The 576716-nt window shown below is 37.3% G+C and overlaps 2 protein-coding genes, 2 long non-coding RNA genes, 1 other non-coding gene and 1 pseudogene across 9 annotated transcripts; 3 read left to right on the top strand and 3 right to left on the bottom strand.

The window, feature by feature from the left end:
* The first annotated feature begins 62766 nt into the window (after positions 1-62766).
* On the top strand, positions 62767-104012 carry PCSK1 (proprotein convertase subtilisin/kexin type 1). Of its 2 annotated transcripts, none has more exons than XM_053225132.1 (14): positions 62767-63297; positions 66149-66253; positions 69598-69708; positions 71663-71809; positions 73097-73173; positions 78609-78697; positions 81636-81808; positions 82858-83070; positions 85566-85666; positions 95066-95350; positions 98057-98214; positions 99545-99678; positions 101218-101379; positions 103616-104012. In XM_053225132.1, the coding sequence occupies exons 1-14, from the start codon at positions 63118-63120 to the stop codon at positions 103991-103993; spliced, it is 2313 nt and encodes a 770-aa protein (XP_053081107.1). In that variant the 5' UTR covers positions 62767-63117; the 3' UTR covers positions 103994-104012. The 2 variants fall into 2 exon arrangements, with proteins under 2 accessions (XP_053081107.1, XP_014920978.2); XM_015065492.3 differs by having other exon boundaries at positions 62782-63297; positions 95117-95350.
* A 48149-nt stretch (positions 104013-152161) lies between these two features.
* On the bottom strand, positions 152162-324444 carry LOC106969292 (uncharacterized). Of its 4 annotated transcripts, XR_008299797.1 has the most exons (13): positions 324306-324444; positions 309122-309235; positions 307282-307365; positions 280127-280212; positions 274828-274907; positions 257075-257231; positions 246209-246341; positions 199717-199776; positions 197462-197537; positions 191063-191289; positions 158963-159283; positions 155192-155333; positions 152162-154115 (listed from the first exon to the last, which is right to left on the bottom strand). It is a non-coding gene; the product is annotated as an uncharacterized LOC106969292 (long non-coding RNA). The 4 variants fall into 4 exon arrangements; XR_008299795.1 differs by having other exon boundaries at positions 152162-155333; XR_008299796.1 differs by lacking the exons at positions 152162-154115; positions 155192-155333; positions 158963-159283 and adding an exon at positions 174568-182719.
* LOC113595011 (U6 spliceosomal RNA) lies at positions 181637-181745 on the bottom strand. Its single transcript, XR_003415487.1, has one exon. It is a non-coding gene; the product is annotated as a U6 spliceosomal RNA (small nuclear RNA).
* LOC106969283 (protein BEX4-like) lies at positions 301646-302058 on the top strand (annotated as a pseudogene).
* Positions 324445-326282: 1838 nt separating the features above from the next.
* LOC128316210 (uncharacterized) lies at positions 326283-398676 on the bottom strand. The gene is made up of 5 exons (XR_008299799.1): positions 398299-398676; positions 379432-380489; positions 339492-339664; positions 331230-331365; positions 326283-326556 (listed from the first exon to the last, which is right to left on the bottom strand). It is a non-coding gene; the product is annotated as an uncharacterized LOC128316210 (long non-coding RNA).
* Positions 398677-495100: 96424 nt separating this feature from the next.
* On the top strand, positions 495101-566041 carry ELL2 (elongation factor for RNA polymerase II 2). Its single transcript, XM_027037620.2, has 12 exons — positions 495101-495420; positions 512743-512790; positions 537685-537806; positions 542590-542753; positions 549155-549414; positions 553046-553170; positions 553327-553414; positions 555009-555582; positions 558176-558242; positions 561664-561835; positions 563895-563939; positions 564030-566041. The coding sequence occupies exons 1-12, from the start codon at positions 495274-495276 to the stop codon at positions 564144-564146; spliced, it is 1929 nt and encodes a 642-aa protein (XP_026893421.1). The 5' UTR covers positions 495101-495273; the 3' UTR covers positions 564147-566041.
* The last annotated feature ends 10675 nt before the right edge of the window (positions 566042-576716 follow it).

The following is a 576716-nucleotide window of genomic DNA, read 5'->3' as shown; positions in this document are numbered from 1 at the left end:
ACACCTCCTCCAGCTTTATTGTTCTTTTTCAAGACTGACTCCGACTTGCTATTTCTGGTCTTTTACAATTTACATGAAATTTGGATCATCATGTCAATTTGTCAGTTTATACATGTACAAGTGCACACGTGCACACACACATACAAACATGAGCCCTTTTGCTAAAATTTTGGTTGAGAATTATTTGGGTAGTGGCCTGTTACAATCTCTATGTATAGCAGGTGGGAGGATGGGAAGATAGCAGGCCAGAGAAATAAATGGGCCTAGGTAAGAGCCCAGAGCATAATAGATCATGTTAGATATTTTGAGCTTTGTTCCAAGAGCAATGGAAAGTCATTGCAGGGAAGCTAATAATCCTTTGGTGACACTTACCAAGCCCTCATCAGTGGTAGGTTCTGTGAGGACTCAGCTCTGTTTTGTGGATGTCTAAAACACCAGAGAGCACATGTGTTCAGATGTCATATCTTATGAAGCCTGATCTACAGCTGCATTTTCTTCTTCATTAGTGTCTGAAGTGACATAGAAGGACCTCTGGAAGTCATCAAGTCCATCTCAAAGAAGTAGATTCTTTCTTATTGAGAGCATCAAAACCATTGTTCCTGAACTAAGTGGCACTAATAAGTCACAGTCAGTTTAATTGCCTCTGTCTCTATGTGATAGAAATGTCACCTCAAATCCCAGCTGTGTGAAAAGAGGGGGGCATCCCCTGTGGGCTGTTGGGGCCTGTCAGTAAGAGGGGCCACATTCCCTAGACACTGTTGTTATTGATAGTCTTGGGGAAGGGGATCAGGCTGGAAGGGCAGGAAAGGAGAAGGGAAGTATGCAAATAAAATCTTATGTCTGATTTCCCACTATCAGCCATAACTCATATGTGACTATGTTGACCTAACACATGGGGCATCTAGGACAGCCAGAAGTAATTATTACTCCTTTTCTTACTGTAGATTTCTGTGATATGTGTGCATATGTGCATGTAAAATATTATATAATAATGGAAATGTAGTGAATTATATGTAATCTGCACCATCAACAGAACAGTTTCCTTTGTAATCAACGAAGACATTATTCTTTGTGATTCTGTACTACCCAATCTGCACATATGTAAATGGCAACCCTGGTGCCATTATGAGTTTCTTTATTCATGGAAGAAGAGGGGCTTGACCTTAGTAAAACTGGACCCAAGTTATTCCTTATTCACCCTTAGATCTACTTCAATCTGGCTTAAAAACAGAAGAGAAATTGTTGCACCTATGAGTCTCTGTTGAAACCTAGATCAGTGTTTGCAAATGCAAGACAACTGTTTGTAATTATCCTCTCAAAATTTGTCGTTCCCTTACTTGATCGAAACAAAGGGCTTTGGATAGCTGAGCATTTGCCATATAAACTAAATGGGTTCTCCAGGAGTTTTGTGAATCCAATCATTGGGCCCAATTAAGTTCTTCTGAGGTCAAGTTTGTACAAAGGTGGTCATGTCTGATATTGATTCCAGGTCACCTATCATGCCCCCTTCTTTCAAGCCACGCTGCTCTTTCGGGTCCTTGGTGTCTTTTCCTACCTGAAAAATCTGTTTTGCCATTTCCATTCACTGTAGAAGTTCAAAGAAAGTTAAACTTCAAAAGGAGAATTTAGGGTCTTGTTCTTATTTCTCCCCAAAGGCACATTATTCTCTAAGTAAATATACTAAAGTTTTTCTAGTGCCAAGGATAGAGATAAAGCCTTTGTCAGGTCACAGAAGGTTCTGCTGCATCCTTCTTCCAAGAAAATGGTTACCATTCACTGCTGTAAATTTGCATAACTTCAAAAATCTAGGAAACAGAGCCTATTCCAACAAAAATCTGCTCTAAGGGGCCTGCTACCTCTATCTTGAAACACCTGTATGCAGGCTTCTCTGGATTAAAATAACTATTACATCTCACCAGGCACTCTGTAATATGTAAAGCATTTGGCCAAAGTGCCATGTTCATATACACCACTCAAAAAATGGCAGTTATTATTAAGCTGTTATTTTTGGGTCTTGCATTTTTTCACATTGGAAAAATATTGTAAGATGTGTAACAAAAATAAGAAAATGGGAGAAGTATGGTTCTTCAGTGTGTATTTTGCAAATACTCAGTTTTTTGACTGTTGCTTTTTAATTCTGGATATCATTAAACACTGGTAATGACTTCTTACCATTCAGGAAGAAATACCTAAGTTTATTTATCAGAGAACACTGAATTCCCAGGAAAAGGGACTAAAATTCCCCAAATCTTTTACATTCACTTCAACCCTGGGTAAGACTATTGAGTTAAGGACACTCCTTCCCATAACACACTGAATTAGCAAACAAATAACTTTTCTCAAAGAGATTGCTTTTTCTAATCCCACTTGGTTCAGTTCTGAAGCATAAAGTTGCCTTTATAATTACAGTAACAGGTGATATTTTTAGCCATGTGTCCAATTTTATTAAAATTTTATGAGTTAGTCATATTGTATAAAATTCTCATTAGTTACATAAAAGCAAAAAGGAGATTATTAATGGTTAGTAGAATGCTAGAGAAAAATCTTACATAAAAGTGTTTGCATTTTTGTTCCTAATGTATAATGTCATACACCTCAATCTTCTGTTTAACATTTTGTGGTCAGTGCCATATTCTGATGCCATCCTGATTCATAGCAATGACAGAATATACATTGAGTTTCATTCATATGCTTTTAAAATTCATACTCCAGAATTAAATTTTGAATTTGCTCCTTGGCTAAGTATTTCCTTCAAGAGAATTATGTATACTATTGTTTAAAAGGAGTTTCATATTAAGGCAGAGATGTTATCAGGCTACCCAGAGTACCCTAAAATGGCTTAAACTTTGTGACTTACCCATGATATAGAGTCCTTTGTTCTACAGTCTCTAAGGCCTGATAATATTAGTGTCTGAGAAGAGATCTGTCTCAAGGACCAATTCACATTAACTCAAGTTCATGATATACCAAAATCTAAGAACCAGATAGCTAATACATTAATTTGTGGTAAGACAATAACTGATGTTGGAAATGAAACAATCCACATGGGCTTCCAAATGATACTGAGAAAATATGAAATTAGGAAATGGTGATTTAATTTTAACTTTAATGTTCCTATGCTTTGACAGCATGATGTATCCATTTATATGAAAGACAAATATCCATCTTCTCTAATCTCTAGGAAGAATACTAGGAGCATTCCTGTGATTTTGCTATGTTGGAGAGTAGGCCATGGTTCTGCAATGTTTTTGAATAACTATTTTACTGGCATTCTGGTGAGGAGGTACAACCTCATTATATAGAACTGTCCCACATTTTACAAAAGTTTAACATTTCTGGCCCCTAGTAAGGATTACAATGATACTCTAAAATTATTATTACAGCCCCCAAACAGCCTCATATACTTTCCAATGCCCCAGTGGAGGAAGGGGTCCTCTCCTGGTTGCGATCTACAGGTTGGCCTTCAATGGAAAGGGTCAAGAAGTAAAAAACTACCTTCTGTACAGTATGCCTACTTTTTGATTGGCTAATTTCTGATATTTTATGGTCTTATGATTTTCTTTCCCAAGGTAATCTTTTAGAGGTCCATGTCATAGCTAGAAGATACCAAGAGATATTCACTGGACGCCACCTGGGGACCAGGGTAGAGTCCATAGGGAAGAATCCAAGGAGCAGACTCTAAGGGTCAACTTTATCAATGCCAATGAGGCATTTACACTTTTTAGTGACCAAATCTGTCCCCAAGAGATACTACATAGAACCCAGTGTAATATACAAATGGAAGTGAATACTCTAGTGGGAATTTGATGAGGTACAAGGGGAAAATCCACCTGTTCAACTTTCTAATGCTCCCTGAGGCAGCCCATGAGATAACTGTATGAAACTCGAGGTATGTAAGGAATGTAACTTCAAGAATTCTGTTTGTCTAGGCCTTTGCATGGTTTGGTTATACTCATTGAGGTAGATAATCACACACGGATTTGAACCAAAATCCCATCTTATAATGTAGTATGTTTCTCCCCAGAATGTGCTCTCAGGAGTCTACAATAGCAGATGACAGCTGTTCCTTCAACTCGGAATTCAGAGTGCTGGCTGCCTTTTTCTCAGGAGCATGGATTACTAGTGATCCTGCCTTCCTGAGATGGTAATTCTGGGCCATACATCACCACTACAAGACCCTGAATTCCCACTGGCACTCAGCTCCCATCTTTCCTTGACTTTGGCAGAAGATATGATGGCATCTTTACTTATCTCTCTCCTATCTTTGGAGACGTTGTCTATCTTTATGATGGCCTTTTAGGCTCTGCCTTGATCTAGTATATATTTTTCTTGTTAATTTTATAAATACTATTTATGTTAGACTTCTCTAGGAGTCTAGAGGTGCTCTGCAGTGGTCCTAGAAACCACCTATATAACTTCTGCAACTGTCTCCAAGTAAAATTAAAGGAAAAAAATGCAAGAGAATTCAAGAGATCAAAAGGAAATCCTAAGTTTTAGTCGTAGTGTGCTCTTTGTTTATCCCCAGTGATTAGTAAGATGGGTAGTTCATAAATAAGGATGCTTCTGTCAGTCCTCTGTCTTCTATTTCAAATACAGAAAGGAAAACCTTTGAGTTGGAACTGAGAGAAGATGGAGTCTCTCTGGGCTCATTCCCTGCCTCCATGAAACAAGTTCACTGTTACACAGCTAGTAAGATGATTATTAAGAAGATTTTGTTACACCTTATCTGACTTCTAAGGCCAGCCCAAAGCAAAACATTTTCCTCTTCAATGATTCTAGTGTTGAACTATTTACATTTGAGTATTTCTTCTCCCCTACTCTCCCTGTACTCCCACTTTTGGTGCCCATTTTTTCCCCATATTCTCTTCTTCAGGCCACCAAATGAGCTTTGATAATTTTAAAATTATATTTCATTAGCTATAAAAATATCTAAAATAAAATGTTGAACAGATTATATTAGTAGAATTCTAGGCATTATGGAATTAAGTAAGAATTATGGATGTGGCACTAACTTTCTAGAACTCTGGATATCACTCCATGTGATAACATCCATGTAGTGGGTTACCATCTTGTCTTTCTACACAAATTCTACCCCTTCCTAGATTCTTTCCCATTTCCAAGGGAAGAGGGTTGATGATTTGATTGGTCAATTTGGGCAGCATTAACATGAGAGTGTTTGTTCTGTCCATGTATATCACCAGTTTAGCTCTCACCCTTCCACCATGAGACTAGGTAAGAGGACCCATGGGCTATCTTCAGTGACCCTGTGACCATTTCTCTCAAGATGAGGAAGAAAATCCACAGAACTAGAAAACTCTCCTTTCTTCCCTTGTTTTCCTTATGCCATGCATGTAGCTGAAGATTTCAATTTCAGAAGTGGTAGAAGTCCCATTTACGACTTATCTCTAACTTGTTTACTTCACCCCTGCCTTTGTAGAGAGATATATTTGGATATTGGACATTTATTAAGCTTTTAACAAAAGTGTACTTATTACCATTTGGCTGCTTTCCTTTGCGATGAGTTCCCCCAAGGAATTTAGTTGACAGTACAGAATAGGAGGAGGCACAAGGGGGAGGGAAGAGGGTAGCATTAATTAACAGAGCAGGGATAGAAAAATCCTAGATCTGTGGCCATAAAAACAATGATGAATCTCTTAGTTCTACCATAATATCATGAGCTCATTGGAGTTCATTATTCAACACCAGGGTATCTTGAGGGCTTGAGATATTCTCTGATCAAAGGGAAAAATTCTCCTCTTATCCTCTTAAAACCATATGGATTAGAAAGAGGAATTTAGAAAACTGAGTTAAACCAAAATTGTAAACTTATCAATAGAAAACGAGAATTAGGAATGGTGGAAAAGTTCAGGCTTATCATTATTTCATATCAATTTACCATCTGTTCCAGATTGAATAACCCATCTGGTGTCTGCTGCCAACAACTATCAACACATCTTCCAGATGCCTCTGCTGAACGTAATTATTAAAGTTTTTACTTGATTTAAAAACATGTAGAAGAGCAAAGTATGTATGTTTCATCCCAAATGAAATTGCAATGGCTTTCACTTTTCTGATGACTGCAATCTATTCACACTAAATCATTAGCTGGGCTGAAGGTCTGCTTAAGAGTAACAACCGGTATGTGTCGAGCAAACTTAACAATTATGATGGCGAACACAGCTATGGGTAATGGTAACCAAAGGCCTACGAGAGGAAAAGATTCAGAGAAATTCCAGCCTCTTATAAGAACCAGAGAGTGCTAGAAATGTAAAAAGACTGACAAGAGTTCTCACAATCACATGTACTGACTTATTAAACATATATGTATGCAGGTGTAACTCCAGCTGCTGCAGTTTGGAGCTTAAGAAGATGGATGCCACACTAAGAGAATTAATTGTCAGTAAAAGTTGAGTCTGCCTAAAATAAAGCCGGGCATTGACTTTAAGTAGGCAGCCGAGAGGCTGCATGGTGCAGACAGAACTTAGTACTGAACTTGAAATTGTATGATTTGGGTATGAGCCTTGAGTCTGCTAGTTGTCTGACTTGTGCAAATCACTTAATCTCTCTGGACTTGTCTGCTCATTTTTCAAGTGTCACCAGAAGAATCCTGATAAAGCTCCTTGTAAACTATAAATCAAAATAGAGCTATTTTACACCCTTTTGTAATAAATCAAAATACAAATGGATTTTAATAATCAGTCAGTAAAAATAAGTTTATTACGTAAAGTATCCAAAGTATGTTTTTTATCCAGAGTAAAATAACGAAATATAAAATTTAAGTCAGACACATACACCCAAACTGATTCACAAAGACTGAAAAAACTTCATGAGGGACAAAGTTGGAATAATTCTTTTACAAATCATCAAATTAATCTTTGTAATTCAAATTTTTCCCTACTTACCCTCACTTTTATGAAGTGACCAGGTTAATACAGTGTGAATTTAATTCAATAAATATTAATTGAGTGTTTACTATGTGCAAAGGTTAATGTCAGACTCTAGAGACAAGTACAGAATTGCTAATCACCTAGCAACTGACACAGCTATCTTTCTTGTCTATACTCAACACCCTTTCTTATTGGTTGATACTTATTCTGCACTGACTATTAAAGATTTGAAGATCACCTCTGGATACATATATCAATAAAACACAGTTTCTCCTAGCCTTTGCCCATGCCTGAGCTTCATCTCAGTTTTCCAAATGCACAGTTGGTATAGGACACTAATTAAAGCATGGAGAGTTAAAGCACCAGTTAGTTTTATTGACTAAAGTGTACTAATTGATTCATTTGGTTGACATTAGGAGTTTGGCCATTAGAATCTAACTTAAGTTTACATTTTGCTGGGGAATCTGTGGCTTCCTATCTTGACCCACAATTTCTTTAGTGATATTTTTATTTTCCTGTCTGTTGATAATAGCTTCTCCTGATAAAGTTATCTCTATTATCCTGACAAGTCTGTAAAATCAATACTGTTGTCACTTGATAGGTTGAGCTTGGATCTTAGATGTATCTAGTGTATTTCCTAGGCAGTGGTGACTAGGTAGTAAAGAAGTTGACTCCAGATCTGTCTGATCTCACATGCAGTGTTGTTTTTTTGTTTTTTGGGTTTTTTTTTTTTTTTTTGGCTATTCTCTACTGAATGATTAGCAGGACTTCATCCTCATCATGGGCCCCATTTTATCTTGAGTCATACCCTACTTCTCTCCAGTATTTCTATTCCTTATCCATCAGATTATATTTCAAATAGGAAACCACATTCCCATGGTGAAAAGGGGAAAATTTCCTCTCTCACCATAGCAATGAAGATAAATAACATTTATCCTATGACCAGGCAGGAATATCTCAATCATCACAACTGAGTGGGTAGTGTACTCCTGGTACCATTAATAAAAAGGGACAATTTCTTCATTGCAAAATCTTCTGCTACAGAATGCACAGAATTCTAGGGGTTATGGGACAAGAAGGCTTACCATGAATTTCTATAAATGAAGACTCTCAAGACTCTAAGTGTCATCCAAAACAAAGTAGACACAAGGGTAATTCCCAGAAGAGGGGTGGGGGAATGGTAGGCAATTCTCCCTTATCATGCTTTTATTATATGTGGGCACCAGATCAGTGGCTTGCATCCACTGCTTCATGTAGTTAGGTGGATTATCCTCCTTAGAGAAACCTTGTGACTCTGGTTTCATCACAACTAACTATGCGCTAAGCTTTGTAGGTTCTGGTTTTTCTCATTTCCTTTCTCTTCTTCTCCAGTACTCTCAGGATTGTACTTGAAAGATCACATTGACAGATTGCTTCCATGGGATATTTTTAGTGTTGTGGATAAGAAAATCTCCAGCAAAGGTCAGATCTTTCACTGTTTTAATTAAATTGCAGTGGAAGGAGATTATATCATAAGGGTGGCCAGCCAGCTAACTCTGCCGCAATATACACAAAGCCATCATAAGTCTCTTTTGTTACCATGTGTGCGTAAGAGTGACGTGGGGCACCAGGGCCAGGTTTTAATTTAAAATGAGTCTTGATAATTACTTCGATTTTTTTTTCAAATTGTTGTCAAGGGATATTAAATAAGGTTTTGTAGATTCACAGTGACTCTGATTATTACTTTTTATTAGTATGATATTTCATTACTTCCCCTTCAGACATAAGCGGGCAATTTTTAGCCATCAGTTATTTGATACCACCAGCTTAAATCCTTTCCATCACTTGTAGAAGATATATGCCTCCCCTGGAAGTTTTCAAAAAGTTTTTCCCCCATTTATTTACCTTCTTGTGTATTCTCCCAATGAGAAAATTGAGTTCATTTCAAAAACAAGTATCTTACACATATCTCCTCAAAGGATTCTTTGTTCTAAGGGAAACAGAATGTTAAGGGCTGTTTCTGAAGTGCTCTATGATGAGGTTGAAATAGTGCTGCTTTGAAAATGAATGCAGACAGTTTCACTTATAATATATGTGCTTCTTACTGGACTCCAAGCAAACAATAACCAGCTCCACAGACGATTCAGCTCAACATCCCTTTTAGTCTAAGTGAGTGGGCAATGAAGAATTTTAAATTGACTTTCTTGGGTTACAAATCAGGTATCAGCATATTTATTTAAAATTCTAGAAAATATCCTGAAAACTACTTTTAAAGGATATAAAAGAAAGTTCTTATCTCAATTAGAACTACCTATCACTTGGCTCTGTGGGTTTTATAGATTCACAATAAGTTTGACTTATTAAGCAAAGAGAAAAGCCATTGTGCAGAATGTAACAAATGAGAACTGGTTATCAAGACTATGAAAACACGATAGTGCTATGGTACATGACTATTACTGATTATCTCTTATGATGAGTTCCTTTTTTGGAAGACTAGAGAAGCTTCTTACACGCAATATATAGGGATAGAAAGGCTCAAGGGAGAGGGAGAGGACAGAAAGAGACAGGGAAAGAGATGGGGCACTAATCAAAATGTATCTCTATTTGACTTTTTCTGCTTATAAAAAAATGATGTGAAGGATCCCAACATCCTTCCTCTGCTTCTTCCATACACATTCCTTTTTTAATATTGATAGCTTTCTCTCCACCTGCCAATTTAGCTGTAGTATCTCTCCTGAGAAGACTATGAAAATTATCCATTAGATCCAATGAATTCAACTTCAGTGGCATTCTTGTTCTTTGGGTAGCTATTTGTGATCTAAAATCTGGTCCCACCCTAACTACTGCCCTAATTAATTTTTCCCCTTCATGGCCAAAGCTCTTAAGAGAGGTATTCCCACAACTTCCATTTGCTCCACACCCTCTCTAATCTGCTCTCTTTTAATTTGACTTATGCCTGTTCCATTTCACCCAAAGTGCTTTCAAAAGGTCAATGATAACTTCTCTGTGAAACTTGAAAGTTTAGACCACCCTGTCCTTTCTAAAATACCCTCTTCTCTTGGTTTCCATGGCACCACAATATTTGTTTTTCTTCCTACCTCTTTAATTACTTCTTTGTCTTCTTTGTGAAGTTCTTCACCTTTGCTCATTTCATACATGTAATTATTGCTCAAAGTTCATTCCCAGGATATTCTCTCACTGTCTCTGGGTGATCTCATCCATCCACATAACTTTCATTCCCATTAAATGTCAATAATTTCATATTTTTATCTCCAGTTAAGCCTACTTGCTGGAGTGCCAGATCTATTGGTACAATGGTCTAGAGCACATATTAACCTAGATGTATTGCAGGCACTAAAAAGACAACTTTGTCCAGAATTGAATTCATCTTCTTTCTTCTAACCTCAACCACTCCAAACAGATTCTTCCCATGCTCTGTATGCATAATGTTTTAAAACAGTTTACTAGGATTCAACCTGGATTTCTCCTTACCTGGTTTCTAGATTCAATTCCCTTCTTCCCATTTCCATTGTACTACCTCAGTCCAGGCCAGCAAATTTCTCTGGACAGACTCCCCATGAGTTTCCTAGTTGTTCTAACTCCTGTCTTAATTCCCTACAACCCACACTCTGCCCTGCAGACAGAGTCAACTTTCTTTCCTACAAGTCTGATCATGTTATCTTGCACACTTAAAACCATTATTGTCTTTCAAAAGCCCTTAGGACAAAACGCAAACTCTATAATATAACTTACAATTGGCTGCTTGTTTTAGTGACTTCTTAATTTTCCAGCCTCTTCTAATAACTCCAACACCCACTGACCACCCTTGCCAGAGTTTTCCCCCAGCTCTCCCTCACCTTGGAGGAACTGTACATGCTTCTCCTGCTGCCTGGAGTACACTTGCCTTCTTCTTTCCCTGGTAAGCTATTATTCTTCCTTTAGGCCTCTGCTGTATTTTTCCTCCTATATTTTATTATAATTTTCCTCTACCTCCACAGGATATAAGGGTGTCTGGCAAATGGTAGTTACTCACCAAATCTTTCTTTTTTTCTTTTTTAATATTTATTTATATTTGAAAGTGAGAGAGAGAGAATGAGCGCCAGTGGAGGAGGGGCAGAGAGAGCTGGTGACAGAATCTGAAGCAGGCTCCAGGCTTTGAGCTATAAGCACAGAGCCCAACATGGGGCTGGAACTCATGAGCCATGAGAGCATGATCTGAGCTCAAGTTGGACACTTAGTAGACTAAGCCACCCGGACACCCCTCTTTTTTTTTTTTCTTTCTTTATTTAATTTGAGAGAGACAGGGACAGCATGTGTGGGGGAGAGGCAGAGAGAGAGGGAGAGAGAGAGAATGCCAAGCAGGCTCCATACTTCTAGCACAGAGCCCAATGCAGGGCTTGAACCCATGAAATTGTGAAATCATGACCTAAGCCAAAACCAAGAGTTGGACACTTAACTGACTGAGCCACCCAGGCATCCCAAATCTTTCAATAATTAAATTTCAAAGGCTAACTTCACAGCTACTTTCTCCAAAAATATCTTCACTCATATGGGGAATTTAAGAAACAAAACTAATAGGGGCACCTGGGTGGCTCAGTTGGTTAAGCATCCGACTTCGGCTCAGGTCATGAGAACAGTGAGAACTGTTCGTGGGCTCGAGCCCCGTATCGGGTTCTGTGCTGACATCTCAGAGCCTGAAGCCTGCTTCAGATTCTGTGTCTCCCTCTCTCTCTGCCCTTCCCTTTTTTACATTAAAAAAAAGAAACAAAACAAATAAACAAAGGGGGGAAAAAGAGAGAGAGAGAGACAAACCAAGAAATAGACTCTTAACTGTAGAGGACAAACTGATGGTTACCGGAGGGGAGGTAGGTGGGGGGGATGGGTGAAATAGGTGATGGGAATTAAAGAGTACACTTATCATGATAAGCATTGAACAATGTATAGAATTGTTGCATTACCATACTGTACACCTGAAACTAATAGAATGTTAACAATACTGGAATTAAAATAAAAAACTTAACAAAATAAAAAAGAATAATGCTAGGTGAAATAAATCAGAAAAAAAGATATCCTCACTATGCATACTTACTTTCAAGGACTTCTGTTGAACTAGTTTAGATAAGTTGACTGGCTGGTGATTTAATAAAATAGACAATCAAATCCAGAAGCAGCCACCAACAATATGAGTTCTTTTGTCAACAATGACCCCTGAGCTTTCAGTCCACTAAAGAGATGAGGTCTCCAAGACACCAGGAGGAGATTACAATAGGCAGATGTCTGTATGTAGGCTTCTAAATGCAGTCTTCCCCCAGGTGGCTTGAGAACTTGGCTTGGGTTCCATAGACGGACATCCTACACCATGTGGATCCTTCCCAGTGCTCACTTCTTACTATGATTTCTACTATTCTCCTGTTATCACAGTTACACCCAATTAGCATTTTATTTCCCTTATTACCTCTTTTATTATTATCACCAATCATGCTTTATGTATTACTTCATGTGTTCAGTTGGTTCTATCAACAATCCCATGAGGTAATCTTTACTCCCCCTGTTTAATAGGGAAGAAACTGAAGTCTATCTATGGTCATCTAGCTATTCAGTAGCCAACTTGGGCTTTAACTCCAATGTCAGTATTTATTTTATGATTTCTGGAGTGTGAAACCCTTCTTAATACATCATTGTCACCTGTCATGCTCAATGGCATGTGTTAATTATTCAGTGAGTACATTCTTATTGGATAAATGTTTTAAATAAATTAAGATGTTGGAAATAAGACAGAATATTCTTTCCACTTGATGTTAGTCTGTTTTACTGTAGTTTCTTAATGACTTTGTGTAGGTATATTAAGCACAATATGCAACACACTCAAATAATTAACCAACTAAAACAGCAAAGAGTAAAAAGATGTGAAGGTTTGCCTTGGCCAATAGTAGGAACCACTCACTTTCCAGAAAAGAGATAACACAGAAAACCAAGTGAGCGTGACAAGAAGACTAGAAACAAATAACTGGGTAATTTTCATTTTGTACCTCAATCCTACAATTTGGCCAATGTGTATTTTATATCAAATATGCTTCATTTCAATTGATGTGTAATTTTAAGATACATAAGTTTAGTAAAGTAAAATGAAGCACAAAATATACTTATTTTTTATTAGTTTTTCACATTAGTTTTTTATTTTATGTTACTGGAGATAATATATATTGAAGTCTAGCTGGGATCTCTGGATCTCTCTCTCTCTCTCTCTCTATATATATATACATATATAGAGATATATATGATATTTATATTATTAGTTCCTATCCTTATGTTTCTAGGATAGATAACATACTCATTTATTTAGAGATAAGGAGGTGAGGGGGGAATTAAGGACTTTATTTTGATAAGGCAAATTACAGTAAAAGTCATAAAAATGTGAGATTTTAGACAATATTAATGATTTAACTCTATTAAGAAAAAAGTGAAATATTTGACTGCCTAAAGTAATCAATGATCTGGGAAATACACTTGTATCATTGCTTAAAAAGAAATGCTTAAATTAGCACTGTAGATCAGGGTCATGGAAATAGGTATTTAAACATTTGGTTTGTGACTCTGGGGAGTACAAATTCTTTGGATCCCACTGTCTTCTAGCCTAGTTATTAACTCCAACTTCTTGTCTGAAAGTGCCATCTTACAAGCCTTGCTTGATGAGAAAAATCAACAAGCCTTTCTACCCTCCCACTATCACATCCTCTCTGATGCCCTTTATAGAACCCTTTTTAGAACCCTTGATTATATGTTCCAATCTGGTACTTGCAACCTGGATAACTGAATCAAATTGGTGAGAGAAAATGAATATTCTCACCTGCAAAAGAAATGATCAGATAATGATGACTAGGGTAAAAGGACATGCAGATTTTTGTGCTAACATCTCTAAAAATAGCCCAGAAGTTGCACTGAGAGCATATACATCCTGTACCACCAGCCTAGGAACACTAAACACCATCATTGGATGTTGAAACACTATTGATCAAAATATAATGGTGGCTATTGTGGGAGTAATTGATGATAATAATGTCTGTGAAAGCAAATTGTGAAGATGGTTCTGACTTATCCCGAGAAGTAACTATTTTATAAAAAGACACTACTTAACCTGGGTTGATGAATCAATTAAGAAAGTAAAAAGAAGAAATGAATGGGCTACGCACACAGAGTGGAGTCTAGAGATCCTCACATTGTGTCTCTGTGTGCATATCTCTATCTTTATCTCTATCTCTATCTCTTTCTACCTCTACATCTCTATCAACTGATAGATGATAAAAAAATCTCATTAAACTGATAAAATAAGTAACCCATTTAGATTAAATGAGTCCTACAAATTATCAGCAGACTTTGTACAAGCTCGCCTTATGAAACACAAAAAGTAGTCTTTTGCATTTGCTAAGGCTGAAAACTTTTGGGTTTTGGACACATTGATCTTTCAGTTACTAGATTAACAACTGTGAAGGAAATAGAGAATTAAAGTCTAGCTGGGATCTCGACATAATTAAATGGCCCTGAGAAGAGACTTCTTTTCAGCTGTCCACATCACGACTGACATTAAAAAATGTTTCTTTCTACACTAAGACAAGTGCTGTCCAATTATTTTGAGGCAACTATGAAATGTATATGCAGGAAGATGTGTTATCAGAGTGTGTGCATGCATTTGCATGCTTGAGAGAATAAGAAAGGAAAGAAAGGTATAAAACTGCATAATTATCTTCTTGTCTATTGGAAGTTGGACTAATTTGCGATGGATATAAGATTGTCTCAAGGGATACCCACATGGGCAGTCTTTCAGAGTAAGTATAGAAAAGGGGCTAGCCAAAGAAATGATATTTTTGAAATGTGTTTATAATTTTCCTTGGAGCTTTCATTTAAACATGTTTCAAGTGTTTGGGAACAATGTAAAGAATAAGAAATGGGGAAGTAAAGAGTGATACTGTTCTGTCTCTGGCTTTAGGATCTCTGGACCATGGCTCTGACTAAAATATCTTTCTGGATAATTGCTAACATTACTTCAGAAGTGTTGCTAGGAGTGATGATAACAGGTCAACTTGGCATCATGTAACTATGATACTTTCTCAAGTTAACATTGTTAAGAGATAATCAAGTCACACAAACAAGCATAAACATGGGGGAAAATAAATTTGGTACCATCTATAAATAAAAGCAAAAAGCCCTAGGCATGAAATCAATCAACAAAAATAATTTTTAATGCAAAATGTGTTTATATCTAAAATTTACTCACTTTAACCTTAAATGTGCACCAAAAACGCAGTTTCTTTATTTCCTATGGCTGACCTGATTTTCCTTATGAGGTTCTCACCACCTGGGAAAGGACTTGCTAGTCATTAGTATTTTAGCTCCCTGTAGTTTAAAAGGCCTCTTTTCTTAATGTTCAACTGCAGGAAGAAGGGTTTAAAAAATGGCCACTTCTGGATGACTCATTTTTCTTGCCCAAGATGAAGCAATGGAATTCTGTATATGAAGGGAAACTACCTATGTCCCTAATGCATGAGTAGCCAGAGTCTTAGATCCACTGACTGTCCACTGGATCCTCACTTCCCTCTGCTATAGCTCCTGTTCTGCTCTTTACCTACACCGGTGACCCCTGTGCTGCATGCAACTGGTTCAGTTTGGCCAGTCAAGAAGGTAAGCTCCCAATTACTCATGGAGTTATAGTCCTAGGCACATGCCTCTTGTTTTACACTCTTTTTTGCAGCATCATCTTATTTTATTCCCAAATCTTTACCAATCCATATCACCTCCCTGGAAGGTGCAGGAACTTCCAGGACCCCTGCTTGTCATACAGGACCCAAGTGAATATGTCAAGGTATTCTGTATGGTCAATAGGGTGACCTCCTGACCTCTTCTGCAGGTGCTCCTCCACCTAGCAACCCTGGAGCACTTGGCCCTTTTAACCTTCTTTACAGGTTAACAGGTTTACTGTTTAACAAGAAAAAGTGCCGGACCTGAAAGCTGCTAAAAAAGGTTACTTTCTTAAGATTTGGTGTGAGATGGAAAGGAGAATATCGAGAGATTTTCATTATTTATGTCTTCCTGCAACTAGAGCTGGGACTTAATCTTAGTGGGATTTAGAGACTTCAGTTCCTTAGGGGCAGAGAGAGCAAAGTGCCATGGTAATAAATCCCCATGAACTCATGTGAGATGCAGATGCTGCTATGAGAGATAAAGCCTGGGAGGTGTGATCCAGGTTATGTCCCCAGCTACTCAGTCCTGGTGCTTCGTTTCCCCACAGACCAGTTGTATTTAAGACAACTTTGGGGACAAGGACAGAGATGGAGAACTGAGCATTTGTCCTGCCATGGGGAGTAAATGTCTGCTGCTTTTGGCCCAGTAGCACCAGCCAAAGGGCAGAGAGCAGGTGAAGGCTTACCTCCTGGTCTCTTCTCACCCAACAACACAGATTTTCTTCTGTTTTTTTTTTTTTTTAATCAGGCACAGAAAGAATAAATATCATAGCTATTTGTCTCATTCCACAAGGCAGTCTGGCATGATCCAGACCATCCAGTTTCTGGTCTCCTTTTTAACACCATCTCCTATTCACAGTCATTCCCTGAGAACAAGACCCTAGCTATACCTCAAAACTAGTTCCTCGTCTTAAATTCAAATGTCCCCCTTTTTGACCACAGTCTTCTTCCTTTCTCTCACATACTCCCTGCACTTTCTTTCTGTTATTTCATAGAATCCCTTGGCCATTTTGGTTGCCCAGCACATGAAGCTTCTTCCTACATTTGGGGGAGTATCTTGGGGAGAGAAAGAGGCACTTCTTGTGTCAGAAATAAAACATGCCAAATATTTAGCCTCCTTGCAAGCTAGAATTTAGACACATGACAGCCTGAACCTCAAGACCTCCTTCAAAGAATTTGAGCTGGGAGATGACACAGCTGTGGATAGTAAAGAAGTTCCAGTGGGGGGAATTTTCAGGGCCCAGAAGCAGGGGTTTTGGTGACAGTATCCTGTGTCCACTGGGGTTGATGCTTAGCAGTGGTGGCAGTGGCAGCATCAATGATCACTTTTGCATCACAATTTGGACTTTCTTCCTGACAGTGCAGCACTACATGGTCCTTCAGGTCTGGAAAGTTCTGTGAGCTACCCAAGAACATTTTAATGCTTTCATTTTCTGCTTAAAGCTTCTGCCAAAGCTGGTTTTGAATTGTATCCAAGAGCCCTACATGTTACATATGGCTTACAAGAACTTTTAGGATTTGACCATGACCTTTCTCCCTAGATTCATCTCTTAGTGTGACTTCCCACCTTGTTTCCTGCAGTTCAGACATAATTAAAGTCTTTCATCTTTTCTTTCTTGTCTCTATCTCACTTCCAGACCTGTATAAATATTCTACCCTCTGTCTGGAGAACCCCTCCCGGCTTTCAGGCCTGGGAGACCCTTATTTATACTTTGAGTCTCCATTTTGGCATTTCTCTATCATAGGGACAGGTTTTGTTTTTGTTTTTGTTTTTTTCAAAATCTACTCACTTGTACATCACTAACAAAACTCCAATTTTGCAAAGACCAGTGTGTTCCCAGTTAGTACTAGTCACCTCCTTAGACTCTCTGAAACTATGAATGGCTATGTGATTCAGTCCTGGCCAAAGAATTATAAGTAGAAGTCTCCCAGGTGGGGCCTCCAGAATATAAATGGTCAGTCTCAGTTCACAAATGCTTCTTTCCCTTCTCCTTCCCTTTTTACCTGTAATGAAGACCTGACATCTGGCATTGAAGCAGACATTATGTAGCCATGAGAACAAGAGCCACACTGGAAGAGAAAGAAACCAGAGTGAATCTGGGTTCTCAATGACTTCATGAGCAGTTGCACCCGATGTGAATTGCCTACTTCCAATGTCTTATATAATATGAATAAATCTCTATTTAGTTAAGCCACTGCTGTCATATTTCTGTTATGTGCTATTGAGTGCAATTTGGAGTGCCTTAGGCAATTTGGCCTTTTGCTTCCTTTATGAAAACACATCATCTAGTTGTAATTTTCTATCTACTTATCTGTATCTTTACTCTTAGTTGTAAGCTCCAAGAAGACAGTGACTAGAGTGGGTTGAATTGTGTTCCTAAAAAGTCATGTTCTAATCATGACCCCTAGCACCTGTGAATGTGACCTTATTTGGAAATAGGATTTTTGTAGATATAATCAAGTTAAGATTTGGGCAGGCCCTAAATCCAATGACTAGTGACTGTATAAGAGAATGGAGAGGGAGACTTGGACACAAAGACACAGGCAGGGAAGGAGGCCTGTGATGATGGAAGCAGAGATTGGAGTTACGCTGTTATGAGCCAAGGGATACCTGGTGCCTCCAAAAGCTGAAAGAAGCAAGGAAGCATTCTCTATTAGAGCCTTCAGAGATAGTATGGTACTGCATACATCTTGATTTCAGATATATAGTCTTCAGATATGAGATAGTATACACTTCTATTGTTTTAGGCCAGATGCAGTTGGTGGTAATTTATTATGGCAGTCTCAGGAATGCAACATAGTGACCAGATCTGAGTTGTTTGTATTTGCAACATGTCCTCTTATATTAGAATCACCAACCTTAGTATTTCTCTAGAGTCATCATGTGGGGTAGATTAGAACCAGAAGAGATACTAGAGATATCTGCTTTGTGAGCTAGCAATTTGCTGATTCCATATTCTGGGTCCTGGCATACAGACACAGTATGCAAGAATCCAGAATCCAAGGATAGTAAATAGATTTCATCTTGACGGTCTAGAGTGTTGTGTTGCATAAAATTCTGAAGCTCCATCTGAGTCATTCATTCCATTTATTCAACACTTATTTATAGAATTTATACTATGTGAATACATCAGGTAATATTCTGGGTCCTAGAAATCCACCACACACAAAAGAGCAAAATCAATCAATCAATCAATCAATCAATCAATCCCTGTCTCCATAGAGCTGGCAATGCAAAGAAAGCTGTGATGGATTAAAGATGTCTCCTGTACACAGGGGAGGGAAGAATTGAGGCAGGTTCCCTTATATCTGCTATCCTTCTAGAATGGATCTAGTCATAATATTGAATTTTCTGGCAGTTATGCAGTTATGTGTATCTCTTCTTTAGAACTCATATAAACAACTCATTCCACTTATTGGCAGCTCTTTCTTCTTTCCATGTTGAAAGAACATATTAGTGGCAGACCCTTTTGATAAAGGGTGCTGTGTAAGCTTCATTGGTAGACCTAACAGACTGCTAAAACCAGGGGAAGAGTTAAAGACATTCTCCTGCCTTAATCAGAGTCTCTAAAAATTCTGAGTGCACATCAATGAAGCAAAGAATTTTATTCTCCATTAGAGGTTGGAAGATATTGCAGGCAAGTAAAATAATAGCTGAGGATAGTTTATCGAGAATAAAGCTGGTATAGGGTTGAACGTGTCCTTAGCTAAACTTCTGAGAAACAGTAGAAAAAAAGTAAGCTAAATTTAAAGACTTAACCACTCTAATATGCAAATACAAATTACACACGCACACTCAATTTGAAAGGTTAACTTAAAGTGCTCCCTTGATCTCAATCAAGCCAGCTCTAAAATTTGGTGAGAGTCAGGAATTTACTGGAAACAGATGCTGTGTAGCCAATCTGTTTTCCAGATTAATAAAATTTCATTGCCTGTGACAATCCTAAATTCTCCAGTCTATGTAGAGCAGGCATTTTTATATCAACATGTCAGACACCTCAGTTCCTGTTATACCAGCTCCTCTGGCCATATTTGAGGTCTCTTTTCAGCCACTTAAAGCAAGACTATTTTCTGTATGGTAACTCATTTGCAAAAACAGGAAATAGATCACAATTTTGGCTGGAGACTGAGGAAATCTGGGATATTATGGCAATCTCACCTTAGGTTTATTTTTTTTTTAATTTTTTTTTCAACGTTTATTTATTTTTTGGGACAGAGAGAGACAGAGCATGAATGGGGGAGGGGCAGAGAGAGAGGGAGACACAGAATCGGAAACAGGCTCCAGGCTCTGAGCCATCAGCCCAGAGCCCGACGCGGGGCTCGAACTCACGGACCGCGAGATCGTGACCTAGCTGAAGTCGGACACTTAACCGACTGCGCCACCCAGGCGCCCCTCACCTTAGGTTTAAAGTGAGGTGTGGTTTCAGTGTGAATTTCCTGCTAAATATTTTGGCAAATATTCTATTCTCCGTCAGCTGATATCTAAGGAATATGATTCTGGGAATTACTGATTTGGTATTTGGAAGTGACAGAATGGTGCCAATTTGACCTGTCTTCAATTCGGCTGTGACATCAGTCAAGTCACTTAGAGTTACTGTAACTGTAGGGTCCTAATACAATTACAAAGACCTCCGAGTGTGTTTAATCCAGCTGCAGGGTTATTGGAAGGAAAATTCTCTCTAGATGACCCAAAAGCCCTTCTCAACTTCATAATGTTTTTTTGTATGAAAAGGCCCTGAGGTCAGCCTACCCAGTGATACTGGGCACTGAATCTAAGATCTTACAGTGTAAAACTGTCTAGACAAACATCTTGTGACATGTGCATGCATTAATTTATGGCTATTTTAAAAAGTTTTCCTTTGGGCATGTAACCAATGGCTCTTAAAGTAAGCTCCAAGGACATAGGCTACCAATATACTTCACAACTCTCTCAAAATGCAAGACCCTTCTCGGTTCTTATATGAAGGGAAATGCAAATCCAAAGACTCTTATTTTCACTTAGGACTTAAAGCTATTTATGATTAAATTAATGGTGAGCTATTAGAGTTATTTAAGTTTGATACTTGCAAAATGAATTAGTGTTAAGAGAGCATACTGGGCACTTAAATTTGGTATCCTACTCTGAAGACCAGATGACACATTATGCTACAAAATGTGGTAGATTTTGACTATTTCATTTATATACATAATTTGAATGCCAGAACTCAGATATTGATATAATATTGTGTTAAAATAGACTTCATTTTTATATGTTGCTCATTTGGTCTTTCCATTCTATCTTATTATTATTTTAGCTACCTTATTATCTATTTATTGTGGTAGTGTGGTAAAAGCCATATATAGTGCATGGTAATGTGTATGGGCATGAACACTATTTTTGACCTATGACCCATAATTTCTGTAAGGACTAGACTGTACATGTCTATTTATGTGGTTTCAGTATGATTTTACCATTTCTAAAATCAGAGAGCCCCTCTCTCTATCTGTGTGTCTGTGATGTGCATGTGTGTGTGCGTGTATATGTGTATTTACTTACATGATAATACTTTCTTCTCTTCACTTACATGATAATACTTCCTTCTCTTCTCTCCTTTGGGAAGTGGGATATGGGTGGAATGCTGGACATGGTATGGAATTTGGGGTCCTGCCAAAGAAGGCCATGCTAAAGAAGCCTGAGATATAATGATACAGACTTGGATATAATGAAATAGAACAAGAAGATAGATTCATAAAAGACTGATACTTGTGTTTTTCATTTTAATTCATACCTTCTTTTTAATAATGTTAAAGTTACTTAAACATTATCTTCCTTGAAAAATTTCTACAAACATAAAATACATATATTTGTTTACCCTCGTCTCCCTTTCTATCATGTGAGATATGATCCTTCACAGAAATATTTTTCAAGAGACTACAATATGATTGCCAAAGTAGAAAATAGGACCTGATGTAAATCATATGTATATACATACGTGTGTATTATTTGTATGTTTTTTTTTCTTTTTTGGTTTTGCTTTGTTTTATTTTGTGTAGAAAGAACCCTAAGAGGATTTCTACTTTATTTTTTTTAATATGAAATTTGTCAAATTGGTTTGCTGTATGGTATTTTCAAACCATTATATTTGCTCCATTAGAATGAGATAGGGAGGTTCTCATCTCAATTTACATTTGAATCCTCAAAGTCACCAATATCAGAAATCATCCAACTGGAATAAAATGACCAAGTTTTCTAAATATGCAAAGTTGGTACCTAACCTTTAAAAATTATTTGATAATAGAAAAAAATCACTTTGGCAGTTGAATTCTTATTGGAAGAAGGAGGCCACTTCATATTTTACTTTTCAGTCAAGAGACTCAGCTTGTCACACATCATCCCACCACACAAAACATAATCATGTACAATGTACTGTGACAGGTGTTTTTGAACATCTAGACTCTCAAATTAGAGTTGTACAGGCTACATGATGATATTGAGAACAAACACTTGTTCTTGTGGGAGTGCATTTAATCACGCTGATGTACTTTACCATCTATTTAGAAATCTGAAATCACTCAGTGGTTGAGCTGCCACAAAAATTACTTTTAGACACGATACTCATAAATGAATCACAGCTATGGTCTCTCTGTCATCCGCTGCATATATCAGTATTGGAGTAAGAGACATAGAGACAGCATTTTTCTGTAATGGGTTCTAAACAGTAAATGTGCTTTCAGCATCAATCTCTTTATTGAATTAAGTAGCTGGGGAGAGATTTTCTGGAATAAAATTTAAGTTCATGTGTAAGTCAAGAACATTATTATTGTTATTATTATTAGTATTATTGTTACTATCATGTGTAAGTCAAACATATTATTTTTAGCATAGCTGGAACTAAAAAAAGGCATCTGCTCTAGAAGAGATCCTCTTTATCTTTTATTTTCTCTAATTAGCTTTGAAATGCCAATACAAAAATACATCTTTCTCCTCCATGTTGTCAGATTCTAAAGGAGGATGTTTCGATATGGACAGCATACTAACATACCAAGAGTCACTAAACACACAACACAATTGCCTGCTTTATATCTGCATTCCTAATTTTCTTCATGATCTGTCTCAAAAATTAAGTGAACTAAAATCAATTCTAATCACACTTTTACTTTTGAAATCTTCAGTATTCTTATCACAGAAAAATTGCTCTGTAACTGATTTAAAATAGTTTTATGAATATAGGGATTTATTAACCTAGCTGGTGGATAATTTTGCATATTTGTAATCACCACCATGGGAATGGATGGGATAGACCCACCCCTCAGGCTAAGGCTTCTCAGAATTTGGTCTCAAAATCTGGGTATAATGCAGACTGGATATAATGCAGGTTCCTAAGCCACACCAGACCCACTGAATTGGAATATCTAAAGGACAGGGCCAACTAATGTGCATTTTGGCCAGCATTCCAGGTGATTTTTATGAATATTACTATTTGAAAACTGCTGCTCTAGACAGATGCAGGTTTCATCTAGATACTCTAAGTCAACAGATAGTAATTGTTTAATAGGAAGGGAAATAGCATTTATTAAGTGCCCACCTGAGTGTATAGGTTACATCATTTAAATTGTATACCAGGATTTGAAAGAGAGATTATCTACATTTTACCAAAGAGGACACAGAGCCTCAGACACTAATGCATTTAGAAAGATGGACTTATAAATAAATGGTGCTGAGAAAATCAGCAATGATTTGGAAAAATGTAAAATTTGATCCGCACACAGGAGTGTACTCTAGGAAAATGAAAGACCTAATGTAAAAAAATGAATCTATACAAATACTAGAAGAAAAATATGAATGAATCTCCCTTTAATCTCATTGTAAGAGAAGTATTTCTAACTATATCTTAATATCTAGAGGGAATAAAAGAAGTGATTAATAAATTTGAAAACAACAACAAATACTTGTGTGAGGCAAAAAAAAAAATCTACACACCATAATCAAAGTTAAAAGAGAAACGATACATGAAATGTAAATATTTTCTTTTTTTAATGTTTATTTATTTTGAGAGAGAGTATGCAAGTTCATGTGCCTGCGAGAGGCAAAGAGAGAGAGAGAGAGAGAGAGAGAGAGAGAGAGAGAGAGAGAATCTTAAGTGGGATGTACACAGTCAGAGCAGAGCCCAACATGGGGCTTGATCTCACTAAATGTGACATCATGACCTGATCTGAAATCAAGAGTCAGACACTTAACCAACTAATCAGCTGAGCCACCCAGACATCCCTAAGAGAAAATATTTTCAACATATATCACAAACCAAAGACTAAAGTCCCTAATACACCAAGAATTCTTAAAATGTGAAGGATAAAAAATTTAAAAAAACAATAGGAAAATGGGAAAACAATATAAAAGACAATTTACAGAAAATAAAAGAATGTAAAATAGTCCTGAAGCATATCAAAAGATGTTAAAAATTATTAACATAGATAAATATAAATTAAAACACTGAGGTAATATCTCTTACCTATCAGATCAGCAACTATTAGATCTGACAACTATTAGATCTATTAGTGTGTATGACAATACACTGGTTCAGCGAGGCTATAGGGAAACTGTCTTATACATTGCTGATGCAAACGTAAACTGGTACAACCATTCTAGAAGAAGCTAGCGATTTCTAACAAAATTATATATGCATTTGCCTTTGACCAAGTGATCCTACATTAGGAATTTTCAGCTCTAACCACACAAAAGCACACATGCACGAGGCTAGTCATTGTCACAATGTTTGCATCGAAAAATATTAGAGACATTATAAATCTCTATAAAAAGTAGAGTGGTTAAATAAATCATGGAGTACTGTGCAGCAGTAATAAAAAGAGTGAGAAAGTTATTTATGAACTGATAAGGAATGATTTCTAGGATATGACACTGAAGGTAAAAAAGCAAAATGCAAGAGCATCTATACTATGCTATCTTGTAAGAGAAATGAGATAGAAGATAAAATATCCTTATCTGTTCATCTATCCAAAAAAAATATAGGAAGGGCAAAACAAAAAATAATGAGATAGGTTACCTAAAAACGGGTGCATGGGAATGGTATGGAAAGATGGGAGAATTGCAACAGCAGAGAGGGATGATCAGAGTGACACTGCTCTGAGCATACCCTTTCATGAAGTTCTGACTTTTGAACCGTGGTAATATTTCACAACTATTAATTTATTTTAATTTAATTTAAAAATAAAATAAAATTCATCTACACTGTGAAAGCAACTCCAGGTGGAATATACAAACAGTAAAAAAATATATCCAACTGCAAAACAAATCAACAACATGGTCACAATGAAATGGGGTGGGAGAAAAGGGACCTAAGAAACTGTAAAACAATATTTTCATAATAATTCTAAGGCTAAAGACTACACAAATATAGCACTCTAGTCAAAAACTTTGTTTTTCTCAGGATTATGGTTTAGAACTGAAAGTATATGTATTTTAGGACTGAAAAATACATTCTGTATAATGAGATCTGGGTTTCTCTTATTGGAGAAAGGAATTGTAAAGTAGGGAAATGGGAAGGCTAGGATAAACCTTGTGGTGTTGGATTGGAATTGGAGGAGGTATCAGTTATAAACTCACGGGCGTGCGCGCGCACGCGCGCGCGCACACACACACACACACACACACACACAGGTGGATATCGAGATACAGATACATGTATATGTATGTTTGTATCCATATTTTCTAGCACTGTTAACTAACAAGTTCTAGAAGTAATGAGATTCCAGTAACATTGAGTACCTAGACCTTGACAAAATTCAATATCCATCATGATTAAAAGACAAAATCCCTTAGCAAACTGAGGAAAAAAGAAAATGTCCTTAATTGGACAAAGATTATCTATAGATGCTTATAACATATGTTATGCTTAATGGTAAAGATATTGGAAGTTTCTCTTTCAAGACAGGATGTCCGGCATCAAGACTTCTATTTCACATTGCACTGCAAGTCCTAGATGGTGTTGTATGTTAAGAAAAGTATTATAAGGATTAAAAAGGAAGAACAAAGATTATTATTTATAAATATATGGTTTTGTAAATTAAAGAAGTCTAAAGCAATTAACAGACATAAAGGGAGAAACTGACAGTTAATACAGTAACAGGAGATTTTAACACCCCACTTACATCAATGAATAAATCATCCAGACAGAAAACCAACAAGGAAACAGTGGCTTTGAATGACACATTAGACCAGATGGACCTAACAGATATATACAGAACATTCCATTCAAAACCAACAGAATACACATTGTTTTCAAGTGCACATGAAACACTCTCCAAGATAAATCACGTTAGGCCACAAAACACGTCTGGATAAATTTAAGAAGATTAAAATTATACCAAGCATCTTTTCTCACCACAATGGTATGAAACTAGAAATCAACGAAAACAAACAAACAAACAAAAACCAACTAAAGGAATCTATAGTTACATTCTTAGAACTAAAAAGACAGATGAACAAGTTTGCAGGATAGAAAATCAATACATACAAATCAATTTTCTTTCTAAATGACAAGATATAAAAAGAGTAAAATTTAAATAGAGAAAGCATTTATAATATTATAAAATATCAAATACCTAGGCAAAAACATCCTTTAAAGTATGCCCGAAACTTCAGCACATATATTTATAAAATTTTATGAGATAATCTTTATAAGATCGAGTACCTAGAAATAAATCTGCCAAAGCATATGCCAGACTTCTGCAGAGACCATCATAAAACTTTATGAAAAAAATTAAGACCGAAAGAAATAGTTGATAGATATATTTTGTTCTCCATATTAATCTATAAGTACAATGCAATCCTCATGAAAATCCCAGCAAGAGTTTTCTAGGATGTGTAAATCTCTTTCTAAATGTAAATGCAGCAAAAATAGGTGAATAACTAAGCCCTTTCTGAAGAACAAGCTGGGAAGACTCACTCTAATGGATGTCGTCTTAGTTCATTTGGGGTGCTGTAATGGAATACCACAGACCGGAGAGCTTATAAACAACAAATCTATTTCCTACAATTCTGGGGACTCAAGTCAGAGATGAATGTGCCAACATGGTTGGGTGAGGGCCCTCTTCTGGGTTGTAGACTACTTGTATCCTCATAGAAGGGTAGGGGGGGCTGGGGACTTCTGTGGTATCTTTCATAAGAACACTAATCTATTCATGAGAGCTCCACTCTCACGACCTAATCACCTCCCAAAGGGTCCACCTAGTAGTACCATCACCTTTGGGGATTAGGACATGAACGGGAGTTGGAAGACACAAACGTTCAGACATACCAAATGTCAAAATTCCTATAAATCTATATTTGGCAATGTTTCATTTCTTAACCTATGTAATGACTATACGAGGGCTTACAATATACATTAACCTATTCATTTAGGTTTATTCACTTTATTTTGGAATAATTTCTACTGAGTTACATTTCACATTAAAAGGGATATTTGAACAGGGGATTATAAAAGGTTCCCACATTCTGTCATTCTGTAATTCCAACCAAGGTTTATTCATGGGTATTAAGTATTTGGATTGCAAATGGCTCAAAGCCATGTAATATGTGATTTGCTCAGTGGCATTTTGGCTAAATGCTCCTTGACCTTTGTGGAATTAGCTACAGAAATCTTCAGTGTAGTGAAATTATCTTGTAAGAATAAACTATGTAAAAATTAGGACTTTTACTAAAACCTCTCTTTTATGTACAGATGATAAAATTTTTTAAAAAGAGGCAAGTGGTTTGGAAAAAGAAAAGGTGATGGAGATGAAATAAAAGTCAAAAGATTGTACAAGGTCAAACCAAGAAAGATAAAAGAGAAGAGACATGGAGAGTTTAGTCTTAGGTAGAGAAGATAGGATAAGAAGTAGAAACACAAAGATAGCTTGAGGGGAGTTAAATTTACCCATGGGATTTGATTGGGGTATGAATCATATATACTTCATTAATCCAAATATGACTGACAAAGCCAATTAGATAGTCCTTTAACATAAATCAATAGTGGTATAAATGGATTGAATCTGAGTAATAGCCATTTTCCCTAAATAGAGGTTTATTATTTTCAAGAAAATATTTTCGGAAGAGTAGGAATTAATATTGCATTTTCCTCCTGGATAATATTAGGAACTCAGGTTTGGAGTTGCAGAGCATAGTTAGAAAACCAGTTAGGGCTAGTGTATTTTCTATAAGGTAGTTCCCCAGAGAAGCAGAATACTCGTAAAGTTACTTTGAAAATTTGAAATGGTCCATGATTATGACCTTTTCTAAATCAAAAAGCAACAACCCACAGGATTTTATTTCACCACAAAGGACACTTGACATTTTCTGAAACTTTCCTAAACCCACCTTAATATTTCACTGTACATCATCAATGTACAAAAGAAAAATAAAGCTGAGTTTCAAACCACAAATGCTGTGGAGAAAAACAACAGTTGTCATATGTAATTTTGTCTCCATAAATGAAATCAGGAATTTTTATTGTTATCAAGCTCCTACATACACATGTCAACACCATATCACCTGCTCCAGAAATGGAATATTCATAAGCACCATGCATATGGATTATCATACTAGCAAATGTCATATAAGAATATTAGAAATGGGAGGCATTTTAATGAGACTCTTATTCAGGCCTTTTTTTTTTTTAAGTTTATTTATTTATTTTTGAGAGAGGCAGAGAAGGTGCATACAGGGGTGGGACAGAGAGAGAGGGAGAATCTCAAGTAGGCTACACACTATCAGCGCAGAGCTTGACGTGGGGCTTGAACACACCAACCATGAGATCATGACCTGAGCTGAAATCAAGAGTCGGACACTTAACCACCTGAGCGGTTTCTAATTTTCTAATTTTCATTGAGAAAATGGTATTGGAGACTGAAAATCAAAATAATGATAGTAAAGCATATTTAATAATTGATTATTGTGTGCCAACTGAAGTTTAGACACCAACTGAAGTGTCTAAACTTATATTTAATTTAATCCTCATAAAAACACAACGAGGTACATACTACTAATACCCCCAATTTCTGTTTTACAAATAAGAACATTTAATCTCTAAAGGGAGGTACCGTTTAGGTAAATAACACTTGATATTAATGTTAAGTTGAAGTTGTAGTTCGTCGATGTGTATGAGATCTTCATAATATTTAATAACCAGTTACTTCATGTCAGACAATGGGATAAAGCAGTGACAATGAAATGGAAGACAAACCAGAAGGGATTCCTCGACCTCACAGGGCTTACAGATGAGAGACCAAAAGCAGTCAGTTAAGGAAGCAATAATGTAAAAACTTTTAAGTGCACTCTGTATAAGTACAGGGAGACTATAGTAAGCAAAGAGACGTCATATCCAACCTGGTAGGAAAGAGTCAGTGCTGGGGAACAAGAGTGGGTACAGTTCATTACAGAACTGAAATCCAAATCCCTTGATTGCTAGGCCAGACCTCTTTTCAATACCTCATACTGTACTGCCTCAATGTACCTCCATTAGGAAAAAGCCTTGGCAGCCATTACTAGGGTTGTGCACCTGTGCTATTCTGTTTGGTTAACAAGCAGTTACAGCCAATCAGGTCCCTGCAAACAGAGTGCTCATCTACTTCAATGTGGGTATCAGCTTAATCACTTGGTTTACATCAGTACTTAACCCAAAACTTGACTTTGTGAATAAACCCTAAGAGACTCTTGACTACAGAGAACAAACTGAGGGTTGCTGCAGGGGTGTTGGGTGGAGAGATGTGCTAAGTGGACAATAGGCATTAAGAAGGGCATTTGTTGGGATGAGCACTGGGTGTTATATATGTGATGAATCACTAATTCTACTCCTGAAATCATTATTACACTATATGTTAATTCAATTGGATTTAAATAAAATTTAAAAAAAAATTAAAAAGCACACATATATTATGCCCATGATAATTATTAAAACATGACCCACATTAAGTGATACCCACTGACAGGGTAAAATCAGCCCTAAATTAGAATCAAATGTACATTCTTAATTTAATTAATTTGGTCTACAATTCTAAAATAATATGAATCAGATGTTAAAACCAGATGAAATACCCAGCCCCATTTCACCTGTGGTAGTTTGGAGGCCTACTCAGAATCATTACAACTGACCACTTAGTAAGAAGGCTATAACCAAAAAGGTGGATAATAACAAGCATTGGAGAGGATACAAAGAAATTGAAACCCTCATTCCCTGGAGGGAATGGAAAATCAGGCAGTTGTTTTGGAAAACAATTCCTGGTAGTTTATCAAAAAGTTAAACATACAGTGACCACATGATCCAACAATTCCACTCCTACATACCCAAGATAATTGAAAATGTACATCCATACAAAAACTTGCACACAAGTGTTCATGGTAGAATTATTCATAGTTTCCAAAAATGGAAACAATCCAAATGTCTATCAACTGATGAATAAACAAAATGTGAGATACCCATACAGTGGGATATTATTTAGGCATAAGGAGTGAAGTAATGTTATATGCAACTACACAGACAAATTTTGAAAACATCCTACTAAGTAAAAGAAGCTACACACAAAAAGCCACATATTCTATGATTCCATGTGTATGCAATGTCCACCACAGGCAAATCCAGAGAGACAGAGAGCTGATTAGGACTTGAAAAGTCTGGAGGAGGGGAAACTGCTAATGGGCATAGACTTTTTGAGGGGAGCAGTGATGGAATCTTCTAAAACTAGGTAGTAGTGATAGGTGCACAACTCTGGTAATATACAAAAAGAGCCCCACTACATTGTACGCTTAAAAAGGGTAAATTTTACAGTATGTAAATTATACCTCAGTAAAACTAGTATCTAACACATTATGTCTAAGCACTTAATTTATGCACAAGTCATGAATATTGTTAATATTTTCCTATATTTCTGTCCACCCAAAACAAAGTATAAAATGGAAGAAAATGAGAGATAATTCAAGCCTAAAATACTCTTATCATAAATATCAACCTACTTCTTGCGAGCATGACTTTTTCCATTCCATTGCCCCTGTTCTCTACGTCATTTCCATTCATATGTATAAACAAAACTAATGAATGTCACTTTTTATTCTGACCTGGTTTTTTGGACTTTGGAATCTCCTCAATCCATATTCTCCTTGCAATTCTTTTCTCTGTCTCTATGTTCTCCATGTCCTTAACTCTTTCTGTTCTTTTGTGACTATCAGAACATCCTTCTTCTGGGCTGGTTCATGAACACACCTATCAGGGTGCAGCTAATATGCATAATACTGAAACTCCACACACTTGAGGCATATCCTGCCACTGGATCAGAGCCTCTTCTACTTCGAAGACAATGGGACTACTTGTCAGCATTTATCACTGTCTGGCTGTTGACCTGCATATTTTCCACTGTTTTTGGTTGGATGGGTCGGGAGTTGTAAACCAAATAAAAACCTGGTTGCTAAGCCTGGAAAGACCCAAGCTGTTCACCAACTGCTTCCTGTTTGCCCTGCATGGTGTGGGCAGAGAGTAGGGCAAGGCCTCATTCTGCTTACGTCTGCTTGTACAGAAGAGCAGGAGGGCTTTTTGGGTCTTGCTTACCCAGACACACTCACTCAGAACTGCTTTCAGGATCCATCTGTGGTGAAATCTGAAAATGCTCTATGCACAATTACACAAGCAAACACAATGTCCCAAGGCAAATATTCCCTATTAGAAAGCAAGCCAGAATTGAAGTAAAAACAGGTGTTTCCTATATTGGATCTGATTGCCTACATGTGTGGCTACTATGAAATTACTTCTTAATTACTTTGAAGGGTTAGCTCCAGCTGAGAGGCAGTGAGAAAACTCCACAGGAGTCCTAGGGGCTTGTTGGTCCTATGCTGAATCAAAGCTCAAGCAGCTGAATCCTGTAATTACTTAATTTTTTTTAAGAGCCATTATGGTCCATTTTTTCTCTAAGCCAGCAAATTATATATTTCAGCTACTATATTAAGTTTTCTCTTAATATTATTTCTAGATGATCACAGGTTTTTAAAGTCAGGTACCCATTCTAATAGGGACCTTACTTGACTTTGTGCCACATGGATAAAAGGCAAAATGCTCTTGAACTTGTGATCTATATCATATTATATATGACTATAAGAGAAATGAATTATACAAAAAGAGATTATAAAGAGACATTCTGTCATGTTTGTATTGCCAACACTGGACCATCCTAATTAGCTCTGGAAAGCAACCATTTATTTCTGAAAGGTAGAAAAGACTAATGATTTTGTTTCTCAGACTCAGTATTTTCTGTGGATAAGGCAGAAGATACAATGTGGGAGCCAGGAGAACTCTCTATCCAGGGGACTAATTCTATATAGTACAGGAACCCTAACTATACTAGTATCACATTAGATGCTAAAATGGTAAAAAAAAAAAAAAGTACAAATTGTAGTCTCTATCTTCAAGGGTATTAAAACTAATTTGGTACTTGGGATGCATAAATAAAGGTGAGGAATAATAAAAGACAAAAAACAGATGCATTCCCATATAACAGTCATTCTTAGTAGGGTGAGGTCCAGGAGTGTGAGCTGGGTAAAGAAAAAAATGGGAAAATGGGATAACCTAGGACTTGTTGGTTTATTTAAAATAATACAAAAAAAAAAAGGATCAATCTGAAAATTTTCATGACATGTAAAGTGGACCCTATATTCAAACTAGTTAGGTTTAACTCTAAAGCCCCATGCTTTTTTTTTTTTTTCAACATATGAAGTTTATTGTCAAATTGGTTTCCATACAACACCCAGTGCTCATCCCAAAAGGTGCCCTCCTCAATACCCATCACCCTCCCTCCCCTCCCTCCCACCCCCATCAACCTTCAGTTTGTTCTCAGTTTTTAAGAGTCTCTTATGCTTTGGCTCTCTCCCACTCTAACTTCTTTTTTTTTTCCTTCCCCTCTCCCATGGGTTTCTGTTACGTTTCTCAGGATCCACATAAGAGTGAAACCATATGGTATCTGTCGAGACCCATGCTTTTAAGCATACAATATTCCCTTTATTCTGAGAATATGTCCATTATTATTTCTTTCTGGTATAATATACCTTCTTTTATTAAATTCTGGTGATGACAACATTTGTTTAAGGGTCTTTATTGGCAATACACTAAAAGTTGGCAGCTCTGTGTTTGTTTACTCTCCTCTCTACCTCTTTAATTTTACTGGTCCATGAAATCCCGAAGTCTAGTAATTACTTCTCTAGATCTAAATTTCTGTAAAGGGCCAACAGTAAATATCTTAGGCTTTGTATACCATACGGTATATTTTGCAACTGTTCAACTCTGTTATTATTGTACAAAAGCAGCCATAGACAGCACAATGAAAAACAAGTGTGGCTGCATTCCAATAAAATTTTATTTATGGTCACTAAAATTTGAATTTCATAAAATTTTTGTGTCACAAAATATTATTATTCTTTGAATGCTTCAACTATTTAAAAATGTAATGACCATTCTTAGCTCTCAGGCTGTATAAAAATAGCTGACTGAGCAGATTTGGCCCTTGGACCATAGTATACTGACAACAGACTGCACAAGCCATAAACCCCATGAAAATAAGGAACAAGACTTATCCTGACAATTTCCTTTCATGTAAATCAATTTTAAATCAATTTTCCAGAGCAAAATCAATAATATAAAAAGGATAAAATGTAATAAGTTTTAAAATGCAACTGTAAGGGACGCCTGGGTGGCTCAGTTGGTTAAGCAGCCAACTTTGGCTCAGCTCATGATCTCATGGTTCGTGGTTCGAGTCCCACATCAGGCTCTCAGCCAACAGCTCAGAGCCTGGAGCCTGCTTCGGATTCTGTGTCTCCCTCTCTCTCTGCCCCCACCCCTGTGCATGCTCTCTCTGTCTCTGTCTCTCTGAAAAATAAACATTTAAAAAAATAAAAATAAATAAAATACAACTGTAAGCTGCACAAGTTATAACCTAGCAGAGAGAAAAATTATAGCTGCCTATCCAGGCACTCAAGTTTCTAATGACTGAGTTAGGTATATTAAAGAAATATTTTGTAACTGACATGGATTTGGAAGACAGAACTCAGAACAATGGTCTTGATTGTCTTGGAAAAGTTGAATTTTAAACCACTTAGATTTCCAAGTGATGGCAGTGAGTTTTAGGGAGTTATTAGGGATCACTGCATACTTTTAAGAGATTTTGCCTGTAGGAAACCTACAAAGGGAATGACAATTTTTGTGAGAATAGCAGTTCAAACAGGTATGTTTAGCTCACTAGAAACTGGCCCCTATAAAGTTTTAAAGTTTCTGATTCAGTTGCCAGCATTGATTTCGGTAGAATCCAGGGGAGCCTGGGTGGCTCAGTTGGCTAAGCTTCCATCCAACTCTTGATTTTGGCTCAGGTCATGATCTCATGGTCATGGGACCAAGTCCAGCACTGAGCTCCAAGCTGGCAGCACAGAGCCTGCTTGGGGTTCTCTCTCTCCTTCTGTCTCTGCCCCGCTCTCTTTCAAAATAAACTTAAAAAAAATAATATAATTCACTTGAAATGTTATATTTCTAGCTTCTCTTGAAAAAAATCGAGTTCTGGCTTTATTAGCCTCTTATCCTCTCATGGCAAATATTGGGTTAGCTAAGTCCCATCCATCATCTTTAGTGAGATGAAGGCATCTTTTTCCAAGTCATCAGCTTTCTCACTACTTCATGGTATCCTCCAAACACTTAGAATGAGGGGAAATTCCTTTCTGTAATCATATTTCTGCTGTCTTCACTCATTTGCGCTCTCTATTTTGGACCCAGAGGGAATTTTTATTGTCAACTGGATCTTCAGAGTGAGCTCTTTCTCTATATTCAGTGTTTTCCCCACAAAACCTCCCTTTCCTCAGCCTTCAGGAGCCCAGTGGCCCATCCTTTCATCCATTAACATTTGTTTACAGCCTACTTTGCCAAATAATGGAGTTATGATGGTCTCTAAATAGATGATTTGCTATCACAGAACTTCAAGTATAAGGGAAAAGAGAGAAAAAAAATAACTCAACAAATAAATAATTACAACTATGGTAAGAGCTATGAAGAAAATGAATTTTCAACAAGAGAGGATATATGGAAGGAAGATATGTATTTATGTATTTAATTTATTTATTTACAAGAGAGTGAGTGTGCATGTATGCACCCACACATACACGCAAGTGGGGGCAGGGCAGAGAGAGAATCCCAAGCAGGCTCCACGCTAAACACAGAGCCTGATGCAGGGCTCAGTCTCATGACAGTGAGATCATGACCTGAGCCCAAATCAAGAATTGGACACTTAACTGACTGAGTCACCCACGTGCCCCCAAGAAGATCCAATTTAAATAAGATATTCAAAAGAGGCTCCTCTGAAGAGGTGACAACCTAGTAATGTGAAAAGCCAGGGAGCAGATGTCTGTGAGCTAAGGGAACATCAAGACTGAGGTGCAAAGGAATTTGGCTCTTTTGAGGCACTAATAAAAGGAGGCCAAGAGGCCTGGGAGATTCTGAACCAGAGGAGAGAGCATGAGAAGATTAGAAGAGAAGCAGCCAGTTGAATCTTGCAGGATGTCATGGGTTATGGGAAGAGTTTTTGTTTTATTTTCAGTGCCATGTGAAGGGCCACTTGACATGTAATAGGTCCATAAAAATGATCAAACCTTACTTTCAGGAAAGGATTTGGAATGTTTTGGATTAGGCTAAACTCACTGATAGGATTTAACATGTTACCTTTTTTGGTGAACATGGATTTTTATTTTAATAAGAATCAAAACTTTTAATTGAAAGAATTAACTATGACAAAATGAAATGAATTAGCAGAACTCATGGAGATTAGAACGTGAAGACCCCATTATCCCTGAAATGATGTATTTGGGTAAAAGAGATTCTACCTTAGAAAATAACTTGACTGAGGATTAAATTCAAATTGTGAAAAATGAATGAATTTTAAATATTATTAGGCTGTATTTATTTATTATTTACACCAGCACCCCCACTTATTTAGAGGTTATTTATCTGGAAACTTCTACTAGACTGCTCACTTGGAATACAAATGTAAAGAAAATGCCTCTCAGCAGCTAAAATGGATATCACAAAGCCTCTGTATTAAGCTCATAATCATATAGGAAAGGTTCCAGGACACCCAGGTGGCTCAGTCGGTTGAGCATCCTGGTCTTGAATTTTGGCCCACATCATGATCTCATGGTTCATGAGTTCGAGTTCAAGCCCTGCATAGGGCTTCTCACTGAGAGCATAGCCTGCTTGGGATTCTGTCACTTTCTCCCTCTGCCCCTCCTCTGCTCTCTCTTGCTCTCTCTCAGCATAAATAAATAAACTTTAAAAAAAAGAAAAGAAATCTTCCTTCTGCCTCTCCAGAGCACTCAATTCCAACCAGGGGAAATATATATATACATTTACATATACTTGTATGTATATATACATATCTCTGAATTCTAATAAGCCTGATGATATAGAAGCAGCCATCCCAGAATTTTTTAAGGAAGCTGCTAAAATCAGGTACTTTGACAATGAACAATAATGATAATTGACAGTCTTGCAACAATGGTAGAGAAAGGAAAATGGAAAAAGTAGTGGCAAGAGTTTGGAAGGTTTATCAACCGGGGGCCATTCGGTACAGGGAAACAGCTTTGTGAGGCTCACTATTATCCAAGGAGGTCAGCGTGCTTTATAACTATTCTTTTTGTATTTATTTTCCATAGTGACACCTCTGACACATGGAGGTTAATGTTGAGCCATGCTATAGAGAAAGCGGGGAACAGTGAAAAACATTACAGAAGGATTTCTTTCTGGAATGATTACATAAAATGCAGAGCTTAAATGGCAGTCTTCATTAATTCAATCAGCAAATGTGCAGGACTACTTACCACATGTTTCAGCACAGAAACAAAAACCCCATCCTCACAAAGCAGACATAGGAGTGTTAGCACATAGAGGATGTTTAAAGCCAGATAATGGGATGAAATCACTAAGCTTTGGATGTGGGATGTTTGCTTTATGTGGAGTATGTATTCTTGGCTGATGTTGGGCAGGAAGGCAATCATTAAGTTGCCTGTATTTGCATCCTAAGGAGAAGGTTTGTATAGAAGGCAAGATGCTCTTTAGTTGCCGTAACTAAGTAGCAGATAATATTACGTGCTTATTCTGGTTATATTTCTGCAAATGAAACTCTTTTAATTGCTAGAACCCATGATATCAAGGTTTGTTATCTGTATCTTTTTACAAACAACTTGATCTTATTTCCAGAGATTATTTATAGTTTGCCTACAATGAAAGTGACTTACTGGTCACTCTATTTGTGATAGCACCTAATTACTGAGAATGAGGCTCAAATGAGTACTTTTATTTTTATAACATATATTTATTTTTGAGAGACAGAGACAGAGAAACAGAGCATGAGCAGGGGAGAGGCAGAGAGAGAGGGAGACACAGAATCTGAAGCAGGCTCCAGGCTCTGAGCTGGCAGCACAGATCTTGACGTGAGGCTCGAACTCACGAACTGTGAGATCATGACCTGAGCTGAAGTCAGAGGTTTAACTGACTGAGCCACCTAGGCGCCCCATGAGTGCTTGTTAAATGTACAACTTCTCTTCTATAAGAAGGAATTTTCCACTTCTGTTTTTTACAGACATTTTTTACAGAATTTTCTGTAATTCTTTACAGAAGGAGTTGGAGACAGTTTTTCCCTGCAATTGAGCTGAGGCAGAGCCTAGTCCATGGCATGCTACAAAATGACCTGCCCAAGACCCTGCCTCTTCTCTTTAGATTTTTCAGGGTTAGCTTTCTTGCCATATCCTGGTATTATTGCTTAACATGTATTTTTGCCATACGTCTGTATTATTAGATTTTTTTATTAACTTTATTTCAGTGACTCACTTTTTAGCCTAAATTCATTTAGAAAGGGCAGTTTATATCACTTTATAAACAGAAAGTTAGCATCAGTTTTCATAAACAGAGGATACCAATAAAATAAATGGTCTCTTGCTTGCCAAAGCCTCTGAGCCAAATACCTACTTTGACTTCATTGACAAAAGAGATTAGCAGGAATTTTAAAAGCATACTAGCACCAAACTGAGCCATTCTTCTTGATGGTTATTGAAGGATAGAAAAAGGAGTACATCTCTCTTCGAAATTCAGTATTACCTAATTCAGGGTAACTACCTAAAATCATTTCAATGGCCACTGGTGAAATGCTTGAGAAGTAGGAAAAATTTTTTTTATTTTAATAAAAAAAAAATTTATGTTTACTTCTTTTTGAGAGACAGGGAGAGACAGAGTGTGAGCAGGGGAGGGGCAGAGAGAGAGGGAGACACAGAATCCAAAACAGGCTCTATCCAGGCTCTGAGCTGTCAGCACAGAGCCCGACGCGGGGCTCGAACTCACAAACCGCGAGATCATGACCTGAGCTGAAGTTGGATGCTCAGCCGACTGAACCACCCAGGAGCCCCAGGAAAAATTTTCATAGAAACAATGGCTGTTTAGTTTATCAAAGAAGGAGACTGGATCTTCCAGTGTTTTGTGGGTCCATTAAGCTCAGCACAGAGCTGAGTTCAACACAGACACTTCATAATTGGCAACTTGATGTCTACAACCACAACTGTATCCCTGCCTTTGGCAGACATCTGCAAAATTGTTTCTTTTGATTACAAAGATTCAGGCACAGTGGGATGGCAGAACTCCTAGACAATAAACTCATGGCATTGGGTCTACTAACAGTGAATGACCAACATCTCTTTCGTGCTATACATAAGGACATAAAAGTAGCAATACAGCATTTTTAAAGAGGAAATAACTTTAATAAATCTAGGTTCAAATCTAAGCTTAGGAACTCACTAGATTCAGACCTTGGCAAGCTTATTTCATTTCTCTGACTCTCGTTTTCTTGTCTGTAATGTGGGTCTAATAAATACCTTTCTCCTGGGAATGTTCTCAGGATTAATGAGGTTATGTATACAATAAAGCCATCACATAGCAGGGTCTCAGTAATTTGGAGCTATTTTTGAAGGCAACACATAAATAGGCTACCTGAGGCCTTATGCCATATTACAGTTGAGAAATTAAAAAAAAATTGCATATGGAGAATTAGACAAAGTCAAAGAATTATTTGTATGGATACAGATTAGAGAAAAATGTTGAGGAAATTATGCAGGCATTCCAGATTTAAAAACCTACTCATTAGAACTAACCAGGGCCAGTTTGTATTGGCTTGTTTTTGTCTTGATTCATCTGAATAATTTCTGAAATTCTCTCTTCTTTTGTAGCATAGATACAGCTCTATTGTGGAGCAATAGAAACACCACTTGCTCATCCTTATTTCAAGGATATTTCTGCATATTGAAGAATTATTTTTAGATTCAAGGTTTTTACTTGATGCCAAAACATTTCTTCTGATTATGTCAATATGCCAAAACTTTTTATTGAGTCAGGCTACCTGAAAGATCAATGAATCATACCCCATGTACCCTTTGGAAACAATTACACTTGCAGACCTCAGCTAGACATTGCTCAGACTGTCATGGTCAATAGAAAACACACACTTGGATCTCACCCAACAGTGTTTTGTGGTGATGTTCAAAATATCTCCTGTAGCTACACTGATACATTATTATGATATACCCAGGATCATTTTCCTTTTTACATTGTTCTATTCTTCATTTTATAAAGAAATTTTATTCCCTGACATAGAAATGAAATTCACAGTTTCCTTTACTGACAATCCTCTTTAGAAGTACTCTGGTAAGTTTCACCACATACAAATAGTGGCAAAATAAAGTTAACCTGGAAAATAAGCTTGTCGACTAATTATTAATCTTATTGCCTATAAATTTTCCTTAAGTACAATTAATAACTGAGTTAATGCCAATCGGATTCAATATTGGATTAATATATATACATTGCAGCAAAAATTAACAGAAAAAAAAGTATTCAGCTGGCTTTTTAAAAGAGCTGTTTCTGCTGTGTTTTGAGATTCAGAAACAGTCTTTGAGGATCTATTTTTCATCATACCTTATGGTTCTATTTTTCTGTATTCACCCTTCCTTAGCTGAAATAAACAGCTTATACCTGTTTGTTTGTTTTTTTCCATTATACCATTGAGGGTCATGTTGTTCATTGGAACATGAACTTAGCTACTTGGAGTTTCTGTGACACGACTTTTAAGAAGACGTCAATTTCCTTACTTTCTTTTATTTATTCACTCATTCAAGTAGACATTTATTAAGAATCGGGTAGTGGTAGGCACTGGTTTAGATTATTGGAGGTAATATGTGGGTGGTAGGTAGTACACAAAGATGCTTAAGACCAATTTCCTACCTTCCAGGGGTTTACAATCTAAAATTACATAGAATTCATATAAGCAGTTAAATATATGCCAAAGAGGCAGGTGATAGATGCATTAGAGCACTGCAGGGATAGAGTGGAAGAATCAGAGGAAAGGAGACAGGTCAGATTTTAGAGAATGGACAGAATGTCAGTACGTAGAGATGGTATAGAAGGAGGGAATCCCAGGAGGACAGAATTTTCTTAATATAAACTCACTCAATTTAGTCTGACTCAACATTATTGACCGAGCAACTGCTAAAGATAAAATATCTGGGACTCAGAGAGATAAAAATATAAATATGAGGTGGGTGGAGGGATGGAAAAAATAGATAAAGGGGATTAAGAATACACTTGTGATGAGCCTGAGTAATGTATAGAATTGTCAAATCATATTGTGCCCCTGAAACTAACATAACCCTGTACGTTAACAATACTTTAATAAAAAATAAAGATTAAATCATTTTAAAAAGAACTTAATTTAAAGCAGTTCTAAGTTGCTATTTCTATTTGATCTCTTGCAGAAAAAAAAATATGAATATGAAATAACCCCTGCCCATAAAAATGACCAATCCAGGAGGTCCAGATATCTAAATAAAAGAAGTTCCAGAAAAGAGAACGAATAATATCAATGGCAAGGAAATGAGTTTCTGGTCTGTCCTTCAGATTTCCTGAAGGACAAGAGTTTCCAGATTGAAAGACATACTAAATGTCCGGCACAATGAGTGAAAATAGACCTGCACTGAGGTACATCACAGTGAAATTTTAGAACACTGGGGATAATTAAAATAATAATAATAATAATAATAATAATAATAATAATAATAATAAGGGTTCCAGAAAGAAAATAAAGAAAATAGGAATCATGATAACTTTGAACTTCTCAGAAAGACTTGTGGCAGCTGAAAGACATTGAAACAGTTTATAATATTCCAAGAAAAATTATTTTTCCTAAAGTTAATTTTATATGGAACTAAATTCCCAAATGTGAGGGTATATTTAAGGTATATTCAGATATGTGCCCTTTTTAAAGACTCTACTTTAAAAAGTGCTCTATAAAAACAAGAGAAAATACCAAGAGGGCAGAAGATACAGGATCCAGAAAAGTGGTTCCAGCTCAAGAGGGTGGTGAAGAGAATCTGTGATGATGGTGAAGGTACCCAAAAGTGCTCCAAGTATGAAGGACAAAATCCTGTCCAGACAGGTGAGGCTAGAAGGCTCTGGGAGAATGTCCCCAGGGAGATAAGATTGATGGATTCAATGCAGTATTTGGACATAGCAATAGGAGAACTTAGAGATGAAATGCTGATAAATATACAGAAAACTAGGCAAAAAAGACACATGACAAAGTGTATAAGGAGGAAAAGATCATAGTGGATAATATGCCTAAGGGGTAAATAAACTTTACGTAGTCTAACCATGCAAACTAATCATGAGTATATGTTAGATAGGGTTGTTACATAATTATATGAAAAGATGGAAGTTACTGTGTATGGCTAGAGTGTAATGGTGGTTAGAGAGCTAGATGTTTTTAGGCCACATAATGCTTAAAACTGAAAAAACATTAATAAAAAAGAAAATATTATTTAGAGATACGGAAACAAAATGAAGGTAAAATACTAAAAGCTAAGAAAGTAGAAAGGGTTGTCCTGTAGGACATGGAAATGGTATATAGACTGAGGAGGGAAAAGGACTGTTGCTTTTCATGAAAAGCAAAGCAGAAGTAGTTGATCTAACTATGTATATAACTTGATACAAATAAGACATGAGATATTTTTAAAGGTACTGTTTTTCTTCACAATTTATCTAAAGAGTCTAGGTCTGGGGAATAGTTGCATTTTTTTAAGTGGCATATGATCCAAATAAGCAACAAATAGAAAGCTTTTGAAGGTCTCTCCTGGACTACCGTTTCTGATCAATGATATGATCTTTGTGTTCCTGTGTCTTAGACCAGAGTCCTCCTTCATGTGAATGTAATAACTGGAGCAAGCTCTAGATATTGAGACTTTCTGGGTTGATCCTGCTGGATGGGACCAAATCCATCAAGAACTTCAAGAGTTTGAGCACTGACAGAAACATATCCAAACATTCATAGCTTATTCTGATCTGAAAAGGCATCAAGAGGCAGAAGTATCTATGGTTCCAAGAATTCATGTAAAGATGTAACAGTCAATACAGGACATGGCAACAGTTTCCATACCAGCTAGAGTAGTTCTTGGCACTTGATTAAAGCATAATAAACATTCGTTGAAGAATGAATGAATGAATGAGTAAAATATAGCCAGTTGCTTTTTGGACAGGTGGCAGGATGGTCTGCATAGGCCAGAGTAAAATATCTAGTTACTTGCTTTCACTTCTCCTTTAAATCCAGTAAAGCTAGGACTTAGATAAAGTCAAAAGCCCAAGGGAAATAATTAGAAACATTTTGTGCACAAATTTCCTGTTCCATTTGAAGTTAAACTGACGACTTTAAGATTTATAGCCCATACACCAGTTAATATATTTTCTGTAACACATCCAGTGTGGCAATAAGTAGAGCAGTAGTTTTCAAAATGGCTTTCTCTATAAAGGCACTCTGATTCCACGAAAATATTCGAGATAGATGCCCTGAGCTGATTCCTTGTCCCTCATCTCTACATAGTCAGAAAGGTCCCAGTTCCTTTTTAATCTTTTTTTTTTTTTGATATAAGAGTGCCATCTAAAATAACATCTCTACCACTTAAAATGTTTGAAAACCACTGATGTAGGAATGTGTTGCTCTAGTAGAGCAGGGCTCCACTTCCTGCTGAATATTTTTTGGAGAGCTTGGAAAGGGTATGGGATCTCACCACACAATGGACAACATTTAATTAGAATCTCAAAGGACAGGGGCCCTCAGCTTCTTAGAGTCCACTGGTGTTTTCAGCCACTTCCAAGCCCCCTTGGGCTGCACACTTTAAGCTGTCACCATATTAATGGAAATCTGAGAGAAACTCAAACAGGTATCTCATGTTTTCTAATGCCTTGGTTCATTTTATTTTATTCCTCCCTTGCCACTGTCCTGTGAAACACATATGCAAGGTTGCTACCACCCTGAATTCTCAAATGGGAATCAGGCATTATTCCAGGTAATATCCAGGTCTGTCCAGGTCTCTGTCTAGGTCTGTTACTCAGTCAACATGCACCAGAATGACCATAAACTTTGCTTATTAATTCTGTACAATAGGCTATGGCCAGACCTGCTTATGGAGAGCCACTAAATGCATATAAATAGAAGATTCCCATAATTTAGGTGTAAAGTAAATCACATAAGTGTTTCACAAAAAACATCTTTGGATCCAGAACCTAGACAAAACCAGACATTAGGACTGCTAAATTGTAGAATTTTCACACTACATGATAGAATAATATGTTTCTGGGCAATGAAACAGCCTGAAAAGTAGAAAAGAAAACAAGCCTGACTACTCTTTGCCTTGAGCCTCTTGGAATTGTCAGATTTCTCACCTTCTCAAGCCACTGACCACTGCCTTGTCAATGGGGGAAGGAGAAGAACACCAGAGGCTATGTTTGATCAGAAGCATCCTTGTCAATATTGTTCTCCTATTGTTTTGATGCTTGATATAAGCTTGTGAATAGAACTCATTGGTGCCTGTAAGCTCTGTTTCTGTCATTTTTGAACTCAGTTATAGTCTCTTCAAATATGTGCCAAAGACATTGTGACCATGAGGAAATTTCTTAATCTCTCTGAGCCTCAGTTTCCTCATCTATAAATGGATAAAAATAGTAGCTTCCTTATAGAATTTTGTGTGTGAAAGAGAGAGATTACATGGAGAGTTCCATTAGAATATTTTAGCAGAATGGTGAGGACAGAGAAAGTGCTTTGTTAGCTACTATTATTAATGTTATTAACCTGTCACTTTCCATATGGAAACCAATATGTTTTCATGTCAGTAAGTACTCAATTGCATAGTTTTTAATGATTGAAAAGTTTTCTATTATATGAGTGCCCTATGGTTTATTTAGTCAAATATTGGGGGTCATTTAGACTGTGCCTACTTGTTTGACTATTATAACTCCAAGTAAAATTTAGCTGACTAAATATATGTGCTTACACTTACTTCCTCCCAAAACTTCTCAAAAACTACAGTGAAAGGATTTCTTTACAGCATAAACTCACGAAATGGTGAGAACAGCATTAGAAGCAGTAACAAGAAAATTGCGGAAGCAGAAAAGCAAATAGTTTAGCAGACCTAAGAAAATGGAACTTTTTTTTTTAAAGAACAACTTTAAAAGAAAGACAGTTCCTGCTAACAAGGGAAAAGCTATGTAAATGAAGAGCCCAACAGACACATCAGGTTGCAGGGAGAAGACGCAGCCAGCATGGGTGCTGAAATTACCTCAGACTCAAGGAACCACACATTGACTGAACCTTTATTGCTCCACTTGCTTCACCTCCATATTCACCTCAGATCTCTGATCCAATCGTTGTGAATGTAACTATTCCATGTTTATTTGACGACACTTGTTTTATATAGTCGCAATAGTGGATAAGCCAGGCTCTTTTTCTCACTTTTTATTCAAGATGGATATATATGTGTTCTTACACAACTCAGAATCAATTGCTTTCACACATGACAAACATTCAGTGTAAGATGCTCTTTGTTTTGTTTTGTTTTATTGCTCAGCAATGCAGCAAATTTATTTATTTTTCCTTTTTACCTTTTGACCCCTTTCACCCATTTCTCTCACCCTCCACCCCTACCTCTGCCAACCACCAATTTGTTTTCTGTATCTATGAACTTGCTTTTTGTTACTGTTTGCTTTGTTTTTAGATTCCACATATAAGAGAGGTCATACTGTATTTGTCTTTCTCTGATTTATTTTTCTCTTAGTACAATGCCCTCAAGATCCATCCATGTGGTCACAAATGGCAAGATTTAATTCCTTTTTATGGCTAAATAATATTCTACTTTATATATACCACAATTTCTTTATCCATTCATCCACTGTTGGGCACTTAGACTATTTCCATATCTCGGCTACTGCAAATAATGCTACAACAAGCATGTGTGTATATATATATATTTTCAAGTTAGCATTTTAATTTCCCTTGCATAAATATCCAGAAGTGGAAATGCTAGATCATATGATTCCATATTTAATTTTTTAATGAAATTTCCATAGTGGCTGCACCTATTTACATTCCAATGAACAGTGCATGAGGGTTCCCTCTTTTCCACATTCTTGCCAACACTTGTTATTTCTTGTCTGTTTGATAATAGCCGATCTCTCATTGAAGTTTTAATTTATATTTCCCTAATGATTAATGATGCTGAGCAACCTTCATATACCTGTTGGCCATCTGTATATCTTCTTTGGAAAAATCTTTTTTAATTTTTTTTAAATTTAAATTTTAGTTAATATATAGTGCAATATTGGTTTCAGGAGTAGAATTCAGTGATTCATCACTTACATTCAACACCCAGTGCTCATGACAAGTGCCCTCCTTAACACCCATCACCCATCTAGCCCATCTGCCACTGACCTCCCTCTGTATGTTCAAGTCATCTTTGACAAAGAAGGATAGATTATCCAATGGAAAAAAAGTCTCTTCAACAAATGGTGTTGGGAAAACTGGACAGTGACATGCAGAAGAATGAAACAGGACCACTTTCTTACACTATACACAAAAATAAATTCAAAAGGGATGAAAGGTCTAAATGTGAGACAGGGAACCATCAGAATCCTAGAAGAAAACAGAGGCAACAACCTCTTTGACCTTGGCTAGAGCAACTTCTTTCTAGACATGTTGCTGAAGGCAAGGGAAACAAAAGCAAACATGAACTATTGGGATTTCATCAAGATAAAAAAACTTCTGCACAGTGAAGGAAACAATCAACAAAATTGAAAGGTAGCTTACAGAATAGGAAAAGATATTTGTAAACAACATATTGGATAAAGGGTTAGCATCCAAAATGTATAAAGAACTCACAAACTCAACACCCAAAAAATAACACAATTAAGAAATGGGAGGAAGACATGAATAGACTTTTCCAAAGAAGACATCTAGATGGATAACAGATACATGAAAAGATGCTCAACATCACTCATCATCACCAAAATACAAATCAAAACCATGATGAGATACCTCCTCACACAGGTTGGAAAAGTGTCTTTTTAGATCTTTTGCACATTTTTTAAATCAGATTGTTTTTCGTTGTTGTGCTGTTTGTTTTTGCTATTGAATTAGTTCTTTATATATTTTGGATATTAGCTCATGATATATGATTTGCAAATATCTTCTCCCATTCTGTAGGTTACCTTTTCATTCTGTTAATGGTTTCCTTTGTTATACATAAGCTTTTTAGTAAGACACAGTCTCGCTTATTTATTTTTGTTTATGTTGCTTTTGTTTTTGGTGTCAGATTCAAAAAATCTTCACCAAGACCTATGTCAATGAGCTTATTGCCTATGTTTTTGTCTAGAAATTTTAAGGTTTCAGGTTTCAAGTCTTTAATCCTTTTTTTTTTAAGATCGTATTGGCTTTATCCAATGATTCATGAATTGAGTAGCATTCCATCTAACAGTGAGAAAAGAGTTCTTAGGAACTGTACAGAATGAAAAAACTTTATAGGCAGAAGGGAGAATTCTATAATCCATTCTGAACTAATTTTTGTGTATGGTATAAGACAGTGGCCAAGTGTCATTCTTTTGCTTGTGGCTGTTCAGTTTTTCCAACACCATTTATTAAAGAGACTATCCTTCCATTGTATATTCTTGAGTTGTAAATTATATCCAGAGTTGTAAATTAATTGACCCTGTATGTATGGGTTTATTCCTGTACTCTCTATTCTGTTTCATTAATCTATGAATAGCCCTCTGGATAAAGGGTTAGTATCCAGTGTAAAGAATCTGCTTTATTTCAATACCATACTGTTTTAACCACTATAGCTGTGTACTATAGTGTGAAATCAGGATGTGTGATGTTTTCAACTTTTTCTTTCTTAAGATCCCTATGACCATTTGGATTTTTTTATTGTTGCATAAAAATTTTAGGATTATTCAATTTCTTTGAAAAATTGCATTGGAAATTTGATAGGGATTGCACTGAATCTGTTGATTGCTTTGGATAGTATGAACATTTCAACAATATTGATTCTTTCAATACATGAGCATGGAATATCTTTCCATGTATTAGGTCTTCTTCAGTTTCTTTCATTGATGTCTTGTAGTTTTCAATAGACAGTTCTTTCACCTTCTTGCTTAAATTTATTCTCAAGTATTTTATTCTTTTTGATGCAGATTAAGTGGAATTGTTTTCTTTATTTCTCCTTCCAATAGTTTATTATTGGTCTACAGAAATGCAACAGATTTTTGTGTATTGATTTGGTATCAACTTTACTGAATTCATTTATTAGTCCTAAGAGTTTTTATATGGAGTCCTTAGGATTTTCTATTGCAATTATTATTATTATTATTATTATTATTATTATTTTCTGCATCTAGAATTTTTTTTTCCTCACATAATTGCTCTGGCTAGGACTTTAAATACCATGTTGAATAAAAGTGATGAGAGTGGCTATTCTTGTGTTCCTGATCTTAGAGGAAATGCTTTCAGCTTTTCATCATTAAGAAGGATGTTAGCTGTGGGTTTGTCATATATGGCTTTTTAAAAATTTTATGTTGAGGTGACTTCTCTATATACACACTTTGTTGAGAGATTGTATCATAAATGGATGCTGAATTTTGTCAAATGCCTTTTCTGCATGTTGAGATGATCATATGATGTTTATCCTTGATGTTATTAATATGGTATAACACATTGACTGATTTTCAAAAGTTGCATCACTGGAATAAATCTCGCTTGATCATTATGTATAACCATTTTATTATTAAATTTTGTTTGCTAATATTTTGTGGAGGATTTTTATATCTATTCAGCATGGATATTCACCAGTAATTTTCTTTTTTTATGATGTCCTTGTCTGGTTTTGGTACCAAGATAATACTGTCCTCATAAAATGAGTTTGAAAGAGTTCCCTCCTATTTTAATTCTATTTTTTTGGAAGAATACAAGTAATATTGATATTAATTATTCTTTGAATGTGTTATAGAATTCACCAGTGAAGTCATCTGGTCCTAGACTTTTTTTCTTACGAGGTCTTTGATTACTGATTCAATCTCCTTATCAGTAATCAGTCTGTTCAGATTTTCTATTTCATTGATTTAGTCTTAGAAGTGTATATGTTTTCAGGAATTTATCTATTGGACTCATTTTTTTTTGATGAATCTGATTAAAGATTTATCAATTTTATCTTTTCAACAAATCAGCTCTTAGTTTCATTGATTTCTTCTATATTTTTTAGTCTCCATTTGTTTCTACTCTGATTTATTTATTTCTTTCCCCCTACTAATTTTGAACTTTGTTTTTTTTTTCCTTTTTCTTGTTCCTTTAGGTATAAATTTAAGTTGTTTTTTTTGAGATGTTTACTGGTTCTTAAGGTGGGCTTTTATTGCTACAAACTTGCGCCTTAGAATTACCTTTTGCTGCATCGCACAAATTTTCGTATGTTCTATTTCTATTTTTATACTTCCATAAAGGTATTTTTTACTTCTCTTATGGTTTCTTCTTTGACCCACTGTTTTTTTTTAGTAACATGCTGTTTAATCTCCACATATTTGTGAGTTTTCCAGTTTTGTTCATATAATTAATTTCTAATTTCATACAGTTATGGTCAGAAAAGATGCTTGATAGGATTTCAATCCTCTTAAAATTATTAAGATTTGTTTTGTGCCCTTTCCTGTTTTGTGATCTATCCTTAAAAATGCTCCATGTGCACTTGAGAAGAATATTCTGTTGCTTCTGGGTGTAATGTTCTGCATATATCTATTAAGTCCACCTTGTCTAGAGTGTCATTTAAGGCTGATGTTTCCTTGTTGATTATCTGTCTGGATAATCTATCTATTGATGTCAGTGGGATATTAAAATCCTCTATTATTGTATTTCTGTTTTTATTTCTCCCTCTAAATCTGTTAATATTTCTTTATATATTTAGGTGTTCCTATGTTGGATGCATGAATATTTACACATGTTATAGCCTCCTGTTGGACTGACCCCTTTATCATTATGTAACACCCATCTTTGTCTCTTATTACTGTCTTTGTTTTAAAGTCTATTTTATCTGATGTAAGTATAGCTACTTCAGCTTTCTTTTGGTTTCCACTTGCGTGGAATATCTTTTTTCTTCCCTTTACGTTCAGTCTGTATGTGTCCTTACATCTGAAGTTAGTCTTTTGTAGGCAGCATAGAGATAGATCTTTTTAAAAAATCCATTCAGCCACTGTATACCTTTAAATTGGCTAATTTAGTCCCATTTACACTTAAAGCAATTTATGATAGATATGTACTTATTGCCATTTTGTTAATTGTTTACTGGCTGTTTTTGAAGTTCCTCTCTGTTTCTTTCTTTTTCTCTTGTTCTCTTCCTTTATGCTTTGATGACTTTCTTTAATGGTATATTTATGTTCCTTTTTCCTTATATTTTGTGTGTTTACTATAGGTTTTTGCTTTGTGGTGACATAGGTTATACATAAAAACTTACATCTATAACAGTTTAACTTAAGTTGGAAGCTGGAACAAAAAGAGATGCTAAAATGAAAAGGATTACTTGAAAGTGTTTTATAAGCAACCAGACCCCTGGTTCACTGCCAGGAAACCACTTATTTGCAACCCTAGCCAAAGACAGAAGGTTTCTTCCCCATGAAGAGTAAAACAGATTCACCAGGGACACAGGCACAGTTAAAAATGGAGGTTTCATATGGAACTAAGTTAGGCATAATGAATGCTGAGTTTTCCAGGGTTCTTTTTCCTCTGACAGGCAAACCTTCTCCCTCCACACTGAAGGTTAGCAAGGGTTCTCTGTAGGATCTGACTGACCCAAGAGGAAAAACTTAAAGATTCTGACATTCAAATTTTCTCTACTTAAGTATTAGGCTAGACCATCCTACATCAAATCTTGCCAACGTCAGTCCTTATTGAAATAATCACTTCTAATTAGCCTTTCCTTGCCTTATTCTTAAACAAGGTTGAGCAACCAAGAATCACCAGAGATCAGAGGAATGATAGACGGAGCTGAAATCAAAAAGAAAAAAAAATAACTTGGTGGGCTGCAGAAAGGGAGGAAAACTTAAAAACAAACAAATAACACCCAAAAACATGGTGTGAATATTCCCAAAGACATGAAGAAAACTGGAACCATAAGAGAATGACAGGGACAAATAAAAACAAATATTCCTAAAACAAAAAAGATCTCTTGGAAATAAATAATATGATGGCAAAAATGAAAATAAAAGTCAGTGGGAGGAAGGGAATATAAATTAAGAAAAGTTTCCGAAGTGACAGCAAAAAGAAAAAGGAATATAAATAAGAGATAATGATTTGGTGAAAATATAGAAAGAAAAAAATGTTAATTATATAAACCAGCAGATTTTGCATCATGAGGTAAAATCAAGAAAGAATGTAGTTTATAAAAGGTCTTTAAAAATATGGAAAAGCAAGTACCGGAACTCTATTAGAGATCTTTCTCTATTTTTTTCATGTTTATTACTGAGAGAGAGAGCAAGAGAGAGACAGAGCATGAGCAGGGGAGGGGCAGAGAGAGAGGGAGACACAGAATCTGAAGCAGGCTTCAGACTCTGAGCTGTCAGTACAGAGCCCGATGTGGGGCTCAAACCCATGAACCATGAGATCATGACCTGAGCCAAAGTCGGACACTCAATCCACTGAGCCATCCAGGCACCCCAAGAGATCTTTCTAAATTAAATAAACTTTATGCCTGGCAACAACAATGAAAAATATGTTATATAAGGCTTACAGATAAATCATGATCTCAATGCACCTATTTTTGATGAGAACTTAAAAGGACAAAACCAGAAATACAGACAAGGGCAAAACATACCTTCTTTGTATAAATCTCCCTCGCTAATCTTTACAAGCTCCAAAAAGGGTGAGGTGGGGTGAATAAACTCTCAACTCCTGTGACTTCTCCTATGACTACTGTGATTCAGCCAAGAGAAATTATTAACCAACAGACTTCATATTTTTTTTTTACCTTCATTCCTTATATTGCTTAGATTAATTTGGAATATTTGTGAGGTTCTATGTGTTATTAGGTGCTAAGAGTATTTTGACAAGATTGAGTATATTCTAGCAAAATAAAATGGAGAACTGAGACAACCAGGAAGAAATTCTAGACCTAATATTTCACTTTCCCTTAAATATGCAGGAACTGAGACTAAAATGTTCTCAAAATTCTCTGCTTTATTTTACTTCTAGTTTTTATCAATGTCTAAACCTTGCAGAGGAGTGCAGAGAGCAGGCAATTTTCAAGTAAATCTGATTATATATATTCACAGTCATGCCTTGGTGCTCAGTAGAATCACCTAGCATGCTCTGTGCCACACCAATTGAATATTAATCTTAGGGTGTGGCATCAGTGCTGTTTAAAAGCTACTCAAATGATACTAATGTGCATTAAGAATTGACAACCATCATTGATAATCAAATCTATAATTCAGGCTAAAAAAACACTTTGAAGCCTGTGCTTTGGATTGTCTATTTATATTTCTTCAAAAGCCAGTTATTGCCAGGTATCTACATTTTTTTTTGAAACTATAGATATAACGCCCAAATAGGTGATCATACTTTGTTAGTTTAAGTGGTTTCACATTTGGCAGTTGTCTCTCTTCACTAGTTTCCCAGCGCTTAGCTACAATAAGGTGGGGGTTTGGGTGGGAAGTGGGAACTAATGTCTTTCTTGGAGTCACTGGTTGTCTTGAAGCAAAAGATTAATATATGTAAGTTTTCTGTTGGGTTGTATGAATAATGATCTTCATCTAGTTATGCATCTTTACAGGGAAGACTTTGAAAGTCATTGTCAGGGCAGACCAAATTTGGGTCAAACATTAATAAGCCCTGGAAACAAACATGGGCTATTTTCCTCATTGTAGGGTTAGAGCCCTATAGTGATGTGTGAGCAAATGATCACTTCAACCTAATGATTGTCTTTCTAATTGGTTCCGGGGAATTTATACATATATTTTTTTCTTTGAGTAATTACTCTGTATTTTTCCCCCAGGTTCAGTGGCATTTTCTCTAAAGAGATAATAATAGAGCTATCCTAATAGTGGAAAATAACCTCAGGCAGTCTATTTGAAATGCTAAGAATGGAAGAAAGGAAGGAAGGAAGGAAGGAAGGAAGGAAGGAAGGAAGGAAGGAGAAGCAAAGAGAAGAAAAGAAAAGAAAAAAAAAAGAAAAGAGGTTATGATGACATGCCAATTACAAAGAAAAAAGGAGTCGGTTGCGAGGGTATATATGGGCCAACTCCAGGTAAGGGTCTTTCACATGTGTCTCATGACCTTTCAGGATACCTTTGTTAAAAGTCTGCAGATTCCTAGGCTCCACAGTATCTCAAAATCATAATGGAAGGAGGGATGCTTAGGAATTTGCATTTTAAACACACTGCCCAGGTGAATTTAATGCATTATAAACTGTTTGAAAATTATTAGCCAACAATAGACTGGGTACTAAAGCCAAGGAAGCTATTAAGCTTCATCTTCCAAAGCAACAAAAGGCAATAATATTTTAAGATAATATAAATCCAGGGACATAGTGCTTCTGGGATTAATCTCAGAAAATGGGCAGTTCTCTTTGATGCAAAGCCAATAAAGTGACAGAAGAAGACAGACCAGTAATCATGACAGTTAGCCTCTACTGAGCACTTACTGTGTGCCAAACCCTGTTCTTAGTGATTTACATGATCTAGCCGCTTTCAGTTCTCATAAACGGTAGTTAGTAGTATTTCCCCAATTGCAGAGAGGAGCATGCTGAAGCTTCAGGGTAACTGAATTATGCTAATTAACATTGCTAGTAAGGGACAGAGAGGACTCACACCCTCAGCTGCTCAAACTATTAAACCTCAAACTATTCCATGCAAATAGACATAGAAGCACTATAGACCTGACTTCTCTAGCTTTAGCTGTCAGGTTAATTATGTAAACTCTGGTGGCCTCCCTGCCTGAGACTTCTGGTATTTGTCTGTGAAATAAGAGTGGGAAAATTATGGAGTGAGAATCCAGTAGATGTGAACTCTTTGTGAAAAGTATAATGTACCATGTAAATGCCTGTTACTGTTATACTTCTGTAATCATGGCTCATGTGAGCCGGATCTAGACCTTCCCACATGATGTTAGGAAATAAAAATGAGGTAATTGTGTTACTATTCAATCACACAGAATCACAGGCTGGCTCTAATATCAGGAGGATGAGGGGAAGGGGTAAGTACAGTTTTTAAAAAGGTTCCCCCTTTTGTGCCTCAAAATCTGATGACCGCTCTTGATGCTGGCTGTTGGACACACTGACTCATGCTGTCACACAATACATTTCCAGGTACTTGACAATATTGAGTCAACATAGTATCTTATTTTTTGTAATGTGCCATTTTTAGAGAATGTGTTTAGAAGGAGCAACTCTCTAGGTCCTTCCATTACCTTTAACTCAGTCACTGTTTATCTTCCACCATGAAATCAAATGCCAAATGTTCCAAGAGGAAGGATCTGTTACCCGAAGTTGGCGCTGTGAGCTGTGGGTAAATTACTTCACTCTTGCATTTCAGTGAACTGGAGCTAATCAAATCTGTCCTGCTTCTCTCGGCAGGCTTATGAGAAAAATCAACTGAGAATATGCAAGACTATGATAGAAAAAACTAAAAGAGGAAGGGGAGCATATTGGAAACTAGTGAGCAGGTAAAGAGGAGAGAGAAGTGAGAAGTGACTGCCAGAGCTAGGCAGTTTTAAGCTGAAATCACCTCCCTATTCAATGCGCTTCCACAACCCCACATCCTCCTCCCCATTTGAAAAACACTTATATTACAAATAGGTGTTTTCAGAGTGCTCTTTTTCTCAGTAAAAATAACTGTTATTTATTTGCACGAGAAAATATTATAGGAATGTTATATATAATAACTGCATCAAGAAAGTTACTATTACAGCCCTATTTTATAAATGAGGAAACTAAAGCAACGAAAGGTCAAAAACATGTACAAACATCCACAGCTATTAAGTGGCAGAACTGGGATTCCAACCCAGTAAATCTGGCTCCAGAATCTGTTCTTAATTCTGTGCTTTTTTTTTTTTTTTGAAATAGTGTTCATCTAGAGTTGGGGCCCGGTTTGTCAAATGATGCCAATTTTCCAGTCAACTTTCAACTAATCTTGCAAATAAAATTAAAGCCACTGCTTCTGCTATGCCCCACAACAGAGCACAGGAAAAAGATAAAGTGGATCACCATTACTGTACCCTACAAAGCATTTCTCATGCCTATCCACCGCCCCCACGCCCCCTTCACCAGCTTTCCCAGTGCCTACCTAACCACCACATTTCCTCATGCACAGGTATGGAGCCCACCCTAAATCTCTCAGAAGTCTGAAATGGAGAGTCAGAAGAACATAAATAGCTTTAAATTGACCTCTTTGCCTTCCTAACATCCCTCACACCATACCCCCCCAACCCCAACACACACACACAAGATACACCTTTCCTAAGTTCATGGGCTAGGAACAAACTCTTGCCACCTGTTAGTTTCTCCCTGAGAACTAACAACCCAGACCTGGCTAATTCATGTTTGCTTAAGATATTGAACCCACGGTCTTTGCCTCTTTCTTGCTATGTCTAAAGAGCTATGTATACAGCAGGGCCAAGACCGAACAGTATAGGAAAGAGTCTGCAGGTGGTTCTAGGAAAAGGGATGCAAACACAAATGTTCAGAGTAATAAGAAAGATACAACTGAATGGAGTAAGTCAGGTTTAAGAGAATATTCTCTTCAAACACTTGGTTCCCTCCACTGTGTTTTGTTTTCCCACTTTCGATAGAATTAAGGATACCTGAACTCAACCATAAGAAGAAAAAGTGGAAGGTAAACATATCTGCAGAAATTGACACTTTAAGAATGGTGGGGATTCCTCCTCCAAAGGAATTCAAACGCATATTTTCCATATTTTTATGAGACATCTCCTGAGTTTATCAGAAACTAACTTAGAATTCTTTAACCAATTCTGCATTCAGGGATTAGTTTTCTCTTTCTGGTAGGTGGTACACAAAGAGGCCCAGAAGGGGAGAGCAGATATGATCAGCTGGGAACTTAGTTGTCTGTGCTGGGGTGGGAAGCAACTGAACTCCCCCCACCAGCTGTGGGATTGCTCATCTTTAGGCTTTCTTTCTAGCAAGGCCACTGAGGAATAAAAACAATGGACTGAACCCGACTTTACTTCTCCTCTCCCTCCAGTGAATGTTGGAATTAATCTGCTTATTGTTTAAACAAATTTCAGTCCTTGAAGGATTGCACTGATGCTGTTGTAAATAGGCAGAAAAAGCAGCCCTCAAACAATTGTCTCTAATTGTGGTTAAAGGAGTGGGCCAATCTTGATCCCAAATATGACAGGCAAGAAATACAATCAGCAAGACTGAAAAGCAATCTCCTGACATGTAGAATAATAAGTAGTTAGGGTCATAAACCCAAATATCTATGGAAGTTAAATTACATTCATTTTATCTAAAAAATATAAATTTGGAAATTCATATACTGTGGTTCTTCTCATCATGACTTCACCAACTATTTTTGCACTGAAATATTCTTTCTCAAATAGTAATTTGATAGTGGAAAATAACCTGGCCAATGCCATCTTGATCAAATAATCAGAGACAGCATCACTATGGGGCAATAGTGTACTATTTTTGCAACTTTCTATAAACCTAAAATTGTGTCAAATTAAAAGTGAGAAAAATTTTTTTTCATAACCCTGTCTACTTTAAATAAATTTAAAGAATTTAAGTCTATTATGTTATATTTATATTATTTTATCTAAATTAATTCAAATTGAGATTTACTTTAAAATTTTTGAATGATGCTTAAATGCATGAACTACAGAAGGGATAATATTCAGGATGGAAAAATAAGGATTTACATTGTCTGTTCTCTACTTGCATAGTGATTGTCGTTCATGTTTCTAAACACTTTTATTCCATTATTATAGGGACCTCCACCCTGCCCCTTCTTTGGGGAATTATTCCGTGAAATAATGATGTGTCTTCAAGTTCAGTGCAAATAATGCCATCCTCCCAACTTTCAAAAGTGAGCTTGGCCACATGACCTACATATGGCCAATCACAATATTAAAACTTCTTGGCTAAAGTGATTGGTCCAAAGTGAACATATTGACCACGCCTAGAACCTAGAGTTCTTCTCTGGGATTTACATATTGAGCATGGAAAAGAGATCCTCTTCTTCTCTTTGAATTATGAACTGGATAGTTCCTGATCCCAGAAGTGACAATAGTTACATATTCACCCAGTAGAAGAGCCTTAGAAATGAAAGCTGCAAAGATACAGCAACTGAGAAGTGAGGAGGGAGAGAGAGGGAGAGGGAAAGCATGAGAGAGAGAGAGAGAGAGAGAGAGAGAGAGAGAGAGAGAATGGAAAAGTGAAAGATAAGGAGACACTCACTAATGCTATTTAAGTCTCTGGGTTCAATGTCCTTGGCCAGCTGTTTTTTCATGCTTCAATTACATAAGCCAATACATTTCTTTTTTCTTGCTTAAGCTAGATTCAAGTATGATATACCTCTTGGTCTTTTGAAACCAAAGTAATTTTGATTTATACAAGATGACTTTTGTTTTGATAGATGAAAATATTATATGCATCAGATGATACTGTTTATACCATTACCACTCGGGGCTGATTCAAGAGGAGGAAACAGGTAATATGGGTAAATTTCAATTCAAGAATGAATTCATTCTAAAAAGGAGGCACCTGAACCCAGTGCCAGAGATCACTGAGGATTATTAGAAAGCAGAACAAGGATCAGTACTCAAAGACTGGATATGATAAAAAAATTCTCTTTCAAGAATAAAAAGAAGCAAATTACATGAACTAGATCAGTGGATTACCATTAATTTCATAATAAATTATTAAAATTTTGGTTTCTATTACTCGCAATATAAATATTGATCACTGGCACCCAGAATTACATAGAGTAAGTCATACTAATGCCAATGAGAGTTAATCCTACAGTCACTAAATATCTGGATTTCAGCATGTCATGTGGCAAGGTCTTTCTGCTATCCTTTTGAACAGTCATCAGTAAGATAAATTATTAACTTTTTCTTTTAAAAAAATTTAATGTTTATTTATTTTTGAGAGACAGAATGTGAGCAGGGGAGGGTAAGAGAGAGAGAGGGAGACCCATAATCTGAAACAAGCTCCAGGCTCCAAGCTGTCAGCACAGAGCCCGATGAGGGGCTCAAACCCACAAACCGTGAGATCATGACCTGAGCCAAAGTTGGACACTTAACCAATTGAGCCACCTAGCTGCCCCAATTAGTAACTGTTTCTAATGTATAATAATTATTAAGTCAATTAACTTGTAGGGAAGTTTCTGGTGGCTCTATCTTGTGTCCTGTCTTTGCAAATCTTTTTATTAATAGCCTGAATGAAGATACCAGTAGAAAACTGACTACATTTACGTATAGCATAAAGCTAGGAGAGAATAACTGGATGGTAAAGTCAAGATTCACAATATCTTGAGAGGCTGAAATTAGTCTTATACTTAGACCCCTGCCTCCAAACACACAGATAACAAAAACATAAAAACTGTACCAGTCTGGGGAAAAATGTGACTTAGTAGCACATGTGACAACAAATAAAGATTCTAGTGGACTATAAGTTCAATAAGAAAAAAATAAAGCTAACTCAATTTTAGGCTATTGTGGCAGAAGAATAGCTTCCAAAAAGAGGTGAAATTCTTGCCCTAATCAGCAGAGGTTTAGCCAAAAATACTACATTTCATTTTACATGCCATATTTTTAAAAAGTATATGTAAAAAGATTCAGATAAGACCAACCAGGGTGCAAAATCATTAAAGAAAAAAAAGACTGAGGATGTTTAACTGAGAGTAGAAAAATATTAGGCAAGACATAATAATCTGTCTTCAAAGTCTGAAGAGCTGTCACATATGAAAGAGATTGAGACTTATCAGTGTGGTGCTATAGGGCAAAATTAGCATGCTTGACTGGAAGTAGGTAATGCGAGAAGATTTATGTCATTATAAGGAAGGACTCTGTAACCATTTGAGCCAATCCAAACTAAAGAAAGGACTGTTTTGGGAGACCATGAGTTACCTAACTGTTGACAGGAATATTCCCAAGGAATATCATGTATTTGGGGTGGGAAGGTGGTTAACTAGATCAATGCGTTTCAAACTTGAATTGCATGTGAGTCACCAGGGACTTATTAAAAATTCAGATTCTCATTCAATAGTTCTGGGATGGAGGCTGAGAAACTCAATTTCTCACAAGCTCCAAAGCAATGCCTATCATGCTAATATATGGACCACACTCTGAGAACCAAGGAACTAGATAACTTTTAAGATCACTTTTCACTACTACCATTCTCATAGAAAATACACTTCTGGAACCTAGAAAGCAGTTCTATCTTGGGCTTTCCATATGAAAGTTTCAGTGGTTGAGAGTGTAAAGGAAGCAAAAGCATGTTTGGAAATGGAACCAGAGATATTCCAAAACTCACTCAGTAAATGCATATTTTAAAAGAACCACTCTAAAGAAAGAAAAATTGTTAATAAACACTTATATATGACTGTATTTAATTACCTACTTTTACTATAAATGACCCATCATTTTTAAGAATTGGAATCAATAGCACTTATTTCTTCAATGTTAATAATTCAATTCTGTATTAAAGTCAAGACTTTAAGTGTTTGTCTAGTTTCAACAAAAGTCCTTCATAATTATTCATCCATCTCATAGCCTTCCAGTGTACAGTCTTTGCTCCATTATTTTCTTGCCTCCATTTCTATAGATCAGAACTTTCCAAATGGTGGCATTACAGATGTCCCTCAGGATATTTGGTCTTCTCAACTTTTGGGAAGGCCAGGGAAAAGAGCTCTATCCTGGGCTTCTGAGAACAAGACCCAACTGGATTGCCATTTAGGCAATCATAATTAGCACTCATTGGTCTGGTCTCAAGGCTGTGAGCTCAACCTAGCTATGAGTCTATCACCTTAATATCTGTGTTAGCAACTTGCTGCAAGCATGTCCCTTTTCATCATGAAAAAGGGATCTGTGGATTTGCTGAAGGAGTGATTAATTAGCATAGCATACCTACCACAATTTGGCCACAGGAGGACAGATAATGAGAAAGAAAGTTAAGAGTTCTTGTTAGGTGTATCTTTAGGCGTTTTCCCATACGTTAAATACTTTTATCAATTTGTCGTAATGTAGGTGCATAGTAACATCTCTAAAGGACATATATTTTCTAATTTAAAACTTCAATATTAATTTTTCAATACTTGACATATAAATTAAGGTAAAATTTCAATCTATAGCACCCTCATGAAATTCCAAGGGTAAATTTGGAAAAGAAATAAATGGAGGAGTTGCTATATTTAAAATAAAGTGTTGAAAAAAATAAATAAAATGTTGAAAAATTTTTAATAGCTATAAAAGTTGCTTCAAAATTTTTATTCTCTACTTGTGCAAGTAAATTTTTTTATAGACAGCAGCTATATATAAACTTGAAAAGATCACTGTTAAAATGTTTTGATTAGAAATGATATATAAGTTTTCAAGCACAAAAACTGAAACAAAAAGTAATATCAATGGAAGTATATTTATATTTCTAAATTTAAACTTATCTACATTCAATTTTAATGTCCTTCCTCAAATATTCTCATTTATTTTCTCATCAAAATTGCATCATATAAAGACAATGTAATGAATCTCTTTACTGTGTCCCATACATATGCCCCCAAATTTCTTTAGTGTACCCCAGTACTCCATATAAATGTTGCTATTTTCTATGTCGGGAAACACTGCAATAGGTAGATTTACTTCCACAATATGTTCTGTTACCAAATATTTTCTACTTTAATTGCAAACAAATTAATTGCACACTTACCTTAATATACAGTTACTGTTACTCAAAGGAAACAAGTAAGTTTGCATAACAACGGAAAAATGCTAAACCTAAGTTATTTCCTTACTCCTTCTATGCCCCTTGAAAATACTGGGATATTGTTTTGAAGAGCTAGCAATGTTCTTTTTCTTGACCTGAATGGTTACACAGTGTTCACTTTTGATAAATCATAGAGCACATTGTTTTGTGCACTTTAGTGTACATATTTTATTTCACAGTAAAAAAAAACACATTAAAAATCTGTTCTCTAAGACGGAAGAGATATGGTGACTATGGTTCTGAGTATATTTTTACTTCCTGCTTATACTAGCCTTGCTTTTATTACTGTCCAAGAAAAGTTAATAAATGATTAACCATATCAGCAGGCAGTTGGGAGCAGTCATGAAAGGTGTAACACTCACTTGATAATTCATAATAGACACATAGTTTTCTTTAGTTTCTGAATTATCCTGTTTCTTACATAAATTAATAAGATGAATCAAATGCTATTAAAACCAACTTAAGGGAGATAATTTGGTCTTTTAATTCATGGTATAAAATACAACATTGATAGGCCTGGAGGTTATTACCATGATGCACATAGCCGAATTGGGTTAGCACTTGATATGACAAAGATGAATTCTGCATCTATTTGCATGTTTAGCTTTGGCAAACATTCATTTCTTCTGCATCCCAGAAATTGTGGCAAATAAGGCCCATAAAGTGACACAATTTCAAAATAAATTACTGATTATATATATATATGTATATATATATATATATATATAGAGAGAGAGAGAGAGAGAGAGAGAGAGAGAGAGTTTGGATGGGGATATTCTGTTTTTGCTGTGAGAATTTAATTTACCGTATTAAGTATATCATCAAATGTTTACTTCAGATCTGTACAGTGCTCCATTTAAGACAAATGCCTCATTAATTAGACACTCACTGCCAACACTCTGATTTACTAGATCAATAATAAGAAAGGGGCAAATATGTTCCTGTTCTAACCATACCTACCTTTATTGAATATGTGCCAGGGGTTTCTTTTGCCTTACTAGCACACAGTTAGCATCTGTCTGCTGTGAAAATGAAACACCCTAGAGAGCTTGAGGCCACTCAGGCTGAGATATGAAGGGGGAAAAAAAAGAAAGCTTACCCAGCCATCAACACTCACACATGTGAATTTACAGAACAGGTAGAAGAGCTATTAATCTGAGCCCATTCCACAACATCTTGTGTGAGGGTTACACATTGTTATTGTACACTTAACTGGATCACATGGCTTATTAACCTTGGCATTTGGCATTTTTGTTGAGAAGCTTTATGTTTAAGGAAATTATCAACCTAGTCTACATTTTTGCAAACATGAGCAAATGAAGAATTAGCACTACTCAGTCTCATCCTCCACCAAGTCTCATTTGCTTTCTGTATAGAGTATCTCTCACTTCCTTTTTCCTCAATCTCCTATGCCTTCTTTCCAATCGTATCCCTTTTCTTCTTTCTCCATAATAAGCTGCGCCCCCCGGTGGTTGGGAGCTTAAAAAAAAAAAAAAAAAAAAAAAACACGAAAGAAAGAACGGAAAAGAAAAAAATAGAAGAAAAGAGAAGAAAAACCTTTCTCAGACAAGACTTTTAATCCTCCACAATTTTACTTTTGGGTTGAGTTCAACAAGCTTCCCGGAGCTCGACACAAGTAGTCACGATCATGAACCTAACCACGCTTCCCCCCTGCAGTCAATTTCCTATTGTTCTATTTAAAAGAGGGGAAAGATACAGATGAAATGAGAAATAGCTTGATCCTGGCTAGTTGCAAAACGACAGCAGTTTTTGAAGCTCTGAAGGAAGGGTAGCACTGACCACAGACGCGTGTGGCGCTGTCCATTCCTTGGTGCTGAATACTACACACGGGGTCATTTCCAGCCAGCTCAAGCCCTCAGTATCAAAATAGGCTCAGCTACGGTAGACTGAATTCATTTCCGGGGGATAGGAGGTGGGGTGGGGTGCGAGGGGGTCATTTAGACTTTTGCTTTTTCTCTTTCCAGGAAAAAAACATTCTTCCACAAAGTGACACTGTGCATTTTATGGAAAAATAATGGCACAGCTTCAGTTCAACACCAAAGTGAAGACCTCTACTGAAGAAAAAAGGAAAGTTCAGAGTTAATAAACCTGCTTTTTCTCTTCCTGAGTTAACACAACAGGTTTTGGGTTCCTAGACCCCCTTGTTGATGGATAAATGAAATAATTTTCTGTTAAAAAATCACGTCACTAATCATTTTCAAGATAAGCACAGTAAAAAAGGGGTGATGCTAGGCTTTGCAATATCTGGAATAGAATTCTAGAATTCTAGATATTGTTTTACTGAGTTGAGAAACAGAGGAGAGGAGGAAGTAAACTTGCTTTTTAAGATGGTTTCAATGGTTTAAAAAATATTTTTAAAAGTATTGCTTTAACAATGTCTTCCAGACATGCTCATTTTCTTAGGCAATTTAAATCAGAATCTAGGCAATAGGAGCTTTTCTCCTTTCTGCTCTACCAGCCTCTGTCCAATTTCGGATTTAAGACTGCTGTTCTTCCTACCAAGTGCTGATGTCCAGAGGGCTATTATAAGAATCCACCCCTTGCCCTCCTCCCAACCCATGAGATAATTAAGTAAATATAAAGAAAACGGACAGAAGGGAGGGAAAGTGTGCTTAACTCCCAGCCTTTGGTTCTTAGTAGTTACATTTAAATGGGGGCACTTCTCTTTGAGAAGTGAAGGTGTTTCTCATAGCTACAGAATTTACAGTCAGTCAGGGAGCCGACTTAACTGATCCCAGCAAACGGTTCCTTCCTTTTCTTAATCCTTCGCTGCTTATTTTAGCCGCTTCTCCACCCCGCCGGGAATACCATCCAGATCTTAGTCCAGGTAGATCTGACGTCAAGAGATGGCTTTCGTCGATTTGACGTGTAAACACTCATTTCCATTCCGGCTAGGAAGGGCTGGGGCTCCACTCAGCCGGGAGACCAAAGAGCGCTCGCCACCGCCCAGCCTCTACTCGCGCGCCTCCTATCTCCTAGCAGAGCAACCCCGAGCGAGAAGTGGTCTAGAGTCCGAGGGTGAAAAGGGCGAGTCTTTCTGGCTTTTTTTCTTTCTTGCTTCTTGTCTTGCTTCTTTTCCTCGTCTCCTTCGACTTGTGTGAGAGCGAGTGTGTGAGCCATGGAGCGAAGAGCCTGGACTCTGCAGTGTACTGCTTTCGCTCTCTTTTGCGCTTGGTATGCATTGAACAGTGTAAAAGCTAAGAGGCAGTTTGTGAATGAATGGGCAGCGGAGATCCCCGGGGGACCGGAGGCAGCTTCAGCCATAGCCGAGGAGCTGGGCTATGACCTTTTGGGTCAGGTAAGAGTTTGCACTTTCCAGAAACTTTCTGGGGCCCAAGGGGACTGGCGGGACTGAAGCGCGATCTCCCGAGTGGGAGCCCCAAGTCGCACTCTCCTGAACCCATTGGCAAAGAGCCGGGGGTTCTGCAGCTCTCGCCCCTGGCGCGCTTGGAGAAAGAAGGCTTGCATTATTTATTGTTTGGGCTGGAAGCAGCCAGGCAGAACGAAGCCGCTGCAGCTGGGTAGAGCCTATTCTTGCTGCCGTCCGCTTTGGCATTTAAATCCATTCCCGCGTGGTTTGGGAGACAAATCCCTCCACACTTGTTCACCGAACTTGAGATGCACGCGGGCTCTTACCAACCAAGCGCCCCCGGGAGAGGCTTACTGCTCTTGCCCCCTGGGACTCAGCTGGTCTCTGCGTCAGGATCCGGCTGTTTCCTTTTTTTCAATATGGCAGCATCAGATCCAAGTCCTGATGCATGGGGTCAAGCAAGCTTGGTGATATCCGCCGGCAGCCTTTCAGGCACGCTCAGGGAGTTGGGAGAACGCCTGCGGCAGAGACTGGAGACCTAGAGGCTGGGGGCCTGCGGAATAGCCTGGGGAGCCGGTGGGAGAAGAGGTAGGTGAAAGACAGGGGACCAACTCTCCGCGCCTCTACTGGGAGGTCCGAGTCTTCACGGGGAACTTGTAAAGTCCGAGCTTCACAACTTTGCTGGGTCAGTCTCCCTGAAGGGTCAAGCTGCCAAAATGACTGTGGGGAAAGGTTATCTTTTTTTCTTGTTCCTCAGCCAAATGCCTAATAGCTTCCCTGAGGATTTCAGCCTGTGATAAAAACTTGCCTGTCCAAGTGACAGCTGGTTTAATAGCTGGGGGGAAGGGTAGGGCGTAAAGCATTATGAGAGTGACAGTCTAGGTGTGGGATTTCCGGGGAATCCCAGGGAGCGTGATTTCTAATCTAAGCTTTCATTTTCTTTGGCTTAGAATCAAGCCCTCTCCCCTTGCCTTGGAAGTGTGCTTTCAAAGCGGGGGAGGAGGGAGTTGTAAAACATTTTGGCGCGGTTTTTCTTTTTCTGGAGGTGGTTTTAGAGAGGCCGCTGAAGTCACGGATGAGTAATCGTAATCGGTGTAGGCGTTGGCGAATCCATAGATCAAATCTGCTGGGGAATACGACTGTCCTTGCCAAAGGCTTCATTCTCCAATTTTATGAGCTAAATTGTCTTTAAAGTGCCCAGCAGAAAAGTCAATACACAGATTGACTTCTCCATGTCCTAGTAGCAGACCAAGACTTTTTGCTTTTGCCCAGACTCTGTTCTGTGCCAGGCTCCATGTTAGGGGCTGAGGAATAATAGGAAAAGAAACTTTCAAAGAATCAAGAATCTAGAGGAGACCGTTTAGGAACAAATAATTGGAACTGCATGTAACTGATGGAGAAGTTGCACCTGGATTCTTAACATTTGTTGATGGAGGGATTGAAGATGGAAGGGAATTGGGGAGGAGTGAAAAAATGACTGCCCAGTGGAGGAAACATTTTTGAACAGAGTTTAGGAAGACTCAAAAGTTGCCAGGAGAACATGTTGAGATTGGAGAGGCACTCAAGGCATAGAAACCAGATTGTGGCAAACCAAGAAGATACAAATAAAGCAGCTTAGAAGAAACAGCAGGGAATTGTTGGCATCTTAAAACAGAGTGCAAGCAGTAGGTGGAATTGTACTGGTAGTTACTGTGGACATTATGGAAATCTTGTGCATCCTATGGGGGGTAGCTGGGGACTTAATCCTATATCCTCTGGGCAGTTAAAGAGCACTGGTAACTATGTGGAAAGAGATTGGGTAACAGTAAAAAAAAAAAAAAAAATCCCTTTTTTCTTTACTCACTGTTAGCTCCACACATACATCCTAACCTGGACCATTCATTATGGGAATTGCTTTCAAAATTATAAATCCCAAAACCAAACAACAACAAATCAGCATTCTTGGTAGGATCTCCAAAGAAAGGATGGAATAGTCACAAGAAGCTTTAAGAAATAGAGGGGGGAAAAATCTACATTGACATATGATTTGCATATGCTATATTTTCTCTAGCCACTTCCAGATAAAATGGTATTACTAAAAACATTTAAAAAAATAATTCTTTGTGAAAGACAGTGCTTTCTTGATTCTGTTTATTTCTCCCTTTGTTTACAGTAATTTAGCATCACTATCCTAAGCTCCTGAAGGTCTCAGGATACAGCTAGAATTAAAGAGGTGACCAGAAGCAAAACCAGTTGATAGCAGAAAAAGAGCTAAGCATTGGTGATCTTTTTGTATGGCTACTCTTCCCTCTTCCCAACTCCATACATGGAAAGCCTTGAACTAGTGTAAAGTCAAATAGTCTCCACTAGTAGCTTATAACAATTATGGCTATAGATTCAATAGCTATATTTTACAACAACAACAAATCATTTTAGCTGGATGTAACACTGACCATATATAGTATTCAAAGGGTTTACCAGATTTCCACAAATTATTCTTCTCTGACAGGATAAATTTGATAAAATGGGTATTTTTTTAAAAGAAATGTCTATCTACACAATATTGTCTCACACCAAAACAAGTGTAGTTCCTCTGAAATCTGTGAAAAAGAAGTATCACCAGTGCCCAAATATACTATGAGCTCAAGCGATAATATTGTGAGCTCCTCTCACTCAACACAATGACAAGAGAGGGAAGGCTTCTATCAGTGTTTTCCTCATAAAGAAAAAAAAAAAGTTAACTTCAAGCACACTGAATGAGTTTAATAAAAATTGCCTGTCTCTGAGTTACTTGGGTTACAAGCTAACCCATATGTACTTATTTTGGAAAGTGAATTTTTATTTTATTTTTCTTTCATAGATTGGATCACTTGAAAATCACTACTTATTCAAACATAAAAACCATCCCCGAAGGTCTCGAAGGAGTGCTTTTCATATTACTAAGAGATTATCTGATGATGATCGTGTAAGTGTTGTGCATTTGTCTTCAAACTGGTAACCTACTTACCTGTTTAATGATTTCCGACAAGAGCAAAAAGCACTTTGCAAATATGAATATTTTTTATTGTGATCACAAATATATATCTGTAGTGCTTCTTGTTGTTTCCATAGGGTTATGATTGCACATTATTAAAACTGGATTGGATAGATTGAGTTAAATAAAATTTATGTACTATACATATTTGATATATTAATATATTAAATCGTATTTAATTTTAATTTATTTTAATTTATTCAATTTAATTACATTTAATATATATAATATGTTTAAAACACTAACTCACAAATCTAGTCTAAGAGTATGAAAATGAATGGTGAAAATTAGATGGCAGCTCTAATAAAAATGTTTGCCAATACAATCAATTAACAACCTGTTATTATATGCCTATTATGTACCAAGCACTTTGATATCCAATGTGGGGATGCCGAAGAAATGTAATACATGATCGTTGATTTTAATAACATTTCAGAATAACTGAAAACACATTCTGCCATGTCTTTGATTTCATTATATGGAGAACTAGTGTTTATGAGGGCACTTTAAATCCATGCCTTCATGAGCCAAATGTTTCCACAAGTATTATATTGTTTCACTGAAAGCATTTGATTTCTTTTTATCCTGGTTTGTATATATATTCAATGATTAGGCAAGAGCAGGAAATGTCTAGAATGAGTCTAGGTAAATAGTGTGAGGATGATTTGAATGTATACCTAATGTACCTAATGATTTTTGAAGTCTGTTTTCGAGGTCAGCAAACATATCAATAGAAATGTTGACTATATCAGGAGCATTGAAATTTGCATACAGTGTTGCATTTTCTCAAGAATGTGCCATACTGGTAGAAATGTAACCTGGCTGGCCTGTTTTCTGTTATTATGATATCCGTTGTCTAGGACACTCTAGAGAATTACAGAAGCTTTGTGAGAGATAGAATACATCCTTTCAACTTGCTAGAAAGAAAATATAAGTACAGAAAGGTGATAGAACTGTTGAAAGTACATGGAATTTATAAACCCTGTGAGATAATTTGCTATTTTATTTGTTCTGAAACTGATAGAATTTTAAAAGGAAGAATAAAAAGACAAATTATGAGGGTAAGGAATGACTGGGCCTGGGTTACCAGCAACCACACCTGGGCAAAGAATGCTGTATGAGTACATTGTATAGCGACCCACAGCTCCTATGCACCTAAGGCTAGCCTTTACTAAGGTTAATGGCTAGATGTGTGAGACCAATTCAAAGGCTCAACATTACTTGAAAGGGTTCTTGTCCAGTGAAGTCTTCCTTTTGCCATCCCAGAGCAGATGACTCATTGTATGGGCTCTGTAAAGTAGGACAACTTCCAAGACTCTGGCTAAGCTTAGTCCTTGGGCATAGCAAGAAAGAGATTTCCTTGTCTGCCTAAATGCATGCCTGACATTAATGCACAAGAAGTCAAACTAACTCCCTTCTCATATTCACAGAAGAAAATTGGACAGAGTGGAGCATACCTGTTATTATTACTTCAAGTGTCTCACTAAAGTGAACAGATAGCCCAGTTCTATTGGGCTATTTAGATATTGTTTAATAGTTGATTTGGAGGGGAATATCTCAGGAATAATGAAGGAAAGCTAAGAATTTAGTCTGCAGTATAACTTCATAAAAAAGGGAGTGTATATAATATTATGAAAAATTATCCACAGAATAACTTTATTTTAGGAAAAATCCTAGAACCCATAGAAGCCAGTAGTGGAAAGTTGGACTAGATGATCTTTAATGCTCTTCCCATATCAAAAGGATTATTTATAATTAAGTACATGCTACCTATTATGTACATAATAGAAAGACACCACCAATTTCTTCTATTCCATTTGTGCTGTTCTTATAGAGATTAATATGGGATTTGGAGTTAATGACATTAATCATAACACTGTTTCCAACAATTGGATGTTTATCTGATCAGATGGCAGAGTACCTCTTCTTATATTCCATTTTTTTTAAAAAAATTGCTTTTGATTTTCATTTTATTGCCTTCTTTTTGATGGAGGATAATATTCTTTCAAATTAGCCCTCTGTAATGCAGCAATAGGCTATCGTTACAAGTCTTTTAATGAAATTTCCAACTGTAAGTGACTCTCTTCATCAAAGACTAGTACTTGTTTCCTAGCAGCCAGCTTCCAAAGACCAACTCAGATGACAGGCAGTATATTCCAAGCATTGAAGTATTTTAAACCAAAACAATTAAGCTTGAACATACAGACTCTTTAAAAATAAATCACAGTGACTAATTTCTAGCTTTCAAGTACCTCCCAATATTTATTATAGGTTTGCAGTAGATTTTTCTAATTACAAATTCAGGACAGTCTTAGTGGATAGTTTTATTCTTTAGCTGCAAATTATGGTTTAGTTTTTATTTTTGATTCTGACTCGTGTCAAATTGTTCTCACATTAAAAACATCCCACCAGACACTGGACTATCATCACGTGTATGACAGAGAGAATGTTTTGGGTAGGAAACAGTCATGTTGCCCAGCGAAATAAGAGCATGGTATTACTTCATAATGAATATAACCATAAGGCAGTCCCTCTCCCTCAGGGTCTCAAGTATAACAGGATTATGTCATAAATGTGGGAAAGGTAATTTTTGTATTGTCAAATCTGTATGCATAATACATGAGACTAAATTAATGGTAAGTGTGCGTGGTCAGTAGTACTCATTCATCACCCTGGATCTGTTTCTCATATTAAATACTCTTAAGCAGGAGGCAGAAGCACAGGGGAGCCAGAGGTTCAGATTTGCAAAGACAAAGCACCTTTCTTGTCATGCATAACATTTGCAACTTCTACCTTTTGCATGTAAAGAAAGAGAAATTAAGCTGTAAGAGCACCTTAACAGCAGTCGCTGGAATCTCTTAGCCTGTTGACTCATTCCATGAAAATGGACAAATTTTCAGCTACAAAACTCTGAGATCTCAATAAAAAATGGGTATTATGGTCCATTTGCTGATGAAAGCAGTCTGAACTTTTACTTCCACTGGAATCACAGCGTAAATAATTTGAGGGAATCATCACTTCACTGACTCCTTCTCCTCCCCCTAAAGGTACAGTTTACTGTAATAGACGAAATGTTCATCTCTTACTGCCCAGTGGGCAATCCCGTCTTCTCACTGAGCTGCCAGTGTTATCTGTAGTCAAATGAAAACATTTTAGAGCTGCCTCACCTCTGATGGGGAGGGTACTGTAACTAGTTAAAGGGAAGATGGTTACACAAAGGTGGGTATCTGAGTGCTGATTTTCTTGCTATGAATATTTATTTTAACTCCTTGTAGGTGATATGGGCTGAACAACAATATGAAAAAGAGAGAAGTAAGCGTTCAGTTCTAAGAGACTCAGCACTAAATCTCTTCAATGATCCGATGTGGAATCAGCAGTGGTACTTGGTAAGTACTTCCAAAAAGACTGTATAGGACCTGGGATACTTATTTTATTAAATCAGCACAATAGATTTTTTTAATGATGGGGAATTCATCAGAAGCCTATGTTACCTGGAAATTAGGGCTGATGGGAACTTCCATCATCTGGATCTCCCGTTTTACTAGGTGAAAGTGTCTGAAACACAGATATTTAGCTGCTATGAAAGCTATGATCTTTGAAAGCTGCTATGAAAGAGAAGAAAGTTTGCTACTTTCTTCTCTTAAGCTTATCTGGAGTAAATGCAGAATTGTGTTTTGCAAGTTAAGGGTTCAAAATCAGTAATCGTGGCAAAAATCACATTTGGTCAAAGTTACTCTTGAGAACCTTTAAATCATCCAAAAGGTAGAGTGAACATGATTCATTATATATGGTCCTGAGTGGCAATTCTTACATGCTAACAAGTGAGAATTTCTGAGCTAAGCTAAAGGAAAGAATACAAGGAGACAAAAGACATCTACATGCAGATGTATAGACTTATAAACTGTTTTGCTTTTAAGATACCAAATCCTCATTGGTATGTGAGTGTTGAGTAGAGAAATTTTAAGTGTTCTTTCTTACCTGCAGAATATTCTCCCTTCTGTTTTAATATTAAGACTCTACGGCAGTCATACATATTGATAGAAGTGTTCTTTTGTTGAGAGTATTATAAAATATAAGTTTTCATGACAACCATAAGCTAAGGTTACACATCCTTTTTGCATAAAAGATGGGAGAAGGGATCAATTCTTCTTGACATTCTCTTAACCTAGGTAGTACTTGCTCACTGCAGTGAAAGAAACTCATTAACATTTGTGCATTGACTATGCCAAATACTATCCTAAGTGTTTGACATGAATTAACTCCTTTAATTCTCACATTATATTGTAGATACGATGCTTATACCCATTTAGCAGATGAAGAAACAGAGACAAGGGCAAGTTGAGTAACTTGCCAAAATCATATGGTTACCAGTGGTGGGGCCATAATTCATGGCTCCACAGGCCATACTCTTAATGACCACACCGTATGATTGTTCTTGCAATTGACACAGAGGTCTTCTTCTCTGGCTTTGTCCAAAAATCTATCTGTAGTTCCAACCTCCTGTGATTCAGCTTTGTATTGGCCTAGTAAGAGTTTTCCCCTCCTTCTTTCTGAGGAGCATCAGCCAGGGCACAATTCATTCAGACATTTTTTGACTGTTATTATTTATAAATTTTTTACTGTCCCCTTCACCAGAAACCTGGCACTTTTCTAAAACATCTCCCTTATATGCTTTCCCAAGCTCATATCTCTATTCCCTTCCTGTCCAGCTGTTCTCCCTTATAGTCCCATACACTGTAACTATCAGAAAATTTATCTGAAAAAAGAAAACTCCACATCTCCTCTCATAGATACTTACCCTCTAAATCACTCATACTTGGAAAGAGGCAATTAAATTGCAAGTCCTGGTGAGACAGCAGCCTCCTGGGCATTCCAGGTTCTGCTTTTTCTTTCCAAAAAGTTATGAAAACATCCGTGAATAACTGTCAAACAAACAATGTCAAGTAGGTTCAGTGTGGCAAGGGAAGCTCAGGATTTGGGGAGAGATGGAAATATGGGACATCACATAAAACTTTGGTAGATAAAAAACCTGAGCATATCATTATAAATGCATGAAACTTAGGGATCAACTTCTTAGAAGCCATGTATCTCAGTGAGAAGGGGCACAGGGTGATTCATCCTTTCGAATGATTTTTCCATTAGAACAATTGGGAAAAGAACAGCACTCATGATTCACTTGCCCTACCATCAACTTTATTTTTTTATTTCACCTAATTGCATTCTTTCTAAAAGTAGAGTGACCCTAGGAAAAAGAAAGATGGGTCTTCGGACTAGAGCTTCAGTTTTCATTTTGCAGTAAGCAAATCATGATTTTACCAATTCTTTGTTTTTCTTTACCAGCAAGATACTAGGATGACTGCATCCCTGCCCAAGCTGGATCTCCATGTGATACCTGTTTGGCAAAAAGGCATCACAGGCAAAGGAGTTGTTATCACAGTACTGGATGATGGTTTGGAGTGGAATCACACAGACATCTATGCCAATTATGTGAGTCTGGGCCCTCCCATGACTGCAACTTAGAGAGCTGTCTACACAGACACATAGTTAAGGCTTTCCTTTCCTCAAGTGGAAGACTTCTCAGATACTGGCCCTAGGAACTATGGGCCAAGGTTTTGCTATTTCCCTCACCCTCCTGCCAGTACATATGAACTTTTTTTTCTATGAGTAGGCACTTAAAGAATTCAGTGGAGCCAAGGATTGTACAAAAGCTTGTGTGCTGGGGAGGGAGAAGGCACCTATACAAATTAAATTATTAAAAGCCATTCAGACTCTATATCACTCAGTATCTAGGGCATTAAAGCAATCAAATAAAGAATAATGCCTTAGATCATTTTTCACAGTCTTCTTCCTCACTCACATCATTTATAGGTGAATATCTCTAACATTATACAATTATGTGAATGTGATTCCTTCCATGCAAATTCAAATAATGCAAAAATGGCTCTCAGAGAAGAGAAAAGTTTATCTTAAATGGAAAATAAGTAAATGAAAACTATTTACTTAATTGTTAAGTTCTAAGTGATATCTTAGGTCTTTAGATCAGTGTTTCATCTTTAAAATTGTCCCATGTGTTTCTCTCACCCTTTCCATTCATTCAAAATTCTCCAGCTAAAGAGCAAAGGAAAATTAAAGGAAAAGAAAGGAAGAAAAAGATTAGTAGAAAGTAGGAATTATTAAAAGATATGGAAAGTGTAGAGAAGAGGCTATAGTGGTAGTAGAATTCCTATATGGGAGATGTTTAAGTGTAGCAATCTGATTGGAAAAGGAGGTGGGACCTAGAAGCATGCCTTAAATTTCAAGCACACTTTATTCAAGTTAGATGCTTAGAGTAATTGGGAAGGCTGAAGAGATCACTGTGGACCTGAGCTCCACCCCACGGTCACCTATTTGTACCTGTAATCATAAGAAAGATGAGTATCCAAGTGTTGCTAACTAGCTCTGTAGCTTAGTTGTCATTCAACTTCTCTGGGTCTCAGTGTTCTCACTTAAAAAATGAGGCAGTTGAAATAAGTTAACTCTGATTCCTTCGGTTGTACTATACTATGAGCTTAATGAGCTACAGGTTTGGTGACATTCAGTGCTAATTGTATGCTTGCTCACTCTTCTGTGTATATCATCTCTGCCTAGTTTATGGGTATAATGAATGATCAGAAACTGGGTCAGAAATTCTGAAATGCAGAATTTGAGCTATCAGCCAGGATGGAAGGGGTAGAGGGCTTGGGAGGTGTTAACTTTTTTTAATGATGCTACAGGATTATTTTTTATTCTCTTTAGGATCCAGAGGCTAGCTATGATTTTAACGATAATGACCATGATCCATTTCCCCGTTATGATCCCACAAATGAGAATAAGTGAGTAAATGTGGATCGGGGGGGGGGGGGGTAGAGGGGGGAAAAAGTACTTTAAAATGCTTTTATCTCATTTGAGAAAATTATACAATAAATATGAACCATATTTCAGCTCTCAGAAAAGTTTTCATGCATACCAATCCATATCATAATATTTTGTTCCTTTTAAAACAGAAACCAATGCTTCTATTTTTATATTTCTTTTGGCTTACAGGACCATAGTTCAATTAAACTTTCTTCTTATGTTGCAAAATGCTCACCTCAAATGGCACTGAATAGTTATGGCTTTAGAAAGAATGTTTGGGTCATAAAGAGTAAAATCCTCCAGCCTACCCTCCCTAACCCCATCAATGAATGCTTTACTATTTGCAACATGTTTGATGTTAGTTGTGAAAATAAAAATAGAAGACAAAGATAACAATTCCCCATGACTTCTTTTAGTGGCCACAGCCATGCTCGTCAGTTCCCTCAGAAAAGCATATCAGACAACAAAAGCCAGATATCAGACAACAGAAATACACTCTGAGGCCTGGCTCTCAAATCCAACACGTTTTCTGGGGCATTGGACTAGTCAGTAACCTTTCCCAGAGTTTCTGCTGCAGATTCTAAAGCTAAAGGGAAGGGAAAGACAATTACCTTCTGACTCCTAAAATAATTCTCTGTAGCAGTCACAATGTGATGAGGGAGTCCAAGAGCCAGACCTGCCAAAGCAAAAGGCCAGATAAAACCCAGAGCCAGGAGACTTTCTAACCTTCTTTCCTAGCTGCAAAGAAACTACACCCTCTAGCCACGTGGCCTCAAATGTCCATGGCCATGTGAGAACTCATCTTTGCACATGTTATCTTCATAACTTCAGGAAAACTTTCACACTTTCTTCTTCATTTGCTCCACGGAGAAGAGACTTGCACAAAAATAGATCAAAGCCAAGGCAAAATCAGGGCTTGTTGCTACAAATTGGATGGAAAGATGCTACATAAAGTGGTTCTTTTTTCTCTCTGTATGGCTTTCTTTCTTTCGGACTATTACCCAACTTGGGTCAATTGAGCTCTCTCTCACTTGCTCTCTTTCTCCCTCTTTCCCTCTTTCTTTAGCTCTTATTCTCACTCAAAATTCCTATGTGGCTGGTGCAGTAATGTTGATCTAAAGTTTTTCTTTGGATGATCCCCTTTCCAGAAGTGCAACAAACACCAGGAAGAGAGCTGAGGCTCATGGACTTGGCCTCAACTTCTGGGTGTATATTTCCTCCTTGGAGAAAAGGGGAAACTTGGGGAAGGTTCCAAGATTTTGCTTCTTTCAGTACCATTTACTTCCAGGGTTTATTTCTTAAAGGTGCTAACTGCAAATAATGCTGAAAAGTTAAAATATTCCCATCTCAATACAACAGGAACCACAATGGGTGCCCTCGGAAGAAAGTGAGATATCTCAGGAACTTATGGCAGGGACCCCAGACAAACTTGGAGCTATATTTCTGAGCCAGGACAGTACAGGACCAGGAGAAATATGTGCTCTTTTGGAGCATGATCTTGTAATATTAGCCTGGCTGGTGGTCATTGCTTTGCCAATTATCAGTATAGAAAGTGACCTTTAGGAAATCACTTACCTCTCTCTGCCTCTATTTTGCACTTTTATCTCCCCAAATGGGTGATAATGCACTTGCTCTCCACTCTCCTGAAAGGAACTTCCTGAGGAAATGAACAATAGCTTCTTGGAAGAAAGGGGCACCCTTCTTAGAATGAAGTAAAAATGACAACTCTCCTTCCACCCCCTTGGTCAAGACCAAAAGAGAAATCTTCTCTCAGCCATATGGGTGCAGCTGAGGAGACTGTTAGCTGGAAGTGTCAGCCTTCTTCCTAGGCAGCATACTCTAGGTCTGGCCCCATGATCCAATATGGATGATAAATTGTGTAGTGGCTGCATGATAGCTGAATACTTGGTGAAATGATATTCTCTAGAGTTTCTCTACTCATGAGAAGAGGGACTCAGATTGCCCTTTCCCCTCCCCTACAAAGGAGGAGTCTCATATCCAGCATTTATAATAGCCACATTTCCCCTAATTCATGGAGGTCCAAAGCCTTCAAAGAAGTTGCCCATATGATGGTAATTATTTTATGCCTAAAAACCCGTGAGTTTCTAGAGCATAGCCTGCCATGGACCTCCCACACAGCATAGAGTTAGTGTGACATAGCCAAACAGTTAAGAGCATAGGCTTTGCAGCTGGATTTAGATTAAATATTAGATCTTCCACTTAGTAGTTGGATGGCCTTGAACAAATTACTTAACTTCTTTTGTGCCTCAGTTTTATCATCTATTAAAAAGGGATAATAATAGTATCTACTTTGTTGGGTTATTATGGTGTTTAAATGGGTTTATATAGGTAATTGGCTTGTATAATATCTGGTACATAGAAGAAGTTGTGTTTGTTTTGATGATGATGATGACAATGAAGTTTTCTCATTTAGCAACTAAGACCTCCTTCCAGTAAGAAATCAGCATGACAAGAATAATATCCAAGAGGAGCAGAAGCAGAGACAAGTCAATTTTCTGAGCCAATTCAGGATCTGCTCTTTGAAAATGACACAATAAGTAACTATCTCTCAGGGTCCTCTTGACTATCAACCAAAAAGGTAGCATCCCTATCATTTATCAAGAGGTATAATAAAAAATAGAGTTACCCTTCTAGCATGTTGTCAGAAATAAATCCCTTAGGTTTAGAAAATGAATGGCTCCATTTTGCCTTGGACTTTATAGCATTTAGAGACCTATTATCTCCCAATTCCAAGGGCATTATCTCTCTAAACTATCTGTGTTGCTGCTCTTCTTTATTACTATGTAAATGAGATTAATAGAAGCTGCATTTGAATTCTCCTCTGCAAATCAAAAGAGGAATCACTAAATAATAAAATCCCAAAAGTACAGGTAACTCTTACTATTAAGCTGCCATGAATCTATATTCAAAATTTCAATACCAATTACAGATTATTTTTCAAGTTAAATAACATGTGTGACAAGGATGTTTTAACCAGTATAATATTAGTCTTTAAACTATCTTGTGGAATAATTTTTTAAAAATCAATTTGTTTAAATGCCAGTTACTACCATTGTTCTAAGATAATAAAGGGTTCTTTTATCTCAGAGCCTAATTTAAGGAAAGAAAAAAAGCTGCAGGTCTACAAAGAATGACATAGTACCACTTTGATAAAGCCTTCCCTTTTTCTAAAAGTGTGGAGGTGGGAAGTGAGGGCAAGAGGAGGGAAAAACATCTACCCTTTTTTGTACCATGATCCTACTGGACCTTTCAAGAAAATAATGTTCAGTACACAAGGAGAGAGAAATAATAGGTGGTGTCACAGTGTATCATTTTTAGGACAGAGGTGCTGTGCTGGGAATGTTTGCCAACAATTGGATTCTATTGGCTCAGGCGAGAGACTTTGCTATCCTGGCCTTAGTTCCCGTTCTGTGTAAATGGAAACATAGGTGGTGGACTTCTAGGAACACACTTGTCAGAAGGTGACAACTCAGTTTCTCCTCCTACAAAAGCAAAGAGGGTTAATCCATCAAAGCATAAGCTTCCTTTTATGTGTTCAGTGTGCACACATTTCTCAGAGCATGGGTGGTTGGTCAGGACACTTTCAGTTGCAAGTGAGGGAATCTTAACTCAAAGATTAAGTAAAATGGGCATTTAAAAAAAAAATCACTCAAGGGATGGTCTAGCTTCAGGCATTCCAAGATCTGGGAGCTCAAATAATATGCTGTCAGGACTTCAATCACTGTCTCCATCTCTTAGTCTCTTGCCTCCAATTAGCTTCATTCTCAAAAAGTAAAAGAAATCTTGCCTGGCGGCAAGCTCCACATGGCTCACATGGAACTTAAAGCTGAAGAATTTAGAGAAAGACTAGAATTCTCTTCCCTGGAATGTACAACAATCCTTGAAAGCTGTCTGGGAAGAGGAGCCTCATGAGAGAATCAAAAGGAGTGAGGGAGAGCTCCTTCCCAAAAAGGAAAAAAAAAAAAGTGGCAGATATCTGCTACATTAGGAAAGACATCGAATTAAAGATAACTACAGGGGCACCGGGGTGGCTGAGTCGGTTAAGTGTGGGACTTTGGCTCAGGTCATGATCTCACAGTTTGTGAGTTTGAGCCCCAAGTTGGGCTCTGTGCTGACAGCTCAGAGCCTAGAGCTTGCTTTATATTCAGTGTCTCCCTCTCGTCTCCCTCTCTCTGCGCCTTCCCACCTCACATTCTGTCTCTCTTTGTCTCAAAAATAAATAAAAGTTAAAAAAAAGATAATTATATTGTTCTGACTTAGGATTCCTATCCAGTATTAATATGAAGAAGCAGAAATATCATTTAGTAAAAGGAGACCAAGAAATGATCTTTGGTACTTTAGAATAAAAGATACATGAAAGAGAATTATTTTGGATAGTCAATTTCAAATTTTTATATTCCATGCTGAGCAAAATAGATGTCTACTATAATAGTGTCTAAAAGTAGCTGGTTGACAGAGTTGCTCAGAGCTAACTTTTCCCCTCTTTTCTGTTAGCTCCTCCAAAGTATCAACAGCCTTTACACTGCTTCCAAAATGCAGTAACGTCGTGAAATAAATTCACATTAAAGTTCTCTTGACTTATTGACCCTCCTGAGGTCAAGGTCATGGTGGGAAAGGATGATTATTATCCCCACATTTTCAGAATTGATGTTTTAATGCTAGAATCTGCTCTGTTTTAGAGATTGACATTTCCCTCCAAGTACTCTGAAATCATAAATTACCCTCTTTGCCTGATTACAAAACCAGTCTTCTTCAGGCTTCCAGCCCCAATCAGAGTTACAGGAGAACCCTGATTTCCCAATTAGCCTGGAGTGTCCTATTAAAATCTCAAACTCCTCTTGGTACCAGAAAACCCTCAGTTGCTTTAGTTTGGTAGTATATGGTTAGAGGAAGGGAAGAGGGCTTAAGAGGAGAATTCTGTTCTACTTACCCTACTAGGACTGGTCAGAATAACCTAATCCAAGGAGGTCACTAGGGATGGAGTGAGGAGCTACTTCACCAAAAAGTATGGAATAGAAACCATGATTTCTAAAAGTGTCAGAATTGCTCACGATAGTATCCATAGCTAACACTTCCCGAATTCTTATATTATACCAGCCACTATTCTAAGTGTTATACATGCAATATCTCACATGTTTGCAACAATACTCTTGAGGACAAATGACTTACCTAAGGTCACACCACTAGTCAGTGGCAGAAGCTGGAATTTGAATCACATACTTCAACTCCAGTACCCTTTCATCTGATACCTGCACTTCAACAAATACTGATGGGAAGGAGACCAGCAACAAAGGTTGACCAAAAAGTTAATATGACCATGTACCATGGATTCGTGTGCAAATAACAGTTTGCCCTCACTTATGTTTTTTAATATCTATTTTTTAATCTTCAGACATGGGACCAGATGTGCAGGAGAAATTGCCATGCAAGCAAATAATCACAAATGTGGGGTCGGAGTTGCATACAATTCCAAAGTCGGAGGTAAAGCAGAGGGTTGCTCCTGCAGTTCTGCACTTCAATTTGACTCTTGCATCACTTGGTGTAAATGAGGTGGGAAGGGGGGCTTTCAACAACCAGAAGAAGAAATGAATTCCATGTAGAATGTGCTGCAGGATTTGCAAACAAATCAATGGATCTGGATTCCTAAAAGATGATAGCCGAATACAGCCTGTACATCTTTGTGGGGAGAAAAATGGAAATGTTGAAAAGCTTTTGAACCAAATCTAATTTTCTCTGTGTGCTAATTTACAAGGGTTTGTTATTGAGTACTTGCTAAAGGAACAGAAGGAGGAGGTAAATTTAGGAAAAGACTTTCCCTGCCTCTCAATTCTGTAGTTCTTCATTTCATAGCAAATAACAGTCTTAAAAAAATAAATGAATACGTTCTTGTTATATGAAGAAGCCAAAGGTTATCTTTGACAGCATGGATTTAGAGTCCCTAGCTGTTTCAGTCAGTGCCTCTATTGGGAAATATACAGTAAGTTCCATCGGGGCAGTTTAATAAAGGAATTATTTGTAAGACTTAAAGGAAGCCATTATTATATTATATACTTAATATACAATAACATATTGTATATTACAATATACATTATATTATATTGTGTATATTATAATATACAATATAACTAATAGGAATTAAAATAAAAACTTGAAAAAAAAGAGATAAGGGAAGCCAACAAGGGCTAATAAATGAGAGCAGATGTGATGACCTTTGGGCCTAAAGGAGCATGGGAAAGGAGAGGTCAGTGGCAACTGTAGAGAGAAAGCTGTGGCCATAGGAGAGAACCACTGTACAGGAGCTGTAGCCCTGAGTTACAACAGAGCTTCTTCTAGGCAAGGAGTGTCCCAGGGAATGAGTCGCCCATTCTCTTCCCACCCCCCATTCTCCTGCCTGTTGGTTGAACCCAGTGAGAAGGCAAAAGAACTCATTGGTGAGGTCCATATCCCTGTGAAGAAGGGTGGACAGTAGACCTACACTGGCTCACATTCTCTCTCCTCTTTTCACTGTCCTTACCTTGGTCTTTCGCAGGTTACAAACTTTGAGTTTAGTTTGTTTTCTAAAACTGCTATAAAAAAAAGATCAACTGTAGAACATGCCAATGATAGTAAAACTGCTTTAAACTTGACCTGAGGATGCCTTGAATTTGATTATGATTTCCTGTTTAGAAATCAAATAAATACACATCCTGGCATGGATAATGAATCACTAATACAGCATACTATTAAACTTTGCGTCATTCCTGATTTCTTTGATACTAGCATAGTCAAATGCCATGGGATTTTTTTTTTCCTTTTTAAGTGCCATGTTAATTTAAAGAAAATGAAGACAGGGGCACAAATTAGGTAATCACTTAGAGAAAGAATTCATTTTTTAAGATGATGTACTATCTAGCTATAGTTTGTGAGAGAATTTTCTGATCCCTTCATTTTATTGAGGAGTAATCAGAAACAAGTTTCTCAAGGTAACAGCTATTTGTGGCAGTGTAGAACCAAAACACAAGACTTCCGATTGCAAGTCTACTGAGATTTGTTTTCATTATTCCACCCTTTGGTGATCTAGTCCCAAATGCATTTTTTAATAATACTTTTCATTTATTAGGGACTTACTGTATGTCCATCACTGATCCTATAATACATTGTAGGTTGTGTATTCTGTTAGTTAACAGGTTGATTTTAGGTGCCGAATTTCTGGGATTCAGGTCTCAGCTCCCCAATATCAAGTTGTATGATCCTGAGCAAGCCATTGTGCCTCTTACAGTCCACCTATAAAATTGGGAAAATTATAGCATCTATCTTAAATGGTTGTCAAAAGGATAGAAGAGAGTCCATATGTTCAAGGCCTGTAGAATGTTAGCTGCGTATAGTACATCCTCAATGCATGTAAGCTGCTATCTGTTATCATCCCCATTTTAAAACTGAAAAAAAAAAAAAACAACTGAGGCACAAGAGGTTGAGTGGCTTGCACAAGATCACAAAGCTAGTAAGTACAGCTGGGATTTTTCTTTTTCCAAAATAAATTTTCAAATAACTTTGTTTTAATCAATGTGACTTTAGCTAATTATGTTAATTACATATTCTTTTACCTATGCTCCATAGTGAATAATGGGGTACAAATCTAAGGCTGTGCAGTTAACTACATTATCAGCCTGAAGCCAGGAATAACCAGGTAGCTGCTCGTATTTGTCTCAATTGCTTTTGCCTTCCTGGCTCTTGAATACATGAGTCTGATAATGCGTGACAGCCTGTTAGAAAGCACAAAAAACTACCATGTCTGCCTTCTCCTGATGAAAAATGATTCCCCCTTAGGAGCAAAATCCATGGCAATGATTTCATCCTTGAGATTATTTAGAAGAAAAGGAAGCATGTTCCTTGAAAATATTTCTTAGCAAACATATAAAAGAATGGCCTCTGGGTTATTTTTAATCAGTGCTTAGAAACAAGAGTTCTTTCCCTGTTTGTTAGTTTCCTATTGTGGGTAGATCTTTTCAAGCTGCACAGTGTTCCATACAAAATCCTTCATACAGCACAGGATGGGCAACAGTTATTTGTGGTATAGTCATGAACAGACATGTCAAGGTAGGGCTGTTTGTTGGCTCCTTCTGAAAACTATCCTGTCATTTTCAGGTTATTGAGGTAGTGAATGGAGGGGAGGTATTTTGTAATCAATAACAATCATGGCCACTGCTTAGTGCATATAGTTATTTCCAAAGGGAAGATAACAAAGTTTATGGACACTGTGACTTGTATCTTCCTTCTGTGCTCATAGTAGCCTGGTCATGGGCACCTGAGACATGCAGTGGTTACCTTCTTTTAAACTCTTTTGCGAGTCTTTTATAAAATGAATATTAAGACCACTATGCCATTCTACATGTTCATGCTGACATCCACTTATGTGTTTTTTGTTTGACTTTCTGTTTAGGCATAAGAATGCTGGATGGCATTGTGACTGACGCTATTGAAGCCAGTTCAATTGGATTCAATCCCGGACATGTGGATATTTACAGTGCCAGTTGGGGCCCTAATGATGATGGGAAAACTGTGGAAGGGCCTGGCCGACTAGCCCAGAAGGCTTTTGAATTTGGTGTTAAGCAGGTGAGATACTTAATATAGATCTACCTGAAATGAAACCTGGCCATTTGTATATGAAGGAAAGGGAAGAACACTTAGTTTATATCAAAAGAAATGGCTTTGAATTTCTTATTGTTGCTTACAATTTGAAATGCATTTAGAGAGCCAAATCATTCTTCAGAGGGATGGAACTTAAGGGTTAAGGGAGTTTTCCCTAATTGGGTTTGACATTCAATAGAGATTCATTACTCTTAGAGTATTTACTTAAAAAATACTATGAGTATGTCCTTTCTCATTTTTCTGCTGCTTTAAGATTTTTACACTAGGTAAACTACTACCCAGACTTCTTTCAAATCTCTAGAGACACATCCTTAAATATAGCTACATGCTACTTCCTCTTTTGTATGTGCCTGGTACATACTTGTGCCTTGATTGTGTTGCTCCATTTACCGCATTCTTACCAGGATTCTAAGGCCTTGTTCTGCACAGGATAAAACAAAAGTAGAAACTTTGGAGAGCACAAATTGAGAAGTCATAGAAAGAGTAGCCTTGACGAATTTCTTCCAACTGAAGAGTCCCTTTTAATGCAGCTGCAAAACAGATCTGAATAATGTCTGATTTTGTCATTCTATCAGTCAGCCAGAAGATTTAAGCAGAAAGAGAGGAAGTTCAAAGATTCAAATGCAGCAACATAAGCCAAGGAAAGAGTGAGAGAATACAAGCGAGTGCTAAAGGCCAGATTGTGAATCCTTACAATAAGGAAAATAAAGAAAGAAAGAAAGAAAGAAAGAAAGAAAGGAAGGAAGGAAGAAAGAAAGAAAGAAAAAAAAGCACTCACTGACTCATCCCAGAGAGGGCCCAGATGAAGGAGGACTAGCAGAGCCATGGCCCAGTGGCTTGTAATATGAAGTCTTGTGAGATTTCCAGCATGGATGCTGGAGCACCTGGCATTGAAACAGACTCCAAATAAATGTCTCTGGGAACTTCATGCATGTATTTGTTGGGGATTTTATGGGGATGTGACAGTGATCCCAACAGATGATAGATGTGATATAGTCTGGCTTTTCTTTTAGGGAAGACAAGGAAAGGGCTCCATCTTCGTCTGGGCTTCTGGGAATGGGGGACGTCAGGGAGATAACTGTGATTGTGACGGCTACACAGACAGCATCTACACCATCTCCATCAGCAGCGCCTCCCAGCAAGGCCTGTCTCCCTGGTATGCTGAGAAGTGCTCCTCCACCCTGGCCACCTCATACAGCAGTGGCGATTACACCGACCAGCGAATCGTATGTTGCTTTTGTCTAACTCCTCTGCTTAGGTAGGGGAGCAGGGCTTGCATTCAACAAGATCCTTTGGTCAGTACCTTTGGTAAAATAGCTTGGCTTAAGCTTTATGACTCAGCTGGGGAGATTCATACTTTGCTCACCTGAAAGGCTGGCATCTATTGGGGAGTTTTCTCTCTCAAGGATAATGATGCGTCTGCCAAGATGATGTTGCCTCTCTGTCATCTTTAAACCCAGCCCTGGGAAGCCACTAAGTTGTCATTACATACAGCCAAGAATCAAAATATCTATTCTGCTTGTGTGATACCTCCCTGAGAACAGCCTTAAAGGAGATTACAGGGTTGTAGGGGCTTCACCACCCTTGTACTTATTGATCCTTTAATAGCGGGAATATGGTCTAACATGCCCTTTAGCAGATGATAAAAATACAGAACATGCAATAGCTATGTTTCCTATGAATGGATAACCTGCAGGAAAATAACGGTCTAAATTTCCCCCGAGATGAACTTCTCAGCAACTGAATAAACAGCTCAGGAAGGTTATATGCTCAGAGAGCATCTCCAGCCCACACTTGGCTGTGCCTTCACTTCCATGAGTCAGACTGCCAAGGGCAATTATTGGATTTCCCTTCAAGGGCACAGTGATGAAGGGCCATTCGGGGGCTTTGCAAACAAAGGGAAGTACTTTTAATTTTAAACTGTATGGTCCCAAATTTTAACTCCTGATACAGAAAGAACCATCTAGCTAAAGTATCTAAATTCTAATCTCTATAAAATAATAGGTCATGATTCAATTAGATTGTAGGTGAACCCCATGATAATTAGACACTGGAATGTGTGTAAGATTCATATTAATGGCGTCTCAAAAAAAATTGCTAGTTCTCTTTTCCATACAGGATCACTATTCTGGAACTCTGCCTGCTTCTGCAACTTACTCTAGTTTAGACAGTAAACCTCTAGCCTCAACTTGAAACATTGGCCTCCCTCTCGTGCCCTTATATTCAATTACTCAAATAATATATGGTGATATTCTACCCAGAAAATCTTTATGACAGGTATATTTTATAGCCTTTGAAAGAGGCATAGCAGACATGTATCCCACTTATATTCAGAGTCCCTGACTATTGTTGTCCCTAGGGGTATCTAAAGTTGCTTTTCAGAAAGTGGCCTGTTACACATTTCAGTCACCATTTCATAGACTGTCCCTCATCTGAGCTATTATGCTGTGAAGTAGGAGGAAGAGTTTCCATCTTTGTAAAGTTCTCTCCTTAGGTAAATCTGCCATAGGAGAGACAGCTGGTGGATTCTATTTGAGATGGTTGCAATAACATAGCCTTTGTCTTACGCAAACCTTTTCCTCAGCACAGTCATCTCTGGGGGCTTACTTGCGTCAATAGGGAAAAAGGACAACGTTGCTTCCGCAGCCCTCTAAGGAGCAGAGCCACCATAACTTGAGAAATTCAGCGACTCAAAGTGGGAAGCCAAAGGAGGTGATAATAGAACAAATTATTTTTTTACACCTCCCTCCCACACATTGAAATCTCTAGCTAAAAACGATAGTGCAGGAGCCTGGGTGGGTGTCTTGTTAGTAATCCTTTGGCCCGACTACTTGCTAAACCAGCAATGCTAAGGTCGTTAAGGCAGACTGATTGGAAGTCTTTTTGGTTTCTTCCCTTCAGTCTGGGCAACCTCTTCATTAAGATAAAATTAGCCTGGGTAATTCCTTACGTGCAGTAATATTGTGTAAGAATGCTTTCACAGACAGGATCTCATTTCATCCTCAGAATATGAGTCAGGAAATGTCAACCTCATTCTACAGATGGGGAAACCATGTGCCCATGGGACACATCTACTGAGTAGCAGTTTTACAATTTGTAACCAGATCAGAATCTGACACACCTTTCATTTATTTGAAAAACACCATTTTCATCATAGTGCAAATATGGACACTAACTCATTGCCATCAGATGATATCAACAGTGAGGGCACACTACATACATACTAAGCAAATTTGTGCAAGTAGTTCAAGTGGCCAAAATCAGAATGGCTCTACATCCTTGTGCTGAAGAGACAGTCAGATGTCAATTTGAAGGCAAATGGGAATTTTGCATGAAGCAGAATTTCTAAATATGCCAGACTAAACACAATGGACCTGATGATTAATGGGCCAGCATGATTCACAGTGATTTTGAAACTGTCCCTTCTTCACAGACAGTATTTCGTTTGGGAATCTCAGAAAATATTCATAGTGGGAGTACTTCATCCCCAAAAAAGGCATCTTGATGCCAGAATTATACACAAGTTGTATATAGAGGAGAGTGAACTAAAATATCAGCAGATGGCAAACATCCGCCTATGGTTTAACAGAGGAAGTAGGGAATCGAATCAGCTGAGTTTCCTGATCGTAGCAGATGCAGCCTTAGGTATGGTTAACCCCCAGGGATGGAGAACACTCCTCACATGCTCTCCTGCATTTCTTCCCTTCCGGATGCCACCCAGACCAGTGCCGACCTGCACAATGACTGCACAGAGACCCACACGGGCACCTCAGCCTCAGCACCCCTGGCTGCTGGCATCTTCGCTCTGGCGCTGGAAGCCAAGTAAGGCCCAGAAAACTTCTAATCACCTTTATTGCCTCTCCTTCTTTTTAATAACATATATTGCTTTCTCAATTATGCTTACAGTAGGAAACTTAGAAAACTATTAAAATATAAGTCCTCTTCCTGTTAACATCTCCATGTAGATTTAACACACACACACACTTATCTTACAAAATTGGGAACTTAGTATGCACGTAATTTTGTAATTTTTAAAATCTACCCTATAATATATTAAGAGCACTTTCTCATGGCCAAATCAATGTTCTTTGACCTTTAAAAATTCATGCTTTCCTCCCAATTTTTCTCCCACTTAGCTGCAAGGCCTTCTCACTTCTGTTTGTTCCCACCAGGAAAGACTTTGTCCAGATAATTTCCTGTGGGCAGTATTAGGAACAATAAGCTTATAAAGCATCCCTCTTTTTTCAGATTATATAAACCAATCCTAGAGCTGATCTAACATATCAGGAAACATGAAAATTAAAAACAGAATTATCTGTTTGTAGTATCCCATTATATAAATGCGAATTATATTAAAGTCATCTAATCATGTTTAGATACACACTCTTGTCCATAAATATTGGTTGTTATCTCTGATAATTTCCTCAGGATAAACACCCCTAATTGGAATTTCTGGGTCAAAGGGCTGCATGTTTTAATGATTTGGCTACATACTGACAAGTTACTATCTAGAAAGACCATATCATTTTACATTACCTTCAATACTGTGTCCAAGTGCGAGTTTCCTTACCAAAGTTACTTTTATTATCTTTTAAAATGTTTGCTATTTTAATAGGGCAAAATGGTATCTCAACTTTATATGCTTTTATTTCACTAGTGATGAAGCTCAATATCTTATATTCTTTGGCCATTTATCACCTGTGATTGCTTGTTTATGACCTTGATTTTGTTTTATGACCTTAGTTTAGAAAAGCTATTAATGCTTGGTTAGCTTGACATTTACCTTTTAATTTTACTTATATGTAATTTTTATTGCAATGAAATGAGTATATATACACCTATATTTGTCAGTATCTTTAAGACTTTTTCCTTTGCTTTCATGCTCAGAAAAATATTTACGACCTCAAATTAGATTAACATTTATTTATATGTCTTTTATTATGATTCCTTTGCCATATCTAAATTCTAAATTCCCCTGGAATTTTAGTGTATGATGTTAAAAAAGGATTTGGCATTATTTTTTTCCTCATATTGGTTACCCAATAGTACAACTCTTAATACAGAGGAAAAAATCTAACTGTTGCACACCGTGTATCTACAGCTTTTTATCTGTCCTTGTTTCTGCTTTCTGGTGGCAAGAAAACTTTCAATATCAAGTCAGGTGCTCTGGTTGCATGATAGAGGAGGTGGTTAAATTTGCAAGTTACTGTTATCCTCCCTAATAAGAAGGTTATCATAGAAGAACATCTGTATTTTCTAGAGAAAGAACAAAGCATTCCCCTCACATCATATTCAGTAGACGAGGTTCATAATAGCAGAAAAATAGAACACCTTGGCCTGTGCCATGGCTGGAAAAACTCTGAAGTTGCTAAGTATTTGTTCTGGAAAGTCCAATGTAGATCCAGGAGCCCTGGGGCCACCTGTGAAGTTATGGTTTCGTCGTGGTATCTCAGCAATGAGATGGCCACAGTGGCTAAGCAAGACAGGCCTAGGAAGTTTTGCACAAGAATTTACCTAGTTGGAGGGACTGGGAAGATGTCTGGTAAGGGAAGAGAAAATCCAGGGGCTCAGTCAGAAACAGGGAAACTTGAAGCTCTGGGGCCCAGGAGAAGAGCTGCATTGAGAATCTGAGTTCACTTGTAACAGGAGAGGAATGGACAGAAGGCAGAGTCTATGAACACAAGGTCAGACTTGCATCAGCAGATCCAACCCAAATTGAAGGAAAAATAATCTAAGCACTCAAAAGTTCAAGGAACACATGGCTTCAAGTTCTAGGCATATCCCTACCTTAGGCAAGTTAATCTCCAGTTGAGGGTTCAATTTACTAGCTCTAAAAGGGAAGGGTTAGATCTTTTTTTTTTTTTCCAAATTTCTTCCTTTTTGAAAATTGAAGGTATCATCTAACACGAATTACTGAAGTTGGTGGTGGAACATCCAGAGTCGAAGAAAATAAGGTCAAATGAAAGCAAGCTGTTTCACACAGATGGTGAAATAGGCTGATGATAGTTGTGATTTGAGAATATAAGCTGTTAGTTCCAGGAAGCTATAAAAAAAATTATCCTTAAAATTGTAAGTCTTTTCTACCCAACACTTATCAGATGCATGTAAATAGAAGTATCCAGGCCTAACCCATCCTTGTCTAGTGACCAGTATAGTAGAAACACCTATCTCAATGAACAGATGTAATATTAATTTCATGTAAGAACTGAAAATTAAAATTATAACCTCTGATTTCTAAAATTTCAAACTTTTTTCTGTGCAAGAAGAAAATGATCTAAGAATGATCTAGCCTCATTAAATTCAGTTAATTTTTAATAGAATATTTTTAAAGCAGGAGCTTCATGGGTTGCTATGAAATAACATAAATGAGTTACCAGCAGTTCATGAACTTCATTGAAACTAGATGCAGAATTGCTTATGAGTATGTGTATGGCACTTTTCTGAAGGAATGGTTTGTGGGTTCCATGAGCTTCTCACACCGTTCATAATATAAGAGATACTAGGACTCCATGGTGCATATAATAAGAATTTAATTCCTTTCATTTTGATTCAATCGTCAATAAGATAGACATACTGTAGCTTACATTTTATATACGTCCTGACAAAGTACATGGAAATTAGTGAGACATCTGTTCTCAAATAGACAGGTTTCTGAACTCTATTCAATTGTCTACACCAAGATGATTATTTCAGAAACTCTGAATGGCAGAGTTTCTTTTTTTTTAAATATGAAATTTATTGTCAAATTGGTTTCCATACAACACTCAGTGCTCATCCCAACAGGTGCCCTCCTCAATACCCATCACCCACCCTCCCCTCTCACCCCCCATAAACCCTCAGTTTGTTCTCAGTTTTTAGGAGTCTCTTATGTTTTGGCTCCCTTCCTCTCTAACCATTTTTTTTCCTTCCCCTCCCCCATGGCCTTCTGCTAAGTTTCTCAGGATCCACATAGGAGTGAAAACATATGGAATCTGTCCTTCTCTGTATGGCTTATTTCACTTAGCATAACACTCTCCAGTTCCATCCACGTTGCTACAAAAGGCCATATTTCATTCTTTCTCATTGCCACGTAGTATTCCATTGTATATATAAACCACAATTTCTTTACCCATTCGTCAGTTGATGGACATTTAGGCTCTTTCCATAATTTAGCTATTGTTGAGAGTGCTGCTATGAACATTGGGGTACAAGTGCCCCTATGCATCAGTACTCCCATATCCCTTGGGTAAATTCCTACCAGTGCTACTGCTGGGTTATAGGGTATACCTATTTTTACTTTTTGAGGAACCTCCACACTGTTTTCCAGAGCGGCTGCACCAGTTTGCATTCCCACCAACAGTGCAAGAGGGTTCCCGTTTCTCCACATCCTCTCCAGCATCTATAGTCTCCTGATTTGTTCATTTTGGCCACTCTGACTGGCGTGATGTAGTATCTGAGTGTGGTTTTGATTTGTATTACCCTGATGAGAAGTGACATTGAGCATCTTTTCATGTGCCTGTTGGCCATCTGGATGTCTTCTTTAGAGAAGTGTCTATTCATGTTTTCTGCCCATTTCTTCACTGGATTATTTGTTTCTCGGGTGTGGAGTTTGTTGAGCTCTTTATAGATTTTGGATACTAGCCCTTTGACTGATATGTCATTTGCAAATATCTTTTCCCATTCCATTGGTTGCCTTTTAGTTTTGTTGGTTGTTTCCTTTGCTGTGCAGAAGCTTTTTATCTTCATGAGGTCCCAATAGTTCATTTTGCTTTTAATTCCCTTGTCTTTGGAGATGTGTCAAGTAAGAAATTGCTGCAGCTGAGGTCAGAGAGGTCTTTCCCTGCTTTCTCCTCTAGGGTTTTGATGGTTTCCTGTCTCACATTCAGGTCCTTTATCCATTTTGAGTTTGTTTTTGTGAACGCTGTAAGAAAGTGGCCTAGTTTCATCCCTCTGCATGTTGCTGTCCAGTTCTCCCAGCACCATTGGTTAAAGAGACTGTCTTTTTTCCATTGGATGTTCTTTCCTGCTTTGTCAAAAATGAGTTGGCCATACGTTTGTGGGTCTAGTTCTGGGGTTTCTATTCTATTCCATTGGTCTATGTGTCTGTTTTTGTTGAATGGCAGAATTTCTAAAAGTGCCTCTAGACAATCAAGATTGGGATAAATCATTTAACCAAGGGTCACTCCTCAAGGAACAACTATGGAGAACAACTGTGGGCTAAATTTATCAAGAATAATAACCTTCAGTATTTGTCAGGTTCTTACTATGAGCTGGACACTGTGCTAACCTCTTTGTATACAATACTAATTCTAGCCCTTACAACAGCCTTCTGAAAAAGAAATTATTACTTGCATTTTATAAAAGAAGAACTTGAGGCTTAGAGAGGTTGAGAAATGTAACCAAGATCCCAAAAGCAGATTCAAATTCAGATCTGTCTGACCACAAATCCTGTGCTATCTGCTACTACATACTACACTGCCTCCCACAGGCCTGCAAGGGAGAGGAAATGTTGGATTGGCAGTCCATCAGACCCTCAAAGAAAGAGGTGTTAAGAAGATTGATGCTGATAAAGGACTGTCATAACTCATGTGCTCGTGAGTTTATCATAAAAGACTCCTTGTCACAAGAGGATTACCTATTACTACATTAAACATTAAACATGACATAGCTGGAATGCCAGGGAAAGGGAAGAGGAGAACGGAGGAGAAAGAATAGGTATTGGCTCAAATATGTGTAGAGGAATATTTTTCTTTCCTAGAAGAGTGTTTCTTGAACAGCAGCATAATCCTTTGGGCTTTATTTAATAGGCAGATTCCCAAGTCCTAATGCCAGTGCTCAGATTCAAAAATATCTGGTATTTGACCTGGGAATCCCCATTTTTAACAAGGATCCCAGCTAGTGTTAGTGCTGGGAGTACCTTAACTAAATTTCAAGAAACAACTTCTGTAAAGAGTTACTTTACAATTGCATTTTCCTACAATCTCATCTAGGTATGGTTGTAAAGATGCTCAATAGGGTACTTAATTGGCATAGCCTCAGTTATTCTGAGGAGAGAGCAGAGGAATCAGAATAATTTTTAATAAAGAACAAAAATTCTGAAGTAAAACACTGACTCCCTTTATACCTGTGGAGGTATTAAACATCCAGATGAACTAATCTATTTTCATTAAAGGCTAGAGAAAGGGAAATAGGATTCGATTTCGATGCTGCAATGGAACTTTTGGTTAAAACACATCAAAGAAATCCTTGACTCAGTGGGTTGTGAAATGTTGGAAAGTGTCCAGGTTAGAAGATCTTTAATATCTAGGTTTACTTACATGTGATTAGAGGCTGAACCAGGTAGCCTGTAAGATTTTTCACTTTAGAATTTTGTCTCTAGATTACTTTACCTACACTAATTAGAAGCAATGCTTAATTTCAATGTTTAATTCCATACTCCTTATTTTCTATAAACATATCCTTGATTAGCAACCTAATGCAGTTTTTAAAAATTTAATTATTGTGGATGCTGTTGAGCACTAATTAACGAAGGAAGGCTGTCAGGAATGAGATGCACTATTGTTAGCAGTTTCTTTTCATTTATGAAATGCGATCACATAAATGAAGAATAACCCTTTAGGAAAACAAGCTTAATTTTCCTAACTGCATGACAGTGAAGTTCCCCTGAATCTTTTGCAAAGATTAGGTTAAAAATTTTTTAAAAATAAAGCCTGCACCTAAATAGAAAATAAATTATCTGCTACAGAAAGTCTATGCTTTATGTTTGATTTCATAACCCTGCCTTATATCTCCTTAGTACACTTCCTCACCCCAACCTCCATATACACACCTGCTCGCACTGATGGTCCAAATGAGAAATTGATGTGTTTCCCACTGACCACAAAGATTAGAAGCTTTTACCTAAAACTTGCTTTCAAAAACTGGAAGGAGGGTGCTTGGATGGCTCAGTCAGTTGGGCATCCAACTCTGATATCAGCTCAGGTCATGATCTCATGGTTTGTGAGATCAAGCCCGGAGTCTGGCTCTGCACTGACAATGCAGAGCCTGTTTGGGATTTTCTTCCTCTCTCTCTCTCTCTGCCCCTCCCCTGGTCTATCTGTTTCCCTGTCTCAAAATAAATATATAAGCTTAAAAAAAACTGGAAGGAAGAAAGAATTTCAATAAAATGCTTAATAGAACGGAATTGGTTCCTATACTGAGAAAATAGCCATTTCTGCTAAGATAATTAATTTTTGTTAGTTAATTAGTCAATTAATATTCTTTAGTGTGGGTTGGCCAACTTGGAAACACTACCTAAATAAGGTATTTATGATACTGGGCAGATAGGAGGTATGAATAGGAAAGAATTCTGGAGATTATCATACTCAGCCCTCTCATCTTACAGATGAATCACCTCAGGCTCAGGGAAATGAGGTGACTTGCTTGAGACAGCACAGGTCTTTTTGGTATAAAATATGGTTTGATGTGCTTTCTGTTACTCCTTATTCCAACCCCATGATTTGAAAAGACTTTCAATTGTCTTAATTGGTTATATGCTTGTATGCTTTATTCCAGTTCCTATTATTTTAGCTATGACATAGAATTAACTAGACAGTTTTTTAAATATAAATATCAAAATCATGTCCTACCCTCAGATATTTTGATTCAATAGGTTTAGGTGGAATTCAGGAATTTTCACTATTCACAAGTGTAACAGGTAACTATGATGCAAGCAGTCTGGGGCCCATAAGAATCAATGAACTGGAGTCTTTCTAAGCACTCCATCAGTCACTCACTAGAGTTAGGTGTTATGTTTGCCAGGAGCTGAGATGAGAGAGAGAACTAAGCTGCCAGGTGTCAGAATAGCAGATTAAAGCAATAAATACAAAATGAAAGAGTTAAGCCTTTAACTGCTTACTACAATGTTTTAAACAAGAGTCTAAAATCAGAAAAAAAATGCTAACTCCTCCTATTCCATTTTCCTCCATGGAAAAGTGTGCCAGTTGAATGGCAGGTAAAGTAGCACAGACATGGGGAGTCATGTCACTGTTGAGGGAGCCCAAACATAAGGCCCTGCTAGTTTTATTGACTGGGGTGGAGGTGGGGCAGGAATGAAGGCTGAGAGTATGGCACTGGGTACTGAGTCAGAATGGGCAGAAGTATCTTAAGGTGTCCTCCTTTCTCCCCATAAGGAGGCCTTGGGTAGAGTCCAGAGGTCTGAAGAAGACCTCTACCCTTGGCCTCAGATAAGGAAACCTAGGAATGAAGGCAAAAGGGGTGGTAAAGTAAATATACCTAACCAGGTAGGGGCCTGAGTCCTTGATGGCAACTCCTTTTAGAGACCACATCTAGGCTGGTGTGGGGAGGGAAGTTTCTCCATAGAGCCTGCCAGGTAGAGCCTTTGTCATGCCTCTAAAGAAACCTGAAAATCACATGTGGAATTTTAACCAAGAACCAGACTCTTCAGTGTTTAAGGATGTGTGTTGCCTCTTTCTTGTCACCAGGGGACTGTTTAACCAGTACATTTTGGGCTCTGAGGAAAAAGAGCAAATTAAGCCAGATTCCCCTGATGGTTGTTTCACAACCTAGTGCTAAGATATAAAATTTGAGGACAAAACTCTTGGGTATTTATTTATTAAATAATGCTTGATTGGCTTGATAGAAACAATGCAGGTCTCAAAGCTAAGGAAAAGCTTCAGATCCTAAAAGAATCTAATGACAAAATGCCACAAGTTTAAAAATTATTAGGGCTACTTAATACTTAGGCACATTCAGTCATCCAACCAACAAATATTTAACTCAGAATATCGCCTGTGTCTGGCATTCTTCTGAATGGTATACATCAGAGAACTAGATAGATAAAAATGTCAACCCTTCCTACATAGCTATAGCAGGGGAGACAGACATTAATAATATACAAAACAAATGAATTATGCAGTATGTTAGAAGAGTACTATTAAAGGGGAGGGGGGAAGAAGGATAAGGGAGTTCAGGAGCATGTGAGGAGAATTGAAATTTTAAATAGAAAGATCTGAGAAGGCTGCATCTTTATTATAATAGATCCAAAAATCCCAAGTATCTCTGATGTATCTTTATATTGCTGATAAATTAATCTTATCAAGACTTCTAATTATGCCGTTTCCTTGCTCAAAAATCCTTGATTCCCGGTTGCCCAAGGGATAAAGCATAGGTCCCTTTTTCCTGGCATCCAAGGTCCTCACCATCCAGCTCAGTACCCTATCACCTCTTCCCTGCTCCAGAAAACCAACACCTCACTGTATTCTGGTCACATCCTATACTTTCACCCTTGTAGGTTTTGTTCTGTTGCCTCATTCCTTTTCTATCTCTTCACTTCTTGACATTCTACCCAAACTTCAAAGTTCAGATAAAATATTTCCTCCTAGCAAAGCTTTCCTAGATCTTTCCATCCCCAGAGCTCTTCCTTCTCTAAATTCCTATAACACATGATGCCATGAATAAAGTATTCAACAGGTACATTACAGTTATAGAAAAGCTTAGTTCTTTTGCTGGATTGTGTACTTAAAGATAAGAATCACCTCCTTTGATATCTCCACAGTATTCAGCATAGTGTCTTGCAAGAGTGATGTCAAGTAGCTAAGAGTTTGACAATTTGTTTTAAATTTTAATTCCAGTGTAGTTAACATACAGTGTTAGATGAGTTCCAGGTGTAAAACATAGTGAATCAACAAACCCATATTCGACTCAGTGCTCATCAAGATAAGTGTATTCTTAACATTGATATATAAAGAAAAGAGACAAGATATTTAAGACTATGGAGCCAAGCTATGTCTTTAAAATCTGAGTCTTCCTAAGAAGGAAGTCAAAGCCTCATCTTTGAATGCATAATGTGGAAGGTGCCAAGGCTGTGAATAGACAGCAGAAAACAGAGACACAAAGGAAGTTTTGTCATTTAAAATTTTTGTTCCAGTAAAAATCGGGGACAAAATTACATATTTCTACAATATTGAAACCCAAATTTTACTTATAATAGGAGCTTAATTTGTATGGTATGGAGAGAAACTTTCAGTACTGTATTTTAAATTCCAAATGAAAAGATACACCAAAAGAAATACAACAATAAAAGTATAGTTGCAAAAAGGACTTCATTATCTATAAATAGAAGATGCTTGTTTTTACTTTTTTTACTTGTTTTACTTACAAGTAAAACAAGAAGATACAAGTAAAACAAGTAAAACTTTACTTACAAGTAAAACAAGAAGATACTTGTTTTACTTTTTCAAGGATACATCATTTTTTGTCCCTGAAAAATATTTTGGGTCATTTCCCCTCCAGTCCAAATCTTACATGGCGAGACATGCAGCACTTGGTTGTCTGGACCTCTGAGTATGACCCACTGGCCAATAACCCTGGATGGAAAAAGAATGGAGCAGGCTTGATGGTGAATAGTCGATTTGGATTTGGGTTGCTAAATGCCAAAGCTCTGGTGGATTTAGCTGATCCCAGGACCTGGACCAGTGTGCCTGAGAAGAAAGAGTGTGTTGTAAAGGACAATGAATTTGAGCCCAGGTAAGTATCTGCAGGAATTTTAAACAAATGTGTGCCCATGGCACTATTTGATTATGATGTTTGTCACTCTGCCTAATTTTTTTCTCACCTACCCTCTGAAGTAGATGGAGAGAGCATTTGACATAGTTCCCTGTGGGCCCATGGGAATCATCGAAAGATCGGAAATCTGCAAGTCAACTTAGCATTTTCCTTTCCTAGCCTATCTATATTCATTGTTTTATATATCACTAAGAAAACTCATTGCCAATTAAACTATTACTAGCTATTAGTTTTAAGATTAATCCCAAAGTCAAAGATGTTAAAGTATTTTTTAAAAATGTATCTTAGAATTGATTATATGTAATACTTACCAACCAATATTATCCAAAACCCATTTCCAGAAGAGCCTCTCTTCACGCTATAGTCCTATGTGATTCATGATTTTTTTTTTCCATGAATGATCGTTTACCATGCTGCTCTTGCATAAGAACACATCCAGCCTACCAGATCTGGCCAGAGAAGCAGAATCTGGTATAACTATTTTGTTGATTCTTTCAAGGAAACCATGATTATATTAAAGATCAGCTCATTGGGGTGGCTGGGTAGCTCAGTCAGTTAAGCATCTGACTTGAGCCCAGGTCATGATCTCACCGGCTGTGAGTTCGAGTCCCACACCAGGTGAGTTCTAGCCCCACTTCCGGGTGAGCTTGAGCCCTGCTTCAGGCTCTGTGTAGCCTGTGTGGGATTCTCTCTCTTTCCCTCTCTCTCTGCCCTTCACTCACTCGTGCTCTCTCTCTCAAAAATAAACTTTAAAAAATAAGTAAATCATACATTTCAAAACTAAAAAAAAAAAAAAAAAGACCCACTCACAGAAAAAAATCTCAGAGTGGGAGCCTTGGGGAACATTCATTATGGAGATAATATCATTTCTTAAGAGGGCCCATTTCAGTAATGGACCACTTTTTGATGGGTCCAAGGCAAACCTGCCTAAATTCTATTCCACAGCAAATAGCACTATATTCTTGTATCTCTGTTCCTCACCAAATTTTTTTCTTTTCTTTTCTATTTTGTTTTATTGTAGTAAGAACTCTTACCATGAGACCTACCCTCTTTAACTTTTAAGTATACAATACATTATTGTTGATTCTGAGTACAATTGTTGCACAACTGATCTCTAGAACTTATGCATCTTGTGTAACTTACATGCCCATTGATTAGCAACTCCATTTTCCCCTAGCCCCAGGCAACCACAATTCCACTTTTTGAATCTATGAATTTGACTATTTTAGATACTTCATTTAAGTAGAATTTTATGCAGTATTTATTTCTCTGTGACTTGTTTATTTTGCTTACCATAATATCTTCAGTGCTTATCCATATTGTTGCATATAGCAGAATATCTTTTCTTTTTAAAGATTATATGTGTTTTACCACATTTTATTTAACCTTCCATCTGTTGATAGACATCTAGGTTGTTTCCACATCTTGGTTATTAGGAATAGTGCTAAAAAGAACATGAGATCTCTTCAAGATCCTGTTTTCAGTTATTTTGGATAAATATCCAGAAGTGGGATTGCTGGATCATTTGATAGTTCTATTTTTAATGTTTTGAGAAAACTTTATGCTGTTTTCCATAGTGACTGCACCATTTGTATTCCCACCAATTATGCAAGGGTTCACATTTCTCCACACCTTCTTCAATACTTGTTGTCTTTTGCTTTTTTGTTAACAGCCATCCTGACAGGTGTCTGGATTTGTATTTTCCTGATGATTAGCAAAGGTGAAATTTTTTTCATATGCCTGCTGGTCATTTATAGGTCTTTTTCGAAAAATATCTATATAAATACTTGGCTCACTTTTTAATCAGGTTATTAATTATTATTATTTTTTTTTGGTTATTGAGCTGTAGGAGTTTCCTTATATTTTTATAGGTTAACCCTTTATCAGATATACGGTTTGCAATATCTTCTCCCATTTTTTTAGGTTGTATTTTCATTTCGTTGATGGTTCCCTTTGCTATGCGGAAGATTTTTAGCTTGATGTATTCCCACTTGCTTACTTTTGTTTTGGTTGCCTGTGCTTTAGGTGTCATAACCATTAAATCACTGCCAAGACCAATGTCATGAAGTTTCTTCCTATGTTTTCTTCCAGACTTACGTCTTATGGTGTTTACTCCATTTGGAGTTGATTTTTGTGTATAATGTTAGATATGGGTCCAATTTTATTACTTTGTCTATGGATATCCAGTTCTCCCAGCACACTTTGCTGAACAGACTGCTCTTTCCCCATTGACTATTCTTGGCATCCTTGTTGAAGATCAGTTGACCACATAATCTTGGGTTTATTTCTAAGTTCTCTATTCTGTTATACTGGTCTATATGTCTGTCTTTATGCCAGTACCATACTATTTTCATTACTATAGTTTTGAAATATATTTTGAAATGAGGAAATGGAATGCCTTCAGCTTTGTTCTTTCTCAGGGTTACTTTAGCTATTTGTGGTCTTTTATGATGCATAAAAATTGTAGAATTTTTTTACATTTCTGTAAAAACCTTACCATTTTCTACACATTATTTCTAGCTACTCCTGAATTTTGTTCTACTCATAACAGGGAGAGACAACAAGCTTAGCTGAGTATCTAGTCAAGACTGATGTGTATGTATTTGCATAAAATACAAAGAAGAAGAGATGTACTTTATCCAGTGATTTTGTTCAAAATGTATTTAGAGCCCTGAAAGGTAATGGAGAAGTTATCATTGAAATTCCAACAAGAGCTTGTGAAGAACAAGAAAATGCCATCAAGTCCCTGGAACATGTGCAATTTGAAGCAACTATTGAATATTCCCGAAGAGGAGACCTTCATGTTACACTCACTTCTGCTGCTGGTAAACTTTTTAAAAACTTCAAAAATTTATTCTAAATCATTTAGTTAAATTTTAAAGAGTATATTGAATGATTTTAAATCAATGATTTTTTATAGGGCTGAGTTTCCCAATAGATGTTTTCAGGACTTAAGAAAATATGCTTATTTTTTAATTTTTTTGGCATCAGAACTCTGCCAACTCATTCCTACTGGTTCTTAGATAAGCAGAGAATGAGGTCTATTCAAATAATACCAATTAATAAAACTTTATGGAGTTACACATTTTCAAACTGTGCTCATTTTCCCAGGTCACTGATCTATCATTCATTTCTCTTAGGCAACATATTAGTGAAAGTTACTCTGATAATTAATAAAGCTGACAAATATATCAGACACATATAAGGAATCAACCAAAAAACTAGGACTTGTGACCCATGAAAGAATATTGAGAAGACTAACAAATATTCCATGATGGCATTGCAAAGGCCATATGATAGAATGTACAGGCAATTGCCCTTTCCTGAGAAAGTACTAACTCAGATGAGATCATGGATAGGGAAGAGGTTGTAAACCATAAACTTTAATCCAACCAGGAAATGCTATCCTAATACTCTTTCATTTTTTAGTAGGATTCACTAGACTAAATTCAATTTCTATAGGTGAGTTATGAGGAAAGATGAGCTCCCTCTGTTATCTCCTTCCAGGATATAAACTTCTTAGAGGTTTGGACTACAGACACTGTTGATTTGGAGTCATGCTTTCTAGCTATCTTGGAGTTGGCCTGAATATGAGTGGAATGCTTTCTCATTGATGGCCCTACAGATCACTTGACCCTTTCATCTAGATCTACAGAGAACTTGGATTTGAAATTTTAGAGTTAAATCCCACTACTAGTTTTTAGATGACAAGACATTATGAAATTAGTATAGCTTTATTTTTTTATGCCTACACTAGATTATAGGCACAGGCACCAAATAAATTTTCAAGACTTCCTCTTAAATTTCAAAATGATAGTTCCACTAAAATGTATTTTAGGTCTCTGAATCCATAGTTTGTAAATGTAGTTCTATGAGTTCTCCTTATTCAAAAAAAAAAAAAACTTAATCAATATACTCATTATTATTTTACCAAAATATTTACTGAGAACTTATTATATGCCAGGCAATATGCTAATTTCTATGGGTAAAAACATTTTTTTTTATAATGTTTCTATCCTGATCTTATACAAAAAAGGGAAAATTAGGAGGGCAACTCTCTCCCAGTTTTCATTTTCATTTATTAGTTGCTAAAGTGTATCCTACTCTCAGTACATTTAGAACATTCATTAATTTGTATTTGTCCCTTGAAAATAGGCACCAGCACTGTACTGTTGGCTGAAAGAGAACGGGATACATCTCCTAATGGTTTCAAGAATTGGGACTTCATGTCTGTTCACACATGGGGAGAGAATCCCATAGGCACCTGGACCTTGAGAATTACGGATATGGTAAGTATGAATGAAAAGATATAGAAACACAGGCTCACTTTTAAACATTTTCAAGTACTTTTAAGATTGGTATCATCATTAATCAAGGTCCTAAGGCATTCAAGTCACTCTCTAGTAAAAGTAAGGAAAAGGTGTAATGTTTCAATCCCTGCCCACTTGGCTTTATAGACTGACTGACTAAATAAATAATTAAATAAATAAGCCATACCATAATAAAGAAAAAAAAAAGATGTATTAATAATGTTACAGACTACGTGACAAATCCAAGTGTTCCAATGTCAGAATGCCGCCAGCCATATGACCTACTCAGACACCAGAATTACCTCTATTTACAAAGACAGTTAAATGCTATACCAGCCTTGCTATGACATTCTGCTGGGGTCACATGAAGAAACTCTTACCACTTCTTACTATAGTGGCTATTGACTTGTTACACAAGAAATCTTATTTAATATGACTTTTTTGTTTTGTTTTGCTTCAGTTATGAAACAAACTGAAAAGCATTTCTCACTTCTCTTTCACTCTGTTTACTAACACTCTTTGATATCTTTCTAAAATTGTAACTCATGATAACAAAAATAGAGTAAGGAGTGTCTGAGCAAAAAGCTAAATACAGCTGAATTATCTACTTTTGCATCATTTCTCCAGCATTTTCTACAGGTTGAGCACATATACAAACAGTGTTTCAGGTCTGAGTTCTCCCAAGATAGAACTGTTCAGCAGCATCAGATTCCAAAGTCTAGATAACTCTTTTAAAAGAAATTATTTTAAATTCCTAAGGATTTCCATTAAATTAATACAAATTCTATAGTCATTGTTACATTTTTCTCTCTGAGAATAGCTTTCCCCTACAGACTGCAAAAATTATGATTTAGAACCAGAATCTGTAAAAATTCCTGCTCTCATAGGGAGAGCAAGAAAATTTTCTTAGGAAGTAGTTCTATTCTTGAACTTGTCCTCTGTTCTTTAACTCAATTTCATCTTTAAAAAACTAAGAAAAATCTGTTTACCAAGATAAGACTATTTTATATCAAGTCTGTAAAATCTGAGCCTACACTTTCATATTCTTTTTAGATATTTTTAGATTTCAGCACATTGTTTTTGGCATAACTGTTGAGCCTCTGAAAATTATTACTCTTCCCATAAATAAACAGTTTTTAAGTGCTGATTAATACTGAAGTCTATTTATAATACTCCAAAGAGGCTTTTTCTCAATTGGAATGTTTCTACAAGCTGATAATTACTAAATATAATTCTATTTATGGAAAGTATAGTCAACTTTCCAAGAACAGAATAGAAAAGAACATTCATGTAAAGAGTTTTGCTTTTTTAATTAAATGAAGCAAATAATCAGTCTTTAAATCCTCGAACCTATAAACTGTCCATTTTCATGACAACAGTGAATCCAATATTTACTTCTTTGTACATAGTGCTCTACACATGGCATGTACAGAATTTTTAACAGATTTTACAGATACTTTTAAGGAGTTTGAAATTTCTCAGAATACACCCTAAACTTATGTGTATGCTTATCCGTAGTCTGGAAGAATGCAAAATGAAGGAAGAATTGTCAACTGGAAGTTGATTTTTCATGGGACCTCTTCTCAGCCAGAACATATGAAACAGCCTCGTGTGTACACATCCTACAACACTGTTCAGAATGACAGAAGAGGGGTGGAGAAGATGGTGGATCTGGGGGAGGTCTGTGTGGCTCTGTTCTCTTGAGCATTCTTGGCACATCTTTCTTTGAACTGTAGTAGACAATGTAGTGAGTAGAGCTGTATCTAATTTTCAGACAGAGAGAAAGTCAAACATGAGTGGGGAGAAAAGGGAGTGAGAGTGCCAAACTGTTTGCCATTAAATAAAACCCTCATATTATTTAAGTTTATTCTTTTGTCCAGAATTTAGAGATTAAAGTTGATGAATTCAAAGGTATGAAATTCTCTAACATGAGAATTTATAACATATCAACTTACATGTATCAAAATGTATGACATATCAAATTATAAAGAGAGCTATCTTTTAAAAAATTAAAAAAATTAAAGCTTATTTATTTTTGATAGAGAGAGAGAGAGAGAGAGAGAGAGAGAGTCATTGAGTGAGTGAGTATGAACAGGGGAGGGGCAGAGATAGAGGGAGACACAGAATCCAAAGCAGGATCCAGGCTCTGAGCTGTCAGCACAAAGCCCAACGCAGGGCTGGAACCCACGAACTGCAAGATCATGATTTGAGCCAAAGTTGGACGCTTAACTGAATGAGCCACCTAGGCACCCCTAAAAAAAGAGCTATCTTTATGCATGATCACATATGCCTAATGTCTGTATCACACATACTTTTCAAGTATTTTTTACATTGTCTAATTTAACCAATAATCCCTGTAACCTAGAGAAGACAGACATTTAGCATGTCCATTTTCCAGAAAGAAAACCAAGGCTCAAGTGACCAAATCCTGTAGGCTTCTCTTTACTAATTCCTTAACTGTCACTTTTTGGCAGCTCTAAGGGAAGCCACTGAATCCCAGTCTCAATTTCTCTGAGAAAATTTCATACGATAGCTAGTCAGTCATTCCTGTTCCTACTGAGACTCAGCCTACTGAGGCTGCTGGCTTCTCTCTTATCAGACAGTGGGCAGACACCACATTTTGTTTATCTCTTAATCCCCCAGCATCTAGCACAGTGCCTCAGATGTAGTAGGTAGGTAATCAGAATTTCCAGAATGACCTTTCATGAAGTCTGGCTCAGTGATGGGTATTTTGGGAGATATAAAGATGTACTTATTTAAGAAACTTATAAACTAGTTGTATGAAGTCCTCAGCTCAGATTCTGGTTCCATTTACATTCTGCAAAGCAGCTTACCCCCGCCCCCTGGGGGCCCCCACCCCAGAGGCCTTTTCTTCACAGTCCCAGAGGCAAGTTGACTTTATGGGTATTTCTCCCTCCAAGATTCCTTAAGGGGTATGAATCAGACCCTACAGTTGTTAAAAAGTTGAGTTACTTCCACACTGGTTGACAAAGCTGCTTCTCTGATATCTCCAGTTCCACCCCATGTGGCTTATCACCCTGGTCTCTCCCAAGACCCCTTTATAAAACTCAGGGGCTGAGGGGCACATGGGTGGCTCAGTTTGTTAACAAACTGAGTTTGTTAACCATCCATCTTGCTTTCCACTCAGGTCATGATCCAAGGTTCGTAGGATAGAGCCCTGTGTTGGACTCTGTGCTAACACCTTGGAACCTGCTTGGGATTCTCTCACTCCCTCTCTCTCTGTAACCACCCCCCTCAAAATAAAAAAAATAAAAAATGAAATAAAATGAAATGAAATAAAACAGAACAAAACAAAACAAACTCAGTGGCTAAAAGGGTAGCTGATGACAGAACAAGGGGCATCCAGGAAACTTCATTCACACGAAGCATTGCTGGTGTCTTCTGTATGAGTTATTAAATATTTTAATACCAATTTCTTCCCAAAACATGGGCAGGGAGGAAAGGCAGTGGGAATGGTAAACTGTTTACTTTCCATAGGATGAAACTATTATTTTAAAAAATATTTTCTTTCATTAGAATTAAAATTAAAATTAAGGAATCTAAAATTATTAAATTCCCTAAAATGAATTCTACTATAGAAGGCTGACAAGTACAGCAGGCCAATAAGGTATGAATACATATACATGATCCCATTCAGTCTTCAGAACCACCAGAAATGAAAGACTCGTTCTCATTTTACAATTGAAGTTCAGGGAAATTAAACAGGTGCCAGGAGAACATGAGTAAATGCAAAAATGAGGACTGAAGCCCAAGTTAGTATGTCTCTAAGCCTCATGCTGTCTCTGCTTCTCAAAGGGTTTCTTAAAAAGTGTGCAGTGGACACGTGTTACAGCTGGCTTGCCAGGTTCTAAATAATGAATCTTCTTCCTTTTGTCGGTGGCGTTCTATGTTTTAGGAGCAGCCCACACAAGAGAACCTGAAAAAGAACCCCCTCATGTCAAAGAGCCCTAGTGGCGACAGTACAGGGGACAGGAGGAATGAGCTGGCAGAGGCAGCCCCATCCGAGGCGATGCTGAGACTCCTTCAAAGTGCTTTCAACAAAAACTCACCCCCAAAGCAATCACCAAAGAAGCCTCCAAGTGCAAAGCTCAACATCCCTTATGAAACTTTCTATGAAGCGCTGGAAAAGTTGAACAAGCCTTCCCAGCTTAAAGAGTCCGAGGACAGTCTATATAACGACTATGTTGATGTTTTCTATAACACGAAACCTTATAAGCACAGAGATGACCGGCTGTTGCAAGCTCTGGTGGACATTCTGAGGGAAGAAAATTAAAATAAGTGTGGAGTCCTGAGTTGGAAATATTCATGCTTCTTCCTTCCCCTTAGATTTTGCCTGTGTCTGAAGTGGTTGTTTTTGCCATTGGTTCTTATGCTTATGATATCCTTTGTGGTACTTTTGCTTTTGCTCGCCCGACTGGGCGTTTGAAAGGGATGAGCTCAAGTAGAAAATCCAACTTTCTGAATTGATAATGACTCTTTCAAAACACATATTCCCTGCTTGCACAAGTGAGAAGCTTTGTTCTTTCTGGAGCCACAGTTCATTTCATTTGTGGTCCTCATACCACATTAGAATGCCTCCTTGAGCCACGATTTCATTTCTCAAAAGAAATGCCATCGCCTGGGTAACATATTAATTTGAAGAATAAATCTGCAAAGAATGAGAGGGAAGAAAACTGTTCCTACAACTTGTCCCTTGTCTTTGCCACACGGTTCTTTGAACTGTGATGCCATAGATAGGTTTGGAAAGTTTCTAATGAAAGAGTTCCCGATTAGACCCATATCCTTGGCTTTTCTACCGCAAAGTACGACTCATTCAGGAAATGGCGATTTCGTCATTTGGGAGAGAAACTGAGTAATTTAGATCCAGAAACAATTCTCAGAATTTGTGTTATCTGGTTTGAGCAGTTTTAGAACATTTTTCTTTGTTTGGTGTGCTACGCAGAGGCCTCTGTGGACCTAAAGGTGACTAGGACTTAAGGTGTGTGCTCTGGCCTTTCCCTATTTCCCCTTATATTTTCATTACCTATCTCCTTCCTCGGCCACAATCTGAATACTGAGAGAAGTAATTATACGACTTAGAATAAATTTACGCTCGGGATTTGGCAAATCCCTTGTCATATTTTTTCACAATAATCACAGGAAACCACTCATAACACCAGGAACCAATGTAAATAGGAAAATATTTATAATGGGGAGAGCCAAAGGTAGGTTTTGTTTGTTTTTAAATTGTATTCATTAGAACAGGTTTTTCTGGATCCTTAAAACTGAGTGTTCATTCCTTGCCACTAAAGGCTCTTCCCCAGTCTTACAGCTGATAGTGTCCAAAATCTTACCAAATTGCTTCCAATATTCAGCTCAAGAGGCCACAAGCTGGCAGTCCATGGGCCACATTTGTCCCTCAGGTAGATTTCCTTTGGCACATCAAATGATATAAACATATGAGTGGTTATTAAAAATATGAAATTTCACATAAAGCTTGATTCTCAGACGCATTTCCCTTCCTGGCAACAGTTGGCTAGAGCTGAACAGCAGCTGCCCAGATAGATTTGAGTACCAGGTCCCTGAGGTGCCCTGCTCCATGTTGCTTAAAGTGGCTACCCTACTGGTCAACACCCAAAAAGCATTTGATTTTTCCCACTGCTACACTAAACAAACTTACATAAAGTATAAATGCATTAAGGAAAAAAAAAATCCTCTACTTCTTCCAGGTAGGATCTGTGTGATAATCAATCATAATGAGAACTTGCCATGATCTAGTTAATTTATAGGTGAGGGGAAATGATATTTTAGACCCCTGAAAGCACCTCTGAAATCCAGTTTGACATATTCATTTAATCTCACCTTCCCTGGATTCTCATTTACACTAACTCATTAATGGACAACCTCTGGATTCCCATTCTCTATGTGCTCACAAAAGCTCCAGTCACCTACGATGCAGGTATTCTCCCACTGAGTCTGCTGTTTGTAATTCTTTCTTAAAGTTTGAACTTCACAATGTCACACATGAACTGGACCAGGAGGTTAACTACATTAAACTAGACTGGGAAGAGAACACTAGAGTCTGTCACTTGCTATGGTTTGAAGTGTAGTGAATAAGACGATGTTTCACCTCCTCGTCTACAGTTTGCATTTGTGCAGAATAAAAGTATGTGCAGAGCAATCACCATGATGCTTCAAGGATGTTCTCCTAAAAGAACTCCAGTATCACGCTATCCTTGGAAGTTTCACATGTTGTTCAATATAGAGTATTGGACAGACTTTGAAAATTGAAGTAGATCAAAAAGTATTAAAGCCAAAAAGGACCAACAAGTTATTAGATAAGTTTTCAACTAAAAAACAAAGCTAAGGCCCAGAGAGGCCAATACATAGTCATAAACCAAACCTCATCCTTTCCCCTTTCCTACTCTCATGCTAATTGTATTAAGCTTTTTTTTTTTTTAAATCCTTCTAATAATGTATTTTCCTGGTCGAAACCCCCAACCCACTCATTGGATTGTAGCCAAAGGTTCACTCTAGAGAAGCTTTAATATTTAAATAAAGTCATGTTTGAATGTTTCCAACCTGGAATATATTGTTCAGACATAGAATATTTTTGTCAGTCTTTCTTAGTGCCTGTGGATTTTTGTGAAAACGTAAAAGAGGAAACTTATATAATATTTCCCTCAGAATTTTAAACTATATTTTCTTTACAGGTATTTATAATGTACCAATGCTTTTATCAGAATTTTAAAAAGCATAATAAATTATATTAAAGAACCAAAACTTTCCTGAGAATAAGAAAGTTTCATCCAATAAAATATTTTTGAAAGGCATGTTCCTCTGTCAGTGAAAATAAACGTATAATATGTATGTGTTATGATATTAAAAGTGACATTTGTCTAATAGCCTAATACAATGTGTTTAACATGCGTGGTCTTAGCATTTTTAAGGGAACTCCCAAATTATACACTTGTATTAACCAGAATATGTAAAATATGCTTATACATCTGAAGAATAAATGGTTTCTCACTAAGTTAAAAAGGAAAAAAAGCTCATGTTTCCAACAAAAACAAAATCTCCTTCTCTATGTTTCTAAAATGAACTATAAAAAAGAAAAATTGAAGATGTACATTAAGAAGATAATTCCTTTTAGAAAAAAAAAGCTAATTCCTTTTGAGACAAATGGACTTTCTCAAAGTCAATTTAAGAATTTACTTCAACAGGTATGTTTCATTTTCCTTCATAGCTCAGTTTCTTACTATTTTTTCATTAAAATTTTTTTTTAACACTTATTCATTTTTGAGATACAGAGAGAGACAGAGCATGAGCATGGGAGGGGCAGAGAGGGTCACAGAATCCGAAGCAGGCTCCAGTCTCTGAGCAGTCAGCACAGAGCCCGTCGCAGGCTCAAACCCACGAGCAGTGAGATCATGAACTGAGCCGAAGTCGGACACCCAACCGACTGAGCCACCCAGGTACCTCTCTTACTTGTTTTGACAACATCCCAAGTTATTTGACTGAGTCTTCACTGAAGTGTTGAGGAAAAAAAGCAAAGCACAAACCAAAGGGACTTACTATGTGTGAGAGAAAGGACTTCAACACTTCATCAAAAATGACTTTTTTATAGGCCAGATACAGTAGCTCCACATTAACTACCCCCGCTCCACCAGAGGCCACTTATCAGAAGTTCCCAACTTCCAAGTTTAATCTCCCATCTTCAGGCCCACATTCCTCTCTTGCTTCAAACCTCCATCCCTGGAATGGCCACCCAGCCACTTCAGAATCTGTCTTCTTTCCAGGAGGTGGTTTTCCCCCAGACTCCATTCCTTTCTTCTGAGTTACAAATATTAATTCAAAATAAAATAATTTTTCCAGAATTCCAGAAGAACTGTTCTAACTGGCTTTTGTCCTCAAAGTCCAGCAATCTTTAAAGTCTACCCACCAGGAGGGCTGAAGATAGCTCTCTGGTTACTTTTGAATGCTCATTTGGTAACTATTAGATTAGCCATATGTATAGGCTACAAATCCAAATCCAAATACACACTGAGATAAACATTAATTCTTAAATACAATTTCAATCCCTAAGAAAGAAGAGTAATGTTTTCCTAACTGCCTCATAATTTTGTAAGGCTACAGTACTAATACACATGATGATGATGACGACGACAGTTTTTGGTCCAGCATTCTCAAGGCATGTGGAGGGAAGCAGAAATCACTTTCCTGGTTTCTATGCCAAACTTCTGCCATGTGTGTTGCTCCATCCTCTTGCCCCTGTGGGCCAAGGGTAGTTTCCTGGGCCATCTATGTTAAGCTTGACCCTGTGATTTGTTTTGGCCAGTGGACATGATACAAGCAAAGACCTTCAGCGTGCTTATACAATTTGGCCTGGCTTTTGCTTTTCGGTCATCTAGTGCAATGAGAAGAGTGTGCCCCAGGGAACTACTGCCTCTTCAACCTGTTTCCAGAACAAATATATATGGAGCAGATCTACATTCTGGATCCAAAACGAGCCAACTCACAGCATAAAACAGAGCTGACCAGATGAGGACTACCTAAAGAAGCTGAACTGTTACCATGGCAGTTAGGAGAATGAGAATAAATACTTGTAAGCAATTGAGTCCTGAGTAAGTTTGTTATGCAGCCTTACGTGCAACAAAACTGACTAATACAATAAAAATTCCATTTATTCATTCCGCTATCAGTACCATCCCTTTCAAATTGTGCCTTCTTGAGCCTAGAGCACAGAAAAAAAAAAAAAAGGCAGTATTAAATCATACACCACTTAATGTTGGTTCCATAGCTGAAAAAGGCCTTGCCCAAGCTTTGAAAGTTTCATTTTTAAAGGTAAGTCTCAGCTTAGTTCCTCCTGAAATCAGAGCTGAGATCATGAATGACTTTTGTACAGGTAATTTATTTTTCAGGTAATAGTGGAGAGCAGAAGTGACTCACACATACTTGAGAGTAGCATGGGATAATACTGATCAGCTCAGGGCTTCCCAAAGACTAGAACTGATGTTTCAGCTGATAATGGCATTGACAGAAGATAATTCAGAACAGACACGTAGGCTCCCCTTACTCCCCCATCCCTACCCAATCCAGTGCCTCAATACTTAATATTATCTTCTCTCCAAAGTTAGATGCAACCCTAGGACAAGAGAAGAAAACTTGATTGGCTTACATCAAGTTCACACTATTTATTAGAAAGGGAACTCTTAATAGAACACAGTTCTGTTACAAAAAAAAAAAAAAAAGTAATTTTTGCTCACCTGAGTTTTGGCTTGCAATCTGTATTTATACAAACAGTTTATATTGCCTGTCCATTGCTACACATAGATATTATGAAAGCATTACTCTATCCTCAATGTAGGACAAGGAAGTGACTATAATTTTTGTGTCTACCATTCTTAAGGCATGTAGAGAGAAGCAGAAATCACTTTCCTGGTTTCTATGCCCAACTTCTACAATGTGTGTTATTTCCACACATTATTTCCACAATGTGTGTTATTTCTGGAACTCCACAAAGCACTTTTACTCTCCTCTATACCCACATACCCACCACTTCCACCTAAGCCCATATTGTAAGTATCTTCGTGAATATTTACCTGGGGAGGGGGACATAAGTTCAGAAGGAGTTCTTATTCATGGAAGAAGGCAGGGGAAACATTCCCAGATTTGTTCCTGCAGCGTGGTCATGATTGTTCCCTTCCACCTTTGGTTCCTTTATCCCTGTCCCTAGGAGTCCCAGTGACTAAACATCTAGAGTTCTAAACATCTAGATGATGTTTAGAAGTGAGCAAAATAACCTCTAGGCTTTGCCTTAAATCCTTTACAGTTACTTCTTGTATCATCATTTCTCCTTGTCCGGATACCACCAGGACCCAGCCCAAAACTTGTACTTAGAGAGGGTCTAGTGCTCTCCCTATTTCATGCACAATTTTCAGTTTACAGCAATGAGTGTCACTTGGATGTTCCACAGTAGTGTGCCAGTTTGTTTGGAAGTTTATTTTGGAATGCTTCTTGGATAGTACAATTTTTGAGCTGAAATTTTTAAGAGGGACTTGCAGTGAAAGAGAAATTCATGGGCTTTTTCAAGTTCTCATGTCAGAGGGAACCAGAATGAAGAAAACCCACATGTAAGACGTTATCTTTTACCACAGAGTTCTCACAGGTGGGTCAAGCTCATTTTGTTTATCTGAACATTCACTCCCTGGCTCCAGTCATTCTGTATCTACTAAACATGCATGAATGGCCCCAAATATGCTGCCACTTTGTTATGATGTGATTTGCACTTACACAAAGCAAAAAGCCATAAGCCTTAAGCTTATCAATTAGTTGCCGTAAATGATGTTGTTCTAATCATTAAAGGGCAAAAAAAAAAAAAAAAAGTCTGACAATGTAACAACACAAAGTGGCTAGGGGTGTGGGCTCTGCAGTCAGCCACAAGTCAAGCTGAATCCTGGTTCTACCATCTCCTACGTGTGTGCCTTTGAGCAGGTTATTTCACATCTTTAGGCCTTATTTCCTCATCTATAACAAGTCTACCACATACAGGCTTGGTATTAGGATTAAGTAAAATACTGCAGATAATTTAGTGCAGTTGCTGTACTAGTAAATGTTTAATAAATGTTCATTTTTATTATTAGTGAGACTACTGCTCTTATTAGTATTGTGGTGTCATGAAAAGAAAATGGACTTTAGAGCCAAATAGATTCAAATTTGTAGCTCTTATCTATAAATTCAATAAAGAAGACAATATTAGAATCCATGAAAAAGAGAGGAATACCATAAATTGTCACTGGTCAAGATGGTGTTGCCTGGGGAACTGCCATTCCAATGTGAACTTTCTGCTCCTAAGGTCACAATGAAAGCCATTTAATTGTAGTCAATGTAGACCAGACTGCAATGACAAGGGAGTTCTCAAAGTGACAGTTGAGACTAAAAGAGTAGTCATGAGGGGCCACGGAAAGCCAGAAGTGACAAGAGAAAGGAGGTATCAGGAAAAGGAAATCATTTGTTTAATTTTGTCTTATGCCCAATCTTCTTTTGTGTATCAGTTGGAGTACTAGTTTTCGAATATAAAAATTTAAAAATCATTGAGAAGTACTGATATTAACAAAAATGAAAATCAACGAGTCCTTAACTATATTCACAGTACAGTGAGTACATTTTCTAACTGCACTCTCTTGGAATTATAAAACAAATAGAAGATAAATAATTGTCCTTATTTTGTAGAGAGAAAGTTGAGGCAGTGAGAGGTGATGTAGTTTGTTCAAGATCACACAGATACTAAGGGGTGGAGTTGAAATTTTAATCTAGCAGTTATTCCAGAATCCAGGTTATATACCTAATATTAGCAAGATGAAAAGGTGACTTAACATTTTAAAAGATATTTATAGTATGAAAATCAAATGAGTACTGTGTATCTTATACTACTGACTTTACTATTTGAAATGAGAAATAGCTTTTATTATTACTACAATATATTAAATACATATATCCTATGTTTTCAGAGGGATGAGTTAATTCATGAGAATAGGATATATTATTTCTAAAGTTTGCATTATTCTGCAAGTGAAATATTTTTACTTGAATCTCTTGAAACTGAGATTCAGAGAGGTTATGTCACCTGCCCAAAGTCACACAACTAGGCCAGGATTTTAAAACTGATCGGTCTGACCCTGTATTTTCACTATGCCAAACTGTTTCACTTTTTAACTTTAAATCTAAATTGTTTAAAAAAATATTTTTTTAAGTTGATGCCTTAAAAGGCAATCTCATGCTTCCAGAAACAACTAGGTAGATTTTATATTGCTTCTTTCCTTCAAATTTTGGAAACTCTAATAAATTTAAAAGTGATAGAAGGAGTTGTCCTTGTCAGTCATCACTCTGTGACCCATCCTGAAATAAACCAAAACTCTTCTTAGGGGAGCAATAGGCCAGCTCGACAGCTCAGACATCCTTTGAATAAAAAAATCAACCTCATATGAATTTATACAGACCCAGAGCTGCCAAACCATATTGAAAATTGGGACATTACATTCTGGGCACAAAGTCTGAGTTTCTACTATGTTGAACCATTTTATTTCTCTTCCCATTCCTTGGTCTTTCTGTGCTGATTCCAATTTGCCCTTTTTTTCCCCAAAATATGTTCTTTAACATATTGATCAGTGGGGTATGCATGTGTGTATGTGTGAGTGTGTGTATTGAAAAAGGATTCCCTGGTCACATACATTTGTAAAACACTGACTTAAAAATTGATATTTTCATATTTCTTCATTGTATTTTCCAGACGTCCTTTTAGTATACTAGTATGAATTGTGACTGTCCAAGATGTGGATGAATTTCTCCAAACAGAATCTTTTTTTCTGGGGAGGCATTATTTTCCTGCTCTCTCCAGTTAATCATTTCCCAACTTGATTCTGGGTTTTATCAGAAGTTAGGCTTATGATCACCTCGTGCCTGATCTTTTCTGAAAGCTTACAGCTCATGCCTTCTCCTCCCTCAGTGCAAAGTGCTGCAGTGCCAGTCAGCTGACAGAAAACAGGTGCCAACTGTTGGCAAAGAAATGAGTCAGAGTCTATCAACCAATACAGGAGGATAGCTGGAACCCATCTTTTTGAGGGAAGACTACTGAGATGTGGGGAAAAAGAGGGAATCTACCAGTCACTCGTGTCCATACTAGATAGAGTGGCCACTGTCCCAATTAAGCTCAGTTTATCTCTGTGTCTGAGCATAAATTAGTATTTCAAAATATCTTTTTGGACAATAGTTACAACATGTTAGTAGTTCATACATATGGCTTTCCTTCTTGACTTGCAGATGATAATGAATTTACCTAAATTGTTTTCTTGCTACCACAGAGAGTCTCTGAATTAGAAAGTAGTTATCTATTTTTGTACCTAATTTCCTACATTTGAGAGTGAGTGCTGGGGAAGATTCTAGAAGAAGTATTGCTCCTTTTTAAAAAGAGATGCAAAGAAGGAAGTCTCTCTTCTTCATCCAGACCTCATTGTCCTGGACCTAACCAGATATCCAGACACCTTCCCTTATGCAGTAAATCGATTTCTGGAGGAGCTCCCTAGTTCCATAAGCTTCAGGTCTCATAACACCTGGATCTGCCTCCTCTTCATCTTCCTAATCTAAGTCACCAAGTATATAAACTCTAGTTTTAATCTACCCACTTGTCTCCATCACCAATATCACTATCCTGGTCCACACTACCATCTTCTTTCAACAAAGTTCTCACTTTCATACTGTGATGTTTCTAAACTGTGTCCTATCACATCACTCTCTTCTTTAAAAACCACTGTACTCAGGAAAAGACCAAAATTAGCCTGGCTTGAAAGCCCTAGAAGTTTTAGCTCTAACCTGCCTCTGTAGCTTCATGCCATTTTGCTGCCTAATTCACTCTTTGGCTTTTTTCTTTTACTGCAATGTCCCAAATGAGTCTTGGGGACAAACTATTCTGCAAGAAATGCTCTTTCTCCATACCTTTTCTAGTTAATTCTTTTCTATTTCCCATTCAGAGCTCAATTTACAAATCCCTTTACTGGGGAAGCCTTCCTGACCAGTGTGCCAGATTTAAGTCAGAACCTCTGCCAAATGCTCCCATATAGCATTCATCACAAGGGTGATCACATATCTAATTGTTTAGGGTCTGTCCCTGTGGATGGAATGTGATTTCCACTGACATCTCTCATGTTAACTGTTATATCCTCAAATATTAAAATAATGTCTTAAAGAAGAGGTGGATACTCAGTCAATACTTAGGCAATGTTATATTGAGCATTTGGTGTATCTACAGGGCAATGTTATGCTTTGAAAATGAGAAACTCGGGAGCCAGATTCACGCTTCCCAAGCAGCATGGATAGCTAGTGTTAGCGTTCCCTTCCTAGAGATGCAGCATAGGTACTGGCTCCAAGGTGAGCCAAGCCGAGGTGATTTCAATTCTGATTCTGTGACTTACTACCTGGGTGATACTGAATGACTCTTCCTTTCCAAGTCTCAGTTTATTCATCTATAAAATGGTGAGAGCAATTACACTTACTTCATAAGGTTAGTTGTTTGCTCATTGGCACATATTTATTAAACATCTACTGTATGTCAAGTGCTCTGACAGAGACCAGAAATAGAATAATCTGCTACATGGACATAGCCTCCCCCCTCATGGACATTGTTTTTATCCATCTCTGTATCCGAAGACCTAGCACAATGCCTGGTATATAATAGTTTAATATGAGTTTGTTGAATTCTCTAATTGAGTTTATTTTCCCATCCATTTAATGTATATTTGAAATGAAATTGCCAAGGAGTAAAAGTAGAGAACAGTCAAGCTGATATTCATGGAGGACTCAATGGGTGGCAGGCAGAATGCCAAGCATGGTTCATGTGTTGTTTCACTTAATCTTCATTCAGTGAGGTAGATCCACTTATCCTCATTTTACAGAGAGGGAAGTGGAGTACAAACAGCTGAAGTCACTTGATCAAGGTCAAGTAAATGGTGAAGATGCATCCAAGTACATACAGGTAACTTCACTATATTGATTGCATCCTTAAGTTATATGAAACTCTAGGTGAGAATCCAAAGTCCCAGGGAGAGAAGAAATGGGAATAGAAATTTAAAGCTCACAAAGGGAAACACTGACATCAGAAAAGCAGCAGGAAAATATCTTTGTTTTCTTTCTCTGGCTATTTTCATCCAGCTGCTTAGTTATCAAGATCTTGTATAACCTTTTCCCTCTTCTGTTTTTAAGTTTTACATTAAGTAATAATAGACTTAACTATGTTAGACTATATTGTTTTAACCAACTTTACATAATAGGATTCAGTGCTTCAACTGATAACATAAGAATGCTGCAATTCTAAGTATTTTAATAAGGAAATGCACTTAAAACCAAATTATAGTCAGCTGATCACTTCCCAAACTGATTTCAAAGTACCCTGATGAAAAAACATACTATAAGGTAGACAAAGAAACCAGTCAGATGTATTAAATACAAGAAAGCCAGACAGATGATGAGTATCTGAGATTTGAAAAGCAAGCATGTAACATGGCAAAGCAAACAGCCTCCCTAGGAGACCAAGGGCTGCAGTCAATGTCACATGTCAGCAGCCAAATCCAGCAGTCATCTGTGCACATGAACCAAGTATTAAACAGGCTTTTAAAGTTTTGGTTTTCTTTTCGACTTCTCTTAATTATTTATTTGACTGTCATTGGTCATTACGCCCAATTTTACATTCAAATCAGAAGGTCATCCTAATCTATTGCTGAATTTATTTCTTGCTTGGTATAGCCTCATGGTATTCACATGCAAAATTCCCCAGGAATAATTTATTAGGGTAGCAGTTTTTAAGGTTTTTTGAAATCAAGTCCCCTTTACATTCAATATTATTAAGGGTCCCACAGAATTTTTGTTGATGTGGGTTATACCTATTGGAAAAATTAAAATGGAAAAAATCTATTTATGAATTCCAAAATTATAATAACAAGCCCATTGAATATTAATGTAAATAACATTTACATAACATATTTTTATGAAAATAAATATTTTCAAAACAAAAAGTTACAACAATGGCATTGTTTTATATTTTTTCAAATCTCTTTAATGTCTGGCTTCATAAAAGAAAGTTTGATTGTGTTATCTACTTCAGCATTCAACCTACTACAAAATTATGTTTTCGTTGAAGTTTATTAAGAAAATGTAACCTCACATAGACATAACTGGAAAAGGAAGGAGTATAGTTGTAGATATTCTTGTTTGATACTACACCAAGACTCAACAAGTAGCTTCTTAAAATGTAGATATAATAAAGACTCTAAAATCCTATCAAGCTTTTTGCACCCTCTTAAACTAAAATCTGATGGTCTATCCTGAACTTTGAATAGAAGTTTTGCCCATGCATAATTTTATAACACTGTTCATTGTTATTTGGAAAACATTGATTCCATGAGTAATCCAGATATTCCATGTGTTGACACATTTCCTCACACTATGATATTTTTTAAAAAACACATTAGTTAATATCATCAACAATCTCATACAAGTCTTTAAGTATTAAGGAGCAGTCAAGCTTGCTTTATTCATTTGCCTGAAAACTTCTGTCAAATATCCAGGCCAGAGTAACCATAGTTTGTCTGTCAGTCATGTTTTTCAAGTAAAAATAGTATGCCATGAAAACAAATTAAAACAAAAACCCAATTAGTTCAAACTGCAATTGAAACAATTGCTTTTCTTCAAGACAACCATGAAAATTTGGTATACAGCAAAGTACTTTATATAGATTTCCCATTTTGTCAACTAAATTATTTAAAAGGTACATATTCAAGGGTCAGTGTTTTAGTGCTTCATCAGGGTATTCTTGAGTGCCATTGTTTTTTTGTTGTTGTTTTTTGTTTTGTTTTTAATCTATGAGTGTGTGATAGTGAGGCAGGCAATGACTACTAGCACAGTTTGGTGCCACTGCCTTGATTCTTGCTATCCTGCTGACCATCAATGCAAATGAAAACAAAGTGAAAAAGGCAACTAGTGTTATGATTACAATGAAATAGTTTCGGCTTTGCAGAAACTCTTAAAGGGTGTCAAGAGTTTGGGGACTATAAGGTGTCTATAGACTATACTTTGAGAGGACTCCAGGATTTTCAGTACTATGCTGAATACAAGTAGTGAGATTGGGCACCCTTGTCTTGTTCCTGATCCTAAAAAAAAACAAAAAAACTTTCAATCTTTCACTACTGAGTATGCTGTTAGCTGCGGACTTGTTACAGTTGGTCTTTCTTATGTTGAGGTATAGTCCTTCTATATTCAATTTGAGGGCTTTTATTTTCATGAAAGGATATTGAATTTTGTTAAAAGCTTTTCCTGCATCTATTGAGATCATTTAATTTTGATCTTTTGATCTTTCAGTCTATTGGTGAGATGTACCATATTTATTGATTTGCATATGTTTAATCATCCTTGCATCCCAAGGATGAATACCACTTGATCATGGTACATCATATCTTGACAAGACAGGACTCAAAATGTGGAAACTATTAAGACCAAGAGTGTTTTCAAAAGATGTTGAGCAGCCATGGGTGCCTACTGTATTCACTGACACAAAGATTATTTAGATTAAAGTAGATAATATGGTGAGCCACAAAGAAGGCTTGGGCCAGTATTCTCATTGTCTGGAATTCTCCTCACCTGAAAAGGGCAAATCAGAAATTATTTCAGTGCATGGTTCTTTCCATTATACCTTCTCTATGTCAAAAATTCCAGAACAGATTCAATATCCATAGGCATATAAAAGATTTTTCTAGGATATCCTTTTCAAAAGGACTGGCTTGTTTTCTGGAAATAGATCTGTGTTATGTGGTCCTAAACATTTCCTACTGTTTTCTCACTTGTAATATCAGCAAAAATCAGATAAATATAGGGGGAGAACATTCTGAATCCAAAAAACTCTGCATTTGGATTGGAAAACATATGGCTCAGACAGACATTGCTTTGGTACCATGGAAACTCATATTTTTTCCACCAAGTACATTTGAATAGCTGGCAATTATCCAATTTTTAGTGGAATATAATAGGTTCTCTACACGAGGTGCCTGGTCTTACTGTTTTCACTAAAGTTTTACTGAAGTTATATATCAACTTGAATATATTGATATATTCAATATATAAATTGAATAGCAAATCCTACTATGCACACTCTGATTAGACAAAATATCAACTCTTTCTAGCAAAACTAACCAGTTCAAGAAGATAACACACAGAGTCGAAATTTTCTAGAATCGTGAAAGATTGAAAATTCTCATTCAGGCTTCTTCCTACTACTAAAATAGGAAAATAATCTCTCAAGGTACTTCCTCCAGTGAATCAAAGAATGAGAAGACTCCAACAACTCATTCCATAAATATGAAATCACATGTTCCATGTCCAGCACAACCAGCCTCACAGATGACTAAACTGCTATTGTGCTTTGAAATATTACAACTCCTTTCTTAAATGTGAAGTTATTCACGAGTCTGTCTTCAAAAGGACTAGCTGTTCCTATTCTCTATGGAAATGTCCACAGGGCCAGAAATCTTCCAGTATATTAAACAATTTTCTGAAAGCCTTAGTAAGAGAGAAAAAACTTTCTATACCTCAGTAATAAAGAAAAACCTGATGTTCCTGAAAAAGACAAATAGCTATACTCTCTATGGAATATTTTTGGCAAAAACTGAGAAGATTAAGTTGATCTACCGACATTAGAGAGTTCTACTGCCTTTGTCTACCTATTTTGGCAGAGGAAAACACACCTTGCTACAGAATCTGAGATATTTCATGTCCTACCCTGCGCTTTACCTAAAGAGCCTGTTATCCATTATAAACTGTTCCTTAGTGTTCTCTGCCATCTCATTCCCATATCACAAGTAGAAATGATCCTGAAGCCTTAATTGGTTTTCATAGGTCATCATCACTGTCATCCAGTACTTTTGAGAAGCAAAATTTTAAAAGGCAAGTAACGTAATCAGCTGACAGTGCTCGGCTTTTCCTTGTAAGACAATCCTGCCTGCCAAATGGAAAGTATTATAGTGGAAAGATATGCATGCCTGAATTCAAGCAGATGTTAAGAATTTTTTTCATTAGAAAGAAAGCAAACAAAAATTGAGGATTAGCTCAAAAGAGAGAGGGTTCATGTCCCAATTATCAAACAATTTCCTTTTTAGCTATGCCTGGACATTGCACTAAATAAATTCAAAATGAAATGCCAAAGCCAATGAGCAAAGAACTACTGCAGTTCAACTTAGGAACTGATCATAAAGAACAAAGAGAAGGATGGGCTCAAAGTGGGGTTTCAGAGATGTGGGGAACTGAGAATAACTGTAAGCTTACAGGAAGCCTCATGTAGTGACTCCATTCTTGTTTCCCAAGAGCTGGGTAAAGACATAGATTGTCAGGAAATCAGTGAAGTTCTATTTTGTGGGATTGAGTCTAAATTTGTGAGACATCCAGGAGTTAATTTTCTAAAAGGATGATGCAGAAGGTGCTTTCTTTAGTGTGCACTGAAATTAAAATTGAAAAAGAAACTTAAACAAGGGCAATTTGTTGAAAGGAAAAATCAGAAAGTGAGTTAGAGGAATTTACAGCAGTGATAACAAAGGCAGCCAAGTATAATCCTGCTGTGTTTAAGGATTTTTTCTACTTATCTTCATTTTTATTATATTTTCAGCCCATATATCTGCTGTGTTATTAAAAGACTAATACAGATTGGCCATTTAGGCTTATGACCAAAATTACTCCCAATGCATATATATAATTTATTCATAATCTCAGCCAAAGGGTATTTATTGAGTACCTACTGTGTGCTAAATGCTATCATAGGCAATAAAGACCCAATACTCAAAATGGTTCCTTCCTTCCTGGAAAGTATAGGTCAATAGATGAAAGAGACACAGCCTCTTTAAGATAATTGAAGGGACATGCTATTTCACACCCTGAGAATATGGTCACCTTATAGAATACTCTATCAGGATGTTACTGGAAAAATTGTTTCTGAAAGAAAAAAGAAGGGATAGAGAGGAGCAGTGTACCATGAGAAAATAAAATAAAAGTGAATATGCTAAGCCTCTGACTCATACCTCATTGACATTTGACAGCAATCTGAGTGGACCTACCCTCTCCCACAGGATTATTCAAGTATCTACAGGCAGTGGGGATTTTATTGAACAACCTTGTTAATGATGACCTTCCTGGAAACTTTGCCAGAATCTCAGAGGGTTTTCTCCCCCTCTACCTTTTGAAGCAATCATGTTTTATCAGCTTTTCTACATAACGACCTATGGAAATGAGCCAACCACGGAAAAATGACTCCATTTACTTAGCTCTGAGCTACAGATGGCCTGGTGAACACTATGAGCTAATGGAAAACTAACACATGCTGGTCCAGGTCAACAGCTGTTTTCATTGTACCTGCAGCCTGGGAGACACAGGTGTATTTCATGGGCCTTATGTAGATTGCCATCTGCTCAATAAATGTTTTACATTTCCTTTAAATATAAAGATAAATACCAGGAATTGGAAGTGTAAGTGACTGTATTATGGACATCAACTTTGTTTCTTTTAGTCCTACATGGGTGGAGAGCCCTCCAATTTGATTTACATTATGAACAGGTAAATCTATAACTTAGTACCTCAAGCTTTCTCATTCTTCGATGGGAGAAGTAGGGATATGTGCTTCCTTCTATCACTTTGCTTGAAGGTTTTTATTTATGTACTCAAAGTTTCACTACAACAAACCTCTCTAGAGTAACAGTTTTGCCATATAGTAGAAGCAGTCTGGGTGGGCACTTATAATCCAAACTCTTTACCATATCCTCAACCCAAATATGGACACGGCACAGACAAAGCAGCATTACCCTCTGTTCCTAGGCCTACCCATTACTGTGAATCAGTGCCCCTCTCCCTGTGAATTTCAGTAGTCAGCATATATAGACTGGATGTAGTTGTAGGGGTGTGAGTTGAAGAACAAGGCTGGCCCTGGAGGGGAGGTTTGGCATTTCCAAGTTGTTCTTTTCAGTTTATGAGGGTTCATATTGCCTATTGACCCAAGTTTGTAGCCTTTAGCTGAAACTGCAAGATAATAAAAACAATTTCATTCAATGCCCTGTTATTTGTGTTTGCTTGTTTCTTCTCGCTCTTGCTTCAGAAACACCCAACAGAGACCATAGACTAAAATAGATACAGGTTTATCTTCAGATCATCAGGTTTACACAAGATTCTGGTCCTGGTTCTCTGACTGCCTAACACAGTCTGTTCTTGGAAGTCATTTAAGCTCTCTAGGCTTGAGTTTCCTCACTATTAGGTTACTTTTATAAAATAAACTATAAGAGATACTCAATACCTCCTAAAATCACTTCCATTTCACTAGGAAAATGATGATAATCCCTAGCTGTTTGGATTTTCTTTTATTTAGTTTGACCTATATGAAGTGGTATTTTGAAGGTCAAAAAACAGTTTAATAGCACAAGTTCCCTATGATTTAACCTAACTTATCACATACTTTTTTATTGATCACCTTCTATTTACAAGGCATTATCAGACACTGGGGATACAGGAGTGAACAAAAAGGGATAAAGCCATGTTTTCATTGACCTTACATTCTAACTGGAGAAGACAAAGAATAAACAAATTAACAGCTGAAAATATTATGGCGGTGCAGTAAACAGTGCTAAGAAGGAAAATAAAGCAGGATAAAGAGATAATCACTTGACAGAAGGAGTACCAAACTGAAAAAAGGGGAATTGAGTGAAATTTACCTACTGTGCGTTGACTAGTTGACACTCTCAGCTATCTTCCCTTACTCCCAGATTTCTGACAGTGGTGTGACTAGACATCATAAAGGAGATTAAAAGGAGATCCTTCTCTGAAGAAAATGATTGCTACAAGAAAAAAGATCTGAAGAGATGCACGTTGTGTATTCATTAACAAAATAGCTCAGCCAAGTTATATTAGAATGAAGCTCAGTCCCACAGCTTCCAAAAGAGCTTTCTGGTGCCCAGTTTAAATATGAACAGGTATCCAGGACTGACACATATTTGAGGACAGCCATTAATTTCAAGGTTCAAAGAGAAAACTGAAAAGCAGAAAGAGTAATTAGAAGAAACAAAGTCTTCATAAGGAGAAAAAAATGTCAACAAGTTTCAACGTTCTGAGAGAAGAAACAGATATTTAAATGTTTAAAAAACACATCTGGATAAGACAATTTTAAGAAATAAAATGTATGCCTTAAAAAAGGAAAAAAATGCAGTAAGAAGGTTGCATGATAATCTTCTAGGAAATAAGTCAAAGATAGAGAAAATATAGAAAACTAAGCAAAGATGAAAAATCAAAAATAGAAAAAATAGGGGCACCTGGGTGGCTCAGCCAGTGAAACATCGGACTCTTGATTTCAGCTCAAGTCATGATCTCACTGTTCGTGAGACGGAGTCCCACGTCAGCCTCTGAGCTGACAGCAAGAAGCCTGCTTGGGGTTCTCTGTCTCCCTCTCTTTCTCTGCCCCTTCCTCGCTGTTTCTCTCTTTCTCTCTCTCAAAATAAATAAATTTTAATGAAAAGAGAAATAGAAAAAATTATAAAATGCATATGTCAAAAAAGACAACAATCTACAAGATCAATATACAAAATAATAAAAATTTAAGAAGAGAGAGAAGAGAATATGGGAGGAGAATAGGGGGAGATGAAATCAATTAAATAATTCAAAGAACTACTGACAAGTCATTGTAAAGTTTCAGAGTTTCTGGCCACAAGGAAATGAGCATTTTCAAAAAAGTGAGAAAACAGGGCTCACAGAGCAGCTATACTGGATTTTAGGGGGGAAAATGGAGCAATATTTTCTAAACATTAAGAGAAATTCTCAAGCTTGAAATTTGATACCCAGGCAACTCAATGTAGGGAAGATTAAATTATTTTTAGACAAGCAAGTTTTCAAAACATTACTTTGAAACTTTCCCATAAAAATAACAATGAACACTCTATACAAAGAAATAAATCAAGAAAGAATATGTAAGATCCAAGGAACAGGGGTTGTTGAGAGAGAGAACAAGAATCCAGGAAGATGGTGAAAAGAAATGCCAAGCTCACAGTTCTGAAGCATGCTTAGAGATCAGTCACTCCTGACTAGAGTGCATCATAAGGCTTTGAAAGGAAGAACTGAATGTTTCTAAGATTTGTACATAGGGGAGTGAGTTTGAGAATAATTATATAGAAACTCAAGCAATTAAGAAAAAGATAATTAGTAACTCTAGGGGAAAAAAAAACAGAAAGAAAGGGAAGAAAAGGAAGTGACAACATATACAATTAAAGAATATCATATGGTCCAGCTCTGAAAATGTTTATACAGTCATACTATGAAAGCATAGGATATTAGTATAATAAAAAATGCATTATATGTGGATGAGGGGGACAGTGGGAGAGGGTATAAAAGCATTATAAACCTTCACCTCTCATAGTGGAAGTCAATGTTTAGTGCCTAAACCTAAGACTATACACACACACACACACACACACACACACACACACACACACACACACTATATATATATATATATATATATATATATACATATATATATGTAAATTTATATAAAAGCATATTATTCAAAGGAATGAAAGTGCCACATTTCTTCAATTCTGAGTCACCTTATTTTTCCACATTTATTTCAACACCTCCATAATTAGGATATGTCTCAATCATTGGTGGTCTTGGTGTAACTGGCAACATTTATTGCCTCATCTAAACATGGGCATTGTCATTTAATGAAATGTGATCATTACCAAGTGAATCAGATAAAAGAGATCAAAGTGGCCACCTCTGGGAGGCTGTAAATGGGAGGAAGGGTGGTGATGTTAAGGGACTGTTGTTTTAGTAACAACCTGAAATTATTTGACCTTTAAATTGTGTATATATTTTTTAAAAAATATTAGAAATATTTTAAAACACAAATATTAAAAATTCCTAATGGTTGCTTTTCAGAGACGCGTCTTTAAAAGAACAAGTTTGGAAGAAGGAGAGGAGTAGGGGCTCTTGCTTTATCTAGAAGGGGAATGGTGATGGCATCCACCAGATTGAGAACAATGGAGGCCATGATAAGTTGTCAGATTCTGAATACAGATTTAAAATAAAGCTGACCAAATGTACCAATGCATGGAATACAGAATATGGGAAAAAAGAGGAGAGTCAAACCTGACATCTAAGTTTTTGCCTGAGCAGCTGGAAGAATGAAATTTCAGTTTCCTGAGATGGGGCAGACTACAGGAAAGCAGGTTAAAGAAGGGGGCACATCAAGAATGCAGATGGGACATATAAGTTTGGATGCCTGTTAAGATATCTGAATCGAAGTGAGGCACCTGGGTGGCTCAGTCAGTTAAGCATTGACTTGACTTCTTTCAGGTCATGATCTCAGGGTTCATGAATTAAAGCCTTGCATTAGGCTCTTTGTTTCAGTGCAGAGCCTGCTTCAGATCCTTGGTCTCTCTCTGCCCCTCCCCTATTCATGCTCTCTCTCTTTCTCACTCAAAAAATCAAGAAACATTAACAAAAAGATACCTGAATGGATGTGGTTAGTAGGCAGATTACACACACAAATCCAGAGCTTTGCTCTAGTGAGGCTGAAGATACAATCTGGGTTTGTTTCTTCACTTCCCTTTCTATCCCTTTTAACAGTATAGACACTTTACCTGTTTTTGTAGATAATAATAAACTAAGTCTTAGTTTTTGTTTATGTACTTACTCACAGAAGAGTATTCAGGTTTTTAATCAATATTTGCAAGAGTTTGCTTCTTTCTGTATTTCAGTAAATGCTGGCCACAGCCACAGTAAGGCTGCACACCTGTCTAAAAACCTAAGTACTCCTTACCTAAATTTTGGTTCTTTTAGGAAGAATTAATTCTATTCTAGGTATTGCATTAAAAAGGATGTTTTAACCTTCTTGGTGAAAACACATACTTCCTACTTGGAGAAAAGGTTTAACACCAGGTCTGCTATTGCAATGAACTTTGGAGGCCACATTTCTCATGTAACACAGTTCAATAAGCCTCACCAACCCCCTGGAAACAGTACACTTGTACATTACTAGTCATTGACATTAGGTCTAATTCCTTGGAGCTCCTCCACACATACACATACACGCACCCAAAAGGAATTTAAGAAAAATGTATTTGAGTCACATGAAGCAACTCACGCTACTTTCTTCAAAATAACACTAAAATCAGGCCCTGATTTTAACCTCTCATCGGACTTTTTTTATAAATGATATAACTAAATTCTACACCTGACTAATGTATGTTAACTGAAATTTAAACAAAAAACTTGAAAGAAAAGAAAGAAGGGATCATTTAAATATATATGTGTATATTTTACGAATATATGTTTGCTTTAAGCAGAAAGAAATACAGAAGGGAAAAATTGTAAGCCAATACAATATTTTATATATGGGACAGGTAAGATGTGGGTAGAGGTGTATAGATAGGAAGGAGACTTCTCTGAGTCTACCTACTTGTATGATTTTGACTTTTGTGTTATGGGTATTTTTACATATTGAAAAGAAAAATTAAATGAACGGATAAAAAATGAGATATAATTGTCTTATAACACTGTGTAAGTTTTAGGTATACAATGTGTTGACTTGATACATTTATATATGATTATGATTATAATGACCAGTATTGCATTATAAACTTCAAAATTGTTAAGAGAACTAGATCTTAATTGTTCTTAACACACACACACACACAAAGGAAAGGATTGTTATGTGACATAAGAGGGGTTAGTTAATGCTATGGTGGTAATCATATTGCAATATATACATGTACCTCATCAAATTTTTTAATCCACATTTACACATTTCTCTTTGAAGAACACTTCGACACAGAGGATACCTTTCTAACCAAGAAAACATCTATCAACCTGATAAAGTCTTAAGCCCCTCAGAGAAAAAGAGACTTCTTTCTTCATTTCTACCTAGTCTTCAGGTATCACACTTTGTGTACCTCATGGGTGATGAGCAGGTCTGATAGACTGAGAGACTAAGAGAAAAGTTACCAGGTGTACTCACAACTGCAAAGAAAAGACCTCCCCCCCCCCCCCCCCCCCCACCGTTCTGGAACCAGCCAGGGCATGCCCAGTTGTGGTCTGACCTAAAGGCGGGAACCAATCAAGTTCTGCTGAGTGGTTTGAAAAAAGGCGGGAACCAATCAAGTTCTGCTGAGTGTTCAAATTTAAATGTCAACCAATAACAGCTCTGTAACCGCAAAAAAATCCCTAACTTGTTTGTGCCTGTCTATAAAAGAAGCGGTAAGATCCTCTCTCGGGGCCTCTTAGCGTCACCGGCAACGAGTGCGCGGAGGACCGGGTTCGAACCTGCAATAAACGACCCTTGCCGCTTGGCTTTGACTCTGGACTCTGGTGGTTTGTTTTCAGGGGGTCTCTCGAATCGGGGCATATCAAGACCCCTCCAGTATTCCAAGTGTGGAAATGATCCTCTAAGATTTGAGTGGCAATGTAGGGAACGCAGACAAAGGCTAATCTCAGATGACAGGTTAGGGAAGCACTCAGCCAACAGTTGTTTTGGTCTGTGGTTAGAGGCATTTCTGTTCACTCTGCTTTTATCCTTTTACGAAATCTGGAGAACTTTCCATTTCTTTATACATTTATTATTTTGAAGTTCCAATTCCTCCACCTCCTTCTTTACCCCTAAGCACTTAAAACATTTGATCAGTTTTATAGCAATATGTAGTTAAACATAAAAGAACAAGTGTGTTATTTTCACCTATTTCCAGTGACAATTTAAAGACTATTTTCTACCAATTTTTTCTTGTTACACCCACACTACCTCTGCCCCCCCACAGTGTTTCTTTCTTTTAAAAATGACTCCAGATACATAATACAGATGTGCAATAGAAATATACACCCTTTATCAGTCAAGATAGGTTGACTACGTTGTAGCACCAGCTCCAAACCTCATTGGCTTAAAACAAGAAGGTTTGTATCTTAGTCATAATACATTTCCCTCAAATGCCAGCTGAAGGCTCTGCTTCACATCACTTTGTCCTCACCCAGGGACTCAGCATTAGAAAGCAGCCACTGGCTACATTGCCAGTTGCCAAAGGAGAGGGTGAAAGCAGCACTGCCAAAATGCACAGGTTCTTAAACTTCTACCTGGAAAGGATACATGTGTCACTGCCTTACATTTCTTTAGCCAAAGCAAGGTGTATGACCAAACCTAACTTCAAAGGGGCAGATAAGTACAATATTTTGCAAGTGGGGCACTATTAGTAAACAGTTATACAGTCTATTATACACACTCAACTGAAGAGTTGTAACACATCTACTCTTCTCTCAAAATCCCTAGTGATGGAGGTAATTCCTGTACATTTTGGCCAGATGCTGTTTAGAAAAACATCTCAATCCTGAGATTCAGTTTCAAGTCATTGTCTCAACTTCACTCTGTATGTTTGGCTAACAGCTAATGGGGTCACATTTTGTGGATAAATAAAGGTCATCGTCTCATTAAATGAATGTGTTTCAGAACACAGGAAAATGTGTGACATGGTTACCAAGGTTCTTCACTTATAATGAAGGTCTGAAAATGTCACCAGGGGAAACCAGGAGCCAATTTCAGGCTGGAAGAATTGGCTCCAATTGTGATTGTGCAACAGTAATTATGCAGTTGTTTTCCATCCCTCCTCCCTAACGTTATGCATGTCAGGAAACATGCTGTTCCTTTTGAACACAAATTCTACAGGGTTCAGAAAGCTATTTGGGGGAAAACCAGGAAAGAAGAAGTTGGAATGGGAATAGTGAAGAAAATATAAGGTCAGGAATCCTGAGCTTCCCTGTATAAAGTGACCTCAGCTTACTCAGTTGCCAATCAAGTGTGGATTTATATATCTGCAGTTTATCCATCCCCATCAGTGAAACCATGATATAATAATATGCATTTTGTTCTTGTCCCCAGTTTCTAGCACAAAGCTTCCAAAGGCCGTGGGAGTTTCTTTCTTTCTTTTTCTTTTTTTTTTAATGTTTATTTATTTTAAGAGAAATAGAGAGAGTGGGGAGGGGAGAGATGGGGGGGCTCAAACCCATGAGATTGTGACCTGAGCCAAAACCGCAAGAGGGACATTTAAGTGACTGAGCCAGCCAGATGCCCCCTTAGGTAATTTCTCAGTAACAAGGGTGAGAGGAGCATCTTTCAGCCACACCTGACTTTATGCTAATAAGGTGACCGTGCCTGGTTTCCAGAGGAACCAAGGGTGAGATGAAAGGGTCGGAAATTTCATCCCCACCCCGTGACCTCCAGGGAGGTAAGAAGGGTTGAGAGTGGAGACAAACACTAATGACCAATAATCTAATCAAGTGTGTGGATGAAATGAAGCCTCCGTGAAAAGCCTCCCCAAAGGGGTTTAGAGAGCTTCTGGGTTGGTTAACACCTGGAGGTGCTGGGAAGGCATAGAAGTTCCACATCCCTTCTCCCATATCTTGCCTTGTGCACCTCTTCCATCTACCTGTTCCTCAGTTGTATGCTTTTATAATAAACCAATACTCTATGTAAATGCATTCTTTTCCTGAGTTCTGTGAGCTGTTCTTTCAAATTATCAAACCTGAGGCAGGAAATTACAGGAACCTCTGATTACAGCTGGTCAGTCAGAACCCCAGGTGACAACCTAGACTTGTGACTGGCATTCTAGGGTTGAGCAAAGGACAGTCTTGTGGGACTGAGCTCTTAAACTGTGAGGTCTGAGCTAACTCCAGGTCATTAGTGCCATAAGTGAATTATAGGACATTTAGCTGGTGTCCAGAGAAGTGAAAAATTGGTTGGTGTGGGAAAAACCCTATATATATATATATATATATATATATATATATATATATATATATATATATATATATATATACATACATACATACTTGGTACCAGAAGTGTTGAAGCTAGAGGAGAAAAGAGGAATTTTTTCGTTCACCATTTTTGTAGTCCTGGTCATGTGTGTAGATTAGACTCATGCTATTTTTCACCTAGACTATGACAGCAGCTTCCTACTTTTCTTTCCCCTCCAATCTCTCCCTTTCCACTCCACATTCCCTGCAGCAGTGAGAATATTCTTACCAAAGCCCAGTTCTCATGGTGTCAGTTACTAAGTTTCAACAACTTAAAGCCAACCTACTTTTCTGTCTGTATTGTTTCAATCTACCTTCTCAGGTTTAATGAAGTATACAATTAAGAATTATGAAAGGAGCACCTGGGTGGCTCAGTCAGTTAACCGTGGGTATCTTGGTTTCAGCTCAGGTCATGATTTCATGGTTCATCAGTTCAAGCCCTGTGTCAGCTCTGTGCTGTCAGTACAGAGCCTGCTTGGGATCCTCTCTCTCCCTCTCTCTCTTCCCCTTTCCTGCTTGCATGCTCTTTCTCTCTCTCTCTCTCTCTCTCTCAAAACAAATAAACATAAAAACAAAAACAAAACACACTGTGAACCTAAAAACAAGGTGGCCAGGAAAAAAAAAATGATGAAAATTTCTCATCTTCAGACATGCCCTTACTTTGCAAGATATAGGTATACCTACTCTTCTCCTCAAGTTTATAGATCTCTCTGACCCAACTGGTTTTTGAAGGACTCATAGTAACAGGCCTTCTAATAGAATTGGGAGACAAATACATCTTTAGCCAATTCTTGATTAATAGTTACATACATTGCATTTAAAAACAAATGTAGGGGTGTCTGGGTGGCTGTCAGTTAAGCAACCAGCTTCAGCTCACGTCATGATCTTGTGGTTTGTGGGTTTGAACCCTGCACTGGGCTCTTTGCTGACACCTCAGAGCCTGCTTGGGATTCTGTGTCTCCCTCTCTCTGCCCCTCCCCAATTAGCACTTTGTCTCTTTCTCTCTCAAAATTAAACAGACATTAAAAAAAATTTTAATTAAAAAATAAAAATAAATGTAGATCACTTAAAAATTACAGCAAAACATTCAACCATGTCAGGGTGAGGTCAAAGAAAAAGAAGAGAGATGATCATATTAAGTTATAATCACAGCAAAATGGTGAACAGTATTAATGACCAAACACAAATGTATCTTTAAAAACACACCTCAGTTTAGACTTGAGTAGCCAATAAATGTCAATTCTAGTTAGGCTTTATTTTAATTAAATTTTGCAATCCATCCCAATTGACTTGCCTTGGGTAAGGAACAGTTTGTAATAATAAATAGAAAAGAATGGTGTCTTTACTGGTTTGAAGAGAAAAAGAAAGAGAGAGAGTGAGACAGAGAGTGAGAGAGCAAGAGAGAGAGCAAGTGAGAGAGAAGACAAGAAAAAGAAATCAGAGCAGTTTTTGTTTGTTTGAGTAATGCTCTGGGTTTTCTCTATGAACTAATCCCTGTTTCAATCTTTGTTCCCAAACTCTTCAGTTTACTCTCCAGAAACTTCATCTCCATGATAAACAATTCTATATTCTCATTTTTATCTTTGCTATACTTTGTGCTCATTATTAAACCTAAATTCCTTTATAGTCCTTTCTAACAGAATTTGTTTATTTCTTAATGTGCCTAGTAATTTAGATGGGAAGTGAGTCCAAGTTCCAGACAACTATTTTCAACCTTCTTCAAACCCTGGAGCTGCTGAGCCTCATGTTTGTTACTCAGCCTTACCACTGTCTATCCCTCTCACAGCTGTTGTCATTCATCCACCTTTTGTGCACTGAGCTTTCCTTCAGACACTGTCCTCTACCCTCAAACTTCTTACTTTCTCTAACCCATCAACTCTTAGCAAATGGCCTTAACTCCTACTCAGGGAAAATAAGCCATCATATTGGAACATCATACCCTCAACTTCCCACCACCAAATCCCTAAACCCTCCCTTTCTCCTCCCTCCTGTTTCAGTGTGAAGATTGTCTTTTACCATAAAAAACCATCTCTCCATCTTGGCTTAGATTCTTCTCAGGGATCATGCATAATAGTATCAATTCCTCTCCCTTTTATCTCTCTCTCACACACACACACTTCTTCTTCTCCCCACATTTCCCTCTTACCTACTAGCATTAAGCTATATGCTCACTCTCCAAACTTAAATAAACAATGAAAAAAAATCGTCCCTAACTCCATAGCCTCCCCATCCATCATCTTATTTCCTTGCTTCCACTGTTATGTTTTTTTATTTGACTTTATTTTCTCCCCCCGCACCCCCCTCCCATTCTTCATTCTAAATCTGGCTGCTGGGCCCACTGTCCCACTTGACATTGCTTTTGCCAATGTCATCATTTTCCTCCATGATACTACATCCACTGAATACTTTTGAATTCTCAGATTACTTAATGATGTGGAGAAAAAGGGCAAAAAAATGTAGAAAAAGTTAAGTTTCCTTATAACTTACAGCCCATTGACAAGTACATGGGACAGGAAGAGTGACCTTCCTCCAGGAACTCAACCTCCTAATTGAGGTCTGCTAGAGGCAAAAGGCAACCTTAGATTGACATTAGCCCAACCTCCAGGATCCTGTAAGTCTTCTTTAACATACAAAAATCCCTTTGGAAACTTCATTTATTTCTATCCCCCTCAATCCCCCACTGCCCCAAGATATATGTTAGCAATCATTCTCCAAACATATGGCTCCCTGATATACATCTGAAGGGTCTCATGACTAAGGATTTACTAGACAGTAGTAAATGACCTTATCTTACATGGCAGCTAGCCCCTCAAGGTCCTGAAAACTTTGCTTCCAAATTTCTTAAAGATTTACAGCATTCCTAACCCCCTCTCAATTTATAAGTGTATCATCATTCACTCTTCACAATCCCCGTGCAGCTCTTTCAGCCCATGAGTTCTGTCCTTGTGCTTTAATAAAACACGTTTTTTGCACCAAAGACATTTCAAGAATTCTTTCTTGGCTGTTCACTCCCAGACCCCCATGTTACATCACATCATTAATGACTCAGCATCTCCAATTCATTGCAATAATCCTTTTCTCTTAAAACCCTGTCTGGGCATCATCTCTTTGCAACTCTTTTCCTGTCTCACTTGTTGGTAATTGCCTCTCATGAACCATTGAATATTGGGGTCTTAAATGGAGGACTATGTCTCAAGTCCTTGCCCTTCTCACCTTACCCTCTCTTTACATCATCCATTCCTAAGGCTTTGTAGTATATACCATTGGTGGTCTGCAGGTCCCCTCAATCCACCTTAATAGTCTGTGGGCCTCTACCCTAGTTTTTGTCTGCTTTTGCTTTCACTGGCCTCTGGGAACTGCCAGAAAAGTTTTGGTAGAGTTCTGAGGAAATGATCTAAGGGCCTAGAGATGTGGGCATGCTAGACTGGTTCTGTTATAGAATACTGGAGAACCCATCCAATGATAGAGGAGGAAGAAACCTAGGCCTGGTTGTTGGTAGATCAGTTTGGTAGTTGGTACAAACTAAAAGTAGATTGGTCTACTGCTGGTCTCCCACACACTGTGTAACCCAGACATTGCTGTCATGATGGAGAATGGACCAGTACCTTGAAGGGACTTTTAAGGTGCCAGCTTAAAGATGATACACTGTGATGCTGAGGTGTTGCTTTTACAATGTAGCATATACTTTATGCCAATGGTCATTATGTGTTGTCCTGTCTCTGATAGGTAGAATATATCAATCTGGAAGCCAAGGAGTGCAATTAGAAAGACTTCTTCAGTAATGTCATTCCCAGTGACCCACTGGTCACTCGGGAAATTTGTGCTTTTTAAAACCAGACCTAAGATACCTCATCTCTATGGTGACCCATATTGGACCCATAACTTTCTTATGAGCTCCAAATCTGAATATATAACCTATTTGATCTTTAAATTAGACACCTCATAAGCATCTGAAACCTCATAGACCCATGGTGACTACACTTATCATGGTGAGCACTGAGTAATGTATACAATTGTAATATAGTATACCTGAAATTAATATCATACAGTATGTTATTTATCAATTAACAAAACTATCACACTCATGGCAAAAAAATCTTAATATTTGTTTGGTATGTATTCCTTATAAAAATAGTTCCCTATTAAAACATATCTTGTCTCAAGCTGTTATTTAAAAGACAGACATATAAAGTAGCATTATAAAATGCCTAATAGTAAACAGAATTCTGAGTATTACCAGCCACCAATAAAACTAATCCCAAGGTTCAGAAGTAAATAAGTACTTACAAAATTAAAAAAATACAATACCAGAAAAATAGACCCACACCTGCACATTATATGGAATCTATGAGATATCACTGGAAAAGCAGCAACCAGGTTATCTCCCCTCTGTACACACCTCTATATCCTGCCAATGAAAGACTTTTTGCTGGCACCTGCAGGGTCTTTTTCCTTGAAGAGGCAATGTACCTTCTTCCAAATAAGCGTACTCTAAGAAGGGGAATGTTCTCTTCCAGTGTGACTCAGGAGCTCCCTACTCTACCCTAAGCACTCTGAAGTCAGCATCCTTCTCCCAAGGAGCACATGCCAAAGATCCACTCTGGGGAAAGTCATACACTTCCACGTGCTGTTTGCAAAAAAACCTGCAACACTCAGTTCCTCTCACTCTCCAGTCTGTGGTCAGGAGAGGGTTTTGTTTTATGGGAACCCAATACCGCACTCTCTCAACCCCTCTCTCTATCTTTCCCTTTTGTCTCTCCACAGAAAGGGTTCCCTCCCCTCTGAGACACCACCAGAAGGAGCCCCTTCTGCTAGTACTCAGATCAATTTCCTGGGTGTTCCAAGGTATCTGACCTCAATACAGCTTTGTTTGAGGGACAAGGAAAGCACAACATGCCCCTACTTCTCTTCTATCTTAACTCCTGCCTCTTGAAAGATTGAAATCTTGCCATTTGCAATGGTGTGGATAGATCTAAAACGTATTATGTTAAGTAAAATAAGTCAATCAGAGAAAGACAAATACCATATGATTTCACTCATATATGGAATTTAAGAAATGAAACAGATGAACATAAGGGAAGTGGGTGGAGAAGAAAGAAGAAAACAAACCACAAGAGATTCTTAACAATAGAGAACAAATTGAGGGTTGATGTAGGGATGTGGGCAAGAGATGGGCTAGATGGGTGATGAGTGTTAAGGAGGGTCATTTGTAATGATGAACACTGGGTGTTGAATGTAAGTGATGAATCACTGAACTCTACTCCTGAAACTAATATTGCACCACAGGTTAACAACAAAAATTTAAAAACAAATACAATCTTTCACATTGCATTATAAATATGTTTAATTAGTTCAAGTCATTTTAAAAATAAGGAAGCGGGCACCTGGGTGGCTCAGTCGACTAAGCTTCTAACTTCCGCTTAGGTTATGATCTCATGGTTCATGGGTTCAAGCCCTGCATCAGGGTCTGTGCTGACAACTCAGAGCCTGGAGCCTGCTTCAGATTCTGTGTTTCCCTCTCTCTCTGCCCCTCTTCCACTCACACTCTGTCTTTCTCTCTCTCAAAAATAAACAATAAACATTAAAAAATTTAAAAAAAATAAAGAAGAAGCATACCAAAAGGCATGTTATGCTTTACATGTCAAATGTTTGAGACTGACTGTTCATGTGAATGCCTTTTCAACCTATGATATGAAAGCAGTGTGAGTTATACCAGATATTAGATATTCAAACACATGTATTTGTTCAGGCATTCCTTCTCTGAATATTTATTGAATGCCTGCTCTGTGACAGGGAACTTTCTAAAGTCTGAGCATCAGAGATAATAAGGAAGTTTCTGATCTGAGCAACTGGGTGAATGGTGATGCTGTTAACTGAGATGGGAAAAACTAGGGAGGGACTGGTTATGGCAAAATAAAAATACTTTTAATTAATTAAAAACATTATAAAATCACACATTGTGGAGTATTATTCTTGTTACTTCTATTTGAAATCCATTATCATTATTTACCAAATGGCAAGAAAATTAGAGTTGACAGTCCTGGAAGGAAAGCCAGAAGACCAGAGATCTACTTGTGGCTGGATAGCTAAATGGCCTTGAGCAAAACTCTTCCTTTCTTTTGGCCTCACATTTCTCATTTATAAAGTAAGGTCTAAATGTCACATAAGATCTCTTCTGGGTTAAAAATGTTTTTACTGGGGCACCTGGGTGGCTGAGTCGGTTAAGCGTTGATTTCGGCTCAGGTCATGATCTCAGGGTCATGAGGTTGAGCCCTGCTTCAGGCCCTGTTCTGGTCTTGGAGACTGCTTAAAATTCTCTCTTTCTCTCTCTCTCTCTCCCTCTGGCCCTCCCTAACTCGCATGTGTGTACTCGCTCTCAAAAAAAAAAATGTTATTACTGTTTAGGTTTAAATTCTGTAAGGGCATGAACATTCTCTGGGTGCAGGAATCTACATTCTGTACGTGTCTTCAATTTTTATGAAAGTTTGGAGGGTTTTGAAGAGAATGATTAAGCAATTACCCTTGACCTAGCAACTCCACTCCTAGGTTCTTTCAGCTGCCTATCAAGTTATAGTTCACACTTTTTTTTTTTAAGATTATTTATTTATTTTGAAAGAGACAGAGATAGTGTGAGTGGGGGAGGGACAGAGAGAGAGGGAGACAGAGAATCCCAAGCAGGTTCCACACTGCCAGAACAGAGCCTGATGTAGGGCTTAAACCAATGAAACCCTGAGATCATGACCTGAGCTGATACCAAGAATCGGACACTTAACCGACTGAGCCACCCAGGCGCCCCTATAGGCCACACTTTTGCATATCTCTCAGTAGCAAAATGAAATTTAACTTCAGCCACTTATGGGTAGCTTCCTTGTGCTGGCCTGTAAAGCACATAATTGTTGCTATAAAAGGAAATGCAAGGAGGAAAGAGTTTATTGTGTACTAACATCATAATTTTGAAATTAAAGGATATTTTAAATAACCACTCCACCCAAAAGAAATGGAAACTTATGCTCACAGAAAAACCTGTGTGTAAATGTTTATAGTAGCTTTATTCATAATCACCAAAACCCAGAAACCACCCAAATGTCCTTTACCTGGTGAGTGGTTAAACAGACTGTGGTACATGCCCATGATAGAATACTAGCCAGCTATTAAAACAACAAGACAACATAGATGAATCTCAAATGCGTTATGCTAAGTGAAAGAATTTAGACTCAAATATTACATACTATCTAATTCAATTTATATAATGTTCTAGAAGAGGCAAAACTATGGGTACAGGGAACAGATCAGTAGTTGCCAAGGGTTATGATGAAGAGGTTGACTACAAAGGTGCAACAGAAAAAAACATTTCGGGGTGACAGAATTTTACCCTCATTATGGTAGTTTTATATACGTCTCTTCATTTGTCAAAACTCATAGAACTGTTTGCCAAAGGGAGTGGATTTTCCTGTCTGTAAATTTTTTTTTAATTCTGAGAAAAATATGACATATCCCAAGACATATTGTCTCAAGCACTTGCACTGAGTTAGGAATGGGAAATCAAAGGTCAGATCAAACATGGAGCGATATCGTGGAACTAAGTCAGAAACCCTAAACGAGCTCAGAATCAACATATAACCTCACTAGCCCCATAGCCCCTTTTCCTGGAAAACTGGCATCAATAAAATAGTACCATTCAGGAATAAATGTATCCAGTATATTTATTAAGCAACCATTGACTAAGGACTCTGTGGGTTAAGAAACTGTTTCAGGGAGAGGGAAATTAATGTAAATCAGTAGCTCACTGAAGCTTGCTGAAACCACAGGGACCAGTGAGGCTGCGCAGACTCACTGTTAGATATCATTCCCATGGAAATATCAGATTGATTACATCTCCAAGAAAGGCGTCAACATACTAAACTGGAAAAGAAAGTGATTTGCAAAATACAAATTGAAATTTATTTCCCTATCCACCCTTATACACATAAGCACGTCAAGCCAGTGCAGAGCAGCAGAACTGAACAAGAAAGCCAAGCCATCAAGAGTCATCTATGTTGAAATGCTGACCCCTTGTGTCTGTAAGACATTAAATCATGTGATTCTGTGCTTAAGCACTTGATCTGTTTTTTTTGTTTTTGTTTTTGTTTTTTTTTGGTTTCTTTTTTTTTTTTTTAGCTCTGTTTGTGTAATAATGAAGGAACCAATAAAAACAAATTTCAAATAGAATTCAGTCTGTGAAATTGTGCTTGACACAGAAAACATATGTTGGCGCTCTCCATTCACCTCAGCCTATCTGCCATGCACAGGTAGGTAATTCTAGTAACTAGTCACTTGTTCCATTTCTCCCAAGAAGGATACAATCATCAGAAGCAAATTAATCCAGTATATCCCCACAAACCCAAACAAAAATAAATGAAGAAATAAAAGAGCCGATTTCTCATTAAGTCACAGTCCAATTGTTAGAATATTTACTCTGCCAGCCACCTGATTTTTACTCATTCTAATCCTAATTCTTTTTGTGGCATAGGAGCCACTACTTTCTTTCATGGATAATACATGATTTTTTTCATGTGGTTGACACTTTATTTAACCTTGGACTAATATTTAAAAAAAATAACTTGATTCACGAGAAAAAATTCATAATGGGAAATTTTTTCAAATATCTCATTTGCTCATCCATTCATCAACATGTTGAAATACTGGCTATATGCCAGACTGTACAAGAATAACCTTTATTCCTTCCTCATCCCAACACCCCCTGTGCTCTTATAAGTGCCTCCCATCAGCAACTGTGTGTGTTTGCTTTAGGGCTTGTGTACTGTTAATATTGTTCCTTGCGCCATCTCGCAATCTGCCTCAAATGTGGGTCTGCCTTAAAGTTATCCCCTTAACCATTCAGGACTATGAGTTCTATCAAAGCCACAGAGGTAAGTGTAAAATTATAGACAAGTAGGATTTTCAGCCCAAGGCTTTTCATCAATCAACTCAGCACATATGTATTAAGCATGGGTTTATCTAGGTGCCGGGATATTGTTTGATCAAACGTCAATAAAGCAACATCTTTTGTACATCATGCTACTACGTTCTGAACCACCAAGTAAAATAATGTGATTAAAATGTACTACGCCTAAAATGATAGTCCTCTAGTTTGAAATTTATTTTGTATAGCTTCAGGGATTTCACAATTTTGTCTGCTTTCAGCTGCAAAGCTTAGCAAATTATAGGCCACACATGTGTGTGTATCACCACAATGAAAACTGAGCTTCATCTATTTATGGGCAGCTGGTTTGTATAGGGGCTATAAAACATACAGTTGTTGTTTTAAAATGAAATGTGGAAAAGAAAAAAAGCCTGTTAAGTATAAATATCATAATTTTGAAACTGCAGGATATTCTAACTTCCTCCCTTCCAAAAATGTAGAAAGGAACTTATTTCAGAAGACAGAACTTTAAACCGAAAACATTTTGCTTCATTAAAAAAAAAAATCAATAAATTTTCCTTCTTTCTCATTTTTCCATGGACCGTCAAATAATTTATTTTGGCCAGGTGCCAGTACTGCGAGGGTCATTTGGAAAACTGCAGTCTAGAGCTGAGGTCTTCACATTTTTTTGCTCACGCATCGCCTAAAGGAATTTTTAAATCTATATATGTCTTATTTTTAAGGTGAGATTAATATTTTTCACTATCACGTCATTTAAATCACTATAAACTATGTATAGGTATTTTGTAAATGTTGCTATCTAAAAGTGAAACTTTTATCATAGCTTGTTTTAAGAATACTGAATTGCAATCATTCTAGTGGCAAATTATTTGTTTCAATACCAAACATAAGCCCCACTGCCTTATTCCCATGCCTGTCTTCATACACAGTAACATTTTGTTTCAATGCTTAATCATAATATTGTAATTTTAAAGAGATTAAAAATTTGGTTAATGTTTATTTTTGAGAGAGAGAGAGGGAGAGGGAGAGAGAGAGAGAGAGGGAGAGACAGAGAGAGAGGGGGAGGGAGAGAGAGAGAGAGAGAGAGAGAGAGAGCAAGCATGAGTGGGGGGAGGGGCAGAGAGAGAAGGAGACACAGAATCCCAAGCAGACTCTAGGCACTGACTGAGCTGTCAGCACAGAGCCTGATACGGGGCTCAAACCCACGAAGGCAAGATCACGACCTGAGCCGAAGTCAGCCACTCAACCAAGCCACCCAGGCGCCCCTCAAAGACATTTTAAATGACAATTAAGTCCATTCATGCAGTACCAAAAATGTACCTAACTCAGGAAGCAATGATAACTTGAATAACTACAACCGGGTTCCTGCACACTCAGGCATTTGCAGCATGACCAACAATAACTGTGAAACATAGGTCAATATTAGTGAAGTGAAATTCCTGAGATTTGAGAAAATATTGTTGGGTGACTTCAGTGAGAGGGAGATATGTGGGCAGTATGACCAAAGAGCTGATCTCTGCTCACTTGAGAGAGAGAGAATTCAACTCCATCTTATTTATGACTCCAGCTGCCTTTCCATTTTAGAATTATAACCCGGCCCTTAAAGAGTCTCGCCACATACCTCAAATATGGGCCTTCAGAAAAGCAGGCAGGCAGTACACACCAGGCAGTAACAGGTCTCCTCTGGATAGTGGTTCTCCCAGGGTGATTCCCCGGCCAGCAGCCCGAGCCTCACCTGCTCCCTTGTTTGAAATGTAAAGTCTCAGCCCCAACACAGGCCTATTGAATCAGAATTTTGGGAGTAGGTCCAGCACACCCTCCTTTAATAAGCCTTCCAGGTGATTTCCATGCAAGCTTAAGTTTGAGAACCACTGCCTCTGGGAAACTCCAAACCAAAGAGGAAAAGGAAGACTAAGTCATTCTGTGTGTTTCCTTTTTATTAAGCCATTTGCTTGTAAAGTCTTATTTAAATTTCCAGGAGGAAGTAAGGAGGGAAGCCGCTTGAGCCAGAATGTCTGGGAGGGCTCACCTGGAGGCCATTGTGGTGGCAGCAGCAGCAGTTGGTGAAAATCCCCAAAAGGAAAAAGAATCTTGGAGAATAAGAGCCATGGGTCTAACTTGGCTTCCCTTGGAGAGTTGTACACTATCACCCCCAATTGTTGAACTTAGGAGTTGTTAGATGGCTTTCCTGGGGCACTGTTTTCTAAGGTGAAGGTAATGTGGAGTTTGGGGAAGATGTTCATTCCACTAAATCATATTGTGAGAAAGTTCTTCCCTTTTCAAGTTCCCTACACGCCTCAATATGTCTAAAGAAAGTCTCCATTTGGTGTCTTCAACACATCTTTACACTTTACCAAAAAAGAAGGAGAGAGTAAGAGAGACACAAAGTAAACAAAAGAGAGAAAGCCTTAGGCTCAGTGCCTTGGCAAGCTCCAGCTTTTAACTAGTTCAATAATATTTTCTTCTTTTCACCATTATTTCTTTTTGTGGCCCTCATCTATTGTGGCAGAGGATACTGGTTTTCTATCTGAAGTCATCATCTAAAATTCTCACTTAAAGAAAGTTTACTAAAGTAAAACGTACACGATTTAAAAACAACATGAAAAAAGTTATAGTAGAAGTGTTTTAAGGATATGGTGTGTAAAAAATAACCAAGGCTGTAGGGTACTACCCTGGCACTTAAACTAATGACACTTCAAATTCAACTCCTCTCTTCAAAGAGACAATTGCTGTTTCTAATTCAGCCTGCAGGCTGGCTTTCAGAAAACCATACACAGACTACCTTGAACCCTATTCAATCAGTAAGAACAGTTGATTTAAACGACGACAACAACAACAAACAAAACAGAGGTAAAGAGAAGAACATCAAATAATAGAAGAATGTGACCAAGATTTTTAGAGTACCATTTTTAAGATAAAAACTTGAATTACATTTATGGTAAACCATTCTTTCTAATGAAAATAAGAAGACACAACTGTCTCCATTACTAGTAGCAATTAAAATGCAAATAATTCCCACTGAGCATCATGATTATTTACATGCTGTGCACAAATTATCTTTCTGTATATAATCTTGTAAGCATTTGGGTTTAACAAGATATGGCTTTATTCATCCTACAACCAGGATTTCTCTACTTCACTATTTCTGTTTTTTTGTTTTGTTTTGTTTTTGTTTTTTTTTCTTCATTTAAATGCATCTTAAATATACTCACCGATGCTTCCCTTGGCATATGTGATGATGGTAGCTTTTGGATACAAGTTACTGACTACTCAGTTAAGTTCTATTATCATTCTGCATAAGGTTCAGCATATACAGTTACAGCTGTAATGTAGGTCATTTCTTTTTTAAATTTTTTTGACATTCATTCATTTTTGAGAGACAGAGACAGAGCATGAGTCGGGGAGGGGCAGAGAGAGAGGGAGGCACACAATCTGAAACAGGCTCCAGGCTCTGAGCTGTCAGCACAGAGCCCGACGCGGGGCTCGAACTCACGGACCGCGAGATCATGACCTGAGCTGAAGTCCAACGCTCAACTGACCGAGCCACCCAGGCACCCCTGTAGGTAATTTCTAATGAGAAAATTGTCATAGCATGTGTTTCATAGAGTTTGAAGGAATTCTTACATGCTTACTGGTTGGGAAGACATGGAAGTTCTTATAAAGCCAAATGAGTGATAATAGAAGCGGGTATACCATCCTCCTCTGAAGACTGATGCTTCAGTGAGGGCAGAGGTTCTGCAACTAGAGCTCTTTTGGCAACCAGAGAGGCTTTGACTGGATTCTTCTCATTAACCCTTTGTCCTACTGGGATCCAATAACCACCCAAGTAAATGAACACCATGAATGTTACTGGATTCAGAGCCTATTACAAGCCAGCAAGCTGATTCAATCCTTATTAACAACCCATGGTTCCAGAGATTTTGAGCCAGGATTGCTGAGTTACTAACTCATTAAAAATGAACAGAAATAAAAATGGAACCAGACTGAGTGCGACTCAGAACAAAGATGATAAACGTGTTAACCACCAGAGGGGGTTGAGGGCAGAAGGAGCCAGCTGCTTTTAACATCAAGTTCCTTCTACAAAAAGACCTGAGCTGAAATGGAACTGTTTGCCAGAGGCTCCTAGAGATAAAGATGGGCTCCTGCAGAAAATGTTCCACATTCTGGGAAGTAAACAGCACAAATTAGATAATATTGTGTCCTTGTTTAATTGTTGCCATTATGTGTTGCAAAATATAACTTGAGGCAAACAGCAAAGACATATCTTGCCTGAATTTCCTTCTTTCTCTACACGCTGACTGCTTACAAAGCCTTGCCCAGTCATCTTTTCCTGTTTCATAACCAAATGCTGTACAGTTTTTCTGTCATGCTTTTCCAGCTAAAAGGCCATGAGTTCTGGCAAGACTTTAAGTGGCTGGGGGTAGAAGATACGATCCCACTGCACAGAACTGGAGGCATTTTGTCCCTTTCTGCCTACAGCTTTCCCATCCATCTCCATCAGGAACCTAGGGAGACTTCTCAGAGGGTCACCTGCACACTGCTCCTCCAAGTCAATCACAGAACCCACCTCAGCAACACTCCAAAGACAAGGACTAGTGTGACTTCACTTGCATTGCACAATTGTAGCTGTATAATTTGCCTACATACCTGTGACTTCAGGTTCTGTATCAAGTGCTCTTGTTGCTTAAACTCTGGGACTTTGTCCAAATATGGCTATGTTTCTTAAAATCTGGATTTCTCTCTATTTTCAGATTTTCCCCAGCTCATTGTGTGATGTTAGCCTCATCACTTCAGTCTTCCACTCGTCCATGTCCTATCTATGGTATGCAATGTTACGATCAATAATTATGAGACTTAAAATACTTCATGAGGATAGTTGGTATCCTTCACAAAATTCTAATGAGGAAGGTTTTGTTATTTATACTGTTTTTACATTTTGGTTTCATTTAATAGGTAACAGACACCAAGATGTTGGAAGGATTTTGCTAGGATAATGTGTTATCGTATTCAACTTGGCACTACATGTTCAAAAGCTTCTGATTGTGCTCTTCCCATATATACTATTCAAATCAAGATGTATAGCTAAAAGTTAGCATTGGCATCTGGCAGTAGTCAAGATGTTCATAATCACCATGAAAGCCAGAGGCCTGGCCCTCATTATTTTGGCAAGATTAGGAAAGATGTTTCATTATATTTTTGCTCAAGTAATAGTTTGTATTTCCAAGTTAAGTGCACGTTTTGTTGCCACTTATGAAATTTAACAGGGTGTCCATGGGCAAGTGCAGGGCCAGGCAGTTGGAGAAGCCTTCACCACCACAACACACACAAAATGAAACCTCCTAAAGAGCCAGAATAGCACATGCATGAAGACAGAAACAAAGAATTGGCCTTGCTAGGGGTACCTGGGTGGCTCAGTTGGTTAAGCATCCGATTTCGGCTCAGGTCATGATCTCGTGGTTCATGGATTCAAGCCCCGCATCCAGCTCTGTGATGATGGCATGGAGCCCGGAGCCTGCTTCGGATTCTGTGTCTCCCTCTCTCTATCCCCCTCCCTCACTCACGGTCTGTCTGGCTCTCTCTCTCAAAAATAAATAAACATTAAAAAATGTTTTTTAAATAAATAAAAATAAAAAAAGAATTGGCCTTGCCAAAGTCCAAAGGTCTGGGCAAGAATGCCAGGAGCCAAATCTCTAGGGCACAAACAACCAGGCAGAAGGTCTCCCAGGAACAGGATGTTCTGCAGCGTTTCCAATTACCCTGGCCTCTGGGCAGGGCATCTGCTGCTCACAATGCAGCCTCATCCCAGGGCTCACCTCTGGGAAGAGCAACAGGATATACCTCAGAAAAAGCAGCAAGACCATCCACCAAATCACATTTCCACAGATTGAGAATTCAGTCTCCTTAGACTGAATCTCAGAGCAGTTTCCTCTGAGGCAGAAGTGATACAAACAACTTTGCCCCCTCCGAACTCAGTGTTCAATACTTTTCATTATCTAAATATACTGTTAAGGGGCGCCTGGGTAGCTACATCGGTTGAATGTGTGACATCAGCTCATGTCATGATCTCACGGTTCATGGGTTCAAGCCCCGCATCGGGCTCTGTGCTGACAGCTCAGAGACTCGAGCCTGCTTCAGATTCTGTCTCCCTCTCTGTCTGGCCCTTCTCCACTGTGCTCTTTCTCCCTCTCAAAAATAAATAAACATTAAAGAAAAAAATAAATTAAAATAACTAAATATACTGTTAAGCCCTGTGAGTTACTTGCATTACGACCACACCCTGTGGAATTGGAAGTTCTATTAATATATAGTAAACCAAGATTATAAAGGAAGAGGGAAGAAGGAAATTAATAATAAGTGAGGCAAACCATAGTGAGGGCAGACAAAATAGCATGAGGTAGCATCTAGCATTAAGCCATAAATCAGAATTACGTAGCAGCAAGCAGATTCTTACCTTTGCAATATTTGAAACCAAACTTTGAAATGCATTTAAAATGAGAGCGAGATAAAACCACGTCCTTATTTTATTTATTTATTTATTTATTTATTTATTTATTTATACTTTTTTGGTGTTTTCAGCCTAGTACCTGGAAGATGGTACTGAGAATTTTGCAGTCTAACAACTGTAGGGCCACAATTTCCAAGAATAAAAATATGGATACTGTTAGTAAAGTCTGTTAACTCCTTTCATTTCTCATTTCAAGAGCCTCCATAGGGATTCTGAGTAGACTAGGCTGAGACAGCCACACACACACCCCAACACACACACACATTTTTGAAGGGTTCCTTAGCTATGAAATCATAAGAAAGAATTCAGGAACTAATGTCTTGCATGTGTTCAAAATGCTTGGGATAGTCTGTTAGGTTCATCTCTCTGATAATGCCCACATGAGTTTATAAAGTTATACACAGTAACCTGATGAAGAGAGAGGTAAAGTGATTGGTGTGATGTCAAAAATCAGGTCCAAAGATATCTATATCTGTAACTGAAAAAGATTCTGTCTATTCAGGTTGCCAGTCTCATAACAGAGCAGGACAGCCGTGAATTTTGCAGTATCTTTCATCTGAAAAGATGGATGCCAAAGAGGGAATTAACATTCCACTGCATGGAAGCAGTACTATAAGCATACTACACACTGATGTGGTTCCCTGCATGACAGGAGATTCGCCTGATGTCACCAGATTCCTCCAAGCATGGATAGAGTCACAGGAATGAAGACCTCTTTTCTCCCAGCTTGTGTGTTCCAGGCTTTGTGACATCTTCCTTCCAGTGTGACAATGAACACATATGGTGTCCAAATTATTTGTCCCTTTCTCTAACGTACTAAGAAAATCTAAGGAATCGATTGCCATTGTAAGATAATAAATATGATTTTACCTGTCATCAATCATTATTACATAGAAATATAGAAGATCATAGTTGGCTGTTACGATGAAATGAAAGACTTTCTTCTTCTTCTCTTGGTTGAAAATAGGGGAGGGGAAATCAGGCTAAAGGAGTGTGGCAAATTAAAGGAATGGCATATTAAAGTGCACGTGTGTGTGTGTGTATGATTAATTTCTGCTTTCATACTGGAATAGACTCTTGGAAACCCCATAGTAAGTTTTACTTACAGCTCAGTTTCATTTTCAGGTTTTCATGGTCTCAGGGCTAACGTCCTCTATATAAATTGAAACCCCAATGTTTTCCAAATTTCTTTTCAAATACTTTTAACTTTCTAAAGATGAAGTGTAAATCTATAACTACTGCAAAACATCTCTGAGCCTAGTGTCTTGTATATATTTAGTGTATGATTAACACTTCCTGATATTTATGTTCCAACTTATTCCCCAAATATACTTTCTGATAATTCATTTTGTGGATAGGGTCTTGCACACCTTGATTAACAGATGAGAGATCTAAGTTTGCAGACGTTAATGACAGAACCAGGACTAGAACTTGAACTCCTCAACTCCAAATCAGGGCTCTGAGGTGCACCGTGTATTTTCTCCCCAAACACTATTATTGAAGTTGATCAAATATTTGTGAATCGTAATTAGTTATCTGGAAAAGCACATTTTGGACAAATGGCAGTAATAGTAAAGGTCTTACTATAAAATTTGCTTTACGTGAGAAACTGCAGAATGTTTTAATCTTTTGCATTTGGTATGTTCCTTCCTGGGAAGCCACCTCTAGAGGGCAGTGCACTCTTCATAACAGATTCTCTGGAGTTTAAAGAACTCCCAGGAGTGAAAACCTAAAATGTTTGACATACTTATTAAGAGCTTTAAATCAAACAGGACACACAAATATCTTAGGTCCTGTAGCCTTTTTGCCTGTGTAGGAGAGAAAGACATTGAAATAGGTATGTAGCTTTGGCCTTTTCTCTTCTTTCCTCCTTTCCCAAATCAAAGGCTCTAATATTTAAAATAAAATGAACTTGAAACTTCCCTTATAAGACCAACCTAACACTCTGAAGTAAAACATTTAATTTTAAAAGCAGAAGTAAAATAAAAAGGGAGAATGAGATGAGTGCACAGAACTACCGTCAGCTGAGTATTGCTGGAATCCAAACATTAGGAGCCAAGGCCTAGGAAGTAGGCAAGAATAGCCATGCATGCCTGGAAAGGAAGTTGCACTTCCTCATGTGGAATCCAGGAAGCCATGGAATGGCTTAGCAGAGAGGGACAGGCTCAGATTTGTGATTTATATGGGTCATTTGAGTAGCTCTGCTAAGAGCAGAATGGAGGGGAGCAAAGTTAGAAACCAGGATAACAGGAGGCTGTTTATTAATTCCACGCAAGAGAAATTACATTTGACATAGGATGGCAATGGTGGGAGTGGCCTGGAGAGATGGGTTTGAGAAACCCAGAGGAGAAGAAACTATGAGGCTGTAATGCTCAGTTGGGTGAAATGGGCAAGGAAGAAAGAAAAATCCCAGCTAACATTTTATGACCCTGGTCACTGGGTAAAGACAGGTGGAACAACAAATAAAAATTGAGGTTAGAGGCAAGTGCTACTTAGATTTTGTGAAATCAAATTTGAAATATCTAAAGAGAACCCAAGTGAACAAGCCTGACAGGTAATGGAATTGGTGAGTCTGAAGTTTGGGGAAGAAATCTGAGTTGGGGATTAAATTAGAAAGTTATTAGCATACAGGTGGTAGTTGAACCCCTGAGAGTGGATAAATTCACCCAATAAGAATGTCAATAGTGAGACTCTTCTCACTATTGTGAGCTGAAAGTGACGCTGAAAGTGAGCTGAAAACAGACGCCTGGAAACCTGAGTATGTAAGTGGTGGGTAGAGAGAGGAGCCTATGGAGGAAAAGGAACAGAAACAAGAGAAACTGGGAAAATATATTACTTTGGGGGACAGTGCTGCACATAACCAGCATTGTCAAATGCTCCCTAAATGTATAGAAATACAAAGAAAAACATGGCCACTGAATTTTGTAATTACAAGAATAGTGGTGGCCTTCCTAAGGCACCTTCTCCTAGAAGATGCCAGGTTTCAGGAGGTGCAGAGTGAATGCATGGCTCATAAAGTGGTCACATTGAGTTCAGATTACTCTTACGAAATTTGGATAAGAGGAAAGAAAATGTGTGACATTTTCCAGGGGACATGAGGCCAAAGGTAGATTTATTTGCCAGTGAATGGAAGCCGAATAAGCTTGTATTCTGAAGGGAACACACTTGTGCAAGAGGAAAGGATGAAGTTTCAAGAGGGAGGTTGACTGTGGAGCCTGATTTGGGCAAGTATTAAGTGGTGGGTTCAGAACAAAAAGGGGGACCGCATCTTCTCAAACTGGAGAAAGGTAATGAGGGGTATGGAGAAGGCAAGAAATTAAAGGAGCTCATGCTCAGTTGCCTCATTAGCAGGACAATTTATTGAGAATTTTTTTTTCTTACTCTTATTACTGTAGTAGTCTCCAATGAATGAACAAGTCAGGCTTTGTGTTGTGTTTTCCTGGTCTTGCCTGGAAGGGCTAGAATGACTTTTGTGCTTCTTGGGCAGAAAGTGAGTTTCTGGGATACCAGGATGGCAAGCTTCCTTCACAGGCTTTCCTTTGAAGTTGCTTTTTAACTGAGATTCTACAAATGGCCATTAAACTTCCTCATGACTAGGTTCATACCTAAGGAAGTGGAGGTAGACGTGGTATTGAGGTTGAAGAGGGTGGGTGACAAGACCCTAGGGGTGACTTTTCTGGAATAGAAAAAGGGGCTAGTGGTAGCAAGTTGTGCAAGTGACTGAAGGCCAGGCCCTTCCCTGAAGCATCGCAGGATCTCTGAAGAGGTGGCATATGGTTGTAAGGGGTCCTGAGCTCCCCAGTTGTGAGACTTGGGCCACCATTGTTGAATTGGGCCAGAGGTGGAGCAGGGTGGGTGGCCTTGGGGATTAGAGACTCTAGCCATAGAATGGAGTCTGGCCCAGATAATAAACAACTAAGCGGTGACCATGATAGGCTGCAGAAGGAATGTCTGTCCTCAAATTTTGCTGAGCAATCCTTCTGGGATGCCTGATAGCCCCTAGAGAGAAGGGTTCCAATAATGACTGCTGCTGAGCACTGCCACTCTTGAGAGAGATTTTTGAACTTAATTTTTTTTTAGAAAGTGCATATGACATTTCTTGCACTTGAATATCATGGAGAACCTTTATTCTAAAATCCCTCTGTTTTCTTGATAAAGCAGAAAGTTTGCAAATAGTAGGGAGAATATGTATGGAATGAATGTTGAATTGATAGTTTGAGACATATAAAATCCCTTTTTAAATGCAGAGTCTTTAGACTCATGAAATCAAAGAATGTTAACATCTGAAGAGACCTGCTGAACTCTCTAATCTCGACTTTGTGTCTCTCTTCCACACATATATTTATAGATGACAAAGCTCAGAGAAGCTAAGGGTTGTATCTCAGGCCACGCAGCATAGCAGAACTTCAGCCTGTTTTCTCTCATTCTGTCTGCCTTTCCAGCACCCATCTGGAGTGACACCCCCTTACCCACCGCTATTGCACCACAGACTCTGTCCTGACTTCAAGTCTTACCACAGAAGGTAAGACCAGCTTGGGCAGTCTAGCTTCCTTCTCACAGCTGACCTCTGGCAGCAGGACAAAGGCTTTGGACCTGGTCCCAGGCCTCACCTGATGGCTGGGAGGCTGCCCTTGCCAGAACCAGGCAGATGCAGGTCTTAGCTGTGCAATGCACAGGGAGGAAGGAGGGAACTGCAGACTCAGAGAGCAGAAAAGGCCCTGCGCCTCCCATTCCTTTCCCCCAGTTCACTTACATGAAGGCAACTCAGGTGAACCTAGGGAATCTAAATCAGTAAGAAACGCCTGATCATTCTGGTTTTTGTTTTTCCAAGCTCCTTTTCCAAACATACAGCTTCTCATCTGACTGCAGAGAACAGAAAATGCCTCTCTGTATTAAAATCCCCACCGAGAACACCCTGTACAGGTCACTGTAACGTGGACACACACTGAGTTCAGGAAGTACTGACAGAGGCAAAGGAACCCTGCGCTCCTGCCTCCTGTTAACTGGCCACTCACTACTTCATGCTGAGGCAGGGGTGGGGAAGCAGCACTCTGTACTTAGCTGATGGGACATTAATGGAATCAAGGAATGCAAGGAGAGAAGCTATAAAAAGACTAGGGCTTCCCTTATAAAATTGGCAGCCCAAGCACCAGGTCCTTCAGGAGAGGAAGGGCAAACAACATGGACCAAAGTAGAAATCCACACCATGAGCGTGAGTGCCGGTGACCAAAAGGAAACCACGTGGCGGAAGCTGACGGCACAGATGGGGTCCAAGTCAGGAGACCAAGTTAGGTGGGGAAGGAGAAGACAGGCTGGGTGCAGCCCGCCAATGCCCACATCAGTTTGCTGTGTGAGCCAGTTAATTTTGTCAATTATCCTTCCCCTGATTTGCACCTAGAAATAAAACCACTCCATTGCTTTGAATTCCTAGAGTTCCTATCCTTAGGCCATCCCCAAGTCAGGACCTATAAGCCAGAATTTAGTCTCAAAGATCTCTAAGACCAGGGCTTGAAGAAGGAAGGTAAAAATGTTCTGCACGCAAAATGACTTTAAGGCCACATGATAAATTCTTATTTTACTAGTTATATGCTTATTTTTACAGTCACATACTAATTATAATAAGCAATACTAATTTTCCCCTTATGATAAAAAATTTTACTCAAGTTAAAAAAAAAAAAGTTTGAGTCAATTTAGAGAAAATTATCCTGACAAAAATAATGAAGGTGTTATAAAACAGCCTGAAATCTGGGAAATGCTACCAGGGGAGCTTCCCAAACAATGAGCAGTGTCAGCTGCGGTCAGCTGTGTCTCACTGTAAGCCTTGAGAAAAAATGCACAGTTTGACGCATCATGTTATAATAAACAGTGTGAATCTTCCTACCCTGTGTAGACATCCTGGAGGTTTGTTTTTCTTTTGTTTTGTCTTTGGGGGGCTCTTTCTTGATCTCTTGTTTAAACTCCTCAGACAGGAGTATTTTGTTTTCCCATTTTACAGGTGGGGGACTCCAGGTCACTTACAGAAATGGTGGTTAGGAGAGCTATGAAGGGCTTCTGGTAAATAACAAAGGCCTCCTACAAAAAAAAAAAAGAAAAAAAAAAGAGAACAAAGCATAAGGAGTAACTGTCCCACCTTCCAATGACATGATGAATGCTAAATACGAAGGCCACATTAATTTCCATAGGTGATATAAGATAGACTTTGGCCCACAAATGGTTATACGTGCATCTTTCCTCTTCATTTCTGACCAGAAATGCAAAACCAGTTAGAAGAGGATTTAATGCATAGTGATCTGTGCATTGGAAAGCATTCCAAATTGGTGACATTTCTGTCTACAAACCTAACCAGGCAGAGATATTAACTGGGTCCAGTGCCAGGATAAAGTTGAAATTCAGAAAAGAATGTTGTCAAAGCAACAATTTCCTTAGAGTACAGCCTTTGTTTTAGGTAGTTTCTTTCAAAAGAAAATTAATAAAAGCAAGAAGAATTAGATCTACTTCACTGCTGGTGAATATGTAGAAATAAAGACAATAAAGCTGCGATAGGGCATGAGCTGATCCAACTGAAAAATAAAAACATGAGTGATTTGGTATTTTGTCTAAAGGAATTGAATTTTTCTCAATAAACTGACCAAGTTTATTAATGCTTTTGTTATAATCTCTGCCTGCCTTTCCTGGCTGCTTGCTTTTGAAGTGGGGATCCCACAAAACTCCCCTCTGTCAGCTTCTTCTACTTCCTTCTCCAGTCTGTTTTTATGGGGTTCTGCATGTAAGAAAGGGAATGACAATGAAGCAAATAATCTGACAAGGAAAGAGAAGAGAACTGGAAGTGGAGATACTAGAACTGAGTGTTAGTCTCTCTCCAATTTGTGGCTGAAAGTTTTATATTCTGGGAGAAGTCACTACATCTGCCTAGTCCTCAGTTTTCCCGTGTATAAAAAAGATGGCAGGACTCCTGAGTCATGGAATATTCACCAGACTCCACAGGTTATGTAAGAACTACCTAAAACTTCTAAAATAAAATTCCCCTAAATGTGATGAATATGTAACTTCACTTTTCTGGATAGAGAACCCATTATTTTCATCTGATTTGCAAGTGTCAATAACCGCAGCCTTAGATGACTTTTAAGGTCACTTCCTGATCTCGTATTTTATTATTGCCACAGGCAGAGAATCACAGGAAGCAATAAACGGGCATGGATCAGAGTGACAGAAAACAGGCACGGAAGTTATTGCTGTCCTTATTCCTCCACCAATGCTAAGCATCTATCGGTTTTTTACCTATCCCCAAAGTCACTCCAGGATCCACACACCCATAAATAATGGGCTACTTCCCCGGAATAAGGGAATCCTGTGTGCAGAATACAAGGTGTACTACATTTGTTGTTATTATATAATAAAAGGATTTTTGGACATTCACAAACTAGATTTCCAAGACTCCTGCCACATATTATTTCAATTAGCTTTGTCTGAAAGGAAAATCCTTCATGACTCTATCAAGTGAAGCTACGGAATGAGTGAAGCCATATGTTGATTGTTAGAGGCTTCTTAAAAGCGAATGGTTTTGATTGCCTTCTAAAAGTACAGAGGCCAATAAACTGAAAGGGAACTGGGGAGGACAGGGGTGAGAAGTAGCAACAATAAAATGATGAGCTATTGAAAAGATATGGCAATTAAAAATCCAAAATTGGCACATTCGTCCATAAAGTAAAGCCCCCTGGAGACACCACCACATTCACTCTGTATTTACTAAGCTGAGAAAGGCAAGCCGACACTAACCCTCTCTGCTTCCTTGTTGGCACAGTAATAAGGAAAAGACAGAGGAAGAGCTTCTCTTCTATCCACATCTGAAAGCCCAGATAATGCTTACCAGACACGGGAAGAAAAGAGGTCTTAGTTTCAACCATATAATACTACTATGGTCAAATATTGGCAATGTCATATGGTGCAACCTAGTATACAGAATGTCTGCCGAGCCAGGACATTCTAGCTATTTTGGCATTAGCAAGGTGTTCCTGACTCATCTTTCTTTGACAGAAATGATTAAGACTCTAGCGAAAAAGACAAGAGATGGGTAAATTACTGTGAAATCAAGTTGGCCCATTCTTAATGATTATTAAAGTTCTTTAAAAAGAAAGAAATGTTAAAATTTCAAGATCTCTCTTAAAGTAACTCAGGAAACAGAGTTATGTTTTTTACAGAATTCAGTTTAACAAATCTCTGTCCAGAGCCTATTTTCCACAAAGCACAGGTTGCTGGCTAATGGGATCTTTGCAGTGTTTCTTGGGATTGATCTTAAAGGAATAGAGAAATTCTTCAATAAATAGGGAATAGCCATTACCTTAGAAATTATTTGTGAACAAAGAAAGGCTTCTGGATCATTGGCATCATCTGTGAAATTGTTAGATTTTTTTTTTTTTTTTTTTTTTTTTTTTAGTCTGGATATACCATAACTAATATCCAATTGCTGGATATTTATATATCCAATTTAACCAATATAACCAATTAGGTTATTTCTAATCCATTTACATGATCAACTTTTCTATAATTAATAATATTCAAAACTAAAAATAGTAGGAGTTGGCATAAGATTATTCTATGTAAAGGAAGTTTGACAGCTATTAGAGTTAAAAGTTAGTTTACAATTTCTTATAAGTTTAGGAATGGATGAAAGAAGCATTTGGCCAGGCTGCTCAGCCTCTCCCAAGCAAGGAGTTTCTTGGTTCCTCCCTAATAAGTCTTATCCATGTGGTGAGACTAGGGAAGGTCTTCATCTCCTACCAATCCAAGGGAAAATCAATTACCTTTATAAACTTTGTATTTAAATTATTTTGTAACTCAAAGTTCCTAGGTTTCCCTTAGAAAATTTATCAATTAAAAAGATCATTTTCCAAATAGAAAAACTTCAAGTATTGGGTAGCTTCCGCTGCCCCAGTTTTCTAGAAATATAACTAACATAGAACACTGTATTAGTCCAAAGTATATGACATAATAATTTGATATGTGTATATACTACAAAACAACTATGTAGTTAAGTTCAGTTAATATCCATCACTTCATGTACCTTCAGTATTTTTTTTCTTGTCATAAGAACTCAGATTTACTCTCTTAGCAACTTTCAAGCACACAATGCAATATTCTTAACTATGATCAGCACGTTATACATTACATCCCCAGGACTTATTTATCTTATAACTAGAAGTTTGTACCTTTTGACCTTCTTCCCCCATTCTTCCCCCATGTCCTGCTGCCTCTGGCAACAACCAATCTTTTCTGTCTATAAGTTTGGTGTTTTTGGATTCCACATATAAATGAGATCATATAGTATTTGTCTTTTCCTGACTTATTTAACTTAGACTAATGCCCTCAAGATCCATCTATGTTTTTGCAAATGGCAGGATTTCCTTTTTTAATGGCTGAATACTATACCATGAAATATACATATATATAATAAATATAACATTTATATATAATATATTATGTTTATATTTAATATTAATATAATATTTATATATAATATATTATATATAAACACAATTTGTCCATTTATATCTGTGGATGGACATTTAGGTTGTTTCCACGTCTTAGCAATTGTCAACAATGCTGCAACAAACATAGGGATAACATGTCTTTTTGAGACAGTGATTTCATTTGGAAAATACCCAGAAGTATTGGGGTTGCTGGATCTTATAGTAGTTCTATTTTTAATTCTTTGAGGAAACTCCATTTTGTTTTCCATAATGGTTGTACCAATGTATATTCCTGGCAGCAGTGTACAAGAGTTCCCTTTTCTCCACATCCTTGTCAGTAGTTGTTATCTCTTGTCTTTTTGATGATAGTCATTCTGACAAGTGTAAGGTGATATCTGATTTCGGGTTTGATTTGTATTTGCTTGATAATTAGTGATGTTGAGCACTTTATCCTAACACCTAGTGGTCACTTACTACTAGGTAAGTGTTTTCTTTGAAAGAATTTCTATTCAGTTCTCCTGCCTAGTTTTTAATTACATGGGTTTTTTTTTTGTTTTGTTTTGTTTTTTTGTTTTTGTTTTTTTGGGTTTTTTTTTTTTTTTTTTTTTTGCTATTGAGTTGTATGAGTTCTTTATGTATTAGGGATATGAGCTCCTTATCACATACATGATTTACAAATATTTTCTCACATTCTGTGGGTTGCCTTTTCATTCCATTGATAGTTTTCCTTTACTGTGCAGAAGCTTTTTAGTTTGATGTAGTTGAAATTGTTAAACCTTGACAGTAACCACTGCAGCTATTGTTGGGAGCAGAAAATTTCAGGGGCATGAAGACTAGACCTCAACTTACAGTGTTAGCATTTCTGGTTACTGGGCCTCTTAAAGAAGGGCAACAGCACAATAAAGATAGGCTCTGGCTTTGTTATTTTTAACTGCAGCTCCCCAGGGTAACTAGGCAGTGGAGCCTATGTTCTAGAGGGGCCACCAGTAAAATTTACAACCTCCGTCAGCAGACGCAGGGTTCTTGTTGGTCGACATTCCAAGGAAGGCCCATCTGTTTGTTCAGGTTTTTCCTGAGGGAGCCAGAAGGGGATTGATTCCGTTTCATAATAAGTTGAAGTCACCTAATGAGAGAAAGCTTCGTGGTTGAGTCAAAATATTAAAAGAGATAATATGCTGACATTCATACAATTTTAAAATTCACAGCTTTCACCAATTTAATCATACACATGTTGTCACATTGTTTCTGAACATTTCTCCTATTAGTGCAATAGTGAGGCCAGTTGTACCCCCACAGGTGTGAGTCCAAGGAGAATTCATACTCTCCACTGGACCCTCAGTTATTATCAGTGAATCCATGGGTATTATTAATAATAATATTAATAATACAGCACCTGGGTGTCTCAGTCGGTTAAGTGCCAGACTTTGACTCAGTTCATGATCTCACAGTTTGTGGGTTCGAGCCCACATCAGGCTCTGTGTGGACAGCTCAGGGCCTGGAGCCTGCTTCGGGTTCTGTGTCTCCCTCTCTCTCTGCCCCTCCCCTGCTTGCCTCTGTCTCTCTCTCTCAAAAATAAATAATCATTAAAAAATTAAAAAAATATTATTAATAATGTAAAGTAAATAGTAATAATAATAAATTTGGATAATAATTACAAGTCTAGGTAAAATTCTGTACCAATAAGATATTGTTCTTACCATTTGGGTTGGAGAAAAAGAACTCATGAAGCTATTTTTAAAAGTTACCAAATAAAATACAGATAAGCTTTTAGCAACAATTCCTAAAATGTATAATATGATCAATAATTAGTATTGGGGAAAGAGAAAAAGGATCTCAAATGGGATCGGGGGGAACGAGGAAACATTAAGGAGGCAGAGTTTTAATTGATGGCTTCTTGTTTGGTTTCATCTTACCACAGTGAGAGAGAAAAGGTAAAGGGTACCAAGAGGAGGGCCAGGAGAAGCAAAAAAGAAGGAGCAGAAAATGGCATGTTTGAGAGTTAGTGTGTATAGAACAATTTGGCTACAAATAGAGAACCAAATTATTTCTGGGTATAGGTAAAAGCTAACTCTAGTCTTAAGTTAGAGGGTTTGGAATGCTGTTGGAGGTAATATAACTTTTTCTCCAGTAGTGGGTTCGTGATAAACATTGGTAAAATGTTAACTTGCTCTCCATTAAGATAATTGGCCTGGAATCTACCTTGGTTTCTGATGCTCTGAATAGAGAAGTACACAAATGTCCAGAAGAGAAATCTAGTAGCAAATAAAGACTCCATTTTTTAAAGTAGGTATTTCACATCCAAAAAAAGGAAATTATAGCGAAATTCACTCATGTTTCCAACCTGCAAAGACAAATCAAAAGATGACTCCATTCAGCACATTAAAAGGCTCATCTAGGCTTTCTGGGCTATTCCCTGTGGTCTGAGAGGTTGGTTAAGTGGCCTGACAGAGATGACAGATGCTTTGAGTTTCTAACAATTTTCAGAAAAGCAGTTAGAAATAGAAATTGGTATCACATGAATAAATCTTTAATAGTCAATAAAAAGGCCAAGGGAAGCTCAGCAGCACAAGAACGAAAGACAGGAAAAGACCAGATAAAAGTTGGGCAATTTTAACTAAAGCCACTCATTTCCTCACTTCTGCAACAGTTGAGTTGCTCATAGACTTCCGGGCTGATTAGTGTCATCTGGTGAAGGAAGCAAGATGGCAGGAAAGCAGAATGATCGTCTTCATAATAACTTAGGTCTGTATAGCACTTTATAAACTGTATACTTTCAAGTATGTGATGTGATTTAAAATGCTCAAGAATTGGTAGGGTCAACAGGATGGGTCTTATCCTCATCATAAAGATATAGAAGCTCTCCGTACCTATGTAAGCAACCATCCTTAGCTATTCCTGGAGTAAGTTGTTAAATCAGTCTTCCAACTTGTAGTTCAGTGGGCTTTTGACCACAAAATTGTTTCCTCTCCCTTAGAGGCACAAAGCAGTTAAAGAGATCCATATAAAGAAAACTTTCTCTTTTATTTTGTTTGTCCCTAAATGTCTTATAAACTTCATAACTGTTTCTAGAAATACTTTTCCTGCCTGAACCCACTAAGTTTAGGCCAGAATGTGGGAATCACTGTACCATTCTCAAAGAAAAAGAATTAATGCCCTAAGGCATACTTTGTATAATGAATTGACATCTCTCCTAGGCAAAGCATGGCACTAGTTAGTACCCATCCTTGGGACAATTGAGAAAACAGTTACTGAAATAGTTGCCTATGTTCTCAGGTTTGGATTAAGAACCCTGGTAGTACACTTATCTTTGAAAAAAGAAGCCCCTTGATGACAGGAAAGCAGTTATACACTTCCTTCCCCACTTATACACTACAGAGGCTTATATAATAAAAGGACTGATAACGATAACAGCTGTCATTTACTGAGAATTTACTAGATGCCAAGGACTATGATTAAGTGTTTTATAAATGTTACCTGATTTAATCTTCATAATAACTTTGGAAGGCAAGTGTTACCATTATTGCCATTTACAGATGACAACTTTGAGGCTCAGAAAAATCAGTGAACCTCGCCCAAAGTCACACATGGAATAAGGGGTAAAATCAAAATTTAAACTGAGGTCAGTTTCACTCCAAAACTGTTGCTTTACCCATTATACTAAGCTGCGTTGGATGACACACTATTGTTACAACAGGATGAATGCTTCCCTTCTACCTCATTCTCAGCTGTTTCAGAGAAAGAGCAGGCTCATAGGCAGGCTGACAAAAACACTGGTTGGGCATCAAATTGGCCCTAGACTTTTGGATCAAACTGAACGTAAGTATAAAATCATGAATTATATAAGAACGTAACTTGAAGGAATTTCAACAGATCATAGATTCCTTCATTCATCTGAATAATATTCACTGGGAATCTACTGTGTGATAGATAATGAGCCAGATGCTGGAAAAAGAAAACAATTGTTTTTTCTCTCTTTCTTTCTTTCTTTCTTTCATCTTTCTATTTTAAATGTGATGAGCACTGGGTATTATATGTAAGTGATGAATCACTAACTTCTACTCCAGAAACTATTACTACACCATATGTTAACTAACTTGGATTTAAATAGAAAGATGAAAGAAAGAAAGAAAGAAAGAAAGAGATGAAGGGAGAGAGGAAGGAGGGAGGGAAGAAAGGAAGGAAGGAAAGAAGGAAGATTACTGCAATAGATTGAGAAAGAAAGGATGAGGAGCTGAGCTGAAGCAGCAGCACTAGAAGAAATGGGTTGAAGAGACATAATAAAAAAAGCCAGTCAACAGAAGTGAACTTTACTATTAGACGAAGCATCTTGGCAGGTGATAGGGAGAGAGGAAGAGTCAGGAGGATCACATCCAGGTTGTTGGGATGGGTGGGACGAGTGACTGGGCAAGGCAGTGAAAAGATGCATTCAGTCAGGAGTAGTTTGAGATCGTGGTATCTGTAGAACCCCAGTCAATGTTCTGCAGGCTTTAGATAACACGGAGAGACCCAGTTATGTAACTCATCAAATTGGATCATTGTACCCCCAGCAAAAACAAAATCTGCCCATTGGTGGCATCCAGGTGGCCATTTTTCTCATCATGAAAAACACTGGCATTTTGAATTTATATTACTCTTTTTAAAAGATGGGAGCTGACTTGCTGCCAACCACAAATAAACTGTATAGGAATTATCTCTTTAACATATATATGTTTTTCATAGAGATTCTAGTCTTCAGCTCTAATTTTCTACTGATCAACCATTTCTAATGCAAATATACAAAGGATCGTATGAAACAATGGCCAACTTATATGTGAGAACCTGTTTACTCTTGGGGACCTGGGTGGCTCAGTTGATCAAGCCTTTCACTCTTGCTTTAGCCTCATGACATGATCTCACAGGTTTGAGTGGTCAAGCCCCGCAACAGCCTTCACCTGCTTGGCATTCTCTGTCTCCCTCTCTCCTGTCTCTGCCCTCCCACACTCACACTGTCTCTGTCTCTCTCAAAAACAAACAAACAAAGAACCTGTTTACTCTTGTCACTTCATAAAAGTTAAGTGGAATCTGGTCAAAAAGATGGGGTTAACAGTAGCATACCTTGTTGTGAAGGAAAAAAGAGTCCTTAAATAGCACACATTAAGAAACGATCTTTGTATATAAAAACTTGACAAAAAAGTTGTTTTTAAATGTTTAATTGGTCATCAGGCCCTTAGGGTGCAGTGTTACAGTAAAAAATGAAGAACTAAAAAATACATTCATCTTTACTCACCGTAATTACTTTGAATTGCAAATAAAAGATTACCACAAGGATAATATGAGGGAGGAAATTCCTTCTATGTTAAAGATTAAAGAGTGAAGGTAGGGTAGAAATGAACTGATAAGTATCATGTGTGTCTGAGTAAGCAAGAAAGGTGAGCCACAGAGAATCCTTAAAGAACATTGTAATTATGATTAGGATAAAGGCCCATTCAACTAGGCAGTCACATCTGGCTTCTAGTGATAACAGTCTGCATAATGGAAATAATAAGTTAAGGTAGTGAGATTGTTGAAGTCTCTTGTGAATATTAGACTTATTTCCTCAGTGAGTCAGACTTAGAATGTCAGAGAGATCAATTTTTGTGAATACAATTAATAAGGTAATTAAAAATAGAGACAGCTCAAGAGGATATTGCCTGATAATTAATAACCAGCTGGAAAGGATGAGGATCCTGGGAAACAGTGAATTAAATAAAGATCAGCATAAAGAACTTCTATCAATAAGATATGGGCTATTCTTTAAGGCAACCAAAGGTTAGTATTTGAAGGCCATCTGCTAACAAAACATAAACAGGGATTCTTGGAACTGTATGTCCTATAATCTTATGTCTTAGAGAGCCCAGAGGAAGGGTAGTATAAATAGGTGGGAAAATAGAAAGGGGGATAACAACGTGCGTAGAAAAGAGCACCTCGTCTGGAGTGAGGGTCCTCTCTCACCTCTGCTAGAGATGAGCTGTAGAAACTGGAATGAAGCACTTCACTTCAGAGCCTCAATTTCTTCATGGTCAAATTGGATGGTTGAACTCTATGACCTTTACGGTTCCTTGCAACTCTAAAATGTGAACTATAAACACAGTTCCTTAACAACGACAACCAAAAAAAGCTAAAAAAATAAGTACTCGAGCCAGAAAAAAGAGTGGTAATTGTTGGCTGTTGGTGTTGAACAGGTACCAACAGGCAATGAAGGCCTGGATTGTAAAGAAAAAAATTAAAAAGAAAAATATAAAAGGAATCATCTCATTTTCTCCAGTCATGCATCTGAAAAACAAAAATGAAAAATGAAGTGTGGTACTGTGGTTTATTTCTCTTTGTGGCTCCTGATACTTGTAACCAGATCACTTACCGTAATAAGCTACAACTATTAACAAAATGTCCCTTGTTATAAGAAACAACATAAAGCATTGACCTCAGAGTTCAATCCCTTAGTGACAATGTACTCTGGGAGCCAAAGGTTAAAAATTATAGGAACTTGTCCCACTAGAAAGTGTCTTTGCTAACCCAACACTCTGTGATTGGGTGAACACTTCTTTGAAGATAGGCATCAGATATCTTCTGCATGCATAGGCAAGCAAGGAAACAAACAGGTACTGTCCAGACCTCAGTTTACCTCCCACTTCTCCAAAATGCTCCAAATCCTGGAAATCCATGGAAATTTCTAGAAGTTCTGTTGCTCAACATGGACTGAAGGGTCAGTGGAGGATCAGGGAAAGGCAGATGAAGTATAAGTCAATTTTCCTCAGACCAGGAAGCAAGCCTATTGGGGGTGGGGGTGGGGGTGGGTGTCGAGCAGGGAGGGGATTAAAGCCCTGATACAAAATGCTATATGAGAAGAGTAGCAGAAGTAAACTGACGGTCTCTTTCTCCTTGTAAATCCATTCTTAGCAGTTGAAGGGAGTCAAGTCTGGAGCCTGACATCATCTATTTAGTAGCGGAGCTGGGGGAAGCTATACATTCTACCAAATTTGGTAACTTTTGGTAGTTTGAGGCAACGTGAGGGTTTTTAAAACTAGCATGTAAAGGTATCAGAGGCAGCAGCATGGAAACAAGTTACTGAGACAAACAAGTAATGAAGTCAAACTGTAGAGATTTCTTCAAAGTCCGTGCCTACTGCAAACCAAAAGCATGACTCCACCCCCTTGCTCTTCCTGGGCCAAAGGCTGTTGTGTATTTGGGTAGATAAGAAGATCTGAAATGTCTCAGTGCTGAACTCTACCCAAGGGTCTCTGATGGTATGTTTGCTCTTTCCCAAAAGTACCCAGGCACCAGTAGAATTGGGTGAGAATGAATATCAAGGCCAGTTTTCAAAGGGAAAAGGAGACACTTGGCAATAGGCAGCTAGTTAGGCATGTGTAAGCAGAGAATGGCTCTCTTTGGGGCTGAGGGGGGTGAAGGGCAAGCTGTGAGGTAGGAGGGAAAGCTTCTTGTTGGTATCTCTGAAAATGACCACAGAAGCTTTGGGCACCTTCTGGCAAGACTGCCTCCTCTCCCTTGACTCACTGCACAGCCAACCAGCCTTTGTACCACCCTCAGGGCCAACCAGGGACCTCCAAAAATGCCACTGAAGAATCATAATTCCCAGCCTTGAGGTCCCACTTGCATCCTTCTGTCCCAAGCAGGGCACTGGGGCACACTTTGAGAGGTGATATAAATTCTAAGAGTAGAATTAAATTAGTTAATACATATGGAAAGCACTTAGGAAATGGCCTAGCACAAAGTAAGTGCTATAGAGTTAGCCATCAATACCATCATTTCCCTGACAGGGAAACCAAACACAGAGAACCCAGACAGTCCAACTACTGAGTACAGGTTCATAACCCTCACTCTTACTCAACAAGGAAGCCAAGAAACCAAGTGTTGAGTGATATGTCAACCGTCCATCATGCAAGGGGAAGACTGATTTCAAATTTAGGGCTCTTGACTCCAGATCTGGTATCTTTCCACCTTACCCTGTGGCCCTGGCTTATCATAGCATGTATGAGAGAACAAGCGACCAAAGTGAAGAGGTGTCTGCAACACAGCAATTGATCCTGTCTTTGAACAGAACCGTGAATGTCTGTCTCTATGAGATTATGGCCCTCTGGATCCAAGAGATGTAGGAGGAAGAATAGAGTCAATCAGTCCAGAAGCACTGTTTCTAAAAATTCACTGAGCTATTACCATTAAGTTATGTCTGACTGGTGTGTTCTGACACATTAGCAAAGAAGTACTAGTTCCCCACAGGGAGTTCTTTGCATTTAGCCGTATATACCAACTTGTGCTTGAAGTCAAAATAATTGCCCACTCTTGCTCTGGAAAGTTTCAAACACACAGTGACTTGCTACGTGTCCAGAAATTGATCACTTCATCATCAAACGAACCAGCCAGGGGAGCAATTGCTCCAACAGGAAGGTTAACAGGCGAGAAAATGAATAGTCTCATGGTTACAAATGTATTCTGCTGCCATGACTAAAAATTGCCGTGATTTTTTTAAAGTTCATATGCCTAGATATTTTACTGCTGAAAATGTCAAGCCACTGAGCTATTGTTATAATAACTGACCGCTCCACGATAGCATTTCATGACTGTTTTTTCTGTTGTCAAGTAGTCAGCATTATAGATTCTGAATAAATTTGAGCTACTGCTGGTCTGCTTTCCAGCACACAGCATTATTGGCTCTGAAGGAAGCATTAATGTTGCAGACTGTGAATGTATATTATGAATAATACCAGGGTACAAATATTACCAAACCTTTATATGTGCTCTTTGTTTCCTAATAAAACTCATGTAAGGTCCTCCAAGGGGCCTGTCTCAGCTAACCTCAGAATTCACTCAGCTTATTAAGTTAATACAGTAACTTGCCAAGTCAGGGCTTCTCTGATTGTTGCTGCATGCAGTAGGATGTGATGGTTTTTAGAAGTGGCTTATTTAAAAGCTTTGCCCTTCCTCGGAAGAAGAGTTCATGTAATATGACTAAGTTATTATAATCATCATCCATATTCATTAAATAAAATTATTTTTCAAGTATATTACAGAATAAATATGCTAGACTTTAATTCTAAAACAGGACAACACTTTTCTAATGCGGGTATGCCTCACTTTAAATAAACCAATGGTTTTCTGATCAGTTGACTGCATGTGAAAGGCTTTCTTGACAATGTCCAAGCTGGGTGAGTCCCTTGTTGGGTATCTGTTCTCTTACTAGCATCTGTTACTCAGGGGCTTTGTTGACTCATATATAGTCCCTCCTTAGGTACCAAGATAACTAGATAATCTTTTGAGACCACCCAGGTTTGGACAATTTTCATCCAACAATATCTAAAAAGAGATGTTATGAGTAACATTTCAGAAAATAAATGACCTTATTTGAGAAGAACCAAAGTAAAACTGGAGACAGAATTACTGGATAATGAAGTTAGATAAGTATCACTTACAGCATATGTAACCCAGGTGTGGCCTTATTTAATCTTTCCTCACAGAGAAATTAGTAAAGTCTTTGGCCCTGAGTGGCTTAGGTTGGAGTGTCAGCCCCTTTCTTGCATCATCCACCTTTGGGATTCCCAATGACATTCTCTCTGCATTCTCTCAGCCTCTCCCTCTACTTACAGAAGGTTTTTTTGTTTTGTTTTGTTTTTTGTTTTTTGTTTTTATAGCAAATGCTGTGGATTTCTTACTGCACTCTGCACTCTGGCTTTATCTCATACTGATAGTGTTGGTCTCCTATGGTGTGTTCTCTGCATCTAGTCCCAAATTTGCATATTTCCTCATTGTTAACCCGCCTCCTAGGTTAGGTCTCAGCTATATCTCACAATTCTTTTCAGCTGCACTGCAGAGCATCTCCTGGCTTCTGATGCGTTTGGGAAAAGAGATGGGCAGAGATGTCACTCTGAGCTCCTAGCTATGCTTCAGCTGAGGCAGTTCGGCTTTGAGCTCTATTACTTGTAGTGTTCTGTTGAGATTTCATTCCAAACAAGATCTCCTTGCAAACAAACAAACAAATGGAGAAGTTTGAATACTCCATGATTGAAAGCCTCCCTTTCTTCACAAAGTCACCACAGGGTCAGGGAACTCACTGTTTGTATTCATTGTTCTGTTTATCTATTGATGTGTTATAAAACCATTGGAAACTTGGCAGCTTAAAAAGGAAACCATTTTATTGTACCTCCAGATGTTATGGGTCAGAAATTCAGGCTGGGCTTAGCTGGGTGTTTCTTTTGTTCCCTGTGGTATTGAAGGAGTTCACTTGGTGATATCCAACTCTCAGGTGGGTCCAGGGCAGGGGCAACGGGTCCAAAACAGTTTCACTGTCATGTGGCTTGATGGGGATGGCAGAAAGGGTGGGCTTAGCTGGATCTGTCAACACAAGTTCCCACACAAGGCCTCTCTAGCATGACAGTGTCAGGGAAACTAGAACTCTTGGATGGAAGCTTATGGTTCCCTAAAAGAGTGTTCTAAGTGATGGGAAGTAGAAATGGAGACTCTCAGGGCCTTGGCTCAGAAATTGGTACAGTGGTACATCTACTATTATTTTATTGGTTAAAGCAGTTACATGGATTCCCACATTCAAAGGAAAAAGATAGATCTCTCATAAGAAGATTAGTATATATATGAAGGCTTCTTTAATCTAAGATAGATACAGACCTCTACATGACCCAAATGGCCACAGCACCAGGGACTTTACTTTTCTCCTTTGTTTCTGTCTCGGTTCTCTTCATGGTCTTGTACTCTACACTGGCCAAGAGGATCATCCACCCGAATTGACCCATACTTGCCAGTCTGGGGGAATAATAGCCTCACAGTGTCCATTATATATTTCTGAACTGATTTCCAAGAACACTGACTATTCCTATCAGTCATTCCAGTATACAAGATGAAGAGGTTTTTCTTTGACTAGGTTTGCCCTATAAGATACAGGACATCTAGTTAAATTTGAATTTTAGATAAACAAAAAACTTTTTTTTAAGTATAAGTATTTCCCAAATATTGCATGGGATATAGTCATACTAAAATATTGTTTGTTTAGTCTCATAGCCTTAATTATTTTGCTGACATGGCTAAAGCAATAACATACATATATATATATATATATACACACACACATATATATACACATATGTACATATATGTATATATATATACACATATATATACATATGTATATATATGTGTATATATATATATCAAAGTGCAATAATGGAGACAAAAATCACAGAATTCTTTTAATTCTTTGACTTTTCTTTCCCATTGCAAGAGGTTTATAATTCACTGAGTGGATGAGGGTGAGAGGAATATAGTTCTATATGAGGTCAATCAAAGTTTGCACCCACCATTTAGCCAAACTATATGTGAATGTCTTTTATTAAACAAAAATTTCTGTTTAGCAGTTGCTTCAATCATTCCCTTTCTAAGCTGAAGAAAATCTCTACATTTAAATATAGCTATATGAAATGCCCAGAGTCAGTCAAAAATATTTATTGTGTACAATGTGTTAACATAATTAACATGTGGTTCTTGCCTGGTAAGAGTTCAGAATCCAGGGGAGATACATATATCTGAATAGATAATCACATGCCAATGTGATTGATTTTCTAACAAAACAAAAGCAGAGTTCAGTGGGTGTGACTAATAGGACTCAGGGAGTTTGGGATCTTAAAGGAGGTAACATTTGATCTGATCTTGAAAGACAAGTAAGAAATTCTCAGGCAGAGAAGGACAGCAAAGAGATTCCCAGCAGGGATTTAAAAAAAAAAAAAAAAAAAAAGTAATGAAGTCGTGAAGGAGCTGCTATACTTGTGAAGCAGAGAAGGTTCCGATCTAGTTGAAACTAGAAAGGAAGGACCAGAGCCCCACTCACTAGGTCTCACTCACAGTACTACTACATAGGAAAGATTAGGGATGGCCTCAGTCCACGTCAAAACTCAGTAACAGCAAGACAAAGGGTAATAAGAGCAAGTGATCACAGGGCCCAACAAATAATCAAAGGTAAAAGGAAAGATGCCTAACTTCTGTAAGGATAAAAGTAAATTGCTGCTATAGCTCTAGAAACTTTTATTCCCATCTTGCTGCAGCAAAAGCCAATTTTCTATGTGAGGCTGGTTTGGAGGGTTGCATAAAATAATTGACTACCTTTCAGTTTTGGAGATGATGAGCAGAAACATTCCCCAGGTAGGGATTACCCTGCCACACTGTATGAGGAAAAAAAAAGAGCAAAAGCTTTTAATGATTTCATTACACATCCTGTGTGAGCAAGATTTCAATCTGGCTAGAAAGCAAAGATTCTGTGCCTGCTAAAGCCATGTATACTTGAGTATTGCATAGTCATAATATATGATTAGTGACAGCCTAGTGGTGCAACATCGGTAGGAGAACATGGTGAAGAGCCAATGTCCAAGTCTAACAAAACGACAGAAAGTGTCAATTATTTGATGTGTCTTTCATAACTGATCTTAATAAATGTAACTATTAAAACTTGAAAGACACAATGAGAGACCACTACACATCTACTAGAATGACTCAAATTAAATATATATATATATATATATATATATATATATATATATATATATCTCAAAGTGCAATAATGGAGAAAAAAATCACAGAATTCTTTTAATTCTTTGGCTTTTCTTTTCCATTGCAAGAGGTTTATAATCTCATATAATCTCACTGAGTGGATGAGGGTGAGAGCAATTTAGTTCTATCTGAGATCAATCAAAGCTTACAACCACCACTTAGTCAAACTATATCTGAATGGCTTTTACCATATATGACAATATCAAATGCTGATAAGGAAACAAAGAGGCTAGAACACTTCTATTTTGCTGGTGAGAATTCTACTTTGGAAACAAGTTTGACAGTTTCTGGTAGATGTCAACTTACATGTAGGTTACCCTTAGAGACATGAAAACCTATGTTCACACAAAGACCTGCATATGAATATTTACAACAACTTAATTCATAAATACTAAAAGCCAAAAACAAAACCAAATTTTCACCAACTAGTCAATAGATAAATTATGTTAGAGCCACATGGTAATAAAAAAGAAAAAAACTACAGATACATGCACCAACATGGACGAATCTCAAGAGCATTATGCTAAGAGAAAAAGGTTTGACTCAAGAGACTACATACTGAATGATTTAATTAGTATGTTATTATAAAAAAGGAAAAAAATTACAGAAACAGAAATCGGATCAGTGGTTATTGGTAGCTGGACAGGGGAAAGAGTTTACTAAAAAGGCTTATAAAAAATTATCCCAGATCTTGACTTTGGTTGTAATTACATGACTATATAGATTTGTCAAAATTCATTAAACTGTACACCTAAAACACATGAATTTTATTGTGTGTAAATTATATGTCAATAAAGAGCAAAATAAACTTGTATCTTTAAAAAAGGAAAAAAAATAACCAAACAAGATATGAGGGAGCATTGTCCTGAATTTTCATTTGAGTATTGGTTTGACTATTTCCAGCTCTGAAGCTTTTTGACCCTTATTTAAACTTTTATTGACCATAATTATATCCTAAAGATCATATTCAATGGCATACTTGAAAGTCTATCAGTCATTTGTACCAAGTTTGAGAGAATTTATTTCTATTGACTATGGCATCCACTGTATGTAATAAACAAACATCTCTCCTATGCAGCTACAGAGGCCCTAGTTGTGTGCCATCTTTGAAGAGATTGAGGAAATAGTCACTTAAATCATTTTCTGTATTTTATGGTTTAGATGAGGAACTGCAGTTGATTCTATATCTTATATACATTAAAACAGCAAAAAAGAGACCTCTTGAGAATATTAACACAGTGGTAGCCAAATAAGTTGTGTATTTTGAGCACTTCATTTTATGAAGTAGTTCTGAATACCGCAGAGGGAAACATGGAAAGGTTTCTTTTACTACTTTTTCTCTGCAACAGTGCTTTTGCTTTCTTAGTTAGACAAGTCTCCAAACACAAAGCCAAGACTAATTCACCAGGGCAGCCAGTGTTTCCCTTTGAAAACAGGTTTCTTATCTTTCTTGTTTTGATAGTCCTGGTGTTCTGATGTAAAACTCCTGAGGTGTTCCATCAATAGACTAGGCAGTGGTTATTTTATGAATAGCTAATCTAAGTTAATAAAGTGCTCATCAAGGGGCAGAAAAAAATCAGTGGGTCTTGAGAAACACAACAAAGGAGTAACCCTTAGATGAATTTTCTACAGTGACATCTGAGGCATGTCTGGAGACATCTGGCACTAAGTTTAGAAACAAGTACTCATCAAGTGAGAGGTAAGGAGAAAATCTTAAAATCCATGTAGCATTGAAATTTTAAAGCACAATCTTATTTAGGCAAGTTTTCCATTAAACTATGTGCTGTGAATGTATGTGTGAACTGCTGGTTATAATATTAGTTGGTATCAATGTCTTTCACCCAGTGTTTCTGGCAGCAGTGCTTTTATGAAATATGCTGTGCCAACAAAGCAGTAACTAATGTGCAGTAGAGCAGGGAGGAGGCTCACGGCCAACAGGAGCATGGGGGCTGGGCAGGCATGAAGTACAACTTTACCAAAGAGCAGAACATTTTGATGTTTCCCAACACTGATTTGTTCTCCCAACCATTTCAATATGCTACTGGAAGCCACAGCCAAAAAGTTTCAAGTGACTTTATTAGAATATTTCAGTCTTATTAAACTGCCTTCCTTTTGGGTGCCTTGTTGTTTTGATCCCAGGTACTGAATCAATTAACAAATTAATAGGACTTTCTATAAATAGAGGATTCCTCTATTCTGCATTTAATTTTTCACACACACACACACACACACACACACACACACACATACACTTAACTTACGGTCCCAAGAACTTTGCATGTTATACATATCTTCTCCCTGACTGAAATTGTTTAAAGTGGCTAATACCCGGACTCTTTATTCAAGTATTTGGCATTAAAACTATTATTAGTTTAAATTTCAATTTTAGAAGTCCTAAAAGTTGACTTATAGATTAAAGTTTCTTTTCATTCAGCCCATAGCCAGTGGTTTCTGGTAGTCTGTGTATTTGTCAGGCATAGTCTGGATTTGTCCTCAGACACTGGAAAATGATGCTAATATTCTTAAATTACAGAATTTATAATAATAGCTAATCTTTACTATGTATCAGGCCCTGTCACTTTACTTGTATTAATTTATTTGGACTTCACAGCAATCCAGAGAAGTAGGTATAATTACTTTAACAATGAGAAATGAAGTCAAACATCCTTCTTGTATTTATAACCCTGTGTCTGCCATCTAGTTGAGCAATTATGCTTATCTTGTGTTAGACAATGAGAAACAAAGACTGCCTAATAGCAATTTGAAACAAAGATGAATTTATGGGATTTCCTGGCAAGAAAGATCTGCATTACTCAGGTCAAGCAGTTCTCTAACCAAGCAACAACTGAAAGGTCCTGATTTAGAGTCAAAGGAGGAGAAAGGCAATATTCTAAGTCCAAGCTGCTAAATTGTGGATTATTTCCCTCGCTTTGCAAATAGTCATCTGCTGGTTTTACATCACTGATACAGAGAAGCCAGGTTTCTAAACAAGTCTAGGATGAGTTATGAAAGATTCCAGTGGGCATAGGGTCATCCAGCAAACATGCTAGATGCACATGCTTAAACTGTGGCTAGATTTCTATTTCACATCCAAAAGATACCAGGTGACAACACCACATCTTTATATTGTGGTAGGAATAGCGTCTCCCTGGAGTGAAATGGAAGCGAATCAGGTGCTTCTACATTTCTCTATTCTCTGATGACACAGGCACACTCACTACAGAAAGGACCATATGTGATCAGCTCCAGCAATTTCTAATTTGCTTACAAGCTTCATATTTGGAAACTATTCTACAAACAGTTCTCCCAAGATTTATACAAAGTGCATAATAAACAGAGAAGGAATGTTTTTCTTGTGCCTCCTAGGATTTTAAGAACTTGGAATCCTGGCATGGCCATAGCACAACTCAAGGAACAGGGGAAAAAGAGCAGAAACAAAACAAAACAAAAGCAAGATAGCTATTTTGGACTACCTGAGCCTAGTCCACCTTTGGCCCTTTTGTCACTAGCAAAGGACACCTTTCTAATTCCCACTATTTTAGGTTATTTTTCTTCTAAGTTAACAGCAGGACATAGAGTGTAAAAATACGCTGGCAGCTGGTGTAACTCCTGTAAAATGTCATCCCAAGAACAATGTTTCACATCAAACATGTAGGGGATGAGATAAGCACAGGCATTAATCCAGTACTCTCCCTCACCACCAGCAGAATGCCACAGAGGTAGCAAATCCATGAAACACAAGCACAAGTCTGTGGAGAAAAACCTCACTCAGGGTAGAAATAAGAAAATGTCTATTAGGTAGCTTCCTTCCTTAAGCCCCAATTTTTTCCTTTAGATTGTTCTTTTGTATAAGCAGTTGTTCCCTGAATCTCCCTTTCAAAAACTAATATTCCTGGAAAGAATAAGCACCTAGCCATATTAACTCCCTGGCCTAAACTTTCTGACTAATAGTGACCCTTTGTCAAATGTCACATTTCATAACGGACCAACTGAAAAAGAAAGCAGCCTAAATATGTAAAAACCTTAATAATAACAACAAAACAACTAACTTTCAGCTTGTGCATTATAAAGAGTTTCTAAGATTGTAAGTCATGGTTCACATTGAAATATTGTCTAGCCCTAGAACTCATATGATTTTAGAACTGACACTGGAGGACATAAAAATAATTCAAAATAACACAATACCCAATTACCAAAAAATCCAATACAGAGAAGCAATAGAAAAGTATCAGTTGGTGCCTAAGAGAGTGGTCAGCAAGCCAGTATGGAATGTGAAGTTGGGTCAACTGTCTAGGGTTCCTGTCTCTGAAAACTAGTTAGTCCAGAATGCAAAATGAGGCACAGATAGCCAAGACACATTTTCATTCAAACCCACATTATTGCAATAGTTTGGATATAGCCAGCACAGCTGATCAGACATCATCAGGAGAGATTTGATTCAACTGGCAGACAAGGGGTCAGAACTTTACCGAAATATCTCTGTTCAGTTTTTTTCACAGCATTCTTGGTTTATCCATTCTATATATTTTCAGCTGCTTGATTAGCATAGATTCACTATTCCAGTTGTCTTGCAGGAAACAAAAATTGTAAAGCCCTAGCCTCTGCACCCTGAGAATTTATCCTCTAGATACAGAAGAATGCTTCAATAGAAAAAAATTTGCAAAAGATTATAAGGGTATATGACAATGACCATAAAGTACTATCTTAAAAACAAATGCACAATAGCTGATATACCTTAAAAAAGTAATCAAGTTAGGACAAATTCAATAAGAAAATATCTCCTGAATAGAGACAGTTTCTCTCACATTTTATTTTTAAAAAAATTTTTTCTCATCTTTTTTTAAAATATAAATTCAAGTTAGTTAACATATAGTGTAGTATTGGTTTCAGGAGTAGAATTTAGTTATTTATCTCTTACAAATAACACCCAGTGCTCATCCCAAAAAGTTCCCTCCTTAATGCTCATCAGCCATTTAATCCATCCCTCCACCCACCTCCCCTCCAACAATCCTCAGTTTGTTCTCTGTATTTAAGAGTCTATTATGGTTTGCCTCCTACTCTGTTTTTATCTTATTTTTCTTTTCCTTCCCCTATGTTCATTTGTTTTGTATCTTAAATTCCACTTATGAGTGAAATATGATATTTGTCTTTCTCTAACTGACTTATTTTGCTTAGCATAATACACTTTAGTTCCATCTACATTGCTGAAAATGGCAAGATTTCATTCTTTTTGGTCACCACGTAATATTCCATTGTGTGTGTGTGTGTGTGTGTGTGTGTAAACATATATATATATATATATATATATATATATATATGGATAATCAAATGTGTGTATATACACACACACATACACATACACGTGTGTGTGTGTGTGTGTGTGTGTGTGTGTGTGTATACACATTGTCTTATCCATTAATCAGTAAATGGACATTTGAGCTCTTTCCATAATTTGGCTATTGTAGATAGCACTGCTATAAACATTGAGGTGCATGTTTCCCTTCGAATCAGCATTTTTGTATCCTTTGGATAAATACCCAGTAGTGCAATTGCTGGGTCATAGGAGAGTTCTATTTCTAACTTTTTGAGCAATCTCCATACTGTTTTCCAGAGTGGCTGTACCAGTTTCCATTCGCACCAACAGTGCAAAAGTGTTCTCCTTTCTTCGCAGCCTCACCAATATCTGTTGTCTCTTGAGTTGTTAATTTTAGCCATTCTGACAAGTGTGAGGTGTTATTTCATTGTGGTTTTGATTTGTATTTCCCTGATGATGAGTGATGTTGAGCATCTTTTCATACGTCTGTTAGCCATCTGGATGTCTTCTTTGAAAAAGTGTCTATTCACATCTTCTGCCCATTTCTTAACTGGGTAATTTGGTTTTTGGGGGTACTGAGTTTGATAAATTCTTTATAGATTTTGGATACTAACCCTTTATCTGATATGTCATTTGCAAATATCTTCTCTCATTCCATCGGTTGCCTTTTAGTTTTGTTGGTTGTTTCTTTCACTGTGCAGAAGCTTTTTTATCTTGATGAAGTCCCAATAGTTAATGTTTGCTTTTGTTTTCCTTGCCTCAGGAGACATTTCTAGTAAGAAGTTGCTCTAGCCACCAGTCAAAGAGGTTTCTGTCTGTGTTCTCCTCTAGGATTTTAATGGTTTCTTGTCTCACATTAGGTATTTCATCCATTTTGAGTTTATTTTTGTGTATGGAATAAGAAAGTGGTCCAGTTCCATTTCCATTGGTTTGGAAACCAGTTTTCCCAATACCATTTGCCGGAAGAGACTTTTTCCCATTGGATATTCTTTCCTGCTTTGTCGAAGATTAGTTGGCTATACATCTTGGGTGCATTTCTGGGTTCTCTACTCTGTTCCATTGATCTATGTCCTGATACATTTTAAAAGGGATTTTATAGACATGGATTTTTCAGGGAGAAGAGTGGAAGGTACCAACATAGGCAGAAATACTGTATTGCTACAGGTAGAAAATTTTGTTATGGAGAAATAAAAAAGGATCTAACCAAACCAGAAAATGTAGCAAGCCTTGTAGAAGAAAATGCTGTAATGTGGAATCTGCAATTCAATTAGAGCTTTGTATGTTGGGTAGTTTTATTCCTAAAACAACATGGTTTCTCTTAAAAAGGAAATATTATTCTAAAATTTTGTGTAAGTCTTTAGATATTTTATAGCATTTATTTTCCCTCTAATTAAAAAAGTAACAACTCTTCTTGGTAGAAAATGTGAAAAATACAAAGGACAAAGAAGAGTTTTAAAATCTTCCATAATGCCACTTAGACTTCACTGTTAATGCTTACAGCCTTTCAATCATTTTATTCTCTGTGTGTGTGGTTTATATGAGATGCTTTATTGTATACAAAATAGATATCTTACTTCACATATAGTTTTATATATCTTTTCCATTTTTTTTTGAGGGTGGGGAAGGGCAGAAGGAGAGAGAATATCATGACCTGAGACGAAATCAGGAGTTGGATGTTCGAGTGAACCACCTAAGCATCCTGTATCTTTTCCACTTTTAATATTTTATAATTAACATCTGCTTGGGGCACCTGGGTGGCTCAGTCATTTGAGCATCCGACTTCAGCTCAGGTCATGATCTCCTGGTTTGTGAGTTCAGGCCCCACATCAGGCTCTGTGCTGACAGCTCAGAGCCTGGAGCCTGCTTCTGATTCTGTGTTCTCCTCTCTCTCTCTGCCCCTCCCCCACTCGTGCTCTTTCTCTCTCTGCCTCTCAAAAATAAAGAAAACTAATTAAAAAAATTTTTTTAATTAACATCTGCATTATGTGACATTTTTTCTAAGACTTTTTATATTGCTCTGATTTCATTAATACTTTTTCCCCAATTTCCATTATTTTTTTACAAATAGGAGAAACTGTAAATAAAAGCTCGTTATGTTGTCTGAAAGGAATAATCCTTAGCTGAATGAATCACTTAGCTTGATATTAGCATATTTTGGTTCCCTAGATTAAAATATTCAGAGATGACTACATTAGTAAAGATTTGATACACCCTGATTCTGTGAGATGATAAGGGACTAACCCCTGACTATTAGTTCCAAATTTCTTCTGGGCTTTTAGAGTGTGTTCCTGTTTTACTTTGGGAACTAGAAGTCTTGTCTTCAAATTAATGATATACTTTTCTTTGCCATTGTCAGTGTCATTATCAAATCATACTTACGAAATAATTGGGTAACAACACCAAGGGCCCATTGGTTCAAAATATTGTATTGTAATACTACTCTTCCATCACTGCCAAAGTCCAGCATGGCCCTCTTCCAAAATCAGTTGATCCTACTCAGGCACCAAAGCAGTAGTTCATTTTTACTACATCTTCATGGTGGGCATACCATTCAAAAGAGAGACATAAAAAGCACTATTATGTTAAATGTGGCTATTCAAGATGACAAATATTTTTCTTCCTGAAAACAAAATTATCTATCTGTCTATATCTATCTGCCTGTCTATCTATCACCTCCATTATTCATTTGAGTCTATTATTGGAGATTTCTATCTATAGTTTACTTGCTTCAGTATTCAACATAGTAACTGACATCAGGAAGTATCTTTTCACTTAACAGTGAATGTTCCACAAATAGAGAAACATAACATTGGAGAATGTTTCCTTATTAACTGATGAAGCTTTCTTCTGGGGATGCTCACATGTCCAGCAGCTTTGGCCAGGTGTCATAAGCAGATAAATATTTTATGCCTTGCTCTCCCTCTATTTCTGAAAACTTAAGGAAAAGTTATGGAATTGAAACATTTCGACATAGGCATGAAAATGAGTCCAGGCAAGAAGGTATCTATGCTGGATGCTACATAGAAGTGTTTACCTTCCTCTATCATGCAGAGTAAGGTGACCCTTGCAAAGCCTGGTGGCTAGAAATGTTCAATGTAAAACTGGCAATTTTGACTGATGACTTAGTTTTGCTTTTAATGACAAAGTGTGTGGAACATATTACTTAGGTTTGGCCACTTGCAAAAATATTGCAAGACAAAATATTTTCAGCACTCAACAAAAATGCTTGCATATTATTCTATTAGACTCTGCAAAGGGAAATTTTCAGAGACTGGCAATTTCCTTTTGTTCATAGCAATATATGTTCTTTCTCTACGGATAGGGAAAAACAAATCAGATTTTTCTCAACTTCCTGGGAAATACAGTGAGAACTGGTTCAGCTATACTTATGTCAGTTGAACAAAAAGAGTCACTTAAAAACTTAATGCAATAGAGTGCACAGAATTTCAGGAGAAAACTAAAATAATCCCTGAGGTGAGCTCTATTGAGGAAGCATACTGCTAAATTTTTAAAATGGGAACAAGAGATTAGTTTTCTTCTCCATGCTGTCTTTCTTGTGTTTCTTCAAACTACCAAGTGAGTGAATATATAAGGGAGCTGTATATACAGATGAAAAACATGCATGCATGCACGCGCGCGCACACACACACACACACACACACAAACAGTAGGAAAGATTTAACTCAAGTCAATCCATGCATATAGAGCAAGAAAATTGCCCCAATTTTTTTAAAGTTGTAATCACTTGAACATTTTGTAGAATAATAAATTATAAAGCCTGAGTCACCATGAATTGATTCAGTAAAATGAATACTTTAATAGAATAAAACTTACAATAAAAATAGTAATTGTGTGTAAGTATATGATAATGAGGCTTAAGCTTAAGAACTACACATATTCTAAATACTATTTAGCACAGCAATATTAAATGTTTCTGGCGTTCTCTGTAAGGAGAAGAAGAAACTGTATGGAAGTCCTTAAGAGTAATGGATCCACAATACAAGGTAACATAGAGAACGTGGTCTGCCCACTTTCAGGAAATGGGACTCCAGGGTATAAATGATGCAGCACTAAGAACCACAGATTCTTCTTCACCCCACAATCATCTTTCCTCAGGGCTGCCCTGTTGCCCACATCCTGGGGAGCACCATTAATATTATGTTCCATGTAAATGGTAACCACTGGAACTGTGCTACAGAAAATGATATCTCCTACCCAAAGAAGAGTATCAGGAGGAGTTGGCTATTTTAATACCCTCTCCCCACGTACTTCAATCTTTCATTCAAACATATATTCAACAACCATTTGTGGAGAATTGTTATTAGTTGATATTCTTTTAGTTAAGATGTAAGAAAACCCAATTCAAAGTAGCTTAATTTAAAAAAAAAAAAGGAATTTATTGTTTCATGCAACTGAATAGTCCAAGGGTATACTAGCATTAAGCAAATAGCTGGTATCATCAGAATCCTGCGTGATTTTCTCCACTCCTTGGCCCCACTTCCTCTGTGTTGACTGTTCTTTGACAGTATTTTGTACATTGTTTAGAGCTGTACAAACTACTAGAACACAAAATTTTCACTTAATAATCACTTTCTCCTTCCTTTATGAATTCTAAACTCAACATAATTATCTTGTGAGACATTAGCCTATCAGTCAATAGATGAATACACAACTTGAGGAATAAAAGTGACCACACCCATAAAAGAAACAGGCAATTCAGTCTGAATCAGGATTGCTGGGGTGGAGTTTGAGCACCTGCATTTTTAATAGCTCTCTGTGTAATATGTATGCATAAGATCACTGGTCTGCAAATTCAACACATAGCACTAAGAACTAGTTTTCCTACATTTGTGAAATGTCTAAAGGAATTCAATAGTTACTGTCATATCAAAATGTATCTAAGTTATACTACTGCAAAACTTTTTTATTTGTGGCAGTCCTAAGAGTGGATGTTTCACATTTTCTAAAACACATAGGATCCATAGAAGCATCTCAGCTGTTATTAAATTTAATTCTCTGTGTTTACTCCCACCTTCAGATAACTTTTATTCACATATAATTTTAGGGAAAAATCTGGGTAAAACTTGAAACCCCAGTATGAATTGTCAGAAGTGTGTTGGCATAGTATTTTTGAGATATTAACATGTATTCCTTTTTTCTCCGAGCATTTCCTCCAACTCTTCCTCCCTTCATTCAAAGAATATGACTGAGAGGCAGGATAAAACAAAGCAAAAACAGAGAAGTCTAAGAGTCTTGCTGGCTATAGTTTTCAAGTACTTAAGAATTTAAATGAACTGGGGCACCTGGGGTGCTCACTCAGTTGAGTGTCCAACTCTTGATTTTGGCTCAGGTCGTGATCTCATGGTTCATGAATTGGAGTCCCACCTCAGGCTCTGCACTGATAGCACAGAGCCTACTTGGGATTCTCTCTCCCCCCCTTTCTCTGCCCCTCCCTCACTTGTACATGCATGTGCACTCTCTCTCTCTCTCCCTCTCTCTATCTCTCTGTATCTTTCAAAATAAATAAATAAACTTTAAAAATAAAAAAAAAGAACTTAAATGGATAATATCTGGAGTAGAGACAAAATACTCAGAAAAAATAAGAAAGAAAAATTCCATACCTACCACCTCCACCTACCACCTCTACCACACAAATACAGACAAGAGAGAGACAATAGGAGACATTTTGGAAAGTCCTATAAGGAAGACCCGATGGGTCCTTGGAGAGAAGGCATAACTGTAATGAGTTTAAGATGAGAATACAGAAACCCAGAGTCTCTAGTGCTTCCTTATCCCAAGGCTTGGCACAAAAACAGCAAAAATTTTCCTGTGCCCCACTCACTCATCTCCACCAACACTAGCACAGAAGTAAGAGAAAGAGATGGAGAAGGTAAGAGAGCCACATGGACACACATAGAATTTTATACTGTCTTGACTCAGCTGACTAAAACTCTTGGTCATTTGACATGTGCTAAATCTGTCTTCTGGAGAAAAAAATGAACTTGGCAAAGATGGACTGTCATTTAAAGAGTGCAGGACCACAAAACTTGAGCCATTCCATTCCCAAAAGATAATCTGTATATATTACCCAGGGAAGAAAAAAAAGGATTATTAGACAAAGATTATTATTAGACAAAGCCTTTACATCTATTCATAAGAATTTTTATATGCTTGTGTATTAGGTAGCCACTGCTGCAATAACAAATTATCCCCAGACTTAATGGCTTAAAATTATAGAAATTATTTATTATCTTGCATGGTTTCTGTAGGTCAAGAATATCAGAGTGTCTTGGTTATGTCATTTTGGCTCAACTATGTTTGAAAGATCCCACTTCAAGATGGTTCACTCACATGACTAGCAAGTGCACCTTTGCTGTTAACAATTGGCCTCAATTCCTCTTCTCCACAGAGTTGCTTGAGGGTTCTCATAACATGGTGGCTGGCTTCCCTCAGGAGAGAGGTTGAAGAAAAGGCAAAGCAGAAGCCACAATGTCTTTTATGACCAAGCTTCAGAAACTGTACATTGTAACTCCCTCAAGATCCTATTGGTTACACAGGTCAAGCCTACTGATTATGGGAGGAGATCACATAGGATCAAGAATACCAGAGGGTATGGCTCATTAGACACCACCTTGAAGGTTGACTATCACAGCTTCCTGCTTTGTAATATTTCCACTACATAATAAAGGATGTTTGACCCAAATGAAAAAAAAAACATTCTAATAAATGTCATCCCTGTCAATCATCTCAGATATAAAAGAGAAAAGGAGTTCACCTCACTGTGAAAAGGAAGCAGTGTATAGGTTGTGTTTTTTGAACTTAACTCTGAATGAACTTTTTTGTCCATTTCCCAAAGGCTATCATACCCATATCATGTGGATATAGAAATCTTCATCTTTGTTGCTTAGACCAAAAAAAATAAAACATGAAACCTCGTCAGTAAAGCACTGAGAAACCAGTATGGATATATCTGATTTTAATTTTATTTTCAGTGGAAAATAAAAGAGGCATTGCTATAAAAATTCTTCTTATTGGGGCACCTAGGTGGCTCAGTTGATTGAGCAACTGACTCTTGGTCTCCACTCAGGTCATGATCATGGGGTTGTGGGATCAAGCACCACATGGGGCTCTGCACTGAGCATGGAGCCTGCTTGAGATTTTCTCTCTCTCTCTGCCCCTCTTCCCCATTCACTCTTCTCTCTCTCTCTCAAAAAAAACAAAAACAAAAACAAACAAAAGTACACACAAAAAAAATTAAAAAAACCACCAAGAAAGAAAGAAACAAAAAACCCCAGAACAAAACTGTTCTGATTAATATCCGTTTCCTAAAATCCTAACCTTCCACTCACTGCTTTATGACAATAGTCAACTAACTTAGGACCCAGAAAGGAGAATGGAGTTTTTCCTGATCTCTATCCAGAGAATTACCAGCAGCAACTGGTGTTTACCAATAACTAAAAGAGAATTTTTCTACTCCCGCATCTATGCCCTGGTATTGCGTAAGGCCCCCAAGCCTGCGTATAACCGTGGAAAGGTAGGTAAAACACAAACAGCACAATGAAAGCTTAATTTTATCTACATAAAACAAAACAATTTGGTAACTTAATCCATTTGGCCACTACATTTAGTCAATTCAATTTTTTTAAAAAAGTCTTCAAAGAAGGTTTTAAACAAAATTATGTAGTAGACTCTTCTATTAAGAATAGCAACAATTGGGGTTCCTGGGTGGCTCAGTCTGTTAGGCATCTGAGTGGCTCAGGTGATGATCTCACGGTCTGTAGGTCTGAGCCCTGTGTTGGGCTCTGTGCTGACAGCTCTGAGCCTGGAGACTGCTTTGGATTCTGTGTCTCCCTCTCTCTCTCTGCCCCTCCCCTGCTGGTGTTCTCTCTCTCTCTCTGAATAAAAATGTTGAAACTTTTTTTTTTTAAAAAGAATAGGAACAATAATAAAATAAATCACTTGCATGTTAAGCACTATACTAGGCACATTTTTTTCATCTCATTTGTCTCCCCCAAAGAACTGAAAATTGTGCATTATTTCTAATTTTTACATGTGAAATCTCAGAGTCGGAAAGGTTAAATAACTTACCCAATAATATTTAGTAAAGCCAGCATTGAAATTCCTGACTCCAAAACCTATGTTCACTCCACTAAGCACATTATCTCCAATAAAGTGGTGTCCTTTTTGAACACAAGGCAAATTTAAAATATTTTGAGCAAAATATTTACAACAGAAATATCATATGCATAACATAGAAGTAGAAAAAAAAAGTCAACTTTGTCCAAGCCATATAAATGGAATAAGCTAAAAAATTTTGCTTCATGTATTCAAGAATAGTATTTTACTTGTCCTTGTAATATAGTCATATACCCATAGTGTCCTAGTCCTTTGGAAAATGAGATAGTTCAAATAAATAAATAAATAGATAAATAAATAATTTAAAACTGTATACATTTATTATTTTAGTACATAGACTTTGGAGTCAATATTAATCTATTCATGATTATATGATTACTATTTTATCGCTTCATTCTGTGCAGCTGAATCACTCCTTAGAAATTTTTTTGTTCAAGTATAATTAATATACAGTGTTATATTGGTTTCAAGTATAAAATATAATGATTCAACAATTCTATCCATTGCTCAGTGCTCATCATGCTGTGTACTCTTAATCCCATTCACTTATTTCACCCATGCTCCCACCCACCTCCCCTCTGACAACTACCACTTTGTTCTCTGTATTTAAGAGTCTGGGGGTTTTTGTTTGTCTTTTTCTTTGTTCAATTGTTTTCTTAAATTCCACATATGATTGAAATCACATGGTTTCTCTGATTGACTTATTTCATTTAGCATTATACCCTCTAGGTCCATCCCTGTTTTTACAAATAGCCAGATTTCACTCTTTTTTATGGTTGACTAATATTCCGCTCTGTGTGTGTGTGTGTGTGTGTGTGTGTGTGTGTCTACTATTTCTTAAAATTTTTTTTAACATTTATTTATTTTTGAGAGACAGAGAGAGACAGAGCTGAGCAGGGGAGGGGCAGAGAGAGAGGGAGACACAGAATCCAAAGCAGGGTCCAGGCTCCAAGCCCTTAGCACAGGGCTCAATGCGGGGCTCAAACTCATGAACCACGACCTGAGCCGAAGTCAGACACTTAACTGACTGAGCCACCTAGGTGCCCCTACTATTTCTTTACCCATCCATCTACCGATGGACACTTAGGCTGCTTCCATATCTTGGCTATTGTAAATAATGCTGGAATAAACATAGGGGTCCATATAACTTTTCCAATGAGTGTTTTCATTTTCTTTGGATAAAGAAATTCCAGTAGTGGAATTACTGGATCATATGGTAATTCTATTTTTAATTTTTTAAGGACCTTCATAATATGTTCCACAGTGGCTACACCAGCTTGCATTTCCACCAACAATGCAAAAGGATTCCTTTTCTCTACATTTTTGCCAATACTTGCTATTGCTTGTGTTTTCGATTTTAGCCATTTTGACAGGTTCATGGTGATATCTCATTGTGGTTTTGATTTGCATTTCCCTGATGATGAGTGATGATCATTTTTTCATATTTCTGTTGGTCATTTGTATTCCTTCATTGAGAAAATGTCTATTCAGATCTTCTGCCCATTTTTAATTGGATTATTTGTGGGATTTTCAGTGTTCTATAAATTCTTTATATATTTTGGATATTAACCCCTTATTGGATATATCATTTGCAAATACTTCCTCTCACTTAGTAGGTTGTCTTTTGTTGATGCTTTCTTTCACTATGCAAAAGCTTTTTATTTTGACTTTTATTTCCCCTGCCTGAGGAGACTATCTAGAAAAATTTGCTACAGCTGGTATCAAAGAGATTACTGCCTCTGTTTTCTTCCAGGAATTTTACAGTTCACTTCTCACATTTAGGTCCTTCGGCCATTTTGAGTTCATTTTTGTGTGTGATGTTAGAAAGTGGTCCAGTTTTCCCAGCATCACTTGTTGAAGAGAGTGTCTTTTTCCCATTGTATCTTCTTGCCTCCTTTGTCATCGATTAATTGACCATATAAGCCTGGCTTTATCTTCTGGGATTTCTATTCTATTCTATTAATCTATGTCATTTTTGTGTCAGTACCATACTGTTTTGATAACCACAGCTTTGTAGTATATCTTGAAACCTGGGACTGTGATACCTCCAGCTTTATTTTTCTTTTCCAAGATTGCTTTGACTATTTGGGGTCTTTTGTGGTTTCATAAAAATTTTAGGATTATTTGTTCTAGTTCTGTGAAAAATGCTGTTGGTATTTTGATAAAGATTGAATTAAATTTGCATATTGCTTTGACTTGTATGTACAATTTAATAATATTGTACAATTTAATAATATTGGTTCTTCCAATCCAGGAGTATGGAACATCTTTCATTTATTTGCGTCATCTTTAATTTCTTTCATCAGTGTTTTAGATCTTTCACCTCCTTGGTTAAGTTTACTCTTAGGTATTTTATTCTTTTAAGTTCACTTGTAAGTGGGATTGCTTTCTTAATTTCTCTTTCTGCTTCTTCATCATTAATGTATAAAAATGTAACTAGTTTCTGAATATTAATTTTGTGTCCTATGACTTTATTGAATTTATTTATTAGTTCTAGTAGTTTTTTAGCGGATTCTTTAGGGTTTACTATATGCAATATGATGTCATATGCAAATAGTGAAAGTTTTATATCTTCCTTACCAATTAGGATGCCTTTGATTGATTGATTGATTTTTTTTAATATGGAACACTTCATGAATTTGTATATCTTTCATGCACAGAGGCCATGCTAATCTTCCCTGTATCATTCCAATATTTTAGTATATGTGCTGCAGAAGCAAGCACTATTTCTTTTTGCTGTCTGATTGCTGCAGCTAGGACTTCCAGTATTATGTTGAATAAAAGGGGTAAGAGTGGACGGACATCCTTGTCTTGTTTCTGATCTTAGAGGAAAAGCTCTCAGTTTTCCCGTTGAGTATGACATAACCTGTGGGTATTTCATATTTGGCCTCTATTATATTAAGGTATGTTCCCTCTAAACCTACTTTATTGACAGGTCTTTTTTTAAATGTTTATTTATTTATTTTGAGAGAGCACCTGCGTGCATCCACAAACACATAGCACACCCACAAACACATGCATGGGAGAGGGGCAGAAAGAGAGGCACAGCACAGCCTGAGGCGGCTCAAACTCAGGTGCCATGAGGTCATAACCTGAGCCTAAATCAAGAGTCAGAAGCTTACCCAATTGAGCCACAGAGGCACCCCATGTTGACAGTTTTTATCATGAATGAATGTTGTACTTTGTCAACTGCTTTTTCTGCATCTATTTAAGTGATCATATGGTTTTTATTCTTTCTTTTATTGGTGTGATGTATCACGTTGATTGATTTGCCAATAATGAAGCATTCTTGCATCTCTGGAATAAATCCCACTTGATCGAGGTGAACAATTTTTTTAATGTATTTTTGGATTCAGTTTGCTAATACATTATTGAGGATTTTTGCATATATGTTCAGCAGAGATATTGGCCTGTAGTTTACTTCTTTTAAAGTGTCACCGCTCAGAAATTTTTAAAATAGTTTTTTTGCAAATCTGAAAGGAGAAACAGTATTTTTTAAGTTGTTAGAATTCAGTTCTCCAATGACTTGTTTTCAGTACTGCTGTACCTCACCAGCAGCAGGCTGGCATTGATGAGAAAACAAAAATAATTATGCAATTATTATGAAACTCTGTTCAAAGGTACTTTTTACTTTACAAATGGCAGAGGAATGGGTGAAGAACCGGTCCCCTTGTCCCATATAATTTCCTCCAAAGTATCTGTAGACATATAAGAAAATTTATAGCATTAGTTCAATGTGCATCCAAGATTTTCGTGCTCTTAAGGGTCAGATTCCCTGTGCAGTTTAATAGCCAAAATCCTTCCCACAAAATAAGAAAAGGATGGAAATTCCATCTGAAACTCAAAACAGCTTTTTGAAAGTAAAAGTTTTTAAAGTTTAGCATATTTATGTCTTATTTCACTATCTTCAGTGTTTGGATAATCCAACAGCAGAATTAGTACTCAAAAATCCCACCAGAAAAAGGGTTTCTGTTTCTAAGGCTACCAAAAATACTCCTTTTGTAGGATGACTTTCATCACTATTAAAGAGACAACAGATATGACTGCACTTGAAATACTCATCTTGCAAATTCCTCAGTTATTTGAACTTTTTGATCTCTTGTAAGTGCCACTACCTATACAAATGTGATTTTATTTTTTAGATGTGCCTAGACTTTCAATAGAATCTAGAACAGAGGTAGAAAAAGTTTCAATGTCCTCATTTAAAGAGCTTTCTCTAATTCTTACATTCAATAGAGGATTAATGCAAATAAAGCTGACGGTTACATGGAACCCAACACCCCAGGAAAGAATCCCAGAGTGTGCTTATTGGTTTTTCCTAACCATTTTCTTTATGGGCTCATTTCACAAGGATCTCACACCTTGGATAAAATACAGGTCTGAAGGGTCACTTGAATGAGAGATTTTCCTCTTTTAACACCGAATAGAAATTGAAGGCTTTGATATTGTCATGGAAATGACTCTGTAAATAGCACTCAAAGGCCTATTTTTCAAACCAGAATGAGCTGGAACAATGTTTTCTTTTTCTTTTCAGATTATGAGATTGGAGTTTGGGTAGGGAGAACCTCTGGTCAAGATAGTGGGAGGAAATGGGGAAAAAAGAATGTGCCTGAGAGAATTCCTTTCATGTATGCCAGCAAATTGTATAGCACAGCTTTATTCAAAAAAGATGTTTGTCTTGTCCTTCAGGTACACGAATACACAGCTTGTTGAGAACTGGACAGGAAAGGTAAGAAAATAAGAAAGAAAAAATGGAACGGATCATTTGTCTCTGAGCCTTAGTTTTAAAAGGCAAGTTTCATGCTGGAAATGACACACATAAACATTAAAAAAATTACTTTTGAAAGTAGGTAATTAATTTTTTAAGTAGGATTTGAGAAAGAAATAGATAATGTTTCAGCAAATATTTAAATGCCTAGTTAAATCAGTGTTTATTTTGGTGTTTGTATCATGTAGAATTTTATTTTCTGTTAACAAACTGTAAATAAATAAAACCTTTAATTCTCTTAATTAAAAAAAATTAAAAAAGAATAGGTGGAAGCAGGGAAACGATAATGAATTGTTACTTTAAAAAATACCCTCATACAGAGACTATTAAATGGGATTTCAAGTGTTAGGATCTCAATATTATCTTAATTTCTGCCCTTCTTAACAATTTTTAAAAATAAAAATGCAAGGGTCCTCTCCATTTCAGACAAATCAAACATTTTTTAGAGAAACTAACTTAGAGAAAAATCCCCAGATTTAAACTTTGAGGATAATTTAAAGCTAATAATATTGATTACTGGTGCAAAATACGGTGTTTTCAAAGTCACGATACAGTCCATATCCTGCCTCTCACTTTAGGGGCACATTCTTTTATAAAACACTCTTATCAACTATTTTAATATTTGTTCTTTGAGTCCAAGAAAAAGGTATAGGAAATGCTCACAACATCCATCCATCAACCCCTCCTTGACCTTCAAGAAAAAGGTAATGTTTTGTCACTGCTAAACAGGCTTAGGGAATGCTTCTGTTGGTCACCTAGCTTGTGGCAACTAGAGGCAGTCTAAAAAGCATTTAAAGCATCTTAGAATGAGAGATAATGAACAGTTACTATTGAATTTTAACAGTAGGAGTTTCCATTTTAAAGTAGTCCAGCTAAATGGAATGAGTATCTAAATTCATTTGAATTCCATTAACTTATGTCCAAAGGCAACTCATATTATATGGACGCAGTCCTTCCAGTTGGAGTTGGAAGTACTCAGACTGTTAGGTGAGAAGCCTCTGTTTTTGTGTTAAAATCTGCAACTGGCTTCTCAGCCTCACTTTTAATTCAGTTGTGTCCAACCCAGTGAAAGAACAGAGTGGTTCGCTATTCTCTCTATTCAAAGACATGCCTTGCATTTAGAGGTACATTCATAAATGTTTGAGAAGTGTGCTTTTAACATTAATCAAGAAATTACATAAAATGAACTGAGTGCAACCTCTATTGAAGATTAATATTTAACACAGAGCACCTATAAAGATAATGATTCTATCTTCAACAGACAAAAATAAAATAAAGCACTGAGTAGTTCACAAAAAAAAGAAAGATAGAAAGAAAAAGAAGAACAGAGAAATCCAAAATAGGGATTAGGCAAAATAAGAAAAAAGAACTTTCCAATGACATAAAGATTGAAATTAAGATTCAGGAAACATTCAAATCCTAGATATATTTAAATTTGTCTCTATTTTAAAGATCTGAGTCCTTTCCTAGAAGCCTCATGCCGATATAAGGACTTAGGTAAAGGTGGGGAAAATGGAACCTTCTAAAAAACATTGAACTTACAAAGGGCAGTAACAGGAACTTCTCTTGTAAGGAAAAATCTAATGCACTCTCCAGTGCCAAACACCTTGAGTTTAATCCTGTTAATCAAGCCTGAAATAGGGCAAAATCTTAAATTTGTATAGGTCTTAATAGTTTACAAAGCTTTTTCAGTAAATCTATCCCCTTTAGCTATCTATTTTCTTCATGGCAATTGTTGATACCGTTAGGGTCAGGCGTAAGGCGGGGTAAAGATAGGAGTCAGAGGCTAAAAAATTTTAGCCGTCAAAGGCTTTATTTGGGAACTAAGGTCTTGGGCGAGGTTCCATGACTCACGGAGAGAGAGAGAGAGAGAGGAGTCAGGGAAGTCGCACCCAGGTGTGGTGGGGTGGGGTTTTTAAGCTGCAGCGGTTAGGGGTTTAGGTCCGGGTGGGCCTTTTTCGAGTCAGGTCGTGCTGTCGCTTGGTGATTGGTTGACCTCCAATTCGTTCTGGCAGCTACTAGGGGCTTTTCCTTCGGTTGTGCTGGCAAGATGGCCGTCCCCTCTACTGTGGTTCCAAGGACATCCTAACAGATACCTGATATATTAGACATTTATTTATGTCTTTATTATCTTTGTCCTACTGCTAAAATGTCACTCCATAAAAGCAGGGATGTTACCCTGAATTGTTCAATTCTATATCCCCAGCATCTAGAACAGTGTTTGGTGCATAGAGGACAATAGATTATTTGTGAAGTGAATAAATTCAGTAAATTAAATGGATAAATACTATTGCATTCAACCTTTGAAACCCCCTGGGAAAAAGACATGCATTTCTCACCACCTTTACAGATGAGGAAACCAAGACTCAAAACAGTAAATTATTTATAATAGTATAAACAGTTAAGTGGGGTCAGACTTATAATTAGAAAGAACCAGGTCCTGGGGCACCTGGGTGGCTCAGTTGGTTGAGCATCCGACTTTGGCTCAGGGGGTTTGAGCCCTGTGTCAGGCTCTGTGCTGACAGCTCAGCCCCTGGAGCTGCTTCAGATTCTGGAGCCTGCTTCAGAAAGATTCTCCCTCTTTCTCTCTGTCCTTTCCCCACTTGCACACTCTCTCTCCTTCTCTCTCAAAAAATAAACATTAAAAAAAAAAAAAAAAAGAACGAACGAGTTCCCTTGCAGTACTATTTTTTTGCTGACCTGTGCAAAGGGACTAGGTTATGGGTAGTCAAAGATTACTGCCATCAGAATCAACCCATTTTCACTTTCCATGAAGATGAAAAGATTCAAGAAGAAAAAAATGAATAAATTCAAGTCCTCTAAAACAATAGGTACCACCCTTTCTCAGTTTTCTTTCCTCTTTGATCACTTCCTAAATTAAATTGCCCTGCTGATGTGTCTGTTGTCTCAGCACCCACTTTGCGTTTATGATTTCCCTCCTGGTATCTTATTTTCTATCCTATGTGATTACTATGGCTACAGGTATCATTTACTGAGCCCCTTTTACACAATATTAGTCATTTTCACTTGTTCCCTCACAACCAGGAAACTGCAGATCTATCAGGCTTCAAAGACAGGCTCTTTCCCCACCAGATTGCCTCTATGAAAAGACCTGGCTCCTAGAGGCAGCTTTTGGGAGGCCTAGAACAGAGTCCCCTCTCACCCTTGACAAAGGAACTCAGCAAAAACTTAACCCTATACTGGTTAGCTGCAGGGGTGTTGTGGCATAGGAGTGTGACATGGGCAAAAGGACACCTGATTATTAGCACTCCAGGATTCCTAACAGGTTAGAGGTATCTGAAACTCTCCAGCCCATCAGGATTTGATTTACAATTGCAGTGAGAAAGCAGGTAGAGATTCAACCAATAGTTATTTTAGCAGACTCTGACCCTGATGGTAATGGGTGGATCAACTTTATCCTTCTCCTTCATCAGTTACACCAAAACAGTTTTGTAAAGATAGCATGCTATCCTACACTTCCACCCCCTGCTCTTTCTTTCCTTTTCTTCTCAGTGAAACACTAAGTTCATTCCTTTTAGAGCTAATAGTAAGCAGCTGCAGAAGAGGACAGCTCATGATTCTCACATCCCTCCCAATAGCTCATGCAGATTCTGCCTCTAAACTGGTGCCTCCCATTTTCATTAGAGTCCAATCTGGTGCTTTCTAAACAATGGCTGAAGAAAAGAGATGGGGAGACACAAATATTTCATTCATTAGGTTTCTGTCCTTGAATATGCTGATCAGACCATAAAAATAATTTTTTTCTGAACCTGACCTTCAGTTACTAACATTTGGTGAAGTCATTTGAGAAAGGAACCAAGTTAAATAAACAGGTGCACTGGTGGATTTATGACACTGGACAAGCAAGATACAGATGCTTGGTATAAGGCCAAGTTCTGGGCTCCAAGGGGCTTCTGCATATGTATAAAGACAAATAGGAGGAGCTTCAGAAGCATGTCCTAGGACAGGGCTGAGATCAGGGTATTTCTTTCAATTGTTAAACAGTGTGTGCTGCGTTGAGCTTTAGTCTAGACAAGATGGAAATGATGCTAAGACTATTCATCAGCAAGGATGAACCACACAGCTCAAACAACAGAAAAAGCCCTGCCAATCAAAAGGTCAGAGAGATGGGAAAGACAGGGAGGTTTGGATCCTTCTTGAGAGTGAATCCAAATACCCTCAGCTAGGAAGATACTTGGAGTTATTGCATGTGCAGATGATGGAGATATTAGAGAACACCTAAGTCATGTATGTGCCTAGATACAAGGCAAAGAACCACTTTACATTTGAGCCATTGTGTCTTTCATACTCCGTTTTGGATAAATTTTGTTTAGGGAAGACCAATTAACCAACCTAGGCTTCAATCAATGTTAATTTTAGTTGCTTGTGGAGGCTAACATGATGAAAACTATAAACAAACAAACAAACAAACAAACAAACCAGGCCCCATTCCCTGGATATTCTGATTTAATTGGTCAACAATGAAATCTTGGAATCAATTTTTATCTTAAAATCTTTTAGGTGATTCTAAGGAGTAGCAGCCAAGACTGAAAAGCACTAACCTGACAAAATTAGCAATATTTTAAGTAACATATTTAGTAAATATTCCTAGAGTTGTGATAACCTCACAATGATTTTTTTTAAAAAGACAATATGTGGTTATATTGCAGTTATGATGAATATTTACAAGAGTCATGGAAACTAAAAAGCCTTCCTAGTATTACACCAATGGCTTACTGAGGGATGGCTATTCAGAAAGTTGTAAGAATGGGTACCTGAAGACTTCATGGGACATCGATGTCTTACAAGCCATACATTATTTACATCTAGACCCAAATGTGAGAGGGAAATACCTTGTTTAAGCCATTTCTATTTTACTTTTTTGTTATTTGCAGCAGTAATTAACTGCTAATAAATCCTAGTTAATTCAGGCTGCCTTCATCAGGATGTCTATCACATGAAGAGAGACTGCCCAAGAGTGAAGACAAAACAGAGGAAAGTAGAGCAAAAAGAAGACAGAATTCTGTTGATACAATTTGAGTCACTAGATCTAGCCACGCCTAAAGTCATACATTTCAATTTTTTAGTTGTATAAGTGAACCTATTTACTTTTTAAAGATATTTTAAAGTTGAGTTTCCGTCATTTAAAAGAAAAATGTCCTGGGGCGCCTGGGTGGCGCAGTCGGTTAAGCGTCCGACTTCAGCCAGGTCACGATCTCGCGCTCCATGAGTTCGAGCCCCGCATCAGGCTCCGGGCTGATGGCTTGGAGCCTGGAGGCTGTTTCCGATTCTGTGTCTCCCTCTCTCTCTGCCCCTCCCCCGTTCATGCTCTGTCTCTCTCTGTCCCAAAAATAAAATAAAAAACGTTGAAAAAAAAATTAAAAGAAAAAGGTCCAGATCAACCTAGCAATCTTCAAGAAATATGCTCTCAATAATGTATTAATGTATATGACATTATTTTGATCAATTGTGGGCTATGGAATTGGGAGTAGGAATCAACTTATTCAGATCTCCAGATTGTCAAGCAAAGGAGAGATCTAAACTGACATCTTGGTTACATTAGCATCCACATTATTCCTTTACTGTGGGCATCTTATTTTTATTATTTTAAAATACCATATGGGACTCAAGTGGCTTCCAAGAGTTAAGACATTTCCCTGGAAAATGGTAATTTAAGATTTATCTGCCTTCAAATTAAAGGAGAGACCAAATGATTTTGAACGATGGGACTGGAGGCAGACCAGTTATGAGTAGGAACTGAGAAAATGGAGGCCTCGTGGCACAAGAAATAAATAGGAAGGGACAAAAGTTAAGAAAACAAATTCAATTTTTAGCTTTAACATATTTATGTCCTACTGGTATTTTATATTAGTAAAGTACTTTGCAGTTCATGACATATTTTCACACGCTATCTCATTTGACACTTAGCTATAATTCTTTGGAGTTAGTAAAGCAGGTAATTAGTTTCAGCATTTTACAGAAGTGGATATGAGGCTTAGTGTGATTATGGGTCTCACCCAAAGTCACATGGGTATCAGGGAAGGGTTCAGAATCCAGATTTTCTGATTAACAGTCTAGTATTGATGTACCAGGTCTCTCTGTACACAGAGATTCACATATAAACAAAGTTTTCTTTTCAGCAACTTTACTCATTTGTTTGTTAATTTGACTTCATTGTTCATTGTTTTCTTTTAACTCATGACCTCTCCTGAGTAGTGATACAGGCTAAAAGACAGAACTTCAGCCTGAGATGAATCATCTTAATAATGCAGTATTAGAACCAAGGTGTGTGTGTGTGTGTGTGTGTGTGTGTGTGTGTGTGTGTGTATCAAGGGAGGGGAGAGAGGAATTATCAAAGACCCCCCAAAAACACAATCTTGAGTCTCATAGAATGGATTTATGTTAATTTTTCAAATATTTTCTGTTCCTTGCCTCCTCCAAAATGAGATCACCTCTCATTCATTCTCATACCAGTAGCCCTGATAATTTTAATAATTTGCCATTTCAAGGAGCCATGGGAAAAGAAAGGAAGTTGCTTTTAGACAGTGTCTTATTCAAGCAAACGGAAATGGTTTCTGAACCGCAGAAAACAAATAAACATGCCTCTCCCTGGAACTTCACTAGTGTTTGCCTGTTGTCTGGCACTAAAAAGTGTGCTTTAAAATAATGGTTCAGTGTGGGCCTGAAGATTCTGAATGCTAGTGGGGCTATCTAAACTCTAGAAGAGAGGATGTTGACTGTGTATAGGACCACTGAGCTTGGAAAAACTCCCAAATGCTGGGTGTAAAACCACATGCTAAATGTCTTTCCATACAGCAAAATGAAATGCCAAGTCCTTAATGGTCAGCTTTGCTTTCACAATTTCCCAAGTATGTTTCATTATTGCTCAAAATATAAGGCTAGCATACTATGTATATACCCATAGTATATGACATCCATCAAGACACAGATGCTTGGCATTCTGGTGACGTTGTAAAGCATTCTAAAGAACTATGCATTTTCTGTTATCATGTCCATTGACATACCTTTCATCCTTTACTTGTGAATTAAAAAACGTGTAGTTTGGAATTCTGTGGGATCCCATTGAATTCCTTAGGACCATGGTCAAACATAGCTAAATGGTTATCCTTTTCCATAATATTATTCTTGGGCATGGAAGGGAGTATATTCTTAATAAAGGAAAATTGGCAAAGAGACTTCTTGCAGTGCAGTCCTGGTCTGGCACAAAATGTGAGGCACTGGGGATGCAAACATCTCATCTTCAGATCCTTACCTGGCAAAGATGCAAGAGGACATATTCCCTGGCGTTGCTCAGCAATCTGCAGCACCATGGTAGGTCTCAGGTCTTTGGACTGACCTTCTCTCGGATGGTAGAAATCCAAAGTAAAGCAATGTGACCTGGCAAATGCAGGATCCTGGAGCAGAGCGTGTGATTTCTTCCATTCCTATGGAGATCCTCATTTGGCTGAAAGTCCATCCAGGGACAAAGTGTTTCCAGATCTTTGGCAGAAAAAGAAATGCCCTCTTTTCAACTTTCTTTATTTCAAAGAAGTATAATTCTGAAAAGAAAATGTGAGTATCTTCTATACTTTTGCTATGGCAGTAACAGCCATATAGATCTTAATGCTTATACAATACTGGTGTTAACAGTAGCTACTTGTAAATAAAATCATTTAAAGAATATAACACTTGTTTTTTTCTAATCTATAGAATATAAGATGAGATAGTAAATGAAATATGTCTGCATATGTGTATATATGTATACATGTGCAAACATGTATGTGTGACATAAAATGTGATGAAATATGTACATATGCATACATGCATAGTATGTGTGTATGTGTGCACACATGGGGTGTATTGAGCATGCAGGATGCATGAGATATAATCACAAAAAGCCACTTTGTTTTTGTTTGCTGTCCTTTTTAGTTGGAGAACATCTTCCTCTACTCCTGGATAAAAATAAGCAATCCCATGCCTGTTCTTCCACATGATGTGGAAAATCCTACAATCACTTTAATTTGTAAAATACAATTTTAATCCAGAAACTAGAATTTTCAGGTCAATATATGAATCAGTGTGGTAAAAGCTGTCATTCCTCACTACTCTGCCCTCATCCCGTTTTATAGGCTTGTACATTCTTCTCTCAGCTACTGTGAAAATGGCCTATGAATGGCTCTGAGAGAATTCTCTCAGGAGAACTGCCATCAGCTGACAAGTGCCATCTTTCCTGGGAAGTCATGATACCACTCCCCTACCTCCCCCCCACATATGTATCAATAACTGATTTTAAAGGTACAAGAGGTCAGACCCTGGTTCCAGGGGAGAAAATTCTGTTATGTAACTAAAGTTGCATGTACCCTGAAATCATACCCTGGCCCCACTTTTTTACTTTTCTTATCCTTAAACTTAATGACTTTTTCTGAAGAACACTCCTCAAAAATTTGTTAGTTCTGAATTTTACACTCACTCTCTGCTTCTAGAGAACGCGATGTGAGACAAGACAAAACAAAACAAATCTCCATTTCCATTTAAAGTTAAGATTTTCCACCACCCACTCAAGGTAGAGTTGTCTGCAGGAAGTTCACCAGCCTTCAGAGAAGGGGAGGCAGGTTATTTAATATTATATTTCCAGCATACCACTACTTTACTCACCACCAGCTACCACTAATTATCAAGTAATTTTCCTGTATCTCTTGAAATGAATATATTATTTTTTAAGACTACAAATATATTGTAATACACTGATATTTTCTGACACTGCTTCTGGTGGGGACAACATCTTACATAATCATGACATTGTATAGATTTTGAAGCTGTGTTGTTAGGACACACTCTCAACACTTTAGTCTCTGCTTCTCTATTTCCCATCCTATTATCTAGAATTTTACTTTTGGAAAGGTAAGAAGTTTTTGGTTTGTTTGTTTGTTTGTTTTCCCTTTGGGCTCTGATAATCTTTTGGACAAAATAAGCTTTACCACATTTATCTAATCATCTTTATTTTCCATATCTTTTGCTGTGTCTCCTAGAATTGCTTTTCTTCTTATTGGAATACTTCCTCCAAGAGTGTTTACAATGTGGTTCTTTGTGAGACAAACTTGGTATGACTGAGAACATCTCCATTAAGCCCTCCTTGGTGCTACTGAAATCTGGCTTTGAGTGTCCTCTGGGTGGCAAGCACCAAATTTGGGGGTCCTTTGAGGGATGCCCCTCACTTTGGAGCCTCCACACTGCAACAGTGCACCTTTTGGTTGACCTCTTGTGAACCCGCTCAGATCTTGACCCAAAAAGTACACCCATACACTCTTGCTTCTGGGGTCTCCTGGCCTACCAAGAAGGGAGGAGGGAGGTTCTTTGAAGATGACACAAACCTGTTTATCTTCTCTTGGCCCACAGGAATCTCTTTTATCCTCAGACCTCCAAAATGTTGGTTCCTCCAACTTACTGACTTCTCTCCGCACTGGGTCCTTATGGGTGTGTTGTCCTGCCCACCTCTCCAAGGCAGGAAGAAGACACTGAACACACATTAGTTTCTTTCAAATTCTCTTTTATTGCTACTCCACTCTAGCACTGAGGGACTCATGTTCTGCAGCTCAGGAAGCCTTCTTTCATATTTTCACTCTTCCGTTACTGAAGATTAGGAACAAAACGCCTCTGACTTTTCAAGAGCATTACTAAAAAATATGACAATGGAGTAAAGCCTTCAAAGTTTTGAGGAAAAATGTAATCTGAGGCAAAATAATCTAAACATTTATACTTTGCCAAGTTACGGAGAGAATAGAGATATTTTCAGACATAGAAGATCCCCAAAACTTTATCCAACATATACTCTTTCTCAGAAAGTTACTAATGAATATATTCCACTGAATTAAGGAAATTAAGGCAAGAGAAGGAAGAATGGGATCCATAAAACAATCTAACCCAAGAGGGAAGCAAAGGGAATTACCAGAATGATAACAGGAGATCTCAAGACCAGCCTTTTTACCACCTAGAGAACAACTTGTCCAGATTGGGGGTGAGAAGGCTTTGAGACAGACGTCTTTAAAAAGATGATACTGGCAAATCAAAACCTCAATAAGATATCACCTTACACCTGTTAGAGTGGCTGTTATAAAAAAGACAAAAAACAGCAAGTGTTGAAGAAGATGTGGAGAAAAGGGAACCCTTGTACACTGTTGGTGAGAATGTAAATTGGTGCAGCCACTATGGAAAACAACATTGGGGCTCCTCAAAAAATTAAAAATTGAACTACCACATGGTCCAGCAATTCCACTTCTGGGTATTTATCCAAAGAAAATGAAAACACTAATTTGAAAAGATATATGTATCCCTATGTTCACTGCAGTATTATTCATAATACCCAAGATATGGAAACAACTTATGTGTCCATCAATGGATAAATGGATAAAGAAAATGTACACATACACAATGGGATATTATTCATCCATAAAAAGAATAATATCTTGACATTTGCAACAACATGGGTGGATCTTGAGAGCATGAAGTGAAATAAGTCAGACAGAGAAAGACAAATACTATTTAATCTCATTTATATATAGGAGAGTTAGGGGACAGGTGAAATGGGTGAACAGAGTCAACAGGTACAAACTTCCAGTTATAAAATAAATAAGTCATGGGGATATATGTACAGCATGGTGACTGTGATGAATACCATATTATATATTTGAAATTTTCTAAGAGAGTAGATCTTAGAAGTTTTTATCACAAGAAAAAGAACTGTAACTATGTGAGGTGATGAATGTTAACTAGACTCAATGTAGTTATCATTTCTCAATGTATACAAATATTGAATCATGTTGACACCTGAAACTAATTTGTTATATGTCAATTTTTTCTCAATTAAAATAATTTTTAAAAGATGACATTGTCAGAAAATGGAAGTGTTTGAACATGAGAGGAGATTTGCATAAGAGGAAGTTTGGAGCTAATTATGTTAAGAACACAAAAAATAAATATATGAATAAAATAAGACTATAACTCCAATAAAAACAAACCAAAAATATGCAGGAAAAGAAAAGTAATTAAACTGTAGTAGTACATAGTACATTTGTAAGTAGTTTACATAATGGAAATAATGTAAATATGGAATATTTATCAAACCAAAATTACAGTAACACTATTTTAGGAGAATGCAAACAAACTAAAAAAACCTCTCATCTTCCAAAGTTTAAAGTTAAAGAATAATGACCCGATGTGACAAATTAAGAGCTGTTATCACGAGCATACTATTAAGAGATAAAAGTGTTTGTTTGTTTGTTTGTTTTTACTTTATAAAGTCTAAAAGAATAAAATAGTGTTTGTATCTGGGGTGCAGGAAATAGAAGGGAACTCCAATTTTTCATTTTTAAAATAGACTGTAGAATTCTTGAGTATTTGTATTTTGTACCTACATTTGATAGAAAATAAAAACTAAATTAAAAAATCAAAAGTTAAAATATGGATTATTTAATAAATGTCACTGGAATAACTGGTTATCTATGAAGGAAAAGGAAAAGTAGGTTTCTACCTCTCACCATCCATAAAAATAAGTTCAAAATTATTATAATACCTATAAAGCTTTAAGCCTTTAAAAAAAATAGGTGAATATTTTTATGACATCAATCCAGGGCAGATTTCTTTAAAGGCAGAATACTATAAATGCAAGGGAAAATATTGATAAATCATATTGCACATTACAATAAAAATTTTCTGTACTACAAGAAAGTCACCATAAGCAATGCTGAGACAAGTCACAGATTGGGAGAAGATATAATTGCTAGAATATCCAGAATATATGTGAAATTCCTACAAATAATGATTAATGCAAGAAGTTCAATAGGGAAACAAATCAAATAATATAATCAGACAATTTGTTGAAGAAGAGATCTCAGCAACCAATCAATATAAGAAAAGAGAGGCAAACATAAGGATCAAATTAAAACAAGGAGAAATCATTATACACCAATGGAATGAAGAGGCTTGGGGAGAACAATATGAAAGCTAATAACTCCAACTGTTGTAAAGAATATGGGGGAAAAGAATTTATGTACCATCTGTGGCAGAACACATTGGCACAAATGCTTTGGAAAAAAATACACTAATACCTAGGAAAGCTGCAGATGTGCACATTAATTAAAGTTCTGATATATCCTTCAGACCTAGAGAAATTATTGTACCTTTGGCCAAGGGAAGGTCACAAAGATATTCTTTACTGCACTTTTTAAAATAGGGGGAAATTGTCAATAACCCCAATGTCCATAAACAAGGAATGGATGAATAAACATGGTGTGTTCATACAATGGGATACTATGCACCTGTTGAAATGAATGAACTAGATTTACATGGATAAATTTTGGAAACACACTACTGAAGACATAGGACCAAACTGAAGTTGTGACATGGTACATATGATTCCATATGTGTGAAATTTTAAGGCACAGCATAATACTATATATGTTCATGGATAGATACATACAGAGTAAAGTCTGAAAACTTGCATGGGAATGCTTCCCAACAAATTCAGGACTGTGGGACTCTTGAGGGAGGGAAGGAGGAATGGGAAAAGAGATTGAGGAAGGACAGTATTAGATGCACTCACAATGCTTGATTACAAATGCCAAAACAAAAATGGTCTGAGGCAAATAAATAGAAGGCTAACATTTGTTAAATCCAAGGAGGTAGATATGTGGGTATCAGTTTTGTCTATTTCCTGCATGTTTAAAATCTTTAACAACAACAGTACAGAGGGATATGTGCCAACTATCAGAAGTCAGGCCTGTTTCTGGTGGCCACTAAACAGGTGCGTGCTCTCAGCCAAATCCCTTAGCATCTTCCAATCTCAGTTCCATTATTTGTAAACGGAGAGGAACAGCATCTCGCCCAGCCAGCTTCAGTGTTTAGAATATGACTAAATGAAATAATATATGTAAAGAGCCATTTCAAAAAATTTTTATAGCTAAATAATGAAAGAATTATTACTGTTTGCATGTTGACATGTAAAAAATGAATATCCATAAAAAATAATAATACTAGTTCAGGGGACTGATATCAACACGTGGTATATCTATTCTATGGGTTTTGTATTGCTGTTTTGACTGTACTCATCATCTTATCCTGCTCTGGAGGCTTGACAAGGAGAGAGAGAAAATGAATCCCATCATGGCTTCCAACTCTATCCCCTAAATGGTCTAAGGATTCGAAAGAGTTAAAGCACAAAGGTCAGCCAGCAACCAGTGGGAGAAAAACACACTGCATGTAAAGATGATATTTTAGGAAATGTCAGTTTAGTGAAAAAGACTGCTTGGCAAGGGAACACAACACTTGCTTCTACTTAGAGCTTTAAAAAATTTATTTTAAATAATAGCATTGGAAAAAAATATATGAAGTGAAGAAAGAACAAAAGAAAGAACTTTTTGCCTATGTATTCTTCTCAGTGAGGCTCCTCTTAATAAATGAACTCTCCTCAAAAACATTTGCTAGATAGAAGCAATTAAGGCCGAAGCTCTATACTCTCTTCACTAATTAATTATAGCAAATGAGCCTGTAATGTGCATCATAACAACTTAATAAGCTGGGCCAAACTATTTTAGATTCTGCTATGCTAGTATTTCATCATTGCTGGGCTATTTAAATTAGGTAAGTACTATTCAAACATAAATAGCTTTTGAATTACCTGTGTCCTTCAAAATAAACTCTATGTCTTGAGCAGAAGTGCTATTTATGTGGAAGGGGTGACAGCATCGAATGACCTAGAAGGGAAGACCGGGAAAGGAGGAGGAGACAGGACAAACATGTGAGCTCACATAAACTATCATATTCAGTAATATAATATCCATCCCCCCTGCAGCATATCACACTTGCTGACCGGATGCCATTCCAACAAGTTTTTCAGTATTTGTTGGACCTGAACAGTGGAGACTCCGATAGCTACGTTAGCCTCTCTCTTTTGACATCATTTGTTACGTTATCAATTCTCTCCTCAAATGTCTAACTGAACTTGGATCAAAGGGTGACTAATACAGGCTCTTTAGCAATGTCTCTGCTTTTAATGAAACTTTAAAGGCAGTTAATGACTCACTGAGTCAATGAATAGACTTTGTACATCTGGGGATGAGTTAAAATATGGCTTACTGTCAATGAAAGAGGCGAAGGCCCCAGACCAGCTGTGAATTATCTCAAACATAATTATCTGAAACTTTAAAGCGCTGGTTTCTTTCAAATCAAAGGTCATTGTGCCTTCCAGGTAGTTAACATCTGCTACTACCTCAAGGTGTTAATAGACTAACTTGAGCAAAAGTCAAACAGATTCTCATCTCTCCCTCCTTAAAGCACAAAGAGTTCATTGCCGATGATGGTATAACTCAGGCACTTCCAGAAGGGATGGAGAAAAGAGGGTGGTGTCAGAGAACAGGTCTAGGACTCAAGCTAGATCCATCAGGTGGTCTCTTCTGTGGACGCTTCACTCCTGTTCATCACTCATACCAAGTTTCTGTAGGACATACAGCTAGAGATTTTCACCATGGAGTGGAAAACACAGTGTAACAATTCTCTCAAAATGTTTTTGAAACATGAACCATTTAGAGGCAGAGGGAAACATACCAGTTTGAAAGACCAGAAAAAATTTTAAAAGCAAAGGCCAGTGACCAGGAGAAATAACTGTCTCGTTTCCTCTTTGTTTGTTGTCACACCCATCATCTCCATGAAGTAATGGGTGAAAATGGACACACACGCACACCTGATATTGGATCTAAGGACAAATTTTATAATGGCAGAAACTGTATTTCAACACATTTTTTGATGTTCCAAAATACATTTTACCCTCAAATTTGTGATACCCTAGGACAAGAAGTAAATATATATATCTGTGTATGTATATACATGCATATATATACATATATATACACACATATATATATGTATGTATATACACCCACACCTTTCAGGAGTTATTCTTTCAGTAAATTTTTTGGGCAGAATCAGGACTGAACTGTAAAACTGGGACTCTAACTCATTTCTTCTCTCATAATTTTCCTCTCATTTCTTCCTCTTCCCTATGCAGGACCTATGTTAGCAAGTCCTTGATAAGATGCCAAAAGATAAACATTTCAAGTATACATCTATTTCTTAAAGTCCACTCCAAAATCTCAAATCCTCCAAAACTCAAATGGTATGGCAGTAATGATAGATGGACAGACATAGGGATGAGAGAGTAGACAGTCGAGCCGCAATGCCCAGTATATCACAAGTGACGAGAGATCTGCATTGTGTTCACGCTTGGTCAATGCAGTAGCACATTCAAAGGCATTCAAGCCCTTGAGAAATCTGTTCCTTGAATTATACATTTTTATAAAAATATTCTCTGTATAGAAAAATAACTAAGCAAGCAATTTGGAAAGACTTGGGATCAGTTTAAATCCCATCGATGCCTCAAAGGACATGACGTTTCAGTCAGCAGTATACAACCAACTAAATTGTTTTCTCCAAAAAGGAGAGCCAGTACTTTTCTTTTTTAATGTTTATTTATTTTTGAGGGAGAGAGCAGGGGTGGGCAGAAAGAGAGGGGGACAGAGGATCTGAAGTGGGCTCTGTGGTGACAACAGCAAACCTGATGCGGGGCTTGAACTCACAAACCATGAGATCATGACGTGAGCCAAAGTTGGCTGCTCAAGTGACCATGCCACCCAGGCACTCCAAGAGCCAGAACTTTTTATATACCTTTGTCAGTCATTGTCAGGCAATAAATACACTAGGTATTTGCTTAAAATAAGAAAATGAGGACAGGGCCAGACAACCTAGCTTATTTTATTTCTGTGGTTCCTACTATTCTCTAGCCTTTCTTTTCTTGGCTGTCACACTGCCCGTGTGGTCTTTAGCAGAGCCCAGAATGCTCCAATAACTCTGTTAGTTTAATGAGTTTATCCAACTCACCTAACCATGGAAGGCTTCTCTGAAGTTCCATGACTGTACTTCACAGAAGAGCTTGGCAGCCTTGAATTCCAATAATATAAAAGGCCTATTAAACAATAGCTCATTTGATTTAAATCAAATTTATCAATGTCATATCAACTCTAGAACAGCATTGTCATTTAGAAAGCAAGTTCCATCAGGGTGGGTTCTTCTCTAGGCTTGTTCCTTCTCTTAGTATTAAGGCTGACTGCCTTTTGAGGAAGATATAATTGATGTAAAATATTTTCTCTCATCCAAAGACTTACATTAGTTATTCAAATTCCAAAATGACTATGCATAATCTTCCTTGAATCTGTTCACACTTACTATATATCAGGTTATTTAATTTTAGTGAAATCTTCCTCTTGTTTTGAGAGAACAAATGTTGTTCGCTTTACTACCAGGTAACAACAATTTAAGAAAACAACTGTATTAGATTAGCCTAAAAGGAGGGAACTTATTTTCCCAATGACATTATATTGGTTTAAAAAAAGGGGGGGTATGAAAATAGCTAGAGAAAAAAATAGGATAAGAAATTTGTCTATATGTTATTAGAATAATCGTGTTAGAACAAGTGGCAAAAATTACTTGTATATGACCAACGAATACAACAGGTGCTCAACTTCCATAATCACTAAGAAAATGCAAATTAAACCATACTGCATCCTGGACATATACCAGAATGCCTAAAATGAGAACATGGAAAGGAACAAAGAGAGGCACCATAACTCTCATACACTGCTGATGGACCAGAGAATCAGTGCAACTAGTCTGGAAATCTGTTTGGCAAGTTATCTATTTAAACTGAATGCTCACATATCCTATTATCTGACAGCTCCACTTCTAGGTATATTCCCAACAGAAATACATATATACATTCACAGAACTACATGTATCAGATTGCTCATAGCAGCAATTGTAATAGCCTCAACCTGAAAGCTACCCAAATGTCCATCAACAGTTGAACGTATAAATATATTTGAGTTTATTCACACAGTGGAAAACACTACAGTTATGAAGGTAAACGATCTACAGTTACACCCAACAAAATGAATGAATCTCACAAATGTTGTGTTAAAGGAAAGAAGCCAGACATAAAAGCCATACACATTCTATGATAGCATTTATACAAAGCACCAAAACAGGTGGAACAAATTTATGCTTTGTTGATGTTATTTGTTAACACTGGTGTGAAGAGGAAGTCAGTGCTCAGTGAATAGGAGTGCTTGCCATCCTCTATGCTTCCGTGATCTCCTGGTGGGAAGCCCTACCCCAAACACTACACACATGCTAAAATTAAGACAGGTTTCCAAGTGAATTCTGATGTTGAAGCACATGACAAGCAGGCATGAAACCGTGGAGATGTACTTAATGCTGCTTCTAGTGGACAGAAGGACTGTGGGCTCCCCATGCCCCCAACACAGATGCCCTGTGACCCTTACTACTAGAGAAGTTTCTCTTTAATTCTTCCATTTCTATCCCATCAAAGCACAGAAAAATACTTTGATTTAGGCTATGATTAGAAAAACGTGTTAGGTGTGATGTGGTGGGGCCAAGGATTGGCAAGGTGGGTGTGTGGGGGGGGGGGGGTGTACAAGAAGATGAGAAGACTTATTTAATGCATTTGCCAAAAACTATTATAGACATTTACTTCACACATAATACTTAAGGGAAGTTGCAGGTGGAAGTCTCCTTTCAATTTGTTTAAACTCTTCACAAACAGACCACATAAAGGCTAAAAAGTTATAAACAGAGGCTACTGCTGCAACTGAATACAAGTTACAACAAAGATAGCCCAACACATATTTAATGATGTGTATAAAGCTACTTGTGCTGAGTAATAATGGCAAATGGTACACATAAGTAGTTAAATAAGGATTATTCTTATTTGGTCAGGTCTTTCTTATTTTTCTCTTCTTTTTATTAATTCTACACTTGTAATTTATTACATGGCAGGGACCTTTTTTTTTTCCTTCTATCTTTGTGTCCCTATGACAGGAGCTGGTGCAAAAGGTTCTCAACAAATGATGTTGAACAGAAGCAATGCCAATATAGATTATTTATCTTAAAGCTCTTTCTCTCATCAGCGTTTCCTAAACTCTACCCATCCACAATGGCTGTGACAGAAGCCTTCCTAGGACCCCTTACCACAACTCTTTTGTCTTCTTTACCTTCTGACACTTTTTCAAGTGCTTATTACTTACCATCCACAACACCCACCCTTTTCCACCTACAATACTCACCTACCTAGTGCTCTGAGTTCAAAAAGTCTGGAATCAGCAAAACTCTATGATACAGGCAGATGACCAATCAATAAGGGCTGTGCTTCTTAGCCCTGCCTGCACATTACAGTCCCTTGGGAAACTTTAAAAAATACTGATGGTTGGACCCAACTCTCAGAAATCCACATTCAGTTTGTTTGAGTGAATCTCTGGCAGCTGAGTTTTTAAAAGTGCACCAGTTACTCCTGATGTAGCCAGGGCTAAGAATCATTGCCTAGATGATGAACACATATTCACTAGACATGGGTAAGAACCATGAACAAAGGAGAGCACAGGAGAAAGGACCATAAATATGGACTCTGGGCATCTTAAGAAATAAAGGAAGAGGTGTAGTAGGGGTGGGGAGATAACCAATTCAGCAGAGGTCTGGTATGGCAGAGTTTGGGCTTTAATGAAAAGAAACTGACAACTCCCTGATATATCTCTGCTCAGTCCTAAGCAGCTACTAATATGTGAGATTCTTTCTGATGGTTCTATTCAGTGTACTTAAGTCCCAATTTTTTTCAATGTTCATTTATTTTTGAGAGATATTGCAAGCGCAAGTGGGGCAGGGGCAGAGAGAGAAAGAGAGAGAGAGAATCTCAAGCAGGATCCACGCTGTCAAGTGCAGAGCCTGATATGATGTTCAAATTCACAAACCGTGAGATCATGACCTGAGCCAAAATCAAGAGTCTGACGCTTCAACTGACTGAGCAACCCAGTGGACTGCAAGCCCAATTTTAATCTGGTGAAAAAAGGAAATAGAAAGGACAGAGCACATGTTTCGAGGAGTATTTTAGTAGTTGTCATGATTGCTTTTATTGTGAATTTTGGTTTCTAACAGTGAAGACTACTTCTCCAAGTAAATTTCAAGTGCAGGCTTTAGAACCAAAGAAACCTAAGTTTGAATGCTGATTTGATCCTTTTTAGTCACAGATCTCAGACAATTGATTCTCTGGGACTCAGTTATTTTCAGTCTATAAAATGGGGTTGATAAAATCTACCTTGTGAGGCCTTATGAAGATCAAATAAGATAATAAAAAAGAATGTTCCTGACAGTTTGAAGATACACAATATTCTTTACCTTCCCCTCTAGATAAGACTTATCTTTCAGACCTGTATTGTCTAATATGATAGCCATTAGCCATGTGTAGCTCTTTAAATTTAAATTTTAATTAATTAAAAGTATTTACAATTAGAAATTTAATTCCTCAGTTTCCCTAGCCATATTTCAAGTGCTCAGTAGCCACATATGGTTAGGGATATCTACCTATAGTTTATTGGACAGCACATTATAGGCCATTTCCATCACTGCAGAAGATTTTAGTGAACAGCACAGCTATACTACCAGAGCTCACTTACATGCAGCTACATGAGATTCCATCCATAGAATTCACTGGCCAAGCAGAGAGGTACAGAGCTAAATGCTTCTATCAGAATATTCCATGAGTAACACACCTGCTTTTTCTTGGTGTTCACTTCCATAAAGAATGGGACATAAAAAGAAGATGTTGAGAAATTTGAAAATAAGCCTGGCTTACTTAGCAATTGTGCTGAGGCTGAGCAGGTTATGTCAGTCTTTAGCTTTGCAAAAGCAAATAAAGCCATCCAGGGTTGTCAAGCAAAGGCATATTTGCCATCAATTTATTGATTATTCATACACAGCTTCTAGGCACTGTACTGGTCAACTTTGAATTCATTTCCCTGGCAACCTGGGATAAATTAAGCAACATGACACAGTCATGAGGCAGGGAGCCTTTTGAGAACATCTTAACCCATCATCTCAGACTTTGAAGTTGCCTTTTATCTTAGATACTATGCCTAAACCAGCCTGCCAATGTGTCATCTGAGGCCAACAGTCTCCAGATCACTAATTCAGGTCATGACTTGTTTAAACAAGAAAAACAAGAATGTGATGGGTCACAGGGTGTGGTTGTGCAGGCTGTGCACTGCACAACTCCATGGAGTGTCATTTACATAGTTATCATAGATTTGAATATTCATTCTGACAATTTGCCCAGAAAATAGCAATAGTGTCTTAAACAAGGGTTTAACTTTTTTTTTTAACTTTCATTAAAGTTTTGTATATATTAGCCACGGGGTAACTGGGTGGGTGGGTTGCTTTAAAGCAGAAACAAACAAAAAAGTAAATATCCTTAATCTAGGGGTAATTCAGCAATGGGGCCGAAGAATGTTCTGGATATCCAGAGCAGTCTTTGTTCCAAAGCTGCTGGAAAAAAATCTGCCTCCTGATTAACAAAACTGGACCTCAACCGCTGGATTTAGAGATATTCACTGGTTCTGAACAGGTTTTAGCACTGACACAGTGGTTCTCAAGCCTGGCTCTACAACCACTTAGGGAATTTAAAAAAATACTGTATTCTTAGAAACAAACAAACAAAAATGCAAAACAAAATCACAAACTTATAGATACAGGGAACAGACTGATGGTTGCCAGAGGCGAGCAGTAGGGGGTAAGGAAAATAGGTGAAGGTGGTCAAATTTCGGATTGTGAAATCAGTAAGTCACGGGGATGTGACGCATGGTGACTACAGTTAGTAACCACTGTATTGTATATTTGAACATTGCTAAGAGGTTAGATCCTGAAAGATTTTATCACAAGAAAAAAATTGTAGCTATGTATGGTGATGGATGTTAAATAGACTAATTGTGGTGATCATCTCATAATGTATACAAACATCAAATCATCATGTTGTACACCTAAAACTAAAATAATATGGCAATTATATCTCAGTAAAAAAGAAATACTTGATTCTGAACTCTACCTCAAACCAATAAATGAGAATCTCTGTGGGTCCTGGGTACCAGTATTTTGTAAAAGTATACAAGGTGCAGCACAATGGATAACTCTTCCTCCAGCAGATGGAAAGAAGAGGAATCTGATATCCCCAGTCTGGGCAAGTTGTTAAAATGGAAGAAGATCTCTTAAATGTATTTTATGGAACTTTGAGTCAGTAGAAGCAAAGATAAACTGAAAGGAGACATTTTTGAAAAGTAAGCAATATGATCTGGTATTCATGATTGTGGAGTGGGTCTTTATCATTCAATTTTAAACTTTAGAACTGTACTGCAAATGTAAAGAAGTAGCATCAAACTTCATTGATAAGGTGTTATGGAGTGCTCAGGTTGTGCTTTAAGTATTTGAAGAAGCAGGGAAGTAAATGACCGAGAAGGAGAAGGGGAAGGCCCATTTGTGAATGAAAATGAGCCCTCCACTAAGTCCTTCATGCTGGAGGCTGGTGATGGCCTATAATATACCAAGTGCCCACTGACGTTCCCAGAAGGTGAATGGTCCAAAAGGAACAAAAGCTATAGTGTTAAGGCCTTTGCTTCAAGAATGTACAGAAGTTGCAAAATGCATTCCTGAAAGAATTCAGTAATAGGAGTTTCATGTGAATGAAACATGAGGTTGCCATGATATTGCTCAGGGTCCTTATGTAGCACATTTACATACAAGTCCACAATGATGCATCAGTGGCCAGAATCTGCCTACTCATGATCATATTCTACAAAGCTGTTGCAAGTTCCTTTACACCACTTTGTGTGGAACGTATCACACATGTCTTGTATTATGTTCAGTTGGATACCTATCAGCAGATGGCAGGGAGCATACTTTGTGCACTGCTGTATTTCTCCGGGTGGCTTGCACAGCACCTTCCACATGGTGAGAAACCTGTTAGAGAACTGTGAAGAACAGATAAGCAAAGAACTGACCAAAGGAAAAGCAGTGTAATCATTTAGTTCTGGAGTCAGCAGTTACCCAATGAATCAATAAAGAACAGTGCATGAGATTGTTGCTTTGAAGAATGCTACCAAAAAAAGAATGAGTGGTGGGGCTCTTAGGAGAAGACCCAGGAAGAGTGTCTTCCACCATCGCTATCTCTATCTGGCTATAAATGGCAAGCAATCCTTAACAACCTTTTAAGCAACTAGTGAAACATCAACACTAAATTCAGTAATCTTGCCATTTTTTTTTTAATTTTTTTTTCAACGTTTATTTATTTTTGGGACAGAGAGAGACAGAGCATGAATGCGGGAGGGGCAGAGAGAGAGGGAGACACAGAATCGGAAACAGGCTCCAGGCTCCGAGCCATCAGCCCGGAGCCCGACGCGGGGCTCGAACTCACAGACCGCGAGATCGTGACCTGGCTGAAGTCGGACGCTTAACCGACTGCGCCACCCAGGCGCCCCAGTAATCTTGCCATTTCTATCACAAGATATCACAACTTTCTTTAACTGTGAAGTGGACTCTAACAGATATATTTAAATTTTCCAGGTGGGAATCTTTCCCTTTTTTAACCCAAATAGATGTTTAACTTGCTGATGTTCCTCCATGTAACATACAACATATTTAATGAGAAGCCAATAGCTACAGGGATCTCCCTACACTGGGAGTAGTGAACTGGAAGCATAGTAAGCCATGAGCCAGGATCCTTGTAAACTCAGATTAGAGAACAAATTGATTTTTCTGTCGCCCTGGACTTTTCTTCTTCATGAAGACCTGCACCTCAGCCCAGAAAAGAACAGCTCACTGAGAGCAACGATCCACACAGCTGCTACAGATGTGTTCCTTCTGGCAGTGCTACACATGCTGCCACCGTGTCCCTCTCCTGTCTTACAATCAATCAAGGACCATGTGGGATGCCTGTCCCGCGCATGCACAATAGAAAGGAAGACAGCATCAGACAGCACCATGTCCCCCACATGGGAAAGAGGCCATAATCATGTTATCAATTAATCAACCAAAAGTACTGCATTCCTGATGCCCCACATCTGTGCGAGCCCTGCCTGCTGCTGGTTTCTCTGGGGGAATACTGCAGAACATTCAGACCAAAGATTAGATCAAATAGTAACAGGAAAATAACAAGGAGGTATGTATATATTTCAATCACCTATACTGGCTTTCAAAATGGAGCAGCTCGTTGTACATCCAAAGAGTATCCTATGAAACAAACAAGGACAACCAAGCTGCTTGGGAAACAGAAAGATATCTTACTCATGTTTGTATCCCCAGAGTGTAACATGGTGTTCATGTTAAGTATACACGATAGGTATCCAATAATGCTTGCTGAATAAATGAATGAATGAATATCTTACATGAAGATGGAATCAGAATAGCCCTTAAAACTTAACTACCTATTATAGCCTCCATGTAAAGCACAACAGCACTAAAATTCTGTGGATTTGGCCACTTGATATTACTACCTTGGCCACAGCTAATCGGTCCAGAGATTTGTGCTAAGGCCAAAGGATCATGTATAAAAGCCAAACTGCTCTGAGGCACTTTGGTTTAAGACATCTCAATAAAAGTGCCCCAGATTGGATAGTGGCCAGCAAACTCCATTGGATCCTCTCTCTCAGTGAGTACAAACACGAGTCGCACAGAAGAGTGGGTCATGGGCCCTGCTCTTGAATATGGCATGGTGATGGGCTTCTGGAAGACCAGGGTCCAGAGAGGCTGACTGCCAGTTTATAAGGAAGCCTATCACTCCAGGCAGCTTTTCCCTAACCGTGTTCTAGAAACAGAATTCTGAGAGATGTAAGTAGATACTGCTTGATAATAGTCTGGGAAATGCTGAATGCCATGTCCTTTCTTGATTAGTCACAATATCCATTTGCACATTTAAGTCTCTTAAAAATCTTGCTACGAGAGAAAGAAAGAAGGAAAGAAAGAAAGAAAGAAAGAAAGAAAGAAAGAAAGAAAGAGAGGGAGGGAGGGACGGAGGAAGGAAGGAAGGAAGGAAGGAAGGAAGGAAGGAAGGAAGGAAGGAAGAAACTTTAATCCTACTTAGCAGAGTGCCCTGAAGCCTTTATGTTACAGCACATGTAACCGCTAAAGTGTAGGGTAGGATACCTGATTTGAGAAATGGTGCCCTAAAGTGACCTGGGTGGATCTTTCCTCATAATTTAAGTAAGTCTAACTAAAGTATTGCCTTAGTTATGAGGCTTTAAAATATTATCCCCAGGAAATGAGCCTCCGACTTGTAAGAAATAATCCACAGCCTTGGTCAAAATAAGACCGAACTCTTTTCTATAAAGCAAAGCAGTTGCTCAAATTGTAACATGAGTCAAAACTTTGGGTTCCAAAATTTTTAAGACTTCATGACTTCATTCAGGAATCCTAAAAACAACTGTGGTCATCATCCATTAAAAATGCAACTTTCACAGTGTTCCACAGACAGGGAGATAAAAGTCCTTCGAACTGATTTATTTTCATTAGCGCCTTGCCAGTAAATATGTAAACAATTTAAACCAGGCAAACACACATGCTGAGCATAATAAAACCCATCTTAATTGCTGCTTTACCAAGGAAAAGAACTCTGAGTACTTTGCCCAATAAATAAATGATCTATGATTCTTCTTGTCACTTTTCTTCTCTTCAGTAAGTTTAATAAATAAAAGTGATGGTTTTGGAAAGTTTTAGGTCAGCTCTTCCAATTGTAACATTCCTTCATTTAAATATCACCACAACATTCCAAACTTTGAAGCAAAAACTGTTTCCTACATTTATTTTGACACATATCATAAAGCAGCACTGATAAAGCTCAGTCCATCAGCTCTGGCTGGAATTTTCCCTGATCCATGCCTGCTTTTTACCTTTTACTTTTTTTCAGTTCCTTCCTTCCTCTCTCCAACCCTTACTCTGCCCCAGATTCTGACGCATTAAGCCCCTGGTAGGAAAATGAATTTTGTTTTTTAATCGTTTGATGCCTGCCACATAAGCTACAAGGAAATGCATTTTAACTCATCTAAAAATTCTAGTTAGGATCATGAATAACTGAAAAAGGCTTAGCAATGAGCAAACATGCCTCCCATAGGAGAAAAAAAGGTGAGAATGAACTCCAGTAGTTACAGGAACATAAATTTCCTGGTCTGTTAGAGATCAAAAACAAAATTAGTGTTTTAATGGAGAATTCATAAAGATAGAAGTAAAAAAAAAAAACAAAACACCTGGGCGCCTGTGTGGCTCTGTCAGCTAAGTGTCCAAACAGCTCAGGTCATGATCTTGTAGTTCACAGGTTTGAGTCCTCATCTGGCTCTGTGCTGACTGACAGCTTGAAGCCCGCTTTGGATTCTGTGTCCCCCTCTCTCTCTCTGCCCCTCCGCCACTCACACTCAGTCTCCCCCTCTCTCTCTTTCAAAAATAAACATTAAAAAAAAAAAAAACTAAAAGAACAACCATCAATTCTCACTAGCTCCCAAAATAAAATAAAATATTCCTGAAATTAGACAGTCTTCTCATCATTCAATGCCTACTTTTGGAACTAACAGAGTAACTCTGGACAAGGTTGTAATCACTGTCCCAGTAGTAAAATTCAAAGTAAATTTTATAAAATTATGTATGTACATACATAGTACATGGCCAGCTTTCACTCTTAACAGCTACGGAGGCAACGATTCTTGAATTCAAAAACTGCTATTTAATGTGTCAACATGGTAGTAGGGATTAAATAAGAGGAGAATATAGTAAAGATGACACAAGTTTGTATAAGTTATTAGGATCAGTGAGGAGAAAGAAGAAAAGCCATCCAGAGGGAAGAAAACGTGAGGCCAAAGAAGAAAACGAAAAGAATTTAGTTTCCATTCCTACTCCTTATAAACTGTATTAATATTCAGATTAAGCCCTTTATTGCTTCCACTTGTATTTCATTTCTGAAATGAGTGATAACACAAAGCCACCTAGATAACATCAGAGCATACTAAGAGAGGAGAAAATATATACAGATGGTCACCAACTTTCAACAGTTGGACTCACAACTTTTTGACTTTTTGATGGTGTGAAAGCAACACACCTTCAGTAGAAACCACATTTTGAATTTTGAATTTTGATCTTTTCCCAGGCTATTGATATGCTGTACGATACGGAGCTGGGTGGTGGCAGAGAGCCACAGCTCGGGCAGCCGTGCGGTCGCGGGGTGAACAACCCAGACGCTCACAACCACTCTGTACCCGTTCAGTCATTCCGTTTTTCACATTCAGTAAATAGTCAAGATATTACATGAGATATGCAATACTTTATTATAAAATAGGCTTTCTGTTGGATGATTTTACCCACCTGTAGGCCAATATGAGTGCTCTGAGCACTTTTAAGGTAGGCAAGGCTAAGCTATGATGGTCAGTAGTTTAGGTGCATTAAATACATTTCTGACTTATGATATTTTCAACTTATAATGGGATTATTGGGATGTAACCCCATCGCAAGTTAAGGAAGATCCTGCAGTAGTTTTGTGCTTTGGAGAAAGGAGATGGACAGGGTCAGTACATGGACATTTTTGTAAAGTGACTGGAAGGTCATTTCTATCTCTACATGCTCTTCCCAAGGTTTGGTCTCTCACCCTGAATTAGTTCAGAGATAAAACTATCTATTAACATTCAGATAAGGATTGGAGGCCATGGTAAAAAAAAAAAAAAAAAAATCGAGTTTATAGCAACACATTACTGATTTGATCCCACCCCATCCCATCCGACCTCGAGGAATTGCTGTGACTTGCCAGAAACTGCATTTCTCTCCTTTCTAGTGTGCACATGTTTCCTAGCCTCTCGCATATAGTGTAAGAGGCAGGTAAAATGACATTGATAATGCATATAACAAAACATGAAATTTTATAGTTTTCCTTTGAGATAAAATATACTGCTATAGCTTTTGATTTTAGATTTCAGATAATCAAGTTAGTACATTTCAAATACTTGCAAAAGAGAGAAATGCAACTTTTTCCGTTGAAAACTCCTTAATGTCCACAGCAATTATTCATTTGCCTGCAACTTTTTTTTCCTCCAAAGAATTTAATAGCAACAAAAGCAATAATGATAATAATAATTAGCACTTATGTACTAGTCACAATGGCATGGGCTTTACTTACATTATATCTTCCAAACTATAACAAAGGAACTATTATCATTTCTGTTTTACAGATAAGAAAATTGAAGCTTAAAGAGGTTAATGATTTACCTAAGATCACATGGCTCATAAGGAAGCTAAACAAGAATGTGAATTCTGCTCTTTAATTCTACTGCCCACACATCTTATCCTGAAGAATTTGAGAAATGTAATAGGCATTACCACCTACCCATAAAAGGAGAGTACAGGCATTCTAATCATGAATGTATAAGTGTTGAAGTTAATACACAGAGAAGTGTAATATATAGGAAAATGCATTCTAGGTAATTAGAAAATCTGACTCTTGATTTCAGCCCAGGTCCTGATCCCAGGGTCATGAGATCAAGCCTGGCATCAGGCTCCATGCTGGGTATGAAGCCTGCTTAAGATTCTCTCTCTCTCTCTGTCCCTCTCTCACTTGTACACATGTATACGTTCCTCTCAAAAGAAAGAAAGAAAGAAAGAAAGAAAGAAAGAGAAAATCTGATAAGTATTTAGAAAATTTGATACTGAACCCCTTCCATATTAGCCAAAAATTCCTAAAAAGGCCAATGAGGGTTCCCCACTGATTGTTTTAGGGCATCCATTTAAATTTTTTTTTTTAACGTTTATTTGTTTTTGAGAGAGAACAGAGCATGAACGGGGGAGGGTCAGAGAGAGAGGGAGACACAGAATCTGAAACAAGCTCCAGGCTCTGAGCGGTCAGCACATAGCCTGATGCGGGGCTCAAACTCAGGGACCACGAGATCATGACCTGAGCTGAAGTCGGAGGGCGTCCATTTTATTTTCCTGAATAGGCACAGCTTTAATACAAAGGGACAAAGATAGATGGACAATCGAGGCTCTGGGCAATCAAACATATTTACATTCCTATAAATTTCATTTTAGGAAAAATCTACTCAAATATAAGCATCAGTTAAGTGTTTAACACATTTGACTTTAGAAACCTGAATTAAAAGCCAGGGTCACAAATGCAAAGCAGTTGTTTAAGCTAGGTGGGATAGTCATCCAAGTGGTGAAATTTAAGGAATACAGAAGACTCTTCTGCTTGAAATATTTTCTGTCCTCACCTGAATGTCTTCATCATACTTTGCCACACTTATGAGAATCTCTGTTAGATACTGATTTTGGAAATTCAAATGACAATATGAGCCCTTTATTCTTTAGTGCCAATTAGCATAACCTGATTATTTTGCTTTCCAACAGAAGTGGGAGTTTCTAGCCATTCTTAGCCCTGGTTGCACATTAGAATCACCTAGGGATATTTTAGAACAATGCCAATGTCTGGGCAACCTGGAGACCAGGCAGCAGTATATTTTTCCAGCTTCCAAGGTGGTCCTAGTATGTGCCAGGCTTGAGAGTCACTAGTGTAGACACTCTATCTCCTGTAAAGAGAAAAAATGTTTACTAACCATGTTCACTTTTTCTGTGTTTTTAGCACTATATAGAAAACTCTCTTACAAAACTTAATACATAAATAACTCATTAATGTGAAACTTACCAAGAATTAACACTTAGCTCTCTCTGCTATTACCCACTCATCTATATATGGACAGTTGGGTTGCCTCCATATCTTGACTACTATAAATAATGCTACAACATAGGGGTGCATGTATCTTTTCCAATTAATGTTTTGTTTTCTTTGGGTAAATACCCAGTAGTGGAATTACTGAATCATATGGTATATCTATTTTTAATTTTTTGAGGAACCTCCATACTATTTCCACAGTGACTGCACCAGTTTGCATTCCCACCCACAGTGCACCAGGGTTCCTTTTGCTCCACATCCTCACTAACACTTGTTCTTTTTTTCTTTTTTTTTTTTTAATTCTAGCATTGTGACAAGTATAAAGTGATATCTCACAGTGATTTTGATTTGCATTTCCCTGATGATTAGTGATGTTGAGGATTTCTTCATGTGTCTGTTGGCTATCTGTATGTCTTTGGAAAAATGTCTACTCATGAGACCTTACTATTTGTGACAACATGTATGGACATAGACAGTATTATGCTAAGAGAAATAAGTCAGTCAGAGAAAGACAAACACTATATGATTTCACTTACATCTGGAATCTGAACAACAAAACAAGTGAAAAAAGCAGACTCTTAAATACAGAGAACAAATTGATGGTGTTCTGAAGACAGAGGGTGAGGAAACAGATGAAATAGATAAAGAGGATTAAGAGGTACAAATTTCCAGTCATAAAATAAATAAATCAGAAATGAGAAGTACAGCATAGGGAATATAGCCAATAATATTGTAATAATGTTGTTTGGCAACAGTAACTATATCGAGGTGAGCACTATGTATAGAATTGATGAACCAATATGCTGTATACCTGAAACAAATATAACATTGTATATCAATTATACTTAAAAAAACATTTGTTGTAATACTTGTTCACTTGAAGAAGGGTACAATACAAAGGTAAGTTCTCATAAGTGATAGCAGAAACAGTTTCTTATAAATTTTTATATTCTCAGAATTTAGCACAATTCCAAGCATATAGTTAAGGTACTAAGTAAATGAGTAATATTTATTAAGTAGATGAATAAATGAATGTATGAACGAATGATAGTAACTGGAATTCATAAAGAATACAGCCTAATGATTATAAGGCAAAAACAAAAGGCATCCTTGGGCTTTCTTCCCTAAAGTTACTATTGCCTTTATGAAATTAGTAATCATATTCTTGGGGCACCTGGGTGGCTCAGTCAGTTAAGCGTCTGACTTGGACTGACTCAGATCAAGATCTTGCGGTCCTTGAGCTCCAATCCTGCGCTGGGCTCTGTGCTGACAGCTCAGAGCCCCAAGCCTGCTTCAGATTCTGTGTCTTCCTCAATCTCTGCCCCTCCCCCACTCATACTCTGTCTTGCTCTCTCTCTTTCTCAAACATAGATAAACATCAAAAAAAATTTTTAATCATATTTTTAATTCTATTTTGTCACTTCTTCCTTGGGTTTGATACTAAAACTGAGAAAAAAAAAAAAACTTCAGTGACTGTGAGTTAAAAATTCTGTTAAAGTCCAGTTAGAATATGGGAAGACCAGACACAACTTGCACTCATCCACCTATTCCTGGATTGTAGTTTTACATTTGATTCCTATTTCAGAAAGATGGGTGTTTGGAAACTACATAGATAACAGGTTGTAGGATTTTAACTCTAACCTGAAAATGAAGAAGAAAACAGAAGAAGGAATATAATCTTTAAGTTGGCCTTAATATTGTCTGCATTCCTGGTGCTGAGATCATTTTATGCCTAGAGAGCCCAGATTCAACCAATGGATGCTTCCTCCAAGTTTTGGGAAAAAATTCAGTTACTGTACTGTAACTGTATAACCTGTACTGTAAAGTATAACCTGTACTCATGAAACACAGGCAAGGCCCTTGTTACTACCACCACCATCTGGCTATAGTCGGCTATAGTAGCACCATAGTTGAGCTAGCTAAGTATGAGCTTCTCTGTAGCCAGAAAGGATATATTTGTTGAAGTCTGTTATATTCCAATCAATCTTCTTATTTCATCCCCTTTCATTTTCAGAGACCAGCTGCGAGTTCCCAGGACTCCTTGTAGAGTAAGCATGCATATTCTTTGGTTTTACTTATAGTTTTTCCCAATGAGTACCACTATGCTTTTGTTCCCCCTCTTCCAGTAAAATCTGAGATCCTTTGGACAGAAAGCAAGGTTGACGGCAAGGTGGTTAGATAAATTTTCTAGGTGCTATCAATCCCAGAAAGACTCTGTACTCTAGAATAATTTCTTAGAACATCTTGGCATTAATACACATATCACAAAGGACTTCATTCACTGACTTCTACCTTCCTAAAATGACCTTACCACTCTACCACTTACTCATAGGTATTTTAGTAAATCATACCCTTAGAAGATGGTTTTTGGATCTACCACGTGTGTATGTTGGTTATAGTATAAAGCAGAAAAAAATCCAGGAAAGAGCAGACTTTCAGTTCTCAATGGGTAGGAAGCCTTGGTAAATATTAAGATTATTGACTCTGAGCTCAAATGAGTTGAATAAACAAAGTTCTGCCCAAGTTAGAACTGCTCTCTACTTTTTCTTTGGTATTCAATTAATTGGTACCATTTTCTAGAAGTCAGATTTCCACCCAGATGTAGTCCCATTCTACCCTTCAGGGTCATCTAGTATCTAGACTGTTGCTGAAACAGGAAACCCAGACTTCAGAAGGAGACTTTTAAGAGAACATCCTGATGCAGACTGCCAGCTGCCTACCTTACATCTAGTCTACCCTTTTTTCTTATTGAAAGGATCCTGCTTTCATTCAGGATGGAATGAAACCTTGCTTGAAAACTACATTTCCTTTTCTCCCTTACATTGGAGTTAATCATGTGGCTTGGTTTTGCCCAAGAAGTAGAAGTTGCTGTTAATGTGTCCAAAAGAAGTCCCTAAAGGGGGAAGCCAATTCAGGAAGTATGTACCCTGATTGCATTAGGCCCTTCTAATTTTTCCTCCCTCAAGAATGAGGATTCAACAGCTAACCAAATGGTCACCTCCAAAATCTGAGAATGAGAATCACACTTGCAGGATGGCAGAAGGTCCTGGAACCCTGAGGAATTTGCTGAGTCATCATGTTGCCTCTGGGCTGTCTAGTGCAGAATTTGTTTTATATGAGAGGAAATATACCCTTTTCTGGTTTAAGCCTGTTACTTGTGGCTAAATACAGTTTCTAAATGAAATGTTTGGTTCCAAAGTTTATAATGCATAACATTAGAGAATTTGAAATCATGTCATTTGAGAAAGGTTGAAGTAACTGGGAATTTGTGTCTGCAAAATGAAGGGTATGGAGAATGTAGAAAATATATTCAAATATATGAGCCACTGACATATGAAGAGACATAGAAGTCAAAGTAGGAAGGATGGGTGAAGGCAAAAGAAGCAGATTTTCAGCCAAACCTAAATGATCTTTCCAATAACCAAAGCTGGCTCCTCATGGATAGGGTTGCCATCACTGGAGAGGTTCAAGTATTACGATGAATGTCTGCTTCATGGAAATATGGTAGAGGAGATGAAAACACTGAATGAGACAGCTGGGAAGGGTGATGCTTACTTAAATTTCCACATCTAACCTAGAGAGTCTATGAATCTATGCGTTCCTAATACCCAATTTGCTTAAATACAAGAAATAATGACTGAACGCCTGTGAAGTAGGTTTTATTGCTTTGCTTTGTTTATTGTATTTACTCCACCTAAGATGTATGCCACTTGTAGGCCACTTCCAAAGTTAATTTTGGAGGTGTATTGTTTGTCAGAATTTTTACAGAGATTCACTTGCAGCTAGGACAATCTAAGCATTATTTATAAACACTTCTTACACCTTTACCACCTGCTGGGCATTGAGCTTCATGCTTTAAATTGACTATCTATAATTTACAACAACCCTATGAGAAATGTAGTATTATTACTTCCCCTGTTACAGGAGAAAAATAAGGCAAAAGCTGAAATAATTCTTCAAGATCATATAGCTAAGAGTGATGCCAGAATGAAACTCAGCAATTAGACTTCAGAATCCCTTGATGAACATATTATACTCTATGCCTACTCCATATCTGGCTTCCAGAGGCATATCCACATAAGGATCATAATAAATTTGCAAATGAATTACAGGTAGTATAAAATCAACCCATAAACTATAAAGACAAATGCCCTATGTATTTGAATAGTTCTTTAGCAATACTTTCTTCTTTAACATTCAATGTCATTTTACCCTTATCTGTAAATATCACCCTGTGAAAAACAAATCTGGAATAATACACATTAAAATAGCATATGGAAGCTATGTGACAAAAGTCATTATTTAGTCCCTGGATAAATTGGTGAAGAGTTATGAGGCCAGCCTTTCTCTACAAACAGCTACACTTACCTTTCTAAGGCAGAGAAGCCCCAACAGGAATGCGAATCTTCTTCCACCAATAAGTGAATAGAGGCCCACAAATTTAAAAATCTCAAAAGTATAAGCAGGCAATAATTTTTCACAATAAATCAAAAAAAAATTAAAAAGCCACATGTCAATTCCATACCTGAAGAGCAAAACATCTCTTTTGCAAACAATTCAGACTCTTACATTGCCAGTGTAAAAATATGAATTGTACAAGTTGGCACATTACAATTATTTCATTGTAGATCATTGTTAGGATTTACAATTTGTCCTTTAAAGGCTGAAATACTTGATTAATTACTTAAAAGAAAAAAGTCACTGATATTACAACTAAACAAACTAAACTTTAATTATTAAGCACCTTTTTATTCTAACCCATTTCCATCTAGTTTTATTTTTAAGTCTTTTTTGAATGTTATCCTATTTTTCCACTTGTTCTAATATATTCTGATTCTGTCTTATTACGATTCTTGTCTTGATTTGTAATGATAAACTCAGGATTGGAACTTTGAAATCACTGACATCTAACATGGTCAAATATATGACACGTTTCATCTCCCTTTGGCACAAAAGCCTGGTGCATTCCGCTTCTCTCACCATGGATACCATTCCATTTAGTTCAGCCTGAACCATGCTGACTACAGACGTTGAAAGCCCAATGAGCCGTTAAAATAGTTTTCCCTCTCCTTACACTCAATCAATGTGCACCAAGTGATCAAGTAGCTAAATGAAATATACTTCATTTAGAATAGGTCCAAAAGCTTCAGGAGCAAAGGGGGAGAGAAAGAGAGAAAGACAGACTGAGAGAGAGAGAAGATTTGTAGAAATAAAGGAGAAGACAAGAATGCATGGTAATCTCTATCATATTTAGCAGTTAAGTTTATGGTGTTAATGGCAAAGAGCAGAAAGCCAGGAGGAAGCCCTTCTCACTGACTTCAAAGATATATAGATAAATAATTTGCTTTGGTGATCTGTCTCCTGGAATGAGGTGCCCTGTCTGTCGTCACCAAGGGGCTACTGTGGGCTGAGCCTCTAAGCCAGGAATGTCGTTCCTCTTGGACTCAAACAGCTGCTCTGTGGCACTGAACTCCTTGCCCAGGAGAGTAACCAGAGAAATGGTAGTTTTCTTTGGAGATTGGGCATTAGTCCTTCTTTGCTCCCATAAGATAACCCAGCAGGTGCTTTTCTTTGCTCTCATTATCAGCAAACAGAAAAGGGTTGAATTTTCCTAAGCTACCAACAAGCCAAGAGTTTGTGTGGCTATGACAGCTGCCAAGTGATTTTCTGGGGGCAAAAATAAAATAACAGGAAGGAGAGAAGTCAAGTCAGCCCAGGATCCAGCATTGCTGATATCCTGAGAGGGAAGGAAAAATCAATGCTCTGACTGTTTGCTCCACATTCCAACTAGGCATTTTCTACCTTTCTCTTGACCATGAGCAGGTTAAAAATGAATATGTTGGCACATGTGAACAAATGCTCACTCCAGGTTTTATGTTATAGACAATAACTCTTCAGTTAGTCATAACTAATCACTCCAACAACTCAGTCTTCTGAAACACAGTCATATACCAGTAAACAAAGTAAGCATGTAAACAAAACCTTCTGGGCAGCCAGAACATATGTCATGACAAAACTGTCCCAAAGCTGGGAAAGTTACCCCAGGAGAGACGGCCAAACCTTTGCCCAGAATATGGCTCATTCTAAATAAGACCTGGTTCTAAAGTTTGGCTATTTCATACTGCATCCTGCAAAGGTTAGCACCAGAAAAGCAAAGGGAGGTCCTGTCCAGGCAAGCGTACTGAGAGCAGTACAGAGGCAGCTTGCCTTCAAAGAGATGGAGTCAACAGTACCATACAACCCAAACGAGAACAACAACACAAAATAAAAATTGCAGGAGGGAATGATCTACCTACTTCTTCTTCAACAGCTTCCTTAATACAGTGCACTGCGCAGTAAAAGAAATCCTATTTTAATGACAGTTCTGAAAAAATACAAATGTTCAACACTTTGTTTCTGAAAGCAGTGGAGTTTCAATACTTTTTAAAATAAAGTTTTGGCACTTCAATAGATAAAGTTCCATTTTCTGGAACCTCCACTAATTACTGACATTATCATATGTCAACATCTATCTTTAAGGGATGTGGTCACTTTTCTAGCTGCCTAATATATGGCCAGCACACAGCCAAGCTGGAAAATGGGAAAGTGGATGAAAATGTCAAATTCAGATTACTACATGGTAAAGCTGGCCATTTTTGGGGGGTGGGGAGGATGGAGTCTTTAAAAAGGTAGATGCCCCAAACAGGGGTCTCACTCTTCTAAAACACGCTAGTGCCTATTCTCTCACCACACACAACAGCAACCGTGGTGCTAGAGTGAGGAGGGAGGGTCTTTTCTTTTTCACAAAGGACTTAGATTTGTAGCTTGGAATCCTAGCTGGTCTTCAGATTATTTGTTAAGAAGGCAGATTTCCAGAATCCACTCTTGGACGTGCTAGTTTGAGATATTTGGCAAGGACCCTAAAGTCTGCATTTTTTAAACCTCAGCCAGGTTTAAAACCAATGATCTGGATGCTATGCTTTGGGAGACACTTAGAGTGCTTGGGCTTCTAGTTCAGCCACCTCCACCTAGAGGGATCTCTAATCCAAAGGGCAGTTGGTGCTGCTTCTTGAGATATGCTCATATTCCTGGCTCCCACTGTGGACACAGAGAGCTGAGTCTCCCATAGGAGCCTAGTAAGACTCCTAGCTAGCACCCTAAGGAGTTCAAAGAGATAAGATGGAACAAAGAACATAAAACTAGCCATAACTGTTTTTTCTATTATAAGGTGATGGATCTCCACTCACTATTACCACCAGAAAGTGTTTCAGAGGAAATAAAAAGGAAATTGGATACTTTACTATATCTAAACCAGTTATGAGAAAAATAAAGTTTTGTTCTTTAAGTTTTTTCAGGAAGCTGACACTGATGGTCAGACGTTCCAACTGTAATCACTTTCAAATCTTCTGCCACTCTGCTTAATAATAGCACAAACTCACACTTAGGTACTGCTTAGCCTGTTTTGTCCCAAATAGTTTATTTGGGTATTCATACTCTCTGTCTGGCTTTGTTCTTTTCATCAGTTTAATTTTACACATAAATGCTATGGTCCCCTAGCTGCACAGATTTTTTCAAATATGATCTCATGTAGACCAAGTCTTTAAAATAAAATGAATCATTGGTAATGAATTTGAATATACAAAACCATCCAGCATGGGTAGAATCAAAACCTGGTTATGCTTCTTTGGCAATTCAGCTTCCAGAGTGTCTACTCATTACCTTTATGGTTTTTTCCATTACATGAAAAGCAAACATTGATATCTCTGAGCACACAGAAAATTTCTTCTGCACAAACTAAGTAAGTTCTACTGGCAATGAGGCGGTGTGTTTAACCTCTTCCCTTCTATTACTTCACAGAGATAGAATATAGTGTAAGAATAAGGGAGGGAAAGTATTTAATTGTACACTTCTCTGCACAATTCTTATTATGAGTGCTAGAAAAGATAAGGATAAAGATGCTATAGATTTGTCTATAGATGCTACAAAAGTTTCAACACAATCATTAGGTTCTAGCTCCTTAGAGGTGGTGATTCTGGCTATTCATCTCTGGCACTATACAGTTATGTCCAAATCATTAACAACAGCATTGGTGTATTTGGGGCTGTATCCACTTTTTAGAAGTTTCCAGCCTTCTTTATCAAGTGACATTGTTTATATTCTTACTACATAGTAATACCCTAAATTAAGGGAACTAAAATTTTCTAGAACTTAGAAAGATTCCCAAACATAGCACAGTATGAATGTACATTAGATGAGTAGGGTAGATTGGGATTAGGGGAAGAAGGAAAAATAAGAGTTTTCTGGAGTCAACCAAAATAAACTGTGAGCAATTATCTGCACAAAAATGAGAAATACTTATTATCCTTGCCCTTAACTAGTAGACATATTTTGGATGTAATCTAAATAATGTACAAAATTCTCCCTTCTACATGCTATTTTGTCATCCTTACTTCTTAAAACATACTCCCCAAAGCTATATTTATAATACATTTATGGAGAACTTACCCACATAGTCACTCAATAAATACTTAATGAAAGAAGGATAAACACCACGTAAAAATTACAACCTCACATCCCAAGCACAGAAACAAAGAATTTCACACTTTAAGAAAACTAAAATCTCTCATTTTACAGAGTACAGACTTTGTAGTGAGCAGAACTGGGCTAAAATTCTTGTTAGCTTCTAACAAACAAGTCTCAAACATTCAGCTCTGCCATCTATAAAATGGGGTTAACACTATTTGCAAACTTGCTGTAAAGACAAAAAGTAATATCTGTAAATCTTTAAGCATAGTGTCTGACATATGATTTTCACAGTGTTGATAATGAGTTTTCTTTATGAATACTACTGTGAGCAGAGTTACTAATTTCCATCATTTTACATATTCCAACTTGTTCCTGTATCAGATAATTATCCTATGACTTTATTACTTTCTTGGACATAATTTCTCAGAAAAATAAAGCACTATCTTCAGAATGAGTAAGATAATATACTCCAAAATACAAATAATTTAAAACATTTAGAATATTACTTAATTCCACTGTTTGGAACTTTACTGAAATCTGTCTCTATCAATGAAGATTTCTGGATTGCAAGGAACAGAAAGTTAAGTCAAAATACATTTATTAGAAGGATACAAGGTAGCTCATAGAATTGAAGGAAATGCTTTATAATCACACACTGGAGGACAGAACTATGTCACTGTAGGGATCAAGGTAGAGAAACTAAGGGACTATGTCTATGGCAATGTGGGCAGTACAGCTGGAATCATGTTCCCATACTTTGAGTAAAGGGGCACCTTATTTGATAGCCACACCAAAACAGGGTAATTTAACCTGGAAAAAAATCAGAGTAATTTAACCAAAAACAAACAAACAAACAAACCCCAAAACCCAAAAAGTTTAATCTGAGGGGCTGAGCAGACAAAATCCACAGATGTCCACTACCTTTGATAAAGCCATGTGCTTGGCTCTGGAGGATGCATGTCTCTATTTCTAGTTGGCAAAATATTTTCTATTAGTGATAAGTGCCAACTAGCATTTAGGAAGTCCAAAAATAAAATGCCTATGCTCCAGAAATTGAAGCTATACTTTATGTTCTATTATATATGTGGACAGGAATATAGCAATAGTTAAAATAAGTATATGATTGCACACTGATTCCAGTTATTAATAAAATAAAAAATCACATGTATTTAGCAAAAAAATACTTAAAAGAAAATTTAAACTCAGTCAAGTTTAACTTTTCCTGACTCCACTAAGTCTAGGAACCATAAAGAGAGGAAATTCTTCCTCCATTACTCCAGGATTAGTGAGATAAACATTCTCCCAATCTCTTGTTAAGCCCCTGGTAAAATAATTCCTTCATTGATTTACTCAAATAAACAAGATTTCCACTGCCAGAGAGAAAAAGACCTTTCATTATCCTAAGTACTTCAATTTTCCAAAAACAATTCTGATGTCTGACCTGGAAAGGAAAAAAAGCAGTCGCTGCCGATAGATTGTCATATTATAATGTGAGGTTCCTGTAGGAGGGTAGGAACCATATTTTATTGACCCTTATATTCGATGTTCCTAACACAGGGAGAGCACATTGAAGGAATGCAGACAAAATTTATTTTACAAATGAAAGAGTAAATATTTGAACCTATTTCAAGAGCATTTTTTCCGATCACAACCTGATTGTCATTGTTGCCATATGAAGTATCTAAAAATGTGAAGAAACCTCATAGTTTTCAACATATAGAAAAATAATACAAAAGTCCCATAAAGACAGTACCTCTTAAGCTCAAGATGGTATTCATTTTTTGTTCAGCCATTAGCTTTTATTTGTTTGTTTTTTATATGTCTGCTATGTTCAAGTAAACAGGTGGCTGTTAAAGATCTAGATATGTAAATCAGAGCACAGGTGCCTTACACCTCCATTCTCAGATTTCCATTGAAATGTTCAAGGGTTATAAAAGACAAACGAAAATCAACTTCAAGTTAGAAACTGGGAAGATATCATTCACAAAGTAGAAACTGAGAGGAGTTTCAGCCATAGATAAAGTAGATCAGATAAAAGTGGATAAGACAAGTCACTAAAGAATAACTCACAAATTCTCCTGTGCACAGTCAGCCACTTACTTGGAAGGACAAGAACTGATGGCTGGGGGATCTAAAACAGCCCAGAGTGAACACAGCCCTTAGGCTTCAATTTGCGGAGGTGGAACATTGGCATTTGAAAGGAGTATTTCTTGATGTCCCTGAACTCTGACAGAGGCCATACCAAGCAGTAAGACTACAGCTGGGAAGGAAGCAGGGCACAGGTGCAGCTTATATAAAGCACAAGGCAAGTTGGCTAAGAAACAGGCAGTAAAGAAAGCTGGACCCAGAAATCTGACACCTGCACAGCACCTTCACCAAATATGGAGGGAAAAGTACACAGTCAACATTTCTCTGCCCAAGTACCCAGTGTCCACCTCATTTCTTTCTCCTCACAGGCTGTGGAAGTTGGCTTTGTGGACCAATAACAAAACTGATATCAAGCTGCAGTCAAGGTTAAAAACAGAAATCTGGAGCCTAACCTACCAGTTTGTGAGCAGTACCAAACATGGGTAGTCAAATGTTCACACAAAAATGAGAAGCAGGGAGAAAAAGTACTGAAATAGAGTTATAAAAATATCTATGGCATAATAAGTTGAAGGCAACATTCAAGATGAAAAAAAAAAAGCAAGGACTATACCTACTATATAGGAAATAGAAGAAAATATTAGAAAATATGTGCTTCATGTCCCCAATAAAATTAAGAAAACATGAACTATAAAAGGTGAAATGAGGTTAGAGTACAAACTATATAGAGGTTTACTTGTGGAAAAGGCAGCAAAAAGAAAAGGGGGAGTGAAAGGGACCAAAAGAATCAGCATCATAAACCCGAGAGTAGGCAATAAGGATAGAATCAACACTGCAGAAAATAAAATTAGTGATGTGAAGAATAAAATTAAAAGGTTCTTTAAGAATGCAGAGAAAAAGGACAGATTAAAAGATGAGAAAAAGTGTTATTAATGGATGATAAAAAACAAAAATCCAATCTTACTATTATTTACACAGTATCAGAAAAATTAGACAGAAGCAATAAGTAAAGAAATAATATAAGAAAATTGAAACATGTTAGAACACAAAAGATTCCCTAATATGGCAGATTCCCAAAAGAAGACCAACGCCTCTTGAAATTTTAACATTTCAGGAGAAAGAATGAATGCTATGTGCATCCAGGCAGAGAAAAGCAAAGCTAGAAAAGTTAAAATAGAAATTTAATAAATTTCTAATATTATTTATTTAATAAATAAATTTCCATAAGCAGAGATGAGAGATTCAAATGCCACCCTCCTCATTAACTCAAGGGTTCAAAGGAACTCACAATTCCCATTAAAAGACAACTTAAAAATAAATATCAATAGAAAATAAGTAAAGGAGAGTGATAGGCAATTTATAAAATAAAATTAAAATTAATAATAAAATAGCAACATACAGCACTTGTTTTGTGCCAGGTGCTGTTTAAATGGCTCAAACATATTACAAGTGTTCACATATATAAATGGCATTTACATAACTAATTACTCAATAAGTTTATCAGAAATTGAACCTCACCAGTAGTTAAAAAAAAATAGAAATTAAAGCAACAATAGGTTGTTTAAAAAATATATTATGCTATCAGATTGGCAATGATTACAACCATTAATTATAGCTATTGGTCCCAGAGCAAACATTCTCACTCATATACGTTGGTAGAAGAGTAAATGACACAACCAATCTGGCAGGAAGTTTGGCAAAACTTATCAAAACTTGATAAACTCATCTCCTTTGACCTCCCCCCCGCCCCCGTATAATTCTCTACCTGGAAACCTCTGCTGAAGAAATAATAAGGTTGTTGCAAAAAAAGTTATGTACAATCATTTCCAATGCAGTATTTTTATAGGTTCCTATCTTTATTCATTTCTCTGTTTTATTACATAGTATAAACATAGATATTAGGAAATATAGGAATAGATATATAAACATAGAATATAGGAAACAACATTAATATTTATCAATAGTAGATACTTTAAACAAATTATGGTATATCTAAATTGTGGGAAATTATACAGCTTTTAAAAATGATGACATAGGTTTGAATTTTATGACATTAAAATATTACCTGAAAGTGAAGAAATGTAAAACTGCATATATAGCACAATATCATTTTTAAAAATACATATGTTCAGAAGGAAAAAGAGAGCAGAGGAAAAAGAACAATCTAAAAGGATATACCTCAAAAGGTTAAAATTTGTTAAACCTGCTAGTCGGATTACAGATGGTTTTCATTCTCTTGTTTTTACTTTTCTGAAGATCATTTGAAAAAATAACACTGTATCTAATTTTTTAAATTATGTGAGATGCCTTAAGCTGCTATCAGCAATACCTAAGGTTTTATTATTAATAAAAAACAATTAAAATGAAAGAAATAGACATACAATTTCAACAAATTAGAGGGTGAAGCAAATCTAAAGAACAAAAAGAATTAATTAAAGGTAAAAATATATTTTAATACATTAGAAAATGAAAGAAGAACAGAATTAAAAACAAATCTGTGAGCAAATTTTTTTGGATAAGAACAAGCTTTAGGAAAAATTAAGAATGTGTAAGAAAGGAGACAAATCAACATATATAGGAGATTTTTTCAGTTGCTAGAAATATTACATATAACTTTATGAAAATAAACTTAAAGTGTGAACACAAATATGTTTACAGAAAAAAAGAAAATTTCTAAAATTGAATCAAGAAAATATACACAAACCCATAAAGATCAATGATCACGAGAATTTAAAACTTTCTCAAAGATTATTTTTAGAATATGGTCCTAGACCCCTTTAGTTTTTATATACAGATTATAGAAAATTTGCAAGGAATTGACAATTTTCAAACTGTTAGTAATGGCTTTCACAGGCTAGAAAAGAATGAAAAACTTCAGATACCATTTTAAGAAACTAATACATCTTATTTTGGACAAAATTAGAACACAGATATATCATCTACCCCACCAAAAAAAAGCTCAAACTCACATTTGAAAAAAGGTTCATATATGTAAAATTCTAGCAGAGACAAACCAAGAATACTAATCTTAATAGGAAGGTTCTAAGGTGACTCATCATTTCAGAACCCTTCCTTTTAGGGCTATATTTCTCTCTCCCTGAAAAATGAGTCTCTTGAGGGCCGCCTCAGCACATGATGCAGATATGTGAACTCCCATTGTGGGCAGACTTCAAGCAGTTTTAGTTTCTGTTGAACATGAACAAATTTTAATCTTTCTAGGGGAGAGAAACTTCTAGGGTAGTAACTTCACTCGCCAGAAGAATCTGGGTCTCAGTTTCTCTTTGAGAAATGCTTACACAACTACAATTCAAACACACTGGGGTGCCTGGGTGGCTCATTCTGTTAAGTGTCTGACTCTTGATTTTGGCTCAGGTCATGATCCTACGGAATGTGATCAAGCCCTGGGTCTGGTTCTGCACTGAGTGTGGAGCCTGCTTAAGATTTTCTCCCTCCCCCTGTCTGTGCCTCTTCCTCACTCTCATGTTCTTTTTCTCTCTAAAACAAAAAACAAAAAACAACAACAACAGCAACAACTAAAAATTAAAAACACAAAATTACACACAAAACAAAAACCAGGCCATAGAATTCGGAGGAAAAAGATACTACTTCTGATAGGAAGAATAGGGGAGCAGGAAAAGCAACATTTGACTTGGTTCTTCAAATGCAGTGTTTGGACATGTTTGCATCATCCCACATAGAGAAGAATGTAACAAAGACAGGCAAAGAAGAATAAGAACCCAGGTCCAGTCAGTCATGATCATAATAAATACATTGTCCAACTTAGGGTTGCCAGATAAGATACAGGCCGCCAGTTAAATCTGAATTTTAGACAAACATAAAATTTTAGTATAAATTATGTCTAAAACACAGTATTTGGGAGAAACTGCCCCAGGACCGGAAGTGGAATATCAGAAAGTTCAAGAGGAATGTCTTTCACATGCTTTTTGGACATTCATGAAATATTTTGTTTTGATTAGCCTCCATTCCTTACCCCTCAACTCCCAAACTCAGAGGGATACATTGGAAGTGCCCACCCAAACACATTTCAGATACCACTAACTCTGGGCTGAGAAAAGGAAAGGACTCCTAAAGGAGGCAGTCCTAGAGAGGCAAGTGTATGTAGTGAGCCCAACTATAGTCTCTGACCAGGCATGATGCACAGCAAGCTCTCAGAACTGGCAAGTATATGCAGGTCCAGGCCAGGAAGTAAACTTCCAGACTCAAGGTGAAGAATCTGTGAGTTTGGCAAAGACAGCCACTTTTCTTTGGACACATCGCTGAATTGTGAGTTCTAAAAAGGAAATAGAGCTATTAAGGTATTTGTTATTTCCACAAAACTGTGTCCAAAGATGGCTGTGATAAATATTTCCTAAGAATAGGTAATTCCAAAAACAGCCACAGTATAGCATAGCAGTTAAAAAGTTGAGACCTAAAGTCAGACAGAGCTTGGGGGTGTGAATCCCAACTCCATCCATTGTGGGTTAAATGAACGTGGGCAGAGTGCTTGTCATCTCTGCAGACTTAGGAGGATAATAACAAGGTTATTAAATTAGATAATATATGTAAAGAGCCTAGCTCATAGTAGTTGCTCAATAAGAAGCAATTATTATAATATTCCATTGTTTTTGATGATATCAAAAGGCAAAAGAAATCACAAGAAGGAGAACTGTTGATCTTTCTAGAATTTCTTCATTCCATTGGGAGAAATCACGGATCTTGTGGTTTAAAATCAAGGCCCTCATAATTGAGGATAAATTCCAGCTTTCTCAGGTGGTCCAATCTCTAGAGTGCTAGGATTATTCCCAGGTTTCTGCTGCTGGAAAAAGAAACCAGAGTTATCCTCAGAGGAGTCACCAGGGAGGAATGGAAGAAATGAGCTCGAGTCCTTGAATAGCTTCAAAACAGAAGGATTTTCAGAGGCAGGGAATTTCTTAGATTCCAAAAAGATATTTGAGAACTATCTTCCCCCAGAGGGAAGAAACTAGGTCATGTGCTCTTAACCCAATGAGGTTTAGGGTCACAGTTTAGCTGGCCTTAATTAGCTCCAAAAAAAGCCCAGAACTCCTGGGATTAATCCAAAATCAAGCAAGCAGAACTTCTAGTGGAGAGATCCAAGCTCCAAATGTAAGTACTAGTTTCAGGAGAATGAATTCAAATCTAGGACAGCTTCTGAACAATTACCATTTAACTAGCATTTACATGTCCTTCCCACAATTCTTTTTTATAGAAAAGGCTCAGTTGCCACCAGAAAGTTAAGTTCTGTGAAGGGATGGACTGTGTTTGCCCTTTACTGCTGTATGTCCAAGGAATGGCAGAGTACCTGGTACATAGTTGGTGCTCAATAAATATTCACTGAAATAAATCATTTAAAACCACACAATGAGTTAGTAAAAGGAGCTGGATGTTAACCCTGGTCTGACTCTAAAAATCACACTCACCTCTAAGTCATCCTACCAGCCAAGGCAGATGTAGGCCAGAATAGACCCCAAGGCAAACTCCTGTGCTGGCTGTCTCCCTACAAGCCCTCCTGGGGCCTACCAAACTGAACCAGGAGGGCTACTTGGAGGGGTACCCTTGGGAGAATGTATGAATCTTGAAATTCTGGCAGCTATCACTAGTTGCCTCTCAACACCTATTTTTCCATCTTTCTCTTGCTACAAGATCTATCTAGATCTTGATCTAGATAGGTGACAAAGTTTCCATTTTAAAATATTCACCTTCTAACAATACTTGGTATCTTAATTATGGTAATGATTTAATATTGCACACAACTGTACACTTTATATGCATGCAGTTTATTGTACATAAATTATAAACACACACACAAACACAAAACACAGACAGTCCCAGACTTCCTGTGATTCACTTCTGGCTAATGAGATGTAAGCCTAAGTCTACTAGATGGAACCTGCATCAAAGCCATTACATTACTGTTCAGTTGGAACAAACTTTTCACCTTTTGAGTTTTCCTTTTCTCTCTTCCTAGACATGGAACAACCATCCTGAGAGAGCAAGGACAAAAATCTCAAGCTAAGACTGGTGAAATAGGAAGCCAGAAGGAATCAGTTTTTGATGACTGTCTGGAGATGCTGAACCGCTTTGGTCTTCCCACCTCCTGATTTCGTGTTTTGTAGGCAAAATAAATCTCTATTTGATGACCTGATAGTGTATGGTTTCTTCATATGCTGCTTGCCATTACTCAATGACAATATTCCCAAGGAAAGCATAATGAAGATAACATTGCACCGTTACTCAAAAATCTTCAATTGCTGCAGAGTATAATCCAAGGCCTCCCCAGTCTCATTTCCTACTTTTGTCTTCCATAAACATGCCCTTCCAGCTCCAACAGGCTTTTTGCCCTGCTCCAAACAAGTAATATATTTTAAGATTAATGTTGTTCTCTCAACCTGATATATCTTTCTTCCATAATCTTTTGCAGATCCTGGAAGATTCAGAAAGTTGATACAGGCCAGAGTTAGCCAGTGTAAGACTTGGGAAGAAAACTTATGTCTCCTGAATATAATCCAGACACTCTTGCCCTAAAGACCCATTTCTGGACTAGGAAAATCAAATTCTCTGCCAAGAGACATGATTTATTCTTGGCTTTTTTTTTAATGTCAAAAGCTCTAACTTTATAGAAATGATTAATAAATTACATTTATTTGAAATATGTCAGAATGGAAAGGCTTATTTACAATAGCAATCATGAGAAAAACTAGAATTCTAAGAATGTATTTTCCTGTTCTACAGTGACTGATTACACATGAAGATATAGGGCTCCTGTTTTAAGTAGGCAATAGAACATATATGTAAATATGTTATGTTGTCTCATAGTAGAAACTATAAAGGCTAAGCATTGTGTTCTCACATTCTGTGTGGTAGCCAAACCCCAAAGTTATTGACCAAAATGTTTCATTTCCAGAGCTACTTATTATGTAACTAGGAGAAAGTAATTAAACCTTCCAGTTCATCCATCTGTCAAATAGAAAGAATATTATATTTGCCATCTGTCCAGCTTTTAGGTATGACAAATATTGATGAAAGGATCTAAATTAAATATGAGGCTTTATGTCACCTCATTTAAGAGTTTATCAGTATTGAAAATTCTACAAATCAATTTTTATTGTTTTTGTTGTTTGAAATATTTCAAATATAACAAAAGCTAATTTTTTGCTACTCCTATCAGATGTTAATATTAGTCCATATTTGCTTTATATTTATTTATTCTGTTAATAAAGTATTCCAAATACAGTTAAAGTTCTAATCCCACCCACATGCCTTCCCTCTCCTGTTTCCACAGAGGAAAGAGGTTCTGAAGTTTTGAGGAATCAATTATATGTAAGACTGCATAATTTTACTACATGTGTATGCATAAATTAATATACAGTACTATTTTGGTTTTGAAGTTCCACATATTTTATATCATATATACATAACTTTTAGTAATTTGCTTTTTTATTGAATATTTTTTTCAAATCTATTCATATTGACACATACAGATTGATGTAAGTGCTTCATTTTAATTGTCAAATAATAATAACCTACAGTTAACTTATCCATTCAATAACCAGTGAACAATAGGTTGTTTCTCATTTTTTACTATTCTAAGCAATGGGTACCTATGTACACATACAGAAGTACTTCTGTAATATACATAACTGCTTTGCTACACTTTACTACAGTTTTCTAAAATTATTTTAAAAGCCCTCTAGGAATTTTGATTGGGATAGCATTGAAGTTTTAGATAAATTGGAGAGATTTAATACTTTTAGAAGTCTTCCTATTTATGAACATGGTATGTCTCTGCAAATGTTTAAATCATTTCTTCTATGACTTTAAATAAAGTTTCATAATTTCATGCATGAAGAAAGGAAAAGTTTTTGTGACAGTTTTTTTCCTAGGCATCTTATACTTTCTCTACCTCTCTCTACACTACTCCCCACTCTCCCTGTCTTAGCTTGTTGCTCTTTTGAGTTATACCATTTTCTATATTGCATTTATACAAGGTTGTCCTATTACATACAAACTCTACTGAACTTTTTTTAATGTTTTTTTAAATTTATTTTTGAGAGAGAGAGAGGAGTGGGGGAAAGGCAGAGAGAGAGAGAGAGAGAAAGAGAGAGAGAATCTGAAGGAGACTCCAGGCTCTGAGCTGTCAGCACAGAGCCCAATGCAGGGCTCAAACTTGTGAACTGACAGATCATGACCTGGGCCAAAGCTGGGTGCTCAATCGACTGAGCCACCCAGGCGCCCCTCTACTGAGCTTCTTCAATATTGAATTTCTTTGTTAATTTTGTATTCAGAAAATCAGCTGAACACTATTTAAAACGCCATTAAACCACAAGGGAAGAGAACAAGAGAAGAAGAAAGGAAAAGAAAACTATAAAAACAATCATAAAACAAAGAACAAAATGGCAATAAATGCATACCTATTGCTAATTACTTCAAATGTAAATAGACTAAATGCTCCAATCAAAAGACATAGGATGACTGAATGGATTAATAACCCATACCCATCTATATACTGCCTACAAGAGACTTATTTCAGACCTAAAGACACACACAGCTTGAAAGTGAAGGGATGGAAAAACATACACTGTGCAAATGGAAGCAAAAAGAAAGTTGGGGTAGCAATACTAATGTCAGACAAAATAGACTTTAAAACAAAGACTGTAACAAGAGACAAAAAGGACACTACATAATGATAAAAGGAATAATCCAACAAGAGGATATAACAATTATAAAAATCTATGCATCCAACATGGGAGCACCTAAAATACATAAAGCACCTATTAACGGACATAAAAGAAGAAATTGACAGCAATACACAAATAGTAGTGAACTTTAATACCCCACTTACATCAATGGATAGATCATCCAGAGAGAAAATCAACAAGGACAACAGTGGCTTTGAGTGACACATTAGACTAGATAGACCTAAAAGATATATTCAGAACATTTCATCAAAAAAACAGCAGATTACACATTCTTTACAAGTGCACATAGAACATTTTCCAGAATAGATCACGTGTTAGGCTACAAAACAAGTGTCAATAAATTTGAAAAGATTGAAATCATATCATTCATCTTTTCTGACCACAATAGTATGAAACTGAAAATTAATCACAAGAAAAAGTCTGGAAAGTAAATAAATACATGCAGGCTAAATAACGTGCTACTAAATTATGAATGAGTCAATTAAGAATTCAAAAAGGAGGGGCGTCTGGGTGGCTCAGTCAGTTAAGTGTCTGGTTCTTGATTTCAGCTCCAGTATTAATCTCATGGCTCATGAGCTTGAGCCCCACATCAGGCTCTGTGCTGGCAGTGTGGAACCTGCTTGGGATTCTCTCTCTCTTCCTTTCTCTGCCCCTCCCCAACTCATGCTCGCTCTCTCTCTCTCTGTCTCTCAAAAAAAAAAAAGAATCCAAAAAGGAAATTAAAAAATGCATGGAGACAAATGAAAATGAAAACACAATGGTCAAAAGTCTTTGTAATGCAGCACCAGTGGTTCTATGACAGAAGTTTATAGCAGGGGTACCTGGGTGGCTTATTCAGTTAAGCATCTAACCTTGGCTCAGTTCATGATCTTGCTGTTGGTGAGTTCGAGCCCTGCATAGAACTCTGTGCTAACAGCACAGAGCCTGGAGCCTGCTTTGGATTCTGTGTCTCCCTCTTTCTCTGCTCCTCCCCCACTCTCACACTGTGTCTCTCTCTCAAAAATAAATAAGCATTAAAAAAAAGATTTAAAAAAATGTAGAAATCTGTTGCATTTCTATACACTAATAATAAAGTAGCAGAAAGAGAAATTAAGAGAACACATTTATAATTAAGAATACCATTTACAATTGAACCAGAATAAAACACCTAGAAATAAATTTAACCAAGGAGGTGAAAGACCTGTACCCAAAACCTATAAAACATTGATGAAAGAAATTGAAAGGCACCTGGGTGGCTCAGTCAGTTAAGCATCTGGCTCTGATTTTGGCTTAGGTCATGATCCCACAGTTCCTGAGATCGAGTCCACATCAGGCTCTGTGCTGACAGCACGGGGCCTACTTGGGATTCTCTCTCTCCCTGTTTTTCTGTCCCTCCTCTGCTTTCTCTCTTGCTCTCTCTCAAAATAAATATATAAACTTAAAAAAAAAGAAAATTAAGATGAGACTAATAAATGGAAAGATGTTCCATGCTCACAGAGTGGAAGAAAAGATTATTGAAATGTCCATACTACCTAAACAATCTACACATTTAATGCAATCCCTTTCAAAATACCAACAGAATTTTTCATAGAACTAGAACAAATAATCCTAAAATTTGTATGGAACCATAAAAGACCCTGAATAGCTAAAGCCATGAGAAAGAATAACAAAGTTAGAGCTATCACAATCCCAGATATCAAGATATACTACAAAACTACAATAAGCAAAACAGTATGGTACTGGCACACACACAAAAAAAGACACATAGATCAATGGAACAAACAGAGAACATAGAAATAAACCCAGGCTTATATGATAAATTAATCTATGACAAAGGACGAAAGAAGATACAATGGGGAAAAGAAAATCTCTTCAACAAATGGTGGTGGGGAAACTGGATAGTTATATGCAAAAGCATGAAACTGAACCACATTCTTATACCATATACAAAAATAAAGTCAAAATGAGTTAAAGACCTAAATGTGAGACATGAAACCATAAAACTCCTGGAAGATAACATAGGCAGTAATTTATTTGACATTAGCTGTAGCAACATTTTTCTCCATATGTCTCCTCAAGCAGGGGAAACAAAAATAAAAATAAAATGTTGGGACTACACCAACCTAAAAAGCTTTCACATAGTGAACGAAATTAACAAAATGACAAGGCTACCTACTGAATGGGAGAAGATATTTGTAAATGATATAACTGAGAAGAGGTCAATATCTAAAATACATATAAAAAAACTCATACAACTCAACATCAAAAAAATGAATAATCTTATTAAAAAATGGGCAGACCTGAATAGACATTTTTCCAAAGAAGACACACAGATGGCCAACAAACACAGGAAAAGATAATCAGCATCACTTACCATCAGGGAAATACAAATCAAAACCAAAATGAGTTATCATTTTGCACCTGTCAGAATGGCTAGAATCAAAAAGACAAGAAATAACAAGTGTTGGTAAGGATGAAGAGAAAAAGGCACCCTTGTGCACTGTCAGTGGGAATGCAAATTGATGTAGCCACCGTGGAAAAGTTGGAGTTTCTTCAAAAATTAAAAACAGAATTACCATATGATTCAGTAATTCCACTACTGAGTATTCATCCAAAGAAAATGAAAATACAACCTGGAAAGGATACATGCACCCTTATATGTACTGCAGCATTATTTATAATAGCCAAGTTATGGAAACAACACAAGTATCCATCTATATATGAATGGATAAGGAATATGTGATACACACACACACACACACACACACACACACACACACACAATGGAACATTACTCAGCCATAAAAAATAATGAAATGTGCCCATTGGTAATGACATGGATGGACCTAGAGGATATAATGCTAAGTGAAATGAGTCAGACAGAGAACAACAAACACCACATGATTTCAGCCTATGTGGAATTTAAGAAACAAAACAAATGAACATAAAAAGAAAAAAATGAAAAAAATGAAAAGAAATTCTTAAATACAAAAAACATACTGGTGGTTGCCAGAGGGGAGGTCATGGGAGGATGGGTGAAATAGATAAAGGGGATTAAGAGTACACTTCTCATGATGAGCACTGAGTAAGGTACAGCACTGTTGAATTATATTGTATACCAGAAACTAATATAACACTATATGTTAATTATACTTTATTAGAAAAAAAAAGAAAACATATTCTAAAGGTTTTCTTATCTATAAATATTTTTGGATTTTCCAAATGTCCTTGTCTGCAGATTGATTCCCATGGATTTTCTTTCAAACAAACATATTAATTGTGGAGTAGTACAATATCACTTCTTTTTAATCATTTTTCAAACTTTAGTTCTATATTATACTACAAATCTTAGCTGATAAAATCAAACAGGAAAAATAAATAAATCACTACTTTAAAAAATGAATTTCAACTACTAACAGGAATTTTAAAAAGTCATCTCACTTGATGAAGCAGCACATAATGAATACCTACTATCTATTAGTACAATTAGCTGTTTTTGTAGGACCTAAGGCCAATAGTCAAAATTAACTGTAAATACTTCAAGCAACTTCTTAAAAATGCAAATCCATGGTAATTTCCTAGTTTATTGTTATTTGTTTATCTAACCAATTTGGGATCATTTTACTAAAGACAGAGACAAACTCTAGACAGCTCTTTTCCCAAAAGATTATCTTTTACTCATGAATAGTTACATATTCATTAAGTAGATTATCATAAACATGAAAACCTTTTTCTAATGGAAATATTATTGTAAATGGTAAATTCCCACACTAATCCATAACATACCAAAATTAAGTACAAAACACCCTCTTTCAACTATATGGAACCATCATATATAACCTATTTTTATAGTGGTAATTTATAGTGCAAACATAGATAATCTTGGGCCATAACCATTTATCTACTTTTTAATTTAGATATTTTAGATAAGTTAAACTATTTTCATTTAATATTACAATACAAGCCTTGAGAAAAACAAATAAGTTTTGTTATTTTCTAGGAACTTTGTAGAACAGAAATCATAAAAATTCAGTCAATAGGGTTTTTCTACTCTGTATCTGTGTTCTCAAATTTAGTTGCTTAAGATAACCTAGACAGGGGTCCCTGGGTGGCTCAGTCGGTTAAGTGTCCAACTTTAGCTCAGGTCATGATCTCATGGTTGGTGAGTTGCAGCCTCACATTGGGCTTGCTGCTGTCAGTGCAGAGCCCACTTCAGATCCTCTGTCTCCCTCTCTCTTTGCCCCTCCCCCACTCACACTCCATCTTTCTCAAAACAAAAACAAAACCAAAAAAAAGAGTCACCTAGATAACTATGGGAGGTGATGGATATGTTAATTAGCTTGATTGTGGCAATTATTTCACAATGTATGTGCATATCAAAATGTCAAATCCAATTCATGATCCTTAAATATATACAATTTTTATTTGTTAATTATACTTCAATAAAATGGGGAGGTGGGAAGAATTACATGGTGACAATATTAAAATTGTACATTGCTTCAATCTTTTGCCACCCTCATCCTCCTGAGATATTGATTCATAGTTCTAGTGTGGGATTGATAAATTTTCATTTTTAATGAGTACTCTTCCCTCAAAATGCTGATAGGAATTGACTGCAGCTCATACTATGAGAGGCACTTCTCTAGAATAAGTGTGCACCCGAGGTTGTGGTCTCTGATTTTCTAATCTTTTTACCACCAACATAAACCAAATTTTCTTTAAAGCGTAATGGCTCAATTGGTATCCCTCTCATCTCTCCATCCAATCCTGATCAAGGAAAACAGCTTAGGCACCACTTGTAATTAAGATTAGCATCCTCCCTGCACCAGGTGCTTATTTTACATAACCTCCTGGTAATGTCCTTTGTTCTGACATCCGGTGCCTTAGTGACAGCATCTAAATCTGGGAAATGCCAAAATTCAATATGGAGCTTTTTTTGGCTTTTTTTAAGTGCTTTTATTTAAATCCAATCATTTTTTGCTCCACAATGAATATGATAAATCATAAAGTTTTACCCAGTGTCATTGTTTGTATGCTATTATATCATAATTATTCTTAATGGTTTTATTATGATATAATTTATACCATAAAGTTCACCCGTAGAAGTGTGTTCAAGTATACAATTCAATGGTACTTAGAGTTTTTTACAAAACTGTGCAACCATCACCATAATCTAACTTATAAACATCTTTATCATCCCAAAAAGAAGTCCTCCACCCATTAGCAGTCACTTCTCATCCTCACTCTCTGTCCCACAAAACCCTAGTCAACCACTAATCTACTTTTTGTCTCTAATAGATTTATTTATTCTGTGTTTTTTGTATAGATGTAACCTTATAATACGTGGTCTCTTGTGACTGACTTCTTTCACTCAGCATAATGTCTTTGAAGTTCATGCAAATTGTAGTATCCATCAGTTCTTCATTCCTTTTTTGGCCAGATAATATTCCATGATATGGGTATATAACATTATGTCTATCGCTTCATCAGTTGATGAACATTTAGGCGGTTTCTAGTTTTTGGCTATTATGAATAATACTGCTGTGAACATCCATGTACAAGTTTCTCTTTAGCCATATATTTTCAGTTCTCTTGGGTATATATATACCTAGGTATAGAATTTCTGGGTCGTTTGGTGACTCGATGTTTAACACTGAGGAGTTGCTAAAGTGAGGCTGTACCATTTTACATTCCTACCAACAATAAATGAGCATTCCAATTTCTCCACATCTTTAACAGCACTTGTTATTGTCTTTTTCATTATAACTATTGTAGTAAATATGTAGTATCTCATTGTGGTTTTGATTTCCATTTCCCTAACGGCTAAAGATGTTGGGCGTCATTTCCTGTACTTTTTGGTAATTTGTATCTTTTTAAAAGAAATATCTATTCTTATCCTTTGCCCATTTTAAAATTGGATTGTCATTTTATTATGGAGTTGTAACAGTTCTTTATAGAGTCTGGATTTATTTTCAAATATATGATTTGCAATTTTTTTTCCCAGTCTGCAGACTGTCTTTACACCTTCCTGCTGGCGTCCTTTGGTGCACAAAAGTTTTTTAATTTTGATGAAGCCCAAGTTAATAGTCTTTTATTACTTGTGCTTTTCCTGTTGCATCTAAGAAATCATTTCCTAACCCAAGATCATGGAGATTTACTTCTGTATATTCTTCTAAGTTATATTACCATGATGATGTTTACAGATGTGATTGAATGGGAAGAGAGATTTAAAGTGATATGATTAGAGAGCTATTAAGAGAAAACATTTCAATTACTTAATTTTACAGATAGTAATTACTAGGATTATGGGATAGTTCCTAGGCATTAACTCTAACTATAAATACATTGACAAAAAATAGATAGTACCAATAAAGAAAGAACTGCAAAGTCATGGTAGGCCTAAAGGAACTTCAAGGATAGGTAGCAAACCTGGATTATTGAGAAGTCATAGGAAGACTTTGTGCCTCAGCACAGGGCAACTGTGGGGGACACTTGAATATAGCAGCTCTGACAGCTGTCAGCCATAAGCAAAAAGTCAAGAACCCCAACTCCTGCTCTCATACTCCAGGGCATTGGTGAGACAGAATGGAGTTATTTCCACGCTATACAAGAAGTAAAGGCTTGGAACTATGCAGGCTTGATCCTTCATTTGTCACTGTGAGAATGGGAGGTTTATTTTTCTTTAGATAGTAGAGAGCTATGTCTAAGCACAAGTAACTATCTGCTTTGTCACCATTCCTGGCACTCTACTGATGCTGGCTATCTCTCAGGCCCAATGGCCAAATGCCAAAGATGATTGATCAACCGTTCTCCATGTCCAGGTTCGAAGAAGGATCCAAAAGATATTATTATTTCATAATAGAAGGAACAAAGGTAAGGATAAAAGAAGAATTTACTGATGACCTGTCAAAGTAACTTTATCAGAGAAATAATTTTGAATCCAGTTTTTCCCCTTTATATTTCCTACATTGTGTGAAGAAGAAATGTCTCCTAATTCAGTGAATAGATTACCTATGTGAAAAATGGCAACTTATGTTGAAACATTATTCCTTCCCTTCGAAACACAATACAAAATAATCATGCATAACGTTCACTGTGAACTATTTTGCACACTGCACGACACATTCAATACATTTAGAATCCTCTAATTTAATTTTATCAAATGTTTCTATAAAGCAACTATACTATAATACTACCATGGTTATGGGACTCAGGAAGGTATCATGATTTAACATTTGTATCTCTCTGCTTCTCCAAGCTTCATTATTTTTATTCTGTTGCTATTGCCATGGAAATCATGTATGTTTTTCCAATGGACACTTTTAAATTTTCATTAAATATTTGCTCATATTTTTCCATTTTGATATAATTTTATCTAGTTGTTCCTTAAAACAATCTTCAGGATAAGAATTTGAGTTTTGAAATACATCCAACTTTGCAAGCATGTTGCAAATTCTCTTAGTATTAATGTGACTCAGAATAGTTACCTCTTCTCAAATCCAGACTTTTAATATAGAAATGAATCATCCCATAATCCCGATCTTATTCTGTCATGCCCATCTATGCAAAGATGGTTTATAAGATTTGTGAAATTTCCTTTAGCTAAAGGGATTGCAAATGCAGATAATAGTCTAAAGGACAAATAAAATGTACTGAAGCAACACATTTAAAAACAGGTTTAATCAAGACAATAGCTCATTTGTTCATGTGGAGACTAACAGGGTAGAAGTAAGGAAAAGATATTAAACAAGAAATTAGAAGACCCAAATTCCAATCAAGACTATGCTACTATGTTCTTTTACAAACTTAAGCAGATTAATTAATTTCTCAGGGTGTAATAATTAGGAGTGTACAGAGATATGAGTAACAGGAAAACTGACCAAAAGTGGCTTAAGAAATAAAGAATTAATTGTCTCATGCAAGAGGAAAAGATATTGATACAGAAATACTAATTTGGTATAGTGGCTGGTTCCAATTATCAAAGATCCAAACTCTTTCCATCCTCCTACTCTATTGTCTTTCTATCCTTAGTCTTGCCATCTCATAGTCTCAAGATGGCTGCCAAGTTCCAGGTATCACACTCCCATTGAAAAATAAGATTTTTATATGTCTACTTTGTCTTTTAAATAATCAAATGGAATTTTTTCCCTGAAATAATCCAGCCGATTATCCCTTATATATTGTTGCCTAAAAGTTGGTCAAATGTCCACCTTTATATATGAGAGAATCTGGGAAAGTGAGTATCTGGCTTATCCAGCCTCTATAAAGGGAAACAGACAAAGGAGCCTCACGACTCTGCCTATAAATGTGAAAGTTGGGTAAACTGATCTCTTGGGTGTGGCTCTAGACTAATGAGTAACTTTTGAAAATAAAATGTCATGAAAAACAAGTGACCTGAATTGTACTTTACATATTTTAAGAGGTGTCAGTTTTTACCAAATCCCTGTGATAGCATTCTCTGTCATCTCTAACACAAAGCAAAACAAACATCCTCCATCCATGATTCCAAAATTCTAAAGTGAACAGTCTCTCCTCTTCCCTAGCTAGAAAAAAACAAAAAAATAAAAACAAAAATCCTTCTAAGTGGTCCAGACACTGAGTCATTCAATTTAACTGTGATGGGACTACATCTATTTTTGAGATTTTGTCATCGTGGTTTAAGAACACTAACTATCTGCAGACACTTTGAATATTTTTCCTAGCACAACTCTGAGTTTATGCTGCACTAAATTTAAAATGCAAAATTAACGATGTAAAAGGCTAAATAAATAATTCTATTATAAAAAGCATAAGTGATCATATTCTTAAAAAATTCAAAGAATTCAAAATGTATTGAATTTGTCCAAATGACATTCCATTTGTGTCTCATACTTCCGTGTGATATTACACGTATCTGTGCTTCATTTTTCTGAGAGTTACACAGCCACCCACTATTATTAAAAGCACTCCATCACCAAATAAATATGTATTCTGAAATTAAAACAAGATACTACACGAGAAAACTTTGGAAGCCAGAATGTTGCCAGCTGTGAGTGCCAGATGTGATTACAGAGCAACAACAAACAATGATGCAATCAGCCTATTGGTTAGCCAGAAACTGTGAACACCCAGAAAAGGTTCTGTCTGAATACATACTCAATGGTGTGTTCCAAACTACTGTGCAAAAATGCTTGTTTTATCCAGATACTCTATGGGAATATTTAGCTGTTACATTGTAAATGCTGTTATTTTGGTTTCTAAAAATGTCATGACAGGAAATGATTTCAGGGAGGAGTTGCCAAGATGGCTGTTAGGCAAAAGCAAGGGTTGGGGGGGGGGGGGGCTGTTAAACCTAGAGAACAAGAAGCTGGAAAAGTTGAATACACCACTTACTATTTGCAATAAAGTAGATTCTTAAAATCCAAAAAAAAAAAAAAAAAAAAGAAAAAAATTTTCCCCTCCAATTATCATTGCCAAAAGGATGACTATGGTTTAAAGAGTGCTAACTGCTCATTGTCACAAAGGTTATAATGTTTCTGCTCTTGGACAGTCATCAGGTTAATAAATGACTAAGAGAAGAAAGCCAGTTTATGTAGAGGAAAGAGATGACTCCTACCATTCCGTGTTTCCCAGACAGTACAGCAAATGGGCAGTTGCAGCCTTTTGCTAAGAATTTCTACAGGTTCAGAAATGCCCATTCTCATGGTATTTTTTTTTCCCCTGTTTGAGAAGTACAAGGTGAGAATACCTGAGGACAGGTAAGAATAGAGGTTGGTCAGAAAGTAATTATACTTAATGCCACATTGGGAGTTTGACCTTCCTCAGGGGGCTGCTAAAGTAAATAGTTACAGTAAATATTAACTGAAGAGCTATAGAAATTCAAAGAAAAAGAAAGGGGAATGGGAAGAGGAAGGAGGAGGGAGGGGAAACTAATTTTTTTTCCCTTGAAGAGATTCATGTTATAGAACAGCTCTTTAAGTATAAAATTCTTAGTTTAGCCAACTTATTTCTCATTAATGATATTTACTAATTATATGCCTATCTTTAAGTAATAAGTTGTTTTATTTTACTACTGTTTCTGTTAGGTCTGCAAATAGTCAGATATTACAATAGACCCCTAGGAAAATCACTTTAGATCTAGAGAAAAAAAAATGGTTATGCCATAACTCATCAATAAAACTTTTCAGAAAAGTGTTAAACATATCTAATTTTACTTTCCTGTTTTTCAGGTAAACTCAATGTCCTCCCCTCTTCAACAGCAAGATAAATGAACTTTTTCAACCATTTATTTTTAGATTCCCACTTAAGATCCTTTACTATCTAGTGTGTTCCCCATGTGCTTTAAGGTATAAGTTGCATACAATTTTATTACTCAAACTATTATCCCTATATTCCCCCCATATTACACACTGCTTTACACATAAGTGTTGGCATATATATATATATATATACATATATATATGTATATATATATACATATATATATATGTATATATATATATATGTATATATATATATATAATTGGAAGCTTCCATAATCTTTTTTTAGCCCAAAAAAATAGATAGTGAGTAAGGAAAGAGGGAAGGAGAGAAGGAAGAAAAAAGAAGGGAAGCTAAGGGGCACCTGGGTGGCTCAGTCGGTTGAGCGTCTGACTTCAGCTCAGGTCACGATCTCATGGTTTGTGAGTTTGAGCCCCACGTCGGGCTATGTGCTGACAGCTCAGGGCCTGGATCCTGCCTCAGATTCTGTGTCTCCCTCTCTTTCTTCCTCTCCTAGCTTGTGTCTCTGTGTGTCTCTCTCTCAAAAATAAATAAACATTAAAAAAAAAGGAAGGGAAACTAAGTCAATAAATATTCATTAAACACCATTGTTGGCAAATGTCAGAAAGGTGAATCAACTGCCTCTTATATTCATGTTCATAAAATGAAGTGATTTTAATTTTATTCCATATATATAATATGATTTTAACACAACAAAAGAGGAAAAATAAGAGCCAACAACACAATAATACAATTATAGGAAAATATTATCAAAAACTTTATGCCAACAAATTGGACAACATGGAAGAAATGGATAAATTTCTAGAAACATATAAACTACTCAAAATGAAACAAGAGGACATAGAAAACTTGAACATACCAACAACCAGCAAAGAAATTGAATCAGTAACAAAAAATCTCCCAACAAACAAAAGTCCAGGGCCAGATGGCTTCAGAGACAAATTCTACCAAACATTTAAAGAAAAGTTAATACCTATTCTTCTCAAACTATTCCAAAAAATAGAAATGGAAGGAAACCTTCCAAATTCATTCTATGAAGCCAGTATTACCCTGATATCAAACAGGGATACCAAACCAGACAAAGACACCATTAAAAAAGCAAACTACAGGCCAATATCCCTCATGAACATGTACGCAAAAATTCTTAGGAAAATACTAGCAAATCAAATCCAACAGTTCATTAAAAGGATCACTCACTGTGATCAAGTGGGATTTATTCCAGGGCTATAAGGGTAGTTCAATATTTGCAAAACAATCAACGTGCTACACCACATTAATAAAGGAAAGATAAGAACTTGCAACAGATGCAGAAAAAGCATTTGACAAAGTATGACAGTTATTCATAATAAAAAATCTCAACAAAAGCAGGGTTAGAGGAAACAAACCTCAACATATATGAGACCATATATGAGAAACCCACAGCTAATAGCATCCTCAATGTAGAAAAACTGAGAGCTTTTCTTCTAAAGTCCAGAACAAAACAGGGATGTCCACTCTCAACACTACTATTTAACATAGTACTGGATGTCCTAGCCACAGCAATGAGACAACAAAAAAGGAATAAAATGCATTCAAACTGGCAGAGAAGAAGTCAAACTGTCACTATTTGCAGATGACATGACACTCTATGTAGAAAACCTGAAGGATGCTACACACACACACAAAACATTGCTAGAACCGATACACGAATTTAGTAAAGTCACAGGATGCAAAATCAACATACAGAAATCTATCACATTTCTATGCACCAATAATGCACCAGAAGCAGAAAGAGAAACTGAGGAATCAATCCTATTTTCAATTACACCAAAACCATAAGATACCTAGGAATGAGCCTAACCAAAAAGGTTGAAGATCTGTACTCTGAAAACTATAAAACACTGATGAAAGAAACTGAAGATAATACAAGAAAATAGAAAAACATTCCATGTTCATGAATTAGAAGAACAAATATTATTTAAATGTCTATACTACCAAAGCAATCTACACATTTAAAGTAATCCCTATCAAAATACCACCAGCATTTTTCACCGAGCTAGAACAAACAATCCAAAAAATTGTGTGGAACCACACAAAAGACCCCAATAGCCAAAGCAATCTTAAAAAAGAAAAGCAAGGCTGGAGGCATCACAATCCCACACTTCCAGACCTCAATATTAGAGAGCTATAGTGATCAAGAGGATATGGTACTGGCACAAATATAGACACATAGATCAATGGAACAGAATAGGAAACCTACAAATGAACTCACAATTATATGGCCAATTAATCTTCAACAAAGCAGGAAAGAATATCAAATGGAAAAATGGCAATCTCTTCAAAAATGCTGTTGGGAAAACTGGACAGTAACATGCAAAAGAATGAAACTAGACCACTTTCTTACACCACACACAAATAAATTCAAAATGGATGAAAGACCTAAATACAAGACATAAAACCATTAAAATCCTATAGGAAGACATAGGCAGTAACCTCTTTGACATTGGCTGTAGCAACTTCTTACTAGATATGTCTCCTGACGCAAGGGAAACAAAAGCAAAATAAACTATTGAGACTATATCAAAATAAAAAGCTTCTGCACAGCCAGGGGAAACAATCAACAAAACTAAAAGGCAACCTACAGAATTGAAGAAGATATTTGCAAATGACCTATCTTATCAAGGGTTAGTATCCAAAATATATAAAGAACTTCTCAAACCCAACATCCAAAAACCAAATAACCCAGTGAAGAAATGGGCAGAACACATGAATAGACAATTGTGCAAAGAAGACATTCAGATGGTCAACAGATACATGAAATGATGCTCAACATCACTCATCATCAGGGAAATGCAAATCAAAATCACAATGAGATACCACCTCACACCAGTCATAATGACTAAAATTAACAACACAGGAAACAACAGGTGTTGGTGAGGATGCAGAGAAAGGGGGACCCTCTTACACTGTTGGTAAGAATACAAATTGGTGCAGCCAGTCTGGAAAACAGTATGGAGGTTCCTCAAAAAGTTAAAAATAGAACTACCCTATGATCCAGAAACTGCTCTACTGGTCATTTACCCAAAGGATACAAAAATACTAATTTGAAGGGATACATACACTCTGATGTTCATTGCAGCATTATCAACAATAGCCAAAATATGAAAAGAGTCAATATGCCTATCAACCAATGAATGAATAAACAAGATGTGATATACATACACAATGGAATATAACTCAGGCATCAAAAAGAATGAAATCTTGCCATTTGTAATAATGTGGATGGAGCTAGGGAGTATTATCCTAAGTGAAGTAAGTCAGTCAGAGGAAGACAAATAATATGATTTCACCCATATGTGAAATTTAAGAAGCAAAACAAACAAACATAGTGGGGAACAAAGAAAGGAAAACCAAGAAACAGACTCTTAACTACAGAGAACAAACAGGGTTACTGGAGGGGGTGGGGGGTGATTGGGGGGATGAGTGAAATAGCTAATGGGGATTAAAGAGTGCCCTTGTGATGAGCACCAGGTGTTGTATATAAGCAATGAATCACTGTATTGTACACCTGAAACTAATATTACACTGTATGTTAACTAACTGAAATTTAAATAACTTGGAAGAAGAAGAAAAAAAGTCTGGTTCAGGAAAAAATAAGTCACTCATAGTTACTAAATTTAGCACTTCACACTTTAATAAGTGTGCTTATCTAATTATTTGTTCATTTATTCATACATAAAAATTAATTTTATAAAAATATTTCAACAATTCAATAATCCCAAATATCAGGAAACTAAACCAAATTATCCCTCATTATTATTCTGGTATGTAATAGTTTTTAAATTTGGTTTTCTTTCTCCTATGTATTCCAAAAGCATCACTTCTGGATAAGCAGGTAAATAGACAATTGGGTTAAAATTAAAGAGTATAAAAAAGTCAACTAATGTGTTAAAAAAGGATTTTTCTTATTTTATTTTAAATAACTATTATAAAAATTAGACTGTTAATGGCATTGATTAATGTGTGAAAGAAAAACCACGCTTTACATTTTCTTTTACAGTGAATGAGAGACTATAACTCAAATAGATCTGGAACTTGATTTTTCATTTCTCCACTGAGTCAGTATTGATTTCTTTAATCTTTTTTAAGTCTTTTTTCATTCAACTAGTGTTGGTCTATTTTTCAGATCTGAGGCATTCCTCATAGAAATGCATTCCTTGTTTGTCAACCAACAATTTAGATAAATGTCAAGTTCACATACCTAAGGAGAAGAAAAGTGTTTCTAACAGCCATCCGTTATCAATGAGGACAGAGTTTGTTGTCATTTAAATGCTATATAGCACCGATACAACTGCCTCAGAAGTCTTGAAAAATAAATTTGTTTCCTGAGGCATCTAAAACACAAACATTAGAGGTCAGAAACAGAGTAATAGGGACTAGAAACATACATGACTGCTTAGCTACTATTGTTCAGAAATTAAGTATAACTCAAGGTGTGGTAGGTTAATGAAAAGCTAATTGGATGAAATGTGTCATTTCCTTTTGCAGAAAGGAAATGTGTACTGTAGGTGAACAGCTTATAGACAAAATGTTACAGAGCTGAGGTTATGTTGCACCAAATGGACCTGAATTTATTCTAGATGTATTCTTGGCTAATTTTACTATTATGGTGAGATAATTAGCACTATAACACTGTAATTTACTGTTATTTATTAATTTAATATTAAATTCAACATTCCAACAAGAAAATCTTATATACATTTTGGGCCACAAACTAAAAACACATCATTAACCTCCAGGAATTTCTCTTCTTAGAAAAGAAACCATATTAAAAATAACAATAACAGGGGCGCCTGGGTGGCGCAGTCGGTTAAGCGTCTGACTTCAGCCAGGTCACGATCTCACGGTCCTTGAGTTCGAGCCCCGCGTCAGGCTATGGGCTGATGGCTCAGAGCCTGGAGCCTGTTTCCGATTCTGTGTCTCCCTCTCTCTCTGCCCCTCCCCCGTTCATGCTCTGTCTCTCTCTGTCCCAAAAATAAATAAACGTTGAAAAAAAAATAACAATAACAACAGCAACAACAACAACTAATTGTAGTGTAGTATTTTAATTAAGTGATCTATAAAGCAAGTACTAATGACTGAAAAGAGGGTGACATCATAATATGAAAGCACTCTGGCAAGGATCTTATGGTAGATACTTGCTGGTTTGGTGCCAGCTGATGAAGTTCCTTTGGGAAACTAGGTTGTCTCAGTCCATGTGGATGGGTAGGCCTTCACCTAATACACCTAATACTTAATACAGGAGTCAGAATGCATGGCTCAGATCTGCAAGGTATAACACTTAGTTCCCAATACATATCAACTGGTTCAGGGTTGGGTCTGTGAGCCTACTTGGCCACTTCAGACTGAATTCAGCTACTTGTTTGAAAGCCATAGTAACAAATGCTCTTTTCTTCAATCTACATGAACCCTGAGGAAATCTCTGGCAACTATCTTGTCTTCAGGTGTCATCTGAGAAGGTAAATAAGAATACTGTTGTTGCCATTATAAGTCACTGCAAATTTGGTGGCTTAAAATAATAAAAATTTACTTTCTCATAGTTCTAGAAGCTAGAATTACAAAGTCCAGAATCAAAGTGTTTGCAGACCTATGCCCCCTCTGAAAACAATGGAAAAATCCTTCCTTGTCTCTTCATTGCTTCTGGTAGTTGCCAAAAATCCTTGGTGTACCTTGGCATGTAGATGGATTACTACAATCTCTGCCTCTGTCTTCACATAGAATTGTACTTGTCTCTCCTGTGTCTCTGTGTCTTGTGTTCAAATCTATGTTTCCTTATAAGGACTTTAGTCATTGCATTTAGGGCCCACCCTAATCAAGTATGATCTCATCTTAACTTGATTACAACTACAACGATCCTATTTCCAAATAAAGTTATGTTCACAGGTATCAGAGGTTAGGATTTTGACACAGTTTTTTGGGGAAACAAATAAAATACAACAAGCTAGAGATGACATGGTGCCTTTGATGTCATCTGTAATAACCCAATACTGCTTAATTTAGAACTAAAAATATATGTTTTGAATGAAATTAATTGTAATCTCCTTTTGTGAAGCATGTGACTGATGACACAATGGCACTTAGGGGTGCCTGGGTGGCTCAGTTGGTTGGGCAACTGACTTCCACTCAGGTTATGATCTCACAGTCTGTGAGTTCGAGCCCTGGGATGGGCTCTGTGCTGACATCCCAGAGTCTGGAGCCTGCTTTGGATCCTGTGTCTCCCTTTCTTTCTGCCCCTCACCCGCTATCACTCTGTCTCCCTCCCTCTCTCAAAAAAAATAAATATTGAGCTGAGGAATAGAAGATAAGGGAAGATGGCACATAGGAGGACGCTGGGCTCACCTTGTCCAGCTGATCACATAGATTCCACCCACGTTGGCCTAAATAACCCAGAAAACTGCCAGAAGACTAGCAGAACAGACTCTCTGGAGCCAAGCGTAGACAAGAGGCCGATGGAAGAGGGTAGGAAGGGCAGACGCGGTGCGTGCTACACAGACTGGCAGGAGGGAGCAAGGGTGGTAGAGAGGCAGCCTGGCAGGCAAGGTAGAGCCCCCAAAGTCTGGCTTGCAAAAGTGGAGGGGCCAGACTGCATGAGTTCTGACAGCCAGGGGGACTTAACATCTGGAATGTTAAAAGTCAACAGCTCTGCTCTCAGAGCACAGGGAGGGTGAGAGGATACCAGGAGGGAGTTGTTGAGCCCGGGAAGACAGAGCTCAGCTCAGCAGGGGAACAAAGGTGCTGGCAAACACCATTTCTCTCTCCCATCCACCAGCGGAAATTCCAAAGGGAACAAGTTCCTGTCACCGAATTTGCTTGCACCATGCAAATGCACAACTCTGTGCTTCTGTGCATCCATCCCTCCGAAGCGGCTTGCCTCCCTCCTGGTGCTGCAGGGCCCCTCCTGCAGGGGACCACGGATGGCAAACCTAGCTAAGCCTGCCTCTCCCGCTCCTGTGCACCTTGAGGATCCACCACTTGGCCAGATCCCACCAAAGCAGCACCACAAGCCTGGCAGTGTGCAAGCAGCCCAGACAGAGGCCACACCCCTCCACAGTGAGTCCTGTCCCTGGGAGAGGGGAAGATAAAGTACACACCAGTCTGACTGTGGCCCCACCCACCAACACAAGTTTCTCTGGACAGCACAGGGGAAGTGCCCTGCAGCATGGAGCTACTGCAGGGACTAGCCAAAATGATGAAACGGAAGAATTCTCCTCAAAAGAAACTACAGAAAGTAGCAACAGCTAATGAATTGATCAAAACTTATTTAAGCAATATAATGGAAAAAGAATTTAGAATAATAGTCATTGAATTAATCGCTGGGCTTGAGAAAAGCATAGAGGACAACAGAGAATCTATTGGTACGGAGATCAAGCGACTAAAAACTAGTTATGAGAAATTTAAAAATGTTATAAATGAGGTGTTAAATAAAATGGAGGTGGCCATAGCAGGATTGAAGAGGCAGAGGAGAGAATAGGTGAATTAGAAGATAAAAATATAGAAAAAGAGGAAGCTGAGAAATAGAGACATTAAAAAATCCAGGAGTACAAGGGGAGAATTAGAGAACTGAGTGGTGCAATCAAATGGAACAATATCCATATCATAGGAATTCCAGAAGAAGAAGAGAGAGAGAAAGGGGCTGAAGGTATACTTGAACAAATCATAGCTGAGAACTTCCCTGATCTGGGGAAGGAAACAGGCATTGAAGTCCAAGAGGCACAGAGAACTCTCTTCAGACATAACTTGCATAGATATTCTGCACAACATATCATAGTGAAACTGGCAAAATACAAGGATAAAAAGAGAATTCTGAAAGTAGATAGGGATAAACGGGCCTTAACATACCAAGGGAGACACATAAGGGTAGTAGCAGATCTATCTACTGAAACTTGGCAGGCAGGAAAGGAATGACAGGAAATCTTCAATGTGATAAACAGAAAAAATATGCAACCAAGAATCCTTTATCCAGCAAGTCTGTCATTCAGAATAGAAGGAGAGATAAAGGTTTTCCCAAACAAACAAAAACTGAAGGAATTCATCACAACTAAACCAGCCCTACAAGTGATCCTAAGGGGAACTCTGTAAGTGAAATGTTGCAAGGACCACAAAATACCAGAGACATCACTACAAGCATGAAACCTACACATATCACAATGACTCTAAACCCATATCCTTCAATAATAACAATGAATGTAAATGGACTAAACGCTCCAACCAAAAGACATGGGGCATCAGAATGGATTAAAAAAAACAAGACTCATCATTTGCTGTCTACAAGAGATTCATTTTAGACCCGAGGACACCTTCAGATTGAAAGTGAGGGGATGGAGAACTATCTATCATTTTACTGGATGTCAAAAGAAAGCTGGAGTAACCATACTTATATCAGACAAACTAGACTTTAAATTAAAAGCTATAGCAAGAGATGAAGAAGGGTATTATATAATTATTACAGGGTCTATACATCAGGAAGAGCTAATAATTATAAATGTCTATGCACCAAATACGGAGGCCCCCAAATATATAAAACAATTACGCACAAACATATGCAACCTTATTGATAAGAATGTGGTAATTGCAGGGGACTTTAATACTCTACTTACAACAATGGATAGATCATCTAGACACAGAATCAATAAAGAAAGGAGGGCCCTGAATGATACAATGGATCAAATGGTCTTGACAGATATATTTAGAACTCTGCACCCTAAAGCAACAGAATATACTTTCTTCTCCAATGCACACAGAACATTCTCCAAGGCAGATCACATTCTGGGTCACAAAACAGCCCTTCATAAGTATAACAAAATTGAAATCATACCATGCAAACTTTCAGAACACAATGCTATGAAGCTTGAAATCAACCACAGGAAAAAGTCCAGAAAACCTCCAAAAGCATGAAGGTTAAAGAATACCCTACTAAAGAATGAATGGGTCAACCAGGTAATTAGAGAAGAAATTTAAAAAATATATGGAAACAAATGAAAATGAAATACAACAATCCAAACACTGGGACACAGTGAAGACAGTCCTGAGAGGAAAATACATTGCAATCCAGGCCTATCTCAAGAAGCACGAAAAATCCCAAATACAAAATCTAATAGCACACCTAAAGGAAATAGAAGCAGAACAGCAAAGATACCCCAAACCCAGCAGAAGAAGAGAAATAATAAAGATCAGAGCAGAAATAATGTAGAATCTAAAAAAATAGTAGAGCAGATCAATGAAACCAAGAGTTGTGTTTTTTTGAAAAAATAAACAAAATTGATAAACCTGTCGCCAGGCTTCTCAAAAACAATAGGGAGAGGACCCAAATAGATAAAATCATGAATGAAAATGGAATTATTACAACCAATCCCTCAGAAATACAAGCAATTATCAGGGAATACTATGAAAAATTATATGCCAACAAACTGGACAACCTGGAAAAAATGGACAAATTCCTAAGCACCCACACACTTCCAAAACTCAAACAGGAGGAAATAGAAAATTTGAACAGACCCATAACCAGCGATGAAATTGAATCAGTCATCAAAAATCTCCCAACAAATGAGTCCAGGACCAGATGGCTTCTCTGGGGAATTCTACCAGACAGTTAAAGCAGAGATAATACCTATCCTTCTCAAGCTGTTCCAAAAAATCGAAAGGGAAGGAAAACTCCCAGACTCATTCTATGAAGCCAGCATGACTTTGATTCCCAAACCAGAGAGAGACCCAGCAAAAAAAAGAGAACTACAGGCCAATATCCCTGATGAATATGGATGCAAAAATTCTCAATAAGATACTAGCAAATCGAATTCAACAGCATGGAAAAAGAATTATTCACCATGATCAAGTGGGATTGATTCCTGGGATGCAGGGCTGGTTCAACATTCGCAAATCGATCAACGTGATACATCACATTAATAAAAGAAAACATAAGAACCATATGATCCTGTCAACCAATGCAGAAAAAGCATTTGACAAAATTCAGCATCCTTTCTTAATAAAAACCCTCGAGAAAATCAGGATAGAAGAAACATACTTAAATATCATAAAAGCCATTTATGAAAAGCCCACAGCTAATATCATCCTCAATGGGGAAAAACTGAGAGCTTTCCCACGAGATCAGGAACACAACAGAGATGTCCACTCTCACCGCTGTTGTTTAACAGAGTGTTGGAAGTTCTAGCATCAGCAATTAGACAACAAAAGGAAACCAAAGGCATCAAAATTGGCAAAGATGAAGTCAAGCTTTCACTTTTTGCAGATGACATGATATTATACATGGAAAATCCAATAGACTCCACCAAAAGTCTACTAGAACAGATACATAAATTCAGCAAAGTCTCAGGATACAAAATCAATGTACAGAAATCAGTTGCATTCTTATACACTAATAATGAAGCAACAGACGGACAAATAAAGAAACTGATCCCATTCACAATTGCACCAAGAAGCATAAAATACCTAGGAATAAATCTAACCAAAGATGTAAAAGATCTGTATGCTGAAAACTATAGAAAACTTATGAAGGAAATTGAAGAAGATACAAAGAAATGAAAAACATTCCGTGCTCGTGGATTGGAAGAATAAATATTGTTAAAATGTCAATACTACCCAAAGCTGTCTACACATTCAATGCAATCCCAATCAAAACTGCACCAGCATTCTTCTCGAAACTACAACAAGCAATGCTAAAAATCATATGGAACCACAAAAGACCCTGAATAGCCAAAGTAATTTTGAAGAAGAAGACCAAAGTAGGAGGCATCACAATCCCAGACTTTAGCCTCTACTACAAAGCTGTCACCATCAAGACAGCATGGTATTGGCACAAAACAGACACAGAAACCAATGGAATAGAATAGAAACCCCAGAACTAGACCCACAAAAGTATGGCCAACTAATCTTTGACAAAGCAGGAAAGAATATCCAATGGAAAAAAAGACAGTCTCTTTAAAAAATGGTGCTGGAAGAACTGGACAGCAACATGCAGAACAATGAAACTAGACCACTTTCTTATACCATTCACTAAAATAAACTCAAAATGGATGAAGGATGTGAATGTGAGACAGGAAACCATCAAAACCCTAGTGGAGAAAGCAGGAAAAAAACCTCTCTGACCTCAGCTGTAGCAATTTCTTACTTGACACATCTCCAAAGGCAAGGAAATTAAAAGCAAAAATGAACTATGGGACCTCATCAAGATAAAATGTTCTTCACTGCAAAGTTAACAGTCAACAAAACTAAAAGGCAATTGATGGAATGGGAAAAGATATTTTCAAATGACATATCAGACAAAGGGCCAGTATCCAAAATCTATAACAAACTCACTAAATTCCACACCCAAAAAACAAATAATCCAGTGAAGAAATGGGAAGAAGACATGAATAGACACTTCTCTAAAGAAGACATCCAAATGGCCAACAGGCACATTAAAAGATGCTCAACGTCGCTCCTCATCAGGGAAATACAAATCAAAACCACAGTGTGATATTACCTCATGCCAGTCAGAGTGGCTAAAATGAACAAATCAGGAGACTATAGATGCTGGAGAGGATGCACTGTTGGTGGGAATGCAAATTGGTGCAGCCACCCTGGAAAACAGTGTGGAGGTTCCTCAAAAAATTAAAAATAGATCTACCCTATGACCCAGCAATAGCACTGCTAGAAATTTACCCAAGGGATACAGGAGTGCTGATGCATAGGGGCACTTGTACACCAATGTTTATAGCAGCACTTTCAACAATAGCCAAATTATGGAAAGAGCCTGAATGTCCATCAACTGATGAATGGATAAAGAAATTATGGTTTATATATACAATGGAACACTACTTGGCAATGAGACAGAATGAAATATGGCATTTTGTAGTAATGTGGATGGAACCGGATAGTGTTATGGTAAGTGAAATAAGTCATACAGAGAAAGACAGATAACATATGTTTTCACTCTTATGTGGATCCTGAGAAACTTAACAGAAGAACATGTTGGAGGGGAAGGGGAAAAAAAAAAGTTACAGAGAGGGAAGGAGGCAAACCATAAGAAACTCTTAAACACTGAGAATAAACTGAGGATTGATGGGGGGGGGGTGGGAGGGAGGGGGAAAGTGGGTGATGGGCATTGAGGGAGGCACCTGTTGGGATGAGTACTGGGTATTGTATGGAAACCAATTTGACAATAAATTTCATATTAAAAAATAAAATAAAATAAAATAAAATAAAATAAAATAACTAAATATATATATTTTTTAATTATAAACAATGGCATATCAGCTCTTCTTTCTCTGATAAATCATACTGAACAAGCACATCAGGCAAAGTGTGTTGGGTTTCTCTGCTAGAATAACTGAAATTGCGGTACTTTTATTTCAAATAATTTATTAAACTCAAGGAAGAATCAGAAAAAAAGAATGTCAGATGATCTCATTAAGTAACCAAGTAAGCTCTAAAGTATTTAGAAACAAAATGAACCAAATAAGCTAAATCATTTCAGATGACTTACTAATCACAAATATTTTCAATGGCTTAGTTATATCTAAATGATATTTTATTCATTAAGAAATATCTTATTAAACTAAACATTTGATACAGTCAGAAGACCTAGGTTTTCATCCATACTCTGTCACTAACCAGCTCTATAACTTTAGAAAACACCTCTAACTGCTCTGGGTTTCTTTCTTCTGTAAAATGAAAGGTTAATAATCAAGACAATCTCAAAGGTCCCCTTTCCTCCTCAAAAAATGTTTGCATTAAAAAATTCTATTTTTTATCATAATCATTTTAACATTTACATACCCTGTTCTGCACAGATCAATAAAAGCAATTAATAATAGGTGAGTACTACTGTGCCTGAGGGTGTCTTTTAGCATGTCAGAATAAAAAGCATGAGGAAATTCTACGGTCACAAGATGGCTGCCACTCACAAGATGGCTGCCACAGCTCCAAGCATTACATCTTCAGAAAAAAAAAGTCTAAAGCAGTTAAGAATAGTAAGGGTAGAGACTCGTTTTATATCTGTGTAAAAACTTTCTGAGCAAATTTCTCCTCAGGTTCCATTAGCCAGGAATGAGTCACAGGCCCATGCCATAGCAACAAAGGAAAACGGGAGAATCAGTATTTAGCATTTTCAGCCTTTGCATGAGAGACAGGCTCTAACAGAACAAAACAAAGAGGAGAAAGAGTTGTTCATTAGGCGACCAGCAAGGTCAGCCAGAGACTCCTTGCCCCACAAGAAGTGACATTAGAACTTTTGTAATAGATTCTAACAGCCCCCTACCATGGTATAGTGAAAGATAAAAATTTAATTGATAACAGTTTTTGTCAGTCATGCTACAACTTTGGTATGGCCTAGGCAATGCAACTTACTATCTGTATAACCTTGGATAAATTATTTAGCATCTCTAAAGTCCTCAGTTTCCTCATCTATAAAATAGGTATAATACCTCAAATGTTTGTTCTGAGGATTAAATGAGAGAACATGTGTAAAGTACCTGTATAGTTCCTGACATACAGTAGATACAAAATAAATGTTAGTTTTCATTCTCTTTTCCCTTTCCCTAACTTAGCCTTCCACGCTCCCCTTAGAAAGAAATCCTTTAATTGATTTATATTAATTATATGTAATCTAATCTATCTCCCTCTCCTCCTCCACCTCTCCATCCCTTCCCTCCCCTTCACCCATCTCTGTTTCCTAACTACATACTTCTAGAAAAGGAGCTGTGAGTAAACCATTCTTAAAAGTGGGTTATAAATGGCCTGTGAGAGTATTTATTTTGATGCCTATCTCTAGGAATAAACTGGACAGACATCTCCCTGGTGAACTTCCTTAGGAAAGGCATTAGGAGACACGGTCACAGTGAGATAAGAAGGTTCTCTGGAATTGCTAATGACAGGAGAACTTAGAACACCGGCTGATATTCACCATTTATGGAAAGTATCCCCCTTTCCCACCTCCCATCACATTAGGATAAAAGGCATTGACACATGTAGCTAGAAGAAACTTTCCTCAATCATGAAAAAATATTTAGAGAGCCCACTACATATAGTGACTAAGCTAGGCAATTCCCCATTTATCTCCCCTGGCCAGTTCCAAATCATTCCCTATCCATACAATGGCTACTTTTGGGTCATGAGACAGGAACAACATGGATGAGATGCACCAAACAGTTTTGAAGGAGGACACTGGAAAAGAAATGTATAGGCCCAGCTCATGAGTGTATAACAGAAGTAGAAGGGGAAAAAGAAAAAACAGAGATTTTCTTGAGGAATGTGATTGTATGTTATGCCTTCCCTTTTATGAGTTCAAGATATATAATTTAGAATTTTGATTTAAACTGAGATTACATATTTTCTGTTGTGATGTAGTTCAAACAATTCACCACATGGGCCATGACATTATATACACTTAAAATATAAAAATGTGATAGTATTTCATTTTCACTGAGCACTTATCCTGTGCCAGGCATATACTATACGCTCTACACACATTTCTTCATTTACTCCTTCATTTATAATGTGCCTAAAACAGGAACACCTATTATCTCCATTTTCTACTGTAAGAAATAGATTTCCAGAACAAGGTCTCTCAGACAGTCACTCTAAATTCCACCTGATACTGCCCCAACTGTTGCCTTGCCTGTGTATTGCCCAGTTTCCTGTGCTTATCTCTAGGGTCACACTTTACATACTGTTTTGAAATGAGCTTTTAACTGGTCTTTCTCGCCAGCTAGTTTAAGTTTTAGATCCTAAACCTAGTACAACGTAGGAGTTATATAAATACAAAAATACAGATCAAATCAATGAAAAAATAAACTGGAAAATAGGCTATATAAGAAGTACTAAGTTCAGAAGAAGGGAGGTAACCACCAATTGCAGAGGGTAGGAAAGGCTTTGTGGGTGAGGCAGGGTCTGTGCGAAGCTTGGAAGAGGGAGAGGATTTAAATGTATAGGGAAGATGGGAGAGGATTCTGGGAAGAGAATATTTTAGCAAAGGCCAAATACCTTGAATGTTTTCAGGTACTAATTCTATCTCTCTAAGAGAATATTTTAAATTGTGTAGCTTATTATGCCATAGAACAAATAAACATATTACATTATTTCCGTGTCAGCCAGCCCCTTCTTCTAGACCAAAGGCATGAAATGTGGTTTCTGCTTCATTAAGACCTTTTTCCGCATCAACAATCCATTGAAAGCATAAAATTGCATTGAGGTCAGAAACCCCATGGACAACTTTCATCTAACAATATATACTGCATTCATAAAAAAAAAAATTAAGGGAAAAATGGTAAATATTTCAAGATTAAGTAATCAAGTACAGTTTACTACACAAAAAAAGTGAATATGGAATGCCAAATGTAAAACAACAACAAACAAACAAAAAAACCTTAGCGTAAATCAAATAGTGTCCCCAAAATGAGTCTCCCATTTGAAACCCAGGCAAAACCTTCAATTTTTTTTTAAAAAATCTTTTAAACAACTGAAAATGCTGATGTTTAAAAAAGCAAGAAGCCACTTATTCTTGATTTTTATTATTCGTACTCAGAACCTTCAAGAAACTAGGATAAGAAATAAAACATAAGAAAATAACTCTTGTTTTACTTTCAGAAATTTTTGTTAAAATGTAATATATATACAGAAGGTGTTCATATTATAAGCATAGAGCTCTCTGAACATATGCATGTGATAAATGCCTACCTCAAGAACAAAACATTCAGAGCACTCCAGAGGTTTACCCTTTCCTTTCACTCAGCCTCCCTAAGGATAACCATCTCCTATTTCTAATACCATAGATAAGCTTTGCCTGTTTTTGTATTTTATATACAATGGGTATATAAGTGGGTTATATATCATGTATTATTTTTGGATCTGGATTCCTTTACTTAACAATATATTTGTGAGATTCAACCATTATTGTTGTGGGTAGCTATAGATCATTCATTCTCATTTTTGTCCAGCAATAATTCTCAAAGTGTGGTTGATAAATGTAGGTTAAAGTGTCGTCCAAAAGTAAGCAATTTTCATAAATATTGTAACATATAATTTATCCTTTTTGCCGTATTGATATTTGTACTGATGGTACAAAAGCAAAAGTGGATAAAATTGCTGGCACGTTAGCATAAATCAAGGCAATGACACCAAATTGTACTAAACATTATCCTATCATTGTTCAACACCATGCACCACCAGTAAACAAAAACATAAAACAAAAAAATGACAACTGTATTTAATAACTTCTTTAGTAAAAAAAATATTAATTACATTAGCTCTCAACCCTTGAGTACATGTCTTTTTAATATTCTGTGTGATGTAAAGTATGCATAAAGTACTTCTACATAAAGTACAATGGATGAAAAAACTCATTAGGAAAAGCAATGTGAGTTGCAAGCTAAACTAGTCACTTTTGTCATGGAACACAAATTTACTAGAAAGAATGACAGGAAAACAATGGTTATTGAATCTGAGTATTTGGCAGACATTTTCTCAAAAATAAATGAAAGGAACCCTTAACTTTAGGGAAAACTACTGGTAGTAATTCATGTCAATGACAAAACTTCAACTTTTTAAACAAAAATTATGATTTGTACAACATGTCCACCACCATGAATTTGACAGCTTCACAACATTTAAATACTTTACTATATGTGATTTTTAAAATATTATATAAGGAAATATGTAAGCATTTGAAGGCTCTGCATAAGTCAGTGAACCAATGTTTTCTGAATAATGAATGCCTAATACAAATCATGCATTAGTACAAGATTAATTCAAAGTCCAGGACAGACCAATGGATTTAACATATCGGACTATCAAATGTTCATTGACATGATTTCAGTATCCACATTGCAATTAACCTTTAAGGAACTACCACTTGTCAAGTTTTAATGTAGTATCAAAGAAAGATATCCACATGTATTTGAAAGGAAGAAAGAAAGAAAGAAAGAAAGAAAGAAAGAAAGAAAGAAAGAAAGAAAAAATTATCCATCTATGTGAGACTGTATCTTCTTCATATACTTTAAGTAAAATATATAACAATAGATCAAACGGAGAAGCAGAGATTAGAAACCAGCTATTTTCTCATAACCCAGTTGTAAATAGATTGCAAAATGTAAAATAACACCTCTGTTCTCATTAATTTTTTTGTGCAAAATAAAGTACTTTTTATAAAAAATAGCTATTTATGTTACCATGCAATGTGTTTAGTGTTGTTAGCTTTAAATAATTTTATAATAAATATTCTTTAAATTTCTCACTTTTAAATCACAATGTGGTAAACATGAATAGCTATAATCCACATAATCAAAAGCTCTTTAAAGTCCTCAATAATTTTTAAGGGCATAAAGTGTCCTCAGATCAAAAAGTTTGAGAACTTCTTCTGTACAGTATTCCACTGTAAGCAGAGGTTTAATTTTAACAGTAATTTCTGGGAATATTCTTGAGATAGTATATATTTAGCTTAATTTCCTCATCTGGCCTTTCTACTTGTGGTTTCTTCTTCTCTCCAACCCTTCTTACACTGGGCCAATCAGATCATTCGCCAGTCCAGTACTTACAGCGGCTGTTACATCAGGTGCATTTTCTTCCTCCTGGCAGGAATATCCCAGAAGACTTTACCAAGAATGTAGGACTGTGCTGTGGCTTTAAGGATTTAGCCAGAAGGAGGTCAGAGGAGGACAGAGCAAACTAGAGCAATGTAAGCAAAGGACTTTTTCTTGGATTATGGACATGGTTTCCTGGGCTTCTCAGTTTAACAGCATCTTCTAACACCAAATATAAAACAATTTCCCTGTGTCTCTGCAACACATAACCTAGTTTTATTCTCTTCAAAATGCCTATCACTCCCTGGCTTTTTTTCTCGGTTTTATTCCTTTATTTTCTTTGCTCCCCATTGCTATTCCCAGAATGAGAGCTTGCAAGATTTTTCTACTTTGTTTACTGTCTGGAACTGTCTCTGGAACACAGTAGATATCTAATATATATTTGTTGAATTGATTATTCCCTATCTCTTCAGAAGCCTTTTTATTTTGCAATTATAAAAGACAAAGGAAAATACCAAGATCTAGAATACTGTTTTATTTCATGGGATAGTAGTCTTAACCCCATTTGGGTATATAAGAAAATAATGGCATAAAGTACTTTACAAAGTTTCCAGGAGCTATATTTTTACTTTAAATATTGCCTCTCCTTTTCTTGGTCTCATCCCATTATTCCTAGCCATATAGACAGTTGCTGCTAAATAACTTCACAACTCTTTGGAAATCTATGACTTAAAAAGAGTGGATTTCCAGCACACTTATTCTAAAGTATTTAAGCTCAATATGTATAGTAATTTATATATTTCATTATAATTTATATTCTCCATTCTGGTTGCTAAATGTTTTCAATTTATGAGAATTTTAACATGTGATCTTGTACAAAAGAGCATACTTCCTGAGACTGGCTTTTAAGATTTTTGAAACCAGAAGAAAATATTTTTATTTAAATGTTGGCAGTATGCTCAATATGTACCAACATAGAAATTATCCAAGGTATACACACACACACATAAAGTGAGAGGTAGAATAGTATATACATTTTTTTATTTGTATTTTCTTTTTAAAGGAAAAATTTATAGTTCTATAAATGCTTGCATATGTGCAGACTGGGTTGGACATAAGACAAAAGACAACTGGAGAACATGGTTGCCTCTTGGGAAGGAGATATAAAGGGGGAAAGGGTGGGAGGAGATTGACTTTTTAACATGTCCTTTTTGGTAGCTTTCAAATTTTGTGTACTTATGTTCATCACTTATTTAGAGATTGGCAGAGTCAATTAAAAAACATAACCCAACCAAATGCTGTGTACATGAAACTCACTTCAAATATAATACAGGTAGGTTGAAAGTAAAAGAATAGGAAAAAGATATATCATGCAAACATTAATCAAAAGAAAGCAGGAATAGCCATTTTAATAACAGATAAAGTAGACCTAAGAACAAAGATTTACCACAGACAATGACATGACATAATGATAAAATGGTCAGTCTACCAGAAGCACAAGGCAGTCCTGGATATGTATAGCACCAAACTATAAAATAACTGAAGCAAAAACTAGTGGAATTGAAAGAAGCAGACAAATCTATAATTATAGAAACTTTAGCATTCCTCTCTCAACAACTGGCAGAAATCAGATAGAAAATCAGCAAGGATACAGAAAATTCTATAACACCATCAACCAAAATGTTCCATAAATGAAACAGTCCACCCAACAACAGCAGAACTCACATTCTTTTCAAGAACGATAGAACATACACTGAGAAAGACCATATATAAGGTCACAAAACAACTATCAACACATTTGATAGAATTTAACATAAGACTGTGTTCTCTGACCACAATGGAAGCAAACTAGAAATCAATAACAGAAAAACAATACATTTTAAACAACTCATGGCTCAAAAAGATGTCTCAAGAGAAATCAAAGATTACACTGAAGTGAATGAATATGAAAGTACAATGTATCAACACTTGTGAGCCACTGTTAAAGCAATGCTGAGAGGAAAATTTATAGCACTAAATGCTTACAATAGAAAAGAGGAAAAGTCTTAAATCAGTAATCTAAGCTTCTACTTGAAGAGCCTAGGAAAAGAAGAAAAAAATAAACCAAAATTAAATAGAAGAAGGAAATTAAAAGAAAAACAGAAATCAACTAAATAAAAATTTGATTCGAAGCTGGCGGTGTAGGAGCACACTGAGCTCACCGCATCCTGCGGATCACTTAGATTCCACCCACACCTCCTAAATAACCCAGAAAATTGCCAGAAGACTAGCAGAATGGATTCTCTGGAGCCAAGCATAGACGAGAGGTCCACGGAAGAGGGTAGGAAGGGCGGAGAGGTGGTGCATGCTACACGGACTGGCGGGAGGGAGCCAGGGCGGAGGGGCAGCCTGCCGGCCAAGCAGAGCCCCCGAGTCTGGCTTGCAAAAGCGGAGGGGCCAGATGGAGTGTGTTCAGACAGTGAGCGGGACTTAACATCTGGAAGCTTATAAGTTAACAGTTCTGCTCTGAGAGCAGGAGGGCTGGAATACAACTGGAGGGAGAGTTGTTGAGCCCCAGACAACAGAGCGCAGCTTGGCGGGGAACAAAGGCGCTCACCAGTGCCATCTCCCTCACCCATCCCAGCCCAAATCCCAAAGGGAACTGGTTCCTGCCAGGGAACTGGCTTGCACCGTGCAAACACGGAATGCTGTGCTTCTGTGGATCCATCCCTCCGGTGGGTATGACTTCCTCCTGGTGCCACAGGGCCCCTCCAGAAGCGGATCACGGAGGATAAGCAAGCTGAGCCTGCCCCTCCCGCCCCCGTGCACCTTGTGGATCCACCCCAGCTAATACGCCAGATCCCCAGCACCACAAGCCTGGCAGTGTGCAATTAGCCCAGACCAGCCACGCCACCCCACAGTGAATCCTGCCCCTAGGAGAGGGGAAGAGAAAGTACACACCAGTCTGACTGTGGCCCCAGCGGTGGGCTGGGGGCAGACATCAGGCCTACTGCGGCGCCGCCCACCAATGCAAGTTATTCAAGAGAGCACAGGGGGAGTGCCCCGTAGTTCCACACCACTCCAGGGACTATCCAAAATAACGAAACGGAAGAATTCCCCTCAAAAAAAAACCTCCAGGAAATAACGACAGCTAATGAACTGATCAAAAACGATTTAAACGATATAACAGAGAGTGAATTTACAATAATAGTCATAAAATTAATCATGGGGCTTGAAAACAGTATAAAGGACAGCAGAGAATCTATTGCTACAGATCAAGGGACTAAGGAACAGCCAGGAGGAGCTAAAAAATGCTATTAACGATCTGCAAAATAAAATGGAGACGACCACAGCTCAGAATGAAGAGGCAGAGGAGAGAATAGGTGAGCTAGAAGATAAAGTTATGGAAAAAGAAGAAGCTGAGAAAAAGAGAGATAAAAAAATCCAGGAGTATGAGGGGAAAATTAGAGAACTAAGTGATGCAATAAAGAGAAATAATCTACGCATAATTGGTATTCCAGAGGAGGAAGAGAGAGGGAAAGGTGCCAAAGGTGTATTTGAAGAAATAATAGCTGAGAACTTCCCGGATCTGGGGAAGGAAAAAGGCACTGAAATCCAGGAGGCACAGAGAACTCCCTTCAGACAACTTGAATCGATCTTCTGCACAACATACCATAGTCAAACTGGCAAAATACAAGGATAAAGAGAAAATTCTGAAAGCAGCTAGGGATAAACGTGCTCTGACATATAAAGGGAGACCTATAAGACTCGTGACCAATCTCTCTACTGAAACTTGGCAGGCCAGAAAGGAATGGCAGGAAATCTTCAATGTGATGAACAGAAAAAAATATGCAGCCGAGAATCCTTTATCCAGCAAGTCTGTCATTTAGAATAGAAGGAGAGATAAAGGTCTTCCCAAACAAACAAAAACTGAAGGAATTCGTCACCACTAAACCAGCCCTACAAGAGATCCTAAGGGGGATCCTGTGAGACAACGTACCAGAGACATCGCTACAAGCATAAAACATAAAGACATCACAATGACTCTAAACCCATATCTTTCTATAATAACACTGAATGTAAATGGACTAAATGCACCAACCAAAAGACATAAGGTATCAGAATGGATAAAAAACCAAGACCCATCTATTTGCTGTCTACAAGAGACTCATTTTAGACCTGAGGACACCTTCAGATTCAAAGTGAGGGGATGGAGAACTATTTATCATGCTACTGGAAGTCAAAGAAAGCTGGAGTAGCCATACTTATATCAGACAAACTAGACTTTAAATTAAAGGCTGTAACAAGAGGTGAAGAAGGGCATTATATAATAATCACAGGGTCTATCCATCAGGAAGAGCTAACAATTATAAATGTCTATGCGCCGAATACGTGAGCCCCCAAATATATAAAACAATTACTCACAACATAAGCAACCTTATTGATAAGAATGTGGTAATTGCAGGGGACTTTAACACCCCACTCACAGCAATGGATAGATCATCTAGACACACGGTCAATAAAGAAACAAGGGCCATGAATGATACATTGGATCAGATGGACTTGACAGATATATTTAGAACTCTGCATCCCAAAGCAACAGAATACACTTTCTTCTCCAGTGCACATGGCACATTCTCCAAGATAGATCACATTCCGGGTCGCAAAACAGCCCTTCATAAGTATACAAGAATTGAGATCATACCATGCATACTTTCAGACCACAATGCTATGAAGCTTGAAATCAACCACAGGAAAAAGTCTGGAAAATCTCCAAAAGCATGGAGGTTAAAGAACACCCTACTAAAGAATGAATGGGTCAACCAGGCAATTAGAGAAGAAATTAAAAAATATATGGAAACAAACTAAAATGAAAATACAACAATCCAAATGCTTTGGGATGCAGTGAAAGCAGTCCTGAGAGGAAAATACATTGCAATCCAGGCCTATCTCAAGAAACACGAAAAATCCCAAATACAAAATCTAATAGCACACCTAAAGGAAATAGAAGCAGAACAGCAAAGACACCCCAAACCCAGCAGAAGAAGAGAAATAATAAAGATCAGAGCAGAGATAAACAATATAGAATCTAAAAAAACAGTAGAGCAGATCAATGAAACCAAGAGTTGGTTTTTTGAAAAAATAAACAAAATTGATAAACCTCTAGATATGCTTCTCAAAAAAAAAAAAGGGAGATGACCCAAATAGATAAAATCATGAATGAAAATGGAATTATTACAACCAATCCCTCAGAAATACAAGCGATTATCAGAGTATACTGTGAAAAATTATATGCCATCAAACTGGACAACCTGGAAAAAATGGACAAATTCCTAAGCACCTACACACTTCCAAAACTCAAACAGGAGGAAATAGAAAATTTGAACAGACCCATAACCAGCGATGAAATTGAATCAGTCATCAAAAATCTCCCAACAAATGAGTCCAGGACCAGATGGCTTCTCTGGGGAATTCTACCAGACAGTTAAAGCAGAGATAATACCTATCCTTCTCAAGCTGTTCCAAAAAATCGAAAGGGAAGGAAAACTCCCAGACTCATTCTATGAAGCCAGCATGACTTTGATTCCCAAACCGGAGAGAGACCCAGCAAAAAAAAAAAGAACTACAGGCCAATATCCCTGATGAATATGGATGCAAAAATTCTCAATAAGATACTAGCAAATCGAATTCAACAGCATGGAAAAAGAATTATTCACCATGATCAAGTGGGATTGATTCCTGGGATGCAGGGCTGATTCAACATTCGCAAATCAATCAATGTGATACATCACATTAACAAAAGAAAAGATAACCATATGATCTTGTACCAACTGATGCAGAAAAGGCAATTGACAAAATTCAGGATCCTTTCTTAATAAAAACCCTTGAGAAAGTTGGGGTAGAAGGAACATACTTAAACATCATAAAAGCCATTTATGAAAAGCCCACAGCTAATATCATCCTCAATGGGGAAAAACTGAGAGCTTTTTCCCTGAGATCAGGAACACGACAGGGATGTCCACTCTCACCACTGTTGTTTAACAGAGTGTTGGAAGTTCTAGCATCAGCAATTAGACAACATTGAACAGACCCATAGAAGCAGAAGAAGAGGAGCGATGGAAACCAAACCCTTTGGTTTCCTACCAAAGGCATCAAAATTGGCAAAGATGAAGTCAAGCTTTCACTTTTTGCAGATGACATGATATTATACGTGGAAAATCCGATAGACTCCACCAAAAGTCTGCTAGAACTGATACATAAATTCAGCAAAGTCTCAGGATACAAAATCAATGTACAGAAATCAGTTGCATTCTTATACAGTAATAATGAAGCAACAGAAAGACAAATAAAGAAACTGATCCCATTCACAATTGCACCAAGAAGCATAAAATACCTAGGAATAAATCTAACCAAGGGTGTACAAGATCTGTATGCTGAAAACTATAGAAAACTTATGAAGGAAATTGAAGAAGATACAAAGAAATGGAAAAACATTCCGTGCTAATGGCTAGGAAGAATATTGTTAAAATGTCAACACTACCCAAAGCTATCTACACATTCAATGCAATCCCAATCAAAACTGCACCAGCATTCTTCTCGAAACTAGAACAAGCAATGCTAAAAATCATATGGAACCACAAAAGACCCTGAATAGCCAAAGTAATTTTGAAGAAGAAGACCAAAGCAGGAGGCATCACAATCCCAGACTTTAGCCTCTACTACAAAGCTGCCATCATCAAGACAGCATGGTATTGGCACAAAAACAGACACATAGACCAATAGATTAGAATAGAAACCCCAGACGACAAACGTATGGTCAACTAATCTTTGACAAAGCAGGAAAGAATATCCAATAAAAAAAGACAGTCTCTTTAACAAATGGTGCTGGAAGAACTGGACAGCAACATGCAGAAGATTGAAACTAGACCACTTTCTCACACCATTCACAAAAATAAATTCAAAATGGATAAAACCTGAATGTGAGACAGGAAACCATCAAAACCCTAGTGGAGAAAGCAGGAAAAGACCTCTCTGACCTCAGCCACAGCAATTTCTTACTTGACACATCCCCAAAGGCAAGGGGATTAAAAGCAAAAATGAACTACTGGGACCTCATGAAGATAAAAAGCTTCTGCACAGCAAAGGTAACAACCAACAAAACTAAAAGGCAACCAACGGAATGGGAAAAGATATTTGCAAATGACATATTGGACAAAGTGCTAGTATCCAAAATCTATAAAGAGCTCACCAAACTCCACACCCGAAAAACAAATAACCTAGTGAAGAAATGGGCAGAAAACATGAATAGACACTTCTCTAAAGAAGACATCTGGATGGCCAACAGGCACATGAAAAGATGCTCCACATCGCTCCTCATCAGGGAAATACAAATCAAAACCACATTCAGATATCACCTCACGCCAGTCAGAGTGGCCAAAATGAACAAATCAGGAGACTATAGATCCTGGAGGGGATGTGGAGAGACGGGAACCCTCTTGCACTGTTCGTGGGAATGCAAATTGGTGCAGCCACCCTGGAAAACAGTGTGGAGGTTGCTCAGAAAATTAAAAATAGACCTACCCTATGACCCAGCAATAGCACTGCTAGGAAGTTACCCAAGGAATACAGGAGTACTGATGCATAGGGGCACTTGTACCCCAATGTTTATAGCAGCACTCTCAACAATAGCCAAATTATGGAAAGAGCCTAAATGTCCATCAACTGATGAATGGATAAAGAAATTGTGGTTTATATACACAATGGAATACTACAGGGCAATGAGAAAGAATGAAATATGGCCCTTTGTAGCAACGTGGATGGAACTGGAGAGTGTGATGCTAAGTGAAATAAACTATACAGAGAAAGACAGATACCATATGTTTTCACTCTTAGGTGGATCCTGAGAAACTTAACAGAAACCCATGGGGGAGGGGAAGGGAAAAAAAAGAAAAAAAAGAGGTTAGATTGGGAGAGAACCAAAGCATAAAAGACTCTTAAAAACTGAGAACAAACTGAGGGTTGATGGGGGGTGGGAGGGAGGGGAGGGTAGGTGATGGGCATTGAAGAGGGCATCTTTTGGGATGAGCACTGGGTGTTGTATGGAAACTAATTTGACAATAAATTTCATATAATAAAAAAAATTAAATAAATAAATAAATAAATAAATAAATACAAATTTGATTCTCTGAAAAAATCAATAAAATTGACAAATCTCTAAAAAGACAGACAAAGGAATAAAAGATAAGCCACATATTACCAATACCAGAAATTTTAAAAGGGATATCATTACAGACCCTGGATAGTACAGGAATACTGTGAATAAGTGGACACACATAATTCTAACAATTTACAAGCAATGGACCAACTGTTTGAAAAGTACAAAGCACCACAACTAACCCACTATAAATAGATAATTTGTATTGTCCAACAATTATTCGGTAAATGGTTATTTCATGATCTAAAGATTCATCACTTAAAAGCTAAAAAAAATAATAATAATAATTAAAGCTAAAAAAAAATCTCCAGTCCTGGGGTGCCTGGGTGGCTCAGTTGGTTAAGTGTCCGACTTCAGCTCAGGTCATGATCTCACAGTCCATGAGTTTGAGCCCCACGTCTGGCTGTGTGCTGAAAGCTCAGAGCCTCAAGCCTGCTTCGGATTCTGTGTCTCCCTCTCTCTGCCCCTCCCCTGCTCATGCTCTGTCTCTCTGTGTCTCAAAAATGAATAAAAACATTAAAAAAAAATCACCAGTCCTAGATGTTGTCACTAGAGAATTCTTCCGAATATTTATAGGATAATTTAAAAACCAATTTTACACAATCTCCCAGAAAACAGAAGAGATGAGAACCCTCTCAAGTAAATTTATGAACCTAATATTAACCAAATAACACACAATGTGAGTGTAGAAAAGAAAACTACAGGCTAGTATCACTCATGAAAATACATGTAAAAGTCCTTAAGAAAACATTAGCAATTAGAATTCTGCAATAAATATAATTATATACCATGAAAAAGTAGAGTTTATTCCAAGGATGTAAGGTTACTTCAATATTTGAAAATCAGTGCAATCTGCCATATTAATAGTCTAAAGAAAAAAATTATATGATCATATCATTTGATGAGAAAAACCATTTGAGAAAATTCAACACTCATTCATGAAAGAAACTCTCAGAAACATAGGAATAGAGAGGAACTTCTTAAACTTGATGAATTTAATATTACACTGAATGATGAAAGGCTAACTGCCTTCCCTCAAAGATTACGAATAAGGTAAAGGGGGAGCCTGGGTGGCTCAGTTGGTTGAGCATCCAACTTCGGCTCAGGTCATGATCTTATGGTTCGTGAGTTCGAGCACCGCATCAGGCCCTGCGCTGACAGCTCAGAGCCTGAAGCCTGCTTCAGATTCTGCGTCCCCCTCTATCTCTGCCTTCCTCTGCTTGCACTGTCTATCTCAAAAATAAATAAACATTAAAAAAAAATTTTAAAATTAAAAAAAGGAGTAAGGCAAAGAAATATGTACTTATTCAACATAATAGTGGAAGTTGTAACCATTAAAGTAAAGTAAGAAAAGGAATTAAAAGGCATACTGATCACAAGGAAAGATTAATAAGACTATCTCAATTTGCAGATACATAATTATCTACATAGAAAATTTCAAGAAATTCATAAGAAAAGCTTTAATCATCAAGACAGTATGGTACTGGCACAAGAACAGACACTCACATCAATGGAACAGAATAGAGAACCCAGAAATGGACCCACAAACCCATGGCCAACTAATCTTTGACAAAGCAGGAAAGAATATCCAATGGAATAAAGACAGTGTCTTCAGCAAGTGGTGCTGGGAAAACTGGACAGCAACATGCAGAAGAATGAACCTGGACCACTTTCTTACACCATCCACAAAAATAAACTCAAAATGGATGAAAGACCTCAATGTAAAACAGGAAGCCATCAAAATCCTTGAGGAGACAGCAGACAAAAACCTCTTTGATCTTGGCCGCAGCAACTTCTTACTCAACATATCTCTGGAGGCAAGGGAAACAAAAGCAAAAATGAACTACTGGGACCTCATCAAAATAAAAAGCTTCTGCACAGCGAAGGAAACAATCAGCAAAACTAAAAGGCAACCGACCGAATGGGAGAAGATATTTGCAAATGACATATCAGATAAAGGGTTAGTATCTAAAATCTATAAAGAACTTATCAAACTCAACACCTAAAAAACAAATAATCCAGTGAAGAAATGGGTGAAAGACATGAATAGATACTTTTCCAAGGAAGACATCCAGATGGCCAATCGATACATGAAAAAATGCTCAACATCACTCATCATCAGGGAAATACAAATCAAAACCACGAGATACCACCTTACACCTGTCAGAATGGCTAACATTAACAATGCAGGCAACAACAGATGTTGGCAAGGATGTGGAGAAAGAGGATCTCTTTTGCATTGTTGGTGGCAGTGCAAGCTGGTGCAGCCACTCTGGAAAACAGTATGGAGGTTCCTCAAAAATCTAAAAATAGAACTACCCTATGACCCAGCAATTGCACTACTAGGCATTTACCCAAGGGATACAGGTGTGCTGTTTCGAAGGGACACATGCACCCCCATGTTGATAGCAGCACTATCAACAATAGCCAAAGTATGGAAAGAGCCCAAATGTCCATCGATGGATGAATGGATAAAGAAGATGTGGTATATATATATATATATATATATATATATATATATATATATATGCATGCAATGGAGTATTACTCGGCAATCAAAAAGAATGAAATCTTGCCATTTGCAACTGCATGGATGGAACTGGAGGGTATTATGCTAAGTGAAATTAGTCAGAGAAAGACAAAAATCATATGACTTCACTCATATGAGGACTTTAGGAGACGAAACAGATGAACATAAGGGAAGGGAAACAAAAATAATATAAAAACAGGGAGGGGGACAAAACCCAAGAGACTCATAAATATGGAGAACAAACTGAGGGTTGCTGGAAGGGTTGTGGGAGGGGGGATGGGATAAATGGGTATGGGATATTAAAGGTATCTAGTCCTGAAATCATTGTTTCACTATATGCTAACTAATTTGTATGTAAATTTTAAAAAATAAAAAATAAAATTAAAAATGATAAAAAAAGAAAACTTCTAGAAATACTATGTGAATTCAGAAAGGTCACAGGATACAAAATTAACATTCAGAAAATCAAGTTCATTTATATGTACAAGTATGAACACCAAAATTATAAATATACAATACCAATTACAATCATTCAAAAAATGACATACTTATGTGTAAATTTAACACTATAGTACTGTATTGTATTTGTATTTGTATGATGAAAACGGCAAAATGTTGATTAAAGAAATCAAAGCAGATTTAGATACATGGAAAGACATACTGTGTTCATGGACTGGAAATTGCAACATAGTAAAGATGTTACTTCTTAAATTCATACACAGTTGATCCTTGAACAATGCAGGAATTGGGGATGTTGATTCCTTCCATATACAACTTTTAACTTCCCAAAGACTTAGCCACAAATAGCTTACCGTTGATAGGAAGCCTAACCCATAACAAAAAGAGACCATTAACAAATATTTCTATGCTATATGTATTATATACTATATCCTTAAAGTAAACTGGAGAAGAGAAAATGTTATTAAGAAAATCATACCAAAAAAATACAGTTAGAGTACTATACTATCTTTATTAAAAAAAATGTGTTTAAGTGCATATGAGCAGTTCAAACCCATGTTGTTCAAGGGTCAATGGTATAGGTTTAATCCAATTCCCAGACAGAATTTTTATAGACACAGGCAAGCTTATTCTTTATAAAATTTATGTGAAAAGACAAAGAAACTAGAATAGCTGAAAAACCAAAATTTTAAAACAATAATAATGGAGGAGAAATCAATCTACCCAATTTCAAGATTCATTGTGCAGCTACAATGAAAGTGTGTGGTCTTTGTGGAGTGACAGACACACAGATTAACAGAAAAGAATAGAAAACCTAGAAACACACTCACACAAATATGTCCAGCTGACTTTTGACAAAGGTGAAAAGCAATTTAATGAAAAAAGGAAAGTCTTTTCAATCAATGGTGCTGGAGCTGTTAGACATCTATAGGAAAGTAAATAAATAAGAACTTTGACCTAAACCTCACATTTTATACCAAAATTAACCCAAAATGGATGATGGATTTAAATGTAAAATCTTGTTACCTTTTCTTAAAAAAAAAAAAAAGTGTATTTATTTATTTTGAGAGCTAGAGCATGAGCACCAGTGGGGGAGGAGCAGAGAGAGGAGGAGAGAGAGAATCCCAAACAGGCTCAGTGCAGTCAGCACAGAGCCCATTGCAGGGCTCAAACTCACAAACCATAAGATCGTGACCTGAGCTGGAATCAAGAGTTGTACTCTTAACTGACTGAGCCACCCAGGCACCCCTGTTACCTTTTCATTGTTAGTAAAAAACAGGAGAAAATATTTGGGATTGAGGTCTAAGTAAAGAGTTCTTAGGCTTGACACCAAAAGTACAATCCATAAGAGGGAAAACTGATAAATTGGGCCTCACAAAAATGAAAACTTTTGCTCTGCAAAAGACCACATGGGATAAAAAGACAAGCTACATACTGTAAGAAAATATTTGCAAATTATATATTTGGCAAAGGACTGGTAACTAGGGTATATAAAGAACTCTTAAAACTAAACAGTGAAAAAACAAGCCATCCAATTAGAAAATGGGTAAAAGACATGAAGATGTTTATCCTTGTCACAGCAGTTGTTTGCAGAAGACTTGAATTTAAAGACTATAAAAATTATATGCAGATATGAACTTCACATGCTGGACAAGAAACCAAAAAAATAAACAGGCTGTACTTTGGAATTCCTAGTAATGATGTTATTTGGGACTAAATAATTCAGACTGTTTAGATGCTGAACTAATCAATTGTAGCACAATTTCTGTGGGTAGACTAGGGTCTTCCCCATATGGCATTCCCAGTGTCAGTCCCAGGAGGGGTCTGAACTAGAAATGTGGGGACTCTTGAGAACGGCACTTCTACTGGAGAGATGAAAACCTCTCTTCTCCCTTGAAGCTTCTTGGGAGAATTTCAATATTCCCAGACTGAGCTACAAGTGAGAAATCATCCCTTTAGTCACCCTGAGACATGGCTGGTCCTAGAAGCTCTGCCATAGATATAAATTATACTTCCCAACATCACTCTGGTCCACTCCCATGTTGGGTGAAGTTTGTGGAAACTTGCAGCCTGGTCTCTGCTGTGTAGAATTAGAAGAACTGGTTTTTGCTTTGGACTGAGTCGCTAAGGGTACAGAAAGGACCCCTGCCTTCCAACACCAGATCGGAAAGATGGTTAAACATCTTTGTACATCAATTTCATAAAAGTCACTGACAACAGAGGCAACATGTGGTGGCTTTGCAGAAAGCCCAAATGAAAGAACACACAAGACATGCTCCATCCTGCATATCCTCAAAACGGCACCCTTTGGAACACAGGAAAAGTTGATGGAACATTTGAGAGTGGTACCAATTTTGAGGCAATCAGGCTGGTCTGTGAGACTAGAGCTCACATCACTTGGGTTATTTAGGGGAAATAAGATAATATTTTGTAGTCATTGGTTGTTGAGGCTGGTACATTTGGGTTTCACTAAGTTAAGAGAAAAGCTCACTCTCCCCTTTTCAATAACACAATGTCTTTTCATTAGAAGCCTGAAATAGCCGGGTTTTTCTCTGCTCTTCCATTCCTTTGAAACCCTACTCATAATTAGCTTCCCACAACTCCTAGGTTTCTTCCACCATTACTCATCATCCTGGTCTATTTGTGTTACAGATTATGATTTTCAACCTCCATTGGCTTCACCAAGGTTAGTACCATTTTGTTATTTTAAGTCCATATTGCTAATCTTTGGGGAACATACCTACTTCTCTCTTATTACTATATTTAGAACTTTCAAGTAAGTCTGATAATCAAGAACAGACGTTCTTAATCTGAGGTCTTGTGGCTATGGAGATGCATGGATAAAATTCAAGCTATCTGTGATTTTGGAGCAGAAAAAAGATCTCATCTTTGTTTTCATTAGCTTCTATTAACTTCTATTCATTAACTTCTATTGAGCATTTCCTATTATTAATGCAAGCAACAAATTACAATGAAATAAATGGAACATAAAAGCTACTTTTATACTGCATTCTAATTGTTTCAAGTATCTCAAAAGTCACTTAGTGTTCTTCACTAGTTAAAATTATGGTTGTTATTAGATGTGTCAATAGATCTTATTGTTTAATATGTTATATCATACATAATATCAAATATATATTATAAATTGAAGAAATATTTTGATAACTATTTCAATCAACATAATTGGTTTCTTCTGTAACCCTATAGTTTTATCCAAAAAAACAAAAAGCACCCTTATTCTGGGAAAGGATCCACAAGTTTAACTGTCCAAGGGAATAACAATAGCACAAGAATGATTTAATAGTTTTGGAATAGCCAAATGTTTCTACAACACAATGTCAAAAAACTGAAACCAACCTAAATGCTTAATAACAGAAGATGGGTGAAATAAATTATGATACATACCTAGAGCAGAATAAGATGCAGTTACTCAACGTAATATTATAGAACACTGCTTAATGGCATATATGGGTAATTAACACAACATGTTATATAAAAGAAAAAGTTGTACATGTGATTATTTTTTTGTAAATCAAACACATATATAGTGTATTCTACTTATACTACACATATATAGAAAATGGGTGTCAAGACACACAAAAAAAATGCAAAGGGTTATTTACAGATGGTGGGCATTATCAGTAATCTTTCTATTCTTCTCATTTGTGAAAATTTTCTATCAACTTATAATTATTTTTGCAAGAAAAATAAATAAAAATTATCTTTCAAAGAAATGAAGTCCTGAGAAACAATCCAAATGAAATGTTAATTTCTACCTTTGATCGGCTGTACATTCATTCATTCAGCAAATAAACTTCAGCTCAGTGGTTAATGTTACAGAATGAATTAATGTTATCTACAGGATCCATTATCATAATGAAAAAAAATCTACTGATTTTCATACAAATCATTTAGCAGCTGAACCAGTAAAAATTTTAATTAATTTAATTAAATTTAATAAATTTATAAATAATATTAATTTATAATATAATATAATAATAATATATAATATAAATTTAAATTAATTTAATGATTTATTAATTTTCTAGGCTGTGGGACCTAAAGTCCAGTCTGTCTTTAGCACAAGTATCAGATATTCATTTCTTTCAAAATTGTGTCCTACCTACCAATAAATAATTTTGTCTTCAGAAAATCCTTTCTGTTTTGTTTTGTTTTTGTTGATTTGAGATTTTGTTTTTCAAGTTTCCTATAACAAATAAAAATAAATTTAGATTCTCATCATACAAATCCTATTAAAAAATAAGCATATTTTATAACAACATATGTTTCTGAATTCACAAGGCCCACAACAAAAACTTCTCGTTTTCATAATTGTGCCATACTTTAAAATTTTGAGTAATTCTGAATCTTACTGTCACTGGAAAAGATATTCAGTTATTTTATTTTTATATCTGGGTGTTAGGAATTCCAAAATGCTACTGAAATAAATATGCCTATCATATTCCTTATATATTAACATTTTGCTAACATGTTATATGATAACATTAGCTGGGAAAAATATACTAAGTTTTAAAAATGCTCCTAAATACAGGTTTAAACCTTTACTAAAGGTTTAAAATACAACTCTTCTAAAATTGGACATTGATCTAACATGAAAGATGTGAATATAAAGTAATTGGCCTGATATTATTGTTTTTGTTCATAAAAGCACCAGAATTTACATAAGAAATGATGTCATCCCCTCTGAGTAGTCACCTTGGGAGACCACACGCTAACTTCCTTGACATTTGCCTTTGCACACAACAATTTTAGCATCTTTCTTTTGGACTTATCTTTAGTCTGTTCCTTTTTTATTTTAAAGAAATGTCTTCAAAGGCAGCCAAATTTTGTCTTTTAAAGTTGGATGTGATCTTCATCGATAGCTAAAAGTAATCTAGGAAATGGGGCCCTGGATGTACCAGCTAGAATGAAGTAGATATGAAAGAAGGATTGAGGAAACACAGTGTGACACTTTATGTTAGGGGTGATATTCCAAGTATCCAACAAAAGGTATTTCAGGACACAGGCCAATCAAAACAGATGTTACTGGAGCAAGGTCCTGGAGTACCCTAACCAAGATCCAGATAGTAACTTTTTAGTAGCTGGGTTGTGCATTGCTCTAAAGAGTCCTGGAAGACAAAATGTAGCAGTGGGGATAAGTGGGCATTTGGGAGTTTCTGAGCTGTGGAATTTACCAGCCAACAAAGATATTTAAGGTATTTTAATGTCCACTGAATATTCCAAAAAGTGAAGAGGCCAGTGATGTTTCTGTGTGTCTGGGGCATTGACTCTGAAGGCACTACCCAAGTGTTGTTTGAAGGTGTTGAGAGCAATAGTATTGGAATAAATGTGCAGGAAACCAGGATAACTATTTTGAAGGGCATTGCTTATCTGAATATTTAGAGTCTCTAAATTCTTTAGAACAGGCACCATGTCTTTTTCACTTTTTCTCCCTATAACCTAACATATTAGCTTGGCATATAGTGGTTGCTTAATAAATATGTGTTGAGTGAATGGCATGTTTGTTAAAGAAAAATAAGTTCAAAATAATATCTCCTATTTAAGACCTTTTACAATTTTTCTTTTTTAAACCTGTAAACTCTTCATTCTATTAGAGATAACTCTTTTTTGTTTGTTTATTTATTTACTTATTTTGAGAGAGGGCGAGTGAGTGGGGAGGGGCAGAGAGGGAGAGGGAGAATGCCAAGCACAGAGCCAAACGTGGGGTTCAATCCCACGAACCACAAGATCATGACATGAGCCAAAATCAAGAGTTAGACGCTTAACCAACTGAGCCGCCCAAGCGCCCCTATTGGAGATAATTCTACAAATTGCTTTAAAGAGAGAAATCTATCAATATTTATTTCTGACTCAAAATACTTTGGATAGCTGCCTAATTCTCTCTGGAAAGCAGTCCTTTTTATTGCTCCTCTAATTTTTCACATGAGTTTAAAAGCCACAGGTAAATGGGAACCTGTCTCTAACTTCTTGACCTTCCTATCATTTCTAGACACAAAGAATTTTCCTTTTAGCAGATAGGACTTGAGGCTTTCTCAAGGCTAGAGTTGCTATACCATGCTGTCAAATATTTACAAGGCTATGGGTATCTCGTATTATGTACTTAATGCATCATTTACTTCTCCTAACATCCCCTTTTATAGCTGAGAAAACTGGGTTCTGGAGGACCTAAGCAACTTCCCCACATTTGCACAGTTAGTAAGTGGTGAAGATACGTTCTGAATTCAGGCAACTTGATTCCAGAATTGAGCACCCTTGACCAACACAATATAAGAAGGAACAAAAGCTTATTTACCATTAATCAACATGGTAGAAATTGAAGGATTTCCCATACCTTAGAGCTCTCATTACATTGACTCAAAAAAAGGAGGTTTAGGAAGGGAGATTTCATTTTACATACATTTTATAAGTGATACTGAACACATATGATGTTGAGGAACTGTTCTAGGTTCTAGGAGGGCAGGAAAGAGACCCAGTCTCTTACTGGTTTTAAATATAGTACCTAGAAACTTACTCAAGTCTTCTAGGGCTACTTTTTTCATTACTCCAAATGGGGAGGGAAAAAAAAAAAACTGAACTCCTGTGTTCAGTTTGAATTTTGGATCCTAAGCAATAATCATCCTTGATGAATTGCATAATAGACATATCTCTAGAGGGGAGGACATCTACTGTTTTCTTCCTTCTGGATTCCCTGGGTGAATATCTGATCACCTTTGACACCCTATGCTTATGACAATAGCAACAGAGGAAGGAGGAGGTGGAGGTCACAGTGAAACATATAGACTGTGTGGAACACAGGTACCATATGATCATTCCGTTAATGTGGGCAGCATTTTTCTGTTACTCTGGGATTACCCTGTATAATGATGGTATTCAGAGTCAGTTCCCCACAGGCTAATTATTTCATATATGAATTTTAGGTTTTAGGAGGCATTTCAAGTTATACAGTGGCCTTATGTATTATCATAATTTGGAATAATAGAAACATTAACTTTGTACCTTCCTTGAACAATTAAGCTGTACTTTAAAGGGAGGTTAATAAATAACCAACGAGAATGCTACTAAAGAACTAAACCATGAATAGTAACCTGTACTAAATGCCTTAAGCAAGCTGAAAAATATAAGAAAACCCTTTTTATTTTATTTTTTTAAAATGTTTTTATTTATTTTTGAGACAGAGAGAGACAGAGCATGAGCAGGGGATGGTCAGAGAGAGAGGGAAACACAGAATCCCAAGCAGGCTCCAGGCTCTGTGCTGACAGGTCAGAGCCCAAGACTGGGCTCGAACCCACAGACTGTGAGATCATGACCTGAGCCGAAGTCGGACGCTCAACCGACTGAGCCACCCAGGCACCCCAAGAAAACCCTTTTTAACCATAAAGTATCTAAGATGTGCTGTAAGATTGGTCTTTTTTTTTTAATGTTTATTTATTTTTGAGACAGAGAGAGACACAGCATGAGCAGGGAAGGGGCAGAGAAAGAGGGAGACACAGAATGTGAAGCAGGCTCCAGGCTCTGAGCTGTCAGCACAGAGCCCAACGCAGGGCTCGAACCCACGAACTGCGAGATCGTGACCTGAGCGGAAGTCGGACGCTTAACCGACTGAGCCACCCAGGCGCCTCTAAGATTGGTCTTTTATAAGTGGAGTTGGTGACTCCATCTCATGTCTGCCCTAAGATTTCAAGGTAAAATAAGAGTTACTAACAACAACAAAACAGTTCTTTTCCATTTTCCTCTAAAACCCAAAATTATCAATATTAAAGTCATCCTAATGTTCTCAATTATTTATTTTTAATTATTTTTTATTCTATGATGAATAGTCTTAGGTGTCCGCTCAGGTCATGATCTCACAGTTCCAGTTCATGAGTTTGAGCCCCGCATTGGGCTCTATGCTGACAGCTCAGAGCCTAGAGCCTGCTTCAGATTCTCTGTTTCCCTGTCTCTCTCTCTGCCCCTCCCCTGCTTACACTGTCTCTCTCTCTCTCTCTCTTTCTCTCTCAAAAATAAAATAAGACATTAAAAAAAGATCAGACAAATACATAGGTAAATCATAATCAGGATATTTCTTTCTTTCACCTGAAGAGTTGATCTGTGGTAAACTAAAATTTTCTTTGGGAGAGATCATGTTTAAGTGACATTATATCACTATGATGTGAAAGAGTGCTTGACTAACAGCATATTTATCTATAAAATAAAAAGTGAGATATGCCAGCCTTTTCTGAGAGCCAAACGTGCCAGAACTTTCCCTTGTTCTAATTTTGGCCCAAGAACAAACAAGAACCTTTAAAAAGCACCAAAAGCTTTGTCTTTCAAAAGCAAAATGCTGAGGTACATCCATCTTCTACCTTCTGGGAGATAAATCATGTTTAAATCTAATATTTGAAAGAAACCTCTCCCTCACACTCTTATTATACTGCAAGGCAAATAATCAAGTTAGTCATCCAGTAGTCACATAACCCATAAGAATAACATGTTAAAGGAGTTTTGTCAAAGGTATTAGAGAAAACCAGCCCGTTTGTCTCATGGATTGTTTTTGATTTTTCTGATCCTTTAAACTTCCTCTCCTGTGTTTCAGTCAGATCATCAGATCAATAATACCTGATGCTCAAACCTTGAGATTTCAGGCTCAGGAGTGATACAGCACATGCAAAATAGGCATTGCAACACACAATTGGGCTTTGCGGAAACTATGGTGTAATATCCTGAAAAAAATAGTTTCAAGTCATAAAAATGCAGTGCACTGACCCCCTGGAGAGAATTGTGTCCACGGGTCCGGGAACGACGTCTGTTGTCCAACACCCTCACCCCACGTCTGAGCCCTTGTGCTCCATGTGGTTTTTCCCTCAGGGATCATTATTGGGTTTCATAATGATTAGTTTGTGTATGAAAAAGGAAAGCTCAAGACTATAATTTCATACATACTTAAAAAAAAGCGTATAAAGAAAATTCAGTAGTGAGACAAATAATCTCCTGGAGCCTGCTGTGACCAAAAGTCTACCTGCGAGAAGGCTGAGCTGATAAATGAGTGTCTCTACATGTATGGGGACAAACTACAGAGAGGAAAGCTTTGTGTCCCTTTGGCCTAGGGAGCTCTGCTCTCCTAGTTCCCCACCCTTTCAGACACAAGGAGAGCACCCACAGAGAAATGGAGAGCAGCTGTTACAGCAAATGAGTATTAGGGCCATCAGAATCAGAAATTTAGTGACAAAAATAGGGGGAATATTTCTTTTAATTTTGGCAACCACATACTTAAAGAAATACTTTTTGGTAAAGGTGTAAGTAAAGGGTAGATTGAGGAAAAGTGGAGCTGAAAGCAAGGCCTGGGGGTAAAAAGTGCATCAAGCAGAGAGGACCGGGAGGAGGAGGAGTTAAAGCCACATCAGGAGTTAGAGAGGCAGGTGCGCATACCTGGTAAAGGTTCTTCAGCCTTACACGTGCAAAGTATCCTTTCCCTGCAGATTCCCAAGTCATCTCACCTCGAGAGGAAGCATAACCTAGAGAGTAGAAAAACCTGGCTGTAAATCCTGGGTTAGCCCCTCACTCTCTGTGGGACACTGAGCCAATCACTTACTAGTTCTGCACCTTAGTTTCCTCATCTGTGAAGAGGAATAACTATAGGAGAATTAATCCAAGAAAATACCTGCAACATTGCTTGACACATAGCTTAAGAAATGTTAGATTTTATATTATATATATATTATATATATAATATATATTATATATTTTATATTCTATATTATATTGTATTCTATATTACATTATATTATATTATATTATATTATATTATATTATATTATATTATATTATATTATTATTTTACTATATTATCAACAGCCATGTCAATATAATTTCCCTTCCAAAACAAACGTGTTCAAAACACGTTGCATCCCCTCCAGCTGTACTTAAGATTTAACGAAAAGGAAAGGTAACTTCCTCTTTTTCCCTTCTTTTAGTAGAATAAACTAAGGAGTTTTCTATATTTTTATTTGTATTCATCTCTGTATTCCTCTACATACAAAAAGTAAATCCTTCAAAACAACAGCATAAACATTAACATCCTTGTGTCTCATAGAGTAGATAGCTTACTAGGGGAGAAGTAGGAGCCTGTGTTCATTGGGGAACAGAAAATTAAGTGGTAGAAACTGAGAAAGAGAAACCTGTGGAAAGAAGAAAGGAAATGGCAGAAACAACTGAAGATTGGTCTCTGGATTTTTACTGGGATGGATGCCATTTGCCTTGATAAACACCAAACTGTCCTGCCCAGTCATCTAACATAGTGAGTCTCAACTGAAGATGGTAGTAGGCTAAAAGCTGAGAAATGAAACTAGCAATAGTGCTGGACATATGATCATCAGCCTGAAAGATACAAGTTAAGGTTCAATCAGGTTGTAAAAGTCATATATGTGCCCTTCTTGACTGAGAATGTCTGTTGAAAAGGGTATATATGTGATTTTCATATACAACCCCTCAGTTGAAAGCTTTAACAAGCAGTCATCACCTTTAGACTGAACTAACACAACAGCCTTTGAGCTAGTCTTCCTCATTTCACTATTAACCTGACTGTGGTCCATTCTCTACACAGACCCTGAGTTATCTTTGTAAAATATGAAAGTATATCAATCTCTGATTAGAAACTCTCAGGCAATAAATTCAAATTCCTACCATAACCTGTGAGATCTTGCCTTCTCTGGCCCTTGTCTTCTTTGTAAACTTCTTTTGTACTATCCAAGTTTTCATTAAATAGTGCTACACTTGCATCTCAAGTCCCCTTTTTATTATGGCCTCAGTGCCTTTGCACTGGCTATTTTCTCTCCCTAGAGCTCTTCTCTCACAGCTGTTCACAGTGACCAAGTCACCGCAAATATCACTCCCATTTCCAAACTACTCCATCTAGAGAAGGGACCCCCAAAATTCTCTGATCCAATTTAAGTTTCTTTATAGCACTTGTCACTAGATAAACTTTTTATGTAATTTTCTGCAAGTTTATCTCTTTGTCCTTATCATAACACAGCATCATGAGAACAGGAATCTTGTTATATCCAACGTTGTGCCCGGAGTAAATTGTTAGCTTCCACTAGACTTTTGTTGAACACATAAATGAACAATATGCAAATAGAGCCTAGATGCTAAAAGAAGAAAAGGTACATGTGTCTATGAGAATATATTTCTAAAGGATTTAAAGATTCAAAAGATATTAGGAAAATGATATCTCAGGGATTAGACCTTCAAAAACTTTTGAGCAATGTTTATATATCCAATTGATTGATGGCCTCTGTCTAGTTTCTTATGCCTATAATTCAGGACCTAGCCTCCTGTCAACATTTGAAAGCCTTTTAGATAATCTATATGGAGAAGCTTGGGATAGAAACTCAACAAAGACAACAATCCAGATCAGAAGTGCAGACTCTAAAAACAAGTAAGAAGAACTTTGGGCCTGATAATTCTACTAAGACTCAATCTATAGCAGAATGAAATATTCATGAAAATAAAAAAATATTTTAAAAAAATGTCCAATGAAAATCCTTTTTCATAGAAATAAACATATATTTAATGCCATTTTAAGCTAACATGAGATTTGAGACTGGAAATAAGTCATTGATCTTGTAAATAAAAATTTTGGCACAAACACAGTATCTGTTTGGAAAGTTTACATATCTATATTTCATAATTAGGTTCATGACTTATTTTCCTCATGTGAGGCTAATTCCTCTTGTAAGCTCAAAGCAAATCTTGTTTTAAAAACAGGTCAGTGTTCTCAGTTTGCACTGATGTTCAGATAACTAGCTGTTTCAGACATAACTTTTAAGTAGCCAATAATAAAGTATGTGATATTAAGTGTATATTCAAATATTGATGCCATAACAAAATGCTAAGACTCTGGTGTTTACTTCATCTGATTGTTTTCTAAGGCTGTAGGCAATTTAACTCAGAATTTTCTGAGAGGCCTTTTAAACATGAAGATTCATGAACCCACTTCATAAAGTTTTGTTGCTATAGATCTGAGATCCAGGAATCTGTATTTGTTTAAAGGGCTTCCAAGGTGTTATGGAGACCTGCCAGGCTTAGAAAATAGTGATTTTAACCCAGCCTCCAACTAGGATGAGAACGCTTTCATACACATTCCTTGTTATTCAGATATGTTTTGAGTTCTTCCAGAATGGGCAATCTCATCTCCATGTAGTTGGTTCACCTTTATTGGAAAGGTCTGGTTGTCAGAAAGCTTTTGATTACATTAAACTGAAATGGGTCTGCCAGTGATTTCCTCACATAGGTCTACGGCTGCCCTCTAGCATAACAATGGTTATTATATACCAAAGCCCTTCATACATTTTAATATAGCTTTCAGGTCCACACAAGTTTTTCTTCTGCTGAACAATCAGCTTCCACAAACAATTACTCACAGATCCTTTATTATCCAAGGTACCCCTGTGTCCCCCACCATACCATCCATATTCTCTTTTCAGAGCCTTCTCCTCCACCACTGTCAGATCTAGAGTCCTTAAAACAACTATGAACCACTTGACCCTGCATAGCAATGCAGCAACATGTTACCAGAGATCATAGGGAACTGAAACATTTCTTATACTGTTGGTTCTCAAATGCTGATATACCAAATGATGCCACAATGTGAGGACATTGTTACCAGTCCTTGATGAAATGAGAAAAGTGACTAAGTTCATTTACTCTAAAAGACTGTACTTTTTTCTCATACTATATCCCGCTCCAATCCTTTTAAAATTTAATGTTTTTAATGGAACGATAAGGGTCATTGGTTGGTTGGCTGGTCTGTTCTACTAGAAAGTCAGCTATCCTAGGTTGATGAGCCCCATTTCTTTAAAAGTTGTATTGTCCATAAAGACCAAAATCTGGGAACCACTGCCCTAGCTTTGCCTCCCTTGGTGACATACTAGTAATCTCCAATCCAACTTTTGTTTCTAGAACACTAACCACATCACAAGCCACAGTGCCTCACAAATCATTAGATCATTAGAATCAATGGAGTTTTATGAAAACACAGATTTCCAGGGCACACCATCAGAAATTATGGTTCAGGAAGTCTGAGGCCCGGTATCTGCATTTTTAAAGGTCCCCAAATGATCCTGCTGATCATCTAGGATTAGAAAGCTCTTTCATGATGTGCATTTATTCAATGGCTCTTTTATATATTTATAACTTAATATCACCAGGAAGCAGGGTTGATTAGGAAAGCAGGAGTCTGGTCAAGTGTATTAAAGCAGCCAAGCAGATCTTGATATATAAATATTTAGCCTGCTCCCTCCTTAGGTATGAACACATCTGCAATCGTTATCCTTCCTTTCTTTTATAGCCTTTCCCTTATCAGGCCAGATTCTTTGGTTTAGGTTTAGACCTACTAGCTCTACCTTCCCAACTCCATCCAATAAACTGACCCAAACACCCTTGGGTCATATCAAGATTCCTACTAAAAAGTAGTGCCAAGAATTGGATATAATATTAATACATAATAGTCCCCTTAATATGGACTCTTAACCAAACTCTGTTAATATAGCTTCATATCACCTTAAGTTTTATAGAGGCAGCCACACACTAATGTTATTTAAGGTTTGGACCAATCCATACTATCTGGTTCCACCTGAATTCAAAGAAGTTCTCCTTCATTCATTACAACTGATGCTTACAAATACAACACTTCAAGTTATAAATTTTTATCACATTTCCTTCAGTATATTTTCAACAGATATCATTTTCAATTCTAATTTTACCATCCAACATATTCTCTTTTATAGAGAGCAATGGGTCTTATGTAAAGTTGAGAAATACAACATCTTAGCTGTCGTTCAAATAACTGATGACATGTTTTTCAACAGAGATAGCAGAAAATACAGTGAATCTTGTTGATTCTGCTTGGAAGTAGCAAATGTCACCCCTCACATTCCATTGACCACAGCAAGACACAGCCAAGCCTGACACTGATGGGGTGGGAATTTTTGAAAACTAGGGTCATATGTACCTTTCTCCATTCTTTTGAATTTTTTCCTCTGTTCTCCAAAATTTCTCAAAGAATATGGTAGCACTATGATGATATCAATGAGATTGTTTATTTCCTAAAACATAATTTGTCAGGATCTGGGGATTTGAATTCATCTAAAATATTTGTTATCATTAAACTCCTCTCATTGTATATATCATTGTATATATCAATGACCTCTTAATGCAATGGTCCCTCAATGGTACCAGCTTAAAGATCATTCTTCTTGGTATAGACAGAAGAAAAGCGGATGTGTAGTGTTTTCTTTTAACATGATACCATCATTCTCAAGCAATGGACCTATAATTTTCATCTATCTATTGCTCTGAAAATAGCACTAAAATTTGCTGCTGCTGTCTCTAGTGGTTTTTGTGAGCCTCAGCTAATCTTTGGCTTTAACTCTCTTGAAATTTTTATCCTAGTCCCTTGTATTCCCCTTAGTTATGCTCTCCCATCCACAATTTACACAGATATCATCCAGCTTTATCAGACAAGTTCTCTACCTGCAAATATGCCAGGTTCTCTACTGCCTCCCAATTTTCTTTCCATTGAGAAAATTTTGAATTATGTGGCCAGAATTTCATAATTCAACCTTCCTCATCACCATAGAATTACACTCATTTTTTGAGTCTCTTCTGGAAAATGTCTATTTTTTAAGAAAATATGTAATCAGATTTTATTTGATACTCCACCTTCATTCTATCAAGGGTTTTAATTTTTATTTTTTTCATCATGATAAGTGTACTCTATAATCCCCATCCCCTTCCCCCATGTTCCCACTCCCCTCCCCTCTGATAAACATCAGTTTGTTCTCTATAGTTAAAAATATGTTCCTTGGTTTCCCTCTCTCTTTCTCTCTCTCTCTCCCTCTCCCTTTTCCTTTGCTCATTTGTTTTGTTTCTTAAATTCCACTTATGAGTGAGGTCATATGGTATTTGTCTTTCTCTGAATGATTTATTTCACTTAGCATTATACTCTCTAGCTCTATCTATGTTGTTGCAAATGGCAAACTTTCATTCTTTTTTATGGCTAATAGTCCACTATATGTATATACCACTCTTCTTTATCCATTCATCTACCGAGGGACACTTGGGCTGCTTCCACAATTTGGCTATTGTAAATAATGCTGTATTTGGATGCATGTACCCCTTTGAATTACTGTTCTTGTATTTTTTGGGTAAATATCTAGTAGTGTAATTCCTACATAATAGGGTAGTTCTATTTTTAATTTTTTGAGGTTTTCTTAATGGCATGATACTAAGAGGCAATATAACATAAAGGTTAAGAACTCAGTCTCTGTGGTTGAAATTTGAATCTTGTTTTTGTTTGTTTGTTTGTTTGTTTTATTTTGTTTTACTTAAATCAACAAAGTCCTAGGAATATAAAACACAAAATCCTACGAATGAGTGAAATGAAGCACAGAAGACTGCAGTACAGAACAGAAGGGGACCACAGTGAAGGGCAGAGCCTAACTTTCAAAGGGAGTTGGGAAAGTCTCCCAGGTCAGAGCAAGCAGGTTATAGTGGTGACAGTAAAAACAGGGACATCACTGAAAGTCCTTCAATAGAGTAGCTGCACTAGTTGTCTCTCTCTCTCTCTCTCTCTCTCTCTCTCTCTCTCTGTCTCACACACACACACACACACACACACACACACACACACACACACCACAGCCCAGGATCTCTGCATGCACAATAAAAGGCAACACAGTGTTCATTCCTCCAAGATAAAAACAGTGCAGGCACCTAAAGGAATTGAGTAAGCTTCCTGGGAAAAGTACAGGCTGCTACTATGAGCTCTGATTTCCCAGTCCCTTACCTACTCACCCTTAGGCAAATCCTGCAGATAATAAACTCTACCTACAAACAAAGAGCCTTCAATTCAGAGAAGAGACATCATGAGGAAAGAAACTTACCTAAAGAGTAGCCAAGAAAACTTGCAACTCAGACCTGGAATAATCAACCTAAACATGTAGCCTAAAATAAGCACTAATAAGCAAGGACCACCAGACATATGAGGAAGACTAAGAGTATTAAAGAGAAAGATCTAGATAAAACCAGAGTTATAGACTCAGCAGAATATGGTGGACATGCAAGGAACTGAAAAAGTCTTTCTTTTTAAATTCTTATTAGAATATTGAGAAGTTTGTAAATGATGTCATAATCTTAAAAACAAGAACAACAATCTACAAAAATGGGAAAGATCACAGTAAGAACCAGCTCTTAAAAATTTTTTAAACATAAAAATCAAAAATTCATAAAAGAGCAGTACACATTTTTAAAATATCATAATATAGAATGAAAAAATAAAAAGATGAAACATATGACAGAGAAGATAAGAGACACAAAGTATCAATCCACAAAGTTCAATGTTCAGCAAAATAGGGGACCAGAAGGAGAATAAAGGAATTGGAAAAAAATAAATTATTAAATAAAAAGGAATGGGAGCACATAAGTGGCTCAGTCAACCAGTTAAGCCTGCAACTGTTGAATTTGGCTTAAGTCATGAGATCAAGCCCTGCATCAGACTCAGTGCAGAGCATAATGCCTGCTTGAGATTCTCTCTCTCTCCCTCCATCTGCCCCTACCCTCTCTCTCTCTCTCTCAAAATAAATAAATAAACTTTTTTTAAAAAAGGAATAAAATGCAGAAAGACACAAGACATCACACTGAAAAGGCCACTGAATATTTTCACCATCTTACATAGTATTGAATCAATAGATACATTTAAATTTGAGGGAACAAGAAATAAAACATACTACTATTGTAAATGAAAAAAGTAACAACAGAAAGCCTAAAATTAATAATATAATACCCAACATTGGGAGAAAGAATGGAAGAAAAGTTGAGTAGTGTTTCAACAAGTTAAATCTACAACATTCACAGCAGAAAATCACCAATAATAATTAAAATTGGTTAGTCAATAAATAAGTTAATAGGTTATATTCACTATAAACACAATAATAAACAAATTACTATGTTTATATCAGAAACCATTAAAAAAGTTAAAAGTGATTTTAACTATGAAGAATAAGATTTCCAAAAGACAGAGAACAGTATATTTTGCCACTGAATCTTTACAGTAGGTGATTTTTTTTATCGTTTCATTCTCTATTCAGGTTAGCGCTTTTTTGGGTAACAGAAAGTCTTAGGCCTATATAGACAGCAAGTAATGAATCATGTGACAAAATAGTATGACCCATGGCCGGGGTCTATGGGAGAATGCAGACAACCCCAGGTGGAAGAGTAGATCACTGACTAGGCTGACAAAAGGTGAACGTCATCCATTGGGTAAATACAAAGGCATCTGAGTCTCCTTCCAAAACCCCAGGCAAGAATGTTTTCAGCTTGACTGAGCTGCCAAGTTTCCCATACCTTAGTAGAGTTGAGATTTTTCATTGAATGCCATTCTGCCTCTATCAAGCTCAGGTTTCAGTACCTCTAATAAGCTCCACCCTTGTGTTAGAACTTAAGGATATAAAACATGATATTTTCATAGTTGTTTTTAACTTGAGTTGAAATGTTTACTTCAACAAAAATGTCCGTATGCCTGCTTCATGCAAGGCACCATGGGAAATACACATGTAAACCAGACAGATTGGGTTCTCTCAGGCAGTTGAAGAACCACTAAAGTGAGAGAGACTTGTACACAACTAACTTTAATGCAAGACCAAATGCAAGTGAACTGGAGCATAAAGAGGGAAGAGAGAGCTTCCAGTTTAAGAAGGGGTCAAGAAAGACTAAATGAGGAGCTGTCATAAGTGAGCTGGGATTCTGGCCCTTGCGTCAACAGGATGTCTTCAGGCTAGTACTGTGACACAGCTGTGACTTGGGACGCAATCTGAGAGTGATATTATCTGAGTTGTACCTAGCCAAAGACAATGTCGGTATCTCTAGTTTGAAGTGGCTCTGAATTTCGGTGAGTTAAATGCTACATTCAATCCAAACACCTTGCTTACCCACACATATGCATTTTCCTTGGAAGATACAAACTGGTAAAGTACAGAATTCTGTATTGTAGTATAAGTGAACAAGAACTCATTGATAACTCCAACTAAATCTAAATTTCTGTGTTGTTTCTATTTTTAATAGCATTTCTCAACATATGTTCATGTCCATGTGTTTACATTCTACCCTCAAATCCAGAAGATTAAAGAACCAGAGAATGTTAAAATTGGAAAGGATCTTGGCTATTAATCAATATAACCCTATCATTTTACAGATGAAGAAACTAGGCCAAGATACAGTAAATATGACTTCCCAAGCTTTCGTAACCATGAAAAGGAAAGACTGGACTTGAACCAAGTTTTGGAATGCAGGACCAGAAGCTCTTTCTCCTGGATGCTATGCCAAAAGAAAAATGAGAAGATGGAAAAAAAAAAATCAAAGATGATAAAGAAACAAAAAGTAACGCTTAATTAAGTTACTGGAAAACTGGCAATAGATCTAGAATATCAGTGTTTCTGAAATAAATTCTGAATAACTTTTAAGGGATCTATTTTTCTTGAGATTTTTAAAAAGTTTTTATTTATTTATTTTGAGAGAAATAAGGAATTTATTTATTTTGAGAAAAAAGGAAAAAACCAGGGAGGAGCAGAGAGAACCCCAAGCAGACTTTGAGCAGTCAGTACAGAGCCCAATAGCGGGGCTCAAACCCACAAACATGAGATGATGACCTGAGCTGAAATCAAGGGTCAGATGCTTAACTGACTGAGCCACCCAGTTGCCCCTTTTGATATTTTTTTCCACTTGGACAATATATATTGGCTACCAAAATACAAATATTTCTTTTCTATTTTAATTAATTTTTAAATTATTTAAATTATTAATTGTTAAAAAAACAATTTTTGCTCTGTTAAATACAGGGAAATGGTAATTAGCTAATCATCCATTACATATCATTTTTGTTTCATCAAAGCAAAAATAGTGGGGTGCCTGGGGTGGCTGTCAGTTAAGCATCCAACTCTTAATTTTGGTTCAGGTCATCATCTTGCAGTTTGAGTTCAAGCCCCATTTGGGGCTCTATGCTGACAGTGCAGTCTGCTCGGGATTCTGTCTCTCCCCTCTCCCTTCCCCCTCCCCCTCAGTTCACGTGCTCTGTTTTTCTCTCAAAATAAATAAATAAATAAACAAATAAATAAACAAACAAACAAACTAACTAACTAAAAAAAAATAGGAATTAGTTTTAAAATAGGTATTCTAGAGCACCTGAGTGGCTCAGTGGGTTGAGCATCCAACTCTTGATTTCGGCTTAGGTCATGATCCCAGGGGGACATGGGATCAAGACCCATATTGGGCTCCACGCTAAGATTAAGATTCTCTCTCTCTCTCTCTCTCTCTCCTTTTTCTCCTCTTCCCTGCTTGCACTATCTCTCTAAAAGTAATTAACTAAATAAATAAAATAGCTACTCTTGTATTTTTAAAATAGACTATATTAGAACAAAGACTGTATTATATTTGTTCATTACTATCAGTATATCATATCATTGCACCTGGATTATAGAATATACTCAATAAATAGTAGTTGAATAAATAAATTAATTAATACCATATTGCATTGGAATTCTCCGCCAACCTTTGTAAAGCACACATTATGTCCAATACTTCTATGGTAAAAATCTGATATGATACCATTATTTGGATGAGTTCAAAACTTTGCCTACCCTTGATAGAAAATCAATACATCCTTTCCCAAAGCAGACTCCATGATTAAAGGCCTTCCTCTAGACCCAGCTGTAAGTAAATCCCAGGTGAGGCCAGAGCCTGTATAGAAGTAGAACAATGCTACTGCTTTCCTCTCTTCCTTACCCCAACCTGGGGGAGAATTGTGGAGGTAAAGCTCACACCTGTTTCCACACCCTGCTCCTAAGCTCAAATAAGGACTTCTTGACTACCCAAGAGTCTCCAGTTCAAATCACCAGAAACCTTCTCAGTAGTGCCCTAGAGACCACCAACAGGCTAACTAGGAGACACGTTAGGAATTGTGGAGGGAACTTCTAATCCATAGGGCTGTTTGCCAGGGCATAAGACATGGAAGTATATGTCAGAAAGACAGAAGAGTGGGTGCCTCGGTTGCTCCATCAGTTGAGCATCCAACTCTTGATTTCGGTTCAGGTCATGACCCCTCTGCCCCTCCCCATGATCTCTCTCTCTCTCAAATTAAAAAAAAAATAATAATAATAATCTTAAAAAAATTAAAAACTAAAGAGAAAAGAGAGGACTTAAAAAGTTTTATCAAGAATATTAAAAACCTCCCTGTGGGAGTTAATGATGAATAGATACTAAACATAAAGGCATTTATTTAATAATGAAAACATTTTGCAATGTTATGCATATAAATAAGTTAACACAGCTCTTGTTATTTTCTTCATCCATTTTACAGAAATGACAAAAATGTTTTGAAAACTGATGTCACTGAGGTTTTGTAATTGTTTAAAAAACAACAAATGAAATGACTACTTCTAATCTTTTTTGGTATGTTTATACAATAAAAAAAGGAATGTTATAAATAGCCTCTAACTTGTCTGTTTTAATGGCTGCATATTTACATAAGTAACTATAAATGAAATATTACATTTGATCTTTTTTTTCAACTATTTGTATGTAAAGTCATTTAAAGTATAAAATGATATTTTCCCCTATTCTCCTAGTGAGGACATAACCAAAAACAAACATTGAGACAAATAAAAACGCAGGACAAGAGTTAGGGAAATCGTGTTCTTCATAAACCGGCTTCTACCACTGAGTCACCAGTGATGTTCTAGCTATCTGCACCTCACTTACCACCATCTGAGAAACAGACCTGAATCACAGTGATGCAATGGAAGGATATAAGGAAAACCGGCAAACAGTGGCTTACAAGCCTTGCTAACTACCTTGTAAGGTTGACTATGGCTCTTCAAGATCATTTGATGCCCCATGTCCCACGTCCATCTCAGAAGGTGACAGCAACACCAGGAAGAAGGCAAAAGACAAGGGCAGGTCTTGATGCACGTGTTCTAGAAACTCATCAGGATTTGGCCACACCCAAGGAAGGAAAACTTGGCACTAACTCCAGAGAGAGAAAAATCCTGATATATAAATTTTGTGCTTTTCTAATGAAATTGAATCAAGGACTAAAAGTAATCTGGAAAATTTCAGCCCAAAGAAAGATTTTTAAGAGCTTTTTTTCAGGGAATGGAGAAATAACAACTTGCCCATTTTATAAATGTGAATATATTTCCTGTTGTGAATATTGTAAGACACCCATTCCTACTTCTCTGATGGCAAGAAGAGAAAACATCTACAATAAGGGTATAAGAAAAAGAAAAAGAAAAGCAGGATATTCAGTAACAACTTCGTATATAGACATACATTAGCATATAGAACAATTATCTTGAATAAACTGATCATTTGTTTAGCAGTTTGGCTCTTTTGTACTTTAGCAGTTTGGTACTTTTCCAGTAGGCTACAGGATGGATTGCCGAACTTTCCAGCAAGGTCAGGGGGATCTGTTTGCTCAGTAGGTTGATCCGAGCTGGATTTACTTGTTCCTGCATCCACTGTTTGCGTGAAGAAATTACACTTTGAAAATTTTCTTCAACTACAGTAATTAAATGTTTCCATTGAGCTAGTGATCTATTTTACCTGAAATGTGAAAATGCTTTATTTTGTTTTTATCTCAAACATTCTTTACCTCAGCAATTTTTTTGTAAACATTTTCTTTAATGTGTCCTTCCTTTTCTATTCTCATTTTTCAAATTTTCCCTTTTCTCATTTTAACTTTTTTTCTTTTTTTCACTTTCTAAGCAGTCAAAAAGAAGTAAAAATGGACATAAGCAGAAAAGCCTCCCTGGAGTAAATGCTTGCAGCATGACTTTCCCAATAAAGTCTTCCACACGCAGGGCAGATAAAGAAATAAGAGGCTGAGAGTTGTGAAGAGACACTGGCTCCTGGCTCATATTTTCGAAGTTGGACCTTTGATATTACCACCCAAAGACGCTCTACATAGTGTCAGAGATGGGCCACAATATTAACAGAAGACATTTATCTCACTACTTTAGATTCACGGCCCATTGCCTGATTGTACCTCTTACATACAGTTTCCTACAAACAAATATTCATTCATATATATATATATATTCATATTTGTATCCTATAATTGCTAATAAATAACAAAAGCATTTAAACTGTATTGTTTTCTGTATCAAAGGGATAATCTGTTAAATGTAAGTATATGGGAATGTTACTTTGCATAATCCTGTTTAAACACTTCCTCATTCTAAACTATACCTAAAGCCTCAAGAAAAGCAAGAAGAGGCCTTTTCAAACTTTGGGATAAACTGGTCACAGATTATACCAAATGTGTTATAACTCTGAACATGGTTCATGCCACAGAATTCTTTTTTTTTTTTTTTTATGTTTTTAATGTTTACTTATTTTCGAGAGAGAGACAGAGAGACAGAGTGCAAGCAGGGGAGAGGCAGAGAGAGTGAGACACAGAATCTGAAACAGGCTCCTGGCTCTGAGCTGTCAGCGCAGAGCCTGACGCGGGGCTCAAACCCACGAATCAAGAGATCATGACCTGAGCTGAAGTCAGACGCTTAACTGACTGAGCCACCCAGGCGCCCCAGATGCCACAGAATTCTTTATCTCACTTTTATATTCCAGCAACTCGAAACCACCTACTGTTCTCTAAACATGGCAAGCTCTCTCCTGCTCTTGGACATGTTATTCCTTCTCTCTCAAATATCATTCTCTACTTCATCTTACTTCTCTCCCAAGAGTGATTCAGTTCAACTCCACCTTCTCTGTGTGACTTTCTCTGATAACCCCTACATTCATTCACTTGCCAGGCACCAAACTAGATGCTAAGTTGGCAAAATGAAAACACCACACCTGCCCTCAAGATGCATGCATGACAGGGTCAAAAGGGGTACTTCAGGGAACATTTTGTGATAGGGGCAGAAAGAGGGTCAGGGAAGTTTTCCTGGATGAGGTAACAGCTGAATCAAAATTTGAAAGAGATGTAGAAATCACTTAACAGAAGAAAGGAGGAGGGGAGGTCATTCAAAACAGAAACTGTATTTCTGTTAGGCAAGAGTGGGGAGAAAGAATGCTGATTGAGTTAATATGCCATTCAAGGGAGTTCAGAGTTTTTTTTTTTTCCTTTACTGCAATAGGGATCCTTTTAAGCAGAAGAATGAGATGATCAGATAAATCTATCAGAAACTATAGAGGGTGCCTGGGTGGCTCATTCAGTTGGTTAAGCATCAGACTTTGGCTCAGGTTATGATCTCACAGTTTGTAAATTCAAGCCCCACTTTGGGTGAGCTCAAGCCCTGCTTCTCTCTCTCTTCTTCTCTCTTCCCCTCTCTCTGCCCCTCACTCACTCGCACTCTCTCTCTCTAAAAAAAATTTTTTTAATAAAAAAAGAAACTGTAGAGATCATATCAGAAAGAACAAGGCTGGAGCAGTCAAGAGACTTATTTGTAAAGGAGATAATATGTGTACTTAGCATAGGAATAAAGAACATGAAAGAGAATTTTACAATTTGAGAAAAATAACAGAAGTGAAATACCTTGGTGATAGGTTGGGTGTGGTGAACAAGGCATGGGAAGTAGTCAAGAGGGAACCCCAGGTTTCTCTGCCTTCTTGCTGGGGTGGACAGTGGGACTTTCACTGAGATCAGTAATTCAGGAGGAGGAACAAGAGGTGATTGGCTCGGTTTTGAATATGTTGAACAGGAGAGGCCTGTGGAACATCCACGTTGAGAGGCAAGTGCTCATTCCTCTGTGTGTCCACTACCTGTTGTATTACCTCTTGTTACCATGCTGGGATTGCCTATCTTCAACCTCAAACTTTCCCGAGACAGGAAGGACTGTCCAATCTAAACAAACCATCCCTTTAGGGTGCCTTCGGTGAGCCCATGCTTCCCATTACAAAAAAGGCTCTCCCATTTTCCCTGTCTCTCATGAGACCAATTCCAACTCAGAACAAATATCATGTAAGGGCGGAAGCCCATCACCCCTTCTAGAGACAGCAAAAACATGCAATGAAGAAAGAAAGGCTATTTTCCCTCTATTTTAATTCAATTTTAAATTCTATTTCCCACCCATTTTCAAAGGGACCATTGTTTCAGAAGAATTGGGTACTTTCTAAGGTAAATAAATAGAGTGAATAACAATCTTGTTTAAGATTCCAACTTATTAACAGAAAACATGTGTAGACTTAAGCATTAAAAATAAATATGCCTTTAAAGATGACCTGGAAGGCTTCTTACCTGCCAAGAACGGAGTTCAAGACCTCAGAAAGTCTGTTTTCCCAGAAACAGTAGATTATATTGCTAATGATGGCAAGGGCAATAAACCATAAGTTTTTTTTTTCTCCCTATAATTTTGGTACTATTTAGGTGAGTTTTGTAATAGACTGAAATAAGAGAAGTACTCTCGAGAATGATCTTGGGTTGTGAAAATTGGGTCTATGATTTCATCCTTTGGGAGAATGTTTTCAGTTCCTGCTTTTCTTTCCAGACATGTACGTTTGGCATGATTTCTTCTTATATTTGAATGATAGTTCAGTGATCTTGGTTGTGTTGGTATGCACAAATATAAATTAGAGCATTTTCTATCATACATACTTTAATTGGGCATTTTTAATAAAGTGTATAGTTCTTTCTTTCAATGTCCTTATTTATTCCAAAGTAGAGGAGGATTTCTAAAGATCATTATGAACCAACATACAGCAGAATGTCTCCAAATGGACCAGAGGGAGTGGCAGACCAGAGGCAGGTCGGTTTGTCGAAGAGAAATTGATGCTGTCCTCTGCATTCATTGACTTGTCTGGTTTTCATAGGACGAATAAACAGATGAGTCAGTTTCTCCTTCTTCTAAGGGACTTTACATGATTAGGGTCAGAAACTCAGCAAAGAAAAATCCTCTCTCATTTTATAAGGGTGAGATGATGAGATGCTACAGTGATTCATTTCAAAGGTGCTGGCTATTTTCAAACAACTGCTGAGAAACCTTGCTGTTCCCTGAACTTGGGAGGTTGGTTCTAGCACATGCACAAATTCTGCTTGCCATATGAGCAAAAGTGAGATCATACGGGTTGATGCTGGCAGAGTCTCTGAGAGTGCAGTAATTCATGCTGTCAGTTACTATCAGCAGCAATTTGCTTCTGGATTGGTTCCTGTGAGCACTCATGTGAGTATTCTGCACAAAGGACCAGAGTGCAATATTCTTTTGGATTTCAGGGACTTAGTGCAGTTTCAACATATAATCAAAAGTGCCACGTAGTTCACCACCTCGCATTTTGTTTTAAAGAGACAGAGGCTTAAAATGTGATTCCTTTCTTCTCTCCAAAACAGGAAGTTGATGGCAATGTGGAACTATCTTTAGAGCAATCTGTTGGTGCTTCAGTGGAATCTATCCAGTTGGTAAACAGTAGAGTAGTTTGTTTGTTTTTTTAACTAAATGTCATTCCACTGTCTCCACAATAATAAAAATGAGAACTTTGTTTAATCATAAAACTTAATTTATTAGAATCAACTCTTAGTTACTATATGATATATGATCAACTCTTACTAACTATAGGGTAAATATGATGAGACATGAAAAGATCCCTTGAACTGCTTGGTATTGTAATAGCATATTCTTCCAAATTAAGTACAATTTCCACAAAGTTCTGTGGCAGAGAAGTTTGGATGCTGCAGCCCTAGCTTACAGGCACAATATTAACAAATCTCTGTGAAACAATAAAACTTCACTGACTTCCAAAGAGCTTTAAGATATTCATATCCCTCTTGCTACCAATCTATCTACTAGTCTCTTTCTATTTAAAGAATACTTACTATTGAGAATTCATGGGATTCAGGGTTATGGAGCAATCCTGACCAGAAAGGGTATAGGAGGAAGGAAAATATAGTCCTTGTGTGTGAGAAATGGTAGTTTAATTTCACTCAGAAAGTGAAGGGTATGCCAAAATCTCTGTCACTGTCACTGACATATATATTTTTTGGTATTAACCTATAATCTCTCAAGTGTTCCCGGTTGAAAGATTTCTTCCATATTATATCCAGCTCAAAAATCCTCAAAACCTTAGCATTTTACTTGATTAATATTACTTAGCCATAAAAAAGGATGAGATCGTGCCACATGCGACAACATGGATGGACCTAGAGGGTATTATGCTAAGTGAAATAATTCAGACTGAAGAAGACAAATACCATATGATTTCATTTATGTGTGGAATCTTAAAAAAAAATGAACAAACAAAAAGCAGAACGAGGTGTGAAAATACAGAGAACTGATGGCTGCCAGTGGGGAGGGGAGGCTGGGCAAAATGGGTGAAGGGGAGCGGGAGACACAGGCTTCCAGTTATGGATGAATTAAGTCATGGGAACAAAAGGCACAGCATAAAGAATACTGCTAATGATATTGTAATAATGTTCTATGGTGACAGATGATAGCTACACTTGTGGTGAGCATAGCATAGTCTATAAATTTGTCAATCACTGTTGTACACCTGAAACTAATATGACATTGTGTGCCAACTATACTCAATAAAGAAAAGAAAGAAAGAAAGAAGAAATGAGGGTAGCCAAAAATAAAAAAGAATTGATGTTTATTATCTACTTTCCCTTGCCTCTAGAATATAGACAGAATGAAGGCAGGGATTTCTGTCTGTTCACTGATGTATTCCCAGTGCCTAGAATAGTGCATGGCGCATAGGAGGTATTTAATAAAATGTGTTGAATGAATGAATATTTTCTTTTTCTTCAGCTCTAAAGTCCTACCTCTTTAACAAGTCTTACTAGACCCTCTGTTATTGACTTATGCTCATTCTGCTAGCATCCTCTCTCTCATTTTATAATTGTGCTTGTGTGCTATATAATTCGGCCAAATGCAGATTATATGTGGTTTCTTAAATGTACCATGTTCTCTCTCCCTGGGGGCCTGTGCACACGTTCCTCCATGTCGAAGACTTTTCTCTCCTGCTCCCCTGCTCCTTTCTCTGGGACACTTCTCTTTGTTCTTCAAGATCCAATTTAGAAGTCTCTTATTTCAGAAAATCTTAACCTGGTCTCCAAAACAGAGCTAGACAGGCTCTAGTATCCTGTGTTTTCCATAGCAGCACTTACCCATTTGGACTGTCATTGCTGTAAGGCAGTGACATAACTAGAGGCATACTGGTATTTGTGAAATTATCCATCAGTATTTAAGTTTCAAAGGAACTCATAAGGAAATTAGCACTGAACCCTTAGAAGTGGCATAAAAATATTTTAAAAGAATAATCAGGATGTACTGTAATAAAGTCAACAGTGTGAGAAAACTATCGCATTTCTACAACTATTGAGTAGAAGCATCACTCTAGACTAACCATTAAAACATAAATAAGCAGCATCTGTGTGAAAGCTAACAGATTGTTCCATAGTTGCCTTTTGTTATCCAAGTCTTAGCAAAATGTCACTGCCTCAGAAGGGACATAGCCAACAATCCCATGTAGATCTTCCCTGGTCACTTTTTATCCCATTGCTATGCTTACCACCTTCATTACAAGTCTATGTCTTTGATATTATCTTAATCATTTCTGTGTTTACTAGGTTTTTAGTTCTGCCCTTCTCAATAATAGTCTTCATGAAAACAGGGACCTTGTATGTCTTTTTCAGTACTTTTCATTCGCAGAACTTACATGAGTGTTTGACATTCTAGCAGATGGTCAATACAATTTTTTTTAAATGAATGTACAACAAAGAACAATTATCATCTTGGCTAGTAGGATGGTTTCACTGGCACTGGTTGCTTGCACTTCACCAAAAATTCACATGTACCAGTAGGTTCTTATCAACTAAAGAATCCTAACCAATGGAAAACTACTATTGTGTATTGTAGTGACTTCATTAACTCAAGTGTGTTATTTTATAATTAGTTTATACTCCATTTTCTGAGGATTATCATTAGAGTACTAATAATAAATGTACTGAAAGTCTTGTTTCATAAATTTGAAAAGCTTTCATTGGTTTTCTTTTGGTTTGATACATGAAAAGATATATCTGAAGCTAAATGGTTTCTTGCATAAATTAAAAATCCAGTCAAAATGTGTTGTCTCCTCACATGAAAAAATGCTCCACATCACTCATCATCAGGGAAATACAAATCAAAACCACAATGAGATACCACCTTACACCTGTCAGAATGGCTAACATTAACAACACAGGCAACAACAGATGTTGGCGAGGATGCGGAAAAAGAGGATTTCTTTTGCATCGTTGGTGACAATGCAAGCTGGTGCAGCCCCTCTGGAAAACAGTATGGGGGTTCCTCAAAAAACTGAAAATAGAACTACCCTATGACCCAGCAATTGCACTACTAGGCATTTACCCAAGGGATACAGGTGTGCTGTCTCGAAGGGACACATGCACCCCCATGTTTATAGCAGCACTATCAACAATAGCTAAAGTATGGAAAGATCCCAAATGTCCATCACCGGATGAATGGATAAAGAAGATGTGGTATATATACAATGAAGTATTACTCGGCAATCAAAAAAGAATGAAATCTTGCCATTTGCAACTACGTGGATGGAACTGGAGGGTATTATGCTAAGTGAAATGAGTCAGTCAGAGAAAGACAAATATCATATGACTTCACTCATATGAGAAATTTAAGATAAAAAACAGATGAACATAAGGGAAAGGAAGAAAAATAATATAAAAACAAGGAGGGAAACAAAACATAAAAGACACTTAAATATAGAGAACAAACAGAAGGGTGCTGGAGGGGTTATGGGAGGGGGGGATGGGCTAAATGGGTAAGGTGCATTAATGAAGACACTTGTTGGGACGAGGACAGGGTGTTATACATAGGGGATGAATCACTGGAATCTACTCCTGAAATCATTGTTGCACTGTATGCTAAGTTGGATGTAAATTAAAAAATAAATTAATTAATTTTTAAAAATAAAGCTGAAGTTAAAATTTAATAGCATTTTTTAAAGGCAAAAAAATGTGTTATCTTCCTATTGACTTGATAGGAAACTATTAATATCAGTTAGCCTAGATGAATCTGAAATGAATAGAAAAGGATTAATTGAGGAGGAAAGTTTTTGAATTTATAGAAGGTTGAAAATATTTAACTGCATACTTGGGTGAGATGTTAGAATACCACACACCCCATTCGGGAAACCAATTATAAGGAGTATGAATGGTCAGATCCAATTAATTCTACAGTAAAACCATGTAATTACAGCTTTTACTCATTTTGATTGATTAGAAAGAGAAGATTAACAAGATTACAAATCATGAGCCAGAAGAGAGAAATTGTATTACCTCTAAAAATTTTTAAACAAATTTGACCAAAAAAAGGGTCCTAATTTTAAATTACCAACTCTAACTAGGGAGGAAAACGCATCAAACTAAATTATAACCTGTGTCTAAACCTTAAACTTTTATAATTCAACTAGAGGTAGACTTGCCATACAGAGAGATGATTGTGACTTGCTTTTCCATCCCCTCATAAGGAAGAGCAAGAGTGATCTCAAGTGCATGGAGAGGGGAAAGAATAATTGCAAACAACTGGCATAAGATCTTGTTCACAGCTATGCAACAAATGTCTGTGGATTGGTTAGTTAATAAACTGTGCAAATTAGAGGATGAACTTCATAGCAGTAACGTGACCTGCTAGTGTATGGTCCAGGAAGAATCAGAACCAGACTTCCTTTATTGAAACAGAACCAAATAATCAGACCAGAGGAAATTGCTAAGTTTGGGCAGCCCAAAGAGACTCTCAGGAATCTCAATATCTCTCTGCATAATGTCCTCTGTGCTATTATGCTTGATAGCATGTCCTTTATCCAGAGTCTCTGAAGTGGCTACCTTCATGAGACTTGAGTTCAAGATGAATCACTTAGTAGGCACGTGACTTTAAAAAGTTGACCTCTCAGGGTGTCTGGGTTTCTTAGTGGGTTAAGCATCTGGCTCTTGATTTCGGTTCTGGTCATGGTCCCACCGTTTAATTTGTGAGTTTGAGCCCACACTGGGCTCTGTGCTGACAGTGTGGAGCCTGCTTGGGGTTCTTTCTCTCTCCTCTCTCTGTGCTTCCCCTGCTTGTAGGCATGCGCTCTCTCTCTCTCTCTCTCTCTCTGTCTCAAAATAAATAAATAAACTTAAAGAAAATTAAAAAAAAAAACCCATTGACCTCTTCAGTTTAAATTCCTAAACTATAGGAGCACCTGGGTGGCTCAGTCAGTTGAGCATCTGACTTCGGCTCAGGTCATGATCTCACAGCTTGTGAGTTCGAGCCCCACACCAGGCTCTGTGCTGACAGCTCAGAGCCTGAAGCCTGCTTTGGATTCTGTGTGTGTGTCTCTCTCTGGCCCTAACCCACTCACATTCCGTCTCTGTCTCTCTCAAAAATAAATAAACATTAAAAACATAAAAATAAAAATAAATTCCTAAACTATAACAATGAAAATAGAAACTCAAATACCTAATAGATTTTTCGTGTTCAAAACAGCAACTTACATAAAGCCTTTTTCATATTGTAAAACTTCCATACAATGTAAATTACTATCCCATGTACCAAATAGTTACCAATATCCTCTAAATGCTGTCATAATATCTATCTCTTCTAGACACATTTTCAGAATTTCTGGTATTAGTATTTGAGGGTATTCCAATTGGGTTACTATATTATCTATTTTATGCCAAATGTTAAACTTCTGCAATTTAATTAAAATTCCTTGCCCAGACCTAGCCATCGCTTGCTCCATTGCTCCCTTCTCAGTACCTGCTCTGGGTGTCCCTGAGGGTGTGCGGGCCAGGGGTGGGCCCAAAAAGTAGGAGGCAGAAGGGAACCAGGTGTGGGCATCTAAGTGTCTTAGCACCGCAACGGTGGTTAGAACTAGGAGAAGGAGAAGACTGCAAAGATAGGCCCAGGAGCAATGGTGTCCAAAGAGAAACAAGGGGTGAAAAATGTCAACATGGAAAATGCCTAACAGGAAAATGAAGGAGAAAAAGAGAGCCCCATGCAGGACAGAGAGGAATTATGCAGTTTGGGAGGGAGTGAAGGCCAGAACTGTGGAGGAAATGTCAACCTGGAGTGAGTGACATGACTTGTCCCCAATTTTTGATGAGCCATACCTAACAAGCATATTGATCACAATGAAGTGGGAGATGTTGTGGGAAAGTTCCTAGGACAGATGATGTAAATCAGAAGAAAGAGTAAGGAGCAGCACAGGAGGCACTTCCAAACTCCTGAACCTGATAATTATTATGACTTTTGCCTTATACCTTGAATGCTAAGGTTTCCCTGAGGTTAATAACGTGGCCTATGTTCTATAAGCTTGTAGTTTTGTGATTTACTTTTTCTGTAAACCTTTTGGTGTTTCCACTTAAGAGTTTGTAATTATTGTTTTGTCTCAGTGTAAAACTTACTGTCCATAGGGCAATTTCAACCAGTTTTGGGAAAAACTATTCTTTTCATAATATGATATTAATAAAGCAATTTAAAAAGCAATCTCGGGAAGAGTGCCTGGGTGGCTCAGTCAGAAGAGCATGAGACTCTTGATATCAGGTTGTGAGTTGGAGCCCCACCTTGGTGTAGACATAATATATGTGTGTGTGTGTGTGTGTGTGTGTGTGTGTGTATTTATATATATGTGTGTATATATAATGTAGAGATTAATATATATATTTTTAAAAATTCCTTGTCAATATCATTATTCCAGTGACAATTTTTCTTGTACTTTTTGCAAATTGTTCAGGTTTTATGTCATAGTACCGAACACATTTGACATTCATGCAGACCCTTGTTAAATCCCACAACTGCAAATAATATAGTATGAAATTTCTACCATTTTAGGTGCTGCATTACCTCCAGTTTAACATCTCACTCTTATCAGTTCTTGTGCAGTAGATCTTTGTCACTTTTTGGGGCCACCCCAAATCTTTTGAACATCTTGAGCAATCTCAAGCTTTTTTGTCACACTTCCACAAAGTAGAAGCCAGAAACTCACTTTCCTAGACACCAGGTACCTGTTTTACTATGACTACCAACAAGAAACATCCCCATGCAACTTGGATTCATAAGAGAACACTGTGAATTCATAAGCAGAAACCACCTAAAATTCATCTTCTGGTGAGTATAGTTGGATAGGTACCCAGCATTTGAGTGCAACCATGGTAGAAATTCTGGCATCCACTGACCAGAATCAGCAATGGAAGTTATGGTATCTGTGTTGAGTAATGATGGCAGTGTGGCTTCAGCTGGAGCAATCAGTAGTCTTCTTTAGGCACTGTTCCTGAATGCATGGCCTCTAAGCCTGATTCCTTGGCTCTTCTAGAGAATCTATGAACTACACGATATTCTTTAGTAAATTCCTTTTCTGTTTAACTGAAAAGGAATTTGTTTTTTGCAACTTAAACAACAAATATATATGACTATGAATTATTATTATCTGTGTTTTTTAATTTATTCTGAAATATTTAAGACATGTACAAAAGCCATTTCTTTTTTACTCTTAGAACTTTTCCATACACATCCATCACTGGAGGTAGCAACTAGCCTTCTTCTTGCAGAAAGATGGTCAACATTTTACAAGCATAGAGGCCTATAAACAGAGATGGAAGGGCACTGAATTGGTGGTGATACTCACTTCCTAGGAGACTTGCTCCCACATCCCAGCTTCATATGTGGAATTCATACTTTAGATGCTGGATTACTCTAAACCAATTACATTTGGGATCACTAATGAATAATCTAGAACATCATATTCAATAATCCCAATGGTCTATACTACTAATACAAAACCTGCAATTAGGTTTATTAATTTCTTAGAAATCTGAATGCATGGAGGAGGACAAAAAGTTTGGGACTTGCATGATCTACCTTCTTGTCTACACTATTTAAATCAACCCCATGTGTGCCAATGTTACTCTGCAGTTAAACTATCTACAGTTAAGTATTCAACAAACTTTTTGAAAGTGAAAATAATTATAAATTCCATCATTTTAAGATACAACTCAGAAGCTTTCCCTTCTAAAAGAAGATATTTGTATGGAACACTTAAGTCATTTGCTTTGGTGGCTCCTGAATAGCCTGTCAAAGCAGAGAGCTGTCCTAGGACACAGAAATTGAGACATGACCTGGAGGACACACTGCTAGAAGGATGGACAGACCCACTGCTGTGCAAAAGGAGACTCATTCTGGCCTAAGAGAGCTGATTGTTGAATTTTCAAGAATTTCTCAAATAATTTGTGAAACACTGCCATTATTAAAAACTAAATCATAGAAATTTACAACTAAATTCATTAAAAATAAACATAATAAATTCTCAAACATATATTACAATAATCTTAAAAAATTCAAAAATCATCATTTTCTTAATTATTTTACTACATTTATTGTTATCCCTGCTCTTGGGGTTATTTACATCTACTGTATCTGAATGGAGAAAATACTGTGTAATGGGGTACTCCTGCACTTTTCTCTCCAATTGTGTATGTCGTTGACACCATGCTTAAGTATTTATACCATGGAAATTGACAAGAACTACCAGTCAGGGTTTGATTGATTGTTTTGTTAATTTTCTAGATTTAAGAAAGTGATGAGAAGTTAATGAATAATGAAAGTGAGAAAATGTGAAGAATGTAGATTAAATCAAAAAGGTGTCATCTTTATGAGTAACTAAAAACAAACAAAAAAACCCAAAAAGCTTCAGGAAATGTTCTTACAGTATTCAAAAATTATTAGCTACTTCAGCATCCATTCATGCCGTAGATGAACTGAAATTCTGACGCAGGTCTTCGCTGAGTCATCCTTGTTTTATCTGTTAATTCACATGAAAATACAAGTGATGTTCATGTCAAGACTATGTTCTTTCATCAGTTGCAACCATAGGTTGGCTAAGAACACTAAGAATACTAGAATACTAAAAATCAATAAAAGCAGTCCATAAGAATCAACTAATATGAAATTTACAATAAAGAATATTTATACTTTGTTATTTGTAACAAATCTTTTATATATACCAGAAGACTTTATAATAAATGTATGTACATACGCATGAATTTATTTCCTTGGCAGCACACCACGGGGTAGATGGGCATTTACTTAGCAAGGGAAAAAGAAAAACTTATATACCCTAATCAGTACTTAAAAAAGGAAAAAGAAAGGGGATGGAAGGAAGGAAGGGAAGCAGGACTGGAGGGAAGACATGAAACATAAATGGAAACAATACATACAATTGATTCTTACATTATATGACTCTTTAACATTCTTAGTATATTTCCATATAGACTTAGTCCATCTCTACCCTTGCACCCCCCCGCCACCCCTGTCACACACACACACATTCTCACCAGTGAATGGGCCCTCAATCCAGCTGTGGCTCAGGTTTCTGCTCTACCTTTTTTCTCCATTTCTTCTGTCTTCCCTTACCACCAACCCAAAGACAATGTTTCTTTACCTAGTGGGAAAAAAGACTGAGGAATCTGCTGAGTTGTCAAATTTCCACTCACACTTTCTCCTCTCCTATCACCCACTTGCCTGACCACTCTCAGAGCCTTTCATTTCTCCTCAGCCACTTCTAATCTTCTCAAAATCAAAATATTTATAAATATAACCATTAAATGGCAGTAACTTCAGTACCAAACCATGTGTACATCCCTTCTCCGAATTCCCAATTTTCATGTCTCACCAAGGCTCCCTTAGCCTTCCTCATGTCAGTCCTGGACCATTCCAGGATCTATTTCCCACTACAACACCTGGTACTTCTTCCTAACTCACAGACTCAGTGCAAAAAGAGAGAGAAAAATGGAAAATATTTGATCCAGGCATGTAACATTTATTCACATTCTTGGCCAACCCAAGACAGGACTGCAACCAGGTACCATTTGTTTGCTTCTTTGTTTGTTTTGTCTATTTTCTCTACACACCCTCCTTCTGCTTTCTGGTTGATCATGTTCTTCATTAAAACTACTTCCAGACTGTGGGAGACTATGTCTGTCTGTTCTCTTCTGTGCCCCCATTGCACAGAACAAAACAGAACTCGGTGAGTCAACCATCTTCCTGATCTTATCTTGTAATGCTTCCTCCAGCAAATCTTACTCCTCATGGGTTCTACTGTTTTAGATTCTGCTAGATGATGGGCTAGCCAGATCAGTTGTCCAGACTGGAGCCAAAATGAGGTTGTACCCTGAACATAGCTTCATTTTAATCCATAGGAAAGAGTACTTCAGCTCTTTCCTTTTTATGGCAGTTGGCACTCTATACCTTATATTATATTTATATATGACTATGTCTCATCTCCCACACATCTCTGTGAGCAAAGGACTGATATATTTACTTTTTCTATATTCTACATAGCTTGTACACAAATGTACTCAATACATTTTATCACTTGAGTAAATTATACATACATCTATCTATCGATCTGTCTACCTACCAAGCAATTGGTAGATAAGAGTTTAATAAGGACAAATTAATAGAAGGAAAGTAGCATTAGAAAGGAGGCTACCTACTGTCACCACAGGTAAGGTTAGCCCTACCTACACCAGCCTCCTCAGGTAGGGAGAGAGGAAGGCACACAGCAGAAGGTGCTAACGCAAAGGGTCTCCCGAGTACCTAGACTGTAAATAATAAGCATGGTCCACATCCTCTCTGCTGTTTAGCTCTGAACATGTTGTAGGGATTTCATTAGCATTTTTAAAAAATTACAGTATATTCACCACAGTGGAATCTCATGATTTAATTTTTTTCTTTTTAAGTCTAAAGGTAAGTCCACATCACACTTTAGCTGGGTCCTAGACTTTTGCCAGTTTGAGCACACCTGGCAAGCAAAAAAGCTGGCTTGAACAACTGAAGGTCACAAAATGCAAAATTATGAGTGCTACTAAATCTAAGCATTAATCATATAATCAGGGTAATTAACCTAACTTTCAACACACAGACTGTGGCATGAAATAAAAACAAGTGCCATTTATTCTACATTCTCCTCACTAAGGGCAGCATTATCTACTTAAAGTAGTGCTGACAATCATTTTCATGAAATACACATTTATCAATCTTTCATAGGAAATCTCTTGTGATTAACTGCAGCATCTACTTCTGCTTACATATCAGATGTCAGTGCTTACTGCACATTCATATGATAAATACAAACCATAAATCGTCAAATGTGCTGTCACCAGTGTTCTCATAACAGTAACCCTATGGGAGAGAAGGCCGCTGTGGCAGAACTGTAATTTACAGTCCTTACCCAGGACAGAAACATAAGATTCTTGATTTTTCATTTCCTGTATAATTACCGCCCACCCCCCTTAATCATATTATAATAGATCCTTAAACATAGTGTGAGTAAAGACCTCTGGTCCTGAGAGCAAATGAAATGATGGTGAAGGTGGCATAGAGATGCAGTTATTAAAAACAGGTTAAACAAGGATCCTCCTAGCATTTCAGATCGGCAAAAGAAGCAGTCAAAGGCTGTTGCTGACAGACACAGATTGTATGATAAAAAAACAATAAAAGGCATTGAAATAAAATTCACTGTGAGTCTTCCCTGGATCAATCTGTGCTTACCAATCCATGACTGACTCTTTTCATGGTCTCCCGTCTCTTTGGTTAGTCATAAGTCTTTCCAGGATACAGACTGGATATGGGTGGCTGCAAAGGTGTGGCAAGATCTTATTTAAGTTCTAGTTGTCATGGTTAGGCCAGTTTTTGTCTCGAGATTTTATTTGGTTTTTGCTTGTTTGTTTGTTTTTCCACTGGTATTATATTTCAAGAGCTGCAGTTTGTTTCTTTTGTGCAATTTTTGCCCTGGGAAAATTAAGAGTAAAGATTATATATGGAACCAATTGGAGACTTCCTTGATCAAAATCTGTTCTTTAGATGAATGGTTATTATTGCTGTCATGCCTTAAATCCACCTGCTTGAGTAAAGAAAACATTTAAAATAATCAGCTTATATTATGTTTACAGGATATGACATTTTGATTTGTATTTTTTATGCATCTATTTCTGTAAACACCATGGCTTGCACACAAAGGCTCAGAAAGTAAAAAATGCTAACATAACACAACCAAGAAAAGTGAGAAAGCCAACTGCTGGTGTATTGGGCTGAAAATTTTTGAACTCAGCTCTCAGCTGAAGTTCTCTTTATGAACAATGCTTTTGCTGGCAGTTTCATGCTTCTTGTGTGTAGCCAGCTCCCTGCTGCCATGATGTTGTGAGTGTGGCATCCGTGGCACCCTGACCTGCTGTCTGAGTGGTGTAACAGAAGGACGGTTTAGGACATCAGGCCTCTAGAGCCAGTGAGTATGCTTTTGGGAGTATGTCTTTTGGGAGTTTTCTAAGAGGTTTTTCCAAATTCAAAACATCCATGGTCAAATTAGGACAGACTTCTCAAACTCAGAGACTATCCTTCTGGGAGATTTGCCAGATCAAATACTATCATCCAAATTATAAAGCTGGAGCAATCTTAGAAATTATCTAGTCCAAGCCCTTCCTTTACAGATGAGATAATCACGACCCGTGGAAGTTAAGTGGCTTGCTGCTGATCACACAGATAGGGCAAAACCAGACAAGATTCCAGGTCTTTCTGGTCCAAGAAACAGTTAAACGAAATGTTCTGTTATAAATTGAAAATAATATGTCTTAATTTTGGAACTTAATAGTTTTTTCAAACCATTCGAAGGAGGGGGTGTGAACATAATCTAATGAAATCAACAAAAAACAATTCAAGATACAGTAGAAGATTTTTCACAAGGCAGTACACAAAAAATTTCCAAATGAACTGCATAAACAGTTTTACAACACACATATTATTTTACTAGTAAAAGTATAAAATATATTGTAAGACTTACAGTATTCAAATAATTTTTATGGGTAGAGGAATTTTAACAAGTTAAGGCCTTTGCTCTGGCAACTAAACCCAGTGACATGCAGTTTAAAAATATCACAGAAACTAGGTTTGAGGGGATTGTGCCCCCCAGGGGGGCCTTTGAAAAGAAGGTGTCTGAGAAATTCCAGTCAATTCATCAAGTAGCATAACGAGATGGTGAATAATAAACTTCTTTATCTAGTCCATCATTATGTTTAATTTTTGGACTTTGAAAAAGAGACACAACCAAGATCAGAGAGTGGTTTAAAATATTTTATTTCTTCAATGCCAACATGCTTAATTATTTCTCCCTAATTGGAGCTCAAATTCAGAGAGTTATTTGAAGTTTATTCATCATCCAAATTACATATAACTATTTTTTTTTCTTCAGAAGTTTGTACCATTTTCAAGACATCCACACATTTCTCTAAATTAGGTGGAAGAGACAGTATACTAAAGAAATGAATGTGATTATAGGCAATGAAATCACAGGCTGGAGAGAGATCAAGTGAAATCAATAGAAAATAAATTTCCTGACCTGTGTTCCTTTGAAGGCTGAAGTAGGAAAAGAGTCACTACAGATACATTTCTGTCAGTCCATTTTTAACAATTCTGGTGCTGCCCAGGCGTCATATCATCTCATGAGTTAGTCCTAGGACCATAATGACATAGGCTATTAGGCTTCAGGGGTAAGTTCAAACAGCAACGTGTTAATATTTGGTCACACGGTTGCCCTAATTAAATGGATGCCTTCTTGGAGCTTCAGTGAGTGATTCCACGAGTTGGAAAGACAACCCTGAGAATGTGTAAGCAATATGTCAGTAATCCGTAACTGGAGGCTAGGGCTTAATTCTGGAAAGCTCCAATGACCAACATGATACAAAATATATTTAATAATATTTACTTTCCCTGTATGTTAAAAGATCAAAAACTCCCCTTCGAGTTGATAAATAGCTGTGGTTCCATACCCCCTCACACATCCTTCAGTGATTTCTCTCACACTGGACTCTCTGCACCCAGAGGGATTGTGCCTGGCACAAGGCCCAGTTGCAGCTCTAGGTCATAGAGTGTCAGATACTTTGAATGTTACTGCTGGTAGAAGTTTCTGAAGCCATACAGAGGCCACAGGGGACTTAGGTTTGAACAAGAAAAGTCCTAAGAGGGTCTTACCCAGTTTGAGGGGAAGGTGGGAGAGAAGAGTTGAGGAGAAAGAGGATTTAACCTGACTATGTGTCACAGAAAGCTGCCTGGGGGCAGGTATGGGGCATCTATGAGGCAGGCAGGAATGTAGGAGAGTGGACCGGGCCCCTCATTGACTGTGGGAAGTGACACAGCATGCCCAAGGCAAGAGCCACCGAGATTTCCTTCTATATACACCTCTCCCAGTCTCTAATAATCCCACGAGTTTTTATGAAAATTTATGTGAAAAAAGGTCTGACAAAACATGAAAGGGAAAATTTGTCTTCTTTTTTAAAATTTATATTCTTAACTTGGCCATGACCATATTTCCCATTATTTCCCTTCAAGCTGAATTAGTTATGAAGGTATGGAACCAACCAAACATACTACTTATTTAAAACTGTACAGCCTCTCATGTGTGATGGGCAGGGACCATCCATTGCTCTGGGAAACAGGCCACCATTATCCCTTCCTACTAGTTCCTATCATTCATTTTTTTTAATGTTTATTCATTTTTTTGAGAGAGAGAGAGCGTGCATGAGTGGGGGAAGGACAGAGAGAGAGGGAGATACAGAATGTGAAGCCGTCTCCAGGCTCTAAGCTGTCAGCACAGAGCCTGAAGTAGGGCTTGAACTCAGGAACCCCAAGATCATGATGTAAGCCGAAGTTGGATGCTTAACCAACTGAGCCACCTAGGCTCCCCCTATCATTCTTTTATAAGGAAACATCACTCATCTCTTTTGTAACCAAGAGTGGGTACACACATGTTGTAAGACTTTTTAAATTTAGATAGAATGTTGGTTCTTGTCCATAATCCCTATCCACAATACTAAAAAATGAAAATAAAATTTAAAAATTCCTTAACCCATTGGCAGCAAAATCTGAACTATGGAGAAGAAGAGATCAAACTCCCATGCAGAAGAATACTAAATAATTCAGATGCTCCACACTCTAGGACAGGGAACATAATCCCCCACTCCTTAAGTATAGGTCATGCATAGTGACTTCCCTTCCAAAAACACAGAATGAAAAGGGAAGAAAAATGTGTAGCTTTATAGTGCGAAAATATGACAAAAAATACCACAGCCAGGTAATCAAGGTCAACATTAACAGTGATAAGTCATGCTAATAGTATGTACCCTTCAGATGTGATGAGAATGGCACTCTCCCTCTGTGGTCAAACCCATAACCCCAGTCTAATCTTAAACCATCAGACAAATCCCAACTGAAGCATAGTCTATAAAATATCCAACATAACAACAAAATGTATTGGAGTGGCCTAGATGGACTCGAGGAACAGAAAAAGGATATTAGGTAAAAATTAAGAAAACATGAATCAAGTATGAACTTTAGTTAATAATAATGTATCAGTCTTGGCTCATTAATTATGGCAAATATGCCATAGTAAAGTAAGATGATAACAATATTTAAAACATAGGGGAACTGTGTACTATCTTTGCAATCTTTCTGTAAATCTAAAACTGTTCCAAAATATAAAAATGTATTAAAAAAAATAAACTGACCTGGATTAACATGAAGCTATGTATGCTTTTTACTTATCACATAGTGATGAGGTTTTGCTATGAAAATGCCAATGTATTTAATAACATGGCCCTGCCTCAAATATTCCCAGTGTAATGCAATATATGGTTTATATACGTATTTCTACAATCCAAAAAAAGGTATTAATTCGGGAAACATCTGGCCCAAAGGTTTCAGATAAGAGACCATATACCTGAAATACTGTTAGTGCTAATAATGTAATTAGTAATGCATTTCAGTTGTATGGCAGCTTTAGTAGGTATTTTCAGTTTAGCCTGAAACTCTAGCCAAGATTGATAACAGTGATAGGAATTTTTGGTTTACTATGTTTCATACAATTATGTTTATATAATAATCTAATTGGACCCTTAAAATCTGTAAGAAGAAATTCTTACACATATTTTTGAAGGAGGTAAATGAGGTTCAGAAAGGTCAAGTTGTTTGCAAGCAATGTGACTGAGAGTCAGATATAAAGGACCCTCCCGTGACGTTTTTAGGACCCAACATAAGAGTACAAATGATAGTTCCCCAGCCCAGTGCTCTACCCTGTCTTTCTTCCCACCCTACATCCATCCCCTTCAGGCCACATTCTGTGAAAGTTTGGACCATCCTGCCAGCTTATCTCTGGCCCCAGTGTGTTCCCAGTAGCCTGGGCAAGGAATCCAGAATTCTGAGAGCACAGGGACAGTGGTTTCAGGTCGGCATGTGTTCTTGGCCACTCAGAATTCTCTATGAGGAGGGCTGTGTCTGTCAGAGGGTCAGAGTGAAGCCTCAAAAATGGGAATCTAGGGCCTCACCTCAAACTCCAGATATAAGGGTTATAAGGCTGGTATTCAAATTCATGTTTATCTGACTCAAATGTTCATGTTCTTGCTACTATAATGTGTCATCAAGGAAAAAATATGCCTAAAGACCACAATATCAACCTGAAAACTGATTTTTGAAATACATTGTATTGGTAAAATAAGGAATATCAAAAAAAGAATATCTTAAGGTCTAATATTCATATAGAATACTGGCAAGAGAGACTAGTTACAAAGCACTCTAACTCAAATTTCTAAAAAAAAAAAAAAAACAATGAAAATCTTAGATCCCTAAATCACAGAACTTTGAGTTTTAAATACATTCATCGAGGACCTTCTGTGTACCTGGCAGCCTGTTTGGGGACTGGCTCCTGTCTAAGGGGCACAGATTCTAATAAGGCAAATTATTTCTCCCCACCAATGGGAAAGGGGGAAAGACTGCACAAATTTCTCTGAAATTCAGAAGTCACTTCTCTATTTACAAAACATTCTTTAATAACAAAAATAGCTGATTTCTTACACTGTCTGCATTTGTCAGTTTCTCTGCTGAGTGCCTGTTGCTTGGATGGTGAATAGATATAAAAACTAGAGACATGGAAAATTCTGGCAATTTACATTGTACTGTCCTTTCCTGGTCTTCACAGGAAGCATATTTTACCTCTCTCTTTACCTCCTTGGGTTGACTCTGTACATATGACTACTAGATGTGTCGGCAATGTAGATTCTATCTCCCAATCAGATAGTTCCTTGAAAGCAGGGGCTGTCGGTTAGACCTCACTTCCTGGGAGTCCCCACAAGCCTGGGTGCCTTACTCCCTGCCCCAAAATGCTCCATCTCCTGGTGGAGACCGAGTGCCAGCTGGAACGCCAGCAAGGCTGGGAAAGTGCCATCAGCACAGGCACTCGCTGAGGTCACCGTCTGCTTGCGATCTCAGCTTTAAATCGTTGAGTCCACATTACTGCAGAGACTCTCCCCAGGCCTTCTCTAGGCTGCCTGTTCATCTTTCTGCTCTTCTCATTTCCTGAGTGAACAAACTTTTGCCAGCAAAGGCAAACCACATTTACAATCATTGTGTTAAATTGAGAAGGTATATCTGCCCCTAGTGACAGAATTGTTGACATCTTACCTCTATTATTTTGGATGGCATGCTTACAAGTAGCCTTTTCTCAGCCTTACATGTAAACAAAGCCCTAGAACAAGTTAAAAGGCTTTCCCTCCCTCCAGGGACTGTCAGGGGAGCTCTGTGTTTCTTTCCCCAGCTGTCCCTACACTCCATAAAAGGTCACCAGCACACTAAAAGAGACTGCCTGTCATGGAAATTCTCAGAAAAGGAGAATGTTATCTGGGACCATCAAGAGCTTGAGGGCAGAGGACAGGAGCTTCCTCACTCTTTACAGATTTTAGATCTTACCTTTTATCAAAGTGTTTTTTTCCCCAACAATGATCAATTAAGTCTTAAACCTCAGTGAAGGAGGTATTTATCCTGTTTGTAGATGTGGCATTAAACTCAGTGCCCTGCACAAAGAATGAAAATACCTTTGGTTGAATCCACCCAAATGTTTCCTGGACACTGATCATAGGATTCCACACAAACTTTACACATGCTGTTCCCTCTCCCCTGGACTCTGCAGGCACCTCCCTCCCCCAACTCCCATGAAACACAGCACAACTGACTCTTTCTGATTCATTACCATTTCCTGAAAGGTCATCCTTGTTGAGCTATCTAACTAGGCTCTCTACCACTACCACCCCTCCCCACTATTCTTTAAGAACATAGTTTCATATATATATATATATATATATATATATATATATATATATATATTGTATATGTTTATATATGTGTGTGTGTGTGTATATATATATATATATATATATATATATATATATATTTATATATATGTTTGAGAGAGAGACAGAGAGCATGAGCATGCAAGCAGGGGAGAGGGGCAGAGGGAAAGAGAGAATCCCAAGTAGGCTCCACGCTCAGTGAGGAGCCCAATGCTGGGCTCAGTCCCACAACTCTGGTATCATGACCTGAAGGGAAACCAAGAGTCAGATGCTCAATGGATTGAGCCATCTAGGTGCCCCCCATATTTTATATTTTACTCATTTACTAGCATATCCAGGTTAAAGGAACCTGGATCAGTATGTCATGAACCCAAAGTGATTTATCCTCTCCCACTTCTGGGAGATTTAGCCTTCAAATCTGCTCAACTTCCTATGTTCTTCCCTGTAGGGAAGATAATGAAAATATCCCACCAGTCCCATAACTGTCCTAGTCACTTCCCAGTCATAAACAAATAGTCCGTTTTCTTGGGTGACTTTAATATCAAGACTCTAAACCTAAGCTAATCTACAATTTCTCCCCTCTACCAGCTCATATCTCCTTCAGGCTTGACAGCTTGTCGAGGAAGCCAGCCTTTGTCAGCTTTCTCACTTTACCTCTTCCCATCCTGGGCCCTTTCAAGTTGGGGCAGGGGATGGAGGAGGATAGGGGAAGACAGATCTAACTTGTCAGATTTGGCTGTAATCTGGAGTTGATACCTCTGTACTTGGCAAACACCCAAGCTTCCCAATCCTGCTCTTTGTGAAGTTTTCAGAGGCTCCCATCATAACGGATGTCTTACCTACAATTGCCTTGCTAGGCAAGACTCTTTCTGGTTGGTCCCATAAGAATTTCCCCCTCATTCCTGTTCAGCTGCCCCATTCCAGAGGCCTATCTTTTTCCAGTCACCTCATCCCTCCTTATGGTCCTCTTTGTCAAGTTACCTTCAAGATGACCCCGTCTGGTCTTGTCTCAGTCAATTCTCACCCAGTCAACTTTAAAAGTACTGGCCAATCCCAACAGAGCCATTTTTTTTTTCTCTCTGCTGCCTTACCATATCCCATTCCTACCCTCACTATGGCTTCTGCTTTGAAATGCCTCAGATATCAGTCCTTAAGTCCCAAAACTCCAGGAAACACAAAACAGTGCTCTCTCAGACTGGTTCCCTAGAAGCCTCCTCCCAACTAGGTTTGAAGTCAGCCCCTTCCTGAAGTGAGGACAACTACACAGCACAGTGACAACTCTTCTTAAAGAAATTCAAACAGCACTTGAATCTCTCAGCATACTAAGCCTTCTCTTCAATGCCCTGAAGGTGGATGATGGGTTCAGGCTGGCAAAACCAGTTCTGAGGTACCCTTTTTTCAAATCCTGGAGAGGTAGTCTAGCACTTCAATTTAAAAAGCCAAAGAACCTGACACCTACTGCTTTGTTCTTTGGTGCCTCAGCCGAAACTGAGACAGAAATATCCTGTTACTCTTGTTTGTGGTCATTCTCCCCCATTAAGCTATGAACTCCAGAAGGGCAGGGACCTTAGCTGTTTTATTCATCAATGTATCTATCAGAGCAGCCTAGGAGAATTCCCTGTGTAGATTCCCAGCGGGTGCTTAATAAATGTTTCTTGAAATAATGAATATATAATAAAATAAAAGTGGTGATGATGCAGATACCACTTTAGTGAAAAATTAAAAAAAAAACTGAAGAGACTTTCATATTAATCAATAAAATATCTGATCTTGAAATAAATTACCTTGTGATTCCCTGCCTTGAAAGAACCTCCTGAAAGACCGAAGTCTAAATCTTAGACCAACAGTTTTCATTTTAAGCCAAAAAATGCCTGAGGCACAGACAACAAATGCTTACACAAGAGTTAACAGATTGGATGCTGGCTGATGATGCTAATATCAATTCTTTGTCTAGACATGCAATGCCAGTTCTGCTGACACATTCTTCCAGAGCTTTTTTGCAGGATGTGAAACTAGCCCCTGGGTCAGTGATATTCAGAATTAAGCCTGAACTCTGCAGAGAAAACTCTTCCACGGGACTCCAACCCCCCATACTCTGCCCGTGATGAATTTTTACCAAGCTCTCTTCCACAAGGACAGGTGGAGAAATGGGGAGGCACCACCGTATTTTATTGAGATTGATGCCACATCCTTCTTGTCACTAAGTAAAAGGGTAGGAGGAGACAAAGAAGCTGAAAAAGCAAATTTCTCAAGATTCATTCTATGGGAATCCAACCAAGTACATGGGGGTGAGGGTGTACACGAGGGCTACTACCAAAATAGCCTAGCAAACACCCTCCCTACGCAAACATTTCTTCGATCCATCAGTATGGTAGTGGGTAGGAGGAGGTGGTTTAGAGTTCAGCCTCCAGCTCTGGGAAGAATGGGAAGCAGGGTTGTAGAGAGAGCTCGGCCTTACAAGTTTGTTCCTGCTTTGCACACTCAGCCTCCTCATAGCCAAGCCTTATTCCATAATCCCCTTCTATGATCTTCAGCAGAGCTGATGTCAGAGAAAAGATCCCAGATGCCAAGTCAGAACCAAAGAAACTGTCTCTCATAGCAATTGCATTTAAAAATAAATCTTTAAAAGAATGCTAATTTTGGTTATATTAAGATTTATCTAAGGAGGATCCCTCCTCACACAAATATAACAGTTTCAAAATTCTGCAATAGAAATTGAGACCTTAGGAAACATCTGTTCTGATGCTTCACATTTTACAAGTGAAGACACTTGTAAACTTCGTGAGAGGTTATGTGACATGACCAAGATCACACAGCTCTCACTGAAATCTGCTTCTTCCAACTGTAGTGTCTTGCTTTTTCCAATTCATTATGCTGCTTTCTGTGTATACGTAAGCCCGTCTTCACCTATCCCAGGTATGGAATTGCAGCTATACTTCTGAAATGGATCAGATGAATTAATTTAAATAGTCTCCAATTTTTATAACTGCACATCATGCTATTGCTCTAGCAAATATTAACATAAGACAGTGTCTCTACCTTCAAAAAGTTAACTTCTAAGTTACACAAGCTGCTTTGGCCTGAGCATTTAAACTAAAGTTTAATCCTAACTCTGCCTCTGACTCACCAGGACGCTTTGGACTAGTCACAAAATTGTCTCAGTTTCTTCATCTGCTCATTGGGAAGAATAATGCTGATCTGTCACTTGTTAATTTAAAGGAGCTGCCGGTCTTGTAGCCACTAAATAATTGTGTGTGTGCAGGGGGAAATCCTATAAAGATTCTAAGTATAAACTGAGACTATGTAACAAAGCCATCAAAGTACATAACTCAGATGCTTTCTAATAATCATGACATATAGAATTTTAGTTTACCAAAAAAGACAGGTGACTGCTACCAGTCAAGCACGTTCCTGCAAAAAACCACCTCTTCGCCATATTGTTTCAACATATCAGAGATGTTAATCAAACCTGTAGAATTTAAGGAACAAAATTGAAATGGAAATTGGCTTCAAAGCTAGTGAGACTGGGTGTGTAGCATGTTCCAAAGGTTTCATCTGCCAAATAAAGTCTTCTCATCAGCAGAGGGAAAAAGGAACTGCTTTCCCATGACCAAAGAGTCTCTGTGTGGCTGGGAATCCTGTTCGCCACTATCAGTTTTTGTGGGAGCACCACGAAAAAAGAATTCCAGACAAAGGTAGGCAACAACAGTAAGAGGCAATCTGAAGAATAAAACCTAAATTGTGCTTTGTTTCTCACTGACAATATTCTTTACTATATTACCTAATACTCAGCTAACAATGGGATTTGTACAGATGGGATAAAAATAAATTCCATTCCTTTATTTTCAAAAATGCCCACAAGATGATTTTCAAAGTCCTGATACTACTTATTGCCAATGGAATCCAGCACCATAAATAATTGCTTTAATAATTACCAAAAGAATTATGTGCTTGGCAAAATTGGCAAAGAAAAAGAGATGGCATCTTACTTAATCAGTCCTTAATAGAACAACTAAAATGGCCTAATAACGAGGGTTTACCAAATTATTTGTAACAGGAGATGAAGTTTTCACAATAAATTTTTCTTTTGAGATAATGATATCATTAGACACTGTGTTTAATGCCACACAGACAATTAGGAATAAAACAAAAAATTACTCATAGAAGAGAATGAATATTTTTAAAGGAATAATAATGTTTGAATAACTATAAGCAGAGGTGTACATATGGGTTTGAGGGCTCATGGGATTCTTTCTATGTCCAGCTCTGCCTAATCACAGAACATGGACACTAAAGTTAGTCGGGTGCCATAGTGGAGATAGTTAGGGCTTACTAGCTAACTGTGTCCCCCCACCCTACATTTCCCTGCCTAATTTGCAGTTAGGTGGGGGTCATGCAACTAGTTCAGACCAATGGACTCTGAGAGAAGGGAACCTGAGTCACTTCTAGGCTGGGGCAGTTAAGAGCCGATGTGGCTTGCTTATCTCTTCTCTTCTCTCTTCCCCTGCATCAGCAGCAAAGAGGCACATGTTCCAGATGCTATAGCCCCTACAGAGGAACGCTACTGACTCATATTGGACTTGACATAAGTAAGAATAAACCTTTGTTGTGTTAAGCTAATGAGATTTCAGGGGCTCATGTTGTAGCACTAGGATTAATTACCCTGACAAACATAAAGGCCCTATGTTAATATGTTCATGGTGGTCTGAAACTTAAATTTATACTATTGACACTAGGCTTTTTAAAATACTATTAGAGGGAAAATAATATATTTCCTTCTTTTTTCCTCTTTTCCTCACTCTTTCTGGCCCTGCGCAGTCTAAGGCAGTGGTTCTCAAAGTGTGGTTCCCAAGACCATTAACATCAGCATCATTTGGGAGTTTCTTAGAAATGTCAATCCCCTGGCCCCACCCCAGGCCTGTTTAATTAGAAATTCTGGGAGTGTGGCCCAGCAATCTATATTTTAACATACCCTCCTAGTAATTCTGGTGAACACTTAAGTTTGAGAAACAATGAACGGTCTAAGGTAATCTTTCCTTGAGTCCACCTGAATGTGATCAACATGCAGCTATTCTTCCCCTTTATAAAATATGCATTCGGGCAGATTTTGAACTTCCCAGGCCTTCTTATTACCCTGTCTTTTTTTCAAATGTCAGCTTTTATATTGATCAGCTATAAACAGATTTACTATAGCAGATTGAAGATAACTGCAACATCTTTGTCACTACCTCCACGGAGAAGTGAAGTCTTCTTTCCTCACCCCCTTTGAATAGAAGTGGGGCCTGTGACTGCTCCCGACCAATAGAATGCAGGGGAAGTAAAGTCGTGCACCTTTTAGGCTAGCCTTTAAGAGGACTGGCAGCTTCCACTTCCTGCCTTGTGAAATCCAGCAGCCATGCTACAGGGAAGCCTAAGTAGCCATAAGGAGAAGCGTGGAAGGCCTTGAGGAGAATCAAGACCCCCCCCCCCACCAGAATGCCCCCACTGAGCTACCTGCTGATGGCCAATATTACCTGTCCACTACCATCTTGGCCATCTTGCATGCTCTGGCCCAGGTGAGTTCCAAGATAGCTGTATCCCCAAGTGACCTCATGTGAAGCAAAAGGACTCAGCTGAACCCAATCAACCCAGAGAATGAGGAGATATAATATAATGATTGTTGTTTAAAGCCACCAAATTTGGGGGAAGAGGAAAGTTAAGAAGCAATAAAGAATCGAAACATTCACTTTCATTGTTTTTGAAAAGCACTATCTAAGTCAAATTTCAATAAGGTCTGATTAACCAAAATTCTTCTGTCTCAGACAAACTGACTCCTTGGCTCCTTACAATGGTGTTTTCCTAATATTTCCCTCTCCTTAGGTTTAGCTACAATAATAGGCAGCTTCTCCATCTTCAACTCTGAAAGCTTGCAAGGATTTCTCTACTAACTATCCAAGAAGTTTCAAACGGAGATCTGAGTCTTTTGCCTCCCATATTCATAACTATCAAGGAAAAAGAAAAGGAAATAGAATCAGTAAGTTTATAGCCTCATCAGAGGATCTCAATATAGTTGTGGGAGGAGTCAGATTTTACTACCTAAATAAAAATTTTCCTTTCCACATTCACCCCCAAGTATAGTCATCAAATAAGATTAGAACCTGGTTACCAGAAAGCTTATAGCTGCAAAAATCCTAGTTTTGAATTTTTTATTGAAAGAGATACTTGCAAAATGAAAGAAAACTAATATTAAGTGTTCATATCCACTAAATGATAGCTAAAAACAGCTTCCTTCAACGGGCTATTACAGATACATAACAGAATTTAGGAATGAATTATATAAGGCTAAGAGTCAAAAAACTAAGCATTCAAAATGTAAGTACATTCCCAGAAGCTATAAATAGCAAAGGACCAAAGTTGCAAAGAAATTGCACCCAAAACATGATGCTGGGCAGTAAGCTCCTAGACAGTAAGTAACGTATATTAGCTCTCTAGTCTCATGATCCAACACCATGTTTGGTATATGTGTTTATGAATAAATAAATGAATGAGAGTCACGCAAAGGAAGAAACAAAAGAGAACAAAGTGAAGAGGAAGGAGTGATAGGAAAAAGAATCAAATATAAATCCCTCTAGGAACAGATATCACTGAATTTTTCAAAGGTGCTTTCTCAACTTCAGCGTTCTGATACATAAGCAATTGGGATATAAACCTTGGTCAGCACATGTAAAACACAGCAGCTAAACAGGCCCTGCAGCTTTGAGCTCCCTCCCAAGGCAAGTCAGACCTCAGCAGAGGAGCAAGGCTTTCAGCACCTTAAAAGGAACTAAAGGAAGGAAAGTTCTCACACTCCTTCCAGGCCAGTCCCTAACATCTTTAAGAGAAAGGATTTGGTAGTCATTTCATAATAAAAGGGGTCACCTGGAATTAAGAGGAAATCAGTTCTATATGTACAGAAGCCTCTCTCAACCTGGAACTTTTAACACATCAAAATTATTTTTTTTTTTAGTTTATTTATTTATTTTGAGAGAGACACAGACAGTGTGAGCAGGGGAGGGGCAGAGAGAGAGGGAGAGAGAGAGAATTCCAAGCAGGCTTCGCACTGCCAGTGCAGAACCAGACGCAGGGCTTGAACTCACAAAACTGTGAGATCATGACCTGAGCCGAAACCAAGAGTTGAACACTTAAGCACCTGAGCTACCCAGGCACCCTGATACACCAAAATTCTTGATGGTAACTTTCAAACATTAAAATTTCCACACTCCACACCACAAAAGGGACAGATTTTCACTTAGGACAATAGTCATATGCTAACAGTCATGGTTGTTGTTTATCAGCCATTAAAACATCTATTTATCTTTTTTATAAATTTATTTTCAGTATTTAATTTTATATAAGTTTATTATTTAAGTCATTGCTCATTTTCTTACTTTAATCCTCAAAGACCATCCTATCAAGTATATGTATATAAATAAACATTTATTTATATATATTTAAATATAAATATTTATATTTATAAATATAAACATTTATATATGTTTAAATATAAACATTTATTTATATATAACATTATATATATGCATATATATATATATATATATATATATATATATATATAATTATATTTGCCATGTTTTACAATACATCAAATCAAAGAGTCAAATTTTGGACCTGTAAGAAAATGTTTTTTACAAGCTAATCCCAATCATTTTATAGATAGAAAAGTCTGAGATCTGCAGAGTTGAAGTAACTTAACCTTGTTAGAGCAAGTAGTTACCAAAGCACTACTGCTGATGGATAAATTCATCCTTCAGCAATCATGAGGGAAATAGGCAGCTTGGCACTCTACCAGTCCCTGGGAGAACAAGGATGAAAATGGAATCACTCTGTTATTCTCTTACATGTATTGCCTATATATCCATCCAATGATTTCCTAGCATATTCACTGAATTGTATTATTTTCATTTAGAGCAATTTACCTTTAAGTCATTATAATACCTTTATTTGGACACAGGGGCAGATAACATAATGTCCTTTATGGAAACTCAGACACTGTCATGTTGACTGATATTTCAAAGAGTCTGACAAGTAAGTCAGTGGCACCAGAGTGCCAAATGTCAGGGTCTGTACTTAATCCAACTAGATCACACTATTAGAAATAGATATCCTTTTGAATGTCTGATTGGATTGGATTAGGTAATAACACAATAACTAGCAAGCAGCAAGAGCCAATTAGTATGCACCTCATGAAGGTGTTTTGGATGTGCTTCATTTTGAAAGAGGAATGTGAGGTTGCCAAATCTCAGACAAGTCATGTTTATTCCTGTACCTGAGCTGCTGAATGATACAAAATTTTCTTGAGTAAATTTTTAAATCTTTTTCTGGCTGCAACTCTACCCTATCTCTGCTCACATCAGTGCATTAAAGGATATACAGTCAAAAGCTCGCTGTGGGCTTCAGAAGAAGAAAATAAATTCAATGACAAGTAAAAACAGGAAGTGCCATCCTAGTATAATTTAACATTCACAGTTTTCAAAGTCTGATAAGAAACTCCAATTCCCACAGTCTGCTCAAAGGAAAATACTATCTCTTTGCTTAATCTGGCTTTTATTCTGTATCTGTAAAACATGGAGTAAACTGATCTGGTAATTTTATGCTCAATTTAGTCAGTGTAGTGCACAATTCAAGTTTCAAAACATAATATGATATAGCCAATTGGGTATTTACATTTACCAAATTAACTAGATCATTGCTAAATCATTTCCCTTTGTTATTTATGGGTATTCTCCTAAGCATGGGAATGTATGGGATGTACCTATAGTCACAGAGGTGACAAACAGTTATTCAAGTTGTCAAAAGTTGAATGTACACCCCCCCAAAAAAAATCAGCATGTAAACTGGCCTGATGCCCACATCAAATACTCCCCTATGCAGCCTCCTAACATGACTACACATAGTCCCTTGGCCCTGTCTCAATGTGGCCAAAACCACATGCACCTGGGTCATGGGGCTGTAAGAGACAAAACTCATCTATTATAAGCCACTATCTCTATTAATAACTCGAATTCATCCTCACAAACTGTAGGGCTTCTCAGGAGGGCACAGAATAAATCAACAATACCAAAATCAGCAAGACTATACATAGCTATGGCGATATAAGCTTAACAAGATCAAACATTTTTAAGAGCATTTGATTAGGCTTTCTGGGGTGTGGGGTGGGTGGCTGCCATTGCTTCTTCAGGTAGATCAGCTAACTCTACCTACCTGGGAATGGGTAAAGTGCAGTACTCTTCCTATTCTGCATTAGTCAAATCATGTTTTCTGGAGGAAAAGATGAACTTTATACTGGTAGACACATAGAGACACTATTGTGATGCATCTATGTTATTTGAATGGAGAATGGGTCTAATTGAAGAATTCCAACCATTTCTGTGCAGCAAGGGAGGTTCAGTTGCTAGATCTCCAAACTTTTCAAGAGAAGCCAGAAATTAAAACTTTTGTTATAAATTTTCCTGACTTATTTTAACAAAATAGGTCTATACTTAGCTTGGCCAATGACCACTGGTTCAGATGTCTTATATACACAGGGATTTTTATTTACTTTATTTTTTAATGTACTCACTATATACTTATTTGACCAATCCTTATTTATTTATGACGATCCCAACATTAGTTTAATTCTACACAATTTTCTTGAGTCAACTGGCTATAGTTCCACTGTGTGCTAACTAAGGAAAATCCACCTATGAATAAGATAACATTTCTGACATCAAAAAGACACAGTGGAGAAAAGTCAGGAAGTAAGGTGTGTTGTAATAAAGGAGTGTATTCAGGATAAATGGGATGAATTTAGGGAGTTAATGATGGCAGATGAAGTGAAAAAGACCAGGTAGCAAAGGCCTTATATGCCATGGAGACGTGGATACCAGCAGCTACCATTTACTGAACACATAGAATGCAACAAACCCTGTGCTTGTATTGTGCTTATACTACCTAGGTTAACTCTCATACCAACCTCGATGAGGAAGGAACTATTATTATCTCCATTTCATAGACGAGAAAACTGAAACTTAGAAAGCTCAAGTAAACTGCCCAAGAACATGGCTGTATATGGCAGAGTCAGAATCTGGGCTCACAACCTGTATCTAATTCCAAAACCTATGTTTTCAACCACTATGATATTGCTAAGGAATTTGGATTTCAGCCTACAAGTAATGGAAAACAAGTGAAGAATCTTAGGCCCACATTATCCTATTCCGTTCTAACATTCCATGAGCTAAACAATGGAAAATATGATTACTGTTTTATATCTGGAGAAATCAAAAAAGGATAAGCAACTCAAAGCAAGGGAAACAATGGTCTCCCACCACACAAATAGCTCAATTTCTAGCCCACGACTAATTCTGGTTTTATATGGTTGGCAAATATTACCTTTTAAACACTTGGTATGCTTTCAAGCAATCATACTTCTTCAAATTCAGAAATTCCAAGAGCACATTCCCAGTTAAATCCTCTTCTCAGCAGAACCTTAGCTATTTCTAGCCAAGTTCTTCCTAATTTGTGATGTAAATATGAGAAATACAAAATAATTACTGGGACAAAGGACAGCAGTCATCAACCTCTGATCTCTGACAACTGTGTGTGTAGGACATACAAATCCCATCTGAATGTCATAATGAAATAATAGTATACTAAGAATTTACATACTAGTAATTTAATAACATTCCTTGGGTTGACTTATAATTGCTGTGAAGCATTTAAGCACTCAACTTTCCAAGTTATAGCCATAATATTTTATTCATGTATGTGAAAGTTTGTCTCCATCAAGTTTCCCTGCAACAAAATTTAACACCACTTTTATTATACAGGTCAAAGCTAATAGTTAAAAAGAGATTACTTATTTATAACAGTGCTATAACATGGTTGGATCAAAGCTATGACCAAGATATTTCTTTGCTCACAGAATAAAAAAGTTGCATAAATGGAAATATATTCTGGTCACTTTTGTTCCCCAAATATGTCACACAGCTAGAGAGTGTAATTCTAATGCTTTCCAGAATGAAAAAAATACAGTAACTTTCTCCATAAAAGATAAATAACAACCACTTGTTCAGCACTTATAAATATGTCACAAAGATCCTTTGAGAAAGGAATAATACACCAACTTTTTCAGAGAAGCAAATTGAGGCTCAGAGAGGTAAAAGAACATTTCCAAGATCAAAAAACTAGGAAGAAGTAATCCCTAGAAATTGAACCCAGGAAAATCCTAAGTCTATATGTTTGACTGCTTGGAAGTCTTACACATTGGAGAGAAAAATAAACGAAGAATGGAAGTGAGTGATACAAAGCAGCTCAAGGTTTATCTAGATTATATATAATCCTAGATTTCCTAGATTATACAATGTAGGAAAATGTTGGGAGGGGCGCCTGGGTGGCTCAGTCAGTTAAGTGTCCAAGTCTTGATTTAGTGTAGGTCATGATTTTACAGTCATGAGATCAAGCCCCATGTCAGGCTCTGTGCTGGGTGTGAAGCCTGCTTAAGATTCTCTCTCCTTCTCCCTTTGCCCCTCCCCACTCTCACATGCTCTGTCTCTCTCTCTCTGTCTCCCCCGCCACCTCTCTCTCAAAAAAAGTATTGGGAAACAAGTGTAAGATGTTTATGAAAAGAGAACAAAATATAAATATAAATTATAGAATGGGGAGATCTGCAAATCTGTAACAAGCAGAAAACTAGAGATAGAAGGGAAATTCCTCAAACTGATAAATAACCTCTATGAAATAACTACAGCTAACATCATACTTACTGAAAAGATAATGGATTTTTTCTCCCTTAAATCCAGAATAAGATGAGAATGCCCCCCTCAAAATTGTCCAGGTCATCAAAAACTAGGAAAGTCTGAGAAACTTTCATAGCACAGAGAAGCCTAAAGAGACATGACAATTAAATGTAATATGGTATCCTGGGTGGTATACTGTAATAGAAATAGAACATTAGAAAAAACAACTAAGAATATCTGACTAAAGTATGGGCTTTAGTTAATAACAATGTATCAATGTTGGTTCATTAATTGTAACAGATACACCATACTAATGCAAGATGTTAATAACAAGGGAAATGGGGCAGGGAGGATGAGGGTCATATGGGAACTTTCCATACTATCTTCATAATTATTCTGTAAATCTAAAACTGTTCTAAAATTAAAAGTTTATTTAAAAATACAAATATAAAATTGCTAGTTCTAAAAGATAAAGAACTATAAATTGAAAAGAAGAAAACAACTCAAAATAAGAATAAGCAAAGGCTATGAGCAGGAGAAAAATCCAAATGGCTATAAAATTTAAACAACCAACCAAAAAAACAAAAACAAACACAGAAAACAAAAAAAGCCCAACCGCATTGATCCCATCAGTGGGCAAAAGGTATAGAAATTAAAACATGATACTCTTTTTTAAACATCAGTTTAGCCTACATTTAAAAACGTAAAAACATCCTTGGGGTACCTGGGTGGCTCAGTCAGTTAAGCATCTGACTTTGACTCAGGTCATGATCTCACGGTTCATGGCTTCGAGCCCTGCGTCCAGCTCTGTGCCGATAGCTCCGAGCCTGGAGCCTGCTTTGGATTCTGTGTCTCCCTCTCTCTCTGCCTTCCCCTCCTCAGCCTCTGTCTTTCTCTGTCTCTCTCTGAAAAATAAATAAATATTAAAAAAAAATTTTAAGTAAAAATATCCAGTGTTTAGAAAGATGTAGGAAAATGGACATATTGCTGATGGAAGCATGATTGCTAGAACCTTTCACAAAGTAACATGGTGATATCCATTGCAAATAAGAAATGCATATACATCTTGACCCAGCAATTATCTTTGGGGAATCTATCCTACAGCATTAAAAGCACCAGAATGAATGGATATATTCAAAAGAGGTCTCACTGTAAAATTACAATAATGTAAAACAGTATTTTTAGTGGTTAAAAAAATTAAAAGCAAATTTAATGTCCATGATAAGGATAATGATTAAATAAACTATAATATATCCATACTATTATACAGCTACTAAAGAATATGACATATACCTATTAACCAGAGAGATGCTATGATGTAATTTTAAGTGGCAAAAGAAAATTACAGAATAATATACCTAGCAGGAAAGTAAAACCCTCTACATGTGTCTCTATGTTTAAATATTTTTGGAAGACAACACACCTGGCTGAGTTACCACAGGACAGTGAAGTTCTGCTTTAGACTTATTCTCTTATTACTCCTCATACATACAGATAGTAAAATTAAAATAAAATAAAACTTCAAACATAATTGTCCTATGTTGACTTAGCTGCACTGTATTCAAAAAAAAAAATTAATGTCAGAGCTTCAGAAAGGATTGACATGATCACTTTCTAGAAGCAACAGTGTAACACAGTAAAATGAGAAGATATTCTCCATGGGACCACAGTAACCTATTTTCTGCATCAAGAGAAAAAGCACCAAGTTATTTATTTTTATCAGTGACCTACATAAGGGAAATGAACCCAGTAAGTCTGCATTTGCCTCCATATGTGTGCAACTGTTAATTTTCTAGAAGTTGGGCAAAGGATGCAAATTGTGACAAATTCAGAGAAACAGCATTTTTGAAAATAAAATGAAGTCCAGTATATATGAGTATCAAAACATACACAGGAGAACAAAAACAATAATTTCAAGCAATAACCATGACATCAATAATCATGGGTAGCATCTGAAACCAGAAGTCCAGTCAGCAAGAGTTGGAAGATATAATAAATATATATAAATCCAACTGGGTAACTCTAGAAAGAAAAAGCCAGAAAAGAGAAAAGCTAGCAGAACATTTATAAACAGCTCTGTTAAAGCTTCATTCAGCAATGCAGATGAAAGATGGTATCTGAAGCTATTCAACCTAACTATTAAACATTTGGCTATATTTAAAATCATATACTGTTTGACACAAAGCAATGCCAATGCATGTTTTGAAGGAAAGGGGAGAAAAGAAGAGAAGGACAGAACAAGGCAATTAGAAGAAAAGTAAATGATGAAAGTGTTCAATAGAGAAACAGTTACTCTTAAATTTGAAAAACTGTAAAAAGGAAGAATTTCTAGAGTTTTTGTGGAAAGAACAAACAGAAATAAAACTACAGTTTTCTTGCCAACCTGGTTATCCCTAATCTTGCAAATGGAAGGAAAAGATGTCCCCCTCAGAGTAAAACTCCAAACAGTGAGTTTTTATGAGAAAGCTTGAAGCACACCCACTGGACTCCATAGTAACTTTTCTAGACAAGTGGATGAAAGATAAGATACTACAAGGAGCAAGGCACAGAGGACTCTACGTACCAAATAAGTATATCAGTGTATTTCAGATTAGAGCTTTGGAAACATTAAGACAACAAGCAAGAGTCAGGCCCCAGACACAGAAAAATTATAATGATTTCTCTTGTAACCAGGCCTGTCACATAAGGGGTATATATTAACTCCAAAGCATCTCACAAAGGAACATAAAACGTCTTGAAAGCCTTACTTACACCCAAGGCATTGGTTTTGGCAAAAAGAAGAAAGAGTAGAAAAGAACAACCTGTGACCCAAATAAAAGAAAAACTAATATTTGTAGATTTGCAAATGTATATTCTGATTAAAAAGCCACTTTTTTTTCTTGTCAGAGATGTCTCAAAACTCTCCTGAAAAAAATAGAGTTTTTCCCCCAGAAACTTGAAGTTTCTCACAGCAAGATAATTTTGAGAGAAAAGGGTGTGAAGAAGATGCAGAGGGGGCACCTGGGAGGCTCAGTTGGTTAAGTAACCAACTTCAGCTCAGGTCACGATCTCACGTTTTGTGGGTTTGAGCCCCACGTAGGGCTCTGTGCTGACAGTTTGGAGCCTGCTTCAGATTTTGTGTCTCACTCTCTCTCTGCCCCTCCCCCACTCATGTTCTGTCTCTCTCCCTCAAAACTAAAATAAATGTTAAAAAAAAAAAAAAACCCAGATTAATGGGAGGACTACTGGAACAGGAATCAGGAAGTTGGGTTCTAATCTTGGCTCTGCCTCTGAATCACTGATGGACCCTTGAGTCTAACATTCTCTGTAACATGAGAGAGGTGAAGTATCCTACTGCAATACCCCATGTATTATAACTGAAATGTGTTTTGCTTCATGTTAAATGGAAACTTGCTTATACCTATGGTTCTAAGTTTGAGACAATTTCCCATATTTTGCTTCAAAACGTAAGGGTATAGTCAAATTTTAGCCAGATGATTTTATATACATTCTTGTAATATTTTAAATTCTATACCTAGAACTGCAGTGGTCCAGGCCAGTGGTTTTAAAAACTTGTTTTAAAATACTGAACCCATTGGTCATCAAGTTTATTACAAAGGGGACTGATGTACAAATAGAAAAGGAGAGCTTCTTGGGGTGCCTCAGTGGTCAGTCGGTTGGGCATCCAACTTCGGCTCAGGTCATGATCTCACAGGTCATGGGTTTGAGCTCCATGTCAGGCTCTGTGCTGACAGCCCAGAGCCTGGACCCTGCTTCAGATTCTGTGTTTCCCTCTCTCTCTGTCCCTCCCCCACTCTTACTCTGTCTCTCAAAAATAAATAAACATTAAAAAACATTTTAAAAAAAAAAGAGGAGCTTCTTTATTGAAGACAAGGCAGAGATATAGGGAATGAGGGTGAGGAAGAGTAGAGTTCTTCTTCCTCTACTTCCCCAACTGTGCTTTTCCAGAGACCCTTAAATACTGCCACTGAGAGCCCAAGAAAGTCAACATTCTGGGACAGCTTATCACAAAGGACTAATGTAGGTAATACATATTAGAAACAAAGGGTGAGGAATACAACTCCATTTAAACTACCTCAAAACCTCTGTTTCTATAGTAGGGAAACTAACATCATTTGGCCTTCACTTGGTGTGAATTAATCACCAACACAAATGCAAATGAGGGCATGAAAAGGCCACTACAGCACTCTGTGATAAAGTGGGTTTCCAGGGGATCCACAATATGCTCAAGTGAATTTTTTCAGAATACTATAAAAATTAAAATACAAATACGTACCCAAATATGTATTAGAAGGGTATTAACCAGTAACAGGAAAACATGGAAGAATAAAAGTCACTGGTAAAGGTAAATATATAGTTAAAATTAGAGTATTCTAATAGTAAAATGGTGGTTGGTAAATCATTTATAATTTTAGCATAAATGTCAAAAGATAGGAGTACTAAAAATAAGTATAATAATTGCTAAGGAATATACATTGTAAAAAATGTGAATTGTGAAATCAATAACATAAAATATGTGTGGAGGGCAGTGTAAAAGCATGCAGTTTTTGCGTGTATTTGAAGTTAAATTATTAGTTTAAAATAGACTGTTATAAATATAAGATGTTTTGTGTAAAGTTTATGGTAATGATGAAGCAAAAAACAGTAGTAGATACACAAAAGATAAAAGAGAAAGGAATCAAAGCATAGCACTAGAGAAAAGGAGAAGAAGAAGAAGAAGAAGAAGAAGAAGAAGGGAGGAGGGGGAGGAGGAGGAGGAAGAAAAGAAAGAAAATCACAGAAGAAAACAAGAGATAAAAAATGGGATGCCTGGGGTTCAGTTGGTTAAGTATCCAACCCTTGATTTCAGCTCAGGTTATGATTTCACAGTATGTGGAATTGAGTCCTGCATCGGGCTCTGCACTGACAGAGTGGTACCTGCTTGGGATTCTCTCTCTCTGTCTCTGTCTCTCTCTCAAAATAAACATTAAAAAAAGGGAGAGAGATTTAAAAAAAAAATGAATAATGAATTATAAAGCAACCAGAAAATTATTAGCAAAATGGCAATAGTAAGTCCATTCTTATCAATAATGACTTCAAATGTAAATGAACTAAATTCTTCAACCAAAAGACACAAAATGGCTAACCAGATAAAAAACAAGTCCCAACTATATGCTGTGTACAAGAGAATCACTTCAATTTTAAGAACAAACAGACTAAAAGTGAAGGTATAGAAAAAGACATTCCATGCAAATGGAAACCAGAAGAATTCAAGGATAGCTATATTGATACCAAACAAAATAGATTCACTGTAACAAGAGACAAAGAAGGTCATTATATAATAATAAAGGAGTCAATTCACTAAGAGGATCTATTTGTATATATTTATGCATGCAAAAATAGGAGCAGCTAAATACATAAAGCAAATATTACAAGATCTGAAGAAAGAAACAACAATGCAATAACAGCAGGAGACTTTAATACCCCACATTCAACATTGGATAGATAATCCAGGTGGAAAGTCAATAAGGAAACATTAAACTTAAATTATATGTTAGGCTCTGGGCACCTGGGTGGCCCAGTCGGTTAAGCATCTGACCTCAGCTCAGGTCATGATCTTGCAGTCCATGAGTTCAAGCCCCATGTTGGGCTCTGTGCTGACAGCTGGGAGCCTGGAGCCTGCTTCAGATTCTGTGTCTCCCTCTCTCTGTCCCTCCTCTGTTCATGCTCTGTATCTGTCTCAAAAATAAATAAACATTAAAAAATTTTTTTAATAAATTATATGTTAGGCTTGACGACCTAACAGACATATACAGAATATTCCATTCAATTCCATTCAATTCTAATACACATCCTTCTCAAGTGCAAATGGGACATTCTCCAGGATAGATAATATTTTAGTCCACAAAACAAGTTTCAATACATTTAAGACTGAAGTCATATCAAGCATCTTTTCCAACCACAAAGGTGTGAAACTACCAATCAATTATAAAAAAAAAACTGGAAAATTCACAAATATGTGGAGATTAAACAACATGCTCCTGATAACCAATGAGTCAAAGAAAAAAAATCAAAAGAGAAATAAAAAAAATATTTGAAACAAATGAAATGGAAATACAACATACCAAAATTCATGGAAATAATAAAAAGTTTTTAAATGATAAACAAACCAGACAAACGTTTAGCTAGACTAAGCAAGAAAAGAGGACTCAAATAAAATTATAGATGAAAGTGAAAACATTAAAGCCAAGATCACAGAAATACAAAGAATCATAAGATACTGCTATAAACAATTATACACCAATGAATTGAACAACCTAGGAGAAATGGATATATTCTGAAAATGATGCAACCTACCAATACTGAATCATGAAGAAAGAGAACACATGAATAGACAAATTACTATTGAATCAGTAATCAAAAAACTCCCAAGAAAGAAAAATCCAGTACCAATATCCTCACTGGTGAATTCTACGAAACATTTTAAAAACGAACAAATACCAATATTTGAGGAAAAAACTTCCAAACTCATTATATGAGGACAACATTACCCTGATAACAAAGCCATACACAGAATGTATGAGGAAAACAAAACAAAAACAAACAAACAAACAAATACAGGCCAATATCCCTGATGAATATAGATGTAAAAATACTCAGCAAAAATAAACCTGGAGGGTATTATGGTAAGTGAAATAAGTAAAAGAGAAACACCATATGATATCATTTATATGTGGAATCTAAAAAACAAAACAAATGAACAGAGAAACAAACAGAGACAGAATCATAAATACAGAGAACAAATTAGTGGTTGCCAGAGGGGAGAGGACTAAGGGATGGGCAAAATAGATGAAGGGGATTAAAAGGTACAAACTTCCAGTTATGAAATAAATAAGCCATGGAGATACAAAGTACCATGTAGGGAATACAGTCTATAATATTTTAATAACATTGTACGGTGATAGATGTAACTACACTTACCATGGTGAGTATAGTATAACATACAGAATTGTCAAATTACTATGTTGTATACTGAAACTAATGTAACACATGTCAATTATACTTAAATTTAAAAAAAGAGAGTGAGACAAGATGAGGATAAAAAGGCAGATAAAAAAAGTTTTCAGCAAAATATTAGGAAAAAAAATTCAACAGTACATTAAAAAGATCATACACCATGATCAAGTGGTATTCGTTCCCAGGATGCAAGGATGGTTCAACATCTGCAAATCAATTATATGATGCAGTGCATTAACAACATGAAGGATAAAAATCATATGATCATCTCAATAGATGAAGAAAAAGCATTTGACATCATCAACATCCATTTATGATTAAAATAAATCACTCTCAACAAAATGCGTATAAAGGGAACATACTTCAACACAATAAAGGTTATATATGACAAGCCCAGGACTAATATGATACCCACTTATAAAAAGATAAAAGTTTTTCTTCTAAGACCAAGAACAAAACAGGGATTGCCATTTTTATTCAACACAGTACTGGAAGTCCCGAGCAGAGGACTTGGGCAAGACAAAGAAATAATAGGCATACAAGTAGGAAAGAAAGCATTAAAGCTGTTTCTATTTGTAGATGGTATTATATATAGAAAATCCTGAAGATTCCACCAAAAAACTGTTAGAACTAATCAGCGAATTCAGTAACATTGCAGGACACAAAAGCAATATACAAAAAACAATTGTGTTTTTATACAACAATGAACTACCAGAAGGAGAAATTAAACATTCCAATTTACAACTGCATCAAGAAGAATAAAATACATAGAAATAAATTTAACTGTGAAGAGAAAGACCTGTATACTGAAAACCATAAGACACTGATGAAAGAAATTAAAGAAGACACAAATAAGTGGAAAGATAGTCCATGCTCATGGATTGGAAGAATTAATATTGTTAAATTGTCCCTACTACCCAAAGCAATCTACAAAATCAATGCAATCCTTATCAAAATTTCAATCACATTTTTCACAGAAATGGAAAAAACAATCCTAAAATTAGTATGGAACCATAAAATATACCAAATAGCCAAAGAAATCTTAAGAAAGAAAAACAAAGCTTGAGGTATTAAACTTCCAGATTTTGAACTATATTACAAAGCTATAGTAATCAAAACAGTGTGGTATTGGCATACAGACAGACACATAGATCAATAGCGCAAAATAGAGAACCCAGATACAGGCCAGGCATATATAATCAATTAATTTGTAACAAAGGAACCAAGAATATACAATGGAAAATGGACAGTCTTTTCAAAAAATGGTGTTGGGAAAACTGGTAGCCATATATAAAAGAATGAAACTAGACCTCTATCTTATACCATACACAAAAATCTACTGAAAGTAGATTAAAGACTTGAACATAAGACCTACAATCATAAAGCACCCAAAAGAAAACATAGAGGTTAAGCTCCTTGACATCCGTCTTGGCAATGACGTTTTGGATTTGACACCATAAGCAAAGGAACAAAACCACAAATAAATAAGCAGGAATACATTTAACTAAAAAGTTTCTGCACAACAAAAGAAACCATCAACAAAATGAAAAGGCTACCTATGGAATGAGAGAAAGTATTTGCAAACCACATATCTGATAATGGATTAATATCCGAAATACAACAGGAACTTATAGCAACACAACATACAACCCAATTAAAAAATGGACAAAGAATATGAATAAATACTTTCCTAAAAATAAAAAAATACAAAATACAGATGGCCAAAAGGTACATGAAAAGTTATTCAACATCACTAATAATCAGGCAAATGCAAGTCAAACTGCAATGACATATCAGCTCACACCTGTTAGAATGGCTATCATAAAAAAGACAAGAAATAACAAATGCTAGTGAGGATGTGGAGAGAAGGGGAACTATGTACACTGTTGGTGGGAGGAATATAAATTGGTATAGACACTATGGAAAACAGTATAGGGGTTCCTCAAGAAATAAAAACAGAACTACCACACAATCCAGAAACCCCACTTCTGAGTATATAACCAAGGGTAATGAAACCATTATCTGAAAGAGATAATCGGTCCTGCCATGTTCATCACTGTATTATTTACAATAGCTAAACCATGGAAACAGCCTATATTTCCAGCCATGGGTGAATGGATAAAGAAATTGTAGTATATACATACAATGGAATATTATACAGTCTTTAAAAAGAAGGAAATCCTGCCACATGTGAAAACTTAGATGGATCTTGGCCATTGTGTGAGGTGAAATAAGCCAGAGAAAGAAGGATAAACATTGCATGGTATCACTTACAATGAAACCTAAAACAAAAAAAAAAAAAAAAAAAAAAGAAAGTCAAAAGTCAAAAGTCAAACTCATAGGAACAGAGAATAGAAAAGCACTTGCCAGGGGCTGGGGGCTGGAGGAAATAAGGGAATGTTGGTAGAAAAGTAATACAAACTTTCAGTTATAAGATGAATAAAGTCTTAGTATCTAATATGTAACTCAATGACTGTAGTTGATAACATTGTATTGTATAATTGGATGTGGTAAGAGTAGAACTTCACACACACACAAAAAGGCCAATATACAAGGCAATGGATCTGTTGATTAAACTTGATAGAGGGAGTCCTTTCACAGTTTATACATATAAAATCATCATGATATGCACTTTATCTTACTATTTCATTTTTCAATTATACCTCAATAAAAAAAAATAGAAAAACTATTAGAATTGCAGATCCACAAGAAAATGCATTTCACTGTCTAGAGTTCTACTAACTTCTCTCTGATTAAAACTGATTTCAGGAAGGACGATACAGTTTTATTTTTCCTTCTCAGGACCCTCTAAGTTATATGACATATTTTTGAAAAGTCACTTAACTTTGGAGGTGAAGAATGATTAACTGGCACAGACTTCAAGGACAAATACATCAACAGCCCATTTCAGCCCAATCTGCATGCCTACTAGGATTCAGCCATGGCTGGACCCTTATGGCAATAAGAAGAATTGCTCCCCACCCTATCAGAGGCCTATTTACATGACTCAATTTTTAGGAAGTTCGTTTGGTGTGGGAAGCAGAAAAGATCTATATGAAAGTCAAAATATGGGATAAGCCTGTGGATTTCTCTGAGCCATAGGAAGAGACAAGTGGGAAGCCAGTGGTTTTCAAAGGCACAAAAGGACATCCAAATAAAGAATCTTTTTCACTCAACCAATATGTATGGGGTGCTTATTATAAAAAGGCAATGGGAATACAACTGTGAAAAAGCCACAGGCTCCCATCTCTGATCAGAAGAGAAATAGCACGTAAGTTATAAATCTTAACAAGTGCTACAATCAATCAATCAATCAATCAATAAATAAATAAATAAATAAATAAATAAATAAAGCAATGTGGTAAACGGGGACAATTTTCAATAGAATAGAAAGGGAAGACCTCCACAAGGAGGGATATTTGAACCTACATGGAAGGATGAGAAGATGGGGATGGAATGAGAAGGAGAAAGACATGTCCAGGAGCAGCAAGAACAAAAACCCTAAGGCAGGAGAAATCTTGGCACCTCTCAGGTGTAGGCAGGCCGGGTGGTAGAAGCCTACTGAGAGCAAGTGGTACTGGGTGAGGGGCCAGCTACTCTCCACCACTGCAGGAGTTTGCATTCCATCCTCAGATTTATGGGAACTCACTAGAGGATTTTTAAACAGAGACTTGATTTTATTTACTGTTTTCATAGATCACTCTGCTATGGAAGGAGCATGGCAAGAGTGGTGAAAGGGTGGTTAGAATGGAGATTACAATTCTTGCAGTTACCCAGGAAGGAAATGATGGTGTTCTAGGATCAGGAATAGTAGTGATATAGAAGACAAGTAAATGACTTCAAAGTTTATTTTGGAAACAAATACAGAATTGCTTTTGGGTTGGTTATGGAAGGTAAGAGGAAAAACATAGTCAAGCATGAGTCCTAGGCTTTGGTATACATGTTGGGATGTATGGTAGGATTTCAATGGGGACTGAGGGAGAAGTTGGTACAACATTGGGAGCATATAACTTGAGATGCTGACTAATGTTACCCAGACATCAGCTGGAGGTTCTCTAATTTCTGAGATTTAGGTAGTACACCTTTGAACCCTCAGTTCTATAGTATGAGGAGAACTAGAACTCCTCAAGATTTCTTTTTTTTTTCCACAAGGGTTTAGAATTTCACCATTATCCTGTGTATCTGCCTCCTGTGTCCTCATCTTCTACCTCCATTCACCCCTGTCAACACTTCAACCTCTTTTTTTTTCTTTCATTTTTAAAAAATATGTGTTTGTTTCCTTGTTTGGTACATTTATTCATAACACAACTAATGGCATTGTATATAACGTTACAGGGTTGGCATACTGATTTCAACTAAGCATAGTTAATTGTAAGGGATGCCATATAATACCACATTCTTGGGGGGAAAAAGATAATTAGGACAATAATATTACACTTAATACTTTTTTAGAAACAGCTGTGTAACATTTGGGATTGATTATATATAAGTCTTTATGCTTGTCAAAGCCATGGTACATTTTCTAAATGACTTCAGGTTTTCACTGGAGTCCCTGTCACTGAAGTCACATTGTTCTTAGAACATTTAATGTAGAAAAACATCTCTGATGTCATTCTAAACCCAATTATTTTCAAATGGTACTAGAAATGGTACCAAGTTCTTTATTTCATGCATTCCTCCTGTGCCAGTGACGATCACTCTTATATCAAGGTCTTCAAATTACTGTGAACAATTTCTTCCCAATAAATGCAGTGACTCATGATAGCTCCTAACAGGAAGCATGTCCTGTTATAATTTCTGCTTCAACTCATCTGCTGCAGAATCAGCCAAAGGCCGGAGAAGCAGGACATCCTGCTTCTTGCAAGAGACCTATGGCAAACAATATGTGCTCCTGTTGATAGTTGCCTCTCTCACCCATAAGTTCACAAAATAAATCCACTCATATCCACTCCATTCAGCATCTTCTGGATCTTTACTCATGTCAATGAAGATCTGAGGTGTCAGCGAGATCATAGCCAGACTCATAACTTATTTAAAATCTCCACAGATTTCAAGTGAAAGTATATAAAACTATCTTAGGGATTATTAAAAATCATTAGATTACATTTTACTTTTACTAAAAAATATTTATTGTACACTTATAATAGGCCAGGAACTCTAGGTGCTAAGGAAAAATAACAGTACAAATGGACACATATGCTACTATCAAGCAGCTAAAGGGTCTGAGGGTCTTTGAGCTTTTGTTTTGTTTTGTTTTTGTTTTTTTTACATTTTTTTAAATTGAGGTATAAGTGACATGTAATATTATGTTATTTTCAGGTATACAACATAATAATTCAATATTTGTATACACAGTGAAATGATAAGTCTAGTTACAAAATAAGTCTAGTTACCATCTGTATTATACTGTACTACACAAAATTACAAAAAAGTGAAGTTTTTTTTCCTGTGATGAGAAACAAGATTTTAAGATTTACTCTCTTGGTAATTTCAAATATGCACTACAATACTATTGATATAGACACTATGCTGTACATTACACATCCATGACTTATTCACTTTATAGCTGGGTATCTGTATCTCTTGACCCCCTTTACACATTTCACTCTCCTTCCAAGTCCCCTTCCCCCCCGCACCCACCATTCTGTTCTCTGTATCTATGAGTTTAATTTTGTTTGTTCTGTTTTGTTTTCCAATGTTTTTATTTGGGTATAATCGACACAAAATGATACCTTCGTTTTAAGTGTATAACATAGTGATAGGACAAATTTATACACCACGCTATACTCACTACAAGTACAGCTGCTTTCTGTCACTATGCAACACTATTAAAATATCATTAACAATATTCCTTATGCTGTGTCTTCTATTCCCATGACTTATTCATCTATAACTGGAAGCTTGTGTCTCCCACTCCCCTTCACCCATTTTGCCCAGTTCCCCCTCCCCTCTGGCAGCCCTTAGTTTGTTCTCTGTATTTTTAGTTCTCATTCTGCTTTTTGTTTGTTTATTCTCTCTCTCTCTTTTTTTTTTTTTTTAGATTACACATGTAAGTGAAATCATATGGTATTTGTCTTTTTCAGCCTGACTTACTTCACCTAGGATAATATCCTCTAGGTCCATCCATGTTGTCACAAATGGCACAATCTCATCCTTTTTTTATGGCTAAGTAATATTAATCAAGTAAGATGCCAAGATTTTGAGGATTTTTGAGCTTGATATAATACGGAAGCAATTTTTCAACTGGGAACACTCAAGACATTACAGGTTAATACCAAAAAATATATGTGTCATTGACAGTGGCACTTGAGATTTTGGCATACTCTTCACTTTCTGAGTGAAACTAAACTACCATGTCTCAAACAAATGGACTGTCTTTTCCTTCATCCTAAACACTTTCTGATCAGGATTGCTCCATAACCCTGAATCTCATGGATTCTCAATAGTAAGTGTTAATTAAATAGAAAGAGTAATGGCTAGATGGGTAGCAAGAGTGCTATGAATATTTTAAATTTATTTGGAACTCTATGAAGTTATATTGTTTTGCAGAGATTCTTTAATAATGTGCCTATAAGCTGCAGCATCCAAACTTCTCTGCCATAGAACTTTGTGGAAGTTGTACTTAGTTAGAAGGAATATCCTAGTATAATACCAACCAGTTCAAGGAAACTTTTCATTTCCCAAAGTATTTACCCTATAGGAATTAAGAGTTGATCATATAGTGAGTTGAATCTAGTAGGTAAAGTTTTTATTTTTATTTTTATTTTTATTTTTATTTTTATTACTGTGGAGTCAGTGGAATGATATTTAACTTAAAAACAAACAAACAAACATATGGGGGTACCTCAGTGGCTTAGTCGGTTGAGTGTCTGACTCTTGATTCCAGCTCAGGTCATGATCCCAGAGTGGTGAAACCAAGCCCTGCATAAGGCTCCATGTTAGAGATGGAGCCTGCTTGGGATTCTCTCTCTCTATCCCTCTTCCCATCTTCCCTGCTCACATGCTCAATTTCTCTTTCTATAAATTAAAATAAAAATAAAAATATTAAAAAGAAAACATTTTAAGCCTACTCTACATTTTACCAACAGGATAGATTCCACTGAAGCACCAACAGATTGCTCTAAATATAGTTCCACATTGCCATCAACTTCCTTTTTTTTTCTTTTGAGAGAAGAAAAGAACCTCATTTTAAGCCTCTGTGTCTTTAAAACAAAATGCAAGGTGGTGAACTACAATGACAATTTAGATTATATGTTGAAACTGCACTAAATCCCTAAAATCCAAAAGAATATTGTGCTGCTTTCAAAAGTGGCTGCACCAAAGTACATTTCCATATATCCACTATATTACAGAGGTATAATAATTAACAGACTATTTTGATTACTTAGTTTTATAATATAGTCATTGAATAGTATGACCATCTTAACAATATTAATTCTTCCAGTCCATGAGCATGGACTATCTTTCCATTTATTTGTGTATTCTTTAACTTCTTTCATTAATGTATTAATGATTGTATGTTTCTAGAAATATATCCCTTTCTTCTAGGTTGTATAATTTGTTGGCCTATCATTATTCATAATAATCTCATAATCCTTAGTATTTCTGTGGTATCAGTTGTAACTTCTCCTCTCTCATTTCTCGTTTTATTTATTTGAGCCCTCTCTTTTTTTCTTGGTGTAACTAGCTAAAGGTTTGCCAATTCTGTTTATCTTTTCAAAGAACCAGTTCTTAGTTTCATTGATCTTTTTATATTGTCTTTTAATCCCTATCTCATTTATTTCCTCTCTTATATTATTAAGATTGGTCTTGTTTCTTGAGCTAGGCCTGTATTGCTATGAACTTCCCTCACAGAACTGCTTTTGCTGCATCCCATAGATTTTGGTAAGTTGTATTTCCATTTTCAGTTGTCTTTTATTTCTTTGTTCACCCACTGGTTATTCAGTAGCATGTTGTTTAATCCCACATATTTGTGATTTTTCATTTTCTTTTTGTAACTGATTTCTTGTATCATACCACTGTGAAAAGATGCTTGATATGATTTCAGTCTCCTTAAGTGTAATGAGACTTGTTTTGTGGCCTAACATATGTCCTATCCTGGAGAATGTTCCATGTGCACTTGAGAAGAATGTGTATTCTGTTGCTTTTGGATGGAATGTTCTATATATGTCTATTAAGTCCATCTGGTCTAATGTTCATTTAAGGCTGATGTCTCATTAATGATTTTCTGTCTAGATAATCTATCCACTGATATAACTGGGGGTATTAAAGTTACCAGGGGCTTTATTTTATCATTCCAGCTACAAGAGGAGTCAAACATACTCAACCTAGCCTGGGTCTCCCATAAGCCTTTAAAAAAAAAAAGAAAAGATTAGGAAAGTTCTAATAGAAGCATTGCCAGTGGCCTAGCTTTTCAAGTCAAGCCTCATGTTAAGTGAGAGAATATATTTAAAAGTCTTCGTGCATTACCTTCTGCAATGTAGGCACTGAAAGAGTGTCAGTCATCCATCCTTTGCCATCCTTTGTTTGGTATATTCAAAGCAAGTCTTAGTGTCCTTCTCCACTGGAGTCCTACAAGTAAATTAAGCCCTAATGCCCAAAGGCATCCTTTGGATATAATTAATTAACTTCTCTCTTATGCATCTACAAAAGTACTACCTAAGTATCACTCTTGGGAGACTTGATAAAACAAGCCCTCAAATCATTTTCAGAAAGGCTTACTTCTCTCACACAAGCCTCAACAGAAGTTAAGAAAGACTGGAAGACAGTATCACTTTCACCTTCTATTTTTAAAAGCAAGGTTGAACTGGGGGAAATACCTAATTTGGTAAAGGCACCGACCCTAGAACAACAAAAAATAAACGAGAAGCCACAGTCTCTAGAGAACTAAAGACTCAAAAGAGAAAAGTTAGACTCACTGAAGGTGAGTGTTCTAAGGGAAACAGAACTGTGCAGAGGCCAGAGCCAATGAAACACCAGTCAGACTAAAATCAAATATGGTACAGCTGACACCAAAACAAATGCACCCATTCAAGGAAAGAGACCAGAAAAACTTAGAAAATATTATGCTCCTCTGTACTCTTCAAAGGGCCCCGAAACATCTAAGATAAACTCTTACATGCTCACATATTCTACAAACAATGTTCTAATCACACAAAGGGAAATAAGGCATGCCCCCAAAAATCTCAAGGCTGAGAAGTTACCCAGATGAAAAAGGTTTATTGTCAGAAGTTAATTTAAAATTCTAAAAAGGGCTTAAAAACATTTATCCTAATTGCTCAGAGTCTCTTTCCCAGAAAGGAAATGACCTAACTCAAGGACATAGAAACTCATCATGGCCTTTTACAAAGTTGACAAAGACATGACAAAATTAAGTTGTAGAGACACATTAACATTTCTTAAGTAAACATACAATTGCTTACTTCCATATAGTTCAAGTGCATGGACTGAACATGCAGTAATTCATGATATACATCTATCATTACTAGCAAACTTTTACCACAAATCAACTTTATGCAACTGATGTAAAATGAGATTTATATTTAATGCACTATTGTAAATTGCACCAATTGCCAGTGTTAACACTGGCAACATCAGATGCCAAAAAAGCTCTTAAATGCCTGGAAGGAGAATGCTTTCCAAAAGTGTTAGGAAAATAAATAAATAAATAAAAGGAATTGGGAACAAAAAGAAAAAAGAACCTTCTTGTCACTTAATATTCTGTAGGAAGTCCATAAAGTGTACTTGAAAATAAAGAAAACAGATATTTGGACTTTTCAGTCAAGGGCAGAAGAAAGCAGGCTGCCCTTCCCTCCTCTCTTTTAAAATTACTCAGTATAACCTGGAGGTCTGGCTAACACAAATCATTCTAGTTTTCAGGTACAGCAAGTGGCAACACTCAAGTATATTACCTCATTTTTAGATGAATTTGCCATTCACTTTTAAAGCCAACAAGAACAATAAAAACTGACCCCTTAAAGTACCTGTCTTCATACAAGCAAGTATTGAATTTCACAGTTTCATAAAAATTATAATTGCAGCAAGGTAGCTAATGATCTCCTCTGACCACTCTACAAATTTTTAATCAGCTCAGGTAAAATTATCTTGAGATGATTGCAAATAAAAATGTCTGCTATGCCCTCCATAATCTGTAATTTGACATTTGATAATAATGCTAAATTATTTCACCATATTTTAAAAGCCCAGGACATTGTTCAAGTGCCACTGCCAATGAAGATTTGGATAACCAACATATTTATTCCTTTGACATACAAAAGACCTAAATGTTTTTAAAACATGGAGGACTGACTCACCTTCTTCAATTAGGAATGATACAGACTAGGTGTAAGTTTTAGATCCAACTGAGTTCAAAACATGATTTCCTAATTAACTAATTTTATGATCTTAACTTCTCAACAGTTTTCTCACCTGTAAAAAGGGGAAAAACCCTCTATATAGCACTGCTAAGGGGATTAAAAGAGATGATTTACAAAGTGTTTTGCACAATTTGTGGCATGTATAGAGATGAACAAATGAGAGCTGTAATTTTATTGTGGGGAAAGAAAGGATGTTTAGAATGCCACAGTTTTAATACCTAAAAACATATCACCTTTTATTATACTACCTTGGTTTCAGGAAATATTTAATGTAGCTTATAAAGATATTTAAAATACAAAGTCCCTAAATCAAAATGTAAATACAAAAAAGAAAAAGAAAGATGAGGTTAATTTTTAAAGGCAAAATGTCAGAAAAGATGAGCTTTATCAGTTATATATAGTATAATTCCTAAGATAAACAGAATGATTATTTAGGAAAATAAATCAATAACTGATTAATTTAATTGACACTAAAGCAAAGCAGGAATTTTTTTTCTAAGAATCTTTTTAAAAGAGGGCAAAAAATGCAATGAAAAATATCTTCAACAATATCCTTACAAAAGACAAATTTCACATACTTTCTCAATATAGGCACCACACCAAATTGCAGTGACACGTTTTTTAATAAAATCAGAAATCCCATACTAGTAACCAAGAGCACTTTTTTGAATTTGAGAAATTAATATTATAAGTAGACTTGGTACTGTGTTTACAAAGAATTCCCCAGAGGGTCCATTCCTGCACGAAGCAGAGATCTATAATAGACAGACATCGTCTCATCAAACAAGCTCACCACCCTCTACACTAGTCCACCTGGAAAAGGGTTTTCATAGAGGAAGGAGAAATCAGGCACTTTTTGCCTTTAAATAACTTGAATGAATGGAAATCATTTTTATAAAGGAGATAAGAATTACACTGGAAATCATAACTCTAAGAACTTGGTAGAATTTAAGCTTTATCACCTCTCATATTTGTTAAATTCTGTTTTCTCTTAGGATATATGATCAAAACTCGGAAAATGAAAGGGGAAACAAATTAGAAAGATTGCATTCCATACCACTGCCAGTCTGGAAAGGAGAAAAGGTAACAAGGGGAAGAGACAGGAAGTCCTCTGGAGTAGACTCTGAAATGGTCCTCAGGGTCAGCACTTCTTGGCTAAAGTCAGGCAGATGAAAAAAAAAAAAAAGTAGAGACAGATAACAGAAAGAGAATAATAATAATGTTTGATCTTTATTAGTGGTAACTGAGCACTTTAAGTATCTAATTTCAAGCTCATAACAATCTTATGAGGGAAGTACTATTATTATTCTCCCTTTTTGCCAATAAGGAAACATACAAAATCATTTGGTAGCCCTGCCACATTGTTTGTGAGTGGCAAAGACAGGCTTCAAAGGCAGGCACTCTAGCTCCAAAGCTCTCTCCCAATGCCCCACACCACAGAAAAACTGCACTCACACAACTAATATAGTGTCTCACCACCTAAATCAGCTTTGAACTTTAAAGAGCTAACCTTTAGATGCCTGCCCAACCACTGGGGGAAATCACTGAGGTCACTGTCAATAAGAAGTTATAATTATTCATATCTATTCATGAAATATGACATTTATAGATTTCTTAATCACCAGGCTAGGAACTCAAAAGTTCACTTTTGAAATTTAAGGGCACTTTAGATATCATGTAAAATGTTAAGCAAAAACCTATCATCAACTCTGGAGCATACATATCCAATAATTGCTTTGCTCTTAAAGTCTGCAAATCCTCCTAGTCAAATAACAGGCTTGGAATAATCTGCACAGAATCTAAACCTGCTTTGGTAACATATGGGCAGTTTAAGATACACATGTCCCTATCACGACATTCTGTTCAAAGAATGGGCATAGTCTTTTAAAAAACTAATCAAGGGTAAAAAGATAACTGCAATACTAGTCATTAAAGTCAACTGATGTCCTATTCAAATACCAAGGGACGGGGTAAACAAGGCAATAGGAAATAAGATAAAATGAGATTGAGATCACTTTACCAGTATCTTCAGTCCACATTCCACATTATTATGCATTAATAGGTGCTGTAATCCTCATTTCTGTAAAACAATTTGCATTGTTCTGTTACTATTCTAACTTGCCTAACATTTATAATGGGATCAGTGTTGAAAGTGTTTATTGTTGCTATTAACAAATACAAATATGGGGCGCCTGGGTGGCTCAGTCGGTTGGGCGTCCAACTTCGGCTCAGGTCATGATCTCGCGGTCCGTGAGTTCGAGCCCCGCATCGGGCTCTGTGCTGACAGCTCAGAGCCTGGAGCCTGTTCAGATTCTGTGTCTTCCTCTCTCTCTCTGACCTTCCCCCATTCATGCTCTGTCTCTCTCTCTCTCAAAAAAATGAATAAACGTTAAAAAATAAATACAAATATGAATGACTATTTCTCATTAAGCAAATAACCATGTATAACATTCCTCTTTTGAAGGTACCAGGCACTTAATATGTGACAAGAATAAAAAGAGGAACACAGAAAAAAAAGTGAGGTCTTTGGCTTTAAGGAGTTACACGTTTAGATGAAAAAAGTGAAATTTATAATTAATTACAGTTAAACCTGAGTCAATCATATAGTTGAAGATACTTAGAATTAGAGAGTATTAAAAAGGAGGAAGGATTAAACAATGTTTCAAGTTTTGGGATTAGATCATTTAGAGAAAAGCAAAAGGTACAATTGAACCGCCTTAAAAGTTTCTGGCATCATTAATTAGCTCTATCTCTACAAAAAAATTTAGGAAATGGGGAAAATTTTGTCTAAGCAAAAGTAAGGACAAAGTTGATGATCAGGATAATTAAATTTCGATGAGAAAACTTTTTAATATCTAACATTCTGAAAAATTATCAGTAAATCAAATAAATACTGCCTGCTTTATTAACAAATCCAATTGGAAAAATTGTTTATGGAAAGAAGAGGAAACGGAATAGAACCTCAGGCCTTGGGACTCTAAGGAGAAGAGAATTAAAAACATCATGAAATAGGCAAAGCAGAGGGGGAAAATTTTAAGTAGACAATTTTAAGAAAAGACAGGCCCCCTTTTTTAATATGTTTGCAAACCTTCAATAATACTTCTAATGTACAAGCATTTACAAAATCATCTCTCAGTTTTTCCATCAGGAAGATGAACAATAGGTATATTAGCCAATAATTCAGAAGACACTTCCATTATGTTGAATATGCTATTAAAACTATTTTGTGACCTGTGGACCCATACCAACCTTCAGGGATCTCCCACTGAGAAGCCAACCTTGGAAAAAAACAACTTTGTGATTAACCCACCAAGTAAACAATCCTCAAGCATATAGCCCAGAGCTGATTTTTCCATCACGCTGAGCTTTATTTGGAAAATAGCCACTTAAAATAAAATTCTAAAATCCATGCCAACAACATAAAGTTGTCAGAAGCTTGATTTCTGAATTCTTTATTATTTTAATACTATCAACCAATGAGTCTTTAGGAAGGAAATCTTTTATTGGAGGTTAATAATGTGTTCATTATGCCTACCATACGGTTAGCAAAGAAGAGAGAACTGGCTTGGAGTTAGAATAAAGAATGATAATCTCTTAAACTTCAGGCTTCCATGCCTCCTGACTTAATGGAAAGTAGTGAGAACATGCTAAAATAATGGATATAGGTGTTTCTCACAAAGTTGTTCAAATTCAAGGAACTACTATTATAAACCTAATGTATGTATCCTAAAAACTTCTAAATGGCATAATAATAAGAATAGAATATATCAAAGAGATAATTAATGCCACTTTTATAGGTCAAGAAACTAGATCACAGTAACAAACCATCCCATTAGCATTACCTGATTAAGCAGGTATGGAGGACCTATTATGTGCTAGGCATTGCACTAAGCGCTGGGGACAGAAAACTTAATAGGAATGGCCCCTGCCATCTGGAACTTATAATTACTCCACTGACTACAAATGCACACTATCTTATAAATAATGAAAATGATAACACTGTCTGAACTGAACAGTTATTTTATTTGGCTTCACATGTACAAGAACAGCATTTATTGAAGCACAAAATAAAATAAAAATGGAAAAGTGATGCTGCCATCTGAGTATCCATTAAAAAGCCACATAAAAATCACATTTACATTAATGTGTAAGATTGACTAAAACAAAAAACAAACAACTGCCCCTTCCCCCAAAAAACTCCAGTGAAATGTTGCTTGGAGGTTTTAGACAATTATCTTATTTCTTCAACTGATATGTGCACATGAAGTCTGGGTGTCAACTCTCAATCCCCAGCAAGATTTCCTCAGATACATGGGTGCAACAGAACCACTCCATCCCCAGGTGGTTTTGATTTGAATTGCAGGTCTCAAACAAGATAGATTTGACCTTAAATGGAATTTATCTAACTCAAATATTTCAAGGGCCATTTATTATTTTTATGAAAAATAAAAAAAATTCACAATTCTCTTGGAGTTTGGCAATTCACAATCCAAGCAAGAAATTCTGGGTTCCAGACTTGAGTTATAAAGGAAAAATGAGAGCATCTCAGCATTTCAAAATTGCTAAAATTCAGGAATGAAAAAACTCTCACCATGTTATAAAGAAGTTAATAAGCAGTATTCTCCCAAGTTTGCAGCAAAATCTTTCCTCTACTTCTGATAAGAAGAATGCAAGCTAGTTTTTGTAGCTAAAAAGAGTAGTTTCTCAAAACTTATATTTTTGTCTCTGTGATTTTTTTCCCAACTAAACTGAAACTGACCAATGAGATTTTGAAAGGACTCCGTTATTTAACAGTAACCTATAATCATAGACATTCTCTTCAATCATTGAAATAGCTTAAATAATTAGAAATAATGATTAATACCATTTGAATCCCCGCCAATCTAAAAGGCAGAATTTTGCAATAGGAAAGGAAAATTAGAATGCTTAATTGCAAGAGGAAGAAAAGAAATATTCTGACTGGAAAAAAAAAAAAGACTAAATTTAGATTAGAATTATATTCATCTTTTTGTCACAATACCACAACCATTTGGTTTAACTGGTGTATGTTGGGGAAGGGGGAGTGTGGGGAAGAGGATGAAGGGATCAAAACATCTTGCTTAGTATTAGTCTCTCCTCATGTCCTCTAATTCCCTCCAAGGAGTGTTCCTGGGAATACTGCATTGATAGCCCATGGCTGACTGACCAGGCAGGCACAGACATATTTTCCTATCCTGGAAATCTGTGCCTCTAAGAGAACTAATAACATGATCCCATTCCACTTACACTTCAATTGAACTTACAAATGAAATTTGCAGACTAGGATGATCAATTGTATTTCTTGGCTTGATTCAACCTCAGAGCTTCACCTCTAAAATGCTGACTGTGTAAGCTTGCTGAAACTAATCTGAGTCTTTCTTTAAGCAAGTTCTGTCCTGATCAAGTTGTTATTTTTTGGTTTTGATTTCATTAAAATGAATATGAGCTCAAATACTGGGTGGAGTTAGTCCCTATGATTATTAGAAACTACTTATCCAAAAGACTGAAACCATGACAGGATTAGATCCTGATGACTGTCCTATTTAACAGTTATAACATCTAGGGATAACAACAAAAACTAATATTTATTATATCCCTATCCTGTGACATTCACTGTGCAAGACATTAAGGATACAAGCCAAATGAAACATAACTGTCCCCAAAGGGGCACATCATTTATACAATGAATTAACATGCCAAGCACTATTCTATATGTTGAAGATACAGAACTGAACATTATATGGCCTTTTAAAGCTAACATTCCAGGAACATAGAAAAGCAACTTTTAGAAAATGACATGGTCATTTTAGATGGTGAGAAAGTTCTATAAAATAAAATTTAAAAATAAGCTGGGACTTCCAGGGAAGATAGCAGAATAGGAATACCCTAAGCTCACCTCGTCCCATGAATACACTAGGTAACCCACAACAGTAACAACCCAGAAAATGAACCAAAGAACTGGCAGAATAGACTCTCCACGACTAAAGGTAGAGAAGAGACCACATCAAAGAGGGAAGGAGGGCAGAGACATCGCTGGGAGCTAAAGAGACCTGTGGAACTGTCTACAGGAGGAAAGGAAACCAAGGCATGAAGAGAGGCAAGAAATAGACCTTTATCCCTAAAACCCCAGGCACAGGTAACCTGCATGAGGAAGGCAAATCCCTCAAAACATTTGGCTTTGAAGCCAGACAGGCCAAGAATCTGTAGGGCTTAACACCCAGAACTTTACAAATTAGCAGGTTTGGCTCTGGGACAGCCAGGAGTGTGATAGGAAACTGAGTCCCCACCCTTAAAGAGGCAGAACAACAAACAATGCTATGGAGATACAGCATAGAAGCAACAGTTTGAAAAATGCCTGGGATATACAGGTGGGAGATTTATTTACTGATCTCAGAGTGTGTGCTGGAAGGGTAGGGATCTTTGGGAGACTTTCCCAAGAACAAAAGAGCAGGTGGGCACCACTTCCCTTCCCCATCCCCCTGCCTAGACATAGAAACCTGCAGGAATCAGTGCAGTGCCAATACTTGCTACCTACTTGCTAACAGCATGCCCCACCCCTGCATTCTCCTGCAGACACACCCCTTCCAATATACTCTTGGCAGGAAACCATCCAAAGAGATGCCACAACCTGGCAGTGTGCAAGCAGCCCCAACAGGGACCTGTCCCGTTCCAAAGTGATTCTGCACCAGGGAGAGGGTAAGACAGCCACACACCCCAGTCCCATTGTCGCCCCAGCAGTGAGCTGAGGGCAGACATCTGGTTTGATTAAAGGCCCTGCCCACCAGTGAAAGTTTCTCAGGGGAAACACAGGGAAAGTGCCCTACAGTTCAGTGATGCCAGCAACATCTCTGGCAAACTCCTGGTTTGACTCAAGACCAAGGCAGCCCCAGACTGGTCCACTAATGACACAGAAACCAAACCCTACCCACAAGGCAAAGAGAGCCATTTCAGAAAACTGAATTTAAGGCAAAATCAAGGCAGCCACAACAGTAGGTCACACATGACACACATGAGACACCCCTGAAGCACAAGGTTCTGATAAACAAGGGACTTTGCACTGAAGGGAACTACAGGACCTTTTCTTCATAAGACACCACTACTTATGGATGGATAGGATATGAATAGGAGACAGCTGAATTTCCAAATACATAGAAACGGACACAGAGAGTTAGACAAAATGAGGGGACAGAGGAAAATGTCCTAAATGAAAGAAAAGGACAAGAGACCTAAACAAAACAGATATAAGTAATGTGCCTGGTAGATAATTTAAAATATTTATCATAAAGATACTCACTGGACTTGAGAAAAGAGTGGAGGACCTCAGTGAGACTCTAAACAATGAGATAAAAAAACATACAAAGAACCAATAAGACATGAAAAACTTAATAACTGAAATTAAAAATATACTAAAGGGAACAAATAGTATGCAAAAGGAAGCAGAAGCATAGATCAGTAGCCTGGAGGAGAGAGTCATGGAAAGCAATCCAGCTGATCAGGAGAGAGAAAAAAAATACAAAATGAAAATAGACTTAGGAAACTCAGCAACAACATCAAAAGTGTAATAACACCCACATTACAGGGATCCCACAAGGAGAAGAGAGAGAAAGGGGAGCCAAAAATTTATTTGAAGAAATAATAGCTGAAAACTTTCTAAATATGGGAGCGAAAAACAGAAATCCAGATCCAACAGGCATAGAGAGCCCCCCCAAAAATCAACCCAAGGAGGTCCACACCAAGATACATAGTAATTAAATGGCAAAAAGCAGTGATAAGAAGAGAATTTTAAAAGCAGCAAGAGAAAAGAAAAGTTACATACCAGAGAAAGCCCATAAGGCTATCAGCCGATTTCTCAGCAGAAACTGCAGGCCACAAGGGAGTGGCATGATATATTCAAAGTGCTGACAGGAAAAACAAAAAACAAAACAAAACAAAACAAACTTGGAGCCAAGATTACTTTATACAGTACAGCTAACATTCAGAATAGAAGGAGAGATCAAGAGTTTCCCAGACAAAGTTTAAGGAATTCATGAGTACTTAGACCAGCCCCACAATAAATATTAGAAGGAACTCGTTGATTGTAAAGGAAAAACCATAAGTATGAAAAGTAGGAAGCACAAAAGCAGCAAATTAAGTATCTCTATAAAAATCAGTTAAGGGACTCAAAAAATAAAAGGATGTGAAAGTAAGACAAGATGTACCTAAAACATGGGAGAAGAATAAAGAATGGGTTCAAACTTAAGCAACCATCAACTTAATATAGACTGCAATATGAATAATATTTTGTATACAAACCTAATGGTAACCACAAATCAAAAACCAGTAACAGATATACAAAAAATAAACAGCAAGAAATCTGAGTATATCCCTAAAGAAAGCCAGCAAATTGTGACAGAAGAGAGCAAGAGAAGAAAGGAACAGAGAATAAACACAGAAAACCATAAAACAAGTAACACAATGGCAATAAGTACATATCTATAAATAATTACTTTGGGTTTTTTTTTGTTTTTTTTAAACAGTTTATTTATTTGTTTTTTTTTTTTTTTTTGAGAGAGGGAGAGAGAGCACAAACAGGAGAGGGACAGAGAGAGGAAGAGAGAGAATCCCAAGCAGGCTGCACATTTTCAGCACAGAGCCCAACACAAGGCTTGAACTGATGAACTGTGAGATCATGACTTAAGCTGAAATCAAGAGTCAGACACTTAACTGAGTGAACTACCTAGGTGCCCTTATAAATAATTACTTTGAATGTAAATGTACTAAACACACCAATCAAATTCCATAGGGTGATGGAATGGTTAAAAAGACAAGACTCATCTATATGCTGCTTAGAAGAGACTAATTTAGACCTGAAGACACATGCAGATTAAAAGTCAAAAGATGTAAAAGCATTTATCCTGTAAATGGAAGTAAAAAAGAAAGCTTGGACAGCAATTTTTATACCAGACAAAATGGACTTTAAAACATAGACTGTAGGAGTGCTTGGGTGGCTCAGTTGGTTAAGTGTTCAACTTTTGATTTCAGCTCAGGTCATGATCTCACAATAGTGAGACTGAGCCCTGCATCTGGCTCTGCACTGACAGTGCCAAGCCTGCTTAGGATTCTGTCTCCCTCTCTTTCTGCTCCTACCCTGGGCACTTGTTCTCTCTCTCTCTCTCTCTCTCTTAAAAATAAATAAACATTAAAAAAAAAAGACTGTAACAAGAAAAAAGGACACTATATGATCACAAAGGACATAATCTAACAAGAAGATATAACAATTATAATTATTTATGCACCCAACATGATAGCACCAAAACATATAAAGCAACTAATAACAAACATAAAGGAAGTAATTGATAGAAATAAAATAATAGTAGGGGATTTTAACACCTCACTTATATCAATGGATAGATCATTCAAACAGAATATCTATAAGAAAACAATGATTTTGAATCACACATTGGACCAGATGGATTGAACAGATATATTTAGGACATTCCATCCTAAAACAGAAGAATACACTTTCTTTTTTTTTTAATATATGAAATTTATTGTCAAATTGTTTTCCATACAACACCCAGTGCTCATCCCAAAAGATGCCCTCTTCAATACCCATCACCCACCCTCCCCTCCCTCTCACCTCCCATCGGCCCTCAGTTTGTTCTATTTTTTAAGAGTCTCTTATGCTTTGGCTCTCTCCCACTCTAACCTCTCTCTTTTTTTTTCCTTCCCCTCCCCCATGGATTCCTGTTAAGTTTCTCAGGATCCACATAAGAGTGAAAACATATGGTATCTGTCTTTCTCTGCATGGCTTATTTCACTCAGCATAACATTCTCCAGTTCCGTCCACGTTGCTACAAAGGGCCATATTTCAATAGCCAAATTATGGAAAGAGTCTAAATGTCAATCAACTGATGAATGGATAAAGAAATTGTGGTTTATATACACAATGGAGTACTACATGGCAATGAGAAAGAATGAAATACACTTTCTTTTAAAGTGCACATGGAACATTCTCCTGAATAGATCACATGTTAGGCCACAAACGAGTCTCAACAAATTCAGAAAGATTAAAGTCATAACGTGCATCTTTTCTGAGCACAACAATATGAAACTAGAAATTTACCACAAGAAAAAATCTGGAAAGAACGCAAATACATGGAGGTTAAATGACATGCTACTATATACAATGAATGGGTCAATGAAGAAATCAAAGAGGAAATAAAAAAATACATGGAGACAACTGAAAATGAAAACAGTCCAAAATCTTTGGGGTGGAGCAAAATCTATTTTAAAAGGGAAGTTTATAGAAATATAGGCCTACCTCAAGAAACAAGAAAACTCCTAAATAAACAACATCACCTTATACCTAAATGAGCTAGAAAAAGAACAAGCAAATATAAAAGCCAGTAGAAGGAAGGAAATAATGAAGATTAGAGCAGAAATAAACAAAATAGAAAATTAAAAAACAAAACAAAACAACAACAACAAAACAACAAAAACCAATAGAATAAATCAATGAAACTAGGAGCTGGCTCTTTGTAAATATCAACAAAATGGATAAACCTTTGGCCAGACTCATCAAAAGAGAAAGAGAGAGAGAGAGAGAGAGAGAGAGAGACAAAGAAGACTCAAACAAAATAAAAAATGAACAAGAAGGAATAACAACTGACACCACAGAGATACAAAGGATTAAAAGAGAATATTGTGAAAAATTATATGCCAGCTAATTGGACAATCTAGAAGATATAGATAAATACCTAGAAACATATAACCTACCAAAACTGAAACAGGAAGAAAAAGAAAATTTGAACAGACCAATTACCAGCAATATAATCGAATCAGTAATCAAAAATCTCCCAACAAACAAAAGTCCAGCACCAGCAGGACTCAGAGGTGAACTCTACCAAACACTTAAATAACAGTTAATACTTATTCTTCTCAAACTATTCCAAAAAAACAGAATAGGAAAGAAAGCTTCCAAATTCATTCTATGTTACCCCAATACCAAAACCAGACAAATATAAGAAAAGAGAACTACAGGGCAATATCTGTCATCAACAAAGATGTAAAAATCCTACACAAAATTCAACAAAATGAATCCAACAATACATTTTTAAAAAATCATTCACCATGATCACATGGGATTTATTCCTGGGTTGAAAGGGTGGTTTAATATTCACAAATCAATCAATGTGATGCATCACATCAATAAGAGTAATGATAAAAACCATATGATCCTTTCAATAAATACAGAAAAAATATTGACAAAGTGCAACATCCACTCATGATAAAAACCCTCAACAAAGTAGAGTTACAGGGAACATACCTCAACATAATAAGGCCTTATATGAAAAACCCACAGCAAACATCATACTCAATTGGTAAAATTGAGAGCTTTCCCTAGGTCAGGAACAAGAGAAGGATGTCCACTCTCACTACTTTTATTCAACATAGTAGTGGAAGTCCTAGCCATAACAATCAGACAACAAAAAGAAATAAAGGCATACAAATTGGTAAGAGAGAAGTAAAACTTTTGATATTTGCAGGTGACATAATACAATATATAGAAAACCCTAAAAACTCCACCAAAAAACTATTAGAATTGATAAATGAATTCAGTAAGGTCACAAGATGCAAAATCAATATCTAGAAATCCACTGCATTTCTATACACTAATAATGAAGTTGCAGAAAGAGAAATTATGAAAACAGTCCCATTTACAATTACACCAAAAATAATAAAATACCTAGGAATGAATTTAACCAAGAAGGTAAAAGACCTATACTCTGAAAACTATAAAACATTGCTGAAAGAAGTTCAGGATGACACAAATAAGTGGAAAGATGTACTATGCTCCTGGACTGGGAGAACCAATATTGTTAAAATGTCCATACTACCCAAAGCAATCTACACATTTAATACAATCCCTATTAAAATACCAACAGCATTTTTCACAGAACTAGAATAAATAATCCTAAAATTTGTGTGGAGACACACACACACACACGCACGCACACACACACACACACACAATAGTCAAAGCAATCTTGAGAAAGAAGAATAAAACTGGTGGTATCACGATCCCAGATTTCAAGATATACTACAAAGCTATAGCAACCAAAACAGTATGGAACTGGCACAAAAACAGACACAGTTTTCAAAAGAACAGAATACAGAGCTCAGAAATAAGCCCATGATTAAATGGTCAATTAATCTTTGACTAAGGAAGCAAGGATACGCAATGGGAAAAACAGTGTTGGGAAAACTTGACAGCTATATGCAAAAGAATAAAACTGGATCACTTCATTACATCATACACAAAAATAAACTCAAAATGGATTACAGACCTGAATGTGATACCTAAAACCATAAAAATCCTAGAAGAGATTTTTCACAGGCAGTAATTTCTCTGTCATCAGCTGTGGCCACATTTTACGTCTCCTAAGGCAAGGGAAACAAAAGCAAAAATAAACTATTGGGTCTACACTAATTTAAAACGCTTGTGTTCAATGAAAGAAATCATCAACAAAATGGCAAGCCAACCTTTTGAATGAGAGAAGAAATTTGCAAATGATAGATCTGATAACAGGCTAATATCCAAAACATATAAAGAACTTATACAACTCAACACCAAAAAAAAAAAAACCCTAAATAATCCTATTAAAAATAGGCAGAAGACCTGAAGTGAATTGACATCTTTCCATAGAAGACATATAGATGGCAAACAGACATTGGAAAAGATGCTCAACATCACTTATTATCAGGGAAATGCAAATCAGAACCATACAGAGATATCACCTTATACCTGTCAGAGTAGCTAGAATCAAAAATCCAAGAAATAATAAGTCTTATCAAGGATTTGGAGAAAAAGGAGCCCTCATGCATTGTTGGTGGGAATGTAATTAGTGTAGCCACTGTGGAAAACAGTATGGAGGTTCCCCAAAAACTTAGAGACAGAATTAGCATATGATCCAGGAATTCCACTAGTGGGTATTTACTCAAAGAAAATTAAAACCCTAATTTAAAAAGATACATGCATTCCTATGTTTATTGCAGCATTATTTACAATAACCAAGACATGGAAGGAATGTAAGTGTCCCTTTGAAAGATGAAGATAGATAAAGAAGATGTGATATATATATCACATAAAAAAAAAAGAATGAAATCTTGCCATTTGCAACAACATGGATCGATCTAGAGAGTATAACGCTAAGTGAAATAAGTCAGAGAAAGATAAATACCATATGATTTCACTCCTGTGTGGAATATAAGAAACAAAACAAAGAAAAAAAGAGACAAAAGCACAGAATTGTAAGTATAGAGAACAACTTGATGATTACCAGATAGGAGGCAGGTGGGGAGATGGGTGAAATAAGTGAAGGAGATTAAGAGAACACTTATCATGATAAGTATTGAGTAATGGATAGAATTATTGAATCACTATATTGTACACCTGAAACTAATATAACATTGTTAAATATACTGGAGTTAAAGTGTAAAAATTAAATTTAAAAAAAGCTGAGAAATGGGCAGAAAATGCCAATAATGGGAAAGTCTTTACATTTTAAATATAGCGGTCAGGGAAGGTCTCACCATGTAGGTGACATTTGAGCAAAATCCCAAGGTGAGAGAATGAGCCAAAGCATCTATCTGGAGAAAAAGTAATCAAGGTAGACAAAGAAGAAATAAAGAATGCTTGGGGCTGGTTTATGCCTGACATTAGAGGAACAGCAATGAGGCCAGTGTAGCAAGGAGGGAAAGAGTGGTAGGAGATGAGGTCACAAAGGCAATAGGGCACCAGATCATGGTGAACCTTCCTAAAAATCATAAAGATTGTGGTCTTCCCTCAAAGTGAACTGAGAAGCCACTTGAAGGTTTAGAGAAAAGAAGTGACTGATTTGACTTATAAGTGTTTTAGCAGATATATTTATCTATCTGTTTTTATTGGGAAGAAGACTATGTCAGTATTCCAGGAAAGAGACAGTGGGGATGGACTAAGGTAGTAGTAGAAGGGGAAGTGTCAAGACAGAGTCAGGGCTTATATATATCTGTTAGAGCTCTCTGAATATACGGAAGAAAATCCCACTCTACCAAAATGAAATAAAGAAAAGAAAATTAAACAGAATATTGGGGAATCCCATGAAATCAAGAGGGAGCCTGGAGAACCAGACTTGGGAACAGGATAGGAACAAGGTAAGGAGCCACATGACCATCAGAGCAATTTGTACCACTCAGCTCAAGATTCAAATAACCAAGAGAGTTCAGATTTCCAGGCTTGAGTCACATGCCCATTTCTTTGCCCATACTCAGCAGTAAGAGTAAGAACCAATGGCTTCTCTAATGGGAATTCAAGGAGGTTTGATTTACCACCACCACCCTACAAACCCCTGGAACTGCAACAGATGGGAGAGAGATGACACCACAAAAAGAAATTAGGATGCTTTTAGGAAGTAAGGATGAATATGTATGAAGCAATTTATGTCTAGTAGAAAAAGGCAGAATTATAAACAAACTATACCTCAGAATAAATGTGGTCTCAGAAATTCACCCATACTTTTCCATAAAGAGGTATTGGTGTCTGATTGTTATCTTACCACCCTCTAGAGCTAACCATAATTCTGGTATTTACCAGACTACAGTGGAGATTAATTTATTTTGTTTTTAGGTAGTCTCACTAACAAAGTTTTTGCTTAAAAGTCCCAAATATCAGATACATCATTTTGAAAAATATTTAATTTTTTTAAGCCTATGAAATTCATAATACATACACATTTTCCCCTCAGAAAGATCCAAGGATATATATTTGAATCAGTATATTTTGATTTTGAGTTATGTGGATAACCTTGTGAATTATTGACTATAAACAGCTGAATAAAGGTCCAAATATATCCTCTTAAATCACCCTTTTCACTCTCACTCTCTAGCTCCTGCCTTTTGAACAGGAAATAGACATGGGAAAGCATAATAAGAGAATGACTCTTTATCATGTCTCCCATGTCTATTTCCTGTTCAAAGGACAGGAACTACCAAGAGAGAGTGAAAAGAATGATTTAAGAGGATATATTTGGACCTTTATTCTGAGCATGTAAACCCTGCAGATCATATTTCTAGGGAACAAGCTGATAATATGAGACTTCAGATGCTCCAGAGGGACAGCTTGATACTCCAATCTAATCAATTTTGACAAATTTGAAAGCAAAATCCAGAGACATTAGATCTCCCAATTTGTTTTAAACAGCTGAGATTCCAGATTTGTATGTAAAGCCTCTGGGTTTTAAGTGCTGAAAACTTTGTTTTGAGATGGATTTGTTTAATTGTTTGGTTTTTAACACTATGTTGGAAACTTCTGTTGTCTTTTGTTTCAGTTCTTGAACACTAAAAATGACCTCTGTTCTCCATTTCAGACACCTTCAAGGTATGACCAAACCTCAACAGAGGTGACCAGATACCTTGACTTCTTTTTACTGTTTCAATGACAATAGCACCGCATATATCTTCCCTTTGTGGAAGTCAGATGACATCTATGGCAAAGACATGTGATTCCCTGAGAATTCCCTTCATACTTGAAGTGCAACCAAAATGATCAGTGATTTTAGAACAATTTCAAAATGGCATTTCCAGTGAAGATATGGACATGCCCTGGCTTGCTGCTACCTGTATGATGTCAGAACCAGAAAGGGAGAGTTCAGGAACTGCTTATGGTGAGACAACCTTGGTGACAGGGGCAGTTGCTGAGGGATTCAGGAACTCATCTAAAAGAGGAACTCAAGCAACAAGGCAACTGAATCTAAGCAAAAACTGTGCTAAAATAGTACGTGGGGGGCGGGGGGAGCCACAATACAAAAGAGGCCCTTCCCATTTCTCCACCCCAACTTTCTTCCTCAGCGCATTCCCCTAGTTTTTTTTTTTTTTTTTTTTTTTTTTTTTTGAGATACGTGGATTGAGTTTTGTGGGGTTTTTTGTTTTGTTTTCTTTTGTTTTAGAGAGAGTAAGTAAGCAGGGGAGAGGAGCAGAGAAAGAAAGAATCTTAAACTGGCTCCTTCAGCACAGAGCCTGGAGTACGGCTCAATCCCAAGGCCCTGGGATCATGACCTGAGCAGAAATCAAGAGTCAGACTTCCAACCAACTGAGCCATCCAGGTACCCCCATGGATTGACTTTTTTCAGTCAACTGAGCACTGTAAACACCAGGCCTCATGCAAGACACAATGGGAAAAAAAAACACCAAACATATGAATTTCCAAAAGAAATTACTTGAGAAGAAAGTTTTATGAAACGTGTTCAGAAAATTGGTTAGTCAATGGAGATTTATGTAAATATTTTTAAAGGTATTTCTAAGTGAACTAATCCAGACAACTCGGCTTCCTTTTACATTTTTTTCCTTAGAACAGTGGAAGCTTTATTCACAAGCTCCACTTGAAAGAAACAACTTTTTCTGTCCCATGGTTAAGGATCTGTAGAATCATTTCCTTTCTACAATGCAAACTTGGCACGTGACTTACCTGCTTACTTCAGGTGAGTGACAAACCATAATCATGATAGGGAACAATAGGGCACTGCCCTAAAAAAGTGCTTTTCATCCTCTCAAAACATTCACAAACATTAACCAATTAATTAGTAGGTGAACTGAGCCCTTTTTTTTTTTAAACACAAATGAAAAACTGAAGATATTTAAAAGCTTTCCCCACAAAGGGATTCAGTGTCTGACTCTGAATTAGAATTTGGACCTTCCTAACATTAGCAGTTCAGAGATTCAACTCATGTAAACATTTGAAAGGTCAGCTGTTCATCAAATACTTTTCCAACTACAGCAAATGTATCCTTATTAAGTTTCTTTTGCAAAAGTTCCAAGGTGCTGAACACTCATCCATTGCCACCAATAATTAACAATCCAAAACAACCTAAATACAGAGAATTTTTTGTTGGAATTTTGAAACTTCAGACTATCTTAGGAACAGGGCTTGTGGGAGTGCTAATGGGCAAAAGGCAGGCTAGGAAAAAAGACATCAGGCTGAAAATTTTTCCCAAGATTGGTCCTTCCCTGTTTCAAACAGTTTTGCAGCAATAAGAAAAGTGTTTGCTCTTTTCAAATAAGAACTCTATGCTTTCTGGAAATGGGCAGAAAATTAAAAACCAAGAAAAACAATATCACTTGGCCTAACATTTAGAAGATTTAAAACTTGGAGTCATTATTAGGCATTACAGTCATACTTTATTCTATCCAGTTAACTTTGATTTGAACATGTATCCTTCTGCCCAAGGTTTAATGATTAAAAAAAAAAAAAATTACTCAAACTCCATATCTACCATGAGATATTTCCCTCTCATTATTTCTACATACCCCACAAAAAGTCACAAGCCTAATTTAAACAATACCATTTGTGGAACTTAAGAATTGAACAGCTACCAGCTTTAAAGGTTTCCCCGAGTCTCACACCCACACACTGTCTTATACTAGTTTCTACATGGCCATGTGTAACCTGACATGGTTACATGATGAGCTATGTGGCACATCAGCAAGGAGAGAGAACTCTAATAAAAGCAGGATTTAAATCTCTATGTCAAACTCAAAATTACCTTGCAATTATGGTAAACCTAAATATAAAAAACATTAAACTTCTAGAAGAAAATCTTTGTGACATTAAGTTAGGCAAAGATTTCTTAAGCAAGAAACAAAAAGTGCAAAAAAGAAAAAAAATAGATAAAACAAACTTAATCAAAATTTAAATGTTTGCTCTTGAAAAGACAAAATTAGGAAAATGAAAATGCAAGCCACAGGCTATGACAGAAAGTTTGCAACTACCTTTGACCAAGAGTTTATATTCAGAGTATTGCTGTTTTAAAAAACATACATACAACTCAATAAGAAAAAAAACAAGCCAATTTCTTAAATGAACAAGATTTGGACAATGACTGAAGAAGATATGCAAATGGCTAATAGGCCCAGGAAAGATATTCAATGCCATTAGTCATCAAGAAAATGCAGATTAAAAACACAATGAGCTACCACTAAACATTCACTAAAATAACTAAAGTTAAAAGACTGACAAAATCAAGCGTTGTCAAAAATTGAAGGAACCAGAAATCTAGTACATTATTGAGAGGATGCAAAAGAGTATAGCCACTTTGGAAAGCAATATGGCAGTATCTAATAAAGTTAAATACAGATTTACCGTATGGCCCAGCAAACTCATTCCTAGGTATTTACCCCAGAGAAATGAAGACATATTTCCACACAAAGACTTGTACATGAATGTTCACAGTAGCATTATTCATTATAACAAAAAAACTGAGAATAATACAAATGCCCATCAACTAGTAAATGGATAAAGAAATCATGGTATTTCTATAACATGTAACACTACTTGTAAGAAAAACTACTGATTAAAAACAACAACACACAGTATGAGAAAATAAAAAAAACTTTTGCATAGCAAAGAAAATCATCAATAAAACAAGGCAACCTACTGATGGGAGAAGATATTTGTAAATGATATATCCAGTAAGGGATTAATATCCAAAGTATATAAAGAACCCATACAATTCAACACCAGAAAAAAAAAATAATAATCCTATTTAAAACTGGACAGATGGCCTAAATAAACATTTTTCCATAGAAGACATCCAGATGGCCAACAGACAACAGGAATGGCTAAAATAAAAAAGATAAGAAATAAAAAGTGTTGTCAAGGATGTGGAGAAAAAGAACCCTTGTGCACTATTGGGTGGGAGTGCAAATTGGTGTAGTCACTGTAGAAAACAGCATGGAGTCTCCTCAAAAAATTAAAAATAGAATTACCATATGATCCAATAATTCCATTACTGGATGTTTACCAAAAAACCCAAAAACACTAATTTGAAAAGATATATGCATCCCTACATTTATTGCAGCATTATTTAGTCAAGCTATAGAAGCAACCCATGTGCCCATCCATAGATGAATGGATAAGGAAGATGTGGTATATGTATACAATGGAATATTAGCCATAAAAATCATTGCCATCTTGTCATTTGCCACAACATGGATAGACCTAGAGGGTATAATGCTAAATAAAATACATCAGTCAGAGAAAGACAAATACTACATGATTTCACTTGTATGTGGAATTTAAGAAAGAAAACAAATGACCACACAAAGAAAAAAAAGAGACAAAAAAACAGACTTTTAAATACATTGAACTGGTAGTTGCCAGAGGGGAGGTTGGGGGGGGGGGGGGCGGGGATAGGTAAAATAGATAAAGAGTATTAAGAGTACAATTATCAAGATGAGCAATGAATAATGAGAGAGTTTTTTAATCATTATATTATAAACCTGAAGTTAATATAACACAATGTTAATTACACTTCATTTTTAAAAAAATAAAAATAAAACCGAAACAACAACAACACAGATAAATCTCAAAAGCTTTATTCTAAGAAAAACAATCCAGACACAAAAGACTACCATACTGTATAATTCCACTTATATGACACTCTGGAAAAGATAAAACTATAGTGACAGAAAGCAGATTGATGATTGTCTGCAGTGAGGATCAGAATTGAGGGTTAACTGCAAAGGGGCACAAGAGTACTTTCTAGGGAGATGGAATTTTTCTATATCTTGATTGTGTGGGAGATTAGGCAGTTATACATAACTACCAAAATTCTCAAACTATACTTGGATAAGCAAGTTTATTATATGTAAATTATACCTCAATAAGGCTAAAAAAAATGTCAATGTCAGGAAGTCTTTATCCCTGCTATTGTACAAAATCTTGCTCTTTGAAATAAGCTAAACACTTATAACCACAGTTTCATAATAGATTTGAGGTTTCCTTTCAGAAGGAGCACACTAAACATTTTACATCTGTGATTTGTTTTTGGTATTGTTTCAGTTTGATAAGTAATATCAGAAAACTGAACAATGATTTAACTAGCTCCTTTCTCATCTTCAGAACCCCATTTTCTGAAAAGGAAAGACCTCACCTGAAGTTTATGCATTAACAGTATAATACAATTCAAGAAACATTTACTGAAGGTCTGCTAAGGTTTGAATTCTGGAGCCAGATTGCCTGGGTTCAAATTACATGTCTACTACTCAGCAATAGGACCTTGGACAAATTACTTAACCTCATGGTGTTTCAGTTTCCCATCTATAAAATGGAGAAAATGGTAATACCCAACTAATGAGGCTGTTTGGAGGATTAAATGAGTAAATACATTAAAAGTTCTTAGAAGAGTGCCAAACACATAAACACCTTGCCTTAACTATAATTATGTGTAAAGTGCTAAAACTACAGAGGAGGAAAAGACAGAGTTCATTTTTGTTGTTATTTGTTTGTTTTCATGAGCTTACGGTTCACTTGAGAGGGAACAAATGAAAAGCACATGTCTAAAATGGACAAAAAGAAATGTTTAAGTACTTATAAGAGCACAGATGCGTGAGCTATTCATGGTGGCAGTAAGGAAGGTTCATCAAGGAATGCTACAAAGAGGGGCACCTGGGTGGCTCAGCAGGTTAAGTGTCTGACTTCAGCTCAGGTCATAATCTTGCAGTTTGTGCGTTCAAGTCCCACATCAGGCTCTGTGCTGACAGCTCAGAGCCTGGAACCTGCTTTGGATTCTGTGTCTCCCTCTCTCTCTGCCCCTCCCCTGCTTGAGCTGTCTCTCTCTCTCAAAAATAAATAAAGATTAAAAATAATTAAAAAAAAAAAGGAGTGCTACAAAGAGTAACTAAGTCTTGGAAGAAAAACAGGAGTTCTCCAAATCAAAAAAAAAAGAGTAACAACAGTAGTGATAATTTACGAAATGTCTGCTAAATTCTATGCACTGTGCTATATATTTTACACAAGCCATTTCTCTTGTGACTGTCACAATAACCCCATAAGACAGGTACTACATTACCCATTTTATACACGAAGACACTGAGTGTCAGAGACTGAATCACTTGCCTGAGGTCATCAAACTAGTACATGCCTTAAGCTAGAATCCAAACAGCATTGCAGATGCTGAAACCTGTGCAGAGAAAATAGCATGGCCAAGACTGAGGTGGTGAAGTGCTTAGTGAGTTTTGGGAAAAAGCAAAGAGCTCAGTATGACTAGAACACAGATAAAGCTAGGAAGATGAGGCCTTGGGTCCTATGACCAGTTTTCATGTCTCTGACACAGAACTCCATTACACTATTCCTGGACAGGAAGCCTTTTATGACCTATTGCTTCACTAGATTGCATTTAGTAGGCTTAGCCTTCCTTTGCCAGATCTTCGTATCAGTAGCAGAGGTTCCTTAAAGTGTGTCCCAGTGACCATCTGGGCTGGAATCCCTGGGAAATTTGTTAGAAATACAAATTTTCCGGGTACCACACAAGTCTACAGAATCAGAACCTCTTTGATCAGGGCCCTGAACTTGCCTTTTTAACTTCCCTAGGTGTTTCTCATAAATACAAAAGTTGGAAAGCCCTAGCAATTGTAGAAATACTCAGAACCCTGACTCTCAGGACTCCTAGAGCTGAGTTCTAGGTCTATAAACCACCTTGGGAATCCTTTTAACAGTGACATTCTGATTCAGTCTGAGGGGAAGGGGTGACCTGGGTTCACCAGATATTATTGCAGATATCCCTGGCCCACATACTATGCTTGCAGTCATAGGGTTGGAGGATATCCCACACAGGAGGATATTCTTCTCCATTTCTATCTTCCCTCCTGGTCTTGCATTTATCTTCACACTGTCTCCTTGCCTGGGTTTACTACTCCTTAAAACAACCTTCTGTTTATTTACTGTCTAAAAATGTTGTACCTTTGCCACCAAGAGGTGATGGTCAAACTATTTTTATTTTCATATGCTCACTATTAAAAAATAGTACCTTTATAAAAAAAAGGTTTCTTGGATGTCTAGAATTGTTCACTGAAATTCTAAGATGACCTAAGGAGTCTGACTAGCAATATTATACAAAATAGACTAATGATGACCGAGGATGAGAAAACCTGACCTTGTGGTATAATGTGTATAGTCAGTCATAGGGTCCTACTGACATTTTCTTCAATACATTCTTTTAAATCACATAATGAAACCAACAGGGCTACCGTCTCTAAAGTCATCAAGGATTGACTAAGGAGGAATCTTATAAACAATCTCCTTATTTAGACTTAAAGGAACCTGAGTTTTCTGGTCTCCTGTGCAGACATGCTCTGCAAGCTTCTCCTTGCTGGCACTCCTGAAGAAAAGGAGCTGTGTGAAGCTGCCTGCCAATGCTACAGCAACCTGGCACCAGGCAATGGGAAAAGCCACTCCAGCTGAAAGGCGTCTTTTGCACTCTGGCTGAGAATGGCTCCTTTAGAAAATGTTTTTTTTCAGTTTCTAATGCTATTTTTCTGTGTGCTATCATATTTTCAAAGCACTAATCCTAAAACCTTATGAAGAAGATTCTTTGTAAGATCCCACTTTGTATTTTTGTAGTTGTCTGCTTTAATGGGCTCACCTAAGCCTTTCCTAATGCAAATCCATTAACTTGCACTCATTCTTGGCTTTGCAATTCAGAGTTACTTTATCTCTGTGGTTAAAACCCTTCTGTTTGTTGTTCTCACTTAATTCAGATGAATTAAATAGGCACTTTTATAAAGGGGATACATTACCCACTCTATAAAATAGATGGGCCTACATGTCAAGGATTCCCTGGAAACTACAGTCTATTTGATTTGGTACATTTTAGGCAACAGAAAATACAGTTTGGTTGGAGATCTCACATATTGGCCCTGAAATCTTAATTCTAAGACTGCAAAGAATCTACAAAATTACTACCATTGTTGTTAAGAAACATGCTGTCGATGAAAAGGCAAATCTATATTTTGAAAACTAAAAGTAAGTACCTAATAAGCCCTTTTAGATGAAGTAAACTATCTATGACTCATAGGAAAAGACAAGGAGGATTCTATGCAAATATGGAAAATAAATTTAGTTTCAATTTTGAGGTCCTTGTACATCCCTTTTTTGCTTCCCTCCTCACTCTTCACCCTAGTTTCCCATACATTTAATAATTTTTCTCAAATACCAACTATGCATCACATACTTCCGAGTTCTAGAAGTTCAACATTAAGTAAGTCTAATACAGTCCCTGCACTCACAAAATTTATCACTAAATGGGGGATATAGGAGTAATCAATGACAATGTAGTATGCTCCACTTTTAATTTACAGTGGTTGCTGGCCAATCTCTGCCATGATTTGCTGTTTACTGTTACTCAGGAGGATTTGCAAGGCTGGTTAATTCTTCTTGGGCAGGATCACTGTGCTTGCAATTCGTGTTGTTGACACTAGGGGACACAATGTAGTCCTTGATTATATTATGTATTCCAGCTAGTTTTCACCAGACAAGTCTCTCAGATTGTTTAGCATACCATTGAGTCAGTTTTCCTTTTTGTATAAAAGCAGCTTTCACTAACGTAACAACACAAATAGAAAACTACTTACCACTGTTGCAGGATTGTTTACCTCAAAACCCAGGATTCGTTGCCTCACCTTTTGGAAGAATGAAGAGGTGGACACAAAATAAAATAAGCAGCAGGCAAAAGTTTATTAGAGTACAAGATTAGAAAGTAAGAATAGTAGGAAATCTCTCTTTACAGAGAATAGACATTCCAAAGTGAACGCTTGCTGACTATAGGCAGGGGTCCTTGTTTTATAAGGTTCTGGTCATCCCCGCCTCGTCCCTTCCCCCTTGTTCCTTCTCAGCTTCTACCCTTATTGATTTGATAGCTCTAGGTGCTGGGTGGTCCATTTCTGATTGGCTCAATTCCATTGTATGATGGGTAGCCTGTGGCCACCTTTAGGTCTTTTGTTAAATTTCTGAGGGAAACCTGAGGGGGAGTAGGTGGGGTCTGTTGCATTCTTTTTTTTTTTTTTTTAACCTTTATTTACTATTGAGAGACAGAGAGAGACAGAGTATGAGCATGGGAGGGGCAGAGAGAGGGGAAGACACAGAATCTCAAGCAGGCTCCAGGCTCCGAGCTGTCAGCACAGAGCCCCACGCGGGCCTGGAACTCAGGAACCACTAGATCATGACCTGAGTGGAAGTAGGACACTTAACCTACTGAGCCAACCAGGTGCCCCTGGGTGTGTTACATTCTTAAGAGGAACCTTACACCTGAGAGGGTTTGCTATGCTCAGTCATGCCCAGCATTGTTCCAAAATACGTGTTTTTCCCAACCCAGGGACCTCATGACATAATCTTTCCCTCTCTGCCTACTGAATCCTATCTTTCCCTATCATATTAACATTGCTAACTATAAACAACTCAAAATATAGTTTTAAAACTACATAAAATAAAATTTAAAGAAAGCAAACCCATGGAAATAAATCGGTGCCTTCCATCATGTGATCCTTTGATTCCTGCCACTACCTGTTTAATTTAATGCACTGTTGCTTCTCAGGCTCAAAGAAAATTTTTCCCTGACTTGACTTTTAGAATTGGAAACATTTGGACTACACTCATCCAATTGTACTTCAGAGCTACTAAGTGAAAACTTACCTCTTAAACCTGCTCCCTGGGATCAGACACAGGATCCAAATTTTAACCCATCTCCTTCCTAACTACCTAGTCAGGGCTCAATACTCCCCTCCTAACATCCCCTACAACTATAATTACACCTGTCTTTCTATCTGAAGAATCCTCCTTCTTCACAGTTGCTCTCTCTTCCCAATCTTGGTCAGATTCTTTGTGATCCTTAACCAGAGTAAAAAAGAACAAGAGACCGATGAATGTAAGGACATCACCCAGTGATAATCTCTTCGAATCAGGAAACGACATGACCTTTGACAAACCCTCCAGCAAATTCACTCTGAGACTTTTTCTGAACAACCTATTTGTTTGAAGGATGTTTTATAGGTAATGGTTTAAGATGACTCTTTGATCTCATGTCAGATTTTGTATCCAAATTTAGCTTTATCAGAGGATTATCTTTATTGATTAAGAACATGTTTTACTTATCAAAGGATTTGAGATGACTTGCTACGTACAGTTAAACCATAAGATCACAGAAGCACAAGGGTAAAAAGAGAAGGAAAGAAAACTTGATAATAAAATTTCCCAGAAACAGCCCACCTTCCTCCCATGGTAATTTGAGGAGATCTAACCTGATAGACCACCTACCACATTGAATAGTGTTCATTTGGTGTTGTGTGTATCACCCTCACTCTCTACTATATTGTGAGTTCTTTGAGAACTAGAGATGTGTCTTAGGCAACTTTTGTATTCACAGGGCCTTGGGAAAATGCCGGAAACAGGCTAGATTTTCAAATACAGATCTTTGAATTAGCTCTGAATTTCTAAATTTCCACTCTAATTCTTTTAAGAGCTGTGCCTTATTTTTTTTAAATATTTTAACATGCAATTTAAATATACTAAAATATCAGGACCATTTTAAAACAGGATTTTATGTAATTTTCTTTTCCATGATATTAAAATGTTAGTTTATAAAAAATTAAGATGTGACTCTTCCCATGTGATTTCTATTTTTAAAGTCTGGAGGAAAAATACCCTCCCTTTTCTATATCTTCTGTCATTTCTCTGCCCCCAGAATGTCCTGAAATAACCCTAACACCCACCAGACAACCTTGCACAGACGTGTGGAGAACATGATATTTAAGCCACTGTCACACCTGCCCTCTCACTGCTCTTGCCACCATCACCCTTAACTCTTTTCAGACAGGGACATCACCTCTGCTACTACTCAGAAAATCATAATACATAAAGATCTGATTTTTTTTAATCCAAAATATTGCCAATACCCCTTAAAGGATGACTAATCACTCTCAAACAGTATTTGTAAATTTTGCCCTCATGGAGCCTCAGAGCCACATCAACATTTTCTAGAAGATTCTAGATCACCAGGATAATGTTGTGTGACTTTCATTATTCAGCTCAGCTTTTGAAAATGTGAAAAATATCAAGGTGAGGCTCCTGGGTATCTCAGTCGGTTGAGCATCTGACTCTTGATCTCAGCTCAGGTCATGATCTGACAGTAAAGAGTTCAAGTCCCGTGATGGGCTCCATACTGGGCATGAAGCCTATTTAAAAACAAAAACAAAAAACAAAACAAAACAAAAACAAAAAACAAAAATATCAAGGTAAAAGCTGATTATTATCCATTCATTATATTTGTTGTTTACTAATTCAAATATCACTAATAATATCCAAATTTTGCCAAGCATGTTATTAAATGTCATAATTTTGAATCCTTGATCTGTTTAAACTCTAAAACTTCTTAATCTGAATAAAAATATTTTTTGATTAAAATACAACTATTGATTTTGTGTCCACCTTTGATGGAGAATTTCCATGACTTAGATCTGTGTCTGTTTTATTCATTCATATTCTCTTAAATACCTAGACTAATGCCTGGTACAAAATAGGTACTAATTAAATATTTACTGAATAAATAGCAATATTCTTTCTCTTCTTTTCCCATCATTATTTCCTTACTTTCACCACCACAAAAGAGGCAGTCTACCACTAAGCTCTCCATAATAGATCAGCAGTTTCTTGAGATCTTATTAATTTTTGCAAAATAATGTAACAAAACACAGAAAGTTTTTGGTGAGAGTGAGAGAGAGCATGTTAGAAGCCAAAGAAGAGCTGCATGCTGAGGTTCAACCTATTAGCACAACCGTGAATGGAGAATCAAGGAGAGCATATAGAGACCCCAAGGCAATCTTTGAATCCTCAGCCTAGTTTGTAGCTTCTGTAAGCCATACTTGGTTTAAGCACCTAAGTGAGAAAATAATTTGGAAAAGGCTTAAAATGGAGGCAAAAAGATGACTGAGTGATTGGAAATTAAAGCATATGAAGTTGAAGGAAGTTGGGCGATTCAGTCAAAAAAAGGCAAGAAAACTGAAGAGGATGAATTGTCATAAATGAGGCTGGTTGAGCAAGAGTTTCACAGGGTCTCCAGAAATGCCGCTGACACTGCAGGGAACAGGGGAGAATAAACAGCTGGGAACTTGTGTACTGGGCAACATAATAGGATGTGCACTGGGCAGCACAGTAGGATGTCCAAAGGATGTGGTGAACTCAACTCCATGTAGCAAGCAGACAAAATTTGTAATCAAGCAGGCAATGGTTTCACAGCTCCAGGGAAGCCAGTAATAATCATGAGAGTAGCTTCCACTTATTAAGTACTTTCTAAACATTTTACATGTGTTGCCTCATTTAATCCTTACAATTCTGTGAGGCAGATACTATTATTTCTCTGCTTTACAGGAAGAAACTAAGATAAGAAGGATGAAGAAAGTAAAGTAAAGAAACCAAAGAATGGTTAGGTCACTTGTGCAAACTATATCCAGCTAGAAGTTGCTTGAGCCACCTTCCAAACAAGGCAGTTCACATCTGGGATATACTGCTAGCCCCACAAGATACTCCACTCCATGCACTGTAGGATTAGTCAGTAGAAGTCCAGAGAATAGGCCACAGGAGAAGAGTCAAGAAAGAGCCAGGCACTAAGGCAGGTGTCCGGGGTAGTAGACTAAGACACATGGTAGGCTGCAGATTTAAATGAAGAATTGGAAAGTTACTCTGATAAACTGAGGCAGAAGTCAGCATGTAAGAGGAAGAAGAGGCTCCAATAGAGAGGTCACACAGAACTCACATCTAGCACACCAGATACAACCTGTGTGTGGTAGGTCTTATGCCAGGTCCAGGACAATAAAGAGTAAGCCAATGATCTACTTCCAAGCCAGGGGAGGACTTTGACAACAACAACAACAACAAAAAAAAGCTGATCCTGCAATGAGGATCCTGGGAAGATGAGGTAATCAGGCACTTCTACCCCTCACACAGCCCATCAGTTCACATCTGAGAAATTCCAGGTGACTTAAGAAGAACCTGGGCTAGTTGGAAATCCTGATAAAGACCTGGGTGTCCTCCATGAACTTTGCTGCAGATATAACTAATTCAGTAAGGGCTAATAGTAAAGAGCTTCCCCATTCATTCAAGATAGATGATTTCTTTGTAAAAGCTCAGTTAGAGGAAAGTCTCCAAGAATCTTTCCAGAGTCCTATCTCAAACTTACAGGATTGGAATATCAGGTAAGAGGGCACAGGAAATTGTAATTTTTTAAGTGTCCTGGGTAATTCCAGTAATGTGTGTGACTCATCTGCATGAACACATGCAAAAGACTGCCAACAGGCATCCATTGGTAGGAACATTCCCCAAGAGCTGCATGTTCTTGCCAGCTATAATGGGGGTCAGTGCCACTGCCCTGCTCAAAGCACCAGCATGAGTTATGACAGTTATGACAGTTATTCAGCAGAAATGATCAGGCCAGTGGCTTGGTTCTGCTTCTATCACCTTGGTCTTGTCTATTATCTTCCTTTGTCCTCTTCTGTGTGGACAGCTCATTTTATTTACTTATTTTTTTAATGTCTATTTATTTTTGAGAGGCATGGAGGGGCAGAGAGAGGAGGACAGAAGATCTGAAGTGAGCTCTGTGCTGACAGCAGCAAGTCCAATGTGGGGCTTGAATTCATGAACTACCAGATCATGACCTGGCTGCTCAACCAACTGAGCCACCCAGGCACCCCATGGAGAGCTCATTTTAAACCCTGGGACTGCTTTCTCTAAACAGTAGTTAATTTTTACCACTGTTGCTTTTTGTCCTAAATTGTTTATGAACAATTTCATATTTACTGAGCAACTTCAGGTCCCTAAGATTACTTGAGCAGCAAAAAGTTCTCGAATTATCTATTGTAAGGGTTCCAAAGTTTCTTTCTCTTATCTTCCTGTACATACAGAGGTTTCTTACACCGCCAAAAGCAAGAAGTTATTTCCACCTCCATTTATGGCAACTTCAGAGGAGGTTTACTTGAATTGCACCCTCAGGGATTGAAATTAGATGAAGGATGAATTTGGTGATAACGAGGTTAGGTCTTTGTGACCTGAGTATCACGTAATCCAGTCCAGTTTGTTCTTCCATGTGAATAGCTGATGTTTACATAATCAATTCAACTGGCTATGTATTGAGCCAAAACAAACAGGAAGAAGACTACAGAGTTGGTCAACCTTGTCATCATCTGATTTTTTTTTCCAGTTATTTAAACACAATCTAAATTGATAAACACTAGAATTAATAATAAAAAGAAGTTGGACTCTCTTTGGGGGCTCAATAAAATGTAATACCTTTTCTGAGGATTGTTTAAATGGATCCATGTCAAGAAGATGCGGGCAAATTAGAAACAATAAGCTGGCCTCTCAAAATCTTTTAGTCAAGGAATGCAATGATTATATCACAACCAGAAGAAATGCCAGCCAACTTTTCCTTGGTACCTAGCATGCTTTCTTGGAATTTAAAAAGAGGAGCAATGTTGGTGATTTGCCACAAGTTTAAGCCCAGAACATGCCACCATTCACACAGCACTCTATTTTAGAGTGGCAAGTGTCCGAAAGACAAACAGATGAAGACAGCTTAATGGGAGGAAAATGAGTAAAAGCATAGCAAACCACACCAAGCATGTTTGCAACCCAACATTTCCTTCAGCCATGTGGCAACACTGTTCTCAAAATACTGCCCTTGTAAAAATGGCAGACACAACATACACCCTCAACCCAGCCACTTTACCCTTCCCTTGCACAACCATATTGGCTTTGAGCCAGAGTCCCAAAGTACAGGTAGAAGTTATCATTCCAGGCAGCTGGAATAGTGAGAGAAATTGAATACCCATTTTTCTTCCAAGTCAAGACAGACCTTGTAAGAAGCAAAACAAGAATTCAGATTGGTTGGATAATTTAAACAGCTGCAAGGATGACTTTATGCAGCAAAATTAGTTCATAGGAGCTAATAGCCAGTGCAAAGAAATATACCACTCTATGAATTATTGGTTGTAATAGACAAGTCCAAACAATCCATAAAGAACTAATGTCACATAATTGAAAAATAAAACATGTAAACAAGTTGGCAGTTTCTCAGAGCCTGATTTCTTGCCCATGGTGTCCACACTGGAGTGAAAAAAATCCAGGATTTAAAGTCAGACAGATGGTTTGACACACATTTTATTTTATCTCTCTCAGACTTTCTCAGTGTCATTATCTGTAAGATGAGAATGACAATTATATCTACCTCTTAAGACTACTGTGAGGATTAAATAATAATAGTAATAGTAATAGTAATAATAATAATAGTAGTAGTAGTAGTAGTAGTAGTAGTAGTAATATTTTACTACATAAATGTTTGCTGGCATTAGGAACACTTGCAGCATAGTGTTCTTCTAGCTTATCTGTTTTTTAGCCTCTCTCAGGATGGAGACATGGCAGTGAGAGAATGGGATGTCCCTCGGACCAGAAAAAAATGTCACTCTCTTGTACAAGGGCTACAGACTTCTGTACCCTACGATCTTTTTAAATTTCATCAGTTACCCAATGAGTATATCCAAGGTCCCCCAACTAACTCCCTTAGTTATGTATGTGAACTACACCATTAAATCTGATGCCCCCTCTCCTCTCAATACAAAAACCTTTGGGAACTCATTGGGCATAGAGGGTAGATCAATGTGACTACATTATTAGTCACAGAACAAACAGTCCAGGTAAGTAATTGTGTTTTCTCCCATAGATTAAATACATTCCCACCTGCAGAGACTAATGGGCTCCAGGGATCTTTATATATTTAACAATGAGATAACTAAGTGGCAAAGTCAACAATAATCAGAAGGCAGGTGCAAGGAACCAAGCAACTTTTTTACAAATATTGTTTTTCCTTAAAGGAAATAAGACACACGTTTAATACAATAGCTCTGTAACCTAAAAGAGAAGAGAAGGATTGCTGGCCAGGAATAGGTTCCATTAGAGCAATTAGCTTAAATTCTGGTCTTGGTAGTAAATGAAATTCAGACAAACTTCTGTGAGCTTGGTCACTTCTCTGAGCTTCAGATCCAAATTGGAACAATTTCTTCTCTTCATCTACCACATCTAACCAGTTACCACAGTAGTTATTATTTAGGAATGTCTTTATATATATTTTTTTCTTTTCCATCTCCCCTTGTCTCTGCCATCTTACTATCTCCTGCCTAGATACTGAAATGCCTCATAACCAGCCATCCAGACTCTCAAAACTAAACTTCCCAAATAGCAGTCTCAAAAAATCTCCACAAAGTCATGCTTTAGCTCAAAATGCAAAGTGAGTTCACTGTAGTCTACACGTCTGACCTTTTCTACCTGACTTTCAAAGTCCTCCATAATATGACTCCACCCTACCAGCCTAACCTTATTTTCCAGTCAGACTGGCTTCCTCACCAGTCTCTCATGAATACACAAGACATACACCCACAATTTTCCAGTTCCCATTCTACTGCTCCACACATGCTTCTTGCTCTTGTGTGGAATGCCCTGCTTCTCCAGCTCCATATCTAAACCCTGCTCATTCTTCAGGACCTAGATTAGTCTCATCTTCTCCATGAAGTTTCCTCTCACTCCTACAGTCCTCAGGAAACATTTTCTCTGTACCATAGAATCCATCACCTCACAAAACATCTGATTATCTCTCATTTCATGTGCACTAGACTCATCTCCATAACTAGATAATAAATTAGGTCACCAAATACTGGTTTTTCTGACAAATATGATCCTAACCACATTGTTTGATTTCTCATTTTTGTTTTCTCTCATTTGAGTATAGGCACACCCTTAACTGCCTATGGAATTCCCTCAATGAAATCAATCTTCTGCCATCATTCCTTAACTTATTTAAGAGTAACAATATTAGAATATGCATCACTAAAACCTATAAATCTTGAGTGTAGGAGAAAAGGCATTAGGTGTATTAGAAAAATCACTGAACAATGATTTAGGAGATCTGCCTTCTAAGAACCACCCTGCTATTAACTAGCCCTGTGATCCTGGTTAAGTCATGCAGTGTCTCAGCAAAATGAAGGGTTGGAATGAATGACCTCTATGGTCTCTTCCAGCTCTTTGTTTCTGACAACAAAGAAATCAGAGCCTACTTTGGTCATGTCTGAAAAGCAGAAGTGAAGAGGTTTCTCTCCAGGAAATAGAAAAGCTCTTGTGCCTTCTCTTTTATAATCATAATATTAACATTTGGGGAAAAGTATGTATCAAATTTTGCCCATTGTATTAGGTAGTATGTTACAGTAATCTTCTAGGTCAAATACAAAAGAGACAACTGGTTAGTTTTCACTTTTTGAAAGTCACCATATATATTTTGAACTAACTCGGTAGTGACCTATCTTGAATTTGGGTATCATGAAGCTACAACATGAAGCTACATGAAAATTTGAAAGAGGCCCAACTCAAATTTTGATAAGAAAGGGTCTAAAGACGAATGGATAAAGAAGATGTGGTTTATATATACAATGGAATACTACTTGGCAATGACAAATATTGAAATCTGGCCATTTATAACAACATGGATGGAACTGGAAAGTGTTATGCTAAGTGAAGTAAGTCAGGCAGAGAAAGATAGATACCATATGTTTTCACTCATAGGTGGATCCTGAGAAACTTAACAGAAGACCATGGAGGAGGGGAAAGAAAAAAAAAAAAAAGGTTAGAGAGGGAGGGAGCCAAAACATAAGAGACTCTTAAAAACTGAGAACAAAATGAGGGTTGATGGGGGGTGGGAGGGAGGGGAGGGTGGGTGATGGGTATTGAGGAGGACACCTGTTGGGATGAGCACTGGGTGTTGTATGGAAGCCAATTCGACAATAAATTAGAAAAAGAAAAAAGAAAAAAAAAGAAAAGAAAGGGTCTAAAGATACATACTGAATGCCACAGTATAGACCTAAGAGAATTGTATGCAAAATTCTGGAAAGCAATTATCTTTCCTACTTTCTAGCCAAATGCATATTTTAAGTAATAAGAAATACTGACAAAATTTGCTATAAATCTCTGAAATCCTTTTTCTTTTTTTTTTCTTTTCCATTGGTCTTGAGGATGAGAGAATTTCTTTAAGACAAGAAAAAGAAAACAAGTTATAATAAGCCATCCATGGAAGACAATTTATAAAACAATACATAGAAGTGGAAGAGTTTTCCAAAGGCAGAGGAGTGGTCAAGAAGAAAATGATGTTACAAGGGGGTGCCAGTTCCAAGGATGCCAGTCAAATAAGAATGGTACATGTGTCACAAAATCAGCCACATTGTGATTCTGCTTTGGAGAGCTCATTTATTCATCAAGTGCTTAGGCAATGTGCTGGGGATAAAATAAAGGGAAAGAAACAGTGTCTGTCCTGCAAGAACTCACTATCAAGCAAAAAGACAGCCAGGGTCTGAGTTAGCAGTGCCCCTGGCTGAAGGCTTACTGTGTGCCAGACACAGTGGTGGGCACACCAGCCCCATGAGGCAGGTATCATTATCCCTGTATCACTGATGAAGAAACTAAAGCTTTAAGAAGATTCCATAATTTACCCGAGTGCTATGACCTGAATGTTTATGTCCCTGCCCATGGCTCCACCCAAAATTTATATGTTGAAATCCTAACCCCCGGTGTGATGGTATTAGGAAGTAGAGCCTGTGATTGGGTCATGAGGGCAGAAGCCATCAGACTAGTGCCCTTATACAAAGGTCCCAGAGATCCTCTGTCATGTGAGGTTGCAAGCAAGAATGCACTGTCTTGAAGAAGAGGGCTCTCACCAGACACTGAATCTGCAGGTGCCTTGACCTTGGACTTCTCAACCTCCCAAATCGTGAAAAAAATATTTCTATTGTTTAGAAGTCACCCAAGTTATTTTATTATAGCAGCTGAAACAAACTAAGACATGAAGGCTACCCAGCTAGAAAGTAGCAAGGCCAGCTTTCATACCCAGATCTGACAGTCTCCAGAGCTAGCACCCTCCACTTCAACCTTCCACTGCAAATTGGTGTAGACAGTGCAATGGGGTGAATGGTAATCGAGACAGGTGTAAAGTACTGTGGGCTCTGTGACTCTCACCAGAGCTCAGAAGAACTCGGTACCTCTCTGTGACTCGAGTCCACAACCTCTGGTTTCAGGTTGTTGTGTGTAAAACTACCCAGGATGTGGTATACTTCAACCAGACCAAGGCCACAGGGGGAACAAAAGCAAAACACTTCAGTTGCTTCAGATTCTCTGGTGATCTCAGAAAAGAAGACTATGTGTACACATACAGGCACATACACTCCTTTGCCACAGCAGTTTCCCTACTAGAGACTAAGTTTATTCAAAAGTATCTTCTTTACCCATAAAAACGGAAACAATTTTTTATACATGTCTGAAAACTAAAATAAAAAGAATGAAAAAAAAAAAAAAAACTCTTTCTGAATGTAAAGGCCCCAGGAGACTGGGGGAAAATGACTCTGGGTAGCTCAGTGGCTGTTTGGTCCTCCTGGGCTGAGCAGCTGCCAGAACTAAGAGGACCCCAGAGGGATCTAAGGGTCACAGCAGCAAAGAACCTTAAAGCTTCAGGGGCCCTGGGGAAGGTGGTGCAAGCTCAGTGGGACCCTGGCCCCACGTGATCTGATGACAGCCTGAGGCCCTCATCAGAGACCTATTGTGAATCATAACACCAGTGGAGAAGAGGTATTGTTTATTTGCATTATGGTAACTTCTTGTCTTTTTTTTCTTTGTTTTAACCTACTAAGCTGTAAAACTTCCAGTGGGCTATGAGGGTAAGACTGGCCTTCAAAGAAGGGTACTGGAAAGATTTTTGGCTGCAGCAAGGTGCTAGAAATGTCTGTCCCACCAGGATTACTTCCTGAAGCCTTGAAAAGGGCAGGGAATTAGCTTTCTTTTATCAAGGTCCCATTAAAGATTTTGTCCTAGGCATTACGGGAGGGACCTTGCCTTTTTTAAGTCTCCCAGTAAGCCTTGAGATATTATTAATCTCATTTATAAGAAGGAGAAAAAAGGTGAGGCTCTGGCAAACACTAAATCATTTGCTGAGTATCACACAGCTAGTCAGTGGGGGCCAGACCTAAAGGTCTATCTGACCCCAAGGACCAGAAAGAGAATCCTTTCTGTGGAAAAAAAAAAAACAAAAACAAAAAACAAACAAACAAAAAAAACAACAGTAAGAAGAAATCCTAACAGGAAGATGAAAAATTAACATCTTTATTTACAGTTTATTTAATTACCTACTTATATGAGTAGGAATTAAATTCACAAGGAAAACATTTTAAGCTTTATTAAAAAGCATACAAAGTAAGACTCTTTCCACCCTCCTCTAAGCTCCTCAGTTCCCTTCACCAGAGGCAACGGCTGATAATTGTATGTCAAGAAAGGCTACACATACACAAATATATACATGTATACATAAAGCCTCCTTTTATTTACAAAAATGGCAGCATTGACTGTCCCTTCTTAGATACCTAATATAGCCTGGAAATTTTCTATATTGGTATCTATAAATCTGCTTCATTCTTTTAACAATTTTTTTTTTACAAATGTTAAAGAATCTATTGTATGGCCCTCTGATAATTTATTTAACTAGTCCCCTATTAAATGGACATTTAGATTGCTTCTAATCTTTTCTTATTGTAAACAATGCCATACAAATATCCTTATACAGTCTTCCTTGAATACATATGGTAGTATACTTTGGGGATACAATAGTTAAAAGTGAAATTCCTTGGTCAAAAGTATGTGATAGAACTAAACTACCTCCAGGAAAGTGTGCACTAAGTTACAATCCTTAAAATATATACTTAATGCCTACTTCCCCCACTGTCTCCAAAACACTGTGTCTCCAAACATTTCCATTCTCTGTTGAAAAGAAAAGCACCCAGATGTTCACTTGCATACTTCCTTCAGAGTGAATAAGGGGAACCTATTTATTCAAGCCTGGGCTTTAGACTCCTGGAGTAAAGGAAGATTTTTTGGAGTTCCTTGAACTGTAGAAGATCCTGACTAAGAGCATCTGTTCCTCAATTAGGTGATATTGGCAAAGTAGGAAAATAGAATAAATCCCTGAAAATAAACAGTTGGCTTTGACTAATCAGCTGAATCCACCAGGGTACTGTCAAAGCCACAGAAGTCACTTCTGGGTATCTGGGTAACCTCACCAGACTGCTGCATAACAGGGCCAGAGCAGGCTGTGCACTAGGAAGGGGATGCCTGCCACAAACAGAAACATTCAAAACCTATGGTCTGCCTCTGCTTGTCAGGGGGGGAAAAAGTATGGGGGGAGGAACATCAGAAACATAAGACTAAACAGAGACTGCCAAGTACTGAATAATGTTTCCTAACTGTAATGAAATGAGGGAAAAATGGATATAGCAGAAAATAAAACACTCTTTTAGTTATATTTTCCAACATAAAAACTTTCTAGAGTGAATAAATGCCTACTGGATCTGCAGCACTAATATCTTCATCCAGTGGTGCGGTCCAATCAAAACCATAGGATCCGGGCAGGAATCCTGGGCTTCAAAACCTGAGAGATGGTGAAGCACACACTTTATCTTTGTCCAAGTTTTGCTTACCTGAATTTTCTAAAAGTCTGGGTTTGACATTCTTTCAGATGCATTACAAAATGTTCCTCTTCTGTTTGGCAATCATCTTGCTGAAGGGTTGATTGTCAACACCTGGGGAAAAGAGCCTGCTGGCACCATGGCCTGAAAAGGACTGGGAGGAAGGGCAGTGGCTTAGATAGGCATTGAGGTGAATTGACACGAGAGGGATTTCGTCTCTAGAGGGAGTAAAGAGGAGGTCCCAGGAGTGGCCATATTAGTAACCATTTGGAGCATGACTTGATTTTTAAGCTGGTGCACACATCCTACATGACTGAAAAAAAAAAAAAAAAAGTAAATATGCATTGCTAACACAACACTCCAAAAATTTAAATCAGGTTGTTACCCTATAAACCTGAATATTTTAACCATTTAGGGGAGAAGCCTTCCAGCAAGCAACAGAATGCCTTCTAATTACTACTTGTGCTTTTTTCCAATTAGCAACCAACAGCATATTGTCATGGAGGCATTGTTGGGAATTGTTTGCCTCTGTTCAGATGTATTCAGATGCTTAAATGCAGGTTTCTAGTCTTGATACATATTATTACAAAAATTACAAGGCTGAAAAAATGATTTCAGATGGAATTGTTTCAATCTATCAGATTTGAAGCAGCCTCTAGGTCAGCTTCACAAGCAGTTGGAGGCTATTGGAAAGAATTTGCTATTGCCCAGCCCACATCCTGTCAGCAATATATACAAGTTAACTTGATTTGCCACTGTTAGCTCTACCTCTCTGAAATCTCTCCAAATCAGTCACTAATTCACTTTCAAGTACCATCCATCATTGCTCAGATGAGCCTTGCTCGGTTCTTATTGAGTTTGATTGACTGATTGATTGATTCTCTTATTAGTCTATCATCTGGACAGAGAAAAAATAATTTGGAATACTCATCTTCAAATTGCATCCCAGGGGTCATTTAGCTCAATGTGGGTTTCTATGATTATCTCTCTTCCTCCATTCCACTGAGCCTTTCCTCTATTATGCACTTCCGGTATACAGAAAGGTTTCATGAGCAAGAATGAACAAGAACCTAGGAAAAAACAGAAAGATGAAGAAAATGTACAGTCCTTAAAAAAGGAAGTAATTAAATCAAAGCTCAAATTTGACCTAAGAAGACTGGTGTTCCAAGTTTTAGGTGGGATATGTTAAAAAATAAATAAAAGCATGTACACTCTTAGCTTTTCTGTGTTACATACCTTGAGATGACTGGGAAAATGCAAATGAAGCCTCTGATAATAAAATAATCCATTACACAAATCAAATCTATCAAAATGTCATGGTTAAGGATTTCTCTCCAACACTTAGGGAATACTATTTATTATAGCAGTTATATGAAGGTTAATCATATAACTATTGAACAAGTTGTTCTAAGTTCCTGCAAATGGGAAATCAATGTAACCTAGAATCTATCCCTACCCTACAATAGCCTTTAGAGGTAGTAATTTTGCCTGCATGTTCTTTAAATTAAATTTGAATCAGAGAGGCTTTGACCAAAACATATAGTAGGAATGTTTACTAAAATGAAAAATACAGCTCATCCAAATGTGTCTATCCTAATATCTCATAAATTATATGGTTTGGGCTGATTTACTTTAAGTAATGGTAGCACTTAAGGCAAATTGATAAGTGACTTGAAGGGATTTCAGAAGGGTAGGGCCAACCACGGCATGCAGAAATTTCCTCAGAGGTCACTTAATCCATCAGGGCCATTCTAGTATTTTACCTAGGCTTACACAGGTAGATGGGAGCAGAGCCAACACACAACTCAGATCTTCTAACTCCTGGTTTATTTTTGGCAAACTAATGGGGCCAACAGAAGCATTTTATAGGACTCTAGATAGTTTTCATTAACTTAAATTAGATAATTATGCAATTTTTAAAAGGACCTTATTTTTTAGAGCCTATTAGTATATTCATTTATTGATTCATTTCCTCTTCGTTTTCCCAACTTGGTCTAAAAGTTGATCTGAGGTAGTTTACAGAGATATGTGCTATGAAACAAGGTAAAGCATACATATTGACATAAGGGAAAAAATATTTTCCAACACTTGAGAAATATTCATTTGCCACAGGAAAATATGCTTCCATTATAAGAGATTCTGACAATATTTTTACTAATTGAGAGTAATCTCCTAATTAGTGAGGCTTTATCATCCTATTTTGTGATGAGATTCTTCTTGTCCATACTCATTTTGAGTTCTTGTTACCATTATATTCCTGACTCTCATTTTAGTTTCTAGAGAAGATTGAGATCCAGACCCAAAAGCACAATAGAAATGAGTTCTAGCCAAGATATGAATGTTAAATGCATAAGCAGTCCTTGTACTAAAAAGTCAGTAGCTGACCCAAGAGCCTTGTGGAGGAGACTCTGACCTTCAAGCTGCCCAGCCAACGAGTGACATCTGCTGAGGAGTTCTAGGAGTCGTAGAGGGACCTAGTACATTTCACATTTAGTTAAGTTCCTGAAACTATGGTTATCAGGAATGAGGCTTTGTTTACAAATAGTTGTAATTTAGAAATGCAATAGTTAATTTGTTTTTCAGTATTTGACTTTCAAGGCATTACTTACGAGCTCACTTCTTAGGCTTAGAAGACTGACGAACAATTTTTACACTGCCAGTAGATAAAATTGGTGCCACTGACAAAGGTGTGAATAATGTCTATAATTTGGGGTCACAATTTTGGTTTTTTACTAAATGTCTCAATTTAAAATTATAAATTTTCATTCATTTTTCAAAACTTAGTTCAAATACCACCTTCACTGAAACCTCTTAGGCAGATTTTACAGTGCCTTACTTTATTTCTCTATAATACTATTCTCCACACTACCTTGGAATCATGTAATGTAAGTTTATATGTCTGTTTTACTTCCTTAACTATAAATTTCTGAAAGGCAGGAGATAGGGCTTGTCTTTTACTGATAGATAGTAGACATCCAATAAGTATATAATGAAAGACTATCACCATTTTCATAAAAATCTATGAAGTGTTTCAAACTGTCTAATACTGTGGTAGGATCAGAAGAAAATTCCATCGGAGTATAAAGATTCCTTCGGGTAGAAGTCCAGGATTTGGGGTCTAGCTTCAAGGTCAGAGGAGCAGGCAACCAGAGAGAAAGATTAAAAATCAGTCTTCAGGGTCTCCTTAATTCCATATGCTTTTTGTCTTCTTCCACAGTATCTTGTAGCAATATAGAATAGTGGACATTTGTTGTTTTTTGCCCATTTTGTTTCCTTTCTTCCCTCTTCTGGTTATAGCACCCTGATTTTGTTTTGGGGAAACTCCTCCATCAGATACAATCAGGTGTGGTTGCCTATTTAGATGCTGTGCCCTCCTCTACTCAAGGTGTAGGCACCTGACCCAAGCTAGGCTGATCAGATTCCTTCCTCTGGAATCTGAACAAGTGACAAGAGGCTGACTGACCCTGAAATGGCCATCCTGCATCCTTCAGTCCCTGCTTCCCAGTCCCCCAGTGGCTGTACCTCCCAGTCAATCTACATCTTTTGCCTTGTCTTTCTTCTTGGTTGTTTGAGCTTCCCCACTTGCAATAAATTACTTCTCTGATTCAATTAGCCAGAAGTGGTTTATGTGCTAGCAACCAACAATGGCAACAGAAACAGTGAATCGTATATTAAAATTCTATCTCATTTATCCAAAAGCCTAGCAAATAGGAATAATTCTGGATATCTCCAACCTATTCATAGGCTCAGTTTACTTCTTTTAATAAACTCACTCACAGCCCAGATAAGTATCTGAGAAATCCCAATCACCAGCCGCCCCCCGCCCTTCAAATATTCATCCTGTTCCTAAAATAACCCATTTTTCCCATTCATCCCCCCAGACCAGCCCCAACATACCTTGATTAGTAAAGTAACCCATTGAGCTTAAAGACCCTTGCAATATTCAGCCCTAACCTGTCTGTTTCTTGCTTAACCACCCACCCACTATGTCACAAAAACATTGACACTTTTTTATTATTATCAGATGTCCAAGTCAGCCATGTATCATTAGCCCACTCCCAATTAGTTTTTTTACCTCTCATTCACCAGCAAACACAAAGAACCCAATTAAACTACTTCTTGTTTAATTCCTTTATAGTTCTTTTTCTGTATCATGCATTATTTGAAGTGCTTTACATATGCTAACTCATTTAATCCTTCATAAAACCTCCCTGAGATAAGAACATACAAAAAAATGAGGCATAAAGATCTTGAGGAGTTTGACCACAGTCTCAAAGCCCATAAAGAGTAGAATCAAGATTCACAAGCAAGCAGTGCGGCTCCAAGGCTGTGTTTGAACCAGCAAGCCATGGTTTTGAGATGATGGGTTTATTACATGGCCAATTAAAGGGAAGGGCTAATAATATTTTAATCTGCAGCAGCTGACAGGGTACATTGACATGGAAATAATATTAGTTCCCACATGTCACAAACCTAAAACCATCAAGTCAATTTAGAATGCCCTCCAGGCCTCCTTTCTTAAACATTATGGAAACAAGCCAGAACAATTCTACCATGGTTTCTATTCCCATTGAGAAGATTCTAAAACTTTGGATGGGAGATGCCTTTCTTCTTTAATTGGTCTGAAACAGATACGTTAATTTTCTAGAAAGTATGAAAGGTAAATCTAGTATGAACCTCTTACTCCTTGTTGTAACCAGTGTTTACCCCCTCTGGAGTGGGAGGGAGGTTGCTGCTACACTTGCTCAATCACTGTTATGCTTCTGGCTGACTTTTCTAACCTCTCTCTCTTTAGTTCAAGAGAACAGATGAAGTCATAAATCTGTCCATTGATATAAAGACTACACTGGGATCAGGTGGTCAAATCCTTCCTGGATATGAGGCCCCTTCTCTCTCCAGCAGGATTGTTTGGCCATTCATAAACAATGCTTAAGGTGATTTTTATTATCTTTTTGGTATTTCAAACTGCAATTAAAGTTTATTGTGTGATAGTCTTATTGGATTATATGTATATTTTTACTTTCCTTCCTTGAGTCTTTAAAAGTTTTCCGGAAGAGGGGTGCCTGGGTGGCTCAGTCAGTTAAGCATCCAACTTCAGCTCAGGTCACGATCTTGCGATTTGTGAATTCGAGCTCCACGTTGGGTTCTGTGCTAACAGCTCAGAGGCTGGAGACTGCTTCAGATCCTGTGTCTCCCTCTCTCTCTGCCTTTCCCCACTTGTGCTGTCTCTCCCTCTCTCAAAGATGAATGAATGAATGAATGAATAAATAAATAAATAAATAAATAAATATCTTCTGGAAGACTATCTAAAGTAAGAATTTACATACTGAATGTCTCAATTTGCCTGTGAAGTAACTTCTCTGAAGTAAGAACTATAATCTACATAGATTTGGTTTCATGAGCACTAAACACCCTGTGCTATGTAGAACACTCATGATATAATGACATAAAATACTGATATCAATTTTCTAATTTTCTTAAATAAGGGTGAAATATAACTTAAAGTGGGTATCTGCAGGAAGAGGAATTATAAGTGAATTTTAACCTTTATTTATACTTTCTGAGTTTACATATTGTCTACAAAGAATATATACTTCTTGTATAAATAAACAAGGCAGTATTAGCAAGAATATTTAGCTTAATAGGGATCTCATGGTATCATGGTCATACTATACTATTTTTTCCTAGTTTGTAACTAATAATAAAGGTAAAATGAACAGAGAACTCTACTCTTTATTTTGAAAGTAATAAAGCAAGAAATTGGTAAACATTTACTAAAAGAAGCAAAAATTCATTTTCATCCTTATTACACAGTTATATTCAGACAATAAAAGAATCACTTTACCTATAAAGGCAGTCTGGTGTCAGAGGACCTAGACTGTGAATGCAGATCTGCCTCCTACTGCCCATGAATGGGGTCTATCAGTTCCCTGTGCCTTAGTAATCTCAACTAAAAAATGGAAATAATAATGCCTAGTTCACAGGCTGTGTAAGTACCTAGGATATGTTGTGGCACAGAACAGCCATCAAATAAATGTCCCTCTACTCATTCAAAAAGCTTACTGCACCCCTCCTCTGTGTGAGTGCTTACAAAGTACAGAAACAAATACATTAGAAAATAAACACTTAGTGCTTTCCCTCAAAGAGTTTGTGATCCAGAGGAGCAGATAATGAATCAAATATTTTTGATGCAATAGAGAAGTACTAGAGGTGCTATAAAACTCCTGCACTTAAGTGTTTAAAAAGTCTAATAAATGTAAGTTCTACTATGGAGTTCCTATTTCTCCAGGCTTTGGAACTAGATCTCATTTGAATTGGGATTTGTGAATGTCTCTGGGGTAAGCTGGGAATGGGTGAGTATCGGTCTAGAGTAGTAGCTAAGATGTTCTCTATCTTGTCTTCAGTAGTTGGTCTCTGCAAATGGCTGCTGATTCTGTTGATGTTCCCTGTCAACAGTACCTTGGGGTCCAACTCTCTTTAACTGCCTTGCCCCTTTAAGGTACAGGGGTCCATCCTGTGGTTCCCACAGCACAATGGGCCCCAGGAAAGTCAGCAGGACCATCCTCAGCCCTTTACCATTTCCATGTTCCTCTCAGAGCACAAGAATATTGTCCCTGCCTCCACAGCATGCCAGGCTCTGTGGAACCTCTCTGCATGCTTCCTCAGGCCTGTCCACCTGGGTACCCTGTAGCCATTTCTACTCTGGGTTCTTCTCACCTCTCTGGGCTCTATCCAGCAAAGAAAACCTAGCCTCTCTTTGTGCTCAGGTACCTGTATACCTCTTTGTGCTCAGATTCAGAGGTATACCTGTATACCTCTGAGGGATTTCTGTCACTCTCCTTATCCCTGTGCTGTGCTCTGGAAAACACCAGGAAGCCTCACTCCTTTGTCAGAGGCCCACCTTGTCTACTCACTCCACGCTTTCCCCTGGTTAGAGCACTTTCTTTTTTCTGTAGCATGGAAACTCTACTTGCTCAGAATATCTTTTACTGGCAGTTAGTTTCTCTATGCCCTTTGCCTTTTTCATTCCCTGAAGGGTCCAGACTTTTGAGACTTAAAATGCAAGAAAAGACTGTGCCATCTCTATCTCAATGTATTAAAAATACAATACCACAGCTGAGTCTGGGGTGACAAATAAAAGTTATCAGTTAATCTTTGAAAACTCTTTTCTCACCATAGAACACAGAGACTAAGACAATTCAAAGGCAGAAAATGCCTAACTCAGCTGAGGCACTCAGGAAAGGCTTCACATTGAAGGCCCAGCCTGACCTAAGTCTCTGAGGATGACTCAGAGCTCAGCTACAGTCAGACAAGGGGAAGGTCATTATACACAAAGGGAGAATATGTGCAAAGTGACAGTGTTACATAAATCAGGAGTTAAATTTATCTCCCACAATTATCAAAACTATATAAATCACAACTCATTTTGAGAATGGAATAAACACCGCCATAACTATTTAAATTAGAAGTTACTTTAGGGATTATCTAATCGAATCCCTGCATATCAGAGACAAGGACATTGAGGTCCCAAATGATGATTTTTAATCCATAGTTCAAACACAAATGAAACGAAATTTAGCCTCCCATTTCTATCTCCAGCAGGAACTCCTACTCTCAATTTACCCTCCCACATATCTTCTTTGGCCAGAATTAAGCATCAAGCATATCAATACTTGTAACAAGTTTTGCAGTGAGTTCTTCATTAAAGTTGGGGACAAAAAGTTACTCTCCAATAACTCTCCAATAATGCTGTGCTTGCATTAGCTCCATTAAGACTTATATCTCCAAGGTGTGTAATAGCTTTTATACTTATTTTACAGATGAGGGAACCTAGGCAAAGAAAGTTAAGTAACTTCCCTAGGTTATATGACTACTAAGTGGTAGGCAAGTAGTAGGTATTAAAGTCTAATATCCATGCTTTTAGCCACTACAACACCACATTTCTCTTCATGCTATTATTCAGCTTACAAATATATTATAAATATACTTGCACAAATCCATATGTGTGTGTGTGTGTGTGTATATATATATATATATATATATATATATAACCCTCCTCATTGAGTCAGGTTTGTTTTTTGAAAGACTAGAAGTAACCTAAATATGTATTAATCGGGGGCTAATTTGATAAATTATAGCATATCCTCATCACATACCCAGTAAAAACAAGTGGATAAAGTTATCTGTACTGATATGGACCAATCTCCAAGAAACAAGACACAGTTAAATTAAAGGTAAAAAAAAATAATAATAATAGAAACAAAGTGTATGTGGTATTTCATATTTGGGTTTTTTACAAGGGGGTCTATAAATAATATTTAAATTTGATTAGCTAAAGAATGTTTCCATAGAATACTAGCAAGAAATGGTAGAGGTTACCTCTGAGGAGAAAAGAGAGAAGGTAACTGAAAATGTGGGGTGGGAAATAAATTTATTTTTCACTGTATACCTTTTTTGTAATGTTTCCATTTTTTACTATGTATAAGACTTATTCAGATTCTATAAACTAGCTAAATTTTTTAAATTATCAACTGATAGAATTTTTTAAATCCTAAGAGAAGTATTGAAAATAAGAATCATATAATTGAAGAATCTAGTTACTTAAAAGTGTTTTTAAACACGCAAGTTATCCTGTTTGTATTTACCTGCAAAACACCCTTTGAAAAAAACAGCCTTCTTGCCAGGATATTGATTCATTTGTGAGTCACAAAAGAAAATAAAGAAGTAGCCAGATATGTAACTAGTCTGATGCCAGTTGGTATGTAGGAGTTTAGGTGGAGAAATGTGCATTGGGAATGAAAGGAAGGGAGAGTTGGGGGGGTGGGGCACAGAGAAGGTACCAAATTGGTAATTCCTAGTACTGCTAAAATCCTTGCATTAAGAAGCTCTATCCCAGGGACTCATAATTCATAATTCATGAGTTATAAGACATAAAAATACTTTTCCAAGTGGATTCTTAATCCCAACACATACCACATTACCATAAATACCCACAAGACAAATCATATTTAGTGACTGGCCCTGACATAAAATGCCCAACTATTTTCTTTCCATACTTTCTATCTGTTTCATTTTGTTCCTTATCTACTGATTAGACTTTTTAAAAGTTCAATCAGGTGTTCATGAAATTTTACCTCTGTCATTAACACTCACCAAATTGCTCTTAATTAGGAGAGTGTATCTTGGATAGAAGCTGGAATGACCTAAGGGAGAAGGGCACTGTTACAGATTGAATGTGTCTCCTCAAAATTCACATGTTGAAGCCCTAATCTCCTCCAATGTGATAGTATTTGGAGATGGGGCTTTTTGGAGCTTATTAGGGTTAGGTGAGGTCATAAGGGTAGTGCCCTATGATGGGATTAATGCCCTTATCAGAAGAGACACCAGGGAGCTGAACTGATCTCTCTTTCTCTGCCATGTGAGGATATAGTAAGGCGGAATAGTCTCCTCATGGTACAAATAGTTATTTTAACTAAAATGTAGTGAGATGTTTCAGATAAATCTCACATAAGAAAAAACTATTCTAATGTTCTTGGCCTGAAGATCACTTTAGAATAGACAGTCAAGTGTCCAGAAGTCAAAGTGTACTGTTCCTCAGAGAAACTTATTCAACAGGAAAAAATAAGTTGTTAAACTGTCATAGACAATTAACATCCAAATAAACACAATTAGTAAAATCAATAAGACAAACTCCACAATGGAAAATGCTCATTCCAGTAATAATCAAAGAAATACAAATTAAAACAAGCAAATGATAATACCCAATATACATAACAATGCAGAAGTCATGTGTCACATTATATTAACACTTCAGAGAGCAATATGTCGATATACAGCAAGAACCATAAAATTATTCATAATCCTCAGCCTTCATACCATGTTGGGGAATTTAATTATGAGAAAATAATTCAGCTGAATACTAATAAAATAATGAGTTATGGACATGAAGATGCTCAATACAATGGTATCCATTATATACATCTGTATCTTTATAACATAATTTAATAAAAGTTGAGCTAAGTGGCCAATAGTAGAAGTTAACAAATTAAAATAATATGAAAGAGTAAGCAATCATTTAAAATAGCAATTGTTGGTGCCTGGGTGGCACAGTCAGTTAAGCATCGGACTCTTCATTTTGGCTCAAGTCATAATCTCAAGGTTTGCATTGACAACGCAGAGCCTGCTTGGGAATCTCTCTTTGTCTCTTTGTCTCTCTGTCTCTCTGTCTCTCTCTCTGTCTCTCTCTCTCTCTGCCCTCCTCCCACCCCCTCTTGTGCACTCACACTCTCTCTCTCTCAAAATAAATATTTTTTTAAAATAGCAATTTTTAATACAATATAAAAACATAGGAAATTTTAATGTTGGGAGACATATAGAATGTTTCATGAAAAAAAGTGTAATATAAAATACTATAGTTGTAAATATAAAACACGTAGGCCTATGAAAAGAACTAGAAATTATTATGCAAAAATATGTATCATCATATAGGGAACTATGATTATGAATTAATTATTTTTAAATGCTTGTTTATATTGTTGTTTACATTTATTAAAACTCAGAGGGACTTAGGATTCAAAGGTTTATGAGTACAATCTAAATACAAGAGAAAAAATAGCCAACTTTACAAAACACGTTTCAATCATTGAGCTTGATATTTATTACTTTCCTTTTTCTTTGTTTCAAAGAATTCACTGAATATTCTTGTGACATAGCAAACTCTTATGACATGGCATATGCTTTCAGCTACAGAGACTGACTTCCGAAGACTCTGTTCTATATTCTGTAGCTACTAATTATTCAACTTCAGTAGTCCATTATGGTAAGGACAGCTCCAAAGTTGGTTGCCTCACTACAACATCTGCTTTGATCATTGTCTTTTAGTTGTACACAGAGGGACTTGGGAGCCCAGGCCCAGAACCCACACCCTAGTGTTATCAAGAAATACTTCTTTATTCAGGGAGAAGAAGATAAATTCCACAGTTCCACGCCTTTTTTAATATTTGCTTCTGTGGCCTAGAGGAAAGGAGAGGGGTATGTTTTCACTTAATATTTATGACTTTTCATCATATGTTCTTTAGAGCAATATGTCTAGAGCAGGAATACTAGAGAACACTAATGACAGATTCAGTTCCAAACACAAAGTCAACAATCTGACAAAATGTTATTTGACCCTCCTTTACATTTTTATTCTCAGCCTTTGCCTCAAGGTCCAAACGGGAGGTTTTCAACCCTGAAAAAGTAATCTGGAACAGCTGGCCCTATACTGAAAACAAACTATCCTGACCTAGGGTGTGGTTGTCCTGAAAGAGACAAGCTACCAAGCAGACACTGGATGTTCACTCCAGAGCTCAAAAAGGAGTGGAGTACCCAGACAACGTTCAATTCTCACAAGACAGGAAGGCACAGAAGCCAATTAGAGAAATAAGATGAAGTCCCAGTTCCCCTTAGCCTGTTTTCAACATGGATGCACAAACCCAGTGGATTTAATGCGACAAATTCCCAAGGGAAAAAATTCTTTTAAAAACTTTTATTCACAAGGAAATGAGAGAGTGTTTAATTCACCTTAAAGGGATCATTTAACCCATGAAATAAACATGCAGGCACTTGCCCAGAGATGAAAGCAATTTGGCAGTAAGCTTAAAAACAATCCTTCCTAAAAGCACCACCTCTCTGCCTCTTTCCTCCACATGGCTCAAAATCTTCCCCTTTGGCTCAGTGAAATTCAATACTTTGAAAACTTTCTATTTCTTCTTCTTTTCCACTTTTTTCTTTAGTTCAGGCTGAATGGGAACTGCTTTTATTATCTTGGCTTAGTCAATTGGCTGGCAGCTTATGGAAGTAGAATGCATGGTGAACTCGGAATCTGAAAAAGTGTGTTCAAGACTTTATTCAGTTACTAACTATATAATTATTGACAAGCCAGTTACTTCTATAGACCTCTGTTTCCTCATCTGTAAGATGAGAAGGGTGAATTGCATAATTGCTAGGATGCCATCAACCTCAAAATGCTCTATAACTTATAGGAAAAAATATAGATGGTGCCAAGAAATACTGTTAAGAAGATATAAATCCTTAAAAGCAGATGAAAAGTATGAAAAGGTGGTAAAACCTTGTATTTCATCTTTACCTGGCTTGATTTCTCAGAACTGAATCATCTCATGGAATGTACTACTCAGAGCTAAAAGACATATAGATCAAAACAAAGCTCTAAAAATAAAAGATGAACCTATGTTGGGAAGAGGTGACTGAGAGCCAGCGAATAAATTCCTGAAGTAGGAATTTCTTACATTCTTTAAGACCAAAGCAAATAAGAAGGAAGGAAAAATTTAGGTGCCCATTTCAGGGCAGCTTTTCTTCCTGGCAGACCAGTTTCTAGGGATTAGCTTTCATTACATTAGTCCTGCCACCTGAAAGAGAAGTTATCCTGGGCCAATTTATTTTCTAACTCTGCACTGGCTTATCACAATGTAGACCTAAATCATGACCAAGTTAGGAATGAGGAGTATGCAAACAAAGATATAAGGAGTGTCAGACTAAGTATAATCCATAAGTAATTCCCAAATCCCACTCTATGAAATAATTTCAACTCCCTCCTTATTCACAATTTTTTTCCCCTAAGAGATGATGTTAAGTCACTAAATTTGCTGGTTTTACCTTTGTCCTCTTTCCTCCTCCTGTCAGAACCAAGGTATTAAAAGCTAAAATACGTCTTCTGGCTAGTCGTTTTGTACAGTAGTCAATTCTTTAGTAGAAAGCAACAGAAACTATGTGTATTAGTCAGCTCAGACTGTCATAACAAAATACTATAGACTGGGTGACTTCAACAACAGGAATTTATTTATCATAATTCTAGATCAAGGTGCTGGTGAGGGCTCTCTTCCTGGCCTGCAGATAGTTGCCTTCTCGCTGGGCCCTTACATTGCAGGGAGAGAAGAAGCAAGGTTTCTGGTGTCTCTTCTTATAAGGACATTAATCTTATCATGAGGGCTTCACCTTCATAACTTCATTGAAACCTAACTACCTCCCAAAGGCCCAATCTTCAAACACTATCACATTTCAGGTTACAGCACCAACATACAAATTTGCAGTAAGGGAGGGGCAGAGGGGGAGGGGGAGGGTAAGCGCAGTTCAGTCCATAGCTCTACATAACCTACAAAAGAAATGAGTTTATTCAAGGATATTGAACAGCTCACAGAATCAAAGAGAAATCTAAGAACCAGCAGGGTAGCCCAGAGGGGCTAGGTAGCAGGAGTCAATAGTTCATTCAAGGTGTTAATACTAGCAAAGATTAATTCGAACTAAGTTTTCAATCTTTGAGTCTTTCCATGCAAGATTTAAACAACTCAAAGAGAATGTGGTTATCCTACTTTGAGTCATGAGGCAGGGTACCTTGATTAATAGTTTCAAGGACACATCATAGAATGGAGTTGGAGAAGGTGGGAAACAGGGGGAGTAATTCTCCAAAAAAGAGAGAAACGAATATAAGATAGCCAAAAAACAAAAACAAACAAACAAAAAAACACAATCAAACAAACAAACATACAAACAAATATCCATGGTTCTCTGTTAAGCAAAGATTTAGAAGAAACCAACGTTTCAATGCTGGCTCGGCCACTCATTAACCGATCATCTTGGGTGAATATATTAGGTTTTTTGAACATTAGTTTTTGCATCATTCAAATAAAAAGGTAATATCTGTCTAATAGCAATACTGTGTTGACTAAACAAGTTACACACAGAACAGTAAATGAGTCCTAAATGCTCAACAAATGTAAGTTCCCTCCCTTCTTCCTCTTAAATATGGCAGCTGGTGATTCACTATATAAGTCTATATATAGAGTTTACTTTTAAAATACAAAATAAAATACAACTCGTACTATGTGGACATGTTATACTATTATAAATGTTTTATATATTAGGCAATTATCTGACATCAAAGGGGTAACAGGCTTTGAGTCAGACTTAAATTATTAACTTTTGGTAAATCATCCTAGACTAAGGTAAGAAGGCCAAGTTTTCACATCAGATGCCTAGAGAATATATAATCTTGGTGACAATATTGCTCATTATTTCTAAAAGCCAAAATAACCCTTCTGTTTGTTAAACGTAAATGGACATGTTACTCATTAAGGTTTTCTGCCACATGGCTTGGATCTGGAATTTTAACTGGATCTTTGGTCTTTGAACCCCTTGAAATTATATGCAAAATTTTGCATGTGTTTGTGGATGTGCACCTGCATGCATGCACTTATGCATGCATGCACTTATACACACACACACACACACACACACACACACACACACACAGATAACCCTGCCTAAACCAAGGGTGGGGGCACATAACATCTGTGAGCCACTCCAAAAGGCAACAGCCATTTTCAAATTTCTCCTCCCTTTGAGACAGACTCAAAAATCCATCATTGTACAGTATATCCTATGAACACCTACAACAAAAGTAGCAGCAAGTGTATAACACACCACAAAGTAAATAGCTATGCCAGGAATAATGCTTATTTAGTCCAACATTTTAGCAGTGGAACTTTTTTCAGTAAAAATCTGCCCTCAAACCAAGTACATAAAACAGAGTTTTCTAGACAAATAGGTCCCACTGGTAGTTTACATCTTCACTGATTTATAGAAAAGACATGTTTTGCAGAAAACCTGAGGCACCCAGGAGGCTCTCTAGAGTCACTTAAAAGACTAGACTGCTAAGATAATGGAGAGCAACCCCACTGTAGATTCATGTTCTCCCACCTCAGCTGCAGCTTATCTCTACCTGGCTTCCTTCCCCTTCCCTACAATGGCTATCTCAAAAATCTTTATTCAAGTCCTACCTGCTCCCCTTTACCCCCAGAGAGCGTATGGAGTTCTTCACCAAGAGAGTCAGACCTAAACAATGGAGTTGCTTAGACTTTTTTCCTCTTTTCTCAAACTTGCTCTATTGTTCTGTATCCCCACTCATTCTGAGATCCTTCTTTATTATCTTAAGTGTTTTTCTCCCTTCAGCTACTCAAATACCACCTTCATGGTTTTTTTCCATTTCTGATTTTTGCCATATCAGTACTAGTGCCACTTAACACTTTTCTTTATATCAGTTCATTTTATTTACTTACATACATTTAAACTTTTCTCATTAAAATGTTTTTAATGAAAATTTTTAAACATACACAAATAGTGATGCAAAAAGCCCCTGTGTGTTCTTCACCTTCAACAATTATCAACTCATAACCAGTCACTTCTCCATTTATACCCATCCACTTGCCTGCATTCCAAATAGTTTGAAAATAATCCCAGTCATCATATCATTGCATCAATAAATACTTCAGTATGTGTCTCTAAAAGGGAACAACTTTTTAGACTTACTTTTGTTTTTAAGTTAGCAAATAAGGAAAAAGGAAAGGTACAGAAGTAAGGACGGATCATAGTTAAGAGAGAATAACAGCATCCAAAGTGAGAGGAGGAACTAGAAATGAGACAGGCAAAGAAAGGAAGGACAAAGGTTGGCCAGCAAAGTCTCCAAGGACTGAGAACAACAGACACAGTGCCAGGAAAGTGGCGGGTACAGGTAAAGGCTATGATACATGAAGTACAGAGGAACTCTGGGGGAAATGGGAGTGCCACTGGTGGATGGGAAGTACATTCAGGAATAGGGATGGGAAGGATGGAAATTGGGGAACCAGTTTGGACCTAGGAACTGACATTGGGTGCTAGATAAGTGACCCCGAAATTGGGGAAATACCAAATAGAACTGGGGGAGTAGAGTTGAGGAGAAGAAGGCAGGAGCTGAGGGAGCAGTGATACTGGGAAAAGCATAGCTACAGACTCAGATTAAAATGCGGTGCAAATTTGGAAAGGGTTTGTTGTTAGGAATGTAGGGTAGGGTAGTCCTTACCTCCTTGAAGAGAGACAGCGGGTGTTTTAAGAGAAGGGAACCTGAGAACTGGGTAGAGACAAAAAATAAAAGCTGTATATTGATTGATGGCTGAGGAAAGGTACAGAGTCTCTGATTATCATGATCTTGCCCTTAGGTAAAATAACATCTGCATACCACAAGTGATTTTTTTTTCTGAGAAATCCAGGGACCCCTAGCCCCCACAGTACTTATTTCTCTGTAGCATTTCATTGTTTTGATCACCATCTCTTTCCATTCCACCTTTGAGTTTCATGATACTCTAGTTTTCCATCTTTACATTCTCATTCTACCCCCAACTTGTTTCCCTCAAAATCCTTTGGTGGCTCTTCCTCCTCTTCTATCTGCCCTTCTGAAGTAACATCCATCAGGGTTACATACATCCGGATCAATCTTATCTATCCACTCATCTATATATTTGTTCCCAAGTCTACATCTCTATCTATCTATCTGCCATCTTGAGCCTGGGATGCAAATTTCTAACTGTGTATTGTACAGCTGACTCCACACTGATGTGCTGCAGATATCTTAAATCCAATGTATTCAGAAAAAAACTAATTTTTTCAGCCTCAAAAATCTATTCATCCTCCCATTTTCCTTATCTTGGTCCCAGCATCTCCAATCACCCATTTGCTAAATGAAAAACCTTGGAATCAGTTTTGATTCTTCTCCTCCTTCACCACCTGGAGTAGGCATGTTTGTGATCACCAGGACTCTTGTGAAGGTCTATTCTAAGTTTGAGAAACTCGTCAAACAGTCCAAAATGGAAGCTAGAGCCTCTCTTTCCTAGCCTCCTTTGCAGCCAGAGTACAGCGAGGAAACCAGAGCTATACAGTATGCACTTTCATGAGGTCAGACATAGGGGTGTACAGTTTGCAGCAACCAGTAATGGAGGTTCTGGTATCCTATGTCCAGCATCATGTGTGGTATGATATGCAATGTTCAGGGGTGCTAACAGTGGACTCTTCACCGTAGAAGCCCTAGGGTATGGTAAAAGCATAATTCCTAGCTGCATGACCCACCCCCCCCACCCCCAGGCCTAACTCCAGATTTCCTGGAAATCTGTGACCTAGGAAATACCCTTTCGTAATCTTTTTTCTACTTCATTAGCTGAGGGTATTCCTTTGCTTGTAATTAGCACCTGGACACCTAAGTTTCCCCAGTTTCCTAAAATCAGTTACTAAGTTTTATCTTCTGGATATACAGACTGTTGAATCCTTTCTTTCCATTGCCATTACCTCCATCTTGGTTCTGGCTTCATCATCTGCCCAGGCTCCTGGGCCCACTTGCTTCAGCACATCTTGTAATGTATATACTTTTGATTATATCTCCCATAGATCTCATCACTCCATCATCTGTGCCTTAAAGACACCACAATTACAGCAGTGACTCCACTTCTTTGGAGTCATTTACTTAAATTGCTATTTTAGTCTGTCAGGCTGATTTAAAAAAAAAATCACAGATGAGGTAGTTTATAAACAATAGAAGTTAATTTCTCATAGTTTTGTAGGCTAGAAGTCTGAGGTCAAGGTGCCAGCATGGTTAGATGAGGGCCTTCTTCCAGGTTACAGACTTCTTATTGTGTCCTCACATTGTTGAAGGGCTGAGAAAACTCTGTGGAGTCTCTTTTATAAGAGCACTAATTACATTCAAAATATTCCACCCTCATGACCTAATCACCTCTCAAAAGTCCCACCTCCTGCTAACACATCACATTAGGTATTAGGATTTCAACATATGAATTTGGGAGTAGGGGAACATAAACATTCAAACCATAGCAATCACTGTTTGTCCATTAGCCTGGAGTTAAGGCAGTGTCGGCTTAGTAGAAAGAGCAAAAGTTTTGATGTCAGGCAGCTAGGAAATTCCCTTAGACTCTCTAATTCTCAGTTTCCTTGGGATAATGAAAGTGATTAATTTAGTGAAAGCAAATTTAGCAAAGAATCAAAGATTATTACAGATTTCATTCTCATAGGTACTGTCAAACAAGCTTCCATCTATACCAGAACAGATGCAGAATCATCTAGGGTGTGAGCTAAGGCTGGGCTCAAGTCTTGCCTGCTCAAGGCCCAGCCCAGCAATGAACAAGATGTGCACTTCAGCCCCAACCTCATTGCCTGGCCAACTTCCTGTCCTTCCTATGCCCCAGGAGTATGATCAGCAGTACCTTTTCAGTCCACTGATATTACACTGTACTGGCTGAGTTTCGCTGCTGAGAACCTTTCCTACAGGGTGGTAGGACAATAATTGAGATAATAAGTATAAACACTTGTCATGGTACCTGACCCATGGCAAGCAGCAGCACTCAACAAAGAGTGACCATTGTCATTATTCTTTCTGAGCAGAGATACAGCCTCTTTGCATTACATCAGTGCCCAGAACAGTAAGACATGAAAATTGCACTCAATATAATTTTAGACAATATACAAACTCATGACCAAATTCTTTTTTTTACTGGAATAGGATGTTTTCCTTTCCCTCAGCCCTTACCCTTTTATTTAGCGAAATCCTACCCAGCTTTCAACAGCCACCATAAATTGCACCCTTTTGCAAAGCCTTTCTCACTACCCCCAGTCAGGATTAATCATTATTTCCTCTAGATTCCCAAAGCTTTTTGTTTACAGATGATACAGAACTCATCACAAGGTGCATGACCTGATTTATAGTTATTGACTGATTGATGGATTGATGTGAGCATCTCTCTAATTAAACATAGATTGAGGACAATGGCCTATATTACTCTCCTTTGTAAGATTCATAGTACCTGCGACAGTTAATTTTATGTGTTAACTTGGCTAGACCATAGTACCAAGGCATTTGGTCAAACACTAGTCAAGATACTGCTGTGAAGTTATGTTTTAAATGAGATTAACATCTAAATAGGGATATTTCAAGTAAAGCAGATTACTCTTGGTAATGTGGATGGGACTCATCCAATAGTTGAAGGCCTTAATAGAAAAAGGACTGACCTGGGGTTCCTGGGTGGCTCAGTCAGTTTAGTGTCCAACTCTTGATTTCAGCTCAGGTCATAATCTCACAGTTTGTGAGCTCAAGCTCCACGTCGGGTTCTGTGCTGGCAGTGCAGAGCCTGCTTGGGATTCTCTCTCTCCCTCTCTTTGCCTTTCTCCTATGCTCTTTCTCTGTCTCAAAATAAATAAATAAACTTAAAAAAAAAAAAAAGAAAAAGAAAAAGAAAACGGACTGACCTTCCTGCAAGGAAGAGGGCAGGCAATCTCCAGACTGCCTTCAGACTCAAGTTGTAACATCAACTCTTCCCTGTGTCTCCAGACAGCCTGAAAATTTTGGAATTGCCACCCTCCAAAATCTAACTCTTTAAACTAAATCTAGATTATAGATAGATAGATAGATAAATAGATAGATAGATAGATAGATAGATAGATAGTTAGATAGACTGATCGATTCTATAGTGGGGAGGATGTATGTAAATATATATACCAAAATATTCTTTCTTTAATTAATTTTCTATCTATATATCTATTTATCTAATCTATCCATCTATCCCATTGCTTCTGCTTCTCTGAGAACCCTAGCTAACCCTAGCTAATCCATTATCTCTCCAGTAGGTACTCTCTCATGGTAGAGGTTCAGTAACCACTTCCTGGATGGATAGAGCCAGAAGTAAATGAGTGAAGGAAGTGAATGGAGATAAAAACTGGTGAAGAATGCTAGGCAATTGAGTACTGGGACAAGGACATCAGGGAAAAGTCTGATGAAATGAACACCATCCTGAGAGTAAAGCCTCTGGAATCCCACCCCTTATCCAGTCTTCCTAGATAAGGCCCAGGGCAGACACTGTCTGCTCACGAATAAAGACAGTATGTGAGGCCAGAAGACCTTTTGGCTGAATCTCTAAAAGACCAGAGTTCAGACAGGGTAATAGTGAAGAAACTCCCTAGCAGTGAGTCAGTGCTCAGTAAACGCTGCTGCCTGGCTAAAATGATGGCATGATTATTATTTACTTGTACACCTAAGTTCAGTAGCACAGGCCAGCCCTGACCCTCTGTCCTTCCCATACTATGCTCCTCTTTTAGCTCATCACACCTACTGTGTTGCCTACATCATCCTTCACACTCTCCCCCAACACCTTTATACACAGAGCCCCTTATCTCTCATCACTGTACACCAAGTTCAGTGGCCTGTCAGCTGCTTTGGGCTCCCCAGAATTGCCCAGACAGGGCCACATTTAAAAGCCATATTACTCTCTAGTTTCTGCAAATACAGGAAGTGTATAAGCAGGTTTTTTTTAAAGGGAAAACTATAAAATGTGGAGAGTAAATTACATTGCAGCTTTCCCCTCCCATTGAAAAATGGCAGGCTGCCAAGTGGTTTGGAGCTCAGTCAGTGTTTCAGATTAAAGGGAGTTGAATGTAAACCTCACATTACTTCTAGAGCATGAAAAAGATAGAACCTTAAATAGTCCCCATAACTGACAGAGGGAAAGGGGGGGAGGTGACTGTCAGTCGTTAATGCTATTTTTATGTTTGTATATAGACGGGAGGTCTCTGGAGCCTTTTAAAGTGCAAGTATGTCCATTTTAAAGCAAGTCAATTTAAGAAAATCCAGTCTAGCAAAACAGATGAATTAGCAAGTGGTTCTCCATACTACAAAAGAATTCTTCACTCCAAAAGCAATTAGGACAGTCTCTATGATTATTAATGGTTTAAAAGTCTACCACAAATGTGTTTCTAATGACCCATCGGAAAAGTATTTCCCTTATTGAAGGGTCCTGGTAATTATTTAGAGACTATAATGAGCTGTATCCACATTGCATTATTTAAAACCTGTATTTACTAGAAGCCTATATTGAAAAAAAGATTTCCTACACATATACAAATGGCCCTCTTGTCAGACTGAACTGTAAAAGGAAAATTAAAATTAAATAAAAAATATAATCGTAAGAATGAGATTACTTGAGATTCAAAATAATATTCTCACGGACCCATTTTTATACACCATTACTTAAAACAAAAAAATTAAGGGCTTGATATTATAGAAGCCTTGAATACATAATTTTTTAATTCCTCAGGTAAATTTTGATTCCCTAATACCCCTGAAGCCTTGTGCTAACCCCTAAAGTCTATATGAGATAAAGGTGATATTTTCCCTCCACAAAAGTTGAGAAATAAACCATTCATGTAAACCACTTGAGAAATGAGGTCAGAAATTATGCATTGCCACATAGAAAGTTACAGACAGCAAGTACAACAGGAAAGGAGACCAATATGGGCTGAAGTAGTGAGAGATATGACAGTTGAGCTTGCTTTTGGAGGGAGAGACAGATGAGAGGAACAACAGCAAGAATTCACACCCAAGCTGGCTTAAAAAAAATCCAGGGAAAGACTTAAAAATGTGAGGAAAAAGATGGAATGTGCATAGATATAAAAAAAAGATATGGGATGAGTTAGAGAAGCTACCATCAAATAGCAGGCAATGGAAAAAATGGAACAGTGAAGACTCAGAAGGATCATAATCGTGAGAGATCAAACTTCACAATAGCAAAAGGCAGCTAGGCCAGCTCGCAGGGCCCTACTGTTCAGGTTGATTCTATCCACAAGATTCATGCTAAATGAACACAAAGTTGAGCCTTGGACAACTTGGAGGTTAGGGGTGCTGACCCCCATGCAGTTGAAAATCCAGGTATAACATGACTCCCCCCAAAGCTTAACTGCTAATAGCCTACTGTTGACCAGAAGTCTTACAGATAACATAAACAGTTGATTATCACATAGTTTGTATGTTATGTGTTTTATATACTGTATTCTTATAATAAAGAAGAGAAAATGGTAATAAGAAAATCATAAGGAAGAGAAAATACACTTACAATACTGTGCTGTACTATACACTTACTACTGTGTAAGTAGACCTATGCAGTTCAAACCTGTGTTGTTCAAAAGTCAATCATACTATAACTTGACAGTGTCCAAGTAACATTTAAACCTTTTAATGATGGACTTTGTTTGAAACTCAGAATAGTTTTTCTTTACAAAAAAAAAAAAAAAAAAAAGATAGTTTTTCTTTTTCCATTAGCCAGCATCAACAGTTCTCTGTCACAAAAGGCATAACAAAGTATTAACACAAATGTCAATGTTCTATTCTGTTCTCATACTCATTACACTCATGATGTGTTCTCTCCACCTCTAGGATACATTTCTTTAATGCAGCCCATGACTCCATGGAATTCCCCTCCAACCATTGGAAACTTTGTCCATGATCATTCTATGTCCATTCCAGCTCATTCCACGACCTGTTTTGTTAAGTCATAGTAAGGTGACAGATTTTGAGCAAGATTTGTAAAATAACTTTTAATTTCCACAGTACAGTCAGAGGTAAGAGTTATCCTGGCACCAAAAGAAACTCTCTGGCACCAGTCTGAGACTGAAGCAAAGTTTAAAGATCTGGGGTGAGAAGGTAGAGGATAATCCACTCTGAATAATAAATATCCCAGTTACATCTCTAGATTGTGATATCTTTCAGTTGCATAATACTTCACACTTTAAAAATTCTTTCCCTTACCTTGTCTCATGATCTAAACGCTTTAAAATAAAAGACCCTTTGGGGCACTTGGGTGGCTCAGTCAATTAAGCATACAACTTTGGCTCAGGTCATGATTGCATGGTTTGTGGGTTTGAGCCCTGAGTAGGGCTCTGTGCTAAAAGCTCAGAGCCTGGAGCCTGCTTCGGATTCTGGGTCTCCCTTTCTCTCTGCCCCTCTCCTGCTCGCACTCTTATTCTTTCTCTCTCTCTCTCTCTCTCTCTCTCTCTCTCTCTCTCTGTCTGTCAAAAATAAATAAAACATTTTGAAAATTTTTAATAAAAGACCCTTAAAAACTAGAAAATACTAATTTGCTTTATTGTGGTATAATATGTATGCAGCATAAAGCACCAATCTTAAAGCATATAACTCAATGGATTTCTACATATATACAAGTGCAAATACACACACACACACACACACACGTAGTGCTATCTAAGTACCATTCCAGATCAGCATAGACAGAATTTCCAGCAATTCAGAAGGCTCTCTTGTACTCCTCCCCTCAATAATTTTTTTCTTTATAGAATTGAAACTTTTTTTAAAATAAAAATTAAAGTTAGAGACGATAACTCTCAGCTATGCTCAAACCATTAATGTGTGGGGAAGCTCATTTCAAAGTTTCAAAGTCTTAAGAAGTAGTGATGGGGGGCGCCTGGGTGGCTCAGTTGGTTAAGCGTCCGACTTTGGCTCAGGTCATGATCTCGCGTTCTGTGGGTTCGAGCCCCGCGTCAGGCTCTGTGCTGACAGCTCAGAGCCTGGAGCCTGTTTCAGATTCTATGTCTCCCTCTTCCTCTGACCCTCCCCTGTTCATGCTCTCTCTCTCTCTCTGCCTCAAAAATAAATAAATGTTAAAAAAATTTAAAAAAAAAAGAAGTAGTGATGGAAAAAAGGAAAAAAAAATACCTGTGTTCATGGTTTACACCAAGAAAAAAACTATACTACACCAGTCTTCTGAGTTCACTCATTAGGAATTTCTTTTAAATACTTTTATAGGAAAATCATATCTAAGAAATGTTGATAACAGGAACAACAAGTACCAGAAGACAATCATCAGTCTTTATAAAATGTAATCCAGAAATATACCCCACTGTGTAGCCATTACCAACATATGAGGTCAAGAGAGGATGAAGGGAATCAAGCAAGGGGGCTAGCTGGCCTGGTTAGTTTTTCTTATTTTTTGCTAATTTTTATGCTTTTAAATTTTATCTTGTTTAGCAGGGAAATAAGATACCAGCATAGATGTCACTGAGGGCAAGAATCAGAAACAAAAAACAATTCCCAGAAGAGGGAATTTCACACTTTTCTGAGAAAGTTAGGCTGGGTTATTTCAGGAAACTATAGACTTATGACTATTTAAATATAGTTAAGCAAGTGTTTTTCCCCCCCTGTAGGCCACATAACACAAACCACAGACAATAAATATCACTTGTGAAAATCAGGCAGAATGAAGAGAAGTTTCACAAATGCAATAAACTATAGACAGAGAGTACCAAGAGACTTCACCACAATAATTACCCCCATGGTCAGGGTTTGAAGCACATTCTGCAATTAGTAAAGGCTGAAGTCCTTAAATTAAATCATTATCAATTTACTGAAAATACAAAGATGAAATCTTTATGAGAGCTGCAATTACATACCTTTGCCCATCACTCAACAGCTGTTTGCAGAACTCAAATGGAAATGTTATTTGCAACATGCATGATATGACCAAAGGTAGCTTTGAGCAAAGCTACTTAGATAAAAGCTTGAGACACTGGGTTTATAAGGGTCTCTAACTTTCTCCACTCCCTGGAATAATCTCTTTCAATGTTCACTATTGTTGATGACAACACGACGTAAGAGAACCAAGCTTACCTTCCAACTACCACCTAATCAATAGCATCAAGAAATACTGGAGTCAAAACAGAAAAACTACTGTCCCTTTGCTATCATTTTCTTTCTCATTCTCATGGCCAATAGGACACACAAATATAGATCATTTAAAATCCTTTAACAGCTAAATCCATCCTGAAGAAGTTACCAAGTTAAGTTACTCCCCCGTCTCCATCTGAGGATAAGCCACAATAAATATACTAGACTAGTTCTCCCACAGGTAAACTTATGAATGAATCAAGTCCCACTTGGGAGGCCTTACCCACAGTTTCACACAGTTAATTCCAACTAAGGATGCATTAGGAACCTCTAACAAACACATACTATAGTGTGTTCGAAAAGCCTTTGTAACATTATAGTATAGTTGGAGGCAGAATGATGAAGCTCAAATCCCAGCTATGGTGCTAGCTACTTGTGTGAATTCAGCAAAACACCTAACTTCTCTATGCCTCAGTTTCTTCATCTATAAATTGGGAATGAAGGTGGCTACCTCCCAGGGTTGTTGAAAGTATTAAATAAAATAAGACATGTAAAGTGCCTACTCCAGCCCCCAACTAAATAAAACCACATGCCAGGATTGTATATTGAAGCATATTTGCATGTCTGTATGTAATGAGTTTGAATGGGATCTCAGATCTTTGTTGACCTACCTGAATAGGAAAGAGTAGGACTTCAGTTGTGTTCCCTGGGAAATGGGCTCTGGGATGGATGATTCCATGCAGCAAAGTTCTCAGGAAATGCACTCAGAATCAACAATTATGGAGGAATAAAGGAAATAGGAATGGGCAAAAGGAGGAGCTGAACTGTATGGCAAATGCCACAAAGGACTCAGCTAATCCCGCAGGGCTCTCTGGAGCTAGGACAGCCCTTCTGAGTTGTACTACATGAGTCAAGAGCTTTATAACCCACACTTGCCAGTCATTTAATGTGGGCTATCCCCTAGAGAGAGGCATAACCTTGGGTAATGTGGCTCCCTTCAGTTGAGGGCAATGCCCAGATAGGGATTCACCAAGAACTATGACCATCAACAGTCCAGTAGCTGAATGCCTCAGTCCTGAAGAAAGGGATCTCAGCAACACATCATATCCACTACAGCCCAGCATTTGTGCCACTTGTATCCACTTGCTTTATATGATAAGTTCTGGGGGCAAGTCCTGATTGGTCTCTTTTCCTGGGGATGCCCATATGAAAGATGTTAGTGGGACAAAATCACTGCAGCTGGTGTAAGGCTGTAGCTGATACTCATTGTCTCCCTCTATTACCCATTCTAGATTCTTCTTACCCTCAGCTAGTTTCTCTTCTGGGGTAGGAAAGTTAACTTGTGGGGTGACCCAGACCTCAGCCCTAAGGTGACTGCATACCATATTATCATGCCCTCCCCAGGCCATAACTGGTATATTTTCCAATTTACTCTTAAAATTGGGCAAAGAAAGTACTAAGAAAATCCGCAGTGGATCACCTAAGTGCCAAACACATTTTCCCATATCCCACTGTATAACAGCAGCCTTACCTCTTTCTCTTTAGGGTCAATTACCCCTGCCAGGAAGGTGACTTCTTTTCTTGACTGCTTTCTCTTGGTCTGAGAAACCTGAAGTGATGGGCTTTCAGCTATGCTGAAAGCTAAATAGGACTCTAATACTGTCCCTTGATAGAAGTGTTACTCCTATGGGAAACAGAACCTCTAAACCCATAGATAAAGGGAGTTGTGATGACAGGAAGCTCAGATCCTCCAAATGGGCCAATGGGAGAGTTTCTAAACAGGTCTCTTTCTACCTTCAACCTTGGTCCTGGATCCATGTATGCTTCCTCTTGGACACAGAAGTATATAATGATAGTTGATTGAGGGGACATGTTGCACTTACATCCCATTCTTACAGGTTACTGTCTCCAAGCTGGCACCTCACTTGTGCTTCCACAAGGTCATTCTATCACTGTTAATAGGTAGGCAAATTCTGGGTGGTGTGGTATTTAATAGAGCCACTGGATCCTCTGATCGTGCATTCACCTCCACACCTCTCTTGCTGTAAAAAGGGCTGCTTTGTTTGATACAATGTTATGCAAATCCTGCACTGGTGGATCAAAAACTCTCTAAGCCACAGGATAGTTGGACTGATTGATACACTATATAAGGACAGTAAGGCAACCCCCAACCCAAAACATGCTGATTCCAGGGTGAAAAGCTGGAATCCAGTGTAATCAAGATGCCACCAATTGACAGTCTTTTGAGAGATGGTCCCATACAAGATTGGTCTCTGTTATGAATTGAATGTTTGTGCCCCTGCAAAATTCATATGTTGAAACTCTACCCCCCACTGTGATGGCAATTAGGATGTGAAGCCTTTGGGAGGTGATTAGGATTAGTTGAGGTCATGAGAATGGAACCCTCCATGAATGGGATTACTGCCCTCATAAGTGTCACAAGAAAGCTTGCTTTCCTTTTCTCTCTACCATATGAGGATGCAATGAGAAGTTGGCAGTCTGAAACCTGGAAGAGGCCCTCATGCTAACACCCTGATCTCAGACTTCCAACCTCCAGAACTGTGCAATATAAATTTCTGTTGTTTATAAACTACCCAATGTATGGTACTTTGTTAGAGCAGCCCAAAGTGACTAAGATGGTGTCTATTGCTGGATTTGGGGCATTCAGCAGCAGTAGTTACTATAGGAATCCCATAAGTGAGAGCTCATGCTGTCAGGCCCATGGATAGCCTTCATCACTGCCACCATGGCTATTTCACTTATGTGCCCATTATGTCAGCATTGGGATGGCCAACAACAGAGATGGGCTGACATCAGGTAAGTCATTTGGTCTACTTGGTTATTCAATGCCTTTTCCATGATGGATGCTCTCTGGTGGAGATGGATATATCTTCACACTATGTGCCCATTTCCGTGTGCTCATCTATATGGATCTCTCTAGACCTCTTTATCTCCTATCTTCTTGTCTTTTCCTTCCACTCCCCTAACTAACCAGAGACACCATTTTCCATACCCTATGAGATTATGAATATGCTTACTTCAAGCTACTTCTCTTTTCAACACAATGGGTAACAAAGGCACACTCAAAACTCTACCCACTAAGAGGATTTCTCCTCACCACTGTCTTTTAGGGCCATCTCTGAGAGGGGCAAAGGAGAAATCTATTTTGGCTTATACCCACTAATCTTTGAATAAAGATCAGGCTTTTTTGTCTCTGTTAGCTAGTCATCAGGACCCTTGTCCCAGCAGTCCTCTGTGCGAACTGAGAAAGAAGCCCCAGTGCAACAATGCTGAATGGCATGGGCTTCATTAATATACAACTTTTGTTTATAATTCCTGGGCTCACCAGAGTTTAGACTTGGTTGTGTGACCCAATCCAGTTAATGACAAGCAGTTCTGGCTGCATGATCATTTGGTATCCCATAGTCTAGGGACCAGTAGCACCCCAGGAGCTGTTTATTGAATGGTGTATAATTCTCTGTATGGCATGTGATTCTCCTTAGGTGGTGGTTAAAGAATGAATGTTTGTGTCCCTCAAAATTTTATGTTGAGGCCCTAATCCCCATTGGGGATATATATGGAAATGGGTCTTTTAAGAAAGTAAGGCTAAATGAGGTTACATGGTTGGAGCCCTCACAACACCCAAGTTCTCCCTCACTTTCTTCCTTCTTTCTTTTCTTTCTTTCTTTTTCTTTGTTTCTTTCTTCTTTCTTTTCTTTCTTTCTTTCTTTCTTTCTTTCTTTCTTTCTTTCTTTCTTTCTTTCTTTCTTTCTTTCATCTATCTATCTATTTATCTCAATCTCTATCTCTGCCCATGCACTGAGGAGAGGCCTTATGGTTAGAAGGCAGGCATCTGTAAGCCAAGAATAGAGCTCTCACCATGAACCAATTCTGCTGGTCCTTGATCTGGAACTTCTAGCCTTCATAACTATGAGAAAATAAGTTTCCATTAAGCCACCCAGTCTCTGGTATTTTGCTATGGCAGCCCAAGCAGACTAATACTGGGGATTTCCACAAACTTCACACAGTCTCTTTTCTCACCACCAATACATCTCATATCACAGAGTCTGCTTGGTCGTATGGCCTAAGCAGGAAGGCTGCACCAAACCCAGAAATAGTGCAGAACACTTCCCTACTATAGGCCTACTCAAGTATAGAAGATACTGCTTCTACAATTTTAAGAGGCCTAGCAAATGTTGTACTTACTTCTTAGTGCTAGGAGGTTTGAAAATCAAGAATTTGTTCTTTATTTTGGACAGATATTCTAGTGTGCCCCAAATCAATGGACTTCGAGAAAGTCACTATTATGGCAAGCACCTGAATCTTTATAAGATTTATTTTCGAATATATAAAGCACATGTATCTGCCAGCACTTTCAATATGTTTGCCATGTTTTGTTCATCCAGTCTGATGAGTGTAGCATTATTGATATACAGGATGAAGGTGATATACTGCAGAAATGTCCAGATAGGGTATTCCTTTCGACTCTATCAGAGGGTGAGAAAATTAACATAATCCTGGAACTATTATTCTAGTGAATGCAAACTGTTTCTGATCTTCCTTCCTATTAGGAATTGAAAAGAACAGAAACACCAAACGAATGCTTAAATACCACGTACCAGAGGCTGTGTTAATCTGTTCCAGCACAGATACCATACCTGGCACAGCAGCTGCAAGTGGTCTATTAATGGTGGATTTTGCAGTAGTAGTCTCTAATCCTCCAGGATCTGTATGGTTTTTGAAGAGGCCAGACAAGACTGGTAAATAAAATGTAGATATGATAGGAACCACCTGTATCTGTTAGGTCTTTAATGGTGGCATTAATCTCTCTCTATCCATTGCCTCCAGGATACAATATTATTGTTGAATTATTCTCTTGTATAGGATTGAAGGGTAACTTCAGAGGCTTCAACCAGACCTTCCTCAATACAGTAATTCTTACCCCATAGGCCAAAGAACCAAAGTGGAACTTCAACCAACTACTTATTAGTAGTTCCAGTTATACATTCTGAGCCCAGAAGGGTGATCACATACAGGATCTGTGGACCCACTAGACTCACTGTGAGCCAGACCTGAGGCAGAATTCCATTTATTACTGGCCTTCATACACCTTACCCACTCTTTCTACAGAAGGGGACTATAGGTTCTAGACATCAATGTAAATTTGGACCCTGTCTTGAACACCCCTCAAAATGTTTGAGTATTCCCCTTTTCCTAGTATACAGTTACCTGAATAAATGGCCTTAGTTCCTTTGGGGAAGGACCTGAAGAAATATTACCACATATGTGCTGTTGCAGGGTGCTTCTTCCTAAAAACCTAGGCTTTGCTTCAATTTATGGCTTCTAACTCTAAAATCTGGCTCAGAAAGCATAAGAGACTCTTAAAAACTGAGAACAAACTGAGGGTTGATGGGGGGTGGGAGGGAGGGGAGGGTGGGTGATGGGTATTGAGGAGGGCACCTTTTGGGATGAGCACTGGGTGTTGTATGGAAACCAATTTGACAATAAACTTCATATATTGAAAAAAAATAAAAATAAAATCTGGCTCAGGTCCACAAACTGGACAAAGAATTGTGGCTTTTAGGGTTAATGGGGGGTGCTTAAAAGGTGACAGGCATTAAAGAGGGAACTTTTTGGGCTGTGCCCTAGATATCATATATAAGAGATAAATCACTGGATTCTACTCCTGAAGCCAAGACTACACTGTATGTTAACTAACTTGAGAATAAAGAAAACAGAAAAAAAGGAGAGGAGAGGAGAGGAGAGGAGAGAAAGAAAGAAAGAAAGAAAGACAGACAGACAAAGAAAGAAGGAAAGGAAGGAAGAAAGGAAGAAAGAAAAAGACAATTGCTCTCTGCTTCCTGATTAGTCATCCTGCTAGGTTCTTCATCTCCTTTTGGGTTTAGTTCCTTTTTTCCTTCTTTAGCAAGTTCAGCACTTCCCTGGCTACATTAAATTTGATTTGAAACTAGCTACTGGTCAAGATCTGAGGGAGATAGTCTATGTGGTTTTGCAAGGCAAAAGCTTCTATGTTGCCTTCAGGTAGAGGGTACAGTCTCCAACAAAGAAAAGGCTACTTTTGCAAGCCTAAAAAGTTGAGGGAGAGTTAAGTTCATTGACACAGATGTTCCCATCTCAAGCTTTAGGGTCTTATTCTTTTCCAAAACTAGGAAATTTTGGCATAGCAAAATATGTCATATGACCTTGGCATAGAAAATTTGCTGGGGATGAAAATTTAACCTTTTCTGAAAATGCGCCATTCTTAAAATTAAATTTTGGTCTTCAGTATTTTCTGCCCTCAAGCTGCAGGAGATGAGTCTCTTTATTTGCTGCTAAGGAGGACTCTGACTTCCATACTCTCTCTTTGATTGGTAATTAATCATTGTCTTTCTCTTATAATTAAAGACACTCAGCAAGAGCCAAATAATCCCATTATCCTTATAATTTATGACTCTCACCTCTCAAAAGTCTGAGATTTGCACCAGCCAGTTCATTCTCCTCCATAGGTACCCCATCCCAGTTCATCACCAGTGAAAGTGTAAACAATGAATGACTACTTCATGGTAGAGATTAAATGTCATTGCCAGCCAGCTGCAGTCACACAGTTCCAAAATCCCATTTTAGAGTCAGCTTCCTCAGAACACCTCTGGCACCAAATCACTTTGGTCAATTTCCCTAAGAACTACTCTGAAGGAGTTTTGAATGTAGAATGTTTATTGAGGAGGGTCCTTGGAATTGTCACCTGTGGGGGAGTGAAGGAAGCAGGGGTGGACAGAAAGAAGTATTGAACTTCAGTGCAATCACAACAAAGGATTCAGCTATCACACTGGCAATCTCTGGAGCTGAGCTGGCCCTTCCTCATAGCAATGAGTTTGAGCCTTTGTTCTTCTTCCTGACCAATCATTGTAAATAGACTGCCCCTTGGAAAGTGGTGTGATCTAGTGTGAGACAACACTTTGGCTGAAGGCAATTCCCAGAGAGGCCTCCAACTTTCTCCAACTTTCAGCCTCCAACTTTCTCACTTACTGGGAGGATTAGTGACTTGGTTCTGAAGGGGAGATCTGGAAAGTACTCTACACTATCCACAATGTAGTATAAATGCACACACACACACACACACACACACACACACATTTTTTTTTTTTAATGAGACCTAGGATAAGGTCAAGAAACAATGCTTCTTTTGATAGATATTTCTAAGAAAAATAAGGCACTTCATCCTTCAAAATGCTGAAAACAGTTTTTCTACTGCCAGAAAAACACAAATGATTTCAATCAAAAACAGGGTCAAGAATTCAAATACTTTTGCCACAATGAAACCAAAATATAACATCTAATACAGATAAATTTCAGTTCAAAATATTTAAATGCACAAACATAGACTAGAGGAGAACTGATATGATAACATTTCATGCAGAAAATATCCAGAGAGGTTAGTTGTTTCTGACCTTAAAGGGTGTCAAGAGTATAAAGGCAACTACCAAGAAAACAAGTGCATTTAGCCTCTATTAATAGAAATACAATACAGTATTGCCAGCAGATATTATGGTTCTGCCATATATTCCATAAAGCACAACCACATCTGGAGAAATATTCAGTTCTTAGTTTCACATTTGAAAAGACACCATTCAAAACCAGACTGAATCCCAATAATAGTAATCAGAAGTCTGAAAATAATGCCCTATGGAGAAAAGCTAAAGGGTAAGGGGTGGTTACTCCAGAAAAGAAAGGCCTTCATGGGGAAGAAAGGAGTCAGTTGAATATACTGGGTCTGGGTTTCTCCAGAAAGAAGGACTAGGATTTGTGGGTAGAAATTATAGGGAACAGATCTCAACTCAATAAATGAAAAACTCTCAAACAATTAGAGCTGTCTGACAATGGAGCCAGCAGTGATGGCTCTGCCCTGAAAGTGCCTAAGCCAAGGCTCTTCTCAGGGATGCAGGGTGCACACGCACATGCACACATGGGTGCACACACACATACACACACACTTTAAAATCTTATTTTTCTAAGACCAGGGGTGGAGAACTAAGACTACCAGGCCAGGAAGAGTAAACTTCAAAATGAGGCTAATTTCTCCTTTACTTTTCCTTGAACATCTCTGTTATATATAAAACTTTCCCAAGCTCAGTGATAGGGCGGGAACTCTGCTTCTACTATTCCACCTTCCCAAAAAACAGAAGTATGGATGAATAAATGAATAAATGAATGAATGAATGAATTATAAAATGACAAATAGCTCATCAATAAACAAATACAACTCAGATAGTTCTTATCTCATATCTAGATACACTCATCCATATTCTTTTTCAAGAACTCCCCAATGAAGTGAGCCATCCATGTGAACTCAAGTAAATTGCCACCTCCGTGGGGCCCAGTTCCCACATCTGGGAATAAATAGAGCAGGTGGAGCTAAATAATCCCTCAGTCTCTTTCAGCCCAAATAGTCACATAGCCCAAGGAAAGGAGGCATTGTTTTTATTAAGAATGCCTTAAAATCATTAATTATCCAAGATAAGCAAAAAATTTTTTGGCTATATAAAAGTAGTTGTGGAAGATTTGTTGTTGAAATGTATGACTTAGTAAAATACCTGGAAGAAAGCAAAAGATAAAGAACCTCACAGGAAGAAAAGGCTCTAGGATAATCAGAAATATTTGTCTGGTTTGTTTTTTCACTCTTAGTTTTTTCCTGTAAGTTCATAGAAAAGTTTCAAAACTCCACTGCTCAATGTTAGGTATTCATGACTAGCAGGAAGTTAGTTGATTTTAGGAACTCTGTATTTAGAAGAATATCCTCCTGAAAAATGATGCTTTAAAAAAAAAAAGACATTGGGGATTTTTTCTTCTTGCAAGAAAACATTGTGTAATACTGTTAAAATTGGAACAGAACTGACTGGGGCTTTTTTTTAAAAGACAGGGATGCCATGTTATTTATGTGTTCAGTACTTGTGTAATATTTTAAAAGTTTATAATCTTGTATTTGAATCAAAGTTCAACAAAAAATTAAATATATATTATTATATTATGTTATTAAAATTGTTTAATATATATTCAAGATATTATTAAATAACTTTTCATCTGAATCCAAAACAAAAGGGAAAAAAAGTGTGATGTTTTTTCCATCTAAGGGCAGCACTGTAGTTTAGTACAGTGAGTAGCTGACTAGAAGGTGTACTTTGAATGGTAACAAAAAGCACTTTCTTCCTTAAACATTTACTTCAAGGGGCACCTGGGTGGCTCAGTCAGTTAAGCATCCGACTTCGGCTCAGGTCATGATCTTGTGGTTGATGGGTTCGAGTCCCGCGTCAGGCTCTGTGCTGATAGCTTGGAGTCTGGAACCTGCCTCATGGATTCTGTGTTTCCCTCACTCTCTTCCCCCACCCCGCCCGTACTCTGTCTCTGTCTCTCTTTCTCTCTCTCTCAAAAATAAATAAAACATTAAAAAAAACACATTTACTTCAAATATAACACAGACTTGAATATTTACATTTGTCATTACTGTGGGTTCTGGTACTCTGATCACTGATAAAACACCATATACTTGCTGAAAGAACAACACAATCTAGTAACATTTATTTTGGATCAATTTGATAGATTAGTCATTTAAAATGCTAGCCACAAGCATCTGAAAATCAACTGCTAAAAAACTAGTGTAATTTTCATCTGTATAAATAGATGTGTAATTTCATAATAAATAAAATATAAGACAGGGAAGGAGAATGTCCATATAATTTGGGGGAAGGGTGGGAGTACAGCAAGTGAAAGAAAGAAAGGTCTGAAGATAGAGATTTCCACATGGGAGCACCTACTAAAGGAGCAGCAAAATGGGAGAAAGTAGGAGCCCTGAGACTTTGCAGTCTTACTTGGGACTGAGGAAAAAGATGCCTGACTTGAAGGATAAATTTTAACAACTTCAAGGATGGGTTGTGCAACCAAACATAAACAAAGAATTAGTTAATATTTGTGAGGTGCTTTGCTATCTATGAAGTACTTTCATATTCTTGATTGCATGTAATCCATCCATCCTCTGAAATGGCATCTATCTAGTATCTTCATTTTAAAGATGGAAACTAAGGCTGAGAGGAAATGATTTCCCCTGATTCACACCAGACCTTCTACCTCCAATCTTACACACTCAGCACATACCACAGTGAAGCTTCAAGATGGTTTTTGGTTTATTTTACTGACTTGGAAGATATCAGAAGGAAAATAAACTGGTTAAAAACAAATTGTACTGAACTCCACTACACTGTATATTTCAAAGTGCTTTCACATATAGTCTACTGTTTGATCCTCAGGAAATTATGATCAGAATAACTCAAAATTCAATAGGAAATTACTAAAGCAGAATTAAAAGCAAAGTACACCAACTCTGGCTTTTCCCATGTCACCACACTGGGTCCCTTTTCTGCTGCATGGTTTTTGCAAAGCTGATCTTAGGACTAGGTCATGATGAATGAGACTTAATACAAAAGAAAATTAGAAGGAGAAGGGAAAATCTCCTAGTTTACACAGAAATTTAATAGGATCCCATTGTCAGAGTTACATTAAGCTGGTTTGAAAAATACCTACAAGTTTAAGTATTAACAATAACAATAAGTGCTTTGGAAAGGATAAAACAAGGCCTCTGCTAGAATCACCACATGGCTCTCCTATGGCTGCTGCCCACACCACAAAGAAATGCAATATCAAAGATCAACACAAAGTAAAAATGAACCACAACGCGCTTCCAGTTATGGAATGAATAAGTCACAGGGATGAAGGGTACAGGATAGGGAACAGAGTCAATGGTATTGTAGTGGTATTGTTATGGTGACAGATGGTAGCTACACTTGTGGTGAGCATAGCATAATGTATAGAACTGTGGGATCACTATGCTGTACCCTTGAAACTAATGCAAAATTATGGGTCAACTATACTTCAATTAAAATAAGCCACAATTGAATGAGTAAGAAGCATTATGAGCCCCATCTGAGCTGTCAAAATAATGATACCAGTTTTTCTAAAGCTACATTGCAGGTTGGAGAAGACATCTTGATATCATAGGCGGGGAAAATGTTTATACCAACTAACCTCATCATGTGTATGTAGAAAAGACAATCAGAAGGTATTTTACTTTGTACAAGGTAGTGAGTAAATATTCCCAGAAAAGCTGAATAAGATTGCATTTTTCCTTTTTTGATATATTTCCTTTTTTGAGCTCCTCGACTTGTCCTATTTGATGTTTGGTAACAGATTAAAAGGTATTTGTGAAAAGTCATAAATGATACTAATATTAAAGTGAAGTGATACTCTTCAAGAAGAAGATTGCTTATGTCATGCTGCAGTTGGTTTACTGATTTCAAAAACTGCAAAATAAAGATCTGAGAAATAATTAGCTCAGCAATTCTTGACCTCAATTTAGTAATGCAGTCTTTCTACCCATCTCTCACCAGAATAGCTGCAATTATTCCAAAGTCTATCATGGAATTTTTCCAAAAGCCTCAAAACAAACCAAAGGAAAAAGTTGCAAAACTTTTAGGAGATAAAGTGGCAAGAGAGTGTCACAAAATCAAATTATAAGTAATGCAAGTCTAAAAAAAATCTGAAGATCACTGAATTAGACCAGTGGCTCTCAAGCTTGACTGAAAAGGAGAATCTGTGGGAGTTTTTTTTAAATCCTAATGTCCAAGCTACACCTCAGACCAATTACATCAGGATCTCTAGGAGTGGAACCTGGGCATGAATATTTTTTCAAGTTCCCCAGGAGATTTCAATGTATAGCCAAGGTTCAGAACCACTGGAATAGAACTGTTAAAAGGCTAGATCCTTCAAATGGTGCTGTCTTCTGTTAGCAGACAGAAGGCATAAGGGAAAAAAAATTATGAGAAATGAAGTGAGAGCTAGCGGAATCACTTACTAACTGTATACCTGAGGCAAGTGTTCATTTCTCTGAGTCTCCAGACTTTCTCAGAGGGCTACCAAAAAGAAGACACTAACTGAGAGAACATGCAAAAATATCTAGCCCACTACTTGGCACATAAAAGCACCAAATACATCTCCCTTCCTTCCCCTTCTATCCCAAGTATTTTAGGTAAATACTACTTCCTGACCAAATGGATTAGAGAGTGGTAGATCTAGTTACAGGTCAAAACTCCTCTCAAAGAATTTTAGGCAAATATAACTATGACCATTCTTTTGTCAATAATGGAACAAAAATATGCACAGAGCCTTCAACTCACTAATGACTCCCACACCAAAAGCTCACATAGAAATTGGTTGTTTGAGGCAAAAATGAGACATGATATTTTGCCAGTTGGCCAAGCCAATAGATTGATAACCATTGATAATTACCAGTGCTGGCAAAGATGTAAAAAAACAGGTTGTGGAGTGTATATTAGCACAACACATTTGGGAGAGTAATTTGGCAGCATCTATAAAAAAATTTAATGTACATACTCTTTCATTCCATTAACCTATTACTAGATACCCATCCTACAGACACACCTACACATACCTACTCAATGAGATATTGTTATGCTTTTGGTTTTGTTCTCATGCAACTTAGTGACTTTCTAAAATCCTTTGTTTGTAGTCCATCTTCAATACGAGAAGGTAAATCCATGTGGGAAGAGTCTCTAGAGTCTGTTCACCAGGTGAGAAGGGCTAGGCTTGCCAAGAGGGCTCATGTCCCGGGCATATTATCTGCCTACAGCGTCATGCCACTTGAAATATATACTTATTTGGCTTCTCATGCAATATTTCCATCAACCCATTTATGGTTCTCTTTATTTAACTTATTTCAAATAATATATAAACACCTACGAATAGACCATTTAACCCAAACAATGATATTAACAATAACTTATATCTATTTATATGCGCTGCCTGCAGTCCTCTGTCTGCCCTCCACCCTTGCCACCTCAGGAGTAACCACTATTCCGAACTTGGTGTTTATTTTTCCTTTGCCTGTTTTTGAATGTTACAAAAATGGTATTGTACTATATATAGTTTTCTGGGATTTTCTTTTTCACTCAGCATTTTGTGACAGATTCATCTTGGTGTTGTGTATGTACTTTCACTCACTGCAAGTAAATATCCCATTGTGAGAATTCACCATAATGTATTTATCTTTTACTCCTATAGTCAGCATTTTTGTGTTTCCATTTTGGCTATTAAGAAAAGTGGTACTATGAACACTTCCTGTCATTTTCATGACACGAAGGTGACTTCTGGTAGGAAATTTGGCTGCTACTACACTAACCCCATCGCCCACAAGAGTCAGTGATGGGCTTTCCTAAAAGGCTTAATTTCTCTCCTCACTACCTCCCCCAACAGACCAGTTCAAGGCAACCTAGGGAGAGAACCTATAAAAAGGGCAAGCATACCTTTAAAAAGGCAGCACTCAGCAACAAGCATTTACTGGCATAATTGGCTCCTTCCAAAACTATCCTGCTATCTCCAACACCAGACTGAGTGCTTCCTTGTCCATCTCCTGTCAGAATTTTAAAGATATTTTTACTTGAGAGACGAATTCCTAAACAGTTTGAATTTAATACGTTATTCCGATTATTTTAAAGAATAACTGCAAAGAGAATTTTAGCTACTGATGATAACTCCCACAGATATTCGTGTTTAGTAATCATACTTGACATCCAATGACACAAAACGCAAAGAGGAATCCTTGACACACACACACACACACACACACACACACACACACACACACACACACACTGGCCTGAATGAAAAATCCAGTATCAATAGCTACTTATAACTCATTTTATTTTTTCTCACAAAGATAAGATATAAAAGATTCAGGACAATTTAGGGGAAAAAAGAAAGAATAATCCATGCACTGTTTGGTAATGATTTTTTTTTCACTTAATTTAGAATAGGTCCTGTAGCTATTTGTAATCCCTCTACAAATACTGCTTTTGCCTCACTGATGTTTTTAGATCTTTGCTGTGTCTCATTGTCTAAAGACTCCAAATTGCATAAATTATTTCTTTTAAATTAGGTTTCTAGGGGCGCCGGGGTGTCTCAGCCAGTTAAGTGGCTGACTTCGGCTCAGGTCATGATCCCACAGTTCATGAGTTCAAGCCCTGTGTCAGGCTCTGTGCTGACAGCTCAGAGCCTGGAGCCTGCTTCGGATTCTGTGTCTCCCCCTCTCTCTGCCCCTCCCTGCTCACACTGTCTCTCTTTCTCTGTCTCTAAAATAAATAAACATTATTTTTTTTTAAATTAGGTTTCTAAAAGTTGCCACCTCCTCCCAGGAAAGAGAAAACAACAGAGACCACCAACTAGAGACCAATTAAAAATAGCCTTGCAGATAACCCTGTGCCTTTCTGTTCAGATTACAGGTGTTAGAGGAAGGAGGAAGAGAGGCCACTTGACCTCTCTATTCCTAAACATGCACTCACCAGTCCTGCTGTCTACCACAGCACACATCCTCAGATTTCAGAAGCTCCCTTCAACCCTCACCTCCTAATCAGGACCTCAGTACACTCAATACCTTCCCCTTCGCTTCCATCTACCCCTTCCTCAGTCCTGTGGGTACAATGGGGAACACTGGTGGAGGACACTCACCCCCTGAACTATCTTTGACCTGAGGGAAACTATAGCACTACTCAACAACCCTTCTGGACTGTTCTGCTCCTGGCCTCCCAAACAGCTTAATAAAACCAAGTCTTCCTTCCTAATCCTCATGCCTTATGGCCTGTGCCATTCTCCTCATTGACCTCTTCACACTTATATTGAGATCATCAGCATGAACTTCCTCAATATCTCACACCTCCCCAACCCACACTTTTATCTATTTTAATCTGTACCCATTGATGCCAGCTTTCCCCTCATCCTAGAGGAAGTGACCTCCCTTTTCTGGTTTCTGGCTAATTCCTTCACCTGTGCCAGAAAATTCCACCCCCTCCCACACAGTTCAGAATCACACTTATTCTTTCTCTCTTGTTTGGCTATTTCTCCACACATGCAAGGGTTCACTTCTTAAAACCAACAAACAAAACTCCACCATCCCTCTTTTTCTCTTTCCTCTCACAGAATGAACAGAGGACAATTCCACCCTATGGTAGTGGAATTCATACCTCCTTTCCACTCTTCCACAGACTGCAATATGGATTCAAGCCCTAGTACTCCACTCAAGAATCTCTGGCAAAACTGTGACACCACCCTCACCCCCACCCCCAGTTGCTAAGTCCAAAGCATTTTTTTCACTGTCAACCTTACCTGACCTCTCTGTGCCAGTTGACAATTAATCACTCCCTCCCTCTTGAAATTTTTTCTCTCTTAGCTTATAAACTCCTGCTTCCCCTCTTAACATATATGACCATTTTCTTTTCTCATCTCCCGCCCAACCCCTTTTTATGGCTCCTGTTTTGTTGCCTTCCTCTTAAAACACTCATGCTCCCTATGGCCCTCTACTCATTACTCTGAGAACATTTTCCTTAGAAAGTACTATCTCCCCAATACCCATCATGGATCCCCAACTCTCCCAGAGAGCTACAGACCCAAAAAGCCATCTGTCTTGAGAGCATCTCAAGTATAACAAGTTCCACACTGAGTTCATAATTCCCATTACTCCCAACTTTTCCCCACCCCCTCAACCAATAACTCTGACCTTTTTCCTATTTTCTTTAAGTGGATGGAGTTCACTATCTGCTTAATCCCACCCAAGTGGGATCCCCAGGAAGTACGGCAGCTCTACAACATCATTCCATCAGTCTCTGAGGTTTATACAATCCACCTCCTTAACATCACTGCCACCTATTCTCCCTTCTCCATCCCCACTGCATCTGTCTTAATTCATACTCTTCACACCATGAGAATTAGAACTACATCTGCTGACAGTACTACACACTGGAACTTAACTTGCACAATTCTTGCAACCTATATTTTTACAGATGAAAAAACTGAGACCTGGAGAAGAAAAATAGTTGCCCAAGCTGACACAGTCCAGAAGTAGAAAAGCCAGGGTCCATTCAAACTTGTCTTCCTGGCTCCAAAGGTAATATCCTCTTCTCCATTTTAGCAATCTCCTGTTTCAATAACTTCCTAACTGGTTTCCCTGAATCTCATCTCACATTCCATGTCTAATCCAATCTATACCACAGACAAAATAAGGTTTCTTTTTAAAAACTTATTTTTATTATGAAAATAGTACATATTCAGAAAAAGTATATACAATTAAGAACAGCTTAAATTATTATAAAGTAATCTTTGTAAAATGCAAGCCTAACCTTGTTCCTGACATTTTCCTAATCTTCTCAAAGTCTCCCCACTGCCCTTCAAGAGAAGTCAAACCTTAGCAAAGCACAGAGTTCTCCGAGATGTCACCTCAGTCCACTCCTTCAAGCTCATCTCCCACCAGGCAAGATGGCCCAACCCACACTTTAGCCTCATGGGCTGTATCTCCAGGCTCCAGGCTTTCTACTTAACTGGCTCCCAACTGAGATTCTGGGAATAATCTCCCCTCCTTGATTTACCCTTTCCATTGCATTCTCACTTTGCTCTCTGGGAGCTATGTCTTAGTGCTTGTTTCAGAAGATGCTGTGTCTAAATGAAATAAAAACAAAACCTCTTGACAAAACTGAATAGCCAAAGTAGTACAGTTCTTTACATCTAGATGGTTGATAGACACATGAAAAGATTCTCAACATCACTTATCATCAGGGAATTATAAATCAAAACCACGATGAGATACTGCCTCATGTCTGTCAGAATGGCTAAAATCAACAACATGGGAAACAACAGATATTGGTGAGGATACAGAGAAAGGAGAACCCTCTTACACTGTTGGTGTGAATGCAAACTGGTGCAGCCACTCTGGAAAAACAGTATGGAAGTTTCTCAAAAAGCAAAAAAACAGAACTACCCTACTACCCAGCCACTGTACTACTAGGTATTTACACAAAGGATACAAAAATACATATTCAAAGGGATACATGCACACCAAATGTTTATAGCAGCATGATCAACAATAGCCAAACTATGGAGATAGCCCAAAATGTCCATCAGCTGATGAATGGATAAAGAAGATGTGATACACACACACACACACACACACACACACACACACACACACACACACAATGGAATATTACTGAGCTATCAAAAAGAATGAAATCTTGCTATTTGCAAGGATGTGGATGGAGTTAAAATATGTTGTGCTAAGTGAAATAAGTCAGTCAGCGAAAGACAAATACCATATTATTTCACTCACAGGTGGAATTTAAGAAAGAAAACAGATAAATATATGGAAAGGGTAAAAAAGAGAGAAAGAGTGAAATAAACAATAAGTTTATTGTTGATGGAGGGAGGTGGGTAAGGGATGGGCTAAATGGGTGATGGGTATTAAGGAGGGCACTTGTTATGATGAGCACTGGGTGTTATATGTAAATGATGAATCACTAAATTCTACTCCTGAAACCAATATTACATTGTATGTTAACTAAAATGTAAATAAAAAATGTGAAACAACAAAACAAAATCAAAACAAACAAAAAAGAAATTGAAGGACAATTCATTGTTTCATTTGGGAACTTCATCCATTGTAAGGAACCAAAAAAAAAAAATCCCAAATCAAACTGTCTTAAGCCAACAAGAGACTAGTGCCTTGCATAATTGAGATCTCCAGAGGCAGAGCTCCTCCAAGCAAGGATGGATTCTGGGCTCCATAATGTCCCACAGCTTGGTTTTTTTCCCACTCTTTGAGTCTATTCTCTACCAGCTCTATTTTGTTGGCTTCTTGCTCACACTCCAGTTGGTGTCTGGCACCTTCAACTTCTCCCCTCCTGATCCTAAGATAAGAGGCAGCAGTTCCCACCTCACATATACTCAAGTTCAAGGCCAGAAGTTACTTTTCTAACAGTCTTAGAATTGCTCTGATTGCTCTAGGTTAAGTCACTGACCACTCTTGAAACTAAGAAAATAAATTTCTCTGATTCTGGTGAAGGAAATGAAACTCATGGATTACCTCAGTCCAGAGTCACTGGCTCTACCTCTGGAACAAACGTGTAAACCTCCAGCTATATTAACTGGGACTAGGGGTAGAGAAGTAAATTCTCAGAAGAAAATCAGTGGAATAGATGCTATTGTAGATGATCCCCCAATGCACCTCCTGCTACATCTTTTGTAGTCCCCTCCCTCAAATCTGGGCCTTATGACTAGCTTTTTTTTTTTTTTTCATAGACCTTATTTTTAAGAATGGTTTGAGATTTGGGGGGAAAATGATGCCATCGTATAGACAGCTCTCACATATGCTTCTCCTATCATTGACATACCATTTGCGTGGTATATTTGTTATAATTAATGAATACATATTAATATATATATATTAACTAAAGTCTGTAGTAGTTTATTCAGATTTCCTTTGTTTCTGCTTGTGTCTTTTTCTGCTCCAAGATCTTATGCAGGATACCACATTATATTTATTTGTCGTTGTCTCTTTGGGTTCCTCTTGACAGCTTCTCAGACTTTCCTTATTTTTGATGACCTTGATAAATTTAAGAAGTACTGATGAAGAATTTTATAGGATGTCCTTCTATTGGAAAATTGTCTGATATTTTTCTCACAGTTAGACTGCGGTTTGGGGTTTGGGGAAGGAAGATCATAGAAGTAAAGTGCTAGCCTCATCACATTATATCAAGGATATATCACATTAAATCAAGGATTTATCACTGTTGATACTGACCTTGATCATAGGACTGAGATATTCTTTTCCTCTCTTCCATTCTACACTTTTGGAAGGAAGTCATTATGAGCAGCCCACACTTAAGGAGTCAGGATTCATGCTTCCCCTCCTAGAGAGTGGAGTATCTACAGAAATTAATTGGAATTCTTCTTCAAGGGAGATTTGTCTCTTCTCCCTTGTCGTCTTCCTTTGACTTCCTTTTCTTGAAAAGGATTTATTCAGTCATTTATATCAGTATAGACTCAATGGATCCCTATCGTGTACTGTGGGTTGTAATCCAATGAAATTTTATTTATTTTATTGATCAAATTGTTCCTGCTTTGGTCATTGGGGGCTCTATCAATTGGCTCCTGTGTATGGTTACCTTTTTGACCAACAGAATGAAACAAAAGTGATGCTATGTGACTTCAGAAGCTGGGTCACAAAAAGCCTTGCAGCTCCTGCCAAAGTCTCTTGAACACTTACTCTGGCAGAAAAGGCTCCCATGTAAAAACTCTAACTACCATAAGACTATAATGCTGTGAGGAATTCCAAACTAACCATGGGAAGAGGTCATGTGAAAAGAGATAGATACCAGCTTCTAGCTCTTCTGGTCATTCTAATTAAAGCACCAGATATGTGAGTCAAGGAGTCCAGCCCAGATGTCTAGCCCAGTCAAGTATTAAAATTACTCTAGCCTCACCAACTATCTGACTGCAACCATATGAGAAGCCCCACAACCAAGAACTCCAAGCTCAGTGGAACCCAGTCAACCTACAGACCATGAGTGACAGCAGTGAGTTGCTCTTTTAAATTTAGCAGTGTTTTGTGATATAACAAAAGAGAACTGAAACAGATGCAAAAATGTACTAGATATGGTATTAACTCTCAAACTAAAATAAATTTTATTAAACATATTGCGATGGTTCTCTTGTTTTATCACCCAGAAGAAATTACTTATTCAAATCAAATTATTTGATAAAATATTAATGAATCTTTTTCTTCTCAAATAAAGTTATTTAAACTCTGGGGCTCTCAAGGTAACAATGTGATCAGAAACACCGCTCCATACAGACAGTTAGGCTTTCTAAAGACCTTAATGTCAGTTCAAAACCAGTAATATTAGTCTTGAGTAACTCTGCTGTCTACCTAACAATTAGTCATAGCAAAGTAAACTTCTGAATAGGACTTTCCGGCAGCAGAATCTGTAAGCATCCAGAAGCCTGAAATGTCTTCCACTATCATGATAGGAAATATATTTCTACATTTGAGCCAATCTAAACTTCTATTGGCATCTTTACAAGAGTTTGGGGAACAGAGGTCTCCATTCTACCAGAGGACAGAACATGTTGCTTTTCTACATGAACTGCACATTTCCGGGAGTTTATAGGGTGGGGAGGCTGAGGTATGGAAAAAAGCCAAAACACTTCTCCAAAAGAGATAACATTATTAGTATCAAGATTAGATTACCAGATTCAAGGAGGCTATGTCACATTTGTTTTGTTTTGTTTTCTACAAAGGAAGATAGATTGTATTTCTCTTTTATTCCTGGTTCCCCCTCCTTTCCTTATTTATATTTTCTGTTTCTCATTTAAACAGTTTGCTCTTAGAAATTTTATTTGCAAATATGTTTAAGCTTCATTAATACATATTCATTTTATCTAGAATGTAAAATAATTTACTTGGCTTGAGTTTATCTTGAGATATTTGCTTAATAAATTAATAAACAAGCCTAACAGAGTTTATTTCAAAATAGCTCAAAATATTTTTTATGTCTTAAACATTAACTATAGGTATATGAACATGTAATCGCTTATCTGAAAGCAAGTCTTACCTGTTCACTGGAGATTCAACTTAGAAGCACTTATTAATTGGTTTAAATTGCCAAAACAATACAAAGATATTTCTTTTTAAATATTCACCAAGAGGGACCACTAGAGTCTAGAGATAGAAGGTTCCTTAAGGTCAGAGATAGGGCTCTGGCTCTTGAACATGAACATTGAACCTTAAGAGGCATTCAAGACATGTTTGCTGAATGAATGATTCAGACTTCAATGACTTAAGTTGAGGGATTTGTTTAATACACAGGTTTCAAATGGCAATTCATGGGCCGAATTTAGTCCACAATCTTGTTTGGTTTGGCCTGTATATTGTTGTATTTTGCTTTATTTTGTTAAAAATGGTAGTAAATTCATTTGGTTCAAAATCTTTTTTAAAAAGATTTACTCTCACTCTGTCTAACTCCCATCTCTATGTTTTATCTATCCATGTGCCCCCAACTTCTCTCAAGGTAATCTCTTTTATTAATTTTTTGTGTATTCTTCTAGAGTCTCTTTAGACAAATTATAAGAAAACAGTTCTATTATTCCCTTTTTTACACAAAGGTAGAATTATATACACTGCTTTTTAGCAGGCTTTTTTCACAGAAATTACACCTGGAGATCTTTTTCTATCATTCCATCATTTCTATTATTATAAGCCAGTTAGTTTCACTTGTTGCATTTCATGTCCATCCATGGTAGTCATTTAAGTTATAGCTAGAGTTACACTGCCAAAAGCAGAGTGGGAACAGATATACATTTTGCCCTCTTTATCACACCAAAGTAGGTGAACAGGGATGGGGAGGCCACTACATAGTAAGTATCTTATAGGGGACACATCCTACATATTAGTTACACTGAATGAATTCCAAAAACAACATCCACAGATGGTTAGCTGCCCCACTCCACACCTTACACACACACACACACACACACACACACACAGAAAGAGAGAGAGAGAGAGAGAGAGAGAGACCTGGAAATGTTAAATCAGTGACAATGCCAGAATTTCTGAGGGAGAAAATCTCAAAATTTCTTTCCCTTTCCTCTAGGTGCCCAACTCCTTCCACCCCAACTCCCACCAACATCCCACATTACACTTTCCAGAGGTAAATTCACCATATGTAGCATTTCTTAGACTTGTGTGATCTCAAGAATTTTAAAAGTCCTTGTTAAAACTCCAGATTCCCAGCCCCATCCCTTGGGCATTCACATCTAGGTCTGAATCTCTGCTCTTAGGATCAGGAAAGTTTAGGAAGACTGTCAAATACATTCTCATGCCTGTGTTGACACAGTTCTCTTAGGGACCAGTCATTATAATTAGATTCTCAGCACCTTATTATATGTCCTTTCTAATAGCTATTTTAAAGAAATCCTCTTTTAGAGAAGTGTTTCCCCAAGTGTTTCCCACCCTTTGGAAGGATGAGAAGATGAAAAGTGGTATTTCATAGGACAATGCTTGGGAAATTCTGCTTTAGAGTATCTTGAAGGCAAAGAGCAAAAAAAGTAGCATTTGTTTAGCTCTCATATGCCTGGCACTATACTTAGAACTAAGGCTTTTATCTTGCACACAATCTACTAAACATAGACAGATGTGCATTAGTTCCTCCATTTTAAACTGAGATAGATTTAGATCAACCTCTTCCAAAGGTAGAGTCAAGAGCTAGAATTTGAATTGCCATTTCTGGCTGCCACATTCAACTTTTTTTTTTACCATTGCCTCAATGGTAGCCAATACATGTCTCAAAAATTAAGGAACATTCCAGAAGGACACAGATGACAAAATTTTTCCTGGGGATATTCTGGCTTCTACCCAAGTTGCTGAGTGCTCTGAATACAACACTGTTTGTGGTAGCTAGTCTCCAAGCTGGCCTCCAGTGACCCTGCCTCTTGGTATTCATGCTCTGATATTCTTCCTCCCACATCGTATCAGGATTGGTCTGTATGACCAATAAAATACAAAAAAACATAATGATGTGTGACCAAAAACTAAGTCACTCACCCTGGGAGAAACTAGCTACCATGTGGTAAGGATACTTGATTGAGCAGCCCTATGGAGAGACCTACACAGTGATAATTGCCACCAGTCATGGGAACGGCCATCTCAGAAGCAGTTCCTTTAGAACCAGTCAAGCCCTCAGATGACTGCAGTTCTAGCTGATTTCTCGATTGCAATTTCATGAGACACCCTGAGTCAGTGCCCCCCAGCTAATCTGCTCCCAAATTCCTGACTCACAGAAACTGTGAGATAATATGTGTTTGTTGTTTTAACCAACTAACTGTTGTAGTAATCTGTTACACATCAGTATATAACTAGCACAGGTTTCTATTATATGGACAGAAAAAAAAAAACAAAACAGAGTAGGTATTTGCCTCTATCATGATCTACAGTGACATATACCATCGCACCTTAGGGAAGGAAAGCAAGATTTTTGTTTCAATTTTTAAAAATTAAATAAATAGGGCCACCTGGGTGGTTCAGTAGGTTGAAGGCCCAACTTCAGCTCAGGTCACGATCTCATAGTGAGTTCAGTGAGTTCAAGCCCAGTGTCGAGATCTGTGCTGACAGCTCAGAGCCTGGAGCCTGCTTCAGATTCTGTGTCTCCCTCTCTCTCTGCCCATCCTCCACTTGCACACTGTCTCTCCCTTTCTCTGTCTCTCTCAAAAATAAATAGAAACATTAATATATATATATAAAGTAAATAAGTAAAAATAAAAAAATAAAATAACGTGTGTGTGTGTATGTATACATACAATATATATTAAGATTTTTGTTATACTTTCCAAACACTGTTAACTTTTTGTTTTATCAAGGTCTGGTAGTGAAAGTAGAATGAAACTATCAGGGCAAGGTCACTTCAACTAACAAATAAAGGAACACTGATACATGAACTTGATATTTGAACCATCATGACCGAAAAATTAAATAATCTGCCAAGGGTAGGAGAAGTTGTTTTGTAAATCCAGTTCAGTGCTATGTCAAACTCTGAAAATACATGGAAATTCATTTTTCTCTGTCCAAGGTAGATTTTTTTCCTTTTTCCTTTCCTTTTCTTTTTTTTTTTTTCTCTTTTTGGTCATGCTCTAGGAAAAGAAGCCTATAATTGTAATTAGATCTGAAGAAAGTTCATTTAACTCTGATAATTTTTGATCATTCATATAAAAATATTGCCAAGAAAGTAATCACCAACCAAGCAAAAATATGGCAAATAGATCATAACAGCATGATAAATAGCTTTTCAATGTATTATAGGGATGGCAAATATTATCATGGCACATTCATTTTGCCTTTATTTTTACCAAGCATTTTATAATTATTTTTACCTCCTAACCATTAAAGCTATATGGTATAATAAGTTAAAACTCTCACTCAAAATTATCAAATAAGGAAACTCAGATGGGCTAGATTAAGTACACAAGAGACTTTTGTAAGCATTAGAAAAAAACCCAATGAATAATTATCTTGCTCTTAGGGACTTGTCTTTAGTGTGGCAAATCCCAGAACTGGGGTGGAACACGAAAGGGAGAAGAGTTGGAAAAGAGTACTAACTACTTAAAAGTAACCTCCTTCCCCTTATCCTCATACCCAGGCATCTGGCATTCTTAAGTTCTTTCCAACCTGCTCTAAATCTTTCATGGGGTAGCAATTAATATTGTTTGCTGTCAGGGCACCTGGGTGGCTCAGTCGGTTAAGCGGCCGACTTCGGCTCAGGTCATGACCTCGTGGTCCATGAGTTTGAGCCCCGCGTCGGGCTCTGTGCTGACAGCTCAGAGCATGGAGCCTGTTTCAGATTCTGTGTCTCCCTCTCTCTGACCCTCCCCTATTCATGCTCTGTCTCTCCCTGTCTCAAAAATAAATAAAAATGAAAAAAATATATTGTTTGCCGTCTATCCTTATGGCCTAACACCAGGCTGTCCACAATCCTATCCTACCAATGATTAACCAAATGAGGCTGACCATGGGCTCCAGGCTATTGTCCAATAGGCAGGTCCATTGCCCTCCATCTAGAATATTTTACATATGTGAGAGAAGCAGTTCACCCAAATATACCTCTAAGATTTTTAAGACTGGGGCAAGAATACAAGTGAAGGGCCATATATAAAATTTATAAATCAGGTTAACAAAACTGTTAGTTAAAACAGGTCTTCTCTTCCTATCTTAACAACTCATAACAACAAAATTTTTTAACTATGGGCAAAGCTACAGGTTTTATATAGCTAAAAGTCAGCAAAATAACAAGGCTACTGAACTTAATTATTATTACACCTGAGTAATATTTGGATGAGCAATAAAGACATCTGTAACTCAAATTATTATATATTTATTCTATAAAATATATTTTCTTGCCTTTGGCCCATCAAGATTACTAATAATGTTGTTAAAATCAAGATTTTTCACATAATTTGAGTTCTACTGACAGGAAATGCCAAACTAGAAAACCTTTCTTGGGTCAAAATTATTACATACTTTTTATTAATTCCATTTGGAAAAACTTGGCTCTACTGAGATAGTGACAAATGGAATTGTCAATACAATTTTTAAAACAGTACTCAATTCAGAATTGAACACTTATTTCACATTTCAAGCTCAAATATTGTAATAGATGTACTTTTGAAACATTTTCATTTCAAAACAATATTATCAAGTACGGTATTTGAATTTCATCATATAGGTTGCTATCACACCAAGATCTCTCAGGATCTCTTAAGACAGTATCTAGATTCATATCAGTTTTCCTAATTCTTCTGCTTTTACATTTTCCAATTCTGGAATATTAAAAAAACTGAAAACAGGGGCGCCTGGATGGCTCAGTCGGTTGAGCATCCGACTTCAGCTCAGGTCATGATCTCACAGCTTATGGGTTCAAGCCCCGCATTGGGCTCTATGCTGACAGCTCAGACCCTGGAGCTTGCTTCAGATTCTGTGTCTCCCCCTCTCTCTCTGCCCCCCCCCCATTCTCTCTCCCTCTCTCTCTGTCTCAAAAATAAATAAACATTTAAAAAAAAATTTTTTTAAACTGAAGACAGCAGTACATTGCTCAATTTGTTCAAATTGTTATTTGGTCTCTATTAGCCAGAAAATAGCATTTACAGAAATTAGTCTGGGGATTTTTTTGTGTATGTGAATTTTCTCCTTTTAGTTATGTGAACATTTTTATTTCTTCAATTTTCTTATATTTTTTCAAATTGTTGCTTTTGTTGCATATTGCACTTGCAGTTTCTATTTATAAAAATTTTCTTTAAATTTTAAGAGTTTTTTAATCTTTTCAAAAGTGAAGTAGCCAAAGTTAGATGTTTCTTCTAAGCCATTGCTAATATTAATAGCAAGTAAACATTGTTAATCCATGTGTACTACATCAAATTTGATGGTTTTTTTCAATATGTTCCACCTTTGGACAGATCCTGAAGATACCGTATATAACGTTTAAGCTATTCCCCAAAATGTCAATAACATTAGCAATATTGAAGCAATCTCTCTCAGTAACAGAGTCAAACTATGTACTGTAAATTGCATAAAGAATCATGAATTTTTCACCAAAATCATCTTTGTTGTTATCAACCACGTTAGCACCACTATCACAGTTTTCCCCTTGATAAGATTCTTTTCTTATCTTTTTTTTTCCTTTGAGTAGAATTGAAACACAATGTAACATTAGTTTCAGGCATACAACATAGTGATTCAACTTCCCTATACATTATGCTATGCTCACCACAAGTGTAGCTATCATATGTCATCATACAACACTATTACAATATTATTGACTATATTCTCTATGTTGTACCCCTTATTCCTGTGACTTATTCATCCATAACTGGCAGCCTGTATCTCCCACTCCCTTTCACCCATTTGCCCATTCCCCGACCTCTCCCCCTCACAGTTTGTTCTCTATATTTACAGGTGTGCTTCTGCATTTTGTTTCTTTATGCATTTGTTTTTTAATTCTCCCTACCAGACAATCTTGTTTCATTATTTTTTTACCTATCTTAAATTTTTGGTCATTCTTTCTTCAAATTTCAAGATCATTTCTACACATCCTACATATTTGCCATTAAGTTCTATAAATATTGTGCTGTTGTGCCATGAAAGGTATCATTAAACGTAGCCGAAGATTGAATATGTGACATTATTCTTTAAAGAACATTATGCCCGTGTACTAGTTTGACATTTGTTTTTGTTTGTGGAATATTATCAATTATTTGCTGTTTGACAATTTTTTTTCCACTTCTGGTAATTACACCTGTACTTTTTGTGTACAAAGGACATTTCATGGTATTTTACTGAGAATTTAAGTGTTTCCTGTCACAAATGCATTCATTGGCTGAAGTCTATCATGAAGATTGGCTGTGAAACATGTGAACAATGATAGAAAAAAAAATGGTTTCTAAGCAGAGAATATAAAAGCCAGTTTCTACACTCTCCTACTTGAAAGAATTTTGGAGTAAAACAAAATATTAGAAATTGTGCCATGTTCATGCAGTGTAAAATTCCAATCATTAATTTGAACCTGAATGTGTTTTACTAGCAATAATTTCAGAAGGACATGGCATTGCCATTTCCAAGATCATCATCCTGTCAGATGCTTGGAGTATTCTTCCTCTGTTTGATAATTTCAAGACCATTCATTTCTCCATCTTCTAATTGGCAGGCCAGAGATGCTTATGTTTTTTCCAGGTTATTAAAATGATAAAAAATAGATCAACATTTTCATTCTCATTGTTTTAATTAAAAATTAAATCTTCATTTAATAAAGAATGTAAAGTTGAGAGAGGTTTTTATCTGACCTATTTACGTAGTGGGTTGATGAGAATAATGTTCTTGTTAATTTGCATTGTTTTGATCAGTAGTTAAATAAATCTCCATTAAATAAGAAATTGTAATCTCTTGTTTGCAAATTTTATTAGGGTCATGCTCAACAAAAGTCTGTTCACTCTAATTGTTCCCGTATTTTTATTTTTAACCTAAGTAGACCTTCACTTTGAAAATTCTGTATTTCTTTTTTCTTTACAGCTTTTTTGCTTTTCTGATCTCTACTTTTGAATTCCTCATTTCTATCATAATTCTCTATTTTTCACTGGCCCTCATTCTCAAGAATCTAAAGGATTAAAAAGTAAAATGTGTTGTATAAAGGGTATAAAATTTAAATAGATTTTAATCAAAAATGTAAATTTAAAATGCAGAAAATGGAAAACTTTTCATGTGCTAAGTTATTTTTCTTCTAAAATATATAAAAGTATTAAAGTTAAAAGGTAACATATAAACTGATGAATATCAAATTATAAAGCAAAATTAAATGCTCAATTTTTATTTTAATTTTTGAAAATTTAAATATGCTCATTAAACATTTTTATAAAAATAAAACTCTGCATTTCTAGCTTTCAATATCCATCTAGTTGCCAACGTTTAAGAATTGATATGACACCACAAAGAAATGGAAAAAGATTCCATGCTCCTGGATAGGAAGAACAAATATTGTTAAAATGTCGATACTACCCAAAGCAGTCTACATATTCAATGCAATCCCTATCAAAGTAACACCAGCATTCTTCACAGAGCTAAAACAAATAATCCTAAAATTTGTATGGAACCAGAAAAGACTCCAAATAGCCAAAGCAATCTTGAAAAAGAAAACCAAAGCAGGAGGCATCACAATCCCAGACTTCAAGCTACACTACAAAGCTGTAATCATCAAGACAGTATGGTACTGGCACAAGAACAGACACTCACTTCAATGGAACAGAATAGAGAACCCAGAAATGGACCCACAAACCCATGGCCAACTAATCTTTGACAAAGCAGGAAAGAATATCCAATGGAATAAAGACAGTCTCTTCAGCAAGTGGTGCTGGGAAAACTGGACAGCAACATGCAGAAGAACGAACCGGGACCACTTTCTTACACCATCCACAAAAATAAACTCAAAATGGATGAAAGACCTCAATGTAAAACAGGAAGCCATCAAAATCCTTGAGGAGACAGCAGACAAAAACCTCTTTGATCTTGGCCGCAGCAACTTCTTACTCAACATGTCTCTGGAGGCAAGGGAAACAAAAGCAAAAATGAACTACTGGGACCTCATCAAAATAAAAAGCTTCTGCACAGTGAAGGAAACAATCAGCAAAACTGAAAGGCAACCGACAGAATGGGAGAAGATATTTGCAAATGACATACCAGATAAAGGGTTAGTATCTAAAATCTATAAAGAACTTATCATACTCAACACCTAAAAAACAAATAATCCAGTGAAGAAATGGGCTAAAGACATGAATAGACACTTCTCCAAGGAAGACATCCAGATGGCCAATCGATACATGAAAAAATGCTCAACATCACTCATCATCAGGGAAATACAAATCAAAACCACAATGAGATACCACCTTACACCTGTCAGAATGGCTAACATTAACAACGCAGGCAACAACAGATGTTGGCGAGGATGCGGAGAAAGAGGATCTCTTTTGCACTGTTGGTGGCAATGCAAGTTGGTGCAGCCACTCTGGAAAACAGTATGGAGGTTCCTCAAAAAACTAAAAATAGAACTACCCTACAACCCAGCAATTGCACTACTAGGCATTTACCCAAGGGATACAGGTGTGCTGTTTCGAAGGGACACATGCACCCCCATGTTGATAGCAGCACTATCAACAATAGCCAAAGTATGGAAAGAGCCCAAATGTCCATCGATAGATGAATGGATAAAGAAGACGTGGTATATATATATATATATATATATATATATATATATATATATATACACACACACACAATGGAGTATTACTCGGCAATCAAAAAGAATGAAATCTTGCCATTTGCAACTGCGTGGATGGAACTGGAGGGTATTATGCTAAGTGAAATTAGTCAGAGAAAGACAAAAATCATATGACTTCACTCATATGAGGACTTTAGGAGACAAAACAGATGGACATAAGGAAGGTAAAAATAATATAAAAACAGGGAGGGGGACAAAACCCAAGAGACTCATAAATATGGAGAACAAACTGAGGGTTGCTGGAGGGGGGATGGGCTAAATGGTAAGGGGCATTAAGGAATCTACTCCTGAAATCATTGTTTCACTATATGCTAACTAACTTGGATGTAAATTTTAAAAAATAAAAAATAAAGTAAAAAAAAAAAGAATTGTTGTCACACTTTAAGCATAATATACCTAGACATCGATGCACACAAGTATGAGAGAGCAATGTGAACTGTTTAATATTGCAAAATACTCATCAGCCATCATATGCAATAATTCCAAATATTGAGCATATCTGGAGTAAGTCCAGAACAATAAAGTGCTTTATATGGAGAGAAGCAAGAAAATGGATGTTCAGCACTAGTGGGACATAAAACTTCATTATGCAGATACCTAATGCATTCATGTTATGAGAAGAAGGATTTGACAAGTTAATTAATTTGTCTTTTCTCTTATTTAAGTGTCTCTGCCGTTCCAATCCTCCCTGGACTCTGAAGGATTCTCTTTTTCTCATGTTGGAGGTAGCATAACGCACGCTACGTCACAGCATTCAGATGTAATTGCTTTTTATTTCCAGGAGGTAGTTAAAAGATGTGGGAAAGCATTTCCCTGTAGCATGATGAGTGTTAGTCTACAAGCACAAATGTTTAGTGACAGAAGAGCCTATGGTTTTAAAAAAATTTGCTTCTGTGTTGTGTATATTTGTGACTTGAGAGCTGTCAGAAGCACAGGGCTCAGAGCCTCTTTTTCCCAGACCTAAGTATTCCATATTGCTTCTACTTCTTTCTTAGTCCACTGCCTCAGTGTACATCAAAAACCCCTACCCCCACCACGGCCCAGTTTAAGACCCTGGCTGAATAATTTATTCTCAGCCACTGAATTTATTTTGAATTTCAACTGAAAAAGTTCAGACTCTCACATGTTGTGCTACACTACTCTTGAGGAGAGCAGAAGTCTCTGTAGGAAGGATGAACACTCAAACGTTTATACATGCTGCCTGAAACACTGTGCTCTCCTCTCTTTCACTATTTAACTCTTATTTAGATGGATGCTCATTTTTAACTTCCATAGAAGGGTCTTCCTTGGCAGCCACAATTAGTTCAAATTTCCTCTGTCTTTGTTCCCCTAGCATCTTGGTCTATTTAAGAGTGACGATTCTACACTAATTTCTGCAATTTGACTAGTGTTTGTCTCCCTCAATAGAGGAGTACTAACATGAGGACCGTGTAGAGTGTATTTTGATTGGCCATTATATCCCCAGAGCTTAGGCCATGTTTTGCACAAAGAAGACACACACAATTTAATTAATTGCTAGCCATTCAGCTGCATCTCACACTCTGTTTGCTTCCTTGCTTTTAGACCTCGGTCAATCATGTGGCTAAAAAAATTTATTTGCCTTTTAGATCTCAGCTTAATAGCACTTTCTTGGGAAAGCTCCTAGACCTCTCTGGCTAATTCAAATCCCCTTAATTTTTTTTTATGTTTGAAAAGACTGAAAACTTCATTTGCCCTCCTGATATGATTTCATATCATGTGTTTATACTTGAGCACTGTGCTCCAGGGAAATCTCCCCAAAATTGTGGAAAATAGTGTACTGAAAAGACTGGCTTCATGGGGGGCATGTGCATTATTACAGCAATCTTAGAAATATTTTCACTGGCTTAGCAAAATCTTAAGTGTGGCCACAGAGCATGGGCAATTTTAGCAATAGGTGTATTTTCTCAAAATCAATTATTTTGAACACTGACTGACATGGGAATTAGGAAGTACATTTTCTAATGTGATCACATTATTTTGAAGTAGTTCAGGATTTATTCTTAGCATTCAGTTTTACCTGGACACTAAGCAGCCCAGGAAACACAAATATTTCCAGAAAGTTTCTTGACTCCTTTTTTGTAAGGTTTAACTCCATCACCATGAAATCATTTGTTTATTATAGAATAACTTTCATCCTGGTTCTGCTGAGAACTTGAAAAACTAGAAGAACCAACAAATGATGATGAAGTGTCTCTCTACATTTTCCCATTACTCCCAGTAACTGGTGGACATGGAACCAACCTTAATTTCGTTTCCTGCCTCTTCAGCTTTCCCACCCACATTTGCAGGATATCTGGCCTCTGCCTCTTTCCACAATTTTCCTTGTATTTTAAAAGAAAATACAGCAAAATTGGACTATAATAGACATTGTCATCACAACACACAAAATAACTGTTAAGTTGAATCAGCAGTGAAAGTTTTTCAGGAGATAATTTTTTTTTCTCTCATTTGAGTCTTCATCTGTTTTAACCAATGGCAAAATTAATCAGAAATGACAACTCAAGTTGGAGACCATCAAACAGGGCACCTCATTTTCATGAGTTTCTGAGTATCCGTGGCCTGGGGGCTCTGGCTGGATCAGTCTCAAACAACTGAACTTTCCACCCAAAGTGTCCCATAAACAAAGAAAGATTTTATTAAACTCAGCTCAGCTGGGGGAAATGTGAAAAAGCATCAGACTAATTACACTCACTCACATGATCAAGTACTAGTTCTTTGGCTCAATCAATCAGAAGCTTTACTAAGTGAGATTCAGGAGCAGCTAAAAAAATTTTAATGTGTCAAGACATAAATTAGCAAAAATATGACCTGGAATAGGACATTTAACCATGCCAGAAAGCCTGGCCTCCATTTGGAATCAATGAGATTATCCTGGCAAAAAAAGTATACCATCAAGTTCTGAGAAAGTGAGCAATGGACACCCTGACTCTGTGGACTTAGAAACAAAAGGGGGAAATACACATTTTTTTTTCCTACTCTTATTAAGACAATGCTAAAATGTGCTTTGAGGTCGTTACTTCACACAAGAAAGCAATCTGTTTTTAGTCAAGGCAATATGTTATAAGTAGGGAGCCTAATTCATCTATTTTTATCAGGTAATAAAGTGGAAGTAGAGGTCCTAATAAATGTCTATTATCTTGCTCACAGCTGTAAAAGACATACCTCAGTAGTTTTATCTGCTGTAAAACAGCAGATGTTTCTGCTGAGATTCTGTATAAATTCTCTTTGGAGCAAACAAAGCACTTTTCTTTGTGGTTGACAGGAGCCAAACAAGGAGACCTAAGGGAAATCGCGTCCAGTCCCCAGGGATTCTAAACAGCACTGCCACATTGCTCCTACTCAGCTTCAACTGGCAAGTGAAGCATTATTAAAAATTTTCAATTATTTTCAAGTGCAGAAATGTTTTTAACCTTTTGCCTTTACAAAGCATCGTGTAAGTATGCTTTTCTTTCTCCTCCCCCAGCTCCCACCTTTGGATTATTTGTTTTTTGGTTATTTTTTAACCACAGGTAAATTTTTAAAAAATGACTGAACTTGCTAAGTGCTGCTCCTGACACAACATGGGTAAATTGAAGTCTTTTCGTTAAAAATAATAAAATAAACTTTGGTGGTATTCTAGAGGTAGAGATGGCTAAAAAGTCACTTGGGGCAAATACTACAAATCTTTCTGCAGAATATTCAGTTTGTGACAATTTGGAGGATTATGGTTTTAGTAAATGCTTTCCCTGCATTAGATGATAGTAACTCTGTGGCTTTTGTTACACATTTCATTTCTTGGCTGAAATTAGTCTGAAATAAAGGAAAGTCTGTGTTTATTTTGTAACAATTTCATTAGTAGGTTTATGTTACATTTTCTCATTGGTAAAGACAGGAAAGTGCTATCTACAGGATTGTATTAGCTATCCATGTAAAAATCTTAAGCATGGCCACAGAGCATGGACAATTTTAGCAATAGGTAAAGTTGGAAACAAAATTTACCTCCTTATCATATTGCATAAATCTTATTTCTTATTTCCACCCTTCATTATTTAACCGGCCTGTTGTACAAAACAGGACTATTTAAGATTATCTCATAACATTGCTATGCCCTTAAAATTTTCCTTGACCCATATTTTGGATTATACCTTCAAGACTTTTAAATAGTGAATAATTTTATGCTTATCCAGGATCTATCTTTCCATTACCGTTCCTATTCTCTGTGTCCCCGTTAACAGGTTTTTTAGCATAAGGCAGCCATAAGAAGAAAACATATTTCAGAGGTTCTGAAAACAAGAGAGATCTGGAAACCCCAAGTTCCTCACTAGTCCTGAGCCTAGCTACTAGTCTAAGAGTGTTAACTTATTATTGGATATTACAATTTTCTGCCAAGATAGAGGAGAGGCCCAAACAGCTTCCATAAGTGGCATTTCAAAGTAAAACCTTATTTAGACTTTCATCAGCAAAGTGAAACCAAGGCTACCATTTTCACCAAAAAATGATGCCCTTCACTCTAATGCCACAAGAGTTATTTCTCAAGAATCATACTAAAATCACCTAGATCTTGACCTCTTACACCCACGTTTCCCAGAAATGATTAAACCATCATTTCCTAGCTTATCTAGAGCACAGCTTCCCCTCTGCTCCACCAACACAACTGCACAATCACTGGGAAAGTAGTGTGGCAGTTGTCTTGAGGGAAGAAGGGGCAACAGGTGACACCTGTCCTACCTCCTTTCCCAGCCACCCTTGGGCAGGTTGGGCTATGTCTGAAAATTTTCCAGAGACTTCCTTCCACCAGCAAGGCTGCCACATAGAGACTGAGGGATGATTGGTTTATGTGTCAGCTTTGCTACACTATAGTACCCAGTTATTTAATTAGACACTAATCTAGGTGTTGCTGTGGAAGTATTTTTGTAGATGTGGTTAATATCTACAATCAATTGACTTTAAGTAAAGGAGATTACACTCAATAATGTGAATGGGAGTCATCGATCAAGTGAAGGCCTTGGGAGCAAAAACTGAGGTTTCCTAGAAAAGAAGGAATTTTGCCTCAAGACTGAATTTCCAGCCTCTGGACCTGCCTGCCCCACAGATTTTACACTTGTCAAGTCCCACAGTGTCCCAAGCCAGTGTCTTCAAAGAAAGCTCTTTGTATATATATGTATGTATGTATGTATGTATGTATGTGAGTATATGTATATATTATATGTAATATATATAATACATATTGGTTCTGTTTCTCTGAAGAACCCAGACTGACAGAGCGCCTTATTCCATCCCTATTCCCTCCAAATGAAGTTATATTTTGTGAATTAAGAGAAGGAGTCATGAATAGATAAGCCTGTTCATGTTGGACAAGCATGGTTCTAAGAACCTCCCTTAAACTTGGGAGGTTTCCTGAAGAAAACCAAAACATAGCGGTCCCCCATGCTTGGCTATGTATACATGGGGACCACTGTACTTAGATGCCTTTTCTATACTTCCCCCCCCCATGTTAAATATGTAGTTTTATTTGAACTACAGGCAAGGTCTCATGATTCTGCCTCAATTTTTTTCACAAATAAATTTTACGATAGAAATAAGATTTTTCTTGTTATATGAATCCATAATCTTTGACAATATTACACACATTTAGGCATTTCATTTCAACAGTGTTTAGGTTTAGACGTCCTGGTATAATTATACTTAATTAGATCATTCAAAGTAATTGAAAGTCAGTAATTCTTTTAAGATGAAGTAACATTTCCTAGAAAACTTTCCACGAACTTTAAAAACAAATTGAAGTGTGAAAAATGGAAAACGCTGACCAACAAGGTTCTTTAAATAATACCAGCTTGAAACAACTGAACAAGGATGCTCTTTAGGCACAAATCTTGTTTCCTGGATTCTATTAGAATCCTAAATACTGAGAGGCATCTATAATTTGTTTTAACTATTCTTTCATGTAGAAAAAGTTTCATCATGTCTACTAATTTTTCATCATAAAGTGTTTAGAAATTTATGAAAGCATGCAGTTATACTGACCAAGCTGTCTCCATTCCTTCTATGATACTAAAGTTAATGATTCTTAGTTGAGGGGCACCTGGGAGGCTCAGTCGAGCATCCAACTTCAGCTCAGACCATGATCTCATGGTCTGTGATCTCGAGCTCCACATCAGGCTCAATGATGTCAGCCTGTCACCGCAGAACTGGCTTCAGATCCTCTGTCCCCCTTTCTCTGCCGCTTCCCCACTTATGTTCTCTCTTATAAAAAAAAAAAGTTTAAAAACATCAAAAATAATCATCAAAAAATAAATTAAAAAACATTTAAAAAAAATTATTCTTAGTTGAGCAATCTCACTACTCCCCTGCTCTGTATTAGATGATATACATCCTAGATTTGTGACAGTTTATATAAAGAAACAGGAAAAAAAATGCTAGATTATAACAGAATAGGAAATGAAATTCTATTTTTTTTTAATGTTTATTTATTGAGAGAGAGAGACACACACACAGAATCCAAAGCAGGCTCCAGGAAGTTTAACCAACTGAGCCACCCAGGCGCCAACCCCCCCTTTCTTTTTCATTTTTTTAAAAGAGTGTGATGAACTCTGTGATGAAACATTAAAATGTCTTTTAAAACATTTTTTTTAATATTTTTATTTATTTATTTTTGAGAGAGAGAGACAGAGCATGAGCAGCGGAGGAGCAGAGAGAGGGAGACACAGAATCTGAAGCAGACTCCAGACTCTGAGCTGTCAGCACAGAGCCTGACTCAGAGCTCCAACTCTAACTCCATGAAATCATCACCTGAGCCGAAATCGGTCACCTAACTAACTGAGCCATACAGGCACCCCCTAAAATTCTAATTCAGTTAAAATCTACATGGCAAAATTTTAAATATAAACTTATGACTAACCTTAGTATTATCTAGATTAACCACATTAAGTATCTCTCTTTTGAAAACAGAATGTGAAAAAAATGTAGCAATGGCACCAGACTAGAGGACTGATATTTATAACCATTGTCACTTTGGAGATGTATTCTAAGTCTGCCGCTTATTTTTATTAACATTTATTCTGCTTTGTTCTCAGTGCCCTAATTAAAAAGAGGATATACCTAATTTCCAAGCAGGTACTGGCTTAGAAGTGAATCTAAAAAATAATATTATTTCTGAAATTGGAAACAATATCATTTCTAATAATGGTTAAATCAACCAGATCTGTTTATAAATATTACCCCCACTACTTTCCAGGTATGTGGCCAAATTAACCAACATTAGGCTTCAGTTTCTTCATATACAAAAGAGGGATAGTAAGCTTACTCACTAAGTCATTGTAATAACAAAATTTTATACATATATATTTTAAAATAACTATACACACACACACATGCTCAATAAATGGCAGTCTATTTTAGAAATTGTCTTTACTCAAAATCATTAAAGTTCTATTCTAAAAAAATGTATCTTCTTATTCAATATATTTAAAAAACTAGCATTTAAAATGTCTATTTAGGTTAAGGCCCACTGTAAAACATAAAGCACAAAAGTTTATTATGTAGAAGTTTTTTAGTGATAAGCAATAGAAATGGACTACAGTAGAAAATAAATTTCTGGGTATGGAATAGCCCCAGAAGCCTTGGAGAAGATCAGGAGTCAGACAGTTCAAGGGGTGCAAATAGCAGAAACTAATGACTTTTTCCCTTCTTCAGGATTTTGCTGCTACAATGATTCCATTCCAATTTTTTCAGTCATTTTGTCACTCAAGATTCAGAGAGAGTGATTAGGGGAGGACATCCTTTAAAGAGTTTTGTGCTCCCCTTGCAGAAGTGTTTTTTAACATCTTGCTTAAATGTTGCCACGTTGGGGAAATTATATAGTTTCAAGGCAAACTTGCCTTTTGTACGAGTCATGGGATTAACACATATGTTTAATACCAATGGGAGCAATGCAGAACAGTCATTTTTATTTACTTAATGACCCTTTTGCATTGCCTAAGGAATTGCACAAATAGAACTGCTTTAAGAACAGAATTGTGAGACGCCAGAGTGGCTGTTAGTCGAGTGTCCGACTCTTGATTTGGCTCAGGTCATGATCTCAGGATCATGGAATAGAAACCCGCTTGGGTTCTCTGCCTTTCCCTGTTCATACACACACACACACTCTGAAAGAAAAGAAAAGAAAAGAAAAGAGAAGAGAAGAGAAGAGAAGAGAAGAGAAGAGAAAGGAAGGAAGACAAAAAAGAAAACAGAAAACAGAATTAAAACAGAATTGTATGTTCAACAATAATAACCACTGACATCCCTGGCACCATGTCTATGCTATTTAATCTAACCAAGTAATTTATACTTGGAAGAAAACAAATGAGGTCTGATTCCTACTTTGTTCTTTTGATTGTTTGCATTGGGCTTTCCTGGTTTATACTGCAAAATAGTTTTTCTGCATATTTTCCTTAGTAGCCTATATTGGGAAAAGTTCAATGTGTTCAACTTTATACTTTACAGATTTGTAAAAGCATGTTGGATGTTTACATATTTCCTGCATGACTTCAATGTACGAAATTATTCCTTACAAAATTCTTTCAGAGTAAAAGAAGGAATATCAAGGGGATTATGTAGATAGATATCTATGTTTTCCACAGGAAAACAGGACAAAGTAAGCAACACAACATGGTACCAGCAGCTAAATCACCTGGAGTAAATTTAAATAACTATTTCAGCTTTTATATTGGCCTTAGGATTTCTCAAAATAAGATGCATGTGGTTTTACTTTCCATATAAAATGAATCTATGCTTTCTAAATTTTAATATAAATTTTTGCAACCTTAGGAAAGTGAGACATATTCCACCTTTTGTGGCTTTGCTCACATAGTCTGTGATCCATCTAAAAAAATTTCTCAGTCTCTAACGTCAAAAAATTTAAGTTCTAGTCTTAATTCTGATTATGACTGAAGTAAATGCTTAGAGAGGACCTACTATTTTTATATCTTGTTTTCTTAGTCTTTACAATGGCAACAGACATACACTGGTACCCCAAAACAAAGATTTATTGATTTATGATACTAATAACAAATGTAACATAACTACTAATTGTTTTAAATATGAATCATATATTTAAGAACTATGAAAGAAATGTCATCATAGTATATAAAAGTTAAACTGGAATTTATTACAACTGAAAATCTGCCTGCCAAGTTATAAAAAGGTCTGAGGAAGACTCTTCTCTTAGTAAAGGATGTATCATGTACTTTGAGATTAAATGACATGAGAAAATGTTAAAGAGAGATCTTACTTAAGAAACAAAATACAAATAGAGAAAGAGAAAAACAGATATGTGTCTTTTGGACCGATCACTTAATCAACCCATAAGATAATATTTTGACCTTAGAATCAGGGCTTATCTATAGTAAGGAACATGTTCCTTCCATTCCAACTGTACTCATTGGGGAATTGAACGGTTCTGAATTTTACTTGTCAATATTTTTCAGAAGCCCAGACCTGGAAGGACTGCAGCAGAAGTTAAACAGTTAAATGAAATCACCACCAACACTGTGACAGTGTTTCTCCCTTTCTCCCACTAAGGTTTTAAATCACCCAGGAAAATCTCTAATAATTGATAACACAGGGGACAACAATACTGACTAAAATTCTAAGCTCCCTAAGTTAAGAATTAAAATAGAAAGGTAAAAGAAAACTTAGAAATAACGGTGGCTGCAGGGCACTGGGTAGCTTAGTCGGTTAAGTGTCCCACTTCGGCTCAGGTCACGATTTCACAGTTTATGGGTTTGAGCCTCACGTCAGGCTATGCGCTGACAGCTCAGAACCTGGAGCCTCCTTTAGATTCTGTTCTCCTCCTCTCTCTGCCCCTCCCATGCTCATGCACTCTGTCTCTCAATAATAAATAAACATTAAAAAAAAAAAAAAAGGAAATAATGGTGGCTCCCAAACTTGAGAGAGTACGAAAGCAGGAAGGTGAATGACATAGCTTCATGCAGGTATGACAGATATCATTTTGACAACCAACATGTGGGTCCTGTGTGCATGTTACATAGTACAAGAAAAAATAAGTAAAACCTGGTGTCTGCCTTCAAAATGCTTATCAAGTTGGAGGGTAAAAAATATAAAGCTCACAATACGAGACAGAGTATGAGAAGTGTAATGTGCGGTTCAGATGCATATGCAGCATAGAGCTCCCGACTTAGTTTCAAATTTCTAATTTGTTGTATACAAAGAATGAGTATTGCATTCTGGCAAGCCTTTGCGCTTTGGACTTAGACAAATGTATCAGGGTTCAACCAGAGAAAGACAACTGGTAGGAAATTCATGTTAAAAGATTTATTGCAAAAAGCTGGCGAATGGCTAGGCAAGTCTGCAATCCACCGGACAGACCACCAGGGAGGGCAGGTTGGAAGTCTCAGGCAGTTGAAGCCACAGTCCACAGGCAGGATTTCTTCTTCAGGGAAGCTTAGCTTTGCTCTTCTGGCCTTACAACTGAGTGAGTTAGGCCCATGTAAATTATCTAGGATAATCTTCCTTACTTAAAGTCATCTGATTATGGACTTTAATCACATCTATAAAATACCTTCACAGCAACACCTACACTAGCATTTCACTATTACAGTGGGGCCTATAGCCTAGCCAAGTTGACAGTCAACCTGAATTAAATTCCCAACACTATCACTTCCTAGCTATATGGCCTTGAGAAAGATTCTAAATTTCTTTAAATCCTATTTTATCATTTGTAAAGATGTAGGAGTAACTGCTCATAGAATTCTTGTGAAGATTAAATAGGTCCATGTAAAGTGGATCTAGTAATGTGCTTGGCATATAGTAAATATTCAGTACGTATTACTCAGTGCCATCATCATCCTCACTATCTGGGTCATACTGAGTCAACCCTTTTCTCTAAGCTTCAGTTTCTTCATCTGTAAAATAAGAATATTAATACCTATAATTCACAGGAGTGATATGAATATTAAATGAATATATATTAGAGGTGATATTTTTAATTGTGGGAAAGCTTTGTTATCTACTTAGATTTCAGGCACTTTTACACATTTTCCAAAACCTATTTTATTTTATTTTTTTTTAATTTTTTTTTTAACGTTTATTTATTTTTGAGACAGAGAGAGACACAGCATGAACAGGGGAGGAGCAGAGAGAGAGGGAGACACAGAATCTGAAACAGGCTCCAGGCTCTGAGCTGTCAGCACAGAGCCCGATGTGGGGCTCGAACTCACGGACTGTGAGATCATGACCTGAGCCGAAGTCGGACGCTTAACCGACCAAGCCACCCAGGCGCCCCTCCAAAACCTATTTTAAAAAACACATTTTATAAAAATGCAACCAATAATTATAACTTCAGAATTTTTTTAATTTTTCTTTAACATTTATTATTGAGGGATAGAGACAGAGTGTGAGTGGGGCAGGGGCAAAGAGAGAGGGAGACACAGGATCCAAAGCACATTCCAGGCTCTGAGCTATCAGCACAGAGCTCAACGTGGGACTCAAAACCAGAAATCATATAACTGAATTTTTAAAGTGAGTCCAAGTCAGGGCCCCTGGGTGGCTCAGTCAGTTAAGTGTCTTAATTTTGGCTCAGGTCATGATCTCATGGTTCAGGAGTTTGAGGCCCACATCGGGCATTGGGCCCTATGCTGACAGTATGGAGCCTGCTTGGAATTCTCTCTCCTCCCTCTCTCTCTTTGCCCCTCCCCCACTCACATGCATGTGCACTCTCACAATAAATAAACTAAACTAAATAAATAAATAAATACACACATACATACATAAATAAAGTGAGTCCAGTTGATAACGATTTCTTACATATCTTAATACATCTTCAGGTTTATAAGTGGAAATTCACCAGATTTCCATAGGTACAAATACACACACACACACACACACACACACACACACACACATCATAAATTATTTTATATCATTTATATATTTATATATTTTATATTTATATATTATTTATATTTATATATATATATTAATATTTATATATTAATGATAGCTATCATCAAAACAGGACATTCAGAAAAAATATTTTAGGATATTATACTAATATTAGTTTCATTATACTATTATTTTAAAAGTAATTTTAGAGAAGTTATGGTTTAGCTGTCTTAGCCTAGGTAAGTGTACATAAGTTAGAATCCTAGCTCCACTACTTTCCACTGAATGAAGAAATCAAGCAAGCCCCTCAGCTTACCTCCACATCAATCTCCTCGTCTTTAAGATGAGGGCAGTGACAGTACCTCACAGAATGTTGTGAGCTTTAAGAAGCTGATACCTATAAAATGCTGGGAACTTCCTGGTATATAGGCATCAGCTATCTGAAAATATCATTTCATGTCCTCCTGGAATGTCAGTGGGATGGCTTCCTGTGTGAAATATTATACTGGTCCTGCAGATTAAAGGAAAATGCTGTTAGACATTTACAATATCTCTTACCAATACAAATATTTTTTTCCTCTATGAAGGATACTGGCAGTAGCTATTCCATCTGTATACATCTTTTTCTTGAGAATTTATCCCACAGATACACTTACATTGCAGTAAAATATAGAAAACAAGTGACCATCAATAGGAGACTGTATTCTCTTTTATTATGATATACAATACAGCTGTAAAAAGGAATAAGGAAGCTTTCTATACACGGATACACAAATATATCTAAGATAGATGAAAAAAGCAAAGCATAAAACTGTATAAAATGGTAGGAATGGGAGCCAAGATTATATATGCATGTCTAACTGCATTTACATAAAGAAACTTGAGAAGGATACAAAAGAAACCAATAAAGTGGGCAACTTGCAGTGGTGGGACATTGGATGGGACCCAGGTGAGTAGGGAACAGGGCATGGAGCAAAACATTTCACTGTATGCCTTTTTATATTTTTATTATTGAGCCATGTGAATGTGTTTTCTATTTCAAAATACATCTTGATAGAAGTCAATGGTACCTGTTGTATCAGTTAGGCATCCCAAAAATGCTGTGTCACAGACAACACCAAGACTTAACAAGTATTTATTTTTGAAGATCTACAGGTCAGCTAAGCTGATCCAAGCTGGACTCCATCTAGAGGCTCTGCTTCTCAGATCTGTAAGTCTGCTCCCCATGTATCTAATTCTCCTTGAACCAGCAGAAACAGAAGCACAAGATGACTAGTGGAGGCATATAAGGCCTCTTAAGTCTTAGGCTGAAAAATGACACAACTGCTGCCCATATGTCATTAGCCAAAGCAAGTTAAAGATTGAGGAAGTACACTCTGCCCACAATGAAGCCATGACAGAAGTGCAGATGCAGAGAGAGGCCAGTGATTCAATCTGTCCCACCTGTTGGCAACTACAGACATCCTGAATGTTCTAAAACGAGCACTATGAATCACAAGTCTAAGGAGTAGCAAAGAGCAGGCAAAACTTTTGGGCAGCTTGAACACTCTATGAGTGTCTTGTCTCGTCTTGACGATTATGTCATCACTGTCCATGTGGCTCATGAATGAAATGGAATGGGATGGAATGGAAGGCAAACTTATGAACTCACAGGACCAGCAAAGACTTTGGACCACACTTTAGCCCAACACATTTTACAGATTAGGCAAGTGAGGCCTGGATGAATAAAGTAAAGAACAGTCATAAAAATCTTAATTGGTGTATCAAAGAATTTGTTAAATACAGAATCTGCTAGATTGATTAAAGTTCCTTAGAGTCCAGGTGATGGGGTGAGCCAGGAAATAAAGAGGGAAAACTGCAGTGACATTAACTACAAAACAGCACCCATAATGATAAATCAGAACACATTTCATGCATACAAAGGAATTATTATTTAGAGATAGATGTAAAACAGACATTAATAATAGTGTATATTAAATTTTTATTTTGAAAATATTAGATTTTTTTTTAATTTAAACGATTTCAAGAGTATAAAAAAGTAAATCCCTGTTCTTTACCAGACACCCAATCCATCCTTCCCCCAGAGCAAAATACTGTTAGTAGTTTATGTATTTCTCCATAAATGTACTATGCATTATTGGTTTATAAAGAGAAAAACACAAGGCATATGCATCTTAAGTATGCATTTCCGAAGACCTGGCATAATTTAATACTCATTTTCCCAAAGGACTGTTAAAGTATAATGAGTATTATTTTTTTAACCAGTTCAAGTGACAATGGCATTAAAAACAATTTATAATTCACTAGTCCTACTAGTTTGAAAAGCTATGCAATTCTTAATTAATTCTTTTTAATTTGGGGAAACTCACAATATATATGGAAATATATATGAAAACACAATTTATATGGAAATGCAAAGGACATAGAATAGCTAACAGTTTAGGAGAACAAAGCTGGCAGAGTCACACTACCTAACTTTTGAGACTTACTGTATAGGTACAGTCTTTAAAGACAATATGCTTCAGTGTGGCATGGGTATAACGATAGGTAAATAGTTTAATGGAACAGACTACGCATATTCTTGACCATCTCCTCACACCAATAATTGGGACTGAGCAGCCAATTCACTACAATGACTAAATCTTTTCCATGTTTATCCATGTCAGCCTCACCCTCATTTTGTCCAGCTGATGATTTGGAGCAAATATAGGACTTTACATTTATCACTACTACATTTTATCTTATTAGTTGTTGCGCTTCTTTTTAGCCAAGATTTTTCTGGATTTTGACTCTGTAATATATTCTAATATATTCTCTATCTCTTCAAGCTTCTTACTGTCTGTGAATTTGGTAATCATGTTATTTAGCACTCTTTCAGTTACAGTTAGTAAGGACTCAATTAAAACTGACTTAAGCCAAAGAGGAAATGTACTGGCTCACATGATCAAAAAGTCCAGGGGATATTCAGATACAAACTGGATCCAGGTAAAAAATAAGCTCAGCTGGGTACTCTCACTCTCTCAGCACCATTTTCCTCTTTATGGAAATCAGCCTTTGTCCCAATGATCTCAGTAAGACTTAAACCTATCTCTCATTTGCCTAAAATGAGTCATAGGTCCATCTCAGAACCAATCAGTGTGGTTAGGAGATATATTTCCTCATCTGAATATCACATTCATTCCTGGAGCTATGGATGAAGTAAGCCTTCCTTCAATTACATGGACTGAGGAGTGAAAATGGGGAAAGGTAACTTCCCAGGGAAAACAAGGCACTGTCATCAGGTTGTAGGAGAAAGGATACCATAGAAAGGAAAAATAAGATCTTTATATTACAGTTCTCATCTAGGTTGTTGACAAAAAATGCTGGGCAGGACCAAAGGAAAGGATAAATAAAGTGCTTACAACATATCATCTCCAAAAATAATCTATTTTTGTATTTTGTTTTAAAATATGCTGCCAGGAAAAATAAGAGGGTATTAGGTCTGAAGGAAATAGGAGAATTATCACCTCCATATGCTCAATACTGATTAAAGTTTAATTGCCCTATCCTATTTATATTGAAGCCAAAAAGTGGAGAAGTTGGAAAAGGCCTATGTCTTAGACAGCCAGGCTGCTGCCATAGGCTGATCTGTGGCTTAAACAACAGGTATTTATGTCTCACAATTCTGGAAGCTGAGAAGTCTAAGATCAAGGTGTCGGCAGATTCTATTTTTCTTGAGTGCTCTCTTACTGGCTTGTATACAGCTGCCTGAGAAATGTGTGTTCATGGACAGAGGCTTTTCCTAACTGTGTGTTCATGGACAGAGAAAGAGCTCTCGTACCTTTTTCTTTTTTTATAAGGATATTAATTCCATCATGGGAGCCCCACATGTATAACTTCATCTAAACCTGAATATCTCTCCAAAGCCCCATCTCCAAATACTATCATATTTGATATGATAGTATCATATCAAATGATATGAAGGTAGGGCTTCAACATATCAATTTTGATGGGTCATAAACATTCTGTCTAAGCAGTCTGCAAGAGATCTGTAACCAAGTTCGAAAGTCAGTGGAACAGCCAAAGAAAAGAGGTTTATCTGGCCATTATTCACATAATGAAAATCAACAGAACCAAGGTAGTCAATCCAATATTATACCCAGAAATAGCATTAGTTTTAGAGAAGCTTAATCTGCAAGTACACATAAGAATATTCTCTGTACCACCTCCAACAAATCTCACTTGGACCAGGAAAGAGTATTAAAGTCAATGAATCAGGAAAAAAGCCTCAAAAGGTACTACTAAACTCAAATATCCCATAGGCAGGAAGTCAAAGCACAAGAGATTACACTTAATGGAAGCAAACTGGTCAATTAATTGAAGAATATGACACCAAAACCACCTCTTAAAATCCACAAGAATATCTGATAATTATGTGCTTGAAGGAAACTGGAAATGCAAGATACAAAATGGGTGATGCCAAAAAGAAAAGAAAATTATAGGTTATTATACAAATTAGGGCTTTTAAAATATGTTTTAGCTTAGATATTTAGCTATTGCAGTGCTTTCATTTTCATTTGCTGGATCTACAGAGAGAAAACAAGTATGAGAGGAGTTTCCTACAATGTCTAGCTCTTAGCATATAAAAAGGGATTTTAAAAGTATAGGAAGTATGAAGGAGATTAGTAAACCTGCACTAAAACATGCTAAAGACCTCCATCCAAACACTATATGCCCATCATGGTTTTGCTTCAGGGTCAATCTCACTGTCCTGGAGTTTACACTTTCATGTTTAGTGCCTATTATGATGACAGCAATAGGAGATGCCACTATCTTTGGTGCCCCAGGGTAAAGTTATACCCCTAACCCTGGCATCAGATGGCTTGATTTCTAAGTCTCAGTCTACCACTAGATCAGCAGATAAGTCACTTAATTCCTATGAAACTGAACTACCATTTAGCCAGATTGATGGAGATGAAAATGGGGTGCAATAATGCCCAACAATAAATAGTGCAACATTTTGGAGATGTGGCCTAGCCAGATATGCTCATTGACCACCCAAGCCCTAACTAGTCCTGCCCAACTTCTAATGTGGTCTGCTCTTACTGGTTTAAGATGCTTAAATGGGGGTGAAGAGGTTAAACAGGGTATTCATTCATTATATAAAAAATCGTAAGTTGAAGGGGTGCCTGGGTGGCTCAGTTGGTTAATCGTCCAATTCTTGGTTTATACTCAGGTCATGATCTCACAGTTGTGTGAGTTTGAGCCCCACGTCTGGCTCTGCACTGATAGCACAGAGCCTGCTTGAGATTATCTCTCCCTCTCTCTCTACCCCAACCCTGCTCACCCTGTCTCGGACTCTCTCAAAATAAATAAATAAACTTACAATTTTTTTTTTAACATTTATTTATTTTGGAGAGACAGAGCGAGACACAGAGCATGAGTGGGGAAGGGCAGAGAGAGGGGGTACACAGAATCCAAAGCAGACTCCAGGCTCTGAGCTGTCAGCATAGAGACTGATGCAGGGCTCAAACTCATGGACCACAAGGTCATGACCTGAGCTGAAGTCGGCCGCCCAACCGACTAAGCCACCCAGGTGCCCTGAAATAAATAAACTTAAAAAAAAATTTTTTTAAGTTATAAGTTGCCATGAAAAAGAGTAAATTGACTGGTAATGGTGAATATTCAAAATATAGGACAAATATGTATAGATAAGATTTATTAACAAAAATGCAATATTTTATTTTTAATACCTTGTTTTGAAAATAAGCAATGAAATTGATTTTATTTTTTGTATATTTGATGTTTATTAATTTTATTATACTATAGCTAGTATATTATATAGTATGCATTATAGTGTACTTTCTTTCTTTCATCTTTCCTGCTTCTGCAGTTCAATTTTTAAGACTTTAGTTTTTAGAGTAACAGTTTTAGATTTACAGAAAAATTGTAAAGATGAGTTCCCATATGCCCTACACCCAGTTACTTCTATTATTAATACCTTTAGTTTATTTCAGTTTGAACTACTTCTATTTCCACTTGATTATTATTTTTAATCAACATAACTGATATACTGGATAATGTGATCAAATAGTACTAAAAAGCTGATAATCATTCATCAGTCCTAGCTGCATTCTTCCCTGTAAGTAACCATTTTTATCTGTTTAACTATTTCTTCTAGTTATTTAAACTCTGTGCTTCTAAATAATATATTTATAACTAAATTCCTTAAACTAGCAATATTAGAAATTTTGATAATTTTTTTTCCGAATGCTCCATCATATTGATCACATACCCATCAACATTAATTGCTCAGCAGTCTAATGTAATCAAATAATCCATCCACGTCATTTCTTCCCCCTTATTTCCATTATGGAACTTCCATCCTCTTGCTACAGTCAGCTACTTGTGGCTCTCTAGGCTCAATGCAAAGCTGAAATTTCTTTCACCAATTTCCTGTGTTGGATACCCTGGTCCTCGGGCCTTGGGACTTTTTTTTGTTTTTCTTGGGTTGCACCTTCATTTTGTTGGAATAGATCTTCTAGTCACTTCCTAAGAAAAACTTAAAGGAGGTAATTCTTATAAATTTTATTTACCTAAAACTGTCTCTATTCTACCCTCATGATTTATTGGCTGAATCTACAATTCTAGGTTGAAAACCAGTTTTTCTCAGAGTTTTAGTGGCATTGCTTTACTGCTTTCTATCCTCCAAAATTTCTGCTGAGATGTACTGTGCCATTCTATTAGCTATTGTACATGACGTGGCCTTCCAGCATTTTCTTTTTAATTCTAGGGTGCTGAAATTTTAAAAAAATTTTTTAACATTTGTTTTTTGAGAGACAGAGAGAGACAGAGCATGAGTGTGGGAAGGGCAGAGAGAGAGGGAGACACAGAATCTGAAGCGGGCTTCAAGCTCTTAGCTGTCAATGCAGAGCCTGATGTGGGCCTTGAACTCACAAACCACAAGATCATGACCCGAGCCAAAGTCAGATGCTCAACCGACTGAGCCATCCAGGTGCCCCTTAGGGTGTTGAATTTTATGAAGGCTTCCTTTACAAGTGTCTCTTTTCATTCATTGTGCACTCAGTGGGTCTTTCAAACTGGAGTTACATATTTTAGCATCTTAGTCTTTGCTTTTTATCTGCTAAAATGGTGTTGAATCTCTCATCTACTCATGACTCAATTCCCACATTTCACTGGAAGTCCTTGGAAGTAATATTTTAAGTATATAGTCAACTCAATTATAAACTCTAATGGCCTATATAATGACTTGGGAATATGGCCTAAAACTTTGGAAGTATAACATTTCAAACCAAATAATAAAACTACTTCAAGAAAATGCAATTGCCTGAGTTGAAGTTATCCAGTTCTCTCATCTCCCTCCACATATAATTACCCAGATAGGACTGGCTGGATAAACAATGAAACATTTATATAAAAGAACATCATGTGATTATTGCTGCTGTTTAAACCACTTGACAGTTAGTGAGAGACATCATGCCTTTTACCACTACATATTTCAGTGTGTATTTCCTAGGAACCAGTCATTCACATAATGCTTCTAATTTTATGAACTGTAGACTCAAAGAACAAGATATGTACTTACTAAAATTAAGCATATATATAGGAATTCTGTATATAATGTATCTACACTGGACATAGTCCAAAAAAGGTTGCATGATAACAATATAGCAGGGCTTTTTTGATTTGATTTCACCTCATCTTTCATCCTGTGATACAGGCCCCATAAAGCTCTAGAGCATGGCAACACAGCATGAGCAGCCAACATCCAGAACGTTTTCTAAAACCAAAATCAACTTACATTTCATTACTCATCTTTGATATGCAAAGAAGTCTAATGTGCTATATTTAAATGTTGATTTGCTCTGTATGTATGCCACCCCTTTTTCTTACTCTATTTTAAAAGCTAGAGGTGTCCTAATTTGTGAATATGAGAAAGAAAAAAAAAGATTACTGTATTTGGACTTGCTATTTAAAATGTCTCAATGTAATTCTCTCCTTCATATGTGTTTTGGAATTTTCCCTTATCAGAAAGCTAATCAGGGTCAAGATCTGAGAATTAAAAGGAAAGGAAATGTGGTTTACTGGAAACTTATAACTGTGGTCACTTAAAAACTCTTTTCTAGTCTTTAAGTAAGGATTTGAAACCAATTCCATCCAAATAATTTTGTTTAATTCCAGGTAATCAAATGCCATCAACACATCGAAATTATCTGAGAACTACCACTTCTTAAATAATCTCTCTCAACTAATATACTTGTGATTTTTATTATGAACTAAACATAGTTTTTGCAAGCAATTACAATGGGAATATTTACAAAAACTTGGTAAGATTTGAAAATTAATTTTAAGAATTGATGCTGTCAATTCAGTAAAAAGACATTCTATAACCACAAGTAAGAAAAAGAAAGAATGAGTTGAATAGATCTCTAGAATATTCGAGATGGTTTCGTAGATAAATACATGTTGCAATACAATTAGCAGCAGCTATGTGTTTTTGTGGCAAATGAAAGCCAGTGCTCCTCTCACTTAAGAGTGCTTAGTAACACCTTACCAAATGTAGTGGACATCTGTTGTTTGTATCTTCCTGGCATCCACTAGGGACCTGCTCCTCTTTCACCCCATGTGGATCTGGAGAACTTATTAATCAGAGGGCTTTACTCTGACCTGGCTTCATGAGCTGGGACAGCTCCTGGGCTAGTCATTCTTTATACAGTAAAACCTTGACTGAAAGTAACTTGTTCTGCAAGTATTCCACAAGATGAGCAAACATTTCTAATAAATTTTAACTTGATAAATGAGTGATGTCTTGCAATATGAGTAGTACGTAACACCAAATCACATGATCACAAGTCAGTCAGTCAACAGTTCTCTCTCACTGCAGGATCGTGGTGATCATCTCCTATGCTCAAATGCTTGGTCTCAGGCTGCCATGTTTGGCAGAAATCAGTGACTTTTCAGAACATTGGAAGGTGCTCACCACTGACACTACTGTATTTTTTATCATTTCAAAGCACCTATGGACAGTCCTTTGCTTTTCCATATAAGAGGAAGCTTAGGAATACTTTGCTTCATTCTAGGCAGGCTGCCTGCAGATGTAGATAGACTCTTTTCTCTGCTGCCTTATTGCCAGTTATATTAAATACAGTATATGATAAGACTTCATTAATACTGTACTGTAGTCAACATCCATGTGAGTATATACAATGGCCCTATGCAGAAAAAGGTTGAAAAGAAAGGCAATAGGAAGATGATTATGGTGGAAGTTAAGAAGGAAATCATCAAGAAGTATAAACAAGGTATGTGAGTGGCCGAAATTGCAAGATTTTATGAGAAGTCTACGTCAGCATCTCATCTGTAGAGGAGGAGGAGGGAAAAAAGGTGGAAGAATCCTTCACTTCAAATGAGATTAGGGAGATGTGTAAAATGTGGGAAACAGTGCAAAATTATGTAAAAAAGCACCACCTGAATAAGGTGATAGCAGTGTGAGCGACAAATATGTTTAAAGCAATGTGATGCCATTTCCACGAAATCCTCAAAAGGAGGCAAAAGTGTCATTGGATAGGTTCCTTGTTAAAGCTGAACAAAAAGAAAAATATTCCATTGAGCCAATAGACAGCAGTGATCCTGTTAGCGATAGTAAAAGTCCTCCTACAAAATAACCCTCTTCTGTCTGGTCTCTCTTAGCCATGAAGATTTTCAAAGGTTAGTGCCAGTTCGTTTGTTTATTTTTCTTTATATTTTATATTTTCTTTATTATCTTGTATTATATTACAATATTGTAATCATTTTTATCTGAATATTTTTGGGTTGTGGAATGAATCATCTTAGTTTCCATTATTTCTTATGGGGAAATTTGCTTTGATATACAAATGCTTTGGATTACAAGCATGTTTCCAGAACAAATTATGCTCACAAACCAAGGTTTTACTGTACCTTCCACTGTTCACAGATTAGTACAAGGGGATGAACATATGACCCAAGCAGGACCAATCAGAGTCCCATGATGAAAGGTAATATATGGACACCAAAGAATCTCTCTTCCTCTGACTTTGACTTAAAAAGAACAGAGGAGTCTGGAGGTGCCAGTGGTCATCACTGACTACCATACACACAAAATCTGCTATAGAATAATGCCGATACCTAGAAGAATGCTGAATTGAGTGAGAAAAATCAAGAGAGCCAAGAATTCTGTTGAGTCCCTAGACTCAGCTGTGCTAAGGCCAGTTCCACACTGACACTTTCCAGTTAAGAGAGACAACGAATTCTCTTTCTTGCTTGAGTAAATTTGAGTTGAATTTCCATCTGTTGCAACCAAGCATCCTGACTAATAGACCAAGACAAGGCCTTTTCAAAACACAGTGTATGGTTAAGGCTTACCTAAGTACACTTGAACTATGGTTGCCCCTAAATGGTACATCTGCCAAGACTATAAAGCTATATGAATGGAATGGAATGTTAGCTTAATTTTTTTATAACTTTGCAAACCATTCCACTACTCACATACAAGCAGCCCCAGACTATCTACTGTCAAAAAGAGAAAATATACATGTGTGTGGAAGTAAACAGGGGAGAATTTCAGGGTAAACTCAAGCCAAGCACAGCACCCACAGTCTGAAAAATGTTTCAGATCAGAGGTTTCCTGTCTGTACATTACACAAAAGACTATTAGATTAGGTTCAAGTCTGAAGGTTATGTAGTTCTAAAAGAAACTTCAGGAAATGTATTAGAGAATATAACTCAGAACCTGAAAGAAAGTCTTAAAAACAGGGGCATGATTTATAGTTGATTTATATCACATTCATGTTCTTGCAATACATTAAAAACATACTTCTTAACAAAATGTCATACTATAGTTTTGCTTTTTAGGAAAACCTGAAATGTAAAAAAAAAAAAACAAATCCATTATAATCTTAAATACAATAAAGTGAATTATATACCCAATATCTGCCAAGTTATATACCTTTCCCCATTACTATTCTTAAGGAAGTAAGTATACCTTTTTTACCACAACATGAAGAAATCCCACTGTACAAAGGTAGGCTGCAGCTGTATAGGCTGGAAGTCCTCTGTCACATGTCTAACATGTGAATTCTCTCCTGCATAGCACATTGTGAAAGCTGATCTTTGGAGTAATTTTCCTTTTTATTTGTCTTCCCCAGTTAACTCCCTGGTCAGAAGAGCTACGCATTTCTAGACCAAGGGAATTGTAGAACTAACATAAAATGTGGAACATATTATCTTTTAATGATTTGTTTTCTCATCTCTCTCTATAAAAGCATCTGGCTCCTTTGTCTTACCTTTTCTTAATAGTGCCTCACAATGCCTGGCACAAAATGAGTACTCAATAAATGCTGACTAAATGAACAAATAGAACATTCCAAAGTAAAGAGCTTGAAAACGAACTGCCATTTTAAACTGGGAGCAAATTGAAGGTCTCAGAAGTTAGGTGATGTTCCAAAAACATAAAGCCATTTAGTCCCAGAGTAAGTCTCTTGATTCCTAATCTAATGTTCATCCACCAAACCAGAGTTTTCAAGCATTTGTCTAAAATAATGTCCACATGGGAGACATGTTCTCAGGCTATAACCTGAGATATGATGAATTCTAAGGTAGCACTATACCCTCCATTCTAAGAATATCAAGTGTTTTAAAAAAATGGATTTAAAGTCTTTATTAATCATAAGTTTTTAGAAATAAACCTTAAAACAGATGGCAACAAACTAGTGTGTTAAGAGACCAAAGATGATGAAATCATTACACTATACTAGGCTAATATGTATAGGTCTTTTCTCTGAGGACACCACCTCCTTGATTTTATCTCAGAAGTCACCAGATCTTCAGTTGGTGTGTTCCTCCATTCTACACTCCTTGACTATGTCACACTCCCTACACTTGACTTGGAATTGGAAATTATATAATTCATTTTGTATCACCAGTGCCTACCCTAAAACCAAGCACTCAATAGAGGTCAGTTTATAAGACAAGTGAGGGGGCACCTAGGTGGCTCAATCAGTTAAGCCTCTGACTCTTGATTTTGGCTCAGGTCATGATCTCGTCATGAGATCAAGCCTCTTGTTGGGCTTCATGCTGAGCATGGAGCCTGCTTGGGATTCTCTCTCTTCCTCTCCCTCTGCCTTCCCCCCACCCCAGCTCTCCCCCCAACAAAAAATAAAATAAAATCTTTAAGACAAGTGAGGACAACTAGCTATCCATATGCCCAGTGATGAACTTAGACCCTCACCTCACACCATATATAAAAATTAACTCAATGGATCAAAGATTTAAATGTAAGAGTTAAAAAGCAAGAAAATATAGGAGGAAATCTCTGAGACCTTAAGTAAGGGAAATTTTTTTTAGATATGACACCAAAAACACATTCCATAAAAGAAAAAAATTGATAAATTGGACCTTATCAAACTTTAAAATTTCTGTGCTACACAAGACAACTTTAATAAAATAAAAAAGGCAAGCAACAGACTATGAGAAAATATTTGCAAAACAGGTATCTGATGAAGAATTTATATCCAAAATATACAAATAACTCTTACAACTCAATAATAAAAAGACAACCCAATTTATTTTTATTTTTATTAATGTTTATTTATCTTGAGAGAGAGAGAGAGAGAAAGCATGAGTGAGTGCAGGGGAAGGGGTGAGAGAGAGAGAGAGAGAGAATCCCCACTGACAGCACCAACCCTGACTTGGGGCTGCATCTCAGGGACAGTGAGATCATGACCTGAGCAGAGATCAAGGGTCAGACACTTAACTGACTGAACCACCCAGGTGCCCAAGATAACCAAATTTAAAAGTGGGCAAAAATATATGAGCTGATATTTCACTATAAAGAAGATATGCAAATGATTCATGGCAAATAAAGATACGAAAAGATGTTCAACATCTATAGTCATGAGGAAAATGTAAATTAAAATGAGATACCATTTCGTACCCATTAGAATGGTTGGAACAAGTAAGACAGACAATAACAAATGTTGGTAAGGAGGTGGAGAAATTGGGACCCCACCATACGTTGCTAGTGACAATAAAAAATGAACACTTTAAAACTTTTTTTTTAATTTTTTTTTCAACGTTTATTTATTTTTGGGACAGAGAGCGAGCATGAACGGGGGAGGGGCAGAAAGAGAGGGAGACACAGAATCGGAAACAGGCTCCAGGCTCTGAGCCATCAGCCCAGAGCCTGACGCGGGGCTCGAACCCACGGACCGCGAGATCGTGACCTGGCTGAAGTCAGATGCTTAACCGACTGCGCCACCCAGGCGCCCCAAAAAATGAACACTTTAAAAAGACGTTTCGAAGTTTCTCAAAAAACTAAACACAAAACTACCAAATGGCCTAGCAATTCCACTCCAAGATATCTACACAAGAAAAAGTATAACATATGCCTACACCATGACTGGTAGAGAAATTTTCATTGCAGAATATCAGAAATGTTGATAATAGTCCCAAGCTTAAAACAACCTGAATGTCAATTAACCAGTAAATGGGTATAGTAAGTATGGTATGTCCATAAATGGAATACTCTTTGACAATAAAAAGGAAGGAACTACCAACACATGCCGCATCACAGATGAACCTCAAAAACATTTTGCAAAGAGAAAGAAGCCAGACACAAGTGACCACATATTGTATGATTCCATTTATATGAATGAAGTATCCAGAAAAGGCAAATTTATAGACATAAAACAGATTGGTAGCTGCCTGGGCCTGGGAGTGGGAATGGGAATAACTATAAATGTCTATAAGGGATATTGTTGGGAAAATGAAAATGCTCTAAAAGTGATTTACGGTGATGACTGCACCACTCAGTAAAGTTACTAATAATCATTGAATTGTACACTTGAAATGGATGGATTTAATTATATGTAAAATACATGTCACCAAGTTGTTTTAAAAAGGAAAAGTGAACGAATCATTGCCTCACTTATACCTCTTGCAAAGATCCTTCTCTTCATTGTCTATTTAGTATTCCACTCTATGGGTATACCACCAATTTCCAGAAACTTTCTACTCCCTTATCTTTAAAATTCTTACCCTCCCTCCCCCTCCCAACTCCTCCCTCTAACAAATACTCTCTCAAAACCTCTTAGTACATTTTAGCATGTTCTCCCAGTCCTTCCATTCACAGCAGGAAAACAGGGCTCTTTGCCAACAGCTCATTCACACTTTTATGGAGTCCTTATTCAGTCCAGTTACCTTGCCATCAGGATGCTAACAGTCTGACAGAAGAGATAGAGGATTCACAGAAATAACTACAAAATAGAGGTTCCTGGCCAGATCTTACTGAATGCAGATGGGGAAAACCAAACAAGACTTTGTATAAGAGGGGCCATCCAAAGGAGACAAGCCATGACAGTCAGAATCCCTATAAGTAGAAATAAGCACTACAAGGTTTCTGTGGGGATCAGGGCCAGTGGTGAGTATACGCATTCTGAGAGATTTCAGCTTCAGGTCTTTGTTCCTGATCTTTCTCTTCTCTCCTCAAACCATGTTCACCTGCTGTTGGCTCTGTTATCATGCCTAACTATTCAAACTCAGGCAAAGAGCCAAAGCTGAAGAAATAAATGAGCTTACATCTGAGCCCTGTGATTATCTCCACATCATCATCAATACATAATTGGGTCTTAGAAGGTACGATTTCACAAATGCTGTTTTTCTCAAACTTTTCTCTTGATACCCTGAGATACTGTCAGAGAGGGGAGGGCTAGAAGAGCAGTAGGAGGGAAAGTCCTTCTAGAACTAAGGCATTCAAGCTCTGGAAGAAGACATCTTGTTTAGCAATAAACATATCAGACATATCGGTACAATTGCCCCTGATAAATACATGAGTCAAAAATTAGTATGTAGAACCTTATATTTGACTATGCATTAAAAATGAATCCTGGATTTAGTGGGAAACCCACTGAACCAGTAGTGTGACTGTTAGAGAACCTGTTGAATCACTGTGCGGAAAAATATTATTCAATTTGCTTCTTTAGTTCCAAAGCATTCTGAGATTTTGAGCTACATATATATGTAAAGTGCAACTGTTTTCAATATCCATGTCCTTTATTATTCATCATACAATAAAAAAAATCAGCCATTAAGCAAATACTTACAGAATACCATGAGTCAGGCACTGAGCTAATGTTGATGAATGAGGGTAAATACAGATTTAAAAAAATGTGTAAGGAGTTCAACTATAGTCCAATGTCTATAAAAATATGGTCTGTGGACCACTTGCATCTGAATCACCTAAAAAGACATTCAAATGCAGACTGCTGTGCTCCTCATCAAACCAAATGAATCAGAATCTCTGTGGGTAGAGAAATACACATCTTAACAAGCTCTACCTGTGACTGTTAACATACACTGAAGTTTAAGTAAATCATTGCTATGCTAAATCCCACAGAAACTCACTCATCACAAACAAGTGTAATACAGTAGAAAAGTAGATGTCTCCATTAGATTCAGTGGTGATTATGTGCCAGAATCCTCTTATATAATAGTCTCAGTACTGCTAATTTGTACATGAGCTTTTAGAATAAGGTCTCCAAAAAAGCTACTATAAAATTATAAATATTATAAAATTAACTATCACTGTTAAAATAAGGAGAAAAAGAGGATGAGACTGACCCACTAGAGTCAAGAAAAATTGTTTGAGCTGGATCTTAAGGCTACAGCTTTAAGCTGGGCCAGCCAGTTTGGAGGTTTTGTCTTAGGATTCTGTCAGTACCACACTCAAGAACTGGATGAATGAAATTGGAGCTACAACTGATCCTAAAAAGGTTTGGCTTCTGCCATCCACTCCACAGCCAGCAAAATGATGTGTTGTGACCAGCTTGTTTCCTTCCACAGCTCACCTCTGAGGCAAGGTCTTCCTTAGCTATCAAATTGGTAATACTTAGGTCACATATCTAAACATTAGCTACAAGGGAGACTGGAAAAAGTAAATTTTTGTTTTTGTTTATAACTACCTTCCGGAAGTAAAATGCACAATGCAGGAAACTATCAAAACATGTAATGGATGGCCAACGCATATTAAGCTGCTATGATATCATATTCCTACTACACAGAACCTAGTCTTTTAACCATTCTGCCATACTGCTTCTTACTGTGGCCAGGGGGGCAGGGGTAAGCAATCATCTCATTGACCAGAGCTGGGTCATGCATAGAAATTAGGTTACCTTACTTGTTCCAGCTGCTATAACACAAAAACCATAAACTGAGTGGCTTATAAACAACAAAAATTTGATTTGTCACAGTCTGAAAGCTGACAGGTCCAAGATCAAAGCACCAGTAGACTCTGTGTCTGATGAGAGTGCACTTCATGGTACATAGACTATGTCTTTTTGCTGTTTCCTCACATGGCTGAGGGATCTCTCTGTGGTCTCTTTTATAAAGGCACTAATTCCATGGAGCCCTCATGACCTAATTACTCCCCAAGGCCCTGCCTCCTAATAAAAATGGTTTATTCATGGTCAGTGTAAGAGTCAACAATATAAAGAATATTTTCAACTTCCTTTAGCCCTTTAGAAAATATCGTCCAGTGTGGTATTTAGTGTTCTGATGTGAAGATTTTCACAAATAATTATTCTTTCCTGATTGTAAAAAAGAGTGTAGTCTTCAGACAGGCAAATACTCTTCCACTTATGACACAATAAAAAGTATAGAGCACATGAAGTTTTCATTTTTGTATTATCTACCAAGAACTTTAAAGATAGATTAGTGCTCAATTGCAATAATTACTATGAGCTGGTTTTTAGATATAATTTTTTTCCTTTATTATTTGGTTCATATTCTTTTGATAGTGTCTTGTTAATTTCAAAGCCTCAAATTCTTTTTTTAATTTATATTCCTATTGGTCGAATTTAAAATAAAAGTCACTCACCTTATATGTAGTTTGATAAGTTTTCATAACTGTATGTAATTATGTAGCCATCACCACAATTAAGTTAGAGAATATTTCTTATCACCCTAAAAAATTTCCTCTTTTCAGCTGATCCTCTCTCAGCCTCAAGCAACTAGTGGTCTACTTTCTGTTACTATAGTTTTACCTTTCCTAGAATTTCATATGAATAGAATCATACAGAATATAATTTTGTGACTTCTTTCACTTAGCATAAGGTTTTTAAAATTCTTCCATGCTGTTTTGTATCAGTATTTTGTTCCTTTTTTATTGCCCATTAGAATTTCATGGTATGGTTATATCACTACCAGGGATATCATGACACAATCTTTATCCATTAACCAGTTGATGAATAATTGGATCGTTTCATTTGAGGATACTATGAATAATGTGGCTATAAATAATCACATACAAGCCTTTGTATGAACATATATTTTCGTTTCTCTTGGATAAATACCTACAAAGCAGCAATGCTGGGTCCTATGGTAAGTATATGCTTACTGCCTAAGACAGAGCCAATTTGTCTTCCAGAGTAGAACTGAACCATTTTGCAATTCCACCTACAATGTATGATAGTTCCTGTTGCTCCACATCTCTGTCAGCACTTGTGGCCAGGCTGTTTAACCTTAGCCTTTCTAATGAGTGTGTTGTGGTATCTCATTATGATTTTAATTTGCATTTCCCTGATGAATAGTAACATTGATCATCTTTTTGTGTGCTTATTGGCCATATTTATATGCTCTTTTTTTTTAACTAATTTATTTATTTTGAGAAAGACAGAGACCATGTGAGCAGGGGAGGGGCAGAGAGAGGGGGAGAGAGAAAGAATCCCAAGCAGGCTCCGAGCTGCCAGTTGCAGAGCCCAACACAGGACTCGAACCCACAAACTGAGATCATGACCTGAGTCAAAACCAAGAGTTGGACACTTAACCGACTGAGCCACCCAAGTGCCCCTATACTCTCTTTCTTAAATTATCTGTTCAAATCCTTTGCCTAGTTCTTATTAGGTTGTTTGTTTTCTTATTATTGGTCATAAGAGTTATCTTTATATTCTGAATCTGAGCCTTTTGTCAGATACATGTTTTACAAATACCTTCTCTCATCCTGTAGTGCCTTTTCATTTTCTTAACTGTATCTTTTGCAGAGCAAAAGTTTTAATTTTTACTTATAATTTGCATTTATTTTTATTTCAGCATTTATTTAGTTTTCTTTTATGATTAATGATTTCTATATCTATTTAAGAAAGCTTTGATTAACCTAAGCTTTCTCAAACTCTGTACTATTGATATTTTGAACTTGGTAATTTTTTTGTTGTAGGGAGCCATCCTGTGCATTGTAGAATATTCATTTGCATGCCTGGACTCTACTTAGATACCAACAGCATGTTCCTCACCCCACTCCAGTTGTCGTAATCAAAAACATCTCCAGACAATGCCAAATGTCCCTTGAAGAATCAAATTGCCCTCAGTTGAGAACCACTGGCCTAAACTAAACTAATGCCACAAAAAAAAATTTTTTTTTTTTTGGTAGGAGTTTTATAGCTTTAAACTCTTAAATTTGGGTCTATAGTCCATATCAAGTTAATTTCTATATAAGGGTGAGGTAAGGATCAAAGTTCATTTTTTTTTTTCCATAGAGATATTCAGTTGTTTTAGCACCTTTGTGGAAAAGACTATCCTTTAGTGCCTAAGTGCCTTTCACCTGGGCACTTAATTTGAAAATCATTATAAATTGGGATATATTCTAAGCTCTCTATTATGTTCCATTTCTATATGTCTACCCTAAGCCAATACCACACACTCCTGATTATTGTAGGTTTATAATAAGTCTTAAAATTAGGTACTATAAATACTTTATTCTTTTTCAAAATTATTTTGGCCATTCTAGGTTGCCTGCTTTTCCATACTTTTTAGAATAAGCTTGTCAATTTATTTTTTCTTTAAAAAACTTTTTTTTTAAGTTTATTTAACTTTGAGAATGAGAGAGAGAGCATGAGCAGGGTAAGTGGCAAAGAGAGAGGAAAGAGAATCCCAAGGAGGCTCTGCTGTCAGCACAGAGCCAGATGCAGGGCTCAAACTCACCAACTATGAGATCATGACCTGAGTCAAAATCAAGTGAGACCCTTAACTGACTGGACCACCCAGGAACCCCACTTTAATAAACGTTTTATTTTGGAATCACTTTAGATTTGCAGAAAACATGCAAAGAGAGTCCTCATATACTGCTCACTTAGTTTCTGTTTCCCCTAATGTTACCATTGTACATTATTGTGGTACATCTCCCTAAACTAAGAAACCAACATTGGTACATTGCTATTAATTAAACAGATGATTTAAGTTGGATTTCACCAGTTTTTTCTTCCAGGACCCAGTCTAGAATACTATATTGCATTTAACCATCATGTCTTCTCTCTCTCCTCTAGACTATGATAGCGCTTAGACTTTCTTTGCTTTTCATGCATGACTTTTCAGTTATTTTGTAAAATGTCCCCTAATTTGGTTTATGTGATGTTTTTCTCATGATTAGGCTGTACTCATGGGTTTTCAGAAAGAATGCCCCAGAGGTTAAATATACTTCTCACTACATAATGTCAGGAGATACCTGCTATCTACATGGAATCACTAATAAGGTTAACCTTGAAGTCAATTTCCTTTTTTAAAAGCCGGTTAGTTCTCTAAAAATAAATAGTAAGTAAGTAAAAACTTTTAAAAAGGGGGGTGCCTGGGTGGCTCAGTCGGTTAAGTGCCCAACTCTTGATTTCAGCTCAGGTCATGATCTCAGTTTTGTGAATTTGAGCCCTGCATCTAGCTCTGTGCTGTCAGCACAGACCTTGTTTGAGATTCTCCCTCTCTCTCTGCCTTTCTCAAAAAATAAAAAAAAAATAAAAATAAAGAAAATAAAAACTTTAAAAGCTGGCTAGGATCTTGACCAGGATTGTAATGACTCTATGTATCAATTCTGGAAGAATTGCCATCTTACCAATTTACAGTTTTCCAACCTATAAATATTGTTTGTCTTTCTACTTATTTAAGTCCTCTTTAATCTCCTTCACCTCCTCCAAGCATGGATTTCTCACCAAGATCTGTCTGCTTCTGTCCATTCTCCTGCCCCTTCAAGTACCTACTTTTTATTATTATTATTCACATGTTCCAGAGTATATAGTTATTACCTGGAAAAAGGTAGTTTAATAAGATCTAATTCAGCCACTAAAAGCAAAATATACTAGTGCCTCAGATACTTTTTAAGATAGACAGGGAAAAATAATTTTTATTATTATTTTTAAAATACCATCAGACTAGAATCTAAATCACCATCTGTGCTAAGCCAACCTGAAATCTTAAAGTTCACCAACAATTAGCAGCCATACGGTCTATAATCTTGAAACAGAGTATTTCTTTGTGCCAAATGAATTTGACTATACGAAATTATGACCTCCTATTTGGTTATAATTTCAAACTCTAAAAGATACAAACACGAGAGAATCATATTAAAATCATAGTAAAATTGTTCATTGCTATCCACGATGCTGTAAAGTAGGCATAATTCTATACAGTAATATATCTTTAATGGTAATATAGTTTTAATTAACTCTTCTGGAAAGCAAATGTATATGAGCCTTAAAATTATTCATAACTTTGACCTAGTGTATTCTCACTTTTGAGACTCTATCCTATGGAAATAATGCTAAATAGAGTCAGAGGGAAGAGTAACCCTTATGCACAAATATTTCCACCAAAGCATTGTTTATAATATGAAATAATTTGATACTACTTAAATATCCAATAAGAAATTATTATACTTCCATAGCCACAAGCTTTAGTAACACCATAATATTAAGCAAATGTATATGCTATATGAGCTCAACTCTAATTTTTTTTAAAGTATAGAACAAAAGACTAGAAGTTAATATACCCAATACTTAATGATGGTTAGTGGAACTATAGATGTTTTCTTTTTCTTTTTCCTACTTGCTATTTTTCAATAGTGAGCCAAGAAAACAATGAGATTGTTATTAATCTTATAAAAGTTTACCTTATTTTTGAATTTCTGAGCTGGAAAATTTAGAAAACTGGCTCACCCTCTATACTTCATTGGTAAGGAAATTTTTGTTTTGTTCCAATCTCTATTTCTAAGGCTAAGGAAATGCGCCGGTTCACATCAGCAATATTTCACTAAAATAGTTTTTAAATTATTAAATAAAATGCTGGGGTGCCTGGGTGGCTCAGTCGGTTAAGCATCTGACTTCTGCTCAGGTCATGATCTCACAGCTGGTGGGTTCAAGTCCCACATCGGGCTCTGTACTGATACCTCAGAGCCTGGAGCCTACTTTGGATTTTGTATCTCCCTCTCTCTCTCTCTCTCTCTCTGCCCTTCCCCAATTATACTCTGCCTCTCTGCCTCTTAAACATAAATAAATATTTTAAAAAAATTATTAAATAAAATGCCTCAAGCAAACTTAATTTTAATATGAATGCTCTAGAACCTGGAAGGTGAAAGGAATTTTAGAGTTGTATTCCCAATGAATATTTCAAATGCTGAGCAAAAGTGGAGTTTTATTCTAGAAAACTTTCCAGTTACGAGATTTAAGATGCCTAATGAACTTCTATTACATTTTATTTATTAAAAGCTCCTTGTTCTCTTGTTGCAGTTATTACTGTTTGTTTGTAGTTGCCCAAACAGAAATGACAAAGTACAATGTGATCTTCTATATCAGGACTTTCTGTTACAAACTAGTCCACCTTTACTGTTCAACTCTCCTAGGCTAATGATTTAGTAACAGCATTGCTGATAATTAGCTACTAAATCATACACTGGACATAATGACCTTTAACTTGGTTTTAAATATCGCAAACAATTTTTCCCTGATGCCTCTCTAAATAGGAAAAATAAAAATATTTTTAGTTTAACATTTCATACCACAGGAAGATAATCAGGAGGGAATGTTTAAGGTTAGTATAGTGTTTATCTTATCAAAAGTGGTCTGGTCTGTTTGGATTCCAGCTAATCAGGCCTATTTACTAGTTTAAGAACTTTCAGCAATTAACAGTGTTCAAACAGCACCAATCTGCTGTGTTATTTCAGCTGGGAAAGCAGCTATATGAACCAATACAGCTTTCTTACTAAAAATAAACGATAGCACTTTCCACTCACTGGGGAGTTAGTTTTTAGGTTTGTCACACTGTCACACTGCATAACAAAACAAAAGGGTGTGAAACATCTAAATAATAAAATACCCGAAGACATGCCATGTTTTTAAATTAAAAAAAAAATAATAAAGTAACTTTGCCAACAAAAACATCATTGCAGGAAGACAAAACAAATATAAAGTGAATTTAAGAGGTAGGTTGTGGTCCTTTTCCATTGAGAACCAGGACCTTCATTGTTTTTAAGACTGCTTGGTTATATTAGCATTTTTTTTTTTACATTTATTTATTTTTGAGAGACAGAGAGAGAGCACAAGTGGGGGAGGGGCAGAGCGAGAGGGAGACACGGAATGTGAAGCAGGCTCCAGGCTCCAAGCCATCAGCAAAGAGCCCGAGGCTGCAAAGAGCCCTGAGATCAAGTGACCCTAGCTGAAGTCAGAAGCTCAACGGACTGGGCCACCCAGGCGCCCCTAGCAATTTTTAACATAGTAGCTCGAATCAACAATACATTTGTTCTTCAGACTTTGACACTTCCCAAGCTGCTAGGCCTATGCTTAACCAAACAAGTACAGTAGCACACGTGGAACATTTATGTAACACAGAAACTGTAAAAGAAGCCTACGTGTTCTAGAAGATATGACAAATGGATAAATTTTAAAACAGATTTAACACTCTTATGAGGAATATATTTAGCTTATACTTGTTATAGTTAAAAGTATCACATCATTTGTTTATTGACAATAAAATATTCTTTCTCTAAATAATTTTTTTAATTCATTGAGCACTTATCTGGGGTTATGTCCTATACCAAAGACTTTCCATATATTCTGTCATTTAATTCTTGCAATGATACTATGAGGTGTAGATACTAATATTTTATCTTCATTTTGCAGATGGAAAAACAGACTTAGAAAGGTTAAGTAATCTGCGCAAGGTCATTCAGCTAGTTCATAATGGAGTATGGTTTGGACACAGGAGGTTTGATTTCGGAGCCTGTGCTCTTACCTACTGTAGGTAAATAAAAATGACACTAAAGAATTTTTAGAATAGAAGAGATATCAAAATACCTGAAATAAACATTTCTGATAATAAAATCATAAAATACATCCTATCTATGGCCTTCCTTTTCCCAATGACAGATATTCCCTTCCCAATGCCAGTTCTTTCTCCCGGCTACTGCCCCTTCCTCTTCCACTTTCCAACACACACACACACACACACACACACACACACACACACACACGCACGCCAGTTGCAGCTTCGCTGATAGTGCCTGTAGTACTAAAAAACAGGGCAGGGAAAAGTTAATGTTCTACTTCAAAAGTGGACTAAATGGTTGGTGAGCGTGGCCTCCGAACTAGTGGGGTGGGGAGGGGAGGAGACATCATTATTTGAACAATCGATTGGATGTTCCCACTTGTTTGTTTACCTGAGGTAAACTCATTTACAGGTATATAGGAACATGAAAAAAGTCTCCATAGAAGAGGTGGTTCCTGGATTTCCTTCACTTCTCTGCTCGAGCCAAAAGGCCTGCTGTTTACCTAACAGAAACAAATGTAGAAGGTTTTCCATAAGAGTTTAAAATGACGTTTCTCTAAATAAAGTTAGGTCTTACTGAAGCAGATGTTATAAATGAGTGTTTTCCAATCTAAAGAACTTTCTGCAATGAGGGAGATGTTTGACATTTCTGCTACCCAGTATGATAGCCACTAGCCATATATGGCTGTTGAGCCCTTGAAATGTGGCTAATGGGACTTAGGGGCAAGTTTTTAACTTTGTCTAATTTTAATTTAGATAGTTACATATGGCTAATGGCTATCATATCAGACAGAACACTGATAGCCTTATTCAGTAACCACTACTCATTGAGTATCTTCTATGTGCTACATAGCTACCTGTAAGGAAGGTACAATTTCATCCTCATTTTACAGATGAGGAAACTGAGGCTCAGAGAGCCTCATAGAGTTACAACTAGTAAGTGGTAAATTCTGGATTTTACACCCACATCTGTCCCTTTCAAGGCCTGACAGTTTCAATACCAGTGGTTTTTAATATCGGCTGTGTATTAGCTGGTGAGCTTTTCAAAAATACTCACCCTCAGGTCCCATTCCCATAATTTATTTAATTGGTCTAGGACAGGACCCAGGTACATATATATCACTGAAACTGTCACTGTGTAATACCACTGGTGTGACTGAGGACCCCTATTATTGGACAACCATTTCTAAAAGGGAGCTGCAATGAAGCTCTACCTCTATTTCTTCTCTTAAGCATGGTTAACACTTAATGCTAAAAAGAGGCCCTGTCTTTTTTGCACATCAAGGTAAATGACCAACAGCAGCAACTGCTGGCTAGTCAAATAGCTGGTGTTTTGATAGAGCTGAGACCAGGGCCCAGGTAAGGGTTATATGTAAATGCCCCAGCTTCTGGAGCTGTGGAGACAACAAGTGAGCAAAGGTCAAGAGAGCTCAGCCCAGTGATTTAAAGCCCCATGCAGCAATCCAGAGGCAGAGAAAGCTTGCAGGTGCTATTTGACTATTTCTGGAGGTGAGAATACTCAGAAATCCCAGCTCGTCGACTTTTTCCTCTCCACCCCATTTCTCCCACTCCAAAAGTCCTGAGGAGTGGTCCAAGGGCCTCTGTCCAGTATTTTTCACTGTGCCAAGGTTATTTCTAACAGATATAACCCTACCCTGTCACATAGTAGGTGCCTAAAATTAACTACGAAATGAATGAATGCAGAGTTTGGAATTCAAGAGAATGAGACTACTCAGCTTCTAGATGGGTTCAGATATCCGAGAATGCGTTTGGTAAATAACTTGCAAAAAATCAAACAAAAAAAGTCCCTTCAAACTGACAGTTACCAGCGGAAAGGGGAGATGGGCAAAATGGGTAAAGTGGATCAGGAGATACAGACTTCCACTCATGGAATAAATAAGTCACAGAAATAAAAGGTACAGCAGAGGGAATACAGGCAATGGTATTATAACAGTGTATGGTGACAGACGGCAGCTACACTTGCAGTGAGCAGAGCATAATGTCTAGAGATGCTGAATCACCATGTTGTACACCTGAAACTAATGTAACAGTGTCAACTGTACTCAAAAATTTTTAATAATGTTTTAATTAAAACAAAGAAATTAGTGTACAATACAAATAGAAAAGACATCTGAAATAAAGAACTTGGTATAGTTATCAAAAGAGATGGGTCACCAATTAATTAATTTTTTTAAGTTAAAAAAATAAATACGTTATACTTAAAACAAAAACATTTCAACAGTTAAAAAACAAAGTTCCTTTAGAATTCTTGCACTTGCCTCAGAAAAGTGGGTACAAAAGAGGCCATCAGTCTCCAGGACAGGATTATCTTTTGTTTCAGGGGTTAAAAGGCTTGAAAGTAATGAAATAAGAAGAGGAAATGAGAATATTGACAAAAAGTTAAACAGGAATTTGTCCCATACCCATACATACTCCAAGACTCCTGTTAAGCACAGGCAACCTGCATTTATCCTGGTCTTGGGCTAGGAGACCACTAAATCAAGTTCTGGGGTTTAGAAAGAAAGTCAACAATGCAGGGGCCTGAAGAAACTGCCATAAAAAAAGAAAATGCTGCTGTAAACATTACCCCTCAGACTAGCCAAGTATGTCTTTCTCTCCTACAATAAAGGAGTATAAATAAACATAATCTGTATTTTAGATTATGCTCGGGAATGGTGTGTGGCTATAAAATACACTGTGGAAATCATCCTTCCATTCAGAAACTCAGTACAGCTGCTCCAGTAAGGAGGCTGTGTATGTTCTGAAGCTAAATAAACTTGTGTTCTAAGAATCTGTCTTTAGAAATAATAGCTCTGGATGCCGTGAGCAAAAATCTCAAGGATGATTGTAGCAAATGGCTTCAAACTGAAACATCTAGTCTGTTGGCAAGTGCCCTTTAGAAGGGAGAGCTTGAATTCTCTTGAAACAAAATCACCAATCATTCTCACCGGCCTGTGCTTATAAAAGTAGGGAAAACATAGGTTTTTCAAGCTACAGCTGCAAATTCAAAAATTAGTTTCTAACAGTTGATTTCGCTTTAGTAATGTAAAAAGTAAACCACCCCAAAGAGAACACAAAGAATTAACCAACAGCATCTAGAGATGTGAACAAAGATAATGGTAGAAAAAGCCACTTCAAATATCTCCAAACTTGAATTTCAAACTATGGTTTCTTTTGAACCTTATCTGTCTGCTTCACCCTCCATCCCAGCCTTTTTTCTTTCTTTCTTAATAGTAACACATGTCCAAGTCTTAAAAGTAACACAAAGATGTGTAAAATTCAATGTTAGTCTTCTAACCTCTATTCTCAATCCAAGTCCTTAGAAATGTTTTGTTTTGTTTTGTTTTTTGTTTGTTAATCATTGTCTAGCTCTTCACATGTTAAAGAAACATGATCTCTAATGTGTAGGTGTCCTGAGTTTGATTCCCTGTCCTCAAATTTTCCATTAGGAGCCAACTGTGTAGGGAGACAGAGAATCAAAAGATGGAAGCTCTATTCCTCGCTTCTGCCCAATCATGTTTGTGCCTTTGTGTTTCCTCTCTGGAATTAATATCCCTATCTGGAACGTAAGGGAAGTGAAAATGCTGATTCTTGGTTCATTTATAATTCAAACCTTGTACACCAGCACCGTCTAACAAAAGTGAGCTATAAATGGGAGCCACATTGACAACTTAAAAATTTTAATAACCACATTAAAAAATAACAAACAGGTGAAACTAAATTTAATAATTTTTGTTCATCCCAATAGATCCAAATTATTAACATTTCAACATGTAATCAATATTAAGACACTATCAACATTTTAATATTATTATTAACAGTTTATAATCCATTTTTAAACTAAGTCTTCAAATCTGGTGTGCATTTGACACACATCTTAACTGAGACTAGCCACACTTCAAGTGTTCAGTAGCCACATGTTAATTGGTTGCTACTGTTTTAGTCAGCACAGTTTTATACCACTGTTGGACATTATTCCAAAGAAGCTCTATTTCAGTGAGTAGCTCACTTCTGCATCTCTGTATTTGATTGCCTCTTTTACCAACAAAACATTATTATTGATTATCATTCGTGGCATTATCTAATTATCAGCAACAAATTGTTGAATCTATCTAGATAAGGTTACTCATGAAGTTCAGTATCAGAGCTTTGATTAATATGAGTGTTGTTTCTGTATGATACATTTAGTCTTTGAGTGAATTTTTGTTGGTTAAGTCATTCCTATTGAATTTTAGATCATTTGCCCTGAGCTTTATAACAATTAGGATAAGTATCACTGTTAATTAACAATTTAAAATTGTTAACAACAATTAAGTTTAAAATTAATTTAACAATTAAAATTAACAATTTAAAAGCATTCTATGCTTTTTTTTCTTTTTTTTTTTTTTTTTAAGTAGGCTCCATACCCAGTGCAGAGCCCAATGCAGGGCCTGAACTCAAGATCCTAAGATCAAGACCTGAGATAAGGTCAAGAGTCAGACACTTAACCGACTGAGCCACTCAGGCACTCCTGTACCCTATGCTTTTAAAAAGCTGACTAAAATACTAACTGGCCTAAAACACTAATAGTTTTTTTCCAGAAATCACCCAGTTGCATCTCATCAATCATGTTCTGCACCTCTTAATCCTCTCACTAAAAAACACCTAACATGTTATAAAAAAAAAAAAAAAAAAGCATCAATAAGTAGTGAGACCTTAGTGGATGAAATATCGTTTAAATGATACTGTTCTCCAAAAAATTCTACAAATAACTAATACTTTCCACAGGCCAGGAGCCATATTTGCCTTTAAGAAATCCTGTCTTTGTGATTTAATTTCAAAGATTCCATCAAATTAGCCCATTATCAGAGGCTCTAGCATATGTGTGATGGGCAGGGATGTAGGTTTGTATTCTAGGATATCTTTTCCTGAAGATGAGCCTTCTCCCCAAATTGGACACATTTTTAAGTAGACCTTTTTCTATCCCTCCATGCCTAAAAAACAAAATACGCTGGAATATGCTATATATCACCTTTGGTGTGTGCTATAAATTTAAGATTTTATTTTATTTTTTTTTTAGTTTAATTTTTTATGTAATCTCTACCCCCAATGTGGGGCTTGAACTCATGACCCTGAGATCAAGAGTCACATGCTCTACCAACCATACCAGCCAGGTGTCCCCCACCCCCATTTTTTTCTTTTTAAGATTTTACTTTTTTTATTATGTGTGCTATGAATTTAAAAGTAGCACATGCTCACTGTAAAAGAAAATGTTCAAATGAACCAGAATTATATAAAGTAAAAGGTGAAAGGTCTCCCTTCTCTTAATTATCCCCAGGTGTACTCCTCAGAAGTAACCACTGTGAAGAGTTTTACAAGTATCATGCCATAATTCTCCAAGCATGTATTACTATGTGTATGCAATGTACTTGGAGAAAGAATTTTTAAAGTAACAAGATTATAAACAAAATTCCAATAATACAGTGGCATGTAAAATAAAATGATGTATGTTCACATACAATATTTGAGGGATTATTTTTTTTTTTTTTTAACGTTTATTTCTGAGACAGAGAGAGACAAAGCATGAACAGGGGAGGGTCAGAGAGAGGGAGACACAGAATCCGAAACAGGCTCCAGGCTCTGAGCTGTCAGCACAGAGCCTGACGCGGGCTGGAGCTCACGGACAGCGAGATCATGACCTGAGCCGAAGTCGGCCGCCCAACCGACTGAGCCACCCAAGCGCCCCGAGGGATTATTTTTTAAAAAGTAACAAATAATTATGAAGAAAATATAAGTAAATAAAATGCAAACTGTAAATGCAAAGTAAAATGTTCCCTACCCCACATTCCCACTACCCAAAGGTAATAACAATTACCCACTGCTCTTTCTTTTGTGTGCACGTGTGTCCTTTGTAAAATTTCCATGAGTACACAGGAATACGTGCGCACACACACACACACACACACACACACACACACACACAACATATGTAAATGAAGATATAGAGAATATATATATGCCTAATGTAGTTATGAAATATGCTTTAAAAGGTTTTTATTGTGAAATCTAATATACACATAGATAAATGTACAAAATAACAAAGTGAACCCCCTTGCAACCACCACCCAGATTACAAAGTAAAAACCAGGGTGCCTGGATGGCTCAGTCGGTTGAGAGGCCAACTCTTGATTTTAGCTCAAGTCATGATCCCAGAGTCATGGAATTGAACCCAGGATTGGGCTCTGTGCTGAACATGGAGCCTGCTTAAGATTCTCTCTCTCCCCCTCTGTCCCTCTCTCCACCTTGCAAGCACTCTAGCTCTCTCTAATTAATTAATTAATTAATTAACTAATTAATTAATTAATTAACTAATTAATTACAAGAAAAGTAAAACACTTCCAGCCCCTTAGAAGCTCTCCTCTAGAGTCCTCCTAATTACCACCCTCTTTCACTCTCCCTCTCAAAGGTTTCCACTCTCCTGACTTTCAGAGTATTTAATTCTTGTTTTTCTTTTTAATTTTACTGCCTAAGCACACAATAGTAAGCAGCATAACTTTTCTTATTTTCAGATTTTTAATAAATGGAGTCAAACCACATGTATTCTTTATGTCTGGTGCTTTTTTTTTTTTTTTTGCAATATTTATTTGTTTAATTTTAGCTTAATTCATCTTGGGTACCTCAGTCAACATATATAGAATTACCTCTTCCTTGTATCCATGCTATACAATCAACAAATAGCCTGAAATACCAAAGTATTTTCACTCTTCTGGTCATTACAAATAATATGTAAAGAACAACTTAGGTATTCAACTTAATAAATCTATTTTTTAACTTAAAAAGTAATCCTACTGCTGATATAAAATGAGGTGGAATATTAATTCAGAATTCTTGAACAAATTTCAGTTCAAGTACAATAAAATTTTAACAAGGGCTATTCCTATCTTCTAAATTCTAGACCCCTTTCCAAAACTTATATTTTGCTTAGAGACATGGTGACATCTTTAGAGCACATTAGTGTGTGTTTTTCAAAGGCTAGTCCCTGGATTGCTGGCATCACAGTTACTGGGCAATCTTATTAAAATGCCTATTTTCCATCATTCAACATCTTTAGAGATGGTCATGATAAATGAGTTAAGACATAGTCTAAAGTGCTATAACCAGGAGACTCCAATATACAGTAGCGCCAACAAGATAGAAATTTACTTCTTTCTCATTTAACAGCCCTATACTACACAGGCAGGTCAATGTGACATAGGCAGGTCTATTCCATAAAGTTGTCCAGAGAATCAAATTAATCTTGTTGCTCCATCAATCTCAGGGTGCGGCCTTGCTTCCATGGTGGAGGCTGGTCCTCTACCTTGTCCATGCACTATCACATTCTCAGCAGAGGAAAGGGGGACACAAGGAACTAGGGAGTAACTGGTCAGGAAGCACAGAAGCTGTACCCATTCCATTGGCAAAAAACATGCAGGCTGGGGAAGTGTGGTTTCTGGCTCTACTGGCGATGTGACCTCCTAAATCTGGCAAGGGGCAGAGTTCAATTATTAAAAAAAAGAAAGGGATGGATATCAGGGAATAGTTCTTGGTCTCTGTAACACATGGGTATCTATACTGTTAGGAGCTCCAGTTTCTATGTCCTCAAGGTGTGATCAATCACCTGGCTGGAGAGAAGCTCTTTTATATTTCGTTTAACATCATCTCTCCCAATAACTCTGGAACTCTGGGCCATGTACACTTACTGGGAAAACCAGATATCAATAAAAAAATAACAGCAAATATCAATAACCTGCTAATTACATGCCAAGCACTTTATATAGATTATTTCATTTAATCTTTACAACAAGTTTATGAGGTAAATACTGTTACACTCTCCCTGTTTATAGATAAGGAGACTATGGTTTAGGGAAGTTCCTTGCCTAAGCCCCACAATTAGTCTGCAATTAGTAAGTGCTGGAACTTGAACCCAGAGCCTATAGGTTTAACTTTCGTCTGTACAGTGAGTGGTTATATTTAAAAGAACCTCTAACCTTAAAAATCTACACATGTTCAATATAAAAAAGTTGTTGAGGTCAGTGGTTTGGATATAAAGAAGCAAAATCTTAGGCAATTGTTAGTAGAAGGTATTCAAGGCTGACGTAGTCCTAATAATAATAATAATACCATTAACTGATACTGAGTGTTTACACTCTGCAAGGCACTGTCGCATATGCTTTACCTGTGCAACAACCCTACGTGATAGGTCCTACACTCATCTCCAACTTAGACATAAGAAAACTGGGCCATAGAAATGTTAAGTCACTTGGCCAAGGTCACACAGTTGATAAGAATAATGTCTTTAACCACCAGGCAATACCACCAAAATAAAAAGAGAAGTTGATAATTATGAGTCATATTTACCAAAATCTGATATATTTTTCCATTTACAAGGCATGTGATAGTTAACAAGTCTTATTTTCAGTGGCATTATGAAGTAAGCTTATTATCATAAAGATGTGTGAAGTTTGAAGTCTGTCTAATGCACAGATAAAGCAATTACCAAGTTCACTGAACGGTATAATGATGGACATCTTACTTTGTCATTATCAATTAATATTTACCAATTCCCACACTGAATCCTAGAGATCTCCTGGGTATACCTGGTTCCCATTTTCCTTATGTCTCTTTTAAGTAAAATGATTGTCCAAAATTTGTATTTGCCTTTTTTATACAAGGCACCCTCCAGGATGAGTGCAAGGCACTAGGACAAGGAATGTTATACTTCCCTCCAATGACCAACATTTTTGCCCCCAAAACTTCACCTCACCTTAGTGCTTCAGCGCACTTAGAACTGCCAACCTCATGGTTTGCTGGATTCTGGGGACAACTCTCACTATGAGAAAAGAATAGGCATTGTTATTGTATGAATTATTGAGAACTCCCAATGTATTATAGCCATCTTCAGGGAAGTGGGGGGAGGCCACAAAATAATTCTTCTTCATCAGTTCCATATCCTGATCACAGTGGTAGTTACAAAAATTTATACATGGAATGATATTACCTATAACTGTACAGACACAGACACACACAGACACACACAAATATATATGCAAATAAAAAAATGATAAAAGTGGAACCAGGTCGATAGTCTAATTAACAATACTGTACTGATAAAATAAATTTGTATATCAGGACCAACAAAAGGGAGGAGACCCCAGTGACCCAGTCTATGTCACGAATGTACACCTAAGTCAACCTACTCTCACAGGAAACACCTATCAAGGAAACTTAACATACACTAATGATAATCCTCCAGAGACTCTGCTTTAGCTAGCTTACCTTACTCTAGAAAATAGAAACTGTTTGACTTACAAGGAAATCCCCAACATCCTAGCCAACCATGCCCTGCTTCCATTTGCCTCTTGTAACATTCTATAAAACTCACTCTTACCCCAAATCTCTCAGGAACAATGTTCCACTGTTTGTGAGACACTGTATTCCTTCAATCCATGAATGGTTTTCCTTTGAAAAAAGACATCAAACTTATTACTAAATTAGATTGTTTTTGTTATCTTACAGTACCAATGTCAATTTCCTAGTTTTGATATTATATTATAGTCATATCACATACTGTATTTGTGTTACATATAAGATGTCACCATTGGGAGTTAAGAGAATAGCATACAGGAGTCTACAATTTTTGTAACTTCTTGTAAGTCTATAATAATTTCCAAATAAAATATTTTTAAGGGAGGCAGGTGTAGAAAGGTGGTTCCTAGACCAGCTATGGCATCCACTGGGAACTTGTCTGAAATGCAGAATCTCAGGCCCCAGACCTGCTAAATTAGGATCCACATTTTAACAAGAACCTCGCATATTATTCACATGCACATTAAAGTTTAGAAGCATTGATATATAAGAAATAAAAGTGATATTCAAGTAGTGTCAGAAAGGTTATTCCAGAAGCTCACGGTCTGTTTGCTTCATTGGTATGCAGCCATTTCAGCCACATAGGGTATTAGCTTAGACGACCTTCCTCCAACATGAGGTTAATACTCTGCCTTGAAATACTTAATAATTTTATCTTTGAGGGGTGCCAGGGTGGCACAGTCAGTTAAGTGTCAAACTCTTGATCTCGGCTCAGGTCATGATCTCACAGTTCTGAGTTTGAGCCAAGCTCTGCACTGATGGTGAGGAGGCTGCTTGGGATTCTGTCTCTCCTTCTCTCTCCCCCTCCCCAACTTGTGGGCTTTCTCTCTCTCTCTCTCTCAAAATAATTTGTTTTTTAATAATAATTTTATCTATGAGTTTGAATTTTCTAAGTGAAGTCCTAAGAGACTAAAGAGCATGCACTGGGAGCTTGGAGCCTCAGCTTACCAACCATCATACTTCCCCACCTTATAGGGATGGGTTCTCAGCTGCCCTGGCACTTCAGGACCCTACTCCTCCAGGTCCTCATCCAGTAATGCTGCTGGTCTCCAGTCCCTCTGGGCACAAACAGATGGGCCCTCTTGCTCCCTGAGACAACTCAGGGAGTTTTAATGACAGTCATCCACATCCCAGACTGACAGCACCATGGGGTGATCATCTTATAAGTGGAAGATAAGTCTCTCATCTACTGCTGATCCAGGTACCCAGCATGTTCCAGCATGGAGATTGTACTACCTTCAGAGGTCCCCCATCCACCATGGGTTCCCACAGGTGGCATGCCTAGGGGAAGGGGAGATACTTGGCATGACTTCCCTACCTCTTGCCAGAACATAGGCCAGTCCAGTGGCTGGGGGGGGGGGGGGGGGGAATCCAAGAAGTGAGTGGGTGGTATGTATGCTTAGGTGCAGAATGGGACTCTGTGAGAATCTGCATTTGCTGGGTGAGTATCCCCATGCCTAAGGACATGAAACATTAAATAACAAATAAAAACATCATTACAGATAGGGAAAAAGACAGTGGAAGAAAGGAAAAAGCTTTATATTTTAATTTTATTGTCTTTTGAAGGAGGGACTCCATATATTTTCACTTTGCATTAGGCCTGGAAAATCATGTAGTCAGTACTGCAGAGGTCATTGGGAATCAAAAGATGAACTGCCAGCATCTGCATGGCAGATGCATGGGCCCAGTGGTGAACTCTAATGGGTACCAAAACAGCCTTTATTGTAAGATGGCTCCAGGAATCCCTCACCAACATGTTTTCCTGTCTCTCTCTTTAAAGGAGACTTTCCACCATGGAAATAAGCCAATGCCGAGAATGTAAGCACATATCTCCTAATTCTTTGTATTTATACTATTACCCAGGTATGCTTCCATATTTTCTACATTTTAAAATCAAAGATATGGCCAACTGTAACACTTCCTATGCTTTTAAAAATTAAAGTACCTAAGTGGCAGAATAGGGAAAAAAAAGTGGGGCTTTGGAATAAGTTTAGGGAGAGAGAAAGAGAAATGATTTAAGGATTTAAGGACTATATTGATAGTTGCTATATGTTAAGCTCTCCCTTAATCCATTCATAGAATTATTACTTATTGAGCCACTCCCTAAAAGGTCACTAGTGAACTTAAACCACTTTCCTCTGAAGCACTATTTCCATAACTAATATATTAATGAATAAAAAAGTCATATTCAGTAATAAAACACATTACTCTTCATTTTCTTCCTTCTCTACTCTGGGCAGTACCAATCTTCCTTTTACTTAAATCTTTTATCTTCAACTAATAATATTATTGAGTATATCTCATATATAACTAAAGAGAAAGCAAAATTTAAAGAGTATTTTTTTCTGGAAAGATGCTCTCAGTGAGTTTGTTTAATGGGATAAATACAAAATTTTATTTGTAGAATGATCTCAGTTTGAATCTCATAAATAAATACAATTGTGGCTAGGAAGAGCTGGTATATAAAGTTTTTTTTAATATAAAATTTATTGTCAAACTGGTTTCCATACAACACCCAAAGCTCATCCTAACAGGTGCCCTCCTCAGTATAAAGTTCTCAGTAATTGTTGTCTTAGGGCATGAGATTACTGGTGGTTTTAATTTTCTTCTAATTTTCTTCTTCTTTCTATTTCTCTGTATTTTCCCAGTTTGTCCATAGTGAATATTATAGGGGACATTATCACCATTACATGATAGGGCCCTAATGCCTCTGATACTTGCTATTCTGTAATATGAACCACCTGGATTTTTTTTCAGAAATGTATCTTGATCTTTTGGATACTGCCACCAGCCCCCTGACAGAAGTGAGAAAGCTAAGTGCGAATTTCCCACATTTCAGGGGTGTTAATTCATTGAATAGCCTAATTAAGTCACCACCTGATAACCCAATTCATTACAACATAGCAGACTCTAAACACCCAATTAATTTGCTCCTCTGCTCTACATGAGCCTACATATCTTGACTTTGTTAACTGAATCATGAAGTTTGTTTATTTTTTAAACAACTGATTTCCATATTATGTTGTAGGAAGGTGAGTTGAAGCAGCCTAAAAACTCCTTATTACAGTTGTGACTTGACTTACAATCATGAGGAATTTATCCTAATAAAGTGTATCCAGTATGTACATACTAAATAATTGTAACTCTTAATTTTTCATACTTCAACAGCTTTCAGGTAACTTCTGTATTCCCACTATATTTTCTAGACAGAACATACCCTGAAATGATTAAAATTCAGACAGCAAGTTCTGCTGGTAGTGATCAGGAACATGCTATCATTTATCGAAGGCCATTTTACAGAAAACTAAAGTACAGAGAGGTTAAGTAACTTGTCAAAGGTCATACACCTGGCAAGAGACAGGGCAAGGATCTAAACTGAGCAAATGTGGCAGCCAAACCTGTGCAATAGGAAAATAGGGAATGAAAAAAACCCATCTGCCAATTTATTGATCAAATTCACAAATATTTATTTAGGCCAACTGTGCAAAATGAAGCCTTCCTCCTCAAGAAGCTGAACAATCTCAGGGTGATTAGAAATGCATATGAGTAGGAAACTTCCCCTTAAGAAGCTAACAATTTAGTGCGAGAGTTAAAGTACAAGCAACATAAGTTTCAAAAATTAGGTAAGAGATGGGACTGGATGTTCTTTAAAGTACCTTCCAACTCTGGAAGTTTCTGTGAAACACTTTGTCTTGTCAGTTTTGGTTTGAAAAGTTAAAAAAGGTTCACATAAGCTAGTTACATTTATGAACCCAAACTCCAGGCTTCAAATAAGGAGAAATAAGCTCTGGCTTAGGTGTTTTAATTCTGCAACTGCAATACCAAGTTAGCAAATTTGATTCCCTTCTCATGTACAGAAAAAAACAATTTACATCATATTGTATTTGTTTGTATACTTGCTTTGAATCCACAAACTAGAAATGTTCTGTTTTAGCTACAAAGACAGAAGAAAGCCCTGTCCAAAATATATTTAAGCCATTGGTATGGACAGATCGAAATGATGCCATGCTAGGTCTACAGAATACTGATAGAGAATCTGAATTTTGATTGCTTATGTTTGATGGGATTTTCAAATTGCTTTTAAAAGTAGGTCATAGGTGCCTGTCTGAATTAGAGGAAGATTCTCTAGGGATGCCTGCTAGGTTTTAAGAAATCTCTCTTGGCCCACAGATGCCTTGTCCCCAGAAAGAAAAGAACCCTTACACAGGCAACAATTTCTACATTGTCTCCTATATGACCAGAATGGGGTGGAGCCACAGAATTTGATACCCCCTAGCTAACGTCAAGGGACCAATTAGTATATTCACAGTTAATTTAATGGGATCCTGACTAACATCATTAAGGGCACAGTAGGCAATAAATGATTATAAAGAACCTTGTGAAATTCCCTAGGTATCTATTCCTGGTCTACCTCCCTTATCTAATACTATCTGTGGAGGCACAGATGACCTGGAAATGGAAATTGTGTAACTAATAATTTCTAATTGAAAGAAATCTAACTTAAGTCTGTGTACACAGTTCATTGCATGTTATATCTTAGTTCACACCTGGGAAATCTAAACTAGTTAGTGCTAACCTCTTTGGAACTCTGACACTCAGTCATTAAGTTTCACAACACCTACTATGCTAAGTGAAATAGTATTTTAAAAATTCAGTTGAGGGACAATACTTTTTCCTAGGGGAATTTTGCAACTTCTTGAGAGATGACTCAGAGTACCAAATGGAGTGAGGTTGTTGTTAAAATGCAGATTCTTGACCACTCCCCAGACCTACTAAATCAAACCTTTGAGGGCTAAAGCCCAGGGACCTTAAGTTTTAACAAGTTCCCCAGGGGATTCTTTAGAACACTAAAGTTTGATAACTTCTGCCCTAGGGTATCACCGATCCAAAGCTAAAAATCACTTGTTACTACCAAATGTTATAAAATGTTCTACTTCTAGCATAACTTTGACTGGCTATAGAAAACCAGTACTTGTTAGTACTAGAAAAATTCCAGCCACAATTTGACTTTTCATATTTAGGTGCATGATTCAGCATATAGTATAGATGCAATACAGCACTGCTACAGAAATCTGAGCACCCTGTACAAGGCTGCAGTAACAGGCTCTCTTTCCCACTCCCTGCACACAACTGGTACCAGAATTGTTACCTCCCCAAATTAATCACTGTCTTTCTCTTTCATTATCATGTTCTCTCATATTCCCAAAAGTGAGGATAATGTTAATTTTAGGTAACTCATAAAAGCTAGTGCACTTTTCCCTTATCAGTATTTTGCCATTTATTTTTCTTTCATTGTTCTTTTCAGTGTATTTACTGATCAACTAGCACAAAAACTTGTCCCTATGGTTGCAAATTTCTTCAACCTCCTAACAAATATTCTGCTTTTAAATAATATTCTTAAGTTCATCTTAAGATGAAGTTCTTAAGAACTGACAAAATGACCCCCCAAAAATGTGAAGGCATGAAATTGGCTTCAGCATTCCAAGAGAAAAGCCATGTCCTCATGGTATGTGAGGTTATCCCTTAGGCACCTGAGAATTCTTTCACCAAATCCAAAATGTAATAAGACCTTGGGCAGAGAATTTTTTGCCTTTTGGAGAATATCAGAAGTCTAAAAGCTTATGTAACTATTAAAGAATTGGTAATGCAAGAACTTTTTTACAGAAGTTTCCATGCCTGTTTGTTTTTCAGGAAGAACTAACAGCTGGTTCAAACACTTGATGAAAACATTTATCTATCTAACTGAGCTCATACATACTCTGGAAACTGGAAGGTACCTGTTAAAAAATAAAAAGTTCAATTGCTGAGGCACCAGAAATCAAACCTCTTTCATAAAATTCTCTCAATCAGACATCATTCAGCCTGGCTCTATTAATGTCACTTCTCAAAAGGCAGAAATCTTAAATGGGATGAATCATGACAGCTGGTTTCTACCAACTGCCACTCCACCAGACAGGAAGCTGGCTGTCAATGAGGGTTAGGGTGTCCAGGCAGCTCAGGCTGGGTGGTGGGTTTGTAAGAGGAGGGGAAGCCCATCAGGGGAACTTCTGTAGATGAGCAGCATAGAAAATGGTTCTTTTTAAAAATTTTGCAGTTTGATGGTGATGCAGAGAATGCTATAATTGAATACCATAGTTCACAGCTTTTTCTCTATCTAGGAAAGGGATATAAGAAGTATGACCACAGCCCACGCTGAATTTATAATGAATATGTAAACTGAATGAAGATAGTAGGAATAATCTATTTGTTTGGAAGAAAATTGAAAAGGAATTTGACTAGTGTGCTGCAGAGAACTTGTTTCTTTCTGCCAGAGATGGTTGAAAGCTAATTCTACTATAAAGCTATGATAAGGACATTGTGTGGTATTTAGCAAAAGGATAGACACATAGATCAATAAAGAATAGAGAGTCCAGAAATACAACCATATCATAAATACTATGATCAATTAATTTTGACATAGATGCAAAGGCAGTTCAATAGAGAAAAGATCATCTACTTTGTACAAATCTATACGCAAAAAAAAAAAAAAAAGGACCTAGACATATACCTCACATATTACACAAAGATTAACTCAAAATGGGCTACAGACTTCAGTGTAAATGTAAAACTATAACACATTAGGGAAAATAGATGCAAAAAATGTTGTGACTTTTAGCTAGGCAGAGTTCTTAGATATAACACCAAAAGCACTATCCATAAAAAACTTATAAACTGGACTTCATCAAAATTTAAAAAAAAAATTGCCCTATAAAGACACATTTTGCTTTGCATAAGACACTTTTTTTTTTAAGTTTATTTATTTTGAGAGAGAAAATGCTTATACATGAGCAGGGAAGGGGCAAAGAGGGAGGGAAAGAGAATCCCAAGCAGGCTTCATGCTGTCAGTGCAGAGCCCTACACAGGGCTCGAACTCACAAACTGTGAGATCATGACCTGAGCAGAAATCCAGAGTCAGATGCTTAACTGACTGAGCCACCCAGGTCCCCCTGCTTAAGACGCTTTAAAAGAATTTAAAATATGCCACAGACTGGAGCAAAACATTTGCAAATCACCTGTCTGCCAAAGAACTTATATCCAGATTATATAAAGAATCTTCAGACCTCAACAATATGAAAACAAACAACCCAATTTTAAAAATGGACTAAATATTTGAAAAGACAATTCAGCAAAGAAGATATGAGGATGGTAAATAAGCACATGAAAAGATGCGCTACATCATTAGTCATTAGGGGAATTCAAGTTAAACCACGATGTGATACTAATATGGACCCTGTAGAATGACTAAAATTAAAACCAAAAGACTAACAATACCAAGTGCTGGTTAGTATGCAGAGAAACCTGAACTCAAATGCAAAACAGTACTGCCACTTTGGAAAACAGTTTGGCAGTTTCTTAAAAGGTAAATATACACTTACTATATGCAGTTAATTCCACTCTTAGGTATTTGCCCAAGAGAAGTAAGACTTATGTTGACATAAAAATCATTTGTGAATGTTTATAGTGGCTCTATTCCAAATCACCAAAAACTGAATACGATGCAAATAAATGTTCTTCAACTAGTGGCTAAAAACTGTGGAACATGCATACAATGAAATACTGATCAGTAAATAAAAAGGAACAAACTACAGATACATGCAACAACATGGATAAATCTCAAATGTATTATGCTAAGTGCAAAAAGTTACACTGAAACGGCTACATCTGTATGAGTCCATTCATACAACATTCTAGAGAAGCAAAACCATAGGGATAGAGAACACGTCAGTGGTTGTCACAAGAGTCAAGAAGAAAAGTCTGACTACAAAGGAACAGCACGAGGGAGTTTTCTGGGGGTGACAGAACTGCCCTGCTTGTCAAATGTATAAAAAAAAGTAAATTTTACCATATGTAAATTAAAAATAAATTTTAAAGAGTTTATTCTGAACTAACACTTGAATACTTTACAGTAAACTTTCAGAGATATCTGTCATTGCAAACCAAAAAAAAAAAAACCCTCAAATTTTCTATTTTTAAAGTAAGTTTACAATGGCATGTTTCTTTTTTGGCAAATATTAAAAAATAACATCTATCTGTTAAAACCTATATGTGTTTTTTTGTTGTTGTTAATTTTTTTTAACGTTTATTTATTTTTGAGACAGAGAGAGACAGAGCATGAACGGGGGAGGGGCAGATAGAGAGGGAGACACAGAATCGGAAGCAGGCTCCAGGCTCTGGGCCATCAGCCCAGAGCCTGACGCGGGGCTTGAACTCACGGAACGCGAGATCGTGACCTGAGCTGAAGTCGGACGCTTAACCGACTGAGCCACCCAGGCACCCCAAAACCTATATGTTTAGAGTGAGTATGTAAAACAAAAAAGGTTAATTTTTTTAATTTTTTTAATATTTATTTATTTATTTTTGAGAGAGAGAGAGAGAGAGAGAGAGAGAGACAGAGCACGAGCAGGGGAGGAACAGAGAGAGAGGGAGACAGAGAATCAAAAACAGGCTCCAGGCTCCAAGCTGTCAGCACAGAGCCCAACGCGGGGCTCAAACTCACAAACTGTGAGATCATGACCTGAGCCGAAGATGGACGCTCAACTGATTGAGCCACCCAGGTGCACCCAAAAAAGGTTAATTTTTAAATCACAAAATAAAAACTTTTTTTTAAAGGTTCAGGACCCTAAAAATGAAGCAAAGATACTGACCAAGTGAAAATTACATAGGACAGACCTCTTCTTCCATGTACAATTTGTCAACATTTAACAAAGTTACATCATGCTGCTTAGCTTTCTATACTATTGAAGTTTGATACAATCCACTGACTGTAGTACCAGTATTTTCACCAGGACTCAGAGTTATAACAAATCATTAACATTCTGGACAGTTGTTGTTTTTAAGAAATGTGAATATCCCTGTTAGAGGCTAAAACTCTTTGGCAGGTAAGTCATATCATACCTTATACCTTTTACATTTTTTAATGTTGGCTCAATTGAGAAATCCTGAAGATAAATCACAATTCAAATACCCAGCATATTTAAATCACCTAAATCATTTTACACATGAGAGAAGTGATTTATTCAAGGTAAAGGTTAGAAGGACAGAATCAAAAACAGAGGGCAACTTATCTTATTAATTCTAATGGCCTTGCTTTCAAGATCACAAACACAAAACAAAAACATTTCTGTTAATAAGTTATCATTAAAATAATTTGCTCCGACAACTTAAAGGGGGCATTATCACTTTAAGTACAATGTACACCCAGCGAAATTTATTCAGTAAGTATGCAGCTACTACCAACAGCAATGACCTCTTACTAAATTCTTTTTGCAAATTATCACTTCAGCTTCACACTGTCATTATTCGACTGATAGTACTCTGTTTCACCTTCCAAATGATATATACAGCCACCTCTGATCATTGGTCGCCCTGCTTATTCTCTCCCCAATCATCTCATGTTCCCTGTACATTTCAGACCAATGTGCCTTCAGGCTACCCCATTACTGCCTACAACACTTACTTTCTGTCATAATATATCTAATGGATAAAGTGTCCAAGATCAACACATTCCCATGGGTGTACCCAAAATAAGCGCAATGCCTGAGAAGCACCTGTTAATTTCCTACCCTCTTTTTTTTTTTTCCCACTCCAAAATACATTTGAATGTAAATGACTGAGAATGATGGTACTACTGGGAAAATCTTGGAAATATATACAGGGATACATACATATCGTAGGTATTAAATACTCCTGTCAGTAACAGTGGCCCACCATAGCCATGGTTCTCAATGTGAAAGAGGTGTACAGCCCTTATAGTAGGTGTAGTTTGGGTACACTCCCCTGTTCTTTTTCTTCTCCTCCTCTTTCCTCAAAACTTCCCTCAGAAGACTTGTCCAGTTCTATGACTCTTACTATTATTTCAGTGGGATTGACTCCGAGGCCTAAGGCCCACAATTCCAAATGTCTGAACATTTTCACTCATATATTGTACCACCACCTCTAACCTAAATCAGCTCCCCCTTCTGATTTCCTTATTTCTTTTCAAATCAATACTATCTTCTAGCAAACAAACTTGAAGCTACTACTTATTTTTGGTTTCTCATGCTCACTCACCTCTCATGCCCAAATAAAGCTGTCAAATCAGTCAACTCTGCCTTCAGAAAGTCTTTCATATCCTTCTTCTCGTCTCTGTTCCCATCATCAATATCCTAGCATAGGCCTCATTACCTTTTGCCTTTCTAATTTAGCTGCCTTTTTCCAGTATTCCCCCATTCCAATTCATTAATCATACTGCTATCATCTGGATAGTCCTAACCTATGGATTAGAGTATATCACTATCTGGTCAGAAGATGCCAATGGTTCTGCATTGCTCACAGATAAAAGTCCATAGTACTTAATTCAATAATGAAAACTCTCTTCACAATCTGTCATCAACACATCTTTCTATCTGCATCTGTCACAACGGCTTTCATATGCCCTGTATATCAGTTAAACCAGATTACAGTCTTTCACCAAAACACCTTGTGATAGCAAACCAGTATTCTTAAGATCCCTAAATTCGGAATGTTTCAGGGGCACCTTGGTGGCTCAGTTGGTTAAGCGTCTGACTTCAGCTCCGGTCATGATCTCACGGTTTGTCAGTTCGAGCCCCACAATGGGCTCTGTGCTGACAGCCCAGAGCCTGGAACTTGCTTCAGATTCTGTGTCTCCCTCTCTCTCTGTCCCTTCCCTGCTCACACTCTGTCTCTGTCTCTCAACAATAAATAAATGTTAAAAAAAAAATTAAAAAGAAAACAGAAGCCAGTATCTTAAAAAAAAAAAAAAAGAAAAAAAAAAGGAATGTTTCAATAATCTCATTATCACAACTACAAATCTCTGATATTCCAAAGCTAACTTTTCCATGAAGCTTTTCCCAACACCCAACACCAACACCTAAGCTGAATATGTTCTAGCAATCCAGAACTTCCTATATCACTGAATTAGTGCCTTTACGGTACTTCTCATCTAATAACACTCATCTTCATACTTTGCCCTGCTTTGTTTCTAATTTTGTAAATATTTTATCCTGTAAGGGTCATGTTGACTCTTAAATTTCCAAAATCCAAAGCAATGACAAAAGCTCCCAAAATAGTAGGCCATAACAGATCAAAAGATCAAAGATGATAAATATGATACTTGATTAAAAACAAAATGGAATCAAGGCAGCCTGCAATTCTAATTCTTTAAGTAGAAACAAAAAGCCTTCTGAATTTATATGTGTGATATGTTTATTCTGTGCTTTTCACCATAACATGTTCTAGAAACCAGGTCATAAAGTATCATTTTCCCATGGGAACAGTGATATTATTGGGGATTGTGCTTTTCAACAAAGACTCATTATCAAATAAATCATAGATAGGAGCAACATTCAATAAAAACAAAGATATAACAACTGTAAACCTTTATAATTTAAAATTATAATATGAGCATTTTCAAATGGGTGTCCACATACTATGCATATTTATTATACTGAGGTTCTAATATATCACAAATTATGCTGAACAAAAAAATAGAATTAGTTTTCATAAATCTCAGTAAAGTCAATATGCTAATTATAATGAACCTAAGATGAATTGATCACTTTATTTGCCATCTTACTATTTAATATGATATTTGATGTTTGTGTGTGGGGGTGGGTAGTTTTACTAGTTTTACTCAAATGACTAGTTTTACTTTCTTTTTTTTTTAATATATGAAATTTATGCTCAAATTGGTTTCCATACAACACCCAGTGCTCATCCCAAAAGATGCCCTCTTCAACTTAGTTATACTTTCAAGACCAACAACAAAACCCAACAGTGTCTCTGAGTCTCAGGTACCTCAAAGGTAAAATGAATATATAAAACAATGGCTACCTCACAGAATAGGGAGAGAATTCAAAAACACAATGGAACTTTGTTGTTTTTAAGCTGTAAAGTTCCATCAAGAATAAGCTATTATAGAAGGGCCTGACTGGCTCAGTTGGTGGAGCATATGACTCTTGATGTCAGGGTTGTGAGTTTGAGTTTTGGGTGTAGACATTACTTAAAATCAAACTCTTAAAAAAATAAGCTATTATTAATTATCAATATTGTTCTTCATGTTGATGGCATCTGGCTCACTATTAGCATGTTTAAAAGTGAAAAGGTGAAGAGGTGTTTTGTCTCCTCTGGTCTTCCTACTTCCTCAGTTTATTCAGATATACATTTGTGTTCCTTTTTAGTACAAAACAACATGGAAACAATAAGAATTGTGAGGTCACTCTATCACCCTTCCCCTTTTCAGAACTTATTTGACACCTTTCAGGGCATCTTGAATTGCATTGAAAAGCCATAAAAACAACTCTTATGTGCAAGAAAGGGACACTTCGGTCACTATAGTGTGCAATTCTATGGACAGGACATGTTTCTCAATCAGTATGGGAGGGGAGAACTTTCCTCGTGTGCAGGAGAATTAACTCTGAGTCTTTTGCTTCCAAAGAGCATACAACTTCCTTGAGACTGCTTTTCAAGTAGGAGAAGGCAAGCAACAAAGAGGGAAAGCAGGCCAAAGAAGTATTAGGTGAATACCGATCATCGCCCTCTCAGAGTTTTGTCTTTGGTATAGCTGGAAGATTGAGTGACAGCTCTGCCCACCTGGCCTTCTCTACTCAGCTCCACCAAGAAGAAGGGATCTGAACTGGAGGGGAAGATAAAAGTGTGGTGAGGGGTACTTTTGTCACTCCCACATCACAACTTTTGAGAAGAACCCTACTGTCCTAAGAGAAGGAAAAGACTTTAGAGACTAAGAGAGTGTAGAGGTAGAAGTCTAGAGTTTAAATAGCTCCCCCCAGGATGAGGAAGGGCAAAGGCTGCCAATTCCAGGAAGACTACACCCCAAGTCCCCTTTCAGCTCCTCTAGAAAGACCACACCTGGAGAAGGTTAGACTTGGTCCCCCAAAGTTGCCAGTCTCAGCAAGGTTCCCAGATGCGCATACCTTCCAGAAAATCAAATGGACCATCATCATATATATTTTGTGTCAAGCAGCAGTTAGAGTTTCAGTCTCCCTTTCTATAATTTCCATCAGTGCCACCATCAACCCAACTGCCAAACAAATACATAATCTAAGTAAAACCAGTATGTTTGCTACATAAGCCCAGTTTCAATTCAGGTCATCTGGTTCCTTCCATCTAGATCATACCCAATAAACCCTTCCTGAAGGGAAATTTTTGAGCTTCTCATGAATTATGTCAGCAGTGATAGACATAGACCAGATAGTCTTCCCCATATATTCTGGGACCTTTGTAACACCTGTGGATTTATTGTTCTACCACACAGTGAGATGGGGGGTGGGGGGGGCTTAGAGCCAGATTTAGCAATGATGATGATGATGATAAGCAACACAATGTGACATTTCTTACACTTAAAGGGAGTGGAGTAGAAAATAATCACATGTGATATAGTAATTGTTTAGCTTAAAATCTGTGTTTAGGCAACAAATATTTATGTCTGTCCTGTAGGTATTTCACTTTCTCCATGAATATTTAGTGAATTTCTTTTAAAACCATAGAGCTCCTACTTCACTTGTGTCTAAGGATAGGAAGACACTTTTTGCACAGAATTAGGGAAGTCCTTGAAAGGAGAGCAGTGTAATGGTAAAAGGTCAAACATAATGGGGACATGAAGCATCAAGGAGAGAGAATTCCAAGGGGAAGAAGTTCCACCTGGAAATTCTTCTTCCAGAGAGCTCCTCTGCTGTAATTCTATAAAGTTATGTGTTCTCTTTTCCTAACAGGAGCCCATGCATTATATTAAGAAATTAGTAGGAATTGTTTTATAGGTACCTTAAAGAAACACTCACAAAACTACCAAGACAGGTATAAGAAAGAATGGCCTTGTGCACTGGAAATCATTAAAGCAAAGGTTGAAAACCAGAAAGCTGTGGGTTACCTGAGGCCCAAAGAGTTTTTTCAAATATTCACAAAATGTTTATGGAAAATTTCAGGTAGGTGCCAACAAGTAGAAATCAGAAAGCTCACATAAAAATCTGAGATTTTCAAGTTTTCTTTAAAAACTGGACAACACTGGGCCCCTTCATGTTCACCCTACAAAAATCAGCTGGACTAGGAAACTGCTAAACTCTTTCAACACCCCTAGCTCACCACAGTCCAGCACCTTCAGTCCCTGTGGCACTGTCTGGTCCACTTCATTTATCTTGTGAACCTAATAACACCTGAAGGCATCTGAACTGGTGATCTCAGCTCCAATAGAGAAATAAGAAATGGTCATTAAATACATGGCGATCAGGAAAGAGGCATGGCCTGGCATTTCAAGACGAGCAAAGACTTTGATGTTCACAGTCCTATTTTCATTTTGAAAAAAAAAATTTTTTTTAATGTTTATCTTTGAGATAGAAAGTGACAGAGTGTGAGCAGGCAAGAGGTAGAGAGAGAGGGAGACACAGAATCCAAAGCAGGCTCCAGGCTCCAGGCTCTGAGCTGTCAGCACAGAACCCAACGAGGGGCTCAAACTCATGAATTGCAAGATCATGACCTGAGCCAAAGTCAGAAATTTAACCGACTGAGCCACCCAGGCACCCTGAACTTTTTCCATTTTGTATGCTAAATATAACAAATGAAGCAGGCCTTATATCAGTTTACTTCTTTTTGCCTTTTCTTTGCACTAAATTATCATATAATATTTATTTCTTCTCAGTTATTAATTCCAAAGAGGTACGTAGTGTATTTTTTTTTTTAATGTTTATTTATTTTTGACAGAGAGAGAGAGAGACAGACCATGAGCAGGGGAGGGGCAGAGAGAGAGGGAGACACAGAATCCGAAGCAGGCTTCAGGCTCTGAGCTGTCAGCACAGAGCCTGATGCGGGGCTCGAACTCACAGACCGTGAGATCATGACCTGAGCGGAAGTCGGAGGCTCAACCGATTGAGCCACCCAGGTGCCCCAAAGAGCTACTTAGTGTATATAGTGACTAGAAAAGCCATTTCAGACCTACCTCTCCAGGTTTTAATAGGGTGCTTTTTAATAAACAAAATCTCAGTTTCCTCACTCATAATATGAATGTGTTCAACTAGAATTACCATTAAGATAATTTTTAGTTGGCCTCTCCCCATCTATACCAGGTCTTCTTATCTAGAATCTACTCAGCCCTATAGAGGGATTCAAGTTCCACTGACTCCAGACTTCTTTGAATTTTTGAGCTGATCACCACCACCACCACCCAAATTAGCATTTACTAATTCTCAATTGCTTTGCTTTGAGTGCATTGGTCCATTTGCCAGATTTAGAGACAAAATTCCTTTAAATAAAAGACTATGCAGTTCAATTTTTAAATCCTCGACAGCATTTTACACTTAATTGGCCTTCAATAATTATTTGCTAATTATATACTCTGAATGATACAGAAAATATCTATAAACTGGAAAACTTCCCAAAGAGCAACTTTTATCAGAATCCCCTCCCCCAAACCAATTACCCTTATCAGCTTGCCCATCTGATTCAGGTAAGCATAATGGTACTACCCAATGAAGAGACACAGTACTAGATTACTGTATTACTTTGTACATGGTTATCGCTTCCTTCCTTATTTGAAAAGCTCAAAAGGGGAAAAATATAAACAAACAATAATTCACTAATAATAAGTAATAACATATTCCTAATATCTTAATAATATTACACAGTGAAATATTATGTTACCTACTAAATCGGGTATGAGAAAAATATTCCTACTGCAACAGAGGAAAAAAAAATCAGTTACTGGTAAGGTGCTGCAGGTCAGACATTTGAAAACTACAGTGAAAATCACCCTTGATCTTCCACCACCTTCTGTGTGTCATCAGAAGTCCTGAGTAACAAGAGGCCAAGATGACATGTGGGCAGGGATTTACCCACTTTCACCAGAAAAGTATTGAGACACAGGTTCTCCTTGTTCTGGTCAAATCTCTCCCCCTCATTCCCCACCCCCCCCCCCCAGATAATTAAGGTTTTAGATTTAGATATGTGGTCAGTCCTTCCCTATTAAAGTAAAGTAAACATAAGAAAAGAATAATTCAAATACGAAATTATTTTCAGTGATTGCCTTAATTTCTCTATTCAATGAATTTAAGATAATTTACACTTTAGTAAACTGAATTAATAAATGTTAATCATGTCTTAACAGCTAGCAAATTCTAGTGGGTTGAAATTAAGTCAATTTTAAAAATGCTCTCCTGTGATGTAACCAACAGTTAATACAGATGTTTCCACTTAACCTATACTCTGTGGAAGGAGAATTAGTTCTGTAATTCATTTTACATACATTCAATTCTTGAAGGTCTGAATCAAAAGGCAATGTACCTTTAGGCTGGGGAAGGGATTAATTCAGGTGGGGGGTGGGGGGGTGGGGGATGAATCATGAAAAACTCCCACTTGGATCTTTCAGGAAAATCACAGCCCTATCCAATTTAAAAGGGTGGAAAAACTGTTTAACTGCCTATCAATTTTTCTGGGGAATCCCTATAAAGCACAATAAGGTTTTACAATCTGATGGAAACAACAACCGTTATCAATTTTTTTAAAGTAAATTTTTTACACTGCCTTTTAACGGTTTGAATTCTTTCAATGGTTTGTTTTCATCTGGTGTTTCACATCACCGTGTTAATTCTTGCTCTCCGACAGGAAGCCTGTCAGTCTACCCAAACAGAGCCTGAAGAGGGCTCTGGATCAGGCTCTCTGCTTTAGCCACGCCTACACACGGAGCACCGCGAGGAACGGAAAAGTATGCCCAGCCTCCGCACACCCTCACACCACCAGCTCCTCTACTTAACCTCCAATTGTTTAAGCCCTAGCTAGGTTTTCCCACATCCCTGTGGAATAAAATGGGCAGAGTTCAAACAAAGCCGAAAAATGACAGCTGTAGATGTATCTTTTAATTTAGGTCAAGCCCAGGTCTAATTTAAATGGTCCTTTGAAAGGAGATACTCCAAATTCCATAAAAAGGCACAACCCTGTCCCTATGGCGACTTCCAGAGATACGGTATATGTTCCTCTGGGATAAGAACCCAGCATAAACTGGGAAAGAACTAGAAGTTCAATTTTCTATAGTATTGTGCCCACCACACCAAAGACACTTAAGTCTTTAGGCATGGTGTTGTAATTAAGGTGCTACATATATTCTAGCACAACTCCTAAAGCCTAAGGTCGATTCACTAATTTCAAGTTTAGGGTGAAATGAAGAAGGGCGTTCTCCTCAATTCCATCTGCTCAACGGCACTAAACTGAGTTTTCAGAAGATGCTTTCCAGTGACCCCGCCTACTTTGTTCTCCCTCACAGGCACACACCCAGCTCCACAAGTTTCCGCAACCGTCGGGGGACGAAGTCCTTACTTGGCCACACATTTGGGGTGGGGGTCTTCCTCTTCAAGGACCACTCGGGGAGGAAGAGATTCCCCTACTCCCCCGACTCTCCACTACCACCTCCTAAGGGGCGGGGCTCCGACTCTAGGTTACCAGGCCAGGCAAAGTGAATACCCAATTAACAAGGGATCCCCGAAGGCAGCCTGACCAATAGCGGCCGGCGAGCCAAGAGGTCCAAATGTGACGTCACATGTGATTAAATTGGCGCGTCACCTTGACGTCAGCCGCTCACCTCGGACGTCCCGTCCCGGGAGCAAAACTCCAGCGACTTTGGGCCCCGCCCCCGTGAGAGTGGAGGACGGCCAATGAAGGCGGTTCTGTGAGGAAACAAGGCCAATGAGACGAGCCCGGGGCGGGGCGCGGGCCGGAGGGTGGGGCGGGTGGCGGCGGTGGCAGCCGGAGGTCTGGCTGCGCGCAGTATATGACAGTACGTCAGCAGCGGGATGGCCGTAGCTGTGGCGGCGGCTGCAGAAGCCCTAGCAGCCGCGGCCGCAGTGGAGGCTAGAGCCCGAGCGGCGTCGGCGTCCGCACCCCTGGGAGTTTAAGATGGCGGCAGGGGGGGCGGCGGGCCTGCGGGAGGAGCAGCGTTATGGGCTGTCGTGCGGACGGCTGGGACAAGACAACATCACCGTACTGCATGTGAAGCTCACCGAGACGGCGATCCGGGCGCTCGAGACCTACCAGAGCCACAAGGTGAGCGGGTCGGCCGGCCAACCGGCAGGGCTGAGGAAGCGAGAGGGCGCCCGTCGCCTCCCGGTGGCGCCACCCTGGGCTCCGAGCAACCGGCGCGGGGCCGCGGAGCAGTGGCTCGCCTCAGCTGCCGTCAGCGTCCGCGGCGGCAGGCTGGGCAGGGCCGGGTAGGGTCGCTGACGCCGCCGTCCCGGGTCGGCCGAGAGCCGGAGCGTTGGGAGACGGGCAGGCGGGCGGCCCCTGGCGGCAGGGCCGAGGCAGCCGCAGCCTCGGCTCGGCTGCGCGGCTGCTGCGGGACTTTCCGACGGCGCTCGCGGGTTTCCTGGCGTTTTCTGTCCCATTGAGGAAGGGAAGCACCAAAGAGACAAGGGAGATGACTACGCTGTCTGTGGCGGGGGAGGGGGAGCGGGTGCGGCGTACCAGTAACGAACTCCGAAGTGCGGAGGGCATAAGCCGTCAGCGTTTGGGTGTTAACACAAAAACACCGCGGATCCGCAGAGACTCGGACACAGCAGCTCCGCATATGGAGATGGGACACACCTTGTACTCGCAAGGACTTGAGGACACAAACACACCCTGAGGGAGGGGGCACACCACGTAGTCCCAAAGGACGGGACACGACACCCCGCCTACGGGGGGTAAAGGGAAGTCACACCTTGCACTCCCAGGAACTCGGGGACACGGGCGCTTCACCTTCCCAAAGAGGGACCAACGCCGTGTACGAGGGAGCCACACACACACAGCGCTCACCCAGGAACAAGACAAAGGTTCGCGGAGGCTCTTCGTACCCAAAAGACACGCTGGTGTCGGGTTGACTCCCGGCGATAGGAAAGTGGATCGAGGGTGAGGGAAAGGTACATTGTACCCTGGGCAGAGACCCCTGTCTCGCTCCCCACACCGCGTTGGGTAGAGATACCCGTTTACACACGGAACTCGAGTACAGCTAAGGTTCACGTAGACGCACACACACCGCAATTGGGGAGTACAAACCAGAAACGCGTTTTCTTGTTAGGGCGGAGGGAGAAAAGTGGGAGAGAGACACGGAATAGACGTGCCACAACCCAGGGTGCATAGGGAAGCCGTTTATGGGCATGCAGTACTGTGTGTGGAAGTATAAAAGGAAGGATATACGATATGAGAGATGGATAACATTTAGTCTGAGGGGAGGGACAATCGGAGGGAAATGTAACCCACAGGGCATACTGACAAATAGCCCACTTCATACCAAGGAAACCTGCTTCAGTTAACTGAAACAGGCACAGAGGGCCAGAGGGACACCCGGACGCATACAGTTATTCAGATAAAAGTGGAGAACAGAATTAACATCTGTTGAGCTCCCACTAAATACATAGAAGGAATACACAGAAGGAATTTGGAAAGCAGAGCTTTTGGAAGCAGAACTGCAAGGGAGGTGTGAACCCTGTGGTTCAGTGGGAGCTTGTGAAGCTGGGCAAGGGGACACTCATCTTCAGAGAAGCCCCCTACACATGGGTGCATGCAGGGGGAAGCACACAGTTGTGAACAGCTTGGGAAGTACATGAACTCTTGGTAGTATAGGTGTGAACAGTAGAGACTCACAGAGGTGAGCTTGCTCAGGAAGGCACTGACAGAACTGAGTGGTTACATGGATGTACACTTCAGGGCCCATGTGTTATCCACCAGAGAAGTGTACGGTGAAAAACACTCAGACTGAGGAGGGGAGGGAAGGGTGCATGTAGGAGGGGGGGGGTGGGGGGGTACCTTTCTACACACTGTGAAATCCTAGGGAAAAAGAGTCTCATTTGTGGCTGGGAAGATAGTTGCAGCCCGTAATAGGAATGCAAGGAGATATAAGAAATACAAAACTGCATATGTCAATAACTGCTTCCAGACTGGTATACCTGTAAGGAAAGACCACCAACTAGCATGGAGTAGGAGGCCCATATGGGGGGAAGCCAGATAGGCAAGCAGAGGGACAGAGGCAGACAATGGAGAGAAACTCAGCCCTGCAAGATGGAGAGATAAGCTTGCCAGTTCCAAAGGGAGGGCGTGGGAAGGAACGGCACAGGGAAGAAGGTAGGTCAGGGGTGTAAAGAGAAAAACACATAGGCTGAAGAGGAAGAAGCCAGCAGGAGAAGGCCAACTTCCAGTCAAAAAAAAAGACTGACACATAGAGGGTAGGGAGATTCATCTATGAGGACAGTAGGCCACCATCCACCTTGGGGGAACAATAGGGAAATTGTACAGTTGATTACAGCAAGATTGACAGACTCTGTACACTTGGTAGGGAAGAGGTGGATGAGGAGAGCGACACCGGGAAAGGATGGTGCTCAGCAATGTGAGGTGCCAGAGGCTTCCAGTGTTCAATGATCTGCATGACTGCTGGGGCCCAGGAAGGGAGTGTTTTTTCTACCTTCATTTCTGCCTCGTACACCTTAGTGTTTACATGCATGGGATTAAGGTTGGAGTCCTTTGACTCCAGAAACCCTCACATTTATATACCAGTGTCTTCCAAGAAACAGGAAATCAAAAATTCTCTCGGGACCCACCACTTAGTTCTTGATTTTTTTTTTCTTTTTACTTTTTATAGTCAAAGGTATGGAAGTCAATTACTTTTTCTGCTGCTAACTACTTCAATTGCCATTTACTATTGCTCTCTTTTTTCCATCTCTGTGCATGCAGATTAATGGGTCTGATCAATATGTACAGGAGGAGAGAAGGGAGACGGAGAACACTTTTTCAAGTCCTTCTGCCTTTCTGAGGTTAGAGCCAGGCAGATTGAGTTAGTCCTGGTAATCCTTTTCTCCTGAAGGGCTGGTGGTGGAAGCAGTGGCATGCAAGGAGAGGGGGAAGAAATAAACTGACTTGGCCTTTGCAATTGGACACTGCCTTGTTTCTGACTTAACCAGCTTAACCAGTGAGTCCGAGGCCTCACTGTCATTTCAGCTACAAATACTTTGTAAGGGGCTTGGAAAAGCAGGAATCGGGGTAAGAATGTTAATCCCAGGTGGTTGAAAAGTGGGAAGAGACTGAAGATAAAGAAATGAGGGACCCTTCAGGTGACTACACTGTTGGTACTTACTGGAGGATCCTCTGGTGTGTTCAGCCAGGTCTCCTACAAATGTGTTCTCATGACCTTCCTCCACGCTAGGCCAGACCAGGGCTCCCCCATCAGGGAGTTGCTGGCAGTAGGCATCTGGCTGGACTTTTATCTAACAGTAGGAGGATAAATTACTTGGTCTTTATACCTTACATCCATATCAGAAGTGGGGCTCATGACTCGAAATTGTAGCAGCTGTTTCGAAATATGTTGACACTTGTTGGCTAAGTGGGAAGTTGTTTCTATGATCAAGCCAATTCCTTCTGGGGGGAAAATTGCTTTCATTTTCATATAAAACTGTGCCCACCATTTTTGTGCTCAGATAGGAGGATGCTCAGTGCTTGACAAGTGGCCTCCAAGTGGCTTTGGCCTGTGCAAGGTTATGACTATTAGTCCTCCTCTTCTAATGACTTTCCAAGAGGCAGAAATTTCAACAATTTCCTAAATTAAGCATCAGAAAGTTATTTTTATCCAAATTATTTTGCACACTAGATTTACTCTTATAAATTAAACCACTTGACCTAAGACTTCAGAGAAGTAAATTCATGGATTTTAGTAAACTATGATTTAAGCAGAATACAGAAGTTCTTTAGATATAATTGAATTGAATAAGTATACGAAATTGTTAGGGTGCGTGGAAACAATCTTCGATTGGGAACAATTCCTCACTGTTTCAAAAGACAATCAAATGTAATTGACTATCATTATTCAAGTTTTCTATTTTTAGAGAAATGAAAAATGCTAACTTGAGAATCTTTCAAAACAGGGACTGGAGTCAGGGAGAGAGACACTGAATCTAGCGATGGGAGTTTTAGTTGGAGTAAATATCTCCTAGAAGATGTTTTCCACTAAGTGTGAAACAGTTTCAAAATGATTGTTTATTTAAAAATGTTAAAAAGAAAGAAAATTTAGGCATACTAATACAGATATCTAGGATATATTGCAAAGGTACTTTTTTTTAACTGTAGATTGTTTTAAGTGAGAGGAAAGTTACTAAATAAAGTCACATATTACCACTTTATAATCATTCTAAATTGATGTTTCTGATTACATGGTTTGTGTAAGCACTACATATTTTAAGTGGATTATTGTAATTACATATTTCTCCAAAATGTATCCTAAAACTGCATTTAGAATTAAAATCCCAAATTTTAAATATATTTTAGCTAATTCAGTAATGTGTAGCTGTCCTATGCTGACATTTATAGTAACAAAAATCTTATCAAAATATTCTTATCAGATTCTGTCATTGCTGAGCCTGTCAGTTTATTTTTTTAAAATGTTTATTCAAAATTTCAAAGATGGTGGCTCAAATAATATCATCATGTTTACCTAACTATTACATAAAAAGTCTTGCATAGATGTTTTTGGGGGCAAGGGTTCTTCATGCTTTGTGCTTAAAGATAAGAAAGCAGAAGTGTTTGAGAAGGATTCTGTTAACACAGTCTCTTGTCAACTCTAATTATTGGCTTTAAAAGAATTTTCCTTCTTTGGTAAGTGTCTTCTAGGAAAATGATAGTGTTTTGAAAATGTGTACAAATACACTTACATTTAATTTTGCATGAGGAACTCAGTCTCTCTCAGTATTACCAGATATTATTATTGCCAGTCAAAGCATAAAGTCTAATTCAAATCTCCAAAGTTACTGTCCTTCACAATTGCTCCCTTTAGATCAAGCATTACTTGATCTTTTAAAATCACTAATTCTATAGGTCATGAGGTAGGTGATTTTCTCTCCTAGCCTATCTTTCTACCAGGTGAAAATTTTAGCATTTGATTCATTGTGATTTAAGGCAAAGAAAAAACTTATACCTTCTTCCTTATTCATTTTTCTTCCTGTCCTCAAACAGTTTTGAGTATGTGTGTATGTATTCAGTAATCTTCCTTATAAATATAGAAGATGCTGTTCTTAAAGCACTGCTCAAGCATCCAGAACTGCCAGCACAAACTGCCACTGCCATTGGACATGTTTATTAAATAAAACAAAGAGGTTTGCATTATCAGATTCCTCTTCTTGCACTTTTATGTGTAGCCAGATTTTAAAACGTTAATCTGGGCACCTGGGTGGCTCAGTAAATTAAGCGTCCGACTTCAGTTCAAGTCATGATCTCACAGTTTCTGAGTTTCCAGTCCCTCATTGGGCTCTGACAGCTCACAGCTTGGAGCCTGCTTTACATTCTGTGTCTGCCTCTCTCCTTGCCCCTCCCCTACTCACACTCTTGTCTCTCAAAAAAAAAAAAAAAAAAAGAAGAAGAAGAAAAAGAAAACATTAAAAAAAAAAAAGTTAAGGGCTGGGTGGCTCAGTTGGCTAAGCTTCCAACTTCTGCTCAGGTCAGGATCTCACAGTTCGTGAGTTTGAGCTGGCATCTGGCTCTGTGCTGATAGCTCAGAGACTGGAGCCTGATTTGGAGTCTGTCTCCCTCTCTGTACTTCCCCCCCACCCCACCCCCAAGCGCGCGCATGCGCGCTCGCTCTCTCTCAAAAAAACATTAAAAAGAAAAAAAGATTTTAAAAAAAAGTTAATCTTACTTTTAACTTAGACCCATCTTCAGGATAAACTTAATTCTAAAGTGCTTTTTATCCAGTAAAGTCAAATTTGTACCTCATGTTCCGGTGTTTAAAACATTTATTCAAATGATCAGGTACTCAGTGCAAAGAAGGGTGCTCTTCCCTGTGGAAAGCAGTAGCCAGATTGCCTAAAATGATAGACAGGGAACTTTGGCACCAGAATTGGGAGGAGAAAGAAAGAACATATGTGAAGGATTGGAACATGTTCAAGAAAAGAGTTTAAAAGGAAAGGGGTGTAGAATTCTTGGAATGATTTACAGGAAAGCTTATGGAAGACAATCACCAGATCCAGCCTTTCCATTTGTTCCATTTACACTTCTAAAAAAACTATGAAAGCTATGCTCATACTGCTTACTAGGTAATTTGTGATTAAATCAGGAAAATTAGAATTTCAGCCTAACCAATGCTAGGTCATTTTTAACAATTTGCAGTGACCACAGAGAGGCTCAGGAGCCTGGCACTGGTGTCCAGTCAATGTATTTGCCCACTTGGGCCAAATGTATTTAGAGTATTTGAGAAGATGTTCCTAAAATGTGATAATATGGGCATTTCTGCATTTAAAATCAACTAAGTTTTAGAATAAAGAAAACAGTGTGTATATAACCCCACATTTGACTCTCTTGCTTACCTCAGATCCATGCTACATTTTCCATGACTTAATGCAAAAATGTAGAAAAGCAGGTCTGGAGTACAATACAGTAAATTAATGGCTGTATCTCCACAGCCAAGTTGAAGCTGAAAAAAAAAAAAGATATAACTCAGGTCAAATTTACCAAGGAGAATTGCTCTTTCTTTTCTTTTGCTCCCTCCCTTCCTTCCAATTTATCTACCCAGGAAAAACTGGTTTAAGAGCCTCCACAATACTTTGCCAGCAAAGGCCAAACTAGCATTTCCATGGCTGGCAGTTTAATATAGGACATAAAAAGAGAGAATCTTATTAATTAGGCTATATGCTCCTTAAAGATTCATGAGTCCTATTAAGCACCTTGAATTGAACTCTACAGTCAGAGCATTTGACTACCAGTTATATAGTAACCAGGTTGTTAGACAAATGGCCTAAGTTTTTCTTATTGATGATCTTACATATTATTGGTCTAAAAAACATCCTCAGGTCTTAAAGGATTTTAGCAAGGCAGGGACTAGATGGGGGACCATATCTCCAGCAGAGGGAATGACACAGGCAAAGAAAGGACAGCAGTAGAAAAGCTAGGGTAGGGTGTGAGAGTCCCAAGGAATACTGTGTTCCACTTAACCCGAAGTTAATATAGGAGAGAAATATAGTTGGATTTAAGAGAGGAAAGGGAGATTGGAGCAGGTTAAATTTTATTCTGTCAACACTAACGAGACACTGAGTAGAAATCTAAAGTGTTTTGAAGGTGTGTTTTAGGATTATTCTGTCCTCAGTGTTACATGATGAATATAAAATGAATCCGGAAGGAAATAGACAAATTAGGAGGAATTATGTGGTCCAGGTGAGAGATGATTGGAGTCTAAAGTAGGATGCTTGTGGGAGACATTAGAGATGAATTGAATCTATAGACTTTTAACATATTTTAAAGAAATAGGATTGAATTGAGATTTCTAGCCATCATCACCAGAGGTATTCTTAGTAGAAAAAGGAGAAATCAGAAGCAGTTGGGAGAGTGGGTTGGGCACAGGGGCCATAAATATGATGAGTACCATTTTAGTGAACATTCATTCAGTCTCTTGTTTGTTGACCAAGAGACTTAGATTTGATTAGGTGTTTTATATTTGAGAAGTATATTTGGGGGTTTGAGGCTAGACTAGAACAATGCCATATTGTTTATATGTCTCCTATAAACTCTGACATTTGGATGGAAATTTGGATGACAATGGGATTGGTGATATTCGGGAGGAAGGTGAAAGTATTAATTGGAAGAAATTTTGGTTTTGAGAAGGGATTTTTTGTTTATAATTTTGTATTTATATTTTGTTTGCATTTCCTTTATTTAATAACCTTCTCTATTAATTGCACTTAGACAATCATCAAGCACAGATAATATGAAAATAGAATTTGATTATAACCTGAAGATCAGACCTTCTCTGGTTTCTGTCCTTAGTGATTATTGAAACATTAAGAAACTGTGTATAAAGTACTGGATTTACTTTTCAATCATCATTTTGAAATGATTCTGAAGGCCTTGAGTCAGTGTCTTCACTTCTTCCAGATTGTCTCCATTTCTGTTTTGGTGCTTTGATGCTCTTCTTTTTTGTTGTTGTTGTCATTGTGGAAAAACAAAACAAAAAATAATCCTTACTACATAAAGCTTTCCTTATACCTATACATTGTAATGGATTAGGTATGGGTGCTTAGTTCATGGTTCATGGAGGTAATCTTGTCTAGAGGACTTTTCCCCTCAACAGTGAGCTTATTCAAAGGTGAAGCCAGGCTTAAACTTTTGATAAGATTCACTGAGATACTTCAGGATCTAGATAGGCTTATCTGGAAAGTTAAGTGTTAACATATTTAAAAAAACTTTTTTAATGTTTATTTTTGTTTGTGAGAGAGAGAGATACAGAGTACAAGCAGGGGAGGGGCAGAGAGAGGGAGACACCGAATCCAAAGCAGGCTCCAGGCTCTGAGCTGTCAGCACAGAGCCGCACTTGGGGCTCGAACTCACAAACCATGAGATCATGACTTGAGCCAAAGTCGGAAGCTCAACCCACTGAGCCACCCAGGCACCCCCAAGTGTTAGCCTATTTTAAAATAACTTGTACTTAGTATCATTGTTTTTGGTTTCCATTATCAGAAACCATGATGTCTCAGAGAAACAGAAAATACATCCATATAGTAGAAACTTAGTTGAGTGTCTTAAGTTTTTTTTAATAAAAGATTAAGAGATAGGAGTCCGAATTATAATTACCAAATTTTTTTTATTCATTTAGCAAACACTTTAAATTTTAAGACATGTGCCAGGCACACAACTACACAGTGAGGATATAAAGCCAATTAAGTCCTTGATGGTCCTTGCCTTCAAGAAAGTGCTTGTGCTTTAGTAGAAACAGACAGACATGTGAAAAAATAACTGCAATAAAGTCTGTGTTTAAGGGGACACCTAAAGAGAGAAGGATGATGTTTAAGGATGTATCTGAAAAGCAGTGTCTGCTCCTTTACCTCCCATCACTTTGGGTTGTCTCCACCACACCTGTAAGATTACACCTGACTAGGTCCCTTGTTGCTCAGATCAGTGGACATCTCTGTTCTTCCCTTACCTGACCTCAGCAGCTTTCCATCCTGTTAACCACTCCTTCCTGTTATGAAACTGATTTACCGCCCTGCCCATTCTTAGTCTCAGCTGGCCATCCCCTGTTTGACTGGTCTTTGAATGTTGGAGATCCCAGCTTCCTCCTCTTTATCTATTCATTCCCTATAGGTGACCTCATCTAGTCCTATAGATTTAAATGCCATCCATATGTTAATGACTTCCAAATATTTATCTCCAGCTCTGACCTTCCTCCAACTCCAGGCACTTACTTCCAACACCTCATCTCCTTATCAAAGTTTAAGAGACATCTCAAATTTAACAAATCCAAACACAGTTCTTGCTTTCACTCCTCAAACCTACATCTTCAGAAGTGTTCCCCATGTCAGTAAGTGGCAGCACCTGTCACCAGTTACCTAGTAATCAACTAATCCTTGATTTCTCTTCTCATTTCTGGGCTTATTTGATTCATCAACAAGTCCTATAAATGTCCAAACTTTCAAAATTTAACCCCATCCTTCACCACTACTCTAGTCTCAGCCACCGTGCTCTCTTAGGACCAATACCATGGACTTCCAACCAGCCCCCAAGTATCCATTCTTACCCCCATAGTCCATCCTACACACAACAGCCAGAGTGATCTTTTTATTTTTTTTTAATTTTTTTTCAACGTTTTTTATTTATTTTTGGGACAGAGAGAGACAGAGCATGAACGGGGGAGGGGCAGAGAGAGAGGGAGACACTGAATCGGAAACAGGCTCCAGGCTCCGAGCCATCAGCCCAGAGCCTGACGCGGGGCTCGAACTCACGGACCGCGAGATCGTGACCTGGCTGAAGTCGGACGCTTAACCGACTGCGCCACTCAGGCGCCCCCAGGGTGATCTTTTTAGAACATTAAGTATGCGTGCACCTGGGTGGCTTGGTTAAGCATCCAACTCTTGATTCTCTTGATTTTGTCCCAGGTCATGATCTCATAGTTGTGAGATCCAGGCTCTGTGCTGGGGGTGGAGTGGAGCTTTCTGAAAATATTCCCTCTCTTCCTCTCTCTCTCCCTCTCTCTCCCGGCCCTCTTCCACTTACTCATCCTCTCAAAAAAAAAAACAAAAAACAAAAAAACAAAAAAAACAAAAAAACAAAAAAAACATTAAATATGAAAATGTAGTTTCCTGGTTTCAAGCCTTCTTAGGGCTCCCTTTGTTTTGGATGTTTTATTTGGATGTTTTGGATGGTTTATTTTATAAATTTCTAGTACTTTAAAAATAATCTCAGCCTTCCCTCCCAAGTTTATTTTATTGCTTCTGCTTAGACTTAATGTTCTAGAGATCATGATCCCAAGGAAGAAATCTTCAGTTGCATTTATAGTCAGATTTGACACGTAAGCTTTTTATATAATCACAAAGCCTACATCAGACTTTCTTGGAAAAAGATAATGGGATATTATGCTTCAAGTATTGGTGTTTTAAAGGCTGGTTACAGTAACTAACTTTTTAACTGGTTCTTCAGTTTAGATTTGCCTTCTATGTTTCTTTAATAACTGTTTGAAATAGTAAAATATAAGATACATATTTTTAATTTGGCCTGCACCAGATAACTACAGTTTTCCAGAAGCTATCTTTAAAAACAAGGACTGTGTTCACTAGTTTAGGTTTTGACCTCTTCTCATTACTGTTTTGACAATCCTTTTATATTTCATTCTTTTCAATGCTATAATGACCAGAAATAAATTATTCTTTATTGCACATGCACTTTAATCTTGTTCTTCCAGATCTGCAGAGAAGTTTCTCATATGTGTTAGGTTGGATTGACTCACCAAGCAAAATACTAGATTTTGTGAAGCCTGGTGACTCTTTTTTGGCATCTAATAAAATATTGGGGGCAAAGAAGGAGATAATGTTTATTTAAGGTAGCTTTGGATTATCAGTAAATTTTACATTCATGGTATCTTTCTAAACATTACCAGCTTTTGACAAGCGCTAACTATATTGGATTTCTTCAGGGTCAAGTGTTTGATTTCCTGCACTGTTTCCTGCTTTAACTACAGTTTTCTTTCTTCTTCTGTCCCTACGTAGATATATATATTTTTTTAATTACAGTGGTTAAAATATAATTATTAGAGTCTTTGGTTTCTCTGTAAGGTGATGTTTTAAAGAACAGAATAAAATGACTTTCTAAATAAAAAAAAAAAAACAAGTTCTTAAAATGGTGTAGTACCTCTTTTAGGAAAGAAAAATGATCTTTTATATAAATTGTATCCCAGGAAAAATCACAAATACATTTTCTTATTTACTTGCATAAGTGACAACAAATTCAAGTACTTGGTATTTTCCTTAAGTTGTAGTACAAAACTAAAAATCTATCAATGCTTATCAGTTATTATCAATTCTTAATTTTCTAACTTTTAGATTTTTCACATTTTATGTAACCATTGTTAAGAAGTGGCAAGAGAGGCTACTGTATAAAGTGGTAGGTAAGAGCACATTTCTTAAATTGAGACTGGCCAGTATTTGAGTCCCAGGCCACTCACTAGCTATGTAACCTTTGGTAATTCATAGGACTTAACTGAGAATTGGAAATAATAGTATCTACCCCACAAAAGTATTCTTAGAATTCCTGATGATGATAGTAAACATGATTATAGTGACTGACACATTTTAAGCACTCAATAAACAGTAACTAAGTAGCTATAAGCAATTCCACTTAAAATAATCACTTGACACCATTTCTAGAAAGTTTTCTGGTTTGGGCAAAGTTCCGAAATTACATTTGACTTTTGAATCTTTTTGCACTATCTTTATCATGACTTATAATGCACCTTAGGCACTCAGATAAATACCAAGTATTTAATAAATGTCTGTTGATTGCTAAAAAGTTGAAGTTAACTTTCAGTTAAGTCAGAGACCCACAATGGGTTCAGAAAGAAAGCTGGAGATGTTTCAAGTAGACATCTAACCCAGGGGAATAGAGTTAGGTCTCTATAATATGTTTCTTAGAGAAATCACTCTTTTCCAGGCCCAGAATGCTATTTGTTATGTTTGCATATTCACAAAACCAACAGTGGTTGATAGAGTAAAAGTAACCATAGATTTAGTTTGTCTATGTCAATAAGCAATATATAAAAAATGAAGAGATAGTTATAACAACTTTTATAGGGTAAAAAACTTTGTTTTATGCAACTCCAAAAAACCTTAGCTTTATTCCTTCTCTCCCACCCTCTAAGTATCATGTCAGAAATGAATATTATGCAGCAAATTAAGGTTCCTTAATAAAATTACTTAGGAAATTACATATTACTGTTATAGACCTGATATATTGTGAGGAATAGTTTCTGGATATAAATGGGCATAGATTTCTTTGGTCACAGAGAAGTTTTTGTTTCACTAGAATTGGCTTGTAATGGGCAGATGTCAAGAGTATAACCAAACTTCTGAGCATTTTAGTGTTGCCTACACTCTAGTCTATGCTTAAGAACGTCCTACATTTCCTATGAAGTACAGAAGATTAATTCAAAGGGCTGTAAAAACAGTGAAACAACTACGAGTTTAACAAAACCTTTTGACTACAAAACACCACCTTTATGAGATTGTTGAACCATTTGTCTAAAGGAGTTTCCCTAGCCAGTTTCAGTCTATGTTGTTTCTTGACTGGGTGAAGATACCAGATCACTTTCTTACTTATAGCTCAACCACTATTCAATTAAACTCTATAGAGTTACTTGATTTTCAAATGAGCTACTTGGTGTATATATCTAATAAAAGCTAAAAATCAAAAGTTGAAGCCCTTATTGAAACTCATTTGTAATGGGAATGTACTTAGTAAGTTAAACATTTATTTTAAAACATGCCTTATCACCTGTAATTGCTTTATCTTTTAAAACAGAATTGAGGTCATGTTTGTGCAGTTAAACTTAGGCTAAAGAACACTTAGAAAAACTAACATGCATGAGACTTTTACTTATAATGGTATTGAATTTTAGAATTTATTCCTGGTAGCTATCCCATTAACACAAGTGGTCAGATGTATACATAATAAGTGGTATAAAGTTCTAACTATCTCCTCTTGTTGCATTTTCAAAGTGTTCAAGAGCTAGTAACATCTGGTAACTTAGTAGCATCTTCTTGTCTAAAATCAGGATTAAAATCAATAATGCATTGGCCTTTCTTTTATGTATTTTTCTCCTCTGGGTTGTTGGATAATCTTAAATGAATTTTTCAGTAACTGTGACCTTAGTTTGTCCTGTTTGAATAAGCACCCATAACTATCCCATAGATGAGGGTTTTATTACTTTTTAAATGAAAAATGATAACATATTTATATATGTTCCTTTATTATACATGTTCCTTATGGCAAAAAAATATTATCGGTTTTTATTCAGAAACTGAAGTTTGGGGGTGCCTGAGTGGCTCAGTCAGTTGAGCGTCCGACTTCGGCTCAGGTCATGATCTCGCAGTTTGTGAGTTCCAGCCTCATGGTTGGGCTCTGTGCTGACAGCTCAGAGCCTGCTTCGGATTCTGTGTCTCCCTCTCTCTCTGCCCCTCCCCCTGCTCATGCTCTGTCTCTCCCTCAAAAATAAATAAACATTAAAAAAAAAAAAAGAAACTGAAGTTTGGAAATTTTAATGATTTTATGAAATTCATTTTCCTTGGAAACAAAATGCCAGAACTGAATGAGCATTTAAGAATTTTTAGATGTTCAGCACTGGAAGGTAACCTGTTAACAGAGACAAGAGAAGGAAGGGAAAGTGTTCTGTATTTAGGATTCAGAGGACTGGCTTTGAAGTGCAGCTTTGCTAATCACTAGGTTGGTGTCCATGGGTAATGCCCTTTACCTGTTAGAGACTCATTTATCTCCCTCTGAAATGGGTAACAATGATATTTTCTTACCACCCAGGGCTGATTTTAGGAGGCTCACTTGAGACAATGGTTATAAAAATTGCCCAACGCATTACAAAACTAAACGAAAGTTATCATTTCTGTTGAGGAATCATGCAAGACAGATACAGCTATACGTATGTCAGGAGGTTAGGTTCTAAATTCAAGTCCTGAAACAAAAACTGGTTAAAGTCAAAATTACTCTTGAAAGTTCCCAAATGGATGTAAAGTGTGATTGTATTGTCTATATAATCATGAATAGTAACCTGTAAAATATATCTGTATAGTAGTATACTGCTATAAAGTAGTATAAAAGGAACATGGCCAAAATGATTTTACAATAGATTTTTTTTTTAGTTGAGCATAATGTAAATACATATAAGTTAAATATGTGTTAGACTCCTCTGTATCATAACAACCAGGAGTAAAGCAGCCTATGAAAATAATACACCCCCCAATGTTTTGGAACCCTACTAGGCACAGGCATCTGGAAGAACAACAGCTTATGAGAGTTAGCTCAAAGTGGGCATATTTCAGAGTTAGCAAAATGGTGGCATCAGTGTTTGGTTTGAATGGGAAAGGTTTAACATTTTAAAATTTGAATCCTTTCTGAGATGGGCATTTATTCTCCCGGTACTTGCCACTCCTTGTTCCATGACATTGTCTCTTCCACATTTATCTGCCTTGGGTCCTTAAATACATTTGAGTCTTTGATTCCTGATTTATCCAAAGGAAGGCCTAGCTGAAACTTGAATGTTAAATACGTTATTACTATGGATTGACAAAACAGTGTTTGGGAAGGTATGCCATCTGGAAGGAAAGGAAGGAGGTAACAATAGAGGGGAAGAGGTGCCTGGCTGGCGTGCCCAGTGGAGCATGTGACTCTTGCTCTCCTGGTTGTAAGTTTGAGCCGCATGTTGGGTATAGAGATTACTTAAAAATAAAATCTTAAAAAAGAAAAAGAAAGAGAAAAGTGGCTGAGGCACAGTTGAGAGGAAGTGGAAGATGAAACTGGTTGGTCCTGTAGATGGAAAGGCTGTTTTCCAAGTGGAGGAGTTTGCTTTGCTTTGATAGAGCCCACTGAGAAGGAACCCACCGCAGCCTGTGTGCTATGCTGAGATGGTATCCCAGAGAGCTTCTGCTAGTTCTTTGAATGATGGGCAGCATTTGGAAGGAATTGAAGGAAGGCCTTTATCTAGGTGTTCAGTGGTAGGGACCTGAAACAGTCCAGGGGTTTTCAAAGCAGAGACTAAGAGCCTAATATGAGGGAATTTGGGGCTGACTGGCCAGAGATTCAGAGCCCTGAAGCCACTTTTGCTTCATTTTCCTTTGGTGCCTGATATTCAAGCTTTCAGCACATTTTATCATTCTTCCTTGGGAAAGTCTGCTCATTCCACCATCTCGTTTGCTGTGGATGAAGTCATACTAATTTAGGCCTTTATCACCAGAGTATTTCTAAATAAAGCATCCCCTGGAACTGATGTCTAATCTTTTTCCCTAGCCTCAATCCATCTCTCTCCCTCTTTCTTACACATGACGGAAAGAGCTGCTTTCCCTGAAACACTTCTTTCAGCAACTCACTTTGTTATTCCAAAAATTAGAAGCCCCTCCAATTGTTTATCTTGTCAAAGGCAAGACTTAAAGACCATCCCTGAGGGAGTAATAGAGGAGATTAGGGCAGGGTTATTTCACAGGGTGATAAACCTTTTGAAATCCTGAGATCTGAAATTTAAATTACTGTCCTATTTATTCTGTAGTGTATAGAAGCTAAAACTGAAGACAAATTTTGAGGTCAAGGAAAGATTAGGCAGGTCCAATTCTCATCCTTTGTATTGTATTTCAAGTGTGAAAGAACTCTGTATACACACAGAGACCTGCCCTTTGCTCACACAATATCCATTCCTATGTCCTTGCTTTTTGTTGAGGACACTCCCTTTCCTTGAATTTGTTTTTTTCAAAATTGCTACTAAGATTCATCTTTTCCATAAGCTCTTTGTCTTTTCTAGTATTTCTTCTAACCCATATTCTTTTCTCCTTTTTTGAGAATTTTTAGTAGTACTTAACCTAGTATTTAATCATTCTCTCACATGTTCCCCAACTAAATTGTGAACTCGGGAATGAAGGAATGGGCCCTCATACTCTTGAATCTCCCATAGCAGATGTGTGTGGAGCACAAGGTAGTAGAAGAAAAAGAGCCTGGCAAAATAGGATTGAGTCCTGGGTTCTGGTGCCAATTTAGTTATTAATGGGACGCAGGGCTGGTGGGGGATACGCCTTGACTGTATTATCTATGATTCAGAATTCTGTAATTCTAGCAGTGTATAATGGCCTAATAGAATATGGTTGGGGTGAGGGAAAAGAGACTAGAAATTAAATTTAACGTTACGAACCCAGAGAACCAAAAAGATAGAAGTACCCTTGCCAGAAAAGTAGGAAACCGGTGCCATTTTGGTTGAGGGAGGGCTAGGGAAGGGAAGTTAGTTTGCCAGTGTTGCTGTTATTAAGAGTTTCTAATGCAAAATGTTCCTGGGCAGTGATAAGTACTAGGCTGTGGAGAGAAGAGAATTGAGGAATAGAGATTCAAACAGGTGAGGTGAGCCTCCAGGAGGGAGAGTGGATCCAGAAAGCGGAAAGCAAAGAGTACTGCTTTTGAAATGAAAGACATGATAAAAGAACCAGGAGGACTGGTGTCTCTAAGTGTAAGGAAGTTGTGATCTCCAAAAGAGAAGTGAGCGATTTGAAAATTGAGAGAAGTTAGCATTTGTTTGACCAAGAAGAACTGATGACATTGATAGAGAATTTCAAATTCCAGTGGTGAGCTGAAGACAGCTTCTGGGTTGCAAAGAGTCAAGGAGGAAATTAAAACTAGCCTCACATGAGTGCAGAAAAGCATTCTGGTAGGGAAACATACTGGTGACTTTGGATACAGGAAATCGTGCCTGAGACTACAGCAGATATTCACAATTACCGCATTTCTTCTAAATACACAACTCTATGATAAAATATTAAAGTTATGAGGAGGACAAAGCTCATAAAAAAATTGTTCTAGAAATTATATTCTCCTGGTGAAAACCTTGTGAGAAAACTGGTCATCTGTTTGACCCTCAAGTAGAAACTAACCTCTGGTAAATTGTGAGAACCTGGGAACCACAGTTCATTATCAAATACTTCAATTTTACATTTATAGCATCCTGTTAGAGTTTTATAAAGTTCTTCCAATTAGCTCTTCCCTCTCATTACCCCTTTTAGAAACATATTTAGAAACTAAGCAAGATACGTTTTTTTAATGTAACATTGAGTTAGTGTAGCCATCATTTTTTGCCAAATTGTGTCAGTCATTTAAAAAAACCTGATTACACTGCCAAAATATACCTGTGGTTGTGTGATTCAGAGAAATGTCAACAGAGTGTGTGGTATTGTTCATTAAGGCATTTTAATATGATGATATGTAAACTAAGTATATAATGAAAAGATACTTTCACAGACTATAGCACTGACCAGATACACAGATTTAAAGTTTAAACATTTAGTTCTGTGACACAAAAACCAAGGTTGACCTGTTTTTTTCTTATGTTTCTTTTAATAGAATTTAATTCCTTTTCGACCTTCAATTCAGTTCCAAGGGCTCCAAGGGGTGAGTACTCTTACTGATGTAGCAAGAAAATCTAATATTCTTCTCACATACTATTATATTGAAACTCTTAAAATTTGTTTTCATTTGTGCCTCTTAATATAAGATCACTCATATTTTGTGAACTTTATGACTAAATGTAAATTTCTGACACCTTTAATACACTTGAATTATATTTTCTTAATTTATTTAAAAAATAATTCAGAGACTTATTGAGAGTAGATTTTCCCCCCTAAATCATGAATAATAGGATTTTTTTTTTACCTTGTTTCGAAGTATAACACGAGTCAGTATTATGAGAAACATTTTGTTTGTTTGTTTGTTTGTTTCTTTTACCACAATTGACCAAACATAAGAGGAATTAATTTCAGGCAAGTTCTGATTACATGATTGTTATTATTAGTGAATTTTTGCTATCTGTAGACTTAATTTCTTGGATTATACATACTAAGAAACAAAATGTACAAAGAAATTTGAGTTTTTCCAGTACACAGAATAAGCAAAGTACTGTGTCTTTTTTTTTGTTGTTGCATTTAAAAGCATAATAAACTCCTAATAAAATATATCTATGAATTTTATGTTTATGTTGGATGATAAACTTTACAGGAGTGTTCAGTATTATTTTAAAATTATTACTATTAATGTTTAATAATAAAGACTCAATCATCCATTCACTTAAATTAATATGTGTTTCTGAATTTGTGTCTATATATTGACTATAGTATGGAGATTTGGAATATCTGTAAATGGATTTTAGAGCTATAGAAAAAAAGTGCAAGCTGAGGGAGAGAGATCGTATTCCTACATTTATAAATAGATTGTAGATCTATATTTGTGAATTTTTGTCACAAAATGCAAAAATTCAATGTAAATACAGTCTTTCTAAACTTTATAACTTGAAAACATTTTCAAGAGTCAAGAGATTAATTATATCATTCAATACCAGCTAAGAGTACTTCTAAGTAATGCTAACTTCAAGGAGGTGTTTGTGTGTGGACGTCAGAGCTTTGCTTCTACATGATAGCTTTACAATGAAGTCTTGTTTTTCTTTCTCTGCCTAGTAACTGAGTGTTCATGAATAGGATCCTAATTATTATTAGCATTCTTCTGAATTTTGTTTTATAGCTTCATAGGTGGTCTTTAGCACCTGCTGACTCTATTTTTGAGGTATTGGTTTTGGTTGTTTACTTAAGGCTTCTTAAGTTTTCTCACAAAATTTAATGGTATCGCTAATATCTGAAAGGGTGTTCCAGAGGCAGGCCTGAGTCTGTGAGCCCTGGAGGGATCCAAGTATTTTCAGATAAAAGGTTATCTGAGATGAGAGGGCAAGACCTGGGAGAAGAGAGTAACGTTTGAGCTGCTTTTCCCTCACTAGCAGCTGTTACCTTGTTTGGGATCAGCCTCTTCCCTTAATTCCTTGTTTTCCCAATCAGGACATGAAGTCCAGGGAAGTGCAAGACAAGAACATTTTCTTAGAAGGGAGGCATCAAGTTAGACTGAATAATGAGGAACCAACATGTGCAGCCTTCCAAACTCTTGATTCAGGCACATGCAGCTCTTGGCAGTCTTCGGAAGAATTTTTTTTTTTTCTGGCATCCCAGTTGCCCCCAAAAAGGCCCCAGGCACCATTGCAAAAGTGGCTGTTTTTATTTGAGAACTTGGACATCCTTTTCTGAATTCTCCTACCTGCCTCCCCCAAGCTTTCCTGTCTCATGTGTCTAGGCTTCAACAGTGTATCTTTGCTAGCTCCATTCTCTCTCCTTACTCCATTCCTTGCCTGGGTGTAGTTCACTGATAAAGATAACTTAGATGTAAATGACTGATAGGTTTAAATCTTAATGGTGTTTGAATTTTAACAAATAAGCTTTTTTAATCCAAATGAATGGCTATTGGATTAGGTCGGGTGTTGGTGCAGGAGGGTGTAGACTGAGAGCAATGGAATACTTGGCCCTACCTTGCTTACTTTGCTTTCTGTCTCCTCTACCCCTCCACCTCCACCCGTGGCCCTCTTTTTATTATTCTAACTAGGAACAAAATATATGGACTCAGCATTGTTTCTGAGCCTGCAGCTGCATTCCATCCACCCTTCCCCCCCCTTCTCTTTGCAGAGCTCTCACCAGCCTTTTGGGACTTAGTAAAAACAAAGAGTCATTACAGGGGAGAGAGTGGGTTGGCACAGCCTACAGGGAGTACGCAGAGCCACAAATGTGAGGGTCTTATGTACAGTGCTCCTCTGTTATTCTCGAGAGCCATGATAATTTAACATTGCCTGTGCTGATTGCTTTAAAAGCTCTGAAGAAGTATGCTTACAGTTTTCCTATGTGGGAAATATTTAGAACTTTTAAGAAGGCTTTAAGAAGGTTTAAATTTAGATTTCCCACAAAAGATAGTTTTTCATAATGAGAAATTTTAGTTATATTTTAATACAGTGTTTCAGAAACTTTGCAAGTTTTCCTAGAAAGGATTTGGCGAATCTAAGAAATTTATAGTCTTTTTACATCATATGTGATTGGAAATAGACATGAACTATCATGGTAGTGTCAAATGTATGCATATTTGAAACATAACTAAAGTACTGTTAAAACATCATTTCTAAAGTGAACATTTAGTGTTAAGAGTAATTCGTTTTCCTGATGCTAAGCACAGCATGGCTATTGCTGTTCCTAGTAACTAATTATAGGATTTTTCTTGCCTCAGTAATGTCTTTAGAAGGTCAGAATTTAGGTCTTGGCAGGTTAACTTTTAAGCATATTTATTTTTGTGCCTGAACAAGTTCTCTAGGGTTGAATTTTCCTCTAAATAAATGTAGCCTGGAACATTAAACAAACTATAGCAGTATGCTGTTAAGGAGTGAAAATGCTGAGAACCATTGACTACCTAGATTTTTATCACCGCAGTTGGCCTGCAGCTTTTATATCATAAAAAAATGTAAATTGTGTCTTTCACAATCCATCTCATCCCTTTCTCTTAGTGGAAGAGGGTGCTCAGTAAATTGAGTGGTCATTGAAGGCATTTTCTGGATTCAGAAAGATGAGGAAATATCTATGGGAGCAGTTGAGTATGATTTCTAAACTCATAAATATCAGGAGCTGAATAAATCAGCCAAAAATGCCTTGTGGATTCTGAAGGGTATGGATCAACCAATTATCCTCACAGTTCTGATGATACCTAGGAAACTCATAACTAAAGGTTTATTAGGATTATAAATTTCTATAGATTATTCTAATTGAACAGAAAAGGTAGCAGGAAAGATTCACATGGGCTATAGTAATAAGGTGTTTTAAGTTATAATGTTCAGAGAGTTGTGTTGGTGTAATGTACCTGGTTTCCAAAAGCCATCTCCTGATTGTCAGGTAAGCTTTAGTACAAATCATTTGTATTTTTATAGAAATATAGAAATACAGTTATCTTGTATTTTAGCTGGATCCTGCAAATGTAGCAGGGGAAAAATTTCCAAAAGTGTTGGTTCCAGTGAAATTTTAAAAACTACACTCTGTATTTTTATGTTTGCTGAAAGTTTCTTGTCTAAAGATGCAACAGAGACAGAGCATAGTTACGGTGTATGTCTTGACACCATCAGGGGAAGTTCTCCCCAGTATACTGTACAGCTTTGAGAGGAAAGGCACTGGGAGCAACTGAACTCATGATTTTAAGTGATGGCAGTTGTCACTGATGCAGTTATGTGCTAACCTAATTTTAAACACATTTCTAATCAATGGTTGTGCTAAAAGGTTTGTTGTGCTATTTATTTCTTATTTACTGCACATTCTTTCAGTCCTTACTGGTGCCAAGTACTTTGCTAAGTGCTTAGTGTGCAAAGATACAAGGATGTGTAAGACATGGGTTCTGCCCTCAGGGAACTCAGAGTCTGACAAACACATATACACTAATACTCAGGAAAGAATTAATAATGTAGGACTTATCCAGAACCTTCCATTCAGAACTTCTATATAAATGGTACTTTCGGAAATAGGGCTTATGTGTATATTTCTGATTGGTATGAATCAGCATTTTAAACAAAGATTTCATTAAATGCAAAATATCACATCCTGGTGATAGGTATGTAAAATTCCTGAGGGCCTACTAAAATCTATGTACATATACATAAAAAGGTAAATCTGTGGTATCATTCAGATAAAAACTGAAATGGCAAGGTTTTCAATGGCAAATAATGGCCACATCCCATGGGCCTTTGGTGGCCTTGCAGAGTGCACTTGGCTGCAGCCTCAGGGACTCATGTCCAGGGAATGACTACCCCAGGGCAGTGAGAAATAATGTTAACTTTGTCACAGTAAATGGGATTCCAGACTTCAGTATTTGTTGTGAGAATGTTCCAAAATTTTCTAATAAAATTGGTTACTTCAGAATCAGCAGTCCCAGAGGCTTTAGAAAATAGAAGCTAGTTTAGCATACATAATTTAGAAATTTTTTTTTTAATGTTTTTATTTATTTTTGAGACAGAGAGAGACAGAGCATGAGCAGGGGAGGGGCAGATTGAGAGGGAGACACAGAATCCAAAGCAGGCTCCAGGCTCTGAGCTGTCAGCACAGAGCTTGATGCGGGTCTCGAACTCACGGACTGTGAGATCATGACCTGAGCTGAAGTCGGACGCTTAACTGACTGAGCCACCCAGGCGCCCCTAGAAATTATTTTTAAGAGGAGACCTGAAAATAGAAAATATTTTCTGTAAGTACCATGTAGTGTCTCCTGTAAAATAGTGAGTCACACATGCGTTTCCAGGAATGAACAAGGAATAGCCAGCCAAACAAGTTTAAAATGTATGTCTTCCAAAAGGCACTGTGACCTTCTGAAGATTAAATCAGCATTTAACTGCTAACTTTAAAGTTTGAATAATGCTATAAAACTCTTGCAGTAGAGTCATTAACCCTAAAGAACAGAGGGTTGCATTTTCTTGTAAGCATTCAGAAATACTTTGTCAATTGCTTATTTTTCTTTGCGGGGCTGGGGAGATCAGGTCTGAAAAACTAAATTATACAGTATTTGAAATTAGTAGGCAATTTCAACCCACCTACAAATGCTTTCTGCAGACTACCCTTCTCTAACGTACTTGATACCTGGGAAGCAAAGATAACTATCCGTTTGAAACAGCAGCAAAGATAAAAATAAATCCCCAACACTGCCATTCCTTCTTAGATGATACGCCTGTACTCTGACTGCTTTCCCCTGCTGTTTTTGGTTTGGCTAGCCCACTGATTTGGCCAATGGTTGTGTTTAGTCAGTCTGCTCAAAGGTTGCTGACTAACAACTACCTTTATACACTCAGCTCTGAGTGTAATTAATACTAGAAGGATGTTAAAATTATATCTTTTTGTAATGGCAGTTGTGCTTTAATCTTTTTAATGTTACAGTGGTTGACATGAATAGATAGCATTTTAATATTTGATTGAATTATAACTCTTCAACCATGTGTTAATTTACTAAGACATTAATACAATAATTTAATTTGAAAGAAATATTTAACTTCCATATATAAGATTATATTATATATAACATATTATAATTTTACATATCATATAATATATGACATAAAACTTACACCTATATAAAATCTCATTTCACCAGGACTATGGGCTGACATTGTAGAAACTTATTTTATTTCACGCAATAATTGAATCAGACACAGTTTGAAGCTATTGTAAATTGAGCAATTTGTATATTTTATACTGCCACACCTCTGCCCTCCTTTTCTTCTAGATAAGAACTAGCTTCAGGGTTTCTAAAGAAGGAGAGCAGTGAGCTAAATTCACCATCCATGCCTCACATGATGGCTGGGTAACACTACAGGCACCAGGCTCCAGGCCCATCCCCTGCTCTGGAAGAGTGCAAGATGGCAGAGGGTGGGAAGATGACTTTGACTTTGTGGTACGTGCAGAAACTATCTCGAAGTGCTTGCTTACCACACCCTCACACAGACTCAAATGTAGGCTACAGCAGGACAAGCCTCCCGAAATATGATGACAAACAGGAATGAAGGCATTCTGCTCTGTCCTTCACCAAACTGCAGTTACTTTGGAAAGCAGCAATTGGAACTATGATTGAAATCTGAAGCAGCCACAAATACCATAAATTGCATTCTTAGCAGTGAGTTAAGCTTACTGTCTGCATTCAATAAGTATTTATGAATACTCACTGTGTACCAGGCACCACAGCAGATACTGTGTAGACAAAGGTAAATAGGACTTTGAAATGCCAGCTCTTGTTCCTAACTGACATCATCTGGTTGTCAATAAAATCTGCCACTGATGGCTTTGCCTTTTTGTTTCCCACCAAAAACTGAAACTTGTGAAGTTGAATCACCTATGTTACAGAAATTGTCACTTTAATAGCACTCACTTGGGGCGCCTGAGTGGTTTAGCATCAGGCTTCAGCTCAGGCCATGATCTCACAGTTTGTGGGTTCAAGCCCTGGGTCGGGCTCTGAGCTGACAGCCCAGGGACTGGAACCTGCTTCAGATTCTGTGTTTCCCTCTCTCTCTCTGCCCCTCCCCCACTTAGGCTCTGTCTCTCAAAAATGAATAAATGTTAAATTTTTTTTTTTAAATAGCACTCATTTAAGCCTGGAAAATAATATTTTGCCATTCTATAATACCTTGTGGTTCTTACAGCCAAACCACCCCTAAATTTGGATCATGAGCATTACTTAAATATCTTTTGACCTCTTACTATGTTCAAGACACTATTCTAGGCATACAAGATGAGCTTATAAGAGCTTTATTTAAAAGTCGAAATTTAAATAAGCAAGAAAAACAATTTAGTAGAATATGTCCAAGCCCTGGATCTTATTTCAAACAGTGTTTTGAGATTTTCTTTAACATTTAATGTCTTTGGAATTGGAATGCATCTCATTGGCATCTTAGTATTGTGTCAAAGTTTGTCAGCATTTTATATTATGTGGTAGCACATAAAATCATAGTCTTACAATTGCTGGCATTGTAGACTCAGTGAATTACAGCAGAGCAGTGGAAGTATTTAGTATCTGTGTGTTGTGTGATAAGATTTTATCTAAATAAAATCTTTTCAAAAGTTTTCTCTTCTGACCCCACCCTTGACTAGCTTCCATGGTTAGCTCCCTGTGTTAGATAATCTGGAGAATTTACAGGGAAGAGTATATTTTTACAACCATTCTTGAATTGTGATTTAAACTGGAATGGGGGCACTTGGGTGGCTGAGTCTGTCAGGTGTCTGATTCTTGATTTTGGCTCAGGTCTTGATCTCGTGGTTCTTGAGATTGAACCCTACATATTTTTTCTCTTTTTCTTTCTCTTTCTCTCTCTCTCTCTCTCTTTCTCTCTGCCCTTCCCCCACTTGTGCATGCACTCACTCTCTCTGCCTCTCTCAAAATAAATTAAAAAAAATTAAACTGGAAGGAACAAAAATTTGAAGCTAAAATCTCAAATTTGTTTTTAAGCTAAAAGTCTTTACTTATAAAAGTAACTTGTTTTGAAAACAAATTTAGATTTGAATTATTTTTCAATAATTACAATTAAAATTAATATTTATTACAATAAATATTTAGTACTAAGTACTCTATACTAAGCACTTACATATATTACTCTAGTTTAATCCTCACAGGAATGCTGTGAAGCAGATACTTTCATTTTCCTGGTGTGTATACATAGCAGGGCTCTGAAGTTAGTTTTTGAAGTTCACACAAATTAGTGAATAAAGGAGCCTACAGTCCACTCTAGCATCTGATTCCAGAGCCTGTTCTCATCACTACAGTGATCCTCACCTGCTTATAATAAATGTTTACCAAGCATTTTATTCATTCTCTCATTCATGTAAACATTTGTTGAGCACCTCCCCAACCAGCAAGAGGAAGAGCAAAAGTCAGGAAGGTCTCAGAGAAGAAATAATGTTTGAATTGGGCTTTGAAGGATTACCAGGAATTGGCTGATCAGAGGAGGAAGAAAATGCCATTCAGTCCAATAGTTCAGCATGAGCAAAGTGGTAAACAGGTTTATCAAATGTTCCCACCTTCTTAAAGAATTTTAATTTTACCTTGGAGATCAATGCTTCTTATTTATAAAATTTCCTGAGAGTCTGTGATGAGGTCTGGAAATCATGACTTTAAAAATTTTTTCCCTAGGCTTTCTTATGATAGCTACGTTCACTATAATGAAGAACATGATAAGAATATGTGTATGTAAAGGTGTGTATGTACATTCTGTTCTCAGGAGAAGGTTCACAATTTTCATTATTTTCTGGGTGGAATCTATTGCAGTCACTGCTTTCAAACACATTTAGAAACAATTCATGGTAAGAAAAAACATTTCACATTATGAACCTTTACACTATAGGTGTATTCATTCACCTAACTTGAAACAGAAGTTTCACAGCACAATATTTATTATCTGTGTAGTTTGATATATTCTATTCTATTTCATTTTAAAAGAATCATAGTCACAATCCACTAAATTAATGTCATGACCCACTAGTGAGTCACAGTCTATGGTTTAAAAAAGCACTGCAGGAGATTATCCTGTTTTTTAAAAATTTTAGCCAGGGAACCATGTAGTCAGACTTACATTGTAACATGCATATTCAGTACCTCCCTGACTTATTCTTTTTATTTGGGAAGGATGTAAAGCAGGAGTCAAGACTCCATATTTATGGTGAATATTTGGTTGGATGATGGGACTATTATACAAACCCAAAATAGACTAAAAAACCAGATTGAGACAGGAGGCACAAGGGGTATGTTTTGTTTGGGACATGCTATACATAAGATGTTTAGGTAATAATCCATACCTCATTCTGTCAGGATGGAGCTTTCTAAGAATCAATGGCATCTGAGAATTTGGAACAAAAGGATTTTCAAGAAACAACTCCAAAGGACATTTTATAGGATTTAATTATACTTGGAAACTCAGTAGTAAGAAGGAAGAAAGGTGTATTTACAGATGGAATTCTGGTACAAAGCTATATTTAAAGAGTTATTTTTTTTTAACTGTTAAAAATACTGGTTAACTTATGAATACTTATGTGTGTTGGTACTTTTAATTATTAACATTTAGGGAATTTGAAGCTTCTTTTGCCAAATTTTGTTCACACTAATTAAGAATAATGGCAAACTAATAGAGATAAACTGCATATTGATTCAGTGGAAGAGTATACAACAGAAAAAACTCACGTGGGCAGAAGACTGCAGATGGCATCACAGCATGTTTATAAAGCTTAGTAACAAGCAAAATTAATATGTTGTATAAGTATACACACATGTGATAAAATTATTGAAAGCAAAAAAGGAATGATCATCATAAAAGTTAGAGTATTTGTTACCTTTGATAGAGAAAGGCAGGCATAAGTGTGGAGCACATGGTTAGATAGATCATTGCTAATGTATTTAAGTTGGGCAGTGACTTCATAGGTATTCATTTTATCATCAAACTTCATGACTCTCAAGCTATATTTATTTTGTAGAAACAAATAATACATAGTTTGTTCTCATTATCCTTAACCTTAAATGTGATTTGTCATCTTTATAGGATAAATGAGAAAATCCAGAACTATTTCAACAGATACCAAAAGGCATTTGATAAAAATTCAGTATTAAATCTGAATTAAAATTTAAGGCAATAAGTAGAGAATAGAATGAATTCTTCCTTAACACGATTAAAAATATCTTTATCAAACTAATAGCCAATTACCACACTTAGTCATAAGACAATAGAAATATCCTTATTAGTGTTAGCAATAAAGTACACATGCCCACTACTCTCTCTGTAATATAACATTGTTCTGAGAATGCTCAGTAATGGAAAAGAAAATGAAATAAAAGCCATGGATAATCGATAAGTTTGCCAGTAACTGCAGGTAATCCAAGTACACCACGTAAAAAACTTTAAAAACTTAAGGATTTCTTCCAGTAAAGTAGTCACTTGAGAAATAACTTTTAAAACCATTGGGTGGCTCAAGTGAAGAGAAGTTTCTTTCAAAATGGAAGAAAGAACAGGACATTTGTAAATGGATGGGAATGATCTAGTAGAAAGCAAAAGTTGATAATGTAAGAAAGACTTGCTAGAGCAGTGCCCCTTTGTAGGTTGGAGAGATAGTAGCTCAGAGGAGAGATTGGCATTAGATAGGAGCAAAGAAGGTTTGTGTATGGAGGCTAGTAGGAAGGCATGTATATGAGTGCAGATTTTGAAATTCCTGTTATTTGTTGGATCATTTCTTTGGCCTTATCTCCCATCTAAAGACAAATTACATAGGCCACTGTCCAGTAATGTTAGAGCTTAGCAATGTGTTGGCACATGAAACATGCCCAATAAATGATAAATACAATTTTTTAAAAAATCACTGGCCTAAGTGCTAGCCATTAGAATTTCAACATAAAAATGATCTCATTTATGGTAGCAACAAAAAAAATTACCAAAATGAAATACCAAAAATTAAGTATAGGCCATATTATTCTAGACCCTTCTAAAGGGCTATATTACTTTCCTAGTGGGTATAAAAGAACATGTAAGTGGTAAATGGCAAGACTGTCCATGTATGTAGGTAAGAAATTTTTTAAGTTGTCATTTCATCTTCCTAGTTAATCAGTAAGTAATAAGATATCCTATATATACTATTTTTTTAAATACATAAACACAAATGTAAACCTACAAAGTAAATATGAAATGCTCTACACCAAAATGTCATTGCTAGTAATTTACATGAGCTATATATATATATATATATATATATATATGTTTGTATTTCCTAATCACTCTATAAACATAAATGTTTTGAGATGCCAAGTTTAAATATGTCAAGAATCTAGGAGAAAGGCTGAATATTAAAGATTTAAAAAACATGTTGACAATGAAAATAAAGAAGGCAGGTCTTGAAAAGTTATCTATAGCTGGACACCAGCTAAATATCTTGCTCGTCAACTACTTGATAGAGTTGCTTTGTCATCTATCAATAGAGAAAGTAAGTTTTCTCTCCATCTGTGATCTTTCTCCCCATTGGAAAGAAAGTACAAGCTGACTTATTGGTGTTAACAAGGGTATGGGAGGAAAGGCCACTTTTCTTTTGGCGTTAACAGTTGACATTTTGGAGCAGTAGTATTGTGACATGCCCTAGGAATAGGTCTTGTCTAGAAAGGACAAATTATGGGAATGAAAAGTAGCAGTCAGCTGAATTTAAAAAAGATAAAATCCTTAGGGATTTTTAGGTAATAAACTCAGAATGCAGTAGAAAACTGCAGTAGGATAACTAAATTGGGCCCGTAGTATTATTAGAGGGTTGGTACTTATAGTAGCCATAGAGGAAAGGGGCAATCTTTTATAATATTTACACAGCTTAGTGTTTAATCATTCAATAAATTAATATTGGGGATATATTATTTTGGACTGAGAATATAAGGCATAGCCATATTCACAAATATGGTAATACTCTACTAATTAATACTAAGAAATTCTTTGAATGCTTGTTAATTTTCTCTTGTTGGTAATTCATTCAAGTCAGTTTTCACAGGTTAGGAATGAGGGATGGTACTTAACAATGTTCCGTTTTTCACATTTCCACAGTTATTCATAAGTTTGTTCTAGGGAGGCTTGGTATTTTGTTTTATCTTTTTTTTTTTTAAGGAAGGTAGTGTTTTGTTCCTTCATAGAGAACTTGAAGCATAAGATAATCATGCATTCAGGATTAATTTTGGATAGTCTTACATTTCACGATTTCTAATTCTATAAAAAAAATCTCTAATTAAAAAAATATATTTAAAGTGATAGTGTCATGAAGGGCAAATGTCATTGTGATAACTTAAAATCGAATTATTTTTAAAGCAGTCTTTATTGTTTTTTGATTGAAAAACAAATGAATGCACGTTAGGATTGTATGTAAAGTACATACAAGGACAAAGATGAGTAAATGTCCTGACAATGAAAAACAGCTGGTGTTGCTGGATTTCTTCTAGTCTTTTTTTTATATTTACACCTAAGTTTTAAAAAACTGTAGTCACGGTGTATTTGCTGCTTTTTAATATCCTACTTTTTCTTTCTAACATAGGAGCATTTTCCTATGTCACAAAATAGGAAAAGTTACTTCTAAATAGTTACCTAGAGGCACCTGGGTGGCTCAGTCGGTTAAGCATCTGACTTCGGCTCAGGTCCTGATCTCACAGTTCCTGAGTTCAAGACCTGCATCGCACTCTGTGCTGACACCTCAGAGCCTGGAGCTTACTTTGGATTCTGCGTCTTCCTATCTCTCTGCCCCTACTCCTCTCACACTCTGTCTCTCTCAAAAATAAAAATAATAAAAACACTGAAAATTAAAAAAAAAAATAGCTACCTAACATTTCATTTTATAGATAAACTAACATTTCTTTAGCTATTCTCCCATTACTTACATAGTTTCTATACAACCGTGATGTGATGGTTTGATAACCAATTTGTGTAAATCTTTATTTTCATTTCTAATGATTTCTTCAGGTTAGATCCCTAGATGTGGAATTACTGGGTAGGAACATATGAATGTTTTTAAAATTTTTGATAACTGTTGCTAAATTGCTACCACATGTTCCCCTCTATCCCCCAAAAGCTGCTGCTGTTTATTTCCAGAGCTGTTTGAAAATACCTGTCACAAGGTGTTTTCCCTTACCAATACTGAATACATGTTCTTAATTTCAAAAATAATCATTTGATAATGTTTAAAAAGTGTTTGACATTGTGATTTGCTTGATAATATCTGGCACAGGTAAAATGCAATATTTTAAGAAATAGTTGAAATACTGTCATATGTTTTACTGTCTCCACTGATATTGCTAGGAGTGGTTTTGAGTACTCATTATATTATTTATCTTTCCCAATATAGTGGGGAAAATTTTTTATTTTGGTAATTTTATTTTGGTAATTCAAGGACTTTCTTTGAAATATAAATACTCTATTTCTCTAACTTTTAAAAATAATTACTCAATTCTCTAACTTTGTATATATTTTGCTATTTTACTGTTTCTCTTTCCCACTGTTGATAGTCCTCATAATTTAGTGCTTTTGAGTTTTCATCTTCATCATTAGATGCCTATCTTCCTGCAAAGAACATTACAGACTTCTCAAGAAACCTACTTTTTTCATGAAACCCATGCTTTTTTTTTTGTTTGTTTTAATGGGTCAGTGCAGTGAATTATTAGCAAGGGGATAAAATATTTTGCTACTTGATAACAGTTTCAGTGTTCTAGAGGAGCCTGTGTTGTGTCATTCTGCCTCTTAAAATCACATAACCATCTAGAAGATAATTAAACACTTTTGTGCTACGAATTATCTAAGTACAGTAATTAGCTGTCTATATGTAAATCTTTGCCCTTTCTTTGACAACATATATTCCTTTATTTGAAGGCAAAGATTTGAGGGCTTTGCCAGTAGCTCAAGCACACCGTCCTTAAAAATGAATCTTTTTAGTCATGTATTTCTTACAACCACACTAGAGTTGATCTAAGAGATTTGAAATGTTCTCTTATTTACATCAGACCTGCTAAGTGTCTTAGAGATTAGAACTGCAGTTTCTAATTCAGCTTAGCTCTTGATGCACTGTATATATCAATAGCTTTATACCCATTAAACCAAATCATTTTATTTCCTTTATAGTCCTGAAGAAAATTAGCATGTGAAATTGACATATGAAAACTGAACAGAAATAAATTTTATGAAATAGACCCTATCTCAGCAATGTATTTTCATGGTACTTGTTTGAAAAGACATCCATAAAAATTAAAATACTATATAGGCTTTATTCATCTTTAGGACTACCAGTAGCTTTGACACTAAAAATCCCTACAAACTTTAAAATATTGTTTGCATTTATGAAGATTGAATGCTTTAAAGTCACAAAGTTTTGGTCCTCATGAGAACTCTTAATTCTGTTTTCTTTGTTTCTTTGTTGTGCTGTAGTGGCTATCTAGGGCTCTGAAGGCAGCATATTTTTTTTATAGGTAGGGCACTTGGGAAAAGTGTTTGCTCCCCTTCTAGATTAGCACCAGGTATCTGTAATTGTTCAGCCTTTCATGGACACCTTTTTGTGGCCTATTCATTCTTGTACCTAATATCTCTGTACTTTGAGTTTGAAATATTTAGAAATTTTGCTAGTCTTTTTGTTGTTTTCCCAGATAGTTTCCTTGACTTCTATTTAAGCTAACACTAAAGTTTGACCTTGAAGGTTTCTAATCCCTTACTTTGGTAAATACTGAGGATTCAGAATATTTGATTATCCATAGGACACTTATCATTGGTCCTTTGCCATTTGAACATTACTTTAAAAGTCAAACACATCATTACATATGTGTTTGAATCAAACAAGCGAAAATCAGAGCGGGAGCTCCCCAATAGTGTCTTTATATCACCAGAGCAAACATTTTGAGGCACATACTGGACATTGTGCCAAGCACCTTGAGGAGGGCTATTTCTTTAGATTTCACGACAGTCCTATTAGGTGAATAATATCATTATCCACATTTTACTGATGAGGAAACAAGGGATGAATAAGGCTAAGTTATTTACTCAAAGTAACACAGATGGTAGAATCCGGGCCCACGTTGGAAACTGAGCAGTCTGCTCCAGAATATATAGCATGCTAGATATGGCCAGTTTGCACTGCTCTCTTTTCCTCTGTATGTAAAAGATACATACATACAGAGGAAAAAAGAGCAGTGCAAACTCACTTTTCTCTTCTTAAGCCATTGAGGAAGACCCAGCTTAGAACTGGAAATACAAAGGGATCCAATAATAAAGAAAGCATTTTATTTTAGTTTAGTTTAGTTTATTTGAGAGAGAGAGAAGAGAGCAGGACAGGGGCAGAGAGAGAGGGAGAGAGAAAATCCCAAGCAGGCTCTGCACTGGCAGTGCAGAGCCCAGCCTGGGGCTTGAACTCATGAACTGGGAGATCATGACCTGAGCTGAAGTCAGAAGCTTAACCAGCTGAGCCACCCAGGCCCCAAAGAAATCATTTTAAAAAGGAAAGAAGAGAACAAGACAGCAGAACACTAATTTTTATCTTTGGTATCCTTCAAATATTTGGCACTAATTCTCATCAAAATATGGCACATAAAAGTTCATATTTTGTGTATACTCTTTTCTAAGTGTCATTTAAGATGTGACTAAAATGTAATTAATAAAATTATAGCCCCCAACTATTGTGCATCTTTTTTGCTGTTTCTTTTTCCTTAGCTTAGAGCCTTGATGTTGTGTCTTCGGTCCCCCAGAGCCTGGGGGTTCTGTGATGTCACCACAGTGGCTGCCTCAGCAGTCCCAGTCCCTTGTCATCCCTTTCCTCTACCAGAGCAGTGCTGACTCTCTTTGTAATACATGGTAGATTTCTCTGTAAGATTTATTTTGAAAAAGCATTTGGTAGCTTTAAAAAAAAAAAAAAGTGTGATTACTGTTGGTGTTGAAAAACAGATTTAAGAATTGAATATACTTCCAAATCTATATGAAAATATTCCTCAGACTTTGATACTGTTTATGTTATTGAGTTTAATGAGTTTTCATTGTAACTTTGACTGGTTTGGGATAATACCATGTGTTTTGCAAAATCTAGGGCCTAGGCCACTTTTAGCAATTTATGTTAATCTTGAGGATTCACATCTGTCAGGTACCAGTCTCTCCCCCAAATTTACACAACTGTTGCTGATGGCCAAGCATGAATTCTATTCTTAACTTCCACTCAGCAGCAGTTCCTCCTGGCATATGCAAAGAGTGCTTTCCTCAAGACTCCAGGAGAGCAAGAAGGAGAGAAGATTGGCAGTGAATTTGGAAATTGACATTTTTATTTAGGATTTTTTTTTCCCCCTGTGGAATTCAAGTTTGGGCTTTGTTTCCAAGAAACAAATCATTTTTTTAATTAAAATTCTGCTTTCTACTTGACCAAGAGAATTACTAAACTTAGAATTATTTAGTGTAGTCTCCCTAAGTCCTTTGAAATGCAAAATCGTCTTAAAAACACTCATATTTTCAAATGGAATTCAGTGAGGGCAGAGTATTCTGTGAGTATTTTAATAAAGATGAAAATACTTTTAAAAAAGAAATGTATATTGTAAATTTAAGTTCCACAAACCCAGGCAACCACTTGGTCTGGGTTTCAGGGCTAAACATAGACCAAGACAGGTCAGAAATTTTCTCATCCTGACGTTTGTACCACACAGCACACAGCTGTGTGGGACTTTTTTTTTTTTTTTTTTTTCCTCCGCCTTTCATTTTGTTATTTGTTTTTGCCTGCTCTGGGGACCTCTGGTTTTCCACAGACTCTTAAGTGATCTATTTCAGATACGTCTCTAGTTTTTTAGTATCCCTGGCATAAGGCTTCATCTGAATGAATGTAATCTACTCCCAAGTTTCTTAAAAAAAAAAAAAAATCCAAAAATATTTATTAGGTATCTGTTGTGTTCCAGATACATATGAAAGTAAGACCATGGTCTTTGCCCCCAGCTAACTGTTGGGGAAGAAGACATATATACAAATACTTATGCATGCAGTGTAGTAAAGGCAGCACTAAAGGTGCACCCAAGGGGTTATGGGGACCCAGAAAAAGAGTTTTAAACTCACCTCACTGGGAAAGGAAAGGTTCCCTGAGAGAAGAGCTCCTGAGCTGAATCTTAGCACAAGCCTAGGCAAGAAGTGGGTATATCATACACAAGATGGAGAGTGAGGGCTAGGTCTATTGGGAGGAACCTCATATATCCTATTAAGGAGCTCAGACTGGGTGGTAGATAAATAGTAACAGAGACTCATGAAGAAATAAATGTTTGGAAATGACATGGTCAGATTGGCATTTTATGAAGGTAGTTTTGGCAGCCAAATGGTTAAAGACAAGACAAAAACAGACAAAAATAGATGCTGAAAGACAGGTTCAAGTAAAAGGTGATATTGAGCCAAAGCAGAGGAAGGAGATGAGGACATATATTTGAGAGATCATTTAGGAAGTGAAAGCAGTATGATGCGTGATTATCTGGATATTGAGGGGTGTGGGGTGGTGTGACAGAAGAGTCAGTTGACTCCCTAGGATGCCAATAACCTCAGTAACTATATAAATGGTGGTTTTTTAACTGGGAGATAAACAGCATGGGAGAGTGGACAGATTTAGGGATAAAGTGAGAATTCTATATACACTTTGATTCTGTAGAATATAAATTTTAGAAAGGACTAGTTAATATAAAGAAAATGAACAACAGTTTCATGATAAGAGTTATGGAACTCAGTGGGACATTTTAATTTTTGTTGCTAAAGACAGACTTGTGGATTAGCCCAGCCATGAAGTTTGAAAAAACTTCTCAGATTCTCCCAGTGGTTCTCTCACTTTCCTTCTAAAAGCTTTGGCATTTGCTCAATTTTGTAGTCATTTTTTAATCCAAATTTCTATTCTGTTATGCTCCATAGTCTGTATACCTTTTCCTTGATACAGTAACTCTAGTACCTGCTGTTTGTGTCTTTCCCCTGCCAATAACTGTCATCCCCCCCTTTTTTTCCTGGAAATAACCAGGTTACCAACCTACTATACCCAGCCACCTGGTCTCTTCTAACCATGAAGCTACAAAATGAGTCATAGCAAAACTCACTTTGAAGCCTCTTTTTAACTGGTGAAACCAGTATTGGTTAATTGTATTTTAGTGTACTTAGCTAGTATGAATTCAGTTATATTAAGGGTACTCATAATCATATCCAAGATACTGTATGTATGTATGTGTGTGTGTGTGTGTGTGTGTGTATACATTTATATGTACATATACACACACAGACAACATGCACACTCATACTCAATCAACGCTAATCTTTCAGGGGAAAACACCTTGGTGTCATCCTTGATTTCTCTCTTGTTTTCATTCCTCGCACTCAATAGCTGTAGGAATCCTGTTTCACCTACCTGCAAAACATATCCTGAATACCTCCATGCCTCCCCATCTCCTGATCCAAACCACCATCATCTTGTAGCCAGTTAAAATTAGTTTTGAAATGTTGCTATCAGTGATGTTTTCCCATGATGGCTATAAACCTAAAAGAATACATTAGAGATGAGAATGCAATTCTCAGAAATGATTTTTCTAATAAGACTATATCCCACAGAAGTAACAGAAACAAGGAAGTTCTGTATTGGCCTACCCTTTCATGGAGAACTTTCTAAGAAATTCTAATACTGAATCTAAAGGAGCTATATGAAGAATAAAAGGGAAAACTATTCCACTTTACTTTTTTCCATAATAACTTCTTGATAAAGAGAAAGAATGCAGGAAATAAATGGATTTATTTTGTCATAAATTATTCATATTAATTGCTACCTGGCATAATTTTTTTTGGATAACTACCAATATTTCTCTTTGTGCTAAAGTTAGCATATTTCACAACTATCCTCAGTACAGTATCTATCATGTGGAAATTTCAGATGTATCTAGTACGTGTGGGATCCTCTTCAACTCCTGCTCTTCCGTGTCAGTAGGAATATTTAGTTCTTACTGATTTCCCTAATACTTAACTTTTTCAATTGATGGTGAAAGATACCCTTCCATCTCTGCTCCCCCACATCTACCCCGGCATTGGTTTGCACATCTGGGCTGATCTGACAGGCTTTTTTTCCTTCCCTAAACCCATAATGTTAGGCCTCAAGTCATAACTGCTGCTCTAGCTTGAAAAATAGGACTTGTGGCTTTCAGGTTGAGGTTTCTATTTTCTGTTCTGATTCTAGATTATTCATTCTGCCCCCAAACTCTGGAACAGTACATGCAAATACATTTCTGTAACTAAACTGAATTTTCTAGATTTTTAGGAAATCACAGAATCGTTGAGAGGGTTTGAGAATAGAGAATTCTAATGTTTAAATATTTGTAGCATTTTTTTAATCCAAGCTAAAACATATTAGTTTATATATAGTAAAGTAATAGATGTACTAGTAATGTAACACTAATAGAAGCTATTCATTCCCCTGAGATAGTATAGAAATGGAGGAGGTTGATTCTACAAATGGAAAAGTATTATTCAGTATGAAAGGACCTACAACAAAGAAAGTCATTTTATTTAACCTGGCATTTCCCAAATTTATTTTAGGATACAACTCCTTTTTCTTGTAAGGAAATTTTTCAGCCTACTTTGGAAATACTGGTGAAAAGAAAGCAGATAGTTCAGTTCTAGTCCTGGCTCACACATTAATCAGCATTTTCATTCATTCAACAAACATGTATGGAGCGACTACTTTGTGGTAGTCACTGTTTGAGATGTTGTTGATATATTCAGGGAAAAAAAACAGAAGGCTCTGTCCTTCCAAGGATTATTTTCTGATCGGAGAGAAAGACAATAAACATAATCTGTAAGTAGTACAGTCACCAAGTGTTTTAGGCAAATATGGAGCAGGATCAGGGGGTCAGGAGTACAAGGGTTACAATTTTAAATAGTCATAATCTTGAGTAATCACTGAGCGTCTCTGTTTTCCTAATCTCTAAAATGAAGAAATTCAACTAACTTATTTCAAAGCCCTGCCAGAACTATAGGTTTCCTTTAAGGACCAAGAGCTGTCATATCCAAGTGTGTTACTGCTGGCTCATTAGCATCTTACCGAGCTTTTCTAATCACTTTAGCAGAAAAGGTTGGATATGAAAATTCAAAAAGTCTGTAAGTTTAATCATTTTTTAATACCCACAAAAGAACAAAGCATTCATTTTAAATGAATACCAAAAAAAAACCCAAACAAACAAAAAACAACAACAACAAAAACCCTTGATGGTCCCATTTTTAATCTGGCATGTACCTCAGTCCAGTATCAAGTAGATAGTGTTTGACTTAAGGGTAAGAAACCTCTGCAGTAAAGGTATGAATGGCTTTTAAGCAGATGTTAGCATGTCTGTATGAGTAATTTGCAGCAGTGTGCAGATTGTGCTACTGTTGTTGTAGTCTTTATGTAAATAGGAGGTCTGTGACTTGATGTTGAAATGACCTTCTAGACAGTATTCCATTGCTATATGCCTGAGCTTGTATCTCAGAATAATTAGAAGTTTTGACTTATACATCTTGGTATACAGTGTTTAAGTAAATTATAAATGTCTGAAAGTTTCCTGAAACTTTCTGTGTAGCTTTTTATCAGAGACAGACTGGAGTTTGGAAGGAGGGCTATGGACTGTGGTCCCAAGCCTTTGATTTTCAGCCCCTCATTTTTGGAATGAAAATTAGAATCTACTTTTCCAATTGCCCAGAAAATGATGGTATATTTTTATATTCTTCATCTTGAATAAGTAACTGTTTGTAATCATAGTCTTTGATACTTATTAAGTAGTATTTCATTCTTAAGGCATTTAGCTAAAAATTTCAAATAAACCCAATGTGTCCCTAAATATGATGGCATTCTCACTGACCTGTAGGAAAAGCTTAAAATACTATAATTAAAACTGAGAAGTTCCTATCACACAATGGGATGTTCTTCCAAGATGGTTTCTAAGTCAGATATCAGTATTTCTTTTCCTATGATGGTAGCCCAGTCCCAAGGTGAATGTGATTTGCCCAGAGACCTGCCCCTGCCCCCATCTGCACAGTGCTCACTTAGAAACACACCCACAGAGTGGAATAGTGGTTAGGAGAGATTGTTGAGAATCTCTGTCATTCTCCATCATGTTCCCTTTCTTACAAAGAACTGATGACAAAGCTTGCTTGTCTCTGGTAATTAGCAGCCTGAGAATGTTATCTACATGTGTGATATATGTATGAATAAGGAGGAATGGTAGGGACTACAAACACTCTCCAGATAAGTCTTTGTTTTGTTTTTCTGAAACAAAGTTGAAAACTATACCAGTCTTTTCTAAGCGTTATTGATTGCCAGCGAAGGTTTTGGAACTTACTAGGGGAACAGAATTGTCAGAGACCATCACTACAGAGATTCATTTTCTTTATTCCAAAGCTATCCTTTCACATTTTGAGGGTTCTTAGTATATTATTATCTCTTTGTAAGAACTTCTTTTTTTTTTTTTTACTGATACCTAAAGTAGGCATTCCAGTGACCCATTCCTGGGTCACTCAGTCAGTTGAGTGTCCAACTTTGGCTCAGGTCGTGATCTCATGATTCCTGAGTTCAAGCCACACATCAAGCTGTCTGCTGTCAGTGTAGAGCCTACTTCAGATTTTCTGTCCCTCTTTTTCTCTCCACCTCTCCCCTGCTTGCACTCTTTCAAAAATAAACATTGAATAAAATAATAAAGTAGGCATTCCAAAAGTACTTTTTTTGTTTGTTTTAATAACTCCCATTAGGACTTTTGCTAATCTGGGGTGCCTGGGTAGCTCAGTCATTTGGGCGTCTGACTCTTGATTTTAGTTTAGGTCATGGTCCCAGGGTCATGGGTTCGAGCCCCGCATCATGCTCCGCGCTGTGAGCATGGACCCTGCTTGAGATTCTTTCTTTCTCTGCCCCTTCCCCACTAGCGCATGTGTGTGTGTATGTGTGCACACGCACACATGCTCTCTTTCTAAATAAATATTTTTTAAAAAGACTTGTTTATTTGACATGCTTGACTTCATGATGTTTAGAAGAAGTTGCAGAAATTAATTTGTAGTAGGTACTTAAATTTTCATTCTTTAACTAAATATACTTTAAATATGGCTCAGGTGCACTTATTTGCCTTTCGTTGTCTTCTGATCAGAATTTTTAAAAAATGGTGTTTCAAATAAGTTAAAATGGCCCCCGCCATTTGATTAGGAACTTTTATTTTTTTAAGATACTATTTTTCCTTCTACTTCATTAATCAAAAGTCACTGAGAATTCTAATCCATAATTTCTCACCTTTAGCCATACTGACATTTTAGACTGGGTAATTCTTTGTTGTAGGGGCTATCCTGTCCACTGTACGGTGTCAGACAATGTTGCTCCCCTCCAGGAGGTACCAGTAGCACCAACCCAGACCAGATGTTTCCAGAGGGCAAAATTTTACCTTGTTGGGAGCAACTGTTCTGATATATGCGTAATACACGCTTCCAAAATCTTCGATGGATGTATAGCATGGGTTGTGTACGCTTTTCTTTTTAATCTGATTCTTTCCTATTCTGTTTATATTTTTTAAATGACTATAGGGTTTTTTTTTCTATTCAAGAAACTTTTAAAGAAAGAGAATATGAAAGCCTTCTGTGCCCACCATCAAGCCAGACCCTAATATTTTGAGGGGTGTACACAGTAATTGATCCATATGAGATATTTTTTTTTGTTATTGAACCTTCCAGATTTACACAAGACACTGTGTTAAAAAAAAAAATTTAATATATAGATCATTTTTTACCTTAAAAAGTGTTAAGTGTTACTTAAGAAGAATCATGGTTTAGAGGATGAGAAAGGAAAACCCTACGTTTAAGTAATAAAAAGGTTTGTTAAGGGCTTTCCTAAAATGCTGTGTTTCATAGATGTCTGCGCTTAAGGACTCCCTTAATTAAGGTAAAACGTTTTTAGTGGAAGAATACTGAACATTTGTAGAATTTGAGTAAAAAGTCTAGTCACTCTTGAAAAATAGAAAAAACTGTGCAATTTAGAATCTCCCCAAAGGGACAAACTTCCATACTTTGCTGGGTGAAATACTCCTGCATTTCTAGACCTGAGCTGCACAGGAACGAAGACCTTAGACCTAAAGTGAAACCACAGCCTGGCCTTGAGATGAGCCTGCGGCCACTGTGACAGTGTCCCCAGCCAGGTTCTGCACATCTCTGTGAGGGTTAACAGGGAAGGGGAATGGAAGTTAAGTAATTAACAGCTGGAGAAGGCATTCCATTCAAGTGTTCACACCTTCTTTACCTGTCCTCCTCTCCTAGGCCTTTAAGGAGGCTTTAGCTACAGTGCACATTCCTTCTCTATCCCAGCAGAGAACAGCCCTGCAGTTCCTCAAAAAATAAAAGCAGACAGACATCAGTGAATGCTGTTACACTAGCCTGAGGACAGACTTTTTGTTCCCTTGTGTCTCACACAGCTTTCCATTGGCTCCTGCTCTCCCACACCTCTATAGGATTAAGAAGTAAAACATTAGATTTAAGACTTGCTCACCAGGTTCCAACATTTTAGAACTAGGGGAAATTCTGAGAAATAAAAGTAACTTTAGGGACCCAAAAAGGTATAATTTATAGAGTAGATAATAAATGTAGAAGCTTATTACCCTAGCAACTAGAACTAATTTATAATAAGGAGTCAAAGAGTTGAAATTCATGGATGATGGAGGCTCTATGGAGTACTATTATGTAGTACTCAACATCTTTGGTAAAATTTGGCCTCTCAGACTTTACATAGTATTCTGAATCCCCATCTGTCAAGATGTTTTTCTTTGACTTTTTTTTTTTTAATGTTTATTTATTTTTGAAAGAGAGAGAGAGAGAGAGACCAAGTGTGAGCTGGGGAGGGCAGAGTGAGGGAGACACAGAATCCGAAACAGGCTCTAGGCTCCGAGCTGTCAGCACCTGGGGCTCGAACCCGAGAACCATGAGATCATGACCTGAACCAAAGTCAGATGTTCAACCGACTGAGCCACCCAGGCACCCCTTCTTTGACTTATTTATTGCCGTTCATCCATTCCGTCAACAAACATTTATTGCATATCTACTATGCACTAGACACTACAAATTATCTCCCTTTTTACCTTTCTTTACTTTTTTTTTTTTTTTTTTTGGTAGCATGGGGGTTGGAATTGTTACCTCCAGGTTCTTTTCTGTCGGTCAAAAGTTATCAGTCTTTTAGAGCGAGGAAGTCAGAGTTGCCTACAGTGTCAGTGTCCTCCAGAGCCAAGCAGAAGTTATACATGTTTATCTTTCTAGCACATTCATGAATATTCTCTCCTCTATCTATCTCCCTGGCAGCCAGTTAGTTCTGAGTCTTAATCTACTATAATGGAAACTTGGGGGAAAAGAATGAGAATTGAAAAGTATTTCCTCCTCCCCCCACCCCCAACTTTTCTACTAAATTGCTACAACCCTGTGTATTTGGGGGCTGGAGAACAAGAAGTCATATTTTACTAATTCTTACCAACGAATCCTTTTTATAATTATCACTTAACACCATGGTAGCCCCTGCAAAACCAAGGTAAGAAAGGTCTTAGGAGCTGGAAAGGGTGGAGCATTTGAAAGACAGAAGTTTTCAGTTCATTTGTTCACAGATGATTATTGAGGTCCTACCATGTACCAGGATGATGTGCCTAATACAGGGGTGCACTGATCTAGAGCAACCCCATCCCTTCACTTAATTGGGCTTCTCGTCTAATAGAGAAATTAGACCTTGAGTAAGAGCATAAAAACATTTGCCTTTTCCACAGTGTTGTGTGGGGCTCAGCTTTGGAGTGCCCTACAGAAGCATCTCTCCAGGCTGCCGACCCTGTTCAGTAAACATGAGGATGAGTAAGAGAATCTTAGGGCAAGGAGAAACGTCCATCTGCATTTTGGTGTGAATGTAATTATGGCATTCACCTTACACTGCTAGTTATTCTTCAAAAATATTACTCAAAGAAGCAAGAATTAAAGTTAAAAGTGCATATAAGAGGGTAAAGAGTGAAATATAGATTCTGTCTCAGAGACTATTTAAATATCTAGAAGATATTCAGTAGGGAGGCATGCCAGCCAGACAGAACCTGTAGCACAAAAGAGGAAGAGCTTTTTAGCAAATTCACTAATAACTGTTTCTTGTGAACTGTAATCATTTGCTATTTTGAAATGAAGATGGTTCCTCTTAAACTATTGAGCAGAAGTGATTACTGATACTTAAGGGTAGAAAAATGGAAATAAGAGTGTGGTGAGTTATAGGCATACTTGCTAGATTCCTTCAATGATTTGGTGATTTAAATGCTATGAATTTAAATGCTCAAGAGGGCTTGCCTATAAAATGGATGTCACTTGAAAACAGTTAAAAGTCAGTCATCAGATCATGGTATGTCAAATTTGTAATTTGAGGTGTTTCTCTTTTTCCCTCACTTTAGCTTGTCAAAATCCCTAAAAATGACCCCCCCAATGAAGTGCATACCTTTAACTTCTATTTGTCAAATGTGGGTAAGGACAACCCTCAGGGCAGTTTTGACTGCATCCAGCAAACATTTTCCAGGTAAGTACATGTCAAGGTATGCTGAAGGGAGAATACTTTTTCTTTGAGAGGTTTTTTTTTTTTTTTTTTTAATTAAACAATAAAATCTATAATAGCCATTCCATAAATGTTTATTGAATTGAATTATAGAGCTCATTTATTAAGAAATATTGAGCACCTATGTGCTACAAATTACATTTGTCACTGTGGATACAGTCATAAAAATTTTAAGATTCTTGCTCTCAGGGATTTTTTAAGGTATAGATTTTTTATCTATAAAACATTTTTTAATTCAAAACAAGTTTAAGCATTTTTTTAAAGTTTGTATTCACTGTATTTAAATAAGAGTGGCTTATAGTAATATTCAAGGGTAAAGGAGGGGAAAAAAATAAATACATATCCCTTTCTTTCTTGCCTGCACAAGCCTTGTTTTAAGATAGATTTTCAAACTTTTTTATGCTGCAACGTAATGGAAACTAGAAATTAACCCCAGGATAGCAGTCACTTCTAATTAAAAAGGGGAGGGGGGGGCAGGGAGGAAGACAAGAATATATACCCATATATATCCCAGGGTACCATGGAACCCTTATCTACTCAGGTCTTCTGTAAACAATAAGCTACTTGTTTGACTCTTCTTTGCTATGGTTGTTTCTGATTAAAGAATGTGCCCCTTGAGGAGGGGGAGTTTGTTCTGCCCATGGATAAAGACAAGGCCTTAGAACCCGCAACATCCCGAGAACATTGAAATTGGCCCAAAGTGCCCCAGGACATCATCCATGCCTATCTCTCCTCTGTGCAGTACTTGAAACTGTGTAAGCGCTTGCTGTGCGTGGGAGAGAGGAAAAGAAAGCTGTGTTCCAGGGGAGCATAGGAGTCAGAGATACAAAATAAGACACTTCACTGAAAGAGTTCTAAATTTCTCTTCCCATTTAGGGTACTAAATAACTTTCTATTCTATCTTAATATGCTATTTTCCCTGAGTATATGTTAATTTTGCTATATAAAAGTTGCCCACCTCAAACATATATTCTTTGGTATAAATTGTATATGTTACAAATTATCTAGATCTTTCTTTACTGTGCACTGTGATAGCTACTGGCTGTATGTAGCTATTTACATTTCAATTTATAAAAATGAAATAAAATCGACATTTTAGTTCTTTGCTCACATTTACCACATATTATAACTCAATAGCCACATGGCTCGTGGCTATCATAGTAGACAGCACAGATACAGAACATTGTCAACATTGCAGAAAGTGCTATAGGACAGCATTGTAAAAGATGACAGAAGCATCAAGTATGAGGGCCCTGAGTGATTGTATAGTTCAGCCCCTTCATTCCACAGATGACGATTTTACATTAGACAGGTGATTAGTTGATGACAAGGCTGAATGAGAACTGGGTTCTCCTGGTCCAGTGTCCTTTACATACCATAAGGCGCACTGATTTCTAATGGTGGTGCTATCACCTATTATGCTTGTCTTTAGAGAATTTTATTATAGTAAGAACACTTTGACCTCAAATTCAGCTAAATGTCCCATTAGGAATTCTGAGCAACAATCCCCTCTTCAAAACCAGTGATAGCATCATAGGTAATATGGTTTCTCCCTCAGATCATAAATACCCTGTGTATTTATTTCTACCTTGCTTGTTTGGAGAATTGAGTTAAAGTCACTTACAAAATGCTACATGATGCAGCAAGAGAAATGAAACGGTTATTGTGAGAAAATTGGGTCAAATACATTAGTATGATCCAAATGTGTTTTATAGAGTATGATCCAACTATGAAAGTGTTTAAGGTGCTTTATAAAATGGTCTTCTATGGGTATAAATTGAAATTTGCCACTATGAAAACAAAAGCACTGAAGCTTTCAGTTCTCACCCTGGCAAGCAAACTTTTTTATAATTTTGTTCCACCTTTTCTGTTGAATTGAATTTTTATTTTTCCCATGAATCTTGTCTCTCTTGTAGTTGTGCAGCCTCCTCTAGGGCAGAGGCTTCCTTATACCCCTTTTCTAGTCTTACTATGCTGGCTGAGCTCAAACTAAATGCTATAAGTAGATGTTCACAAAATAGATACTAACTAATCTCCTTTCTTTGTTTTTACATTTCCTTGAACCTCACTTTAATCATATCTAAAATGAGGAAATCCCAAAGTCAAAATTACCTTTAAAAAATTCCTTAAATCTCTCCATTCACAGGCCTCTTGAACAGTAATACACACTCTATTACAGGAAACAGTGAGCTAGGCTAGAGAAAGACTCTAGGAATGTTTACATGCGTATGTCAAAGTATTTAAACTTTTAAGGTAGCTCAGTTGAAAAGGGATGAGTGGACAGTTCTACAAGAGAGTACCCCTTCTTGCCTGCAGGGTTTAGCTCTACTGTGTTTTCATGTAATGATCTGGTTCTTACTTGGTATAAGCTGTAACTTCATCATGATTGGCAGTAGGTTCAGCTTATTCTCACTGTGTAAATTACTTAAATTATTTGGTGGGAGATGTTGAAATCCAAACTTCCTGTCACCAGATCTTCATACTGTAGTTTTTCTTCTCACTTATTCTTCTTCCCACTTTCTCTGAGAGTTAAACCTTCCTCCCTCCTTCCCTTCCCTTCACTGGTCTTTCAGCATTCAGACATGTGCTAGTCTGTCTCATAAAAAAGAAAATAAGAGCAAAAACAACCACCCTCCCACTCACTGTGTACCTCAAATCTGACTTCATTCCACACCATTCAGTGGAAACATGCACCCCCCAACAGGGCCTTGACCACTGGAGAAGAATCTATTGGATGCTTATTGGTTCCTATTGTTCTAGACTCATTGCCAGCATGTTACACTGTAGACCACTCTGGTTCTTGAAACATGCTATTCCAATGGCTTCCATGACACACTGTTCTTAGAGTTTCCCTCTACCTCTTCAGTTATACTTTTTCAGCCTCCTGTGGTCATCTTTTCATCTTCCTCTTGATTATTTTAAATGTTAGTGTTCTTCACAGTTGGTTCCCTCTTGAGACCTCGCCTTATTTCTTCAAAGTCATCATGTCCAACACTGAACTCATTTTCTCTCTTGTAGCTCTACCCCAGTGCCTCAATAAATAGCAGCTCCACACACCTAGTAGCCTAGGTATGATCTTTAACTTCTGTCTCTACCTGTGGCTAATCACTTATCAAATCCTGTCAATTCTGCTTCTCCTCACTGTCTGGACTCTCTTTACTGTTCTGCATTCACACTGCCCTACACTGGTTCAAGTTCTCACTTCTTGCCAGTAATCCTTCAGTAGACTTCTAACTGGTCTCCTGCATTCACTTTTGTGCCCCCTACCTCCCAATCTGTTCTTCATCCAGATTGATCTTTTTACAGTACAAATGAGATATTTTCTCTCCCCTGTTTTCAGCCCCTGGTTTTCTTGGAATAAAATCCAAAATCTATGCCATGACCTCCAAAGCCCTATATGACGTACTTCTCATGCCCTCTTCAGACTCATCTCTAATTGTCCTTTCCAACTCCCTTTGGCCAAACTGAAAACTTCCTCCACACTTCCCCCTGGGCCTGCACAGGTTGGTTATACTCCCAGAAAACTTCTGTCCTCCCTGCCCCTCCCCCTCCTTTCTAAAGGCATCACTTCCTTTTGAAAGCCTCCACCTTGCCCACAATCCTGATGAAGTACCTTCCTGGGGTTCCCTGTCTCTCCCCCCACCGCGCCCCCGTCCCAGCATCTATCACACTGTGTCATAATTTCTAGTGTGCTCATCCTTGTCACTCATTAGAGAGCTCCTTGAAGGAGGGACCACATCTGTCTTAGTCCCTGTCTCTTTCTGTCCCTCACACATTGCCTGGCATGCAGTCCCCGCCTAAAAAATATTTATGAGATGAAGGAACTGTTTTGTTTTGTTTTTTTAAATAGCATTTGTACAGTTACTCGCAATTTATAAAAATTTTATTAATCCTATTTCTTGACATCATAACAAATCTGCTTCCAAGTAAGTTTGGAAATAGACTATCAGAGCTATAGTGACATTTTTATTACTTCTATATTCCAGTCTGTTTTAAGGCCATAGCAATTTCTTTTTAAAATACCAGTATAACTGTTACCATGATCCCCTAATTTTGCCATAATACTTTGAAACAGAGCCATCTTCTAGGCCAGTGTTAATATGCATGATTTTTTAAATAAAAGTTTTCAAAAAAATATTTGCAAAAGCCTCTTGTCCAGAATGTTCTTCAATATTTGCCATACAAATAAGTCATCTTCTATAGAGATTTAACAAAATGGTAAATATGAAGGATACAAATGTTTAGGATCTTTGGGCTAATAAGAAATCCCAGTGTTGAACAATATTTTGGTCTTAAAATTAATTATCTTACTGAAAATAAAAAGCATTACAGTAGGTCTGTGTCTTCTAGTTAGTTCTAAAGCATGCATATTATGGTTTCTATAGGGGTAAACTAAACATTTTTCGTATCAGTGGTAGATAATTTTTTTTAAAAATGACAGAACTACAGTGCTCATTGAGACTCTGGTCTTCAACATAAATACTAATGTTTTTTCAGAATTTTACAGATTTGGTCTCTGAGAGTTCATTTTACCTGTTCTATTCAGATTATGAAAAAAAAGTGATATGAAATGAAGGAGAGAAATTTAAATATTTTAAATTTCAACATCTTAAGTTATTAATATTGGCTATTTCCAGATTGCAAAGCTATTATTTGGGCTGCTGATTTTAGGGTTATACAGCTCTCACTTGCTTTTAGTGTGCAAAATGAGGGATGTCTCTAACAAAGCCACTGTCTTACTTGACAGCTCTGGAGCCTCCCAGCTCAATTGCCTGGGATTCATACAAGATAAAATTACAGTGTGTGCAACGAATGACTCGTATCAGATGACACGAGAAAGAATGACCCAGGCAGAGGAGGAATCCCGCAACCGAAGCACAAAAGTTATCAAACCCGGTGGACCATATGTAGGTTTGTATAGATATCGTTCTCCTTCTCATTGAATTATTGGAATAATTCAAGACCACTGTAGGTAAATACTGGTAATATTAATTTAATTTTAACATAGAATTCGTTTCTAGAACATTTTAAATAACATGGTCAAAAATCATCTCTTCTCTTTACACTGATAGTAAGTTCAACAGGTAGAAAATCCTGAATCCTTTGTTAGCTGTTTGTTATTATTTCACAATACTGGGATTTGGCCATGTTACTTTTGAGGTTATAATAGTGGTACCATTGTGTTTTCTTTGACACTGGGTGATGTCATTTCAGTGATGGACAGTATAGGTCTTGTTTTGCATTGTAGGGTTATTTTTACAGTAAAATCCATTGGTAGAATTTCAGAGGATCTTTTGCACAAGGAATTTTTATTGCAAAGTATAAAATGTGCTTATAGCAAAGCATTAGGGTGATGCCTTTTTGGTACCTCAGTTGTGATGCCGTTTATGGTTTCTCATCCTCATGTATCCATTAATTAAGAGTCTGCCCCAGCCCCATCATCTTTATCATCAGCTCACACAAATATCCATCAGAATGAAGGGAAGTAGGACCAGACCAGCAAGATGAATCTCTCCTTTATGAGCAGTGACCCTAACAATTTTAAAGAGTTGATTGACAGTGACTATTAACAGTAATAGGGAGAATTATCAGGAGTGAAGAAGAGCTCTTTGAGGCTTTGGTCAGTTTAATGACATAAGTCACCATACATAAATGATGAAAGAATATTAATTTGGAAATGTAAGTGCACACAAAAAGAGTCTCTTGAATAACCAAATTCTTTAATTAACATCTTTCCATGGTTTGGTTTAATTTTACTTCTGCATTTTCCCATTGCTGACCCAGCTACAGTACATTCAGCTTTGAGAAGCTCCACTAGTGTCTTTAATAAGTATTTCTTTGGAACACAGCCAGTGCTCTTGGGACTTGGTGCTTAGCTTAGATACATTTAGTTTGGTTTAACAACAATTCATGGATTCCCCAGGTATCTGTACCCATGGGGCCCATTCCCAACCCACTAAGTTACCAGCAGTGAGATTTTTCACCTTCCCTTTCCTGCTGAGTGAGGTAACAACTTCCAACTTCCTTTCTTTCTCTTTATGCTCACAAGTAACTTAATTAACTTTCTCTGTAGTAGGCTAAATCTTAAATTGTTTTAAAAACACACACAATCTGGCACACTTAAGTACAAACTGTGAAATATTTTTCTACTCTGTCCAATACCACCATTTATAAACAGTGAGACAAATTTGTGTGTTTGACAAAGGAAAAGAAGACTGAAGCCATCAAAATGATTTTTTTTCCCTCTCAATGGAACTAGCTGAAAAACTTTACCTTGATTTGTTCCAAAGTCTGCAAATAAGCAGTGATTGTACCTTTCCATAGAATTATCCTTGGGTGTCCCCTCTGTTTGTGTGTTTGTTTGTTTTGATAGGGTCAGATACAGTTTATCTGCACAGCATGTTACACAGCAGAATTTTCAACACATAAAATCACATAAACCATACCCTTCAAGGAATTTTAGAACTTGCAGGGTTTCTTATAGGCATTACAGATAACTTACATACATTTTTTAGGAGTGACTACATAAAATTTGAGGTTATCTAAGCTTAAATTTGAACCAGATTACATCCATGCCATTCTCAGACAAGCTGGCCTCCCTCTGCACACACATATGTTTGCCCCACAGAGCCCTGTAGTGATATCTGCCAGCCTACGTGCTCCACTCTGCTTGTCCTCGGTGCCCCAGTGGCCCGCCAGCACAGTACAGTGTTCTTCTCTGGTCTTAAATCTTGTCATTAACATCCTCAGCTTTTTACTCTCTGGGTCAAATAACCCCAGCTCCTTTTAACTTTTCTTAAGATGGCCTGTATCCCAACTCTTTAATTATTTTTATTGCTCTCCTCTGCACTGCCTCCATTTCCTCACCTCAGAGTTCAAAACTTTTTAATTTTTTACTCTTCTTTGTTATGGTATATTTTGACCTTTTTCTTTTAATCTTATTCATTGCTAGTCCTTTACCATGTTTCTTTCTTTTAGGCAGCTCAGTTTGTGTCTTCCTGCCTTTTTCAGTACCTCCAAACTGACTCATTCATTACTTTGGAATGCTCATCATTCACCCTTCAATACTAACAGTACCCAGTACTTACGGAGTACTTGCTATGCAAAGACACTGGTTAGCAGAAGCTCACCTCTGCCACCTTAGAAGTACCTGCAGAACAAGGCTTCTTTCAACAGCGTCAGCCTGGGTGGAGGATAAATAGGAATAATGCTAGTCTCATTGAGGGGCTATGGTGGCACAGTGCCAGGACAGGCCTCTGGCAGCTGAATTGGGCCACAAGCTCAGTGTGAGAGGGTGAAGACTGCCCCTAGGGGTCACCTGGCCTCGTCACCCAAAAATATAAGCTTTTGCGACCCTCTTGTAGACTGAGCAAAACCAAAATCTATTTTGCCTGGAGAGGAGCAGGAGAGGCTTTAACCTAGAAAACATCATTAGTATTTCTTCAGAATATTTCCACTTCTAGTCATGACATTTATATCAGTGGTGAGCATTGTTGTGTTGTCATAATCCTTTCCCTTTGTTTAAAAAAAACAAAATCACTAATCACTGCTTCCATTTTACTAATAAGTCTGCTCACTGACTTGTACCTAAATTCTGAAATGTTATTGAATTGTAAATTGGTAATACATGCTAATACTTATTTAGGTTTATAAAATAACCCAACCAATCTAATTTCTAGGATTCTTTTTCCAATTTTCCCAACTTCTGCCTCATCCTGCTTATTTTTGATGATGTAGTACATGTTTGAATGACCTTCGACAGATCATTTAACATCTGTGGACCTTAATTTTCTCAGTTATTAGATAAGGGGTATTTGAACTGGATAACATCGAAAGTCCTTTGTAATTATAACATTTTTGACCATTACGAATATATATTTGAATAATAAACCTTTGGAAGAAGTGATCATAAATGCCAAATGTGGAGATGGTTTCCATTGCATTGGCTTATGTATTTAACCATGACAGTCACCCCGTCATCAAGGTCCTGCCAGTGTTTTTAAAGCATTGGGTCCGTGTTGCCAGGGCTTCTGATCAGGTTCCACAGAACAGAAAAACAACTACAGAAGATGACAGTCCCTGCTCTCTTTCTGATGTACTATTTTAACACCTTCCTTTCAGATTGTTTACTCACAGCCGTTAGACAAAGGGATAAATACTTTCACCATCTCATATTGAATGGAGAAGTTAGAAGTAGACTCCTTGTTATGAAACAGCAGTTCAGATATAGTCCCAGATTACCCAACTCTATCAGACCCACTGCTGCTGTTTATATAAGGAGCCTAGGGAATTGATTAGCAGTTGGGTCTGGGAAGAGAATTAAGTTCTCCCATGGGCTTTATTAAAAGAGCTTTTCTGAAGCAAATGTAAAGAAATAAAGCCTTTCTTCTGCACACTTTGAACTGACATTTTCTTGCTTTTCATTTTAGCATCTCAATTCTGTAACTACTTAGAGTACTGATGTTTTCTTCATCTGTAGCCTGTCCTACCTTGAACTAGAGGACTCCTTCCTGGTTAAATAGGCACAGATTGATGGGGCGGCAGTCTTTGTGTGAAACTCAGTAGCCTAGTGTGGCTCTGTTGTTCTTTTAGCATTTAAAAGAAATGGGTTACCCCACAAGTGGCTGTTCAAAGGGAAAACAGGGCATCTGGCTGGCTCAGTCAGTAGACCATGGAACACTTGATCTCAGGGTCCTGGGTTCAAGTCCCATTTTGGGCATAAAGCTTACATTAAAAAAAATAACAAGTAAAAAATAAATAAAGGAAAAATGAGATAAAGGTGAAGTGAGTGTACTAGGGGTAGGAGATTCATGTACCAGTGACAGCCTAGCATTAGGCCCCAGGTGAGACTCCACTGCTGTCATATCCCAGACCAGATTCTAATTTTTGGTCAAACATCATACCCATGCTCCTCTTAGAGAGCCTCCCTTATTTGTCTGCCCTATGCTTACTTCAGGGAGGGTCAGGGCAAACTCAGGAGACCTTGGGGCTTTCTGGAGACTGAGGATCGGAGGTGGGTCAGACATACAGAGGAGGTAGGGCAGCCTGGAAAACACTGGTAGTACTGTCACTTTTTGTTTTTATTTGCCTTCCTTGCTGGCTTGAATTCATTCTAAATGACCAATCATGGTGTGTGTGAGCCCAGCTAAAAAACATTCTCTGTCCACTCACCTCCCCAGAGAAGAGTGGTGAGCAGGGCTCCATAGTCAGCTTTGTTTGGTGAAGTATAAGCTAAACAGGTTACAAAGGGTAGGGTAGGAGTGTGGGATTTATAGCACTTCCTAAACTTTTGTGACCCTGGATTTTTTTCCCCACAAATTCCTATTCAAATTTCAAGGAACAGTAGTGTTTGTTAATACAATTATAACTAAGAAGTGGTAGATTGGAAGGTTTATGTTTGCTGTTTTAGAAATTTTAGTGTGTCTTCATATGCTAGCATCCTGGCAGTGTGGGAAAATACAGACCGCATTGATTCCGGCTTCTCTGCTGTCTACTTGCTCACTTGCTGTCATTCACATTGACATTTTGCTAGTCATCAAATACTGAATCAAGGTCTGCTAGTGGACAAAGCAGCCACAGCCCTGCCCATATGGAGTTTACAACCTAAGATGAAACAATGGCAGACATTGGGCATTTGTTCATAATGCCTTTCCCACAAAGAAGTACATGTAGGAAAACTTAGGTACTAATTAATAACAGAACCTTCCACATGTTAAGTGAGCACTTTACCGTTTGAGCTTATCCCATTGAAAGTCTCAGTTTTCTCATCTGTGAGTGGGACCATGCCTGTTTCATCAGGTTACTGTATTGTGAGATCTAATGAGTGTAAAGGTCTTAATATAGTGCTCCCCCACCACATAATTGGTTCATGATAAATATTAGCTCCCTGCCCATCTGACATTGATCTATCTCTAAGAAAAATACAGAAACCAAATCTAAATCTATCTCCAAAACTCTAATTGCACCTTAATAGCTTTTCTTATCACTGAGTAGTGCTCCTTTAATGTTGAGTTCTCTTGTTGTGCAATATTTTGATCTGATATTTACAATTTGTTATGTCCAGGCAGTAGGGAAATACAAAAGCCAGCGAGATCATTCACCCTTTCTCCTCTATTCTACGTAGGATTGTGTCAAACTAACAGCCCCTCTGGCCAGGCCTCAGGACCCCTGCATGGACAGAGTTACTATCAGTACTGCTCTTGCTCCATTAAGCTGTTTTCACCCCAGACTGCAGCACTTAAGAGACTGCTTTTGCTTATCTGCTGTTTCTAGTTGCTAGTCTTGTTCCTAATGCAGTTGTCCTACATTATATGTTATTAATATCCGCCCCCCAACCACATGGCATAGAGTTGGAGGTTCAGAGTGTATGAAAGGTGCTATAAGAGTCCACCTCAAAAATGATAAAATGAGGGTCTTACACAGCAGTTTAATTCTAATTTTTTCTTCAACAAGGAATTGTTACCAGGTTTTGTTTTTCTAGAAGGAAACATTTGCCACTTCTCAGTGTTAAGTTTAAGCAGAAAGTGGGTTAATTACCAAATGGCACTCGCCTGGCAGGAATGATGGGAAGGCCTCATTTTTACCATTTTCCGTTCCTCTAATTCACCTGTGTAGCTTCAGCCCTGCAGAGGAGGTATCTGCTTGTCTGGCCCTCTGAGATTTTTTGTTGGTTTTGGTTTTGTCTTTTGACCCCTAAAATTTGTTATGGCCTATTGAAAAGGAGTATGTCTTGTGGTTGCCCTTGTGAATGTTGACCCCAAATTATGTCTGACTCCCCTCTTTGTGGTCCCTGAATCTGTGAGATTAAGATAATTTTTCAGCTCAGCCAAAACTGTGTTCTTAGTGAGATACAACAGGTATTGCTCACATTTCACATTTGTTATATTCATTTCTGCCAAAGAAATGACATATAATATGTACATATAAGGTCAGTAAATAGCATGGGTAAGCATGGAAATTACTTTATTTGCACTTAACATGAACTACCTACCTACAACCTTAAAATTCCCAACCACTTGCTACAGTTTGTGTCACTAATTAATATCCATATGTAGCTAAATGGACAGAATGATTCTATATACATATTTATTCCAATAAATGCTTCTATCAAGACAATTTCAAATCCATAATCTTAGGCCATTTATTCAAAAAGCTTTCTGTTTGCATATCTCTTTAATGTAAAAACTGAAACAAAGTGGCCTATAATTCCCTCCAGAAATGAAGAAGTACCTGAATCAGAGTTGAGGAAACTGAGATGCTCATTATAATCTTACCCACAAATGTGTAACAATGTCATTTCCACTGGACTTTAGGGAAAAGAGTGCAAATTCGGAAAGCGCCTCAAGCTGTTTCAGATGCAGTGCCTGAGAGGAAACGGTCAACCCCCATGAATCCTGCAAATACGATTCGAAAGACTCACGGAGGCAGCAGTGTTTCTCAGCGTCCATATAGGGACAGGGTGATTCACTTACTGGCACTGAAGGCTTACAAGAAACCGGAGCTCCTGGCTCGACTGCAGAAAGATGGTGTCAATCAGAAAGACAAGAACTCCCTTGGAGCAATTCTGCAACAGGTGAGACATGCGGAGAGAGTTCCTTCTGTGCGCCTTCTTGTTGAGAAGTTCATTTCAGAAGGCTTGTTGTTAGTATTATTTAAGGTAGAGAAATTTCAGGATCATTTTGATCAATGGTATATGAATTATAACTCTTGAATATTAAGCCATCTTGTTTTAAACACCTAATGAAAAGCTCATTGAAATGTGGTCATTTATAGTAGGTCTTATAAGCTAGAAGCTTAAAAAAAGCTTTAAAAATGAAGTTTCAAGTCATTATCTTCATTTGGGTTAAACAAATTTTGCTCTGAAATTCCATTATAAAAGAAGTTTTTTTAAGCTTATTTATTTTTGAGAGAGAGAGAGAGAGAGAGAGGGAATGCACATGCAGGGGAGAGGGAGAGAGAGAAAATCTCAAGTAGACTCAGCACTGGCAGCGCAGAGCCCAGTGCGGGGCTTGAACTCATGAAGTGTGAGATCATGACCTGAGCCAAAATCAAGAGTCAGATGCCTAACCGACAGAGCCACCTGGGCACCCCAAAAAGGTAAGAAGTTTTTGTTGGCTGATTTTGGTCTTGGGTCACTAAAGTACTGCTGTAATTTTTATTGTTATATAGGTGAAGTTGTACAGTTTATTCTTATCAGTCTTTGGTTTGTATAAGCTAGAATATGTTTACCTACTAAATAGTTTCAAATGTGTCTTGCCCTGCATGCTTTTTACTCTACCTTTTTTTGCCACTGAGTGTGCTGAGATCATTCAGTTGTCTTTATTAAGGGATATGAATATGTAAAGTATTACCTTTGATCAATTACCTTATAATCACAAGCTTAAGTATTAAAGTAGGTCATAGGTTTTGTTGATGTCACTAGTTTGTCAAACTATAACTTGCTATATTTTTCATATTGATTTGGGGTCATAAATATTGATTACTGTTCAAATCAAAGAATTTTTTTTCTAAAGCAGTAACATTTCCACAGTTCTTAAATTTCACCATTAAAAAAAATAAACCTATAGGTTTTCATTTATTATTCAAAGAATGACACTTTTAAGTCCATTTTTTCATCTATTCTCTTACATTCAAGTCATGATACTAAATATTATGAAAGAATAAAGCCAAAATCTCCAATTCTAGGTTAATCAACCCCCAGTGTATCTTGGACATTCTCAAGGATCTTATTAAATTGTTTGAACACTTTTTGGAAACACTTAATTTAAATCCATATGTCATATAGCAGTTTTAAGAGCTCAAAAGACAGGGTGAAAGAATGAATGAGTGTCAGAGTGTGTGTGTGTTTTAATTTTTTTTTGGTGGGGGGGAAGGAGGGAGGTTCAGGCTACATATCACAAAATATCTGGTGACTGAATCTCCAGGGAGGTTGTAAATTACCTCCTAAGTTTATACGATAAAATGTAAAATGATGGCCGAGGCAATTCATTCACACAGAGGGTATTATTGATGTCAGTAGTTATGTGATTCTTTATATGTATATAGACATAAGTACATTAAAATGTAGGTATGCTTAATTCAGCAGCAAATGGGACATGAGTGTCTTTATGTTAATCATTTGGCAGAATCTAGAGCATAATCTTAACTGCACATTGTAATCTTCTGGGGAGCTTTTAAAAAATGCCAGTGTCTGCACTCAAACCCAGACCAACTAAATGGAGCAACTGAATGGATACTGACCATTAACTGAGAGGGGGAGGGATGGCAAAGGAACAGGTGTATGGAGGGGCACTAGGATTTCTGTTCAGGAGATGTCTGTTAGCCATAACCCAATAGTGATAGATGTTTAGTAGTTACATATAAGGCCATGGTGTTGAGACAACAATTGGAGGTAGAATTATAAATTAGGAGATAGCAGTATATCATTTGGCTATTGAAAGCCTTATAGCTGGCTCAGTTGGAGGAGCATGGGATTCTTGATCTCAAGGTCATGAGTTCCAGGCCCATGTTTGTTGTAGAGATGAAAGAAAGCAAAGAAGAAAGCCTGCTAAGGCTGAATGAAATAATGATGACAATGAAGAATACAAGGCAGACAATAGGTCCTAAGCACTCCAGCATATAGAAGAGTGCACAAAAAAGACAAAAAGGCAGAAGGAGGAAAGCAGGAGAAGGTCCCATTATGAGGACCTGAGGATAGTCTGTAGTCCTGAGGATAATAGGAAAAAGCTAAGCATTGTATTTTTCCACTTTGAGAAATCTGGTTTTGTGTCATCTTGTTTGCAAATTTGAATCTTAAGCCTACCATTTTCTACTTTATAACAGTATTAATGTTAGATTAATGTTAAGCTGTAAAAAAACCATAAACTATCATAGTATATTTGATAGTACTTTAAAAAGACACAGAAAGAAGTCAATTTATTAAAAAGAGCATTTTTGGGACACCTGGGTGGCTCAGTTGGTTGGCTGAGTGTCTGACTTCAGCTCAGGTCATGGTCTCGTAGTTTGCAAGTTTGAGCCCCACATCAGGCTGTCTGCTGTCAGCACAGAGCCTGCTTTGGATCCTCTGTCCCCCTTTTTCTCTGTCCCTCCCTGCTCACTTTCTCTCTCTCTCTCAAAATAAATAAACTTAAAAAAAAGAAAAAAAAAACATTTCAGTAGGAAATAACTGGAGGATTACCTTTCCACCAGCCTTAAACATGACTCTTGCTTTGGCACCTGAATCTGTACATTTGCATTGTTGATGGAATCTAGGCCTGGACACTGTACGAATCGCAGTTAAGCAATAAGAAGAGATTACACTTGGGGCGCCTGGGTGGCGCAGTCAGTTAAGCGTCCGGCTTCAGCCAGGTCACGATCTCGCGGTCCGGGAGTTCGAGCCCCGCGTCAGGCTCTGGGCTGATGGCTCAGAGCCTGGAGCCTGTTTCCGATTCTGTGTCTCCCTCTCTCTCTGCCCCTCCCCCGTTCATGCTCTGTCTCTCTCTGTCCCAAAAATAAATAAACGTTCAAAAATAGAAAATTAAAAAAAAAAAAAAAGATTACACTTGAGAATAAACTAGCTGACTAATAACAGTAATTTGGGGGTTATTTTGCTGTACGTTTCCATTTATTGGTTTTCAGGAATTTCAAGGACTTTGAATAAGTGGTTCTTCAGGAGGTCTGGCAACTACAAGAAGCAAGCTTAGCAAGCCAAGGAAATGACAGACAAGGGCATCAGAATTGATACTATTTATGGAGATAATTTCTGCTGATTGCTGAAGGGAAAGTTTATAACCCAACATTTGGGCACTGTTTGGTTTGTACGTAATACAAATGATCAAAGATTTTTACTGTTATTCACAAGTAACGGGAGTTAATGGCCAGAAGTAAATAATGAAGTTGTTAACCTAACTCCTTTGACTAGAAAAACTTGACTTAAAAAATATATATAAATAAATAAATCTTCCTCCACTTTTTGCCTCAGTAGGCTGTTTGAATAGAAATGTCATGTGGTGGACATTCAAGGAAAAAATATTTAGCTGCATATATAAAGTTTTAATTCCCCAATGAAGTCAAACAGCATTTATTGAGACCTGTCATATGCAAAACTGGCAGTCCCTTTGTAGCCAACTGGTACAGTTGTTTTCAGTGTAAATGCAAAATGTTGCCTGTTTTGGGTTAGGAAATAGCAAAAACGGCTAATGCTCTGTTTTCACACTATGTGCCAGGTAGCCAATCTGAATCCTAAGGACCTCTCGTATACCTTAAAGGATTATGTTTTTAAAGAACTTCAAAAAGACTGGCCTGGATACAATGAAATCGACAGACGGTCATTACAGTCAGTGCTCTCGAGGTAAATTTTTCTTCTTTGAAACCGATCAAGTAAGTGATAATATTAGTTATTGTTATTTTAGTGTTGAGAAGGAAAAGAGAAGCAAGAGTAAGCTTTTTATCATGAACATTTGAAAATTCTCTTCATAACTGGAACATATGTATGTGTCCTTTACAGAAAATTAAATCCATCTCAGAATGCTGCCAGCACCAGCCGTTCAGAATCTCCTGTATGTTCTAGTAGAGATGCTGCATCTTCTCCTCAGGTATTCCTAAAATTACATAACCATAGCCCCTAAGTGAACTCTAGGGACCAGCTAGTTCACGTGGTCTGATTTATGCATGAGAGAAATGAGGCCCAGAGAAGCTGCACAGCTTGCCTACCCAAAGTCACATGGCCAGCTCATGGCAGAGCTCTGTTTAGAATTCAGGTCCTGGCTCACAGCCCACACCTCTTTTTCACTACACAGCACTGCTTGTCAAAGTGCTTAATATCTACTCTGCTTTTCCATATTTGAAGTTTCCATTTTATTATAAGATTATCTACTTTTTTATTTGGTCACTACCTGGAAGACTTACCCAGTCCTGTATTGTCTCAGATTATATTGAAAATTGGAGGCATTTAATACTACCTGAAACATGTTCCAGAAAAATATTCTTAAGGAAAAATGTTTATAAAATAAGCAAATAAAAAATTCTGTCCTTTTCATACATGTGTGTCCTTAACGTATTTTTCAATTAAATCCCAGTCAGAATATTCCAATTAGACCTCACTCCTTCCAGCTTAAAATTTCCCCCAAAAGATTCTTTATTTCCCTGATTTGGGGATTGACAGTGGGACAAACCTATCTACCCCAGTGCTGCTCACACAGTGCTCCTCTCTCTGGACCCTCCTCCCAAGGATTCGGGAGACAGGACAGATGTGTGGACAACAGTAAGCTTGCTGTGGGCAAAAGGCTACTCACATGTCAAAAACTGTTAGAAACCTATTGTGAGGAACAGAGGGAGAACAAAATAAAAGCAATTTTGTCCTTGCATGTACATTGTCTATAGAATCCTCACTTTTAATGCCAACTGCCATGAAGTTATTTATACTGTAATCTAATTATGTAATGGCTGCCAAATCAATGGTGCTAAGTTGGAAACAGAATAATTAATGGGATGATTAACTGTTATTTTTTTTCAAGGTGAAGCTTAGGCCACATTATTACATTGGATGTATGCTTTGTACTTTTCGACTATCTGAATTCCCTTTTTAATTTAAATATTGTTATTGCTGGATTGGGACAGTATTAGCATAATTTTTTAAATTTCTGAAATACTAATTCCATATCATTTTTATGGACTAGTTATTAAAACTTACCTTCCAATCTGATGAAGAGATATATTTAGAGGGGAAAAAAAACTGAATAGCATTTCAGCAATAATAGAGATACTTAGAGAAATTACTTTGAAGTGCTGGCTGTTCCCATTTTAAGACAGGTAAAATAATAAATGGCAGCCAAAATATTCATAAGTAGAGCATGTTAGCACATTAGAGGAGGTTAAATAAGTGTAGGCTTTTGTTGCCCTTTACCTACCCTTCTTAGTCCTCACCGAGTGAAATGGTACAAACTGCTTTCTCCTTCCTCTCTTTTAATATAACTAGGTCAGCCACAGCCCTCAGAGGAAGAAGGTTACCTCTTCTTAGTACTCTCCTAAGTGGTACAGTCCACATAAATGGCATAGTCTCTCCAAGAACTTAGGGTGGGGCTATATGATCAGAAAGTATAAGCACAGTTGTTCATATGGTAGCCAATGATGCACATATTGAGTTTTAATGCAAAGTGGCTCGTTTTTTTTTCTGCCCCTCCCCAACAGAAACGGCTTTTAGATTCAGATTTCATTGATCCTTTAATGAATAAGAAAGCTCGAATATCTCACCTGACAAATAGAGTGCCGCCAACATTAAATGGTCATTTGAATCCCACGAGTGAAAAATCTGCTGCAGGCCTCCTGCCGCCTCCTGCAGCTGCTGCCATCCCTACCCCTCCACCACTGCCTTCAACCCACCTGCCCGTTTCCAACCCTCCTCAGACTGTAAATTCTAACTCCAATTCCCCTAGCACTCCAGAAGGCCGGGGGACTCAAGACCTACCTGTTGACAGTTTTAGTCAAAACAGTAGTATCTATGAGGACCAGCAAAACAAATATACCTCTAGGACTTCTCTGGAAACCTTACCCCCTGGTTCAGTTCTACTAAAGTGTCCAAAGCCTATGGAAGAAACCCATTCAATGTCTCACAAAAAGTCCAAAAAGAAGTCTAAAAAACACAAGGAAAAGGACCAAATTAAAAAGCACGACATTGAGATGACTGAAGAAAAGGAAGAGGACCTTAAAAGAGAAGAAGAGGAAATTGCCAAGCTGAACAACTCCAGTCCAGATTCCAATGAAGGTACACTTTACATTTGTAAAACCAACTACATGTGTTAAATGATCGGGCAGAGCAGACTATCGTGAGGGACATTATGCTGTTTATATAATTAGTAATGCTTTTTTATCAAATGACCTTGTGTTAATAATCTTAGTGTTGTGCTTTGGAGCAGATTTTTCTTTTCTTATATTTAACATCAGTAATTTTTGGTCTCTTTTTAGCCAACTATTAAACATAGTTTCTAAATTTGATAATAACATGGTAACATTTGAAAATGACTGTTATCCTCTAGAGACCCCCTCTTAAAAGGTAGACTTTGTTGCTCTTTTCCATAACTGTCAGGGTATTGCACAACCTCAACGTGACCTATTCTCTGCCATTCTTGAACTAATTTTACCAGACACACAATTAGCGATAAAAATAATTCTTTTCCTTCTTTGCCAGAGAAACAGGGTCACCCCTGCCTTAATTAATGTTAACACAGGGGAAATGTCAAATTCTTTATAAAACCAGCAAGGTAAGATTGCATATGCAGATCCATAACATCATCTTTATTCAGAGGGAAAGCAATTTGTCTTATGCAAGGCTGTTGGCAATTTGCTTGATAGAGCTTAAGAAATTATTTTTTCAATTTTGAGAACACTGTTTTAGTAAACTAGCATTAGTAAAATTTAACCATTTCAAGCTTTTGAAAACTTAAAAAGCCAGATAACCTAGAGATGCAAAGAAGCTTAAAATAATGCTTTACTTCTAAAGAAAAACTAATCCTAGGAAGACCACTTACCTAAGGTGTAATGATTTTTAACACCTAGTAAAAAAATTATATTTTTCTTATTTAAAAAAAAAAAGTTGTGCTCTAAACCTTAATGTCCCCCAAACAGCACATCCAAGATTCAAGCCCCTCATTTAGCATTGCTACCAATTTTAAACCCAGCATAACCAAAGCAAAATTCTCGAGGAAAATACGACTTTAGAAAAGTTACTTTAATGAAGAGGTTAAAGAGTGTTGCCTTTCTGTAATTTGCCCATAATACTGGAAGTCTGTAATTCTTAGATTTAACTGACCATTTTTTACCACGAGAGGAGCTTTGCAGCATAGTAAAATGCAGTGCCTTCACTGACCTGGATTGACTATACTGCACATCACAGCTTATCTGTTGAAATATTTAGATCAGTGTGATACTGTATAGTGACCCAAAAGGTAGGTGTAAGCTTTTTCCCTCAAACACTATTGTACTTAAATTTGCCAAGTCAGGAAGAGGCAAGCAGTAATAACACCTTGTGTTCAGAGTTAGTATACCTGGGTATATCCCAGTCCACACACTTCCAACGCTGAGATGGTGATCCTGAGTCAGGCTAGTGCTGGGAGGATTGGATCCCAGTATGTTGAGATGTACAGCAAAGTTTGAGTGTTCTCAGAGTTGGAGACTTGAAGAAACAGACTGAGTCTCTGAATCCTTCACTAAGGATGTAGTACCTTTCAAAGCCATTTGAGATTATCACAAACTGAGGATAGATCCAGACCCACATCCCCTGAATCTGTTGGAATTTATCTAGGTCTATGGCAAAGAAGAAGCCAGGTTGACATGCACTCAATGCCTTTTCCTTTAAGACTCAGGCTATTATTAAAAAAAAAAAAAAAAAAAAAAAAGGAGTGGGGGGGCGTCTCAAAGTCTACACACACACACACACACATAACAATAAGGCCACAGAGTTTGCATAATTTATTTCGTATACTTGGTCTTTTAAAATGTTGAACTAAGGAATTATCAAATATTCACTTTTGTTTTATATTGAACATGTCCATTTTGCCAGCAGGCAGGGTTAGGATGTGAGTTATTAATTTAATTCTAGTTTGAATGATAAAAAGTTACCCTGATAAAAAGCCTAAACTTACCCTCAGGAAATGTTGGTTGTGTTCAAACAAATAGAATCCTGAGTGAGGGATTTTACACATTTTCATAGCATAGCCATGAATGACTGGCACTTTATTTTTCTTTTTCTTTTTTTTTAACAAATCTGTGTAGTAATATGAGATTTAGAGATAAGAGACCAGAGGAGTGTACATCGGTGTTCAGTAATGACTTATTTTAAATTACTTCAAAACCCATATGGGAAAACTTCCTACCCCTTCCACTGTCTGCATACAAAAAGGGTAGCAATAAAATACAGTGACTGAAGCGGTCTGCTACCTGACTTCATTGTCTCATCTGCCTTGTTCGAATCCTATGAAAAGTAGATGTTGATGTAAAATTTGTATCTTCCATTGTGTGGCTGCATCTGCCAGCACAGTCTTTGAATTACTGGGCAGATGCCACAACTGTTATTGAAAGAATAGAAGACTGACCTTGGGTTAAGACGGAATTCCTTTATTGTGCAGACACTGCGGTAGCCAGGGCGCTTTCAATGCCTGGCGTCAGTTCTGCTGGCCCTGCTCACAGGGCCTCTGTTGTTCGTGTGCAATTGTATTCCTTGCTCACTGTTGCTTATTGAGATGGAAGAATAGAATTTGAGGAAGAGTGTTCCAGATGTTTCTGATCTATTTTAGAATTATAGGCATTTTATAACCATACTGTTGGGTGAAAGCTTGATTTTTTTTTTTTTTTCTTTGTAGGAGTTAAAGAGGGCTGCACTGCCTCCATGGAGCCTTCTTCAACAATTGAACTCCCAGATTATTTGATGTAAGTTCAGATGTCTGCCAATGGGAGAGAACTGTTTAATTTTAGAAAGTTTGCAAATTCTTTTCCCATAATTTGCAAATGAGAAAAGAAGTTCCAGAAATAGAGTCCCAGAGCCACCCCTGCATTTGAAAGGCTGCCATTAAGCCTGCTCGTCCCAAATCCACCCCTGTCTGCCTAAGCAGGTTGTGTCTCCCCCAGCACTGAGTTCTGCTCTGTGGCCTTTAAGTATAGAGAAGCCTGTCCTTTGTTCTGTGGCCAGGTCAGGCATTTGATTGTGGAAGATTTCAGGGGTCTGACTCTTCAAAGCTGACAGTCTATCAATGCACATTCACTTGTTGACCCAAAGAGAGAGTTTATTACTGATAAAGTGCTTAAATCTCCACAGTTAATACAAAGTAGAGATAGACTGATTTTCATTTAAATAAAGTTCTGCCATGGAATTAATTTTAAAAGGAGAGAAGAGTAAAATCAGATCATTTCACTTTAGTACCAGTTATAATGTTTTTCTTGTTATGACAACAAGTTGCTAAACGCTGAGCTGGGGACATTTTTGTAACTGGTTATCACAAAAATTATAACTTGTAGACATAATTCTAGCTTTTTTATAGACTCAAAGGCTTCTGTAAGAAGAAATAATTAAGTTGCGAGAGCCTGGAAAAATGGAGAGTGGAAGAACAAACAGATTTGACTGCAGATAGCTTTGAAAATGAACAAGTGTGCAAAATAATTTGAATGTAGATTGGAAAATGGACTCTGAGCTGTATGAACGTTTTTTCTCTATTAGCATCTCATGGTGGACAAAGTTAAACTATGCTGTTTAGCATTCCGTGTACCACAAAATGTTGATTTCCAGAGTAAAGAATATACTTAAAATGTGTTACTTTTGCTTAACAGTAGTGTGAAAGCTATACTTATTGGGGAATGATACAGCATGAAACCATAATGCTGGTTATCATCTCTTGACTAAAAAGAACCCAAGAAACCATACCAAGCACTCTCATCGGAGGCGGTATTTGGTTTTAGAGTTCGGGGCGTGGGGGAACTTTGAAAAGTGGCCACCACCAAGCTGGCCCAGGGAGGGTTGCTTGGGGGACAGCATAGCGTCTGGCTCCACTGATGAGGGGGTTCGCCTCTCCTACTGCAAACCCACTTCTCCTTAAAAGTCTTGCGGAAGTTGGCCCCCTCCGTTGACAACTGCAGGACTGTGCTCTCATTCTCTTGCGGTGGATTTTGAATTCCTCTTTTTTGTAATAGTGATGTAAACTAGTTCTATGTGACAGAATCGTGTGGGGAGGCTCAAAAAGAATTCTAACCCTTTCCTCATGCACTCAGGATGTTGCTGTGCTTTGTCAACTTAACCAGTTAATTCTATATTTAAAAACTGGTTTTTAACATCCTAATCTAAGGGATGGTCGCTGCATCTGCCTCAGTGCATTTTGGCATATTTGTCACGTTTCTGGCTCTCAAAAATCACAAAAGTATGTAACCTGTGTAATCGTTTGCTTAATTTATTAAAGTAAAAGCAATTTATTTTGTCACAAAACTGTCTTACATGATTATAGCCAATTTTCTTAAAATGGTGAGAAAGCATGGATTTTCAGAAAAATCACTGCAGTTACAGAACTTAAGCTGTTTCTTAAGAAAACCAAAAAGACATACAATAAAACCTTAATGATCAGCCTCTGAATAATTCATACCTAAACCACAATATCCCTAATTTTTATATAATAAGAATACTTTTGTTACTTGTGGCTGTGAAATATCCAAACCCTTTGAAATTTTATTCCATCATTACATTTAGAGCCAGCTGTAGAACCATAATAATTTTTGTTAAAAATAGTGAAATGCCTTTCATTAAAGTGCCAATATAATCAAATAATCTTCTATAATAGCAACACAACTGTTGGCCAGATTGGTGTTTTTCCCTAAGGAAATTATTAAATAAAATACTGAGGGTGTAGCCTTGGGTGTGATCTTGAGAAAGCAGGATATTTCATAGAACACATTAAGCCAGAGTTTCTCGAGCAGTGTAGCCATTTTGCTTACCTGCACTTGTCCCCAGGAAGCTCTTTCCTGCCCTGGGCTTCCTCCGCTGTGACATCAGGACAGCCCTGCGTCACTGCTTGGCTCACCACACTCTTCTTACATCAGAGACATCAGCATACCAGTGCTGTCTCCCTCACACTTAGAAACCGAACCTCCACAGAGGCTAACTTGGCATGAATAAAAATATTAATGAGGACATTAAGTGGTCAGTTGCATCGCTTTTCTCACATTGCCAACCAGACATTTGTGCCATCTCATTTTAAATAAAACTGGTAAGGTTATCTAAAACCATTTTTGTGAAGGACTGAACTCCAAGGTTTTCCTACAGTTAAGAATTATCTGTGCATGTCCAGGAGTGCTGAAGCACCTGCCCCTGATGGAGATTGCTATGGAATGTCAGTTTTTATCTCAGAAAGTCAAGGGAACTTAGCATTCCATGGCAGGAACGCAGAGTACAGAGACCCAGGCCAGCCCCTGGTGTGATCCCACTTCCCAGAGCCACAAACAAATAATACTGCGTTTTAATATTAAAATGACGTTTTAATTTGCTTACCACTGAATAAACTGACACGCTGGGAAAATGGCCTTCACTCACCAGTTCCCTAGAGGTATTTACATCCTAAAGTAAAACAGATTCGTGAAGAAACTAAGTTAGAATAATACTGTGACACTGACGTTCAGTTACATAGAATATGACACTTTAGGGCTGAAAAGACCTAGAGAGATATGCCCTTTTTTCTTTTTTTTTTTTTCTTCCAGTCTGTCATTTCAAAAGAAGAAAATTATTCATTCCCTTTTGTATTCTATACATTTGCCTAGTCAAACATGGGAGGAAAGAGGCAGAGGGAACAAGCCTCAGGTGCCTTACTGGCAGCAGGTGTAAACGGCCAAAAGACAGACCTCCTCTTAGCCGCACAACTAGAGAGAGCTTTGACTTCAGCGTTTACTTAGTGACTGGGTGACACTCTCCTGGTTTCATGTTACCCACCGAGTCCTTCTGTTTCCGTGTGACTCGGAACAGATGGGTTGGCCTCTGCCGCTAGAGTGGTGGTGAATTATTTTGGATAGAGAAAGGTTGAGGAAGCTAAATCTGTATAAGCCTTGTTTTCTAGTCACACTTCAATTCCATTGCCACCGTGTTCTTCTCACATTTAACTTTCCTTCACTGAACATCTTAAGCTCTCCTGTGGGATAATTTCACCTGAAAGTTCTTTGAAGGAGTGACATGGCAGCAAACAGTGGCAGGGCAACTTTCAATCTAGGGAAACATGCTTGGATACAGTTTCTAAATATTTGTTTTAAATGTCAGACTTGTGCAATATGTTTATTCTGTAGTCTGTCTCCATTTATATATTTTTTTCTTTTTTCTTATTAGAAAATACATTGCTATCGTCTCCTATGAGCAACGCCAGAATTACAAGGATGACTTCAATGCTGAATATGATGAATACAGGGCCTTGCATGCCAGGATGGAGACTGTAGCTAGACGATTTATCAAACTTGATGCACAACGAAAGCGGCTTTCTCCGGGCTCAAAAGAGTATCAGGTAAACATGTTTGCTCCTAGAAAGGCTCACTTCCATATTTTACCTTCTTTGTTCTCTACCCAGTCCACCCCCAGGCATCCCACTGGCCTTTGGAGAATGTCCTCTGGCAAACCAGCCTCTCTGCAGCTTTTGGTCTTCATTGAAAATTAGCTAGGAAACTAAATACAGTATTTGAAATAGTTCTCTAAAATAAGTAAACACAACGAACTGTATTTCTGTCAGTGGAAAATAACTTTATATAACATAATATGTATAAAATATGTAATAGAGGCTTATATACTTACTGTAACATAATAGAGTATCAAGGTAAAAAGCAAACACAACTAAATAGGAAAAAAGTTGATTTGGAATTCATTGAAATATTTAACTGCATTGCCAACTCAGACCATAGCTGTTAGATCTTGTGCTGTTCCCAAAAATTGCTATTTCAAGTCTATGTTTTTTTAGAAAAAAACTCAATCTGGCCTAGAATAGGGAAGATATAGACATAAGATATAAAAAGGGTTTAATACCACAGAGATTTGGGGCTTAAGTGAAGAAAAGCTTGGTGTTTCCAGCTATTCCAAAGACTGACATTTGTTAACAGATACTAAGCCATTTTCCCTTCCCTACTTTAATTAGTAGTATTACCATAGCTGGCAAACCAGTAAAAGCCAGACCCACATACTGGTTGTTCTTTCTCATAGTTATAAGCAAAAGGATTAATACAAATGAATGTGTCCCTCCTTATGTAGGCCAGATAAATTTGTCACAATTCACAACCATAGACAATGCCTTCGTTCTGGCCTAGTAACTGTTGTTCTGACAGGGACCCACATGAGAGAACGTGAATGGGTTTCCCACAGTTGGCAAAACAACCTGAGAGCATCTGCGCTCTAAAGACCATGCCTTCCATTAGTGGGTCTTAATCTTTAAACAGGCTGCCTAGAGTTATGGAAGACTTTGCCAGAGGAATTTGTGTTTGAGGGTGCAAGAGGTCATTGATATGGTGGGGTGTTTCTTTCTTTCTTTCTTTCTTTCTTTCTTTCTTTCTTTCTTTCTTTCTTTCTTTCTTTCTTTTTTTACATGTAGTTATTTACCAGTGTACCATGATTATATTTAAACTAAAATGTAATTCCAAGGATTGGTTAGTGGTTAGGAGCAGGCTACGGAGCTAAACTGCCAGGGTTTGATTCGCAGCTCTACCATTGAATATTTGTGTGACCTTCGGCAAATTACCTAACTTTCTTCAGAATTCCCATCCATAAAATAAAGTGATTAGATAGAGTTGTGCAGAATAAATGTAAGTATTTGGAAACTGCTTAGTCCATAGTACATAAGGTTAGATAAGTATTAGCCATCTTCCCTAGCCACCCAATTTCCCTCCTGAGAGGCAATCAATGGTACTGGTTTCCAGTGCATTCTTTCAGAGGTTTGTGTGTGTAAGATGTATATACACATGTATATACACAAGCAAATTCACCTGTGTGCTATATGTAATTGAATCTAAGATGTCATCAGTTACAATATGTACTATTGTCTTCTGTTCCAGTAAGTTAAACTGTCACACATTATTTGATTGCATTAAAATGAGAGGAAACGTGCATCTTAGAAGGAAGTTGTTAGAATGTATTATATTTCTTCTCAAATGATATCAAACTGTATAAGTCATTCTGCACTTTGCTTTCTTTCACTAAACAATATAATGCATCTTAGAGAACTTTATATAAGTACGTGAAGCACTTACCCCTTTTAATGGCCTTTTCGTATTCCTTTGTATGGATTAATGGACATTTAAATTTTCTTTACTGTCTTTTGCTTTACAAACGGTACTGCAGCAAATAACCTTATACGTGCAGCATTTCACTTAGGAGCAAGCAAATCTGAAAGAGAGGTATAAGTGCTGAGTCAGTTTTGCATTTGCTATTTTGATAGCAGTTGCCAATTGCCTTCTTTAAAGAGCGTACCAATTTACATTCCCATCATCAGTATTTCCCCACCCTTGCTGAATGTGTGTTAGCTGTTTATATTGCCAAAAAAAAAAATTGTTCCCTTCTGATTTTAATTTTTAATTTTGTAGAATGTTCATGAAGAAGTCTTACAAGAATATCAGAAGATCAAGCAGGTAGGAATCATCACTGTGGGTTTCTGACCCGTAGTTGGGGCAGTATTATAAATTCTGCAACCTAATTCCTCCCGTCTGTTTCCTCTGCAGTCCAGTCCCAATTATCATGAAGAAAAATACAGATGCGAGTATCTTCATAACAAGCTGGCTCACATCAAAAGACTAATAGGTGAATTTGACCAACAGCAAGCAGAGTCATGGCACTAGATCTCTGCTTGGACCAGAAGATGTGAATAAACTTAAGCTTATTTATTTAAAATTCCAAATGAGTTGCTCTAAGATGCTAAAAAAATGAAACTTTGCTTGTTGAAAGTTTCAGTATTAGTAAACTTGAGTTATTTACTTTTTTTTTTTTTTTCCATTTTACTTTGCTTCCCTGCATTTTTGAAGCTGCTTTTTCTGGTCCTTCTTCCCATGCCTACCCCACCCCCAAGACTTATGTTTGTCAATAGAAATAATTTTTTTTAGATATTGGAGATCCAGTGTCTATACTTCAAATCAGCTCTTTTCCTTAAAAACTTATGTTTGTCATTAGAAATGATTTTTTTTAAGATATTGGGGATCCAATGTCCATACTTCAAAGTTATGTGTGTTTAAAAAAAAAAAACAGTAATGTGCAAGGTGAAATGCTTTTGGATAAACATAAGCCTATTTTCTGACCTTTCTTAACGCAAACTCTTTGCCTTAAATGGTAGAATATTTAGAAATTTGCACAAAATACAAAAAAAAAATTTAAAACATTGTTTTGGAGGGTTAAGAAATAGAAAGGTGTATGTGTATGTGTATAAATATGCACACATATGTACATACAGGCTGACTTGATCTAGAACAGTAAATCCGCCCTGCAAGTTAACCCCCCATTGCAATGGTTGCCTTAAGGTGTTTGCTAGTTGTGTACATAGTGTGGTTAATCATTAGCTACACTACTTCCCACTTGGTTAGAGCAATGGGAAGTATACTGTGGCCTACCAGCGTCTGAAAGCGTGTGCTCGACCAGTATGTGTGCAGAGGTGGTGTGGATGTGAGCGTGCATGGAGGAAAAAAGCTGCTACTCTCAGTAGGCCAAACGCTCAGGTTAAACAACAGACGAGTGTTACTGTAGGGTTTTTTGTTTTTGTTTTTGTTTTTTTTTCCTGTCAAATTGCTACTTCTATCGTGGAAGACAAAAGCATTTCCATTTCAACAGTTTGTCAGCTTTATTAATGTTGGGCAAAATCAATATGTTATGAAAATGAAACAGATCTATAGTTTTGGGGCAAAATTATAAAATTAAACATGTAGGTAACCTATTTATATACTGCTATAAAGTATTTTTTGAAGAGAGATATGCAAAGAAGCTATTACCTACATGAAATGTATATTTAAAGATTTTTTTTCATCCTGGGAGCCAGGAATATAAAAAAGAGCAGATATATTTAACCATAACATACTGTGATTCATCAAACAGCACAAACTTTCATTTCATGGAGTTTATCTGTTGACGTTGATTTAAACTATCATTTGTTTTATCATGTGGGAACATAAGTTATGTGGTCAAAAATATAAGGATTTTGAACTAATGTTGATTCAAGTTGTGTTGTCTTATCGTATTGTCTTTTCAAAGTGCTGCCAGTTGAAAAGGGAAGCATTATGTTTACAAATCTGTTTTGAAATGTTTGCCAAAATTTTGGTAGTATCTTTAATAAAGTTTGTCTCCAGCATCCAAAAAATAAATAAATAAATAAGTAACTTTGTTGTGTATCGGTATAAACCAGAAAATGTTGGTATCTAGAGAACCTGAGAGCATGTAGATGAACTTTTCTCTTTGAATTCTTCTAAAACATTAACTGGAAAGAGTAAATAATATAGAAACGTATGCAGAAGTAAAAGACGATGCAAAGACTGATACAAGGCCCTGTACACTATAACTGTAACATTACTACAGGAATTTGATTTTTCTGTAGCACAGACGTCCTAGAGAATTGGTTTCTTTTAGCATTGAGATCCCTGGTGCTCTTCCTTTTACCTCAGAATTGGTACAATCATTACTAAATGTTCATTGATTTCAAACTTTGAGTTGAAAAAAGATAGGAAATGGGAATAAATGTGTTCCTTATATTATGGTGGAGTCTCCTGAGGGATTTGTCTATAGGTAATGACCTCACTGGTGTCATTTCTTGGACATCTTGGCCTTTTAATCAAAGATTGCTGCTATTTGCTATGAGCAGTGTTTTTCAAAAGCAAGGTACTTGGACAAACACTTGCATCACCCAAATTAGAATCTCTGGGTATAGGGCCCAGGTATCCATATTTTCCTAAATATGCTCCAGGTGACTTTTGCAAGTCAAAGTGTGAGGACCATTGGTTTAGTAATGGCACTAAACCTTTAGGTCTCTAAATCTCATGCCTATCCATGTCAGCAGGTACAAATCACTCTTCCCTCTACATGATATGAGGCATCCTCTCAATTGCTTCACTGCCAACTCTTATTTCAGATCTTGTTTACGAACAAGCCTTCCCTGGTTGTTAGCCCTTGGAGCTCCCACCTACCCACAACAGCACATCTTCTGGTTTACAAATTGGGTGATAATGGAAGCTGGAGATAGGTCATGAAAATCCAGCGTTGCACAGTCACAGACCTGACCACCTACCTATAAAAGCCTTAATTTAGATGTTTGTTATATACATTGGGCAGATCCTTGCAAAATGTGTGTTTGTCGGCGCAAATTTGAGCTATAAATCTCTGAATCTGCTATTTTGAAGATGGCCATGAGCCTAGTAAAATATTTATAGTCATCCTTTATCTCCTACTGCAAGATTTTTAGATTCCCTCAAATAATTGCTACAGGAATGAGTGGCCACTTAGTACCAGTTACTCTAGTGGAAAGATTTATTTAGTTGTTTTGAGAGACACAGTAAGTATAAAACAGCATTATCAAGATGAGAGAATGAGGGGTGTGTGTATGTGTGTGTGTGCGTGTGTGTGCATTTGTCACATTTCATCTAAAATAATTTGAAGCACTTTTGGAAATTTTTACCAACACCAGATTAACTCCAGATTGAATGAGCAGCTGACTGAGTACAAACCAAAAGGAACATTCACTAGATGTGGTTTTGTTTTTTAAGCAGAGGTTCTGTTTCCTATCTTGTTATTTATTTCCCTTGGAATACTTGGGGGTAACTTCCAACTCTTGAGTTTGATGGTGGTTCAGTACTTGCTCTCACAAAAATAATTGGTGTGGTCAGTTATATCATTGCTCCATGCACAGTGACTGTAAAAATTCAGTATTCATTTCCTTTCATCTCTGATCTTTTAAACTTAATAGTTTTCTTTTCCCTTAAAGCATTTCACCTCATGATGTAAAACAAATGCATACTTGCATGTTGGAAGCAAGATGCTGAAATGGTTAGACACAAGTGGTCCATCAGTTCCAACACTCTCCTTGGTTGCCTTACCCCTTCCACTAGTGCATTCTCTGCTTCTGGTACTTGGCTGAAACTCTTTAGCCAGTTCACTGTATTTCTGGCAGTGTGAGTGTTGAGTCATGTATGCGTGGTATATGCCCTTACTACTATTGAAGTTCTTATGGTTTATTACTTGCCTAAGTGTTACTGAATCCTTTTCTTACGTGTACCGGATGGGGGGAAAATTCTAGCCAGCATTTTGAGGAACTTTTTGTGAAAGAATATTAACTGACACTACTAAATGAAGGCAACAGAAGATGTTATCATTGTTCTTTGTAACCCAAAACTAAAGGATGTGAGGCTCATTTCTAAGTATTTCTGTGTGTGTGTGTGTACACACACACACACGTAACACACTGTTTCTCAGTTGTTCCACCCAAACCATGTTAGGACCCTCAAAGGTAAAATGTCACAAGGACTTTTCAGCAGCTGTGGTGGTCCCTTTTGTTCTACACCAATTTCAGTTCAATAAAAATGTTAACTTTGCAATTCTGGGAATTGTTTTTCCTTTGTCTCCTTTCAAGGCTCTTAAATTTATCTTTCAAAACAAAAACAAAAAACCCCTAACAGAGTGCTCTCTGATGCCCTAATGTAAATGATCCTCCTGGGACAGAGCTATTTCTTGTTGGCGACTCTAGGAAGTGGGGGCAGGGTATTTGTTCCAGGACCTGCCTGTTTTCAAAGTGTAGTGTATGCCCTCCAGAGGCAACATCTACTTGGAGAACAAGAATCACTTACCGATTGTTTCCTATACGTGCATTGTCCCATTACTCCTCACCTCAACCCTGTTATCTCCATCTTATAGGTGAGTGAACTGAGGCTTAGAGAAGTTAAGAAACTCGTCCATGACACAGCTAGTAAACAGTGGAATCTGGGAAACCTGACCCTGGCATCTGCGTTCTTAACCGTTTCTCCATATTGCCCCTCATGTGCTGGTACCTTACAATGAGCTTCACAAAGTGACCGTTCCAGTAACACCACACAGGCTAGACAAATTCTTGATTCAAAGGAGACTAGAATGTGGGGGGGGGGGGGGTAATATCTAGATTATTGTCTGTAAGTTGATTTTGTCAGAAATGGTAAATGTGAAGGAAGGCCAAGTACTTTTTAAGAAAAAGTATGTTTCCCTTGTTTTTGAATGTGTGCAGTCTTAACAGGCTATTTGAAGGAGACTGGGACAGTGCAGGTAGAGACAGGAGGCAGGGTCTGGAATCACACGATCTCTTCTTCATAGTAAAAAGCTATCTCAGGGGCCCCAGGGTGGCTCAGTCGGTTAAAGCATCCCGACTCCTGATTTTGGCTCAGGTCATGATCTCACAGTTGTGAGATCGAGCCTGCAAGCCCCACGTCAGGCTCTGTGCTGGGTGTGGAACCTGCTTGAGATTCTCTCCCTCTGCCTCTGCCCCACCCTCGTTTGTGCTATCTTTCAAAAAAAAAAAAAAAAAAGCCATCTCAGTAACAGACTCCTGCTCTAGAGGCTAACCAGTATGAATTAGACATAAGGATATTCTCCTAGCTAGATCTTTAACTTCCAAGTTTTACACATTTTCTGAAGGAATAATAGGAGGGAAAGGAAGAAATCCTCAACTAAACACTGACATGAAAACCTAGAACAATCGGTCAGTCGGTGCCAGCAGTGATTCTGGTTAGGTCTACAAAGAGCCTCACGAGCAAATGAGGTCCCCAATGTTAAGATTGTTAAGATTGTGTCCGTAGCCCTCCCCCACTGGACATTTAACACTGTACTTGTCTTTTAACCCCTTCCTCAGGTAAAGTGAAAACATGCCTTCTTACTGGGGCATGGAAGAGGCTTCATCGTTGTTTATAAAGCACAGGGGAGTTCCATGAAAAACAGCCATCTAAATTATGGATTGTCTGCTGAAGGCAATAGGGAGAATTTGCCTCAACTGATTTTCAACTGATTGCAGCGGGGGCAAAGGCAGAGAGAGGCTTGAGGCTTCCAGGTGGAGTGTTTGGGGTTCGTTTTATTGAATGCCAAGACCTATGCAGACCTGCTCCACTGGTTTTACCTTTCTGAGATTGGAACAGGAGACTGGCAGTGGCCGGAAGTAGCTCTTATTTTATGATTGCTCAATTCTCAAGCTGGGGTCAGATGATTCTGCTATGCATGACAATAGAGATGTGTCATTTATAACTCCTGCCTGCTGAATTCAACTGGCCAGCCAGGCTGGTTTGTCTTACTGTAATTAGATCCTTGATGCAATATGGGTATTTGTAGATGAAGAAGAATTCCATTTCTGGGTTTGTGAAATGTAGGAGAGTGCTTCCTAAAGATGAGCTCATGTGATTAGCCACTACGCTTGAGTTCTAAAGCTTGGGCTTCTAGAGGAATGGCCACCTGCCTTCCTAGACTTAGGGATTCCTAAGGGCTTACAGAATTCCACTGTGGTATCAATAGGCAGCGTGATTCACCTCGCCAGCCTCATCACCTGCTGATCCCACCCTCTGAACACCACACAGACCTGCCTTCAGGTGCTCCTATCCCAAGGCCTTACTCAGTACTTGCTGTCCCTTCTGTCCCACAAGGTCCATCTTCCACCCCTTCCTCACTTAGCTAAGTCCTCCCCACACTCAAGATCTCCCCCTTAACATCACCTCCTCCAGGAAGCCTTCCCCAACCTATCTCAGATTAACTCAGGCCACAATGGTATATGCTCTCTTTCATCTTCTACTTCCCCTTTGTGGCATTTATCACAATTATAACTAACAACTAGTTGTATTATTAAATAAGTTCCAAGAGAGTAGAGACTATCTTGTTCTCTAGGCTGTTCCCAGATCCTAGCCCAGGATCTGGCACAGAGGAGGTGTTCAATAATAATTTATTCAAAGAATAAATGAGGCAGGCTATTCATATATGTCCTATTTAAAATTAACATGGCCAGAGGATTTGGATTACTGCAAGAGTCTGCTGTGTCAGTTAGGTCTATGTGCCTTGCCATATCTTCCCCAATTCGTGATTTAGGAATTAGTTACCAATGGCAGACTGACCTTACTTTGAGAGTCCCTTTGTCATGTTTAACAAACTGGACACCTGCATAGGGGATGTCTCTTTCCAACTTTGGCATTCACACCTCTAGTTGCCTCTGGAATATTAAGCATCTCAACAGTATATAATGGTTTGTAATATAAAATGAACTGATTTTAAAAGTTACTTTTATTTATAATAACTGACAGGTTCTGATTTCATTTCCTACTATATTTTTTCTATAGCTTTTCTCCCACTTGTCAAAGACATGGTAGAGGACAGCAGTCTACAGATGTTATATATCATTTTTTTATCTTCATTAAAGCAACTCTGGTCTGACATTTCTTTAAATTCGACATGAGATTTGGTTATACTTATTTTATGCCTAGCATTTCTGTAATCTTCCAAGCATAGACATTTTGAGGACAATTGAAGGACTTAGGGATTCCTGTAATGATAGAGCGAGCAGAGCCCGTTAACAGCATCCAGAACTGTCTGGATTTCATAGATGATGAAGCGACGATGTTTAAATGACGGCCACACAGAGCAGGATGAGACCCCAGGAGCTTATACACTCTTCCTTGGGAGGGACTGAGAGCAGCCCATAGCTACAAATGGCCAACAATACAAAGAGTCATAAAGTCCAAACAAGGCACACCATACACATGTGATTCAGAGCGATCAAGCCAGACAGCCTGGCTTAGAGTCCTGGTCGGCCACTCACAAACTACAGACCACAGGCAAATTTATAAAGCCCTGCAGCCTGTTTCCCATCCGTGAAGCAGATGGTACCTACATCAGAGGATTATGATAATGTATAGGTAGAATGGTGCATGGGACCTACTAAGTTTTCTATATATTTTTCACTGTCTTCTAATTATGTCTTTCCATCTTTTATTTGGATTTGCAAAGTTTTGTTACAATATACCTGACAAACAAGCAGCCTAAAAGCAGGACTAAAAATCCTATTAGGTTAATTTAGATCTTTGTATCACTGTGACTGAGCCCCTATTGTATGATAAACACAGCCCAGAACGTTTTCAAGACTGTACAACCTATTGCCTTGTGAAGTAAGTTTTCTCTGTGAATCTTTCCAAGTGTCAGTTAGCTTCACTTAACAACATGGCTACCAGTAACTTAGTGCTGATGCACTTCTTCCAAACTTGAGCTTAACTTTGAATATTCTATTAATTATTTCTTCCATTTGTCTTCATACAGGAGAGTTTTAAAAAGAGCCTTGTTGTCTGTAAGCCTGAGTGCTTCTTGCCCAGGCAGGTGCCAGAGTGGGTTGGCACAGTTCATTTCAGGTAAGAGGCTTTGGGGAAAAGCCTGCTATGGAAAAGACTCTCTTACACCTGGAAGCTTTTCCTTCTCCTCTCAAAGGCAGAGTTCATTTAAGTCATCCTTGTCAAAGTAGTGCCAAGAGGGTCTCCAGGGGTCTTGGAGCCACCTGAGCCACAGAACTGTGCAGCTGAGAGCAGCTATAAGAGCACACTGGGGACTGTTGGCAAAGTCACCTCCTCACCTCCCTCATCTTCCTTCCTCTCTCTGCCACTGATGACAAGTCTTTATTGCCCTGGTAACCAGTCATCACCACCTCACCTGCTCCTCCCTTCTCTTAACTCACTGCTCTTGCCTGAATGAACTATTATGGCTCCTCCCTTCTGTTAACATCTTAGCATTTTTCCTGTCATTGGTTACAGATGACTTGGCTTATAGATGAGAAAGCAAGTTCAGAACCAAAGACCTGTCAGCAAGACGTGAAAGTGCGGGAAGTTGAAAATGCTTTGTGGTATAAAGAATAGAGTCCTAGATCTGAGATCCACCAACCTGTGACCCAGAGCAATTTGCCTACTCCCCAGATCTCCCTTCCAACATCTCTGATAAATTAGGATAGTACCTATCTTCCGTAGTTGCGCAAGGATTCAAGAGAGATGGGTGCATTCAATGAGAGGGACCGGGTGGGGCAATCATAAAGCAACACTATGTATTCTCACACGTGCCCCTGCAAACACACTCCGGCAGCTGTTTCCTTGCCTTCAGGGAAGAAATCTCTGGCAGATCTCAATCCCTCCAGGACAGTTGCTCTTGATAAGGCCTGTGGTCACTCTTCGAATCAGTTTCCTTTCAGTAACTACTAAGTCCAGCCTTCTGTAACAGCCAAAACTCTGAAATGCATTTAAAATCGAAGTCTCTCCCCTCTTCCAGCTTAGGCTTGCTGGAAGCCAAGTGCTTCCTGCTACCCTCCCTACTGTCCCACCACTCAGCCACCTCCAGGGTTGATGGAGGAGATGGTAGGGAGGAGAGTTAAGGGCCGCAGAGATCTTAGCACCTCCCGAACCTGGACTTGACTTCCTACAGGCATCATCAGAACCCATCCCAGGTACCTTGGAAGGTGCCCTGCTGAGTTCCTCCAGCCTTGCAAGGTTTTGACAGGGCCTCTTTAGCCAGCCTTTCCAAGAGCGTGCTTGTGTGCGCAAGCGCGCGCGCACACACACACACACACACACACACACACACCTTCCTCTTCAGGTAGGAAGCCAGTTGCCTATGGCCTCATTCTAAACCACACCAACACGGCAACTAGAAGTCTTCCATCTGGTCTCATCCACCCTCCCACCCCAGCCATAAACAAAAATTAGCACTTTGGGCCTGCCACCCTCAGAGTGCAGCAACTTCCCAAATGCATCCTCCATCCTGCTCTAGGGGCATTTTGTGTATTTTTTCAGGCAAATACCAGTCCTCTGTGTCCCCCAAACTTGAGGAATCACAAATAAGGGATTTTGTTTGTGTCTTTAAACCACTTTATTGAAATATGACTGACATGTAAAAAGCTCAGTGAGTTTGGGGAGAAGGATACACCTATAAAACCATCACCACCATCAAGGCTACAAACATACCAAATCATCTCTCAAAGTTTCCTCTCACACCCTTTACTAACATTATTTTTGTGTATGTGGCAAGAATGTTTAACATTAGATCTACCCTCTTAGGAACTTTTTTAAAATATTTATTTTGGCAGAGACAGGGGGAGAGAGATAATCCCAAGGAGGCTCCACGCCCAGCACGGGGCCCAATGCTGGGCTCAGTCCCACAACCAGGAGATAATGACCTGATCCAAAGTCAAGAGTCAGACGCTTAACCAACTGAGCCACCCAGGTGCCACTACCTTCCTGCAAAATTTTAAGTATACAATATAGTACTGTAAGCTACAGGCACCATGGTGTATAGTGAATCCCCAGAACTTGCATAACTGAAATTTTGTACCCTTTGTCCATCACGCCTCTTCATCTCCTCCTTCCACCAGCCCCTAGTGATCACCATTCTACTTTGCTTCTATGAGTTTTGCTATTTTAGATGACACATGTAAACGAGAAAATACAGTACTTGTCTTTCTCTGGCTTTTCATTTAGCACAATATTCTCCAGGTCCATTCATGTTGTTGCAAATGGCAGGACTTCATTTTAAGGCTGAAATATTCCTGTGTGTGATGTGTATACATACATACCACATTTTCTTTATCCATTCGTCCATCTATGAACATTTAGTTTCTTTCCATATCTTAGCTATCGTGAATAGTGTTGCAGTGAACATAGGAGTGCAGATTTCTCTTTGAGAACTTAATTTCCTTGGATAAATATCCAGAAAGCAGGATTGCTGGATCATATGGTAGCTCTATTTCTAATTTGCAAAAGAACTTCCATACTGTTCTCCACAGTGGCCACACCAACTTACATTGCCACCAGCAGTGCACCAGGTTTCTTTTACTCTATATCCATGCCAACATCCAAGTGGTCTTCAGGAAGCTGCTATCATTAACCTGTGGTAAGGGGAAGCACAATCCCAGCCCTCTAGGGAAGCCCTCGGATTTCTCACATCAGCTGACTTCTCAACTAAAAGTCCTTATGCCAGTGAGAGGAGCCAAAAGCTAAGGGGAGCAAAACTGGGTATTTTGACAACTTCTGCAAGCCCTGCATATGTGAGGTAGCATCGTGCTTTACAGCTGTGGGTGCACAGCAATCTGTTGCCTTGTGACTTCCACCAAAGCTGTCAGAAGGAGTCCCATGTTCACCCTATTATATGTGCGTGTGGATTTTCAGTCATGGCCCCAGTGCATTAACCCAGCAAATATTTATGTGCACCTAGGCACTGTGCTAGGTGCTGGGAATCTCTCACTGAACCAGACCAATGCGAATGACACAGATTATTTGATTCCACTTGTGGTAAATGCTGCAAAATCAAAGGGTAGCTATGAGAATGAATAATGAGGGGGCATCAGGCAATGAGGGAATGGAGCAGGGTCTCCCTGGGGAGGTGGCATGGAAGCTAATACCTGGAGGATGAGGAGAAGCAGGATGAGAGGAGACTGTACCAGAAAGAGAGAACACGCTGGCAAGTCCTTGAGAAGAAGGCCTTTACCACTCACTGAATGCATGTTCCTCCAAATCGCTTCTCATTAACAAAAGCCATTTAGGGTCTTGCTTTTTTGTCGTTGAACTTTTCTCAATTGCTGCTTCGCCCTTACTAAGCATTTCTGTGGACACAAAGCCCAGATGCGATTCACTTCTCAGGTCCAAGCACTTGAGGTTATAGCCTTATCTCAGGCACTTTGGTACTTGGGGTTCTTATCTGGTGGCCTTCTCATATTGCTAATAGTTCTGAGGAAAGTTTCCAAAATAGACCCGTATCAGTTTAGTGGCCAGTCGATCTCAGACGGGCCCAAGAGCTTTCACATGGCAAAGTGTAAGCTGGGGAGGAAAGTGACCGCCTTACCCAGGAATTAGCCAGACCACCTTCTTCTCCCCTGAGGTTGGAGAATTCCGCTAGTGCAGAATGAGTGCACAGAGAGCCAAGATTGGTGAGTGCCCTCCACTGATAGAGGTTTCTGGGGTTATAGCAAGAAGTTTTGGCCACAGGGATAGAGCCCTATCAGCCAGAGGCAATTTCTCTGAGAAAAAGAAGTAACAGCCAGCCTTTTCTCTCTGCCACCAGCAGCCAGGCAAACCATCTGTATAGTGTGATTCTAAGGAGGTAATTGGTGGACAGAGAGGAAACCGAAACAAGAGGAATGGAGAAAGAGGCCAAAAGGTCAGAGAAGCTGAAAAAAGAGCACTTCTGGTAATCAAAATGAGCAAAAGTTGGGAAGCAAGGTGGATGTTTTCTGAGAGACCATTTTACAACCTATGTTGCTTTGTGCCATTTCCAGGCATTTTTGCACATACTCTCAATCCTACCTTTAAACCTTTGTAGCATGAGGTGGGATATCCCACCAAGAAAAAACAGGCCTAGAGGGGTCACATGCTATCAACACCAGGACAAGAATGCCAATCTGGTTGCTTTACTGTTCCCCACTTCCTGCCTCAGGGGCTTGCCCTCTTGGACTTGGTGCCGACCCTCAAGACTTACCTAGTTACTAAGGGGACCCAACAACGTTCCTCACAGCCAACTCGTGTTCTGCTTCCTTGAGATTTAGTTTCCCTGTAAGAGTGTTGAAATAAACCCCCATTTACAGAGGATGAAACTTCCATTCCCCTCTCTGCACTCTGAATCAGGTATTCCTCATTGCCTTGGCTTCTTCAACCAGGTTAGTCTCCTCAGTCTGCTATGAAAATGCCCCTTTCTGCTAACACCACCCTTGAGTTCAGGCCATTCCACATGACGGGCAGCCCTCCCAAGCTCCCATCCATGACTGTAACCATCCCCTTCTCCTGTATTCTACTGGGCGGTGGGATGCCCTCCCTCATAGCCAGACTAAGTACCCCCGCCTCCCCCAGCAGTGGGAACAGAATCTTAAAGGACACTCCTAAGCAAATCTATTTCCTAACTCATAACATGACTGTTATGGCCACCCAATAACAAATTAACACATGTCCTTTGTCTTTTTATCTGTTCTTTAAGAAAAAGTCCTTTCACCTCTTGACAAAAATTTCCAAAAGTACGTAGTAAATAAAAAGCAGAAGCCCCCTGTTCTCACTCATCTCCCTCAAGCTCCAGAGCCACTAAACACACACAGTATCATACACAGTTCTCTCTTCTGTCCAAATAGGATAGCAAACTACAATCTGCCACTTAATTTTTTATTCAGTAACCGCTACTTGCACATCATTCCATGTTAGTCCCTGTTGGCTAAATTCATTATTTTTAACAGCTGTATGGTATCCTAGCACTTATACCCTAACTTTGTGATTTCATCACCCGTGAGATTCAGGAGTATTCCTAATAGTGAAAAATTGAAATCTTCACCCACAATGGAAACATTTAAACTGGACAGTTTGACATTTTAGTCAGTAACCCTGCTGACATCCCTACCTTACCTTACCTCACTCACCAAATCCTCTTTAAGCATG

The sequence above is a fragment of the Acinonyx jubatus genome, chromosome A1 (genome assembly GCF_027475565.1).
Source record: "Acinonyx jubatus isolate Ajub_Pintada_27869175 chromosome A1, VMU_Ajub_asm_v1.0, whole genome shotgun sequence".
Classification (NCBI taxonomy): Eukaryota; Metazoa; Chordata; class Mammalia; order Carnivora; family Felidae; genus Acinonyx; species Acinonyx jubatus.
This window is presented reverse-complemented; position numbering and strand designations above follow the sequence as displayed.

What these genes read in the sequence shown, in the direction of transcription:
- PCSK1 (XM_053225132.1), top strand. Translation starts at nt 63,118, where the DNA reads ATGGAGCGAAGAGCCTGGACTCTGCAGTGTACTGCTTTCGCTCTCTTT. An exon ending in GATTATCTGATGATGATCGT is followed by an intron (nt 66,254 to 69,597) that starts GTAAGTGTTGTG and finishes AACTCCTTGTAG; the next exon opens with GTGATATGGGCTGAACAACA. An exon ending in CAGACATCTATGCCAATTAT is followed by an intron (nt 71,810 to 73,096) that starts GTGAGTCTGGGC and finishes TATTCTCTTTAG; the next exon opens with GATCCAGAGGCTAGCTATGA.
- ELL2 (XM_027037620.2), top strand. Translation starts at nt 495,274, where the DNA reads ATGGCGGCAGGGGGGGCGGCGGGCCTGCGGGAGGAGCAGCGTTATGGG. An exon ending in TTACAGTCAGTGCTCTCGAG is followed by an intron (nt 553,171 to 553,326) that starts GTAAATTTTTCT and finishes TGTCCTTTACAG; the next exon opens with AAAATTAAATCCATCTCAGA. An exon ending in CAGTCCAGATTCCAATGAAG is followed by an intron (nt 555,583 to 558,175) that starts GTACACTTTACA and finishes TTTTCTTTGTAG; the next exon opens with GAGTTAAAGAGGGCTGCACT.